Here is a 576,716-nt window from a genome sequence, read left to right as displayed (position 1 = left end):
TGCCCTCCTTACATTTAAAGGTCCTTAATGTCTTCTTTTCCACATATACCTGCATTGTACTGTCTGATGAAGCGTGTGGCTCTGTTTAGGATCATTTCCTACAAAGATCAAGATACTTCTACTTGCTCAAGCAGAAAAGGACTTTGACAGGTGTATTTGAGAATGAAAACCTTCTAGAGGATAGATGGCAGAGAACAGACAAGGTAGAAGTACTTTTTTCATGCTATATTCAATTCTCTTCCTCCAGCTCGGGTGGTACTTTGTCACAATCTCTTTCTCCGATACTATCGGAGCTCTACCTAGATAAGTGTAAACGGGAAGCAAGAGTTCAGACAATGTGATTTATACCCTACTAGGTTCACTTGCCTGAGATTGACTTGTCCTACATACAAAAGACAGGAAAGTGAAGATTAACACAGAATAATGAAGGCTAGTTTATAAGATGCCTTACCGTGCATGGTATATATACTTTTAGAGCGGCATATGCAGATTTCCTTGATTTATATTAAAGATGCTTTTCCTTGATTCCTTGTTAAAGATGCAAGAATGCATTTATGCAGTAAAGCCTGTACCAAATTTAGAAAGAACGAAAGAAGGAAAACATTCATCCTACAGGTAAAACCCCAAAAGTCTGGAATTTTTGGTAAGATGTTGGACTTTTCTCACTAGCACAAGTTCTTTATTGGAATAGGCATTTAAAAAAAAAAAAATTTCTGAATCCATGGGACAAGAGTTGAGTTTCTCCATTAAGTGACAGATATACACAATTAAGATGCGCTATTAAAAACTGCTTCAAAATATCTATATATAAGGAAAAAAATACTCAACTTTTATCTGTTCAGTTGATATTAAAACATTGTATAAAGTAACAACATTTTTTTGAAAGAACCTCAGACTCAAAATTGGATAAATTTTGCCCATGATGCTGCCTTCTTGAAGCAGTACCATGCCACTTGGCTCATCTCTGGCATTTCTGAATGCATATTTTGAAAGGCTATTCACACTTCTTCATTATTAAAAAGGGATGCAGAAACAACTATTTATGTTAGTAGAATGAACAGAACTTGGTTTTCTCTATGCTTGTGTCCCTACATTTTTCCAAGCATTTTCCTCTGAGCCAACTTCATTTCCTCATATACCTCTGAGCCAACTTCATTTCCTCATATACCAACTTCACAAGTTTTTCCTCATCTCTCATCTCCTCATCTCTTCCTTTAACAAACATGTTCATCTTGATAAGCAAGTGTGAAGTATATGCTTGGGCTAACTTAGAGTAGTGAATCAACTTCTGCGATGGCCAGCATGCATGTACTACTTTTTTGGCTATTCTCCCTTAAACTTGACTAGAGTTTGAAGTAAACTAGTTCCGAAGGAAAACTCATCATAGCTATCCTCCAAATAGCTATCAATTTCCCCAGACTTAAAAAAGTATAAATTTTTTACTCCTGTCTCTTGGACAGACTTGTTCAAAACTCACCAACAGATTCAATATTTTTTCTAGGTGACAGGGTGCTGTAGGGGGAGAAGAGAAAAATCATGCTATTTGTCTCTTTCACTCTGTCATAAAAACTCATTTCCTTAAAAAGCAAAAACAAACAAACAAACAAAATCAGATTAAAATGCACCCAAACTCATATTTTCTAAAGGAGGAAAAAAATAAATAAAAAATCAAACCTCCAGACTAAATCACCAAGTAAATCATGAATGCTGGTCTACATTATATATTTATTTATTTATTTATTTATTTTAATAGTGTGCTAAGGATGCCTACATGTTGTGCAGCAAAAGTTCATTAGAAATGCTATCATGTACACAGTTCATGGTATATGCCTCTTCTCTGAAAAACTCCTGAATACCATTTGGGGCTCAGAACAGTTTTTATAACAGACTGATTATGGCTTTAGCGGAATCAATATTTGAAAAGTATGTAAACGAGTTATTTAAGTGAGAAGCCTTTTACCTATGGAAAAGCAACATAACTATTAAATTGATACATTTGTTAGTAAACGGGTAAGCAAGTAACTCAAGTTTCACAATCTCCAGTTTAATGGAACTACTGAGTTTACAAAAGGCAATACTTCAATGCTTATAGAAACACATTCAGTAGTTGCAATCTTTCTCTTGAGGTATTATGATTAAGTAATCAGATATGCCATAATTTATGGCAGCAGCGGTTGAAAGCAGGCTACCCACCTGACCATAAAAGCCAAACTGCTTGTTTTTCCTGTCAGCCAGAGGGCTTTACTATTTTTCTTCTAATCTGTTTCAAATATATTTACCAGGTTATCAAAAGAGAGCATTGATTTTAAGTGTAACTAATGTAACTTGAGCTTCCTCCTACTGATAGCTAGAAGCAGCAGGCTTTGTTCAACAAATTGCCCTGCCTGGGAGCTGACCTAGAACACAGGAAAGCATCTCACATAGAGAGACAAAGCTTCAATGGGCCTGCATGTTGATCATCTCAAAAAGAAGACACATGGAGAGGAGAGATACTCTGTACAGACAAGCAGTTTTGGCTCTGTTCATCCCACTTGCCACCCTCTCATGCTACAGCATAGTGGCTGACCTGTCAGAATTAACTGTGTATCCATTCAGAAAGCCAAGATCCATAGGAATTTAATTTAGACACTGAGAGCACATGAATGATATATAAATCCCCATCTTCAAAGAGAGATTTTTCCTATTTTCTAATTGCAAAGATCCCTTTGCAGAACTACTAATAACATTACTTGTCTATCTACGTTTTTATTTTGCATCCTAATCACATGAGAGTATCATTCTTGAATTGTATCATATCCAAAAAATTTGAGTTATTGACATTCAGTAAAATCATATCACTAGATATGATTGTCACAGGAAGCTTCTGGACAGAAGGCATTCAGGATAGAAATAAAATTTTGTTTCCAGACACACTAAGTCCCAAAATGCCTCTAATCTTAAAAGAGAAAAAATAACTAACAATTTTACTGCTGAAAGTGTAATACAATGATAAAACCAAAAGTGGCAATTTGATGATTTCTTTCCTCTGCTCTGAATTAATATTCAGAAAAAAATCTCATTTTCATTTCTGTATTCATTCACCAAGACCTACCTAACATGATAGTTCTCCTGTTGTAGAGCAGAGCCTAAGACAAGGCCTAAAGAGTACGTGAATTCATTTGTATCATAATGAAACATGCTAGTTAGTTAGAAGGGCAGAACTTTGTCACTTATGATATAACATCTTTCCTTAAATATTAATGCATAGAGTTTTGTTAATATTAGTCCAGCTTTAGTAACAGAAGGAAAGAACTTAATGGTGTTACCATTATAGGCACAGACCCACAGTTTATTTCTTGCTGGGCCTTCAGAATCAATCACTGTGCATTAATCATGAGTCCATAAAAACGTGGCAGTCAGAGATCCAGAAAGCACTTAAATCAACTTCATCATGTTTTTTTGCATATAGTAACTGGTTTGCACAGGTGTTGTAAACCCAAGTAGCTAAAATGAGTGTGAGTGCCGTGAGTGCAATATTTCACTCACTAGAACACTTAGTAAGCACAGCAGTACATTCCAATGAAATACACACAACGTTCATTAAGGAATTTTATGAAGTTTTCTTTCTCTATTTAGAGCACTTGTATTTTTCACACATAGGAAAATGTCAAAACAAAATGGTTACATAAAATAATCAAATCCACCAAAGTTTGAACCAAACCAAAGTTTGAATCTCTGTATTAAATTGCTTAGAAACTGATCTCAAAATATATACTTCAAACACAAACAACAAAATCTTTATTAAAATTTAAGACTTTCTTGAATGTTAGGAAGAAAACAGGAATTTCCCAATCTCCTAATAGTTAATTCATTTCAGCAGTAACATTACTTGACTCCTATTTTTGGCAGAGCTACAGAGCTAATACCAAATTACCTTCATATCTTAATTTCAGGAGTTTTAGTTGAAATTTGGGCACTGTGCAAAGGAAATGTAGTTGTTCATGAATATGAGAGAGTACCAAAATTTTGAGTGGAAGTGGAACAGATTACTTTTCCTCTGCTCTTCATTTCCAGAAAGGTTACAGGACACTGAAAATAAATTGTTTTCTTTAAAAAATTTAGAAGTGATACAAAATCTGAGACAGGTATGAAAAACAGACAAAATGGGGTATTAGGAGGAGAAGTACTGAGAAAGTGATTATACAGAAAAAACGTATCAGTAACATTTTGTTTGTTTCCATCAACTCTGTACATTATAGAGAAGAATTATGTGATAAGCAGAATAATAATATGATATTGGATATTTTCAGCATATGTAGAAATTCAAATACAGTTTCTGATTTATAGGGTGAATATTTTAAAACTCTGCTAATGCCTTTTAGGGTAAAATAATCCTAATACTCTGAGGCACCTAATAGTCTTTGCAATACCCTGTAACTTATATCAGAAGCACAGAAGTATTAGCATAATTTGTAAGAAAGTGCAATATTTATTTTTAAAATCAAGGGAGATGCATTTTTGCAAGAAACATAGATTGAAATATTTATTTGGTTTATTTTATTTTGTATGAGATGCAAAACAGAAATGAGGAGAGGAAGAAAGAAGAAGGACAAGAAGGAGAAGGAGAAGAAGAAAGAAGAGGCACAAAAATTCAGTTAGCTCCTCAATCGGAAAGGCAAAAAAAAAAAAAAAAAAAAAAAGGCCACAATGGTCAACAGAAAGGATTGAAGCTTTGCAGATAATTTTCTACAATTTTGTCTGCCCTGCACAACATTGCCTGGTTGTTTGGCACAATCTTGCACTTGCCCTTCCTCAACTGTCACTCATCTTTTTCTTGCTTAAACTTCTCTCTGTTCTTCTTTCTTTTCCCACATTACCTAATATGTAATTTATTATATCCTAAATAAATATAAAGAAATAAATACACATCTCATGGCACCAATTTTCCACTGCCTCTCACACATTCCTCCATTAAGAAAATGATAAATGCCTAGTCCAGTGGAATCCTTTTTCAGAAGAAAAAAAAAAAAAGGCATGTATTAAAGAACCGTTTCTGATATCAGAGGTGTTTGCAAAGTCTAGAGTCTTTTCACCATTCTCCTTTTTCCTATAGTTAATAGTTATAGAAAACTGGCCAAATGCCCCTAAACAGGAGCTGAGCCACTGAAAACCTGAACTCATTTATTACTGCTGTACTCTTAAATTCCCTTCCTGACCTCATGAAACCCGTCATCATGTGAATATTATGCAGTTCATTTCATATAATTACCATATGTTAGGCTGCTTTTCCAAATGCCTGATGTGAAAGTTCTCTTGAATTTAGTTATGAAGCTTGTTTATCTTAAATATTAATATTCCTTTTGTATTTTGCTTCACATTTTCTAAATGCTGGGTATTTAAAATCAAATATGCAGAAAGCCCTTGAGGGTTATATGGGATGAGACACTTACACAAATAAGAGACTAAATCCAGGCTTTCAATCTGTTTAGCAGTACTGGCAGTTAATGAAACAGTGACTGTTGTTACCCAATTCAAAACTTATCTACAGTTCTCTCAAAGTGAGAAATAAATTTGTATCTGACATAAATGTCTTTGTAGAAGAAATTTACATTGACATCCATGAATATAGGTATTTAATATACACCTTTGTGTAATGTCTTGGATATCTAACATAACACAGTAGTTTAGTTAAACATCTACAAGGCAGATATTAGTCTAATTATTTTTGATATGAACTGTTGAATACTGATGCTTGCTCGTATTCACCTAAACTTTTAATGACAGCAGATTCCCCCACCCTCCCACCCCCCTGGATGTGTGCCATCAATGTATCAATACCTAAAACATTTCATTTTATATAAATGAACTGCTCTGGAATAGACAACAGATGAATTTCTGTATGTCTGATTTTTTTTATATTCTTAGATGCAAAATCTTTTAACTACAGACATCAACAAACACAGCGGAGATGTGCAAGTGTTACAATAAATCTATATCTTTCAGAAAACAGATGTAGCTATTTAAATTGGGCACATGTTCAGAATCTGTAGGCTAGAACCTACATAATTCAGTTCCACAGAGCTCAGCAACAAACTAAAGGTTATCTCCCATGACTGGAGCAAGCTGAGACATTATTTGTGAGATCAACTACTATAACAAAAAATCAAGCGTACCGCTGCTAATTAGGTAACACATTTTCCAGTGGGTTATCGTCTCCAAAGTAAGAAAGTGTCTTTAAAAATCTCTGTATATACAGACACATTATGGTATTTGAGGTAATTGTGAGCTACTTATAATTAACTATGACTGTCTCTTTCCATCCTACTCACAAAATTCTGAGGACAAAGAGGCAATAGAAATGAGATTGCTCACAGATTTATTTTCACCGATTGCTGTAATAACTAATTAATATCAAAGGTATTTACAGATGATTGACTCTCCTTCAGGAAAAATAATAAGAACAGACATATACATGCATGCTCATTGAAATACATACAGTTCTATTTGCAGAATTTTCCAACTGCCTATCTATTTATGCTTCTGGTAAGGATAGGTACATTTTTTATTTATTTATTTTTTTTTTTTTAGAGGACCCCAAAGAACAATGCAGTTTGACACACAAGCTAAATCAGAACAAATTTAAATAATGTTCACTTGCTAAGAGGATTCAGCTTACATTTAAAAATAATTAATGGTAATTTCTCATTTCTTTATTTTTCATATAGGAGAAACAGGAGCATATGGTGAAGAAGTTGCTTCTGAGACATTTCCAGAATGATATCACCATCCCAAGAGATGTGAAAGAATTGTTATTTAAAATGCACACTCAAGGACCATAGATATTGTGTATGCACTTCAAATCTCTTATTGCACATGGAAAGAAGATTCAATGTACAGGTCCCTTGCAGACGCACTGGATACTAGAGGGAAGTTAAAGGAAGAGAGGAGTTTAGCTAGGATTTCTAATATCTAACTACACTGAACTTGGAAAAGAAAGAGAGAGAGAAACAGAGAGAGAAACCAGAATATAGAGGCACAAGAAAAGTAGATTTGGATTGCCAAGTGAATAGAAATGATGAACACTCTTCAGTATCAAGGTGCTCATAGGGAGGCAATTGTAAAACATCTAACTCTTAATCATTTTATGAAATGCCATTTCTATAGAAGGCATTACAATTCTGGCATTCAAAAATGTAGGACTTCAAAGCAGCTAACTGATTTTTGAAAATATCAGCTTTGTTAGTGACTTGGGCATACTACTGGAGTCTTAAATATATAGAGGGCAGTATAATTAGTTTGTTAAACCTTAAGAATTCTCCATTTTCCCCACCCACTGAATAATGGCATGGACATCCCAAATAAATTTTAGTGGACTATATTGTAAAAAGTTTAACAAAAAATAAAGAATGTAACCCTCCAGGCTGCTAGAAGATAGCGATAACAAAGTACACTTATCCGGGTCCTAGATGCAATTGATTGAGATAAAATGGAGCCTGAATAGGTAATAAATTCAAAATGCAAGGTAGGAAGACATATTCCTACCTCAGGAAAAAAAATAGTAATAAAGGTTTTCTCTATCTTTGCCTGCAACTAGTGAGCACTTTGTATTTTTTCTATAAATTTGATGGCCCACCCAGCCACCCATGAACTGGAAGATTTTCTGATCCATTGAATCTAAGAGAAATATGATGGGTCATTTCTGTTATACTACATTGGCATTTGCACAGATTGCCATATTGTCTGAAAAGGTCATGAGCCTATTTAAACATAGAGATTTATTTCCCCTAAGTTCAATTAGATCTGGTGCAAGGCCTATACCAGCACAGTAAACGTAACTTCATTTAAAAAGAAAGCAGAAGAACATTGACTCCTAAACCACTTGCTGAATAAATATAAGTAAATAAAATTTAAATGCACTTCAGAAAAGACAGGGGAACTATATGACCAGTACTTACCATGAGTTTAATTTAAGTTACATTTTCAATTTTTAATTTTCTCTTTTAAAGAAAAAAGTATGATCATGAAATATAAGATCAATAGTTACTTTTTATTTATTTATTTTGCTTCTATTGTTTTGAATCATTCATGATATGCCATTTGACTTTGTATATTTGTCTTTTTGCACTTCTAATACTGATGTTCTACATTCCCATTCTATTCTTTCCTCTGCCTCCACCCCAATACTCTTCAGAATTAACATGGGTGAAACAATGGCGGAGGACAAGCCTCCTCCTTTTTGTTTATCATCAGTTTGAGTTTCTGGTTCTTACACAAAGCATGATTATTTTGCTTGGATTCACAGTACAACTGGGAAATGTTTTTTCTTCTACAGCATATAAATGCACAATTTAAATAAAACTTCCCTTTTTGAATAAACATGTAAGCAAAACCTTGAAAAGCTTCTTAACTCACATATTCTAAAGAACTTTTTATTTTAAGAAAATGGACAGTTTACCAAACTGTTTGAAGTTACTGCTTTAAGCTAGCCCAAAATGAGGGTAGTTGTACCCAGTATCTCCCCCCTCATCACACCACTAATTCATCAGCTACAGGAGGAATTAAAATTGCTTGAATTCTAGCAAAGACAGAGCCCTGGCTGGCAGCTCCTATGTAATGTGCTATTCAGATGGTATTTCAGCTGATGAGAGCACCTCTGATCCCAAGATCAGAAGATTCACAAGAAAACATGTACAAGAATGGTACTGATGGTTTATTTCTATTATCACTTCCCTCTGAGGCCAAAGAAATAGGTGTTAAAACAGGTCTAGAGTATAAATGGCAGATGTTGTTGCCCAAAACTGAAAACAAAAGCTTTTGGTGATTGTAATGAAATATAAACATCTGAGGGCATTGACCAAAAGAATACATAATAAAGTATCCTGTATCTTAGCAAACCTGATGCCTTTTTTTCATTCCTATGCAAAGCTATTTGATGTATCTATTACTCTCTCTGGTGTAAATAAACTTTACAGTCAGAATCTTCTCTAAAACAACAATTACTGTACACCAGCATGACATGGAAGTCTTTTGACAGTTCTGGTCTCATAACTGTGGGATACAAAGTTTTACTTCTGGTGGCACATACAGTAGGTTAAACCAAATTATCATATTCCTAGGCTGAAAAGAATATTTGGTTTGATTTGTTCAATATAAATAATCCCTGAAAAAAAAAAATACCACAAATTGTGGCTTTTAATAAGGAAACACCCCAAATGTAGTTTAATATTGATCTCTACATTTTAAAGTGACTTTTAAAGAAAAAGCCAATAGCATGAGGAGACTGCATATACAGCTCATACTGGCTGCTGCTATTATTTACTTAATAATATTACACTTGTTGTCAGGAAGAAAAGTATTCCCAGTATGCCCCATGCATCACTGACTTCAAATCAAGGTACTAACTTTCACCAATGACACATCGGTTGATAAAAGCCTGAACTCTCATGAGGGCAACACGGATGCAATTCTACAAGCTGGTTTCTCGGTGACAGTGCTTTCGTACGGACTTCCTTTTTCCCTGCCCCCAGCTTCTTATTTCTAGGCCTGTACTGACCTTAAAGATGAGCCAGCACAAGAGTTTGAATTTCCATGCCAGGGCATATCCATAATTATTTTACATCTGGTATTTCACTACTTTGTTCTACTAAGTACTATACTGTGTACTTGCATGCCCTATATAAATATATGGCATACAAGTTATGCTTGCATAAATAAAGTGGTTGTGCAGTAACAGCTACCAGCATCATTGCTAACTGAGAGAAAGGTACATAGAATGGCTTTGTGGACTGTTAAGAGTAGTTTAGATGTTGAACTCACCATTTAAGAAAGGCAATAAAATTACAGGGATGCTGAAGGTAGCTCTGCCTGTGGGAAAGGACTGAATTGGTGGTAACTGCTAGCCAACAGTAGTATCAGCTAGAACAGGTATAATAATAAATGAAGATAACCCAGGACCCAGGAATGCTCAGGTCATTCAAAAGAATCTTTCTAACAACCCAACATAAAATTTTTCACTGTCACTAAAGCCTACAAAATCAGGTTTGCTTTTTGATATACTTGACCCTATTAGAATTCTTACAAAATACTATAATTTCCTCAACAAACTATTATGTTTGAAAGCACTGCTGAGTAATATGAGAGATAAATTTATGCATTCCTCTTGCTCTTTCTATGGTGAATGTGGACAAGTCGAAAATGAATGGACTAGTGGTTAATATACTGGTGTAGAAGATGCAAGACAAGCTGTAGTGGTTTTACGCTGCTGGGAAGCCAAGCTCCACCACAGCCACCCTCTCACTCCCCCTCCTCAAAGGAAAAGGAGGAGAAAATACAATGAAAAAGGCTCAAGTATTGAGATAAGGACAGGGAGACCGTCCACATCATCATATGCAAAACAGACTCAGCGTAGGGAGATTAATATGATTTATTGCCTCTTACTAACAAACTTGAGCAGTGAGAAACTAAGAACAAACTAAAAACACCTTCCTCCCATCCACCCTATTCTACACCCTCCCCCCAAGTGCTGCAGGGGGACAGCATGCTCAACAGTGGACCTCTCCATGGGTCATAGAGGAACATCTGCTCTGGCACCTGGAGCACCTCTTGCCCTCCTATTTCCTATTCTAGTTTCAGTTAGGGCCTCCACTATCTATTTAGAAGTTTAATTAATCTGTATGCTAAGCAGTGCTTTCTAATAATGAAACATCAGAGGGCCATCTTCCTTTCCAGAGTCCTCTTTCTGTATGTCATTGTCAGGAATTTCCCCAGCACTCTATTTTCTATGCATGCACCAAGATTAATAAAGCTACTATTATTACTGTCCACTACATTATAAATTTCCCAACTATAAAAAATAAAATCAAAACACCCATTCTACCTATATCTTTGATTAGATATAAGATATTCTGATAACCTGCAGCCTCACTTTCTCAATTGTTTCAACCACATTCCTGACTGTCATATTAGAACCAGAAATCAATTTGTTCTGAAATTGAATTTAAACAGAAGGCTATTGTTTCGCACTGAGAACATAATAATGAAAGTATATTCTCCAACATGAACACACATAAATATTATAATGCTAACATGCATTTAATGTAATTTGAGGGCTCTTCATGTATCTCTCTGAATTCTTTATAATTATGGACAGATAAAAGAAAGGTACCTGAGAAAAATATTGCAGCAGAGCAAATGGGGTGATGAATGAAGACAAAATGTCTAAATTGTCTAAAGTAACAAGAAACCCAGCATGTGTTTAGGTACTACTGCCAAGGATTCTGTACATAGATGGCCCCAAAGCTAGACAAATTATTACCTTACTTTCTGTTGAAAAACGTCAAGAAATATTAAAAATAGAACAAAACAAAAACTTAGCTGAAACTTTCAAGGGATATTTTGGATTTTATTGAGCATATCAAATACTGAATTGTGGAAGATTTTCAAGAGCCCTGCACTAAAGAGTTCCTTTACTTAGTAAGTAAAGTCTGAAAATAATGCAAAGGATATTTAAGAATTGTTCTAGACATATACTGTGCTAGACATAACATTCACTTCCTGCTTGTACCACTGTAAACCACACAGAACTTGGTCAAAACAAACTCCTTCCTGGGATCTGCTTTTCTATTTCTTTACTTCAATGAACTGTCTAGAACTTCAAATCCTAAATTTTATTTTTCATTTCAGTGATAACAAAATAAATCATGTTACCAGACACACATACACACACTCAAAAAAGTTCAAATTCAAAATAGGACTGTCTAAGCATTTTTTAATCCTTGCCTTTTCTCAAGGAACTGATTCTTATTTTATATGCTAATACTGAATATGTCCATTTCATCTGACAGTAGAAATAATTAGCAGAGCAAAACTATCTATCCTAGAACATACAATATAGCATGTGGAATGTAATCAATTTATTTATTCTGCAAATAAAGCGCATTTAAATTAAAAGGGAATTAAAAGATCAACAAAATAAGAGATGGTTGAAGCAAATAAAAAAGATGGCATAGCAAGGTGCAAAGAGTTGCAATAACCAAACAAAAATAACAAATGAAAAAGAGAAAACAACTGAAGACTGAAGCATATATTCAGGAAAAAAATAATAATAATAACAAAAAAAAGACACAAATAAACATTGCCAAAAATTAATATCGATGGGCTGCTGAAATGAAACCTGATCAAGACTACAAAAGTAACCAAATATATTTCTATTTATAAATAATAATCATTATTCAAATTTTTTCTTGTCCATAAAATACTCAGAATTACTCCTGTAGGAAATCATTAACGTATAGACTCCTGTAAAGGACTGTGAAATCTAAGAGCAAATCTAATTTTCCCTTCACTCAAAACAACTGGAAATTAAATATTGCAACTATAAATATGAATTATTATAAGTATAGCTGCTGGAAATAAAACAAGAACCAATCCTAAACTGGTTTATGCACCACTGAGTTAAAGCTAACATAATAACTGAAAGCAATAATGCAGAATGTATTAGTCAATATCCAGGTAATTTCTAATGTTAAGTTTTATCAAACTCCACAACCTCTGTATTTAAGTGTACAAGATTGGAAAGTGGATTTGAGTTAGCACACATTTTTGCACTGTAGTTTAAAATGCCTTAAGCCAGTCATATGTGTAAGGGTTGTTTTGCAATCATCTGCATGGCAATATTGCCCAAGCTGCCTCCCTCTTTTAAGGAGCCCCTTGGTCCATACAGCAATGCAGCAATCATGCCTCCTGAATGAGGATTTATAGCTAAGATATAATTTCTCTATTCCTCCTCTATAGTTTACAAATGTAAGGATAGTAATTTTGAAGTAGCATGAAGATAATGGCAGTAGCTCACAAGTAATGAGAAGAATAAGCTTGCTTTTTTGTCACCTAACTGAATGTATGACTGATTTTTTTCTTCCCCTTCTAGATCCCAAGCATGCACAGCCTACTGCCATTAGAGTCTAATTAGCCTGACTTCCCTTTGACTGCAGCATTTTGCCGGTGTTTTGCTCCCAGATACAGAATCTGATCCTGGGTTTTCTATTGTTTACTTTTCTTTCTGCTATTCTTTTTATTTGTTCTCTCCCTTTTCTCAGTCATTCTTCCACTATCCTCTCTTGTAATTTAGTACCAAGATCATGTGCAAACAAACAAAAAAAATCAGAAAAAAATGCAAAATTGCCTACTTAGAAAGTATTATTTTTAATTGCGAGAGTTGCAGAGGAGCATGCATACTTGATTCTTTTGTCAGGAATTCTGTGCATAAAAAGAAATAGCAAATTTTTAGAAGACCCTTCTGTTTGGAACAAACAGTTGAGAAGAACTCTGTCTCTTCCAGGGACTGAATGTTCTATGGACATGTATTAAGAAAATCTAAGAAATATTGGATTACATATATGTGCATATGAAAGTTAATAAGCCATTCATATAGAAATGTCTTAGGTCTAGATAATGCTATTATGTAATTTGTACTACTCAATTTAAGTCTATAAAACATATATGTAACTAAATTTGATCCTAACTCTTTGCCAGATTATCAGCTTTGGAAATAATGAAAATACAGCTTCCTTGCCATAGTACCTTCTGACTTTCCACAGTAACATAAAATTTCCTTTCTTCTGAGTTCTGCAACAAGACTGAGGGGAGAGAAAAGTTAATGATGCCATAAAAAGAAGTGACTTGCTTCAACAAAAGGAATGAAAGCTCCTATAATACCAGCACATTTCCTGCCACAGAACTTCACTGAAGTATTATCAGAAATTATATGGAATGTTACATAGTCTAGGTCTGAACAGACTAAATTATAAACTTACACGGGGCTTACAATGCTTAAATTTCCCAAGCAACAACAAATAACTACTTAAATGATAGTTTATGGCAATCAGAAAACACAAGTGAGACCTTAGTTAACTCAGCATCTAATACAAATAGTAACGGCAAGAGGAAAAGGACAAAGTTCTCTTCAAACACATTTTTTTTCATTTCACAAAACACAGAAAAACAAAAGGGAAAATGAAGAGCATGAAGCAATGAAGCTTAAATCCTATCAGAAAGGAAAACTTGTGTCTTATTTGATACAGAGAACCTTTTCTTTTCCCTAACTAGAGAGGAATAGTTACAATGATCAAAGGAGACAATCTATACAAAATATTTACCCTTGGCTACATAAGCAGTCACAACAGCAATTTTGCTAGATTTATATATTTTATTCTAGAGACCCCAGTTTTTATATATATATATTTTTTGCCAGTTTTGTTCAAAGAATTATGGGCCACTGCCTACACAGGGAGAAGGGTAGATTGGGTTAAGTAATTAGTTGAGTGTCATGGCATCATCCTAAATTTAATTATCTGCTCTGCCTAAGACTTCCATTAGGATCTTGAGCAAGATTACACCCAACTAATGTCCAGGTTTTTGTTTACCTGTGTTACACAGTTAATCAGCTGAACTGGGAACAAAAGGCAGAAATATTTACTTTCAATCTCCTGTTCTCCCCAGACAAACTCCCACCTTAACAAAGAAGAAATGGTTTGAATCACAGGATGTATTTCAATGTTTCTCACATTTCCCATTTTTTTCCTTGCAAAGGAGACAAAATACTATAGGTAGCTGTTCTCCAGTAGAAAGATAATTTCACCAATCATGATATCTCCTGTGCTTATCTGTATTTTAGCCATCTAGTGTTTTTGTTGTTGTTGTTTATTTTTTATTCTGAAGCCTCATTTTTTTTTTCTAGATTCCCTACACAGGTTTTTTGTTTCTCAAAAATTTAATCTCCTCTCTGCTCCTCTCCTTTCCAAACACACCATTTTATACTTTCCTTGCTAAAACTAACCTAAAACTAATTAACAGGGTGTCTGGTAGCCTCAGGGAGTGGGCAAAGAATATCTAAGGCCTTTAGCATTTAATTATTTGAACTTTTGAATTGAAATTCTCTTCCAGGAGTTATCTTGGTTCAGATGTAACTTCCTCTTTTTATTGCTCTATCATTTCTTGCCACTCAGGTCTTAGTAGCTTCCATTTAATCCTATTCTGTCAGTTAAATATTATCTTCAGAATAATATTTGTGATTATATCACACTCTCATTTTTATATCGCGCGTGTGTGTGTGTGTGCCAGCAAAAGATTCTTTTCCTTCCTATGCCTATATTAGAAAAAATTTCATTTACCCCACTGACATCTTTCTTTTTAGTGCAACAATGCTTAGAAACTTCATTTGAAATTTGCAGCTAAGAATTTAAACAGGTGAGAGAGTTTAGTGAGAAAATAAAAAAATAGGCACTAATAAGTGAAGTGATATGCTCAAGCAGGTCAGTGAAAGAGGTTAGTTAATAGCAGGTACTCTAAGGTCAACATGCTGCCACCAACATATGACTAAAAGTAAATATCAGCCGTATAATCAGTTCTGTGCTCATTTCTCAAGACCTGTGTTGGATGCAATGCTACCCCATTTTTGTGCATAGGGAAACTTTTTTAAAAATGCTCTTTAAAGTAGTTTTAAATTAATACATAATTTGTGGTGAAATGCCAGCCTGCATGTGGGGATTGCCAACACTGTAACCAATTACTCTGTCCAGATAAATAATGTCAGTATACTACTGTCTTCAGTAGTGTTCAGGTGACTGAAACATGTTAGTACTCAATTTTCAAAGCTGGCAGTGCAGTGCCCATTTAAATCACAAATCTTGTACTGCAGGTATCCACAGCCTTTTATTTCGTGCCAATTACTGCATGAATAGTTAAAATGATCTAGTTTATTTTAGGGCTTAAAAACAGCTAAAATTCCTTTTTTACATTTTGCATGAATACACATGAACTTTATAAGGTCTAAAGGTGCAGTCACTGGATAAATGTTTAAAGCTCCTCTTATTGTTTTGCAGCTGGTGCCTTTTTCTGAAGGATATTTCCTGTGCTGCAGACTCTGAATAAAAGCATTTCGTTTTAAGAATGCAATTAGAAACACATCTGTTGTTCTAGGACCTTTATATTGAGCAAGTCCTCTATAAACCACGCAGGAAGATTTTTAAAAACCCATTTTCAGCATACATAATCTCTCTGCCTTCCACCACCTTATTATATTAGAAAACACAATTAAGCATCAAGCTTCCCGTTTTGATCCCACAACATATAAGACCTGGTAACTGACATCTCATTCACTTCACTAGGCTTTGGACACAAACAAAACAATTATTTTTCAGGTGACTTATTTCTCTGGACCTTCAAAAAAACACCACCATATAAGGAGCCTGGGGCTAGGTAGTGGGACTTAGAGTCCTATCCTTCTTCGTGGAGTTTCAAATGAATCATAGAATGACTTGCAGTTTCACTTTTAGCCCAGAGAGTCTCAAGCTCTGCCAGTCTTTTTAAAAGCAAATGCAAGCTTTTGCTGAGGGTGGAGCTGATTTCAAACTTGCTCTCTTCCTTTATTCCACTACTGGGCAGAGCATTCCCATATCAGTTAAACTCAGAAATTAGTAACTGAAAGATGAGTATGAAAAGCTTCCTAACCTCTTAACCCTTAAATGTTTCCCATTAAGACAGTATAACTGAGCATATAATTAATCGAGTGGACATACTCCTGATCCAGTTACACAACAAGCCGGGTTCAAAAGCTTAACTGTTTGAAAAAGAACGTACAGGACTGAAACTTGGGCACTGTTCTGTACATGAGGTGGACACTGCAAGCCAAATTACAAGGTAGGAAGAATATAAGTAATCTGAGTCTTCGTATTCTAGCATCTTCAGTTTAATACACTATTGAACATAATTGTGTGTCTTTGACTTCTCTTCATGCTGGTGCCAGTCAGAAATCACAACACTGAGAATAAAAATGAACAAACATACAGGTAGCTACAGAGTTATTTTCACTCCTAATCCAGAACCATTAACTACGTTCAGTCTAGTGACTCCTTAGGTACCCCTACAGATAAACAATGGATTCCCCAAACGTAAGAAACTAGCTTACTGATCAGCACACTGATGAGCTTAGCAGTTTCCTTGTTAAACAATGCACCCAGAAAAAAATAAAATAAAACAAAATATCACTAAGACTGTATTATTTATCCCTAATTCAGTCCTTAAAAATCTACCATTAGTGTAATTTCTCTGAGAAAGTAGGGTTCCTGGTACATTTGATTAGAGATTCTGATTTAGGAAGGGGTGCCCACGAAGCCAGAAATTTTAGCTTAGAAAATGAACATGCTATCTGGGCATGAGAAAACAAAAGAGCTCTAGGGATCTGGGCCAAATCTCTCCTTTTCACACTCATAAACGCTATTCAATTCACACCTAGCAAAACATTCTCTTGCACACCAAGGAAGGATTTCCTTCTGTTATTAGTTTGATGCTTTAGATATTAGTGGTTCACTCTCAGATTTTGTAAAAGACAGCTTCTTAAACTCTGAAGTATATGGTTTAGGAATGATAGTCACAGGGTTAATTATTCTTTGCAAGGTGCCATGCTTATGAGGGCCCTCTAATAGTGTCTCTTAATCAGCTTTGCATTGGCGCTTAACTAAAAATATCTAGAGGATAGAGTTAACGAGTACTAAACACCCCTCAAAGAACTTAAAGAAAAAATTTTTTACTTGTTATTAAAAAAAAAAAACAGTCTTAACATACTATCAAGTATTTTTAATCAATTTTTTTTTCTTCTAATTCAAATAACTGAAATAAACATGTATGCATAGAATTTTCTTTAGACTATTTGGAACGTAGAATATATTTTCTCCTATTGATATTCCTGCAAGTCAAGGTAGTGATTTTGTGGATTCACTGCTCCTTATATTTAGAAATAAAATAATTCTTTAATAATTTGGTAACTTTTTAAAGAAAATCCATAAAAGTCTGCATTACTGTAGTGATGGTGAATAGCCATGCAACAATGAATATCTTTATTAATTGCAATATTTTAAATATTTATGTTGCATGACAATGTGTAATAGGGTATTCATGATTTTTAATTGTAGGTTCTGACACTCATATGATGCAACAGATAATAAGGGTTTAAATTTTTTTCAGGTAAAGGAAAATTCCTTCTCAAAATACTTCTTGCAGTTAAATCCTCTTCCAGGTGAGAAGGTCTTGTGCTTACCCTGAGCCTGCAACAGTAATTTGTTCTAAGATTTTCTTGATTCAAACTTCTCTCACAATAATGTTCTTACAGTCTTACTTCTTACCATTTTACTACCTCATTGTTCTTTGGTTTATGTTATGCAGAACATTGTTATATATTACAACACTTCAAATACTGCTTATAGACACAATTACTACTTTCTTCCCTCATCAGTTCTTTCCTTTCTCATACTAGCCAGTGTTGTCATTGTTTAGTGTTTGAAATGTCTTTCTTAAAGTAGGCTCACTTTTTAAATGACTTCAAATACAGGACCATTGTCAAATTTGATTATTGGCCTATGGTCCTGAAAATAAAAGAAGGATCTTTTATACTGATCTGCTAATTGAATGGAACTTGTGTAAACATAAATGTTTCCCTTGTTAGCCTGTGTCTCCTGAAGTGCTTGAATGAGAGAATGGGAGCCACCAGAGTACCTTGGCTCATGACTATAAATTACAGCAGATCATATACTGTATTCAAAAGGTCTCCGGCTATCCAGCAAGTAGGGGTGCAAGAGAAACCCCTTTGCAGGGTAAACTCCTTAGCATTGCAAAAGTAGTTGTATGTGTAGTTAGTCCTATTCACTCTCCCAGACACCTTCCCAGGAGCAACATTACCTACATGCTTAAGTCTTCAGACCAAAAATGGTTTAGGTAAATAAGTATGCACTTTTTCTTTTAAAACAGACACACAGACTCTAAGATCTACAAAAAACATGTTTAATAATGTGCTGGAAAAAAAGTACTCTTACTTTTTGACCAATAAAAATTAACTACAAAATAAAAAATGAGTAGGAATTGTCACAAATTAAATAACTCTTTTAGTAAAGCAAGTAATTTTTTGCTATTTACTTAATATGAAAAAAGAGTTTATATAGAGTCAGTGAAAACAGATTTTTGTATTCCACCAAGTGTAAACTTTGCAAAGGTAGGTGTGTTAGATTTGGCATTAATCCACAATTTTATCCACACATCATCAACAGAGATCAGCTGAGGTTCTAAAAATCTATCCCTGGAGCTCTGGCACAAAGCATGGCTCATTGCCCCTTCACTTGACTTATCAGTTTACTGCTGGCACTATGTAATTTATCTGTGGTTAGTACTGTTGCATAGTAGTGAACTTGAGGATCCATCTCTGCTTTGGAGATCTCACTAAGTTAAAAGTAACACTTTTCTTTCCTATAGTCACTATACTATATGGTTAGAGGAAAAAAAAAAAAAAAAGCTTTGGTTTACTACATGAAAAACAGATTTGAGAATTCTGACTCTCCTGTTTCCAGGCATGTGTTTGGCAAATCATGTTATTCATCTGTGACAGGAAAAGGATAATCATGTTTTCTTTAAAGAGATGATTAAATTCTGTGAAGGTGTATTCACAGCACAGATTAGCAGCATCAGCCTCTATTCAGTTAATAGTCATCATTAACTGTTCTTTTCTTATCCTTTATTTCAAAGATGAAGCAAAAGTTGTTATTAGATATTTGTACTAACATGCAAGTACCTCAGAAAGATGTGGATTTTAATTATCACAACATATGATTGTTTTCAACTGCATCTATGGATTCATCATCTGAGTTAGCACACCACTACGATGTAGCTTGGAGAAGCAATCAAAACGCAAGCAACTGCCACCAGATCTGATGGCGGTAGGCAGCTTTGAGGTTACCACTCATCAAAACACTTATTTTCTTTTTTATCCTGTTCTATGTGGAAATGTTTACTTCTAAAGAACCTCTTAAAATAAATAATAATAATATTGCTTCTGATGCTCTTAGATCAATTAAAATTTCCATAGGAGTCTGAGAAGAATGGTTTTCAGAGCCTGCTGTCCCAGGATGTGTGATTCAATTTGTCTCAATTACCTGTAATTGAAGGAAAGTCTCAGAACTTCCTTTCTGGTCCAGTTGCCTAGTTAGTAAAGCCTATAAAGAAATTCAAACACTTCAAAAAAGTTTTAACTAGAAGTATAACCATTAGAAGGCCTCTAACTATTTCACATACTGGGTAGCATTTCCCCCTCACACATTTTTCTGAGATTAAGCTGCCAATCCTCTTCTTTGACTTGTTTTTCTATCCCTTAGATATAAATAGATCACTGTAGACTTCCACAGAGGCAGAAAACCATCCACCTGTACGTAATTGCACCACAGAAACCCTGAAACTCAACAGAACTTCAAGGCTTCATTGTTTTGTACCCTACTTCCATGTACAAAGTTAGCCTTTCTGAAGGCCTCTTTTCCTCATTTCACTAAAGGTACAGGTCTTTCTCCTTGTGACAAATGAGATTACTGTATTATCATTCTGATTCTAGTAGGTTTTCAGTCAGCTGCAGCCTTAACCAAATCACTAATCTATCCTCCACAAAATCTTCAAGCTTCCTTTCTTGCTTAGCAGTTCTTTACAGTGAGTAGGTGTAGTAAGCTGGCACACAGCTGGTAACATCTCCATTTAACCCATATAAGTGGATCCCATGTTTTTGTAAATGAGATCATTATTGCGATATAGTGGCTGGCTTCCAGGAGGTTAATCATAGTTCTTATTGAAGTAATAAAACTATGTACAGCTTGCTTGCTTTTTGCTGTTCATTCTGTCAGTCATCTATCTACCTATTTATCTTGAAAGCCTGGAGTCTTTATTTCCTTCTTCATCACACAGTTTTATCAATTTTCTTCCTGTTCTGCAAATTTCTATGCTTTACTTACCTAGAAAGATGAGGCTGCAGTTCTTTACTGTCTAGACTGTATTACTAACTAATATAGATATTTTACTTTTCATTTTTCATGACAGGCTTACATATGTGCACATAACTGCTAAATATGTCCTGTATCATAAGGCAAAGAACACCCTGACTTTGGAAAATGACCTCATACAGAGCAGAAAGTTACAGATTTCCATCACTGTGGGATTGCAGCTATTTCTTTTGTTCTTAGGCATAAGAAGCATGAAAATAGAATTTATTAGTGCTAGGAATGTATCCATCTTTCAAAAATACATTTCATTATAACTCTGGTAAGCAATTTTAACCCAAATTTACCATTGTTTTAAATATAAACCCATTTTGATAGTGTTCTTCAATGTTACATATTCCTAAGTTAAAAAAATCATAGAAATTATGATTATAGCAGAGGTTTATAACTTGCAAAAACATTGAATATATTATTTTTCTATATTATTCTATTCTTAGGTCACCGCTAATCAGTTTATTAATCATATTTCTTGGATTTCAAATTTTATTAATCCTAGAACTCTTAGCTCAATATGAGTAAAAAAAAATTTAAAATAATCCTCCATTTCTTGTGCATGCATCTTTTAAACACCTCCAGACATGTTATGGACATTTATTTTTCAATGTGAGCAATGGAAGGTAAGGCAAACAGTGAAGAGGAGAGACCTGGATAAGGTCCCATGTGCCTTGTCATATTTGCATTTCCTGATGAGAGACAACTGTACACACTTGGTGTTTAATACCCTGGTTTCCACGAGGGAACATGAATTCATTTGAGGTTCATGTTTTTTATCAACTGAAGAAAAAAAAATCAGTAAATATATATACACTTATATATATATGTATATCTTTGGTAATGATAGAAGTGTTCTTGATGACTGTGGCTGCAAAATAAAAATGTTATTTCTGCTTCCACATTGGGAGAATGTAAAGAAGAGTTCATAACTCATTTTTCACAAGAAAACATTTCTCTGGTTGGATATGTGGCTGTGAGGGACTTTGGGGTCTAAACAGCCACAAGAAATCACATTAAAAAAAAAAAAAAAAAAAGAAGGTATTTTAGGAATTCTGGTTCTTATAGGGAAATTCTTATTTCACTAAATTTAACGGCAAATTTCTCCCTGACCATAATTGAACAGGACTTCTCTGGGTGCCTTCACTATGTGGGGTCTCTGTTCTAATTGTTAAATCACAAGTCCTGCTTGATTAAATATATAGATTTACATATTTTATATAAATATAAGATATATTTATATATATATACTAAGCTGTGATTGTTTGGAAGGTGAAAATTCACATTGTCCCCACATTGTCCCTTCATCAGGCATTCGTTCCTTGCAGCATTTTATTTGCAAATTCCAATCAGAAACACATCTGTCATTTCCAGATACCTTTTCCTGTAAGCGATCATAAACTAAATCATTCCACAGTAATTTACCCACTCCTGTTTCCTCTGTCACCAACATTCAGTCTAAAGCAGAAAATGCCTTATTAATTCCATAGCAGTATCTTTTTTTTTTTTTTCTTCTCCCCTTTCTTTTAAAACTACGTCAATCACACTGAAATTGTGAATATAAAGTATCTGGAAAAAAAAAAAAAAGTCCTGCTGGATAAACGTATTTGTGAACAGAGAAGCATCAAATTCAGTGCTTCAGAAAATTCTATCAACACCTAAAATCATACAGAAGCCAAATCAAAGGTCACAGAAATCTCTGATTTTGGATAAAACAATGCCAGAAAGAATCACTACTTGCCACAAAAACCTCTAAATGAGTAAACAAGATAAACCGACAAAACATATATGTGCATCTTTTAAAATGGCATGGGGCATGACCAGCCCAGAAGTATTCCTGGAAGTGCAGAAAACACTCAAAGATCTAAAAATGTTGACAGAAGACTCAGGAACATTGTTTAGACATATGTGTTTCCATTCACAGTCCCATCTTTCTTTTTGGAGCTTGTTACCTGACCAGCCTGGTTTATGATCTGAATATTATTGCATTTTTATCTTAACTAGGATTACTACAGCACGTTCTTCTAATGAAATGAGACTTTGTGTATTTCAGATATGAAACAAAACTTTTTTTTTTTTTAATTAGGACATCTTAAAATTTAAAGATAGATATGTCTTACTATATAAAAATATATATATATATATATTCAGGAAGCACCTATTTTATAGGTATAATGTTACTATCATGAAAGAATGAAAGCAGCTGTAGAAACATCTCCTTTATAAAATTATAAAGGATAATTAATAATATATATATTATATATATAAATAAATTAATAATATATATATTATATATATAAATAATATATATAAAATTGATCTGCTACAACTGGCAGAACAAATTTATACTTGTCTTTAAAAAAAACAAAAGTAAAAACCTACATGAATCCCAGCTATGAAGAAATCACAGATCATAGTACTTTAATCATGAATACACATCTGACATACAGATTTCAGCAAAGTACAAACAGTAAAGTTATTACTGCCTTTCAAAGCATGTGTCAATGTCTATTTTGATTTCCTAACTTCTGTACATTATGAACAGAACAGAGATGGAGAACAGACACCTTGTTTCCCTTTTCATTTCATTTCAGGCATGTACTTTGTACATGGCCTCACCTGAAGTTATATCCATAGCTTCATCCAATAGTTATTATCAAATTAAACATTTCCACTGAATATTCAATTGCTCTAAGAATGAAGACTAAAAAGAGTGGAGGGAGAGAAAAGAAGCAAATTATTTGGAAGATGAAGTATAAACTGAAATATTTTTATTAAAGTTGAGTGGGTGCCATGAGATTTATTCCTGGGTCTGCTATTTGCACCTGTGCAAGAATTGTCACTGTTTTATTAATTTCTTGCTGCAAATTATTATAATAAAATTATTTGAGGTGTGCCTATGATGAGAAATAAAATGGTAACTTTCAACTAGTGTTGTTGACTTATTGCCTTTGAAGATTTTCTGCTGTCTGTTGAGCTTGTTTTCTGAATCATTTTTATTTTTCCTTTTATGAAGTGATTTGCTTTCCAAAATTATTCGGAATTTTAACAAATCTAAAATATGGTGGTTTTTTGTTTGGTTGGTTGGTTTTATGTGTGTTTCATTTCCGTCTTTGGCATGAAGGCTTTTGTGGATAATTTTCCTTTTAAAATATAATTTATATACAATATCTATTCCAAAAATTCAAGGTGCATTTTGTGGGTAGTATAAATGTCTGCATTTTACAATGGACAAACTGAAGCACAGGATTGCACATAGAAAAATCAAGAATCCTGATATATGTGTGTATCCTACCTACAAAACCAGGTAGTTTGTTAATTCAAACAAAATTTTAGTTAATGGGTAATGATTTCTTATTTCTTTGTTTAGTACTGTAAGACTGAGAAGTCATAAAGTGCAATTTTTTTATTTTTTTTTTTTTAGTTTGGTTGACTGGTTTGTATCAAGAGATTAACAAACACTTCACCAAGGAATAAGGATATTTTGTTAATAATTTGTTCAGAAATTTTAAAAAAAAAATGTATTTCATTAAAAAATCTTTCAAGCTGTTATTTATTATTTGGAAATAGTGATTAGTTAAGGATATTATGATCTCCACCTTTCATAATGGAAAGGAAAGAAACTCAGCTTCAATTGATATAAAAATACATGTTTTCTTTAATTTATTCGATATGAACCAACTCTTCACCTCATTGTCTCACACTGCTGCTGTATCTACTGAAGTTTTGCTAAAATTGTTCAGTTTTGTGATAAATCAATTAAAAATAGTTGTATACAAACTCCTTGAGTAATAACAATGGGATATTTATAATACCTAATTGCAAAACTATACTTCAGTTATTGTTTTAAATTGACTAAAAGAGAACTGGTTTTTGATTGAAATAGTCCCCTTTTCATCTAGCTTCTCCTGAAGGACAGTTTTAATTTACAGAATGCCAGAATATGTGACACCTGTTTAACTATGTTTATGAAATAGATTATAGATTATAGATTATAGATTATAGCCTTGTGAAGGACTGGACTTGGTGGAAACCAAGAAGAACAAACATTACTTTACATTAGGCTTCATTTAAATTATTAGGATAAGATTGAGATAATAATCTCAACTAATGTATCTTTACTTCTGTTAAGCTTCCAAAATTGTCATGTAACGTATAGCACTTGCAAGACACTGATATCATTTCCATTCCTTGCTAAGGAAAATAGTTTGGTAACACACTTATGAAGAAAAGCCAGAGAGAAAGTGGAAATGTGAAGGTCCTTTTCAAGACTTTATATACTTTCATAGCCATCATTTTTTTGATTCTATAAAATTGAAGTGTTTTGGGGGCTTTATAATGAGTATCACATTCACTTAATAGCTTTTTAATACTATTCGAGTTTTCATACTAAGCATTTAAGATGAGAAGGATTTTGTCTGTGAGCTAGAGAGGTATCTTCAGACACATGAGCCGGTGTTAAGTAGTATTGCCAGAAGCAGGATCAAAATTTGAAACATAACTCATCAGTCTTAACCTGGAAGCTTTGCTGCTTGCTATTTAGGAATTTCTGGTAAGATTGGGTTAGTGATCTAGGGTTTCACAGGTTAGAACAATATCTGAGTCAAAAGTCATTGAATTTTTCAAAAAAATGTTCTTTTCCTTTTTTGTTTGCAGGCACCCAGGCTCACACAGGTATGCATGCAGTATATATATAACTGTAGGTACACACATGCAGTTAAACTTCCATCTAGTCTGTACTCTCATAGCTTGAATCTAGAAGCTGTATCTGTGTGTTACATACTACCTGTATTTTACTATTTCTGTCCTTATTTTTTTTCTTATTTTTGTTTTCCCTCTTAATTAAGTACTGTATTTTACAGGTTTCTTGACAATGGTTCCTAGTACTGATTCTAAATAGAATTTTAATTTTCCCCCATCCTTAGTTTGTTCCGTGCTGCTGATAGTTATAGGACATTTCTCTCATCTCAGAGCCTATTTTCTTCATCTCCCAGAGGACTGGCCATACCTCTTGAGAGTCCTTCATGGATCTAGAGGTTTTAATAGTCTCTCTGCCTCTCTTTCTTTCCCCTACCAACTGTTGCTATCTCTGAAGTTTAGTGTTATTTGAAGTTTTTCCAAAACTAATACTTCGCACTGCGTCCAATGCATGTCTATAGGGGAGCACTGAAAGAACATATTATTTTTATTTTTGAAATACTCAGCATCTCAGATATAAAATCACTTTAACAAAAAAAAAAAAAAAAAAAAAAAAAAAAAAAAAAAAACACCTTATGTTTCTGTCCTTCAAATCTCAAGGGAGCAAAATATGACAAAATCACTCCCAATACTTAGGCTCAAGCAAAGATGAAATGAGTACACACATATACTCTCTCTCTTTTCTATTTAATGAACAGATATCTACAGAACCACTCACTGATTTCAACAGCAGGCTTTTTATTGTGGCAGAAGTGTATGGACCCTGGGGCATTCTGAAACTGTCAAAACTCCTAAGCACTTCAGTCTCCAAAGGCTGCTTTGAAAGCCCATCACTCTCTCTTGCATAGACAAAGACTTGGGGCCACTAATATAAATAATATATCAAAACTATGCAAGAGAAGAATATGCCGAGAGACAAGGCAAGCAGAAGTATCTTCGAGATGTTATTATATCATCACACAAAGACCTAAGGCTCTCTGAAGGACATTGTTTTGTTTTATTATGATACTTTGTCAAAAAAAAAAAAAAAAAAAAAGGTTGTTCAATTAGAGCTGATATTCATCCACATATATAAATGAGCATGGAGCACACTGTGTCAGTTCTATGAACAAAATTACAAGGAACCCAAGAACATTCCTATTTGGTTTTATTTTCCTCTAAGATGATGAAATTTTTCATCTTACCATATAAACCTTTATCAGGATCCTGATTTTGTATTATGAGTAATATGTTTCTGCTAGCTGATTAGATAAAACCCATACAACTTAGGAAACTTGAAAGGACTACAGATGATGTCCATCCTCCAGACCCCTTCATTATTTCCCCAGAACTTAATGCAATTCCAAGCCTTACAAAAACTACCCAGTTCTTCACGGTTTGGCACTTTTTGCAGTCTCAAATGAATGCTAGCAGCCAAAATATTTTCTACTGCTTGCATTTTAATGTTTGGCTTGAAAAGCAAACAAACAAAAACAAACAAACAAAAACCTTTTCCTTTCTATTTAAGCTTAAGAGATTTAAATATTCAGGCCACCATTTCTTTTCTCCAGACTCACTTCTTCATTCTCATCCAATATAATTAAAACAGTTCCTTTTTAATTCTCTTCCTTGGAAATCTATATGAGAAGATTTCTGATTCCGCAAAGATGGCAAAACTAGCCCATCCTCCCATGCAACATATGTCTCTGTAAGATCCTACAGTCAAAAAATCCTTTCCTTTCCTGCCAAGCCAGGCATCACCACCATGCCTAAGGGATGGAGTTCTCTTTCGTTTTCATTTCAGCTGAATTAGACATATCTAGTATTTTTTTTTCCAAGTTCTTCCAGAAGCTACAAGAAAGTTAAGTGGGTTAAAAAGATGCCTGAAGGGGTTTTGAAGATGAATTTATTATTATTATTATTGTTTTTTTTTTTGGACTGGTAGATATAAGACAAACACATAAGCTAGTAGAAATACTCAACTCCCTGTAATCAACATTCACTATGGTTTTACCCTCCTCATTATCTCAACTATTATTTGTTGCACTCCTTTGTATTTCTTATCTCTAAGCTTTATTCTTGACTTTACTTTCTTCTCAGCCTCTTCTTATGTTTGCTTACGCAAATTAAATTATACATTAAGATAGAAGGAGTGCTAAACAGGTTAAGGAGTCGGTGTTTCAATATTACAGAGTATTGTGCACAATTACATGTTGTTGTTGTCCTTGTAGACAGAAAAGTGTGCACCTGGAAAACAGCATCATGATAAAAAAAATGCCACAGAGAAAAAATAAAAAATTCTAAACAAAACTGTATGTGTTTATATGCGTTGCCTTCAGTGAAAATCGGGAGCAACCTCTGTGTCACATGTCTAACAAGTCTAAAACCATGTGAACAGTCCACTCTAAATATTTCTAATTTCACTGCATACATATTGATATAACAAAATATACAATTAATGATCACCAAAATCTTCTGTGACATTTGCCTACTGTGTACCACTCTTCCCATGTTTGTAACACGAGCACATAATTAATGTTTGCATACCATTTAAAACCTGTTTGAGTCACATTCTTGAAAATTTAAGTAAGGCTTTTACTATGTTTTAAGTATAGCTTAGTATGTGAACTAAAATATTTCTGATTGCAGAATAGGTGACGTATTTGTCTCAACAAAAACTGAATTGATAACTTCTACTAATTAGGAAAAGCAGGATTTTGTGTTTTAGAAAATATAACTTTCTCAAACAATTTGGCATAGAAAGTATCCAATATATACTATGTCATTCTCACTACAAGGGAGTTCTTAGACTCTCATCTCCTATCTCAAGTTGAACTAAACTCACTACTATCTCTGAAAATTATAACTGACTGAAGTAAGTGTCCACTAACCATGTTAGCTTTCACAGTTTCCTTCAAAATATCCCTGTAATTATGCCTTTATTGCATTTGTAGAGAAGTATACCAGCATTGGCTTACGTGACAGACTTCTTGATAACAGACTGAATTGTATCACCTTCCAAAATACCCTATGCATCCTAAAGATTTCCCAGCCCTACCTGGTTAAAATCCTTGAAGTAAGGTATGGAGGAATAATTGTGTAATCTCTTCTTACCAACCTCCAGTGAAAGATATTCTACTACTCGGTAGAATGTTTTAGCTTAACAACTCTTGCAGTTAGAAAGTTCTCCTTAATATCCAACTATAATCCTCTTAACTGCAAAGCAAGCTAATTAACCAGCTATTTAACCACTCTTCATCCAAAAACATTTAATAATTCATATTTTACAGCCTGAGATATGTATCAGGGAAAGAATACTAAACAGGGCAGTGGGATGTCTTATTGCTTATAGTAAAGACAAATGTTTCTTAAGTCAATTTCACTTGCATATTTTATCTCTTAAGATTTATATACTTCAGACTGACAACAATTCTGCTGTAAGCCATGCTGTGTGAGATGCAGTATTAATTTATGTAGAGAATGTGTATATGACTATAGCTATACATTGAATATACAGTTCTGACTATCCAATTAACTACAAGAAAGACTATGCAATACTTATTTATACAAAAATGAGTGATACTTGAGATTAGCTGAGTTCCCCTTCTTTTCAACAGGGAGAAATGGGGAGATGGGATTAACTTCCATTAAAGACTTTCATTAAAGACCTTACCAGGAGCATAATCTTCAATAAGCAAAAATAGATAAAGTCTTCTAAGACCAAAGTAAGCATAAGAAAAAAAGTACTCAGGAGGGTCAGGTGCTGAACAAGAAATAGATCCAGAAGAGGGTTTTGAGCTGTCAGTTCAATAGCCACAGAGAGTGCCAGAAAACAGATGCTGCTTTCATGGCCTGGTATCCTTAGCCCACATTACCCAAACTTGTGTCACTGACCTTGTGACTTTAAAAAGTGCCAGTAAATGCTCAAAAAACATTGCGTTCTCAAATGTAAAATAGTACATTTTCTTTCCTGGCATCTACAATCACACACAAATTATTTGTTAGCTGAGAGTGTTGTACACCATCATCATCCCATTAATTATAGTCGTAAGTGTGAATATCTGAAATAAAGTGAAAGCTAAAATTTTTAGTGTTGTGGGAAGGAGGAAAATATCATATTTATGATGTTTGCTTATGGCCAAAGGTAGTTCCACATCTGCACTAAATCTCAGGAGACATCCAGGAGGAAAGTAAATGTTCAAATTGAGCTTGGAACTTTGTTGTCATTTTGAATCTGCTTTGCTTAACCACTGATGTTGCTTCTTCTCACTGGCCCAGCCCTGCAAAGGTTTATGTACAAGTTCACCTTTACACATGTGAATAGCGCCATCAGATTAGCACCTTAAATGCTACACTTACCTGTGTTACACAGCTTAGCAGGACTGAGCCATAACAATGTGAATAATAAAAATAAATAAATAAATAAATAAATAATAAATTGTAATATTGTTATCTTTAGCATGGAATTAAACATTAATTTTGTCATGTACACCCAGACTACCTACGCCTCATTACTTTCTGGAAAAAAAAAAAAATTATTATCATAGCTTTATACAACTCTAGAAATAACTTAAATAGGCTATCATTTATTCAAATGATATAAATAAATAAAAATCTATAAACATAAAGAGTTTGAAGAAAATAAGTATTATTTATTTCATAGTGAAAAATGAGTACGTTCTAGGAAATGATCAGACAGCAGTTTCAAAGGCAGTACTTCAAAGAAAATACTTTTTCTTGCTTCACACTTAGTAGTTATTTGTAGAGCACTTCGTCACAAAAGTTCAATAATAGGTTCAAAGGTTATTTCTGGTTTTGACTATTAAACATAACAGTGTGGATGTAATTTCTATATCCTAAAATTTGTACACCATTAATTCCAGAAAACTGAGTTAGTATTCCAAGGGGAGAATCACTCACATATATATTTTACCTTTTCTTACTTTATTCTTTGCTCATCTGCTACTGAAAAATGTCACAGAGAGGATATCCAGACAGACTTTTAATCTGGTCTGTATGATTAATTCTCATATTCTAATATTTATATTTTCCACTCCTGCTTAACAAGTTAAGTGATCTAAGTCCATGAACAGGTCACAAACACTATTAATCTTAGTCACACGTCATACTGTTCTTTTGATGTTTCTTTTTTTAATTCATAAACTCTTACAAGGCCAAACTCTCAGACAACCAAGAGTGTACTGGCTATATTAATATTAAAAACAGCATCTAATAAAACACAGTACAGATACTATGTAGTATGAGATGTCAACTATTAGTGATGATACCCCAACCCTACTGATCTATTACTGATAACTATTTGAGTATAGAAATGATTGTTTAAAAGCAGCATTAAATACTCTAATTTGTAAATTCTAGTTGACATTAATCTCAGCTGTTGGTATACAGCATTTCAGAAATTGTGTTCCCCAAGAATTAAAAAATTACTTTTTTTTTTTTCTGTTCTCTTAAAAGTTTTATTTACATCCAATTTGTATGAGATGAATACCTTCAAGAATGTTCAATGACTTCTATGTAGTTTGCATGACTGTTTTATTACTACTACTTGCCTTCCACGGGCAATTCACCTTCTTTCCTAAAATGCAGATCAGGTTAGGATTAGTGCACTATTATGTGGTCAGTATGGTAATTCCTGTATGAGAAATGAAAATATTAGATAGAATAGAAGAAACATAATAATTCTGACTAGTTTATTACACTTAAAATATTACAAGCACCAAAAAGTATTTTGAGTAACACAGTTACTCAAAATATACAGACAAGCAGGAAGCATACAGCAATGCAGTCTATTTTAACTCAGGCTGGAAAATAAACTTTTTAAAATGCCTTTTTTTTTTTTTTTTCAGTCAGCTCCATCTAATCACGGTGGCTTTTAAACACTCAAAAATTTTAGTACAGAAAAATAATTAAGGTCATTACCCCAAACAGCACATACAATATCCTACATTCGATATTATATATGTATCTTGTGTATTGCATTATTTTTATCTAATATATATTATTTATCAAGTATACTATTTTCTAATATATGTTTTCTATATATAACTTTTTTACTTTAAAGCCCACCACATACTTGCACTTGTACAGAAGAATAAAATCTAATTAGAAACAGAGTTAGAGCAATGACACATTCAGTTCACTACTAGCAGTTATGGCATTAAATCAATCAGAAGATATACCTGAAATTGTTTTTAGACTTGGAAATAGCATGATCAATTCAAACAGTACTGATGTATAATATTAGTGTGTTGTTTTTTTTTGTTTGTTTTGTTTTTTAAGTACTCATTATACTTGCATATGCTGAAGCTTAAATGAATAACTATAGGATTTCAGGTGAACAAATTATCCTTGAGGAGAAGAAAAGATTTCTTTAAATCATCTTCCATTGCTTCTGATCTTGGATTGGATTAAAAGAAATACAGAAGCTATTTCTTCTATGTATGCATGCTTCTTTTTTGTATAAGAAAAAAAAAAACCACTCTTGTTCAATACTTTTCAGCATTTCATAGATCATCAGTGAAAATTAGTCTTACATGTCAGTCATGTGCACCTTAACTCCAACTTATATATAAGCAGTTGACTTCATTTGAGGCTTTCTCTCTGGTGTGAATTTAATTACTTGTGAAAAAAGGGTTTCCTTTCTTCTCAGTCCCTGGTCAGTAGGACAAACTACACTGCGTTTGCTTAATGTAAATAAGACAACACATCAAATATTTCTGTTTTATTATTACAGATGATCAACGAATTTGCATTTTCTTCTATGTGAAGGCATTCTGCAGAGTTTGTCACCGTTTAGGTCAGAGCAATGTTCATGGACGAATCAGATGGAAAAGAGACCTGAAACTCAAAAGGGTACCTAGTACCCTAGGGTACTTAACTGTGGCTCATATTTATCAGTTTGGAAATAATTTGAAATTTTATCACTGTTGTGAGTTCTGAAAACAAAGAAGCCACCATATGGCTACATGAAATTGTAAATGTTGATTTATGGCACTCACCCTAGGCAGTGGCATACTCAAAAAAAAAAAAAAAAGGAAAAAAAAAGGAAAAAAAAAAAAAGAAGAAAAAAAAACAAAACTGTCATCCTGTCATTCACTAATGGACATACCACAGCTTAATGGACATTGTTAAGAACTGTATGTCTTCCTCATTTGTGCTACCTTCCTGAAAAACACTCACTCTTCACTAAGGAAAGAATGTATGATCCTTTTTTTCGGAATAACTACCATGTTTGCAGTGCACAGTGTTCTTTCTTAAATGTTTACACCTTTCAATTCTATACTATTGAAATCTGACATGTTTTATTGGTCAGGATGTACTTGGTCATGTTCTTTAAAAGTTACTATTTATAAAATTCGAATACATTTGAGAAAATGTCTCCATATGACATTCAAAAAATATCATTTGTTCTGATAAACTCTCCAGTGTCCATTTCTTCCATAAGAATAATAGAGTAATAGAGTAAAATATTTTCGCACAAATATGTCATGGTCGTGTTTTATTTTTACAGACCTGTATCTGTGCAATATCAAAAGTAAACTTGTGCTTCCTTTGTAAATAAATGAGTTCATATGACTTTTATTTTTTTCCCTTGCCTTTTTAGTGTAACAGTGTCATCAGATGCTAGTAGTGACCGTAAGATGTCACTATCCTATACCCTGGGTATCAGCTCTGTGACGTTTCATTCAAATCATTATTTAATTAACACAATTTTTATCTGGGTAACAGTAAAGCTGTTGAATCTGTGCTTCACCAGCATGATTTCTCTCTCGATTTCAACATTCAACAATGCTTATGTTTTTGAACTTGTGTTTTTAATTCTGCTTGTCTCTATGTTCTCTCAAAAACTCTGGACAGCAATCACTTCCCATATGAAGGCTACATGATACACAGGTCATGCCTGGAGAGGTATACTTCAATAATTCTTCCCATGAAGCTTTGCATTTTCAGTTGAAGATCTAGGCAAATCAGCTACACATAACCTGAAGGGTTTCCACCCGCACAAACAACAAAAAAGCATATAAGGATAGAATAAGTAGAAATGGCAACTTGTTGTTTATATGTCATCAACATGACAGAGGAGAAAATATGGTTAGTTGCACAGATATCAACCAGTTGTGCATAGATAAAAATCATACTTAGAGTAAACCTTGTCAGTAATTTCTTATACTTTTATATATGACCAGGCTGTATATGAAAGAAATGCAGAATAACAACTTGCATACCTAGTTGTAGAACTGTACAACTTTTAAGAAGAGTTAGGAAACACAGATATTAAATAGTATTTGCTCTTCTCTTCCCTTCCTTTTCATTTCTTGAAGTGCATGGCTAATAGTCTTCTATTTAGCACTCAGGATAAAGGAAAAGATAAGAAATCTTGGCCAGGAATGGCACTGAAGAGTGCTGAGAAGATTTGTTGGTCACAAAGGTGATCTTCCTTTAAAGACATATTAAACTGTTCCAGATGTATTGGTGGATCACTTTTTAAAACAAAATCAAGTAATAAAGGAAGCAAGGAAGATTATTTGTTGGACTGTAACACCAGAGAGAGTGATGCAAATTAATATTAAGGAAAACCGAATTTTCCCAAAGGCTTCACTGAAAAGTTAGCATCCTTTGCTATTAGTTAAGTTCTGAGAATTTGGTGAGGAAATCTCATTAGAATCCATATAATGAACCTTATATGATTGCATTTTCATTTACTGTCACTCAAAAGATTACTGTCAAACTCACAGTATTTCCAGTATAATCAGAAATGGGAGAAGGCTGAAACAGAACCTTATTTTTGAGATTAGTCTAAATCTCTCAAACTCATTTATGTGCTCAAGAAGCTAAAGCTCATTCTCAGAAGGGAGACTGCATCTACCTGCTACATTTGTGAGCAGATGAAATTTCTTTCTAGACACTCTCTGAAAAAAATCAAAAGCAATAAGACTGTACAATGTCTGTCAGTGAAACTGTACTAATACAGCTGGTGACAGACAAATTATATTAGGTTACTCTGAACACTGTGCCGATGCTGCTGGCTTAGATCATTTTCTGGTAATTCAGAACGTGAGTTCAGCAAATATTTCTCTGCACAAAATACAGGAGTAAGAATAATTTACTTATTTCTTAAAGATGATGAAACATGTTATTGTATTTTTTCAAAATGATTCTTATGCTGTATTTAGATACTTCTGAAAAGTTTACACTTAATCATGACCGTCCTTTGCTGCAGTCTATATTTTCTTTGGTTAGCGCACATTTAAGATAGTAGACATGCAGTACCACCTGCCATCTCTATCACAGAATCATAGAATCATGATCCCTACAACACCAGTTTAGTGACAAGCTATTCTCTGAGTAAAGGAGTGTTCTTGATGAGTACCTTTAACTGGTCACCTTCCAGATATTAGCTATGCTGCTACTCTTTATAGCTTTATATACCTCTTGAGATCTAGACTGAATTTGTAAGAACGAGGACAAGAGTTTCACAATTAAAACACCTTTGAAATCTCTGAGATAGGCGTATATCAAGATGAGTGCATTGTGGCTAAGCATCTCACCCTGAATTTGTGAATAAATTTTAAGAGTTACAGATGTTTGAATAAGCCAAAACTCTGAATCTCTAACAATAGTATGATGAGTAAACAGCAATGCTTTGACTGAACATTTTGTTTCATAAAGTGGCCAGTTGGAAATGGAGAAAGAGACAACAAAATGAACTGATGACAAGTGAGAAAAAGGCTGATTTCAGTTATGACTGGTAAACATTCAGCTTCATTAACATGAGTTTGATGGCTGTGCCTTAATTTGCTCACATTTACCCTAATCTGTAGTGCTAGGTTTCCTCAGATGAAAAACAAAAACAAAAAAATTCAGAGGATATGTCATTGTTTTCCATATTTCACCACTTACTGACATTCTTGACACTGAACAGTTATGTTGCCAGATAGATGAATTTGTAAGGATTCAAAGAAATCTGCATTATCTAGAGGGAAAGCATTTAAAAGCTCTGTTTGCTGCTTCTCTGTACCTAATAACGGATATGGTCAAGTTTGACGAAAAGATTGTTTGAAGAAAACATGTCATGCAACAATACTGCCTGCTATCAACAGTATTCTATACTGTACATATCCTGCAGGAAAAAAAAAAATGCATTTTCTAAAGCAAATCAGACTAAATGTGATATAATTTTTCACATCAAGTTTATTTATCTAACCGCAAAGTTTACCAGTATCTTTGTAAATAACATGACCTAAACTAACATTCTTGTGATTTACACAAACTTAGATTACAGTCCTGCCAATTCCTATTTCTGTATGTATAATTTTTAATCTATTTGAGTCCTTGGATGACAAAGATCTTATGCCTGAGGGTACAATGATGGTGATTCTCACCTTCAATACTGAGCCAGGACCCAAGGCTATTAAACAAAACAGCATGACTGCAAGAGACTCACAAAACCTTTAAAAGACAGCCACTATTCCTGATGACTTCACAAGATTTAGATTTCAAACAGTCACATGGGACATATTTGAAGGAGGATATATTGCATTAGTGAATCACTCTGCTTTTTTGTGCTTTGTAACATTGGATTCCATATCTAAATTAAAGTTAATTAGCTGAATCCATGGACCTGGCACATATTTGAACTCAAGTCTTTATAAAGCAAAGTTGTTTGTTTGTTTGTTTGTTTTATATACAACAGATAATTATTTGTAGAACTCATAGCCCAGGAAGTTATATGAACTAAAATTGCAAGTTAGTCCAAAATGAGATTAGGAAAATTCATAGAAAAAAACATTCTCTGTGGTTCCCTATTGACTATTAAAGATATTAGTCCAGTTACAGCTCAAGATGAGGTCTCCAGCCAGGGATAGTACATCAGAGGAAATATCACATTAAATAAATCCTGTTCACAAGAACTTGTCCCCACTAGGGACCACAGTAAGAAACACATTATAAGACAATGTAGATCTTTGATCTAAATATAATTACACAATATTTTAAATTCCAAAATGAATGCTCTTTCTCTCTTTATGCAAACGTATGTCTAATCATACTGTTTTTCTTCAATATTAGGAAAGTGATTCAGTGATTATCAGATACTCAGAAATGAAGATTAACAGTTTTCATGCCATATTCTATCCACCTCAGTTCATAAGGCTTAAGAATCACTTAGCATTCAGAAAGTGGGGTTTCCTTGTTACAGAAAGTCAATGTCACTTGGTGGAATTCATCCTGAGAGAAATTCATCCAATCCATACAGCAAGCATACATTTAAGGCTTCAGGACTAAAACTTAATGACACTGAAATCTATGACAAAAGTCCCAATACCTTTTACAGTTTAAAGTTTACAGTATAGGAGAGCTTACTGTAAACTTTTAAAGTTTACAGAATAGGAGAGCACACTGTAAACTTTTAAAGTTTACAGTATAGGAGAGCACACTAGCACATACATGGGCCTGCCTCCGAATTCACAAGGGAGCAGGAGCACTAGGCTGCATCGCAAGGGAAGGCAAGCTGGGTGCCAAGGGTGTATAGGCTCAGCTATATTGTTACATAGAATAGATATCTACTTCTTAAGGTAAATATTAGAATATAGGCAATTCCAAAATAGACTTCCAAAAACAGTTTAAAAATTGTTCTTAAAGAAGAAACTGCTTCTAAGTGAAGAACCAAGTCAGGAAAGGCTTAAATTGCTTGTTAAAACCACATGCTGGTCAGAAACAGTCAGCAGATTCATGAAATTAATATATTCTAATTGTAGTTAAACACTGAATTGCTTCTTATTTCCAGAGATTCTCCTGGTTTTGGGGAATAAATCTTTTTTTTCCCTTTCTAACATTCATGTTGTTATGATAAATGATCCTGTTTTTAGGTACTTTCTTGCAGTTTTGTTCCTTTCTCTTAAACAAGACAAACTGAGGTTTATAAAGAAAATATCTGTGTATTCATTTTAGCACTGATGTTGTCTCAAAAATTTCTGGGAGAATGGTCCTTTCAGGAAAGCAATGAAAAGCACAACAGAATTTTAAATCAAAGGTTATGACCCCAACACTCAGATCATTAACTACCATTCAGCCTTGGGTAAGGAATTTCTTAGAAGCACTAAACATTAACACTTCACCATCCTCACCTTACTAAAGTTAAATAGCATTGCATACACACCAAATTAAAATCAGTATTTTTACATCAAAAACTATCAACATGATGCATCTCATGTGAAACTTTGCTCTAAGGGTACATTCTTCCAAGGAAATCATTTTTTGTAATACCTTTCTCATTCCCACAAATTTATCCCTCTCTGTAAATTAAAATGTAAGATGTTATGCTTCATTCAAGAGAAATCTAAATGAGTATAAATTGTGACTCTTCATTTGAAAAGGTTTGAAGTTTACTTTGACTTCTTAGGAAGAAATGGTAGTACAGCAGGGTTTGAATCCGAAGAGAAAATACTGACAAGAGGGACTGAAACGCTTGAGTGGGAAAACTAGAATATGAAGAGCCCAAAAATAAGGAAAGGAAAACGAAGCCTAGAAGTACAATAAATATATTGGAAGAGAAAATACAAAATCAAAGAAAAGTCTATTAAGAAGACAGAATGAGATTCAGTAAAGTGATTTTTTCCATTACCACACACACGATTAGCACATCACCAGTGCACCACTGAAGACTGTCCTTGCAACAGAACCCGTTTGCTGACGTAGCTTTCTGGAGAGGAATGCATTTCTTACAAAATACAGAGAATGGTTTAGAGGCATAAAAAATGGTATATACATTTTACTACTGCTTCAAAATTCTATAATGTTTCAACCCATTCAGCCCTATGTAAAAACATAAAAATAAAAAAAATACAGAGATTGGTGGATCTGCTAGAACTGGCTGTCAGAAAAAAAATCTGTGTTGGGATTATAAATAGGACGAGTGTAGTAAATTCAGGAAAAATTCAGGATGATGTAGTAAAAATTGAAACCTGAGTAGGAGTGACAGCTTGGCTTTGAAGCTTTAACATTTTAACAATGTACATTATAGCAATCTTCATTAGCCATTAATGTTGCTTGCTTGGAGTTAGAACAGGATCATAACTAGGACATGCCTGCACTGCACAAAGATCCCTCAGCAAGTGCTGACCCAGGCTGCTATGTCCACACACAGGGGTAGCTTTTGCACTGAGAACATGAGTTCAAGGCCGGCAAACCACTGTCTTTGCAATAAGCATAGACTTTGTCTCAGCAAGGCAACATAACCACAGAAGAGGAAGTACTGTGCCTGTGCAACAGTCCTTGATTTGGGAGTGACAGAATTCCTCAACAGCCATACACCAAGTCTGAGTAAGCTCCAGACAGGAATCTGGAAGTAGAAATACATGCAAAGGACACTCTGAAAGAACTAAGTCTGTTGTTTGTACGCAGTATTGCACTTTTCTTTCAGTACATTACCTGCCTGGATTTTTTTGCACAGAAAATTGGGCATTTTCCATTGTTTAAAGTAGTGTGAACAATGGTATGAGTGCATGTCTTCTGCTTTCACTTGCAGTGGACTACAACAGCTCTGAAAAGAAATGCTTGGAAGTTTTGTGGGAAGTATCAAATTATACTTGAAATTAAAGCTCTGGGAAGTCTTAAATGTGTAAGTATTTTTTTGGGTTTAGAGCTTTTCTCCTAGCTCTCTGAGAAAAAAGAAAAAAGTTCTGTCTCTTGTCAAAGAAGAGATGTACATGTAGAGCTTAAAAACATATTACACTAAGAATTTAAGAACTGTATGAGGATCTTTGCGACAAGCTGAAAAATCTCTGCTAAAGAGACTACCACAGGAATATGGATGTGTTTTGCAGAAATAGCTTTCTGCAAAACAACTACTTTGTTCAATGTACTTATTGGACAAAATATATTAGGCATTCCTGCAATCATGTGTTGGTGGCAAAACAACACACCACTGAGCACTTTAGTCCCAACTGTAAATCACTGCTGCATGAGTAACTAGTAAAAAACAGTATACAGAAGAGTTCATCTAGCTTTTCATGTAGCTTTTTTCTTCATGAGAATATTTTGTTAATAAAATATACATTCATGCAGTGTATGTACAAAATTGGCTACATAATGATTAGTAGCCTATAGATTCTATTCTTTACCAAATGAAAATCTTTGTTAAATACAAAATTGAATGAAAGAATTTGCACAACACATGAAAAATAATAATAATAAGAAAAAATAGCTAGTCTTTCAGGAAGCAGCAGATTTGACTTCTCTGCCAGGAACAAACTGTGGGACTTATCAAATTTATCTGTAAGTTACACTGGACTCTCTTTCTTTTATCATCTGCCAGTGCCAGAATATGTTATAAAACCTTCAGAATCTCTTGAATAAAGCAAGTATCATTTTCTACTTAATCAGCAGTTCCTATTCAAAAGATATAATAAAACATCAGGAAGCAAGAGGTCTGACAGCTAAAAATGTACCCACTGTTTTATGTTATGTCGGACACAGAATTTAGTGTATGCATAAATGCACAAACGAATGCCCAAAATACTGTACTACCTGTTTAGCCATCTGAAACTACAGTTATACACATGTATTAAAAAGGAAATAGCTCCTTGTGTGCTCAGTTGTCTGTTCTGAGATTTGTCACAGAAGAAAGCATCTTTCACTGAGTGCAAACTAGGAAATGGATTTGCAAGCAGAATTTTTTAAGTCCTTCATCAAATATATATTGATAATTTAAATGACACTCCACTTTGCCATATTTTTGTGATATCCAGATCCTTTTAGAGATCATGAAACTAAGTCCCTTCTTTTACCTTTACCTTATCAGAAGGGCAGAATAAATGTCAAACAGCACTTTCATCCCTCTGCATCTTTTGGTTAGTGTTTAGGTATGTTTACCGGTACATGTCAAGAAGTTCAAAGAATAATTAGCTATCATTGTAACTATTACTTAGATAATCTTTGCATTGCATTAGCACAACTCCCAGTTAGGTCTTAGGGATCTCTTTTAGAAACAGCAGAATTAGCGCATGCACCACTCCCTACTCCAATCCTTGTCTTAGGCTCCGTCAGCAGAACTTTCTTCAAGGTACTTTTTCCGTCTCTGCAGTCAGTATAGCATTAGCTTCTCCTCACACTGCATGTAGGGATGCCAGCTAGTACCAACTGGGATTATTTTCCTCTAGTACAAACTCAAATTGGAAGCTGACTGAGTTTGACAACTTGGCTCTCCATTGTGCAAAAATCCATGCTTGGCAACTTCAGGTTTTAAGTAAGTGGGCTACATTTGAAGCCTAGACAAAAAGGACCCAATTTCCTGTCAACTACTACCCATCCATGAATTCATCTGAAATCTGTCATTTTACAACCTCTTATTAACTGTCATTAATTAATGAGAGAAATTGGGATATGAGCCATATTAGAATAAAAATTTTCTCCTAATGTTAGCTCAATATTAAATCAATTTACAGTGTTTTGCTTTTCAAGCAATTTGGCTACAGTCAGTCGATATTTGACAAATGTCCAGTTCTCTGTAGCACCGCTTTTGGAATTTACCTGTTTTAAAGACAGAGACTCTTCCTTTATTCTCTACACTTCCCATTGCTTTCAGCTTTGTTAGGCAAGGAGGTATGTTAAATAACACACTTATGCTATGACCCTCAATACAACATAGGCTTCAATCTAATTAATGACAATAGGCAACTGCCAGGATCAGATAATTGAACCTAAATTTGGTAGAGTCCCCAGATAGTCTTTGCAGCCTGCCATTGTTTCTGTAATGGACTGAGGCAGCATTGGGTCTCCTCAGCTCAGAAGTGCAGAGATATTTTGAGTTCTGCGGCTTTTACTGTCAGAGATGGTTAGGTGCCAGTACAGCTAGAGAGGAGGAGAGGAGACAAACAGATTTTTTTTCCTGCAAATAAAAGTCAGAACCGATTGTGCAGCTGATATCTGCAACTGATTAAAAGAATAGGTGTAAGAATTTAATAGATTTTTATAATCTTCATAAAGAATAACTTTTTTTTTTTTTTTTAAATACTCATCTTATGCTTGGGTCTTCTAACCCTTGGTGGGGGGAGAAAAGAAGAATAGTAAAACTTTACAATCTCTAATCAGTTAATACTCCAGAGAAGTTTAGCCCTGTGTTTGGTCAGCCAGAATGGCTGAACAGGCAACAGCTGCTCATCTGTGTTGGGAGTCTCAGAACAGATTTAATTAACTTTTTTTTTTCTTCCTAATTGCTTCTAGACTACCTACTGTGTCATCTCAACAACGAAATTTTTCTCTTCAAGCAGCCCATAATGTAAAAAGTCTGTGAATAACAACTTCATATATATAATGAAATAATCATTTTTTATGAAATTAAGGAACATTTCTTTGTTTAATGAGGAATTCCTTTTCCCTGGATTTAATAGGTATGGGAAATGAGTAGAAAAGGATACAGGAAAAAATATGCTGTTAACTTTGTTGTGTGACTTTTTTAGAAGAATATCTATTAGCATACCATCTATTTGACCAGAGATATGACTGGTATTTAAAGATTACCTTTTCCTTTTATCCCTTTTAAATCTTTTTTCCCCTTTTTAATTTTTTTAAATCCTTTTTTCCTCCTTTTTTCCTTTTTTTCCCCCTTTTTCCTCTCTTCACCTTAGTGTTCTGTTCCATTTCTCTCCCCTCTTCTCTCCCGTTTCTTTCCCTCTCCTCCTCTTCCCCATCTCTTCTTTCAGCTTTTTGTTCCTCTCCTCTTTCTTCTCCCTCTGTGACTAGCCCATAAACATTGCAAATTTTCCTATGTATTCAGAATCTTTAAGATCTTTAAGAAACAAACAAGTTTTAATTTGTTTCAAGAAGTAAGCACCCACCTGAGATAAAATTACAAATAAATAACTTTAATTAAGACTTTCTTTTTAAAATAACAGAGCATTATGATATCTGCAGTAAGGGAACACATTCAAAACAAACTCTCACATATTTGTAAAGAATGGAAAGATTAAGCATCTGGTAGTAACTCACAGATAAGGTACGGAGGAAAAACAAATTGTGAATGTTATGTCAAAAAAATATTCTTTTGTTCTGAATGTAACAGAAATGGGTATGTTATTCACAAAGCCACTGGTGTGAATTATCTGCCACATATCTTAGGAAACATTTTTTCTATTTTTTTTTCCAGATACCGCCAATTTCATATATATGTGTATATATGTATATTCACTATATATATATAGTGTAAACAAATAGATAACCTCCAATTTGTTTGGCTTTTCCAGAACCAAATAACTAAAAGACACCAAGAATGCAGATGGCTGTTTCTAAGAATTCCTACTATTTTTCTGGATTATATCATTTATAGTTGATTTTAAATGTTATTTTAACTCACATTTTTGGAACAGAACTATTCAGTGTTATATACAAACAACATACAGGAATATTGAAAAGCAAATAGGCTGTTGTGTACTAACAGTTTTTGCTGAAAAGTATTTATGTCTCATATTTTGCAAATTTTGCAGTATCTATTGTGAATATATCACTGTCTAAACAAATCTAGTTCTTCAACTGAATAGTACCATTAAAGAGGAAGATATTACTGTTATTAACCTGGGCGTCTGTGTGATTGTGCTTGGGAATATTTGCTTATATTCAATGGTTTTGGGTGCTAACAAACAAAAATCTTGGAGTAACAATGACACTGAAATGAAAGGAAATAAAGGTGTGTGACAGCACTCTCCAAAGCTACTTGTGATCTCTGGCTATTTAAATACTGAAGTTATCAGAGACAAAATCAACATAATACGAATAATTTTATTTCCAGGATAAGGGATAATTTTGAATGGAAAAAGAGTGTTCTTACTAATGGAAATCCACTGTCCTACTCATCAAAAACCTGTCTTGGGGATTACCACACATAATGCACATGGAATATGAAAGAAGGATAGAAATCATAGGATACAGCTAAGCAGCTGTGAACCTGACATCATTTATTAGGTCATATATGATATGAGAAACCTCTTCTTTTCTCTTTTGTCAGGAAAGGGAAAGAATAGAAGAAAAAAGAAAGAGAATTAAAAAAAAATCTATTCAAAAGGAACCACCATTTTGATAATATTATTTTTATTTTATATAAAAAAAAAAAAAAATCAGAGCCCAGTAGATGGATGAAGAGAAAATTACTCCCACCCTTAGGGTATCTGGAGCTGAGTTAGCTGTGGTAGAAGACAGAGCAACTACATGAAATACTTTATTTTGCAGTTCATTTCTGAAGTGCAGCCATGCTATAATATCTTTCTATACCAACATGTTCCTGTCAACACTTTCTCACTCAGGTTGCCAGAGTGGGTGGGCGTATTGCCAATGCAGTCAGCTCTGAATCCCTTGAAAGCCTTTATGCCCTCTGGAGGGGGGGACAATCTGTACTTTGATAATGTGATATTAACATTGCTGCAGTTACAAAAAGAGCTGCAGAAAATACTTTAATCTCCACAATGCCATCCCACATTTTTCTTTGGGCAGTAGACACCATTTTATGCACGCCACTGTCATGGGTCTACAGCTCCTCTTTGTGGATGACAACAGTGGCTGCAGCAGAAATAGTGGTTTTCCAGCATTTTGCCTTGGCACCCATTCAGCTTGCCCCTCTGTTTAACACTGTAAGCAACCCAGAGTCTGTGTTCAGTGTTGAATTTCATCAGGGACATTGTTTTTACCTTCCATGCACTTATTACACTTCCAGAGGGCCCAAATACTTCAGCTTCTTCCAGAAACTGTGAGGTCCTTGTGAGTAGTTGGTAACAAAAATATTCCTTTGTGATCTGTTTGTTCCTTGTAATTCTGTCTTTAAAAAAATATCCAGAAGAGCAAGAATAAGCATATACTGCATATTCAAGTAAAAATAATAATAATAATAATAATAATAATAATAATAATAATAATAATAATAATAATAAAAGGCAGCAGAAAAAAGTTGCATTAAACAGTGTACTTAATATGTTTCATAGACCAACAGTTGCCATTTGGAGAATATTTATATGTCAAATGCACTTCCAATCCGGAATGGTATTTTATACATTCCTCACATAAAGAAAGGAACAAATTTCTCAGAAATTTTCACAGCACAACTTCCAGTCACGCTTACTCAGGGTTCTTTTGTTATTTTATCCAGACAGTACAACACAGTGCTTATTTCTGACTTTCTTTTTTGCATAGCACACTCTACACTCCATATGAATAGTATTTTGCATCTAGCTTTCATCTGGTACTAATCCAATATCGCTAATGTCATTAGTGTCTGTCACGTAATTTTTTAGTCTGTTAAGAAATAGAATTGGAAATGAATATATATGCAGAAACATTCAGAAGTGGAAGGTTTTGTCTCAGTGAAAAGGTCAAATACTCGTAAATCTTTGTCAGAACTGAAGCAGCACAAATGCACTGCAGTGCCAGTGGTCCAGAAATATAGTGCATTTAATGACTCAAGAAGGAGACCAAGGTTGTTCTTGAGCCTCAGCAGTGAAAAAAAGCTGTAGTAGCTTGTTAAAATTACAGAATAAAAAATTATCCATGATCAACAATGTAGCTAACATATGATTCATGTGTCCTGAGTAGGAAATAAGGGTAAAGCTTCTTACTGAGGAAAATACATTGAGACTTCAACATATGGACTGGTACAAGGTAAATTGGCAAAAAGGTGCGGGAAAAATTTTAACGGGGGAATTCTACTCTGAGTATGGGCAATAACTATTCCCATCATGCCTGCATTATTATCCATACTCCACACATGTAGTGATGGTGAATGTTTTTTTTTTTTTTTTTTTGAGGTATTTTGAGATTTTTATTAGAGATGTTTCAAATGGATGATAATCAACATTTAGGTCTTTAATCTCCAAATAATTTTAGCTTCTGCAAATAGTAAAGAATATAATTAAGTGATTTGTCCACGACAGAAATGGAAAGAAAGAATGTTATAACATGAACTCTTACTTATCTTTACCTATCTTTACCTATCTGTACTTAGGTCAATAGGTTATAATAAAGCATGTGAAAAAGGAATTTATGGAGTTAACATCATTGACATGGCATATCATCACGATCAGTAGTTTCACATTCCATTTTGTATTCCATATTAATAAATGAACTGATAGAAATCATTTAAAATGATACTTTTTAAATGGTAAAGCATAGCAGCAAATTTAAGTATCTTGTTTCATCTGGTTAGCAACTGACTGGAGGCTAATTATTCTTTATTGGTTTACATTTAAATTGTACAATTGTTAATCAAACTACTGAAAATCTTTGCTATGTTTTCTATACTATGATTTATACCTCTCTCTGAAATATCTGGCAAAAATCACCCAGACAAGACAACAGTTTACATTACTTATGAACAGCTAAGCATTTTTGCTGTTAAAATTTAAGATGTCAAAACTCCACAGAGACGGTATTTCTGAAACTGGCATCCCACCGTTCAGTGACTACATCTTGTGTAGCCACATTCCACAAGTTTAAATTTATCCACCTTTACAAATAGAGTGCAAAGGTTGCAAAAAGATTGTAAAGATCTTAGCCCATATCTTAAGAAACAATGACCCTCAGTAGAATTCTACCGATATCCTAAATATTTTTAATATAGTGAATTTGGGATAATTATACGGACAATGCAAAAGAGAATAACTACCAATATGAGAAAAGATAATAAGTAAACTGGATTTCATTGAAGGCAGTTACTGCATGGAGAAGTACTGAGAAAGGAAACATTCCCATTCTGCATTTGGAGACAATTTAAGTGTTGGAAGCATGACAACTATTACATCATTCTTCTTCTTCTTTTGTTTTTGTTTTTGTCATTTCTGTTTTTTGTTGTTGTTCTTCTTCTTCTTCTCAACAATCAGATACAAGTTCTTCACATCATTTTGTTCTAAGCTACTGCTACGCCAAGACTTGACAAGGTTTTATAGCTTAGGAACTGCCCACTCAGATGGTGACTGGTCCTGGAGACAGACTGAACCATATGCCCAAACTCCTCAAGCACTGCTCTGATTTGCTTTTATATTTGCTATGCTGCTGAACTTGGCAATTCCAGAACTTCAGAACTTCCAGCACTAGAACTGCTATAGTCTCAGCATTGACAGTCTCCCTTACACCAACGGCAGATAAGGTGTATCTGCCATTACACCTAGAAGTAAGTCTTTTGATCATCGATCAATCATCCTTTGGAATGAACACTGTTTTAAACTCAGTCAGAGAGGATCCCTAAAATATATTTTGAGACAATATAAAAGAATTTTTGTCACTGAGTATAACTAAGATGACTAAAAAAAAAAAAAAGTCTCGAAGGAGAGAGAAAAGATTCCTGTCAGTTACGTCTCACATCCAAGTTTTCATATTTTAATAGAATCCGGTTTAAAACAGAATGTTTGTGGTTTTGTTATATTGATGCTCAGGCCTCTTAGAAGGATAGTTATCCTCATATGGGACAATTCAGCTCTTAGAACATTCATCTAGGAATTAAACACATCAAGCCCCTCCATTATTGTGAATTGCAAACTGCACTCAGACTTGCTACGAACTCCAGGCTTTGTTAATTTTTTTTATTTTATTTTTATTTTCTTTTATTACACATTTAACATGTTAGATTAAATGCAATCCAGTAATCATGAGAGCAAATGATTTCTATAAATACTAAAATACTTTCTATAAATGATTTCTATAAATACTAAAATTTCTTCTGATTTTGCCTGTTGCATAATTAACCTCACAGTCTAGAAATCACTTGGCTGCTTTTCTTTAAATACAGTTTTAAGGCCCATGTACTCACGAACTTGTAGACGCCTACACCCCTGCCATTTCACTAAGTATTAGGTATTTAGCCCATTTGGCAGAGGTGCCACGTTTCTAGTGCACAAATTAAAAATATCAGCCTTTGCCTTTTCTTAGCATTATGCAATGCCCTTGACAACAGAAATATCACTTGTCTTATAACTTACACCTTCTTGAATAGTTTGCCTTCTATTTAATGCTTCTCTGACTGATAGAATATTAATAATGGTTAATGTTCAAATGATGTGATCCACCAGCTGCAAACAGGTAATTTGTTTAAATAATAAACTAATTGAAGTTAATTGAACTGTAGAAGCAATGGAATATGTGCAACAGTAGCTCCATTTATATTTTATTCCTATGGTAAACTCAATTAATCCATTTTCATTCCTTTGCTATCAAAATAACTGCCTTTGCCTCTAAAAATAAAAATAAATAAGTACATGGAAAATAATTGCCAGTAAAGACCTTTGCCGCTAATAAACCACATGAAGAAAGACCTTATATATAAACTCAAAACTATTAATTGATACTGGTGTTTATAGAGGCTGCAGATGAAAGAATTCTGCATCAGAAAAATTCATTTTCTAGATTGAAATGACTTTGCTTCCAACAGGACCACTGACTTAATCAGGGAGTGCCTGCATAAGTAGTTTCAGTGAAACTAAAAGATCAGATCCAAACCTTAAACGTACCTCCATTCAGATGCAAGTATGGAAATACAAGGGTGATAGCAACTATAAGAGCTTACTACAATTTAAATATTGCTGCTTTTGTAGTTATACATTTGCTCTAAAGCAGAAGTAAATTTAACTCATCCCACCATACTAGCATAGTCTTGTTAAGTTCAGGGCAACTGAACTCCATAGAGCAGAGTACAGCTGCCACATGCGTGGTGCTGGGCAGCACCACCTTGCTGTGGTGCACGCAGACAGGCTAAAGAGGCCAGCCCTTGTCTAGGAAGGCCTATGGCTATTCCAATGTATGCCTTTAGAACACGTGCATATGCTTTTCAGTATGATCACCTTCTGCAAACCATGAGGAAAGAATATTTATGACAGGTGTTGGAGGAGCACTAATCTGAACAGGATGTGGATTTGATTTACCTAACAGTCCCTACTAGCATAATTAATGTTATGCTTGAATATTCTTATCCTCACACTTAACAATCAGTTTCTAAACAACTAATTTTGAAAATTATTTTGCAGAGGAGAAAACTTATAACTGGTTGAGGAATTCAAGAAACCTGTGGAGTTGAGAGTATTCTACATTACCAAGAAATCTCATCCATATCAGAATAGACCCACAGTAGCCATATCCTGAATTTACAGAGTATACAGTACACCAGATTTTGAAGCTAGGAATGGCATTTAGGTAACTGTTTTATATACTTAGTCAGGTATATTTCCACCTGTAGCTTAACCAGAGTAAAAATTAAGTCTTGTACAGGATTACTCTGTAAAACAAAGTATTTCACTTTACATCTTTAATCAGAGCAGAATTTGTTTTCAAGTTTATTTTAACATATCAAAGCAGTCATTTCCAACATTGCCAATGCTATCACTGAATTCAGCACAATAGTGCTTGAAAATGTAGAAAATATACATGTGATTTCTGCTTTCACAAATATTTCTTAATTCCCGTACTCCAGACATAGATTACACCTACATCAAAAAATCTTAGCTATACAAAAAAGGGAAAGAGGCAAATGCCATATTAGTGAGTCATTAAGTGTAAATAATAAATACCATTTGCAGTGTATGACATTATTTTGATGGGTGTTTTGATACCGAAGTGCTGATGCCAAAGATGCTTTTAACTCAAAAGATGAAACAGGATAGCAGGATAATGTTCACAAGATACATTTGTAGAAAGTTGAATTGCACATTGACAATAAATAATAAATAAATAAATGCATTTTGAATGGACAGGAAAGGTCTCTTCTCATCATTGATATGTGTTCTCCAAGATCTCAGTTTTTGTTGAGAACTCATTGACAAAAAGAGTGCAATTTCTGTTTTGTTTAGCTCCTGCAGTAAGTAATTTTTCTCTACAATATAGGGATACAAAGTTCAGTTCTGACAAGTGTTAAGTAACACATATCAGAGGTAGAGATAGTCTAATACCCCATTTAACATACATTACAGACCTAAGTTAAAGGAATTAGATATAAAAAAACCCTGTTTTCCATTTTGATTAAGTTGGTATCTCTTCTATGAATGTAGCTGAACTAAGCTAAACAAACAGTGCACAAAAAAGGTAAAGACTAATGAAAAAAATACTATCACACTAGTGTGTAGTCCAGTATTGCAGTGTCAGCTAGCCTTTACACAGAGCTGGGTATCTCAAATCTCAAAAGGATATAACAAATTTAGGGTCATTAGAGATTTTTATTAAATTAAATTAAAATTAATTTAATTAAAAATTAAGATAATATGTTTTCTGTATAATGAACAAACTATAAGGAGAGTCTAAGAACACAGAATGGTTTACAGAAGTTATATAGCTTATATGTAATATAGTTATATACTGATTCTCTCTTCTTACTTTTGTCTTAGAACACAAGAATCATAGAATCATAGAATATCTGAGTTGGAAGGGACCCACAAGGTCAAGTCCAACTCCTGGATCCCCAAAGGACCACCCAAAAACTCAGACCAAAAAAAGCCAGTTTTATACGGCTAAATTGTTAAAGGCAGAAATAATATCTTTGGGTATATTTGCAGAATATCTAGAGAAATTAATGAAAATTTTATTATAGTATCATAGAATAAAATACAATAAATTAGTTTTCAATAATATTATTGAGAATGTATTTAGCATTCTTGGAAATAGATCTAAAATTATTTTGGTATGCAAGAAAAGTCATATGAAAGAAAAATAAAGTGAGAAAAAAAAAAGCTTTGAAAAATGAATCTGCTTTTCTCAATTTTTCATATTTCAAAGTTGCTTAGTTTACCTTCAATTAGAACATACATTGCATGCCTATGAGCAAACCTGCTCTCAACACAGAATTTATAATGAAGAATCCTTCACTGCAAGATATCCTGGAAATCTTAGACCATCTGATTTCACAATAAACTTGTAGCTGATTATCTGCTTAAGAATTAATTAGGAACACATGTTAACTGTTGTGATAGCAGAATTGTTGACATTTGTCTTATATGTCTTTTGAAAAGCAATCATTTTCCAAAATAGATTCCAAAATAGGATGAAGTAATGAAGTAAGAGGCTGTCTTCATTGGAATTAAGATGTATTCTCCTTGTCTGAGAATGATCCTTAAAAGCATACATTGTAGTTTTCAGTGAGTCAGGTATCAAAATATGGCATTCTTGAAGCTCTTTCCCTTATCAGTGGCATCTCTCCTCAACATGAGAAACATAATATACCTAACTGTAATTGACACCATAAATAAGAAAGAAAAACAAAGTAGCACGATGTAAACTAGAAAACTCAATGAGACTCAGCAGCTAAAGGATCACTGGAATATATTTTTATTTTCTTGGTGAAGTTAAATCTCTTTTCACTTTTTCACATAGAATAATTCTTGCAGTATTTATATAATTGCCCTTAGAAATACATCAGACATGGAATTTTCTAAAAATGACTTCTTCCATTAAAAATTGTTTTCTCCCACCATACTTTGACTCTTTAAATAAATGACTGAGTGGAGTTTGTATGAGTACAAATAATAAATTATTGTGACAAAGTAGATGATCAGACATCAGCTGGACTATTGTAACTGGCCACTTTCATATTCCTAGGCACTATGTAAAAGGGAAGTAAAATGCCTGAACTTAGACTATCATTAGATTGCTATTTTTTGTTAATCTTCATAAAAACGTATCTCAGTTGTACTGAATTATCTTTTGAAACTGGTAGGAAAAGAAAATGTTTAAACTCTCTACTCTCCAAAATTTCTTGTTAATCTTCAAATAGATTCAGCTATATGATAACATTTGTGCATTCTGGGGTGAGAAATGTTAATGTTACAACTCATGCCCAAAACTTTGGATACTTTTGATGTGCATTAGAAAGAAGAATGCTAGCATTTTATTGAAGCCTATATAGAGAATAACACAAAATACAGGACAATGGGAATCAAATTTTCTTTTGGTGAGCAGGGAAGGAAAAGGGAACAATTTTTCATCCTAAATTGTGGTTCCTTAAGCAGTATTTACAGCACCAATCAATAAACCTACTCTGCAAAGGAATTTTCTACCAGTATATTTTATAGTCAAGGACAGGAGAAAGCTCATAATAATATACATATATGTAAATGTACATACACAAATTTATATTTACTTAATTCATATTTATATGTATATAAATCCACATTCAATATGGATTTATACACTTAAATCAGCTATATTAGCTGATCAGCTATAGGATTTATATCAGCCTCAGCTAAATCAGCTATATGTTTTAAATATCCCTAATTTCTCTACTCAAAAAAGAATAATTGCACCATCATAAAACATTTTATCAATTCCTTCGTAATGCCTACTCTTTGTATAATAAGTTGTCACATTTTAGCTATGTTTTTATAGTTAAAGCTACAGTTTTACAGACCTCAGCTGTAATGTGTAGGATGCCTTAAACTGCCAAAATCTACATTAATTAAATTTATAAGATAAGGAATAAATTCTGATCTGGTAAAATATCATAAACGCTTACAAACAGGAAAATGACTAAACATGATGTAGACAGAGGTTTAGATATATATGCCAGGGAACACCTGCATTAATAGCCTTGCACATCAGGAAAAAAGAAAATCACTTAAGTAAGTCTGACATATTATAGGCTTACACAATAGTTGGTATAAAAGAGATTTGCCACTTTAATAGATCTATGAATGACCATTAGTACTAACTGTCTTTCTCCTGATATATCAAAGCAATTAGCTATGTTCTCTCTGGCAAGAAAAATAATACTGTCCATGTCAAGGACTCCATTTAGAAGAGTTCTTCTATCTGATTTGTCATAACACATCATTAGTGTTTTCCCTGGAAAAGCTAGAGAGAGAGCAAGGAAAAAAAAATAAAAAAATGCAGTGATCAAGTTATACTTAAATCCTCATAAGTGGAAGTCCATTATTGTAAAATTATATTTCCCTTTCACCATCTTCCATCAAGTTGAGGGTATTTTAATCTGCAGTGTATATGAAGGCACTTCTTTCCTTTTAACTGCTATTACCCACTTTATGATCATGATTATTGTTGAAGATGCTATAATTATAAAGATTAATTAGTAGTCAGAGCAAGAGAAGCACATATCTTACATAGCATGTGTCAGATTCTAAGACTGACTGAAGCTTTCAAATACAAAATGAGATTAGAAAATCAGAAGGCTTGATAGGTCAGGCAAGAATATGAAAATGTATTTTTTTTGTCATCGGGAATCTTTTGTGCTGCTATGTAAAAAGGGTATAAATCATTCCACTTCTTCAGAACATCTTTCTTAAGTTTGTAAAACTCTTTAAGTGCTAATTAGGTAAGAACCCATCAAAAATCAAATTAGGAACACATTAACACTCATTGCCATGGATAAGGAAAAATAAAAGAAGGAAACATACTTGGCAGCATAGAGACTTTTGTTAAGGTGTTTTACGTGAAGTTAGTACACATCAAGTACTTAATGCATAAGAACTCAAAAATCCCAAAGTATAGTTTTTCCCTTTGTATAAATTAATCCTTATTCAAGCAGAGACGAGAAGTTCTTATGAAGAATAGCTAAAGATATATTATGTTGTATGTCCATTATTATTAGAAACAACAATCTCCTGAGTAAACTCAAACTCTTGGCAGTGTTATACAACTATAATTTACTACATGGCCTTGTCACAATTCTCACATCAGTGATCCCTAATAAAATTTCTCTGTTTAGTTTTCTCTTCCAATTAACTTCCATTTCCTTTGCTACTTTGTGGGCTGATATTCTCTCTTAAATAAATTAAATAGCATTTCAAACAATTAGCTTTATTAAAAAGAAACTACAGATATTTAATTTGGAAAACCATATTGTTTTGGAAGCTGTTCTGTATCATCAAGAAATACATTACACTTTCTGTATGTTGTGCAGAACCATATATCATGTAAAGCACCCATTTAGCATATTATAGCTTTCATTTGCAGGCTCTTACCAGCCTGGAGTTCTCAGAATTCTTTCTTCAAGTTCCTAGTCTTCTAAATATAATCAAGTCATCCAAATTAATTAACATCTATAGGAATTTCATGTCCTCTACAATTTTTCTAAGAAACTATTGAAGTATTGAGAGTGTTTGAAGCCTCCCTTCAGTTAAGCAGTTGAACAGAAGTCCAAGGAACAGATGAAAGCTGTCTTCATTTTATAATCGTTTTACCAGGGGTTCAGGCATTCTCACTTCAAAGTCCCAGACTGGAAATCACTCATTCCCTGAACTATCTAACAAGCAGACCAAGGAATCACCTACATGACGAATAGGATACATATATTAGGTCAGTACATATATGAGAGTTGATCAAAATTTTACAATTTCTGTTTCCTGAGAAGTTCAACTATAAAGGTTTATTTCAATGTGAAATACAGGAATTTAAAGCTGCTCATCAAAACCAAACATAATTCTTCCACAGCCACACCATCATGAATTTCAGTGAAGCAGAGCCTGAAGCCAACTGTAGCTTCTCTCTATCTGTTTCTTCTATAAAGGCTAGGTTTGACAGTGACCGCTGACTGTCATTGCATCAGAATCCTCAGAGTCTGCAAATGAGATAATTTCCCTGATAAATACACCTGTGAAGACAACTGTAAATTTGTTAGTCTTCAAAGGGTGTTAGTCTTCAAAGGGTGAATCTGAGCAAGGGATGTAGCCTCACTCACTGTCCCGTCCCCAAATCTTTTTAACAATGAGAAAATAAGAAAGAATAATATTAGCTTTCTTCCTAAGAACAGTTACCTTCCTTCACTGTTAACTCGCAGGATTAGATAGATCAACTATTCAGGGAATATATTTTAGTTTATGATATTTTCTGTTATGAAGACAGAGAAATTTGCATGAGAAAAAGAGAAGGGTTGGATCAACAAGCTAGAGAAAGGTGCCACATCACATTATTTAGAACAGTTAATATATTCTTAAAAAATAATAATAATAATAATAAAATAGACTTTTAGTACTCTTTCTCTTTTCGTATTATGTTCAGTAGAATCCAAAGCATAGATTCTGAAGCTTAGGTTAAGAGTAGATCCAGTACTTTAGGTTATTGTAGTGTTGTAGCTTCAAGATAACACTTATTCCACTTATGCTAAGAGATTTTACTCAGTTTAAGAATACACTCCCAAATATGAGTTCTCGATTTCATGTAACAGCCTAAACATTGGAGGACTGAATTTCTGTAGACTATAAAAAAGACTGGTTGGTGTTTGAAAACAAACCCAAGCTACCATAGGAATTTCCTGCCCCAATTTTTCAATAATAATTGCTTGTCGCCAGGATGGGATTTCAATACAGCTGTACTATATATATATCCAGTTTTATCATTTCTCAGGGGGAATTAATTTCTGGGTTCATTTTGTGAGTTTATATGGAAGAAATATATTTGAATGGATACAGAATGTTGTCAATCATTCAAGTTCTGACAAAGCAAAAGCTTCAAATTACACTGTGTATTTGTGTGTATTAAATCATCAGTATTTTAGAGCTGGAAATAATTGTGTGTAGCTGTCAAGATCCATTCTTAAGTTTAAATGAGATAACTGAGAAGAACAACCCATCCGGTATCACTCAAGCTACTTCAGACTAAAATCACAGATTTACCAGCTTCACCGGGCAGCAATGTCCATTGGAACAGTAGATAACAGTATTTATTGCCAGATTGCACATACTACAGGTTGTTAACCTTGGGACTATGATGCTGCCTATAAACTTGTCTGGGAATAAATATTACAAAGAGGATGATACAGGAATATTTGTGTGTATGTGAAGATGGCAACTCTATGTCAGCAGCCTCAAAAATTTGTTTCATTGCTTCCCCCTTTTTTGATAAGTGAAACATCTGTAAATTAGCAGAACATGAATAAGATGAGCAGATTTTCAACTTTATGAAGAAGGTCATATCAGATTGTCTAAACACAAAGACCTGCAGCTGCTGAGACACTATGTTCCTTGTGGAATTACTTGGCAAATCATTTTTCTCCTACTCCTGCTATACCGTGCAGAAGATCACCACTACACGTCAAGCCAATGAACAAGACAAAGTCCAATGTTTTCACTTCTAAGATTTTTGTAAATAGAGGTGATTACCATCAAAACTGCAGAAAACAGTCATTTGTTGGACACATACTTGCTGAATACTTTCTAGCTTGAGAGAAAAAGCAAATGGACATGAAGAATTACTTGTATTTTAGTCCCCTTCAGGAAAGACATTTTAGTATAATTAATTTAATAAATACTATTCTCATATAGATCTAAATTGAGTGAAGTTTGTCAACTAAACAGGCAAACTGTACCCTGAAGAACTGTTGTGGTCTAACCTAGCAGGCAGCTCAGCACCACACAGCCTTTCACTCACTCCCCCTCCCAGTGGGATGGGGAGAGAATCAGGAGGAAAAAAAAATTAAAATCTCATGGGCTGAGATAAAGACAGCTTAATAGGACAGAAAAGGAAGATAAATTATAATAGTAATGATGATAATGATAATGATGATGGTAGAATCTACAAAGTAAGTGATGCACAATGCAATTGCTCACCACCCACTGACTGATGCCTATCCTATCCCCAAGCAACACCCCACATAGCCAGCCACCCCATCTTTATTGTTCAGCACAATGTCACATGGTGTGGGACATCCCTACTGCCAGTGTAGGCCAGCTGTCCTGGTCTGTCCCCTCGCAGAAAGTGTGCACCCCCAGCCTCCTTTCTTACAGGTCAGAGTGAGAAGCTGGAAAGGTCTTGGCCCTCTGTAAGCACTGCTCTGCAACAATTAAAACATCAGCATGTTATCAGCGCTCTTCTCATCCTAATCCAAAACATAGCACCCTACCAGTTACTAGGAGGAAAATTAACTCTATCCTAGCCAAAATCAAGACAAGAACCTAAACAAAGAGAAACTAAGTCAGATCCACCTGAAATGTTCTTATTAGACTTCCTAACTAGATGAATTGGATAGTTCATTTTATCTGCAGCCTTTATTAAGAATTAAGTATTATTACATTGTGGACTACCAATAAAGCTGTCTATGTTACTGATCTAATGAATTTATTATCTAATGAAGGCATAGACTTACAAGTACAGTGGGAGATCATACCATGCAATTTCCACTCTAACTACCTATTCTGGAACACTAATCTGTTTTACTTCTATATTGACCTATTCTAGTCACAGTTACCAAAAATACCCGTATGTGAGGTTATGACAAAATTTGGGAAGCTTTGAGAACTGCACAAGATGCTATGATTTCATATACCATAGTAGAATGATTGCCTGTTATAAACTGAAATCAAATTCAGATTTCTACTACAGAAGCCCAAGCACTAGTCTTGAGTTTCATAGGACAAATGGTACTGAGAGGTCAGCAGCAGACTGACATAACTATATTGCATATTATTACAAAATATTATAAAACAGCGTTTCTGAGCAGCCTGCTTCAAACAAAACTGTTCATGAATTTTGGTTTTCTTTTATAAACATGCCACATTTGAGAGTTCTGATGCATATTGTAGCAATGATCTAGACTGAATAAATGACTTTCCTTTCAAAAGAAATGGACTGGCTTACACTGTTAGAAAAAATTGTGGCCTCTTCAGCAAAGAACCAAAAATCCCTTGAGGTTCTGACATAGACTGTGCTTAGAAAAAAGTCAACATGCAGTGTAAAGCTCATACTTTCTCATATCAGACTCTCGACTCCTCAATATTTCTTTCCTTTTTTTTTTTTTTTTCCAACATGTCTAAATGTCTGCATTCCAAATGCAATCAATTTTTATACTATATCAGACACTGACTACACTCTGATCACTCAGGTTTTATCGGCTATTTGCAAAGGAGTTTGCAAGAGGAAAAGAGACTTCTGAGGAGATAGAGAGGATGTTAAGGTAACAGCCAGAATACATAATGTCCTGGGACTATAAATAAGTGTTACTTATCAATTAATGGAAGTGTTTTGGTTTTTGTTTTGTTTTTGTTTTGTGTGTGGTGTGTGCTTTGGTTTCATTTGTTTTGTTTGTTTGTTTGTTTCTGGGACCAGACAGAAACAGAGTCTGACTTCTGTAAATGACAGTTTTAAACAGGTTTGCAAATTCTAACCAAAACTTTCTACACTTGTGTAAACCTTGACATTCTCAATATCACCTTTGATCATTGACATTGAAGTAATCCTGAAATGAACACAACAATTAACATTGCTTTAATCACTATTATAAACCTCCTGAGAGCAGTCACTGCAATAAAATTGGCATATTAAAGATACAAAAAAATAATTGCAGGTGCAACTAAACATGATTAATGATCAGACAACAGCTTCCACATGAAAAGAATGTTAAATAGTGTTGTACTGTTGTCAGAGGCAAGATTATTAATGTGTTGGCTTGTTTGTTTGAATAAAGCACAGGGCAAGAGGACAGATAATATTCATAGACACCAAACAGTATTTGTGCACTGTTTTATAAAGTTAGTTTTCCACACATTTAAAATATGGGTATTTGTAAACCATGCTGGATATATGCAATGCATGACAGGGAGTATCTGAGATTCTGTGATGCAGTTTTCATATGAATTTTAATATACTATACAATTTCCTTTATAGAAATAAAGATCTAGCAGACTTTGGGTAGAAATTGCATACTAGCACATACTAGCTTCAGGACTGAATACAGTGTTGAATCCTTGTTATTTTGAGTTTGGGACTTAACTACCAGTCTGCTCATCTTGTAGCAAGTTTTTCTTCATAACATGATGTAAAACAAAGAAGAAAAAACAAACTTTTCTGGTGAACAGGAACAGACAGAAAGAAGAATAACAAGAATTTTTAAAGTGGTTTTATTTTCCCCTCTTTGGTTCTGTTTATAGAATAAAAGACAGAAATCATCATTTAAAGTATTTAAAATAAAATAAAACATCTATACAGAAGCTATTCCAGTCCTTCACTCATACTTTTTGTTGTTAATGAGGCATTATGCATTAGATATATTGTTTCACGCAATACAGAATGTGTCCAATGTGTTCAGTATGTGCCTAGTTCCAATATACCAGAAATACTGTGATATTACACTGTGCTTCTTTCAGATATGACACCAAAGCTCCTTAGGCAGATATTACTTTTAATTACCATTATCATATAGAAAACTTAGCATAGTACAAGATAAATGCTTTATATGTCTATCACTGATGCTATATAGGTCAGTTTTATAACTGAAAAATTATTGTATATACTTAGATTATTAAAGCTGAATACCAAAAAAAAAAAAAAAAAAAAAATCTTGTTAAGCTAAAGGGGAAATTTGTCAGCACTATTTCCAAGTTCTTTGTTTTAATCTCTCATTGAGGAGCAGTTTAGTTATTGAATCTTAACCCATTTCATTCCTGAACATAACACTACAGCTTATACTTTCCTTCCATCTTCTTTCATCCTTTCCTTTCCTGCTAGTTTTCCCAACCATTAACATTGTTACTTGATATTGGAACAAAAAGCAAGTCTGAATATTATGTTTAAAATTTCTGACTGAGCACATGGAATTTTAGCACTCTCTTTAGACTACCAACATGCAAAATGATAAAAATAGATTCATCACATTTTCATGCTGATGCTTTCTCAGATCCTACCTTCATTCTGGGTCATACAATACTGACATTGAAAAGTTGTGTTGGGGTCTTTTTTCCCTTTCAGTCTACCTCTCTCTTTTTTTTTTTTTTTTGGCCTGTACCTCTCCTGCAAGCACGAATCTCCTTAATGCAACTTAATATTCAAAAAAATATTGTCAAGATCAAGGGGAAAAGATAGGGGGGTTAAAGCAATATAGAGACAAGTGGAATTTACATTATCGCTTGATTGTCTTAAATTTTTACCTTGCACAGCTATAATCAAATATAATTTTCATTAATATTCTTCATTTATTTTATTGCATTCCTTTTGGCGCTGAATCTATATTAGTCTTAGTCACTTTATAGCCTACAATAGCAATATGAGGGCTTATAATACAAATATTATTTCACAGAGTAATGTTCACAAACGCTTCTACAACAGATATATTGATTGAATCCCATATAAATCACACATGCATACATGTGTTTTGAATATGTCAATCCTTGTGCCTTACAATTTGCAAAACTTTGGAGAAATATATGCAGCTTTTATCTTAGAAATAAACATGGCTAAAAACTTTGATGAATGAGAATAAAGTACTGAATTGGAACGACACGGAACATAATATGATACTGTGGAAAAAAAAAAAACACATTTTTTCAGATGTTAATCCTAATTAAAGATGTACTCTAAATATACTAAAGGATTTAGAATATTTGCTTTAATTGTATAAAGAATTATGAATATGTTTAAATGTGATACATTTGGATAAGAACGTAACCATCATTCAATGCAAAATTCAAAAATATTTCTGTGTAGTGGGTAGGACAATGTTGGCATATTTATTTAAAAAAAAAAATGCAGTTTCACAGAGTATTACACACCTACTGGCTTAATCTAGTTCCTAAATAACCCCTTCTACAAGATTTGAAAAGACCCTCACCTATACTGAGCATGCAGGTATAGCAATGAGAAGAGAACTTGTCATGAAGAGAAAACATTAGTCTACATATGTTAATGCATTTTAAACCAGATTTTCTTTATTATTATTTTGAGTTACATATGACATAACAACTGGAAACTGTACTGTGGTGATGGATTTTTCTACTTTTTCTCAGTAGCTACAACGAAATGAACGAATGTAGGCTGACTCAAATCATACTTCTAATTCAAGATGTATGCTGTGGAAGATTAAATAACTTAATGAGAAACAGGAAATTAAATTATTTCCAGAAAAACTCATGTATTTCCTCTTTGTCAACTATGACACTTGATACCATTTTATTTTATTTTATTTTATTTTATTTTATTTTATTTATTTTATTTGATTTTATTTTATTTTCAAAGAAAAATGGGGTTGATGAGTACTTTTTATGGAGTTACCCTCTCTTGCTAGTGAAAGCAGACTTAAATAGAGAAGGTAGAGCTAAAACACAGATTAATTTTTTAATTTAGCTTCAAATTTGCAATGTATATTACTAAATTAATTTTTAATTTACTTTAAAAAAAAATGTGACACAGGACTGACAACTCTATATACTCTATACTTTTTCCACAGATGCTAAAACAATCACTACATTCTGTGATCCACTGTCATTTCCTTTACACTGTCAGTCACATGCTTTGGGACATCACCCCCGTAACTGCAAAGCCGTGAACTTTGTTATAATCAGAATATTGCATTGAGAATCCTCTGTGTGTGAAGCGTGGTCTTTATTAAAGAACCACACACGTATATAGATGGAACACATATATAGATGATGTGTATAGATATACACACACAAATATAGATGGAGCTGCAAAAATGGAATGTTAAATACATATATATATTGGGCCTATCTCCCTTGTCTGCAGGACACGTTTCGAAACGTTCAGCATTTGGAACCTTAATTGACTAGTATGAAGCAGAGTATATGTATTTATTTATTTGTTGGTTGGTTGGTTGGTTGGTAGATTTTTGTTGTTCACAGTATTGTCGACTTCCTCTAAAAATGTGAACAATTGGGTCAGATGAAATGTAAGGGAAAGTGCTGCTTCTTTAGGGGATAGCTGAGAACCTTGACTAGGAAGAGTTTCAGAGACACAGGATTATCATACACAAAGAATGAAAAACTGACTCAAAGGAGGGTGCAAGGTTGTATTGGGTCGGGCTAGGATGTTAACTTCCCCTGCAGCAGCCATACAGTGCTGCGCTCTGCACTTGTAGCTAAAACAGCAATGGTATCACACCAGTGTTGTGTCTGCTGCTGAACAGTGCTGGCACAGCATCAGGACTCTCTCTAACCCCCCTAGGGGTGGGCGAAGATGTGAGAAAAGAAACATCACCAGGGCAGCTGACCTAAACCAACCAAAGGGATATTCCATACCATATGATGTCACACTCAGCAATAAAGGTGGAAAAAGGAGGAAGAGGGGAGGGTGGGCTCTTGTTGTGAAAACGTCTGTCCTCCTCCCGAACACCGGCTACGTGCGTTGTGGCCCTGCTTCAAGGATGTGGTCAAGCATCGCTCATTTGTGGGAAGTAGAGAGTAATTTCTTTCCTCTGCACTTCCACATAGCCTTTACTTGTTTTGTTTAGTTTTCTCTTTCCCCCTCCCTTTTCCCCTTTCCTTTTTTTCCCCTTTAGTTAAATTGTTAATTGTTTAGTTAAATTGTTTAGTTAAATTGTTTAATTAATAATAATCTTTCCTTAATAATTTTTTTTTTCTTCCCTTTAATTAAATCATCCTTATCTCAACCCGTGAGTTGTTCTTTCCTTTACTTCTTCCCCTCCTCATCTAAGGAGGGGGAGTGAGAGAGCGGTTGTGGTGTTCAGCTGCCTAGCACGGTAAAACCACCACAGCAGCTCATGAGTGAGACAAAGACTTTTGGAGAGAGACAACAGGCAGGTGATGAAAAGGTATTTCCTAATGTATTCTGCAGAAGTTGTGGCAACTCAGGAAGTCAGATTTGGCTGAAAAGAAGTTTCAAATCAAGGACCTGATCTGAAAGAGCGCATGATGTTTTATTCAAATGTTAATTATTAGCATTCGCTTTAGAATAAAAGTTCTTTTTGTCTTGTGGTCCCGTCAGAGCAAACCTATTTTCTTATATCGTTCTGTCTAGAATTACCCACATTACTATGAGTCCTGACAAACCTTCCGAGAGAACTATACAACTATAGTTGTAGAATTTTTCATCTTTTCTCATAGTTAAGTGTTTTGATCAATTTTGTTTCTTTTTTTTTTTTAATTATTTATTTATTTATTTTATTAGTTTTAATTATGTGGTCATCTACTTGACAAATTTTATCCATCACTTCATGAATGACCATCAAAATCATGTTGTATGGCTTCATAATAATTATGACTTGTCAACTAGTTGAATTTGAATTGGTGACTGTGTCAAAGAAATGTTTGGGTCTTTAATAACATCCCATCTATAATCCATCAATGATATTCCTAATAACATATGTACCCCTGTGTTAATAATATTATGAAACAGGAAAGGTAGGTCAGTTCTTACAGTGTTTTGAAACAGGAAAGACAATCCTGGTCTTATAAAATACATTAGTGGAAATAATTTCACTAAAGGAATGAAAAAGGCCAGGGATACATGCCTTGGGAACAAGCTTGGTTGCTTTTATGGAAGCAACCATAAAATGCCGAACAATATGTTGCTAATTTTGTTTCCAGTTTTAGAAGCCCCTTGCAATGGAATGAGTCTAAACCAGACATTTTCTTTTCCAACCAACAATTATTTTCAATTATCTTTGCTAAGTTTTAAAACTTCGTTCAAAGAAGCCAGATTGTTCTGGTCAAAAGTGTCATCCAATTATTAGTGTAATGGAAACAAGGTAAAGGATTATACATGTAATAGCCACCCAGAGAGAGGACGTACATTTACAACCCATAACATTTACGTAGATAGATTGTAGGCATAGTAAACAGCCACAGGAGGGAGGGAGAGAATAACAATTACTCTAATTGAGAGGGATAGATTGTAATTAACATTAAATACTACACAAAGTGAGATTTTTGTAGTAAGAATGACATACAAGAGAGCTATATGAGACACATTGGCCTTCTTGAGAGACAAGGTAGTGAGAAAAATAAATAGGATATTTTACATCAGCAGAAGTAGTTCCATAGATTAATGAAGTTGTAAGAATAAGCCTGCTTTCCACAAAAGCCAGAATGACTTATTTTTGGTGAGCCTTCCTTTTGTGTCATTTTCAGTTAGGAAATAAAAACTAGCTGATGTTGCAAACAATAGTTGGAAAAGGAGAGAAAGAGGAATGGGGAAGAATATCCAACACTAGAACCCTAAAATAGGAGATTTATTTATTTATTTATTTTGTTTACTTATTGATCACACTGAAAAGTGAAAGCCCATCTTCTTATCGTAAATATGTATGAGGTGATAGGCATATTCTTCCACAGAAAATTGGATTTCTGAAAACACAGAAAACAGGAAGAATTGAGCTTCAAGAAATTAAGGGTGAAAAAGATATGACTTCTCATCAACAGGATGATTTATCACTTTATCCATGAAGGCTGATAAGTTGAAAAGTACAGACTAGATCTCAGAAAATGACATTTACAATGAAAATTTTGTTGTATAATATTAAATTATACTTGTATAATATAATATATACTTTGTATATATTATATAATATATACATATTTTTGTATAATATAATATATACTTTGTTGTATAATATTAAATTATTAAAATAATATTAAAAATATGAATAATATAAATATTAACTATTATTAAAATATTATTCTCTGGCAGAGAAGGACATGGGAGTACTGGTTGATAGTTGGCTGAATATGAGCCAGCAGTGTGCTCAGGTGGCCAAGAAGGCCAACAGCATCCTGGCTTGTATAAGAAGCAGCGTGGCCAGCAGGTCTAGGGAAGTGATTGTCCCCCTGTACTCGGCTCTGGTGAGGCCGCACCTCGAGCACTGTGTTCAGTTTTGGGCCCCTTGCCACAAGAAGGACGTCGAGGTGCTCGAGAGAGTCCAGAGAAGGGCGACGAAGCTGGTGAGGGGTCTGGAGAACAAGTCTTATGAGGAGCAGCTGAGGGAGCTGGGATTGTTCAGCCTGGAGAAGAGGAGGCTCAGGGGCGACCTCATCGCTCTCTACAGGTACCTTAAAGGAGGCTGTAGAGAGGTGGGGGTTGGTCTATTCTCCCACGTGCCTGGTGACAGGACAAGGGGGAATGGGCTAAAGTTGTGCCAGGGGAGGTTTAGGTTGGATATTAGGAAGAACTTCTTTACTGAAAGGGTTGTTAGGTATTGGAATGGGCTGCCCAGGGAAGTGGTTGAGTCACCATCCCTGGAGGTCTTTAAGAGACGTTTAGATGTTGAGCTTAGTGATATGGTTTAGTGGAGGACTTGTCACTATTAGGTCAGAGGTTGGACTGGGTGATCTTGGAGGTCTCTTCCAACCTAGACGATTCTGTGATTCTGTGAAAGATAAACTCCTTCCATGCTTTACTAAATTAATAAATTGAATTAATTTTCTTCCAATAGACTTTTTTGTGAAGTGGTATATGGGAGAAATTAAATTTCATCACTGATCTGAGGCGGCCTTCTGCAATGAACTCTTGTTTAACAATACACTTTTCACTACCTGAATATCTGGCCACAATATTGTCTGGGATTGCAGTACCTGTTGCTTTGTTTACTACCATTTGATGTATAACACAGTTGATATCAGAATAAGTTAGGTAATTAGCATGCAAGCAGAAAGGAAAATCTGATCTATTTGCCAGTGCTTATAATTACAGGCTTTTCTCAACAAAATCTGGAACAGTAAGGTATAAAACAAATGCAAGATTAAAACAATGCACTTATTTAGACTGGAAATATATTTAGCAAGGATGTATATATCATAGTTCTCTTTTCTATTTTAATGCAATTATGCACAAGGCCAACAAATGCAGAAAATACTCCATAAGCGAAGACAAGGTCCTGCCTTCACTATATAGTAGGTTCACCCTGAGAAGTACATGGAGGTTTTTTAAAATGTACTTGAAGTACTCAAGGTAGAGCCATTTCTCATTAAAGCAAGTAAAAGCATCATAGGAATACAGTTCACTCAACCCCAAAAACACCCCAAAGGCAATCTCCTTTACATCTAAACTCTTATTAATTTGAATTAAATGTGAACTAGATCCAAAATCAAAGCTAACTTGAATTGTCTTTCATGAAACATAAGAGGAATTTTTTGAAACTGGATTTTCATTATTTCAATATCCTGAAATGGATATCCATAGCTAAGAGTAAAAACAAAAATATGGGAACATGTAACCTTATTGAGGTTAACAAATCATCATCATTTGATTAAATAATGTGTTATTGACAAATTCCCATTCATAAGAATCCACTTTCTATTGACTATTTAACTAAAATTAGGCAGTTATATTTCTGTGGCTACAGATGGAGATATAAATTCTTTTTTCATTAAAAAAAAAAAAAAACTTTGAAAACTGATAAACAACAATAAAAATAGTGAGGAAAGGGGCTTTAAAAGTGGAAGGAAATATAGATATTTTTGGTTGTATCCAAATTTTCACCTATAGGACTCAATATAGATGCATAAAGATGACTTCTTTGAATAACAGAGGTTAACAGAGAGAGAAAATTCTAAAGGGAAATCAGAAAAGAATGGCAATTCAGACTATATAAGAACCTTTCCTTCACCTCTGTGAGGACTTTAAAAATCCTAGACACAACACTTGGATGGTATCACTAATCTCCTCTAAAGCTGCAGTTTTAGACTTTTTTTTGCGGTTATTACATATAGATATAAAAAGAGCATATATAACGTCCTTTTTATTTTTTTTTCTTTTTGTAAGGTGTACAAAGACTGGTGTGAAAAAGCAGACGAAAAAGAAAGCAAAACGCTGTTTTTCCTACACCTTGCTCACTGTCATTGACTGTGTGTGTAACGGATCCACACCTTGCTCTAAATGTTGTGTCCTATATATGTTTGTGTTGAGCAAATCTGAAGATGCCAGTGTAGTACAATTTCTTTTTGTTGTTGTTGTTGTTGTTGTTTTTTTTAATCTTCTGGATTTGTAATACTACTGTTCATCTTCAAAATATTATTGCCAGATAGCCTAAGCTTCTGCATCCATTACACTTTAATTCAGTGATGAAAGCAGTCTGTTCTATCTCAAGCAAAGTGCACGTGTAAAGCTTTGCACATAATGCTACGAAAAGGTTAATGATATCTAATACTGACAACTCACAGACAATCACAAATACAATTTTTTTAAAATTCAACTGAAGAAATTCTATAACTAGCTTTTCATTATTTTCATCTTCAGGCATTTGCTTGCTAGTTGATTCTGGATTTCCTTCTTAAAAAAAAAAATGCTGTCAGTCTTTGGTAATTAAGAGCTGATTAATCACATTTGTTGCATCTGATTTTGCTGATTTTTGCTCTGTTGAAATGAATCTTGCATTTAACTAATGGATGATAGTGATGAAAACAGAGGACATTTTAATCACTAAGGACTGGTGATAGATCATTTGCTGATTTAATTGAATTGTTACTTGACTGTATATTATCTTAGAGGTTACTGTGATTTGAATTCAAAGGCGGAAAGCATATTGTAAGGTAATGTGAAAAATATGTTTATTTGTTGCCGCTAGGTCAGAAACTACTGACTTTATTTTCTAATTGCATTTGGAAAATTGAGCATTAGAAACTGGAAAATAGAGCATATTTCTGGAGATATTCTTCTCCCCTTGCTTCTCTGGAGGTTTATACATAAAAACATGGAGAAAAAAGAATATTTGTGTATTGACAGTGTTTGCTAATTGAAATACTTCTATTCCACAGCCACATAGTTGATTATGCAGGTTTATAAATTCCTTTGTGCAATGCTTTAAAAAATGTAAGCATTATGGAAGAATTATTGTCTTCTGGGTTCTTTATTAAGATTTCTATTACTTGTTGGTTGTGTTCATTAATAGGCTTTCACAGCACATCCAAATCTTAACTCTGAGTGATTACTATTTTTGCCTAATTTGAAGAAAGGGTCTACATAAGAAATTAGTAAATTTATTTAAGAGAAAATCAAAGGGGGACAGAAAATAAATCAATCCTTGCACCTGCAGAATAATTAAACATCTGTATTAAAGAATGTAGGAAATAAGGAGGAAATGCAACAGCTGTAAAGAAATTGAACTATGAAATAGATAATCTAATATTGTGAAAAATTACACTTTTTTTTTCCTCTAAGATTCCACAAGTCTGAATACCTGTAACTGATAAGCCAGATATTTTATGAGGGTAACTAATAGGATCTACACAAAGAAACAGTTAGGGTACCCATAAATGAACAATATACAAGTAAGATTTGTCATGATCTTAAAAGTTATGTCTCATAAATCTTCTGCAGATCCTTAAAAGAATCGGGAAAAAAATACAAAAAAAAAAAAAAAAAAAGTATGGACAAATGAAATCAGTTTAAAAAAAAAATAAGCTTTTTGTAATTTTAGTGAACTTTTTATATGGTCCTCATTACCAAAGAGGAAAACAACAATTACAGAATAAGACTAAATTATCTGTTCTCACAGTGAAGGTCACTAGTGACCTTCCATAGGATCTATATCATTCAGTGCACACATGCACATGTGAAAAAAGCTGTGAATAACAGTGACAGAATTTGCTGATAATCTTAAATTATTTGGTAGAGACAGAATCTGAATATGAAGAACTGCAGAATTTCCTTACAATACCCAGTGATTAAGTTATAAAATGTCAATGTGAAAATTGAATGTAGTTAAGTACAGAGTATCCCTCGCTCCACTCGATCAATTTTAAGTTTACACACATAGCAATGGGCTCACAGCATAACCGTTACCATTCAGGAATAAGACCTTTGAGTTATAATAAGTAGTTCTATGAAAATACCAGTTCAATAGCAGCCAGAAGAATAAACTGAATCCTAAAAATTATTGGGAAAGAAGTAGTGACTAAAATAAGATAATCATTGTGCTGCTGTAGAAATAGATGGACTCCATGGAATATCAGTAACTTTTCCTTTTCTCTCTCAAGAAAGAAACGGTAAAGATGGAAAGGATTTAGAGAAGGACACCAAGGATGAGAAAAGGTATAGAGCATGTTCTATATGGGAAATGATTGAATAAATTAGGATGAAAAATTCATGAAGGAAGAAGACCACAGAAAGCTATTTAATGATGACAGACCTGGAGAGCTGAACAGTTATAATGAACCATCACTCCCTTCACTACAAGAAGGGTCTTCTCACTTGCCTCTTCATTAAATATTTTTGTACTTTTTTAGCAATGTACACTTAAACATGTAAGCATAAACGTACTTTGTATATTCTACTATCTAAGCCTTCATACCACCAGGGTTTCTTTCAGCTTGTGTGATTTCCAGAGGTATATTAAAGAAGCCTATTGATGACAGACTATAGCTTCCTTTTTCTATCAGAAATCCCAGAACACTTATTCCCTTGACAACTGCTAATACTACTTTTAGGATTTTTTTATTTTTTTTTCCTGACTAGTGCATAAAAAGAAGGAAAAAGATTTATTTTGTCCTGTTTCTTGTTATATTATGACATCAAGGAATGGACTAGCCTTGAAGAGGGCAGAGGATGGGCAAAGGCCAATGGGATTCATCCCGTTCAACACGTCTAAGTGCCAGGTCCTGCACTTTGGCCACAACAATCCCATGCAGCACTACAGGTTTGGGGCAGAGTGGCTGGAAAGCTGTACAGAGGAAAAGGATCTGGAGGTTGATGCTCACCTGAACATGAGCCAGCAGTGTGTCCAGGTGACCAACAAGGCCAACGGCATCTTGGCTTGTATCAATATTAGTGTAGCCAGCAGGACCAGGGAGGTGGTCATCCCCCTGTACTCTGCTCTGGTGAGGCCTCACCTTAAGTACTGTGTTCAGTTTCGGGCCCCTCAGTACAAGAAGGACATCGAGACCCTGGAGCATGTCCAGAGAATGGCTACAAAGCTGGTGAAGGGTCTGGAACACAAGTCCTATGGGGAGTGGCTGAGGGAACTGGGGTTGTTTAGTCTGAAGAAGAGGAAGCTCAGGGAAGACCTTATTGCTCTCTACAACTACCTGAAAGCAAGTTGTGGGGAGCTGGGGGTTGGCCTCTTCTTGCAGACAGAACTAGAGGTTCTCAAGTTGTGCCAGGGGAGGTTCAGGTTGCAAATTAGGAGACGTTTCTTCTCAGAAAGAGTAGTTAGGCATTGGGGCGGGTTGTCCAGGGAGGTGGTGGAGTCACCATCCCCGGGGGTGTTTAAAGAAAGGTTGGACGTGATGCTTAGGGACATGGTTTAGTGGGTGATATTGGTGGTAGGAGAATGGTTGGACCGGATGATCTTGGAGGTCTTTTCTAATCTTTATGATTCTAAAGTGTTGCAGAAACAGCATAATTTTTCTGCAGAAGGCTAGGGAGGAATATAAGAACAAGCAAATAGGTATAAGAAAAAGGGTGTGTGAGAGAGGTAATAGCAGCAGTTCTAGAAAACTGTCCTAGAGGGAGGATTAATGTCTAGAAATAAAATTAAGGAACATTTGATTTTTTTTATTACTATTTTTATTTTTACTGGCTTTATGAAGCCTCCCAGAGGGTTTTTGTTTTCATTTTCCCAGATCTTCAAACAGTATTGTCTTCGTTATAATTACATTCCTTAGTCTGATGGGTAAGGAAAGTAGAGTTGAGGATCTAAGTTGCAAGTGACATAGAAAGACCTCTTCATACATGTGATGTAAGAGGAGAAGAAGCATGGCAACCTGTAACCCTAGCCTCTCAGTTATCTCTTTATATACGCATACAAGGTTGTGAATGTAAAGAATGCTTTCCTTGCTTCTCTTGCCACAACTGGAAAAATAAACAAACAAAACCTCAGTAAGACATTAACTATTTACTTGCACTTTTCTGACCGTGTTTTGGTTTTCATTATATTTCCTTGAAAAGGTATCTCAAGACTTGCAATTTTAGCTGTGACTGGAAATTTTTGTTCTGTTTCATTTTGGAGTAAGTGAAGGCAGATCCTATATCTAACAGGTAGCTCTAAACACAGATGATATTTAGAAGTGATCATGTATGATGTAGATGAAGAATGTGCAAACATTTTAATCTCTTCTGAAAAGTCCAGTCACTCCTTTCAACTCTGAGAAGGTATTCAGTCTCTTCAGAGTTCTGTTTTTATTCCTTTTTTTTTTCCCAGTTTCCTCCAATGCTAATTAGCTCTTAGAGGATCTTGATCCTGATTATTGTGTGATATACCTAAAAACGTTGTAAAAGGCATCCCACGCCCCACAAGGCAAACTACATTCATTTTTCTAAATTCTTGTCACAAAGAGGGGAATAGGCAGAGTAAAAATCTTTATTGGCATGTTGTCCTAAAATGTAGCTTTGCTGACTCACAAAAGATATTTTAGTACAGATATCTGTACTCTACAGAACTGTGATTTATAAGGCTCTTGGAATTGCTGAGAATATAAATGAATTTGAAGTACTGTGTAAGCAAACTTTAAGTCCAAGCAGTCTTCATGATCTAAACATTACAGTTGCATCATCATTCCCAGAGTGGTCACTTGCTGCTGTATTTTCAGCTTTGACTAAGTTCTAGGGTTTTCTACGCAAAGTAATGGTAGGTAACAGTAAGTAAAAGTACCTACATTTACAACACTGGGAATTAATTTCTTAACAGAGTTCATTCATCAGACTTATATTTATTATTTGTTGATATTATATTAAATTTATTAGAATTCATTTAAAAAACATTCAGTTTAAAATTTTGTGAGTATTCTTTCAAGCATATCAAAGACAGAACAAAGCAGATATCTTCTGATTTAGGGACTGGAGAGAATAGTGACATTATTGTTTTAAGGGACAGCAAGATACTACTCCTCTTTTCCCCATCTACTTTAACTGACAGTCCATTTCAGCAACCACTGATACCTGAGATCCAGTCTAATAAATAGCATGTCTGCACATACTGCTAGTTTTATCTGTCTATCAGGGGCTAAATCTACACTAATCCTGACTGTAGAACTGGAAATGGAATTTGGAAAGGGTCAGGAGAATTCAGTCTATTGAATTACAAGCTAGGGCTTACTGAAGTTGCTCTGCTACTAACTAGGACTGATTACTTTTCAAAAACACAAGGTAGGGCAGAAATTATCTTTGTTTTTCAGCTCAGAAGTCTGAGGTATTTGAGGATTTTCTTCTTTATATCTTTAAAAAAAAAAAAACTTTCTAAAAGCAGCTGCAATTGTAAGCAATGTAAAAGAAAGGGAATAAATAGATTCATTATTTGGTATAATGCCTTAGTGTAAATTATAAGCTGGGGACTTCTAAAATATGCGCTTCTTAAAGTCTTTTGCCAACCACTACAAATATTTAGCAAAGATTTGCTTGAATCAGAATCCTAGTTCCAAATACATCTAGGAAGCCAGAATTCAGATCTGAAATTCATACTAGTGTTCTCACAAGGATGAGAAAAGCAACTAGAAGGCAAAACCATTTGTTTTAAACATGTGATGTGTCAGGGTTTGAATGAATATACATCGTGTTGTGCTAATGCATTTTAATAAAATGCACATATGTATTTGCAGAGATGCTTTAGAAAAAGTGGTGGTATATTGGCATATGTATTACCTTAAGAGTCTTACATTAATGTAAAATCTTACAAAGACTTGACACTTTGATGCTGGGAGGGGGAAACCTTTAATAGTTAGCAAAAGAGAAATCCCAGTGGAATTTCCTGTTGTCATGGAAGAACAATCCCAGAATTAAAATGAATGTTTTACAAGAAGAGTTACTCCTCTCTAAATTAGTAATGTTTTTAATATGGAGGATAATCTTGGATACTGGGTCTATGTCTATATGGATTTTCCATTTTCAACACAAGAAAATATTTTCTTCTCATTAATTTAAGGAATACCCTGTTTGAAATTTTATATTGAGTTGTCTGTGTTTACAGAAGTAGAGGACATAGGAGGAGAAAGAAAGAGGTGAACCTTGTAAATAGGTTCAGTGTTTAAATTCAAACTGTTGCCATTTAAGATTTGTCCAAAACTGTAAATGGTTGCCTGGCTAGAGATGCATACCATCCTTCTTTAGTGAATTGTTTAGGAGTTTATAAAAGATCTAACATCATGGCACTGCAACTTCTAAGTGTTATTCTCCTGTTAATACAGATAAAATAATATGATAAAAGGTAGTCTAAGTGTTCTAGACACTAAATGTTAATTTGAAATAGAATATTACTTTTATTAGTATTCTGTATGGAGGAGAGGTTCATTGAATGGGATCATCCAGCAGATCCAAACACATAGTGGAGTCTTAAATATCCAAAATGGCACTAAGCCACCCATAACCTCCTTAGTTTCTGTGCTAATTTTGGGAAAGCAGTATAACTGAATTCTTGTCAGTTATATTACTGATTTAGCATATCAAAAAGCCAAATCAACTTCAATGCCTTTTGAGGCTGTTGTAGGCTAAAACATCTAAGAAATTCTGTTTGAGAATTTCAGAAAAACTTCCAAACTTTGACTGTACAAAAAAGACAAAGCTTTACAAGATCTACCTATTGCAAATGTGTAATACTTAGACCATTGCCTGGGGGAGGAAAGAAAGAATATTAAAGGTTTCTTTGTTAAAACCATTTTGAAAACTTTGTCATTTCATTCTTTTATTTTAAACTCATTCTTGGGAAGCTTATACAGATAAGGACATCTTGAAACCATATTAGGTATGAAGTGATTCCAATAACAGCTGACTGCGTTGAGGCCATTAAAAGCCAATCCTTGTAGATCTATGACAAGGGGTGTCCTGTTGGCCAGGAAATTAGTAAATTGATGTGAAATTAAAGGTAATTAGTCATCACACTTTCACAAATCCTGTGAAAATGTTTTAAAAGCATCTAACAGCTGTTGACTAATAAAGACAAATAGTGTAGTCGATGGAGAATATTTTAAGTGCTACTAACAAAAATGTTAGCATTCCATGAAAGGAATACATGACAGCAGCAAGATCAGAAAAGATGGTGCTGAGGAAAAGGAGTCATGGAAACATGGGTATCAGATGTGTGAATCTGAGCAAGTAACTGCCACAGACTGCAGCCTGAGTTTCTCCAGAGTAGTTGTATGTAGTGACCAGCTAAGCTCATGTGAGAACTTTTTCCCTCTTGTTAGTATCTTGCTAGGTGTACTAGACTATTTGACACACATGACTGTTCCCCATTCTCACCCCCCTTGGAAAAAAAGAAACTAATGTTGCTCTATTCTTGGGCATTGATTAAATTAGTCCATCAATTGAAATGCTGTCTAGGATAGCAGCATTCTGTATCTTGATAGAGACTGTTTATTACTGTCGTGTGTGAATTCCTAAGGATCGTTCTATGGACAATATTGCATGTTAGCTGAAAAGGGAATATAATGTTTATAATACAAGTGTTACCACTGCTGCTTTAATTTACAGTTTAGTTTTGTTTTGTTCATTCCTTGCATGTGCTACCGGCATGTTTGTATCAAGAATACGAGCTCCCAGGACAAACAGCTAATTACAGAAAACTTGACATCCCTATCCAAATCCAAAATTAAAACAATTCTTCTCACCATAGGCTTATGCTGCTTTGTCTGTAGTTAGATCTTTAACTTCATTGTTATTACATTTTCTTGGCAATTCTCATGATCCTAGGTTCAGATCCTCCTGAATTCTGCAGACTGATTCCTTGTTAGAACTCACTGTTATGTAGGAATCAAACACCAAATCCAAACATCTCTCCATATTGAAGAACATTGGATTTAAATATTTAGTTGGGCTTTGAGGCCTCTGATACCACGTATCACCGCAATTAGTTTTATAATTAGTGTTATAAGCCTTAGTTAAAATAATTTAACATTTCAGCTGACATAAATTGGAAAGCATTGTGTAAAAGTGTTGGGTTTTATTACAAAGGGAGATCTGAGAATGTACACACTCCAAAAACAGTTTTTGTGCTTATGAGATAAAAGTTCTGTGATTATACTTGGTCACTTTAATGGAATAAAAGTACATAGAATACGATTTCTGGCTTTCTACCAGTCCATGTGTGCCTGAGCAAAGATCCAGTGCAAACTGGTCTGATATTGGCAATGATGAAAGAATTCAGAATCTTGTTTGAAGGCAGGGTTCTTTTTGAAATTCTAAGAGACAAACATTCCCCAGGTGTCTTGTCCTACAGCTCCTTTTAATTCCCATACTTGGGGAAATTCCCTAATCACTTTATTAGTAACAACAGTCATACTGTATTCCAGCAAAATCCTGGTCAGAGTGTCAATCAAAATATGCTCATGTTGTGGCTGCTAGTACTTCTATTTATTATATGGGAAACTATGAAGAAATTTGCTCCTAAAAAATTGAAGGTTTTTTTTTGTTTGTTTTGTTTTGTCTTCAGCAGATGACAGTACTTCTCTGGAGAAAATGTTCTAATGTGTGTTCAGACTCAGTCTCTCATACAGAGAAAATTAAATATCTATCTGCTTTCTACAGTGACCTGTTATTTAAAAAAAATAAAATAAAAAATCGCTCCCCTGCAATAGCTCCTTCAGGGACTGGAAAGTTAGGTGTATTATGATACTGATATACTACCTTCCTATTTTCAGGTTTAGCAAAAGGGTTACATGCAGTCAGCAACTGGTAGTCAGAAAAGTCAAATCTCATTTTCTGAGATTTCTTGTAAAACTATTGTGAGCCTTTATGCACAGATTTATGAAACTGAATTAAGCAACCTGAGTGTTAGTTCAAGCAGGAAGCTTCTACTGAGGGAAGGAAGACTGGAGGGGAAAAAAAGACAGAGAAGATTGAAATTTTAATTTTAAAAAGTTTTAGCCATCTCCAGTATTCAAGAATTGTTCTGTCCTAAATCTGAGAGCAATGTTGCAGGAGGTAGATGTTACTCTTCCTTTCTCCAAGGTTTACTTTGCTCACTCTTCAGTGTCTGCATTGAAAAGTCCAGCTATGAGAAGGATAGTTGATAATTTGGCCACCAATAAAATAAAGAGTAATAATAGGAAGTGGGAAAGAAATGGGACCGTATAATAGATCCCATTCTGATATTCACTGTTCTTCACAAGACATTCAGGATATGGAAGCCATGACAGATCTGGTGTTCTCTAGCTGTGCCTGTGACTAACTCTTAAGTAAATCTTGTAGCATTGAAGGGTAGTATAGCCACATGACTTTATGCTTTATATCCAATGAATACACACCACACTGAGTAGTGTTTTTTTCTGAGTATAAGAGTTCCTTCTTTCTTTTCAGATAAATTGCCTAGAAAATGAGCTTCCTGTTCTGTAAAACTTAACTTACACTTAAAAAAAAGTTTGCATTTTTACTGAGGCAGAATAAACAACAAGATTATTCAGTAAATCTGTGAAGTATTTACAGTGAAATAGAAAATTATGAAATTTTATTGAATGTTTAAATTCTGATTCAAAGGAAGTACTACCCACTGTTACTATCTAAGCCATATCTTAGAAGTTTGAAGCTCTTCAGCATGAATCCCGGTCTTCTGCCTTAGGATAAAGGACTTTTTTTTTTTTTTTTTTTTTTTTTCTCTCTAACAGTAGTAACAAATAAATGTCTGTATGGAGTACCTACAATTTATATATATATAGCCACTCTGCTTGCTACCTATCCATACAATATGAAATTGAAATATTGTTAGTTAAAAGTTTACTGTTTGTTTTTGTTTTTTTTTCTTACAAATTGCTTCTATCAACTGTCTTTGATTGGAGAGAAAATATCATCCTTTTTATTGCTGAAAATCTTTGTGTGGAAATATAGTCTTGATTAGAAAATGGCACTTCCTGATTCAATGTGCACATACCTTTCATGAAAACAGTTATACTTGTTTATAAGTAGTAATGTGGAGCTTTAAATAGCAGTTTGTTTTCTGAATGCCTTCTCTTTTAGTTGGATACACGTGCTGTCTTTGACGTCTGTTTTTTTGTTTGTTTGTTTGTTTTTTCATCTACTATTAATGAATGAAAGGAAAAGGTCTGATCACAAGAGGGTTTATCTGAAGCAGTGATGAGCCACAGAAGAGAGAGGATTAGGGAGACCTTCCATTGCTATAATCTTTATTTTGTTTTGAAGTGTTGGGAAGAAGCTCAGCAGATCATATAGCCCTCAGTTCCCCAGACAAACATTTCTTTTAATGTTCAGGACAAAGGTTTGTCTCTTTTGCAGAGAAGTACTTGGGGGTTCTGGTGGACAAAAGGTTCAACATGAGCCAGCAGTGTGCACTGACGGCCCAGATGGCCAACTGCATACTGGGCTGCATCAAAAGAGGTGTGACCAGCAGGTTGAGGGAGGTGATTGTCACCCCTCTACTCTGCCCTTGTGAGGCCCCACCTAGAAAGCTGCATCCAGGTTTGGGGCCCCCAGCACAAGAAGGATGTGGACCTGTCAGAGAGAGTCCAGGGGAGGGCTACAAAGATGATCAGAGGGCTGGAGCACCTCTCCTATGAAGAAAAGCTGAGAGAGCTGGGCTTGTTCAGCCTGGAGAAGAGAAGGCTCTGGTGAGACCTCATTGCAATCTTTCAATACTTAATGGGGTCCTATAAAAAGGATGGGGGAGGACTCTTTAGGAGACAATTCTTCACTGTAAGTGTATGAGGCACTGCACCAGGTTGCCAAGAGAAGTTGTGGATGACCCATCCCTGGAGGTGTTCAAGGCCAAGCTGGATGGGGCCTTGGCCAACCTGATCTAGTGGGTGGCAACCCTGCCTACAGCACGGGGCTTGAAACTAGATGATCTTTAAGGTCCCTTCCAATCCATGTCATTCTATAATTAACATCTTTAAAATTTCCAGTGATGGAAACTTCCTAGGCCACATTATTGTTACTTGATAATGTAGAATTTATTATTGTAAAAAATAATTATTGTAAAAAGAATCTGCATTATCCCCTTCTCCCCTTCAATTCCCCTGCAGCCTGTCGTAGACAGTTTCCCTTTCCCAGCTCTCTACACGCAGAAAATAACTTTTTTTTTTTTTTTTCCAGGAGTTATTCAACTGAATTAATATAATTTTAGTTACCAGGTATCCTTCACCATTGTCTACTACCTGAGCAGTTAACACAACTACTACTAATAAAGTGTATTTAGTGGCAGTTCAGAGCAGTTTCTGATTTGCTATTAGCCCAATTTTGTGTAAAAAGCACTCTGTTCATATGTACAGTGTTTGAGACTATGATAGACCTCAGAAAGCATAGTTAGTAGTAGTTGCAAATGAATGATCAATGGTTGAGGGTGATCATTTCATCTATCCACTTGTGACACTACAGAACTAAACGCAGCATTTTAAGACCAGATTTTTAAATCATGTATCACTTGTTAATGAGAAATTCAGATTTTTTTAAATTTTCCAGTAACTGACCTCCACAGAAGTTTGTCTACCATACACTACTTTTGAGTATACATTTTTAGGTACAATGAAAACTGATATCCTGAAATTACAAGGAAGACAAAAAGCACTGAGAATAAATTCAATTTCTGGGCTGGCTTGTATGGTAGATATATTTCTCAGAACACTTTTAAAACCTTTATCAGAGATGATAACTTTCAAAGAAAATAATTAAAATGAAGTACAAAATGGCAATGGGATTTTCATGAAAGTTAATATTTTTTATCATATGGACCAAAAAACAAGACATTATTAAGACTTAGTGAATCATTCAATTGTTGGTATTTTGAAGATGTATATCCAACCTTCCAACCATATATGCATGACTATGCACTTTTATTTTTCTGTTTTTCAGAATCCATTACTTGTATATCTTTTGCTCTTAAGGCTCATCATTTTGTAGACCTAACTTTTGTCCACATCCTCAAAAAAGCTTGTCACTGACCTCAAGGCAAAGACGAGGTTAAGCAGTACAGTAGTGATTCTGCTAGCAATTAATGCCAGAACAAGTAGCTTTGAGTATTTCAAATGATACAAAGAGAGAGGAAAAAAAAAATCTGGTGAACAAATAGAATTAATATTATCTTTCCTCTTCAACTGCAATAACCAGGATAACATTGACCCTATACTGGCTTTCCAGTTAACCTTGACTCATAAGAGACAGCTCTCACTGGTTTTGGAAGAATTTAAGCAGGAATATCTCCTCATAGATAAGAGTTCTTAGCTTATTACTCTGGAATATTTTTATTGCTTTATAGACTTTCTGCAATGAGTTTGCTTCTATTTTAAGGGGAAGAGGTTATTAAGATTTGCAGAAGTGTTGGACTGTGGAACATTGCTCGTTGCGATGAGTTGATCAGGATCTTTGATTAAGCTCTTATGACTTAAGGTGGAGACTGTATGCTGAGCTCAGTGCACTACACACTTTGCACTACCACACTAGCATGCCCTTTAAACTGTCCATGCATCACTCAGTATCAAAACAGCTCCAGATGCATGAATAGGGGAAAAACCATTAACATCCAGATTAGAAAACAAAACCTAAGTCTTCTACTCAGTTTTCCTATTAGTTTTAATATCTTCTTGCAAGACTGACTTCTGGTGTTCATACTTGCAAGCGCATAGGTGAGCATAGTTTGCTTAAAGATAATGCAAAAATAATCCTCTTGATGTGAAGTCCTGTCCATTGGAAGCCCATTGGATCCTAACTTGCCTACTTATATGCCAGGCAACATTTATCCTGTGCCTGTGTGGTTGCACAAATGGCTAGGTGATTCAATTGGCTTAGTCTCTGAGTTGTGTCCATCTCCCCAGACATTTGCATCACCACTGAAAGTGTGAAGGCTATGAGGTAAGCACTCAAAATGCAGTCATCACTGGCCCATGAAATTTTCAGGTAAGTCTGATTTAGTGTTTCCTATCTTCCTCTGTCTTGGGACTTTCAGGACACGGTTATATCCCAAACTGAAGCTTTACACACACTTCAATTTCAAAAAGTGCTTTTGGAGATCTTACAGTTTGCATGTGAAATTGTATAGCTCACTCTAAAGTTGAGCCTTCTCCCATTGGGAATGCTGGATCAGTTTTCAAGATCTATCTCTAACTTTTAACATAAGATTTGAATTCTGTGTCTATTCAACAGCTATGCCTAAAGTGTTGCCGCAACAATAGACCTCCCTGAGATTCAGATGTAGGGTGATGAAGACTCTCTAAGGAGCATTACTGTTTCAGTTCTACTTCAGTTTTTCTGTCATCTGCAGAATCTTCTCAAGCACTTTGGATGTTTTCTCATGAATGTATTAACTGTGCAAGACCAAGCACGTCACTCCTTTTAAACCTGTTCTTCTGCCACAATATTGCAAGATGCATTTTATTCTAGTTTGCTATGTTTGACACATTCCATTTACATACTATTTTAACTTATGCTATAGGCTGAAGATCTCTTTTTTATCTTTTATTGCCTATGTGTTTTCTCAAAATCATGGTATCTACTATTGTGCACCTCTTTGCAGTTAAATGTAAAACATTTCTGGCTGACAGTTCTCATCTTCTGCTCATGACTCTCATGAAGAATTTCTCTGAGGTAACAGACCTATTGCATTCTGTTGGTGCTTGAAAAATTTGTTAGCAATCAGCAAGTTAGTATTGCATGATTTTCTCCTTTGCATAACACAACAAATGGTTTCAGCTTTCTGTGATTTTTTTCAATGTACAGCTCCCGAGGCTTTGCGAGGTGGCAGCAGCAGAAGAGGAGGAGGAATTTGAGGTAGCAGTGCCTTCTGCGGTGACAAAAAAGGAGGAAAATTCCTAGCTTTTTTTTTTTGTTTTGGTTTGGTTTTGTTAAGCATGTAAGTGGAGGATTGCGCTATCTTCCAAAAAAATTTTAACCAGTCTGAATTTTATCAGAGACTATCTAGTTTACTCATGAAATACAGCAAAAAGAAATGTAAAAGAAATGGACATAGCAATTTAAGAGGAGACATCTGTCTCCTCTTTATGTTGTTCATAAATTAGTTATTGCATAATCCGGAGGTGTTTGCATGCTGATTTTTGTTTAACCTTGCCTTTAGGTCTTCCTTGATACTCTTTTAAAGAGAATCCTTGTAGGAAGTACAGCAGTTCCACAGGTACTTCACTGTGAGTTAATAAGAAGCTTGCTTTATGTTTCATTTTGCTTCATTAGCAGAAACTTCAACATATAATGCAATTCAGCCTCATTTATTTAATAGCCTTGATGGAAAATAAGTAGCTCTTTGGACAAACTGTCAAGAGAAAGGGGTTGGCTGATTTTAAAGGATGCAAGCCAGTTAGTATTACCCTTCAGTGCCATCTGGTCTGGAAAACTAGCCAAAATACAGTCTGCCAAACTCCTGGAATTCAGATAGGAATCCCTGATCTGAGGAAACACAAGAGATTTCATTGTCCTCCACACTTTCAGAAACCTATTGCACAATGATGAAAGTTGTGCAACTTGCTTGTGTAACCCCTTCACTTCTGAAAGGGTTTCATTTTGTAAAGATATACTGTACCTGTGTAAACAGGGCACAGGTGGACTATATTGTTAGAATAGAAAAAGCCAGTACATTGCCTTTTAAGGAAAAATTATCTCATGCTCAGAGTACTGACATAAAGGAGAGTGACAGAGAGCACATCATCACCAGCTGTCCCAGATAAATATTTTACACCCATAATAGTACTACATTAATATTGATGATATATTGATATTTTCCACTTTTGCTATATAAATTAATGAACTACTGGAACAAACAGCCAGAAGGAGTGGGATGATTTGTTACTCTGTAGATTCCCCAATTTGCTGTCTTCCCAAGGCTATACGTTATCAAGAATAACAAATGGAATTCATATGGCTCCTTCATTAGCATGCATTAGCTGTATCACAGTATGCCTCATGGTTTATTAGGGTCAGTTCAGGAGAACCTCCATATCTTCAAACAATCTTTCTCTTCTGTAAAGAAAAGTAAAAAAAAGAATTAGGATATCTTTAAGGAAAAAGCTTTTCAGTCTGTTTTTGGTCTCTTGTTAAGTTGTAGAAGAATTGACAATAAAAGTATATAATTTGATTACATACATTTTATTATATAAAAAATATATACTTTTATTGCCAATCTTTATTAAATGGGTTCACCCTATTAAACTTGTATACAACTTGTATTTTCTAATTATGTTGTTTAGAAATGTACTAGATGATTATCTATCACTTCTTAGTCAAAAGACATTTCCTGATTTCTGGAGGTTGCACTCTGTTCTTTCTGTTTACAGTATCCATAGGGGTCATTGTTGTCGGTCTATTTATATATATAGTCTATAGAACACAGTCAAGTTTGCCATATCACGTTCTGCACAGAAACATCGCAAAATGGGCCCTAGCTCAGTTTATAATCTAACCTAGGCAAAAGGTGGAGAAAGACAATCCCTCATTTTGCCAAAGTTCTATACAGCTCAGTGTCACCTCGGGAAAGAAGACTGTTTCACTTGTAGCACTGTTAATCACTTAGGAGAAAAATAGTGAATGAAACAATAACACTTTTTACCCCTGAATGATCAAATGTGATCTTGAGTTTTCTTTTTTTTTTTTTTTTTCTGGTTTGTCTTTTTCTCCACTGACCAATCAAATTTCTAATATTTAGCTAGGAGGAAAACAAACAAACAAACAAAAAACCTTATATTTAGCCTCTCTCAGACAAAAGATTGAAGAACAAATGATGCTTTTACTGGCTTAATGGTTGAGCTACCTGTGAAGAAAGAACCACAAGTATGTAATCAAGCCAGGCAATCCAGCATAGTTTAGCTATTGGTTTGTTTTTACTGTTTTCACAGACAGCTAATGGCTGATGAAGATTTTTAATCATAAATGTTACCACATAATTTGATATCTGTGGACAGTGTATTTGATCTCTTTATATTCTAGAGACTTCTATTCTACTGAACATTTTTGGAGCTCATTAGCACATTGCTGTAGATATGATTACACTTTCAGTTGGCACAGCATTTTCCTGTTGATTGCAGGGTGGTAAATGGCTCCCTTCAGTGCCTTTCTCTCTCATCTGGAGCACAGAGCCTAACTGCTGTGACCACTTATGTGACAAATTTGGCAGATGCAAGATCCCAGATGGAAAGCTCTCAAATCTGTGTTTCCAGTGTAGCATCTGGGTATTTGATTGGCTTCCTGGCTGACTTCTTGTAAGATCTCATGGTTGTCTTCTACACATTTCAGTTATAATAGCTGCAGTGAGAGTTGTGGAGCTGGGTAATACCAGGCTATAGACTGGACTCCCAAATTTGCATAAGGCTGTAACTTAAATAAATAAATTACCTTACAATATGATATTAATCAATGAGCTAGTTAGATTTCTGCTTCATTGCTTGAAAGTGAATGTTTATTGAGGAGGTGGAGCATTTGCCTGTCAGTTAGGAGTCCGATTTGATTCTCTGTTCTGTGACAGTTCAGAGAATTAATAATTTTAAAATGCATTGACATGGAATGAAAGATACTAAGTAGGTGCAGGAAATTATATTATTACAAATATTCCTGAACTTGCCATAGACCTGTTCAATTGCAAATGTTTTATGTTAACTTTCTTACGAGCTAAAAGGTGCCATTTGTTTTTCACTGTCCATCAGCTGGCAAATAAGATACTAAATATACTAATATTGTAACTAAGCTAGGACAAAATGTTAGAATAAGCTAAGGAGTTTCAAGTGGATATTCAGTAATCTTTAAATCCTGTTATTTTGCTTGTGACAAACTAGTTTGTGTTCTTCTTTGAAAATACAGTATATGTCTAGAAAGCAGTTCCTTTCAAATCCTTCAAAAAATCTCTACACAGACCATGAATTTAAATTTGTGTTGGATATCATAATAATACCTAACAATAATAATCACAATAAGGTGTCATGATAATACTACACAGAATACCTCCTCAATGAAACACTCATTAAGTTCAAAAACCATGAATGGTACTTTTAATGTGCTATGGAAAACCTGTAGCTCATCCAAACCAGACAATGTTTTTATGCACTTCATGCAGTATCTTCTCTTGTTAAATATATAAAAAAACAAACAAAAAAAAAAAAAAAAACAAAAAAACCCACTAATATCAGTAACTGTGAAAGAGCATCTATTAAATATTATTCCTTTATTTCTGAATTTTGAAACTCCTTTTCTTTTGCTATTTAGAAGAATACAATTATTTTTAAGTATATTGTAATGGTATTCTGAGCATGATCGTTAATAAACATAACAAGTAACTTAAACAGCATCAAGCACAGTGGTGAAAGTCCTGATTCCTCATATGATACAATATAAGTAATTCAGTAAGGGGCAAATTTCAGGATGCATTCTGGATTCAGAACGAGTATAACCGCCTTCAACTACCTTCAGATATATATACAATTTGAAGATCCAGCAAGTGTTGATATTAAAATGCATAAACTTCCTCCTTAGGAACATGTCACAGCAGAACTGCGAAAGTTACAGAACTGTCACATTAGTTCAAGCAAGGCTTCAGGCTGAAGTTTTTGTGAAGTGTTCAATTGCATGTGTGCCTTCCAGGGAAATGAGACCTCTCACTCTTTCCGGTTGTTACATAGGGATCTCAGACTTCAACTACTGGGGTGCCAACCACTGAACTATGATGACTATTCCTAAATGACTTTGTCTCTTTCTAGCAGTTTGCTGTTTTGCCTTTACAGTAGTCAGAATGACAGGGATGCAAATAATAAAAAAAAATCCTTCCTCACTGTGAATTTCTACTGCTGTCCATAATGTGTATAGACTACTTTATCTTATAATATGATTAGGCCCTGCATAATTTATGGGGTTTATGTTTATTTCAGTAGCAGCAGTATTTTTCAAAGTACTTAAAATTTTACTTTTCTCTTCTGGATTTATAAGTAGTACCACAGGAAAAAAAAAAAAAAGTCATGAAACTACTTAGCAGGGAGTGCTGTAGCCAAGATTTCTTTTTTTACACAAAATGAGAAATATGGATAGAGATAAAATTTGCAAACTTGTGAAGATTTACCCATAATAGGCTTTCCACAAACTGTCGTGTAGAGATTAAATAAAAAAAAAAAAACACCAAGCAACGACACAACGCAACACAACCTCAAATGCTTAACTGGAGGAATAAAAAGGCCCACAAAAATTAACGTGCAGTAAGCAATGTAAGCATTATCTAGTCAGCTGAACAAATCTAGTTATCTGAACAAATCACTAATCAATTTCAAACCATTTGTTACCTCTATAAACTATCAAAATCAGTAACTGACTGATGCTGAGGATAATTTCAGATAGATTACTGCTGTTGAATTAATTTTCAAGGCTTGATTTATTCTCACCAAACATAATGTAGTTAAACTCTCATTTCTCTCAATCTTGCCCTCCTGGTGGTACTAAAGCTAAGAAAGCTCATGCAACAGTCACATGAGTTTAAAAAATATGCAATTTATTGGCATGATGCTTCCTTTATTTGAAATGTACTTGGGGGGATGACAACATTTTTGTTGGTTTGCAGTGTGATTTAGGTGGACAGTTTGTAAAATGTATGAACCAACCAGAGTCATGCTAGGGTGTAACATACGCTATGCTCTTAAGAAAATGGAAAACTGTGTAGGAATCAAAGTTTATTCATTATTTGATATTTCAACCAAATTAAGTATTATAGGCTCTGTGTCAGCATCTGGCACCTCATACGGTGATAGAAATCCACAACAATTTCACTGAAGCTAAACATTTTTTCAGAGTGATGTTGCTATCAGTTACCAGTGTTTTGTGCCTTCTCATGATCAAGCTGTTTTATTACCTTTTTAGATATTTAATACTATTCTTGTTATTCAGTGATTGACTATCTTGCATTAATTGTACCTTCTAAATATTGGCAGTTATCTATCTGTAGTATTGTATTAAAGGCTACTGTGCTGCTGAATGTTTGCAGGTGAGATGTAAAACCGAAGTCTTATCACTCTTGTCTGTAAAGATCTTATGAAGTTGTTTTGCAAGAATAATGTTACCATCAGTTTCTTGTATAAACTGCAGTTAGCTTAATTACATTCTGCCTTCCTAAATTCCTTCTGTTGTGTCACTTTGATAAGACATTTTTCACTTTCTCTCCTAAAACTGTTGTGTAATATTGCTTTATGCTGTTAAACATCTGCTGTATTCCACCCCAGTGGTGTCTGATTCACTGGTAGGTGAAGTGACTGCTGTGTGCCTGGTATATAAAACACTTTGTTATCCTTTGGGATAAATATAAACGGAGAGTGTTGTAACAAATCTGTAGTCACCAAGGACTTTGTGGTTGTCACTATGCTGCAAGTTATAGCAACTGGGAACATTGCAAGCAGCAGTGATGGAACAGTAGAATGTTTTTAAATTTGATGCATCTGACTCTAAACTAGAAGAATTTGTAGAAATAGGAATTATGACACACAGTGGAACAGCTGTTACCCATCTCTTAGCAGAAACTGCAAGATTTCCTGACAATGCTGATTCCTACTTTTCTCCTGTCACAAAATTACTCTAGAGGCATCCTGAGAGAAGGACGTGTCTTGGAGAACATGGGACAAAAAAAAAAAAAAAAAAGTCTAAATCCACCTTTAGTGCACTCAAAATTTCCATGAGCCAACTGGAGATGGGGGAAGTGGTATACCCCAGAGAGCTCCACTTAGAAGCATCACATTTTACATAATTGCCACAAGAAGGTGGCTCAGTGATGTTAGTTATCTTGGTAACAGAATGCAAATACATTACAAGATGGTTATTTGCCTTAGATTTTTGCACATACTTCTTTTGAGAATTTCTCCAGAACTCTCTGCTTTAATGTTCTTAGTATTGTCCCTCAGAAGACAGAAAAGAACCATGAAAACTCCACTCAGAGAACTTGGCACAAAAATTCCTCCAAGATTAGCCAATTGTTGTTCATTTGTTATTTACTTCCATCTGTCTGTTTGCATTTCTCTCTCAAGTGCCCATGAACAAAAGTGAAAATCAACCTTTTTGATTGGATTATAACTGTTTTTTCAGTGAAGTGTTTATCAAACAACACTATAAAATAACTTCAGTCTTCCTGATTAATCTGAAAAATTATTCTTGACTCAAAACACACTTGAAAGCACAAAGACATTTATCTTGTGTTTCAGTGAAAGATAAATCTATATAAAGTCTACTAATTATTAAGGAGTATAGTTCATAAAATTCTATTGCTGCCCATTGAAATTTGGAGCAGTCTTGCTGCTGATGTGTTTCAATTATAAATGAAAAGCTTAATTTCAGCTGCTTGAATAAAGATTCTATCTTTCTTAAACCAAATCATGAATTCATTTCACTGTAACTGCAGCCTTTTGTAGCCTACAGTTCAGTGCTGGTAAATTTACATATATACACAATATACTTGTGGCTGTATAAAATAATGCGTGAGAAGAGAACCAGAAGGGAAACAAAGAGAAAAAATGACTGCTTAAGCAAGTACTAGAATGCCAATGATATCAGGTCCCCTTATTAATATTAAGATGAGTAAATGGCTAGTAACATGTTGATTAAAGCAGCTCAGAAGATGCCCGATTGAACTCTTGGGATAAATGCCAGAAAAACTATCGGTAAATACAGGGAATTTGTGAGATAAAGGGAGGCAGAAGCAGTGACTTAATGTTATGCGTCACTTTGTTCCTGACTTTTAAGGCAAAGCAGAAGAACTAAATGCATCACATTTATTATAACAGCCATTTTTTTCTTTGTCTAGTACAATAAAATGGTGCATTTAAATATATACTATGATATAGTATGCTACAAATGTATAATACATGAAGGAGAATGTAGACACAGTACCCTGCTGAAAGCATAAGACTTTTGATTTAAGAATATGTTTGTTCTCCGTAGTGTTCTGAGAAAAAAATATATATATATAAAAAAAAACTTGCTAAGTACAGGAATTTTCTTTTATTTCACTTTTTTTCCTTTATGTTAAGCTCTCCTTTTTCATTCTCTTTAAGAGAACATCTGACAGACACCGTGCTAAATTGAGCCTTATGTTATTGTGCTTCAGTCAGCATAACAGGATGGTAATTTATTGATTAAATCTTCAAAAGGAGTTTGTTTGGAAGTTCTGATGATTTGGAAATGGGTTATTTGAACCATTTGGACCTTATAAGTCTCTCTAATTAAGGTAGAAACCTAGTGTGAACTTGTTATTCTCTAAGATATCCAGTCCTTTCCTACAGAAAATATGACAAACAGTTGCTCTCATTGTCTCCCTGATTTTTGGTGGTTCTTACTGAACCTGATTATGGCTACTGTTACAGCAATAGTATGATCAACATTGAGTAAATTCTGTAGCCTAGAGAATCATACAGGCAATAAAGCCTTTATATTTAGAAAATTTGAGTTTATACATAATATTAATACACCTTGGTATGTTTGTTATAATCAGTAATGAGCAACATATTTTACCATTTCTACTTTTGGCTTCTAGATTAACCTCCTTATTCCCCAGTTAAAATACTATTTTTCTCTCCCTTTGCAGGCCCTCTATCCTGCATTTTAAGTTTTTCTCTATATGTGTATATACATGCATATACTTTTGCCAGGTTTTGACTTTTACTGTGTTTTTTTCTTTAATGAAAGCAGCAGTTCTTATAAAATGTTCTTACCTATGCAATATACCCTATCTGCACTAACATACATATATTAAATAGCTAATTGTTCTAGCTTTGTTTCAGAATTGTTTTGTGAAAGACATTCCTTTAAAAAAATCCCAAACCCCATTTCCTTTTTTCTTCCTCATACCATGTTTGTTCTGAGGTTCCTAAGCATTCTATAAGTGTCCTCTTGCCATATTTATCTCTTTAATATTAAAACTAGTAGGGCTTATTAGGATGGCTGTGAAATTAAATCACAGTTGATAATAAAAATGGGTATAATTCATTAGTAAAGAAAACAAAAGATGTTCTTCCAAAGGTCAGCATTCATAATGTAAAATTATTGGTGTGTGAATTAATGGAAAATTGGCTAACATACTTTGTGATGCAAGGCTATGACTTCAGGCTACAATACTTAGTCAAAGGCAATTTTTCAAAGTCATGCTCTAGCTGGTACTTTGTTTTTAATAAACGTATCTAAGCAAGATAAGTAATTAATGTTCTTAGAATTCGTTGAGAGATGGGGTTACTGAGATTTTTACCTACAAATGCAGAACAATAAATTATTCAGAAGATAAATATATTTTTATAAATTCTTCTTCCAACTGATTTTTAAAGTTTTGAGCTCCTGAGGAAATAATTTAGCTCAGCGTCAGTGCAGTAAAAAATAAGTTGCCTAATAGTATTAAAAGGCTGGAAAATTTGATTCTGGTATATTCCAAAAACTCAAGCTAAAAGTCAAGAAATAATTCATATTTTCTTAAAATTGAGAACAATGAAATTCTCCTTATTTTGAGGAATTTGCCAAATTTATGATTCATACAAAAGCCTACATTATCCAGCTCCTATCTTACTTCCCCGTGAAACATCTCACATTTCTAAATTATTTCTCTTTGCATCTTTTGCATCTTCCTCCAAGAAAATCTCCCATTGATCTAGAATCACGCTAGTGCTCCTCCCATCACTTGATTACCTTCATATCTCAGATTTTGAATATGCACAACTTCTATCTGCAAGGGCTGAATACTGATGATTGTCTTTCTGGAGATGTATTTGTGAGAGACCCTCTGCCCTTCTGTAAATGCTGTTAAGAAACTCACTGTTCCTTTACCTGCAGTAAGCCTTCCTGAGTTTGCTGGTATTTTTGTTGTTGTTCCCCCCTCCACCAATCCCCTCTTACTCCCCCACACCCCTACGTATACTGGTGTTCCTCCCCCCTGACACATTTGAAAATGCACATAGATGCAAAGAAGCAACATCAACTCACTAGAGAAACAAACTATCGGGTAGATGGTCAGGTAGATGAAAGCAATCTCCTTTGAATGGTTCCCCAGCACACTTCCACCTTATGACTTAAAGTTTCATTGTAAGTGTGGAGTAACTGCCTAAGGTAACTAGGAAAATTAAACTAATATTCACATTTTAAACGAAAATGTACAGTATTGAAGAGGTTTCCAGGGTAGGGCGTAGCTGCATTACCTGAGCATTCCCCAGGTATCCAACCTTAGATGTTACTGTACTAGGGCAACCTGGTGTGCTGACTCTAAGGAACGGTATGGAGTGTATAGCAGAGTGGAGACACCGTGGCTAGGCTCTGTGACAAGAGGGGGACTCAATTGTTCTTGTGCACACCAAGACCAGTAAATGGCACATTTGCTACCCTGAGCCAATGACCTGTAATGTTTTCGACAAAATGCTGTACTCTAGTGAACTTTTGCTCATTATAATATCATTATAATACCAAAAGACACCTCCATCCCAAAAGCTACCCACCTCCAAGGTGTGACCACCCCTCAATGAGCACATGCTCTGAATTTCTCAGAGCCTATACCTTTAAACGAAGGTGAGAAAACTTTTCACATATCATAACTAAGATTTGCTTGACTAGAGTCACTCAAGTTCCACCTAAAAGATAGAAAATAATATCAATTGGCTTAAGATAGAGGGGATGTTAGGGAAGATACCATAGTCAGGGAAGATACCATCCTGACTTCTAGGATCAGTCAATGGGCTGAGCTTCTCTTCCAACCCACCACTGGGATGCTTTTGGGTGAGATTTGAACACTTGGTTATACTGTGTGTCTCCGCGGAAACTTAGAAATCTCTAGAGAGTCCTTGTGCCTTTTAACATGTTAATTTCCAGGCTGTGCACCTGTGTATTTCATGCATGCTAGCTTGCTTTTGCAGAGTAAATTATTGTCAGCAATCCAAAGAACCTATGTACCTGTTGCTGTAATAAATTGCACTTAACTGCATTGTTCCTAGCCCTGATAGTTCTCACTGAACACGACTAGAGTGAGGGCGTGTTACGTTGTTGGTGAATGCATAACCATGATAGTTCGGTACCCTGAATCCAACCAGACCCATATAGGTTAATCTGTTACTGGTGAATCTGTGACTGTGATAGTTCAGTAACCTGAATCTGACCGGACCCGTAACGGTTAGTCAGCTACACCCCTTAACACAACAGCAAGTAACTAGTAAAAAATAGTGGTGACTATAAAGAGATTCCTGAGGGCAAGCAAATAGGAAATACAGAAACCTTACAAATCCCTACAAAGACTGAACTGGAAATTTTTACATATTTTGACACTCAAAGCTTTATACATCAGCCAACTTTGTATCTGTAAGTAGGTAGGGAGTCATCATTCTCCAGTATTGGATTTGCAAGGAATTGGATGGTTACAAATAATGATGATCAACCAGAAGATAAACAATAACAAGCAGGCTTAATGAATCTCGCAATGTTGTCATCGGCACCAAGGCTTTGCCCACTGGCACAGAACCCTGGATCTGTTGTTTTTCTTGTGCCAAATTGGAATTCGCTCCTTAATTAGTTTTTTCCCCTCAGTCATCTTTATAATCCATTTTTCTATCCAAAAATTAAAATTTAGTTCGTCACCAAAACAGTCATTCAGTTTTAACTTACTTCAAAGATAGTCAGACACATTTTTTAAGAATTACATTTCTTCCCATTAAAAAAATCCATATTCATTGTGGTGCAATCGCCTAAAGTAACTAGGAAAATAAAACTAATATTCACATTTTAAAGAAAATGTACAGCATTGAAGAGGCTTTCAGGGTAGGGTGTAGCTCCATTACCTGAGTGTTCCCTAGGCTTCCAACCTTAGATGCTATCGCACTGGGGAAACCTGGTGTGCTGACTCTAAGGAACAATACGAAGCACAGAGTGGAGTGGAGACACCACGGCTAGGCTCTGTGACAAGAGGGGGACTTGATTGTTCTTGTGCACACCGAGACCGATAAGCCGCACTTTTTGCTACCCTGAGCTAACGACCTGTCATATTTTGACAAATGCTGTACTCTAGTGAACTTTTGCTCATTATAATATCATTATAATACCAAAACACACCTCCATCCCAAAAGCTACCTGCCTCCAAAGTGCGACCACCCCTCACTGAGCACGCGCTCTGAATTTCTCGGAGCCTATTCCTTTAAATGGAGACGGGAAAACTTTTCACCAATCATAACTACGATATGCTTGACTACAGTCACTCGAGCTCCACCTAAAAGATAAAAAATAATATAAATTGGCCTAAGAGAGAGGGGATGTCGGGGGAAGATACTATCATTAAGGAAGATACCATCCCGAGGGAATACACCATCCCGAGGACCTCCTGACTCCTGGGATCAGTCGACAGGCTGAGCCTCTCTTCCCCCACCCCCCCCCCCCCGCCCCCCTGTTGGGACGCTTTTGGGTGAGATTTGAACACTTGGTTATACTGTGTGTCTCCGCAGAAACTTAGAAATCTCTAGAGAGTCCTTGTGCCTTTTAACATGTTAATTTCCAGGCTGCGCACCTGTGTATTTCATGCATGCTAGCTTGCTTTTGCAGACAGTAACTATTGCCGGCAATCCAAAGAACCTATGTACCTGTTGCTGTAATAAATTGCACTTAACTGCATTGTTCCTAGCCCTGATAGTTCTCATTGAACACGACTAGAGTAAGGGCAGTTATACGTTATTGGTGAATCTGTGACCGTGGTAGTTCAGTGCTCTGAATCCGACCAGACCCATATCAGTTAATGTGTTATTGGTGAATCTGTGATTGTGATAGTTTAGTACCCTGAATCTGACCGGACCTGTAACGGTTAATTGGCTACACCCCTTAACGTGACATGCATATACAAACCACACAAAAAAGAATCAAGGTTGTATTACTAAGCACATTTGAGATTGAAAACTGTACTTTACAAATGCTTAAGACGTGGTGTCAGTCAGAGGCGAAAGTGATGCTATGTTCAGCTAAACGCAGTGGGCTAGCAGCATGCTCTGATGGGCTGAGATGCTTTGTTTGGAAGAAAGATCAAAAGACCCAAGAGTGAAGAGATGGAGATGGGTGAAAGAGCTAGGAAACAGTATCCATATGGGGATGTTGGGGATGTAGGGAGAACTGATTTGTTAGTGCTTTTGGACTCCTAATCTTCCTTCAGATGAGCTCACTGGCTTCATCAATTTAGTAAGCAAAAAATCACCAGCTACCAATGAGAGGATTAATAGAAAACAAAGAATGCTGAAAATTGCTGCCTATAAGCATGCACATCACTACTTTATGCTTTGCAATGTCTGTAGAACTAGAATTATTATAAAGCTATCTGCAAAAAATACATAAAAATATGTGAGGTGGAAAGAAATCAAAAATTCCTTTACAGCTTTGGAGACTGGGTAAGCATCCAGCAAATAGCTATTTAGCTAGATTTCGTGTTAAGGCCTGCATTAAATATTTTGCACCGAATCTCAAATCACTTGAAAGGAATTTTTGAGATCTCTCACTAAATTTATAGAATAATTCAGGCTAGAAGAGACCTTGTTAAGTCAGCTAGTTCAACCTCCAGTTCAAAGCGGGGTCAGCTATGACATAAGACCACATTTCTCGGGGTTTTATCCAGTCCAGCCTTGAAAGTCCACAAGGATGGAGGCTGCACAACCTCTCTGGACAACCTGTTCCAGCATTCTCACTGTCCACACAGTTAAAGTTTCTCCTTAAGTGTGAGGTTCAGACTGACTTTAAATTCCTGCAGGCTGTCTCTCATCCTTCCACCATGCACTTGTGTACAGCCTAGCTCCATCTCATTGACAACTTCAAACACCCTTTGAAAAAAATCTCATGCATACAACTTCGCATAAAACTTCCGTTTGTGACTTGTGTAAGGATGGGGAAAGATTCTTAAGACCTGTGATCCTGAGATACAGAAGAGCATTACACAAGAACAGAATGCTGAAAAATATTAGAATAATAAAAATGAAGTGACTAAATGCATCAGTTATAGGTTAACATATATATTTCTTCTTTAAGCTGAAGTTTCAAGTTGGAAAACAGAAATCTTCAAGAGCTAAAAAATGATAAAGAAAATGTAATAAGGCCCTTTGACTGTTCCTCTTTTTTTTTTTTTTTTAAGCATTTATTCAGCAATGCCATATTAATCTGAGGATCAAACATCTCCTTCCAAAGGAGGAGCATTTTTTTTTTGTTAATTCCACAATCTTTGTTCAAGATACAACTGAGCTCTAGAGTTCTAGTAATGAAACCTGTAGATGTTCAATTAATTCCTGGTAAGGGGAATTAACTGAGTAGTTAATAAGAATGGAATTATAAAACAAAAGGCAAGTAGATGCTACCTTTCACTAAGAACAGATCTGATTGCAAAGATTACTGAATTTTCTCAGATTATAGACTTCCATTTAGAGTACTTGGCACATTTGTTGCTTAAGCAGTAAAGTTTAGCAGTAAGGGAACTAATGCCAGAAAACCAACTGCTATAAAACATATTGGCTTTTACATAGTTAAAGAAAAACTTTCATGATTTACAAAAAATAGAAAATAATTATGATTTTGTCTCTTCAAAGAATGTGTTTTTCTACTTCTTCACTCCTCTGCAATATGATAAAAGACTCGATGACAGCACAGCAGCAACAAGAATTCCCTGAATAGGTGGGAACTTGCATTAAAATAACATCTCACTATGTTCTCAGTCCCAGAATCAATGCCTGTTGCTATTCCTCACACACACTGTACTTTTAAACAGGGTATGCGAATATTTGTGTAACCTTGCATTTACTTAATACTTGTTTGGATAAGGTAGATCATGCACTTTTCAAGCTAATGTTTTTTTCTTAGTGATATGCAGATACTTCTCAGTTATGTCAACTACTGGTCATGTGTTTATATATATTTTTTTATTTACTTATCTTTACATATGTTACCATGAAGATTTAACATTATCCTAAATGTATACATTTCAAACTGTAAAGAGGTGAAAAATCGTTTTTTTCATTTACAGATCAACTTTCTTCAAAAGAATTTAAAGCCATTTATAACTTATGCTAAATTAGCAAAAACTCATTGCTGTAATTTTCCTCACTCTACAGAAGATTAAATTTTGATATCCGTATGTTAAATAACACACAGAATAGGCCTAGATTATATTATTTTTGCATAACCTCTAAATAAATAGTTTCAACTAATAATAATAGTTTCAACAAATTTTATGTAGAGAGAGTTACTCATTGCAAAAGTAGCAAATGACACTGAATATACTACAATTCACAAATTATCTAAGTCTCTAATTTCCAGAATTTTCTTCTGACAGAAAGTATTCTAGAAAGCAATCGGTAAAAAGGACAATACTGATTACTGATTAAATTCATGAATAGCTGGAAATAAACAGAATTATAATCTTTCAGAAAGCCTAAATTAAGTACTGTCAAAACAAACCAGTTCTAGCTTGTTGCAACCAGCTTCGATAATATGCATCTTACTGAGACACTGCCTTTCTCCCCTCTTGTTACATACGTATATTCACTTGCTATACACACATCCATATTTTGTCACTGTAATATAGTAACAAGGAAGTAATCCTTGGATGCCTCAAAGTGTTCATCAAAACCAGCCACAGAACATTAATATTAAAGATAAATTAAAATAGTATTAAAAGAAATTAAAATGAATGTAGTTCATAATCTGTTAGTTAACAAAACTACTAAGTGAAATCTTTTTTTTTTTTTCTACTTCAGACAATGACTTTGCTGATCTATGCGCTGCTGAACTGTTAAACTGAAATGCTATGTCACTAAACCAGACATACGGCTATCAGGCAAAAAATGTTTCTCTCTCAAATCACAATGTAAAGCTACGATTTGTATGGGATCACATTCATGAGGATTAACAACTGTAGCTGCAAACAGGAAATGTTATTTTACTGACAGACACCACAGGTAATGGAAATGAACTCTTCGATGCATGAGTCTTTCTTTGAAATAGGAAGATCTCATTCCAGAAATGCATAGTTTGGCTGACAATTTTTTGACATTAACAACTTTGTTTCAGGTAAAAGAAGGGTAAATTGCCTGTCTTTGTATATACAAAATCATTGCAAAGAACTGAATTACAGGAACATTTTATGCAGGGAAGGAATGAAGTTCTATATTTTAGTAAGCTTGAATTCATCAGTGGGAACCATGAACTCCTGTGCTGTAATCTGTTTTATTGCTGTGATGTTGAGCAGATCAGTAAAACTATGCCTTTAAAAAAAAAAAAAAAAAAAAAAAAAGATTTCTAGTCCAAATTGCAAACCCTCCTCATTAAGAAATGAATTGGAATAGCATGTCTAGAACAGAGATTTCTGGTACAGGGCTTAATTAGAAAAAGAGTTATCTTGTAATAAATTAACCAAACTGGGTAAGATATATAACATTTATATAAAATAAAGTCACTGAAAGAGCAATGACTACAAAGAAAATGACTTAAAATGATTAAAGTCAGAAAATGACAAAATAAAGACAGCATCCTTAATTCTTTCATTTTCTTTATATACATTCATATATATCTCCAATAAGGACAGCCAGCTATTTTTACAATGAATCCTTCCTTTCACAAGTGTGTAAACTGGATAACACAGAACATTCATCATGTGTGGCTCCATGACTAAATTGTTGTTTGCCACCCAGACTTTGCAAAACAAGAATTTTAATCACTTTATCAATTATTTCTTTTTTTTTCCTATTGCTAAAAACAAAGCTAAAAAAAGATAACTGTATCTTTAAGTGCCCTGAGAGAGTTAAATTATATCAGTGTATGTTCATGTTAACTATTCCCACTTCCCTAGCTGAAATATAGGATTGTAGCTGTTTTTAATGTACTCCTAAATGTCATGCGCTTAAATGTTAAAGCAGCAATTCTCTTCCTCTGTAAAGAAGATGGGAAAATGCAGTTTTGTAAATCACTTGCAATTTAGTTAGATTAAACTTTCCTTTATTCGTGTAGTTAACCAACATTTCAAGTATTTATTCTGGGACAAATAGAGGCATACTGAGGAAAAAATAGGAGAGAGTATAGGAAAGAAAGGAGACAAGCAACTAGAAAAAAATCTATCTACTGGATTATGGTCTGTCACATTTTTCTCCCTGTTTCTCTTCTTACAGGCAGACAGCTCTTAAAGTTTTAGTTACATGGTGTACTATCTATTACATCTAAACAGTATAGATTACACTTAGCTTTATCTGTGTTAGCAAGATATATTTGGCCCTAGAGTAAGCACCATAAAGATGAACAAGTAATAGGGATACTTTACACCAAGCAAGCATAAGTCTTTCTACATTCAAAAATGAATGTTTGTTTTCAATTGACAGTTATTGTCAGTTCTTTCTAAACGTATATATGGGCTACAGAGTCCAATAGAAACAATTATTAGGCTTAGTACATGAATCATTCGGTGAAATTATCATGTATAAACACAAAGTCCAGAAGCAGTGTCAAATTTCACTGTTCTGTTTGTAGTTCTGTTGTTTCTGGACTTTTCAACATATTAATTCAAATAGTAATAATCTAGTTCAAATCAATTTTTGGTGTTGTTTCATTTAAACTATTTGAGAACGTAAATTTAAATTTGTCTTTTTACTACACAGCAGTCAGAAGCACGACTGTTTAAGGACTGTATTATACAGATGGGAATAATAAACACTGGAGCACTAGGTCTAGTGATGAAAAATAGAAGAATCATCATTTTAACTTCACCATAAGGTATAATTAGAAATAAAGTGTAAAATTAGAAATAAAGTGTAAATTTCTGTGTATATGCTTCAAAAATATTTTCTGACATATGAAATTTCCTTTATTTACAGATTTATTATTCTTATCACACTTACATATACAATACACTTTAGAAAACAAAGCTCTTTAAAACCAGCAATTTTACTTCTGAAATGTCTCAACTGTTCCAATGTGCCAAGTTTTCCAACATAATTATTCAATTAATTCATTAGTTATTCACTAATAAATGATTGATGGAAACTGAAAATAAAACTGTATTTCTGGTGAATTGTGTTAAAAGTAAATAAAATTTAAAAACTGGCTTACTTTATTATCGTCTTGCCAAGTGACTTCTAAATATCTGTACTTGTATTTAGTGCTCACTCAAAACAGGAATGTAGTTACTTGGTAATTTCGGTTACAGAAAATAAGTTTTTTTGTTGTTGTTGTTTTTTTTTAACGTGTGAGGTATATGAATTAATAACACCTAAAAAAGATCAAGCATATGAGGGATATGAGCATGGATCTTCAAAGAAGTAAGCACATATAGCACATTTTCTATATTGACTATTTTGGACTCCGGTTCATTCAAAAAGTCTACAGCAGACTTAAAATGATCTACTCAAACTAAAAGGATTCATGAGGTGTTTCATCTTAGGGAACTAAGCAGTGTCCAGTGAAAAAAGACATTTTGGGGGAAACTGCAGACATTCTCAGCTGTTCATCCACATATTATAATATTTTATTCATCAATATGAGTCTAATATCTTAACAAGAGTTTCCAAAAACTCATTTAAACTCATTTAAGTAAAGCTTTGAAACAGGCGGCTAGAAGATTGCTCTGCCATTTATTTTTAGGGTGGCAAGGCTGTTTTCCTTTTTTCTGGGAGGATTTCAGAAGACAAAGTGATACAGAAAAAAAGATATGGACAAGCATCTCCAGTCTTAATAAAATTAAGATTAGCATTACACAAACTGTTTACATGATTAGCAGTAGATTCTATTCATTTTCTGCTTTGTTGAACCAGTTGTCAAATAAGAATCTCTTCAACAGAAAATACTTCCTTCCTTAGAGTTTATTGAATCTGCAGCCAGTATGTTGCTCTTATTATAATACCTTTAAGTTAAAAAAATAAAAGCTGCTTTAAAGATGGTTTCTTCTAAAGTACTTCATAATTTATAATGCACTAATCTAGTGTGAAATACAACTGCTCTGATTTTTCCAGCATGTTATATACTCTTTTTCCTGTGTAAAGAAGGGAGAAAGATACAAGGACAAGCTGTGAGACACTTCAAGACTGCTTCAATTAATGCAAGCCCACAATTCTCTCCTCAGTCTCTATCATTCTACACCAATTCACTTCCTTCTTTTCCCCTTCAGAAAAGATGGAAAAGAAACCTTCTTTGCCTCCTTCCTTCACTTGGAAGCTCACAGCTTGATTGAGAAGTAGACATACGTTTGTTAAGGAAAGGACAGAAAAAAACAAGGGTAGAGAATGCAGTGCAGAATCATGGGATTTTAGGGGCTGGGCCTCTTGACTGCAATATAATTGTGACTTCACGCATTTCTCTCAGATCAGATATACAGACTATTTATATTAATTCAATCCAGTCCAAACTAGCACAGTACTTTCCTGACTGCTGCAGATACTGTAAGGAGGACCTTGATGCTCGATGCAAAATGTCATCATAAAGCAAATTTAACGTCTCATCAGCCACAACTGCTATTGGAGCGTTCAACTTTTCTTTACTTGTTGTTTGTGCTTCTATTTCCAGCCCCACAATTCATGAATAGAACAACACAAAGGATGTTTAGGCTTGTGTAACAATCCTTTTTAAGTTAGAAGTGATTTACATATGTTCAAGCCACCTGTTTTCCTGTTAGTATATCATGGTAACAACTGTACTGAAAAATGAATGTTGTGAAGAAGTTGTCAAGAAGACAACTGAAGGTAGCTACTTCTGTCTTCAAGAAAGGCAACAAGATACATATCTATATTCCTCTTAACTCAGCTTTTTGTTCTGTTTCAGCACCTTTTGATTTTATAGCCACCTGGTTATTACCATCACTTTTTAAATGTATTCTGAACTCATTTCTGTCATAGACATCTAAGTTTAACGACTGGAGCCCTCTGTAAACAAGGCCGTTACTTTTGGGTAGTGCTTAGTGCTGAAAAGCAGCTCAAAGAATGCTGCCTTTTTTTTTCTTTTCTTTTTTTCTTTTTTTTTTTTTTTTAATTCCTGCTTGAGCTGGCAGAGTTGATCTGTCTGTCACACACCAAACTGTAAGGAAAGGGAAACTGTATCAAGTTAAGAGCAAGCCATAGGCAGCTAATATAGAAAGCACTTTCTGCCTGCCTGACCAAGAAAAGAAACAAAGAAATCTATCATATAGCTTGTGAGGTTCCACAAATTATTTTAAATAGACATCTTACTCCATGGTGACTTAAAACACTGAAGAACTCTTCCCACTTACTATTTTCCATTTGCTTCAGACACAGAAACTTTGAACTACATGCCCAAAGCCAGTTTTGATAAGCAAGGCATCATCTTCTTTAAGGTAAGAGAAACTTTTTTTTTTCTTAAAGTGAGCTCCCTTGGCCCTTGATTTCAGACAGGGCTTCAAGCTAGCCTCTTAGGCTAACTTCTCAAAAAGAGAAAGTGCAAGGTGAAGCAGCAGTCTTTACAATTGCTCAGGAAAATAAGTGCAGTTAGAGTTTTAAGCAAACCAAAAGTCATTAATATACAGGGACTAATCCAGGTCTCCTCAAATGACAATTTTTCTTTGGCTTTACTGGGATACAGTGCAAACTCAGCTTTATGAAGAGTTTGGAGAAGGCCCAAACACTTTTTTTTTTTTTTTTTTTTGAACCGAAGGATTTCATAAACAGAACTTTTATCCTAGGCTGGCTATTTCAATAGAACTTATAATAAGACTTCCTGTGCTGAAGATAGACCCTAAATGTATAATCCCTGCTGAGCCAGCTGGTTAGGGGAAGCTGCCACCCTGTCTGTAGTTCTCAGCAGGCATACAATTTAAACACTGGGGAGTTTAGGTACTCTCTGTAACACTAAGCTTTCTGTTCCCAAAGAGCTTAGAAGTGCAAAGCCAGCGAATGTAACCTGTCTTCTGTTAATACCACACTTGGGTGTGCTTGAATTCCATAAACAGAATTTATATTTTACTTTTCCTCTCTTGTTTTCCCTTCAAAAATAGACAAGTAAATCCCTGTGAATATAAAAAAGCCTATTTTTTTATAGACAAAGAGACCCATGAATAAAATACAGTTTAAAGTAAATTTCAGAAAACATACACAGCCAGAAGTTGCCAGAATGCTTCAGAGTGAAGCCAAGCAATTCTTTACTTATTGTTCAGTCAGCTGCTTAAAAAAACACCTTCCCTTTTTCAAAAATTATGTCTCTGTAGAGCTATAGTAGGAAATTACAAAATTGTATTACTAAATTAGAAAGAAACTACCAAGAATTGCCATGGGGTATTTACCATATTATCACTGGATAACACAGTAGTGTCACCGTGACTAAATGTGTTACTCCTACAGTTTTCAATAAAATAAACACATAGTTAGTACTTAGGTATTGTTAAAACACGTTACTTCTTTGACCAGAGATCACTCCTTTAACAAGATTTTTGGTATTTGTTTCCTCTTTTATTAGTAGGGGAAGTATATATTGAAATGTGGGATTCTAAACTGAAAATATACTCTTTAATTTGTAATATAATTAAGAGCAACCCTTTTTAGCCACGGTCCTTTTCAATGGTAAAATATAGCTCTTCTCCCACTATAGTTTCCAAACTAGAATTTAATTATCAGAATAACTACCACATTGTTCTTTTACACTCTGTATCCACAGTGTCCGTTGATTTCAGACTGAATTGGGGTCCTGGACATTGAGAAGAATAAAATCTATGTCCTTAGTTAAGAGTAGCTTTAAGTTTTCTCAGGTTAGCTCAGTAGCAAAGGAATCAGTGAATGCTGCTTGAGGCAGGAGGTTGCAAGTGAGATCTGGCATTCTCTTACTGCTTATTAATAAAATATTTGTATATGCTGTATAGAACAAACTACATGGGCTAAATACAAGAATTCAAATTTTAGGTGTCAGGGTGCACAGACCTCTGTGATGGCCATAGAGGTTCCCTCCACTGCCAGTGAGTGCCTCCTGCCAAGGCATGGGCAGGTAGATTGGGCAAGGAGATGCAAGATACAGGTGCTGTTGACCTTGAGCTAACAAATGCCGTATGACAATTCCTTATCCCTCTTCAGGATTTTATCATATGAAAACAGGATTAACATCTGCTTAATTCCCCCAGGTAACCACCTTGGAGACAGATACTGATATCCTTTCCTTCAAAGAACTGAGCAAGCGTACCTGCTTCTTTCTACCCTCACTCCAACTGCAACCAGATTAGGAAGAGGAAAAGGATATTTTCAGAAAGTGGTATTTTCTTTTATGCATTAGATTAATAGACAGAATATAGGCTGAGGAAACAGAAGCCCAGGCTTCTGCTTGGAAAGGTCAAAACACAATATATCACCTTTGATGACACCACTGTAAGTATCAAAGACCTAGTAATTAGGCTGCACTGTTACGCATCAAGAAATTTATCAACACTCTTTTGGAAATCTGGTTTTCTTTGTTCATTACTGTAAAAAGAGACTATAAAAGCAGGCATAATTTTGCAACCTATCTGAAATAGAAGCAGGTTGTTTGGCTAACATCACAGTTCACAGCTGAGAAGCTTCAGAGTACCAGCCCTGATGCAGACAGTGGCTAAATGGATGGGCAATAACTTCAAGCCACATTACTTTGATTGATCTTGATCATCCTGCAACACGCTTAATATCAGAAAAATTAAGATTCATTAAGATTCAGATCTGCTTTAAAAACTTGAGTTTAAATTTGTGTTTACTTCTTCCAAACACTTCCAAATCTCAGTTTAGGATTTCAGCAGCCCATTATTTGCTATTCTGAGAGCGGTTCATCTTGTTATTTACATTGATAACATAGATTTACATCTATACTTTTCATTTTGGAAGCAGATATAGCTGTTCACCACTGTTCTAGATTTCTGAACAGACGCGTTCAAATAATGTGTTGATAGGCATGCAAGGGGCAAAATTTATTGTGCTGTAGAAAGGAGAAAAATGCTAACCTTCACTAAAGCAGAAGGAGGATTTGAATAAAGACTAGCATAAACTATATCATGTTTGTTCACAACTAAAGAACATTACCACTTCTTGTATATTGTAGATCCCAGTGTGACGAATATTAGCTGAAGACCTGCTTGATTTTAAAAAAAAAATAGAATACAAATAGTAATTTTGCCAAATATTACAAAATACCATATCACACTCGCACTTTTGGGTACTTTTAATTAAAATTGAATGGAATTACAATTTGATTTCAGAAGACAGTCAAGAAAACATGGATGGTCACCTAGTAGAAGTTTCAAACAGCAGCAACTGCAGAGAAAGTGGTATGACAACAATTTGTGGTTTACTGGAATCTTTGGATTATTTGTTGTAGATTTTGAAATCAAAGGGAATGTCAGTAATTTAGTTGAGCAAGAAGGTACTGAAGTTACTGCTGTATGTGTTAAATACAGGGAAATGCAATGGGATTACCTGGAAGTTGTTAGGGAGTAAACAAAATACGATGTGGTTATTCTTGCAGAATGCAAAAAACAAGATTTACATAAGGAGAAGGATGAGATCCTATCAAGAAGTACTAAGGGGCTGTTTCAGTGGAAATAAAGTTTGAAGCTTCAGTGCAGATAAAAGCTTTGACCCAAACAGACTCTTTACAGGATAGTTAAACACTTATATACCATGTTCCATATACCATGTTCCAAGTAATTTCAGAGGAAAAGAAGCCATTTCTTGTTGAGTTAAACCAAATGATGCAGTAGTAAGTATAAGTAAATCTACTACTTTTCGGCTTTGCTTTTTTCTCTTTCCTGTCTGTCCTCCTGCCACCCCACCATTCACTTAATTTCTATGACTATTTGTATACTGCACTAAATGACGTTGAATTTGGTTTGTTCACAATTTGAAATGCTTCCTAGCACTGCAAAATTATAAACTGTGGAATTTATATTCCCAATATTTATTTTAAAAATCCTTTAATAAGTGGGAAGTGGGAGCGATCAATACAAATACAATTGGAATGAAAAGAGAACCTTGATTAGATTGTAATAGGGTATTTTTATCCTTAAATTAGCAACTAAAGAAACATTACCACACATACAGCTAAGCCAATACACAGGGCTGAGCAGAAAAAATATATCATGCAGAATGGCAAGGATCAACTTTGCAAACCATTTTCAGTACTAACATCAGAAATTTGCCTATCAATAAACAGCAATCCAGGATTTAAGAGATGTTTACAAACAAACTGTCACCAAATGCACTACCAAATTCATTACCATGAATGCACTGTTTAGTTTGAGAAAATCCCTTCTTCCCTACTTTTCCTCACAATAATCTTCCTCCTCCCGAGTGCAGAAATCCTGTGCTGCATGCTTTGTAAGGGTCTTGGGAAGCTGACCAATTCTACAGACAGGCTTTGGAACCAAGGGGGACAGAAAAGGTCAAGTGACATCAGTGGGATCAGAGGAACCTAAGAGCATTACTGAAGAGGACACAGGTGCAAGAGAAAGCAGTCAGGGAAAGGGATTTTTCACAGTCGGGTTTTCATCATCCTACCACAGAGATATTGAGTTGGGTACAGAAGTGGGATGACAATACCATAATAGTCTTTACCAAATAAAGGAAAACACAGTTTGAGAAAGACATAATGAGAAAGGCATACTTACAGCACTGAGTCCTATGCAGCAGGTTACCAAACTCAGATATTATCTGCACTGGCAGAAATATGACGACCTAATAGCAGACATTAGAAGTAATAGGGCAAGTCTGATTTTTTCTTTCCCCTTAAAAAGCCTGAATAAAGAAGGTGAAATTAATGTCATTTATATACCAAAATCTGTCTTTGGCTTACTCTTCCTAAAAAGAGTTAAATTTAAAAAAAAAAAAAAAAAAAATCACAGAATCACTTGAACTTGGTCAAACCTAGATTTTTTTTCTGCATGTATAGAAAGGTATAAGAAATACATAGAAAATTCTGCAAAAAATGTTCTCTTTTGAGGCTCAGAAAAATATTACTGCATAAACATTACATTTTTCCATATTATACTGTGGTTTTCTGACATACAAGTAACAAAAAACCTACTGAAATCTCACAGTAGACACACAGTATGAGTAAATACTTAATCAAATCCAAACTGCTGAGTAATGGAGTCTACACACTTAAAAACCAATGAGAGAGCTCAGAACCTAAGAAAACAGCCCTTACAAGACAGACAGCTGTGCAGACAGCTATCCAAATTGTTTTAGAAGAGAAAGCCCAGAAAATAGGACAGGCGTACGAATAAAATATAGAAGAATTCCAGGATGGAATTTAAATTTAATCTAGTCTGTTCCACAAGGGATATTAAGCTATCCAGAAATACTCTTAGATAGGCATTTTGGGGGAAATAAATATCATTAATATGACCTGGTGTTAACCGATATTATATAGAATATGGAATAGAATTTTGCATTAAAGCAAAACTTAAGCAAATGTCACAAGAATACACATTTAGGTGAGCTGTGTGAGTCCTCTGTCAGATTTGCCTTTTGGAGCTGTCCTGGTATTTTTAAATAGCTACACTAATGAGGCCACGGGGACAGACGACGCATCATGTTACCTGTGTGGGACACATTACCATTTTCAGTTTACATTAGGGGTGTATTTTTTGAAGGCAATCCCTATCATTCCCATTTAGTACACTTTGGTTCATGTCACAGAGCAGCCCAGGAACACAAAAACAGGATTCTTGTTTTAAAGAACTGAAATAGGATTGTACCTAATCTACTGCACTGCACTTACTAATGGTCATTGAACTACTTTGAGTAGAACTACTTTGAGACCAAAAAAAATCATCCTCTCTCAATAAAAAACAGAAGAAAATGAGAATGCTGTAGTTAAGTTTCAAGCACAAATTTCTGCTGCCTACAGACTGACTCCTCATGAGCCACAGAGCTTGCTAATGAAGACAAAGCCTTTTTTTATTATTCAGGAGGCTTGAATTTCTTACTTAGCTAAGGAGGTAGACCATTTAATGGGTTGGTTCAGAACAATTCTGTAATATAAAGGCTTGAAAGAATAAAGTTAAGTAGTATGACTACACCTAAATTGCAAAATAGTCTTGTTGCAATATGAATGAAATATTTTGATGAAAAGTGACTGAAAGTTCTAGAGCCATAAGAGTAGCTTTCTCTAACAATATTAAAACTTAAAACAATTCAAGTATTAATACTTTTTTACTGTCCAAAAATATAAAATCAAATATTTTGTAATTTTACATCTTTGCAGCCATTAAGTGTACCATTAACTTCCATTTCGTATTTTGCTTTTTGTGCTTTTAACAGTCAGTAGTAACACAGATTTAATTTTGCAGTAATCACTGCAATCCTAGGCTTATGCTTCAAAATATATATTAGAGTGCAACAAAAACATCACTTTAAAGCACTCACATATTCTTTCCAATCTGAGTTTAAAGCAAGACTTTAGACAATGTACTTCTCATATAAATTATGGCAACTTTGACAACATATAAATACATGAACCAAGAAAATTTTTCAAAGTATTTAATCAAAAAATTTCTGTTTCTTCATATAAAATGAAAATCATCACAGTTTAGATATGTTGATGTCTAAAGCACCTAAGAAATAAAGCAGGTGCAAAAGGAACCTCACAAATGGATTGCATGAAGAATTATAGTGGAATTTCAAAAATTCTATTCTATTCTAAAAAACTATTTTTAGCTCTGCTATTAATTTGCTATGCAATCTTAGTAGGTGTTTTCATCTGCATCACCAAGATTCTGGTGAAAGCATTCGATGGACACAAAAATAGTTTAATTGCAAGACACTACTTTTCCTATGTTTTTAGGCCCACTTTTTAGGCCTGGTGCATGGACATAACATACTGCAACTCCTCAGTAGTGCTAATACTGTGATTACTACTAAAATTCCTCTTACTGGTTAGGCAACATGTTGTAAAGGTGAGAGAAGAGATTTGTAAAAGCAAGACAGAGAATGGTGCCTATTCGTAAACCTTCACCCTTCAGAGAAACCTCAAAGCCTGCTAGGGTATTTCCTGACCTTAGCTGAGGCTGACTGGCAAGATCTGCCTATAGCTCTTCACTATGGTCTGTCACACTGACTCTGCCTTAGGTGCTCTCATGTCTATTCTTCCTTGTTAGAGTATTTATGACATAGTCAAACCCAGTCCATTATAGGATTTTGCCACTTATCTAATGCCTGTTATAAAAGATGGATCCATCATGCCGGAACAGATCAGTACACTCACACCATGCATAAGTTAGGGAGTAGAGCAGTAGTTGGATTGACTGCAGAGGGGAGGGAAAGAAGAGCTGTTGCCATGGAATCACTACTTAGAGGGCCTAAAATTGTTTTACCTTGGGTACCTTAATCACCAATTTTAATCTTTGCAATGAAGCAGAAGTAGACCCTCTTGTTCCAAGTGAATAAATGCCAGACTTTCTCCACAACAATTAGTGGAGAAATGACTTTTTCCTTATTGCTGCAAATTTATATAGAGGTAGACGGTTGCTATGTAAAATACCCTGATTCCATGGCAACTTAGAAAGTTTTTATAGGTGAGGACCACCGGTTTATCCAATTTGAAACTCACAGCTTTATCCTTCTGCCCAGTGATACTCATCACAACTGCAAATTGTGAAACATTTTTTGTGCCTCACACTTTGCCAATTTACATTGCATTGTAAAACACAAGTTGCTAATGCAGAATCCCCTTTTATTTTCCTCAAAAAGCTCAAATTCAAAAAAAAAAAGTCAATATTTTTATACTTATAAAAGTATACTTTTATACTTTATCTCTCTCATTATTCTAAAATGGTGTTGCTCTAACCAGCTTTTAATGGATTAAGGATGCCCGGCCTCATCCTGCTTTACTATCTTTCATGTGGAGATCCTACCTGTGAAGGTCATGTGTTACAGTATTACTTCAGTATTTAAGTACAGATCCTGCATCTGAGTTTTATCCCTTAAATCAGAGACGTAATATCATTTACACACCTAATTTCCTGGTCACTTGCTATATTTTTCATGTATGGATCTCATTTTTCATTTGCAAGTGGGATTCTCAGACCTCTTCTGACTACTACATACATTGATCCATAATGAGAAGGGGCAGTCCTTCTCTGATGGGGGACTTCTTACCTGAATTGAGAAATTTCATCTCCTGATAGCAAGATGATAACACTCCTACATCTTCTGCACAGATGCCCATTGCAGTCAATAAGCAAGGATGGTAAGGAACAGCTTGAAGCTTCCAGATTCTGCTCTCACTGCCATGAATATGCCTTAAAGTCATGTGGTGGAAAGGCAATTTCAATGTAAGATGTTCACATAACGCCACTAACATATGCCATGCCAGCAGAGAATTGATTGTAGCATAGCCTCTGCCATTTTTCTTTTGTCCTGACGTTACAGCTGACAATTTTTGAATGTTGAACATTGGAGTAGTTCTAGATAAACCTCACATTCACAGAAAGTAACTGTGACAAACTCATTGTGATTGCAATAGTGAGTCATTATCCATGTACAGATTAATTGCAGCATTGCACTTATACATGCAATGTATCTGCATGTACACAGCAAAAGTTTTGCCGCAGGCCCAGCAGTCCTGGTTGGCAAGCATCTGGGAATGCAAACAGCTTCCACAGAAACACCTGAGAAACCATTCTGTGTAATACAGGATTTTGGCAACTCCCTTTGATAACAATTTGATTTGATAGCAATAAGCACTTATATGACTATCAGTTCTTCTTGAATGCAAGGGATTCTCCATGGGGTTTCTCCCAAGAGTTGTCTGAATTTGTCAGTACTAAAGGGCTAAATAATAGCATTATTCTTCAGTTTCCAAATTCATATCCACATGGAGTGACTATTAGGTTGATCTGACTGCACCTGAATGTTGTTTGCAAATCATCAATACTTTCTTGCAGAAATATGTGAGCCAAATCTTTATCCATTACAGCCGTACCGTGCAGAATACCCTGAAGAGACTGGAACATCTCTCTAGATCCCTGGACAACACCAGTGCTGCTACTCCGCCTCCCACTGACGCACTCCAGAGCTTACGCCCACAGCCCACAAGAGCGTTCTTATTTTCACTTCAGCCGCCTTATGCCGTGACACCCTGGCCTCCCTGCCCCGAAGGTCGCCGGAGCCCGCCCTGCGAGGCAGTGACCGGCCATCGCCTCACAACGGCTGGGCTCCTCTCAACGGCCGCCGAGCGACCGTTAGAGGGCGCGCGTACGGCCCGCCCTTCCAACCGCCCCTCGCGCGGCTGCCTCACCCCCTGCCGCGGCTGCAGCTTCACCACCAACACTGGCGCGATTTTTCTTGTAGTTGTGAAAGACATCCCTCCCTCTGCCCCCCCCGCTCCCCCCACCGCTATTTTCTTTTCATTTTACAGATGTGGTTGTCCAAACCACAGAAAATCTTGGCAGCTGTTGGTCTATGTCCCTAATTACTTGATTTCCTTCCTTCTATCTTACTCCAACTACAGCCTTTTGCCATTAAGTTTTGCAATTGTTCTCGTTCTTGTGGCCATAATAAATATTGGTCACGTAGCCAGAACAATTATAATTGACTATTTTCAAGTGACGCAGCTTCACCTATCTTACTGAAGTGTGGAACAAAAGACTTTCTTAGCTAATGCAACCTTCAGGCCAAAGGTTTTTTCTCGTGTATGCCAGTGAAATCTCATTAGGGAGTAAAACCAGGACTGCACTTCTTCCAACCGCCTCTCTCTCTCCACCAAGGGAGTTTCAGTGGTTTTTATTTTTCAAGCAAGCTTCCCACACAGCCTCTTGGAAGATAAGGAATGAATCAACATCCAAAAGTTCGCTCTGTTGTACCACATTAACGTTGTTGAAGGCTGATATATTGATCACAATGAAATCATTTCAAGAAGAGAAACGTTATGGGCTCTCTATAAGCAAACAAGCACTAACACTAAAAACCTCCTCAAAAAGGAAAACAAAATCCTCTTTCTCCAGCATTTTTTCTATCCCTGGTAAAAACCTAAAGCAAATAAAACTACATTAAAAACAGAAAGCAGCTCAAGAAGAGAATCTCAGTCATGATATTTTCAGTCAGAACTTGCAATTTTTGAGGATCAAAGAAAATTAAGGCCGCTTATGACATCACCAAGTTTCCTAGCTCTGGTTACTAAGAAGTGCTGATTCCTGTCTCTGTTCTGCACCTGACAGGTTGAACAAAGAAGTGGCCTACAGATAACCTGGTGTCAGAAGGTAACTCAGCCCCCACTGTGCTCCCCCTGCAGAGGATGCCTGTTGGAGAAGCACCAGGTAACACCGGGCACCACCATCTGGTGCAGTACCATCACAGAGAAACCTTCAAAACACAAAAAGCAATGCCATCACAGAGGAGCCTCCACTGGAAAATCTATTGGCATATTGCTCTGAAGGAAATGCTGTACAAAGAAACACTACAATGAAAAGTAGGTTTTCCTTTTTTTTTTTTTTAAATGTAAATTATTCAATGCTATTAAAATGCAAGCATTTAAAAAGTCAGATTTTAAACCAACCTTTCATTCAATGATTTGTATTAGAATGGCTTAATTATCTTTATAATTTACACCCTCTTAGCAGTTCCTTTCATTGTGATTTCATCAAAAAAGGGTAAATTCATGTAATAAATCTTCATATAATCACATTGAGCCTCATATCTTGAAAATGATCCACAATCACCAAAATCTGGAGAAGATCGATCTAGACGAGTTACTTTGTGAATGATATAGTCCTTAGTCATACTCCATAGATACATCTGGTCTCTACAACAGCCAGTCAACCCCTTTAACCTCAGAGAAATATTTGATGGAATGATATCTGGTAACCTTTCACAGCATTTGATTGCTTACATTAACAGAAAAGAGTCCAGAGACCCATTTCCTGTCTTCTTCCTTCTGCTATCCTTGCTTCACACCAACAACAAATTGACTTATTATTCGTGGCATAAGAGGCTGGTTTTAATGTGTAATACCATATTTTCATTAATAAAAATACATACTTTCAGACATCTCAATAGCCATAGATATAATTTTACTGGGATAAATTAAATACAGTAGTAAAAAAATCCTTCCAGTAAATTAATTTTCAGGTGTTTTGTTGTATGTTTTAATGGGACATTTTATTAATAAGGATATTACCATACTTAAAAGCAAGCACTAAATAAAAATGAGCTCACAGCTGTTTAAAAGACAGCTGCAATTATGGACACAGTGAAATAGCCACTCTTTCTTCATCATTTGTTTTTGTGGGCTGCTTTTAGGCTCTTTTCCTCTCCTCAGGTGTTATAGTTGATTACTATAAATATCTATAAAGTGAAAAGCACCTTTTGAATTCAGCTTTAGATCTCACAGTAAATATATAAATGCTTCTCTGAAACAGTCTGCCATGTGATCCCTCCAAAATTCTGAGCTGATTTATATTCTGACTTGATTCATTGTGTATATCTACACAAATCCTTTCATAGTGAGGAAAAGTATATTAGTTATGCTTACAGTAAATCAAGTAATATGAGAGGAATTCATGGAAATGGTTTATAAAAGGAAAAGACAAGTGTATCAGTGGAGTCTGGAGAATCTTTGCCCAGGACTATTTTGGAAGTCTGCTTCTAAGTTTGATCATCTCCCCCCACTTCTACTAGTGGGAATGTAAATCAGAAAATGCAACAAATATTCAGTTCTCGCTGCTAGGTTCTAGTTCAACCTCTTCTGATACCTTAACTGTACTTGCAATTTAGCATTCATTCCAAATTTTTAATTTTTAATATTTTTAACTCAATTTCTTGGATTTGTAGCTGTTAGCCTGGAGATAACTGAAATATCTTTATACGTGGTGGGTTACTGAGATTGTATGCTCCATTCCACCTTAACACATCGCTTTCACCTCATGCTTCCCTTGAAAGCCTACCTCAGAGTTTGAGCAAAATACACATTTCACTGGCAATGTGAATGCAGCTCACCTGTACTGCTCAGTTTCACTTCCAGGCACATTCTTAAAACAAAACAGAAATCTGTCACTGCATTTCATGGAGAGTCAGATTAGGCTGTGCATACGAGTTTGCTCAAAGACTGTCTCCAGATATCACAATTTTCCCTGTTCCTCATTAATTTAGGTGCACATGAGTTGCTGAGCTGGCCCTGCACGTGAAAACTGAGGTACAAAACTGAGGTAAATCTATGATTTCACAGACAACACCAACTAATCAACACTGTGTAAGATTAACGATCAAACTACAAATCCAGAGTTCTCCTTTCATTCACTCCTAGGGTATTTATCTTCTTAGATTTGAGACCTTAAAATCCCTTTTGATAGGGACATAAACACAAAGTCTTGAGGTAGATGCACTTACTCACTATTTGAGCACACTGGATAACTAGCACTCTCAAATTGCATCCCTATAAATTAAAATTCTCTCCAAGATCAGCTGATCTCATTAATTCAAGTAAAACTAACTCACATCCAGAAAATGTAACAGCAGCAACTGATCAGGGAATCAGACTATTTTTTTTTCAGTTTTCTTATTATAAGACTGCAGATAATAGTTCTGCTTTACCCCTCCTGTTCTGTAAAGCATTTCCGTAAAGCATTTTAACATTGCTCTTAAAGAAGTCTGAATTGATTAAAAGGTTGCAGTATGAGGTCATCAGGAGTGTTTGTGAGAAAATAACTGCTTGATAAGTCTTTATGATGATGAGTTACAGGGCAGAAGTGATCTTTGTCATCTTTTGCATAGCTTTGAGGACATTGCATTTATGCACAAAATAACATTACCACAGGCTTTGCTGGCAAATCTGGTGATACCATAATGGACAACACCACACAAACAGTAACAAGTGAGCCAGTAAAAAGCTGTGTGATACAGCCTCTATTAAAAAGATAAAAGGAAGGGGTGGAAAGGACCATGCATGAGAGGGATTGTCCTTAAAAAAAAAAAAAAAACACAAAGAATATTATTTTCTTTTGAAGCCATTCATGGGAAATAAAGCACCAAGTATACAAGAAAAGAAAATTGAATTTGGTGATGCACAGTTTATACACAAGTCCTGTGTCTGGATTCTTCCCAGACTTTGGGAAAACTAACACGTATATTTTATGAATATTAACTAATTAAGCAGTACCTTTCTTTTCTATAGATTTGGCTTTCCTGAATTTTGTTTAGAAGAGTATGCTGATACCCAGATAGGTTAGGCACTATCATACTACACTCGTTAGAATATACATGGTTGTTGGCACGCAGGGAAGCAAAGAAAGTGATACGTTGAGGACTTCAGCGGTGGTATCTCTGGAACAGTACAACGCTAAGTTGCAAGACAGCTGCATCAGTGCCAGTGCTTCAGTTTTCAGTTTACTCAGTATGCCTTTCCTCTGGAATATTAAATACATTAGGTATTTTGTCTGATGCAGTACTGGACTCCTCTTAGGCCAATAATAAGCTGGAAGCATTCTGAGAGTTAAATCAGGTCCCATCTCATCTATCTTCCCCATTGCATAAGCATTTTTTTCCTGTGTCCCCCACCTGAAGTTGATCAACCCTTGATGTTCCAGCACATTAGATAGAGGGCTCAAGTAATTTAATAGCATGACCTGAAAGTTAAAGCTTGAAGGCAAAGCATTTTTCATCCAGCCATTAGCTGAGGATGGAATTTATTCACCTCATCTCTCCTGCATATATTTAACTCCTTTGTTAGCATCACCATCTAGAACTGCTGCTATTGGAAGATACCATCAGCAGTCCCTAGACCACAGGGTCTTGAGTTATGTTTTAGAAAAACATCTGACAGCTCCAGCAACACCACTCAACTCTTGGCTGCCCACAAGTAGCGAGGACAGAGCTGGGGCACAGTGCAGGGCTGGGGGACCCCAGCACCACACAGCGCTACCAGTGCCCTGCCACTCACATTGTTTTGGTCTTCAACAGCCCCTGAAGTGTGCCTGATGCTACAGCCACATCATACGTGGGCTTTGGAGCTCTTACAACTGGCTTTTTTACAGCAGCATTCAGTATTTGTTTGTCTGCTGTGCAAGGCTAGTTCCCATACCATCTACTTGTTGTAGATAAGTTGCATATTAATGCTAAAAATAAGACTTTGTACGTGGTGTTGTATTTTCAGCTGTATTGACTCAAAGATAAGAACTTTCTGAATTAAATGTTAACTACTGTGAACAGCCTTATCTTTTAATATTTTTAATAAACATTTTTGTTCTGTTGAATTACATGCTAAGACGAGACTACATTTTCGTTGTGTTTTACCAAATTCTTAAATCAGTTCTCAGTTCTAGCCTTTTTGATATCTTTCACTATTTTATTTTAGAAAAATACCTTGTGTACCATTTCTGAAATTTCATGTCTCAGTGACAGGTAATTTACCTTCTGTTTTAAGCTCACGACTCTGGAAAGTACAAGCAGTTTTAGTCTTCTTGTCTGTTGCTTTCCTGTTCATTTATTTTCCAAAACTTCAAGGTTTTTTTTTGTTTGTTTGTTTGCTTGTTTTTGAAGTGGGTGGCACTAAACAGCTTTATCTCTGTTCCACGCTGCATTTTCTTGCTAATGGGATGACAGTGGTGAGCTACTGCATGGCTCTCTCCACTGAGAGTTCTCATTCTATAAGACACATAAATAGCATTCCTTGTCAGTAAACCAAAATAATCTCTCATTTATTGGGTTTTTCTTTCCATCTGCTGCCAGCTAAATGCATGGAGCTTAGTCATTTTTAATGCATTTGCCATATCCAAAGTGTTTGTCAGCTGACAATTGCCATCTAGGAACTGCCTGTGCAAATCAAACTTTCTAGCTGTCCTCTATAGACTTTCTATACAGTTGAGATCTGCTTTATTCCATTCATATGTCCTAGAAATTCAGAGGGTTTCTAATATCACAGCCTAACATGATACTATCCAAGGCTTTCTCTGATAAAGAAGCCTGAACCAGAATGTTTTTTCCACACAAAAAGACATCTTGAATACAGTTAATGGCAACTCTGAGCCATACACAGCTAAGTTTTCTATCTGCCTTGAAAAAAAAGTCCTGATTTCCTGAGTCTAATGAAGTTGATGGGAATTTTGCCACAACTTCAGTTGGGCCAGCATTTCATTTTTATTAAGAGATGTCTGTTTTAGCATTCAGTCTTCTCTATTCTACCTTCTATATTTAGTATATCACAAATTCAAAATGCTTCAAAGTCCCACAGAAGTCTTACCAAAAACAGACACCTTACGAAATCTCAGGTTACAAACAATGTCAATAACATATCTGCAAAACTCAGTTTCTGCACTGGTTCTGTGCTTGCTCAATGTTTAAACTCCTTCAAACTCAGCTCTGTTACATTAGCTCTTTTTATCAGAGCTGTTTTTCATTTTGCAATGTAAATACCAACCCTCAGTTCCCTCAACCACCCAACTCAGAGCCATCCAGAGAGAGCAAGAAAGGAAATGTAAAGCACAATAAAGACGCAAAGACAGGAATAGGAGAAAGAAAAAGGGTTTCGATTATGCAATACAATCAAGAGCACCTGTGCTGGAATTCATTAACTCCATTGAGCAGGCAGCTGCATATTTGCAACATCCTGATGAGGCAGGGGGAAAAAGAACAGATGACTGACTGTACAGATTGGAAAACATAACAAAACATTTAAAGTGCCTCTTTTTTTTTTTTTTTTACTCAGACATTTGATTATCCTGCTTCCCTTTTAGAATGGCTGATTTCCTTGTATTTCTGTGTATATAAGTTTGTATAGTTCATTTTATAGCTTTCTTCAGTATAAATACAAAAGAACAATGAAATAATATTCTCCGAAAAGTACAGTTCATACTAGTGTTTCTGTAAAGTTAAATACTTGAAGCAGTGCTGAACACCTGTTTTCTGAAGTTAATCATTTGAGAGACCATTCTGAGTAGCAATCATCCTAGCCATATTAGGCAACTGATAATTGTGGTTTAGTTTTCACCCTGATATAAGTTCTTACCTATAAGAATTTATATTCTTATTTTCCTTGCCCTAAGTTTGTGTTTTATGCTAGATGGGTAAGCCTATAATCCTTACAAATTTCCCTTGGACCCACAGGGTTTTGGCTGTGGAGGAAGTCCATCTTCCTGATTCATACACCTGTGGCAATTAAGGGACATTAGGTGGATCTTGACCTCCCTGGCTTCTTTTGGCCTCTGCTAACAGTGATCACATAGGTTATTTTCAAGTGCTTATTGGACTTTTCAAGGGGAAATTCTTAAAAAGCAGATCACAAATGTCTCCTATGTGCAACTGCTCTGATGCTGTGGGAGGACTGTAATGCTGCCTCAGATTATATTCAATTCTACTCATGTTGCCTAATGAATTAGGTGTGTGAGGAATCTGGAACATCACAAGATTCCCATGAACTAATTTCCTCAGGTTTGGCAAGGGAAGACAGATGCATGCTGTTAGTCAGTTATACTTCAGTGAGATCTTCCAGTAACATCTTTAAAAACGGAAGACTTTAGCAAGAATCCATTATGCACCAAGTTATTTTGATCTCTTACTAAGATATGAACAGGGAAAGCAGGAAGGACTGGCAGTATTTGGTCTGTGTGTCTGTCTGCCTGGCTGTAGTGTCACACTTTGCTTTATGATTTGTGATCTCCTTTATAATCTGGAGACTAATTCATCTATCTTGAGTATTCTTTCTGTTGCACTTGAAGTGCAATAGAAGTGACTACACATATCCAGAATTCCTGATATTGCATTCACATCTCATATCTGAGTGTCAAAAATCTCTATTGAGTTGAATCAATTGGTATTGAATTTGTATAACTGAGAAGAAAAGTAGGATTTGACCTCTTTTCCTTAGTTTTACTGGTAATATTATGCTTACTAATGTAACATACTGTACAAAAGAGTTCTAAAACAGAAGAACAAGATTAATAGAACAGCTGAAACTGAGTTTCAAGCATTGAAATACTACCAGACAATGTATTTCCTTAAAAGTTTGTCTAGACATAATTCCTTTTCTCAAAATTTCTTAACTTTATTCTCCTACTTTGTTCATTACTTGATTGAAATAACACTTGCCTGTCCTTTAAAAAAGGATTCATATTTCTTATGTATTTATTTTAAAGACAATCATATGATTAAGTTGGCTTTATTAGCACGTTTGAGGTCAAGGACCTCATTAGATAAGTAATTTCCAAAGAAAGAGCCTACTACAAGTTGTTCTACTAAGGCAAATACAGCATTGAACAGATGACAAAGAACAGTTACTGGCAAATTGGAAGGGAAATAAAAGATGAGCATAGCAGCATCCACCAACTATTTGTTACATGATGGCTATGACTAAACCAACATAACAAAGTTCCAGGTCTTGAACAACTTGTTTCATACAGATCATTATACATACATACCTCACCTGAAAACTATCTTAATGCACTGTGGGACGCCAAGGGAGTTTAGGGAATGTCAAGGGCATGTTAAGAAACTACTTGCTGGGATCCCTGAAAGGATGTGTCTGAGCTGGTACATTTGTCTGGATCCAAAAGCAACCAGCCTCTATTAGTGTGACACTGTACCTAAGGTGGCAGACCCAGTCTTTCTGTGAGGCTAATTAGCATGATCATGATTATACTGCTTCCAGTTTCAAAGCATGCTCAACCATCTCTTTGATATCTCATTGTACAGGCATAATATGTAGTTCAGTGTTAGTCACCTACTTTTGCTCAAATTGTCAGTTGTTAGCCCTCTTTTGGTGCTAAATATATAACCAAAGCCTGCCCTTCCCCAAGGAAACCAAGACATCCCTCCTTTATATCAGATTAGACAGAACACTTCGAAGGACCCTCAGCCCATCTGATTCAATCCTAGTTCTTCTCTATCTTAGAGGAATTTACTACTCCTACATAAAAACTCTAATTAATATGATATAGACTTGCCTATATACTGACTCTTCTTGCCTGCTTGAAGATCTTCATGTTTGAGGATGTATGGCCATCAGAAATAGAAGAAAATATTCTGGGTCACAATTTAGAAGTGATTTTTATCAAATTCTATCTTGTTTTCCTTATTTCCATGTAATGACTGTTCTAAAGAGAACTTTCTGCTGGAATGTCTGACAGATTGGTAGGGTCCAATCAGGGATCTAATTTTAACCTTGGTCATCTGACTGTCAAAGTCACCTTTCACCAGTAAAAAAGATTAATAGGTCACAGAAAACATTCTTATATCCAAGGTATCATGACTGTCTATTAGTAGAATAGTTCAGTTGAAAGGGACCTTTAAAGATTGTCTAGTCCAAACTGCCTAACTTCTTTGGTGCTAACCAAAAGGTAAAGAATGCTATGAGGGCATTGTCCAACTGCCTCTTGAACACCGACAGGCAGGGGACATCAACCACCTTGCCAGGAAGCCTGTTCCAGTGTCTGACCACCCTCAAGGTAAGTACATTTTTCCCAACATCTGGTCTGACCCTCCCCTTGTGCAGCTGTGTGCTGTTCCTCACATCCTGCCATTGGTTCTCAGGGAGCAGAGGCTGGCGCCTCCCTCTCAGGAGGCTGCAGAAAGCAGTGAGGTCACTCAGCCTCCTCTGCTTCAGGCTGGACAGCCTAAGTGTCCTCAACCTCTCCTCACAGCACATGCCTACAGCCCTTTTACCAGTTTTGTTGCCCTCCTCTGGACACCTTCAAGCACTTTAACATCCTTTTTATGTTGTGGAGCCCAGAACTGCGCACAATATCCAAGGTGAGTCTGCACCACCACTAAATACAGTGGGAGAATCACCTCTTTTGACCAGCTGGCGATGCTGTGTTACATGTCCTAAAACACCATTTGTCCTCCTGGCTGCCAGGGCATGCTGCTGGCTCATGCTGAGCCTGCTGCCAAGCAGCACCCCCAGGTCCCTTCCTGCTGAGCTGCTCACCAGCCACTCAGCTCCCAGTCTGTGCCTGTAATCGGCATTACTCCATCCCAGGGGCAGCACCTAGCATCTACCTTGGTTGAAATTAATGCTATTGCTGACTGCCCAATAAAATACTAGCCCCAGCATTTGCAATAGCTTGCCAAACAGTTGCTGGATGCCTTACATTTCTGATTTGTTGGTGACACCAGAAGCTTCAATGAGCAACTTTAGCCTTGTTAACAATCTGATTGAGTGAGCCTGTGTTCAACAACTTATTAAAATGTTTGCAAAGAAGTTGATAAAATACATTTGGTTTCCAAGGTATTAGCTTTGAAAATTTAAGGGTAAAAAGGCCATGCTATCATGGGGTAAAGAGGACTTTTTCTTCATTAATTGATAACTGATTAAAAGCTAACACAAAGGTAGAAAAATTGTGGCAAGTATTAAAATGCCCACAGAAATCTGCATTGGGATCTCTGCTTTTAAAGTTTAAGACAGTAAAAAAAACAGTGAACAACGAAGAATAGCAGAAAGATCTCAAAACACTAAATGACTTACTTGGTGATAAAATAGCAGATAAAGTCCAATGCAAAATGAGTGTGTATGAAGAAAGTACTGTTCTGGAGAAATAAATATATACAGTGATAGCTCTAAATCTATTGATACTCAGAAAAGTGATTAGGAAGTCATGGACAGTTCTTTGAAAATATCATTCAATATTCATTTGTAGTCAAAAGAAAATTGAATGTTGATACTTACTAGGAAAGAAATTGAGGGCAAAAAAGAAAATGACACTATATAAATCCCTTCAGTACTGCTTATTACAAGTCCTGTGCAAGTTTTCTCCCTCTTAAATGCAATTTTAAAAGAAACTAGAAAATATACAGGAAAAAAGCAGCAAGGATGGCCAAAGGAAGAGAATGACATTGACTTGAGGCAAACCAGGGATATTAGGATTCTTTACTTTGGAAGAGAGATGCAAAAAGATGTGTATGACATGGAGAAGTTGCACTGGGAATAATTATTCACTGTCCCTTAACACAAGAACTGGCAGGTACCTCATTAAGTTACCAGCATCTCATTTAAAACAGCCAAAGGATTTTTTTTTTCTCCATATCACACAAAACTACACAGTAGAACCGTGTGCTGTAATATGCTATAGTGTAAAATATACATGAGTTTAAAAAACAAAACTAGTCAAATTCATGAAGCATAGATCCATCAACAGCCCCTTTGTTGTTTTGCAGGTTACATTCATCCAGTCTCATCCTCAGAAGCATTCAACCTAGTTTTAGCCCAAAGGAGATTACAGTCTTCACTGAAATGTTCATTCTGTGTCACAGATCTGTCAAGGACTGTATTCAATGCTTTGTAAAATCAATTTCATGCATAAACTTTGAGAAGTTTCTCTTGCTAGAAACAAACGCGCAATAGCAGTCTCTTCAGGCTAACTTTGAATCTTATTCTCTAACAGGACCTAGAATGCTTAAGGAAAAACTCATCTGCTGTTCTTCTCTCCAAAGTGTCATGCATGTTAATTGCATGACATGTTAATCAGTAAATGTCAACCTGGGACCATTAAAGAGCCTTATATACAACTTTCGTTCATTTTATACCAAGCTACGCACACAAACACTTGCATTACATTAAAAAGATTAAGGCTACAATGTCAATGATTCAAAAGCTTCCAGAATAAGTGCTCCTTCTATAAACTTCACTGGTCCCTCTCTAAACATGCCTTATGGTAAAGTCTTGATTACATAGTTGTATATTATTTTTTCCACAGAACTCTCGCCCAGACTGTGATATGACATGAAGATCCTTAGGCTTGAAAAACAAAACAATTAAAACAATGTATTCAAAGGAACTCCTGCCACATGGTGTTTTCAGGATATCAGAATCATCTGTGATATCACCAGCATTGCAGTCTTTGGATTCCTGCTCTTCCTCAGCAAGCATCTGGGACATGAACAAGGAGCTGCACTGGTGTTCATTCTTATTGTCAGCATTGTCAGCACTCCTCGGGGAGATTTAGTATGGAATTGTAATTGCATGGCAACCATCTATGAAGAGATGGATATGCTTAATGAGAATGGAATTTGTTTATACCAGTTTCAGCTCCGAAACACTAAGATGCATCTATTGCATCTGACCACCTTTCAAAATAAACACATTTGAGCAAGCTGTCACAAAATAGCAAAAGACATCCATGACACAAAGGTGACTAAGCTAAATTTCATCTGCCTGCTGAAAAGCCAGTGTGGTCAGCTGTTTTAAAAAATTGATTGAAAAAAGATGTTTTCCTAGCAGATAGATCTTTTATAGAAGAATCTCAGCCTTAGCATATAAAGCTTGACAGTGCTTCATGCACACAAATTTTGGATGACAACACTAATTTTACAAAATAAATGTAAATGCATACAACCAGTAATGACTAAAAAGCAAGAAGGTAAACTATTTTATTGACTTAGGATTCCAACATATGGCAGTTTTACTACAACATGACACTTTGAAATAGTTAGTATTGTTTCTATGGAAGCTAGTAGGAAATCTATGTGACAAAAAGCAATGAGGACATTGATTTTATATAAAATGCATAGCATTGATTATAAGTTATTATAAATTAGTATTTTATTTCATGTGAAGACAAATATTCGTATGGTATTTGTTATTCTGATTATACTTCCTCCTCTGCTCAAACTGGTATATTTAAATACTTTAAGTATATACAGATGTTCAGGATATCTGCAAGTACAGATACTAATTCCAACTCTTTGGTGTCACTGATAGATAGCTGTTTCCTCTGGAACTTCCGTCCTTTAAAAACACTTACAAAGAGGAATACTGCCTAAGAGAATGCACACAATCACATATAATCACTTTGGCCAACGCTCTGCTGTTTGCAATGTGGGTTAGAACATGTTTTACCTAATCTTCTACCTGCCCTACCACATAAGTAACAGGATGAAGTGGTTCCTCATTTTCATTTCCTGGTTTTCATACCTGTATATATGAAATCCCAAGGAATTTTAATTTAAAACGTACACTGCATATAGTAAGAAATTCTTTAGGTTTTTGGAAAATTCCCTCAAGCTGAGAAATGACCCCTATATAAAGGGGAACAATCTTTTACGTGGCTCTTGTGACTTAATTTTATTATATACTCTAAATTATCCCTGCTGATACTGGTACTCATGTGATCTCTGAAAGTTGTTTACGGTACCATAACTAAAAATAAAACATCAAAGAATCAAATAGCCTATAACTGCCAATGGCTAGAAGATAAGTTAGAATAAGAATAGCCATGACTCACTATGCCTACCTGTAGGGTTCTCCAACTCAAATGCATTACGATTTTTTTTGTTTTGATTTTTGACAGTCTTTCATTTTTCTGACTTAAACATTAAACCCAAATCAAAAAACCTAAGTACTCACCACACTGAACCTTATCACACATTCACACTGGGCAACAATCAATGGAACTACAGGGAAGATAGAGAAATGGAGTAAATGGTGATAGAGAATGGGCAGGGAAGTAAAGGGTATGGGCTCACATGCTACTTCCTTCTTCTGGAGCACTTAACACACTGAATATGTGTTTATCAAGCAGTGAATAGAAGACTTTGACCATCCGACAGGCAACGTCCCCCACAAAACATCTGTTTTTCAACTGCAAGTTGAAATGTAGGCTGCATTCTGCAGTTCAATTTATATGAGAAAATTTAGTGGGTGTTAAAACAGTTAGCTGCACTCTTGGCTTACACTCTTATTAGAAAAACCATGAGTCTTCAAATATGTTTAGTGACAATGCAGTCACTTTTCTCATGCTTCAGGGTCAGAGGAGGAAAAAAGCCTTTCCCACACTTATCTGTCAGATATAATGCTTTTATAAATGTGTCCTCCATTCTTTACAGGGCCTGTAGGCTGCATGCAAAGCTTTCCCACCCCATGCATCTTTACTTGAAAAAGCTTTATTCAACAGGTTTATTACTTAAAGGACTGTAAACACAAATGCTAAGCTATGAACAAGTCCATATGAGGGTGGTGAGACAATAGTGAGCATTCATCAGTTAAGGAGTTTTAACAAGTTAAACATTGTGATGAAGAGAAAGTGCCATCTAGTGAAAGCAGTAACTTAAAAAAAAAAAAAAAGAGGTGAAATTCAGTGTATCAGTTTCTAGATGTGTGAAAATAGCTAGTGTTTCATTAATATCATGTCTCAACCACAGCAAAATAATTATTAAAGTTTTTCAAATCTGAGTACACTCCATGGTGGTTTGGTTTTTTTTCAGTTTTACAGAGATACACATTGTAAACCCATTTTATTCTTAAAGTAAAACATGAGTAAATTGTGCTGGAAATGCTGTGTTTTTTCTATAAGCTACTTTTCCTTCTGGGATACCCCAGTATGATACAGAGTACAACCTCTGAGCCACTATGCAGGACTGAACTGCTTGAAGTCAAACAGTCCACATAGTTTTCAGAAAAATGATGGAAATTACATTGAGGTCATATCTGTTTCTATTCTACCCTCTCTTCAGCTCATCTGGTCTGAATAAATTCTTGGAGACAAATTGCATAGGGTATTAATCTCTGAAATCATTAATGCTCGGAATCATTGCTTTTAGTCTATTGCCCACTGGTAAATAAAGATTCTCCAGTAAATCATTAGAAGGCAATCTGGAGTAATTAAACCTCAGATTAAAGGTAACCTGAGACACATTAAACCACTATGCAATCAAAGATTACCTTTTGATTTTCAAACACTAAGGAATGAAAAAAGTGCCTTAGATTCACGATAAAGAACAGTTTTTCAAAAGGACTTAACTGTAAATGTGCACTTTTATATAAATATTTTTTTTCAGATTGAAACTGAAGCACAACGCTCAAATCCAGAGTCCTTCAATCCTTCATCTTGGGCTTCTGACAATAGTTTCACAATACTTAACTCTAACAGTCTATCACCGTGCTTTCTAATGGTAATGCTTCTCTCTGCCCCTTCTGCTACAAAGAGGTGGGAAAACATTTCAGTGTCACAGTGAGTGTTGTGAATGTCACCTCATTGTGAAACATGAAACAGGCTGTGAAAATATGTTCATTATTTATTGAACTGCTAACAATGTGCTCAGCATTGAACAGGATACTAAGTCAAGCCTTCCCCAAACTGCTTGTAACTGAAATAGTCAATGTATGTTTATAAATCCCCACTCCTAATATGTATACAAACCTCCCAACAGCAGAGTTAATATAGCAAAAAATGCTTACAATCTCCTTTTCAAATCTTCCTACTAATCACCCTTCTGGAAATTTCAGAATTGAACTTGACCACCTGAGCTACTGCATTTCTCATCTCTGAAGATACACTTCATAACTTGATACTCGGAGTGACAAATTTCTCCCTGTGCGTGTGTGAAACATTGAGTGAAAAATCTGAGGAGTGCAAAATGTTGGCATCTTTTTCCTAACTTGCTCCGGCCTTTTATTATTTACTCTATATCAAACATTGCAGTATTTATACTACCAACTTTTTCATTAGAATAGCAGTTAAAATTACCCTGGGCTTTACTACTGTTATCTGCAAGTTCACATGATAAACATTACCTAGCTAGGAGTTGCATCACTACTGCTTTGGTCTGTTTTAACTTATTAGTTTCCTGCTCAAACAGCAAGGACTTAACTACTACATAAGTCTACAGCATAACAAAAAAAAACCACTGATACAGTTTATCAAGGACATATCCCTTTACTTGACAAAAAGAAGCTCCCTTTCTGTTAATTTATTTACTTGGGGTTTGGAAGAACTTGAACAGCAGAATAGGCACTGTAAGCAAATAAGTTATTGAAAGAATATTAGGAAAGATTTAGAATGGTTCCACAAACTGGAACCTGTAATGGGAAAGATTAATCAGAGGATGACCCCTACAAAGAACAGTGAAGAGCAAGGAAGAGTGAAACATCCTGGCATGTCTCCTGTTAGTACATCCCAGAGCACACACATCCCCTGGCACCTCAGAGCAATGCTACAGGACTGGTGCCAAGACTGCTCATTTATTAATTTATTCTACCTGCAAAGGGACAAAAAAGAATCTGACACTTTGGGGTTAGTGATTTATTTAAATTCTTCCTTACCTCTATCTTCATTTTATTTTGTTTCCTCTTAACATTACTTTTGAATGAGATCAAAATATGCTTAATCATTAAAAAGTACCTGACACTTTCTGTAAAATCAGTAATATTTGCTTTTGTTGTAGCTTCTGTTGTAGAAAGAGTAGAGTTAGAAGCAATAAATATTGAAGCTCAAGGAGAAAGGCTGGGGATTAATTTGAATGATTTCTACACACAATAGAGTTTCAGTACATAACACCCATCTCTCAATATGTTTAATACAATGCAGCTGGTATTAATTCTTACTTGCTGTAGCATATATTGCTAATTAAACAGTTCTGTCCTGCTCTAATTTCTGTTTAGTTGTTTGCATATATTTCCTTATTTTCTGCTGGCACATTGAATTGGTGATTTGTCCCCTTGATGTATGCAGAGGTGAAAGAGGCAATAGCTGAACACAAGCTGCATTGGGAAAGTGATGGGGAAAGGAGGGCCTACCATCAGCAGGAGCATCCAGGCATCTTGTCTGCCACATGGGGCATATGCTGCCTCAAACCCAGACCTGAACTATGCTACACCATATCATATCTTTACATTAGGTAAGCCACACTGTCTTGTTACTTGAGATGTCTTTATAAATATACTGTCTCTGCCTGCTGGGGTAAGGATCTACTAATTTATTGGGAGTTAGAATATGTCTTTCATACACATGTTTAAAATCTTAAGCTCTTTATCTGCTGCAACATCTAGGAGTTGGTGTGGTTATACACTTTGAGCAACTGTGGTCCTGTGGCTGTACTTCAGGATGTTAATAAATTTGGCTTGGTTTAAAGCCCTGTCAGATGTCAATGGAGGAATCCTCATCTTTGGTAGATAATTTCATTACAATATCACTAAAAAAATTGAATACGTAGTTTTAAAACAACACAGTAAAATGTTGTTCTATATGTTGTTACAGAAATATGTATAATCTACATTCCATAAGAGTAGTGTCCATGCTTTCTATATGCACTTTCTTGATAAGGAAAAGTCACTGAATTATCACTATTTATACAGTTTATTTGAAGAGTTGTCTTATTTTTGAAGGAGGAAGGTAGTGAAAATATTAGCTAATGAGTTGAAAAGATGAGTTCCTCTGTGTTGTTTTGGAAAGACAAGTCCCTGTGGGTTGGTTTCATAATGCTTTTACAAAATAACTGAAAAGAAAAATCAGTTATTAGAAAACAATTACTTTTTTAAAAAAAATATTTACCTTCTCTCATGAGAAATCACTTCAAAAATCACCTCAGATCACACCAGCAGCATCAGCCTGCCCATGTAACACAGCACAACTGATGCAGGCTTACAGGACACCACCCAGCCGTGTATTAATTGCATGGGGTGGAAGAACAAAATGCAGTTCTCAAAGACAATAAGGGAATGCACAGACAAAAATCACCACTTGCCACAGCCATGGTCTTCTGGTACTTCCAGCAGGGAGCTGCTAATTGCATGGCCTTTCATTTATGAATCTAGACCTTTCTTTACAGACTGGAGTCACAAGGGAGAAGCTGAAAAAAAAATCTCCCTGCTTCAAGTTTGATTCACTTCAGTGAGGCGGCCCCAGCCAAAGCTTACTGTGCATTTTGTGCTGCTTCAAAACCCATTCTGGAAATACTTCAGTGAGACTTGAGTGAGTGCGAAGGCCTTACAGAAGTTCTCTGCACAGAGGAAACTTGCATGCTGTACAAACATACTTGTGTTTTTCACTATAAGTTTAGAGTATTTGATTTAAAAGTTTCAACATCAGCACTCAGAAGCACAAAGTAATTCACATGAGTCACTTGAGTTCAAAGAAGAGCTCTCAACCTTCAAAGTCATGTCATCACAGCTTTTTGCAAATGGTTTCACATGATTGTTTACTGTCAGGTGAGTACAAGTAACTCAAACATAGGTTTGCATGTGAAGATGGAGACTACATGCAATGAGGAACTGTAATTTCATTTTTTGGCAAACGAGCATTAGGCCTATTTAGCTTAGTTTCAGTAATTCACGATATAGGCAAGGTGAGACAGCCACTGAGCAGTGTTGGTGTCAGGATGGCGATTCTCAAGTCAATCATTCTGACCACGAATAACTTGCTAAAAGTCAACAGGTTATTTAATATGCTGTCACAATGCACTGATGCTAGTCTGACACCAAGAAAACTACATCTGAGCATTTTATGTTAAAAATAAAAGGAATCTCCTCAAAGTTACATCTGCATATCAGTTTACCTCACCACTCAAAGCTTTTAATGAGTTTCCTTTTATTAAGTGCTCCTTTACTCAGGAGTACTGGGGTGCTTGACACAAGCTAAGCTCTTTAGCCTTTTGACTCCTGAGGCTGGCAGCCTTTGTGCTGTGTTGTCCACAGAGCTGTAGCATCTGAGTTTAATAACTACTGAACACATTGCATAACACTTACAGACTAGGAAAATAAATGAAAGAATACCAAGATTAAAGTGATCGGGGTCCAAAGCCCAGAAAGTTATGGCAGGGTTGGGACCTCAAGAACAGATCTACAAGCCAAAAAAACATTTATGAAATTCAGGCTGTCAGGGTAGGTGGAATTCCTCTTTAGCAGCAGACAGTAATAAAAATAAAGCTGGCACTCCTTGCATCTAATTGCCTGCTTTAACTTCTAAACACCATATCAAAAACTTTAATGCATTCATCCCATACAGCTACAAGGTGCAATACCTATTTAAATATTGTAAGGATAACTAAAAACACCAGGGTATCTGTAGCTTGAACTTCCCTTGGCACTTGTTGTAAAGAATTAGATTCTTAGCTGGCTTTGAAAACATTTGATAAGCTGATGGTTTGGTTTAAAGTTTACATTGGTGGTTGCTTCCTTTTCCTCCTTATTCATGGCTAATTAAATGCATGCTTAAAAATATTTTTCATAGTAGCTTGGAACTCAGAGCAGTAAAATTATTTCCAATAATTATACACAAGTAAAACAACTCTCAGCATTGGCCTTAGATATTCTGCATATTTGTAATAAAGACTGTAGCAACCAAAAACCAATAAACTCTTGCAGGATAATGCATGCTTGAAATCTGCCTAATAAGAGTCAGACACATAAGTAATGCACAAATGCAGTAATGCTGTTTTGATTTACATGTTGAGTTTGGAACAGATTTTCAGTTGTCTGCTTGCTGTTTTTCCCTAGTAGATACCTGTATGCATACCATAGGTGTGATATTTTAGTATGAATGTGAAATACTAATTTCAAGTCACTCTTCATGTACCATCCTGCTTCACTGCTTCCAGATGTCTTTTCAACAGTGGTTCTATCAGTGAAATTTGCTAGAATGTACTACCTACTCAAGTATTATGACAGACAGGGTAATACAAGTAAGATAAATATAAACAATATTAATAAAAATGAAAGACATGTTAACACAGTAAGAATAATTCACTTGCAAGTGTGGATGAACACATCAAAATCTTTGAAGCATTGCCAGTTTTTCCTAGAACAAGGGGAGGGTTTTATAGATAGAAAAGCCTTTCTCTAATTAGTTTCCCTTCCAATTGCTAAGATATATCTTATTTCTAATACTTTATGAAATCATGATTTACAGCAAGACAGTTTATCACATACCACCAAGAACATTTGCTTATATTTCTCATTACAAATTTTAGATTTTCAAATCATTTATCTGGACATAATTAAGCAGAGCAATATGCAAAAACATTCTCAAACCCCCAAATGCACCTGTCTTCCTTTCATTGCACATTTTGAGTGATTGAAACTGAATTTTATAAATGCCGCTTAAACTATACATGCCCGTGGTATGCAGTTATTGCTTTAACAGGAAAAATGTGCCCTTTCTACTAGGCAAAGGTTTCTATCTGGAGTAGCATTAGCAGGCATCATTAGGACACTGCTAGGTACAGCTGAGTAAGCTTTGCCTCTGTTATGTCATCCATCTCACAACCATTAAAAGTAACATTGTAAGCTGTTATGTAGTTGTCATATCAGGAGGAAGTCCTATTCCAATTTAATTAAATTTTTCTGGCAATGGATAAAGACATGAAATGGAAATAATAAGCCCATATAAGTTATTCTTTTCTGCTCTTAAATCATTATTCAAGAGGAAGACCTCCAAAGTTTTATCCTTCACTGTGCCTTTTTTCTGAGACTATTTTCTCAGGTTCCTGCCATTTATTAATGTGTTGATTCATTTTAGCAGAATTAATATCTCAGGGGGTTCATATTTCATTTGTTGAATTTCCAACATGCAGAAGCTGTTTCAAAGAATCCTTACCAAATAGTTACAGATGAACTATCTTCTGAAATCAGTGTGATGCATTTAAAATTGAAGGCAGCTGCAATGCACAGATTTAGGTTAAATGGCTTGGCAACTGCCCAGCCAGCCACTTGGAAGATTTTCACTCACAAGTGGTATGAATAAGCTGTCCAAGAGTACTCAAGGCCAGAGCCAGCAACTTAGAAACCCAGTACCCCCTTTTAAGGTAGATGAAGCAAAAATGGAGCCCAGAAGCCTCTGTTAAGCTCTATGCTCAGTTGAGACTCTCAGAAAGGCATCTGGAGCCATAAAAGGAGCAGTGAGATGGCTTAACTCAGTCACGAACCCATTAGCTTCCTATTGCCAGTTCATCAGGAAATTCCGAGAGCCAAAAAACCTGGCATTATTCAGATAGGGAAGAAACATGTGTCCCCTCTGCCTTCTCCTCCTCCTCCCCCCGCCCCCTTTAAATCCCCAAATGTTCTTGAAGGTAGTAGGTCAGACAGACCCTTTTTATTTAAATCTTTTTAAAACTTTTTTTTTTTTTAAACTACAATAATCAAGTGGGGAAGCAGCTTTTTCCTCTCCACATACTGGAATTCACAGTCAGCTTCCTCACTTCCATGCTTCATTATCTGAAAACAAGCCTACTCTATAGTTATGTATGAAATAAAGTTGCAACACCACAGCAAGCTTGTAGCAAAGCAAAACAAAGAGGGAAGGAGATTTAATTTTAGAACTAGACTGGTTTCGTTCACTTGCAAGAACTACAAGTGCCCTTCAGTTGATGCCTGGCATCCAGCTGGGGGCACACCTCCAGGCAGGTTGACCAGGATCTCATGCAGTGTCTTGGGTGACAGCAGGCCCCAGACATCTACTCCTGGTCACTGGGTTCTTCCAGCTACAATACGTGCTGGACTTGGGTGAGATTTTGGTACCACCCAGAAGCTTACATGGATTACTGGTCTGTCATCACATCCCACCTGGGCTGGACACTAGGACTTGCTCATTGTCCTATTTTCTGCACTAGGCATCCTGGGAAGGTGTGCAGCAACACATGCAGGTCCTACAGCCCTTTCTCTGCCATCCAACTCCCACAGCCAGTCAGTCCTTTCTGTTCCCATTCTCATCCATCTTAGTGTCCCAATTACTATTTCTTACAGATGCAGGGCTATATGGAAGGAAGACACCAGGAGATAAAGGCAAGAGACACTTTCCACCTGCCCTGAAGTTCTGGTTGTTTGGCAAAAAATAAAAAGCAGACTAAGTAATGAGTGACTGGTTTGACAGCCTAGCAGTTAGTGTGCCTTGCTATCCTGAGTCCAACTCTCAAACCCTTGCTTCAGTTTAAATTCAGGACAGAATAATATGCCAGTCACTTGCACCAACTTGACACAGTGTGCACAAAATGGATATGATTGATACTCATTTGCTGTTTTGGATTTAGTCTGAAATGAAAGTGAGCAATATCTGAATTGCAACTGCAAAACACCTGTTCTAGCACTGACTGAAATCGATTTAGCATTATATAAATTAGCAAGGCCTGTATTACCTTGTAGCCTGGCTACACAGCTTGCACATATTGAGATCTCCTTTCACCTTTGATTTCAGGGGACCTCTTCAAACATTACAGTAGAAGGGCCAGGAAAAGAACCAAGCTCCTGGGATGTGCCCCAGGGCATTGGAGAAGTGACATCAGTCCAGCATGTGCAGTTTCACTTGTCCCCTTCCTTGCATGCACAGATCCTAAACATATGTTTCTGCTACACATGAAATTGAGTGTATTTTCACATCAAAACCTCTCTGTGAAGCTGAAAAGGAGCTCATTTTCAGCTCATTCCTCTGCCAAGCAAGCTATTGTTCAGCTATGTGCCAAGAAAATACTTGATTACTTTAGAGACTACATTGTTCAGGGAATCTGATTAACAGAGGTGCATGGCCATAGTTGCAAGTAGATGGGGAGAATGCAGAGTTTCTCAATTCAAAGTTTTAATATAATACTTGACTACCCTAATTAAGAGTACATTAATTTAACAAGCACAGCCCATGAGACATTATAGCACTGAAGCTAAATGGTTTGAGCTTACAGTAACAGATGTTTTAGCTATGTACAGTTTTTCATCTCACATGGTATCAGAGTGCTATACAAACTAGTACATAGAAGAACTACACCGGCATTCTTAGCTAAGAGAATCAGGAGAGTGTAAGGGTAGGAAGCATAAGTTTGGGCCAAAGATACCTCTGCAAATACTGCTCTTGTGAAAAGTTCGGCTGAGTCCTTGAATAATGCAGCTACCTCAGAAGCAACAGCTGCTTTTTCTGTTTACAAATAATTCATTCAATAAACCTTTATTTTATGAATCTCTCCCCAAATATTTATAAAATACTTTGCATATTATCTGATGGAATATTTCATGCAAGCAGCACCACTACATTATCTTGCAAAAATTAATCTGTGTACTTGTGTAATTTAATTATTAATGTGCTGTTCCTGTTTTGAATAAGTGACTTAAACTTCTTAAATTGTAGACTCATGAGCAAGGAATAATACACTTCCTGGCAGCCTATTTTTTTCCTTCTCAAGTACACTTGTCCCAAAATTTTGAGTAAACATCTATTTGATTTCATTAAATAAGGGATTTTTTCCTTATTTTAACCCTACTTCAAACACATGCTACTTTATCTTTTTTTGGAAGCATGTTTAAAGGTATTAATGGCAGGAGATACACACCTCCAGCCACATTTTTCACCTACATCTCCCCCTAGAAATAAAACTTTTCTTTAGGAGATTATTGCCAGTGTAACATGGGTGTTAGAAACAAGCTAATCTTTCCAGTTAGAATGCTTATTTTTCACAGAGGGCATGTTAGGAAGAATGTTTAAAATAATGTTCTTTATTTATGCATCCCCCTGCTTCTCCAAGCCACTAAAAGCCTTTTGGAAGCCAGATTACAAATCCCCGCACATTTCCTCTTAAAATGAATATGCCTCCAGCCTATGTTCTTGTCAGTTTACTGTCTCACTTGAATCCAGAGTCAAAGCTTTACCCTCTGATCACCCTGGCTAGCAACCTGCATCAGGACTGCACACACATCTCCAGTTCTGGGTGCTTCCCCCTATTCCCCTTTGCCAGCCACAGGGCAAAGGGATAATCTCAGCTCATAAGAATGGCTGCATTGAGGTATATTCACCTCCAAAGCAATAAAACAAAAGTACCTCAGGCAGCATGTGCAGACTGCTAAAATCATTCATTAGAATTCTTCTCAGCTGTATTAGTCCAGAATTTCAGCTACTAATCCAGGTTAACAGCTCTCCAGCTTTTGAGAGAGGCAGTAAACAAGAAGATGGCATTCACCAGGCATTTGAGAGGAATCATTGGAAGAACGAAGGTATGAGGCAGAGCACAACTTAAGTTAACTTTTTGTCATATACAAACTTGCTTTAATAAACTTTCAACTTGTCAAGATCTCAGCTGAAACACTTCTAAGGTCCAACACCTCAGTGCAACTAATGTTCTTGACATTTCATACATTATATGAGGAGCTTCACCTGTAAAATGCATTGTAGACAAAAGACTTCCTTGTCTCTGAAAGAAACTCATAAAATGGTTGAATTGTCAGAAAAGTGACAGCCAGGAAGGGACAAGAATGTAAATAGATTTAGAGCTGTGAGAACTCCTGAAAGACACAGAGTTAAGTGGCAGCCTGGAAGAATCTGAATTTACATCCTCCTCTCCAGAATTTTCTCACCTGTAGTTATACCATACAAAGCCATCAGAAAGCAAAAGGCTTGAACTGAGTTAAAAACTAAGTCAAAGTAGGAAAAAGCAAATTATTGACATACAACACTTAATCCAGCTCAGAAATATTAAATTCAGGGTAAATTGATTGAAATGTATTTCTTTGTACCATCTTTGAATTTTTTGACATTCTTATCTACTGCAAGCCAAATTCAATTGGTATTTATGCGTGCATATTAAATAAAATCCAGTGATGTGCATGGTAGCCATAGATACTAGGAAATAGCATTCCCTCGTAAAGTAAAGCTAAATAGCCCCTATAATCTACTCCCAAATACGTGAATATATTTTTTTGCTTTTTCATAGCTGTTTTGCCTGCTTTGACACCTGGGCACCCAAAATGAGACAGAGCCACCTGGATTCCTCTGTGGTACAGCACATACATCCATTGACTTGGCCCTCTCTAGTCTTTAGTTGTCCCATACTATGTTCAGAATCTCCTTTTCAAGGCATGTAATACACTGTTGTATCTCTTTAATCCTTTCCACAGCACACACTTGGTTCTCTGCTGAACCATAAACACCCCACTTTTGTTAAGGACACCAAAATACTGCCCACACTTTAATTGGTAGCCACACAACCTTTCCTGGTGTTCCTTCAAGCTTCACCCTGTTCACAGTACTTCACAAAGAAGGATACATCAGTCCAAACTTTATCTCATTCAAATAAACACAATAGAAATGGGAAATAGTTTCTATTGACATATTACATTTCTAAACAGATCTTCAAACAGTTAGCTTAAATAGGGGCTACTGACTATGACACAGCTCCACAGGAGCACAGCCCTCCCCATCACATCAGCATTGGTTTTAAGTTGCAACAGCAGAGTGGTGTGACCAAAATCATCTGGAGAAGGAATATTTTTTGAAAATCATGCATGTACTTGTTACACCTCTCTGCAGGAGCCTGCTCATTTCCCCCTCAGAGGGAGCACAAGAAGACTAAGCTTCAAAATCAGAAGATTAAAGTCAAGCAGTGAAAAATACCCCTTCAAAATCAGCCACATAAGCTTGCCAGCAAATCCAGGTATGATTGAGCTTTACAAGTAGAAACTGCCACTGCATTTTCCTCTATTATTAAAAGTTGCAGAGCACCTCTCCCTTCCCTCATCAATTCCTTAAGCTTTAGTTAGATTAAACTTATCTAGATTTAGGGCTACCTTGGCAAAAAAAAAAAAAAAATTATCTCATCCACAAGCAGCAAGAGCAGTCACCAATGAAGGGAGGCCTGCAGTACCCAGTACAGCCTTACCCTCCCTGAAGGGCAGGGCCTTCTAGCAGCCCTCTAGCAGCCCCCATAGCCACAACCCATAGGTGCTCCCCCAGCGGGAGCTAAAAATAGAGGCCCAAGCCCGCGGGCAGGGAGGCAGGGAGCCAGGTGGGGCTGTTCAGTCCATTGAGGCAATGAGTGGTCACAGAACACCTCAGGTGTGTGCGGCAGGTGGGGAGTGTGGGGAGAGCTATAAAAGCTGGAGTAACTTCATAGGAAATCTTTGTTTTATTTCTTTGCAGGGAAAATTTAAAGGGTATTGTGGAGTTTTTTGTTGTTGAACTTTTTTGTGTTATTGTAAAGATCTAGAGAGTTCTTCCATTCATGTTTTTGGTTTAATACAACTTGTATGTTTTTGTGGGTGTCATTACCATGGGTTGAGGTATTCAAAGTTTGGCTTTTGAATTCTTAGTATTCTTTCTGAATTCTTAATATTTAAAGTCTTAGTATTTAAAGTGCTCAAAGCACTCTTATTTCCACTGTTCTGGCTTTATTTGATACTTTATGGGAAAGGAGTGTCTGCTTAGGACACCTCAAATTTTCAATATTTCAGTATGTATGTAACAGTAAACAAATGTCAGAAGGCAATATATGTTTTATAGTTCTGTCAATAGAGAGAAACATTTTAAGAGATAAACACAGACTTTACTAGAAGCAAGGACTGCTTCAAGCAGAGTGTTATTATGTCATCTCTATCACTTAAACTGCTTTTCTGTTCTGTGCTAAGCAGTTTACAAATCTGCAAAATTATTGATAGTGCAATTAATTCATATGCATGCATATATATGTACTGATGCATATGTATAACATGAAGTGTCATTTTATGAAGTTACTTTATTAAACAGGAGATAGTTAATTCAAAGGAATTGTGATACGTGCAAGGGTTAGGAGGGAAAAAAGCAACATATGCCTTCAGTCTTCAGTTCAGGTTTCTAAATCTACAATCAAGCATCAAAAGAAAAGCTACTTTTTTTCCCAGTTGGTGAAAAGCCATAAACATACAGAAAAATCAATGTAAGGAGCAGGTGTTCAGGTACTGCTCTTAAGCACTGCTAATACACTTTCAAGTACACTTCTTCCACTCATAAAATGGTGATCCTACTGTGCTAGCCATGTTAGCTGCACAGGCTAATTCTGCTGTTGTTAAGACAAGAAATGTAATTTAGCCAGGCATGATGAGCTTCTCTCAGCTTAAATAGAACTGCCTGTCTATTGTGTGTCCCTGCACTTCAGAGAGTAAAGAACTGCAAAAGTAAATTGTTGAACTGTTTGGATACTTGTTCAAGCCAGATGGAGTCCCACTTTGTATCCTTATGTAAGAAGCGCATAAATGATTATCTGGTGATCTTTTTTCTTTTTTGACTCTCCCTCATTTACTGAGATCAGGACAGGATATTGAACAAATACACTATATTTTTTTTTATGGTCAAAAATCTGCAGGTGCTTATCTACTTTACCACCTTTTTAATATTCCTGTGCAACAATGTTAGATTGAAAAAATACATTTCATAGTGCAAAATTGGGAAAATATTGATGTAGCCACCTCTTTCTGATGTTATCACTTAAATCATCTCTTCCTCTATTTGAAACTATCCTTACAATATTCATTTTCAATGGTTGTTTTTGTTTCCAGTAAATCTTGGCTATTACATCAAGATACGTGATAGGATCGATGTGAAAGCTTTGTTTTTGCAACTCAACATGCATTCTTCCACTTGCATTTGCTCTGTCAGTGCAGTATGGTATGCTTTTGTTAATAACCCCTGAGCAGATACTGGTAGCTCATTCTGCTTGACTCTAACAAAATTCCCTGCACAGGATGATATGATTTTTTTTTCCTGAAAAAAAAAAAAAATAAACAGGTTTCTGTGATTCTACTGGAGTTTTGCTTCCACACAGACTATTGCAGACGTTCTTTCTTTTCATCAGTGGCTTTTAGTACTGTACCCCATGACATTCAATAATGTTACCCAGTAAAAAGGTAATAAAACTGGTATTAACCTCAGAGACCACTGAAGAATAGAGTTAGCCAAGTAGGGGTCAATGACACTGATTATTTCTCAACAGTTTACCTCAGGATCAAAAGTAATAAAAGAAAACAGTGATTCGAGCAGGTTAGAAAGACCTGTGTAATATACTTCAATAGCAAAAGGTTTATGTCTTTTTTTTCTTTTTTTTTTTTTTTTAAGATAGCAGCTGTCACTTCCTCACTGAGCTACCCATTGCATCTAAAGTGTATGTACCTCTCCTCAGCACTATATTTAGGTATTATTTAATGTTTGATTACCAGTTCTCCAAAATTCAGTGATGAATTTGACAAAGGTTATTTAGATTATTTTTTAATCTTGCATGTTTACATATAAAATGGTTTTGTGCCAGCTAAATTGCTAATGAGTTTTACTGACATTGGAGGTAGTGTTTGTAAAAATTTCTTGATATGTTGTTGGTCTGACAATGTGTCTCATTCACTTTGTCTCTTTGTTGTTGCTTTATGGACTTCTTAGGAAACATCAGTGTTTACAACAGTTCTGACTATATGCGAGGTCTGATTTGATTAATATATGAAAACCTTCTCCAAAGTCTACAGGGATTATATTTTACATGTACGCAACCTTTCCAGTATACATACAAGTATTTCTGTGGGACCTCTGAATGCTTCAAATGCTAGTGAAGAAGAAACTGTATCTTAAAACAAATAGAAAAGACCTTGTTATGGAAAATTATGGAAAATTACGAGTCTGATTACTTTACACAGAATTGTAAAATCCTGCATTTATTTTTTTTAAACTTGAGGACTGTTTCTTGTAAAATAGAAAAATAAAACAGGAAAAACTTAGCATAAATGGTGCCAGCTTATGACTTGCTCCTTGCTGAGGACTCTGTTTTAGTTACCTCAGGAAACCTTTTAAGATACTTGAGCTAACATGAGGGCAGAGACAGACAGTATCTGACCCTGCACTATGCCAAACTGCTCTGAGTGCAGAGCATTAGGTGAATACATCACATACCTCCCAGAAGAGATGTGCAGTGACAAAAGTTGTGTCTTTTGTCTGTCTATGCCTTTTAACTTGGAGTCCTGCCAGCATGAAGAGGTCTTGGCAATACATGGAGTGTTCCCTTCTTAAAGTACACTTCCTGAGTGCTTTTATGTACTGTTCAAGAGCTTTCTGATATGCAGTAATACCTCCCCACATCTGTGCCAAAAGTACTTTCTAACTGAGAAAGTATTTTTCCAGACCTGTTGATTTTGCAGGTCCAGCAAATTATTTACAGCCATGATCCAGGCCATACCTCTACTCTCGGTGTAAAGCTGTGCTTCCTTCTCAAGCCCATAAGAAATTTTTATTGTTTTACATGAAGTCTCAGATATTGTGTTGTTGTTTGTTTTTGTTTTTAGAAAGTCTTCCTGTCTGATTCCAGTGCTTTCAGATCAGAAGATTGAAGTCTCTCCTCCAGACTAATTTAGCTTTGTGGTCCAGAATAAATCATTCTGTTTCATACAAGTGTGGCTGAAGGAATTTCTTTCTTTCCAAACACTCTGAGTAAAGGCCATTAATTTATCATCTATCTGCCTTTGGGTACTGATTCTTTTTAATGATCTAGATAGACCAGGGTCATTTTTATTATTTTTTTTTTGCCCTCAGCTAGATTGTTTTTTCTTGGTCCCAGAGTCCAACAGAACAACTGCCATCAGTTGTTCTCCCAAGTTTGAACAATTGGTATGCCCCGCTAAAATGTGTCTCTGCATCCTCCACTGTTTTACCTGCAGAAATCCATTTTACTGCAAAGGTCTGAATCATTTGCTTTGTAGAGCTTATACTCTACAGCTGAAAGTTGCAGGTTTCCAAGAAAACATCGGTCTTTCAGCTTTTTAGGATAGGTTTCTTTTATCTCTTGGATGGTTTCTACAGCTTTAGCTGTTGCTTTTGGCTTCCAGCTTCACCATAAACTCCTGCTTGATTTTTATTGCCCTTTAATGATGAATTCCTAGAACTGGCTTTTTTCTGGGGGTAATGTCGTGGCAGGAGGAGGGACATATTACACCCAGAAATATCAACGTATTAATCTTTCTGTTACATATGGCTACATGGTTAAAAAAGATGTTCTTACTGTGTGATGCACCAGAACTCACCTGAGCTCCAAGCTTGATCTAAACTATCTCAATGTCATTGACAGAGCCTTTAAAACTGGCTGTTTTGTCTGATGATTCCACCTGAGATAGTTTTACACTATATATTTATTCTGTTCTAACTCATATGACCATAAGCTTATAACTTGCCCCAGACAAGAGACAGGTCTATGTACTGTCTAAAACTGGCACTGCATGTGTTCCCAGCATATGGTGCAGCTAGAGTGACTGACACATGATGTGTGCTGAAAAAGCACACTGGATAGACACCTTCCTGTTTCCTGCTGTAATATAATACACAGAAGAAAATGGGAGGATATATAAGAATCCCGTACAATCTGTACAGTCTGTACAATCTGTACGTCAGCATGGATAATGTAGCTTGCTTAGACAGACAAGAAACCTTTGTAGTGCTTTATTCTTTTTTTGGCATGCAAGCCCAAACTACTCAAGTCATATCTGATATTTTAGTGTCACACACAGTGAAATAGCATTTGCTACTTTGAAATGATCTGCTTGGGTTTGGGGTTGCAGATTTCAAATCAGGATACTGTTAACAAGGAAGTCTGAAGAACAAAAGGCCTCCCTAGGAAGAGGCTTGTCACCCACTATTTTCTTGAACAGTGAAAAACAGCTTAACAGAAATCTGCTAACTACTTGAACATTCATTGAAAAAGAGGTTTTAGAGACAAATTCTTATTTTGTGTGGTCCAAATAAAAGTAATATAAGGAGGTAACAAGCTGTCATGCCCACTAATAAGTTTAAGAAAAGAAAAAAAAAAGAAAGAAAAGAAATAAATGTGCACTTTATAGCTTACCCCCTTTGTTTCACTTCTCTCCTCAAAATCATCAAAACAAGGAGATGGTTATGGAAGTAGGTGCTACGTGTGCTAGTCAGAGTGCTTCTGGGGGCAATTTATGTCATGCTCTGAGTAGTAATATATGCAGTAATCTAGAAGGTTTATAAAAAGCTTCTGCTCTACTTCTGGCTGGAAAACCAAAGAGGAGATTGAGTGCAAACTTTTGGTCTCTAATAATGTGAGTGTTGATGGACTGCATGGTGAGGAAACATTTTATATAATAAATCCAGATAATTTCTACCTGACATAATACCACTGAAGTGGCATTTGTGCAAGAAATCTACTTCTGCAATTCCCCAGAATTATTCTTCAGAGAACAAGATGTTTTTCAAACTGGTGAGAAAAAAGTCCCTTCAGTCTCTTTTTCTTAGGTTTTAAAACCATAGCATTATTTCTGAAGGCTTGTTTCAAGAGTAATATATTTTGATTTTGTAGCTTTACTGGTATCTATGTTAATTCACCAAGCAGAGAAAAAGTAGTTTGTTTTCTGGAGCAGAAAGAGAAGGCAAGAAATAGACTGCTTTCAACTCCGCTTGGAATAGTGGTGAGGAAAAGTGCTTAGGAAGATTACATACCAAAATGAGGTTAGAAGAACAGTAGCAATTTTATTTAAAATGTTTCAGGTTTACTGTGAGTTGCCTTACTTAACATAACGGTACTGAAAACGAGAAGTAAATCTGATGAATGGGGTGGTAAGTTACTCAGGTAATATGAGATGCCTAATAAACAACACAGTGTCATCACAGTAGAAAAGTAGCGAAACAACTATTTGATCACTAGATAAAAATCACGTTGGTCTGTCATTCACTCTGTTTTAGTGATGGGAAAACTAATCTTTATCCTATAGTCTTTACTCCTGAAAAATGACTTATTTCAAAGAGCACAAAAGTGACTTGAAACTGCAGTGAGGGTTAATTAAATACTCAGTTTTTCTTGTTGTCTAGATCTTTCAGCACTGCTTGAATGACCTGCTGACACTTGTTGTAAGCATTTAACGTAGCTCTTGCTTCTATTTGACTGCTGTGGTGCCATTATAACATCATACATATTTGGAACACATGAATTAATATTTAGATGTATGAGAGACTACATGCATAAGTCCTAGTTAAATTATTACAACCTATAATTGCCAAGAGTACCTCTGTTTTTTTTTCTTTCTTTTTCTTTTTTTTTTTTTTTTCCCCAGATATTTTATTAGCTTGTGTAGAATCATAGAATCATAGAATATCCCGAGCTGGAAAGGACCCATAAGGATCACCAAGTCCAACTCCTGGCACCGCACAGGTCCTCCCAAAAGTTTAGACCATGTGACTAAGTGCACAGTCCAATCTCTTCTTAAATTCAGACAGGCTTGGTGCAGCGACTACTTCACTGGAGAGCCTGTTACAGTGTGCAACCACCCTCTCAGTGAAGAACCTCTTCCTGATGTCTAGCCTAAACTTCCCCTGCCTCAGCTTAACACCGTTCCCGCGGGTCCTATCACTGGTGATAATGGAGAATAGGTCGCCTGCCTCTCCACTCCCCCTCGCGAGGAAGTTGTAGACTGCGATGAGGTCCCCCCTCAGCCTTCTCTTCTCCAGGCTGAACAGGCCAAGTGACCTCAGCCACTCTTCATATGTCTTCCCCTCTAGGCCCTTCACCATCTTCGTCACCCTCCTCTGGACACTCTCCAACATTTTAATGTCCTTTTTGTACTGTGGTGCCCAGAACTGCACACAGTACTCGAGCAAGCATACTGTCTGCATTGTAATGCAAGAATAGACAGACAAATTTCCCTTAGTCAACTAATTAACCATGAGTAAATTGTCTAACAAACGCATCAGTTTGCAACCAGAGAAGTACTGATTTTTTTTTTTTTACCAGTAAACTGTTTAATTATTACTTTAATCTATAAAAATAACTCTAAGAACAGTCATCCTGAAAAACAGTTTTGAAGAGTAGCTGAGGGTAAAAATTGCCCTTAATAGCAAATCAGCAATTAAAGGGAAAATTTAGTCTTCACACTATAGAAGTGTTAATTTCATTGTCATTCTGATGTGATTGGACACTAATGTCATGGAGAAGTGGCTATCCCATGACTTAACTGCAGAATTTCAATATTGTTGAATTACAGCTCTTCTGGATTAGATTAAAAATCCATCCATCATAAAAACATATCTTTCTCACTGACAGCAAATCAGAAAATAGTGTCAAAAAAGTTTGTAGCAATACTTTTCTACAATACACTTCCAGACTTAATAATTTGCATCGTGCATCAGTGTTTTTGCAAATATTAATCATGGAGACCATTTCAGGTATCAACCTTTAAATGTGTGGTTTACTTAAACATTTTCAGGACTCAGTAATATTTTCAAGGAAAGCAATAGGGATGTAAATACTCCAGCAATGATTAACAGGGCTTTCCCCTCATCATTTATAAGACTTCTTTCCATAACATGTCTTAACTTGGGAAATGATTAAGAATAGATATTTCAGAAATCTCTCTCTTCTACTGCATAAGCCTATTATAGCCCATCAGTGAGGATGGGAAGGTACATGGAAATGCATTTTAAAATCTTTAATGTATTCTGCTTGTATTAGTAGTGACACCATAGAGGACTTACAGTAATGATTTTCATCAGCTCTTCCAAATGTTTTTCAGTACAAGGCTGTATAGGCAACTCTTTATTTAAAGTAGACTACATAAAGATTCTGTTTCAGTGAAGTGGTTTTGTTGTTGTTTTTGTTGTGTTTTTCTTTTTTTTTTTCCAAAAATGCAGTTGTGTCAAAACTGATAATTTATAATTAAGTAATTTGAATCAAACTCTCACCAGAAGAGACAGTTTTGGACACCTGTCACATCACAGCCAGTACTGTGCAGTACTAGGTTAAAGGTTGGACTAGGTGACCTTAGAGGCCTTTTCCTACCTGAATGATTCCATGATTCTATTGCTCAAACTGAGCTCTGTCAAGATATGAATCCAAATGTGGCATATGCCAAGTATTGCCTGAATTCTTCTTAGGGAGTAAATATCTACATGGTTATAGTAGTGGCTATATAAGGGCACAGATAAAGCAGGATCTGCATGCAGAGGTAATACATTCTACTCAAATAGACAGTTTATTTGGAAAATTTAAATGAGTATTTTGGGTGTACATGGTATATGTGGGAGCAAGTCTGTCATGTCTTTTATATTACTGTCATGTGCAAACAGTTGTAATTTCTAAAGATCATTACGGGAAATAAGTTCTTTATCAACTTATTCAAACTATGTGTTTAAGTCTGCCAAAAGCAGAAACTCTATATGCTTATTTAATCACAATGAGATTTTTCTTATCAGCATAATCAACTGTAATCAAAATTAGAGCTATATATTTTTAAAGCATATTCAACCAAATAAGCAGTTTTACGTATGTAAAACTTATGAGCTTTACTTATGTTCATATGGATACATAGACGTTCAGATGATTTTGCTTCTATCTTAGCTCAGTTCTTGATGCTAAAACTCTGTAAAGCCATTTTCTTTTGAAGGCTTACATTTTAGCTCCCTTGCACATTTCAGATTAAGTTGTATATAGCTCATGGGGTGACTTCAATTCAAATTTCAACACTTGGTACCAAAAAATGCAGAAAAAGGTTTCTATAGGCTGGAGTAGTCAAACACTTCTCAAAGCCATTTCAAATATTTCCATGCTTCATTTCAGCAAGTAATTCAAACTACTCAATTTCTGTCTTTGCACAGTTGATATTTAGTGGCGGATATAATTGCCTCTGAAAACTACCTCCTTTGCCACATTCAGATGGCAATATAAAGGTTTGTAAAACACATCCTGAAATGGTGATGTCTCTTGGATGCTGCTTAAAATGCAATCATCATGAAATAGGTACTTAGTCAAACAGCATCTGGAATGTTCTTTTCCATTTTGAACACTTTGAGAGACATTAGCAGAGAAGAAATTCAGGAAAGAGCAGTTGCAGATGATTACATATCAGGAGGAATAAAATTATAACATACAAAAATGTTTTAAACTTGTCCAAATGAAGAAGCTCTGATGAATTTGATAACTGTAGTGGGGCTATTTGTCCCTTCTAAGCCTCCTTTCAATAGTGGGAGTTCAGGAAGGATTCTCAGAATCAGAATTTCTCGCCCTGACAAACCCTGGAAGGAAAGATTTTGCACAGCCTCTGAACTCTGGGACTGTACTAGAAAAGAAAATGAAGCTCTGGGAAAGACCTTGAAGAAAATGCCCTCCAGACAGATCAGGATGGCATGCAGGAAGAGATCTTAGGACAGTGAAAGGGCAAGTTTGCTTTGGAGTTCAGGAGCAAGCCATACCGTGGATTCCCAAGGCTGAAGAGCACTCCTGGCCAGGAGATGAGGGTGCCATGTTGAGGCATTATCCTTGACAACTACCAGCCCCTCTCTGTTCAAGGGAGGAAGGAAGAGATGTTAGTGACGTGGCAGAAAGCCAGAAGGATGACCTGTCCCACCCTCACTTCTGTTCAGATGGGAGTGGAGATCTCTAAAAATGTTCCTGGAGGGCCTGGAGTTCACCTGGGGTAAGGACATCTCTGAAGAAAAGGTAGACTCTTAGAGCAACAGACATTTAAGTTGATGCCTGCGGCAGAGAATTTCCTTGCTGTGTACTTGTTCTGCTATTTGGAAGAAGTGATATTTTTGTATCCAGATAGATTGTGAGTCACCTAAAATCAAACTGTCAAAGCAGCCAAGAGAAAAATCATGGATCATGAGAGGCCGAAGGAGGAACCCTTGATCTGCCAGGATGCAGAGTGCTTTTGAACAAGAATCTACAAATTTTTATTGTAGTGTTGTTGTGTATATACTACAATATAAAATATTGTAGTATTGTTGTGTATAATATTTATTTTATTTTTATTATATGTTAAAGTAAGGGTAATGGTATGGAAAAATTATAAGCAATGAAAGGAAAATAAGTCTTAATATTGAAAGCTAGGAAATGTAAGTATTACTAGAGTAATTGATGTGTATTGCATCAAATGATTCACTAAAATAACACTGGCCAAGGCATTGAAAATAGGCCTGCATTAATGGGAAGATGAAATAAATGATCCAACATCAACAGTTTCTCTACTAAGCTTCTCATGGCATAAACTATTGATATGTCTGTACACATCTTTGCAACTCATCCAGAGTATTCTTTGCCAAACTAAAATAAGGGGCTTAATGCATCTTCTGTAGTATTTTAAGTGGATTTAGTAGTACTTCTGGAAATATCTCCTGTTCTTTTGAAAAGCTTGCTGTGCCATGAGAAAAATAAAAATAAAAAGTGAGAATTTGCTACAAGTCTTCATTACTTGATTTAAGTTTCTGAGTGTGAGTTATGATGCTAAAGCAGATTATTTCACTCAGTAAATAATACGTGTTCCAAACTGTATTGTTACTGTGATATTTTAACCACTAGTACAAGCTCAGTGCTGATTATTATTATTATTATTATTATTACATTCTGAAAATTTTCCTCAGTATCCTGAAATTAGGCTCATATGAGAATAGGGCTTCTGTGGCTGCTCAGGTGAAGTGAGGGATGAATTGTTGTTAGAACTGTGAATGGCATTGCAGTGCCATCTGTGCTAGAGCCAAAGTTGACATCAGATGCTTACAAGAAAACATTTTTACTTAATTATTGAGCAGTGTCTGAATCCTACTTTAAGAAAGACTAAGTTTAAAAATATTTAAAACAATTCATTTTTAACATCTCAGTCAGTAAAATAATACAAAATAAAATCTAAAGGAAAAAAAGCTAGGTGTACTTCACTGCCACACACAAACAGAAGGAAAGAGGATAATCATGATGTGTAATTAGTAGCAAGAAGAGAAATATACTCATTACCTTCACAAAATGTAAAAGGAAGTCCTGATTAGGATTTATAATTAGTGATTTTCAAACAGAGATCTGTGAATCCTACTTAGTTTATGCTAAAATATTCTGCTTGGTCTTAACTCTTCAGTTTGTTCTTGATTTGCTTCCATCTTTCTGTCTGAAAAATAACTGATAGCTGAAGATGCATTACATATTTTTCAATTACTTCTCCATGTCAGTAGTCTCTAGATTTGCCACTGGAATGTTAGGAAATTGTGGAAAAAAAAGAATTCACAAGATAATCTTTGATGAAGTAGAGTTCAGCATATAAAACATTCCCTAAACTTTTTTAAATAACATTATATTTTGCTATGCTTTTTTTTTTCCCTTTAATTTCTTCAAAACTACAACTTTAGTTAACCTAATGCTAAATATAATGATATAGAGAGATTTGATTCTACTGGGGTTAACGCAGGGGAAAGCATTTTCAGCTTTGAAAGGAAATACAGAAACAAACTATACTCATTTGTCTATAATTTCATTTTTCTTTTGAACAGTGACTTGAAAACAAGTCAGAAGTTGGGTTTATTCCATTTACATAGGTTTATTCAGTTTGTATATCCTTCAGGCAGAATGGTGACTGCAAACTGCCATGGCAATGATGCAAAAGGAGCCATTAAGCCCTGTCTTACATGTGGGTGCACTTTTGGTCTCAGGTCAGTCCTATGACATGAATTCTGCTGTAGCATGGAGGTGGACAGACCCTTCTTCTCATGACTGCATTTGCTCTCCAGCTCTTCAACATAACAAGGAATTCAACCCACTTCTGGAAGAAATCAGTGGGCCTTCGTGGCAGATGTATGAAATTCCAAGGATGAAAAATGTAGCTAAGTATTTTATTATTGCTTAAAAAAATAATCATAAAATCTTTGGATAATCTGACCTTAAAATCCTTCGAAAACTAGATGATGCCAAGGGGTTCTCAATGCCATCACAGAATGATCCCTAGCTGCAGTCAAAATCTAAATGAAAAGTCCCTAGGCTTGGAGCCTAGCACACGTCAGACTTATGATCTGAGTAACTACTGTAATTCTTTTCCTGTTTTCATAAGTAAATATGCAAGCTAGCTTAATGGTAAGATATGTTCAGATGTGAGTTTAGTTTGATACTTTCTCCTTTCCCACCTAAACAATTGTAATAGGAAATAAGTCAACAGTTATTCCAAGCACATATCACATCTTTCCGGGTATAAATAAAAATCCCCTTTTGACTGATTTTGATGGCTTGAAGAAACATCACCAGCAGTAACATGAAAGCATATAAGCAGTGTAAGTTCATTTACACACAGAAGTCCAATTTCTTTCCAAGTAGCATTTTCCTGAGAAAATCTGCAAGATTATTACAAAATTGACAGTTCTTATGCTCCTTGCTCCTTTCTTCATTTCCACAAGTTCAGAGTGATTTTGTAGCTTTCAGTATTATACAGCTGGAGGTCTATTTTTTTATATATTTTTTTTATTTTTTCCCCCACCAGGCAGTTTTTTAGGTATTGTTTTTGCTCTTAGAGTTCTATTTTACTGCTAACTGTAATGGTTTAACATTCTGTGTAATTTAGTGGAAATAATTATTAAAGCACCTCAAGTTAACCATATGCACAAAAGCTGGCAGGATGAAGCTCAAATGATAATGCAAAAGAGTGACGATGAGGATCATCTACAGTTTGAAGGCACAATATCTTGCACTGCTTTCCACAAGGGGTATCTGTTCTGACTTTTTGCAAAGCTTAAGACGTGTCCAGTGTATGCATCATACCTCTCAACTGATTCCTAATGAAAATGTTACTGTTGGGTTTGTCGGAGCTGGTTGTTTAAGCAGAGTTTAATGGCTTTGGAATAATTTCTATTTGAACACCAAGCATCGTGCAAATAGGAGGAGAAAAAAGTACAAATACTGTATTTGGAATAGTGATGGATCAAAAAGGAACAATGTGTCTGAAATTTAAGATTTGAATCTGAAAGAGGATTAGTAATGTTTTGAAAGAATTGGTGTAAGGTTTGGGGGAGTTCAACCAAAAGAAAGAAGTTGCAAATGTTTGGACAGTTGATATTGGTGGTGCTAGTCTTCACATAAGTAAAGAAGAAAGGTTTCCTCCATGAGTTACAGTTCTTTGGTATCTCTTTCTGAGCCAGTAAATAAAGTGGAACAAACTGGCTTCTGGCACCCTAAAAGTCAGTCTTTCCATGCATTGAAGTCATTATGTAATTTTATCAGTTATGCATTTCCATTTGTATTATGACCATTAGTCTTTCCTTTCATACTTTCTTTTACCAAGTAAAATCATAATGTATGCACCAGAGTCATTGGTGCAGAATCCACTAAGCTCCTGAAGGCACATCCTCTCAGTCCATGCAAAATTGATTTATTATGCTGTATTTCACATGGAAAATTTACACTATAATTGACCTGTAATAGATTGCTTTTGATAAATGCTTCAACATACAGTGGAAATTGAATGTAAATTTGAGATTACCTTAGGGTTCTAACCGGAGTTTTCCCAAAAGGAAAGACTAAAAGAAAAATGTCACTTGCAAATTTGTTCTAAACCTGCAGTTTGTAAACCTATGTCTGAAATGGGGAACGTGGAACTAGAAAATGCAGCAATGCATCAGGATCAAACCATTCTTTTCCTCGAGACCTGTTGTCAGTCTAGTTTGCAGATCCAGCTGCAGGGAATTTTACAGTACTTTTTAAGAAATCATTCCATTCACCACTCAGCAACTTTTTTCCAGTATCAGTAAAAGCAGTTACCCCAATCACATTTCGTTTACTTAGCCAAAGACTGAGATTTCCTGATGATGGGTTGTTATGGTCACCATTTGACATTGCAGATGGCTAGGGCTAATGTTTAGAATATTAGTTGTATACTGATAAATACAGTCTTTGCTCTGAAAGTAACACTGGTATGCCTATTGTAAAGACAGGCAACTTTGTGCAGGAAATTATGCTTGTATTTCTCTTTCTTCCTTTTGGTCAAGAGGCAAGTAGGAATAAATGCAGCTAGTTACATGCAAAAGTAAATGAAGATCAGGTGTGATACATCTTTTTTATCCAGGATGAAGTTTTTCTTATTTTATTGTTGGTGTCATACCCATGACAATAAGCAGCTTTACAAATTGACAAATTTATCATCTTGACATGCAATTTTCTGTGCAATGTTGTTTTACAAAGTTGTGGTTAAGCTGTGAGGATATTTCTGTTTGGAAATATAAACTGATTATGAATTTGTGCAGATTTTTACACTACATTCACATTTTTCTCTCAAATTCTAACCTTGGTCTGTTGTACTGAGGTGTCTAGATTTCTGGTGCCTGATAATATTCAGTGGTTAAGAATTGGAGCAAAAGTCATGGTGCTGTGCCGACTGTGAAAGTACTGTGATTTAGTCCATCTTTGAACAAAAGTACGGAAGCTCTGATGCATTAAATGTTTTCTCCAAAATGAAGCTATAAATTTAAAACTTGTTAACATTTTCGCCATGGAACAGCAGCATTATAAAAGTAACGTCTATGTGGTGAGCAGGAGAAGAGGGGCGAAATGGGGGACTGTCTAACCAAACCCATGAAAACACAAGACAGATTTAAAAATCAGTGGTGAAATATGACATAAACAATTTTCCTTATAGATGCTTTAAATTGAGTAACCCTTTTAGAACAGTTTTACAGGGATCTAGATGTTCTACTTTTCAGAAAGACTGTCATTTCAGGAAAGCTTAAGCTATTTGTGTATAACTTAAGGTATTAGAGTCAACACAGACCGTTTGTGACCAAGCTTGTAACTCTCCTCAGGTCAGTTTGCTCTGAACAAAATTCACTGAAATAAGTGAGCATTGTGCTATAAAGAGGAAATTGGCTTTATGAAAATAGATATGAACCAGCAAAATAAGTTAACTAGCTATTATGGATATTAGCTGAAGCAGCTTCAGATTATGCTGACTACTTTCCAGTGGCATTTCAGTGAAATGGCTTTTTGTACTGTACCCTTTTTTCTTGGGAGGCTGGGGCTGAAGTGGTCCTGTGGGCTGAGCCAAGCTCCTGGTGAACTTGCAACAGGAAAACTGGGTTAAACAACTTCTCATAATGGCAAGAAGTCTAAGGGAAAAGCTGAAACAAGAGAAAAGGGTATAATAGATGCATGAACCCAGACAGTTGTGGGTGCAAACGTTCAAAGTGGTGCCATCCATTTTTGATCTCCATCCCTTTGTGGAAGATGAATGGTAAGGAAGGGGGATTCTGTTTAAAATGCAGTATAACTTCTAATGATTGAAAATGCTATTATGGGTGACTTCTTTGCAAGCCGTGCAAAACCAGTAGTGTTCTTACGCTAGGTAGTCCTAATGTTCATAAAAATAGTGGGCAAGTGTTAACACTGTTTTCAATCTCTAACTGAAGTTTAAAATAAATTGCTCTGTGGATGAACAGAGGACTCAATTCTCTTGGGCTGTCAACATAGCACCCTTCCAAAGTAATAAAATTCACTTACGCAGAAAGAAAACAAAGAAATTCAATAGCTGTAAGACCTGATAAAGTACTAGCTAAAATGGGAGACCCAGAGGAGTGCAAGTATGATTTAGTGTGAAAAATATCATTTTCACATAGTAGTGCATCATGTCAATGTTGTTATTGCCAAGGTAAAAAGAAGTAAACAGGTAAGAACATTTTAAAAAGAATAAAACAAATTACCCAATCCGAGAACCAATCTTCTCTTCGTTCTTTTTGGTACAGCAGCTTTGATATAAAATCAAGGTTCAGAATAGGCTGATGTAAGGTCAGAACTATTTACTAGCCTAGATGACTTCATGTATCTGCACCTGTGGGATGCAGATATGGTTGAAAAACAAGCTAGAGAAAATTCCACCTATCTACGATAATACCAGGTTGGCTTTATTCGTATTATCAGTGGTGGTATAGGAAGCATAAAATCCTTCCAAAAAAGGAATGCATAGCTCAAGTTAGAAAATATAGTGAACCGTGTTTTCCTTTGTGTTAAAGCAAATAACCTAGTTTACTGACATGAAGGTAGTTCCCTAGTACAATTGCACTTCAGTCCAGGCCAGAAAGGGAAGGACTACCGGACAGAGTCCTAGGGCATGGCAAGCTGTGGACCTTCACCGTCTGTTTCCTATTTCTGATGCATCTGAGGTCTGGTAAGGTTGTAGCTTACAATCATGAATACATCCACTGTCACTAATCTGTTAACCTTCAGAGCCAAAGCAGAAATTATCTAATTCTAAAATATCTGTGAAAGGGTATAAAGGAGCTTAAACTAAGAAACCAAGGTTAATATCCAACGAACTGATGAAATAAACTGAGTATCCTTGAAAAGTAATTCACTTAAATGGTTTTATGCCCTCAATCCTGTCAACATCTGCCTTATTCAAAATGGATAAAAATATTGGACATGTTCAGTTCATTTAGTGTAATAAATACTAGTCCTGCAGTGATTTATGGAGCAAATAATTTAAAAACTGACTTTTTGGTATTGCAGCATTGTAGTCAAAAGGAATTTACATTGATAGTGGATTCAGTCTTAAATGGTTTGAAAGCATTGCAAAGAGCAAAACGATGAAATGGCTTTCCTGAATGCCATTTAGATCTTTATCTTTCCACTTCCATCTTTCTCTATAACATGATGAAATTTACTTTAAGTTTGGGTAGCTATAGCAAATATTTCCTTGCCTGTTGTCACTTTTTGTCTTTAGTCAGCACCATTTATCCTTTCTGTTGGTCTGACCAGTTTCTTCAAGCCTGATAACAGAACAAAAAGTTCAGCTCTATAAATATAAAAATATGAATTTATGTTAATCTGTTTAGGAACCTATTTTAGGCAGCTAAGTTTAAAAGTTGATTTAATCTTTTTCCTTTAAGGCCTAATTCAGATATCAGTTGTTTGCTGGAATTGTACTGACCTCCTATCTCTCAAATTAGATCACAATCAAACTAGTCAGCCTCTGAAAAGTTTTATTTCCTTGTACATAGGGTTCTAATTGTCGCAGTACCATAAATGAAGAATAACTGAATTTAAAAAGGAGGACTGGAATGTTAAGTAATGCCAACACCAAAAATTTTCAGTCATGGGTAATATCTTCAGCAGCAGTTTGGCCTTGCATTAGCTAATGCCTGCATAGCTTTGTAATTTTGTTAACGTATGACTACACCAGCATTTAGAGGACTACAGCAGCCGTTTATCTAGTGAGAAAAAAATTTATAATGAGACAAAAGAACAGTAACTAGATACCCTACATATTTCTAGGATTATCTTCTATTGCTCCCCTTCTTGGACCTAAAGTGGGATAGGGCCTCATTCCTTAAAATTACCTGAGAGTCTCAGCTGAAGGGAAACAAGCTCTTGCAGTAAGTCCTGAAGAACAAAGCAATATGAAAGACCCTTAGAACTGCAGCCAGACATGTACAGTTTGATATTTCCTTTAAGTTTCTGTGATGAATAAAATACATTGCAAAAGAGATTTTGTTTTTTTTAATGACATTGAATTTGTATTCTCTGGGTTAGAGAATACCAGCCCCCAGCAGTTATAAGTTACAGGAGGCACCCCTTGTGTGTGTAAACTAACAAATGCTTTTACCATTTTACCCATTTTTACTAACAATCACTCTTTATGCCAGGCAGTGAGTGAGCCCTGAATAATTTTTAGTCTGATACTGATACAAAACGCCAGATTTTAATTGTACATTTTAGAGGAGATTTTCATACAAGTATGAGTAACTTAAAAGCTCTTTTGACTATCATTGAAACAAACTTCTATCTGCATTTATTAAAAATGTGATTTTGGTCTGTATATTAAACACTCGTGAACATTTCTTGACTAATTTATTTAAAAATAGAACTCTAGAAATGGAGAAGATGCTTGCTTACATATGGAGATGTATTTGTAAAAGGAGTGGTATCATGAATAAATCCAGTCTAATTCCTGGATATAGTAAATTTTCTGAATACTATGGTTGGATAAACATACTTTGTCTGTAAGACTCAATGTTAAATTGTCTCCTTACAGAGAATTCTTAGCCCAAATCCTGTTTGTATCTGAGCTGTACACCTGGGAACAACCCAAACTCACTCTCTGGTGGTAACTTAGTGGTTCTTCCACTGGCTATTCTTATTGTCCTGAGATGACTAACAAATGAAAAAATATAACAGTCTAGACAAAGACTGAACGACTTTGTACATGCTTGGTTGTTTGGATGTCTGACTCATGAAGATTTTTGGTTTCCATAACACTTAATGGAAATTTGTATGTGTATATGTATGTATATTTCCCCCAATATATAATCTTAATAACAGGTGTTCTCATCATTTATTTGTCAGAACTTATGTTTCAGTTCTAGGAAGTTATAGAGCTGCGTTCAGTTTAGGTGCACACCGCTGACATTGCGGGTAGGGCAGAATTATTGCAGATACGTTGGATTGTGCTGTCAAATTAAGGACTGGTCAAATGCTGCATGTAAAACTTTAAAGTTTAATCCTTCCTAAAGTCAGCTAGTCAGCTGTGTCCATAAAATTAATCCACTTTTATGAGTGTCCCTTCCATCTATTGACTCTCATTTTTTTTCACTATAATAACCAGAAGTTAATTCACTCAAGTGATCACTCAAGATCTTTGTGAGCTGAGTGTATCATATTATAGGAAGGGAGATTCCTGGAGACTATATGCTCATTTGCAAAGGAAACAAGCTTTACATATTAAAAAGTCCAATTTCCATATCCAGGAGACATAAGGGAGGGGACAAAACTAGCTAACTCATAGAAATGTCCTTACTATTTATGGATCATGTGTGTCTTTGTATATTTATGTGACTGTTATGTGACTTGCAGCCTTTAAATTGTAGATTGTACCCAGTACACACTAGCCTGAATTTCAAACATTTTCAGGGTTCACTGACCACTAAACAAACAAAATTCTGTAATTGAGGTTATAGTTCAGTGTTTGCTAGGATATTTGGTGGAATATTTTGGGAATACATGAGCTCCCTCTGAGCTCTGACCAACAAGGCTTCCAGAGAATTGATGCTTTAAGACTTGACCTAAAAAGTCCTATCTTTCTATAAGTTTTAGTGGTGTGCTATATTACACAAAAATACAATTTTCAATAATTACATCTGCTATTGTGTAGTTCGTAAGTAGATATAATAGCATTACTTTTAGTTCATCGATCCTTGCGTGCTTCACTGTGCATCAGCAAGCATGCAATGACACTTCTCTTTGTATAAAGTTATTTTCAGCCAGAGAGCAGAGGCCTTCTGAAAGGTATCACTTTAAGATGGAGAGGTCAGTCAGATCCTTGATAGAAGAAAGGAAAAAAAAGGATGAAGGGAAACTTCAGAATAGAATTTTTCCACTTAAAAGTGGACTAAGCCAAAGCTTCATAGTATCAGTAGTCACTATTCTTGAAAAGGTAAAGTTAAAATGGAACATGCACCTACGGCAATAATGTAGTTTCTAGAGGGTCAAGAATGTGTTCTGTGGGGAAAACTTTCCCTTAAGTTGTGAATACTTCTGTAATGGTATACATATTTTTGGTTTCAATGTGCACTGCTTTTTGTCAAAAGCAGTATTCAGCCAGCAGTCTTCTATGAAGTTCTCAAATGTTTACATGACTGAAATGCAGAGGTCTTCATCTTTCCTGAAGACAGGTTGGTTGAATTAGTGACAGATTTTGAGTCTCCTCTGTTCCATTGCAAGATTCAGTGAACCACAGTGACCTATGAAGATGATACAAAAGACCTAGTTACAATTTTCATTACTGAATGCTATTTTCTTTGGCTCATCTTCCATAGAACAGCAACATAGAGAAGCTGCTGTTGGACATATAAACCCAAGTTTCTAACAACAACAACAACAACAACAAAAATCAACAAAACAATACAATCTGTGTGGGGTAAAAACTTGCAGAGGTCATAGAATCATAGAATCATTAAGGCTGGAAAAGACCTCCAAGATCATCTGGTCCAACTGTCCTCCTACCACCACCATTACCCACTAAACTATGACCCTAAGTATCACATACAAGCTTTCCTTAAACATTCCCAGGGATGGTGACTCCACCACCTCCCTGGGCAACCCATTCCAATGTCTAACCACTCTTTCTGAGAAGAAACGTCTCCTAATTTCCAACCTGAACCTCCCCTGTTGCAACTTGAGGCCATTCCCTATTGTCCTATTGTTACTTATCTATTTGATAATCTATTTGATGATATTTATAATAATGTTTCCTAATAATGTGATAGTGGGGAAGGACAATTATTAAGTCTTAGTGAATATCCAGAAACAGCTGATAAGCAATGGATGAAGACTCCTAATTACTTTAAGGTGCCAGGTTGTACAGACTAAAATATTTATGAGATGATGTTTAGGGTGATTAAAGTCCACATACTACAAATATATCAAGATTTATTTGGCATTTAACCAGAAAGTTCTATTTTAAAAAGTTGTAAATATATCTCATGTAACTGTTAATATTCACTGACAATCAAGGCCCATTTTAAGAGTAAATGAAACTGGTATTGGCTAGTGTAGACACAAATGAGGTTCCAATCAGTTCTTCCACTCATGGGCATTATCTTATTCTGCAACTATATGGCATCCAGGTTTTGAGTTTCTTTCCTTTCCTTTCTATGTTCTGGGTGACCTTAGGGTTCAAGCAGTTGAAATTCAAGTGAGGTGGACTCTGTAGCAATTTTGGAAAGGTAAAAGCTATCCAGCATAACTTATTTTAACATATCTGCCTTTTCTTAATCTAATATCAATCAAGTTGTCCAGACTGAAAATGTGGTTAAAGTTTTTTGTTGTTGTTGTTGTTGTTTTTTAGTTTTGTTTTGAAGTTCACATTATCAATACTATCAATATTAGCTAATTGCCAAGAATGATAGTGATAAACACAGAACATATAAATTTTCCTTTATCTTTACAGGCTTTTGGAAGCTGTGAAAGTGTATCTGTTATGCAGCAAGGTGAGAAAATGATGATAAAGTTAATTCAGCTGGCATATTTTGGTAGAGAGAAGGGAGGGGATTCTGAAGCTATATGGGAAAACCCTTGTGTTTTATTACCCCCACCACTCCTCCCCCCCAAAAAAAAAATAAATAAAAAAGTAAAAAATACAAGAATGGAAATTGGTCTCAGATAAGGGTCAGAAAAATGCAACAGTGGCAAATAAATTCTGCAGGCTAATGCTAGCATTATATCACTCTTGCATTGGCCGTGTTTTGTGAATTAATACTGAAGTCACTAAGACTCCTCATAGATAAGGAGAGTTGCATGGGTTAGACTTGTTAGGTTAAAGTACTGGAAGAACGTGCTTTAAATCAAAAGGGCATAGATGATATAAGTTGTGCATCCCATCTAGTTTGTCCTTAAAAGGGGTGGGTAGCGGAACCACTACAAAGGAAATCAAACACTGAGAAATACAAGTTTAGTGATGTTAGCTGTTGCAGGAGCATATCCCCCAATATTTATGGTTCCACACAGCTGTTTCTCACTGTGGCACCACAGAGTTATCTCTCTGCAGCACTGCCTGACCCCACACGCTGACAAATTAGACTCTTCCGGAACACTTGCCTCTAAAAGACTGTGAGAAGCACATTCTCAAAGACTAGTGTTTTTTAAAAGCTGCAGTGTTGCTAAGGAAATTGGTCACTTTGAAATGTAGTATGAAAAATATGTCCCACATCTCAGTTAGAATGTCTTATTATTACACTGCTACGCTATAGTCAACTCACTTCTTTTTTCTTCAACTAATCTTGCAGCAATTAGCATGCCATACAAGTCAAAGTGATTTTGGGGTCCACAGAACACAGACATGTCAAATGCTCTTGTTCCATAAAGGACTACAAAGATGGAGATTGCAGTGCACTGTAGTAGGCCTGTAGTGAAAGCAGAAACTTATCCAAGACATTTTCTCATTTTGCAAGATTGACTTGATTGTTCTTTTCTTCAAAAAAGCTGTTCAGGGAATGACATTGCCTTTAAGATATCAGATATGCAACGTACTTAATGCATTTTTTGTTCCTTTATTTGTAATAGAAAAACACTCTTCCCTTCTTTTTTCAGAACCTTAGCCTTAATATATTCTACTGAGTTTTCCATTTGAAGACTTTATATAGTTTTCTTATCTCAGTACTCATTGGGCTTTATCTGTCTATAGTAATCTTTGTCAATTCTAACTTAAAATTCAAAAATGTTCACATAAAGTACTACACAATAGAGCATTATGACAAACTGCAGTTTCCTCAAAACTCATAATATACAACCGTAGTTCACTTCCAAAACTTACTTTAGAATAATTATCTTTTTATTAAGGAAGATGAGTTATATGCAAGCACCCAAGTTAATGTTCTTTTTTTTTTAAATGATATTTCTTGGAAGAAAAATATAAAAATAAAAATAAACAGAACTAATATTGCTTATACTTAAAGCCTAGCCATAGACTGAACACCATTGTGACAGGCAGAGCACTGGCATTGGGCTAAAAAGTACACATATCAAAGAAAAGAAGACTAAGATTTAAAAAGAAAAGAAAAGAAAAGAAAAGAAAAGAAAAGAAAAGAAAAGAAAAGAAAAGAAAAGAAAAGAAAAGAACAAGAAAAACAAGAAACTGCAAATGTTGTATCAACATGATCAAGGTATGATTTTCTTTGAATGCATAGTATGATGTCCCATGCATGGAATAACTAGCTATACTACATATGATATCATGTTTTTTCCAAGTGAGGTTCATTCTTTCTAACTTTGTATTTTTACTGTCTCCATCTGTACTTTCTGTTAGAGAAGAAAGGAATAGGCACATTCAGGGTGTGGTTCATCTCATTTGAAAGTAGACTTCTAAAATGTTATAGGAATTGCTCCCTAAATGTATTTTGATTCTGTTTCCTTAAAAATAAATAAATAAATAGATAGATAGATAGATAAGCCCCTTTACACTGACTCAAAATGGGGACATCTACAGTATAAATGTTTCACTGTTCATCTTTCTTTACCATCTCAAGTTAAATTCTAGAACTCACCTAATCTGTATATTGTGAAGAGTGCGCTACAACTAGAACATCCCAGGGAATGTATATTGTTTGGTCAATACCAGCACATGCGCCTCTACTGAAGGAGGCAGCACCTTCATTAAGGCTCAACAGAAGGGTTTTTGGGAGATTAAAAAGCCTGGCAGCTGTTTTTATGTGGAATTTGACTATGTAGCAATACCAAGAAGTGAGTAGGGTAGGAGGGAGGAGTTTTGCAACCAAACTCTTTTGTGGAGGCAATAAGAGTTCCAGGTTAAAAAAATAAATAAAAATAAAATAAAATCTTTTGTAATTATTGTTTTTGGAACAGGACAATACCTCCCACTCTTCTGCAACGTTATGACTTTTAACTCATCTTGTGTAGAGAACACCTGTCAGTCCTTTCTTGTTCTTCAGCACTTGAGCTAATGCAATAATTATGCTTAAACACAGAAATTATTGATGCTGAAAAAGACAGGTGTTCAAGTTAAAGACCAGAACTACCATATTTTAATTTGGCTACTCTGTAGGTGTGCATTATAATATAATCTCTGATCATATAATTATCATTCAGTTTTCTGAAGAAACCCATCACACTCATGGGAGACAGACACCATACTCATTAGATAAGCATCTATTTAATGTAGTCTTTTAATCTTGCTGTCTGAGTCCTTCACTCATTCTAATTCCCATTCCTAGTTACTATCTAATGGGACATTTTAATTACTGCTTATTCCAGTTCTAGAGACATATGCAAAAGAACAACTTTTGAACAACTTGAAAACTTTCCAGTCCCTGTCAATTGAATTTCTATTTATCTGTCTGTTCTTTCAATGTTCTTGTGAATACTATAGTAGAAATTCAAGTATGACCTGTCCTTTGAAAGATATAGGCAACAACAAAATCTGTAGGAAAAAGCTTGTGAAACACTTTCCAGACTTTTCCAAAATTTGACACCTAAAGTGGATGAAGCATGTGACTTGCAAATTTAGAACAGGAATCTTGTCATGCAGTAGCTGAATAGATGTTCTGCTGCTCATCTAACTATTTTTCTTTTGAAAGAACCACTAAAGTCTGTGAATAAGGCTTAGTTTAAACAGGCAGAAACTTTACCTGATGTTTAATGTCAATTTTGGTTTAGACAATAAATATCTGTATCGCCTTGCCTAGCTTTTATCAAATTTATTCCTTGAAATACATTGTTGATCTAATAAGCACTTTCATTCCCAGTTAATTGAAGTTACAACCTTTGTTACAGATAAGCATTCTCCTTTCAATGAAAATCATATGTAAGAGGGCTAAGCCTTCGACCTTGGCATACTTCAGTGCATCTGTATTCTTTATCCTCCCTTGACTGTTCTCCTGGGACTGTCAATTCCCTCAAAAGGAAAAATAGGTTCTCCCAGATTAAGTCTTCACCAAGCCTCCCTGTCAACCCACTGCCTGCTACCAAGCTTTGTACAGCCATGAAAAAAACTTGTAACTTCTGTAAGAGAAAAGGAGATACTGCGTAGAGCTCTACAGCTTCTTTTTTTCAATTCATTGTTTCTCTTCCTTGCCATAGACCCATGTGTTAGAAACTTATACAAATGAATATTAATCCATTTTTGGAGGTGATATTTAAATCTGCTCATAATTACCATCTTTTGTTAGTAAATTTTAAGTGGTTGGCTGTCTACATAAAAGGGGTACAAAAATTATTTTCAAGTTAATTCTTGTAAATAGATTTTTAAAACATTGTTTATCTACTTGCTTTTCTCCATCTTACTTGGATATACTTTGGCAAAAAAAAAAAAAAAAGGAAATATCGTGTGATTGAGAAAGACTAACTAAAAATACTATGCAATTATGAGGAAATTAGAAATCTAAAGGAGGGTAAAAATCTCATAAAAAGAAAACTAAAATGTTTGGTTTTATTTGGATTTATTTTGAAGGCTGTTTGCCATATGCATTAAAATTTTTCTACCACCCTTACTCCCCTCTCCCACTTACACAAAAATGGAGTTTCTGGAATAATCTATCATGAGTGACAACAAACTAGAGGTTTTTTAATTGTCAATCCTGGTTGAGTTCAGGCAAACTGCCTTATCTTTTTCAACTCCTCTGTTCTTCCTACATGCACAGAAGATGAAGAGTTTCCAGTAAAGCTAGCTGAGTTCTGTTTATGAATTTTGAAGTGTCCTTACCAAAAAAAAAAAACTAATTAGTAACAATTAAGTTTTTTTAGTTTTTGTTTGTTTGTTTTTTTATTTTTTTATTTTTTTTTATTTGAACTGTTTAAAAGCAGGAGGTTTTGTATGTTTTTTTACTTAATTGAAACCATTATCTTTTTCATTCTTTTCACATTTTTCCATGTGATAAACTAATTTTGAAAAGTTAAAGAATTAATGAAATTAGAATAGTATGGGTAGGAACTGAAAATAAAAAGCAGCAGAGAAGAAATTAAGTTTAGTCAAACTAAATCGATTAAATCAAAAAGGATTAGGGAAGGAAAGGAAAAACAAATGTGAAAACTTTGTGAAATAACAAACACTTTCTGTCTTGGAAGTGTTTAATATATAATTATGTATTTGACTTCTAAGCAGCTTTTCACAAAGGATTGGCCATTTTAAGAGGTAAAACATTTCTATTTGAAAATCTTTATCTGATCTTTACCTGCTCTAGAGTATCCATGATTTAATCTGTCTACCAGTTCTGTCACCACTTCAACAATGTTTTTGCATTGCTTATGGGAAATGAAGCGTTCATTCAGATTGCAAATTTGTGGAGGAAAAAAAAATCAAATCGAGTTACATCTTAAGATTTTTCTCATTGAAATTCTGCTTTCACATTTTTGACATGTATCATGTATCTTCTGTATTTTAGTTGAACTAAGAGCTATACATTCATAAATGAATAGATCAGCATCAGAAAGTAATATATATTAAGAGTTGCTTACCTGAAAACTGTTACATGACTGTGTTCCTGGGGTGACAACTCACCACACTGTTAAAGGACAAGCATAATGGCTCTGCTCAAACAGGATGTAACGAATGTTGCATGGAATTGGTGCCCACTCGTTGTTCAACCTAAAAGGAAGAATGTCAAATGAGGAAAAGGTGTAAGTCTGGTGGCAGCAATGAGGTGCCACGGGGTCAATCATATCCTTCAGAGTCAGAGGCACCTCTAGAAAGTTCTGCATCTAGAAAGCTCCTTCTGTTGCAATAGGTGGGAACAGAGTACATCTAATTAGCTACCCATTTGCTTATCAAAAGCTATGGTAACTGAAGCAGTTTATGATTATATGATAATGTATTTGCTTCTCTGAACTCCACCTGCTTAGAACAGGGATGGTTCAGGTAAGGATACTCATGAGCAATGAATAACTTAGGAGAGAGAAATATTGCTCACTGAACTACTATTTTTGATTTTATTCCTGTAACTAAGTTGCCCTTATTTCTCATGGCAAATACCAAACTCTTCTGGAAGTTCTGCATGCTAAAAGAAGTTACTAAAACTGGAAAACTCCCAATGTTATCTTGTGCCATCATGTTTTCTCTTGGTTTTAGGGTCCTCTGCAATAGAAACACAGAAAAGCAATAATTAGAATTCCTATTACTCCTTATATATAGATAAAAGGCTACTGTAACGTCTCCTAATGTGTCTAGTGTAGGTGAAGGTTCTTCAACTATTCCCATATAATTTCTCCAGAGAAAAATGCCTAGTTCTTTATCTTTTCCTGTTTGTGTTATATAACAAAAGAGACACAGGCAGTCCTTGACTCTGTACTTCAAATGAAGTTTAAATAAATAAATAATGATTTATGCATTTAGTTCAATTAAAGTCTTGTTATAATACCTCCAGATATTCCTGACCTTTACCTAAAACCTGGTTTGTGCTAGCTTGGCATGGCGTTTGGTATGGAGTAACATGACGTCTGGCTTGGCAGTACCAGAACAGCTGAGAGCTCAGGGCAGGACAGAGCCTGTAAGGTCTCTGATGTCTCAGTATGGTTCTGCTCCCCTTGCACTACTGAAATACCATGGTAGGGCTTTATAGCTCTTCTTTACATCAAAATATGTTTTTGTTCACAGCACTTAGAAATGAAGACTATGTCAAGTATTTTGCCTGTTTCATTTACTCCGTGTAATGCAGAGCATATTTTTACATTTTATGTCTGGTTTTGACAGAAGTTTTGGCTTAAATCTTGTTTGGTGTTCAATAAGTGTGCTTGAGATAGATGCAGTTTTACACTGTTTGACATAATGTACTGTGTAGGACAGAATATAGTTATATGTTTGCAAGTAGTGTTTGATACAGAATCAGGATGGTAGTTACTTATGCCCACTTTTTTTTTTTCTTCTTCCATACTAGTCAGTACAAAAATCAGCCCCTATACCTTCTACTAGAGTATACAAGGTTAATCACACTTAAAATACCTTTACAGGTCAGTGATCATTATATCTAATGTAAAATGATTAAATATTAACATATAGCCAGTAACACAGTTGGATTCCGTGGTTCCCACCCTGCTGTAAGCAAGAAAGGAAGGGGGAAGCAGCAAAAGAAGAAAATGATCAGGAGTGAATATAGAATATGGCAGAAGAATTACTTTTTTTTTTTTCCCATTAAAAGCTGAGCATACAGTTCATGTTGTGTATTAAATATTCAATAGAAAAGCTTATTTTCGGTTATTGGAAGTACAATTTCCCAAGTGACGGGAGAATGTCTGGATTGACCTCAATCTTTTGGGAATCACTGCATTTTCATGTAAGTAAAAATGCTTAGATGGTTCTTTTGAGTGGAAATTTTATAGGCAATGTTCCTTTTGCCTTATGTACTATATTAAAACAATGATGTGGTTAGACTGCGCAGATGAGAGGGCTGGTCCTCTGCACACTTTCCTGCTGACTTAGAGGAAATCATTTAATTTTCTTGATCTTCTGCGTAGAAATCAGTTGACTTTCTTGAGCCTCTGAGTCCATCTCTACAGGACTACAGATGTCCATAGTCCTTCAGAACTCTTGAAAAGCATATTTTTCTCATGGGGAACTGCTGGATCCAATTTGATTTTATTTTAAAGTGAGTCAATGACGGTAGATTAGAATTTTTTTATTTACTTTTCCCCAGTAAATCTCTGGTCTCTCTTATTTCCTTTCTCCTTAGTGATCTCATATATCCAATATACTTTTATGTTCAGAATTTCCTACAGAGGTAAGGCATGGGCATGCAAATATCCTGAGATGGATGAGGGAGAGGAACCGTGGTGTCTCTCACTCTGGATGATGAGATGATTCACTAGATGATTCATTCGTTCCTTCTTATCTTTTGTGAAACTATCCCTGATGGTTTTTTGTTTGTTTCTTTCTTTCTTTTCTTGCAAGCACTCAAGCCAAAACATGTAGTTGCCATGTAGATATGAGATGTCACCAGATTTGTTTTGACTTTTGTACTTTAGTTCAGTTGACATAACCAAACTCCTAAATAAATGACTTCTGGAACTAACCATGTTGCAGTTGTTTGCACGAGGCACTCTAATAATGCACCTCATTACAGGGCTTATAGTAAGGTAGCTGCTCTCAGATCCTTCTCAGTTGGAGGAATGCGATAAAATTCTGTGCCTTACTGGCTAAAGCTCCTTGCTACAGTCTGTGCCTTGCTGTGCTAAAACCCTGGCTTCAAGCCTGCCTTGTCCTAACCCAGGATTGCTGCTGCTCATTGTTTCTTTATTCTGTCTCCCTTTTCTCCTTGGACAGCAGGTTCCTCCTGCTGACAGCTGTAGTAGTCATGGTAAGACTGAGTTTCTACGTCTGTTGGTATTATCCATATTGATTAATTTTGGAAGAACGGTGGAGAAATACCTGGTTGACTATGGTCAGAGCTGACAAGTTTGATTGTATTTACTTAGGACTCCCACTGTGCCTCCCTTGCAGTGCACATCCACCTCTTTAAGTGAAGCCAGGGAATGGCAACAAATGGCTTTGAAAATATATTTGCACATGTATTGCCCAGCATTCTGTATTAATTTATGGTAGTATGCCGTATTGTGGAAGCCTAGGCCCTGTGCAGCCTCAACAATCAAACTGGTAATCCAAGTTGCGCAACAGAAACTTTGTAGTTGGCATTCTTCTGCATAGCACAATTTGTCTCAATGGATCTGTTCTGAGTAAAACCTTGTTGGCAGATACAGTTCTTATCATTGACTTTTATGCTGTAAATCAGACTAGCTGTCACTTTATGTAGTTTTGAGCTTTAGTTTGAGCACTAGTTAAGTGTTAGCTTATTTTATCTGTAAACATGGAATATTTATCGATACACCACTTCATGTATACAATTTGGTGTTTAAATGTTTAGCCAACATTAGCCATGTCTTTAAAATATATTTTTAACTCATAAATAAAGGTAAATATTGTAGAACTAATTCTGTGCCATCATGCATGTCTCTGATAATGGTGAAAGGGTAAGAGCAATTTTTGTCATCAGACGAACCACAAAATCATTAATGTTCTGTATCAATCCGGGTATGATTTATGAGGGGGAGAGAAGTGCACCAGGCAGATTTTTTCAATTTTTCTTGCTTTGTCTTACTGTATTGCAATGAGGCAATGTGTTTGTATTATCAAGAGTATGAGGATTTTTCACATACTGTGTTGTACATATGAGATCTCTCATTATTTAGGTGTGATTGTACCATTTGGATTCATACTGATATTATATTATTCTAACAGTGGTCCTATTAGAACAGAAGGGGAGAAGAGGGCAGAAATAAATCCTTAAAGTGTGCCTGAATTCTGAAGTTATGGCAGTAAATATGTGAAAATGAAAACAAAGATTGAGTTGTTCTTTTATGGAAACTGCTCCTGGGTTAACTTCACAGGTGCTCTCTCCTGCTAAAGCTTCATGGAGGATGAGGTTAATGCTCTGTACAGCTGTGAGCTTCCCTTAGAGGAATACAGAGATACAGAGCAGTCCCACATAGATCGGAACATTTCTTACCATCTTGCACAAGACTGAAATTACAGGCAAAAGTATCCACATTCCCACTGCTGTCTAGCCTCATGACCTCTTCTCATCTCCCTTTTTACTGCACCAAAATGGAATCTTTTGTGTTGCTGTGATCTTCCAGTAAATCCAAATCAGTTTCAAAAAAACTATCAAGAAAATGATGCATAGCGTGCACAACTCATAGTCAAGAAACAAAAGCATTCCTCCATGTTTTTAGTTCTCTAAAGAGTAATAAACGTCACTTGGAACACAGATAATATTTATAGTGCCATAAAACTAGACCAAAATGTCCTGAAAAGAAATTTCATTTTTAAATTGACACATATTGTATCCTTCTCAGGAAGCAAATATAAATCTTTGCTTTCATCTCCCTCCATTGTATTTCAGTGAGACAACCTTGCTGTGATTCAAGACACCACAACTCTTTGCAAGAGTCAAAAAATACTGCAACAGTCATCTGTTTAGGAATGGGAGGGGCCGAAAGGCACACTTAACGCTTACTTCCATTCAAACTTTTGTTTCTTCCTGGTACCTCATATCTAAAAATTGCACTGACTGCAATTCACAAATTAAATAAGTTCACAAGCTGTTTATAGACCAAATATAGAGCCCCACATTTGGATGATCCCTCTTTGCTCTTATAGACTTTGTGATCTTCGTTAGTGACCTGGAAACCTCAAAAAATAGGCCACTTGATCAACAGCAGCAGAAGCAGTCATAAAGGTGGAAATTTCCTATCAAAAGCTTTTCAAATGGCTTTTTATTAATCATCTCCTAGCCAACATTGGAAAAAGTAAGTTTACTTGCACAGAAATGGCAAATAAGTGGAAATGAGGAAGTTTGCACGAAGCTTGTGAAAGTTATCTAAGCTGTTGCTGAAAAGGCTTGAAGGGATGCCATTGCTCTATTCATTCTCAATGAGTTCGCAACCCCCTAGTGGCCATCTAATACAAATATGCAGGTCCACACTGAAAGCTGGAAAATCCCATTGTCATTTGGGTCAAATGTGGAAATTGTTACTGTTAGAGACTAAAATTTTTTAGATATTATATTTAGTTATTATTTAGTGATTCCATTGATTCATTGATTTTTTAGGGGTTTTAAGAATCTACTTATTTGAAGCTGTTAGGCTGAATCATTTCACATCAGCTCCTCAGATCTTTTTTTTTTTTTTTAAACAAATGTATTAGAACACTTAGATATTCTACCTTATACTAAATTGTATGTGTTGTAATTGTGATGATAACTGGCTGTATATGCCAACTTTACAGTAGGCATTGAACAGCAGATGGTGGCTTGATGTCTCATTTTTCAAAAATATTGTAGTTTACATTCACTAGTGTGCTATAGAGTATCATCATAAATAATTACCACTGAAGGAGCTGGCAAATTAAAAACATGTATTATGACATGCATTTCAATAGAAGTTGCAATGGTTCCTACCTATTCAGAGAAAACTTGTAAAGTGCTGTAGAGTACTTTGAAATAGATGTTACATATTAATAATTGTTTGTGTAATACTTTTGTCTGCCTGTTTCTAGACTATATTTTGCCTGTGACTTGCCTGTGTGATATACTGCATCTGCATACACATTACAGTGCATCTTTATTTCTGGGCTTTTAGTTGCAGGATTTAAATCATTCTTTAAGGTTTATTCATTTGGCTTTGTCTTTTAATTGTATGCTCTTATATTTAATTAGGCTTTTTGTGGCATCTGCTCCAGTAGTGCTATATAAATGTTATGATTCATACATTTATGAATCATAAATATTTTGTTCCAGCAAAAACCAACACACAGAGCTGCCAACACCTACACATAACTAGCAGAGTTATAAGATGCCTGAAGCTGAAAGTGTTGTGTTTTTTTTTTTCCAGATTTTGTGAAACAAAGTTGGAAAACAGTGCACCTATTACTAATTCTCATCATACCACTGAATTTGTTTTAACATTAATATATTAACTATTTGAAGATCTGGTATATTGTTTTCCTTTGGAACTTGTAGAACTATAATTTCCTCCTTCAAGTAGGTTAGGAATAAACTTTTTTTGTGGAAATGGTAGTGGCTGACTTCCAGATAACTAAGTACTGTTTATCTGCCTGACTGATACCATTCCTTTCTAGAACTTGAAAGCTCACTGGTAGCTTCTTGTTGTTATGTGGCAGCTTGTTGTGATACCTGACTTCTTTCCCTAATTTTGCTGGGAAGTGCCAGGCAGATATTGACAACAGTGAAGACACCCAATGATTATCACTCTATCATCCCATATAATCTCTAACATTTAAAAATTAACATTCATAGTATTTCTCATATATCCACATAAGCTGCTATACCCATACAGTAAGAAAATCAGATAATAGATGTGAGTACTAAAAAGACTGTTATTTGACATGGGCCTTCATCTGATTCTGACTATTCACCTGCTTTAAAAGACTCTCAATGTTATAAACACATGTAGTCTCTGCTAGAGGCTTCTCCTGATTGCTAGTGTACAGCTTGCAGACATACAGCTCAAGTTTTCATGTGTACCAATCACTTGCTACTATGACAGTTGTTTATGAACTGTTCTAAAGAGCCTCCAGTGTCATTGTTGACCAAAAATCAGACAGATGCAAGGATGGCCTAATTCTCCTGTACATATTTAAAATAAAATAAAATAAAATAAAATAAAATAAAATAAAATAAAATAAAATAAAAATTGTACTTCATTTTCCTGTTCTATGTAAGACTGACATATGTTTGGATGTTCTAATCATTGCTCAACTCATTGGCAGGCATAGTTTCATTTTCATGATTCCCTAGTTTTTAATTCATGCTATCACACTAAACACAATAAATGTTCTAATTTTTATGGTCAATGTTCAAAATTTATCTGCAAAAGCTTCTTATAGACTAGGAATTAGAATACAGCATAAAACACACTGCCACGGATCAAACAGAATTCAATCTCTGAAGCTCTCAAAGGCCTATGACAAATGTAAAGGCATGCCTATGGAAAATGCAAGAACTGGGCAAGCATAGTAGCTGGATGTGTAATGTGTGTATTCTGTAACCATCTTTATTTATTCCTTTACATTATCCAGTGTCTCCTTGAACCCATGTAAATATTTAGCAACCTCAGCACACTTTGGCATAGAGTACTAAAGTTCAACCTTCAAGTGTGTGACAAATCACCTCCTTTTTTGTGTTTTTGAATTTTCTCCTCATCTGACACCTTTTAATTCTTGCAATGTAAAAGGCTATTTTCGTTTCATTCTTATCTATTCTCTCCATGCCCTTTATACTTCATAGTATATCTCATCTTCAGTTTTCTGTCTTCTAAAATGCATATGCTTGGTAGTTCAGTCATTCAACCTGTGGATGTCATACCATATCTCTTTCTTATTTTTTTTAGTTCTTGAGATGGGATGCCAAAACTAAACAACAAATTTGCTATGTTAGACAGAAACACATAGAGGCATAACTGGAGGATCATTACTTCAAAAAATTAATAGTTGTTATTGACCAGAGAAAATAATCATTACAATGGAATTTATGAAAGGGTTTCAGCAGGGGAAAAATGTCATAGGGAAACTGAATTAAGCTATGCTGTCTTTCACCTAAAGAACATGTTAAGGTCTTCATACTGGCCTTTGGTAGAACTGTTTGTGTATTTTTTGGTCTGCTTAAGGATACTTGATACTCCTAATTCTGAAGATGGTGTCCTAACTGTTGGTCTCCATGGTTGGTGATGTTAATAGGGCTGAACTAAGCTATTAATTCTTTGAGAGGGTAACTACCTTTGGCTTGATGCTTGGCTATGCATTTGCTAGCATGCATGTCCATATTAACTTCCCAAATAATAGGTTTAACAATACTGAGGTGTAATATATGAACTGCTGTATACCCCAAATGAATCTCTAGCTGCCTTAACAGATTCCTGGAACTGATAATGCAAAGTCTTTTCTGGGAGTATAAGAGAGGAAGGGTGACCCTCAGAAAGCAAAACTAATTTACTCATGGATAAAGCTTCACGCTGTTATACACCTCTGCAAAATTTTGCTTCTAAATGTCCAAGGAAGGTTACAAGTAGAACCAGTACTGGAAGGGGTGGCTAAGATGACCAAGAAGGTAAAGCTTATTTCACAGAAGACATCTGACAGATTGGCTTGTCTAGTCTGGGAAAATGAAAGATGAGGAGGAACTGATTCTCTTTATCAACTCATCAAGAGAATAAACATAGAGAAGAAAAGAACTACTGAGTTTAAAGAACAATGTTGGTGTAAGAAAAAACTCTCTATGAATAAATCTAGGATGGAAATTAGAAGGTTTCTGATTGTCACAGGCATAGCATTCTTAAATAGATCTGATTTCAATTAGAAACAGTAAAGGCAAAGTCCAAGTCATTTTTAATAAGACTGTAATAGTTTATGAAAGACTTGCTTATGACCGCAGATGATCAGGTGAAAGATTTCCTGTTTGAAATTCTTAGTTCAGCTTCTGACCTTTTTCCAAGTCTCTTAAGACCTAATTCTCAGAAATGCTAAAAAAAAAAAAAAAAAAAAAAAAAAAAAACAGCATTAATCCTGTTTGGGTTAATCCTGTTCTGTGAGCGGTTCCTTCACCTGTATAATAGCTGTGCTACTTAAGTTGAACAAGCACGTGCAACCCTAAGGATAATTTAGGATAATTTTTTTTTTTTTTGACATAACAAAGGAATGTCAGGTTTCTAAGGTTAATTAACCTGTAATAGATATAGGCAGCTAAACTGATAAGGGTTTTTTTGAAAATCTTATAACGCAGAGGTAAGTCTAAACCATGGCATAACCTTCTTCTTGCTGGGGCTCTTCGGTTACTTTCTACTGCGCACAAGGAAATTCTGCTAGCATAGTGCACAGTTAAGGAGCACACAGAAATTTTTTATTAATGAATACTTATAGTGAGTAGTCATTAGTAGCATATCACCAGGTTAAACACTTGCATCCTCACGGGGCAGGCAGTTACCAGCCAGGAGGGAGAGGGTCTCCTCTGTTGCTCAAAGTGCTGCTGGATTTCTGCATCCAACTGAACATGCTTTTTCCTAGGCTTTTCTATCTTTTCATATCGATGCTCGTCTCTCAAGCCCTTGAGTCACTAACTATTGCCATCTGTGCTTCTGTTCTTTTCCATCTTGCATAGAGTTAGCTTTTGTTCCTTCTCACGGCTCAATGACCATTTTGTCAGTAAACCTAAGCCAAGGTCAGAAAGCTGTGTTTTAAAAAAGGCAGGCTTTGGATCACACACAGCTGAATCCTCAGGCTGAGTTATAGTAGTATCAGCTCTGAATGATCAAAATGTAGAGGTCCACAGATCCAGCACGAAGTGTAAGAAACTGCGCTCCTCCAGAACTTGTAGTACTACCCCATTCTGAAGATGCTCAGGGTAAAATCTAATTTTCTTTCCCCATCTCCTTCGCTGTAATTGTAATCTACAGACTAAAGAAATCAAAGCTTTTTAATTACTTCACTGCAGTTTTGCTGTATAAGTAGATTCCATTGTGTGTGCATGTTAGGAACAGAAACGTTTCTGATGGGAATTAATATTTTGCTTAATTGCAAATACACAAATATAACACATGTGACTGAATAATAAACTACCTGGGTAGGGAAGAAATTACATTTGCATCACTTTAAAAAAAAAAAAAAGAGGAGACAAATATAGTTTAGAGTTTACTGTAATCTTGGAAGAGCCATCCATCCAGAGATTTTTTTTTCTAAAATGGACAATTTCATTATTTAGGAGATGTTTTTCCATATGACAATAGCAATCAATGTTGTTTGAAGAACAGTGATGCCCATACACTTAGCTGCTTTTTTTTTTTGTGTGTGTGTGATGATTACCCCTTCAGATCTGGGGATATCAGGAAAGTAATTTAAGTGGTAGAAGGTTTGACAGCAGCATATTTGGCCTTGGCCTTATGTTTACTATAAACAGAGACAGCTTGGGCTTTAAGCGTAAGTTATATTTATTTTAGCTTTTGTACTGCTTTGATTTTGGTAAAGTTGCCATTTGAAGTAATAGCCCTCCTTTCTCTTTATAAATTATCCCTTTGAAAGAAGCATGAGGTTACTCCAAATGGGAGTTTAAAGGTTCTTAACTGAGGTTAGACTTTTAAACCTTGAATGTTCATCAGAAACAATGTACTCCATTTTGGATTGACAACATTATTTATTATGTATTAAAAATAGAATAATGGTTGGGCAAAAATTCTGTGCTTTTAAATATAAAACCCATTTTTTATTAGGAAAGCGTTGACTGATCTGCAGGCTCATATAATGAGCAGTGTGTGCCTATTCTAGCTTGCCAATATGGAGCGGTCAAATTAATTTACCTTTTACATGTGGCTTATAACTCCTGAAACAGACCACTGCATGTTAATTTGTGCAATTGCACACAATTGCACTTCTATTGCAAACTGTCGTAAGTAATGATTTCCCTCTGTGGTGTTCTTACTGGATAGCTGGTAGATACATACTGAACTCATTGCTACATTTGATGTTAGGATACTTAATGGATCAGAGAGTTTTGCAAGTTTTCTCTAGTCACGCCATGACATCAGCAGTCCCCTCCTTCATTTCAGATCATGGTAATTTCCATGTCTTCAAATTTGCTACAGCTTTTCATGAACAAGATCACTAGAACTATATGAATATTAACAATTTGACATGAACAAACTTATTTAAAGGGAAAACTCTGATCTCCATCAGTGCATCAGTATATTTTTGGATAAGATTCTCTCCCCCCCCCCTTTGGAAAAAACTTAATTTACTTATTTACTGACAGTGGTGGTGGTTTTTTGTTTGTTTGTTTGTTTTGTTTTGTTTTGTTTCTGAAACTTAGTGTACTGGCACTAAGTAGACTTACAGCCTTTGCTGTTCAAAACTGACATTCTCTTTTGTCCTCAGGACAAATGCCATTTTCTTAACAGGTGTCTTAATGCTTGGGGAATGTCAAAAGACATTTAATGAGAAATCGCATGTTTGAGAAGGGATGTCATATTTCCAGGCATGATTGAAAGCCCCCACACACACACACTTCTTTGTCCCTGATATCTTATTTTTCTGCCACTCTCACAGGTTCATGTTAGTCACACACTGCTAGACACAACCATATTCATCAAACAGACTATTTTAAGCTATTATCCAGCAGTTTATATTGTCCAAACTTGTCATAAACTTCATAGATATTTTTGCTGCTTCTCACTATAATAAACAAAATTTATTTTAATTTAAAACAAATTTAATTAAAAAAAAATTAAAACAAAGCTTACTGGAACTATAGCCATAGAAAGAAATCTTGCATACTCAATGAGAAAGCTTAGAGGATTACAGATAACAGTTGTAGCAGCAGAGCTTGAATATTTAAAGTTGCAGAGAGGTTGTACTCCCAGCTCTCTCCAACCATATCTTGCTGTACATTCCCACTGGTTATATTAGCATCTACATGCTTGGTATTTCCACAGTGCTAACTGGCAATTGCAGAAGGCATTTCATGGAAAAACTCCACCGTTTTAGATATAAAAGTTAGAGGAAATCTTGGACAGAGGCTACACCAGTTCATATATGCACACATAGGCATTTGGTGCATGCAGCAGTTATTACTGCCTACTTTAATTACAGATAGAATTTCTTAAAACAGGTAGATATCATTTAATGATACCAGTCCAAAATGGACCCACTGATTATCTATAAAATTCAATCATAACCAGTTTACTTTACAATTTATATGAAAAAAAAAAAAAAACAAGCAGACTTGTAGACTCATAGACTTGTACAGGATTGGTCAAATGACCATTGCATCTGAAGATTCTTCAGAAGAGCTTCTTGTTGATGTTACATGACTAGACTATAATAAAGCACCTCTGCTTATAGCCTTGTCTTTTAACATTTGATATAACTTGGCTAAAGTTATGAGTTACTTCCCACAGCATGCTTAATCTTGAAATGGGAAGCTTGTGACAATCCCATGACATCCCACTGATCTGATGTACTTTTACATTGAGGGACAGAGGACCTAATCTGCATTAAGGATGCCTGTGGAAGACTGATTATCAGCAACAGTGATCAGCAGGAAGAATGATTATGATTAATTTAAATGCCAGCTCATGATAAAGTGCTTGTAAGAAACAGAAAATACCCTTGTTCAGAAGACAGCACTAAAAGGTGTCTTCCCAGACACCTAGATTTGATTCTAATCAGATTCTAATGTGTTTGTCTTCATAATATACTATTTTTTTTAACCAAGTTGTTACTAGCTATTAAAATTTAGGCATTTTTCTTGCTTTTTGGGAGTCTGCAGTGAGCACACAGAAGATAGCAGCAACATTCAGAGCTTACTTCCATGTTATCCTCCCTGTTTGTTTTGATATTACTAGCACAGAATTCTTTTCTCTTAGGTGTAATGGTAGATACAAAAGTAGGTAAATTTACAGGGTCTGGTATAGATGTGAGTGACACCTCATTTTTTTCTGAAGAAATGTGTGAACTCCGTTGCCAATGTTTATCTTATTCTGTGCTACTGGTTCTTGTGTTTATTTTCCAGTTGCATGAGATGTTGAGATTGGTTGGGTCACCTAAGTTAATTCAGCAAATCTGTGACAGGTTGGAAAACAGCAGCCAATGGTACTCTTCTCTGGCTGCTAGGTAAAAAGAGTTGACTTGATGCAGTGTTTATGAGTGTCCTAAAGAATTTGAGTCTGGTCTTGCTGTTTGTTTTTTAAACACCTACTAATTTTCATAAAAGAAAAATGGGCATAAATAATGCAATTAAAAATAATGGTATGTTAATCTTCTATCCCTAAGCTTCCATTTAATTGCTTGAAGGGTGATGGGTTTGGATCTGATACTTACTTACTAGGGATAATTGCTTAGCCACTTACCATATTAATATTGACAGATGTCCCAGAGGGATAAGTGAAAGCATATCAGTAGTTTGCAGTCATTTAATGTTAGCATATAATGCTACTTAATACATGTTGACTTTTACATTTAGCTTCTCTGGTGAACAGAAGAACAGCATGAGAGACTTTTGCAGAGTTATTTTCATCAAATAAATGTAAAATGACATGGAAATAAACTTGCTTTTCAAAATGACAAATTTAACATTTTATTCCACTAATGTGAGGAAAAAATTGTAACATTAAGCTCTTTTACCAGTTGCATTTACACAATAGATGACTCAAGGTGTTTTTTGAAAAGCTTTTGAACAGTAGTTATGATAGGAATTGTGCTCTCAAAGGCTGTACAAAATTCAGAGAATTAGGGGGACACAAGGTTTTCCACAAAATTTCCCTCCTAAAATTTCATGGGGAAAGGAAAGAAACAAAGATTGATAAACTCATTCATTCTACCCCTAGAGGGTGTGTTGTATTGTTCCATGATACATTTCATAGCATTTCCTCATCTAGATTTGAAAATGTTGAGTGATTAATCTGTACAACTGCCCTCGAGTGATTCTCTCATTCTCAAATGTGTGAGAAATTTTCACTACTTAGTTCTGAATGTCAAGTAAATGAAAATATTGTTATTATTAATAGTTAAAAAAAAAAAAGAGCGGCTGTTTAATTATTTTTAATGATTGTGAAATGGTATGAAAACATATATTGTGCAGGTTCATGTTTCTACCACAGTTTTTTAATGCAGTTCACCTGACATGCAGGCAGTAGGAATTTAATTATCTGTCTTAACACTGTTAGCAACTCTTTCCATGTAGTAATGGCTAAATTAATATGAATTATTCTGAAAGGTATCTAGGAGCTTGATACTTATATGGCTTTTCTTTTATTCATATCAGATCTGCAAAACGTAGCTAACAATGTTTAGAGAAATCGGCTTGTTGCCAGACGAGTGTCGTCACCAATATACCCTTATTGCAGAGCTTTAAAAATACTCTTTATCCCATAGTAGTGATAGCAGTTGACATAATTATTCAGGATTAGGGAATGGATTTGCTTTTGCTTTTTTAAAACATATGCCTGTTCTGTTTCCTGTCATTCCCAGTTTGGCTGATGTTCATCCATTACCTTTGAGAAGGGCACAGACTGTTTCAGCAGGGGGAAGCTACGCTGGTTTACTGTATCTTCCTTGCAGATTAAAGAATCAGCACACCTGGATAGTAAATAATGGTCTGCTCTTATTCACTACAGTTCTTCATCTATTGCTACAGAATACAGCAGTGATTCTGGAGTAGCCATGAGTCATTTCCTGCCATTGCCTTGAGGAAATCTGTATCAAATGAAGTAGTACACTGAGCCATATATCCAACTGTGATTGAACAGAGCAGAGGAAGTGCACTGAAGTTGTCTGTAGACAAAACGGTAGGAGGGGTTGGGTTGGAACAGGTCAATGTGTGAACAAATTATTCAGCAAATGGAGCCTTTTGTTTTGTTTGCCTGTAGAGCACCACTGTGGATTGGAGCCCTAACACAGTGAGCACACACAGGAGTATGGACAGAGGTCAGTTATTACAGGGAGGAATAACTTGATTGTTTGTTATTGGAAAAGAGCAAACTCTGTAAAACAATTACAGATTTTATTCATTAATTCAAAATATAATTTGATATAAATCAATCCCAGAAGAAAAACTCTGTGGGCAGTGAGTGACTGCTTATTAAATCAGGATGAGTGGGAAATAGCTACATGCTTCAAGCTAAGCATTGTTGTGTCATATAAGCCCCTGATGTCTGTCAGAAGTTTTGAGGACCTTTTTTTATCAGGAACAGAATGAAATGACAGTTTTAGAGAGAATATACAAGCCTGTTGTCCTCAGTCTGAAGGAATAAATTCTGATTGGGAGGAAAAAAAAAAAAAAGGCACAAAGGGAACAACTCCTTTAGATGCACTTTTCCTGCTGAAAGAAGGTGGCTGATTTTCTCACGAAGCTGAAGAGGTCCCCAAGGGATTAGGATGTGTTCCACAGAGAGACTTAGGTCTGTTTTTATGAGGACTAATCACTAGGGATGCTCTTAGCTGGGTGATAGTCAGAAAATAAGAAGAATCATGATTTCTATGTAGAAACTCATATTTTTAACAAGGCGATCTTCAGTTTTATGCTGTGGTAAAGGAACATATTGGTGCAAACTGTTTACAGAGCTAAAAGGGACAAAAACACCACAGATGCTAAGATGTGCTAGTTAGAGTTCTCCAAATTTTCTGCAACTTGTTGTATATTCAAGAATAGGCCAACAGACTGTTAACACTTAGTGATTAGTTAAAAATTGAAGTCCGTTCATAATTAAGGGTATCAGCATGCACAATCAATTCTCTTTTCCATTTCTGCTGTCAAGCTGCTCAGTCTTGGGATTTTTTATTCATTACCATCCACGGATAATTGCATATTTTGGAAAATGTCCAAATTTTTTTTTTTCTCATGGTGTGATGGTTATGTCATTCAGTGATATGATTGGCATACAGCCCTGAAAGTCTTCGACCAATGAATGTTGCAGTCTCCTTAACAAACTGGCCAGGGAAGATTGAGTTCAACTCAATCAGTAACAATGAGATTTACTTGCTTTTTAAAGGATAGAAAGAAAAAAGATGGAAATGTGTGGTAAAGTTGGTTTTATACTTATTCTTGTCATTTTGTTCATTTGGCTAATTTAATACTTTGTGTGTGATGGCTTTCGTGCAACATGCAGAAACATAGGAAATGCTTGAAGCTGGTGTTCCTCCTGTAAGTAGCTAACAAACTTAATAGATGTGATTTTAAGTTTAGGAGCAATGAAGTAATAGGCCCTGGGAAGATGGCTACTGTTTTACAACAAAATTATTAAGCTGCCCATGTGTCAGTTGCTGATAGAGAAGGAAAACTGATCTTGGCCAGCAACAGTCAAATGCTGTTCTGGAAGAGAAGGCTTTAAATATATATTTTTTCAGGCAATGTATAGAAGTAATTGGACCTTGCAGGTGTATTGCATTAAATTAAATGAGTATTAATGCAAACAATTCTGTAAGATTGCTATTTAAAAAAAAGTTTCAGCTCCTTTTTCACTTTTCTTCCCCACTTTGAACATGAAACAGCAAGATTAAGACAGAAATATTTCAATTTCCTTAAGTAGAATATGTGACTGTGATAATCCTACTGAAGATTAACTTCGTTTTCAATGTTCCTCAGTGCCAATCACGAAGGAACACTCAATCAGAAGTGCTATAGCATTTTTTTAAAGAATTTGGAAGGTTCTGATTGTGTTAAATCGGGTCAGGCTGGCAATAACAGACTTGATGTGAAGATAGCTCCTCTGCTTAGTTGTGTTTTCTCAGAATTCAATACTGTCTTTTAAAAGATTTAGTTTCCACAGTTATTTCACTCTGTTGTACCCAAGCATACTTATTCATACAAGGGAAAAAAACATAGAATATCCCGAGTTGGAAGGCACCCACAAAGATGATCAAGTCCGACTCCTGGCTCCACGCAGGACCACCCAAAAATCAGACCACATGTCCAAACGCTTCGTGAACTCCAGCAGGCTTGGTGCTGTGACCCCTTCCCTGGGGAGCCAGTTCCAGTGCCCAGCCGCAAATGAGGAAAGGTAAGAAAAATAGTATATAGGTAACCAATACATCCCTTCATATTACTTACTTATATCTTACAAAGGACATTTTGATAGCTTCTGGATCTTTTACCCTTCATACTGATCCAACGTGCATCATTACCATCAGAAAGCCAGCAGGAGAAAGCAAGGTGAATGTAATTGTATAAAATTCTCTTAAGCACAAAAGGCAGGAACATATGATTTTTTAAAATTACATAATTTACAGACATTAATGGCTAAGATTAAAAAAAAAAAAAAAAAACTGAAGTGTTTAATCCTACATTAAAATCAGTTTAAAGCTCTGGCTGCAGTTCAGTAAAGCATCTGAATGCGTGCTTAACTTTATTTTCAATTTTATGTCCTGCCTTGGTTTAGGCATATTTAGTTTGAATTGTGAAATGTGTTGCTTGCTGGATGATTAAGACAAAAAGGAAGAACATATCTCCCAGGGACTTGGTTATCACTCTTGCCACTATTAATTTAAGTCCCAGATATATCAGAAAGGCTTCACACACACAAAAAAAATAAAAAGCATATGTTTGTGTCCCTGACAAAATATCTGGGGCTACACTACTGGAATAAATAGTTCTTATTAATAACATCTTTCCTCAAACAATAAAATTTTCCTTCAGTAAATCAAAGGCTAGCTGAGAAGGAGAATTTGGGGATTATCTGTCCTATTTCACAAGTGCAAAATTTTGTTTATTCAAGCTGAATCCTTAAGTTTGTTAATTTTTGTCTCTGATCACTGACGGTCTCCCTAGCATGAACATACTCTTGCATGAGCTCTCTTCAACTAGCTTTTCCTACATTTATGTTTCTGTTGTGTTCAGGTGCTACAGACAAGAAAAGGGTTGGAGATTAGTTGAATTTTGCTTTACCAATAATGTATGTGTATGTCTCTCCTTAAAATTTCTGGTGTGCTATGTCAGTCAATTTGATTAACCTTTGGGCTGGGAGTTAACTTCATAGCTGATGATTATTTTGATAGTTCTAATGCTGCCATTTGTTTTTATCTTATGTCACAGAAATAGAATAGAGAAAATGTGCCTTCAGTTTATTCATAATTAAACACCTAGCTGCCTGTCTGGTGTCTAGCTGTTAAGCTTCAAAATCTAGAGATGTAGTCAAGTTAATTACAATAACAATATATTTTTAATTAAAATCTTCTCTCTTTTTTTTTTTTTGTTTTTTTTTTTTTTTTTTTTTAGTGGACTCCTCATTAATTTGCCATCACTTGCTGAGTAAAATCTACCACAGGTTTTCCTTTGGCTTATGACTTATACTTTCCTGGAAACGCAGCTCTTTGGTAAATATGAAACTTTTTGAGGAATGCAACTCAGAAGCCAAACATGTCTCTCTATCCAAAACGTTACAATCTGTACCCAAAAACTTGGAATAGCATTCCTTCAGAGTGCTTCACTTCAGTTTAGGCTGACCTTGGTCCTCTCTATCAGCTGATTTCACTTACATGAGCACTTACCTGAGTCAGTAAGCCTCTGAGCCAGCATTTTGTGAATTACAAACAGTAACAACAAAAAATGGAAAAGATTTATTTTATCCATAGAACAGTCAATGATTGTAGACAATGTCCTCTGCCTTGTTTTTCTTTTTTTCTCCTATTATCCGGTACCATTTTGGACCATATCAACTTGGTCCTGCTATGCAACTCCAAAAGGGCTGAAATATATTCCTTTATAGCTGTTTCCTAGACAACATTTACAGATTTCTAGCACTGCCTCTGCCTCTCCTTACTTAAGTAACTTTGTTTTGAAGTGAGTAGTTTAACAAATGGTTTCAGGTGAATAAAACAATTTCAAGGTAAATGTGGTAAGTGGTACTAACTGAAGAGAAACAAACACAATTAAATTGACATATTTCTTTTAATACTGACAAACGATGTTCTGAGGAAAAAAGTTCCCAATGAAAACTTACTAACAAGTTTTGGCTTGTACAAAATATTTTGGGAAATATGAAATACATTATTTTGCTCAACCTGAGATGCCATTGTTCCAGTAAACTCAGCAGGTCCTTTTTTCCCCCACTGAAGCTAAATTCAGCTTTATTCCTGGATGCCCTTTTGCTCTTTCCCTTCTTCTACTTTCTCAATTGCTTTCCAAGTGTTTTTGTGTTTGTTTTTCTTTTATCTGGTAGAAAGTGATACTAAAGGTGATAACTACTAATAGCAACAATGGATTAGAAAGCAAATTGGCTATCAAAGGAAAGAAACAGTAACTGTCCATTGTACGGATATATTAAGTGCATGTAATTTCTTAATTAAAATGCTTAAATGTGCAGACCAAAGCTCATGTCAGTGAACTCTAAATTTCTACATATTTTCCTATTAAGATGCTTGAAAATTTATGAATATTTATTTTTTCCAAACAGAAGGAGTTAAACTGTGCCTAAGAAAGACTGAGAAAACAAGTAGAAACCCTTCTGGTGTAATGGATATATAAGTGTGGTGTGGTGACAAACTGAGCATATTAAATGAACAGAAATGACACTTCTATTGTAAAGATGTACTGTATTAGATACAGGCAATTTCATTCAAACAGCTTCATTCCATTGCTTATGTTTAAAACAGCAGATTAAATAGAAACATTCAAGGTTCTCAAGTCTCAGTTGTTTTACATGTAATGTTCTTGCGGAATACAAGTAATAGATGTAACTGGAGACACACCAGGAGAAATCAGAGTTTGTAAGCTGTAGCTTTCATGCTGCATGACTACATTTCTTTCTGAATTCTGTGTTGACTTTGGGCATAAGAGTTGCAGTCTCATTACTTTCAGACTTGTTTCACATTACATCATCACAGGAATTTGGACTTTTCACATGACTGATCAGGAAAGTTTAAAACCATTAAAAAAAAAAGAATATGACTTCACTGAAAAAACATCCAGAAATTCTTTTTCCAGTGAATGACTGTTCAATTTAAAAAAAAAAAAAAAAAAAAGGCAGCATAATGTTTTTGCATTGTCGTATTAAAGGAGCAGAAGCACAGACATTGTGTTATGGAGCATGAAGTGCCGAGAAAAATATTTAGATGATTTAAGAAAAAAAGGTGGGAATGGAATAGCCTCGTTGCTTTGTAATGCATTCATGGAACACTGCTCTTTGCCATGCTATTCACAGAGCTCCTGTTAGTGGTTTTATTCTCATGAAGCAAGAAACTAGACTGAGTATCTCTTGGATAATATGGAATACAGGATATGCCATGTATACTTCCAAGGAAGTTCTATCTTCTGGCATGAAAACTACTACTAAATGCAGTTGCGCTGCCAGTATGTTTGTGAGCTGACTATTAATTCTATGCGCTAGAAAATGGATTTAGGTAGGACATGATAGTAATTAGATCTCATTTTCATATTGCTTTTAACAAAAAATTGAGGTTTACAGTCTACGGTAATATCTTTTGATAGACAATAATTTCTCCACGTTTATTAACTGGAAACATTAATTTGAGGATTTAACCAGACTGAGAAAGCAAAACTATTTATGATGTAGGTACGTACATTTGTAAAATAATTTTTCAAAAAAATAAGATGAAAAAGGAATCAACATCCCCATTAAATTATATTAGACTTTTTTGTACAATTTCAAACACCTTGAAAATGATTCATAAAAGACAATTAAAAGGTAGCCTGTTGGCTCAGCAGGGATTCATATATCCCTTCAACACAATCCTCATTGAGGTATGATGAAATGGGGTGAAGGTAAAGAAATAGTGAGTTTCTAAACTTAAAAGTGACAAAGTATCTGGTTACTCCTTGCAGCAATTGAAGGGGAAAAATCAATTATAATGTCTCTGTATCTAAAAATACAGCTCATACCTCTGCATGGTGCATGATCATCAGAGCTGAGCAGATGAGAGCAAAGAGGGAACGGGAGACTGAGGAAGTGATCACCAGCAGATACATTAGAAATTTTGTGATCTGAAAGCAATTTCAGTTGGAAACGAAGAAAGAAAAATATTTTGATGTTAATCCATTCATGCTTCAGCAGTCAGGGCCACCTGCATTGTAGCTTATTTACTGAGAGCAAGTAAATTTTTTTATGCCTTATTCTTATCTCTCATCACGCTGAAGTAAATTGGAAATGAATCCAGTAAAATCAGTCCAGATGTATTTATATAAGATTAGTGTAAAAATCAGTCCCTTATATTCAGTGGTATTTGTGTGACACAAATCTGTAGGATTTATGACTTTCTTACAGATATCCTTCAATTCTTTGGACAGGATGCATACATGCCATTGAGAAATTCTGCAGTTCCTTAAGTACTTGCAAGTGGCTTTATTCCTGGCTACGTCCTCTTCTAAGAGGGGAGTCAGCACTTTGCCTTCCCTTCCTGAGGGGGATATATTCATCTTAGACAAACTCATGATTGTAAGAAGTGTTTGTTTTCAGTTCTGGATGAAAGGTCTTGGCTCCTACTGTTTCCCAACCAGGTCAGTCTGTCCAATTAGAGTAGAAAGCAAAAGGCCTGCCCCAATCATCATACCCTCTCTTTGCCTATGAACACTGCAAGCATTGACTGCAAAGGAATGACAGCACTTGTGCTCTCCCTGTACCATGGGCAATTATGCTTTGTTACAGCAGCATTTGGACATCTGATACTCTAACTCTCTCTGCAGAAAGCATGGGCACTTCATACAGAAAATTCAAGGGATGCCATTCTGTGATGGCCAGACAAGGCATAAGCAGTTATTTTAGAGATCGACACCTAACCAGTTTAAGAAATATTTCATTTCAAGCATGACACTAAATTAGTAGAAGATCCTGAAGTGCTGAATAGCATGCCTAGCCACTAGGTCTTGTTCATGTCATTTTGGCAATGTTTCTTTACGACTATCACCCTGCCTATGTTCCTCTGAAACATAGTTTGTCTCCCCTTTTCAGGCTTATTCACCTCTCACCTGCAAAACAAAAAGCTTCAGTTACCTTTAGAAATATAACTCAGAGAAATCCATTTTCTCTGTGAAGAAAGACAGCTAAGCCACAGCCATTAAAAGGTTGAATACAAGGCAGCAGAACTACAGCTCTGCAGAACCAGCAGCCTTCTTGAAATACTGTGCTTGGGGTAAAACTGCTGCAAATGGCTATTTTCCCGTTGACTTAATTGGTACTTCACCCAACCAGAGCAGGATCTTTTCTTTCATATTTTTCTGTTCAGTCACTAGGGAAAGACTCCACTAACTGCTATGATGTATACCAAACCATTAGTCAATGAACAGAATCTAGCAATTTGTTCAGTCCAACTAGTTGAGGCAAAATCAGACAAAACCTTTAGTCCCCTTTGGTGCTGTGACTGAGCTGCAGACAGAGCCATCAATAGAAGAGGACTCAAACAGTGCATTTGACTTAATATTTTGGACTCCATTGCTACAGCCGGAACTGAAAACACAAAACTCAAAAGGCAGATCACCTCCCCAGTATCTCTTGAGCTAAGATGTATCTTCCAATAACATGCTTAGAAGAATTTCAGTTTTACAACCTTTTGTTTTTCCACAAAATTTGTGATTTTTACGTTACAGAAAAAGGTTTTGGTTGGCATATGATTATATTGTATAACATTGTTCAGACAAAGCTTTCACCCATCTGTAGCAATGGTAAAACACCTTTTTAGAATGAAATGAGGATGAAAAAATACAATCTTAAAGCAAAAGTATAATACAAGACAGTCTTTGCTTGATGCTTTCACTGAAAAAAGTAGGGCTGAGTACTTCCACAAGAAACAGTAGTTTTAACAGAAAAAAAAACAGAAAATTGCCTGAAATCAATGTGAAAAAGCTGTATCTAAAGTATGTCCACCAGGATTCCTCCTGGCATTCCTTCACTCTAACTGATACAAAATAAAAAAAATTAAAAAGATAAAAAACCACACCTAAATTATAGAACAGAAAGTGCTAGAAATGATATGTGGATTTATCTTTCAGTGAGATTTCTGGTTTTAAAAGCTTCAGAGAAGCAAGGTCTTCATTCAAGATCAATTACCGTACTGTAGCTTGAAGCCATATTGTGCTACGCAGCTTGGCATTTAGTGTAAAGACTGGATAGAGATCCTCTAAAATAAGATGCTTACTTGATCATGGCTTCTGAATCATTTGAGTTTTTCCTGTAACAACTTCCTAGCTTATACTTGTCACAGGGGAAAAAATAACTTAAACTGTAAACACTAACAGCTGTGTGTGTGGGGTGAATGTCCAAAATTAAACTGTTGAACTCTCAAGCAGAGCCTGATGCTCGCTGGCTGCAACTGGTATGGGCTGCTTGTAAATTCTGAGAACACCAGATCTAAAGAAAAGTGGCATGTCCTGAATCCTCCAGTTAACAAAGACATGAGCCAGAGCTGTCAATTAGGAGGCTGCTCACATGTTGCGCTTTCTCATACAGATTAATCAGCTTGTGAAAATGGGGCTTGGCATTCTTTAAACAAGAGCAGGTGGTGGAAAATAAGAGTTCCATAAATTAAGTGGTTTCTGTAGAAGGTAACCTGCAAAGAAGGTAAAGATCCTGGCTGGAGGAACAATCCTGGAAGTCGGGGAAGATCCTGAAAATCAGAGACCTGCATGGAGACAAATACCAAGGGCCACGCAGGGATGATGGCTGGTGGTGCCCACGAGAGGTGGCTGTGAGCAGCGGTGCAGCAGGAGCTGACATGACTTTCTGCCTGACCATCCTGGGCCAGCAGTGATCTCCCTTCTGGGGAGCGGGGAAAGAGAGTGAGTGCATGAGATCAGCAAGCAGAAAAAATACTGTTGGTTCTTAAATACACCCCAGTATCCAGTTCTCCTATGGACGGTGTTTTACACTGTACCGTCCATGATGTAAGTGAGGTAAAAACTGGGATGCTGATGGTTCAGGTAACCTTGGTATCAGGGCACTGGGGGCCCTCTAGCTGAGCTGCGCGTGTGCATGAGCATTACAGCACTGATAGCTGTCCTTCTTGTGGGCGGCAGGTGCACAGCTTACCAGCTTGTTGGGGTCTATTCAGCTTGGTGGAGGATTAAGATGCTGGTAACCACGATGCTTCTGGAGCCACAAGTGCAGGTGCTGGGCATTTAAATCAGGTCATCTATTCTGCATAGAAAGTAATGACAAATGAACTCTGGTCTCTAAGATAATCAAAGAAAGCAAAGCAGGATGAAACCAGTGCATTGAAGTCATCCATATTAGTAAGCACATAAATATTTTAGTCTTCAATTTCATTGATGTTATTTGGATTTGTGTCCATTGTTGCTTTCTCAGGAGGTAAACTCATGTTTCCTCATGTGGCCAACATAATTCCTCAAAATATGACTGAAACTGAGAGGAAGTCATATTCTGAATTTATCCACAGGACTAGACTTTGCCGATTACACACACAAATTTAAGCATGGAAAGTAGAAACAGGGAAAATTTGGAGGGGAAGATGAAATTCCAGAATATCCACATCAGTAGACTGAGTAGAAATAACCTGAATAAATTCAAGTTTTAAATTTAAAAAAAAAAAAAAAAAGGGATGACAGAAAGGAAGGAAGGAGAGAAGAAGAAAAACAAGAAAGTAAGAATAGGTTACACAGAGGAACATGCTAGGAAGCTGGTACAAGGCAGGCATGCTGTCTTAAATTAGACAACAAATACAGGGGTTGTGTGAGCTTTAAGTCCTTTTAGGACTTAAAAACCAAAAAGTGCACTTATTCTCTGTGGCACAGTTTCACTGTATATGAAGAAACATAAGCTTTAATCATTTAATGCCCCTCAATGCTTTATCGACTTCTTGTTTTTTTTCCTAATATTTGGTTCTCTTTGTTGTACACCTAATTTCTACTGTAGGGTTGCTTAGAAGTGATGTTGATGTTGATTTGTAAGTACTTAGCTGTTAAAAAATACATCTGGCTGGCATTTTTGGAGGCTTACAGTTTTTGTTTTATAAGAAAAATACAGAATTGTCTGTTTTGAAAAAATGTGCTTGGAATTGCATTTGGTTTTGTAAAATTCAAAAGCAGAAGATCTGTTAAAATACAGGCTGGTCAAACATAACGGTTGCCATTTAGGTCTCTGCAGATGTATACCCATGCACATAGCTCTGTGCTGTGATCCCAAGATCGTTCTCCCGAACATCCCCAAGATTATTGCAGAGAAAGCAACCGTTAAACTATTTATGGTGGAAGCAAGGCAATTTAACAGTGAGTTCTCTAATGGTTCCTCTTAATATTTTTCTGCACCTCAGAGACTAGGGATTTGGGTGTATTGCCTTCAGGGAGGATTATTCAATTTTTGGAATGTTAACATGCATCACAACTTTTTTTTTTCTTCCATTGAGTTATAGGAAGGTCAGCGTCCCCATTCTTAGAAAGGAGGGCAATCTGTTTAAATAATAAGCAGTGGGAAATTAGTTTATAATTCAAAATCAAGTTTGGAATCAGTGCTAGTGAGCCAAAAGCTGATTACATATATCCTTAACAGGAAGTATTGCCATAGAAACTGAAGGAATCTTTCCTAGCTGTTAGAAGCACAGAGATAGGACTTATTTTAATTGTTTGTGCTTTTTTATTATTATAAAATCCTTGCAGTTTCAGCGGAAGCAATATTTATAATCCCCTGAGATTTATACCTTTATTTTAAACTTCATCCTTCATGATGTACTAACCTCTATAAACTTCCCTGGCCTGCAGAAGCATTCTAACTTCAATTCACTACTTCATCATAATAAAACTTATTTCAAGGTACATTAGGCGTCTCCAGCCAGAGCTCTAATATGATATGTTTGTTTCCAAAACAAAACAAAACAAAACTGACAGCAATGGGAGGGCCCTCTCTTTCTCTCTTTCATTCAGCAGTCAGTGAGCTGAGACTGTGATGTCTCAAAATCGCTAGTTCATTTCAAAGTTATTAACTGTGCTGTGCTTTGCCCTCTGCTTTAAGTGAATTGAAAGAGTAGGAACAAAGTGATTCATGTAGTTTTAGGGGCAAACCTGATATCAGAAAAATATCTCAAGAAAAAACAATTCAAACAATATGAAAAAGGTAGCAGGGCAATTCCAACTGGTACTTTCTAGCTACTGTCTTGGTAACTGCATACATGGCAGAGTTTTCAAAAGAGTTAAATATATATATGTGCATATATAACAAAGGAGTTGGTCACCTTCCTTCTGTTTTTCCCTATATATTATTTTGTCTAAAAGCTAATCTGTCTCTGTTCTTCAGCCAATTCCCTAAGTCTGTAAATGAATAGTATATTGTTAACTTGTGGACTTGGAGTACAGTCCTCAAAGACCAACTTTTTATTTTTCCTGAGAATCCCTTTTAAAATTTAAAAAAAAAAAAAAAAAAAAAAGATGGACCAGATTCTAATCATAATTTTATATAGTATTATAGTATAAAGAAGATATCTTCTAAGTGAGACTCTAGAATTTTGTTAAATTATATAGTAATTTAGAACGGATATTTATCCTGAAATAGTTGGAAACACATTCTGTTATTTGAGAAAACAGGAAAATTAGCTTTTCAAAAATGTTTATTTTTAAAGTTTTTACCTGAAAATGTGCGTTCGTATTAATTGTACATTTGCAAGTTATCTATGCTTGCACAAATTCAAATTTGCATGAAGAGGAATTGGAATATATAGTTTTTAATCCATTGTGTACCTGACCAAAATATATGTGCTGCAAATACTGAGATGTCTTAAAGTGTCTTGCTGTGTGCACATTAAATTAACAGATAGTCATGTAAGATCAACTACAAAATTTGCTTTCTAACATACACAAAAGATATACTTTGTGTTTCACCTATGCAACTGAAAAAGCAAGTTTTAACTGGCTCTAAAATAGCATTGAAAACTATGTTTTTTTTGTTCGACAATTAGTCTATCTTGCATGGCCGTTTTGAATGCTTGCGCTGTAAACTCTACACAATAGCCAAAACTCAAAGTAGATTTCTGAAGCAGGAGATTTACATTCAGAATTTGACCCTGGATGTACTGGTTTACACTGGCTTTGGCATACTTCGAGTACAGAAGTTAAGTCAGTCAATCGGGAAGAATTTCGAAGACATAGAAGACTACATCGGATACCATTCTGACACAATCACTTTTCTGATCCAAAATAACACGTTTAAGAGTGAGTGAGTACAAAATGAAATGAGGACGTTTGGTAGATGAATGTAAACAAGTAGAAGTAATTCTGTTCACTAAAATGCTACACTGCGTCATTTTCTGAACTGAACAATAAAATCATACATTAAAGGACCCTTTAGAGCATGAATGTTAAATAGCTTCTTTAGTTAGGAAAACTGTCTTATCTTTCAGTTCTATGAGATCTAAACTGAATGCTCCTACCTGCCTCGATAACCTGTCTGTAGTAATAGAAAGCTGTGGACTTTCTCAAGAACCATGAATAAACTTCATTGTCCATGACACTTGGGTGAAAGATAAGATGCCAAGAATATGGCTTAATTAGACAGCAAATTTATTAATGCAATTTATCATAAAACTTCCAGGCATTATTTTATACACTGCAAGTATGGTCCACCTTTCAGAAAGATAATGTCAGCCCATTTTTGGACCCTTCTTCCCTTCCATCACATGTAGATATAAGAGGCAGGGCAAGTGTTCTTCCTTGCTGTGTCAGAGATAAGTAATCTCAACTCATTTGTCAAATTTTTCCGCTTAGTTCATTTCCAATTTTAGTTCCAGGAGATAGTTCCTCATGAAATAAATACATACTTGCACAAGAAAGTTCCATCTATTAAATTACAGCAACTCAAACCTAACCCGTCGGTCAGCTGCCTTAGACCTGTGACTTGCTGAGAAAGAAAACCAAATAAGAAAAAAATAAAATGATGTCCCTACTATGTTGGCAGTAAGTAAATAATCCCTTTTCAATCTCTATGCTATTTCTCCTCTTTGTTCTTCACCGTTACAAGAGATAAGGGGCAGCATGCCTAAGAGCTAAGGCAGAGTTTCTTGTCAGTCCATTATTCTTAGTTCTTAATTTTAAGTGTTTGGCACAGCAGAAACCATTAAGAGAGGCACTTCTCTTTTCTGCATGCTTCCATGAGGGTTTCTGAAGAGTTACATTTTAAATGTCAATACAAAAAGGGAAAAGGAATTTTAAAATAAAAAGTTTGCTTTGCACAACTATGTGACTTCTCATGTGATGAAACACTGTTCTGGAAGAAAATTGTACACGTGTAACTCGTAAACTGCATCAGGGGAAATGCTAGTGAAAAATATTAGTTTGTTTCTCAGAACAAAAGCTGTCAGCTTATGGTGTTATTGATATCTCATAGTAATAGAGGAGAAGGAGGTAAAATAGTCACCTTCTTAAAGAGGTTGCCACCAAGCCACCCCTGTGAGTTATGTAGAAGACTGATCACTGTGTGCATCGCCTTCCTATTCCATGAAATACAATCTCCTCTGTGCTTCAAAAGGGAAACACAGAAGTACGCCTACCCAAAACCTATGGCCATTCACCTCCATTCATTCTAACTGAACACTTACGGGTGTTAGTCTCAGCTCTCTGCATCGATAGGAAAATTCCTTTCAGCTATAAACATGAATGGTGAACCTATGAGCAGTTTCTAAAGAGGCTGCATCTTCGCTGGGCTCCTTCTTCAAAACCCATCCCAGTTTAATTGTTTCCCTTTTCTTCTCCAGCCCTGTGCAGCATTCCAAAAATTTGTCTTTCAGCTTCCTAAAGAGGCAGAAGGAGGCTTCTCTATTTCTCTCTTTTCTTCCCTGTGGTGAGATAAACTTGAGCAGCAGCCAGTTGGGGGGATTAAAATGGGAAGGAAATAACTTCAGATCAAATATTTAGATGATATCTTTTCTCCTAGATTATCAGCAGGAGGTGTGAATAGGTGTTTCTGGGTAAGTCACTGTTCCGCAAACCCTTTGCTTTTGATTGCAAAGCGACTGTAAAATTTTTTATAGCGTGTCACTGCTAGCAACTACACTTCAAAACAGTCTGGGAATGACTGACTGCTAGAAACACAGATAAAGTACTCGCTGTTTTTACCTCTATGTTAAAAAAAAAAAAAAAAAAAAAAGATGATACACTTGCCTCTTTGCCACTTTGGCGGGATGATACAAGCCGCGCAGCGTACTGAGGCGCGCTGTTGGCCATGGGCAGCTCTCTTCGTGTCCCCAGCTACCGGGAAGCCCGGCGGGGCGACCTTCGGCGGCAGCCCGGGCTCCGCTCCTGTGAGCCCGGCCCGCGGCCCCCGCTCCCGGCCGTGCCCGTCTCTCACTGGTCACCTGAGGCGGGCGAGGCCGAGCCCCTGGCGCCCGAACCGGCGGCCAATCGGTGCGGCGCGCATCGCCTCGCCGCCGTCCTCAAAACATGGCGCTAACGGCCAGGCTGCGCCGCGCCGGGCTGGGGACCCGCGGCGGGGCAGCGACCGGTGGCGGAGGTACGGGGTCGGGGTGCCGGTGGCTCGTGTCATCCGCCCACTGGTGCCTGGAGGGAGGGGTGCAGCTGGCGGCTTAAGGCGGCCTTGTTCTGGGTAGCCTGGGGTGTGAACCTCTTGTAGACGCTGTGCTGTGGGTACGTGGAGCTGGGACCCGAACCTGCTGGTTTAGTCAGCAGGAGGCATCCCTGTGGAGGGTCAAAACGTGTGCCTTTTGTCAGCTAAATACCGACACAGCTGTGATGTCCCTGCAAACCAGGAACAACACCTTGGGCTCCATAATACAAGATTATTATGTTGTCAAACTCAATAATTGATGCTATTAAGACAAGAGGAGTGGAGATTGTAATGGAAGTTTCCGCTGTTGTAACCTTCTTGGTTGTGTAGGAGCAAGGGGTAAAACTTACAATGTTAACAGCCTGTTATACGAGTGTGTGTGGTGGAGTTTGTGAGAACTAAATATGATAGGATATAGAGTAAATGTGCTTATCAGGGCAAGGAGTGGAGTTTTGTATGCATGTGCACATGGTGCCAATGTCTATTCCTATTGTCTGGCAGGATGAGTTTATAAGGTATATGTGTTAAGGTTGCCATGGCGGTAAAAGTAGCAATTACAATGGATTTGGGTTCAAGCGATTCTAAAATAATTTGTTTCACAAAGGTGAAGGGTGGAATGTTTTGGGTATAAATAGCAGGCTTTCAGCAGTGGTGTCCCCAGACCCTGGAGGGGGAGTGGGGGCATTATAATTGGTGTGAACAGCCTCTGGTCAGTCACAGCTTGTTCCAGCCAAAGTTTCCCCAAATCAGAGGAGCACATGGAGCAGCTCAAATGTGTCTCAGAAAGGGCAATAGCTGCTGGGGTCAGGAGACAAAGGAACAGATCTGAGGATGTACAGAAGGAAAGATGTAAGGAGACCTGAAGAAGTTTTGGAAAAAATGGAGAAAGTAGAGGAGACAAGGAAGGGGACATTGTTGGGCATACAGCTAGAAAATACCCTTTTGAAAGAGGGTGCTCCATACCCGAGGCAGGTACCTCTGAGGGGACTGCAGATTAGAGGTGCCCCATACCAGGGCAGGGATATCCCTGCAAACAGGGAGCAGGGATGCTCCCAAAGGGAATGTGGCCTGCAGGTAAGCCGTACTGGAACAAGTACAGCACTGAAGGGACTGTAGCCCATGTGGGAGAAGAGAAGCAAGGGGCAGTGGAGGAAAAGGGTAAGAGACATGAAGGAATAAAAGAAGCCATTGTGCACTGAGCCCAATATGTTGTCTCATCAATGGAGCTGGGAGTGTCTGAGTTTTATATGCTCTTGAAACCAAGAGAGACTTCCCCTAGAAAGGGGAAGAAGAGTTTCCAAAGTGTTTTTTAACTTGTCATCTTTTTTCCCCCTTTTTGGTATCTAAATCAATCCTTAGATATTTCTGTTAATTAACAATAAATTAAGTGAAATTTCGTTAGTCATGACTGGCCGTGTGTAATTACAAGACAGAGTTCATCTGTGATTCTGTAGAGAAGCACTGGAGAATGCTGAAGTGGGAAACCTGGGCATGTATCCCAGATCACGGATCCAAGTTTCTTCAGTTACTGGGTTGAGTGGACAAGTTGTGGCGCAGTGCCTGTTGTGCTGTCTTGCAGTGAATGTGACCCCTGTGGGAAGCAGGGATGTAGAGAACAGCTGATGTACAAACTGGCCATCCTTTGGATGCCTACCTCAGGATTAATAACTTTCATTGAGGAATGGCCATTTCTCTCCACTGAGTCTGAACAGCTAATGCTGTTTTAAATATTTCCCCTTGAGCTGTATGAGGAGATCAGATGAATCTCACTCTAGGAGCAGTAACTGGCCTTTATGTGTCTGTTATCATACACACAGCTATCAGGGAGTAGAGCAAATTTCAGCTGTTTTCCTGCCATTGGTGAATAAAGGTTTTATACATAGCCTGAGAAACCTTTGACAGGTCAGAAACCCTATTCTGAGACCATCAATAAGAATTTCGCAAGTGACTTGAATCAAGTCCAAGTGAAAACAAAAGTTATGATACTTGCTTATGCTATGGAGTGTTATGAGGTTTAAGATACTCAGAGGAGGTTTGTTCGTATATGTAGTTCTTGTGTAGCAGGTAAAATTTTGACTGTGCTGTAATCAATGGGAGTTTTGCCGGTGTCTTAAATAGGGCCAGGAGTTCACCTTGAGGTCAATGGGATTACTTACAGGGTATAAAGTGAATTACATGAGTAAATATAGGGAGGACTAAAATCAAATTTATTAATGGTGCCTTAGAGTGCTTTATGAATTGATTTGGGGTTGCTAAACTCTAGTTACTACAGAGATTATTTTATTACATCAATTAGTAGGTTCACGGACTGGTGTAATACTGAGACTGAAGGTACAGTAGAAGATTTCTTTATTCTGTAGTTTTTTAAGTTGCCTATAAAGTTGAAGTTGGACAAAATGCTTTTTTCCACAGTTCATTTTAAAAAAAAAAAAAGGCAGGTGATTGAAACAGGTAAAACTGTGATTCCATGTTTCAAGTACGTGAGACTTAGCTTGCTTGTATTTAAATACACTATCTATAAATACTTCATATTTATAAATGTGGGTAAGTGCCCACACTCCATAACTGTCATTATGTTTCACAGGCAAAATTAATTTGCCAAATTTGTGTTCTTTTATAACTCATTTAGGAGGTGAAGTATAGTTTGTAGAATAAGTAGTAAAGGTTTCCCGGGGAGGTGGCATGACCCCACAAACATGAATCATGACTTCTGTTCATATGATGAAATATGGTGGAGTTAACCCTGCATGACTTCATTATGAGAGCTAAATGCGATATAGTGACTCTAAAATGGCTGCAGATCTAAAATAAGTTCAGGTTAATCATCTGTACATGAGAATAACTGCAGTCATACTGATTATGAACTGTATCAGATAATTCTCATTAAAAAGCATCTGATTGGTGATAAGTGAATGTTTTGTTTGGTTTCTGATTACCACCTGATCCAGGTGCACTAGCTAGGCCCAGTAAGTCTTTCCCTGTGTCGATACTAGAGCAGCAATGACCTCTGCTATTCTTCCCTGCCCTTTCATTCCCTTCCCTCCCCTTTTGTTCTACTCCAGCTGCCTGTGCCGTGGCTCCTTTCTTGCAGTCAACTTGATGTTTCATCCCTCAGCCTCGATTTTATGGAGAGGCTTTCAGCTAGCTACAGAAAGGGAAGGTACAAATGAGGAAAAAATGAAGCCCACAGATGGTGGCTTCCTGCAGCTGCCTTATTCATGTTATTAGTGTCTTCCATATTAACGAAAACTTGGTTGCCAGCAGTAGAGATGATTAACAGAGACCAAGTGAAGCATGTTTCAAGAGGAGATTTCAGACAAACTACAAGCTTGTGAGTCAATGTCAATTTACCTAATACAGTTTTAGGCCGCTCAGTGAAGTGGATTAAGGAACTCTGCCATCAACAAACACTCTGGCAACTTCACAATCCGTCAGCAATTTTTGTCTCAGCTGAGCTGAAAATAAAGGAATTGATGGTAAATCAATAGTGCTCAATTGTCATATGCAATAGTGTATAATGGCAACACTTAACAACCAATGTATTTATGATAGTACTCTGCTTGGAGAGAGGCACAGAATAGCTATTCCTTCGTAGAAATAGATTGTCCCTGGGTTTGGCAATTAAACTGTTCCTTTCCTGCTGATTTCCCAATACGTGTGGGAAAGGGATCTCCATCTAGTACTATATTGAAATCTCAAACATAGATGTAACCATCTGCGGGATCCCCAGTACATTTCTAGATACTATTACTAGTCCGTAAGAACATGTAAACAGATTTACAATTCATTCATCTTTGGAAACAGTTGCAGCAGGATGTACTCTTATCTGGCGCACTGATCCTTTCTGAGACTATATTTTGGTTTGATTTTTTTTTTCTTCCTTTTGATTTTTATCTTCCTGAATGGTGTAAACCATTTTCTTCATCAGTTCAGAAATGGCTTAAGATAACACCCTTCAGCCCAGAAAAGATGATAGTAATGTGTTATTTGCCTGACCATATGCCTGCAGTCTGATATGCCATTTGGAGAACAGAGCTGGAGTTTTACTTTGTGTTCCATCCTTAACTTTCAAATGTTAAATGTAGTAGCTTATGCTTCACAGTAAGCAAATTTAGGCTGAGAATCTAGAGAGAAATTTTCTTTTATACCATGAAACTGAAACACTTAACTCTTAACAAAAAATACCTTGGGCCTAAGGCTTTTTTTGCTTTTCTTTAGGTTACCAATGAGATTTCTTTATTCTTTCTTACTAGAATTTTGTTTACAGCAGCATCGACAGAGTAAACTTTTTGGTACTTCTTTATTTGTCATTTTGCCTTTCAATCCACTTGTGGCAATGGTCTTGCAGGTTTCCATGGGGGGGCACAATAATTGCACCTATAGTTCCAGTGACTTTATGGATGTAAGTCCATCTCTCACCCGACTGTTCAAGATAATTTAAATACTTTATCTCCTATTATCAGATAAAAGATGCATGCTTTCACGTACATGTGTGTATATATGCACAAGTATCCATAATGTTCTTATTTATCTTGTGTCTTTTTCAGGTCATCAAAATACTCAACACCTGCCTGGGATGACCAAGTTATTCCAGGCTCTTGGAGACGAAGCATCTCTTCCTAGCCTGTCAGTTATACTTTGGGAGAGTCCATACAGTGAATGTAGGCTGTGATCTTGCAAAAGCACTACACTAGGGGCATAGCTGACATTCACGATAGGAAGTGTGCCTACCTGATATGACTTTGGAGGAACATCAATTTTTATTTTTTTCTGAAAAATAACCAGTATGTTTCTATTGCTATTAAGTGTGCCACACTGACAGCTAAGGAACCTCATTGCATTAGGCAATTACACACAGAATGATCTTTGCAATTACATTTTTTTTTTTATTATTTTTCTGGAGTACTGTAGAGGTGACGAAGCTGTGCAAAAAAAAAAAAACTTTCTCCACCTTTTCTTCAGCTTCTACTTTAATCAAACTGCTGATTTCTTATAGCAACACATCTTATTTAACCTGGATTACTGTAATCATCTGTGTGAAGATATTCCATTCTACTTTTTGCTTTTTTTGAGTGGCAGAAAATACAGTGAAGACAAAGTGGCCTTCACTGGCACACTGAGCATATCATGAAAATGTGTCAAAGATGTTTCTGTATATCTTGACTGAAATTTATATGGATACCAAATTTTTTATTGCCCTAGTTCATTGTGTTACCTGAAGCAATTTATTGTGGATTCTCTGAGGTATAAATTTACTGAATTCACACTTGAGTACCAACACTTCCTATGCAAGCTTTTATATGTATACATAAAGATAAGAATGTACAGCCTCCAATTTCTCATCTCTTCCCTTACAACACTGCACACCATGATTTTTCTTCCTTTCCTCTCACTACTGTATACTTGATTTGTCTTTTTGCTTCCTATCTTGAAAGGGGATTTATATTGATGGACCACTAACCCAAATGGGCGTTTGCATAACATTCTATGATCAGTCTTTTTTTAAGTGGCAAATTGCATGCCTCCCTTTCAAAATACTTTTGCTAGATTTTTAATTGTATTTGCTCCTTTGTCCAGCTTATCCTCAGCTTCTCATAAGCACTGAAGGGGAAAACCTAATGAGTTTTCCTTTTTTGAATTGTCTGTGTGGTATACAGAGCACAGAAATAAGACGTAGTGTTACCATTACTATGTTTTTCTAGAATGTTAGCATCTCAATTTTCTCACCTGCTTTCAGAGAAGAAAACTGAATATGTTGGGCTCCGTTTCCCTTATTGTATTTTACTTGTAAAGCTCTAATGAACATGAGCAATTGCATACATCATGTGGTAAACGACATAGCACAATCATTGTAACACATTGTGCAAAATCTTTTTTTTTTTTGCTTGGAGTTGCTTTGTATCAATTCACTTGACAAACAGGATGTCTCTAAAATTTGCTTACTCTGATCCTTGATTTAATGCTGTCTCGAGCTGGTTATCCATGGTGCTGAGTCACACCACACAAGAGTCTCTGCTGATAGGATCCTGATTCATAAAATCATTGACCTTATGACTCACAAGTCTTTCTCTGCCTGAGAAACCGTCACGTGCCAATGTCTGAAAGTTAAATCATATCTTATTTTTAAACTTTTTCTCCCTTGATAAAATGCTTACCCTAACTTTTAGCTATTCATGTCTGCTGTTGAACTTAAATCGATGATAACTTAAAGTAAGTGAACCTTAAGTTCTGGAATTGCTTAATGATTTATTGTTAATACATTCAAAACTATTTTTAATGGTTTAGTCTTAAAATTTTTGGCTCTAGGGAAAAAGTCACTTTATATATGTACACATTATATAACCCTTTGTAGTAAAACTCAGCCATTTATCCCTTCTGATGAGTTTCCGTTTACTGGTGTTCAAATTAACATATGTGACTGTATTTCCTTAGTGACATCCTTGATTTAACTTTGAATTTCCTTTATAAATAGGAGAAATGCATATATTAAGATGCCAATACCTTATGTCCTTCACTATTAACAACTGTACCACATGAAGTGAAGGGAAGTCCAATGTGATGTCCCATTGCCATTGATGTGAACGCAGGGATTATTAACTGCGCTCTTGTTTAGCCCTCCATACATTTAAGTTGCAGGGGATTTTTCTGGAAGCCTGGGCAGAATTATCTGGTTTAAGAAAACAGGTATGACATCTTCTTAGGCAAGATGGAGATAGGGAGATAATTATGTATTTATTTATTAAATCCAAAACAAAACTGAAATGCCATATAGTATTCTCCCCTGAAGGAAAAACAGAATGACCTGTAGATGCTAGACATTGTTTAATGTACTATTCAAAGGTATTTAAATATTAGAACAAGGACAGTTAAGGAATCTGTGTAAAATAAAACAAAAAATATGCACATTTGAATAGTCTTATGTTCCTATTTTTTTAAATACCCAAATGAGCTAAAGCTACTATGTATGTATTCTATCTATTAAAATTTTATGTGTTATGTTTCTAAGTCCCTCCTGAATTCTTACTTTCATGCAAGCTTTCTTGTAGGAACTTGGTTGCCTATAAATATGCAAGTGTGTTTCTTTTAAAAAAAGAAAAATCTAGTTGAAATGGTGTACTTTGCTTCTGTACTACTAGCACCCAAAAGCAATTTCTCTCCCAAATAATACTGAGTAATCTTCATTTACAGTGTATATAAAAGTTAATTGTCACTGCTGAAGGCAGTGGTACCCCTTTCAATGTTCATAATTCTAAAAATGCTCTTTGAGCAGACTAACACTGCAGGTAAAGTTTAAGGGGCTTCTCAGTGTGATAAATCCAGGTGCAGATTATCTTGCTTACTGCAAAGAACATAACGGAAAGCGTGTGAAGCATGCTGTACAATAGCTACAGAAAGCAACATTAGGAATACTTTCGTTTGCCTGCTCCTCTAGGTGTTTGGGACTTCTTTTTATTTGAATATGTATTCCTATATTTATTCTCTTATATCCTTTTATAATAATCAGTAGTTCAGTCTTTCCTAACTGTGGCTGATTTGAGCACTGGCTTGAGCTTTATTTGCTAGTTATCTATCTATACTTTAGGGTGAGGATATTGTTGAGTCAGCATGGCAATAAATTGCAAAGAACTTCTCTGCAGATGTGTGGTTCTTGCATGTCTCACCAGCACTTACATGCTTGAGTGACTACAGCCAAATGCCCTTCCTTAGTCATTTTGAAATCCCCATCCCACCTCTTACATAATTCTAGTCCAAGCTACTTCTAATTCTTAAGGTTTTGAGTAATTTCTTTGAAGCAATGGCATAAGAATAACAATGATTCACTCTCTGATAAGCCCAAGCAACAGCAGAAGCTTGCCAAGTTAGAGAATTAAATGTTCAAGATCAGTGACAGTGCAATGCGGGGACTTTCTTTGTGAAAGAGAGAAACACGATTCAAAGAGCTCGTATTTCAGCAGTTGACTAAGCTGAAGATACTGACTTCTCACTGAATGTATATTTCCTTGTGGTCTCTAAGGGCTTTATTTTAGAAGCTCTGTAAAGGTGCATGGAATTTCCAGTCTTTCATTCAGCGACGCAGTTAAAAGTACCCAAGTCCCTAGACAATTGTTTTTTTTTCATGTTTGCCTTTATAGTCTGACCTTTGTAAAGCTGAATAAAATGCATAGGTAAACAGTGCAACATGGAAAATATTCCTTCCTAGCTCAATGCCTTAAAAATAGAACCATAACACATTTTGCCTGCTTTCTCTATTCCTGTGATTTGAGTTCTCTTTTACCATGTTCCAGCGTCGTTCCAACTTCAATGGAAGGGGTCTATGCTTCCATTATTTAAACTGTTCTGCAGCTTACAAACTTGGGGAAACAGTGTGGTCCTTTGAAGTACCCTGCTGAGGAAAATCAAGTTAAAATCTCCTGTTTGTCTTGTGAAGACTCAAAATATTATGATGCACCATGATTCATGTCTCTACTTTTTCTCTTTAAGAGAAAATAGCCTTTGAAGAAGTCCTTGCAATCTGAATTCTGAGTAAAGGAAAAAAATCCAAATGCCTAAACAGGAAGAGAAATTGAGACCTTTTTTGTCTACCATCTTCACATCTACACTTCCCTATTGTTTCTCATTGATCAGTTCCTCTCAAATGTTTTGAACTTTCTCAGCTGGTTTTAGATTAGCCACTTGCCATAGGCGGTATAAAGCATCCATATTTGTCAGTTCAGGGCACAAAATCACTGGTGGGGTCAGGTGCCAGTGTTTTGATAACATTTTTCATGTAACTATTGCATAATACCCAATTTGTGTTAAAATTACATATTACAAATAAATATTAATGGATTTATTTTTTTTCATGTAAGTAATAATGGCAACAGTAACTCTCCCAAAAAGTCTGAAATACTGTTAGAGATTGTATGAAACTGAAACAATTAAGAATATTCCTTAAGCTGTAAGAACTGTTGAGTTCTCATGTTAAGTAAATAAAATTTTAAAGTATAAACAATCCTGCAACATTCCATCCTGGAATCAGCTATGTCTCTGGAAATAAGCATGTCATTATAATACAGGATTTGTTGCCTTGTGTGATAGGTTTTCTTTGAAATTCCATGCAGTAGAAGAGTTATTAGCTATTTTTAGATTCTTTAAATGTAATCACAAATTATTATCCACATGTAATAATGGTGGGTGGGTGAAGTTTTATGAAAATTGCAGTATACAGAACTGCTATTCATTTGAATGCTATTGAAGTCTCTTGCTAATAACCATATAATTTCTTCCTAATCATACAAGAAAAAAAAATAGATGACCCTAAGTAAGTGACTGGTAAACCTGGAAATAACCTGGAAATAATACACAACACAGCTCCCCTGCTAAGTTCATTTTATTCTATTGATTGTGAAAGAATGAGTAAATAAGAAATAAATAAAACCCCAAAGGGTTAGAGATACCAGCACTTGAAGCAGAACTCTTTGAACTCTATTACAATTTCACAAAATGTGAAAAGTACTCAAGGGGTATAATTTACATATCAGTGACAACCAACACTGCTTTTATGTGGTACACCAAAGTAACATGAAACTTAGATGTGAAAACTTGCAAAAGCAAGAATAATATACCATGCAATGGTTTTAGAGAAATGCAGAAGATATCAGCATATTTCACCAGGTTGATATAATTATATAAATAAAGCCAAGTTTTTGATATCACTTATGAAAAGTTACAAGCTATTGTGCTAAGTGGACAGGATCTGTTGTTGTAACCCTTGAGTAACTAAATGTCACATTACCTGCACTTAGACTTGACCTTCTTACAAAATCAGTTCATGACTAATGTGCACACAGAGCAGTTCAGTAACATCAGTGGACTGAATTCTGTCCATAGGAAGCTGCTGGCATATAAAGTCCCTGCAGATCATTACCCAGAAGAACTTCAGCAAAGGAAGACTGAAGAAGATAAGAAAATGTGTCAAAGACCTAATATTGAACACAGCTTCAAATAAGACTACTTTCTGTAACCTTCAAACAGAATGAAATGAGTGATTTTTTTTGTTTGTTTTTTATGTTGATGCTCCTTTGATCAAGGTGCTACAATGATGCTGGTAAATCTTAAATCTGAGTGCGTAAGGTTGAAGGCTACAGCTCTGTGATAGCAATTAAGCAACAGTGTGTATTATCAATGTGATATAAAGAATTACATGTAGGCCACATTCATGAGTCTTATACCAAGTTAACTTAGTGTATATAAGGAATCTTTACCTATAAATAACTAATTTATACAATTTTAGGGTAGCTATATATTATCAGATCTCCCTCATATAGGAAAAGAGCATTAAAGCATACTCAAGCGCTATTTGAACTGAATTTGCTTACCTTGTTCAAGTAAGACCTCTGGTTCTGGACAGAGGTATTCCCTGACCAATAACTGTTTCTGTATCTGGTCTCCAGTGCACTTAATCGTCTTTACACTGTAGTTGTCAGCCCAGCAGGGTATCAGAAATTGTGGGGGCTGGTGGTGGTGAGAAGCAAAGTTCTCAGGATGCTCTAAAAGTTCCTAGCCGACTGTTGTCTGGTCAGAAAATCCAATGGCTTTCTAAAGTTTGTGTAAGTGTTCTTGGAAATTGACTGTCTTATCTATTTCTCTTGTACATTGTGAAACACTGAGTTATTTTAGCTATAAAAAAGATCAGATTTTTTTTATTTTATTTTTGTATGAATCAGACCTACTAAAATCTGTCAGTACAAACTGAGTAAAATCTTCCAGGTTATAAAGTGAGATATGCAAAATATAGGAAAGAATGATGTGAATTGTGGAAATATACGCACATTTTAACGTAAATATTAAATGTAGGACTAATGGATTGAAGCTGAAAGGGGGAAAAACCGGAGCACTACTTGCTTCTGCCCAACAGTGTTGAAGAGCATTCAGTGCATTCATCTCTGGTACCATAAGTAAAGCTTAAAAAAGGTCCTTATTCATAAGAAGGAGTAATTTTAATTCTGGAAGGACTAGATAATAGGGAAATGCTGAATACACACTGGCAATTAAGGATTATTTTTTTTTATTAAGGATTTTTGCCTTGGCTTGGAAAGATAAGAGCTCACTAAAAGGTAGGTTAGATAACTACTTCAAACCAGTATTTAATAGATAACTGGTATTCCTTTTTGCTTTAAGCATGTCCCTTCTAACAATGTGTACATCAGGGCATCCTTTCCCCAAGTAAAAGACTTTCTTTTTCAAATTAAGTTCCTATTTTAATTACTGCTTGAATAATACAATAATCAATCACGCAATACAGTTCATAGTTGACTTTAAAGAAATACGTAATTTGATCAATAAAGCCCTTGTGCTCACACATGGTGCTTTCAATTCTTCTATTTTATGCACTATTTTAGCATGCTCTCCTACTATTTTTGTTAAAGTAATTATTGTGGCCTTTTAAATATATTTTAATGATGTAGATCTTTGTGCAGGGCCTTTGTGTATATTTGGTGGGTGAGTGAAAGGTAGCTTAATGGATGATAAGCAAATAGAGAATGTCATGTTACACTTCATTAGCTGTCATATTATTTCCCAGTGGAAGGGGATTGTTTAAATGCTGATGTGAGAAATATGGGCTTCAAGAAGAGGAAGAGTTCTGGCATTGATTTCAGTGAGTAGGATAGGGTCTGAAGTTACTTGTTCAAATGTTCCATTATATTACTCATCAAGAAATAAGAGGTAAAAGAAAAATATATGAGTATTTAACGTGGTTATTTTAAAAAAGCAACAAAAAAAATCCCATTAGATCAACTTTTTTGATATGTTTCTATTACAAAATATTTTGAATGTGGAAGTAGAGAATGCATGTGGATAAAGCAGTCTTTAGGAACTTACCTGAGCACTGATGTGTGATCATACTCCAGCAGGTTGCTACAACCATTCTTGGTGTGGCTCCAGCATACTCTGCCGAGTGCTACAGAACCCTTTCCTGGCTAGGGAAAGGGGACTGTGGCAGTCAGCAGAGGGCACGTAGCCACCTAAACCTGGAGGCTGGGGTTGCTGGCAGAGGCACTGTCTGTTCTGTGACAGTTGATCTTGCAACAGTTCTGGATTTAATTAACTAATACAGATACAGCCTCCAAGAATCAGAGATCCAATATACAGGATTTTACATAGGGAATTTCCCTGATCCATAGATCATTTAGGGCTAATTGAAGGGTGTCAGTCTGGTTTTAAAGAGTGATGCTGCTGCTAATATTTCTCTGGTTTCTGTGGTGCTTTAATAGAACTGGAGAACTTTCCGTCAAGACAAAGTGCTGAGCTTGAGCCTACTAAGTTGTTACAATATTCCTTGCCTTCCACTCATACTTTAATAATAAAAAAAGTGACACTGCTGATGGTAAACCCTAAAAACCTTACTCAGCACACCTTTATATTACATACTTCCACTAAAGAGCAATGAGCACTAGTAATATGCAGTAAGTGCTGGCAAGGGTGCAGCAGGCTAAATGCCAGTTTATTTGACTAAGGAACTAAGCCTCAAATCAATTAAAACTCAATTGTGTATAGTGTTTGAGAGACAAATAGATGCCGTTCCCTGCTATCCTTCTGCATTTTTTACACTTTAAATTCTTTGCTGATTTCCAGTCAACTCTAAGTTTACTCTTTCCTGTTCATAAAAGATGGTGATTGAAATAGTCTTGTCTAAAAAGTAGAATAGAAAGGGAGAAATTGGGAAAGAGGCAGGTGCTCCTCATGGTTATTCTTTGTTTTGGAAAGAATGGTCATCTCACAGGCTTTTGTTGGAGTCCCTTTACTTTCTCTTCAGCAATATATATTCTTCTGTTATTCATACCTCTACCAGCTCTCACATCAAGCAACACCAAGGAAGCAAGGCTGTGTGTATTGTATGGTTTTTGTATATGTCAGTGTATTTGTGCACACACATTAGTTTTCTGAGACCACAGAGATAGATTAAATAAGCCCTACAAAGATGAGAGAATTCTGGGGAAAAAAAAAAAAAAAAAAAAAGTGGAAATAGCAAGTCTGGAATGTACTACAAACAGTAGTTAACCTTTTTAATAAAAAGAGAAAAAGCAATCTATTTTATCCACTTTAGGAAACAAAATCCTAGACTCTTGGTGATAGTCTCTGCAGCATTATTAATAGGCACTACAGAAAAGTGGGAAGCTGGGAGAAAAGGTTGAAAGTAGAAAAAAGTTAAAAGTCTGGCTTGTGATTTCTGGCCCTAGGTTTAAACATAATCCAGCAACACACATCCACCTCAGAACAAACCAGTTCACACTGGACACCAGACCACATCCAAGCCTTTTGGGATGGAAAAATGAAGTCATGTTAATGATTGCAATATAGAGTACTATACTAGTTAGCTCAGATACACCTGAAAGTTTGATTGTGATAACAAGGCATTCAGTGAGGGATAAAGGCCTTAGGAGTTATTCATCATCTTAGGCAAAGTTTACAGTTCGGACTGAATTAAATATACACAGCTGATGTATTCAAGCAGGGAAGTTAGTCCACTTAAGTCCACTTAGCTTAGCCCGTGGACTCTGAAGCCTACCGAGCCTTCTACAAACTACTTAGGCTTCCAGGCAGCCAAGAAACTACCCCTACAGTGTGTATTCCGTAGGCCAAGGGCACTCCTGACAAGCCTTTTTTTTTTTTTTCCATTTTTCTCTGTACAGTGATGTGCTTGAGTGCATTCTTGGATATTCCTACAATTGTTTGTCAGTGTCTATAATTTGGGGTCAGAAATCCTTTTACAAATATTTTATATTACTTCTTACACAGTCTAAACTTTGAGTAGAGGATGTAAATTTTTATATGAACTTATGTATGCTTTTGATTGTACAACAGGATATAAAGAATAGAAATAATTAAAAATATACACTTAACTATATGGAAATCTGCTAATAGTACTTGTCTGCCTATGGAGTTTTGTGGTCTACTTAGAAGTATGTACATAATTTATGCTCTGTCTTAATAGGAGCTGCTCTATTGTGCATAAATTAACTTCTTCTTAATCTGAATGTTATTTTGCAGTATTTCTGCTTAAAAGTGACAGCATTTTTCCTCCGTTCTTAGTTTAAAAAAAAAAAAAAAAAATTAGCCATGGAAGGATAGCTATAGGAGTCAAAAGAAAGCTGAAGTCTTTTTCATATTTCTTTTTTTTTTTTTTTAATTATTTTTTTATTTGCATGCCGGCAATGCTTTCGTATATGAAACCTTCTGATGAAGCCAATTGACCTTCAGTGTTGTTTTACCTAAATGGAAATTGCAAAATATTCATAATAGTTCCATAATTGTAAAATGTAGGATGTCTTATCTGACTTCAAGTTTTTTATTCCAAATGATTTGATAAGTCATCAAGAACTCTAAATAGATTCACCTAAATTTAGATGCATTGAGTAAAATTAAACAGTCAGAGCAAAAAGACATGCAACTTCAAAATACGTCATACCATACAAAGAAATATTTATTAAAAAACTGAACTTCCCTTCAGAAAGCAGATCTGAAGGAAGGAAGAAAAAGCTATTCACCCCTGGGAAGAAAAAAAGCCTGTAGAAATAGGTTGTGTGAATTGAACGCTTCAGTGGGGAAAAAGCCTTCAATTTAATTGTCTATAAAGTAGCCACTACAATTGTTCTCATTCTGAATTTCTAAGTACCATGAGTTCAGAGTTACAAGTTCAGAGCACCAAAGGCAGTGCCAGCGAAGCACTCAAATTTCAGTTACCTATTTTATAGCAAAAGATACCTCACCAGTGGGCATTTTCTTGTCCGAGTTCATCTCCTGAATGAGGTTTAAGGGAAAAAACAATGTTTGATCATATAAGGTTTAAACGTGTAAATAATTAAACTTATTTTTAACATAATCCTTTCTGAATTTGTTGATAATCTAAACAAGTTTGCCTTATTTATATCGTCCAACTTAAACTGCCAAGTACATCCAAATAAATTGTGTATCTGCATTCTTATTTTTATAGATAAATGTTGGTTAGCATACTGATTTTTTCTTATTTTGTTGCAAAGTACTATATGTGGGAAGAACTAGAAACTATATAATCCTATGCCGTGAAAACCAAACCATTAGATTGAATAGAATGAAAACAGAAATCTATCATTATGTAACACTCTTCAAATGTATGAGCTCTTAATCACTGGCATTATAAATATCATTAGGAATCATCAGAATTGACTAAGTTTCAAAGCTCTGAATAATCAAACACAAGGTAAAAATAAATGAGGAAGTCAGTGGTCCTAATCCATGCTATAACTCACTATTCCTAGTTGGCTGAGAATGCAGAATGGGTTACTTCCAGATTTTATTAGCTATTTTTGCTTGGAATTTTGTTTTTTGCACAAGTTATTTCCTGAAAAATCTCTGTATAATCCTATGTAATTAAAGGTTACAAGCTAGACGATATAGTGGTATGGGGTTAGAAGAGCGGTGTATGAGATGTGTTTTATTTGCTGCTGTGCCTTGAATCTTCAAGATTCCTTTTTATTTGAATAAGAATGGCTAATTTTTTAAATTATATTTTCGGAATACTTAGTATTTTCTGACCTTGAGCAGAGGGATCGTGGTCAGAAGCTGCTTAGATGTTTAGAAAAGGAATGACTTGAATATCCTTTGATTTGCTCTGCCCATGACCAGTAACACTTACTGAAGCAATCCAGACTGAGCAGAGAGGCAGGATGACCTAATAGATCTCTTCCATCTCTTACTCCTATGGTTCTGCTATTTCATAATAAAATACATTAAAAATAGATTTGCATAACAGACTGGAACAGCTCCAAGCCAGCCATTTCAATCTCTCAGGAACATAATAAATATGTAATTTAAATACTGCCTAAAAATATATTTACTGATCTGTCTGCATTTATTCTTCCATTGGAGATTACAAAATGCATATTTAACAAAGAACTCTCCCTAAATAATGTCAAAATCCGTCTTCATTGACTGACATCATAGGGCTCATAGGAAAGACTTAGGCTTTGTCCTTCGAGCAAATTGCTCTTGTGCTTTATTTTTAAGTCAGATCTTAAGAGCGACTTTTCAAAGTAGCACTAGCTTCAAGTTGCTGATGAATTTTAACAGGAATCTCTTTGACCATAGTACCCTGCTTTACTTTGAAAAATGCTTTAAGTATTAAAAATGTTTTAACTATTTTGCTAGCGTCAGACACAAGTAGTTTATTGAACAAAAATCAACCACAAAAAAACATGTACTACCTTTTGAAAAACAAACTGGTCAAATCTTCACCTAAATCCTGTCCTTGATGAATCAAAAGCCCAGCCATGTACCCTGGTTGCATCCCCTAGAGGAGAAACTAACCTGCCTCAAAGAAGCAGTGAAAGGAACAGATGCATTTCTACAAAGCCTGTGGAGGACAGGTCCTCCCCCTGGTGGGTGCCTGCCTGCATGCCTGGTATCTTTGTCTCAAGTCCTTTGGCTGATACATTGCTTCCATGGGAGATTCTGAAGAATGATGTTTGCACTCCCTTGTTTACTTGCGTTTATTTCAGAGTTGTTTAATTACCCTTTGTCCAATGCCAACTGTGCTGAGGCTTTATTTGATGAGAGTTGCAGCCAGTTCTTCAGCTCAGACTCATTGGAGTATGGAATACTTCAGAACCCAAATAATATACAGTAAGACATGTACGGGCTGGGGGGCTGTGTCTCTGTATGATACTTTATCATATGAAGATGGGTTGAATTAATAGTACTAAGTGATTCAGGCTCAGCATTTGTTGCCTCTCCTGACTTTGAATTGATTTTTGGAAGGTCTACCTGTACGTTCCTGTAGTGAGTTCTCCAACTGCAGTTACCAGATGACTCTTGGCTTAGGTTTGGCTTCATTGTCTCCTCATGCTTGTATGAGCTCCTTATTTTATTTGTTTTCTATCAATTTTGAGAGAAAAAGAAAACTCCTAATAACCAAGCTTAATTAGTTCAACCACTATTGGAAATACTAGGAGCAGAGGTAAAAAATGTAAGGTAAAAACTCTAAATGATGCATTTTCTGAGTCAATTAGAAAAAAAAATAATAATAAGAGAAAAGGAAAACTTAGTGAAGGAGACTTGGGGTTTGTATTAGAATGCATTCGGAATAACAAACAGGTCTGTCTGGTAAAGTTAAAGCAGGACATTGCCTAGCAGGGAACGAGGTCCACAGGCTGCTCTCTACTGATGAAGCAGTGTGAGTAATGTACATCAGTATTGCTTGGTTTAGTCCTTTCTGGACAGAAAGAGCAATGTATTTTGTAGATATTAGTTTCATGTTGCTTTTAAGCATCATGTTTTAAATGAATTAAGTTTTGGGGAGTAAAAATAGGGACTTCAAAATTCCTGTGAGGAAAGCTTATTCAGTTGAGGATTTTGCCTTGTCTTACCCTGTTGATTATTTCTGTTCACCTGGTTGTACACGAGCAAAACCATAATTGTGATGGCCAGGTAACACTTAGCAGAAATAAACTGAGGACATTGTACTTCCTGAATTGTCTAAATGCATGAAGTATTATACTTCCTACCACCACAGAACAGCTTGGACTGTCTTTTTTTCTTTTAAGTTTTCTCTTAAACTGCAAGGTCTAATACGTCACTGATCAGAAATCCTAGGGGAAGGTTCATTCTTGACCAATGTCAGATTTTAGAAATAATGTATGTTTTTTGGGGGCAAATATAAGAAGGGCTAATAGTTCTTCTACAGATAGGAGTAGTAGCCATAAAAATACGTAATAGTATCTAAATTATTTCTAACGGGCTGTAAAATCTATTGCACACAGTAATGTGATGTCATAAGTTCTGAATATCTTAAGCAATTAAGTACTCTTGAGTAGACCTGATTGAAAAACACAAGATTTTTTCACACTTCCAGTGGAAATGTGATCTTGTATTTCACATGAAATAAAAAATATGGGTGAAAATAAGAGGAATTTTAAAAAGAATTTAAAAAGTTACACTTCGACAAAACTGTCCCATTAAAAACATCTGCGTTGCGCACCTTTCTGTCATTCTGTCTGGCTTGTTCTCTTGTGATGGACAAATAGATACTGGCACTCACTCCTTACATAATGGTGGAGGAACTTAGTAAAGAGTTCTTTTTGTTGAAAAGACCAACTCTGTAACTTTGTCTTTATGTTCTTCCAAAAATACGATGGCAGCTAAAAGAAAAAGAATTGGAAATAGAAAAGGAATGAAGGCTAATCCTCAATTTAGCAGCATGAATTAAAAAGATCACTTTCAAGGCCTGTTACTTTCATTGCAAAGATCTGAATGGCAGTGTCTCTTCCCCAGTGTGACCCTTGTTATCGTTGAATAAAGGAGTGTGGTCTTTTTCTTTCTTTTTTTTTCTTAAAGAAAAAGAAACAGAAATGGGAGCTTCAGTAAAGTCATCAAAGAGCATGCTGTTCTCATACAAACCAGAAGAAAAAGATCTCTTCATACAAATCTCTCTGAAGAAGAAATTAGGATTTCAAAAGCGGCTATGGGCTACTGTTTCTATCAGGCCTAATCAACTTAGCGAAATGTTCTACTGAAGGATGTTTTTAAATGATGTATTTCTATATAAATACAAGGTTTTCTGTGTTCCTTTCTACTTTCTTCCTCGTATTTCATGAAATACTCTCAGGCAGCCTACGGATACGTTGGTTTTGTGTCCATGGCCAACTGCAGGTTTCAGAGTAGCAGCTGGCTGCCGCCAGGCTCTCCTTCCCTCCTCGGTGTCAGGGACCTCCTGCTCCCCGAGACCGGTGGCAGCAGCTACGCTCAGGATGCTTTCAGGATCGCTTTGATTGTTCAGATGCACTGTGGTGTTCCAAGTCCTATCAGCTGATCTTACATTTCCGTTCCATGTTACTTGAGGACACTGTCAATTTCCTCCTGTTCCCCAAGATTTAATTTCCATGTTACATTTTTGTCACCAAATAAATGCCATTGCAAAACACTTCTGTGGAAATCCTTAGTTTAGTGAAAAGTAGGAAAGAAGCACAGAAAGAGATTTCCCCAGATAGCTAAGGCAATAAAAATAGTATGTATCTCTTTAAAGAGTTTCATTCTGGATTCCAATAAAACTGACAAATTCATCTTCCTCCCCTCCTTTCTTTTTTTCCTTTTTTAAACTTTAATAAAGGGTTATGGCAGTGTGGTTTCAAATAATATCAGAGGATCTAATTATTTTTAAGAATCCTGAAATACTTCTAAGCTGTACTTTATTGCATTCAATTTCAAATAACATTTAATTATTATCCCCTAAATAAAAGGAAGGAATGAAAAATTATGAAGTCTGCATAGAGTGAGTGTATCTATTTGAATTTACTCCCTAAACCTCGAGCTGCTAATTTGATTATGAATTGAAACATTTGTAGGGACTACTAATTCCAGTGCAACCGTCATTTCAAATACCCTGACTGATGGCTCTACTTCTCTGATAACTTTTTGCACTCTATGAGATTCCCCTGTGATTTTTTTTTAACATTTTAACAAAGGGAGGAGTACTTTCTGACCTCATCAGATCTTGACTATTCTGTTAACAAGACAACAGATGAGAAAGCTGAAATCACAACTATGCCACCTCTGGCTGAATTTCTAGGAAACCTTAGTTTGGTGCAGGGCTGGGGAAGTACTATGTGGCAGAAAGGGAACTGTATTATTAGCTGGACCATTTGTATGTGCTTCTGAGTACCTGAAATTGAATTAGTTGTTCTGCTTCTCTGTAAATGCTTTGGGACTCTCCAGCTTGGTTTGGCTGAATTTGAAGGAGTGATTTTTCTTTTCTTCCTCTTGTAGATCAATATTCTCTTTTTCCACTGTATTTTTTTAACCTCTCCCTGTCTTCCTCCCATACCATGCTTTAAACTATCTGCCGAGTGGGTAAATGGATTGCTGGGATGGAAATGTTCAAGAGTTGCACACCAAGATGGAATATGCTTTTGTACTGGCTATTCAAAGCCAAGGAAATAACTGAAAAAAAAATAAATCAGAGATGAATGAGAAAACAAACAAACTGACAGGTGCATATAATTGAATTATATACTAGCTCAGTTCTCCAGTGCAGATTTGTTGGTGTCCTAAGAACATTATGTTACTAAGATCACCCAGAAAGTTAGGATACTTTGGGATCTGCTTAGAATACTATGAGATTTTCTTATTACACTTGCAGCCTGAGATGATGTTTTACAAAGGATGTTCAACATGGCAGGTAGACGCTTTTTTTCAGTGTAGCAGACACTGCCTACAGTAGAACGGGGTTACTTTTCATGTGTAATTAATTTGTTGTGCAGAGCATGGATTTTAGTTTGTGGATACATGGAAAAGGTTATTTTGGTTATTGAGACCTGTGTTCTTGATACTGCCTCAAAGGATTTAATTAAAAATTAATTTTAGTTACATTTTTCATAAGCAGACTTTCACAACTAAAGATATTAAAGATGGGTCTTGGTTCAATCTGTAAGGAATCCCAGAACTATCTTTAACTGCTGGTATTGGTACCACTCTGCTTTGAACAGAAAATAACATTGACTGATAGAGCAACAAATGTTGGCCTGAAATACTTGAGCCTGTATTGTCAATGTGAAGAGCCGTTACAACCACAAACTACGTTAGAGGAGGCAAGTTCTGGTGTATTCAGGAGCCTTGAATAACCAAGGTAAATAACCACACTCCAAAGTGAGGATAGGCCTCTACCATTCATGTGAAATATCCCTGCTGTTTCGGACTGCAGTTTCAGTGCTTGCTTCCAGCAGTATTATTTTGATTATGGCTTAATGGAAATGAAACTAATGAAACTGTTTTTAATGGGAAGGAAGGGGCTGCCTTGTATTCTTTTCAAAAAACCAAGTAGTCTCTTGCGGATGCTATCTTCATTACCTCCAACAGTTCAATTAATCTTAATTAGACTTGTGTATTAGATTTCTCTGTATGTTTATTTAGCTCTGAAGCTTTTAGGGTGCTTCTGTCCAAACAGACTGAAAAAGTGCAATCAAACGATGTAGGGAAGAGAAAAACAAAGACTGTTTCAGCAGGATGTAGGCAATATGTGATTCTAGAGATTCATTGTGCCTTTAAGTCTTCATTTCTTACAAACCAGACAAAATGCCTCCTTGAAGTCACTCTGTGATCAGAGGCAACGCAGAGAATATATTAGTCCCAGTATCTCCATGACAGCGCCTGTATTAAAAATGGATGGACAGCTTCCGAATAGCCATTGTTTGCCATCACCACAGATAGGATTCGGCTAATGAAACAGCTAATTAGATTTTTGTAATCCTGTCGTCATTGTTTGAGAGGTGACATTTCACTTGAATTTCTCATGTGGATCTCTTCAGCCTAGGAAGGAATACGCTCCTCTGGCCAATTTGGCTCCTGTCACTTTGCTGGAATGGCAGTTCCCTCTGTTGGTGTAATGAAATTACTCCCTTCCCAAACACAACTATGTCACTCGACATTTAAATAAAAAAAGAATAGGAAAATGACTATCCGATTAGTCAAACAGGCCTGTGTTCAAAATCCATTTCAGAAATCAAATAGTAGAATTGGATTGAGTTCATAATGGAAGAATACTTAGGTATTATTACAAACTGTATTACATATTCATCGACTTGCTGAATGTGCATGGATTTGCCAGGCGTTCCATGCTCCCCACTCCTCACTTATATCCGGTGCAGATGCAGTGAAGGGGATAACAACCAAGTTTAAAGCAGTCTAAATTAAGGAGTGATTAAGACAAGTTTGGGTGGATGGTGAATGTTAATCTTGCAGGCCACATTCTTCTGCAACATAAGAAGTGCAACTGTCACTGATAGCTCTTACTTCAGCAGTGCATTGTGATGAGACTAATTTATATGAGAACGTAGTCCATGAAGCTTAACTGAGTTGTGTGTGTGTGTTGTTTTTTTTTAAAGCCTCCTTGCTAATAGTATTTCTGCTGGTATTGATTTCTAATGGGATTTGGGAGCTTTATTCCCTTAGAGATTCTTATAAAATCCTTGCAATTAGAGAAACAAAATTACACTGACCAGGGAAGCTGTATTAATTGTTAATTCAGTATAGTTTGACCCAGATCATCTGTGTTTCTGCCTTGGTGGTCCCCTGCCATCTCTGGGGCTTTGAGATCCATCCACAAGAAGCCCAAAATTTTATTCAGAAAAGTCTTAACCTTAAAAGAATCCTTGTTTGCTACATAAAATAAATAAATAGATAAATAAATAACAAGGATAACACGTTACTAACCTTCAGGGAAGTTATAGGTTGTTGAACAGCTTTGTGATGTTAAACACATTCTCCAAATTTATACAATACAGTAAATAGACTAACTCAAAAAGTGTTTATATGAATCTATATGGCAATTGACCTGTATTACTGACCAAGTTATTTTGGATTACTTGATAAAATACCTTCTCTGCTGCTGTTCTATTAAGATTAACACTATTTAATGTTAGTCCTATTCAGTTTAGTTACATAAGTGGTATATTCCAATGCCCTTCTTTTCTCTAACACTTCTAAATGCCGAATCCTAGTGAATTAATGAACGCATTATAACATATATATTAATGCTTAATGAATGCACAGATTGTATCATAACATCTCCACTGCAGGACATGCCATCTCCGTGATGTTCTTAGGCAAACTTCAATAAACAAAGTTACATCTTGAGTCAAGTCAAAGGCCAGGCAGGATCAGAAACTGGATCTCCTTGGTGAGCACTAGCTGTTAGTGAGTCTTCCTTATCTGTTACTCTTCATGGTATGCATCAGACAATTTTGACTCTCCATTTTTTCCTTTAATCACAAGATATGTGATTTGCAGGAACTTGAATCTAATCTTGAAGAAGAGGTACTACTGCCTTCCAATGCCTTCCATTCTCATTTTAAGTGAGAAGACAGGTATTCTGTGATCATATATGAACCATACAATTAGTCCACTTTATTCAAGGAAAAAAAAAAAAAGGCTAATTGCAAAGGGCATTCAGAAGGTGTTTTTCAACCAGCTCACAGTGGATTTTATTTCTGTAAAATTTAATCAAATTTGAGTTCTATTTTTCATGATTTTTTTTCTATTGTCATTCCTTATGTGTATTTAAAACTCGTGGATAAGTGTTTTGGTTTCTTCAGATGTTTTCAGAATACATCTGAAATGGACTAAATTACATGGGTTGTTACCACTTTCACAGAATTGTTGGAAACCTGCTGCTCTTTTGCATAGATCTTTAAATGTTTGAACATTGTACTTGGAATGCATATGTCTATGAGGGATCATTTCACGCCTTTGAATTTTTTTTGTAAATTGCCCAGAGGACTTTTGGGGCGAAAACAAACAAATGAAAAACTTCCGTAAATAAAACAACATTTACATGGGAATCTGGCAACTTCTAATCATAAACATCTAGTGGTTATTTCAAAGAACTGTTCTTCTTTAGGCACTGACATTTGGTTTTTATTTTGGTTTTTACTTTCTTCCCTAAAAATAAGAATGGCTCAAGTACAGCAAGATGAATTTGGACCTGTTCTTACCTAAAGGACCTATACTTAGCATGTGTGGGTCATGTCAAGGTTTCAAGGATGCTGAAAAGGGCCAAGTCTCCATATTTGGTGCATATGGAGATGTTGGTTGATTCCTTAATATTTCTTAATTATGGACATTTGTCTACTAGGAAATAGAAGAAAAAATAATTTCACATTCTTCTCGAGTTTTCAGGTATTAATGACTTTGGTCACTACAGTCCTTAGTAACATAATTGTAACTTAAAACTCTGAGTCATCTAGTCCTTCTGCCTAGCTATTCATTATTAGTGATAATTGCATGGAAAGGAAGTTGTTCATCTTCTCCTGCTGCTTATTCTCCACTGGAAAGTATAATCCTATGTTTGTGGACAGCACAATTAGCTGCTTTGGAGATCATAATTATTTCATACCCGGGGCTTATAAGAAACAGGGGGAAAGGATGCTCTTAAGCCTTGTGTGAAAATACTGAATTTGTTTATAGTTACTCTTAAGTTTCTGAAGTGTTGGTTGTCCATGAGACACGGGAATGTCTGTAAAAGATGTTCATCTGTACACTTCACAATGTGTGGGTGAACGGGTTACTGGAATACATGTATGGAGGAGTGCTGGTCTAGTTATAGTATATAAGGGAAAACAGCAATAATGAAAAAAAAATGGTAGAATGGTAACACAAGGTGTGGCACAAAAGTATATAACCAAACAGCTTATTATCTGTTAATGGAAGTACATCTGACTGACAGAGAACAGATTAAATCTTACAAAATACCTCATGAAACTGATAAAAGCTAGCCTGACAGAATTTTGGGAAAAGAGAACCAAATCCCTGACCAGGTGGTGGTCAGTTTTTGTTGCTTTGTTTTTCTTCCCCTCTCCTAACAATTGTCTTTATTTCAATAGGTGTTGACAGTGTTCTTGGCCATTTTTGCAGTGTGTGATTGTGTGCAGATACATTTTTTCTCCAATTTATTACCTGATACAAATTAAAATAAATACAAATTCAAACAAATTTACACGATTCAAAAGGCAGGGATTTGTATTTTAAAACTTCTAATTTACCTAATGTATCTAAACTGAGAGGGATATTAAGCGACATAAGTAACACTTTCAGTTCAATTAGGGCATATTTTGGTATCCCAATTCATATTGACTTTGTGCGTTCTGGCAGACAGCAGCTAATGCTCATTCTAGTTGTGAAAGAAATAGACAAGTGTGTTCAGAGACTGGAAGCTGCCAAGGTTAAAAGGCAAATCGTTTAAAAACTTTTTGGTTTAGTTTCAACTTTAGTGCTTTTGAAAACTCTTTGGTGACTTTGGTGCCAGGAATGAAATTTTATTTCTGTAGGCCCAACACATTGTGAAAGGGCAATCTTGATTCTACTATGATTCCTTCATTATCAGAAAAATAACCTGCTAAATTGCAGCTTTTCCATCAGGGATAGTAATTTGTGAAGAATACAGCTCAGTTTTAAGCCTTGAGCTGAGCTGGTGACTAGACAGCAAATAAAAAAAAAAAAAAAAAAAAAAAGTACTCCACTGAAGTTATGCATAAGTGATATGCGGTTGCTGGAATGATTAATGTTAAACCTCATAATACCTTTTCTTAAGAGGCACTTTAAAGTAGATAAACATTCAAACAATAGTTAAATATATCAATTAAACCATATATCTAAATAGATTTAATGGATACTGACATGTCTTTCAGAAACCAAAGTCTGTGTGTTACACATAGCAGCTTGGTCTAAGAAAACTTAGTCCAAAAGTTAGTAGTACTTCAGAGAAGAAGCCTGTCTAAAAGCTGGTTGTGAAATTAACTTGTATCATCACTTCCACTGAGGCGCTTATGGGAGCATTTCAGCCCTTAATTTAAAACAAGTAGCTTAGGAATCCAGATCGTTCAATATTGTGAATTCTCACTGAAATGGCATAACAGAGGCAAAAGTGGCCTTGAAAGTTTTGGGTTTAATGATATGGAGTCTGTAGCTGGGACACCTAGGATTAAAGAAATCATCCTCATCACCAACTTCAGAAACTCAGCAAATTCTGAGTGATTGCTGAAGTGATTAATATTAATTTCCAACAATAATGTGTGCTCACATAAACGAATGTCCCCAGCTTCAATCACAAATGATAGTTGTCATAAAATGACATTCTTGTGAAACCTGCTAGAGGCCCATTCACCCAGACTGTACCATCTGATATTCTGTGTGCTCCAGCTATTTGCTTCAGTTGCCTGTTCCCCCGCCAGAATGCCTTTCAAAGGAAAGGACTTTCTGTTCTTATTATATATTCCACAAAAAATACCACAGGGATATTTTCCAAAACTTAATTTGTTAGTAGTAAATTATTTAAAGGTGCCTTGAAGGTATAATTTAGGGTGAGTTAAAAAAATAAATAAATAAATCTCATATCTCGTAGAATATTGTAGCATTCTGCTGGTTGTTTTTCACCTAAATCTATGTATTTTTGCTCAGAGCCCTCAGTTACCTGTTAAAGTACTTCCTGAAAACATTGCCTTCCATTACATTGACGTACTTATTGGTCAGAGTATCTCTGAGGGACAACTAGCTGTTTACTAAGCACCTTTTAAAGACAGACAGATGGCTGAATAACTGGCTTTCTGGAAATGGACTTTATCTAGTTCTGGTAGGGAAAGTTTTTTGTTTTTTTTTTTTTAAGTCTGTTTTGCTTTGCATCTCAGCAGAGGAAGCTGCAGTTAGATGTAATTTCTAACAGGTTAGGCCCTCAGTATTGGGCTGCATTTCACAAAATGTAAAACTTCAGCTGAACAATATAGTCTGTTTGAAAGTGATCATTCAGTGAAGCTGCGTAGCTGGGTACAGCACATAAGTGTGAATTAGGCTTGGGGCTTCTGGAGAAAAGCAGATGATGGTGCTTTTAGAATAACTAAGGGCACCTAATACAGTGCAAACATTTGGCAAAGGCAGAAAGAGCCCTGTGGGACAGTCCACGAGAACAGCTGTGTTTTACCATGGTAAAAACAGGCAGCTCATTTTGTTGCTAATATACATTGAAAATAAATATTGTGAGGGACTGAAAATGGTTTACCGAGCAAACAGACTGTGGAAGAAAGCTGCTTTCTTTTCTTGCTTACAATGTGAATTTTATTTTATTTTTTTTCGCTGTTTATGCTTATGTGATCCATTTTGTATAGCAGTGTGTTGGGCATCTCTTAAAATCCTATCAGGAAATAAGTCTTTTTTTTTTTCTTTTTTTTTTTCTTTTTTTTTTTTTAATAAAGGAACTGTCAAGTCCTTATATTGTGTAATTTTGCTCAACAGTGACTGTGATTTCGGACACTTTGTCTTATAGGAATGTGTCTTGTCTGTAAAATGGGTATGATAGAAGTGATACAGAGGTATATAGTACTAAAAAAAATACTATCCAGAACTTTTTGTAAAAACCTACTGTATAGTTGTTTAGTGTTAAATGTAATTATGATAACATAATGAAAATCAGTGCCTAACAGGGGAGAGAGAAAACTTAGGCACAGCCTCATTCACAAGTATGAACTCTCTTGCTTGCACACTGAGTGAACATTGCCCTCTGCTGATTGTGAGGAGAAAAAATTGCTGAAAATCTGGAAAAATACAGCTGAGACAAAACTTTCAGATAAGGTAAACTGGAATAATTCTGTTGCTGCTTATTGACATATCTGAGGGTCTGACTGTGACTTTGTTTGCTTGCTCCAGATTGTTAAAAGTATGTGATTAAATGTTTGAAGAGATGTTTGTGAAGTCTTTGTATATACTTGTATTTGTATAAATAAACCTTTTGAATAATCTAAAAGATGCCAATATCAATGCATTTTTCAGACTAGGATGACAGTAGGTCTTGTACTCCCCTCCATCAATTTGATTCTAAAAATGAATGGCTTTTGATGAGACTGTAAACCTGGAGAGAAAACAAAGACAACAAGAATTGTCAGTACCTTGCAAAGTATTTGCTTGCCTGCCTGCAGTGACTGCATAAAGACAGGGAAAAGATTTGACAAGAGCAGCATCAGCGAGGGGTGTCTGTTGGAGCACCTCTGGGGGCAGTCCCAATAACAGCCGATTATCCGAGACCTCCTGGCGCTGCTGCCCTCACTGGGTTCAGGCCACTCAAAAAGGGGGGGCTTTTGCTCTGAGGCAGAAGTTGAGTGGGAAGGAGGCAAGAAACAGAAGAGACTATAGGGGGAATTCTCTAAAGAAGGAGAGGAGCAAAATGTCTTGCAAAAATATTTTGTTGTGATTATTTTTAGGTGTCTGACATAATATTGGAGAAAGCAACAAAAGGCTCAGAGCATTTTGTACAGTCATGCTTCCTGAAACTAGGCCTTTGGTGCCTGGAAGACCATGAGAAACATGTCTGGCTAAAGGACCGAGCTCTCCTGGTTAATTTTCTTGATGAATGAAGGGACCTGTTCTAACACCGCCAAGCAAATAGCTATCAGGTGTTTTTGAGAGACACTTATTTTTCATAAAGATTAAAAAGAAGACTTGGCAATGCAAGGAATGCATGTGGTCTTTTTCCTCTGTTCTCAAACATCGCCACAATATTTTGAAATACATAACGGAAGATGAAAGATAGAAGTGTGAGGTTTTGGGCCTTCCTGAACAGCTTTTTTTTTTTTTTTTTTTTTTTTTAATCCACTTTTTAAAAATGTTTTGAGACAGGTTTAAATTTAAATAAGTTGTATTTATTGTTGGTGGGCTCTTTCACTTCAATATGTCGTTTGTAAGTTTTTCTTATTACTAGTTTTTAAAAGATTATCAAGGATATGGTCGTTCTGTCCAAAATCCAAATGGATATATATATTGGTCATTTTAAAAATACAATCCACACATAAGAGTTATGTACATTTAAAAATGAAGAAACTTCTCACCATGAACCTCTGTATTGATTGTGTACTAATTAGTATTAAAAGAAAAAAAAAAAAGCAAAATAAAACACAAACAAACAAACAACAACAAAACACACACACACACAAAATCAGGCTGATATAAGGATTGCCAAATCTCAGCTTGAAAGTGATTTCTGAATACCCCGTGTGAAACAGGGTATTTAAGTTAGAAATATTTAATATAGCATATTTAGTATTCCTAGTGTGTGTTTGTATATATATATTGGAATACATTACTATTTCTAAAACTCAGAGACTTTTCTCTAACCTTTTCAGGCAGTGTTTTGGTCCATCACTGTATATAGCACTGCAGTAATTTGTTCTGATGATTAATGTGTGTGTCCTTGATTCCGGAGGGACAACTTGCTGCATAACTCTCCAGCTGATCTTCACTGCTCTCTTCCCAGTTCTTTTTCTTTGCCAGAGGTGGGAATTGGAAGTAACACTCAAGAAATAGTAACTGCACTCCTGCAGGCTGGAATTCATTGGTGGTAGCGTTGGTCTATTCATCTCCTTTTCTAAATTGTGGAGGACAAAAATTAGTGTGTCATATCTGTGATCTGATGACAGGAAGCTCTTCTGAGCAGGGGAATTTCTAAACATCTCAAAAATAAAGTCAATGGCTGTTTGACAGCAATCTTTTTTTTTTTTCTTTCTTTCTTTTTAACAACATCCCATGTTACCAAATGCTTATTATAGATATTTTATTTTTTTGAGTTGGGACATTCTGCGATGCTTTGGTGAGCATTTTATTTAGTTCTTGCCTGATGCTGACCTGTCAAATAGGTGTTTGACTTGCTCCATACACTTCCTGAGACCTTTGTGTCATTAGGTTTATTCTTTCCAGTTTTCTCAAGCGCTGAAGAATTCAAATAAGGACAATGTGCAAAAGCTTTTGGTGAGATTATATGTAAAATCAATATTAAGTCAGTCATCTTTGTCTTATAGTTGTAGATAATGCCTAAACAACATTTCACAATGACAAAGGGAGCAGGGAACTATTACTTAGTCCTTTCCTTTACTGATTCAGGCAAACAAGTGTTCTGTTCAGGACAGAAGAATGCTCTGGGATGGATCTGAGAGTGCTTAGCAAATTTCACTGCAATTCTGAAGATGCTTTTGCCACCTGCTTTATGTTAGCTTCTGCCAAGAATACCAACAGAGTGGGCTTAACACGAGGTACAATCTTAAAGCTCAGTACAATGAGAAAAAACACCAACACGTAACAGCAAATGAAGCAATATTGGATCCTTTCTAGGCTATTACGATGCACTCTTCTATCTGATACATTTCTGGGTTTGCTTGCTTTCTCAGGACTTTTAAAAAATGCTTTTGGATCTGTTCAGTAGCTGTTCTGTTCTTTCTGTTGTTTTTATTTATTTATTTTTTTTATTTTTTTCTCCAGGTATTACTTAGCTTCCTTTTTTCAACAAGATATAAATTTCCAGCACGTCAACTAAATATATGAGGAGGAAAAAAGCAGTTAATGCATTTTAGGCTTATGTCTCAGAGGAAAACATTCTAGTAAATCTCCTATTGAATCTAAAATTTTTCAGCTTTCTGTGTTTCTGTTTTAATATGAAGACATAAAAATAAATGTCTGGTTTATGGAAATTTGCATTAAGCAATTGTTGTGCTTAGGTTAAATATGGTTTATAAGTGTTTATAATATAGAAATGTTAATGACTGGACTACAGCTTGATCCCTGTTTCTTTCCAGACTGTAGTATTCTACCAGCACCAGGGATGGTACTGTGAATGGAAGAGATCTGGGGGAATGCCTTTGTGTCGGACTGGCATTGCTGGTTCTTCAGTGCTTGTTTCTGCTACTCCTTGTTGCAGCAGGTGCAGGAGGATGTGTAAGATGTATTTTTGAGCACTTGTAGAAAGGACTGTATTTGCTACTTCTAGCTGTTGTCAAAATCTGTGTATATCCCAAATAGTCTGATGAATTTGTTAAATGATAAATGTATTTTCATGGTTCAGTAGGGGCTTAAACTTTGAATTCAACCCTTAATGATTCACTTTATTCAACCTTATTATAATCCTACTGGTTTATATATAGGTTAATATGTAAACATTGGTGCCTAGATTGGTCACAGAGATAAACAACTGTGTGCTGTTACGTGCAGTATATCACATTGAGGAAAGAGTATTAATGCATTGAACTGCAGGGGAATTTTGTTAGAGGCCAAATATGTTAATTTAAAAATTGGGAAGTATGCTAGGAAGAAATTACAGGGTTTTCTTGGAACTAATAGCTTTAGCGGTATATTGTGTCTACATTGTGTCTACAGAACAAAATATCTGCAAATGTAATTGCTGTTGCCTAGACATGATTTTTCTATTCATTCTTCTTTGGACTTTAACTGTTGTAAGTTTCAGTCTGTGTTTGAGAGAATTAGTCAATATTGGAGCTCTGTTCAGGCTGCTTGTTAATACTTACTGCGTTTTCAAATTTTTGAGACACACAGAGGGAGGGTCATTTTATAGCTTGCCTGGGGAATCAAAGGCTAGTGCCTTATTCAGGGATTTTTGTTCTTTTAGAAGGAAGCAAATACTGTGGTGCTGATGGAATAGCATAGTTTGCTAATCAATGTGCTTGTGAATATTCTATTCTAGGAGAATTAAATCAAACTGTATTTTATAAAAAAATGAAACTAGGCACTGCCACTTAAAACCTAGCTCACCTTACCGATTTGTGAAAAGGATATAAAAGTAAGTCATGGGCAAAGGAATTGTTATTTTCATTGCACTTCTTGACTGTTCCTGCCACTACTGTGTGATTACCAGACATATCAAAAAGACTTAGTGTCCTTTGTAATGATACAAAGAGCTGGAAAGAGTTTGGATTTGGAGAGGAGGGATATGCTGAATATGTAGTAGCAATGTTTTTTGCTAGTTTTTATGAGAAGGAACATATCCTACATGAGTTTATAGTCTGAAACTAAACATTATACAAGGGGAAAAAAGATATTTATAAACTTATGAACAGAGCGAGACTGTTTAAAAATGAGTCTATGCTGCAACATGTACCAAGAGTATTGTTAATGAACAGCACATAATGTAGTAAACCAACACAGTTTGTACTCTAATATTATGATAGTGAAAATGCTGTAAGTATCAAAACAAATTTAACATAAAGCTCAATTTATTGCCCAAGAGTAAATCTTATTTCAAAGGAGCTATGCTCAGATCTCCATAAGTGCAAAATAATAAAAAATTTTCTCAGATTTCAGACCTGTCCATTTGTACTTTCATATATTCCCTTTGAGAGATCATTTGTTTTGCTGCTGCTCACACTTCTGTGTGCTCTCTTTTCCTGCTACAACATGAAACTGTGGTTGTACTGGAGGCATAGGAAGACACAAAAGGTTACTTAGTCTACAGGACTATTAAAGACCTTCCAATATGAAGTTCTATTTTAATACCATGAACAAAAACAGTCACCCTAACTAGACTATCCTTTTCACTAACTGGGAGGAGGAGAGGGGTTACTGTTAAATCAGTGATGAAATTTTACTACTTTTCAATCCCTTTATAGGTTGCTACAGAGCAGATTGACTTTTATCTGTGTTTTGAAAAAATAGTATTACAAATGTGTCACACAACTGATCTTGTGTGGTGGAGATGCTGTTAGATCCCTTCCAGAAGCTGGCCAATTATATCAGGAACTTTCGCTACCATATAGATCATTAGAACACTAGAAGAAGGAAGGAAAGGGAGGGAGGGAGAGGGGGTATCACTGATTGCCACCAAAAAACCCTACCTGTTGCTAATACTGCTAACTCATTTGGTAATTGTAATTTCTTGTGTTCCTTTTCAGGCTCAGGCTGAATAATTGTATCTTGTAATTGTATTAAAACAGCTTTAAAAATTGTCACTTGAATGACCATGCTCAGACAAATGTGTACAGCTGAGAAAATCTTTAATATCCTGGCACAACCATGTGGTTATCTGGATAGAAATATGTAGCACATAAACAACAACCTGAAATCTTTTAAGACCATGTGTGAGAGCCATTTCAACCTCCCTCTTTTATGTTGCAACCACTTGCATTCATGCCCGCCCTCTAACAGTTCAACTTTTTCAGAACACATCACTCTTAAGTTTGTTCAGAACTTTTACTTTCTTTTCGTTAAGAGAAATCTGGAACATGCTCCCAAACTTGTGACTCTGGCTTTTGCCATTATTTTGATCACTTCACAGTTTACCCACCACAACTTTATCAGATGTTCTTGCAATGTTGTCAAAAGCTGTGGAGAGAGTTGCCACCTATGATGCAGCCTTTTATATGTATTTTTAGACCTCATTTGGTTCTCACTGGCACTGGAGTAAACCAGCAAAATGGAATATTAAACCACTTCATCACAATCAGATTTCAATTTGTTCATGTAATATATATATATATATTGTTGTATGCTTGTATCTTCATGCTTTTGTTCCACAGTATCAATGGAAGTTTTCCAGGATCAGCAGTTCCAGGGAGAGTTATAATAAGCAAGCCTAGAAAGAACAAATTTGTGCACTGCTGTAGGTAAGTCATATGCACTGAGAAGACCTACTGTGAAAAAAGGAAAGAACATTTCCTAAACTAAAATATTAGTAAATCTAATTTATTAGAGTCATGGAGAGAGGAACAATTCATCTTATGCAGAAACAATGAGCATTTCTAAATTAATACATTTATCATTTGGTGCATTTTTTGGTATTTGTATTCAAATGATTGCTTACATTAATAATGCTTTACAGAGGTTTGGTCCAAATTTCTGGGCATACTGATTTCTTATGCAGCTGCGCACATAGAGATCTCAACAGAAGTTTAGCTGTGCTGAGGACTAAGTTCTTAAAAAGACCTTTCTGAGTATCAATACAGAACAGATATGCTTAAAATGATTCACAACAATAGATTCAAAGCGCCTAATAAAAGCATAAGGCAGTCCGAAAATACAAAAGACATCTGTTGTCCAGGAAATATTTTATCAAACGTGTCTAAAATGCAGAGCATGCAGTGTTGTAGGGTAGGAGAACAGAGCAGATATGCCTTCGTTTCCAAGGAACATCACAAAAGATCTGTTGATTTAGATAAGCTTTGCAGAGATTGCATCAACTCCTAAGGGCATATGAACTGCTGATGGCCATCATTTGCTCTTGTAAGCTTATTTCCTACATTTTCCAAAGTTCTGTATACATGAAATTCTATTTTTTCCATCCTTGTCCTTACAGAAGTAATAATGTCAACATTATTGTGTTTGTAAAAATGTGCAAGTGTGAACTCATGATTCTGAGATTTCTGTGAATAACTTTCAGCTCTTTGGCAATTCTGCAAAATAAAAGTTTATTTGTTGAGATCTGTTTGAGCTCTCTGAAATATACAGCAAACTAGAAAGTAATAAAGAAAAAGATCAGATTGGATGCTCTATTTTCATAGAATCATAGATCATAGATTCACAGAATGGCTTGGGTTGGAAGGGACCATCTAACTCCAAACCCCTGCCATAAGCAGGATGCCACCCACTAGACCAAGTTGGCTAAGGACCCATCCAGCCTGGCCTCCAGAGATGGGGCATCCACAGCTTCTCTTGGCAACCTGTTCCAGTGCCTCACTACCCTTGCAGTGAAGAATTTCCTCTTAACATCTAATCTAAATCTCTCCTCTTTTAGTTTAAGACCATTTCCCCTCATCCTATCATTATCTACCCAAGTAAAGAGTCCCTCTCCGTTCTTTTTATATTTGAAAGGCAGTGAGGTCTCCATGGAGCCTTCTCCTCTCCAGGCTGAACATCCCCAGCTTTCTCAGCCTTTCTTCATAGGAGAGGTGCTCCAGCCCTCTGATCATCTTGTAGCCCTCCTCTGGACTCACTTTAACGGGTCCACCCACATCTTTCTTGTGCTGGGGCCCCAAAATCGTTTGAACTTTTCTAAAATAACTTCTAATTTTACTATAAAAAATTCTAAATAAAAATGTTTTGAGGAAAAACAAAATACTTACTGAACCCTTAAGTGATGTTGTAAGAATGAATAAAATGTTCTTTCAAACAGCAAGTGTGTTGGACGTTAAGTGCTAGGCTCAATGTCTTTGGATAATAGTTGGATGCTTTCTTGATCTTACATGACTACTGTCTAAACTGGATCATGAAAATTAGTTCTTCACTATTGTTTCCATTGAAACAGTAATTTAGAACAGCTGACCTTAGGTAGTATTTACATGCTAGTGGAAACATGAATAGAGCAAATGTTTAATGTCTGCTCTGATTAAGTAGGCGTTCTTTAGTGTAGAAAAGCTTTGTACTTGTGTGAAACATAAATAAATAAATAAATAAAAAGGTAGTAGCTGTATCACTGAGATAAATGATAGACTTGAGAAAACATATTCAATGTAGTTATTGGTTTACTACATAACTAAGGAACAACACTGAGGTTTTATCTCGGTTAATCATTCAGCTCACAGCAGAAAGATTCATATGCACTACAAAGTATTTTTACTTGTCAACCACTCTTTCTCTCATTATTGTTCATTGATCAAATGATTGATATGTGGTATGATCAAATAGAGCACACTGTTTAGAACAACCCCTGAATATTTGCAGATTTAGGAGGCCACACGCAGTCCATTTGTTTCTTGTAGTGTCACTTCTCATCTGCAAAGCCATTCAAATTAGAAGTACAGTTAAAAGCCATTCAAATTAGATGGCAGTTTCTTTGTATTTGTTGATTCCAACTCTCCCTTGGTAAAAATATTCCTATTAATAAATTTCTGGACACTCAAAAACTGCCCACGTAGACTCAGGTGATTTCTTCCAAAGTTTGCTTTTGTTTATTGCTGCATGGCTCAGTGGTTTTACTGATGTGTTCAAAGAGACTTCAAAGATGGATGCATTCTCATCTCTTAAGTCTAGGACAGATATTATTCTCAGTTAAGAAAACATTATTTTTGATCAAAACCCAAATAAAATAAAAAGCAGGTTACATGCCTTGGTATGTATGATTTTAGAATACTCCAATGCTTTAACATTATTACAGTTTTCAACACTTATCTTTGTCTTCTTTTTGCTATAGAAAAGATGGCAATTGGTGATAATGACACAGTATCGTGAATTATACTTTCTGTGGTTTTGCTATAGGTTGGATCAGGAATGCACTTTTGACTACAGTCCCTACTTGTGCTTTGGTTCTCAGCACAGAGCTTTCCTGGAGTATTCAGGTGGAACTTAGTTAAAAAATGCAGTACATAATAATGAGAATTCAGGAAAAACACTGCAAATGCTCAGAATGTAGATGCTGAATCTTTAGCATAAACTGTTTCGTTCTACAGATCAGCTTCTTCTATGTAACACTAATTACAAATGTAGACACTGTATTACTTGAACAGTAATTTGGAAACCTGTCATTTCTAGAGACTTATCTTTCTTTAAAAAGAAAATATACACAATCTTCTTATATGTTTTTGATTTATGAGGAGTCTGCTTGAGTGATGATCTTTTGACACATCATTCAAATTTTTGTTATTTTTCTTTGTAAAAATTCTCAATCACTTCCAGTCATATTGAATCACTGATATTTCTTTTTTTTTTTTTTTTTTGGTGATTTGGAGAACAAGAATGTGACTTGTGATCTAAGTAACTTTCAGAAAAGTCTGGAAGTGACACTGGATCAGTTAGATCTTCTGAGTGATTCATCTACTGTTTTTGTTTGTAGATTGTCACCTGCCTTTTGAGTTGCTTTTTAGCTCTGTAAATTTGACGTGCTTTCACTCTGCCACAAAACAATTACATTTACTCTAAATAAATAAATAATAAATAATAATAATAAACCTTTTATAATGCTATAAACAGATCAGTAGTGGTAGTTAAACAAAGCAAATGGGTGCTGTAGCATTCAGTTATGATTTCATTGACCATCATAGAAAAGCCATTTCTGTAGAAGAGTTAGCATGCTTTAAAAGACTTTACTAAACTTAATGAATAAACATGTTTCACTCAAACTTGCCTTACATGGCACCGATTATAGAACTGATTTGTAGATTTAATCTGGAAAAAATATTAAAATTTATTTCTCTTTTTTTTTTTCCACATTCCTTGTATACTTTTTCCAGCTTTCTGAAACTATTTAGAACAGCTAAAGATAAAATTAAAAAGCTTCTGTTTAAAAAAATCAAAACTTAAACTGGATGACATGTGCAATTATGTTGCATGAAAAACATATCACAAAGCAACCACTGGAGAATCTATAACATATGCAAATCTTTCAGCTTGTTCTCAAAATTCTTATAATTATACTTGTGTTAGATGAGTGTATATTCTAAGAGCAGTCTAAGTATGTACAAATCACTGTCCTGGTTTGCTCTGTAAGTAGGAAGTCCAGTATAAAAAAAAAAAAAAAAAAAAAAACAACAATATATTGTTGAGAGGGACTGCTTTTTCCTTTTTTTTTTTTTCCTTGTTTTAATCTGCTTATAAAACCATTTGATCACTGACTTGTTACAACAACCTGAAGGCACATTGCTGTCACTGTTCAATATAGGCTAACAAATAGAAGCCTTTTTGTAATTGTTAAATATGAACTGAAGAGTATTTAAAATGTTTACTATATTACTGCATGTAGATATCAAGTGTAACACTGCTTTTCAGTGGGTTGGGCAATTGCTTTAATCTACCTCACAATTTCAGAACCTGCAAATATATGTATCTACTAGGGGAAATTTATCATATCTTCCCTTTTTTGCTTAATCCACAAGGCTGAGAATTTATTACTTTTATCTGAAGATCCAGGTTTCTAGCTTTAACTTTGGAGGTTTCATATTCAAAGATAGGCTGGGACAGCAGCTGTTACACTAAGAAAAGAGTTAATCCAGTGTACTAGCCGTGGTGGGCTTTTTATCCTCAGGATGATCTTCCTTTGAGTGGACACAAAAGGCTCACATTTCCCCGAGGAAGCAGAGTTGACCGGAACAAATCTGCAATTCTAACCTACCATTTTCATTTTCTGAAACAGTCTTACCAAAACACAATAATGATTTTTTGCTACACTTATGAGAAAACTTCCTTGCTTCCCTACCCTAATGAGGTGACCTTTGTATTGATGCATCTGTTTCTTTGCTTGGTAATATATACCTGAACTTCTGAGAATTACCACCAAGGATGTGGCTGTTATGAAGGGACATAAGTTAGATGTACAAGAACTAGCTCTTATTAGCTCCAGTCCAACAGGCTGAAATAGGATACACCAGCATCTGAGAAAGTTTGTAGCAGTAGATGTCAGTTCACAACTAAAATGATTTAATTATTGCATTTCACTAATGAAACATTTGTATTCCACAGAAGTGGGAATATTATTATGTATATATATTTAGTGGGAAACAGAAATGGGATATCTGCTGTGACAGAACCTGATGTGTGGGTAATGAGTTGTCTGCAAAAGTGTTGAGTCATAAATCTAAAAAAAACAGAAAAGGAAAACAATGTGAGGATCCACAACTGTTTTATAATCATCAGGTTGGATCAGGTACTCCTGATACTCACTGATACTCCTGATACTCACTGCCAACAGCAGTGTTGTCACCTGCTAATATCTCACCCTCTCATATGGGTCTTAATTTCAAGAGCACAGTGTCAAAAACAGCAGTCTTACACCTCTCCACTACTAAGAACTAACTTTAATGTTTGTTTGTTAGCAGTGGAGAATTTACAATTTAAAGCTGTATTGATTTTTTTTTTTTTTAAGAGAACTCTATCTTTGAGATGGTTTGAAGAGGTCCCTCTAAAAATTCTACTTTGGCAGACGTGGCTAGAACAAGTTACTGAATACCAAGTAATTCTTTTAAGCACTTTGGGCAAAGAGGAAATCAAGGTTAAACTAAAATTATGTTCAAGAAGTCTCAGCTGTTTCACACAGTAGCCACAGTAAGAAATGATTACAGTTCCAATGATGTTTCCCTATCTAGAATGATATTCCATTTAGGGAATTTGTTACCGCCAGTTCTGATTTAAACAGTGTTGAGTAGAAGCTGGGAAATAACAACAAGAAGGTTACTATATTTGAATTCTACCTCTGTTTCAAGAACTTGACCTACAATATTGAAGTGTTTGGACTGAAATAGTTGCAAAATACCTCTGAAAATCTTGTCCTCTAGACTACTTTTATACTCTCACAGATGAATAACCTCATGTAGGAAGTTTCAAGAAAACTTTGTAATATGTGTGCTGGCTTGACAGTATGTTGCAAAATTACTAGTGATGGTACAAAATCCTCAGTAATTCTAACAGATTTAGCTCAGTTTTCTTTACTATTGTATTTTTAACTTGGGGTCATTTTTTGACCCTAAATATATGCACTTTAAAACGCTTTGGTGACGCGTGATACAATTGTGCCATTAACCTCAAATGGACTTAGGAGTACAACTGTAAAAAGGCAAGGCATTGTACATGTTGGAAACAATTTCAGGAAAGCTGAAGACAACCAAAGTGCACATAAGCTCTTACTGTATTGTTGCTGTGTCATTCAAGGGAAAGCATGTTTTCTATATTTGAAATCAAACTGGCTTGAAATTTTCTGTCAAAACAAAGTTTCACAAAGTAGTGCCTTTGTTAAATGTGAAATACTTTCCCTACCACCAGTTTGAACTTTCACAAAACAGAAAGAAAGGTTCTAAGGAAAACTCTTCTGTATTCCTAGTAAAGGTGCATAATGGAGATTGTAACAGGAATTTCATCTTCAGGATCCGAATGATGTGTTCCTGGTAAACTTTAAGAAATATGGTGGTCAGATTTAACAATCTCCAAAGGTTGAGTATATACTGTGGGAATGACTTAACTTTGATGTCAGTCACACTGAAAAAGAAATCTGTATTATCTGAATGACATATTGTGTTTTTCTATAAACAACATCTTGACGCCATCCCTGGAGGTCTTTAAAAGACGTTTAGATGTAGCCCTTAGTGATATGGTTTAGTGGAGGTCTTGTTAGTGTTAGGACAGAGGTTGGACTAGATGATCTTGGAGGTCTCTTCCAACCTAGACGATTCTGTGATTCTGTGATTTGTTATTTAAATTCAGCTTTGAGTTAAACATGAAAAAAAGAAAAAAAAAAAAAAAAAAGAAAATGTAATGGTCATTCTTTTTACTGATTCTTTAAGGGTAAGGCATTTGCACAACAGTTTATTTTTTTAATGAGTACTCTAAACCAACCTAAAAATATAAATTTCTTGAAGTATTTTGTTTAGCTACTTAAGTTGGAGGCACTCATTTTGAGATAGCACAGGTGTTATATAACTAATGGTGTGCATTGTGTAGTCAAAAGCTGGACAGCATATCTGTGTTACCAAAAAGTCACTGATAACTTTTTAAAATCTAAGCATGAGCTCATGGTGTCTTGCATTAGGAAATTAAATAATCCAGCACACTTAATGCTATTTTCAGAAAAATCTGATTTTGATTAATTTCAGTTTTAATATTTATATGCAATATAGTATTCTTGAAGTAATGTTGGTAGGGGAACTGTCTTTCAAAAAGGACAAAATCATGGAAGGTTTAATAAATAGGATTACAGCTTTTTGGAAATCAGACTGCCATCATGCACTGCACTGAGATACATGAGTGAAAGAAAAACGCAAAATATATTTTGATATGACCGACACAAATAGAGTGAGGTAAACAGTTACAATTGTGATAGTTGCTATGGCAGCAAGTTCAAAAATTTCGTTATGTGGTGTCATTAATATGAAAAATAGATTTGTCTCAAAGCTGGCTGGGGCAGACAGTCATTTCCTTGCAATAGAACTGTATTTGTATAAAATATCTATTTAGCTAAATATAATCATGGTAGAATGAATAGGAAATACGTAAGCCAAATGTAACTCATACAAACCTCACAGGGGTGTTCATATCATGACATCCTTATTTTGTTGAACATCTCTTCCTTAGTCCATATCAAATATATGATTTTATTGAGCAGAGAAAAATTGGGTGATACATCGTTAATATTTTGAAGGTGCTCTGAAGTGTAGAAGCAGTTCAGTGGATGAGTGAAATGAGTCTGAGGAGAGAAGAGAAGTCTGAGTCTTGACTGTGGCTTTTGTGCAAATACCAAATATACAATATATATAAATCCTTGCTGAGTTTTATATAATTTCTATTTGTACAACTTTCTTATCACACAGCCATACCCTGGTTGCAGTTTGACAAAGATTGCCCTCTATGGTCATTCTCCTATTTTGTCACATTAGAGATAAACTTCAAGACTCTCAGCTGTTTGTTATCCATCAGTCACTACTATAATATCAATTGTTTCCTCTAGTCATCCAAGGATTTAAAACTGCTTCCCATGTCAATCACATTTAGCAGTTTCTAACAGATAATGAAAGTTATCCAACTTTAAACCTTTCTTGGCCAACATGTCTACAAAATCTAAAAGAGTAAGGCCATTGCACTGAGATTCATTTCTTCTGTTGAACAGTCTTGTCTTGACATCTCTTATTGTTTCTTCTCTTGTACTGAAATTGCAAAGATTTTGTGGATGGAATGCTACTTTTTATCTTGTAGTTGCATAATGTTGTTATATAGGAAGTGTAATGAGGGTTGCACATGCAAAATAAAACAAATTGCATATGACTTAAAAATGTTATATGTATAATAATTATTGATATTGAATGAAGCTATTATAAGCCTCTGATGCCAAATTATCAGAAGATTAAGAAAATCTTAAATAAGAGGGCATAGTTTTCCAGGGTTGCTTCACCAGTGAAACCTAGAATTACTTGCCAAAGCAGTTTGCAAATTACCATAATAGACCATATAGACTGTTTAGGATATAGCAAAGCAAGAAAAAAACAGAATGCTTACTAGAGGAGAAAGCTTGCTTGCTTCTTTAATTGGAAGTATGGATTTCTTCTGATAAAGAAGCCAAACATTAACTTGATGCTAATAGCATGAATTTTATTAATTCTTAATACATATATAAATACTTGAAATGTTAGAAACCTGAATATTGCAATAAGATTTATTAGTACAACACAATTCTTTAACATAAAGATATTATGTATGCAATTACTGTTGTACTGATCATACTTATTCTAGTTTGTTAATGAGCCAGTAAAATCAAGTTTAAATATCTTTCTATATACAAATTATACAAATATACAAAGTTTCATGTTTTCAGTAACAGAAACTTAGTGTTCTTAAGAACGTGAAATTGATAAAAGCAATAAAATATGATGATTATAGAAGCGCAGTGAAATTCTCCTTCCCTAGTTTTCATTTTATAAATTAAACATAAAAAACATGAACATATAAAAACCTTGCACTGCAACTGCACATGATGTTCATCTTCATCCTCATCTGATGATACAAATAGTGCTAAAATGTTGAGTATTATAGTTTCCAGGCCCACAGGTTTTAATATGTAAAGTCTCACAAATCCCTGGTGAGGAAAGGAGGTACTATAGTAAGAGTACCTACTTTTATAGGTAGGCAATTTTACAGTTAGGCATAGAGAGAGGTGTGCTTGTCTATGCCTTTGAAGGGAAAAGTAGCTGAGGTCAATCATCTGGAACTTCAGTAGCTAATTATTAGTCCATCTTCTGTGTAACTCCTGGAAAAATGATGGCCAGCCTATTTTACATAGGTTACTTAATTCCTTATAAATGATCTTAATGTCTTTGCTTTTCTTCCAATAGTTGCAGAGAATTAAAATTGAAGGACTAAGTGTATTTTGAAGGACCCACTGACCTGTGGGAGACTTGATTAAATATTTAAAATAAAAGATCTTTAATTTTGTGATTGAGTTAGAGGTGCTTTCATTAGGGAAGAATAAGTGGAAAGATGGATCCCACTTCGTCTCCCAGTTCAATTTTACAGTTAGAAAGTTACAATTATAATACCCTTCTTTTTGATTTCTGGGCAAATACAAAGCCTTTAGAACAAGAAGAGATCATTCGTATTTTTTGTAGCTGAACAGCCATTGATACCTTCAGTGTATGTGAGAGGAATTGACTTCTGTGATCTAGACCTATGCTTATTTAAAAAATTAAAAAAAAAAAAATAAAATAAAAGAATTTAATTAAAACTTAAATTATAATGAAGAGCTTGGTATTAATTAAAACAAGCTACCTCATCTTTCCAGAAATGTCATCCACAAAAATGTCTCTCAGTGAATTCAAATGAGGAAAAGTATCTGAGAAAACTCTGGGGGTAGCTAAGTCACAAGAATTGTAAATCATACCTATTGCTGTCCCATTTCAAAGTCTATAAACACTTCATCTGCAGATCTGGCAGCCCTTATGCAAGTAGCTCTTGGGACCCATAAAGAAATGCCTTTTAGAAGAATGGTTAAATTGATTGTTAAATGTTAAATGTCTACCTGTAGGATGGACTCCTAAGTGCCACAGGGCTTTAAGAGATTTAATGTTGGCTCTTTCTGAATGCTTGTGTTTCTTTCCTACTCGAATCATAGGCAGCCCTTCATCTACTCTGCTGTTTCCTCGATGGATGGCCAAAGGGTATGGCAAAGTCAGTTAGCAGACAGATGCACTGAAATTCCACCAATTATTAGTGAAAATCACTCGATAAGTTCTCCTTGCAGTGGCTGGCATATTGTTTTCCATTTTGAGACTGTTAAGTAAACTACAACAGAGTTAATCACAAGTACATAATATCTCTTTTTTTCATTATGAAAGCACATTTAATCTCACTTTCTATCGTGCGTATTTAGGAATTCTTTGGACTACCTAGAGTGGATAATACTAAAATAATTAACAGTATAGAGAATGGTTCCTGCTGAGTGAAATCACATTTTGTACTTCAGAAATAAAGCATTAAGACAAGCAAATGCAAACTGCCTGTCACAACACAAGATAATGATATGTAGTCGCTTTGTGGAGAATCTGTAGCTCTTCCATAGGATTCTGTCACGGAGAGCAGTCATCCTCGCTCCTGGGTGACTTCTGCCCAGATTTACCCCAGCAAAGTAGAAGGTGTGGTCTCTGCAGTGAGTCTTCATCCTTTCACTGAAAGTGAGAGAATGCTTCTTTGCCCTTTTACCTCCCTCTTCTCTCTTCCCTAGGAAAGATAAAAGAAAAACCTTGGGGATCGTAAACAGCAATAATCACCCACAGAGAGATTCTCTGAGGAAGAGAAATGTGAGAAGCAGTAATGGTAGTAAAAAGGCAGACAAAAGGATCAGTGTAAACTAGCTTTAAACTTGCAGGTGACTTACGAAAGGAAGATAATGGTTCTCTTGTATACTTCTGTGAAAAAAAAAAAAAACATACATAGAGTTGTACATTTCTCTCTGATGTGGCCTTAAGGCCATTCATTCATATTCAGAATTACTATGGCAAAGTTAAGCTATTTCATAAGCAAACTATAAAAGTTGACAGAAGTATGAAGAAATATAATTAAAGGTGAAATTGTAGCCAGGCTGGCAGTGAAGGCTGATGAGGTGATAACTGTATACACGTGTCAGGGTACAGACTTGAATAAGGGTATTTTTATTGTAACAAATCAGGAAATAGGTAGGAAAAGCAGATTTAAATTAGAAAGGAAAATTCTGGTAAATGAAACATATAAAATGTTTTGGCAAATGGTGAATTTGGCATTCGGTATGTTTTAGCTAGATTCGTAAATAAAATGTAGAGCAGCAGGAAGTCTGGCACTGAAAAGGAAGTGGTTTGCATAAGCTAGATTGCCTTTTTCATCTTTTGAGTATTTAGTTCTATTTTTTGCTTGAACTGGCTAGTTGGGACAGGCTCTGATTATTTCTATTTTTGCTCATGTGATTTTAACTTTGACCATCTCTAAGCTGTGTCAGCGGAAGCAACACCGACAAAGAAATTCTGTCTTTTGAGCTGTATTTTTAGATCCTGAATGATCAAATGAGAACTGAGCTTTTCCACAGCTTTTCAATATAGCAGCTGGGCCTGTTTCAATGTTGCCTTTTAAACTGCTCACTGCAGATAGAAGAGTGCAAGGCCTGAGCATGGGGATTTGCCATGCAAGCCCCCATCTGATGGCTGGGGCATTCATCCATCGCTAGCTGGATGCACAGCGCTCCTGTGGTGTCCTCAGTAGGCAGCCTCCTACTTACAGTCAGGAGGCATGACAGGTGTAAAGTGTATTTCCCAGCAAATATATGATAGATCGGAAGACTGTTATACTTTGAGTACTGCCTAGAGACATGTATTTTACTAGAAAGAAATATCTATGTAGCAATTATCTGCTGTCACTATTTGCTCCAGTCTTGTCAGCTCTCACACATTAAGCAGAGTTGAAATAAATAATTAAAATGATAATATGAAGGCTTTTTACTTATAATTTCCTATGACAAATAGTACCATTTCAGAAAAATAAAATAAAAACAACAACAAAAACCACTATGTTTTTTACTTTATTACAATTTTGTTTTGACTTATACTGTACAGAGCAGATGTTCCTTGGTTGAAACATTCAGGTCCTGACCACCTGTATACAGATAACTTTGTGTGCCTAGAAACCTGCAGGAATACTTGGACAAATGCCATTGGTGAGAGGAGGTGGAATATTTTATGTGTGAAAGATTCTGAAATGTGTACTTGATACTGTCTGGTCACATAAAAGGAAACTCAATTTTGTTATCATTTATAAAGGTCTCAGAGGACTTTCCACAACGTACAAAGATGCTCCTTCTAGCATATCACCTAACAGCTCTAAATTCAGAGGAATATTATTTTTATACTCTTCTCTTTGTAGTTCTGGTTGCATAGAGCACTGTAGTAATCATGTGTGATATAGCTGGTTCTTGCTCATTTATTACGTTCCACTTCGGTAGCATAGTGTTATATTCAGGAGGAATTTTTTTTTTTTAATCCATGTCTTGACACATAGCAAACATTTGAGTGTCTCCAAAGATAAGTGCCTGAAGGGTTGTTTTGTTTGTTTGTTTGCTTGCTTTTTGCTTTTGTTTTTTGCTTTTCTAGAATATCCTTAGACTCAGGCAACCCCACAGGTGAGCAGGCAGAAAAACAGGCAGGATGCTATTTGCAGCCTTTCTGCATTTCATCAGAATTCATCAAAAACAATCTCTTTCTGCAGAATGCTTCAGTTTGGCAGATGAGTGTTTTATGACAAAAGCACAGTTTTGTCAGAAAAATCCTGTTTAGCTCTATTCATTATATGATGTGATAGAGATGAACCAGATGCATTTCAGGCTACTAATCACTGAGCATGACTGATTGACTTTCCATTTCCTCTCTATTGTCTTTCTCTTAATTGCTATTGTACGATACCAAGATGGGAGCTACAAAGTCTGCAGACTACGTTGCAACTTTTTATAATGGTTTTATATTGGTTATATTTATATTTTCAAAATTAACATCTATGTACCTAACGCTCATGTGGAACACCATTTTCTGAGCTAATGTTGCTGGTGTGTGTTTTGCAGACAGCATTTGCACATCACTTAATACTTCAGATGAATCCCTATGCTTGTTGATAGCATCCAAAGTACATGTGAAAAAATATGTATTTTTGAAGGGAATTAATGTTCTGGTCAGGGCAGTATTTAAATATGGTGTTAACTTAGAAATCAAAATGAAATTAGGTTTGTGACTACAGATGGATGAATGTACAGAAATCTCTTCTTGAATTAATGACTGAACACTGAATAACTAAAGAAAAGTACACTCTGCCAAGAATAGATCTTAAATTGTGTACTGAACCTGATAAATAAGACAGTTCTGACCAGATATGTAGGTGGCCAGTCAGAATAACTGAATGAAATAAACGTAATTGCTTTAATATTGAATATTAATTATTGGGAACACATCATTTAATAAAATTGTTCCAACATGAAATGTAACAATGAAAAAGCCTCATATTGAAGTACTCTGACTTTTTTTTTCTAGTCTTTTAGCTTTCTGTGTTGATGCTGTTGTTTTCTTCTTTTTGGATGAGTATTTGTTAAAAAAAAAAAAAAAAAAGGAAAAAAAAATCATGAAAACCAAAACTTTTCAAGAAAACAGATCAGAAACTTTCTAAGGCTGAGGGAAAAAAAATCACCTTTTTGTCTTATTCTGGAGGTGTATTCCTCCTTAACAAGTAATTGTGTGGTTAGAACAATCGTGAGGAATACTGAAGAAACTGCAGTTCAATTTATTGCTTTGCCTGAAATCATTATCACTTTCTGCAAATGATTTAGTCACCTTGAAGCACAGCAGTATTATGCTGTCTCTCAAGTATACAGTAAAATGTATGAAAAGAGCTTTTTTTTTTTTTTTTTTAGATGGAAAGTTGTCCAGCTGGTGCAAAGGAAACACTTAAACCCTGAGGGCAGCTTTGCACAATCACTGCTCTGAATAACTTTCAGCCAGTACCACACAAGAAACAATAAATGAAGTTTCCCTAGTGTTATTATATCTAAAGAAACTGAGAAAAGTAGTATACAGAGGAATTGCACTGCGAAATTTGATAAATTGCTGGAAGTCAAGAGGTCTGACTAACATATATTCCTTCAATCTAAAGCCTAGTTTTTGTTTTATGTACCAAGAAACAATAAAAAGTGCTTCTCCTCCTGGTCTCTTGCTGATTTGTTAGTGGTTCTAAGAAAGAGCTGAATTTGTGAGGTAATTTTTTTTTCCTTAGCCCTGAATTACCAGTGGGTAAAACATAAAGAAGGGGGGATAAATAGACACATATGACTTCATTAAGGCTTGTTTCCTTTCTTTGTTCAGGTTGGAACCTAAGTTTACCTCTAGCTCTTGTCTGAGCCATGAAGAATGGAGAAAAAGAAGAGGTTTTATAAGCAGACGGTTCCTACCCTTACAACTGGACTTTATGGTATGACTTCCATCTTTATATTTTATGGTAAAAGTGAACAAAGGTTGTGGTGGTAATAAATCAAAGGTATTTCCATTTCCCACTTTTTTTTTTTTTTTTGTATTTCTTGTATTTCTTTCCCACTTCTAATTTTGTGATTGGAAAACTCAAAAAGTAAGTTAGAACTTGGTTATACTAACGAAATATATGATGCAAAGTGGTAGGTTAGTTACCTAATGTATGCCTATAGAAAATACATTAGATGATAGACAAGAGTTGAATATATAAACACAGTACTTAACCATTAAGATAATGGAGTATTTCCTATTATTTTTCATAGTGTTCTGCCTTTGAAACTTGTATATGTATTAATGTGCATATATTGCTCAGTAACAGGAACTTAAGTGTTTAAAATATCTAGAAAGAAATGAGATAATGTGGTGAATTACAGACTTCTTAAATTCATGCTACATCTCTGGTTCTCTGCCTCATCTGGAAACCCAAAAGGAAAAAAATAAATTATTTTATATCCATGAGTGGAAAAGTTCATTAAACTTCAGGCTTCCTGGGAAACAGTTTAGTATTGATTGTGGTTAAGACTGGAGGGCTAAGAACTGGAAGGCCTGGCTTCTGTATTAAATTCTCACACAAATTTGCTCTGTGACCCTGGGCAAGTGAATTACCTTAATACATTGAACAGCTCAAATCTAGTCACTTTTTTTTCAGTCAGTCACTTAAACTGAAATGAAGAGAATTTAATTTCTTGATCTCTTGAGTATATGTACATCTGTCTAATGTAGATGAGAATCGACAGCGCTGGCTTGTCTCTTTGAAAGTTGATTTTACTTGCTAAGAGCCTAAATATGGCTACAGATATCAGTGTAAGGCCTAAGGCACAAGGGTGCCATCACTAGGTACTTGAGACTGAACACTCTGCATTCTTTAAAGTCTAGACTGTAATCAGTTTTCTAAGTTAGGATGTTGATAAAGAGTTTGTGCCCTTTTCAGAAGTGACTGTAGTTGGCTTAACAAAATTCTCGTGAAGCCAGCTACAATCTCTCTAAAGTGTTGCAAACATTTTAGCTGTGGCAAAAGTTTTCTCTTGATCTGGTTTTGGATTGTGGGTTTGTTGTTGTTGTTTTTTGTTTGGTTGGTTGGTTTGGTTTGTTTTTTGGTTGGTTGGTTTTCTTGACTCCTGAGCACTGTAAATACTGTCCCATTTGCCTACTGAAATAACTGTGTTGCTGGGGGATTCCTTTACATCAGAGATGACATATTCATGCATATTATCAATATAGCTAGTGATAGTTCGAGCCCTGGTTTATAGCATAAGATTCTGCAGTATATAAATAATAGCTTTTGAGAAAGCTTGTTTTTGCTCTCCTTTGTAAACTCTTTTCATGATTTCATCCAATTTCTTGGTAGATGTTGTGTGCACATATTTGAAATCTCTACAAATCAAACAGGGCTTTCACTGCGTTTCTTCTTAAAATCCCCGAACAATAAGCATGTAAAAGCTACTGGTACTGCAACAGAGAAAATGTGTTATATGGAAGCACTTTCCTTTATTTTCTGATATCAGAAAAATGAATGAGTATTGTATCTTACACTGTGATGGAAAGTCGAGTATTTATCTCATGATGACAGCCAGCATCTTCGCTATTTATTATGCAGGAAATATAAGCAACATCATTTACATGAAAAGTTTTGTACTATATTATTCCATTTCATAATAAATGTATCAGCCATACTATTCCAGAAAAAAAAATGAAATAGATAATCCATTAAACACACATTTAGGCATGCAGTTGTGATTACTGTATAGGGTTTGCTTATTAACTCACAGTGACCAAAAAAGCTATTCATATGTAAGTATATCTAGAGAGATTTTGAAATGTATAGCAAGAAAATATCTTCTGTTGTTAAACAGCTAATAAATGAATCATAAAAACATCCATATAAAATTTCTTTCATTCTTAGTTACAGTCCTCTGGAAATCAAGCAGATATTTATAAGACAAGGATTTTAGGACCTGGAGAGTGTTGCAAAGACAAAGTTATATACCTCTTTTTTGATATGAAGTACAGAACCCTGAAAACAAGTACCTTTGCTATTTGCTGGTCAATACCACAAAATTAAGAAGCATTTAAAACATTAAATATCCAGTGCTACTGAAGCTACGGCAAACTCTACCAATGGTTGTAATGGAGCTGAAATTTCATCTCAAATGCCCAGCTTTCAAGTCTTTATATAGTCTCATGTTAGCTCAGTTTTCAAAGGAAGACTTTGATGGTGGTTCTTTCCTTACACATGTCAGTCCACAAGATGAATGCAAGCAAAGATTTTCTATCCTCCCTACACTTGTAGCAAGCACTATTAAGCTATTAATAGAAAAGCTTCCCAGCATTCGTAATTCATGTAGCTTTGTGCGTTGTTTTTGGAGATATCTTGATAACTTGCAGATTATATACATAAGCACTATTTGACACTCAAGTCAGCTCCCAAGACGTAAGGTATCTGTAAACTTTGAAGAAATTCCAATGTTTATCCAAATTCTACTGCTGAGGAGTTTCTCATGTAAATTTGCAGTAACGCAACTGAGATCCAGCGTATCTGGAGATGGGTGGTGTTAAACTCAGCTTCTTGTGTTCAGTCTTCAGTAAAGCCCAGTTTGGCTTTAAAGAGTTACACGGGATTGGAATTTTGGTTAGTTTTTATCTATTGCTACAGCTTCGATTAACCACTATTTTTAATGAGGAAGAATGCTGTCTGAATGCTACTTCAGATTGTATTTGATTCATTTGTTTTTTCTTTACATTTAAAGGAACATTTCATTTGTTTTAGAGATCTTATTGGTTCTCTTTATTTGATTCTCCAGGCTATACATTCAGTGCAAAATTGTATGTAATGTTCAGTAACATTCGTGAGGTGGCTGTTAAACTGCCTTAAGTGTACCCTTCTGTAAAGATCCTCATCATTTCACTGCATCTTTTTCTTTAAGAGTTCATTGCATAGCTGCTTTCACACTGAGGCATTGTGCTTGACTACAGCTCAATCTTTCAGTTAATTTCCTATCATCTTTAGTTGAACTAGTACAATTCAGCTGTGTATCCGTCATTACATATTCAACTATCCCGTTTTAGTTCATTTCTTTTTATCTTGGATTCACAAGTCTTATTCTCTGCAGTCTATATCCATCTGCCCTGGGTCCAAATCAATTTCAATAGCTCTGAATGGAAACGATGGCCTGAGGTTACAGGTTGCTTTCTTTCAACACTCCCTTTCTACATTTGTCTGTTGATTTCACATTAAACAACAGCCACAATATATAGTCTTAATGTAAGTCCCTATCACTTTGTGTTATTTTGTTGAAAATTTTAAACTAACCATTGTTTATGTTACCCATATCACTAAGATTCTCTCTTCATTTCACAGAATTGTTTTGCATTAGTTCCAGTGCAATTCCCCTCTTGTAGGCTCATGTCCCATCACTTTAGGTTTAATTAAATTTATGATTGAAGCAGGTATAATTTATTTAGCTATATCTTTAAGGTTAATTGTTCCATACTCATTATCTATACTAGTACATTTTCTCAAGTTTCAAGCCAATTAATCTTTGATTATAATTTTTCTAGTTTAAGTCTTAGTGTCCAGTAGTATCATTTCATATGTTTTCAGAGGTGATTAACTGTTACTGTAGATTCAATTTCTATCTTTCACTGAAAAGACTTAAGATCAGTAACTATCTTTTCAGTTTATTTTTCATAGCTGTAGTTAGTTCTACAATTACTTCTAAGTTCTTTTGTCCTAGGCAGCTTTATAGGAAACATGATGAGCTTTATTCTTCAAAATGTTCATTGCAACATTGGAATTCATTTGCAGCTTAGGTTTGTTCTCTGCTTGTTCTGTGGACCAGATCCACTCTTAGGTATGGGAATGTAATTCCATAGATTTATACCCTAAAGAACAAAGTGTACATACAATCCACAGTACACTATAACCAGATATTTTTAAGATTCCTTTATTTTATTTTATGAAAAAACTCATTCAGGTTATTCTATCTAAATTCATGTCTTACAACATAAATGCCTATGGGGAGAGATTAATTCTTGCTTGAAGGGCAAGTACTTGAATATTAATTTTATGACTGTAAGGGGATTTTTGGGGTTCTGCTGAAATGAAGCTTTCAGTAATAATATTTTGTGAGATTTTATAATTTTTACAATTTTAAACTACATCATTTTAATTTAATGGTTTTGTACTACTGAGTTCAACAGCATAGCATCATTAGTTCAAATTAAGATAGTTCTCACTAATGAAGCATGAAATATCCGCCAGCCAGATTGCAGTTATTAACAGCTTAGCTTTCTATACTTTTTTTCCAAATATGTCAGCTTGCTATGTTTTACTCTTTTTGCATTAATTGTATTTATCAAAACACAGATAGGTCTGTAGATAAGACAAACTCATTCTGTATTGAAAGTAGAATCCAAAGGCAAAATTATGTATTCTTTTGCATTACTCACATTTGTGAAAAGTCATGTTAAACACTGTAGAAAAATTTTGAACTTATGTGAATTGATTTTCCTATTATATTTCAGATTAATCAACTATAGTATAGCAATTCTGCTTAAGGCATGAAATTATACAGTTGTAGGTAAGAAAGAATGTGACTGAGTCAAAGGATTGTACAATGAAGCGAATATGCCAGTTTTAACTTACAAAGAGATTACCTTGTGCAAAATTTCACGTGCTGTAAGATGAATGCATGTGTCAGTATTTTAAGGAAAGGGTGTGTGTGCGAACTTTATTTAAAAATAGTGAACATGACATAAAGAACTTCTCTCAGCCATATTGACTGAAGAATGGAGCTAATGAGTGTATGTGCTGAAACAAACTCATGGCCCATGCCCAAATGCAGCTCAGGTGCTCATTAACATGAGAGAAAGCAGGACAAAACCCAGAAAATTCTTTCAATGCATACAGTCTTACACAACGTAATTGCTTTTCTTGTACATAAAGTTTAGTCGTTAGATTATTTTTTTTTTAATAAAAATTGCTGCAAAAAGTCAAAATAAACAGCACCAGGTATTAAAATAAGTATGCAAAAGTATGGCTGAGTAAAGTATTTATGTGCCTAGAGTGGGTAAAATTCTTGTGTTGCTGCTTCATTCTTTGGGTTGTATTTGTGCCACATTTCTTAGACAGCTGTGTAAGCAACAACTTAGTAGGAAATAATTTTGTTACCAAAGACACTGAGTTAGTAAAGAAGGAATGTGTCTTAGCAGAAAAGTTATTCATGCCCTTCAAGGGCAACAATTTCTCATTAGCCTGATCTGTAATTTGATGAAAATTTGAACATATTGAAATAGTCATGTTTTTTCTAGCATTTTGGATTTTCTGCTTCTCATAAATTTTACACTGGGCCTGACCAAATTCCCACAAGGAGAGTAGCAGTCAATAATGGTACTCATTGCCTCAGTGGTACCCAAAAATCATAGACATGAGTCTGCATTTCTTCTTCTGTTCTTTGCTGTAAAGAAAAGGCTGTCCCTGCTCAAACTGTATCTAGCTGAAACTAATGAATATAGGCTTGTATGGGCTTCTTCTCCAGACCCCCAAATAAAACTGGAATTAGTAAAATATCTGCAGAATTTGGAATTTCATACCTAATCGTATACATTAAGAAAACTCTCACAGAAGTGTTGTTTTAAGTATTTTCTCAAATGATGGCTCTATCCTTATCCTGTTTTTGCTATTACAAAACTTTCATGTGAAGTCTCACTTTCCTATCATTTATTTTTGATTATAATTTGATGAGGAAAATGTCAACAAAATTAAGTCAAATCAAGGTACTTTTCGCAGGAGGAGCAGATATATATCAAACACCTGTTATTTTTATTACTGTTTCCTATAGCAAGAAGGTGAATTTCTCTTCTAGAAAGTCTCACACACCATGTTTTCTTGACCAAACAACAACTCTGTGGTACATAGTAGCAATGATAATTAGGAGTGTGCAGAATTTGTTCAAAGATGGACTATAGGTAGCAGCACCCTGATAGCTGTTATGCTGATTAGGAGTAGGAGCAGAAATTTAGTAGGAGAATGCATTAATTCCCACCCATTCTGCTGATCAGCCTGCCATCTTTTTATTCCCATAGGTGATATTTATAAAAGAAAATGTAGCAGTGTTAATGTTTCTAAAAGTACTTTAACTGTCAGCATATTTGAAGGCAGTTACTCCATCTGTTCCCATTAATTCAATTTGTTTTTAACTTCATATTGCTGCAATACTTCTGTATGTGTACTTTTTATGATTATAATACTATACAGGAACATGGTTTAGAGAATAGATGTTACATTTTATGTTATTAAGTGGCAAACGTGAAATTCTAGCAGTTTTGCAAGAGTACTGCTGTCATCTTTAACAATGCTTTAGACTAAAGCCACATAAAATATCCTCACTGAATGTCAAATGCTATATAAACAGTGTGAGTTTTGTTGATACAGTTAAAAAACAAGTTATATATTCACCACTGGGAGAGGTTGTACAGCTGCCAAATATTGCTCATCATATTTAACTCACAGACCTGACTTTCAGAAACAGTGAAATGTCACTATTTTGTTATCTGATACCAGGAAATAGAGATGGCAAAGCATTTGTCCGCTATTCTTTCTTCATAAGTACTGACAAGCAGCTTTTTACTCTTAAGTTCTGCATATTCTTCCTACAGCTCCCCAACAGTGTTCTATTATTTAGTTCATTTTCCTAAACATCTGTATAGGAAAAGCATTGCCTTTCTTTACATAATTACCTGTGATGGTGGAAAAAGTCTTTTTCATCATTTTAAGAATGCTTTGTTGACCTGCACCCATAATCCTGGCTGGAGTTAAGGAGAAGTGGAACTTTGTTACCTACGCAACTCAACTGAATGTTCACGTTGTGCTGTTGCCCAAAGATATCTACCACAATCGAGACGCAGTCATGCCAAATGCTCTACAAGTCTTATAGTAGTTACAATACTTTTCATAAGAACTTGGCAAAAAATCTTACAGTACTGAGGACATTACAGGCAATACTACTTTAGCTATAGGAGAGGGAGATACACTTTTCCCTAAAGAAACTATTTGTTTAATATCATAAAACATCTGCCCAAGGTCTTAATATTGAGAGAACTTGAGTGAAAATATGATGCAATAAAAGTGGAAAGTCAGTTGTAGGAAATAAAGGAACAGGCTTCTAGTCTCCAGCAGAAAACACTGAGATGTGAAATTAGTTTGCATTTTTTGGTTCACTTTTGTAAATGAAATGCAGGATTCATTTAACAAGCTCTTTCTGAAACTTGAAGGTTTAGCAAAGAGTAACACTAATAAAAGGAAAAAAAAAAAAGCCTCTCTCCTACCACCATGGTGTCCTATTATTAACCTTCTTTCCTCAGCTGTCACTTTACTGGATGAAAGTACATACAAAAGAAATGAAACCTACAGATGTATTGTGCACACAGTGATACTGTTGGATTATTTATAGAACTGATGATTCAATTAGGAGGACATTTTTCTTTCTCAGGTGTGAAATTCCATGCAAGTTGAAAGGGAGCCTTAAAAATAGTAATGGGTGTAATTAAATTTGGAATATGTCAGATAATCATGCCATTTTTCAGTAATGAATTAATTAGTATACTAATACTTTTCATACGCACTAACTGCTTTTCTCTGAGGATCTCAGAATGATACAAACAGTACTTAATTAGGCCTCTAAACACCTATTTCACGTAATCATTTTCTTTCTCTACTCATAGGAAAGTGAGGTACCAGGAGGTAAAGTGATATTCCTGCTAACACACAGAGTTAGAAGAAAACCAAAGCATGGATTTGTTTTCTTGTTAGAACAGAATATATTTTCATTAGTAAAGTTTAGTTAAAGATAGGAAAACATAAGTATTAAGAATTCCGTCTCCATCGTAGAATAGACTATGCATCTTCAGGAAAAAAAAAAAAAAAAAAGTCTTTCAGGCTTCAGGCAGGCGTTTTAAGCTGAACAGCCCTAAAACTAATAACCACAAAACACAGCTTTGTTCTCAGTGGAAGCCACTAAGCACTTTGCCTCATCTGTAAAACTTATTCATCTAATAATTTCTGAAAACCATTTTATTCTCTGCACATGAAAAGATCATACCTTTTCCTTAATAAGAGGAAGAGGCCATTATTTATGTGATCTGTTTATTTATGTGGTCTGTTTCTTTCTCCTGTTTGTGGTGGTTTTACCCAGCTGGGCAGCTGAACTCCAGCACAACTGCTCTCACTCCCCCTCCTCAAAGGAAAAGGGGGAGAAATACAATGGAAAGGGCTCAAGGTTTGAGATAAGGATCGGGAAATCACTTGCCAGTTATTGTCCCGGGCAAAACAGACACAACAATAGGAGATTTATTGCCTATCACTAGCAGACTAGAACTAAAAGCAAAATAAAACCACCTTCTGCCCCCAGCTACCCTCTTCTACCTCCTCCCCCTGAGAGGCACAGGGGGAATGGGGTCTTCGGTCAGTCCCTAATGCTTCATCTCCGCTGCTCCTTCACAGTCACTCTCTGTCCCTGCTCCACGTGGGGTCCCTCCTGCCGTCCTTCCCGAACTGAGCCTGCGGGGGCTGCCCACAGGCAGCAGCTCTTCAAGAACTGCTCCCACATGGCTCCATACCATGTGGTCCATCCGTCAGGAGCAAACTGCTCCAGCACGGGTCCTCCATGGGTGGCAGCTCCCCCCAGACCCACCGCTCCTGCATGGCCTCCTCTCCACGGGCTGCAGCTCCGGCCCGGGGCCTGCTCCTGCGGGTGCTCTCCATGGGCCGCAGCCTCCTTCAGGCCACACCCACCTGCTGCACTGGGGGCTCCTCCACGGGCTGCAGCGTGGAGATCTGCTCCATGTGGGACCCATGGGCTGCAGGGGGACAGCCTGCTCCACCAGGGGCCTCTCCACAGGCTGTAGGGGAGCTTCTGCTCTGTGCCTGGAGCACCTCCTGCCCTCCTGCTGCACTGACCTTGCTGTCTGCTGGGCTGCTTCTTTTTACATTTTCTCACTCCTCTCTCCCAGCTGCTGTCCCACATCAGTTCCCCCCACACCCCTTTTCTCCAATGTGCTCTCCCAGAGGCCCACCCAGCGTCTCTCCCTGGCTTGGCTCTGGCCAGCAGTAGGTCCCTTTTGGAGCTGGCTGGAGCTGGCTCTGGCCTGATATGGGTCAGCTGCTGGGCTCTGCATAGAGGCCATCCTTGCAGCCTCCCTGCTACCAAACCCTTACCACGTAAAACAATGTTGGCTTGGCGTGTATCTGAATACTGATGGCTTTGGCTTTGAAAATATAGCTAGCTAATTTGAATATGATGAAAAAAGAATCCAAAATTCAACTGATGATCAAGTATTTGAGGGGCAAATATCCTTAAGTCATAAACCAGGTATTTGTATATCAATTGTAGGAAGCATATTGTATTTGCTTAGTATTGATAACAACATACAATCAGTCAAGTTTCCATTACAGTTTCTCACAAGCCAAGTAAATTTTGCCACTCATGCATTAATAAGGTAATCATCCGGTGGAAGAATAAAGCCTTAAATCTGGGTCCACGTATCACTGTTTTGCAGGATGACTAATTAAGACACCTTATTTCCTAATTAGCAAGGAGATTCTGCTTGGCTAGTGTCCTTGTCTAACACATTATTACAACTTGATTTTTGCTAGTTCTTCACCAAGATCAGCAGTCCTCAAAGGAATTTCATTCTTACGCTTCAGAATTCGATTCTATTATTCTTTTTATTTCACTTGTTTGTGACCTCTGGGACTGCTATGGTAAATATAACATAAGCATAATTGTAAAATGAAATAATCCTCATCTGTACAGAAGAATTTCTATTTTTTTCATATTTTTATATATTTAATATATTTTAATATTTATTAATATTTATTAATGTATTTTTAAGGAAAGCTCGATGCCTCACAGTATTTTCAACATCTCCAACATTTAAGTACTGTGGTATCTCAAAAAAAAATAAAGGTTATCTTCTTTTGCTTCTGTCATTTCTCTTGCCATTTAAAAATGGCATTGAAAATGGCAATTAAAACCACAAATAGGACATAAATAGAAGAAATTCAAATACTACAGTCTAGACAGTCTTACTATTTTTCTAGCTAATGCCAATTTAGTGTTACATAAATCCAAATGACAAGGAATGACATTTTAAGGGCATGTTTTATGCAGTCGGCAATTTTACTCATCATAGTTTAGCTACTTATTTTTTCCACCTAAAATAAATCCAAACATGGCTTCAGTTATTTTAAGATTTTTAGTTTAATGAATAATTTTCAGTTTAAATTGCCTGGATAATTGAAATAGTCCATAATATTATTAACCCATTGAACCTTTTCAACAGCTTATTTATACAAATTTAACTGTAGGAGGTAATAATGTTGATAAAAATGGAAGGTGAATTTATCCTGAATTTCTTAAAATCATTTGTTAATGTTTCAGTCCAGTAAATAGATACTGAGTCTAATATTTTTACAGTGGCTATTAATTTTGAAAAAAAAAAAAAAAAAGGAGGAGAAGGAAAAGAAATGTATTGATGGGACAGAAGGTTAATTTATAAAAATTGCAAACTGAAATAAAGGTAGGAAATAACTGTAACAATGATCAGGGGAATTGAAAGCCTGACTTACAAAAGTAGCATAAAGGAGTATGATTTAAAGAATGATACATCCGATTGCTCTGTTTAAATATGTGAGTAAACTGTGAGGCACACAAAAAAATTGGTGCTTTAAACAGATGGACAATGTTGAAGGAAGGGCACATGGATAAATTTGACCATAAGGAAATGTAGGCTGAAAATTAGGTGATTAATGATCAGAGGAACAAATTTCTTGGAAAAGTCTTTGATTCAGATTGCCAAGATCAAAACCACAAAAAGTTGTAGTCTACAAAACTCTGAAAACAATGACAAGACATCGTTGTCCATGATCACAGTACACCATGTCTGTTAAATCTTTTGACATATCCAGATCTCATTTTCTTAGTGATTAATGTGAAATGCTATGTTTGCATTTCATTAGATAATGCTTAGGGAACGGGAATATTTACAATTCTTATTTTACCTATAAAACAACTACAATGAAAGTGAAAGCATTGAAATATCCTTAGAAAACAGCCAAGGAATTGGACTTCCAGACTGAAGTAATTATATATTTTGGTTAACATAAGATTAAAGAAAAAAAAATCTCAGAGGTGTATGTGTATGGAAGTGAAACTCCTTAGTTTTCTTAATAAGGAAGTGTTCATAGGAAATTCAAATACTGAACAGCATCAGCAAACCCTCTGTGAGTAGGGGATATAAAATGCAATACATTTTAATTATAGCGTCTAGTAATTTACAGCAGTGAAAGTTAAAGCCAAATGGATGAGGTTCTCATGTCTTTTTGTTTGTTTTGTTTTGTTTGTTTTTTAGAAAGAAAAAAAAAAGAAAAAAGAAGAAAAAAAGAAAAAAATCAGAGTAAACATAAGCAATAGAATTATGCCTTTAAAGGTTCAGAAGCATTTGATGGCCCTGTAAATGCAGTAGATTTAGATGTGGATTTAGAAGCAACTTCACCTACCACTCTTCCTTATGGAATTGCAAAGCACCACACTGCCTGTTTGCTTTAAATTCAGACACAGGATACGAGCTGGATAGATTCAGATGAACCACCTGCTGGGTCATCAGAGAATTTAACACAGAAAAGGGTTTGACAACTACTTGTTCCAGAGACAGCGAATTAAAAGGTGAGATAATAGAAAAGGGAAAACTTAGGCAACAGCTCATGCTCCATATACTGTATCTCTTTCAAACAAGATGTGATACACAGAAATATAAGTTCTGAAGGAGGTATTTTTAAGTAGGAAGAGTGACAAACAGAAAGCCTTGGTAATGAATCTCCTACTAAATGTCATTAAAATCAAACTAAGACCCTGCTAAAGGACACCAAGAATAACAAAAAAGCAAATAAATTAAGCTTTGTTCTCATTAAGGTCCCATAATTACACTTTCAAGATGAAATGTATTTATGTGTGAGGGTCAAGCCATTTTATTTGAAACATTTTGTTATCCAGATTTCTGTCACTGAAACTATTTTAAGGAAAGTCAGACTGGTTGTCTTAAATGCTAACAAAAGACAAGCACAAATCCACCTGGAAGTGAACAAAAAAGGCCAAAATTCTTAGCACAGCTCCTTTCAAAAGGCTTGCTGCCAAAGTTATTTTTTTTACCCTACAGTGGTGAATTTCATTTGCGTCCATTAAATTTGCAACAAAGAAGACTGGAAGGAAAAATACAGGAAAGAGGAAAAAGAGGTTCAGAATTTACCTTGATGCTAATTTCAATGATCATGAAAGTAATACTCCCACTATCATACTGCATTTGAAATCATGAAAAAGAAAGCCATTGAACCTCTTGAATAGATTTTCCTGAATGGAAAATTACTTTGTTCAAGGAGGTTTGGTGAAAATGGTTAGAAATTACTGAAGGTACGTTTCAAACTTTGTTTGAAGCTCGGGAATGAATCATCTTCAGAAAAGTCACTTATCTTTTATTTTGTCTTATGATTTTTTATCATTGTTTGTTTGAAATGAGGACACAGAGAACAGATACTCTAGTAGTATAAAGGTGTGCTCCTGAACTTTTTGTTTAATGGTTCAGTTCTAAATAAATAAGACACTAAAATATGCAGCTTGTATTTTATTTATCACATTACAGAAGATCTGTGTTTACCTCCACAATCTTACTGTCCTATCAGTACAACAATGAGATGGCAGAAGAAGGAATTTTAAAATAGCAATTTCTGTTATCAAAGTATTTCCAGTAGAATATTACTGGTTTCATGAGCTTGATTCCTTTTCAGTGACACGAGTGAAATTAACTCCTAGCACTAGAGTACACCATACAGACAATTAATAAAGGACAGGAATGTCTAATCACCACAGGAGTGGCATTTTTCACAGAACAACTCTTCCATCTCTGACCTCTCCAGTCCTGATTTTAAGAGGAACCTTTGCAAAATACTCCCAGAAGATGAACCTGGGAAATAAAGCTTATAATTCTGGATACTAAAAATTTTGATTTCAATAGAATTACATCAGTTTTTATATTCCATTGCAATTCTTTTTCTGATCCATCTCTGTTACGTGAACTCTGAAAGCTATTTTCTCTCTGTTCCAGATGAGTTAATGATGTATCACATATCTCCCTTTTAACATGGTCCTCTTTTCCAGTGTTGCTATCCACTCCTTACTTTCATTATAAAATGTAACCAAAGTAGTAAAGAACAATAGCGGCCTATTCTCTATGAAGTCTGTATTTTTCTCATTCTTGGCAGACCTGAGGTAAAGACTGTGACCGTGGAAGCTTTTTTGACCCAATTGTATGGATGAGTCTAATAAGAAATAAAATTTCTCCTTGAAGATCTCACCTCTTATATCCTTACACCACTGTGGTTGCAAGAGTATGACTGTAACAGTTCAAAACTAACATAACTCAAAAAAACTTAGATTTGTTTTATGCCTTATTACTATTGTAAGTAATATGTGGATTATAGCAATGCAAAGAGAATATTGAAATCAACTGTTAATGTAAGATTTTCAGTTTTTATTTTTATTCATTACATGTGCTCATACCTTGTGCCATTATGCAATATTGAGTCTTTGGATTAATATTCCTCTCATTGATGCCACTGAGTCATTCATTTTACTTCCAAAGTGTTCTTTCTGATTCATAGAAGAGTATGAACAGAAAAAATGCCAATGCAAAATATTATTTAATATCAGAATCATTTTGATAATTTAATAGAATTATAGGTCCTGATGCCATCTCAAATTTTATCTAGTCCATATCTACTTGCTCTGCCCCATGGCAGCCTGAGCTCTATCCATGTCACCCTGACAGAGGTTTATCTAACCTGTTCTTAAAATCCTTCATGTTGGAGATTGCAGTCCTTTTGTATATCTAACATTTTGCTTTGCTCATTTTGCACCTAGAAAAAAAATAATGTCTATCTAGACGTTTCTTTCTAGTTGTATTTTTAAAATAAATATTTTATTTGTATTTTTCTAAAATAAAATACAATCTCTTTCTAAAAGATATCCTCAGGTTTACCAAGAAGTCCATAAAAAGTTTGGTGTGACTATGTCAATACAATGTTATGTAAAAACAAGTCACCAATGGATATATTTTCAGCTGTTGCAAACCATTTCAGATTTATTTTTGAATACTTATTTTTAGCCCAAATCACTTTTTATGGTTTTACTTAAACATAGTCCCACCAAACGTCATACAGCCCAACTGGAAGGAAAGTGAATTGCAATTGAAAAATGGGGAGTAAGTAAATGGGGATCAAATTTCCTGGTTTCAAAGGCAATACCAATATTTCATATAACTACATGAACCTGAGATCTTTTTATTTTTATTATTATTATTATTATTATTTGACCTATTAATGAAGTGCATTAGGATTTATCTAGATACGTATATTCCTGAGAAAGACTTAGTACTATTCAGTCACATTTTTACTGTGCATCCATCTTCTTATATACAGCATCAATCTGGAATTCTGCCTCTTTTATGATTAGATACCTGCATAACTTTTGTTACAGAGCACTCTAAGTAACCGGGCTACACAATTTTCTCCAGCAGAGTCTGATAATACTTGTTTATTTTGTTAGCTGCCCATTCCTATATTAGATTTTTTTTACTATTATTTATTTTTATTTTTATTTTATTCTTAAGACAACTTGATTATTTCTTAATATAGTATAAATAGAATTCTCCTATGTCAGGCTATGCAGAAAGAGAGGCAGAAAGAGACGGTATGACTGAAAAATAGGAAGTAATAAAATAATGAAAATGAGAATAAAAGTATAAATAAGGATAATAAAAAGAGGATTAGTCTCTTCTATCATTGTGGCACCACTGATATTTGCATGAAGCCATCTACAGTTTCCACACAAATCATTCCATCTTTCACAGATTAAAATAATATTTTAGATTAAATGGCTTTGGCTTATTACAATATCACACAATGTGGAAATACTTAGACTAGAAAAAAAACAGACAGATGGCTCAGTAAATTAATCTATAAGCAGCAACAGAGCATAAGGTTAGTTGCTGACATTGACTGAATGTTGTGGAAGAGGGTAGCGATATGACAGTATTAATTAGTAGCAAACATATGAAGGTGAAAAAGGATAGTGTAAAAGAGGATGAGATGGGTGAGGAACCCATCATCTAAAGCGAGGCTGGAATTTCACATTTGAGATTTATAATTGTACTTAAACTTCCACATAGTTTTGTAACGTTTTGATTGAAAGCTCTGGTTAGACACATAATGAAAATAGGAACACATCTCCAGTATTAGTGACTCCAATTCTTGACTCCAATTTCAAATTCAGATTAATTTTGAGACTGCTCTTTTTTTTTTTTTTTTTTTTTTGCCAGCTGTAAACATAATGCATTAAAATACGTATTATTTAAAAAATAGAAATTTAGAAATCATATGATGTTACAAGGAACTTTATTGTTCTGAAAAAGGTATTCCCACATTCTTCCACATTTCTGGGCAAATTCTTCTCTCTCAGTGTTTACAATTGAAGTAGACTTCTGGGAAATATACTAGTATGAACATGGAATTGGGGGTGATCCAAAAACTACACCTTTCCATTTGTGGTAACTGTAGCTCATGTTCCAAGCTATATAGTGATGCATCTTTGCTTTCTGGCACCTGAAGTCAAAATCATCCTTGCTATTTAAGCTCTGTGATTACTACAGCTGTAAAAACGATGGTAGATATTTTTTGTGTATTTTAAATAAGCTAAACCAAATGGACTGACTTTTCTGGACCTGTATAAAATCATGCTAGCTGAAGACCAGGCTAAGAATATTTTTAATTTATTTCAGTCTTGTGTATGTGAGCTTGCTGAACATGATTTTGAAAAATACTGAGCACGTCTGTGGTACTAAGTATCACTTTCAATTGAAATTCTGTATTTTAAGCTCTTCTGATGGAGGAACAAGTGTCAAAAAAACCCTACAATAACAGAATATGAGGCAGTATTTCTCTATATGATTTTAAAAAATTTTTTAAAATTCTGCCAGCCTTTTATTCCATGTTAATACATTTATAGATATCAGAAATACATGTTACAACAGTATGCAAATATCACGTTTCTGTGAGGGAATGGAACTAATGTACATGTGGATGTGTCATCTATTTATTTTCTTATTCCTAAACAATGTATTTTTTCCAAATGTATTTTGATAATGCTGATATGTAAACCTCCATCTTTTCCTGTTAGGAATTTATTAACTGTGAAAGAAGTAAACAGGCTTGATACAGCTACACTGATGACAAATACTTAAACCGTTAACTTGCTGCTAAATTGGAAGTCTCTGCTATTTTTAAGGAATCCTATATGTTATTTTCTTACTGAGATTTGTATCTCAGATTTAGAGTTTCCTGTTATGTTAATGAGATACCTAAGAAGAGTTGCACAGAGAAAGTGATCCTTGATAAAAAATGTTCTTTCATATAAACAATGGTCTTTTTTCATTTGTTTGTTTGTTTGTTTTGTTTTTGTTTTTGTTTTAAAATTTGAGTATTACCCTGACAACTTTAGGTTCACTTTTACTGGGTATGATAGTCATTGCAGTCATTCCATTAATGATTTCAGCTTGCTTTTCCTAGTTTTGCCCTTAGTTTAAAAATATCCACACAACCCCAACAGCAGAGATGGCACGGATGTGGAGGTAGCCTCGTGTAACATCCTTGTGCACTGAATTGAAATATTTGCAATAATATTGGTCTCTGTGAACTTTAAAATGAAGAGCACTTTATTGCAGCTCCTTTAAATAGTCCGCCTGGCAGACTGGAATGATTTTTAAATTAATGTTCATATTCTGAATGTGATTGTGTAAAAAACAGAGGGTGCTTAGAAGAACAGTAGGAATGATTATTTTATGACTCTTCGTAATGGATTCTTCATTGAATTAAGTAAGTTAAACTTTGGAGAAATATTTTTTCAGCAGTTACTCTGAGTGCATGATGCAGGCTACTAAAACTTTGCTCGCTTATAATAAAGCATTTCAAAAGATCTAGTGCTTAAGTCACCATTTAAATGCTGCCTTGAGTCTATCTCAGTAGAGAGCAACTTTGTCTGTGACTTGAGTCCACAGCTCATGAATAAAGCATACCATGTATGTGAAGGTTTGTAGGGCTGCAAGTCAACTGGGAAACTCAATCTTTCTTTGATAAAAACATTTTGCTTTTGCAAAAGTGCTGGAACAAGAGCCCTGCAGTTGGAGCCTTCATTTTATTCTTTTCATTTTATTCAAAAGGCAGCGTGAGTTTTCCTCATATTGTGCTGCCTCTCTGCCCCTGTCCTAACCTCAACAAAATGAACTCCTGGGAGATGGGGTTAGAAGGACAGAAGTACAAATTTTATTCTACAGAGATATTCTGTTGCCTTCACCAAATGAGTTATCTCTTAGTGTTGTTTGGGAAAGACAGACTTTCTGATTGGGAAATTGTTGGGACTGGAGTGAAGGTAAGAAAAATCCTTAATTTTATGTATGTTCATACTCTCATTAAGGTGTAAAACACGCAAACAACCCCAACACTTTATACTCCCTAACAGCTTCTCTAATTCTCCAGTATAGTGATGTTTCAGGAATAGTATTATTAAAGAATAATTCCAGAACAGCAAGTCACAAAGAAGACATGACGGTGTTGCACAAGGAGGTCTTGTCCATAGGGCAGATAGGGCAGCCTATATAGAACTCTGAGATATATGAAGCACAGATAAAATTAGAAAGTTTCATGACTGCAAAATAATATGGGAGTAACTTGGATTGGACCTGTAATCAGTAAACATTTTTCTAAGTTATTTTGCTAGAGTTTGTGGTATATGGACTTGTATGACAGCTTTGGGCATCTCTCTGTTAAAGTTTTGAACTCTTGACCATTTGCATATTATCAGTCAAAATTTTTCCTCATACTTTCAAGGTTGCATTTCTCACATTACATACATGTTAGTTTTCTGACAAATTAATACCAGGCAAGTTTACTAGCTAAAACTGAGACTGGAGCAGTAAATCAGAATGTAATATCAAAGTATAGCCATGGTAGTTCATAGTAGAGTCTGATTCTGCAGTAACAGTAGTTCAAGTAATGAACAGTCACATGTATGGATACATTATAATAAAGTGATGATAAAACTCTTATATAAATCAATATGCCCTAGTCAGTTTCAGACCTTTTGAACTGAAAATAACTTTTTTGTCATTCAGTTATTTTTTTGAACTCATATATTTTTCAAGCAGGGAAATCTTCCTGGCTCAATGTAATAAAAGATCTCAAATTTTTATCCAAATAACCAATTATCTTGCTTTATATCTGTTTTAAAAGGTAAACATTCCCTCATCTGTTTTCTAATGATATTTGACACCACTTTTCTTCATTAATAGCCTAGTTATTATTTCCAATGAGTAGACTAAAAAAAAAAAAAAAAGTCAAATACCTTGCCGAATAACAACATCTTTGACATCAGATGAAGAATTCTGCCAGCAAGTTTGGTTTGCTGAATGGGAGAAATTATCCCTTGAGTTATCTTGATAGACAGCTATCTTAAGTGCTCCTCTCTGAAGGTTTCAATCTTTTCAGAGATATCTATCTAAATTAAATGAAACTGTAAATAATGTTTTCTTACTTATACTTACCAAGTCAACAAGAGTGAAATTTGTCAGAAAGCTTAAGAACGCAGTTGTCTTCTGCTTTAATCATACTGCACCTCACTGTCTTTTATTCCAGGTGGCTTATGTGTTGAGTGTATATACTCACACATTTTTGATTAACCCATTTCTACTTCCATACATTCAATTTCTTTCAAGTTAAAAAGATTTTTCTCTTCAAAAAATAAAAGGAAGAAAGTAATTTCTCAGCCTCATCTGAGATTTACAGAGACCAAGACTGGCCATAGGAAAGCAAATGCTTGGATCTTTTTCTGTTTGTCAGCTCTTTTATTTATAAATGATAGTGTCACAAAAAAAAAAAAAAAAAAAAAAAAAAAAGGAAAGAAAAAGTATGTTTAATTCTGTTTATACGATAGAGATTTTAATGCAAATATAATGCTTGGAAAGACTAAAGCATTTGACACTATCTCATCAGTGATTTGAAATTTTCAATTTGCTTATTCATTTTTTCTCAGCTGGCACTTCAGTTTAATTCTGTGCCCTTAAATCCAACTTTAAAGCCTCAGAAGAATTTGGCATGGTCCATGGATCAGACAGACATGAGAGGAATCAATTTGCAGCAGAAGCTAAGGATCGAGTATTTAGGAGATGAGAAGGGAAGGAGATGATGGACTGTGGGACGTGTTCCACCAAAAAATGTTTGATGCTGAAACTCAGGTCCTAGAATGGAGTGTTTGTAAAAGGAAAGTCATTTATAAAAGAAGGGATTGAAGGCATAGCAGTGGTTGGATGCTGATATTAAGCATACAGAATGAATGATACACCATGGTTCTGAAAAAATAATATATGCCTCCATGTGCTGGGATACTTTTCATTAACTAATGATTGTTAAATCTTTTAAAAGAGAGCCTGGTTTCAGTAATTACATATGTGAAAGCTTATGCATATCTTTACACATTTACAGTTTTATTGTTTAGAAAAAATACCGAATTTAATATTTTGCAGTACACATTTAACCTAAAAGGGTATTAGATAAAAACATCACCATGAGAGAGTAAGTATCCCCTGGGATGGTTTACACACTAGCGAATGTACAATGCATTGCTTGCTTCTATCCACAGAAGTATATTTAGAAAACAAAGAGTTATTATGTTGAAACAAAATCAGGCCATTATGTTTTGTGGTTGGTTTTTTTTTTCATAGCTGTTAAATTTCAGGTAGCATAAAGGAGATAAAAATAAACAAACATCCCGGTGTTTCAAAAAGACGTCAGGAAAAAATTGTGGCACTTTCTAGCCTGAGTCATGGCTGAATCTGCAGCTCTAGGAGAGGGTATGGAAAGCTATGTCTGGGTATGTGAATGCCAAAAGCAATAGCTGCTTGTATATTCCTGAAGAAGAGCTGTGCTGTCTTTCAGTTGAAAGTGTTTGTAGACATTTCACAGCTGTCAGTCCTATTCAAGTATTGCTGCCAGACCATGAGAAAGAGTAAGGAACTACTTATGGCTAAACCACACAGACCCTATTTTTTGTGTGCTTACGTAGCTGGTCATCTACCTGACATACTGAATTATCTGACAGGGGTTAGTATTGTACATAACACGTGGCAACCTGCATATGAGAATGAGTGTAATAGTCTTTTAACATTAATAATAGCCCATATTTGGAACCCTGTGTCAAGTTGTATCCTATTATTTCATTAATGTTTTCCAAATGCATTTTTAAAGCTTTTCTACATAAATCTTATTGAGAACTAACACTTTTTTTTGTTTGTTTGTTTCCCTGCCCCCTAAATCACACCCTTGGGCTGGAAAGAATTAGGCATTGTTTACATTATTGCTGAAAATCTTTTATAAATTCATTCCTTTAAATGGTTGTAGTTAGCAATGTTTACCTCATAAAACAAATGCTTTGTATCCTCTGAAGACTAATTTACCCATAAATACACACATTCCCCAAGCCTAATGTGCATAGTTCTCTGTGCACTAAGACAGCATGCAGTATAAATAAGCATGTCTCAGTAAAACTGCATTTTCTAGTTCTAAAAATTGTTTATAACTTTGACTTTCAAAACTCTATAAGACTTTACAGAGATAATCCCTACAGATAAAAACTATTACCTTTGCTTTTTTTTTCCTTTTATCTTGCTTCAAAATAAGTTTTAAAAAAGGCCTTCAGGTTTTTGTATAAATGGAAGAAGACACAGACGCTCACACGCGCATACATGCACATACGCACTTTGATTTTTCGTGGACTCTCCTCAAGAATCTGATTTGCTAAAGCCCTTAAGGTTTATCTCAAAAGTGCACTGAACACATTCCAAGGATCAAAAGACCTGGGTTCTGAATGTTGTTTTTTTCCATTTCCACTATTTCAAACGAGCAAGTATTCTTCTGTAATAGACCCAGCGCCAGTCCTGGTTCTTACCACCTATTTCAAGGGCAGCTGGTCATCTGTAGGCTAACTGTTCTTTATCAGTGATTTGTGCTAAGCTGAGCAATTAAACATCCTCTTCCTTTTTTCTAGAAAATATATGAACACAATATATTTCTTTTTCTTGAATCTGCTTGGCATTATCATCTTCATCAGATTTATATTATTAAATTAGAAAAACATATAAAAGAATGGGAGTAATCTAGTTCATTATTGATGAGCCTAACAGAATCTGTGATCTTTGAATACGATCTTGTTTTAGAAAAATATCTAATCTATTTCAGACTAGGCCTGTTATTTTATTACTTGTCAAAGTGTTGGTAAATTCTGTTATTTGTAAATAATTGTTTGGTATACTTGATCCAATTTACTAAATTATTATTCAAATTCCTCAGTAAGTTTTCCTTTTCCTATTCTTTGATATGAGGAGACACACGATAATGAGATATATGAAGGATTTACTGCCAATTGTTCATTATGACTTCTGATGGGGGCCTGTACTAGTCAAGTTTTTCTCTCTTTTCTTATGATACCATCAAAAGCTCTTGACTGATTTAGGACCTGGTAAAACATTCATTCCCAATTACATTCCGTTATCCAAAACACATTGATAGTAAAAAGGCCTTCTCCAAAATTACCAGCATCACCTTGATTTCTGCAGATGTTATTTAACAGTGATTGTACTTTTCCAGTTTTGTTGTAGAACAAATTGCTTGTGATCTTTGATGGCATGCAGAAGGTAATGCAGGTGCATTTATAACACAGCCTAAGGAAACAGATTGAATACTTGAAGCAATAAATCTCATTTTGATCTCTGTAAGAAAGATGTCAACTCTTTTTCTCTAACTCTTTTCTTCATCTATCAATGAGAATTTATAAATGCAATGATTTGAAAGGCAGTTTAAATTAGGAAAGGAAATAGAGAAAAAGGCAGGTGGCAGGCAACAATGGCATCAGAATTGGCAAATACAGTAAATAGACTATTACTGTAATAAACATTGTGAAAGCTCCAATGTAATGAATATTTTGGACCACACTAGCTTTGCTTTTACTTTTGAGATTATCCCAGGTGAGTCTATTACATGATTTTGCAGTAGCATTTGGGAAATAACCAACCATTTATCTTAGCAAGTAGTGACTGGTTTCTAATGTTTGTACAACTGATTTTCCTCTGCACATTTTATCTAACTGTTGCAGGGGATACTGAATAAAAAGCCAATAGCAGAAATGAGGGATATGTAGTTAGCAAACCAGTGGCATTGACAAGCAGCTGCAATGTAGCTCAGCTTCAGTATTTGGGAGAGCTGCATGGTCAGTAGACCAGTCCACAGGCATTGGCTGTTAGCAGCAGAGACAGAATCACAGTAAACATGTTCTTGGAGTGAAAATGCTAATTGAAATAGAGGCTTGAATTACACTCTCGGTTTCCTAGTATAAACCTCCTGCAGAGCTTTGAAAGTGCGCTTCACTGAGGACAGTATGCTGTGCAAAGGGTAATCGGCAGATAATGCAACCAAGGCTGCAAATGGATTGCCAATCCATTATAAATGTCTCATTGATCATTCTTGATCACTCTAAGTAAATCAACAAAATTAAATGTTTCTCCATCATTTTGTTAGCATATTTAAGATAATATTTTGTTGATGTTCACTTTTCCATTCAATTTCACACTTGTTCAAATTAAGCCCTGGCAATTAAGAATGGTTAGGTGACAGTGCAGTGCAGTCTCTCCTGTCCTTGTCTCTAAGCATTGTGGGAACCACCCAGCACTCAGGGACTGACGTCGGAATAACACCTTCCTCTCAAGAGGCAGTTGTTTTGCTGATTTTTAACTGTTATCATACATAGATTCATAGAATCATCAAGATTGGAAAAGACCTCCGTGATCATCTGGTCCAACCATCATCCTGCTACCAATGTCACCCACTAAACCATGTCCCTAAGCACCAGGTCCAACCTTTCCTTAAACACCCCCAGGGACGGTGACTCCACCACTTCCGTGGGCAACCTGTTCCAATGCCTAACCACTCTTTCTGAGAAGAAATGTATCCTAATTTCCAACCCGAATGTCCCCTGGCGCAACTTGAGGCCATTGCCTCTAGTACCGTCAATGATTATCTGTGAGAAGAGGCTGACCCCCAGCTTCCCGCAACTTCCTTTCAGGTAGTTGTAGAGAGCAATAAGGTCTCATTGCTGGTTATTTTTTTTTTCACCTACAGATTAGACAAAAAATGAATGGATTTTCAAACAAAATACAGAGTGATCAGAACTTGGAAATCAGTAAGCATCAGGAGCATCTTTCAATAATTCCTTTGTTAAAATGTTTAATAGAAATGATGAAAAGAAATGATAGAATCTCACAGTACATCTGAAATGCATTATCTGGTTATAGGAACTCAGGTAGTTCAAGAAGAATCTAATGTCATCTACCTCATTGCATTTTATATTCAGTAAAGACTGAATATATCAATGATACTTTGAACTGTTATACTGTTATACCCTTTTTGTAGATTTTTTTTTTTTCATTGTAAAGGGGCTATATGAAGATAAAAATCAGCAAACTCATTATGATATTCAGATATTCTTTTTCCAAGGACCATCCTTAATTTGATTTAGCAGTGTGATTTAAGCCACCAAGTAACTTAAAGATGTGTTATTTAAATATGCAGGACAAGTGAAACAACTTGTGTTACTTTTCTAAGACATGAGCTTTTACAGATACTTGAGATGACAATTTTTACTGCAGTCTTTATAATTTAATTAAAGAATAAAGCAAAGGAATTAATTCCTAGAGTGGGTTTGATCTCGCTTAACATTAACTTTCTTTGGTTAAGGTTCCTCATTCTCAGTTAATCATCTAAGTTCCTAATACATTCAACAGAAATATGGTCAACATAATTTATGGAACTTAGGGAATGACTCTTCTGAACAAATGTATGCATCTAGTTTAGTATTAGATGAACTGCTATCACAAAGTTAACTTCCGTAATGACAAGATTTTGTCCATAAGACCCTTGAAGTACCAAGTATCTCCAAAGGAGAAAAAAATAGATAAGACCATGTTCTAATAACAAGGGTCCTGTGCTCCAGGTGTTACTTTTGTATGTTGTTTTCCCGAGATTTGGCTCTTTTGAAAAGAAGCCAAATGATAGGGTTCAGTCATGGCCTTGTATCAAGATGGTCTCATTATGTTGCTGTACATGTTGACTAGGTTAACGGCCTTGTTAGTGTCTTGAGATAGAGAGAAAGATTTGTCTTAGTATGCAGAAACCCACAGAAAAAAACAGCAGCATTTGGCAGCTCAAACATAAGACACTGAATGTATTGGCTGGTTAATTTTACAGTTCAAAACTCATGTTAAATATACAAAAGGTCATAGGTGGCCTAGCTACAGCGCATCATAATTCAGGGAGTTAATTATGGAGAGCCCCTATCTATATATATATAAAATATATAGCCCACTATATATATATATTGTGTGTGTATTTACTGTCTTTACTGTCTTTAGGGTAAACAAGGGAGGTTCATCAATCTCGTATCTAATATTTATGTGGTATCTGTTATCTTAATGTGATTTACAAACATTTCATTCACTCTATGTATTTTACTGTTAGGTAACTGACACACAGAGAAGATAAACTGACTTTCCTAAAGATTTAAGAATTATTCAGAGGTAGATCTCAATGACAGTTACCTATCTGAATGTCTTTGAGGATCTGGGCCTCACCATTTCATGGCTTCTAATTCTCTGCTCTAGCATTACTATAATGTTATGTGATTGCTGCCACATGGCTGCCACTCTTGACTGTTACTCCCTTAATAGCAACAGAGATGTGCTTCATCTTCACAGTTTGTTATTAGATGTACACTAGGGCTACTTTGCCACTTGAGCAATTGCTGTTCAATTCTGAAGTGTTTCTTTTTGGGTGAGGTACAGATAATTATCTGCTAAATAGGAACCTCTAAAGAGAGATAACCAACCTCTCCAAGTTTCCAAGAGTGCTGTGAAGCTGTAAATGGAACCACTGCTTCTGTCAGTTATGATATTGGACTTAAACTTAGAGTGAAGAATATGTTGCCATCTTAATGTAGTGCCATACATTTCATATAAGGCACAGCTTGATACAAAATGAGGAGAGGAGCAGTGTGAGACTTGCTGAACAAGCTGCTAAGAGAGAAGTGTGCAATGTCAGGTGGGAAAAGCACTATCAAGCCAAGTAAGAAAAGCACTGTAATGTATCATGTTACAAAGTGGCTGCTTCTTCACACATACAGCTATGTTGTTACACCATTACAATCAGTAGAGAAGAAGGAAAAGAATATTCGTGGTCTAGTTTTTCATGTTTTTGTGCAACTAGTGTGGAAAGCATAGTGTGTACCAGATAAATAATTCAAAGCAAAGCAGAATTTAAGAAGAGTTTCAAACTGGAATGATTACAGCTGAAGTGGATGATAGAGTGTGAAATCATAATCATTACTATATTTTCTGTTATTTCAATATTATTATTTATGGGACTTTCTTTCTCATTGCAGTCATCTAAAACCTAAGGTATGTTTGTAGCTGATAGAATATTATGCTCAGAAGACACTCAGAAAATCTTGATTCACCAGAAGTTTCAATTTATAAACTGTCAGACTGCAGATATTTAAAAATTATCTATTGAATCTTTTTCCTTTCTCTTCAACATTTCCAAGAATTGTGTTACTAGTATCCAATCACCTTGTGGATTTTAATGTTTTCTAGGTTTGATTATCTCACCAAAGTAAACTCAAGAAAATAAACATTAGAAACATTTTGAAGCAATTTTCCTAGAAATATTTTCAGTCGTGAAAAATGAAGAAAGGAAAAATGAAGAGAAAAAAAAAAAGTCTATCAAGATTTTCATTTTCTTCTTTAAAACTGTTCAGCATCTTGAGACTGAAGTAGGAAAGATGGATTCATATGGCCAACTATAGCTTTTTGAGGAGACTCAGTAATAGCATATGTATATTCATAAGGAAAAACATTCATTTAGTTCATCAGGAGGAGGGTAATCACCTTAGTATGCAGATTTTTGCAAAATCTTGTTCAGTCACAAATTAACATCATCTATATATAGCTCAGATGTGATAAATCCACTGAGCTTACACATATCCACTTGTGTAACATTTGGAAAAAAAAAAAAAAAAAAAAAAGAGCCTGCAACAGGCAGTTAAACAAAAGGAGTATATCCACATATATTTGACTAATACAGATGCCAAATCACTAACAGTATTTTTGGTGAAATATATTTTAGTATTACTTCTCATTGCTGTAGAAATTAATTTAGCAAATCTGTATACTTTCAGTGTAGTTTTCAATTAAAATCTCTAAAACCAACTTTCAAATGTATTTTTAATCTCACTATACTTCAGATTTGAGAGATTGTACTTCTGAGAATAGTTAGGAAATGTAAAATCTAAATTCAGTTTTGAAAATGGACTTCTATTTGTATAAGGAGGCATTTTCTTATGGTTCAGTACAGTCTCGCTTTATGACCTCACAAGTGACCTGCTCAAGCATTTTCTTACTTTCTTGGGTGGATATTATTGTAGTGATAATTGTGAATGCACACATTAGAAGCACTTTTTAAAAACTGCTTAGATTCTCGAAGCACCTTTGAAAAATCAGTGTATACAATTTATGTTAACATCATTTGTTCAGAATTTCAGGTCCAAAGAGCAATGCATAGTTGTACATTGCATATTTTATGTTTTAATAGATTTTCATTATGAAGATGTAGGCTTTTTACTATAGTAAGTGCCTGAAAAAGAGTAATGATAGCTAAGAAAAATGGTAGCCTTGAGTAACATGGTCATTCCAGTGCCATTCATTTCACTAGTGGGTGATTTTAAATAAAAAATTCTGGACCAGACCATCACCTGATAAAATTAGCTCCACCAATTGATGCTTTGAGCCAGGATGTGTTAGAGATTGCTCAGAATGACAACAGGCATGAGGTTCACTAACGTGCAAAGGCATTGAGGCATTCTGCCTTCCCCTTCCACATATGAACCTTTCATAAGAATATGAGAATGGTGATAATATTATGAAAAATCTTTTTTTATTGCCAGTGTTTGCAATCAAAGTCATGTCTTACTATCCCTTTATTGGCTACTGCACAAAAATGTAATAAAGGAAATAGATCTTAGAGAGCAAACTGATCACATATGTGTCTAACTTTAGCCGTGTGAGCAGGAGCGTCAGCTTTAAAGAAAATTACTTTTATGTTTAAAATCAAGATCTCCTTCTATGCCTGTACTTGTGGCCCACAATGATGATAATTTAGTAACTCTGAAGGTACTGAATCCTGTAAAATATTGCAATTTGCAGTCAGTAAATTGTGTTTATTATTTACTCACATAACTGTTTTAGTGTTTCATAACACTAAAGAACAAGGCACAAAAGCCCTTAGAACTATTTAATTATCTTAGTACATGAATTCTAAAAAGGTCTACAGATTTTTCATGATGACAGGTATTTTTTGAGAAGCAACTAGATAGGAATGTGTAATTCAATAAAAAAGCTGTGGATGGTGAAAAAGGAAGGCAAATGAAGAAAGAAAAAATATATTTAAATTGCTCATAGGACTTTTTATGCCATCTGTCAAATACGACTGGTGTCATTTGACTGATACAAATTGCTGTTGATTTCCAGGATCTGATAGATCTCTTAGGCCCTGAACAATCAAAGCTTTCTATATTTATTTATTTTTTTTTACTCAGACTTTTTCTTTTCAATTGTCCTTTAAGGAAGGTTTATGAAGTCATACTTTTGATTATCTCACAATAATGGCTGCAGTTAAAGAGTACATTCACAGAAGATGAGAAGGAACTGTCTTGACAGAAAGAATTTTACTTCTGGAGGTAAGGCCCAAATCCATACAATCTGTACAATACATATTGATGTCAGTAAAAAATTCAATTTCTCATCAGACTAAATGAAAGCATTTGACAGAATTTGTGTCAATATAATAAACAGGAACTCCTTGGAGGAAAGAAAATCTAAATAAGTTAACAGAATTCATGGACCTAATATAGCCTTTTAAGAATGTGTGATGAAAGGATCTTGAAAGCCTTCTCCAGAAGCAAACCCCAATATTCAGGACTCTAAAAATGCCCTGAAGGGGTGTTCACAACCTGATGTTACACTGTCTAGATTTAATCCATAATGGACCACGTCATATCCAGCTCTAGTAGTTAATATTCAATAGACTAGCAAATATACAGGCACTAGACTCTGGATTGCTAACATCTGTGGGCTGTTTGTGTCAGAAGGCTGGATATTGGTCATTCCTATTTGAAGCTATGTGGAAGGAGAAGCAAGTTGAAGCATTGGTGAAAGCGTTCCTTCTGGAGGAAAGTCATGAACAAGTCTGGTCTGTTAACCTGCAGAACTTGGGAGTTAAATGAACAAGTATACACAAAAATGTAGGATGTTTGAGGACATAAGAGCTTTAATCTATAAAGCTGGCTAAGCTTTATTTTATTCTTGCTACAAAAGAAGAGTAACTTGGAGGTCACATGGTAACAGTCACTCTCATGATCTATTAAAAATCAATAGGAGTCTGTCAACTGACTTCATTGTATTTTGGATAGGGTCCCAGTTCAACAATAGCCTCTTATCTGCTGAAGTACACAAGCTTGCAAATGTTGCTGTGAAGCATCACCTTCTGTGCATAGCTTCTGTAAAATTATAGTAGCCGTATTTCAGCCATTTATAGTAGATCTTAAAGGTAATGGCTGAAAATTTTTCCAGCATACCTAAGTCAAAAAGCCCTGCAGATCAAAATAAGAATTTCAGTAGAAAATCAGTGCTCCAGAAGGAAAGTTGGCCATTTCAATAGGAATCAGCAGAGACAGAGTTAAGTACAGTTGATGTTGCTATGTGTAAGATCAATGCATGACATTTCACAGCAGTTAGCACGCCCAGATGCCCCCAGAGCCCAGCTCGTTCCTCCTCCATTCTCCACTGCACTTTGAACAGTAAGACACCGCTAACAGGCAGCTAGCCCATGTGCTTTTGAGCCACTTTGCAGTAAAAGAGAGCAACACATGAACTGGACTTTTGTCAAATCCTTTCTGGAAATCTGAACATGACATGTCCATTGAATCCTATTTTTTGTCTCCTACGGTAGTCTTGTGTTCAAAGAAACCCAACCACATGGTGAAGCCTGCCTTTCCTTTCTTAGAGGCCATCAGTCTTTCCTCACGCTGTGTATTTCTAAGTGTTTTTCCTGTTTTGATCTCTGAGAAAGACTTTGTAAGACACTTCCTGCCAGTGAAGTTTAACGAGATTCTCAGGTATGTTCCAACTCTTTTGTTAATCCATGGTTTCATGATAACTACCTGAACCTACTGAACTTCAACTAAGACATCTTGCAAAAGTAATACGTGCAGAAGCTTCCCTGTGACTCTCGTCATATACCTCAGCTCACCATGAGTAAATAATAATGACTTCCACTTACAAGAGCACCTTTTAACCCCTACAATCCCAAAGGTTTTAAACTGTTGTCCTGATTCTGCAGTCATTTAAGTCTCAATAGAGAGAGGACAGTCTCAATAGAGAGAGAACAAAGTTCTACTCCCACAGACAGGTAACTTCAAACATCTCAAAATCGCAGACAGGGTAAATTTTTTTTGTGGTACAAAGTAGAATAAAATAACTAGTTAGGAATAAATTTATATTGCCCTCATTTTAGAAATTTCAAATGCAATTTGTTCAGCAAGTTGAAAGTTATCACTCGAGTTAGAGTTTGGCTGAAAAGTAGAAGATTCCAACATTTACACTGAAACCCAGTAGTTCTTGAATGACAATGCATTTTAAATGTAGTCTTTGAACTTATTTTTCTGTATTCCTATATTTCATAAATATATGATCAATGCATACTCAAAGACTGTCCTCTACTACTGAATTATGTTACTATGTCAGAGGAGTTACATGTTCTTGGGGAAACTCCTATTCAGATGCCATCAGGCCAATCCCTTGTTAGCCTTTAAGACTGTCAACGATGTTGAATGTTATGCTTGATCATGTTATTCTTTCATGACAGCATAAGAACAATAATAGTGGTGAAATTTTCTCCTTATTGCTTTTTGAAGGAATAGTCTTTCAGAGCCTCATTTTTTTATTAGTCTTTGCTTCTCTTCAGTCAGAAAACAAATATTCTCCATGTGGAATTAAGGCAAAATCAGAATTTTAACTGGGAGATTGTTGAGCAATATGAGTCCATTTCCTTCAAATAATATAAACAAGTGCATATTCTATGCCAATATTTTATAGTATGTAACAGCAATATAATCTCTTAGAGATATTTCATAGAAAACTAAGTAAAGCTATGTTGTTTGCTGCTGACACTAACATTGCAACTGAAACAACATTCTGCTGTGAGATAGGAAACACCCAACAGACATCATTACTGGTAGAGCTAGATGAACTATTTGTAATAAATAGTTTGACAGTTATAGCTCCCTACTGTCTTTGGAATTTATCAATAATAGAACACAGTATCATTATCTTTATTCACTGTAATTAATATAATTATCAAAGAAATATTGATTTGAATTTCTGTTATTGATTAAGTCACTTAGGGTACATGGTATTGCTTCTATTCTATGAATGAGCAAGTGGGATTCTTTGGTGAAGGTGTAACTAATGGCAATACAGAATATAAGCTGTTTATTCATGTGCAAATGTGTTTGTAGGCAAATACAGCCACTTTGAATAATAATACTGAGAAAAATTTGCACTTTCCCTAAATGACTGTTTGCACAACTGTAACATATGGGTAATAGCTACTCAGGTGACTGAGGAGAAAGTTGTAAAAAGACTAACTGAATGACAAGTCAAATTTCAGCTATTACAGCATGGGGTGGAGAACCCTCAGTTCGGTCCTGTTTAGTGTCCTCTGTGTCCGTGTAAACTTTCAGCATCTACAGCATCTTTTACTCAGAATGAAACAATACAAGTAAGCCAATCCAAACGACTCATATCCAAGTGTTCAATTAACAAATACAACAAAACAAGTTTTCCTTGACAAAAATATGACTAGTCAAAAATGCAGTTCCTGTAATTATAATCCAAGGCATAGGAAAAGACCTAGTAGTATTTATTTCTCAATCCATCAGTGTTGCCAAGATTTACAGCAGGATGGCTGTGTGGAAAACCGTATACAGGCAAAAGGAAATATTAGCCTGTGTAGAAGTGTAGAAACACTTTTTCACTTTTTTTTTTTTCTTTGACGGAAATGACAGGGCTTTGCCATAGAAAACTGGTATTGGCGAGGTATGTCCATGTGGAGAACTGCATTGTCTGCTTGTTTTCTCTTTGCCTCTATACCAATATAATTTTATTATCATGGTGCTTAAACTGTTTTCAGTTTCATTCAAAGTCTTCCCTATAAGCTGAGTTTTTCATGTAACAAAGCTTCTACATTAAGATCTCTCTTGATGTTGGTATGGAATTCAAAAAGACACAGTGGAAGGAAGCGTCCTGCCCTCTTTCTACATATTCCTTCTGACTAGTACCTAAATGGGGATACTATCTGATAACTGTCATCACAGAATAATAGTCATTTGCTGTTGAAACTTGTCATTTAGGCTATACAGATCTGCATTTTGAAACCTTACAAGTACACCATTTGAATTCACACATTTGTGAATATTAGAAATGCTGTAACACATCTGGAACGTGACTATCACTTACTTTATTATGTCACCTTAGCATATGCATATTTCACATTTACATTAGCACATTACTTCATGTTTTGCCCTGGCTTGATTGACATTCAACATACTAAATTACCTCAGTTCTTGAATATCTTTAACTGATTATAGCCTTGAGACACCCTCTGATAAATGGCTGTGTTCTAATTTTCAGAAGCAAACACTCTGATAATCAAAGGAACCTTCTGTTTATGCATTTCTCATCTGGCAGTATCACTGAACTGCTTTTAAATTAGTCTGGGAGCTTTAAAATTTATAGGCTTATAAATACTATTATCTAGTTTCATGTTTGAAGTTATAAATCCTTTTTATTCCATGTCACTTATTTTGTTTTAAGTTTATTCAGATTTCCATATCATGTGATTGGCTTCTATTCCAAGACAATTCATGGCCTGGAGAAAACCCTTTTAATACAATTTTGAGAAAGATCTAATTATGACAGTAAGATCCAGCTAGTAACCAGTTATAAGATTCATAAATCATCTTTCTCAGGATGATGAGCTGATGTAGAGACTATAAAGCGTTATAGAGTATTGCGTTCTCTGAAAGCCTCTCTATATATCAGCCATCTAGTTCTGAGATGCCGCATAGATTTTAGGGCAGACCAAAACAAGATTTTTACAGTCAGTTTTCAGAGAAGTTTTAAGAAGCAACCGCCAGAAGCAACTAGTGATAAGAAATGTTACATTTTTTATCACTTAGGGCATGAAACTTGACCATGAATTCCGATCACTGTTTGGAAGATCCTTGAATGTAATTGATTAGTCTGCTAATTCTATTTTTAGTTCCTATTACAAATAAACAGTACTTTACATTCACTGTGTTCTTCCATTTCTACAGACGCCATGTTGTGTGTCTGGAAAAAGCACAAACTAAAGAGTAATGTGGAATCTGAAAATACATTTCCAAAGAAATTACAGGGAGATAGAAGTTTTAAAATGTAAAGAAAGCATAATCTTGAATCTTCTGCATGGTAAGTGTTGTAAAAATTCATTAACGGAAATCATTCTGGGATATCTCTTCAAGTCACCGGCTTCTGGAACTGGGTTTTCTGAAGTTCTTGAACTGCTTAGCCAAGGCTTCTTGTGAGCTGCTTCTGGGACAATCTATTTCAAAAACTTTGTTGAAGAACCCTTGGAAATTTTAGGTAAATAATCTACAGAGGACACAGGGCTGCTGGGAAAAAATAAAAATAAAATGAAGTCAAGAATTTTTAGTTTGAAATTTATGTTTGCTCTTCATCATGACAGAGTCAAATCATTCCGCAGTGTGAAAGTAAATCCTTTTGTTATTACTTGTTATTCAACTTCATAGTTAATGACACTTATCCAGCAGGTGCAGCTTACCTGGTCAGCAAATCTGAAGGGTTTTCTCTGTTCTTGGAATGGCTTCTTTCTGTCTCAGAAATTCCATCTTGATTAAAATTAATCATAGCTAAAACATATATCTTCATGATAAATTCTAGCTGTGATGAATTCCCAGTTTCCCACAGACAAATATTATTTTGGAAGAAATTCCTATTGGAACCCAAACCCAGCATCAATATGAGGCCAGATGGATAGAGGATTTATTATTTTTTGAATCGGTTTAGGAAATAAAAAAATTGATAAGACTATAAGGGAATAAAAATCATTGATAAAAGCTAGTAAGAGTTTAACATCTACAGCCTCACAAATAAAAATAGTGCAGCAAAATCTGATTTTCCATGTTTTTTTCTTTTAAGCATCAATAATGATATGTTAAAAATCAGGCAGTATGGTGTCATGATCTAAATGGTTACCAGGCCTGTGCACGTGTAGAGATGGCAACAGTGGATTTGTACAATTCTGTGCCACAGAAGGACACAGAGGCTTTATTTTAAAAAATTTCTATTTACTACAGATTACCAAAAATCACCAGTAACATGTATATAGACAACAAGCTATTATACATATTACCAGGAAGCAAATATATATATGTAGTAGATACTGAATGAATACCACCAACTAATAGCAGCAATTAGAGGTAGTAGGGAGGCAATTAGATGTCGTAAAAGTCAGTAATATAGCAGCAAATATAGATTAGTATTATAGGTTCAACAAACTTATCGATACTCTGTCAGTGAATGTACTTATTATGGTTAAACAAACTTATTGATACTGTAACAATGAATATACTTATGATTATACTTATGAGTTTATACTTATCAAGATTATGCTTATGACAGATTATGTATATATGTATATATTTCATTAAATTACCAGTACCAAGTGCATCACACTGATCCCAGAAGTGGAGGTCAAACCAACCACAGAAAGGCCTAATTAGGAAAACTGGTCTCAGAAGAGACAGCTCTCCAGAAGCGGGCCCAGCAGTGGAACCAAATAAATAACAAGCAAGGTCTCATTTCAAAGATGATGTGTGTCAAGTTTGGAGTCAGCCAGGCAGCACTAGTGAGGTTTCAATTTGTTTAGGAAATGTGGTAAGAAAAAAAAAAAAATCTTGCAGCACTGGAAGTTCTCAGAGAGAGGAGTGCCATTATGAATGGTAAATGAGTCATTTTTATATCACAGAGACATAAAAAGATGTAGGACACCACCTTTAAAGTAGCCAATAGATGCTGTTAATTTCTGTTTCAGTCGAAACAATCAATAGACGATGATGTTTCCTATTCTCTCAGGAAAAAAAAAAAAAAAAACACCTTCCCAGGCTGTTTTCTCCTTCTCAGATGATAAGTTGCTGTTACATTTCCTTGGTTTTGCCCTTACTGATGGTACGCACTTCAGAGAGGCCAGCTGTGCATTTCAAGGAACTCCTGGTCTAGTTCTCAAACTGGCAGGTATTTTCTTCTGGCAGTGTTTTAGCAGGCATTTTCTGTCAATATTTTCCCTGTTATAACCAGATCATCTTTATGGCTGCTTCCATTACATGGAGAAACAGAATAACATTTTTGAATCTAGTAACGATTAAATTTGACTTGTTTGGTTTGTTTGTTTGTTTGTTTGTTTTATGAAGAAATCATGCAAATATGATTTCCAAATAGGAATGAACGAAAAGAGCAAATTAGGCTGTAACTTTGTTACTTTCCAAACATGTGTGGTCTGGTCACATTAACCTTTACCTCTGCCATATAAACTAAAAGTTTGATTTTCAGCTAATGTAATCTTATACACTTGTTGTAGCATAGCAACTTTCATCTATGGATTAGGGAGTGATTTACGTATGTTAGAAAGCCAAATTTCACTATGCCTCATGAAGCTCAGTATCAGAAGTTCATTACTGGAGCTATACAAATAATGATGCTTTCATCAAGCAGTATTTCTGGAAGATCCTTGTTTAATTTAAGCTAGCAATTACAACTTTCTTTACAAACAACAAACAAGGCCTTGTTCTTGTGAAATAAATCTCAACTTCATGATCCTTATTGACTTGTATACAATTCTAGATTAGATTTTCAGTGTTAGAAAAATTATGTAGTTTGTTGGTTTATTCTGAGTATTTTGCAAAGCACTTATAGAACCTTTGTAAATGGAGCTCGAAGGGTGCTGTGCCAGTTGCTCTAACTTTTATGAGCTTACAGTTAAAATGAAACATGAAATATTTCAACATACCACAGTACAGTGCCATTCGGGGATAACTAAATAAATTTTAAAGAAAGACTGGAAGGTATTGTCTAAAAAGCAGTGTAAAAATATTACTGTCAGCGTATGTAACCTGTTGCTGTATTAAGACAGATTAAATGCTTTCCTTGAGGTCATCTACTCCCTGCCCAAAGCAAAGCAGAACTAATTCTTGTGTTTTGATATGAATAGTCTGTCCTTAAGAACACTATGCATATTTTTAAAATCTCAGAAATATTACAGGATAAAACAAAAGTATTTAATCTATTTTGCTCACCTACACCCTCAAAAGCAGCTCATATGGCACCTTATGCTTGTAAATGCAACACAGCTGGGCTAGGGCTGGACATTTAAAATGTGTTTCCTTCTTTCTCTGCTCAAACTCAAATAGATCGCAAAGTGATTTACAAAGCTGAATATTCTTTTTTTTTTCTTTTTTTTCTTTTTTTTTTTTTTTTTTTTTTTTTTTTTTTTTTTTTTTTTTTTTTTTTTTTTTTTTTTTTTTTTTTTTTTTTTTTTTTTTTTTTTTTTTTTGTTTTTTTTTTTTTTTTTTTTTTTTTTTTTTTTTTTTTTTTTTTTTTTTTTTTTTTGTTTTTTTTTCTTTTTTTTTTTTTTTTTTTTTTTTTTTTTTTCTTTTTGCTGAAAGTGATAAAATACCTGAGGCTTAGATACCTTGGAGCGACTTGCAAAATTTCAAGAGCTTATGACCTTGCCATCAGTCATGGAATAGCAATAGAAGCCAAGATCACTGGCACCCAGAAATTGCCACTAGGCTATGCCTTGCAGCAAGGCTTGTGGTAGAATAAAACATTATGGAATCACTGAACAGAATTATCAGTTTCAGAGAAAAAGCAAAAATATTAGGTCACCTAGTCCATCCTCCACTAGCATGGGATTTTAAATTTTTCAGCATTTTGTATGACATCAACTGTTGATCTTCTCAAATGGCAAACATATGAAATAAACGAAGAGTGTTTTGTGTTGTAAATGCATCACACAAATACTCTTTTGACACTAAAATTCAGAAGGAAGTCACATTAATTTAGTGACCTCCTTTTTTCAATCACAAACTACTATACCTCAGATTATAGTTTTTATAGTTTGTAGATGAACTGAAATCCTAGATACTTCACACTAGGTATTGGAATTGCTATTGGCTTTGCTGAATTCTCTCTTATTTCGGTTTGTTACTTTTCACAGATGACACTTTCTATTACGTCCCCAGCCTGGCTTTTATCCTTTTGTGTTGAAACAGCAACTAACTAACTAAATAAATAATCACCAATCTTAGTTTCAGAGACAATGTCTTCCTCCTTCTGAACACTTTTGAATGATTTGCATTTTCAATGATATCCAATGTCAGATGACTCCCTTGACAGTTTTTTTGACTTCTTACCCCCAGTATTCTGACAGCCTAGGAGGAAGGGAAGCTCATTTCAGCACTGTATTTGAAGTGTTAATTAGGGAATAGTGCTGTGCCCTTGAAATCCCTATTCTCCCATATTTTCTGTTAGGATGTCTAGGAGAGTAGAATCTAACTTTTTTTTTTTTTTTTTCTATTACTCTGTTAGTTATTGTTATTAAAGATCACAGAATCACAGCGTGGTTGAGGTTGGAAGGACCTCTGAGATCATCTAGTCCAACCTCCTGCCAAGCAGGATCACCTAGAGCACATTGCGCAGGACGGCATCCAGGCAGTTTTCAATATCTCCAGAGAGGTAGACTCCACAACCTCTCTGGCAACCTGTTCCAGTGCACTGTCACCGTCACAGTAAAGAATGTTTTCTCATACTCACATGGAACTTCCCGTGTTCAGTCTGTGTCTTGTCCTGCTGCAGGGCACCATTGAAAAAAGGTAGCCCCATCCTCTTGACACCCTCTCTTCAGATGTTTATTATACACATTGATAAGATCCCTTCTTGGTCTTCTCCATGCTAAACAGGCCCACTCTCTCAGCCTCTCATATGACAGATACTCCAGTCCCCTATAGCCCTCCTATGGACTTGCACAGGTAGCTCCATGTCCCTCTTGTACTGGGGAGCCCAGGACTGGACACAATATTCCAGGTGTGGCCTCCCCAGGGCTGAGTAGAGGGGGGATCACCTCCCTAAGCCTGAAGGCAACACTCTTCCAAATGCACCCCAGGATACCATTGGCCTTCTTGGCCACAAGGGCACATGAAAATGTTGTTGCACATGTACAAAACTGAATATTGTCCTACTGTAAACAATAATTTCTGGTTGATTGATAAGATAGCAGAACCTCTGAATTGTTTTCTTTCCATATGTATGTTGATTAACAAGATTTTAGCCACAATTCTTGATTTATTATTATGCAACTCAGGCAACTTTTAATATCTGAATCTTCTGGAACACAAGTAAATAGGCAGCCCTAGTATTATACCTTAGTTTATCTTATTTTAGTCTATTTCAGGAAGTCCATTATCCTGAAATTCCTGTGGCAAGCATTGGTATACAGCACAGCTGGTACCTCTCACATTGAATACTATGGCTTAGGTTAAACTTTATTTTCTTTTTCTTTTTTTTATTCCTGTGCTAAGTAGGTCAAAACAGGAGTTTGTAGAACAAATTAATCAATTTCACACTTAGAAGAGTTTCCAACCATAACCATTTATTCTGACATTCCATTTAGCAGAAATGAAATTGTGTACCCTGCTTTCTATCATATTTTTAAGCATTCTGGGAAGCCCAGATCTGGCAGCCTCTGTGAAGATTCCATCTGCTTTGATGTTTTGTTTTGTTTTGTTTTGTTTTGTTTGTTTGTTTGTTTTGTTTTTTCCCTAGCAGAGACTTTCTTAATCCAACTGCATTTTATATTGGGAAATTATTTTAGATTCTACCTTCAGTGAATGCATTGGCTTAGTCTCCTGTTTCTTCAGCACAGAATTGTTATTCTTTACATCTCTAGCATACAGTATATTTACCATTTTCTTTTTTTTTTTTTTTTTTTTTTTTTTTTTTTTCTTTTTTCTTTGTTTTCTGGTTGATATATTCCGTTCCATTAGGGATAAATATGCATTAGCTGTTATGAACTCTCATGTGCTTTTCTTAATATATAAAAAATAAATCTAAACTACATTAAAATTTCCACTAAAAACCCCCATTTGCATCAGTATACATGACTTGGATTACCTAAGGCAGCAGTAGGGCTACAACATGTAAACCTTCAAGGTTGCCTTAGAAAAATAAATGGTAGAAGAGAGTAAGCTACCATATGTGCAAAGTTTCTTTCCTTCTCTGAGAATGGTCAAAAAGATTGAAAAAAAAAGATAAAAAAAAATTCCAGACCACCAGTATATTGAAATACTCCCTAAATTCTACTTCAAGGTAAAGTAAGACTTATTTTTTGAGAAACAAAGATTTTTCAACTTTACTCAAGTTGTAAGGTGACTTTTGCTAGCCTAAACAGCTCCTAAGCAAAACTGTAGTTCAAGGTACATAGATAAAGCTGAAAATTTTCCTTTCCAAAATATCGGCTGGGTGTGAAAAATGAAAGAGTAACCTTAACAGCTGTCTATGCAGGATCCAATACGCTTACCAAAGGGTGTCCTTAAAATTCTCAAGTTTTCTGCTGTGAGCATAATTCGTCACTGGTGGCATTTAAAGCCAGCCTCACCTACAGTGAATTTTCTAGGCAGCCTAAGGATCTGAATTCAGAAATAGCAGCTTGAGTTGTGATTTCCTCTCTTGAATGTGTTTTGTTTTTCTATTGGAAAAGAAAGGAGTAAAACTACCAGAAAAGACAATACTAGAGAAAAAAAAAAAAAAAAGTAATTGTCATAATCATATTCATACCATACAGTGTCCCCCACATACTAATTTTTCAGTCTAATCTTAAGTCACCAAAGCAACTATGATCTATCCTCAGATGATTTTCCCTACTATGCCACAATTAGGAAAAGAAACTGCATGGAACCATTTTCTCCTGGCCCTCTGGATGAAATCACAAAGATCAATGACTTACCGCATAACAGCCTGTACGTGTTTGACTAGTATCTGTATTCCTCTCCCTCTCAATGAACAAATGACCCTCCCAATTATTTTCTTAGCTTCTGACTTGAACCCCCAACACTCAGTAACCAAGAGCCAAAAATACTCTGACTGTGAGTGAATATTGTCAAAGCGTCAGTCAATGACAAAAGGCACCATAGAAAAGTCTCAGGTACGTAGTGCAATATAACCAGACAGAGTAGTGGAGAGTATAGTCATTCAAGAAGTCTTTTTGACACAATGACCCATAGTTTCCATTTTCTAATGTAGTTTTAAAATTTTTTTAAGTGTGTAGAGCTTATATCTCTTCTTTAGGGAGCACAAGTCATTTCCAAAGTGTCTGTAGCACATGTAGCTTTCAGAGGCAAAAATGCTGTGTTTGTCTTCTGCAATTCACACTGCAAACAGAAAAAAAATCTGAAATCTCTGTAGGATAAAAATGGTTTCTTGTTTTCCCTTCCCCCACAGCATTTTTTCCCAGTAGGACATATATTGCTGTGCTTCACTGCTCACTGACACTTCCAAGGAAACTATGAATTCTAAGCGCAGAAAAGCGAATGTTCAGGAAACTCTGGATAGCATATTCATACCATACTGTTTTCCTAGTAGTTCGGAGACTGCAAATCACTACTCAGAAAATAGCTGTCTCCTTTTAATGTTAGTTATGAGATGAGGATTTGGCTGGGATTTAGCTGGGCAGTGAAGAGCCTGATCTGCAAATATACAGATTTTTAATTTGTGGCAGGACTGTGCTTCTACATGTGCTTTGATGCTCCTTGCTCCTTTTTTTTTTTTTTTTCTTTCATTCTGTCACATTCTTTAACTAAAGAAAATGTATCAAGAAAGCGTATATATCATCTTCATTATTTTCATACCGTTATTTTTGTGTTGAACACAAAATTCACTTTACCTTTTCCTAAGTCCCATTATCAATTACTACTGTTCACATTGTATATGAAAGTGAACGTCTGGAGTAATAACACTTGGATTGGTGCCACAATTTTCTGTCTGTTGGTAAAAAGTAGAGGTTGAAGTCAGGGAGAAAAGCCCTCCAAGACCACTGCAATTATGCCTCTTTCACACTTTCTACAATCTTATGACCCATTTACCAAGAATGGATCACTAGAAGTGAAGTAGCCTCTTTAAAAGATAAGTGAAAAGAAGCTTGAGTGATGGCAAACAGTTTAATATTTACCAACTCTAAGGACACACCTTTAGAAGAAAATGTGGTAAATACCCTTGAGCACTTAAGTGGATAACTACCATGGAATTCTTCAGTGTAATATTTTAGGGAATGAGAATCACAGTTAAAGGAGGGAAAGATGTAAGAAGAAATGTACTCTGAATTGTACAAGAGTAGTCTCTTATTGGAAAAAGATCTCTTTGCTGAAAACTGCTAAAGAATGAAGCAGTGTCTATGAAGAAGTAGTGAAAAGTTCATTGAGTTTTATATTAAAGAAAGAAAACCTTTAATAAAGTGCTCTGATGAATACAGTGAAAGAAATATGGATTTCATATAATCTAATATATTTCTAAGCTTCAAACTTCTTAGAGGGTATATATTAATTACAGAGATTCTACCTCAATTGTGCAAAATATTTTGTTTTGTTTTGTTTTGTTCTCTTCTGCAGGTTGTCAGTCAAAATATAGGGAATATTCTGAATTTAAAATAAGGATAAAATAAATACCCTTTCTTTTCTACATGATAGGTCTTCACTCTCTCTTAATATCATTAGCCTGGAAGACAACAGGAAGATAAAAAGAAAAATAGCTCAACGATCAGGTGGTCCTAAGTAGTATAATGTTCTAATTTTTGAGAGAGTCAACTGACCATGAAAAGACGAATTGCATTCAGCTACTTCTACTACTTTCTGATGACAGTTATGTAAAAGTCACTAGGGCTCTTCTGAAAAATTGGGAAGCAGATCTTGAAATGTCAGCAGCTGCAATTTTACATACACTTGATGATCTTGAGCCTGCACTGGGGTAACACAGGGAAGCGTTGAAGAGTTTAGTTCAGAATTCTGCATACAGCTCCAGGAACATGTCCTGAAGGAGACTTTTGGATTAGTGAAGTCGTGTCTTTTCATAGCCTATGTTTGTTTACCCATGCTTAATCCATTTTTGGAGCACTAATTCATTTGAAATTGCAAGAAATTTAACCTTAAGAAGCAGAAATCTCCTGGCCCTCCTAATTCTCCTTCTTTCCATTATACTCTTTGCAAGTCGCTGATGGTATTTCTGCCTTCCAACTACACAACAAATCTAACCTAATCAGAAAACAACAATCTACCTTTCCTGTAGTGTCCATCTCCTGGAGAGTGGCTGTTTCCTACAGTCTGTCACTACTCCAATGTATTACATCCAGTTTCCAACAATTAGCACACTCCAGAGTCAAAAAAGACCAATATTATCTCAATTCTTTTTCTTCTTTTCACCAGTGCTAGCTGTAATGTCCTCCTTCTCATCTTTCTGGTTTTCTTATGCCTTGTCTTACTTCACCAAGTTATCAAACTGGAATATAAGATCACATGGGGAAAAGTAAGTTTTGTTAGAGATCAGTGAAGTTGCAAGGTGGAATTTGGACTAATTTTTTCAAATATTGTAAATTTCCAGTTTACCTTATTCTGACTTACTAACTTAGCTTATTTTTTGCCTTCCAAGGTTAGGATACATTCTTACATTATGTGTAGAAAGCAAGATGCTGCACTAAATACAGTGGACATGAAGGCATCTCATCTTTGGTAGCACATTCAAAGCCATCATATAAAGAAAAGCAGCTAAGCACTCAGATTGCCAACAGCTTTGCCTGCTCTGCAGGCAATAAGATTTTGTGACAGGTGCTATCTTTAGGATACTTTGTCCTGGAAGCTCAAATAGCTCTCTGATTTCTTTGTAGGCAGCAATACTACTGTACATGACTTTAGTGAACTTATCTCTCTTGAGAAATATTATTGGAAATGAGAACAATTCTTGCTGTGATTGGAGAAGTTTGCAGAATACATGCAGTAGTCTGACTTCTGTGGTTGCACTTTGGCCCTAATTTGTATTTAACACCTTTGAGCTTATTTTTAAATGGTTCTTTTAAAAGGTTTGGCAAAAATGGTTTGTATCAAATGGCTGTAACAGAAATATTCTCTTTAAAATCTATTTTCTTTTTAAAACTTACATGTTTGAAACTTGCATTTGGGTCACTTTTGTGTGTGTGTGTGCATATCCGTGTTTCTGTGTATGAAGCACAAGCATGCATGGACATCCTAACAAGCACATATCTTTATATAAGCATTGTGTTAGAATCAGCCTTTAATTTCATACCGTAGAAGCAATGAAATAGCTCATTCCATTTGAAAGGCTTTCCAGATCTTTAGAGATAAGGAAGTAAAATATTTAATAGAATTACACAGATCCATGGCCTCAGTAATTGGCTTTTATTGCCATAAAATGATCCTTTTTCAAAACAGAGAAAGAGAGAGGGTAAAAGGCAAATGTATTAATGTCAGCCTCAGAAAAGCCATTTTAGTTCAGCATAGGGCAATGATTATATATGAATAAACATGATGGGATTTTTTTAATATGTGAAAATGTGATATAGAACAAGGGAACCTTGGACGATGTAAGGTGGGGATGTCATAGTTTACCTCTAGTAACCACATAGCCTCACATTAAATTACATAACCTTTTCCTGATTGAGTAAATAGTGTTCAAAGGCGTTATTAACACAATAACAAAACATAATTAATTTGTTAGTATTATAGAAAAGTTGTCATTTAAGAATATTCTTAAGAATATTGATAGTAAATCTCCAATATGATACAAAGGAAAGTGCATATCATAGTTGTCATTTTAGTGGATTGAGGGGGGCAAATTAGAAAAAAATGTGGTGTCTGATTGATTCTACTTTCACAGTTCTCTCCTTTCTGTGTAAACTGTTCTTTAAAGCAACATACTCCTTTGCTTTTCTAGTGCAGACAGCAAAGACAGCAAATTTACAAGTATACTGGCAAAAAGACAGAAAAATCAGACTTCGTACATTCAGATAATGTCTTTTCAGAGGATCAAAAAAATTATCATTGAAAGGGAGCACTCTTAATAATACATTGTCAGGTCCAATTACAGCTGCTACTATTTCAGAGTGTGATTTATAGCCTTGATAAGCACTTAAATTGCTTGATAAAAGCTGACATCAACATAGCTGCAACGGCAATGTTTTCTTTTTGATTGTCCCCCATCCTTATGTTGCTACAAAATATATTTAATTTTGCTTTTTTCTTTTTCATATGATTGTAAACACCTCCTCTTTTTTTTTCCTTCCTTTTTTTCATTTTCATTCTTTCACTTTTCTATATACATGGCAAATATCTCTATTTCTATTGGCTTAAGTATTCCATAAATATTAACATTGCCAGAGAATGGTATTTTTCAGCAATGTACATGAATAGAACTCCTTAACAAAACAAACCAGTAAGTCTGCTGCTTCTCTCTCTGCTACCAATGCTAATATTTAGGGAGCTAGAAATAGGGCGCTACAATTTTGGCCCCTTCAGTTTTGTCAGATTATGTAATAAGGAAATTATAAGTGTTACCATACATGATGAGGAACCAAGACAGAAGTATGTAACAGGAAACACAGCTATTGTAATTCCTTAAAAAAGATACTGGCAAATAGAAGGTACATCCTACTTCACATTGCCATTGCTTTCTGTGGTTGAGAAGTAATACTAAGAGTTGCATGCTGATATGATTGTGTAGCTCTGAGTTAAAGGCCAGGAGCATTAAAGTAGTATGAGTGAAGAACGGTTAATAGCAGAAGTACGTGTATCCGCAGTATGCATGAAGAGAATGGACATGTCAACATTTGAGCTGGCAAGCTGCATCACATGGAAGTTATAAAAAATCAGGGAAATCAACCAGAAATCAATATTTCTAACTAGAAGTGATATCCATGCTATGAAGCTGATGAATCCAGGATCAATAATCAGTGTTTCTGCCCATGATCTGAAGAGTTGCTCTGAGCAAGAAAGTTGACCATTCACCTGGTATTTCTTGTCCTTGGAGGTTTTACATTTACTTTTCCTTCCTCTGTCTTCTGTGTTTTTATTTACTACTTTCATAAGCAGGGAAAACTTTGAAGGCTTGAGTCAGCAGCAACACATAATCACTGGTTTTTGAGAAAATGCATAAACGCATAAGTATTTATTGAATAAAGATATGAGTAAAATTATGATCTTTCCTGACCTGTTACATGCAGTCCTGTAGATATTTTTCTTAATCTCTTGGAATATTGTAATTGTATTATAGATTAGACTAAAGTATCATCACTGCATATACTATTTTAAAAAGTTCTTACATATTGCTAAAATACTTTTTATTCTTAAGCCAAAATAATTGCCTGCTCCTATGGTTTGGTAATTTCTAAATGTGTTCACTTTAGAAGATGAAATTATACTAAACTGTTTCAGGTATGTCTCATGCATGTGGGTACAATTCTGGATTTGGCTTTTGAACATATCTTTTCATGTCTTTTCAATTCCTAACGACTATTTACCTGGGTAGGTATCTCCCTAAATGAGTAGACAGCATGGACTTAACTGAGGTCAGCCTGGATTCCATTTATTATAATTTAAATTAATATCCTATCAAGATTTTAATTTCATCAGCATTGCTTTAACCTATATTTTAGGGTAAATGTCCTGGCCAACTAAGACCTGTCTTTTAAAATAAAATGTGTTTTACAGTTCTTTATTCTGTTGAACTTAATGCTAAGAAAACAAATTAAAAAAAAAAAAAAAAATAGAAATATATCTAATCCTCAGAGATACATTTCAGCCATGAAGATTAGACTAGGTTTTTATAACCTGCTAGAGTTTATCCTTTTTTTCTGCCATTAGTAGTGCTGGTAAAAGGCTATTTTTCACCTTGTGACCTTTTAATCATAGAATCATAGAATCATTCAGGTTGGAAAAGACCTCTAAGATCATCTAGTCCAACCTTTAACCTCGTACTGACAAGTCCATCACTAAACCATGCTACTAAGTTCCAAATCTACACATTTCTTGAAGATCTCCTGGAATGGTGACTTGTCACTTCCCTGAGCAGCTTATTCCAATGCCACACAACCCTTTCAGTAAATAATTTTCTCCTAATATCCAACCTAAACCTCCTCTGGCACAACATGAGGCCAGTTCCCCTTGTCTTATCACTTGGAATGTCATACAGTCACAAATTAAAGGTCACAAACAATTCTGACGTTGTAGACCTTCCCAAAACACCCAACATGTGGTAACGTTCAAGCATTTAGAAAGTGTTTGGGGCTCCAACATGGGTTACCTGCTGATGTCACAACAGAAAGCAGTTGATTATGTCATAGAACCCCACTCCCACCCATGATATAATTGCACTGTGAGTGTGGCCTTGCTGAATTCCAGTACAATGAGACGCAATGACGAAATACAGTCCCTTGCAGGGCTTGTATAACATAAATTTTTAGTGCTGTTGCATAAATTTCCATTTTCATGGCTCAGGAATTCTCATGGCTCACTGAGTTCTCTGTTTCTTATTCTGTCATGTTTCAGTCATGATATTATTTATCTTCCTCATAACGCAATTTATGTTTTGTTAATGGTTCTGGACATTAATTTCCTGTCAGCTCATCCTTCCTTTTTCTTGATCGTATTACTCTTGTTTCTACCTACTCTTTCTTCACGGATTACATTTTTCAAATCTTAATCCTGTTTATCTCCTCCAAACAATTACTCCATTTTATTGATAAAGATTTTGAAACGTAAAGCCCAAAGCTCGCTATAATACTTCACATGAAACCTACTTGCATGGAAAAGCGTAATTACCTGGTTTATTTTGTGAGTGATGTTACTGTTACCATATCCCATTACAGTATTTTGCTTTTTTTTTTTTCCATCTACAATCACATTTTAGACTTAAGAAATTTATCATGTGCTATGATCTTCAGTTTTTCATAAGACTACACGTTAGTAAATTTGGTTTTCTTTCTTCTCTCTCTCTCTCTCTCTCTCTCTGTTTCAAATTCTTACTTATTTAAACTATTTCAGTCAAAGATAAAATAAGAAATACCTGGTTAAGAATTCTAGATTTAGAATACTTCCTGAGGATCACAGCACAAAGATGAGTCCAAGGTAAGGCTTGGAGTTGAATTCAGTAGTATTAAAATCCTAACAATGATTTTGTTTCTCATTTGTTCTGTCATTTGGTTACTTGTCTGATTCCAAACTCTCCCCAAAGTCTTTCTTTTAATCTTATTTGTAATACAAATACCAGAGATGGCTGAAACTCCAAGAATTGAAATCTAACTTATCTGCTGTCAATTATATGGAAGAAAATTGAATTCCTTTATTCCTCCCTGGTCTTCATTTCCTACTGCCTACTATTGGCAACTTTCTTGCTAGGATTTGTCTGGGTTTTGAACTAGACATATGCACAGAGTATGTGTGTAGTTTAAAATTAGTAGTATGTATTGATACAAACATACTTGTTTCACAAAGTTGCAGTCATTCTCTTATTAATAATAAGCTCCATTGCATACAGTAACCAGAACTGAAATGTGGCAGATTTATTGAAATACATATCTCCTGGTAGACTTTCCAAGAATTTGCTGAGTTATGTCATTTTTCTCCCCTAAGTTAATCTTCTTTTTCAGTTAGTCATCACTGCTGTACTGAAACAAAAGAGGGACAAATATGCCTCTGGCCATCTTACCTCTTTATGTCAAAACTGTAAATCTTGCCTGCTAATGGTGTTGAGCTACTTATCTAATTCATATGCAAAGACTGTATGAAAAATACAGCAGTGTAAGATGCACTCCCTTGATGCTTGCTGTGTGTACAACCATGTTATCCAGCCACACAAAAGAAACATTTCTTTTTATGAGATTTCAATAACAGATATTTTGGGCCAGAGTTGTTTGGATCTAAGCTCAGAAGTTTAGAAGGCAATTTATGGTAGGGAAACTGTCTCAGTTTCAGAAATTTCAGATTTGCAACCTGGAGGTACATTAAATTCAAAGCAATGTGCATATAAAAAGCACTGGCAAATCTCCTTCTCTGTGGAAGGCTGGCTGTGAGTGAAAGAAAAAGCTGTTCAATCAGAAATGGAATCTCATAGCTATAAAATCATAGAATCATAAAATCATTTAGGTTGGAAAAGACCTTCAAGATCATTGAGTCAAACCATCAACCTGACCTACCCAAGTCCCATCACTAAATCATGGCCCTAAGTGCCACATCCATGTCTCCTAAATACCTCCAGGGATTGGGACTCCATCACTTTCCTGGACAGCCTGTTCCAATGTTTGACCACCCTCTCTGTGGAGAAAGAACTTGATGGGCCCAAAAGCTCCGTTGTATCCCTGTCCCATTATAGGAATGCATCTGGGTATAGGATCTTCGGAGCACTGCACACTGATAGGTCTCAGAGACCAACCAGAGGGTTGGTTAGACCAGCAGGTTGTGGGGTGACACAGGAGTGTGTACAGCCGAAGTTAAACACAAGCATCTGTTAGGGTTGATAATAAAAAGAGAGAGGAAGTCATGGTCTCTTTGTATCTAATAGCTTTTTTTCATTGACTTCATGAAGTCACACTTCGATTTCTTTAATATGGACTTTTCTTTCAGGAATGAAATATATTCCCAAAATCTATTTTCATAGTTTATTCTCACCCATAGTTTTATTATAATTTAAAGAAAAAAATATTAGGTACTTTTGTTCTTCTTCAGGAATCCATATTTTTCTTTGTTAGCAGGGCTCCATCAATTGTACAGTTGCTTTCAATATAGGGTAATGCTGATCTCTACAAAAAGCTGTAGCAAACTGCTCCTCCCCTTCCCCAGCACCTCAATTTAACCGTAGGATTAAGATGAGTAAGAGTTAAGCCGTGGTGGTTCTGAGGGTTAAATTTAGATAGTTTGGGTTTCTGCCCATCACCTGGAGGTCAGAGCTGCGTTAAAAACAACTACTGACATCCAGAGGTGGCATCAACATTGCTGGGGGGCAATCAGCACTGTATACATAATGGCCCAATTTGCTCTCTGCTACACTTCTCACATATTCTTTTTAAACCTTTCTTTCACAGATCACAGAATCAGACTTTTCTCCAGGCTGAACAGACCCAGGTCTCTCAGCCTTTCTTGATAGGGAAGGTGCTCCAGGCCCCGTATCACCTTTGTGGCCCTCAGCTGGACTCTTTCCAGGAGATCCCTGTCTTTTTTGTACCGGGGAGCTAAGAACTGGACACAGTACTCCAGGTGAGGCCTGACCAGGGCAGAGTAGAGGGAGGATCACCTCCCTTGACCTGCTGGCCACGCTCCTTTTAATGCACGCCAGGATCCCATTCGCCCTCTTGGCCACGAGGGCACACTGCTGGCTCATGGTCAACCTGTCGTCCACCAGGACCCCCAGGTCCTTCTCCTCGTCGTCCACCAGGACCCCCAGGTCCTTCTCCTCAGAGCTCCTCTCCAGCAGGTCGTCCCCAGCCTGTACTGATATGTCTGGTTGTTCCTTCCCAGGTGCAGGACTCTACACTTGCTCTTATTAAACCTCATTTGGTTTCTTCCTGCCCATCTCTCCAGCCTGTCCAGGTCTCGCTGAATGGCAGCAAAGCCTTCTGGTGTGTCAGCCACTCCTCCCAGCTTTGTGTCATCAGAGTACTTGCTGAGGGCAGACACTATTCCATCATCAAGGTCGTCGATGAAGATGTTGAACAAGACCGGAACCAGCACCGACCCCTGGGGAACGCCGCTAGTCACAGGTCTCCAGCCGGACTCTGCACCGCCAATCACCACCCTCTGAGCTCGGCCAGTCAGCCAGTTCTCAACTCACCTTACTCCACTCCACTCCTCTATCCCACACTTTCTCAGCTTTGCTAGCAGGATGTCATGGGAGACAGTATCGAAAGCCTTGCTAAAGTCAAGGTAGATGACATCCACTGCTCTCCCCCCATCTACCCAGCTGATGATGCCATCATAGAAGGCAATAAGGTTGGCTGAGCACGACTTCCCCTTGGTGAATCCATGCTGACTACTCCTCATAACATTCTTCTCTTTCAATTGCTTGGGGATGGCATCCAAAACAAGCTGTTCCAACACCTTTCCAGGGACAGAGGTGAGATTGACTGGCCTGTAGTTTCCCGGATCCTCCTTCTTGCCCTTCTTGAAGACCGGAGTGACATTGACTATCCTCCAGTCTTCAGGCACCTCTCCTGTTCTCCAGGACCTTTCAAAGATGATAGAGAGTGGTTCGGCTATCACCTCTGCCAACTCCCTTAGCACACATGGATGCATCCCATCGGAACCCATGGATTTGTGTGCGTTGAGCCCACTCAGACACTCCCGAACCACTCTCTCGTCAACCAGGGGGGAGCCCTCCATTTCCCAGACCCTTTCTCCTCCTGCCAGGGTCGAGGAGTCCCAGGGGGGAGTCCTTGAAGCAAAGACTGAAGCAAAGAAAGCATTCAGTATCTCCACCTTCTCGGTGTCTCCTGTTACCCGGACACCCATCTCGTTCAGCAAGGGACCCACATTATCCCTAGTCTTCCTTTTACTGTTTACATACTTAAAAAAAACCTTTTTTATCCTTTATCTCTTTTGCAAGCCTCATTTCTAGGTGGGCATTAGCCTTCCTCGTCGTGTCCCTGCAGGCCCTGACAACACTTCTATACTCCTTCCAAGAGGACAGGCCCTTTTTCCACATTTCATCTTCCTTTTGATCTTATCGATGAGCTCCTTGCTCATCCACGCAGGTTTCCTGCCCTCCTTCCCCAATTTCCTACTCTTAGGGATGCAACCAATCCTGAGCTTGGAAGAAGTGCTGTTTAAATGTTGCCCAGCTTTCACAAGCACCCTTGCCTTCTAGCAACCTAGCCCATCAGATACCCCCAAGCAGGTCCCGGAAGAGGTCGAAGTTGGCTCTCCGAAAGTCCAGGGCAGCAATCCTGCTTTTTGCCTTATTTCTTCCACCAAGATCTTAGTTTTGCAAATATTTCTGTATGCACCAAGCGTTGTTCTTGTGAGTAATGGGAGGCACAGTGTTATCTTGTTCACAGGATTGGGTCATATCCATTAGCACAGGACAAAAATGACTGAATGTCAGGGAGGCAGGCTATGGAGTGGCCTTTCAATTATTATACGTGTGTTCATAATGCAATCTATCTAAAAGACAGCTATAGTGTTTACTGAGCAGATAATAATGGCAAAAATCTTTATTTTTTACATCTGAAAAGATTATGAAGGACAGGAAAGTTTAAGATATCATTTTATTATTTACAAATAGTTTCTTTTTTGACAAAAATAAAAAATAAAAAAATAAAGGCATTTCAGCAGTGTGAAAGGCTTCAACATTCCATACTGAAAAGCTTGAGAGGAAAAAGATAAAAAGAAAATCAAATAAAGAAATGGTGTTCAGTTAGAAATAACACAGTTAAAACACAAGATATTTTGGAAAGATAAAGTAGCTTTCCAGTGTTTGATAGCATTATTTTTATATTTCTTCTAGTCACAATTGGAAAAAAAAAAAAAAATCTTTTCCTAGATATGTGGATCTCTTGAATATATATTACACAGGAGGACAAAATCAAAGTCACTGTGGTACAAAACACTGGAAGCAAGTAAAGCCTTTTATCAAAGTTAACCTAAGACTCATTTTTAAAATAATGCAATTGCTAACCTCACCGTCAAGATTTTTCCTACAAAAAATATCCACCTGATAAGAGATGGATAGCAGCTTAATATTACTTCTCCAGATCTGCTCAGAACTCAAAACTGATTCAAACTGCATGTACAGTTATTCAATGCAAAATCATTCTTTTTTCTTCGTCCTCTTTTCTCATGCCTTATTGATACTTGATTGTTTACACATCATGTCTTCTCTACAAGCCTATAAAACCCCATAGCCAAGAGTTAATATTTGCTTTGTGTCTAGTGAAATCTTCCTGATCTAGCTAATGCTTATGGTCACTGCAGAAAAATAAATGGTAAATAATAAGTAATAATTGTTTTATTCATATGGATAATTGCAGGACAGCAAAGGGAAAGTATTAACAGAGACTGCAATACCTCCGCATCTATAAGATGAATGCTTTAAATCTCTGTATTCTAATTCTTCTTCAAATGACAGAAAAATGTCAAGACAGGAAATAGACAAATGAGTAGTAAATCAGGAGGAGGGCTAAGAGGGAAGATGCAACCTCAAATTAACCATTTTAAATTCTACTTATTTTTGATTTAGCATGACCTTTAAATCTGTTAATAAAATGACAGTATCTCTGAGAGTGTTGATGTTAGTTTAATATCCCTTATGACAGTAAAAAATGGACTGAGGCTATGGGCTATGTCATTTGCTGGTGAATTAGATAAATCGTAAAGTTTATTTTCTGACTGTATAGTTAGCTTTTGCAGCTACCCCTAAGACATTAACCTATCGAAAAGGAGAAGATATCATCTTTCAGGAGAAACGTCATAAATATTTTGATAAAGTATTTATATCCTCAAAAACAGATGGCTGTTCCATAAAGATTGCCAGCTGAGAAGGTTTGCTGACAGAAACATGTTAAACAACTGGTTTTTTGTTTTGTTTTGTTTTGTTTTGAGGAAAGGCTTGCACCACAAAATCAGATGCATTCTTCTATTAATCAATCACAGCTGGGTGATTTTTGACAGCTGGAGCATGCTAGACCTAATTTGATTGTCTTGCACTTTTCTGATTAATAAATTCTGCATAAGGGGAAACTTGATGGAGACAGTATAAAAGCAGATCACTTGCACAAAGTATAGGTGGGATGAAGGGGAAGAAAATAATTTGACGTACAGATAAAGGAAAATCCATGGGACTGTGTTCATACATACAAAATTAGTTCTGTTTTGTCTGAGATACTAATAAGACAGCATTTAAACTCTCAGGTATAAATTCCCCCAAAGAATACATGTTAAATAAGCAGGGTATTTCATATGAGATTTCACATAGGCTTTGAATCTTTTCTGTATATATTAAGAACCTTTTTGATGGAAAGTAAGAGAAACATATGGCAAGGCAGGGCTCAGTATAAAATGTCATATCACTGCATTCATTCCCATGATCAACAAGATCACGTAGTCTAGAGCACAGAAAGATACTGAGAGTGTGAGAAACATAAATCAGAAGAACAGTAACTGACAGATATTCTCTTCCTTGTGTGATACTCGATAGTGAAAGTCTTGTCATTTGAGAATATTGGTGTTTCCACAGCTAAACAGTCTCAGATGTCACCTTGGAAGATCCCCACATTTGTCTTTGCCACTCATCTCCCTAAGGTGTTTTTGTCGCTTCTGGGTGGATTGGAGGCCATTCTAGCACTGAATATTGATGAATTGTATGAAAAAAACTAACCAGAAGTACTTTGTCCACATTGGTAACTTCCATGATACATTGTATTGTTGCTGTTAATTTTGGTCAAGCAATGTTATAATTGGAAAACTTTTAATTATTGCATCACTGAAGATGAACAGGACTATAGTGCTAACATTCAAACAGCAAAGACATTCAGAACTGTAGTAAGACGTGTTGGTACCTAAGTCTCGTCTCCCTCCCCCTTAAGAGTCTGAGCACTTTCATTCTTTCACTATGAGAGAGAGGAAATGTAAATGTGGTAAACCAACTTCTCTTGATCTCATCTTGATATAGTTGTGGTCATGCCTGAGACTGTTGCTTTGAAGAAGATTGGTAATATAAATTCCACTTCGTTCCAACAACAAATTTTCTCTAGGCCTTGATGGGACTGCCTTGTATATGACTGAAGAGCTCTGTGCTTATAGGAAAAAAAAAATTACCAAGTATTGCATAACTATAGAACATTTTTGCTTTTTAGATCAGAAATGAGTGCAACTAACTAAGAATAGCCAAATACTTCAGGGAGACTTCTTTGCCAAGCAATCTCTGAATGCAGTAAAGACAATACTGTTTTTTGTTTTGGAAAAGAAAAAAGTGGTCCTACAAAATTGCTTGTGGTTGATATGTCCTGAAAATATTTTAATTTTTGGTAATTTTTGACTAATCAAAATATGACTAAGGTTTGAGACCTTTCAAATGACTTTGTTGTTGTGGAAAGAAAAACATGTTTTAGAAAACATTGGTGAAACCATTAAGATTACTTATCTTTCTTGCTTCCTGTAGGGTATCTTTTAGCTGCAGCATGATAAATATTTGAAGTTCCTAATTATAAAACAATGGAATTATTTTAATTAATATTATCTCATGAAAAATGAACTTTAAAAGGTATTCATGACCCCTCAGTAATGTTAAAGAAGCAGACATTCTGCAGTTCCCATTCTTAATTTCTACTTCTCTCAGTATGCAAAAATGATTTTTTTTCCCGTTATGTGTGGGGGATTCTTCCTGCTTTTTACAACTCACAAAATTCAAAGATTACTAGGTCAGATTTAAAGTATTTTGCCTCCTGGCACTTCTACATTTAGAAACAAACCTGGAAAGCATTGGATATTGTTACATGTAAAAATGAAGCTCCTGAAGCATTTGAAGTCAAAGCTCAGTTTGATCCATTACTGTACTAGGCCAAAGTGCAAATATTCAGGGAAAAAAGTATTAGCTATATATATTCATAATTCTTTACTTTGTCTCCATCATTTAAGATAAACCCTCAGGGGAGTCAGTTATTTGAACACATTAGCAAGCTAATGCCATAGGCAAGAGTTACAGTATTACCCAATGGAGCTCATCCTGCTCCCAGGGAAGTTAAAAGGTATTTTGACATGAGCTCCCATAGAAAGAGTATCCAGTACAATATTTGTGATTCCTGCAATAAACCGAGGAAAAATGCAAAACCTGTTGCTGCATGCTTGCTAAGTCTTTTACAAATATAGCGGATAAATCTTAAGAGCTGCTTTATATACTCAAATATTTACATAAAGTTAGTCTATTGTTTCTATAGATGTTGATGTAAGCATACTGAAAATAAATTATTTGAGGCACATAAAAGAACTCCAGTCCCCGACAGAGAAAGAAAACCATGATTTTTCTGTATTAGAAATGCATGGAACTGATATGAATGGACTTAGGTTAGCATAAGAAGACTGTATTCTGTTGTCAAGCATGTCAAGACCTTGACTGATTCATCGTCAAGAAGCAGCTTTGTGTTTTTTGACATTTATGCTATCGATATATGGAACTCTGTGTCCTATTAACTCCATGTTTGCTTTATACTGAAGCTCTTTTAAAGCCTGTGCAAAGTCTTTGAAGCATTGGAAGGATGCTCTAAGTAAAGAAGAAAGGGAAATAATGTCTGTGATGTGAGAGTTTTGCCTTCATTCACCTGTGTTTTTTCTTGTTGTAAACATCCTTCCCATTATCACAATAAACATTTTACCTTGCCTTCAGTTTTCACAACTTCAGTCCATCACTAGTATCGTCCCTGAGTTTGAGTGATGGATGGCCTGTACATGGTGCTTATTGAGTGCTGTGCATTTTACACCGGTCATGTCAATTAAGACCATGATGATTATAATATTTGACACTTACAATGAACTTAGTGTATAGGAAACATGAAATCAAGATAGCGAAATACCTACCTGCACATCAGTATTCAACAAAGGATACAGGAAGTCATGTTATTCTCATAGGTTTTAGTTTCTTCTATCTTCTTAAAGCAAGGATATTTAGTACAATTTATTGGAAGTCACTGCTTTAAAATTATTGTTTGCTCTTAATTATGTTTTTATTCTCTGCCTTATCTAGCAATCTCCAGAATATACGGGATTTTTCTTTTCTTTTTGGTCTCTGTAATATGTGATGACTCAATGTATGAGTACTCTCTTGCTATGATTTTGGCATGATAATGTCTAATTTCTGAATCACTTGTTTAATGTAAGATAGGCCCTAGGATAAATTAATTATATGAACACATTAGTATCTAGCTGCCTTAGGTAAGGATTACAGACACAAATTTGATCCTATTGTAGTCAGAGAGAGTCTGGGCCTGAATTCAGAGTTACATGGTGTTATAAGAGAAACACAAATATACATTAGTAATCTCTGTGTTTTGCTAGTGTATTCCAAAGAGAAGTGAGACTAATACTTGATTGTCTTCACACCTTAATATTCTATTTTACAAGTGTAAGTGGGAAATGATCAAGGATAATAATAATAATAAAAAATCTACATCAGATATATGATGTAGGAATCGTTGAGAGATTAAATAGCAGTAAATCTGTGAGTTGAGTACTCTTACGTTCATTTTAATAGGCATGTGAAAATAAAATGTGGTGGGTAAGTTTATCCCAAATGTGCACTATGAGGCGGAGATTTTTCAATCAGACTTTGGGAATCATAAATGCAGCCTGTTTGCCTTTTGTTTGTTGTTTAGCTTATAGCATAAATGGATTGACCCTTTGTCTTGTCTCAATGCAATTCAATTTTACTTTCCCTGATGCCCAAACAGTCGGTCATGACCAATAAGCAACATCATATTGTTATGTTTCCCAAACAACACCACATGAATTAAGATATTACTTCTAAGATTTTTTGTACTTTGTAGTCCTAAATTGTAGTAATAGAGATGGCCTCAAGAAAATTCAGAACTTACTAAAGTGATTCAAAGTTCATTTGAACCACCTATTGAGATAATGTTCAATGTTGCAACATGGCTATTAATAAAATTATATAAATTGCTGTGTCTGATGTTTGGTCAATCCTTACAAAACTTAAAATGCATCTACATTGAATTTGTGATTATTTGATTTTTAATGTAATAATGAAACTACTGTTACTATTGTTATTATAGCCTTGAAGACAGTCTCAGCTATCTTTTGGTTGTCTTTTCACAGTTTTACTCTAATTTTGGTCTAGTATTTTGTTCTTAATTACTTGGAAAAGAGAACACCTCCATGGCTGAACTCATTCTCAAAGGTGAGTTCAACTTCCTGAATGAGTGATAGAGAAAATATTAAAAGTTCAGCAATTATTGTTTATGACTTAACGTTCTAACACAAATTTTTAATCTTTATTTCTTGAATAACAGACTTATTTTATCTTTACTCATCGAAACTATAATGGCAATTGAACTCTTGAAGATTAAGCAAGAGATTTCTTAATCTCTGAATTAATCCCATTATTTCTACAAATACCCTACCTAATTTTAAATTATTCATACTTTCTCTTTTTATTATTATTCTTCAGATCTCATAAACTGTTACTGTCCATCTTATAGTTTTAACCATGCTACTTCTATACTTAGTTATCACTTTTCCTTCCCCAGGTTTTGAGATTTATTTTGCAGAATTTAAAAAAATAAAATAAAAAGTGCAATATGTAGAGCACAGTCATTGATTGCCTTCCAAGTAAATATGTATTATCACTAGCATGGCTTATGAAAAACAAATAGGTGTATATGGAGGGAGGTGATTTATATTAATAGATTAATGCACAGAGCTGTAAAAAGCAGTAACAAGTTGAAATTATGAACAAGAAATTATAGGATGAATGTCAAGAAAATATATGGTCATGGCAAGGTATATGTTCGTATGCAGACAGAATTGCTGTACACTATCATTTGAATCAACTGACAGTGTAGTAGAATAGTATAAATAATATGTTGTACAGAGTAGCTTCATTGACAGAGGAAGATGACACAAGGGATAGGCCATTCAGGTCTCTTATCTATGCAGTTCACTGCCTGAAAATGAGTAATTGTCTCACAGCAAAAGACTTCTAATCCACATACCAGGTTCAAACCATCTCTGGTTTAAGCAACAATAATTTAGCAGAATGTTTCTTAAGCAAAAATTTATCTCTTCATCTTAAATGATTAAAAAATAATCAAATTATAGTTCAAGCATAATTCAGCTGTAATAATAATGCCAGCAAAGACATCTTGAATTGTAAGCAAATCCTATTAAACAAGGATGTATTTACCTTGGATTAAAATGGGATATAATATGTAAGAATAACTCTAGGAGATGATGCACTGTTTCAGACAAATGCCAGCAAACAAATATATGATCTTATTGCTGCATGTAATGTATATCAGATGAGGTAGTGAATATCACACCTTTCCACCATGTGCAATTCTTTAAATATTCTTACTTTTTTATTCCTGCATTGGAGGTGGACAAATTACAACATTACTCTTTAGAAAAGCCTGCTACTACTGACAGGGAAAAATATTTCCTGTAGCCAGCTGGCGTCTAGTACAAAGCTGTATGAGTGCATACTCTTTCTTCCTTTGGAGTATGAGAGAGTATAATAGTGTTCAGGCACTAAATAACTCATTTAAACCTTGCCTTTTTTTTTTTTTTTTTTCTTTATGACCCAGGTGCCCTCTTCTAGTTAAAAATAATCACAGAGAAGTAACAATTTCAAAGATTTAGAAAAAACGATCTCGTATTCAGACAATCTCTGGTAACAACTCTTTGCACAACCATGTGCCTGTGTGAGTGAGGATTACAATGGAAAAACTCTCTGTTATGACAGTTCTACATTGGCAGGAAAGTATGTGGTATTAACAACAAAGGTGTTTTGTTTTTTTTTTCTTCTCTTCTGCAGTTATAGAGAGAATTATGCATGTTTTTTTCTTTGGTAAGAAGAGAGTTTTCTTAAATGTGTTTCCTCTGTAGAACAACTCAGCAATCCGTGTATAAGTAACCAGACAATGCAAGAGAGAGGGTTAATTTTTTTAATTTTTTTTTTTTTTTTGACAAAAGGAAGTTTATAAGTAGGTTTAAGGAAATGCACTCCATTTGGGAATAATAATAATAATAATAATTAATAATAATAATAATAATAATAATAAAGACCCAAGCCAGAAACCTAAAGATTGGGCAAAAAATTGACTTGCACATGTGAAATATTACCATGATATTACTACTAGCCACACAGATGAAAAAAGTGCCTCATGCTGGTTGGTAAAGCGAGTGTACCTATAACTCACAGGAGGACTGATTGCGGATGCTTGGCTTTTACCATTCAGCATATAAGTAGCATGGAAATTTTACCTTTTTAAGATAAACTGATCTGAAAAGCTGTTATTGATCATCATTGTCTTTTATTTGTAGGAACCAAAATTTCCCAAAGTCTGGTTAGCAGATAGAGCGGTTTTCAGTGCTCTCATTTGCTCATGTGGTTTTCAGCCCTGGCAGTAAAATCAGTGGCTTCACAGAAGCCCCAGTATTCACCCTCAGCAACTGTCCCCTTAAAGAGGGTGGTAGTTTATCCAAGGTACTAAAAAGTTCTGTTCTGTGCTGCTCCCCAGTGAATATGTTCCTTCACAAATGCGGGTATTATTTAAACCACACATTGCTTTTAACAAGGCAATGTTCTTAGGGAGAAGCAAATATTTCACTGCATTTCCTGAGATATTTAAAAGAAAAAAAAAAAAAAAAAAAAAAGATCAGGTTTTCAGGCACACATGACCTTCTTCAGATTTATAGCAATTACATTTGTGATAGCCACCCTCAAGAAGGAGCAGATAAGCACTTGGAACAATAGAAAAAATATGGTAAATACTGCACTCTGCAAACTTTCCCAAACTGCAAAAAGCCAAGCAGCCTCTACCCCTGACACATGCTCTCAGGTCTCAGGGTGAGTTAGAAGACCTTTCCTGCCAACAGCTGGGACAATGCAAAGCACTGACCATGAGTTTGCCAATACACTCACATTTCAACTAGTCAAGGGGTGAGCCTGTTATTTTTAAAACTCTTGCAGTGACAGTATCAGTCGGTGCTTCTTCCGTTGTGAGCTGAGCCAGGTATGGTGGTAAAACAATGCCAGAGCCTGATTTCTTAGCTTTTTGTATTAGTGTGTTAAATCCAGAAAAAGCAGAAAATGATGGGGTTTGTGCAGACAACCATCGGGAACTTTGTGAGCCTTTTTATGCATTACCGACTTTCCCAGAAATGTCTTCTTTTAATCTAGTTGGTTTGATCAAAATTAGATAAGCCCATCTTACTGAGACTTTATGTGTGAATGTTGGTTTCATGTAAATTATCTATCTGTATAAACCCTAATACTTCTCTATGCATTGCTATCTTTCTAGATCTTTGCATAGTAATTTTTTCTTTCATACTAATAGTATCTACAATCAAACAACTATAACTGAAGTTATATTAAATACTTCTAACCTATTTACTTGGTAACTTAACCTATTAACTTGGTAATCTTAACACCAACCTGGGGGTACTCACTATTTGTCTTGAATAAGCTCTGTAAATTCCTTACATGCATTACCCAGGAAAATGGTTTTGTTATTCAGTATTTTCTGTCTTTCAATCCAGAAATGGTTCTCCCCTTCCTTTTCTTGGAAATCTACCCAGTCTATTTGCAATACTTTTCTACTTTAATTTTAAGCTGGAATGGAATATGGCTTGCATCTGTAGCAGAAGCCAAAACTGCAACAACTAAGACTACTGTGTCTTATTAAAACAGATTAATTTTAGATGAGTTTCTAGGGAATGCAAACCCACCCAGAATAAAAGGAAAGGATTGTATAATCAACAGTGGAAATGTTGATGAAGTGCTAACCGAAACGTGATATCTTCAACCCTCAAGCATTCAGGTTACTGTCATTGGCATTAACAGGATTTTTGTTCACACATTAAGGAAAAACAAGTCTATAGAGCGTTAGCAGCCATTACTACATATTAGTCCAAATGAATAGTAACAGAAACTAAAGCTACCTTATGCTTTTCTTTCCCACAAGTGGTGTACAATCATTGGTAGTAAACACAGAATAATACAGGAATGACCATTCACAACCTTATTCAAAATGTTAGTTTGTATGTAAGCGTGCTTGTTTCTCTGGTGAGATAAGTTTAATCTGTTCTGATGATCCTGTTCTGTAGCCCTACGCTTGTCAAGATTTCTGTAAATGTTCCATCATGTCAATATGCATTTTTTAATTTTGAAAAAGTTGCTTTTGTTGTAGCCAGGGCTGTAAACCCAACATTTATAAGTCACCTCCTATCTTTCTAAGAAGCAGTTTCTGCCTTTGTTAATGCACAAGGAATTTATATCAACAGAACAAAATCACGGGACTTGTATGTTCCTAGAGGATGAGGGCTAGAATTGGTTTTATTATCTACAGGTCAGGTTCAGAGATCATCTGAAACATCCATGTGCATAGTTTACCTTAATGCTAGAGATGATTAATAAGAGTATGAAGAAAAAAAAAAATCTTGCATAAGAAAAAAATCTACAGCTGTTTTAAAATCTCCATGGAAACAGAAATTATGATCATTCAGACCTTTAGAAATGATGAACATTTCAGTGTTTCAAGCTTTGGCCTTAATTCCAACTGAATCCTTAAGCTGTCCTAATTTTGAGATCCAGGTTGTTCACAAGCAAGTAAAATCCATCACCATGAAATCTGACTTAGAAGGCCCTTTTTTTTGGCTTCTTTTATAACATACTGTGGCAGGCAGGTGATGGAAGTGCAAAATGGAGAGTGGTCTCATACAGACCTCTCAATGTTCTGACATTATCTTGTCCCCAGACAAAATCTGCATCCTAGAATGAAGGATTGAATAGATACATTTTGCAGTTGCTTATTGGTGAGCCGTCACTCAGTGATGTGGTAATGCTAAAGAAAACATTCAGTTCCTCCTAATGATCATTTTCTCCTGGCAGGATATCTACTCGTACAGGAATATTTCCAGCCTTACCCTGCAATTCTGGGTAAATGAAATATTGTCACGCACACAGAGCTGAATCTCAGGTCAGGTGTGGTTCAAGTAACTAAATTTAACGCTGTTATTGTTGTATAGTTCTTATGTGCCTTTAAAGATAGAAGCTAGGTCTCAGGGCTCGTGGTGAAGGGCAGTAGCAACAGAGTGAACATCAGGCAGCCTGTGACAGGATTGCTGTGATGAGCCACCTCTGTTGGCAGGCTCAGCGTGGGAGCCCCAAAGCGAACAGACACAGGTAGGGAACAGCTTAATTCCTTTTCAATGACTGGTATGAATACTCACTAGAAAGTGATTTTTTTTTTTAGGTAAACATGTGTGTCTACAGAAACTGAAACAAACTTTGCAGGATTTAACAAACAGCTAAGAAATATTTATCTTACTTGAGGAAACGATACATTAATGTTTAAGTGGCTTTGTTTCGTTAAGTGACTTGGTGACGTAAGTGGCCAGACATAGCTATCTTAAACAATCAGAATTTGACAGTTTACAGATTTTCCCCCAATTAATCAAGTAGATTGTTGTTCACAAAAAATATATCTTAATCTGCTTTCAGTATTAAAAACCTTCTAAGAATTTTTCCTGTGAAAAAAAGGTCCAGTTTCTCTAATATCATTCTTTAGCACAATCTAATACTAGAATTATTTTATTAATATTATTATTATTATTATTATTTACTCATCTAAAAGTAGGATTTTGGTCTCAGTTGATCACATACCCTCCAGTTACAATCTGTAGGATAGATGGATGTTTTTACATGATGACTTGTCACACCCTACAAAAAAATGCAATACACACTCTCTGGTGTGCTTGTTCCCTCCTTTGACTGGATGGGATCCAGATGATCAGTCACATGTTTTTCTGCCTTTGACTTCCTTACTTTAAAGGTAATCAATGCCATCTAAAGTGCTCAGTTTTGTATACAGTTAAGCATGTATCTCCCCAGTTCCAACTTTCTTTATTAAAGATGTTGTACAGTGCTGCTTGATGCTGTGCATTTACCTGAAAAGGTTCAGGCAAAAGAAGACCATAATTTAACTAAAAAACAAGATATCGCTTTTTGGAACAACAAGGTTATTCTCATAGATAATGAGTGAATATCTGTATTGCATTTATATCATTGATTCAAGTTGCATAGTCTTCTAAAAATTTTAAAGCTTTCCCTCAACCAGATGAAGAGTCTTCTCTGTCTGTCTCTTTGATATGAATAGTTACAACAAATTGTCTTTCACAACGGGTACACATTCAAGCACTGCAGGAACGGGAAGGAAAGCTTGCAGAACCCTGTGGGCATCACACAAGATTTTAGTAAAATATTATAAATCATACAGTCACAAGAACTGTGTGAAATAGTCTGAATCTCTAGCAAAATCAAAGTGAACATCGGGTATCAGAATTAATGATTTTTGTGAGCGTCCTGGGCTCATTAACACAAAATCAGATCATTAGCAGGAATTTCTGACTCCTTGCCTATCCTCCTTATCTTCTGTGAGAGGCACTCGTCTTCTCTTCCCAGCAATCCAAGTGACACTTACAGGCTTTTGTGGTGTTCTTTTTGTTGTTGTTTTAATGGGGGAATTACTGGAGCTAATTTAGGAGGTTGTTGGCCCTAGGAATACTCTGTGGAATATTGCACTCTCAATCCTTTCCAGTCAAAGTGATAGTATTGTAATTTAGGATGGCAAACAAAGTGTGAGCCACAAGTAGTCTGGAAAAGTATTCAACTGAACTGTTTAGCCTAGCAGAGAAAGGTGACAAATGCATGCTCGTTATGTGTGTCACCCTGTTAAAAACTACTTTTGTGCTTTATAGTATGATATCAGGTACAGTGAAGCCTAAACGAAATGTTTTCTGTAAGTAAACAGAGAGAAAAAGAAAAAAAAAATCCTTTGCTAAGTCCAAAGTTCAAAATATACTGATTTTGATTTTTGAAAGATATAACTATCATAGAAAATAAATGTGAAAATTAATAGTGAAAATTAATTTCTCATTTCACTTCCAATATGTAAAAAAAAATAATGAAATACTAATACCGATGCAGAAAATAAATGGAGGATTTTAGATAATTCCAAGAGATTAGGGTTTCATCTTTTTTTTTATTACCATTAAATACTAAACAGCCTCTTAAAATGAAAAAAAAAAAAAAAAAAGAACTTTTGCTTGTTTTTCCTCTGTATTCTCTGTTTCAGCTCCTCTTGCAATCAAGTTTAGGAGATTTGTTACTAGCAGGTTCATGAGAACTTTTGTCTCCTTAAAAAAAAAAAAAAAAGAGAGAGAGAGAAATGTGAACACAAAGCATTTTCAGTGTCTGCTTTTCACAGCTGATGTCCTTTAATTCCATAACTTTATTTGCCTGAAAGTCCCTGTTGACCAGGTTTCACGCTGTGGTTTGCTTGAAAATTATGGAATATTCACACTCTGAATGTGACTCTAGAGACTTGTATTTTTGTGCATGCACTCACATCCACAGCAAAGAAAAACCTCCACTGACTCTAGTAATAAATCACCATATTACAACCATCAGGGCATTTAATTTACAACTCAAATCAATTGGGACTTGCTGATGCTAGACAGTAATATACTGTCAGTTTAAAAACCTGGATATTGCAGCTCAATGCGGATGGGCTGCCAGTCAGTAGAGTGACAAAGCGACAATTTATGGTTTGTAAAAATACGGCAGATAAATTGCAAGAAAATGCACTGACTTCAGCAGCATAGTGTGTGCAATATGTTTGTGCTGAAAGGACTGGGAAAGGTGGGAAAAAAATACCTCTAAGAAACTGAAATATTTTATTCACTTTAATATATGCTGGTTTTAAAGGATCTGTTTAATGACTGAGACATTTAAAGAAAAGTAGTAAAACAAAATGTATATACTGGATATTGTCCTGGAGAGTCATCTGATGTAAATGGATGTAACTTCCCTAGAGCTCACCTGAGCTGTATGGAAGGGTGCTAAGCGCAATGCAGAGGGTGCAGATGGATACAGTTCATGCTGCATGCTGCTGCTATTGCAAGAAAATAGCTAGGGGTTTATAAGAAGTAGGATAATTCTTCTTAGTGGTAAAGAAACATGAAGAAAACAAGAGAAACAGATTTGTACCTAGACAAAGGCTTAATATCTCAAATGTCATGGTCAAAAAGAGGAACAATCCTTTTGCACTCTTGCAAATGTTTTTCTTCTTGAATTGAAAGAAAAAATGTACATACGGCTGCTACTTCCATTGTACCTCAGTTTTGGACAGCAACCCCATATAACTTTTGGTTTTCTGACCTTGGTGTTTTGTTGTTGGCATTATTGGTGGGGTTTTTATTTATTTATTTATTTTATTTTTAAGTCTGTCTGGAAATGTAAAAATAGTTTTAAAAAAGCTGCAAGTTTTCTCCATACCAGCACTGGCCAGGCCTGGACAAATGGCTTCAGCCATAAGATGGCTGAATCACATCACTGCATGTGATTTATTTTCATGAGATTTGCTGCTTTTTCCCTCCTTACAAACAATTTTGAAAGAAAAGAATTGATTTGCTTGTGCATTTATGACAAGGTGAAATGTTGAAAATATTAATGCATATGGCATGCAAATTATGAAATATCATGTATAGTGAGTATGTATAAAGCATTCTTTAACCTAATTTGTAGGAAACTGATTTTTTTAAAGTAACCTATAAATAGGAAAAGGAGGCAAATTTGTCAAATAACACTTAATTGGTGTATTTTTAAACAATGAACAATCTAGTTAGCTTAGAAAAATCAGCAACCAGAGTTTATATAGAGTCATTTTTACATTACCTCTTGGAGTATACATAATTCACATCCTAAACACATATTCAGCTGCGTTGTACATTTTTAGTGCTGTTCTGGTCTATTGCATACTGTAATTAATGTGCATTTTCTTTTTTTGATTGAATTCGACTGCCTTCAAAAGCTATTAGAATATGAAGTCCCCTACTACACTCTCCAAACAAAAGAATATTAAAAAGCACATTAAATGATTCTTGCTGTACACCACCCCACTGTAACTCGATCTTGACCCTCAGTGTTATTTAGTTTCTAAATTAGAATAGGAGGGTTGTTATTTTGTACTCATATCTTTTCAAGAGTTAGCCATTATCCTGAAATTCTCAAGTCTGATGACAAGAAACATGATTTTTTTCACATGAATTATTTCTGATAAGACCAGTGGTCATAGAAAAGTCACCATATAGCTGTTAGAAGTGGCACAGGGAATTATTTAAGTGGCATAGAAGTGGAATTATATGAACTCCTTTAATCCAGGAGTATTGTCATCATTTACACATTAGGACACGGTAAACTATTTAGCTGTTATTTATTCAAAATATTTATACTTTTTTTTTTTTTTTTTTTTTTCCAGAGAGGTCATAAATCTTCAAGATATTTGAATCATTACCCTAACTGCATAGGTAAGTAACATGGGGCTCATGAGATTTAAGTAAATGCTTAATGGTCTCACAGTGACTCCAAGCAAAATGGAAAAATACTATGTCATCTGACTACTTCTAAGTGCAGTAGACATTTTTCCATCATGAAATGGATTGTAATTGACAGCATTTTTCAATAACAGATAAAAGGACCTTCATTCTTCAAAGACTTATCTAGGTAGAAGTCATGATAAATATGTAATTCAGAAGCTCTTGAGGTCCAATAATTCTATTTTAAATCTTATAGCTCTTTTTAAAACATTCAGTATTCCCCAAATTCCAAATTAAATTCTAATATGTGTTCTGCCTAGACACAGTCTTGCATTTCTACTGAAGCCAATTCTTGCTGGGAAAAAAAAAAAAAAAAAAACATGCTGATTTGTATTTTTGAATGCTTGTATATTTATTTTTTTAATATATATTTTTTATTTCAGAGGGAAAAAACACATTCAATAAATTCACATGAATCAGGGATATCTGAAATACAGATTGAAGTTTTTTTTTTCTCTCTCTGTTTTTCCTTATTCAGCTAAGTAAAGATTTCTACTAGATGTTGCTGAACATAGTCATTAAGAGTTAGGGTTTTAAAAAAATCCAGTTTCACATCAATACTGGTCCTTTCTATTGTGAAATTACTTTTTCTACCTCATTTAATGTTAGAAACTTGGCAATCATTAAGCACTTTTATTTTTAACTTCATTTTTGATAGATGCATGTGTGAAAAACTTGAAAATTACAGAGATGGTTTTGCTGCTTACTCCGTAGTAAGCTGCTGCTTTTTAGTTTGCAGGAAGATGCTGAAATAATACAACAAACTACAAAACTTTCAGTAACTTATAAATGAATTCTCAAGAGCAGCTGACAGGTGTGTCTATGACGGTGATGTAATGCATTTGTGCCAGCAGCCTGGCAGTGAGAGACTTTGAGGAACCAGGATTCCAGCTCAGAAAGCCACAGCCTTGCTAGGGTTTGTAAGCATTTGTCCCAACCTGTGCAAGACATTATGTGCACAGCTGAGACCTTCTAGGGATCAGCCAACCAGGGTAAGTAGCCCACCTAGTAGTAATGAGCTCATTAAGGGACATTATAAACGGAGCTTGAGGAAAAGGGAGGTTTTCCTTCTTCCCTCCCTCCCTGTTTGGTAGCTGCTTTTTGTAAGAGTGTATCTAGGAATTACTACAGAAGCTGCACTGCATGAAAGGATGTAAATTTTTTGCTTATAAAGCCTTGGTGAAATGCATCGGTCTGTGCTATCAGAAGTGTGTTTTATCTGTTCTGAACTTCTATTGTGAACTAGTAGATGAGGACTTTTGCTTATTTTCCTCATGAAATTAGTAAGGCAGAAAAGAAACATAATTAGTGGATCAACTCCTCCTAAATGTTGTTTAGGGTGAGATTTAGGACTATAGAGTCAGAAAACAAAAGCCTGAAGCTACAGAATAGAGGCTGGCTGTCATAGGAATGGCTTGGGTGCTGCTGTTTGGTTACTGCAGGCCTCCATTTACACCTGGGAGGGCAAAGCACCCTGTGCTGGGCTGGTGGAGCTGCTCAAGTATTGTAGGCCAAGGTATTGATGTAAGTTCTTAAAAATGATAAAGGAAAAATGTTTGGCATAATATAACAGAAGGTGAAAGGGTCAGTCCTTTGTTTGATAAAGTAAGGATATGTCTCCTGTCAGTCAGTTGGCTATTCTTCTCTTGATTTTTTTTTCTGCAGCAGGTAACTATAACTTCCTCATGGTTGCATAGCAACTGAACCATGACCACATTAGTGTTTAGCGGTAATTACAGCTTTACTGAAATTGTTTCAACAGAAATAAGTCTTCTCTGCCCATCTTTCCTCCCTTCCCTGGATGTAGGTTATTTACCAAGATTTTGGCTTCCTCTTTGAGATGAATGGCTATCAGGCTGAATAAAAATTAGCAGCTGTGCAACACCTCATTAATAAAGCAGGTCTGTTGTGCTCTATAAGTGATAAATGTGTAAAGCTTCCCAAATGATGAGGGTACAGACAGTCCTTTGCTCATCTCTATATACACATATTAATGGTACAGCCCAATTAAAATTTACATGGGTATCTCTGAAGGCTGCCATTCCAAGTATCAAGAGGTATTTATGCTCTAACTTGCAAAGTGGAGACCGTTAGTAACGGATATTGTTGAATTATCAGTTGTCCCTGGAAACAAAAGGCTTTCCAGGCTCTGTGCATAATGATGAATTTTAAAACAAAGTGCACTGCTAATATGTATTACTTTATCCTCCAGTTAGATTTTGTAACTTTAAAATTTGCATTCTGGAGGCATAGTCTTTCTCCTAAGTGGATACAACTTTCACTGCATTTTGAATTGTAAGCAACCAGACTTTTAATAAAGTTGTCCTGATATGGATGAGACAATCTCTGCCGTGAACTTTCATTTCTGCAGCCTCTCTCTACTCAAAAACAATACTTTGCAAGACTTATTTAAACTTTTTAACCTGAAGACTTAATTGGCCTGCATTTTTCTCTACATTCCATGCATTATCTTATGTAAGGTGAAAAATACCAACAGTATCTTTACAGTTTCTATCTACATCCACCTGTAAGTTTCTTAACTTATGGAAAAACAGTACTACAACTTGTTAGGATCATTTCACAGAAAGAACAAAATGATTTTACAATAGCAGCTGATGTATAACACAAGAAAAATAAGAATAAAATATTTTAGTATCCCTTATCTACCTGTTCATCAATAACTTTTGCTGAATCAGTCACTAAATACACAACAAATTCATACTCAGGGCATTTCACCAACCTCTTCTTGAAGATATAGCAGTACTTTGAGGTTGTATCCTACATTCTCCTGCATTCAAAATGAGATAACAGTAGGAGGGCTTTTGTCTGATTCTAGCTAGCAAACTGTGCTAAATATCTTCCTTGACTGAACATGGCTTTTCAGTCAGATTTGCAATATAATTTGAACTAAAAGAGAATACTGGTGTAACATACTATTTACTGGACTGTTTTACTATACCACCTCTAATGTGACTGGTATCAGGAAAACAGACTTTTCTTCCCTTGCCCTTCTTTAATTAGTGATGAGCTTGATTAGGACTTAGAAACACAACAAGTAATATTAAAGTCAGTATGTTCCTCTCTTTTTTTCATTATCAGACTTTGAGTAGAAAAAGGGAATAAAATGATTGGTAATGCACCTGGAACCCTTCTTATTTTCAAGTTGATTGATACTGCTACTACTTATGGTAGGGTTGGAAGGACAGAGACGAATGCTGCAATCCACTCAATAAAATTATGCAACTAATGCATAAGTAACAAATTGGCTGCAAATGTGCTTAAGTAAAAGCAGACCTTTTCTTTTTATTCATTGGTGTACATAAATTTGGAGGAAAATTCAAATCTCTGGCAGCAGTAATACATCATTTTTATCTTTGTTTCCAATGTCCTACAACTGTACAGAAAGGAGCTCTGCCTGAGGTGATATAGAGCAATACAAAGAATGTGCTATAATCATAAAGTGGAAATAAAATTGCTCTCTAATCAAAAAGACATTTTTGATGTCTTTCTCTATAATTATATTACTCCTGCAAAAAAAAAAAAAATGTGTAAACATCAAATCCAGGATTGAGCATGGTTAAAAACCCCCACAGGAAATACTTTTCATGAGACTCTCACTCCATTTAAATAAAAGGTAGTATATATCTCAGTGAGGAGCAGAGCTCGAGATAGACTCATGAGGGACACTACTGACTAAGTAGATTTTGTGGGCTCAGAACAGCAATCTTATCTGTATAAATGGGTCTTTTGATTTAAGATTGATGCATAATGGAAAACCACTGTGCTGGGTGCCTCTATAAAACCTAATTTTCGTTAAGGATTCTGGCTCACTCTTTGGTGTTTTGTACTGATTTACTTATTTTGTTTAAAATGTACTCCTCAGTAAGCAATTCCATTCTGTCTGACAAGTGCTGCAAAATCAGAGCACAGGGACACCTTTTCTTCTGATCAGTTTCTTACTAGACAGTATGTGTTATCTGACAAATAACTGCATAACCATGGTTTAATCTCTTCTTTGTCAGTGTGTTTTATTTTTTCCATAATGCTTTGAGACTCAATTGCTCTCTCCTCTATGTCCATTATTTTAATCTACTACTGCTGTAACTATGCTTTGCTTTTGTTTTCCAGGATCAGTGTAGATCAAAGTTTAGTTTTCCTAAACAAGGAAATACTGAAGTGTTCTTAAAAATAGAAAAATCAAGGTAGAGCTCTAGTACATCAAGTTCATACTTCTATCACAGACATCACTAGCAAATTCCTAGAGATTTAAAAAGTAAAGCAAAAACACTTTTCTCAAACAGTTGTGTTCTGAGAAGGAATAAGTTTTCTTGAAACTTGGAGCAGTCACTTTTTATTCTGAAGCACAAATATGAACCTTAGCAATCATGCTTGAAAGTCAAAGATATACAGAATAATAAATGCACAATTCAGTTGTGGTACCTCGCTTTTATCCTTTACTTGTATGTCAGTTGGAGCCTAGTTTTCAGTCCAAAGTGCCAAGTTCTTTTTTATGTACACTGTTTGATTTTTTTTTCCTTCGGTGTTTTTCTGCTCAGTCTCGCAATGCTGATTTGCTGAGGTCTTGAACTCCTGCTGTTTTCTGTAGTTGACAAGGCTAATCCATACAATTCTTCTATACATACTAGTGTTAAAGGAACAATCACTTTCCTCTTATCTTTACTACCATGTAAACTCATCAAGGAGACTGAGTCAATACGGAAGTGTTGATTCTTCCTTTACTTTGGATATCAAGGCAGAGACCCTTAAGTGATGCACAGTAGGTTTATCTTAGAAATACAATGAAGCTTGCTTGGGTTTTACTAGAGAGGGATGTAACCCATATCCCAATTAACTGTTTATTAAATGAGGTGCTTGATGGGAGCTCGCTGCTGTGCTAGGATAGGGACATTGGTTTTGACAGCAGTAAGAAAACCTTTTCAAATAAGCTATGGTTAAAGAACATTGCCTCTGATTGACTAAACTTTGAAGAAGAAAAGCAGTGTTTTACTGTGGTAGAAACTGTTAAACATGGTGATAAATACTCTGCATAGATTAATAAAAGATTATCTTGAGAAATTTTAATATTATTTCAATGTGAAAATTAATTATAAAACTAAAGTCCTATTCAATAGAAAAAATGGAAGGATACCTTACACATGAGCTAATGTTTTTCTACTGTCTTCCTGTAAATGTCCAGAAATACAATGGATTTTGCTTACTTCATATGAAATCTAGAGGAAATCTAGGAAATAACATACATGAGAGAGGTACTAAAGTGGAAATCAGAAAAAGAAACTGTTTTGTCTACTGCGTTCTCTCTTGATTCTTCATGCAATAATGAACCCCTTTTCAGTGAAAATAGGCATTATACAATAATACAAACTGACAAGAGAGCTGTAATAATTATGCAGGATTTGAAAGGCCTCGCATACTCAGATGACAGGGATATAAAGGAAATGCTATTTAATGCTATATATCATGATTTTATATTCAGGATAAATGAATAATTAACGATGATGGAACAGCTAATGAATAACATCTTTGACCACAACAGAAAGAAAATTCCTAATGCAGATCTCAGAACCAAATTAGACTGAAGAATGCACAATGCACTACTGACTTGCACATCAAAATGTTCAACATGTTAGATTTTAATAGGAGTTGTCCAAGTTAGTGACTATGAAAGTTCTAGCTTCTCCTGGTGAATGAACATCTGTTGAAGTCTGATGCACCATAGTTACAGAAAATGTTACCTACAATTTTTAATATTTGCAGTGTTTTTCTCTTTGTAAAGTCACACAAATGCCTAGAGAGAAGGGAACAGGAAGATCTAGCTAGATCTCCATGCCACTGATGCTGTTATGCTTTGGTTATTTTTTTTCCTGGAATTGTTCTTATATTCTAATAATATACATTGTTCAAATATCCCAAATTCACCCAACCATGATTAACGACTTTTCAGTTAAAATGCTTTTTCCTAATGTGTGAACTTTATGTTCTTCAAGATTACTATTACAAAACTGTGGTAAAACAAAAATCAAATTAGAGTAATACAGATGATTACTGCTATAACCACCTTTCTATGTATGGGGAAAACATCCTGTGTGGTTTTTGTTGCTTTTCCACTTCTGCATATTTATACCTTAGTATGGCAGGAAAACTTGAGAGTAGTATACCCATTGAGGCTGTAATAATGCTGAGTGGGCGAAATAAGTCCCTCGAGTATCTTGAGCTTAATACATTCATGAACTAAGTTTACCTCTTTTTTCCCTCTGAGGCAAACCACTCATGACTTGAATTGGCTGAAATCCACTGAAATCTGTAAGCCTTTTCTTCAACACCACCTATAATCAGATAACTATTCCATATTTCTGCTTTGGAGTTGTCTTTTAATGGACACAGAATTCTACATTTACCTTATTATATTTCCTTTATAGATTATTTTTTCAAGTCCATTTTGAATTCTTATCACTTTTCTTGGAAGTGCTGAAGATGTTTCTCAGGTGGATGACATTCACAACTTTCTGTTCTGTTGTGCAAAACCTTTATTCAGAATATAAAAGAATTCAACTAGAAACAAAACTGTAAAAACAGTTGAAAAGTCTTCCTAGCTTCTCTAACAGTAACTAGCTACAGTTTGAATTTAGATTTCCAGCCAGCTGTGCCTCCCTTATTTCACCCAGTTATATTTCTTCCCTTCACTTAGAAAAATGTCATATGAGACAATGTCAAATATCAGATTGATTTGACTGGATTTGTCCTTGAGAAATCTTTTTCAGTTACTTCTTAGCTTAATTTCAAAGGAAATTAGGCTTCTGCAATCACACTGTGTCTGTTCTTCCTGATTAATAACCTCTTTTCAACCAAGTTTGACATTGACCAGAGGGATAGAAATCTCAAATATAATTAAATCTCTGTGCACTGCAGGGAAGTAGGCAGCTAGGTAAATGAAAAGTGCCTTTTATAAGATAAAGACTGAAGATTCAACTCATCCAGAGACTAGAGAATCCATATAGGGAAGATGTTACTAATTGCCTGACCTTGGAGAAGTTTCACTGGGTGCTCAACATCTTATGGACACCAGAGCCATAATAGCAGAGTGCTATTCTATATAAGAGAAAAAACGTACTTCTGATCTTATCCATGTTTGAGTGAAATACCTCATGTTTTGGTACTTTCTTCAGGCATCAAGGTTAGTGATAGGTTTATAACTTTTCTGAAGTTTAGATGACTGTTTACTCTTTATTTCTCTTGAAAGTTACCTTGCATGATTTTTTGCAAAGAGTTAGTAATGGTTCAGAGACCACTTCTGAAAGTTTGTTAATGATTCTAAACAGGAATTTTAGCAAGCTGTACCGATATAAATACAATCCATATTCATATGTCTGAAATGTTACCTTATTAGCTTGTCTTTTCCTGATAATTAATTTTGCTATCTGATTACTTTATTTCTATGAAAGCTAAACTAAGGAAGTTGTCTCTCTTCATATATTGTCTATTATGTACATAACCAAACATGGACATAAAAAATACTCTTCTGCTTTCCTTCATTTTCAGGAATTGTATTTTGTTGCTTTTTATGTCTCTAATGTTCTTTACCTACATTGCAGCCATTACTCTTTTTACTTTTCCTTTGGTAGACAACTATTTCCATTTACTACTGAATCAAAGAAGAAATAAAGAATTCTTGACTTTCAGACTAATAGTGAGGCTTTGATGCAGACATACCTCTGAATTGTGGTTCTACCATGTGTTAGTGTAAGTTCTCCATTATTCCTTTTACAGTTCATACTATATTGATTGGCTAACGCAGAGCTTGAGATAGAAGATTAAGAGGCAAGTCTTGATGCTGTACAGATTACAGTTTACTTAGATATTCAAATATTTTCCAGATGTCTTTTGTTTCTCTAAATGTTAGTTTCTGTGGGTAGAGTAGAATTCAGTTTTAAGTTTATCAGGGCTTATAACAGCTATGTTAGGGATCAGTACAGACTTAAATAATAGTTACCTTATATCTATCTTCAGAATATGCACATATAACAATGAAAAAATAACCTTTCTGCTTACACAAATGATGTTTTGTGCAACTATTCCTTTAACACTTGCTTTGCTATTACTTGTAATCTACAATAGAAAACAAAATGTACATAAGTAAAAGGTATATTAATTTGTTTTATTTCTAATATCTTACCAAGACCAAAAAATACAGAATGAAAAAATTACTTATTTTTGTGTATTTCTGTTCAATTTTCTGATGGCTGAAGAAAGTTGTCTGCATAGCAAAAGGGCAGATGGAGCTGGAAAATTAGTCTGCAGAGCATGGCTAGTAGTGCAAGCTGCAGATCAGAATCACATGCTGTTAAACTGTCCCCAAGTCCCTTTCTTGCTTTATTTTACAGTCTGCTGAAAGATGCACAATTCAGGAAGGAGTTCTGGCAGTTTAAATTAACACAAGCAGAAAGAAATCCTTTAATTTTGCCTAGTTAAGTTAGCTGCTTGTGGTAAATATTTTTCTTTCATCCCACCAAAATGCCTTTGGTTTTGCTCATGGAAAGTCTTTACTATATTGCCCTAATTAATAAATAAAGCTTAAGATAATGAATGAGGGAAAGAAAAAGCAGCTTAACTTTTCCATAAAAGTTGACAACATTGACTATACATACAAAAGTGTTCTAATAAACTGGCTTCAAGAGGCAATCAAACGTTATTCCTGAACTCCTAAAACTATACCAAGTCTCTGTCTCTGGTAGACAAAAGCAGGGATCCAAGACTTGAATGTATTCCTGAGATTGAATAGCCTGCTTTTATTTTCAGTTTTGGGTTGCATTTCCTTGTGTACATACAAATTCATTAGGTTATTACTGAGGTTCCCAATTTATATTGTTGCTTAGTGAACGGATGGTCTTGCTACTTCAGGGACTTGGGCAAGGTAATTCTGTACTTAGGTATTATTCATGATTCATGATGACATAGATAGCATGGCCAAAGTATGTCAGAAATGGTAGGGACAGTTTAATTTGTCAACTCCAGTTCCTGTTTACTACAGGTAACCACATCATGCAATCCATTTCAGAACTGATAGAGTTTTTCCTTAGATGTAGTTCAACTAAGGGGGAATTTCTGACAGAAAATTGCCCAATGCCTGCAAAATCAGCAGTTTTCTACTTTTTCTTTCCCTTTTAAAAGACTAATATTCTCACATATACTGTTGAAAGCAAATTCCCAACCAACCCTTCTGCTGATTTTTTTATTGTCCTTATTTAATAGCTAGCTAGATAAGTGAGCATAGCAAAGGCAGAACTATTAATTTAGAGTACATAACGGCATCTCCATTTCTGATTGTAGGCTGAGGAACCACACTATGCATTTGAATGTACAAATCATTTTAGGAAATCCTTAATTATCCAGAAATTCTTTAACTGTAGTTATTTGAGGTTAAAATCAGAAGTGCACGCATCAGTAAGATGAATCCAAGAACAAGATTGTTAAAGTTCTGAACTTGATGGCCTTTCTACAACCTTAGTTAATTCTAACTTTTGGAAACTGCAGTCTATCTGGTATGTTCATACTATCCTGTAATACTTGCAAGTGTAGAATAATATTTATATAACATTCTGAGAAACTACTGATGGAAGAATACTTCTAGTTATCAGGCTTTTCAAAAGGCAAGGAGTAATCTTGGTACCTTCTTGTGTTTTTTTCCAGTTGTAGATAGCATATTGACATCAGTTACTTTCAGCTGGAACTGTTGCTGCTATGGAAGAGTTTCTTATTAAGTGCTTGAGAAGAAACCTTGAAAAGAAGTCAGAATTAAAAAAAAAAACGTTTCTGTTTGGTTCCACTTGCTTTCTGAATGCAGAATTTCTATTACTGAATTGCACACACACACACACAAAAAAAAAAAAAGGAAAAAGATGTTAAGACTCCAGCAGATATGATTCAGTTTTATCCCTGATAAATAGAGCTGTGTTAAAAATACATAAGGAAGTGAATGAACTCTTTCCTTTTATGATTAGAGATGTGACTTATCTTATTCATCACAAATTAGTATTAAATTTGTTTTTAGCACAGCTTTATAAAATGATCCTCTTTGTTTACTTACCAGTAGTAATCTAGGCCAAACTTCAGTGATAATGAGAACTCCAACTAGATGACCATGCTTCTGGCAGAATATCATGCATTTATTTGTACAAATAACCACCTACAGCAGAACCTTTTAGATATTCATCAGTAAAACAATTGTTTCCATATATACAGAAAAAAGGCAGCAAAACCAATGAAATGCAGTTTTATTATACTTAAACCAGTTCTCCAAAGAATATTAACTTTTTTTCCACTATTTGATCAGTTAAAACTACAGTAGCTAAAGTGTAATACACATTACTAAATATTAGAAGGAATTAGATTGGGAAGGCTTTTTCAACATGAATTTGCCATACTTGCATTCAGCTGACATTGTTAATCTCTTTATTTACTTCACTATGCATGTACATATATTTGTATACATACATATTTATCTGCTTGTGTAAATATATTAGTTGTATTTATAGAAGCCATATTAAGGGTAAGCCATATGATCAGGCTGATATGAATGTGGCTTGGCAGGATGCTGGTAGCATCCACTCCTTTCACAGTGGAATTGCTGCTCAGCCTCTGCCAAGTTTCAAGGTGTGATTGAATGGATGGAACATGCTGTGGCTCAGCAGATATAATGTGCTGTTATTTGGAGAGTTCACTGTTGAATTTGTTTTTTAAAATCAGCAGCTATTCATGCATGGATTCAGTTGCAGCATCCCATGTCTTAAATTTTTACCTGGTAGGGAGGATTCAGGACCTAATTTATGGAACTAAAAGGAAGAGAAGAATCGGTCCTTGCCCTCGAATGAAAACCTACCCACAGAGTATCTCTGCAGCTGCACTTGCTAGAGGCAACAAAGTCCAACTATACAGGACATCATATACCTTTAGAAAGATGAATAAAGGTAAAAAGCTACTTTATGGCCCAGTGGATTGTTTTTCTCTTGGACAAAGTGCTCTCACTTGTAGGGCTCTGAATACGTTCCCTTTGTACTTAATGAATAATAAGAGTACAAAACAAATGCAGGCTTTGAATACACGAGAAACCTTTTCTGTGAAGAAAGTGTTTCCTTCTAGATGATCAGTTGCACTATTCTAGGTGATTATGCAAACTCCTAATTCATTAAACAAGATCTTCCATGCTCTTTATCTGGGAAAGGGAATTACAGTGAAAAATGCTGGGAGTTATAAAACTAGAATGAATAGTAGGTATAGATATCTGTACCAGAGTTTATTTGTATCTTTGTGTAGGTGGATTTGTTTTGCTTTTATAGAGCCATTTGCAGGATATTCTTCAGTGTATTTTGTCTCTATTTTATGATTCTCTACTGAAACTCCAGAAGAAAATGCTAAAAACTACTGCATACATCCTCTAAAACCTTCTATAAGGATATATATTTGTATGGCATTACAATCTCAGGGAACTATTCTTTTGATGTCTAGAGATTTCAAAAGCTGTACCTGTTTAGCCCTATAGTAAGAGTTCATTCAGCTACAATGAGATGTAAAAGCAGTGCTGTCAGAGGAGGAGGGCATAGTTTTCACTCAGATCCTATGGAGATGCACACCAGTGTTTGGTTAGTGAAGCTACAATGAAATGGTAAAACTGATGCCTTTCTCAGGCTTCTCCTCGATTAACTGGTCTGAGATCTTCCTTAAGATAAAAGTATATGGGGAACTATTGTTTTGGTGTACCTGTGAACTTGGACATGACTAAATTGGCAATATTTGTATAATATTCAGAAACTTCTAAATGTTGACACAACTATTACTGGAATGGGATTCTAAACATCTTTGACTCCCTTGAGAAAGAGAGCAGCCCCCTGTAGATATGATAATCATGCAAAGAGCTTAATCTTTTACTATTAGTGTGTGCAGATCAGACTAGAGTTTAATTTTATAGAAAGCAAAGATATTTTGACAGTAATTTTTTCAGTTGATTTTTTTCAGTAGTAGTATTGTGATTATGGAAGAGTTCTGTATAGCTTTAATGGCCATAAAGTGGGTGGGGTGGGTGGGGAACATTCACAGTTCTTTAATACATTTACTAGCTCTTCAGGTGAGATCTATCCGAACATTCATAATTGGCTGACTTTGCATTTATAGATCCCTAACTTAAAGGGACAATTTAAAGGGACATTGTTAATATAAAAGACTTGCATATCTATCTTGGCCCCTTAACGCAGAAATTAATCCACTTTGAAATTATTAAAAAAAAAAAAAATCCATGCAATAATCACCAAATACAAATCCTCCTTTCCCACTTCCTATGTAGAAACCTGAGTAGATTAGTAAAGCAATGTGAACAAAAGAGAATATGCTCTGGAACAAGAGGGGTGAAATCTCCTACATATGTGAAATGCAAGATTCTTAATCTTTCCTCACTTTCATGTCACAAATCATTTAAATACTAAATGGAGAATTATACCTTGTTTTAATTTTCAGTACATATTCAAAATTCGTGAGTTTTGATTAGAGGTAGATATCTGATTTGTACAACACGAGAATTGCGTAGTTCTTATAAAGGAATGATAGAAGATAGAGCTGTAAGGAGCTGTTATAAATAATTCATAATTGCTGTGCCTATGTTAAGTATGTCAAATCAGCTAATATTGCAGCTCTTTAACAACAATAATCATAATTTAATATCTTTTTTTTATAAGGGCAGTGGATGTCTAGCAGATAGCTTGCAAGTAGAAAACATTCCGGTACCATTAGGTGAGAAAATCACATTGGTTAATATTTTACAGGCCGTGTAATATAAGCCTAGTTAATTAGAATGTTTCAATGTTTAAATTACAAAATCAAAGATAGATGCCCCCCAAAAAGTAAGCAAAGTAAATATAAAATAAACCAACAGTAGCCAACTCCAAGCAGTTGCACATTTGTCTGCTTCAAAGAGGCTTTCAGTTACAGTTGTAATTTCTGTTGGGGTAGAATCTTTCATTTCAAAGCTCTTTTCAAGGAAATATTTTTTGAGCAACTCTTCTCTGTGTGTTGTGATATAGGAGGGAGCCACCTCTACAAAAGCTCTGCTCTGAGCTTAGTGTTGGACTGTACGCTCTCCAAACATTGCTCCCAATCTGAATTATTTCATGAGTCCCTGAAGTGTCACGGCTTTTTGCAACAAGAAGCACTGTTTCATTAGTGGCAACTTCAAGGTAACAAAAGCTTAACCCCATTTGTACTTAGTTGCTTATCAGAAGCAAGATTTTTTTCTATATTTCATCAGTAATATTTTCAGTTAGTTTAAATGCAAATAACAGGTATATGATGTAGAGAAATATAATTTTGTCAATATGCTGCTGGGATGAAATTGTGTTCTTAAACACTAAAAATAGTGCTGATAAACATGCTAGCCATGATGATTACCAAAAAAATTGTGAAGAGCAAGGAAGTTTGGACAAGTATTAATCTAAACAAATGCTCTAAAACAAATAACCAGTAAGAGAAGGTGAAGTAATCAGTACAACAGATGTCTATAGTGAAGATGTTCCTTTTGATGTGTCCATACACCTAGAGTTCTGAAGAGTTGGCTTCAGGGCTTCAGTCAGCCCCAGGATAATCCAGAAAGACAGCGGTGTTGGTGAGGTAGACCTGGCCAGATATATTCGGGGATGTTTTTTTTCCCCAGGACACTGGTGACTGTCAATGACTTGTTAGATGCAATAAGTCAAGTTTACAGGAAGACACAGTAATCTGTTCCTTGTTTATCTAATGGTACATCTTTCTGCCTTTATCAGTTAAACTGATCTTCAGATTTGAGATAAGGACCATATTTGCTATTAAAAAAAATAAAAATGACATTTACCCTGTATGTTTCAGTGTACGTGTTTCACCACCTAGCTGCTTCTGTGTGCATTTCATTTAATCCCCTCAGGCTTTTCATTGTTAGGCATTTTAGTGTCATAATCTGCCTGCCTGAAGCTGTATTTATTTGAGGGACTGATGTTCTTAGTTAAATTTTAAGTTGAAACGGGTGAACAGATGAGATCTTATCCTCTGCATATCATAGTTAATTGAGTCAGTTTATTTTTGTCTTAAACTCTGAAATGGATAGTTTCAACAAACATTTTATCATTTACAGCAGCCTTTTATTTGTCCTTGTATTAACAAAGGTAATCACCGATATGTCACTACACATGAATCCTTGTTTCAGCTCAATATTAAACCGTAGTCATTAGTATCTTCAAACCAAACTTCTCTGTGCATCAGTTCTTTAAGAAACACAATTCTTTTGTTGGAGAGAACCTTTAAAATAGTAAGTTTTGTGTGCTGTATGTTTCCCAAACATCCACAGTAGAGACTATCTAATTTGTTACACATCTTATTTGTAGAGGTTGACCTACAATAACAGTTCTTATATTTCCTTATTACAAACTACAGGATTTGCAATACAGCAATCATGTTGCAAAGCCTGAGAATCTAAACGGATTTTGAAGGAGGGAGGGGGAAGAGGTTGGGGGGGAATTATGTGCCCACTGCCTCTGCTCTTCCTTCCTTTTGAAATTCCCTCACTGGCAGTTAAGAACATCAGATGTTCTGAAATATCCTGGTTGGTGCCAGCTGACTGTTCTGCCCTGCAACCTGGGTGATGTGCTGGTCAGCCTCTTTACTGCACCTGATTGCTCAGCTAGAAAAACGGAATAGTACCTAAGATGTCCAGGAAATCTAAGACTGAGCCCCAGGTGGCATTTGTAATTTAGAAAAAAAAAAAAAAAGTGCTTTTATTTTGGTAGTTTAGGGGGCATTGTTTGAAATGCAGCTACTTCAGTGAGTAAACAATACAGTCCAGAAAGTTTTTCAGTTAAATGTCAATCAGACTTTTCATTTAAGCCAATAAGCAATTTAATTCAATTCTGTAATTTCATTTCTATAAATATTACAAAATTTTGCTCTACATTTACTATATAAAATAAAACCTCATACCATCTAGCCCCTCTTGCAGCATTTCTAGAAATACTTGAGCCAGATATGTATGATGAAATCTAAAACCTCTCAAGTCTATCCAATTTACCTTTAATTGTTGTTTACATGTGTACTGCATAAGCACACCTATCAAAGGGAAATGTAACTCTGCCCTACAGTCAAGTAATGAAGACAAACCACAAGTAAAGATACAGTAAGAAACAACTCCTTTAACTTTTCAATTTCTGAAGATCCTGCTTGAGAAGATCCCCTTCTCAGGGGACCCACTGCATATCTCCAGGTTGCCTCTAGGGCAGAAGCCTGAGTTTCTTATCAACAAACAAGCAAAGAGCTGGTGTAAATATTAGATGCAGCATGTGCCCTAAGCATGAAAAAAATAGGATGCTGTAGCTGTGTTTCTCAGATTCTGTCACAGTTCTTCTGTCTGGGCATTGTGTGGTCTCAAGATGAGCAGCTGCCTTTTCAGCAAACTTATTGCTTTTTCACCTAAGCACCTAGAAAATTTTCTTCAGCGTTGTCCAGGAAAATCACTTGTTTCTGGTGTTGGTCACTGCAGTGAAGAATATTTGAGTGAAACATGGTAGGGAGGCAGCAACTCCTTACTCACCATGGGTAGAGGGCAAATACAGACTATGTAGTTATGTGTATGTACTCATATATGTAGGTATATTTGTATTACATGTGTAAGTAATTGATTTAAACCGTAAATTCCAAGGCAACCTTGTATGTAGCCTTATTTGTCACATGAGTAAATTAGAGCTCTGGGAATTGTTACGGTGTAGAAAAAATCTGGCACAAAATGGACCTGTACCAGTGCTAATAAACTTACTGGCCTCTAAAACAAGGCAAACGTGCCCCAAGTGTAAAGTGGTTGGAGTGTTATCTGGCAAGGAACACTATCCCATAGGCCTTTTTGTGCTCCAACACCTTGCCAGCAGCACATGCTTTCTTTTTTGTCCCAACGAATGTGTAGACACTTCTGTAGTCACTTCAAGTGACACCAGTATGTGCTTCCTCCTCAGATTGGCAATCTGAGTGCTCAGTGCTGATAGCTACTATTTAACATCAAGATCTTGAATACAAGAATGCCCTTTGTTCATATCTGTGCTAGGTTTCATAGGGAGGAAAAAACACCTTCCTTGCCTTTGTCAGCTAGCGTAAGCTTCTTTCATAGAATCACTTGGATTGGAAGAGACTCTAAAGATCATCTAGTTCGAACCACCTGCCTTGGGCAGGGACACCTTCCACAGTGTTTTTGAGCAGGTCGCTCAAAGCCCCATCCATCCTGGCCTTGTTTCTTCAGAAAGAGTGAGCTGTTCCTTCATAGAGCCTGCACAGCATGCTTGCCTTTACCCGTCTTCTGTGCAGGCACCTGCATCCCAAACTGCTGTCTGCAACAATAGTAGTGGGGAATGCTTTATTTCTCTGCAGAGTACTTCTTGGGAGAAATAGGGTCATAATGGGTTTCCAGAGCTTGTTATGTGTGGATGGCAGCACTTTTGGTGTTGTGCCTAGTCACAAAGGCTTCCCTACAGCGTGAAGGGAAGCAGGATTGGATTAGGAAGGTGGAGAAGATGGAGCCCATCCTTGTGGTTTAATGTTTCCCCAATGAGCCTTCTGGACTGCTCTGGAGAGCCACTGAGCCTCTGGTGCCTTTGCAGGCTCCCCTTGGGAGCATGTTACTTCTCAGCACTACCACATGCGCTGACACAGTGTGTTCCAAATACACAGTTTCTACAGGCTACCCTGTTTTCATTGCTTTTCCCTCTACTATTACCTTTCCTCATAGAACTGCAAATATGCATCAGAAATATGCAAAAGATTGAAGATGAGGTGGTTCTTCTAAAACAGTAAAGTTGGAGCGAAGATACTAGAAAACCCTTTGAACTACATTATTAATCTTTGTTATGCAGCTGACTCTTTCTTCCTTTACATAGCTTGAAGGAATTGTCCTTTCCTTTTCTGTCGGGAGGTCTTTGCTTTATAATTTTCTCTTCAATCTCCTCTGCCACTGTAAAAAGACTGTTTCATAATACCCTTGAAGTCATTCTGTCCCCAGCGGGTGCTTGACTTGAGTTTAAATTCACCCCCAAGTAGATATGTTATTTTATGTACTTCTGACTCTTTGGAGAGCTGCCTTTGTAGAAGTCTCTGAGCCTAGGGGAGAAAGGCCGTTGTCTTGTAATGGGCTCTTTGATTTCATCAGAATGGTTGTGTATACATTTCTGGGAAGTTGGTGAAACTGGATTTTAATACATGTCTTGGGACAAGGAAGTAGAGTATGTCCACTACAGCAACTTAATATCATGTGAGTTTCAGGGTAACAGTCTTTTCTCTGATGCAGCAATGCACTATTTACTGCACAGAGTGAATTTCTGAGAGATACCTTAGAGTGGCAAAGAAAAACGTAAACATGAGGGTACGGATCAGGAAGGCAGTACATGCCATCCTTCAACAAAATTGTCTCAGCTCTATCTTACAACTTAAAAACCTTGGTTTGAAGCATATTACCTTATTTTATTAACTCACTAGGAAATGGCTAAATGTTTCACTGGTTTCCTAAGCTAGAAGATTGCCTTTCCTAGATTGTAGGACAGCACTTACAGTGGCTTCTGAAATATATGTGTATGTGTAACAAGAAACCAAAAGCTTGTGTGGAAAAATTCAGAGGAAACGTGCATGAATAAAGTTTATAGCCTAAGGAACAGAGTCTGTGCTTGCATTTTGGAAACATTATTTGACACTTTTCGTTTTCAATATGCTGTTGAAAATATTAACAAGATAAGATTTTCCCAACCTGCAGCTTCTGACTTTTGAACAACATCTTGTTATTATGCAAAATGGTCTACTATTTTTAGCAGTCTAACTGCAAATGACCTAAAGGTTTAGCATAAGTCTTATGTATTTTAAATAAGGTACCATAGACTTCCACTGTGCAAATGAAACAAAAGTCTGTGCAGATTACTCTCAGAAACTGGCCACAGTGCTATTCTACATAGGGATATACTAATTCAATGTTGATTACAAAAATAAATAAAAAAATCACTTCATCTATGTAGCATGTTTCATAATGAATTAATGTGAAGATAGCACTTCCAGCAAGCTTACTCTTTTCCAAGTCATTACCATAGAAATAAAAGCATCCTTGGAAATCAAAGTATGGATGCAATTTGAGAAGAGGGAAGCAGAGGAGGCATAGACTACACGGTTAAATTTCATGTTTATTTAATTAAAAAAAAAAAAGATGAACGATGCCCCCATGTTGGATTTGGATGCCCATGAGGTGATTTACTATAGTGCACTAGTCTCTTCTCTGTGACTGTAGGCTATAGCCCTGACTCAAAATGAGTTAATCAGTTTTTTTTCTCAGCATTTCTCTACTCACTTTTCCATAAAACCTTGAAATAAGAGGAAGAAGGTGAAACTGTTTGGAAAGGTAGCAGGCATGAAAGTCAAGATGTGGGATCTATTACTCTTAAGGTCTCTTTCCCATATTCTACTCAGATAAAACAAAAATACTGTTCAAAATTTTTGGCTGGGGAGGGCAGCATATCTTGCCAGCTTAATTTACGAAAACATAGGAGTTTATGTGCATAGATTTTGCATTAAGATTCTGATGTAGTACTGGAGAATAATGTAAGGGAACACAGGTTAAAAACTCAGCCCAAAGATGCAGTAACGTTTTTGTTGCTTCAGCAGCAAATTTGCATAATGTGCAATCCTGTCAGACACATTCCCAGGACAGGGAATCCAAAAGACTAATTTATAAAAGCTGGCTACAAAGAAGGCAAGAGTCTATTTGTGTGAAACAGATTGAATCTGACCCTCAAAATCCAGAGGACTGTTTTGATGTTGCTGACATCCACAAGCTATGTATTTGCAGCTAGTGAATATTTGAGAAGTGGATAGGATTAAGTGTAATACACGAGCCTCAGAAGATGCAGAGCTTAGTTTAAAGCTTCAGGAAGGGGCCTTAAAAGTATAATTGGTGGAACATAGTTTGTAACATATGAGGCAACCTTCCTTATGCTGGCCATTCACTAACATTGAGAAGAAGTAAAACAGAACAAAATCCTTGTTTCAAGAATAAAACAATTTAGTTCAGGCAAGGAATGATGTCAGGGTGTCCATTCTCCATGTGATATATGGAGTAATAATTCGTGTCAAGAAGATGGTTGATGTTAATAAAGAAGGGGGAGATGTGGGAGTGTGGCCATGGGGGTCGACAAGCCCCACGGTTGGTGATAACATCGGACTCTTAACGATGAGGCCATCAGGAATGTAAAGAGTTTAGAGGGAACAAAGAAGGGTGATTCAGGAGACGCCATGCCGTCTCGGGTTGCTTGTTCTCCCGCCGTTAAGGCATGGAAGTTGCTAGGGGTTTGCTGGTTGCCGGGCAAAGTTGTTTGACCAATGTAGAGTTAGTGGAAAAGGACTGCTGTGGGGCGAATAGTATAAGAAGGGAGCCTGTCCTCAGTATGGGACGCAACACGATATGATGAGGTTCTGTCATCAATAAAGTAGTAGCAGTTACTGATCCTAAAAGAACCCTGGTGTCCGTGTGGTCGTTACGCCACAAATGGCACCCGAACAGGGACCTGAAGAAAACAAATAGGGACATGAAGAAAAACAGGGACATGAACAACAGGAACAGGGACAGGCTAACAGAACAGGGACCAAGACAGGAACAGGGACATTGATCGCCTAATGAAGATAGGTTCGGCCAAACTCAGCAAACCGCTCTGAGAAGCTCGTATAGAAAGTCGCTGGAAATAGGCGCGCCGGAGCTGGAAGGAAGCTCAAGCTGAGAGAAGAGGACCCGCGCACACAACTGCCCCTCGCTGGCCGAAGGTAAGCAGTTGCGTGCTACGGGGAATCATACGTCCTTAGAAACGAAGACTGTCCTGGTAACCTTACAGCTTTTTCCCTTTATTAACAATCAGACAGTTTATGATCCTGAAACATGGGACCAAATTGAGGTCAAGGTGTGGGACTCTGCTACTAAAAACGACAAGGTTGCGGTGGGATTGCTCGGCACCTGGTGAGCTATCTCTGAGGCCTTAAAGAGCCATGTGCGACCACAATCAGAAACGTGTGGTTTGCCAGATAGTGAGGGAGCTGCGGGCTCGTCCACCGATCCTTCTGCTACACCATCGGCCCTCCCCGCCCCGCGCCGCTACTGCCATCGCAGGCCTTTGCTGTTACGCCCCCTGGTGACCTGAACGTTCCTTTTCATCCACGCCCTATAGGCCCTGAAAAGGAGCCGGATCTGTTTCCCTTCGATCCGGGAGGAATAGGATACATAAGGCCCGAAGGCCGAGTTGCTTAACAACTTAAAGCGAGACATATTGTTCCCACGACTAGCCCTGGAACTCTCCGGTGTTTGTAATCAAGAAAAGGAATGGAAAATGGAGACAGTTATATGATCTGAGAAAAATTAATGAAGTCATGGAAGATATGGGAGCACTTCAACCAGGATTACCAACTCCAACTATGTTCCCCCAGTCATGGACATTAATAGTAATAGACTTAAAGGATTGTTTGTTAAACACTTGCCAGAATTCGGAAAACTTTGCCATGTTTATGTTTCAATTGATACCTTTTTTGATTGTACATATGTATAGGCGTACTCGGGTTTCTTATGAATATGTAAAAGCAACGTTCTATATATTTAGAAAGTTCAGCGGTTGTGTGTGTGTGTTGGTAGAGCGTAGACTCCCTGCACACCCAGCGCTGTTTACTTGCCTTTTATAAATATTACTAAATTCAGATTGAGTTGTATCTTCATTTATAACATCCAGAAATAATCTCTCTCCAAATGATAGAATCTAAGGAAGTGATTCTTCCTTGGAATCTAAGAGGTGCTTGCCATGTGTTTCTTCTGTGGGGTGAAAACCAGCTATCTGCAGAGAATCGTTGATCCTCAATGTCATCTCTAATACTTTGGATTTACTGAGGCTTTGAAACAGTTTCAGAGAGCCGCATCAAAAGTAAACCAGAGAGGGAAACATTTTTCGTGAAATTAACATTAGATACCAACTTGAATATAAATGTTGTTTTAAAGCTATGGAGGACCGGCAGATGAGATTTGAAAGTAGTGTAAGTATCTCTTTAGAACAGTTGATAGAATAGTTAAACAGCCTTTGGGGCAAACATACCTACTTTTTAGGTCTGAAACAGAAGGAATGATTTCAAAACTCAACAGAAATTGAGGAAAAACTGCATACTTCCTCAGATTTCAGGGTTTCTGAAATAAAGGTGGCTGGTGCATATGGAGCAGAACGAGTGAGGAGAGGTTGGAAGTTATAAATAATTTAAGCAAGTAGACAACAGGAAGTTTATGACATGCAAAATGGAGAAGGTACGAGAAGAGGAAGATTATAATTTATCAAACACGCAAATCATTAGTTTTCTAGATGTGAAAATAACACAAATGAATTTTAAGTTGCAGGCTTTTTTTCAAAAGCTTTGCAGTATCCCCTTAGGGCTCAAGACTAAAGACATTATGGAGTGTGAATTTCACAGTAAATATTTCTCTGGAAGTATGTGGTCCTATGCAGATTTTGTACGAGCTATTATTCTTGTATTGGGGAAGTTGTTTAACTTCACCTCCACAATTTTGTGAATGTGGTGTATGAAGAACGGAATTATGAAGAATGTGGATGGAGCATCCAGGAAGGCCAGGTGTAATATTCACTGAGTACTACTTGTTCTGCTGTTGAGAACATTTATTGTGGTATGGCAGGGATATGTTGGTAGATATTCTGTTCTTTACTCAAGCAAAATCTATATTCATTTAGTGTTCTTGAGAGCACCAGGAATTCCTTTTCAAAACAAATTTAGTGAGGCTGTACGGCTGTTTGAAGAGCAAGACGTTTCTTGTATTACAAGCTGTAATTATTTAATGATATTCTGCATGATATTCTGGGGTAGGATGGGAAGTGACAATAGAAGGTGCATGTTCAGTGATGAGGGGAAGTGTCATCTTGCTAAAGTAAACACCATGAGTATGCTCTTAGTGGGTGTGAAGCACAGGCTTCAACTGCATATAAAGGCTTCTGGAGGGCTACTTTTGATGTCTGCAGGTGTGGTGGCCTTCAGTTTTCTATTTATCACACTTGCAAGCTACCACTGCTGATGTTGCTGTGGGAAGGTGGTGCTAGTGTATGAGTGTTGCAGTCACAGTGACAGTTTGATGGAGAGTGGTGATTATTGAATTTGTGGTAAAAATCAATAAGGGAGTCCAAATTTCCAATCCAGATAATAAAGATGTCATCTATAAATCTTAGGTAGAATGTCGTCTCAGTGATACAATTATTTAAGAACTGTTCTTCACTGTAGTTCTTGAAAAGATTGTCATAATGCAGGGCTGTAGAGAGGCTATCAAAAGAGAAGGATGTTTTCATTAAATTTTGCAGATGGCTGTGGATTGAGTGCTATTCAGTAATTTCATTGATAGTCTAGATGATGGAATAGAGAGGACGGATGTCCTCTATTTGGTGCAGATGTGAATGATATTAAACTATTGAGATCTATAAGACCTGTACAGGGTTGGAATAAAAAAATACTCTAATAAAATTAGAATAAGGGCTTTATGAATCAGAATGTAACTTTTTTAAAAAAATGCAGGGTTTTATGCTTAGGAATAGGAAGAAACAATGGTTAGCACAAATACAAGGAAAAACACAGCTAGGGAACGGAAGATGACAGAAACATACCAGCTCCCAGTATTGGGATGTTGCAAAAAGGGGAAATATCATTCAAGATAAGACTGAATTCTACTTAACATCAGAATCAGGAAAAGAGGGATTACAGACCAATACATACATCTTAGAATAAATAAATAAATAAATAATAAAATCTAGAATTGCACAATTTCAGCAGACAGCAAAATACTATTCAGCTAGTTTTTTCACTTTTTGTCCATCCTACTTGTAGATTTGGTATTGAACTGTAATTTACACAGAGGCAACATACATTCAGTTGTCTATCGACAACAGTTTATTGCTGGTAGTCCTTAACATAACACAGATCATTTAAAGATCTGTACTTTTAGACTTAATGAATTATTTGATTTACATTGACCTATCCTTGTAGAGTAAAATCAAGTGCAATCAATCTACAATACTTGTGTAATGAAAAGCTCTGTCCTTAATATTACAACCCCCCTTATTTTTCATGGCAGCACTCAGATTGCTCCAACTGTTCATTTAGATTACTGATTCATCTTTAAATCTCATTCATATGATGAATAATTGTGATAAATAAGTGGATGTATGAGCAATTTACAACAGTAAATAAAGATTCTTGAAGTGAATTATTCAATTTTGGCATATATAATGACTAAAAATATTCATAAATATGAAGAAATTGTTTCTTTTATTTACATGTGTATACACTTTGTAGCTTATTACATCATAATTACTCCATAATTGCTCAGTGACTGTAATATTTATATTTTCTTCTGTTAGATCTATTCATGCTGATAAACAGTTCTTGCATCATCTGTGTCCTAACTCAGTGCAGAGTACTCTGCATAGTATTCACAAAACAGCTAATTTTAAAGGAATTTTGGATGCCACATTCAAAACAGGAGGGACGAAAAAGATGATAATGGGTCTCTATCTTTGTCTTTACATTTGTTTGTTCAGGGTGCTTAACGCTACATTATAAACTCTTATTACCTCAGTGTCCATAAGCTCTGTTGATCAGCAATGACCTGTGGCTGTTTGAAGTCCACTGCCTTAAATAGTTTCCCACTAGTTGAACAGCTAAAGTTAGAGAAAGGGATTGATTGCTGATAGGCAGAAAGGGGATAGAAAGAATATTTGGGGCTAAAGGAAGAATTTTTAAAAGTTTTTTATGTTACCCAGTTAGTCTACCTTCAAAATACTTGATCTTTCTGTAATTTTTAATTTTTATGCTACTATATATATATTTCCAATATGTGTTCCAATGTACAGTGGAAAATAGGAGTCCTAGAGAATTGAGTCTGACACGATTGCTGCCTAAGATATCACCAAATGAGAGTTTCATACATCGTTTCAAAGATATTGAGATAATTTTCTATGTTCTTTGTGTCTAAGTTTATCACGGATCTTTGCCCTGTCTCCCAGCATGAAGAACATCATTGTGTAGAGATGACTCCACTTGGAAGGGGAGGGGTGGTCGGCAGCTGGGCAGAAGGGGACTTCCCTGTATCCCTTATCCCAGAAGATGGCATAGGAGCAGGTAGGGCAGACAAGGTTGCATTGGTAAATTCTTCCTAGAAAACAGATGCCTGGATGCAAGGAGTTGGGAGCTGTGAACACTTAGGGTTCTCACAAGTGCCCCCAAGGTGAAGTTGTAGTGGGTCTGGCTGGGATGTTAACTTCCCTGCAGTGTAGCTTGACATGCCGAAGCCAATTTGAACTGTACCAGGATGTCTGTAGGCATGGAAGACACGATGACTTTTTTTAGCTAATGTTGTTACTACTTTTCCACTTGTGTATGCAGTCAGCCTGACCAAGGTATAGGTGAAGCTTCCTCATTCCCAAGCCATTTTGTGCTTATGTTCCTGATCTCTTTGGCCCGTACACTGGCCTACTCTGTGGCTGGAACATGATGCATGAAAAAAATTGAAACTGCTGACAACTATACATTTGAAGCACAACACTGGAGCTGTATTTGGCATGCCCAGGGGCATAGTGTGAGGACACACAAGGGAGTATAATGATATAAAACATGTTGATATAGTTTGAGGACTATGCCTGGCAGAACAAGGGGAACCCGATTGCTGCTTGGCCATACTGGCTATAGGACATAGAATCCTAAGTGATCTGCCCCTAAAGCTGCATAGGGTTTTGGACTGATTCTACCAACAACCTTTATAACAAAGTAAGGCTCAGGATGGTCAGGGGACCTACACCTGTGTTTTCTTATGAGTGTTGTTATAAATGAAGATACAACTCAATCTGAATTTAGTAATATTTATAAAAGGCAAGTAAACAGCGCTGGGTGTGCAGGGAGTCTACGCTCTACCAACACACACACACAACCGCTGAACTTTCTAAATATATAGAACGTTGCTTTTACATATTCATAAGAAACCCGAGTACGCCTATACATATGTACAATCAAAAAAGGTATCAATTGAAACATAAACATGGCAAAGTTTTCCGAATTCTGGCAAGTGTTTAACAAACAATCCTTTAAGTCTATTACTATTAATGTCCATGACTGGGGGGACATAGTTGGAGTTGGTAATCCTGGTTGAAGTGCTCCCATATCTTCCATGACTTCATTAATTTTTCTCAGATCATATAACTGTCTCCATTTTCCATTCCTTTTCTTGATTACAAACACCGGAGAGTTCCAGGGCTAGTCGTGGGAACAATATGTCTCGCTTTAAGTTGTTAAGCAACTCGGCCTTCGGGCCTTATGTATCCTATTCCTCCCGGATCGAAGGGAAACAGATCCGGCTCCTTTTCAGGGCCTATAGGGCGTGGATGAAAAGGAACGTTCAGGTCACCAGGGGGCGTAACAGCAAAGGCCTGCGATGGCAGTAGCGGCGCGGGGCGGGGAGGGCCGATGGTGTAGCAGAAGGATCGGTGGACGAGCCCGCAGCTCCCTCACTATCTGGCAAACCACACGTTTCTGATTGTGGTCGCACATGGCTCTTTAAGGCCTCAGAGATAGCTCACCAGGTGCCGAGCAATCCCACCGCAACCTTGTCGTTTTTAGTAGCAGAGTCCCACACCTTGACCTCAATTTGGTCCCATGTTTCAGGATCATAAACTGTCTGATTGTTAATAAAGGGAAAAAGCTGTAAGGTTACCAGGACAGTCTTCGTTTCTAAGGACGTATGATTCCCCGTAGCACGCAACTGCTTACCTTCGGCCAGCGAGGGGCAGTTGTGTGCGCGGGTCCTCTTCTCTCAGCTTGAGCTTCCTTCCAGCTCCGGCGCGCCTATTTCCAGCGACTTTCTATACGAGCTTCTCAGAGCGGTTTGCTGAGTTTGGCCGAACCTATCTTCATTAGGCGATCAATGTCCCTGTTCCTGTCTTGGTCCCTGTTCTGTTAGCCTGTCCCTGTTCCTGTTGTTCATGTCCCTGTTTTTCTTCATGTCCCTATTTGTTTTCTTCAGGTCCCTGTTCGGGTGCCATTTGTGGCGTAACGACCACACGGACACCAGGGTTCTTTTAGGATCAGTAACTGCTACTACTTTATTGATGACAGAACCTCATCATATCGTGTTGCGTCCCATACTGAGGACAGGCTCCCTTCTTATACTATTCGCCCCACAGCAGTCCTTTTCCACTAACTCTACATTGGTCAAACAACTTTGCCCGGCAACCAGCAAACCCCTAGCAACTTCCATGCCTTAACGGCGGGAGAACAAGCAACCCGAGACGGCATGGCGTCTCCTGAATCACCCTTCTTTGTTCCCTCTAAACTCTTTACATTCCTGATGGCCTCATCGTTAAGAGTCCGATGTTATCACCAACCGTGGGGCTTGTCGACCCCCATGGCCACACTCCCACATCTCCCCCTTCTTTATTAACATCAACCATCTTCTTGACACGAATTATTACTCCATATATCACAGTGTTATTTAATTTAGCAAGTTAGTTGTACCCATACGCCATTTCAAACCTGGTACTTGTGTACACCATGCAGGAGTAGGATGAAAATGGGATCCCATCACAAAATATAACATTATCAGTGGAAGAACAAACAGTTTTAAAGTGTTCAAGAATTATCAAAAGCTTGAAAGTAAAAGAAAAATTCCAGTCTTTAGTAATAAGGCAATGAAACAATTTTCCAAGGGGTTAAAAAAAATATCACCCTCACATTAAGGTAGAGCTTTCTCAGTTTCTGGAAGGTGTTATCTCTAATGCAGTTGCTTCTAGTGGTAAGAGCTGACTCAAGAGCTTTTTCTCCTTTTTTTTTTTTTTTTTCTTCCGAAGGCTTATGTGTCGAATTGCATTTGGTTCTCCCATTTTCAGAGAAAACAATATAGATTTTCTCTTCCATTTTTCTGCTTCTTAATTTAGAATCTTCTATAAAAGCACTTAAAAAAAAACTACGTTCCCGTGACTTCTAATTAAGAAGTCCTTGAGTTAACAGTGATAGTATCATTTTAGTCTGCCAAGTAAGCAGTGTTTGTGTTAATCTTTACAATGCAAAATGCAAAACTAATGCATTATTCCTTCACTGTATTGTCACAACTCAGTGGTGAGGATTTGTTGTTGTTGTTTATGGTCTGTATAGGGCCATATTAACCTTTAAACTAAACATACCAGTTGATGAACTGACCAGGTGAGGATCATCTGCCTTTTGAAATCAAAAGAAATCTTGCATGTGATTTTAGCATAGCAGGACCCAGCAGATGAAAATGCATGCTTTTTTTTTAACTTCAAGATTCTTACGTTTATCATCAATCTTGATAGTACAGAGTTGCATATAATGCTTTTGGTGTTCTTATTATGGCAAGAAGATAATTTTGGCAGTATTATAGGTACTGCTGAAACTTTATACAATATTATTGGCTACTTAAGCTATAGGATAGCTGTATTAAACTCCAAATCTGAGTAATTCAGTGACTTACATTTTCATTTATTTAGACCTTACTACTACTTTTGAACGTCACCTGCTCTAATTTGGATGCAAAAAAAATATGTCTAACTCATTCTAAACTGAAAAACGTGACTTTCTTCCATTATCCAAGTAATACGTTTTTTAAAATGTCACAGAAGATAGAAAAGATTTTCTCCTCTTGCTCTCATTCTCCGTTCTGTTTAGTTTTCGCTCAGATTTGTCTCTTACCGTACCAATCTGCCATCCACGATTATATGGATTTTCACTGGCCTGAGGTACAGGTGACATTTGGTCTCTTAAGGGATAGTAGTTGATTCCATTCTGGTGTGGTATATTTTACCCAGAAATATTTTATTCACCTTGAAATTCTTGTTACAGATCTGAATACTCATCTCTTGTATCAAGTTACTGATACAAAGACTGTGGCTTGGCACACTTCTCGAAAGTGCAGTGTATATTGTTATATTGAGGGTAAAAAAGATCAACTAAAAGTCCAGTTTGTTCTTATTTGAATAAAAATGTATTCTTAGGAAGTTGGTAATGGTATAAATCTGTCTCAGAAATGAGATCAGCTTTCAAGCTGCGTATTAAAATGCTATCAATTTTGGATCTTCCTTTCATACTGGTAATACATACAGTGTCCTCTTCTCACCAAGGACATGCAACAATCTAAATGCAAAAAGGGAAAACATCTGCTTATTTAGTTTAAACAAAGAACACATATACTTCAACTTAATTTTAAATTTAACTGGAAATCTACATGGCATTCAGAAGCTCCTACTCTTGGAAACAGGAGTAATTGACTGGTTAAGTCATACTATGTATAACTAAACCATAAAATTATTGAGCATGTGTGTTCCTCATTATCTTAGAATACCTATAAAAAATCAAATGGTGCATATGTCCGAAAGCTCTGTATATGTTATTTCCAATCTGATTGCACATCTTTCATGTGAACTACTTTGATAGACAAGATCTTTCATCAAACAGTAAAAGCTTGCTCCGTGGCAAGAGTATTGAACTCTTCCTTATTGCATGTGCAATTACATAATTCTCTAATGAATCGTTTCCAAACTTCACACACAACACGAGCACTGTGAGTTTGCAAAAAAAAAGGAATTTTTAAAAACACCAATCAAGAAAACTGGTTGGTTTTTGTTCTCCAAGTGTCCACATGCCTATGAACGACAATTAAGATGGTAGCATAGTGGTATGAAAACTAGCTATGCAAATATGGAAACCACATTTTTTCTTTATTGTTCATATTACTGATTAGCAATTTTTTTTTTCAGAGCCTCCTTACCCATCAGTTGTAGTGTTCCTCCTGTTATGTTTGTGACTGAAGTATAGCATATTACCAATATTATAAAGGTTTGAACTGAACTGTCAGATGGGAAAATTAGTTAATTTCTAGGTAATGTTAAATTCCATTTCAGATTCCCTATCTCTTAGTATCCTTGTCTGTGCATGTATGTGTTTTGCTACCATTTTCAAGCATATTATCCTATGCTGTTGTGTGAAACACCTATACAAGCAGCAGGAATAATGGAAAAATTAAAGCAGGCAAAATACCTTTTGCTCTAATCTTTTGGCTATTATCATGCCAGTAACATTTGACTATTGCAAGTAGTAGATGGAAAACAAAAACAAGCTTCAGTAATTTTCATGTATAAATTGACAGCATGCCTTTAAATTAGAACTCATATTAATTAGTTTCTGCTGTCATATAGCCAAAGAATGTTATTTTTCATTCCCTTGGCACATGAAGGTTTAATGAGAGATTGTCTGCTTGAATAAGCATTGCCAAAAGTCATTAAATGCTTCCTAAGTGTCTTTTTTTTTTCCTGAATAAACTACACAAGACACATTCAACAATCTATATAATATCTTGGTCATGGATCATCCCATATAATTACAGAACACTGGGCTGTCTTAGGTATGCTTTCATTCCTTCCATGTGAGTAGATGCAAGGAAGTCATTTTTAGGCAGTTAACTCTGCTGGAACACTGTGAGCTTGTCTCAGTCTTTTCCTTCTGTTTTCTAGCTACCCTCTCCCTTGTTTTCTGGGGAAATTGATTCATTTATCAGCACAAGGCCAAGCTCATTTTAAGTTATCTTCTAAGTTTGGAAGCAGCAGATATTTGTCCAGTATTTTTTCACATTTTATCACTACTTCTGTGATAATGTCAGTAATTCTGAGAATGTTTTGCAGACTCTTCATTAGGCTGCTTGTTATCACTGACTTTCAGTTGTAAAGTTTTGCTGCAGTACAATAATGCTGAAATTATAATTGCATCAGATAGTTTTATCTCATATTGAAGGATTTGTGCTTCATTCTCCCAATGTCCAAAGCAAGTAGGCACTTTTCATATTCATGTGTTTTGTTCCTCAGCTATGTCCCTCTCAGCTTATAGCAGCATTCAAGTACGTAAGAGGGCAGTAATTTTGCTGCAGCTCACTGAATAGTTATTTTGACCTCTTCTTCAGGTTGGAAGTAACTTCTTACAAAACTACATGTTTACTGCTTTGTCCTGGGCTGTCAGCAGCAAAGGTCCACCTCCCAAACTCCATGTGCATCTCCAGGATAAAAGAACTATATGTCTCTGTATGAGGACAGCAAAGCTGAAAGTAGGTTTTTGTGTTGGTTTGAGAGGATGCTCACTGTACTTTTGCTAACCTGAAACCCTATTAAGTCTGGCAGTGATTGTTAAACTGTTCAAGGTTTCACTGTGCATGGGGCCAGAAGTAATCATGTCAACATCCAGCCTCACCCTTGCATACTATAGGCCATTGCAGTTCATTCAGTTACCCTTGTGTTTCAAAAAATATTATGCACTCATAAGTGCTTAAACTCTTAACTCAATATATCAAAATATGAATAATATGCATTTGCAGTTAGCTAGATCCATTTTCTCCTTTTCTAGTATCATTTAATATTTGAAGCCTAATTTTAAATACAGTGGATGCAAGCAAGAATTTTTCTTCAAATTATCTATTCTAAAATTGCCAGGAATATCTAATAGAAGGGATAGAGGACTCCTATGTCCTGTATTGAGGAAGCAAGACTCTTTAAGTATCCACCTAAGACATTGATTTTAGCTGAATACCTTGTGGGTTTTCTGTTGTCTCTTCTAATTCATCTGCGATAAATGAAGAAATAGGAAAAGATAATTTAATATAAAAATAAAGGGCTAACAGAACATTGTCTCAGACAGGTCTCTTCAGAAGGAGCAGCTTAGAAGCTGCTAATACCTCCTGAGATCTTCATAAGTATAATTCCATTGAGCTAGAATATTTCAGACTTTTTCATACTGTAGGAAACCTGGTCTGCTCATGCAAACTTTCTTATTTGTGTGATATAATAGTAGGGAGCTCTATCACTCAAAAAGAAAAAGATCTCCAAGTTCAACAAATGCATTAGCATTTGAGAACTTCTAAGCAAATTTTGCATTTACAAAGAAGGGCGAGAATACTTAAGAAACACGAGTAAAAACAAAATACATCTGTTGTGTTTTCTATTGCCATTGACTTCTATTTGTCATTAGGATACACAATCATGATGATATTTGGGAATTGCACTAGCATGGTGCTTTTTAAGGCTACAATTACCTAGTTTGAGAGCAGTGTTGGTTTAACTTCTAGCCTGATTATCAACTCAATTCACTTTCGTCTTTTAGCCAACACAGTAGTAATAATTTACTTCACAATAATATATTGTTATTGTATATTGTTCACAACAACAATAAATGTGAACAGATCTTTTTTTCTCTAGTGCAGATTCATGATTCTCAGTTACTTCTGGAAAATGATGCTATACATGTACTTTAGAGGACATTGCACAAATATGAGGAAGCAATTACTATTACAAAATACAGAAAAAATGGCTAGCATAAACAGCAAGATTGCTGTCCTGACAGTTACTCATCTCATGCTCCCTTGGCATTTATATTTGAGAAGTGCATTGCTGCTCAGTGTACTGTTCAAATTTCAGTTGGGAAATTTTCCTTACTAGTAGCAATTTGAAATTCTTTGGTATATAGTGTGCTATTCCTCAGCTGGCTGTGTTTTAGTGAAGATGAGGAGATTCCCTGAAGGACATACTTTTTTTTCAATAAAATTATCTGGATACTTGTCCTCCACTTCCCCCACTACTCCCTCCCCCCCCCAAAAAAAAAAAAAAATCTATGGCAGAATAAAACTAATCTTTTAAGATTTCCCTCTTCATCTTTTCCCAACTTCTGAAAAGCCTTCAGCTACAATAGGTCTTCTCTCATTTAGTCAAAGCATTTTTTTGTCTCTGGTGCACATTCCAGCTTTACATGGATTGCTTATATTGTATTTTCATTTCAGGACCACACAGCTTTGCTTGTAGGAGAGTGTCTGTGATGATTATGTAATAGGTAGGATCAACTATTGAGAAAAGCTGGTGGTAGGGACAGAAGCTGCTGCTTTTAAAGCTTCCATCTGTGCTGTAAGGAGCTACCAGTAGAAGCTATAGCCAAAGCATAAGGTCCCCAGAACTTTATTTGACTGAAAGAAAATGAGTAGCATAATGCTTACCTGGATTTCAAAAATTTCTTTTACAATGCTTCTCACTGAAATCTCATTAAAACACAAAACAAAACAATTATGGTGTAAGAAGGAAGGTTCTATCTTGTTTGAAATATTGGTTGAATTTAAGAAGTAGCAGAAGTAAACAGTATAGGGTAGTCATCAGTAGAAATTCCTGAGGGATCTGTGCATATCGAGATACTGATAAACAGTCTGGAAAAGGAGTGGCAAGGGAAATATCAGAAAGAAATATTACTAAGATATTCAAAATAGTGAAGACAAAATCTAGGCATAAAGAATTTTGGAGGCTTTAAAGACTGTGTGGCTGAGCTCGAAAATGGTAGATGTAATTCAACAGGTTAACACTAAGTGATTAATGCAGAAAAAAAAAGAAAAAGAAAAAAATATATCTTTTTCAATGCAGAATGAAATCTAGGGGCTATAAAACACAATGCTAGGAAAATGTTAGTTTGGTGTCCAGTAGTGGCCAGTAACCAATCACGTAAGGAGAATAGCAGGAAAGATAACATACAGACACTCATTAGGATGCTATAAATACTACTTAGTTAGTCCACTCTTCTGATACAATGTGCAGTATCTGTTACCACATCTCAAAAAGGATAAATAAGCAGAAAAGTTTCAGAAAAGGGCAATAAATATGGTCAAAGATACAGAATAAATTATATACAAGGAACAATTGCATAAAGTAAGGCTTTTCAGGCTGGGAAAGACAGTTAAAGGGAGATATGTTGCTGGAAGTCTATAACATCCTGAACAAAAATGAAAGATTAAGAACAGAGCTTTTATTAACTGTATCTTCTAATACAAAAACTAGGCTGTATTAAAACATAAGTTTCAGTATAAACGCAAGATAAAATAGGTAATGTTTTAGCATGCTCTCCAATTTTTTATATTTATCAAACAATATAATCATTCAAATTTCCCTCTTTTTATTTACTCAAACACCATCTTTTATTTCTAAAACTTTGATATTTTTCTTTTAAAACTCACTTCTCATCATGTTCATCCTTTCAAATTCTTCCAATTCTTTTTTCTAAATTCTTTTTTTTTCTTTTAAAGAGTATTTATTCTTTTCTGAAGAACAGACTTATTATTTTAGTGACTTTTATAATTCAGAGCAAGAAAAAATGGGAGATTTCAAGCAGCCATTTCTGCATCACAGAAGGTCAGCTGCCTTATCTGCAGACAAACCTGTCGATATTTCACAGGTTCAGTATACAGAAAACAAGATCACAAGTTACAAGTATCATCTATTGCAAATATATATATTTATTTGAAGGGAGCAGACTACCAAAAGGCTTAGTTTCTTTTTTTCCCTAAGCAAACTGACTATATTGTCTTAACCTTTTAGTGCTGTCTGACATATATTTACTGTTGGGGGGGGGGGGGGAATAAAAAAATGTTAATCTGTAGTGATGTGTCATGTTCACCTGTGCCTAATGCTGTTCTTTAAACCTATTCTTAGAATTCTAGCTCAGAAACCTTGAATACCTTTGTATTAGTAAGGTCAGACACTTGCAAATATTCTCAATAAAAAGGTGAAAGTTCTTGACTATATAAAGTTTGTATATTCTGTAGGTTTTAAAACTGACAGAAAACTGGCAACTTCCACTAACAAATACCAATCTGTAGCTGCATCTTGAGATATATTTTTGGCTAACATTTGACAGAAGCTACTTTTCAGATGTCTTTTTCAATTCTATTTTTCCTGGCTTTCTGTGTGTAACTTCTGTTTGAAGACGAGTTGCCTGGGTGTCTCAGGGATCAGGATAAATCATCTGAAAATATACCTTTTTTTTTTTTTTTTTTTGGTAAAGGTTACTTAGGTTATTATACGAATAGCCCTAACATAAAACCTGACCTATACCTGCATAGTCTTAAATCTATCTTTACGAAGGCAACCAGTGAGACAGGGAGTCCATCCACTTATGAGACTCCACCAGCAGTGTACCCATTGCAGTTCTTTGAAATATGTAGGAGCACAACAGGAGTAGTCAAAAGGAAATGTGCATCTGCTGTCAGGCATTTGATCCTGTTTCTTCTTCTACGGAGGTCACACTGGTGCAATGACTGAGGTGGAATCCTTATCTTTAAGTCAACAGCTGAATTCAGAGACAGAGTCAGGGTCCTTGAATCTGTAACTGTGAAAACTACCTCAGTCCCTAAGAGAGATGGGGCCTGGAGTTGTAAATGTGAATACAGATACAGGTAAAGTTTGCTGTATCAACCCTGCAATAGCATCTGCCATGCAGTATGGAAAATCTTTTTCCCTTGCAGGCCATGAGTGAAATCCAGTTAATCTATAATGGCTGTAACTATGCCATAGTACTGCATACGTGCACATCCAAGCAACTGAAAATTAAGTACTTAATCTTTGTCCAGAAAGTCATGGTACAGGCTGTCATTTGTTTTCTTGCAAGCTATTAGAGACTTGCTCATTGATTTTGTTATGGCATTTATCATTAGCAAGTCTTAATCCATCTAGATGTAAAATACTCTAGATAAAGTATTTCAAAATGTTTTTTTTTTTTTCAAGACAGAAAAACTAGAAAAGTTGATACAAGCAGAGAATGGGTTTTCCTATTTGTTTTGAAAGACTATTGGATCCCATATTAGATAGTGAGGAGCAACAATGACTCTTGAAGGCTAAAGATTACCATGCATTTCGGCACAGAATAACTTTGTAAGCAAATTCTCCAGGCAGTTTAAAAAGTACATTAACAATCTGGCTTAATTCAATGATTTTCAAGATTTCCTGCTTTGTCAACACAAATGCAAATTTAGTTTAGAGAGTCATCATTTACTGTAGTGATTAACTTTTAAAAATGCATAGCAGCTTTCTTAGCTTCATAAAACTTTGTTGTGATGAGTTGCAAGTCTTTTTTTCTGTTTTAAAATTATTAGCAATTACTAGCAACTATATATATATATATATATATAAAATATATTCTCCAGACATATATCTGGAGAAATGTCTGGAAGCACAGATACTTAAGTAGCAACCAAATTGTTATCCAGTAGTCCTACACAAGTTTGAGTCTTTTCATTCTGATGCTTCAAATACCAACTAAAAAGTCCAAGTAGCTGTTTGCTACGGTGAAGGTTTTGATGCTGACCAGAACTGAATGGAGAATAGACAGGATATTTCTCTAAGACATATGAACCCTTACAGATTAACACAAAACCTTCCACTCTTCCTTGGAGTGAACTGATTCATTGCCAAATGAGAAGATCTTAACATATCCTTTATCACAGAATTTTCCTTAAGAAAGGGGCCTATTTCATTTTATGTATTAGGAGGAACTACAGACTCATGCTTCTGTCCTCTAGCCTAACTGGAACTGGTTTTAAAAAAAAAAAAAATAATCTTTGTGCTTCTTGTGGTATAGAATAAAAGGCAACCATTGTTTTTAGAATAAGGATCTTGTTGTCTGTTGTTTTATAGTATAACAGCAGTATAGGTATCTCTACAGAAAGAATCTAGAAAAAAGGATATATTAAAAGTAGGGATATATAGTTGAAAGAAGATGGTTTAGTTCATAATGAAATAGTATGAAGAACCTTCAAACATGAAGAGAAAGTGTGCAAATAGGAGGTAGGAATGATTATGAAGAGTAGGGTGACTGAACTGATGAGGGGAAAAAACAACAAGAATTTCTTTAAATGTTTTGAATTGTCTGTTGTGTTGTCTCCTACTGAGTCTTTATGACACTGTGTAGTAGAAAATAATATACATGCAATTCATGGAAAATGTAAACAGTAGGAATACACAACAATGCAAGCTTTGCTTTTTCTGTGACAAGGTAAGGATTTGGTTACAATTCATAATCCTTGACAGTTCTATTATTCGTTGATAGCATAATAGCTATTACAGATAGCAAAGTTGTCTGGCAAAAGTCAATGGGTTACTGTAGTACATCGCTATCAACTCTACAGGAAGGACATTTAGGTCATGGAGATGGGGAGTTTTAATTCAGACCAAAGATTCGGAATTTGAGATCAACTTAGTAAGAGACTGTAGTGGAACACCCTTGGTGCAAAAATACCAAAGCACAAACCTATTATCCAGTTTCTGAGGAGAAACAGGATATCGAGTGCATAATAGGAATGAAAATAATACAGATTTCCACATCTGGCAATACATTAATAACAATCTGTGAGTACTTGAGTTGTTCAGTTGGCCACAGGTTCATGGAGAAGTTGCTTATAAGATTGTCTCGTCCCACTTTTCCCTTACAGTGAGATTATCACACAAAATAGATCAGGTCAGCCTGAGTCCTGAAAGTCTGCAACTTCCTGGTATTTATCAGTAGTGCTTTGCCTTTTAGACATTGTATTACAGAAGGTGTTAACTGCCTCCCATCTGTACATGATGAAATAAATTTCGGATTGAATATTTCCTTATAAGCCTGTGATACATTCTGTTTAACTTCAAACTGAGGAATTATTCTTGACCTTGGCTGAGATTGGTATTTTAATATTACAAACAAGTTAGTCAAACACAATCATTGCTTTAGTTGTCTGGTATTCATAAGGAAGATTTATATTTGTGTTACTGAGTATGAGTAATTATAGCATGGTGAAAATACTTTGCGGCAGTGGACTGATCTGGTGAGGTTCAAGTACTAACTTTCCAAATCAGAAAACTTGGCAGGTTTGGTACCAAAGAACAAGTATGAAGTCAGTGAAACATGATGAAAGTGAACATCTGTAAGACGGGTTTCTTTTGGCCTAGAGGATTTTTGGTACCCAACTCAAGGACTTCAAAATAAACTTATTACGTAGAACAACTATTCTACCTACTTCAGTAGAAGGTTAATAATAAAATTGCATAAAATGCTTTCGACAAACAGTAAACATATTTAAGAATTTATGGGAAGAGCTGGTGAAATGGGCAACATTATTCTCATTTAATTGAATCTGCTGAAATAATTCAGACAAACATTGCATGCTTTTTTAAAATAAAAATATTTATTAAACTACATTAATTAAAAGTTTTACCTTAAGCTAATTAAAATTAATGTAAAATAACGGTTAAAATTAAATGCTTCATCTCATACCCAGACTTTCATTTCAAGTCTTATAAAACTGAAATATTTTATACAAAGTTGTCACTAAACATCATTTCTGGTAGATGCAAAACTGCCTGTCAACTACTTGTCATGAGATTTTTGCCTTGTAACATATTTCTGTGGCAGAAAATATAATGAGATTACTGGATGTGATTCAGAAATTTTTTCCTCAGCACAAACTGTTGGCTTCTTAACTTTGCTGTCTATTATAAGGAGTAGAAAACATCACCAAAGCAGCGTAAGCTAGCCATGCCACAAAAGATGATGTTTACAGTCATTTCAGTGACTCCTGTTCCATGCTTGTCCAGCTTGAATTGGCAGTAGCCTGTCTCTGTGCCAAGGCAATGTTAGAACACAGTATTATGCAAAAATCTCATTGATCTCTACAGAATATTGCTGTTACCTTATTTATTACTTCCAAGAATTATGTGAAATTATGTAGTGTATTCTCACAGCACTGCCATCTTGTCCAAAACCATTACAATTTTGAGCCCTCAGGAAGTTAGGTTTTAAATACGGTTATGAATGAAACAGAAGAGCTAAAGCAATGTCATAATGAAGCAATGCTTAATGCTGACGGAGTAGATAACCTTTTGCATATATTACTTTGGTCCTTATTTCTGATGGTAGTGTTATCCCAGTTTCATCCAGGGAAGTTCCATCTACTGGAATGATCTTAAGACAAGAAGGGTCTCTTACTTCAGGCCTGTGCAGGAGAACTGAAGATTCCTGTGGCTTAAGTCCTTTATCCATCTTTTTTTATTATTATTATGCCTCCGGGATGCAGCTCAGGACCTGGACTTTGGTGTTTGTAGAACAGCTTTTTGTGTTAGCCTCTCCTGTTGCCATGGAAATCTCATACATTTTTGGCAGTTTTCATCTGTTGTTTAGCATTCCAATCTGCTTTCATGCCATAAGCACAATACTCTTCTCTTACAAAATACAGATTTTCAATATCAAAGCCCTTGTTTCTTTGCTGTCTATACATTGTCAGCCAATGTTCTCTGTACTTTCTTTCCCTTTATCAGTTGAAATTATCTCTTCCAAAATTTATCTTGTTCATTGAGTCCTAAGCTGAAGTGGCATTTGTTTTTACATATGAACCAAGGTTTCTTAGGCTTAAAATGAAAAAGGAAAGAAATACCAAAGATACTACTGTAACTTTGGTCAAATTTTTTATGCTACTTGCCGTACTTGAAGTATGATATATGAGCATATAAAATATGCAGTCACTATATGGGAAATAGCATGTAAGGAAATAAACAGCAGATTACTGCAAGTAATATAGATGTGCTTATGCACCCATGAAATAAGATTTCTTGATATGCTTAGGTACAGGTATCATCTGGAAGAAGAGTACTGTGCATTCATAAATGAAGTGATAAAAGACCTTTTGCTCCTAAGGTAAGCCTTCAGGAATGGACAAGCAGGGAAGTATGATTGTCAGGATTTAAAATGAAGAACTGTTGTGTCAAATAGAGTACAAAATATTTAGCCATATTCCTCAAATGAAGCAAAAGCAAAGTAAAGTGTTCTTTTTGCTCTAGCGAAACAAACAAACAAAAAAAAATCCACCAGAGCTGCTTCTACTTATTCTCATACTACTTGATCCAGATAAACATACTATTTTGTTTTCACCTCGTTCACCTTGTTTATGAGCTTTAAAATTTCAGGAAATGAGTGAAGTAACAAGCAGGAAAATCATCACATAGGCAAGGTATCTTTTCTACTATGCATACTAGTATGTCCCTGAATTGAAGTACCGTGTATAGATTCTGCTAGCATTTGAGAAGGTTGTGGACTGATAGGAAAGATTCCAGAGATTTTGTTAGAAAGTTGGAACAATTATAGAACCAGAAAATATGACCTACAAGGGAAGATTGAAAGAGGAAATATTTTTCAGATATCATGGGAGACTTTTAAGAAAAGTTCAGACTATTAAGCAGAAATGACACAGGCATAATTAATCTTGCCTACAGGCAGGAGAATGGATCCTTTCCAGTTTGTCCTTTAAGGATATTTGTCATAGATGTCTACAAAGCTACTCATTTCTCTTTCAGACTTTTGTTCTGCAGGATATCTATTTTCAGCAGAACACACTCTTGAATCCCATATTGCTTGCCTTTGATTCTAACACTGCTCCTTGGCAAGTAAAGAATTAGTCTTTAATTACAGGTACTACATCTTACAAAACACTTTGCTTCTGACTATATGTGACCATTAGGAGTTTCATATATATACCTGTCTGTAAAAATGCCCAATTCAGTGTTTCAGTGCCCAAATGTACAGCTCAGACAACGATGCAGTGATCAACAAGCAGGAGAGGACCTATTTCCAAAATGCATCCAAAGCCAAAGTATACTTCAATCTCTCTACACCTTCCTGAGGAGGGGAAGTGCAGAAGGTGCTTTTTTTTTCTCTCGTTACTGATGACAGGAGACTTGGGAATAACATAAAGCTGAACGAGGGGAGGTTCAGACTAGATCCAAAGAAAACTGTCTTTACCGTGAGGGTGATCAGTCACTGGAACCGGCTTCCTAGTGAGGTGGTTGGTGTCCATGCCTGTTCAAGAGGCAGTTGGACAATGCCCTCAATAGCATGCTTTACCTTTTGGTTAGTCCTGAAGTGGTCAGGCAGTTGGACTTAATCTTTGAAGGTCCCTTTCAGCTGAACTGTTCTATTCAGTGAATGTAGGAACATTACCAGATATTCATAATGCTCCAAACCACAACCAGGAAGGTCGTATTGCTTTGGGGCACTTTAATCCCATAAATAGTAAGAACATTTGGAAGATCACTCTTAAGTAGAAACGATCTATTGGTATGAGAGAGCTGTGAAGGTTTGTAATAGGAGGAAAATCCTTGCAGTAGTATCTGGAGTCCTCTTGCAGCCAATACAATCCAATATATCAGTATCACTGGTATCATTAAATTATATAAATATGGCATCCTGTACATTCTTCAAATATTACAAAACATGGTATCCCTTTTGCTGTGAAAAGACCACAGACAGTTTGTCTACTGAATGCTTGTTAGTGGCTGGAACACAATCTGTGATGTGGGACTGCATTTTTCAGTTTACTTTTTCCTGAAAGAAATTCAGTTCATGCACTCTAAGACTTCTCCACAATGTGAACTGAAGCATAGTAAATGGAGATGATTGGAACATTCACTTCAAAAGCATATTCCTTCTCCAAACTAAAATGCTAATGTGCATTCACATTTCAGATTTTTTCTTCCTGTTTAGAATTGTAATTAAGCCTACAGGTCTAATACTTAACTTTGAAATACATTTTCCACGACAAAAAGGGTTTAAACATTTGTTTAATTTTAGTGCATGTATTTTCTTTGCTGTAAAGTCAGGATCTCTGGAGTATGAACAACTTAAAAAGAAAATTTTCCATAAAAAGGAATCTCTTGATTGCTGAATAAATCACTTAACCTATTTTCTTAATGAATTGATCAATTCTTATCTCTGTGTGTGTACTCACACCATTATAATGACCTGCCCATACCATTGCACTGAGTGAAGAAAAAGGATTTTAAAAAACATCATTTTTGACCTTTGCTACTGGGTGATCTACAGACTTGAAGTAATAAAAATATACATTTTGTTTAAAGTTGTTTATTTGCCAATTGACCTTTGAATGGTATAAATACATGATCTTCAAATTTCACATCAAACAGTACTACCTGAAGGAAAATTATAATTTCTTCCATTACTGAAATGCAGTTCCAACTTTGCCATGTAAAGTGACAGTCTTTAAGCAGTATTAGTTTAGGGAATAACAACTGGAGAGGTTAAGTGTCTAATTGAAACTTTCAAAGACATATAGGTCGATGCTTAGCCAGGGCAGATGGACCTTCCAAGAGGTGTAAAGTGCATTGTTGATGTTTATTTTGTATCTCAACCAAAAGAAAATACATGTGGTCACAGGCTAGACCCAAATTAAATTAATGAAGAAGTAAGATTACACAATCAGAATTAAACTTTTTGTGTAAAGTTAGGGGTATAAACTCTAGAGAAAGGAAAACACAACCACTGTGGAATGTGGAAGGACACACAAACAGGAGGCTACAGACAAGTCAGCAGGCAGGCTTGATCTGAGATGTGTTTTCTGCTTTCTGCTGGACTGACAGAGGTTTACTCGGTTGTTTTTTGCATGTTGAGCATATACAGATAAGAGAATCCCTTTAACTTTCATCACTAGAAGCCTGTGTGTTTGTCAAAGACAGGTCAGAACTCAACTCTTACTCTTGTTGTGGTGATCCAAATAGTGATGCTCTGTAACATAAAATTGCAGAATATTTGCTAAGAATCTTCAACCTGTTAAAAATTAGGAAGAAAGAAAAAGGTTCACTTTTTTCTATTGAGTGCATTAACGCTGTACAAAATCCATTATTTCAATACTTGTCCCACTTGGACATTTAACCTGGCCACTTCAGTAGAACACCATTTGACTTGCTATTAACTGCTTAGTGTCTGCTGAGAGTGGAGAAATCATGAATGTGTGAAAACTGATAAGAAAAAGATTATGTTGGATTTCTTAAGTTTGCTGATTTTTCTGTTTGTGTGTGTTTACTAGTGGCTTCTTTCATATCACCATTTTTTTAGGACTTAAAAACTAAAACATAATGTAACCAACACAGATGTCATCTTAAGTGTTGACCATCACAGAATCAAAGCAGAGAACAGGGTTTACATACAAGATGGTTATTGGCCAGCTGAAGCTCTGTTTTGACTTGTTTTGTCACAGAGATATCCAGATTATGATTTAGGATTGTTATGAATGTTAATATTAGTTGTCCAAAAATTAGTCACGTAGTTTCATCAATGTAGACAAAAATAACTCTTAAGTGGGTATACAACTCTAACTCCTCTTAGTTTACGTCTGAAAATGTATAGTTTGAAAAGTTAGAAAATATTAACCCCATTCTGTGTGCTATGCCACCTCAAATTGTTTATACTATTTTATAATAATGTTTTTCACATAAATGAGACAGGTCCTAATCTTTTTTTAGGCATTTGAGACTGGAAATAAAAGGAAATTCTATGATGATTTCATATATTTATCTGGATTATAATGAAATGCATGCAGCAATGCTTCCATTATGACAGGTTCAGGGAAATATGTTCCTGAAGATGGAATCAACAAAATCAGAAATCACTTCTATATAATTCTGATCTAAAATGGTAATGTTTCGTTTTTTCAAAGGGTGATCTACTGATAGAGCATCTCAATCTAAGTTTAATGTTTTAAGAACACAAGATAGACCTATTATCTTTTATATGCAGCTTTTTGAAATGTATCCTAATTGAGAACTCTGGATGGTTCACTGCATCTTTAACAAGCTCAAAAAGCTTTAAAGTATTGAGCGGGAACAAGGGTAAACTTGTTGAGATGGAAATCAGGTCATCTTATTTCCCTAAGAACATTTTCCTTGAAACAGACATCTCTGCATGTCATTTTTTCAAATATTTTTGAGACAACTTAATGATCTCAGTGTATTCAACGCAAAGGCTCTTTCAAGATCAGGATAACTCCCATTTTTGATATTTGTTTCCTCTAGGCTTTTGTTTTCTTATAGTGCTGGTAACCTTTTCTCTCTAGGTGAATAAGTTCTTCCCTCAGCTTTCTATCATTCACACTAGGAGCACTTAGATCTCATTTAAACTTTTTTTTGTTAAGGTTTTTCAGTGAGTTAAAAAGAATTAATGGAAACTTACAGATGTTTGGGGGGAGACTGTCTATAATTTTAATTGCATCAAGTGTTCCCTTCCTTACTAGCTTTAGCCAACTCGGAGAATTTTTAGAATCTTTTTTTTTTTTTTTTCTAACTTGTGTTTTTTGTCTTCAGAATTGCTACAGAACATTCTTGTAGCCATAGATAGGACAATTTCAATAATAATTAGAATTATGTTTCTAGGACAGTTTAAAATCCCCAGTCAAATTCATGGTCCTGTTGCATCTCTTGCATATATATATATTTAAAATTGTACTTTGTGAATTGAATTCCTAAAAAGCAAGTTCTTTCAGCAAACCTAGACAGATGAGTAAGTAAATGTGAAAAGCATAAAAAGATTTCACTGCTTCATTTTCTTTACTCTGTAACTTGCAAGATGGAACATTATGCTATATAGATGTGAAAAGTAATGTGTGGTACCAACAGACTGGGTTTTGTGCACAGTGCTCTGTCGATTTGTTTTGAGCAAGGTGTGCAGCATACATCATGTGACCAGCAACATAAGTCTCTCACACGTGAACTGGCTTGGGGTGACGAGAATATGTAATTTGGCTAAGGCAGGGATATGTTGCTTGTCTAAGCTTCTTCTAGATTTGTGCTTACCGCATTGTTGTTCATATAAAACTAAGTCCTTTTTATATACAAATATCAGAATAGTTTGTATTCTGAGATTTTACTAAATAGCTAGGGAGGAATTACTCCCCTCTTACTCTCTTCTCTTTATTTTTCCATTTGCAGATTGTCTAGGCTGATTTTTCAAGGTTTAACCATTTATTAGGTAAGACTAAAATTGCTTAGAATGTAACAGACTTCTTTAGAGAAGCGTTTTAAAATAATCATAAAATTACACTATGATCCTCCAAAGGAATTTAGAACTTGAGAAAACTTAGGAAAGTGACTTGAAGTTAAAAAGGAGAAATGAGGAAAGATACTCAGTTACTATCAGTTTCTTAAGGCATTGGTAATGCTTTAACTATTCATTTATGTAAACTTACACAGCAGGGACAGATGTTTCTAAAATATGCTCTGTGTCCTTTTCTCTGTTCACCAGAAAGTTGTTCAAAGCAAATTCTCCTACATAATACGGGGTCTGTTGACAGCTAGGTTTATCTCTTCTGTTCATATCATGATATCTTAAACAATATTCTGACAGCAGTTCTAGACTGAAGTGGGGATTGATCTTTTTAGGTCTGTTGCAGTTGTTCCTATTTTATAAATTATCAATATGTTAACACTCAGACATCCAAAGACCATCATTCAGAAGAACCATGGACTGTAATTTATTTTGATGCACATAACTTTAATTCACAACATCTGGTAGTAGAATATGGCTCAAGATAGCTAAGGCATTTATTACTGGAAGATATCTGAGCAAATAATGTTTCCTTTCCCCACTCTAATCTGTGTCTTTAAGCCTGAGGTGAAAAACTGAGAGTTTACTGGGAAAGAATTACTTTTTTATTAACCTTTATTTTATTCTCAGTTATTTATGTAGTAACCTTTCATCTGAAATATTTTCGTCCATATTCAGTGATGTTTTTAGAAGTCTTTCCCTCTCATCCTAGCTAAAAGGACTGTTGTGGTTTAACCCGGCCAGCAGCTAAACACCACACAGCCGTTTGCTCACCCTCCCCTCTCCCTCTCTGGGATGGGGGAGAGAAACGGGAAAGTGAAGCCTGTGAGTTGAGATAAAGACAGTTTATTAAGACAGGAAAATAATAATAATAATAATAATAATAATATTACTAATAATAATGTGTATGAAACAAGTGATGCACAATGCAATTGCTCACCACCCGTTGACCGATGCCCAGCCTATCCCCAAGCAGCCGGCCCCCCACCCCGGCTAGCTACCCCTATATATTGTTTAGCATGACGTCAGATGGTATGGAATACCGCTTTGGCCAGTTTGGGTCAGCTGTCCTGGGTCTGTCCCCTCCCAGCTCCTGCTGCACCCCTAGCCTGCTCGCTGGCAGGACAGAGCAAGAAGCTGAAAAGTCCTTGGCTTGGTGTAAGCACTGCTCTGCAACAATTAAAACATCAGCATGTTTCAGCGCTCTTCTCATCCTAATCCAAAACATAGCACCCTATCAGCTACTAGGAGGAAAATTAACTCTGTCCTAACTAAAACCAGGACATATATCCACCCCTTACTCCATACCATTTATGTCATTTTTTTCCCTACAGTTGTTCTAATGAAGGTTACAAAATTATCTTTGCACTTCTTGGGTAAGAGTATCAGATACTCTCTCTAGTTAGTACACCTAGAGCAGTGTTTCTCAAACTGTGGTCCATGAGACTTGACAGAGGATCTGCAAAAGGGTTTCAGTAATATTTTTTGCATATACAAGCAAGAAAAAATGCAAAAAAAAAAAAAAAAGAAAAAAAAAGAAAAAAAAAAAAAGAAAAAAAGGGGGGGGAGCAAAAAAGTAGAAAGCAGTGGTAAAAGACAAAGTTTAGCTAAGTTGCCACATCAGTCTGTTGTGAACGAAAGCCAATGTATGGAGCAGTACGTAGCACAAGGATTTTTTCAAAAGGTTAAGTAAACCCTTAGTTTTAATAGTTGAGAATCTTTGGAGTAAAGCATTCATCATAGTCTCCTAATTTTGATTACTTTGCTAATCAGATTGCATCTTACAATTAGACTTAGTATTGATCAGGTGAGATGGGTGATACAAAATGTAGAGGAAAAAAAAAATAGCTTAGGCAGCTTCTGCATTTACCCTTGGATAAGTTTCCCAGTAGCTGTACTGAAAAATCCAGCCAGAAGTTATTTAAATTAGTATTTTATACCTCACTTGTTCCATATATATTTTTCTACTTTGAGCATTCCTACCTTGTACTTCACATTTAAATATTGGCCTGGGGTACATCACCAAGACTGCCCTTCCTTCATTCCGTTCAAAGTGGGAAAAGCAGTTCAGTATTTTTGACTTACAGACTGGGGAAGTATATGGATCTGACATTTCCCTTCATACAAGAAAGTTTACAGATGAATGGTCTTACACGTAGTAAATAGCTTTTTGTAGCAACTGCGTCAAATCAAAAATGTGTGAAAGATCTTTTCCTTGCTAAAACATTTTCAAAGTTATCAGACTACTATGAATATATCTTTTCATTCTTTCTCTCGTACCTCCCACTGTTAAATGTATTCCTTTGACTACGCACTGAACAGGGACTTAAAAGTGTCTAGAAAGAGTACCTTGGCAAAGAAAAGTTGGAATAAAAATGGAAATTAACACAAAAGCATCTTTTGGCAAGTAAACTTCTGGATACCCTTTTACTTCTACCACCATGCTCTTGGGGTTTACAATACAATTACATTTTTAAAAAGCAGAATAAAAGTATATCTAAAGATCAGATTCCCACCTGAACATTATGGAATTCCAATTTCCTTCAGTACTTCCATATCCAAATTTAAAGTATGCTTTGGAGATAATTCACTTTCAGGAAAGTGTCACAGGCTGCTCTTCAGATAACATTACAATTTTTATCTTAAGACCAAGAGAAAAATATTCCAGGTTTTCTTCTGTGCCAGTCTTTGAATCTTTTTTTAACAATACCTGCTTGCTGTAGATCAAATGACAACAGATCATTCTGAGGATGATTAATATGCCTGAAAATCTGTTTCCTACTTGATAATTCTTACTTTTGTTTCTCCTAAGTATATATCTAACCAATTAAAACCATCATAGAGATTTAACTAAAACAAAAATGCATCAAGCTTTGCATATAGTTTATTAACTGTTGTCAGTGCCTTCCAAGAGTGTTCAGTATGTTTTAGGTGCTTTAGATGAGATTCAGATGTAATGTATATATGAAACCTTTTTTGTCCTTGACATGCGATGTACAGGAACTGTTGAAACAGAAAAGTTACAAGTCACTGATGAACGTTTTACATTTCTTGACTAGCATACAAACTGTTAGAAATAAGAAATCTCTCCTTGGAAAAGTGAGAGGGAAATAAAAATCTTAAAATCAGAACTTTACTTCTAATGTAGACTAAGAAGGGTGAGTAATATCTCTGTAGATGAGAGTCCTTGCTTCATAGCATATAAATCTCAGTAGGAATACTAGGAAAGAGTTCAAGGTAGAGACGTTTTTTTCCTCCAAATATCCTTCTGAAATCATTTTACTGCACCAAGTAAAACCACGTAAGGATGTTTTTAGAGCCTACAGTTTCTGCAACTGCTCTGATAGCAAGTAAGAAAAACAAAGGTCACATTTAACCAGCAGCATTGCAGCTTGTAGAGTTTCAGCTTTTTTTTTTTTTTAAAAAAAAAAAAAGTAGTCTACTACATAGAAGCTGGTGTACTTAATTTTAATGAGTGGATCAAACTGGATTTTTTTTTTTTTTTTGAGGTTTTGTAGAAAATGGTATTTACTGCATCAGAAATAGTTTGTAGGGATATATCAGTTTTGATGTGATGTAGAGGATGTTCTGTGTTCAGTGGAACAAGGAGACTTTATTAACACCATAATGTAACAGAACTTATTTTAAAAGTTCTTTGTTTGGTATTGCAAATGAACAAAGATGAATCCATCCTGAGTGAACACTAGGCCAGAGTTGCTCAGATAACGTCTCACCAACTTCACATACAGTGTTCCTAATGGAGCAGATCAAGAGAAGGGTACCCCAGTGAAGAGTATGATCAGTGTGAAGCCACTCCAATATGCAGAACAGCTCAGTGTGTCTGTCTCCATTAACCCTCCCTGTGACCTATATATAAAGTATTGAACCCTATTAGTCCTAGTGTTTTCCCAACCACTTTGTTGTGATAATTAATGTGGAAAAATATTACATATTGTTGTGAAAAAAAATTAAGTAACGAGGTTGTGCTTCTGCAAAACTCATTCTTCTAAGTTAGGAAATCCAAAAGAATATGAATTCCCGGTACAGACCCAATTCTTGGCATCTATGAGAGAAGACTTTTATTTTTTTTCTTTTTTTAAACCATTTTGATTTAGTCAGGCAACTTATAGTAACAGGATGGGAAAATAAAACTTGTTAACATTATTTACTTCCCTGCCTAAAGTGTTCAATCCATCTTTCTCCTTGTTGGGTTACCAAGTTTCATCACGGTATCCTGACATGTCTTCTCCGTTTTCCAAGGTCAGTCTCATGATCTGCTTCCTTTGGTTTGTATTCCCTAAAAAGTAGTATTCAAGCATCATTCCCTGCATTAATTTCAATATGTGAATGAAACTACCTTGGAAAAGTTCTTGATAATCCATTTGCACAAATCTGTTCAGTATATCTTCTGATAAATCCCCTATTTCAAAATATGTATGAACCCTTTCCATTGCAAAAGGCACCATTATAGAATTGAAGGGAGAATAACATTTCATATCCACAAATGATGCTCTTCTCTACTTTGTGAAGACAAGACATAAAATCTAACATTAAGAACAGAAATCTTTACAACAATACATAGATTACAACAGATTATAATAGTATCAAGTGCAATAATTTTGAAATAAACTTCAGATTTTCAATGTCAAGTCACATTTAAAATTTGCTATTTTTCTCAGTATAGAATTTAATACTACTGCATATAGAGTATTAGTATGTAAACTAATTTAGCAGGTAGTTTAAAATGACAATTTGATACTGGGAAGAAAGGAAAAACTGATTTTCATCACTGAAAGTGAGAGTAAATATTTTTGTCTTTGGATATATATTTTCCCTATGTGCTATCTTCCAATAACACACCTGCAATGTGGTGTATGAATATCAGTGTGCATAAAAAGGCTTGTCATAGTTTAAAAGCAGAGACTAAATTAAATCCCCTCTAAACATCTGTATTTATAAATATAGATAACTTCTTGTAGTCTACTGGAAAGTTGCTAAACTAGAAAGAGGAGATCTGCACAAGACCAACAGAAGTCTTTGCTTAATTAATGGGTGCACATGAAAATCAGCTTGGCTTTAAAGCCTGAACAGTGGAAAGGGAGTACAGATAAAATGCCAGTGTGATTTGTTTTCAGTCAAACTGCAGGTACCATGCTTGGCTGTCAATATTTGCCTGCAGGTAATGGGTTGGAAAAGAAGTGTCTGTGAAACAATGTCTGGCAGAAAATATTGCTGGAGATTAAGAGCTTTCTGTACACTGTGTGTCTTACTTATCAGGCAGTAAGAGCAGTCCCAGTACTTTTGTTAAATAGGTTTGTGAGGTATATCCCAACAGTGCCTATACAGACCTTTGGAGTGAAGCTCCTGATCACGGGAGATTGCTGTCCATCCTGTAGCATACTAGCTACTAGGGAAGCTTCTCCAATGTAAAATTTCATTATGAAATCTGAGCTGTTTCTTCATACATCTCCCACTAAGGCAAATGTTTGCAAGTAATCAGAAAAAATGAACTCTTCTGTTGTACAGCCTGCAACAAATTTTGTCTTATAGAAGAGGAAATAGAAGTACCAACGCAACTTCCTAGACTGGTTGCTTCCTCTCATTAGCTTAAACTTTGGGCATGATTTTTTTTTAAATCTTTGAAGTCCAGATAATAATATTTAGTGCTGCTACCATCCCATTATACTATGAACTGGAAGAAACATCTTTGAGACTGAGGGACCTTCTGGAGTTGTGCATTCTCTTTTTGTTTGTTTTAACAACTGGGCATAAGGCAAGTAAAAACTTTTACTTTCACCAGGATCACTTTATATCCAAATATTTTCTGAAAAGCAAAAGTGATTTAACCTGTGCATGGTTTGTAGGTTATCAGAATAGTTTGGTGTAGATATGATCCTGAAGGTCCTCCTATCTGAGTTAATATAAGAATGCTCGGGAAGCAGGTTTCAGGGTAGGTAGTTTATTATAATAATGGGATCAGCTTTTTTCAGGAGTTCCTTAACGTATTTCCCCGTCGCGTTGTGTCATACCCTGTCAGCACACTGCATCTGGCTACATGCAATGAATTCATTTCTTGCAGCTTGTGATAGGCATGGCTGGGTTATGCATCCTCTTTCATAGTGAAAAGACACAAATGTCTGTTGCTACTTCTTGAAAGGTAATGTGGCTCCTCATACTACCCAGGGTGTCCTATGTAAAATGTTAAATGTTTCTAAAGAGAGATGCAAGGGGAATAAATTTTAATTCTATTGAGATCTATTTGTAGGCTTCGATCCATCCGTGCCATGTTAGGAAAGTGTATTAGTACCATGAAAATCTATGCACTCAATATTAAAGCAAAATATCAATGAAATGTCAGCTTTTGTCTTGAAAAAATTCCTGCTACAAATAGTAACATTAGAGTGGATTTTAATTTTGAACTGAAGAATTGTTTAAAAAACATTTATTTTAAACGTACTGTTCTCACATTAGTGCAGCTGCCATTTTAGTTCATCTGGAAAATATATTAGAACTTGAAGGAAAAGCAAAATCCAAAGAAATGAGAAAAGCTTTCTTACAGATATGAAATTGTCAGGAAACACCAACAAGGATAAAGAGCAAACACAGAGTGATGAACCTAACTGTTGTCTTTTGTGTTGCATTCTTTTAGGGTCTTTATCACATGAATTTTAATTCATAAAAGTGGTGCAGACAATAAGTAATCTGTGGTTTAAAGGAACACATTCGTCAGTGCAAAGTCCTATCATTTTTCTCTGACATGGTAGCCAAATATATATATCCTCTTGAGTGTGATGCTGTGACAATCTGCTACTACACACTTATTTTCTTCCCATTCTGACCTTGACATTGCCTTTCCCCCAGTGGTAGCAGGTTTGATGAAGTTTATTTGTAATTCCAAGAATTTCCTTGCAGCCATCCAGCCTAGTCATTTTTTTATTGATTTGCGTAAAGAAAACGAGAGCAAAAATTCTGAATTCTTGTCTCATAATGGGATTTTAATGCCTAAATCTCTGGTTGTCCCTGGTCAGAGCACACAAAGGAGCACATGAAGAACATTTTAATGTTTGTATTATGCTATCTCATTTTTATGCATTATATGATACAGGACCCAGCATGCACCCTATCTGCCTTATTTTATCATATGTAAATGGGACCAATCTCTTTTTACTATGACTTTGAAAATACTTTTCTAAAAAGAAGCAAGCACATTAAGAGTCATTTTGTAATCAATTTTTTAGATTATGTGGTGTGGTGTACCTATTAAAAGAGAGAAACAAGCAAGTTATGATATAAATAGGCTGGTACGTTTTTGACATTACATTTTTGTGCAGCACAGCTGGATTTTTTTTGTTTTCCTGAAAAATGTTTAAAAGCTAGACTGAAAAGTAGACTAATAATATTCATTGTGAGTCTTTTAAATAGCTATCATAGATTCAAGCAAAGACAAAGCCATTGCTCAAACACTGGATTTGGTGTGATTGAAAGGAACGTTTAATGTTTGATTGAAGTTCTGTTCCATTAGTTTAAAATCTCCAATGCAGTTTTCATGGTATACAAGTATGTTATATTTTTTGCTTATCCTACTGAGTAGCTTTATTGTAGATCAAGGTGTCTCCTCCCTATACAGTAATATCAGCTTTCACGCTCTTGTGACCTTTAATATGGTACACTAATTTCCTTCGTAATTGCAGTATTTCTTTCATCATAGTCCAAATCCAATGGGGAACAGCAAATACTTTAAACTTATATTTCTTCTGATACAGTAAAACAATATAGTATGGATAGTATCTTGATTCTGAAGAGGAAGTCTCAAGGAACTCGGTGTTAAGAAGCAGTGGGTATAATTCCTTACATTTTTTGAAATGCATATTTTTGACAATTCCCTTGAAATAATTATTTTCTTCTTTATTTATATGCATTTTAACCATTGCCCTCAATCTCATTTTGTGGTAAATTTCTACAGACCAGATATGCAGAATGTGTTTTTCTCTTCGATTTTAATAGCCTCTATTATTAAAGAAGTATTATTGACAAGTGCCATTTTCTTATTTTATTGGAATCAAGCTAAATGTCTTTCACTAAATGTAAATATTGCTAAGTTAACCTTCATTTTTCAAGGTATCCTAAGACACAATGAAGCATGTATTTTCATAGGTAGGACGACTGTGGCTGAGCATGATAATTGTGTTAGTTTTGATTGTTTCCAAAGCATACACACTTGGCTCATAACCTTTCCGTTTTCACAGTCCTTTTCACTTTCATTTGAAATTTCAGTTTCTTTCTGTCAACTTTCTGTTTAAAAGTAACATCTCTCTCTTGTTTAAGTAGTCCCTCTGCTGAGAATAAGGATTTTAATATCAACACTTGACTCAAAGGTCTGCAGCTAGCTTCGTCTTTTAATTTCTAAAACCTACTTCCCAAGTTTTTTTCTACAATATTGGGTACGGACTGATGAGCAAACAGGCCTTTTTAGGCCTATTTTTAGTTTCAGTAATGGTCTGATCATTATTCATATTATGTTTACACAGAATTCAGAGTTTGTTTTTACAGCTAGTGTAAAGCTGAAGCACTTGATCAAAGTGCTAAAACTAAAAGTCGATATCATGTAATTTCCAGACTCATAGTTTTGTGGTCTCTTGTCTGAGGATCCTACCACCCTGCTATCTTACCTCTGCATCTGGAAGGGCAAGTAAATGGCCTTTCACTTCCCATCAGACTCCCAGGTGTCCTAAAGGAAAACATTCACCTCTGTAATCATTTTGTACACTGTGCTAACAATAAAAGTTTTACAAGGATTTCTTTGTTTCTGAAGGGCATTCCTAAAGGCCTATAACCTCCATTTTTAACTGTCCCAGAACAACTTCACATAGAATATATTGGTTTTGTCTCAATTAAGGATTATCAGGAATGTTTCTTCAGCAGATTTTGAGATTCACTTGCTGTGATTTCCCAGTTTTGTCATTTGGAAATTGAAAGCAATGACAAAGAAAATCTCTTTAAACATAAAATGAAATGCTGTTAACTTCATGTGAACTGATGTCATTTGTTTCTCATAATAAGATGCTGTTCAACCTGGTATAAAGTAACAGTACGTCGTGTAACTTTCATTAAAGCAAGTCTTGGTGCTTGGAAGCTTTATTTTTCTATCATGTAGATATACTCGTGCCACATGGTCATGAAGCTATGTTTAAAACCAGCTGACTGTATATTAAAATTCAGGTTCATTCTGGCCTTGTGGGAATCAGACTATTACAACTGTTCAAGGACATGCTTGAAGCAGAAGGGTAGAGAGTGCTCCAGGACATCTCCAGGGTGATTGTTAGGACACTGTTTTGAAGTTGTCAAGATATGGTGTGCACAAATGTATCCCATCTTCTGAGCTTGTGTTCTAGTTGGTTAAGGAGAAAATGCTATGACCTCGATGTAAAGCTATGTTTTTGTCTGATTAGTGCTGACAGCATATATTCATTGTGCTCAAACCATACATCTTTCATATAGGAACTTCAGGCTTGGTACAGGGCAGGACCTGTCTTGTTAGTCTGAATTGGATTTAAGCATGAGTTAGGTGCTAAGATATCCAGCTTTGTTAAAGTAGAAGTGCTTCTGGACATGCAAAGGAGTAGAAGTCTATGTCCTTCCAGATTGTTACTGCAAAAAATTGAAAATGACCATAATCTCTCAGATACTAAAAAAGACAGGAATTTCACTTATTAACTCTGAGAGTCAATGTTAGAGCACTTCCTGGTTGACAGATATCTGCGTCAAATATAGTCAAGATTTTGCTAAGTCTCAGTAGAAAACCTAAGAAGTGCTCAGCAGAAAACAACCTTACCTACCTACTCTTACAGTTGCAAATTGACGCACACAAAGAAATCTCACTTCATACCTTTGATAGAAGGCATAAGAAAAATGTTTACTTTGTATTTGTTTTGTAAAAGTCTTCAGTCCAAATGATGTTGCTTTCTTCATTTCATCATCCTTCCTATATATTACAAAAGAAATTCTCCAAAAGAGAATAATAGCTATATGCTGAAAAGTTTTGCCAGGAAGAAATTCCGCCAAGAGTTGTCTCACTCTACACAAATAGCTGTTCATGCATATGAGAAATTTGAGTCTGCAAGCACCTTGAAAAGCAGTAGAATTAACCATAGTTTAAATGAAAATAAAATTTTGAGAATTCTCAATGCCTACTGAGGAATATAAAATCCGTGCTGTGAAGGTTTGATATCTCACAGGCAGGGAAGATCATGATTAAAATATTTCCATGAGAAAGCTTAAGGGTTGGTCTAAAAATGAGCATAGATAAGACCAAAGTCATAACAGAGCAGCAGTTGGAATCAAAGGGATTTGTCACTGAAGGACAGAATTAATAGGCTTTGTATGTTGTAGAAGAGAAGGTATGCATGGGCCTAATGTTTAAAAGAGGTTAAAAAGAATAATAGTTTAAAAAATCAGCAGCACATTTGAATAACTTTATTACACTAAGATATAAATATATGATCTCCATGAACAGCTGGTACTTATTCTTCTGTCCTATAAGCATCTGTCCTATATGACAAGGTCAAAATACTAGCATGCATTTATGTTGACAAAAAAGACTTTTATATTTGAATTTTGCATGTGTATATATAGGCAATTCATATGTACAAATTGGAATGTATGTATATACTTACACATACCTATTTCAAGTGCAAAGCCTGAAAAAAATCAACCAATGAGGTATCTAGTAAAACTTGCTTGTTTAAAATCATTCATTTTTCCTCTCCAGCCTTTCAGTAGCTGCATTCCTGCCTCTTCTTTGCCAACACAAAAGAGAGAAAGAACTAATATGCATTTAAATGGTTACTAGGGGAATAATATTGCCTCTGTATGTAATCTTCAATGGTCACGGCAATGAGATATTGATGGAATTCATAGTGCACCAAAGCATTTATTCAGATGTGTTGTATGTTTGTAAATTAAATTCACCTACAAGAGTCAATAATGTATGTATGATTCTTTGTTTTGTGTTAATTTAACTTACTTTTAATCTACCCTGGAAAGCCTAGTACCCATTAATAGCTCCCTTTTTAAAGTTTATAGATGATTCCCAAATGTCATGTCTTTTCGCTACAAAACAATAGCTTGGACAGGCATAAACAGTAATGCAGACTCACCTGACGCTTGTTTACAATTAACAGTAGAATGTCTGAGAGCTTTTTTTTGAGCATTTTGAGTCAAAGTCTGGAGCCAATAGCAGTAGAACTTCAAACATTGTACCACTTCTCCCTAACTTACTAGAATATTTTGCAAAGTCAGTTTAATGTCTTCAAAATTATCCAAAAGAATTGGAGACAGTTTTACAGAGACATTTACATTGTGTGTATCTGCTAGTGAGGGACTTTCTAGAAATGAAATAATGAAACAAGTCACTGAAGGAGTCTACAGGTCTAGGCAGTGGTCCACTTCTACAAAGCTTCTTGGGCTATTAGCAGATACAGCTCTTGCCATGTTCTCACCACCACTGGTTTTACCTGGGGGAGTAAACAGATGCAAGTAATATTCGTTTGAAGACAATTTCCCTGCACCAGGTAAAATGGTTTTCATTTTGTTTCCTGACTTTCATTTCAGGCTCTTTATGCTGCAAGGCTGCTTTCTATTTAAACCTTTCTAGGTTCTTTTTTGCTGCTGAATTGCCCCATCTGGTTCCTGTGGGAGATCATATCTTTGAAATTTTCTCAGATGGGTGACCAAGTTATAGCTAAATGAAATGGACTGGGACTGGGCATAGGAGTCACAGTTTTACGGCACCACTTTTATTTTGCAGCAGGGGAGGAGCATACAAGCTTCACAGCTACAAGATGCTGATGTGATTAGCAGCGTGAAATTAGTGTAGGAAGTGGAGAAGAACAATAGTTTCCATGCCTCATGTTTAAAAGAACTTGTTAAAATTTCTGATGCAAGTCATCTGGTTTTGATCTGCTGAACGTACATAAAATGTGTCCTATCTTAGAGAGACTAGGTAAATGACTAAACTGAAATACCTTCCCTTGGACAATTAGAATATACACGGCAGGATAAAATAGAGAGACCAGCTCAGGAAGAAGTACTAGAAATAAATAAATAGAAGTTAATGCCAAAAAATATACTGGCTTTGAGTCATTCTTAACCTTTGCAAGCATTTTTGTCATAATTTCCACCATCTAATAGATTTTTAAAGATTTTCATTAAAATCTCACTTTCTGGCCAAAAATATTACTTAGTTATGACTAGCTCTACTATTTCATCTTTAAGAATCCTTCTATCGAAGACAGCCTGTCTGCATGAGAAATAGGAAGGATCCATCTTCTGTAAAGCTCTGGCTATTGTAAGAGCACCTTCAATTTGTATGAAAACTCAAGCAAAATGAAGTAATGGTCTTCAGACAGAATTCAAATAATAATGATTCAGTGTTGCCAAGAATTTAACCAGTGTTTCTACAGTGCTTGTATCTATGAACATAATTAAAAAAAAAAAAAAAAAAAAAGGCAGTAATATCCTGGTATGATAAAAACAGAGTGGTTTGTTTTGCTGTATTTACTCTTCTCTACAGCTACTTTCCTAGCATAACACATTCTGCACCTGTTTCACATGCACCAAAAGGAACTTCCTTCCTTCTAGATGGCATATCATGAAAACTAAGTGTTAACAACAAAAAAGAGTTATAACTTAAAACTGTGATTTATTTATAATCTTCTCATCCAAAAGTACTGTTTGTGGGCCATCAAGATTATGCCAGGCACAAATATATCATATGCCATTGTGTCAACACTACAGTAAGTTAGCTATGCAGCCAGGTGCCAGCACAATTATGCAAATAGCGGTACTATTGGCTTATCAGTCAAAAACACTGCCAGAATGCCTGGGAGACAGATTTCAATAAAGGAGATACACTCTATCTCAGTGTGGCTGACATTAATAATTTATGATTAATCAGTTTATGGAAACATGTTAACAGCAGAAAGCTGTGGAAAGCAAGATGGATCTCTTGCCTCTGCTTTTCCCATTTCTTTTCCTCTTAGCTGACTCCAATCTTGTTATTACTAAAAGCCATACAGAGTTCTTCACAAAAGAATGGATTAGCTTGTAAAAGAACCAAATTTAAGTGCGGGGCTGGGGAAGAAGTGATGAGAGGACATCTGCCTTCTTACAAGTAGGATTGAAGTGGAGCTGGGGCTTAATTTGTCCCACAGCCAGGCCTATTCCAAGCTGTGTTACTAAGAGCTGATTTAGTATCTCTAGGCCTTAACTACAAAATTTAAAACACCGGAAATCTTAGTGTTTGCATATTTCAACGTAATCTTCATCCACTCAAATAAAAGGAAATCCATGCAATGTTCGCTCAACAATGAACCATTGCCAAGAACATTTCTTATTCTTGGAGCCCATACAGAAAACAATTAATAAAATGTGAACTTGGAAGCTGTGGATAAGATCTGTAATTCAGAAATAGGAAAATAACCCTTGAGAATGCTTCAAACACTCCATTATTGAGATGAGCCTCTGAATTGCTTCTGCAAGTTCTTTAGTTGAGATCTAAGTGTAAAACCACTAGACCCAACTGGAGCTGGATAGTAGGAATCTCTAAGTAACATGCATGGACATTCACTTGAATAGGTTGGTTTTCCACTCGAGCTTGCTTTGAGAAACCTACCGAAATGATCTGTGCAGATGAAACTCATAGAACAATACCAGGTTTTTAGCACCTACTAGATTCTTCTGAAATTAGCCATGAGATTTTGTATGTTGGTGAACTCATGTTTTGGGAGAGGGAAGCAAAAATAATGTTGTGTAAATAATCAGGCTGTCTGAAATTTATTTAAGCATGATTTTTCTTAAAGGAATGTATGATGTTAATAAATGTATCCCATATAATTATTTTTTCCCTAGTATTTTTATGAGTCTGCAAACTTTTTTGAAAACTCAGTCTTATTATGTAGTTTCATCTTGTTTGATGCTCAACAATATACAACATTGCAGAGTATTAAAAGAGTGAAAAGCATATCAAAATGCAATAAGTAAGAACTGAAACATAAGTATATCAACATCAGAATATATATTTCACTATACTCTTGTGCTTTGTAGTATTGACATTTGAAATTCCTAATTTATATTTTCAAATTTTGACCTGAATATAGTTTATTATTATTAACCACCAGAGATTTCTCTGAGTGCCTTAAAGCCTGTACTAATAGACTCTGATGTGATTAAATTGAACCACATTGCAATGCAGAATGCTTCTGGAACCATCAGTGACAAAAGTAATTGATAAATCAACCAGTAATTGACTTGAGATAATGAAGGTACTTTTAAGATGGATTAAGATTGTCACCTAATTAGCTTTTTAGAAAAAGAAGTAAGGTTATGTTTACTACAAGAGCTGTGGTAAGTCATTGATTTAAACAAAATTGGATAAATATGCCATGTGGTAAAATGGTATATCATACAGGTCAGGATTGTCTTTATGTACAAACAAGCTTAGTAGCCGTCAAGGTCTATAAATTTTATTTTCTGATTCAGATATGTATATCAAGAGGTGAAGTCTTATATTATGCTGTGCTTTTTAACTGTTTAGAGGAAACCTGGAAAATGTTTTTGTTTCAGGATTTCCTAAGGAGCTATTTATTTTTTTCAATATCATCTTTTCCTGGAACTCCTGTAGATAAAATGTTCCATGCATTTTAAGATGATTTAACTTCTAAGTGAATGCTTGATCCTTGTGGACTGACCTTGCTTATTGCTAATTTTAAGAATGCTAAAACTAATTTCAATACAACTTTAAATACAGTTCAGAAGATTAAGGCTTCAACAGATCCTTTAGAAACCACTTGGACCTGAAGGGATATAGGCAGATCTGTATTACCACTTTTATGAGTGAAAGAGTCAAACATGCTATTGCTTGTTACCATTTTTCAAAACTGATTTTCCCATTTCTTAAAGGATCAACTGAAAATATCTCAATTACAAATTAAAACAGACTGCTTCTAATAGTAAATGAAGATATTTATTCTTGGTCAGTCCACAAAATGGATTTATTTTAGAGCAAGGTTGAGTTTCAGTGAGCAGCTGCCTCCAGCCCATGGGAGAGACTGTGCTGCAATATCAAAGAGAAGAGGAAGAGAGCAGGTCTTCCTCCGACCTCCAAAAAGAGCATTCCTAAGTGTCAGGGCATCTTCCCCAAATCGTTTGTCACTCTTAAGTAACTTGCTTTCTCCTTCAATGGGAACTGTTCCATGCTTTGAATCCTACTGTTGTTTTTCTGTTTCTTGAACGTAATGTTAAAAGCTTTTTTACAAAGAGAACGCCAATCACCTGTTTTCAAACTAGAGTATAACAAATGGAAGTTGACTTCATTTATAAAAAGTGGAATTTAGATTAGATTTGAGGAAAGCATTTCTGCTTCTCAAAACAGTTTCAAAACACTGTAACCCACACCTCACAGAGATTTTAAAAAGACAAATTTGGCAAACATCCTTTTAGTCATGGTTTAGTTATATTAAGCCTGTCTCAAAGCCCGTAGAAGTAAAAGGATGACCTAGAAATTTATCTGGGAGCTCCTTTCAGCCCCATAGCAAGGAATACATAGGTTATAATGTATCATGTCCTGGCAGAAATTACTTTCTCACCAATTTAAATGTCTGTAAAGTCCATAAAGTAAGTCCACAGGAGTGAAAGTGAACATTTCTTTTCTGTTAGTGCCAAAATCTTTAGATCAAATATTGAAGCTACTCTATAAGCTCAGCTAAGGATTACATTTATAGCACAGAAATAAAATAAAATTTAAATGCAAAAAGCCATTACTCTTTCAACAGCTATGTGACCCAATGCCTCAGACAAGTTCATTACCTTCTATTCATTTCACTATCAAGCTACAGATTACCCTTCCTTTTTTTTTTTCTCCTCTAATACTTTGTGCACTCATCATAAACTAACCAGTGGCACTTGGATCCTATTAACGCACTGATTTATTCCATACACATTGTCTTTCTCTGGATCTCATGATCGTAAAATCATAGAATATGATTCCAAATATCCTTCCTGAGTTGGAATGGACCCACAAGCATCATCAAGTCAAACTCCTGGGTCCACACAGGACCACAAAAAAAAAAAAAAAAAAAAACCCACAAACAAACAAACAAACAAAAAAAAAAAACACTGTCCTGAAATTCTGAAATCCACATTTTGCTCTGGATATCTTTACCGTACTTAAAGATTTCATTGTTTGTGGTTCATCTGTCCCTTTCATCTCTACCACCTCTCACTACTTCCTGTCTCAGTTTCCTGTCTCAGCTCCTTCTTGTCTTTACATTGAAAAAGATAAGAGCATTAACTGCACAAAAATCAGTTTGATTGGATAGTAAGTGGAAGGTCCACATGTCAGTGGACCTTTTCTACTCTTTGTTCAAAAGTGACATGGTCTCTGAATGCTTTTCTTGTTCTGTACATTTCCTAGCATATGTGAAGGTAAAATCATCTTGATACCTTTTGAGAAACTCGTTTTCTATGTTCCAAGAATGATATGTTGTGGCAGCATGAGTTGTACACCATTTTATTTCTCCCTAGAAGGAAGTGTTGTAAATCATTCATCATAAATCTGCACTTTGCTGGTGATTTAAGCAGAGCTTGAGTCGAAGAATTTTCACCGATACAGTACCTCTTTCTTGCAAAAAAGAGCAAATATTTGGAGCAATATTGGTGCTGCACTCTATCTTCACAAAAAACTCAGTTGCAGAAACAAAATCAGAGAAGTTGTTTCCTGCATGTCAGATGAAAATTAATGACAAAATAGTCGGACAGTTGGATATAGATTTTTTGACCTTGTCTTTTTCACTTTTTCTAACTTTTGCTCAGTAAAAACAAAATTACAAAGAGTAATTTTGCATTTCTCTATGCATAATCATTGTATTTGATATTTATGTATTATAGAGATGTTTAGTTTGAACTAAGAGCTGCATTTGGATTATCACTTCTCAAAAACTTTTAATAGGCACTGAAATCAATGGAAGAATTTGGACTGATTTCAGAAAGTTGAGAGTCAGGCCTTAACTAATGAAATAATTTTATTTTATGGGGGGTTATGTGACCAGTTTTCTGAGACTGCTCCTTAGTGTCGCTAACTTAATAAGGCTACCATGTCACAGCTGAGAGAAGAAGTGAAAGGCAGCTGTCCTAGATCAGCCAGCAATATTCTCGGCTGATCCGAGAAATGATATAATTATATTAATTTCACAGAGGAGTATCAATTTTCACTTGAAAGGGTATAAAATCCTACTTACAGGACAGCATTTAAATCAACTGATCAATTCTACATTTTAATTACTTAATATTTTCATCTTTGGTTTCTTTCACAATTTGCCTCATCAGAATTATCTGATGTTTGATTTCCTGAACCAGTGATTGAATTACTAGCAACGTCCGGAACTTAAGAAAAGAAAGATAGAAAAAAATAGCTTGTCAGTAGGCTAGGAGCAGTACTTCAAGGGACCACAGTCTTGGTGCTGTTTCCTGTTGCCAAAAAAACATGCTCACCACAGGTCATGTCAAATTCAAGTTTAGGAACATTACTGGCTTCCACAGTGGTGTGAAGGCTCTGGCATATAATGTCAGCCACGAGCAATAGTGTATCATTGGCTGTACATGCTTTTGTCACTGTGGTGGTTTTACTCGGGTGGGCAGCCGAGCTCCACCACAACCACTCTCTCACTCCCCCTCCTCAAAGAGGAACGGGGAGAAAATACGATGCAAAGGGCTCAAGGGTTGAGATAAGGATGGGGAGATCACTCAACAATTATCGTGACGGGCAAAACAGACTCAGCATAGGGAGATAGTAAGATTTATTGCCTGTTACTACCAAGCTAGAGAAGTGAGAAACAAAGGAAAGAAACCAAAAAAACCTTCCCCCCATCCACCCTCTTCCACTTTCTTCCCCCGAGCGGCACAGGGGAATGGGGGTTATGGTCAGTCTATAGCGCTTCTTCGCCGCCACTCCTCAATCACTCTCATCCCCTGTGCTGTAGGGTCCCTCCCACAGGATACAGTCCTTGCTGAACTGATCCGGCATGGGCTGCCCACAGGCAGCAGCTCTTCAAGAACTGCTCCAGATATGGGTCCGTACCATGGGGTCCATCCCTCAGGAGCAAACTGGTCCAACCTGGGTCCCCCATGGGCAGCAGCTCCTGCCAGGTCACCTGCTCCTGTGTGGGCTCCTCTCCACAGGCTGCAGCTCTGGCCCAGAATCTGCTCTGGCCGGGGGTCCTCCACAGGCCACAGCCTCCGTTGGTGCAGGTCCACCTGCTCCACCGTGGTCTCCTCCACGGGCTGCAGCGTGGAACCCTGCTCCACCGTGGTACTCCATGGACCGCAGGGGGACAGCCTGCTTCACCATGGTCCTCACCACAGGCCGCAGGGACTTCTGCTCCGGTGCCTGGAGCACCTCTCCCCCTCCTTCTTCACTGACCTTGGCACCTGCAAGGCTGTTTCTCACTCCTCTCACTCTCTCAGCTGCTGTATGGCACAGCGTGGTTTTTTTCCGTCTTAAATATGCCCTCACAGAGGTGCAAACATCGCTTATTGGCTCGGCTCTGGTCAGCAACGGGGCCCTTACCAAACATGGGGCAGCTTCTAGATTCTTCTCACAGAAGCCACCCCTATGGCCCCCTGCTACCAAAACCTTGCCATGTAAACCCACTACAGTCATGTCTTTACACTAAAGAAAAAGAACCACAGGAGGCTCAAACTTGAGCAAGGACTCCAGTTAGTACAGAACATTATGGCACACTTCCTCACAAGAAAAGGAAGGCTGTGAGCAGACACAGCTGTTGTTCTCATTTGTGCCTACAGCCTGACTTCAGTCTCGCTAAGTCATCTGCTTGTTTGAGTCTTCCTCTAGATAACAGCATCTCTTCATCATATATGCAATGACACAGAAATACGGATGCTTTCTATCCCTGAAAAATTTCGCCACAGGTACAAATACCAAAGCTATTGAATACATGATATTAAGCCTTAAAACCTTTAGCTTAAGTTATTGCAGACAAGCTTGATGTTTTTTTATGGCTTCTTCCTTGACTTAAATAATCAGTCATTGGTTCAGAGTAATGCTTGCCTCAGGTGGTGGTCATTTTTCTTTTAATCTATTCAACAATAAGCTTAATCTTAGGGACAATTAATATGCCTTGTTAGTAGTCTCTTGTCACATTACTTCTACTAATATAATTTTAAGCGGCCAATTGAGCCATTCATCTCAAATGGCTAAAGACGTGGTGAAAATATAGATTACCAATGCCAATTAAGTATTTTTTTGTCTCACTGATCTGGGATATATTCCACAGATGGATGACGAATTAATTTTAAAATCTTGGAGGTTATCTATTCTATGTGCCTTATAAAACTCTTCTCTCCAGTATGTGAGCACATGTATTGTACAAGTGACTTTTAAAGAAGGCATAATTCAATTTCCTATTTTGGGTCTATAAAGACTACCAAAAAACACATGCAGACAGTTATCTCTTAAGCACAGATATGAACAAGTACTAAAAAACACTTCTCTGATGTTTACAAAAATCACGTGGCTTCAAATCTGTATACAGTGTCCCACACACATAGGAAAAAACAAAAACACCTGCAGTTGCAATTAGGGAAGTCTCTTTAGCTTTCTTTCTTTTTGGTTTTACTTGGAGAGGGAGGCGGGAGGGGAGCAGGGCAGGTTGTTTTTTCTTTTTCTTTTTGTTTTTTTTTTGTCTTCTTTTTCTTTAATTATGTCTTACATAAACTTTGTTTAGATATATTTCATATCAGTGTTTTAAAGTATTTTATGATTATGGACCAGTTGTCTAAAAAATGCATAAATTTATTTGATATAGTTAATAAACTTGAGAAATACAAATATGTTGACGGCATAAAGATTAACACAGTCGGTCAAACATAGCCTGAGTGACATGAAATAACTGAGCCTAACTAAGGGCTTTTAGCACTTTTCGTATTTCACCACTATAACACTTAAGATCACGTTATCTTCTTTTTTACTATCTTATAAATAGCTGTCATGTCATATAACACATGGCACCTTTTTAGAGTTAAGCATTAACTTAAATGCTTTGACAAATCAGAATCTTAGTCTGTGCATGGAGTACGCACGTGGAAAATCTTAGTTCTGTCCATACAAACAAGTTCAGTTCAGAGAGGAACTCTACATTCTACACAGCATTCCAGAGTGGAGATAGTTGAACATATCTGATTCTTCTCACTTGTACATTTTCTCCACTATAATTTATGCATATCTCTTAAGTGAAATGAAGAGAATATTAGCAGGAGATGTCTGTTACATACAGTAAATGCTAATAATTTCCTGTTTTCTACATTTGCATCTAAAGTGTTCGGTAACAGTAATGCAATGTTCGTCATTATTTTCCATATAATACTCAATTCATTCCTTGTTCTTGTCACAATTACCAGTTGGCTGATTCATTTAGTGAGTGTAAGGGATGATTGTGGGATTGAAGCACCTTTTATTTCCTCATGGAGGATGTGATGAACTGTATACAACAAATCTTTTGCTTGATCAATCTTGACTTCAAGAGATTTGTACAGTCAACTGTTCTATTGGTACTCTAAATTGTTCTTTTATCGTCATTGTTTCTTCTCTGGAATCCTAATGACCAAAGACCTCTGTCCGTAAAAGGTTATCTTTAAACACATATTCAAGTCACTGTTTGGAACCCTAACTCATCTTCTGTTCAAATTGGAAAAGTTCTGCAAAATACACAGACTATTCACAGAATCTTGAAATTGTGAAGAAGTCTCAAAGTTAACATTTTGGGGCAGGCTGGTTTTTTTTTTTTTCATTTTTCAGTTTGAAAGGGGATTCTCTGACCTATTTAAATTGCCAGCTGACACTAGTCCAAAACCAGAGGAGAATAATCTCAGTTGTAATTCATGATGCTTGTAAAACTAATTATAGGTAAGATTTAATTCAAGCTGATATAATGGAAGCATTCTTTATGATGCATTGGTCTTATGTGTATTTGTTTATCATCATTCGGGACAGTAAAGATTAAATACAAATGAAAACCTTAAGTTTGCATCATCCTCTCAAAAGACCTATGATACCTTCTCAGTTCTGCGTGTTGAAATTTCCCTCTTCCTTTACTTCTATAACTGTAAATTACTGTTTAGAGATAAGCCCAGAGCTATAAACGATGCAGTAAAAGTTTGTATTTATGACATTTTCAAGTTTATTTTGCAAAAGCTACTGAGGTAGAAAAATTAACTGGAGGCAAATTCTGAATCCTGGACTCTGAACTTTCTGATTCTTCTGTTCTATAGATTTAGATGTCTCTGAAAGAATCAGGCCAAAAAGAAGATAAAATCACACACAAAGTTATAATTTCTTGTTTACTGTAAGATAATGACACAGTGTTGACTGAGCTGTTTTCTTAACTACTAAAAAAATGATCAATGTAAGCCATAGAATGTTTTTTCTGTGCATGTTTATTCAATTCAGACTTCAAAACAGTTGCTAGAAATTAATCACAGAAACAGAACACAGATATGAAAGAGTTCCAGAATGCTTTCTACCCAGGATCATTATTCCTATGTCTATAAAGTCAATTACTTATTGTAGACTCTTGTCAGATGACATCTTCCCACATTTATTCATTATTCTTTATCTCCTAATTACCTGAACGGCAGCAAAATTAATTTGCATGAGTGAATCCTACCATGCTCTAAATCAACTAGAACAGTAGCTCTGTTATAGGATGCTTCTGAAATAATTATTGCAATTAGCTTCCTAAAAATTTGTCCTTTATGAAAGTAGTTACAGAATTTTTTAGCATCAGAAAAAAGAAATTAAAGATCGGAGCCTCAGAGTCATTTAAGTTGCACAGAGGGCAAATGAAAGGAAGCAGAAATGTCTGAAGTGTTCAGCCTCCTACACCGCTTAGCCTTTTAGGATGAAAACCTTTAATTTGAAGGTACCACAGTACTTAGGAAATACTCTTCAGTATTTCCATTCAGTACTCTGAAGTAAGATCACCAAATATCCCTGAAGTGGTATAGCACAGGACTTTTCTTAAGTGTGAGCAAGTCTACCAGAAGGATCTTAATTTATCAACAGGAGATCTTCATGTAGAAAAGGGAGCTTATGATCTGTTTTGGGGAAAATCTTAACATAAATCAGAAGAAGAAATCAACATCCTGAATCCATGCACCTTCTTTGCATGCTGCTGTGCAGTGTACTCAGATGTGGAAAGTCAAAAAATAGATTTCAGCTGGAAAAACTAAAAAAGAGAAATTAAACAGTTAGGAAAGTATGTAACAGTTTTCTATGCTTCCACTTCATGTAGAGAATTCCTCTGTGATGCTATTAGATTCTTCACTATGGCTATTACTTTTGACATTTCACATTTTGCAGTATTATTATATAGCGCTGAAGAACCTGTAGGTCATTTTTATGCCAAATACATCTCTACAGATTCTTCATGGAGTTTAGGGGAATTTGATTATTACATTTGAATCATATCAGAGAGGAAATAAGATAGAAGTCTAACTAGAAAGTGCTACTCTGGGGCAATGGCTCAAGGTGTAATCATTTTTTGATACTTATAAATTAGAATTATTAGATTTCTCATCTTTACATCTCTTCTTGATTAAGTCCATGAATCTGTATGGCTATCTCTACAGTACTTTACAGTACTGTCTGTGATGAAAATGTTTTAAGAAAAAGATAGTTTGAATACTTATGGCTTATTACAGTGTATTTTAAATTCTGCAGCACACAATTTCAGAAGATCTTTTAAAAATGCTAGTATTCCTGCAACAAGTCTCTAGCAAATATTTTTGCACTTTTGTGTAGAACTTGTTATCTCAGAAATTCACAGCACATTAATTAAGCTTAACAACATTCCACTGAGTCAAATAAATATTTTCACATGCAGTAAAATATTTTTACATGAGGCTGATATGATCAGATTCCTCCAGCGGGTCAATAATGAGGCTGAATATAAGCACGGTGAAGTTCACATTCTCAGTGTCTTTGCATAATTCTCTCTCATTTTAATACTGTGGAAGCATTTTTACATCGTAGGAAAACAAATGAGACTTTATTCCATCCTAGAAATGCAAAAAAGTCACAGTGAATTTGTACTGGGCTGCAGCTGCAGAGGCTCCTGCCAGGAGTGCTTGGTAATACATAAATTGTCTCCAGCCTGAGAGATTTAAAGAGACATTAATAGTCCAGTCACTATGTAGAATTTTAGATTAGCACGAAGGATGCAAAAGAAAATTTGAAATTCCAAACAAAGAGGAGTCATTTGGGTAAAAAAACATTCTGTATTGAACCGAGAAGGGCCATGTAGATGTCATAGATGAAAAAGGAACAGCAAAAGTTTAATGTATGAGAATATGTGAGGAAGTACATTGAGAAATAAATTTCAGAAATGTAAATTGGAAACAAAGTCATTTAGTCGATATTTTAATAGTTAATATTTGAACCAGATACAATGAAAACTCTACACCTGTGCTAAGTGTGTACAAATGTCTACATATTTCTTAGGCAAAATCCTAAACTATTCAGGTATGTGCAAATGAACCAGGGAATAAAAGAGTATTTCTGAACTCTTCCTGCAATCGAATAGGCTGCATGAAACCTGTGATTTTAAGCAAGGTGTTCAGCATATGAAAAGTATTCTCTGGAATTAACAATTGTTAGATTAAATTTAGATATATTATGTGCAGTGATCACCTGAAATTTTAATCTTTTATACTGTAAGTGGCATTTACTGACTTCATTCAAGGAGTGATGAATCTGGCTTGAAATTAATGATCAGATATTTTTTGCTGGTCTTACAGGGTCTCACAGTATATAGTGCCTAACAGAACATCCCTACTGTGTAATAAAAAAAATCTGCATAAATTGATCTAATTCTTTTTGAAATTTATAAAATGAATGACTGCTGCAGGTACAGCAGTTTTGGTGTTTCCTGATGATTTTCTTAAATTATTGTGGGTTTGAAAACCACTGCTGAAAGATGGTTGGTAGTTTTTGTTTGTTTCTACTGACCTTTATGATTAATTACTAAATAAACTCAACATAATTAGCTTCTTTAGCAAGTGAACAAGCTTTTTGTTCTTATTGTTGCCATCTAAATAGTCCTTTTTAATCATGGTTTTTGAGTACCTCCAACAGAAATAAATCCTGGCTTCTCAGACTCCAGTGGTGTTGCAATCCATTTCATTGGACTTGGGGAGAGGTTACTCAAACAGCAAGAAGTAGTAACAATCCTTTTCTTTGTTTTTTTACTAACTGATAGAAACTAGTTGGAAGTTGTCTACATACTACAAAACACACTGCACTGGGGGCTTACTTTTAGCTAAATGTTTGTAACCTATGCAAGTAGAGAGCAAGGTCTCTAAATGCTTTGCTTGTGGCACTATAAAATACTTTACTGTAAAGATGCTGGGTTGGTTGACCTCCCCTGCTTCAGAAAAGAGAAAACGTCATTATTCGCTGATTCTGAACATATACTGCAAAAATTGCAGCAGTTCAGAAACTGCTGAGAATGTCTCACTGCTTTGCCTGCCCTAATTGGAGTAGCCACTTTTCAGAAAATTCAACCGCTCTTCCTGTCTCTCACTATCACAGGAGCTTTATTTTGAAACATATTCTCTACTGAGACAGGCACTTGCTGTTCCTACTGTCAGTTCTCATGTTAAACATTTGAGGGAATAAGGTGTGGGGGAAAACTCATTGGGAATTCATTCCCTAATTCCAATAATTATGTCCCTTCTGGGCTATTTATCTATGTATATCTTCACCTTACTGCCATTTATTATTGCTGGAATGAGCCTAAGATGGATACAGAGGAGTGTAAGAAGGCAAAAGCATTCAAAAAAAAAAAAAAAGGCAGACTAATGAGGAGAAAGAAATTGAGACTGCGCAATAGAGACAAAACCAATAAATATTGAGCCTAAAAACATGGTTTTCACAGTCTAACCATATAAGCAACACAGTATGTGGATGCCAAAATTGATCTATAACTTAAGTCTAACTTTGTTAGTAAATGGAAACAGAAATTTGAATCCTTAATTTCATTTCTGAACTTTGTCTTTCTTTCAAATACTTCATTTACTTCAGTTTCCCAGTTCTTTCTAACTAAAAAGTGGTTCCTCACTCCAAGCTTGTCTGAAATTAGCTGGTAGGTAAGCATTTAGTAGATAATACATAATGTGGTTCAACAGGCACCATGACAAAAGCTCTTTTGGCCAGGGGAATATTAAGATGGAGGATTTCTCTGTGGTCCCCAGGCAGCAGGAGTTTCAGTGACAAGCCCAGTTCTAGAGGGAATGCATCTTACCTTGTTAGAGGGAGAGGTCGCACTGAAGTGGGAAACATCTATAGTCAGATTTGACAGCAGTTGTTTTTTTTTTCAGAATTAACTAGTTTCTCATGGGCCTCAGCCAAAAGCTCTTTTGTCCTGTAACAAGCAGAGACGTGAATTCTGTCTTACTCTGTTTTTGTCTAGAGAAAGAAGATTATGCTTTCAGCATCACCACAAGGACCAGATGAAGTGCCATGTCCCAAGGAGGAGTGAGCAGTGCAAGCTATACCTTGAACGGCCTGACGCTGTTATTGTTGCTGCTGTTGTCAGACTACCAAGATTCTTGGTAAGTAGAAAGGCCTTCATGGCAAAATACAACTGGTATTCATTAAGCAGTCATGATCATGAACCTGTACTGTTGCTGAGATTCTAAGTGACATTGAGAAAACACAAAACATTACTGAAGAACATCTTAGTATGACTGAGTATCATGCTGTTATTGCATTAGAGGATTCATGCTTCAAACTTGTCCAAAAGCCTGCACAGAGAGGCTGAATTCATAAATCTGTTGCTCTCATTTATTCTAGTGTTTTTGTCCATACATCATATATCACTCCAAGTTTACATCCTTTTCTGCTTCAGTCTCTCCATGTTTCTATGCCTTGCACATTTTGCAAGTTACCATTACATGATTTCCTTGTCATGAATATAAATGTCTTCACCTAAACATAGAAAGATTGAAAAAAATTCTTCATTTTAGGCAAAGCAAAGAGTGTTAGTATTCAATAATTAATAAGCTGCAGATTATTAAAATATAGCTCTATGGATCTCTAATATGTTCTTACTGGAATCTGGAAATTTAGTGGTGAGCTCTGACAATTTTACTGCATATACACACATGTACCCTAAAAATGAAGTTAGGGTTAACTAACTTCTTTCTAACAGTTAGAAAAAATTCAGACACACAAGCAACAAAAATGAGTAAAATATTTGTTTTAAAGTGGAAATTTTGAAAGATATACAAAACAATGGTATGAAATGGGACATCCAGAATACTGTTGTCATTATACATCCCACATGTACAAGCAAATGTAATAGATAGCACATACTATGTTTGTATCATATTGTCACTCACAGAACTGTATTTGTATGCACAGATGCTAAAATTCCCTGAAAGTGAATCAGCAACAAACCCAGTAAACAGTTTTCTCGTCATTCAGTCCCTTACACTGTCCACTGGACCATGCTGACTTCTTGATGTTTATTCAAGTAGCTAAGGACCTTTCTAAGATGATGAGAATGCTGTTTGCCTTAAGCCCATTCCAGTAAATATGTAAGGTCTCTTCTAGCTGCAGACAAGCCTACAAAATAATTTTATATGACTAATAGCACTAGTAGAAGTGACTTCACTTTGCCAAAGGGATGATAATTCTTCTGGGTCGTCTGAAAAAAAAATAAAAAAATATTTCTCTTTTTAACAGTATCATAAGTGCTAATTGTTTTCCTGCCATCACACATGCACAAAAACACATTTCTGCAGAGTTTATGGGCTCAAATGGGTAGCAGAAAACATTCCTATCAGACAATGGCATTTTGAAGATGGGATAGCCTACTTAATTCTTCACATGCAGCAGAGTTTGACACCACCTTTGGAAGCACTGTAAGACAATTTAAAATGAAGGTAATCTTTCAACAGCTTGAAAGGTTTCTTTTTCCCTTGAAACAGACTATGTGCAAAGAGGTAATGACAAAAAGAATTAATTTGAAATCCTTCTAAAATATCATCAGTTTAGCTATCCAAAATATGCAACTTCAGAAAATGTGAAAGGTAGTTATCTTGCTGCAAAAGCAATTTAAATAGCTTACTAGAAGCCATTCAAGTGCATATATTTCTCTCATTTGTCAGTGCATTATATACATACACGTTTGTTTGTTGTTTTTTTTTTTCTTCCTGAGGAAAACTATGTTGTTTAGGTTGCTAGCAAAAAAATGTCTATTAAGTATTTCATATCTTTGAGAACTTGGTTTTGGTTTTAGATGTTTTTAACGTTTTAATGAGAAGTAGTGTGTTTTTTTTTGTTTTGTTTAAGAGATATAAGAAATCTCTTAGAGTTTTCAAATGGTACTCTCTTCCCTTCCCTCATACCCTTGTTCTCTATTTATTCAAAAATGCAGATGGAATCAGCTGTTTAGCTGTTATGGTCAAGATCTTTAAAGAAGATTAGACTTCTTCTTTCTCATTAGTTAGAAATCATTATTTATTAATGCAGTCTTAAGCAATCTCAGATGGCAGTAAGGATAGACTCTCAACTAAATATTTATCTTAGATCTAATGAAAACAGCAAAGTGCAAAAATAATTTCTGTAAGTGTATTGTCCTTCTTGAATCAAATACAGGGGTGGCTACCCAGGGGACTAAATAATATGTCAAAGGCTGGGGTCTCTCCCTAATTTTTATTTCATGGAAAGTTAAAAAATAAAAATAAATAAAATCTGTAAGAAGGCCTTGAAAAGAGGGCTAAAAATACTGATGCAGGCAAAAGTAATGATCTGTATTATGTTTTAGTGGGATTAGGGTATTGAAATATTATCTGGAAATGTTTCATTGTAAACATCACAGAAAAGAACTGCAGGTTTTATGTATTTTTTTTAAATGGAGAAGACTGTTCTGAATAGTGGAGTTAATAAGCAGGTACAGACAAAGAGCTGGGTTTGCTAGTGCAGCGTTATATGGACAGACTAACAAGGGAAGTTCAAAACAAGAACAAATACATACATTTTTTGCAGATGGGGGGGGGGGCGGGGGGTCTGTAGCAGAGAAAAGAGTAAACTTCCTCTGTATACGCTTTTGCTAAGCTGTCTTCAAATACAGTATGCAAGCTGCTGCTTTGAGTTTACATGGGAAGTGTGTGCCAACTGACCTCAAAGATCTGAAACTCTCTCAGCTGCTAAGGAAGCTCTGAGGGTTGTTCTCCAGGTATCAATCAGTAGTGGTAACAGCAACATGATCTGGGCTAAGTGAAAAGCATTGCTGTATGGAAGAATCCAAAATTAATTCAGACATCATCCCCCAAATCCCAGTCTGGTGCAGGTCCAAAACCCTGATTCTGGAGGAATTCCACTCAACAAAATCCCTGTCCCGAACAGAGCCATCATCATACAACTGTTCTTCACTGGTGCCATCAATAGCAATTTCTATCTGACTTAACCATTTTCCTCCCCACTTTGGTTCCACCACTGATGGTTCCTCGACCAGTCTAACTGGTATCTCCATGGAGACCATCAGTCTGAAAAGACCTCTTTGTAGGCCCTTTCACAAAACTAGAGTCAACACATCCAGACCAAGAATCACAAAGCCACTGGTCAGATTTTGTCTTTATTAGCATCAGCTTTGACCATTTTTGGCACAAGTTCTCTCTTTACAAAACCAAGCTCCATCAAAAGCAAAGTCCATTTCTGTATTCTCAGGGTGACCTATCATTTCTATGTTCATAAGACATTTTAAGAGCTTAAGGTTTTAAAGGGGCTTTGGTACTTAAACACCTTTTAATCTGTAAAGCAATTTATGCACAAACATCTTTAAGGAGATAAAAATGGCTTTTTTTCTTAAATGCCACATGTTTAAGCTTTCTCAACCTTAAATCTTCTAAAGTGGTTTATGTATTAAAACCACTAACACCAGTATTGCTGCCGAATCAGTCTGTGGCCTTGGACATACCCCTTGCACTTCGTATCTGTTTCTCTACCTGTGAAATGGGAGTAAGAACATTGCAAGTATTGTATTGTGTAAGCGGTTACTGCCAGAGCAGGAATTTAAATATGGAAAAAAAAAAAAAAAAGCATAAAAACATAAAAATACCTAGCAGCTTTATTAAACACCAGAATATTAATGGTCAACTGATCGGTGCTAAACCAGTGCATGCAAACAACATTAGAAACCATTTTCCAGCAACAGAGAAATGAATTCAGTAATGTAAAATAAAATAGTCTCTTGCCTGGTACAAAGAAATGCTAATCATTGTCAATACTGTTAAACAAAGTTTCCAGGATTATGCATATACCTACATTTTGAAAGACAGGATCACATTTACATGTACTCTCTTGAAAGATCTCTTGCAGCTCTAGCCCTGCCTTTCATTTGCTCTTTTCCTGCACGAAACCATGTAGCTGTTTTGGACAGTTGTCTGTCCTTCCTGTGAGAAATGATCATGACATAAAAATGTTGTCCTTAACACAGGAACTTATCACTGGTATATGCAAAGGTCAGTATCATTATTTTGGAAACAGATTAACATACGTGTCTGAATGTTTGGTGTTTTTTTTTTTTTCCCTAGAAAAGTTTACTAGAACTTGGGTTGTAAAGTAAAGGGACAAAGAGGTGATTTTTTTAAGGTTATGCATAGAGTAAGAGATGACAATTCATGGAGAAAGATTGACACTTTATTCAATAACCTTTAGAGAAAGAGGGAGAGGCTACAGGCGATGTAATGCTGAGAGACAGATGAAGTGACTTTAGGTAATCAAAGTAAAAATTGCTGCCTGACAGAATCCCAGCAGCAAGGCCCTTGTTTTCTGAGATACCTGATGAGTTTTTACAGGGCTATAGTGTTTGAGTTTTATGTTGTATGATATTCACCAAGTGACAGGGTGACCCTCTTCTCCCCCAGTATGTTAGCACTTCTCTGTGGCAAAGTAATTCTGTTGCTGTCTTACCAGAGATGAACTCATGAATCAGTGATGTGGGCAGGGGTGGCAGTCCGGATAGCACTCTGTCAAATCTATAACTCCTTTAAAAAAGACTGTTTTTCTGCTTCCAGCAGTTATTACTGTGTCGCTATCAGGCAATTTCATTCTGTAATATTGGGTGGCCTGGATTTGAGTATTAAAAGCATAAGAGCTACCAGAATCAGCACATCAGATGATCCAAAATTTGGCAGTGAGTCCCCCCCTTTTTTCGTCTGCTCTTTCTAGTTAGTAGTGATCACTACTCCAGTGAACACTGTGTTTTCTTTAAGTCATAACCTTTAATCCTATCTAGTAGAAGTTGTCAAAAAGTTTTAAGAGAGAACAAAATAACTTTTTTTTTTTTTTTTGCCATGTCTTGTCTTAACCATGGATTCACCTGCAATTTGTAAATTTTCAATAATTAAGCCACGCCATGTCCATGAAAGGTCATTCCAAACATACAGCTTGCAACCCTTTGCATGCTTAAAACTCAGATAGGTCAATAAATCCTCATGGACTCACTTGTGCAAGAGTAATCACACAGCATAAATAGGTAAAGATTATTATGTTTGAGGACAGATACATTCTAGTATTTGATACACCTGCTCATGACAGAAAATTGCTGATTTTAAATAAATTACATACTTTGTCTTACACCTAAGAGCAAGCAAATTGTATCTCTGAATGCACAGAAGGGTGTACTGAATCCTGAGCCATTGTCAGGCCCAGTAGACCGAAGTCAATTTGACTGCTGTTCTTCTGGGTTCCTCCAGTAACTCTGTCAAGCTGAGTTTCTTCTTGAGCTCAAGCTGTCCTTAGCTTTAAAGAACATCTCACAGCAAGCTTAATTCAACCTTGGTCTACTTTTAACTGTTCTTTTAGTAAGATTGAGCACATCAGAAAGAGGTGCAAAGTAAACTCTCAGTATGTTTTCAGGAAAAAATCAAGCACATCTGAAGAACACCTTGAGAATCATAGTACAGTCTGACATTGTCCTTTGCACTTTAATTAAAATTGTTAACTAGAAACAATAAAATAAGAATACTAAAAAAAAAAAATTGCTGCACCCTGTTGATGCGCTAGATCAGAGAGAACAGCCCTACCTCCTTACTCTTTTAGTGGTATGTCCTAGGATAAAACCTTTTGTTTGTTTGCTTGTTTTGTTTGCAACCTTTGGAAATTTTCATTTTTAAATATCCCTCAGAGTGAGCCAATGAAACTTGGTAGGATCATGGAGTTGTTAGCTTGTTTTAATCATGGTTAACCATTTCTAGCCTATGTTAACCAATTTCATTTTGCCTATAACATTTCTTAAAATACCTAATAATAGAGAATCTAGTGTATAGTGTCTTTATTGAATTTAGTCTGAAGAAAGAGAGTGAGAGAGGAGATTTTTCCTGCTAGAAGAGCTTTGCTTGACAAGATAAATTTATGAATAAAATAGTGCATAACAGGAGCTCCCTTTTGGTTATATATATTTTTTGAATAATTAATAAAGCTATAGGGTGTAATTTCTAGCATTTGATGTAATGTTTACCTATAAATTATTATAATATGTGGTGACATAGTGCAACTTGCTATGGAAGTATGAAGGATGCAGTGCATCAGTTTTGGTTGATATATTATTTGGTGCTAGCTCTTGTTCAAAATCTAAACATTGCAGAATAAGGGAGAAAAGAAATGTACTGGTCTGTAAATACAGTTGAAGGTTCTGCTTGTCTTCAGTGGAAGCCACCAGTAGCTGTAATATAGCATCTGATACTACATGAAGTAAAGCTGAGCAGACTCTGAAACTGTCGGACTTTACCCAGTCCTTCTGAAATGCTAGTTATGCAAGAGTATTATTTCCTAGCATTGTTCAAAAAACAGTAATCGGCAAGACTTAGCTTAGCTTCTGGTGTTAAGAGTGACCATGGGCGGGAAGATTATGCAATCATTTACAGATCCATTAAAATCATTTGTAAAATAAATTTCCTAGCCATTAAATATAGGTAAATTTGCCAGTATACCATGGATGACTAATGTTTATGAAAATCTAGATTTCTAGCAGCCTAGAATAAAGTGGGTTCCTCTGGAAGCCATACCAGTGAGACACTGAGCTTTGCAGATGTTAGAAAAGGGCACTGCAGAGACATGTGATCAGATAAGGATCTCCTTCAGTGGGTTTGTGTTCAGAGAAAAGACTGCTGAACACTGCAAGTGTTACTCCTTGAGAACTAAGATAATCAGCCAAAGGATTACATTTCGATTTTAGTAAATTTAAGCAAAATTCTTTGGTTATGGGATTGGACTAGACCTATTGGAAAATGAAATTTTGAGCAACAAAAATTATCAGAAAAATCAGATAAGGCCTTGTCTTTATGGATAGATTGTAACACTAACTAAATATTATTATTACCTTTTTGTGTAAAAATAAAGGTGTTTGTATGCACACACAAACACATGCACATACACACCGCACACACATATTGGTATAAAGCAGCTTTGTACCTTTATAACTGATTCTACTTCTGTGGTGATAACAATTTAAATATTTTGAAAGAAAAAGTATAACCTGTAATAATCATCTGTTGATAGATTAAATAAATCTCCCTGATACCAGTATTAAATAAACTGAGCTTTTTTTTTTTTTTTTAGATTAAATGTGAGGGTAATGCATATTGTGGTGACATTAAACAAATTCCCAACATTAGCTGGATAACTCATAAAATGTTCTGTACCACAGGAAATCGCTTACGGCCACTTCTCTCTTTCTTTCTCACACTTTGATTGTCTTATGGAGTGATATCTTGGACCTTTGGATCTAATTAAGGGTGATATGGTTGACAACTAATAAAGTAGTGCTTTAGTAATTCCATGTCTGAGTTAGGTGAAAGATTGCATTTCTCCCCCCCCCCCCCCCCCCCCCCCCGATCTTGCCAGGTTGAGAATTATTCATTGCTGATATAAAATAATAGGAATTAGAAAGCCTGAAAGGATCTCTGCAATAGGTTACTCATTTCTCCTCAGTGATTACAAACTAGGCTTTTTCCTTGCTGTAGGAAATGAAAAGAGAATAAGGGTTCACCACTTTCCTTAAAGGTTGAGGAAGAAAAAGAAAAAAGAAAGCCCACATCTTTTACTGTGTAAGTTTAAAATATGTTATGAGCTATCTAGAAAAAAATGGGGAAATGAACTTCTCTAACATAGGGGATTTAAGGAGCACAACAGCATCCATCTTAAATGAGTAATTTGTGGGAAAGTCTATTAGAAAGTGGAGCACTGAATACCTGTTGCTGTTCTTTCAGTTCAAAACATTTGTTCAGAAGGATTCACCCCTAAGGGACTTCTTGCTAAAAGTTAGCCCTTGAGTTTAATACAGGCTATATTCTTTCAAGGGGCAGTGTGGCCAGTATTTAGCAAATACTGTATTTTATGGGTCTTTGGCTTTTAAAGGTTATGGCAGGTGTGACAGTGAGGATACAAACTGCCTATACACTGCTGTCTGTCAAGAGAAAGGATGGACTTTGTCCCAAAAGGTGAGTGACATGAGCTGAGGCGGGTTAGCAAGCAGTTTGGAACTGCAATTGGAAGCAATCAGAAGATTGAAATGCAGCTATCACCTCTGTCAGCAGTACCCTTCAGAAAGCCAAGCTTATAGCAGCTTTCTCAGTCTGGGTTTCTGAAAGGAGTATCTCCCTGGGGTGAATAGCCTTTGCTAATGCAAAGAGATGCCTGTGGGGTTGCCTGTGACCCTAAGGCTTTATTCTGTTTTCATTCTAGCACACCATCAAACCCCATGAAATATTTATAAATGCAGAAACTTCCAAATGATGTTCTATTTATAACAGTAATAAAATGACATCTCTCTAAGTACATTTCCTCTAAATTTTTAAGTCGTGTCATACACCCAGGCTAAGATGATAAATTAAAGAGTACTCCACAACTCATGGGAAACAATGAATAATGTTCAGCTGAATAACAGTTCTGATTCCTTATCACTTCTTAAAACATTTCCTTCCCCCTTCAATTATTTTAGGACACTTCCCTGCAAGTGGAATCGTGTTTGGCTCATATTTAGATTTTTTACTCTTTCTCTGTGGTAGTTCAAACCTTTTACCATGCAGCTTAGTGTTTTGTGTTTTTGTTCTACATACATATAATGACTCTATAAACATGATTCAATTATTTTCTGTAAAAACGCAAAGAATAATGCATGTTTTTTTGAGTTTTGGAAAGCTTCATAACTTCTGAAAAACAGGTTAGTGAAACCATTGGAAGGGGTCCGGTTTCAGTAGAAGCTATGTACCATTGGAGACTAAACTAAACCTCTAGATCAAGTCATCAGCATTTAAAACATGCTGGAAGGAAGAAGTGAAGGCGGCACCTTTTATTTGTTGCCTGATTTACACTAGATGTCAAAGTATATATAATAGTGTTCCAAGTCAACCCAAAGCAGGAAAGAATCTTGATAAAGGGTATGCTACTACAATTCATCCACGTTGAACAGCTTCTGCAGGGCCTGCTGCTTGTGACTTCAGCTTTTGAGATGAACTTCCCTCTCACAGACCTGTAGGAGCTTGTGGCTCTGGTGCTTATTGGCCTTTGCTGCGGTCTCTTGGAGGCCAGGTGACACTGCTGAAGCAGAGATTACTATCTGTTAATAGTAAATGTCTTTCTTTTTGGATTGCCAAGACACATGCCGATTTATGAATCTGAAGTAGTTGTTTGAACTACTGAACTGGAAAACCAAAATTGTTTCCAGTTACAAATCCCAACGTTGTCTCAGGTGGGAGCGGTCACAATTTACCAACAAAGATACCAGAGGGAAGAGTGAGAGAATACGCACTGTTAAATACAACATGTATTTTATTGTACATGAGATGCAATCATAAATCTATTAGCTCTAATCTACTTTTATTATCTGAGAGAAGCAGCACAGTGACAAGCTCTCAACAGAGCCTGGATCATTAAACTTTACAATATATTTACAAATACCACTAAAGAGGTGATTCTCAAGAACATCATAACCGAGAGAGAAAAGACTCTTTGATGTGCCTGTTATGATTAACACTCTGCATGATGATGCAGATAACTCCAGTTAGGTTTCTTGTCATCGTCCAAGTCAAGGAAACCCCACTATTGTAGGAGTAACATTTACATTTGACTAAGGATTGTAACTCTACAGGGAATCTTGTTTAAAAGTGTTGATGTTCAAGCATCCATACTGTTAAATGAGGAAAATGGGAAGTGACTGTTCTCCATGAAATCATGTCGTTTAAGAGAAAGCCTCAAGATTTTGCCCATCACTGTTCATCCCTTGCTTGCAGTGCTCACAGAAGTGTATCAGTAACTAACAAAAAGCTTCAGCAATGAAAGAGAGATGTGAATTAAGCACAGGGTTACTTGTCATTTTTTGTCGGTACACGAGACATGCTGACAGAAGTAATTCTCCAGGGTCATCAAGCCCCACTGAAAAGCTGGGGAAGCTTTTAGCCTCATTTTTTAGAGGTCAGTAATAGGTTTTGTTTGAGAACATTTATAACAAGGCCAGTATTGTGAAAAGAAAAAGTCTGACATGACATACACCTTTATAAACATAATTGAATTATGTCTGATTGTCTCAATTTCATCTCACAGGGATATTATAGACTGTATAGTCACTAACACACGTCTCTTACAGTAATTTTATTCACAGGCAGAAGCAAGCAGTAGTCAAAGTGCCAAACAGTGCTTTTACTTTGCTTTTCCTCTGCCAGCTTTCCATGCCAGGACAAACCCTTTTGAACTCAGTGACAGCAAAGTAAATAAATGGAAATTGGTCCCTAACAAAGCCACTGTCATCCCTCCTAACAAACCACAGACCTCTGTCCAAACTTGCAGAAACAAGAGTTTTCCCCTGGCTGTTCAACAGCTGACTTTACACAGGGTTAAACACAAAATGCTGTGAATGTTCATCAGTTTCATGCCAGCCTTCATTCTAGTTTTTGTTTATATGGCTTAGTAACTAGTGGACCTCTCTTTGGTTTTAGCTCAGAGTCTGACATGAGCCCAAACTAAATAGCTCTACTTTGTCAGATATGCAAAATGCAAAGGTGGTATTTGCTGAGATCACTAAATGTCTCAAAATCAGCTGGCCATGCCCTTTGTGGCCTAGAAGTTCGGTAATGAGACTACCAAAATTATCACTCACATTTGGCTGTTCTTTCCACTGTATAAGGGTATTTGAACATGCATACTACCTCTGAAGCATATTATGGAGCCAGGTCTTTGAGGATGGTTTTGGAGAAAGTGCACTATTTTGTACTTGTTACTCAAAAAAGGTCATTGAGATTGTCTTTCTTACCTGATAGAACATATTGACCTAGGGATGCTGTGTGTTTCTAGCATCAGCGAAGATTTTATTCGTATGTGACTTTGTGAGAGTAAGAGACGCTGAAAACCTTTTGTAGTCTTGTGGTTCTCTTTCAAAATATTGTTCAAATTTGAAGTAGATGAAGGAATTCTTTAAAAATAATCTCCAAGTGCTCTAAGTACCTTCTCAATGATTAGAGCCTTCTTATTTTGAGAGGTTTCTTTCAGCCAGAACTAAATTCAGGTCAACTCTGTGAATAATTTCAGAACTACAATAATACTTCCAGGGAATTTACTATCCACTGGTATTTGTCCAGTGCTACTTGCAAAGACCTATTCCCAGTTCGTGCTTATTACTAAGAGCCTACCAAATCTGGTGTAATGTTTTCACTGCTGGTACTGACAGCTCCTGCTGAAATCCAACAGGAATCACTCAGTTGTTCACGTTCAGCATTTCTGAAATCAGAGCTTTACTCTGGAAAAGCAAAGTACTACACCTACACACTTCCTTTACCTAGTGATTGTTGCCTATGCAACATACACAGAATAGGCTTTCAGCAGCAGTGAATACTTTTTCCAGTGAATTATCACATTCATTTTATTAATGGAAAATTCTGCTAAAGAAACTTGTCCTTTCTGACCTCCTACAGAGTGTAATGTGCTAGTCCTACTTAGGTTAACGGAAATTCTTAAGCTTTGTCCTGTATTTATTAATGCTAATGAAATTCAACAAATGGCTGTTTTCAGGGAAAGCAGTGAAAGCAGAGGAGAGGGTAATGGCAATAATGAATCTGTAATTATTTGTAGAAATAAAAGAGAGAGTTCTTACACAAGAAAGAATTCGTATGTAAAGACAATATTAACAGACATTGCAAGACTACATGCAAAGTTTTTTTCAAAATTGTGTAAGGAAGAAAGAGGATTAAAAGAGGAATTAGCAAGAGCTGAAACATCTGCTATTCATGAGTTAAGAGCATTAGGAGAGTCAGTACGTTATCTGTGCTACCACCAATCTTTAATGTAATGAATAGAAACTTTATCTCATTAAATATCAAGGAAGAGGCTCTCTATCTCTAGTTTAATCTGTATACTATAATAATGCAGCTATTTTAACAAGATACATTAAAGAAGGAATTCAGTAAAAATTAAATTTTTAAATGTGAAATTAAATACTGGCTGTGCTGAAATAGTAAGTAAAATAGGAAGATAAAAAGTATAAACTAGCTAAAATAGAGATGTAAGCCTGTGTTATTCTTTACTAAAAATACAAAAGCCTGTATTATTCTTTACTAGAAATACAAAGGTGTGTGTAGTAAGTTGCAAAACCTGGGTAGTGAATAAAACCTCGTAGAATAAGATATCCAGTGAAGGCTTGAATCATTTCTGGTCACCTCACTATGCAACTGACCTACTTTCTTCTCTGAAAGCTTCTCACCACCTCTCTTGTTCTGTTGATTCTATGAACCTTGATACCTATGTAGTTTGACTGAACAATATAAGTAGGTATCATAGTGCTATGCCTCCACCTAATGCCTGCTATACCAATATAATACATATAAAGATGCTAACAAATGGGTCATTATGCATACCACATAGATATTTACAGTGATATTGCATGTCTATGCACAGTTATTTTGCCACTAACGTTCATATAAGATAGATCTGTCTGTACACTCCTTTGTGTTGTCTGCAGTGACATTGCCTATTGCATCTCTGTTCTTCAAGGGAATCTGCTGAGAAATACCAACATTTATTTTGCTCCGATTCAGAATGATGAGTGATGGTTGTGTATCTTTTTAACCTGAGACATAAAATTTTTGGGGAAAAAAAGTGATTTCATCATGGTGTAGTACTCCAATATTTCATTTAGAATTTCACATTCAAATATATTTTTGAATATAAAATAAGTATATACTTCAAATTACAGTATTTTAAATTGTCTCAAATACTTTTTGGAACATTAGTTACAAATTAGGAACTATATAGATGTTGACGTATTTGTTCAGGTTATTTAAATATACATGCAACTATTGAACTCAAATGATCAGACAATGTAAAATTCAATGTGCTTGAAAAAATGTAGAATGAAACTGTTTTTCAACAATGCAACATTCATGAAGAAAAAATATTCTTCAAATTTTACAAATCTACTGCCACACCAAAGTGCTTCCTTTTTCTTTGGCCTAGACAGAAAATCCTGAAATGTTCTGTTAAAACAATTCCTAGCCAATGTATAATGTTGCTTATTATTGTATTGAAGAAAGCTATGATTGTTAATCACATATGTGTCCATGATGGTATCTCTGTATTACATTGTTAGGGTCTAAAGCTGCATCACTTTCAACAAGATCTGGAGTTGGCACAAAATTTGCAGTGCTGCGTTAATATTCCATCTATATATATTCTGACCCGAACCTTCATAAACGTCAAGCTTTTTTTTTTTTCTTTTTTTTTTTTTCTTTAATGTAATCTCTCCATTGTTGTACCATTCATATGTGTCATGTCACTTTGACTCTCTTCTGGCTGAGAGAGCTAAAATGAGCTTCTGCTAAAGTTAGGTTAATGCCACTCCTGATCAGCCAGTGCTGTGAAATGATGCAAAACTAACACCTCTTCTTGGAAGCTGAGGTCACTGCCAAGAGCAATGAGATTTTTTTGTACCAAAAGCGAAACTGACACTTTTTTCCCACTTTTCAGTGTTTCCAGCTGGGAGTGAAAAGGGGTTTTCACAAATGAAATAAACCACCTGCTTTCTCCAGTCATACACAAATAGCCCTTTCACTCAACCGGGATGCCAAATATATTTTGCGTGCTTTTAAGTAATCTGTACAATAGAGAAAATTAGAAAAGAAGGTGAGTGGGACTGGTAACCATCTCTCTTATCTTTTTTTTTCCCCCATTGGATCCTGACTGTCTTTAGAAGTAATGGGTATTTTTGGTTTTATTCTACTTATCTCTGTGAGAATGTGAACAAGAAATCATAATTTAAAGTGGGCAATGAATTTTCTAATTTTAAGTATTTTCTTATGTAGTAATACCTTCCGTATCACCCTGTACCCAATAATCTCAGAACAAACTTTAAAACTAGGCTGGGATTCCCACCTAGCAGATGGCTGAATATGCCAGCTTTGCATATAATGCAACAGAAGCAGAAAAAAAGGTTATGGACCTACTGCAAAGGTATCTGTGACAGACAACAAATTTTCCTGCTGACAATCATGCATTTTCTTTGATGTATCTTGGACAGATCATTTCCACCATGATTACTGCAGTATCACTCAGTATCTTTCCAAACTTTTGTTTGGAGTTTGGAAACAGCCAGAGAAGAGTTTGTCCAAAGGATCTCTGGCAGGACTTATACTGCCTTATGTATGATGTGACTTTGTAAGTTTAATCAGTTCTGAAATAATACATCTCTTCCTCACTACCAGAAAATCAGTCATTTGATTTTGACTCTTTTAATCTCCCGGATAAAAACATTCTGCCTGTTGCAGAAGGCAATTTGATATCCAAATAACTTTCAGGTCAGTGTTTGATGTAACACTAAAGGAAGCCATCAGCCAATATTTCCTCAGGAGGAAGACCGAAGTAACAAATATATTCCTCAAGCTAACTTCTCTGTAATAGTGTCTTTGAACCTGTAGTCTTAAACCATGGTGTTCACTAGGGATAACTAAGGCAATGTCTGCATCAACAAGTAGTCTTGTACAACAGGAAGGATCTGCAGAGAATTGGAGCTGAGGACCTGACATGCACACTCAAGCAGAGGACAGGATGCTGGGAATTTATTTTGACCATCATTGCACTTGGCTCTCAGACTGAAAACCCACTAGCAGCTGGTGCATATCTGTTTGTTTTCATCAAAAATAACCCAGCTCAGACTGCTATGCGATGCAAATCATAGCATGCAATGTGACGACAGCACTGAGATTGCCTTAAAAACCACATTTTTCACCCTAAAGCTGAACCACATTTTTTTAAAAACCACATTTTTCACCCTAAAGATACAACATAGGCGAAAAAAGCAGGCTGTTAGAATTCCCTGCATAGGGCCAAAGCACAAGGTTGCAAGCAAAGTTTAAAACTACTGCAGTAACAATATTATACTTTTTTTCTGAAATGGTTACCATGGAAATACAACAGATGCAATATTTATGAAAAGAGTGTATTTATGCAAATCTTATGAAGTAATATCATACTTCCACCAAGGTTTCTCTTTGTGAGTCTATTTCCAGTGTCTTCCAAGACTCATTAAGGCCACAGGCACTTCACCTTGTTCTGGAAGTGTAAAGGCAATGTGGGTTTCATCTACCTCCTCTTTCACATCTTTCTATTCTGCCAGAGTAATGTGAAATTGTTTTAAATTCACAAAGACCTGGCCTGGACTTTATTTTTAAAAGATATGTAAAGATTAAAGGAGGGTAACATTTTATGAAGTGTTTAGAATTAAAAAAAAAAAAAAAAAAAAAAAAAGAGAGAGAGAGAGAGAAACTATCCTTGTATTAGGCTGAAAAGTGATGCATATAGATCTATCAGTGGGGATAACTCCAAAGACTTACACTTCAACAGCTGATATGCATCATCTAAGCCTGACTGTGATGGGTACTCCACGCAGCAGTATCCCCTTAAATCAGTGCCCCAGTGGGCAGGTGCAAGAGTTACAAACATACCTTGTATATGTAAATATTCATACTTATATATATACACACACACATATATATACTTATATATGCTTGTGCATGTGTGTGCCTAAATATACATATATAAAATATACCCTATTCTTGCATCAGACATAATGACAGTTCTCCTGACAATATGTTCAAAGCCTAATGAAACACGTCAGCTCCTTATCTGCATATGTTTATCACAGCTGATCAATCAAGAAATAGAGACATGGATTGCTCTAAATGGGGCAAGAAGTACTGCAGCCCTCTGAACAACAATCCCAAGAAACCATTATTGTACCTCAGTGTTGGCCTATATATATACTAATCCTTTCACAACAGATTGTCAGATTTTGTACGCAGTGAAGAAGTGTGGATTACCTCAGTTAAAGAAAATCCTTTTTTTTTTTTTTTTTTAATTTTTCATTTACTGAGGTCTCTAAAGCTCCTCTTAAGTGCTGTTCATTATCTTGGTTTCCTAGTAGAATTAACATATATAGGTGTATAAGAAATGTAATTTGGATGATGGTAAAAAGGATTAGAGAATTACCTATCACAATGGAAAAGACTAAAATGTAAAATCCCTTGAAGCAAAAGAGCTCATGCTTCCTTCCTTTTTATATCTTTTTCTTTTTTCTTTTTTCCATTTAATTCATTTATTGAAGTGTTGAATTCCTATTAGTCTTTTAAATATTTTGCAGCCAGCTGTAGGAAAACATCTGAAGTAAGCTAACATGGATGAGACCAGCTTTTTCTGCTCCATAATTATCCACTGACCTGATTTCTAAAAATAATACCACTTCACCTTAGAACATTTGTCAAACAAATTGGTTTGTGCTGGTGCTAGCAACTGCAGTTCTAGCCTATGCAAGCTGGAAGATACATGTTAGCATTTAAATCTTATAACAATGGTCTAGAGTTATCCAGGCTCATAAAAAAGTCAGCATTTTGATGATTATATGAAAAAGTAGAAAGGCAATCTGATTGCAGTGGGTTCTGCTTCCTTGAGAGGGAACATTTTGATGTTCTTGTGGCTGCACATACTGCAACAGGAGCAGGTAGCACTGTGAAATCAGTCTAAAGATAGCCGCCAGGCTGAGCCTGTGCTGTCCTAGTATTCATGCTGAAGACTGTTTGAACAGACTTCAGAGGCAACCAAATGTGCCTATGTACATGCTTCATTTATATAATTGTGAGTGATTCCAGTGTATTATTTGGGTGTTACATTGGCACTGTAACAGACTATCTGTAAATTGTATACAAGAAATTCAATGCATGGGGAAGTCAAAAGCAACTATGCATTAGATCTTCTGGGACAAGAGAGGGTGTCCTTGAAGGATTTACCTCAAATATCATTTCCTCGACTATCATTGGCAAGTCCTCAGAAGTGGTTAGGTGTCATTTATGGAGTGATGAGAAAATAACAAGGATAAATCAAAAAAAGAAGCTCTAATGAATATGTGATCCTCAGCTGCATCAGTTCATGGCAGTTTTCATGTAAGTGACAGAGCCTGCTAAAACAAATCAGAGTAATTACAGCACCATAAAATTTTGGTGCACTCTGTGTGTTCTTCACAGGGGGTGACTGAGAAGAAGTTTTCATTCATTCATTTTTGTTTGATTTAAGTAGCTACTTGATGGCACAAGGGTGTCTCGATGCAGCAGTTTTCATTTCATTTTTGAAATAGAAGTACGTCAATTTTTCTGTTGACCTTTTTGTAGTTTTTCAGTAACGTACCTTCTGAGTAATTCATCAATTTTCTTTGAAAGGATCCCAACTTAAGATCGTTATTATTGAAATCTCATACTACTAAAATACACTGGGTAGAAGTTTCTGTTGATGGCACTGAATGAGTTATCAAAGTGGTAATGTCATTTCTGTACTTCCAGAACAGGAACTCTTTTTGTGTGGTAGCCAGAGACTGCTGACAGTGCCCAGAAACAGCTATCATCTGGTGCTTGTGCCCATTAATAACTGACAGAAGAGTCTTTTAGAATTCAGATAAAGTCAAATACTAGCCCTGAAATCAACATTATCCTGACAGTTTTATGTGCAATCCAGAGCTGGAATAACCCTATGAACAAGTTTAATTCAAGACTAGCACTTTTATATATAGCTTCTCAGCAGAAAGGGGTCTACACAACTGTCCTCTCTTAGTGCTACTTCTACTGGAGGCTTCCCATTAGGAAGGTGTGACAATGTACAGAGGCAGAATTAGGCTCTTCTCCTGAAGGATTCTGCCACAGCACTGTGAACAACTTCCATAGTGAGTATAGAAAGACCTCCAAATCACCATTAACTGTGTTGTACCCATACCTGCACATATGAAATGGCCTCTCTTCTGCCAGATCACTTTATTTTCAACTACTTTTTACCACCACAAAATGTCTTCTTAGCTTAAAAAAAGGAATACATACATCAAGTGAAAGATGTATCATTACAATGACAAAAATATATAAAAAGCCCTTGATATGTGATGTACACAGTGCAAATTATAATGTTTCATCTGTTAAAAAAACAAACAAAAAAAACCCTATCTTTTCATTGTTTTGAAGTCAAAAGCAACTGAAAGTTGATTAGCTGAAAAAAAAAAAAGTAAAAACACCTCCTGCCTCTCTGCAAATCTATTCTGTAATGTCGTTGGCAGCTGCCAATTTAAAGGAACAAGCGTGTTGAAAGAAAATATGATATCCATGTAGCAAGGTTGGGTGTTAAACAGACTTATTTTATGTTAGGTTGGTTCATTTTGAGAGGCTGCTGAGACTGATTGTCAGAAGGAGGCAAGTTTTCTAAATAAGTTCAAATGGTACCTAATTGAATAGAGCTATGGAAAAAGTCCAGAGTGCTCCTTCCAACTCTAATCTCTATAATTTCAGTAGTGAATGTTTACATAGCATTTTGAACATAAAAAGTGCTTTTCATGAAGAATTGTTGTTTACTTAGCATATATAGTATAATAGTGAAGTATTCAAAGCAGATACAGTTAAAAAAGTTAAAATGTTTTAAAAACAAAACAAAAAAAAAAAGAGAAGACAGTAAGTTTCTCTCTCAAAAGAAAAAATGACAATTATAATTGTTATAAGAAAAAAAAAACAGTGAGCTATTAGGTCTATAGTGACTCTAACTGAAGATTTTTTATTTTTTTTATTTTTGAAATGAGCAATACGGTTTTGAAAAAAGTAGCATATGGGTCCTTCTTCTATATATATCTTTCTTCTGCATGAAAATGTTGCAAATAGAATATCTACTTTCCTTCTTTTTATCCATCTTTCTGTTATTATTTGTTATGCTGCTGAAATAAACTCCATTAACTTATGTATGTCATCTTCTTCTGTCTGTCAGGTAGACCTTAGATATTCTGTGGCCTATAAGAAACAATACTAGCCACCTGCTGCAGTGGAATTTCAATAGGTGCAATGTTAGGATGTGAGTGACAGTACTGGTAAATATTTACATTTCAGTAAACACCATGGAATTTAATCATAAGCTGGAATGCATTTCTAATAGCTAGCCTAGCCAAACATTTAAACTACTTTTCTTTTGAGCAGTTGGAAATAACATAGTTGGAAATATGAATTTGTGTATTGTTTAAAATGTTTTTCTCCAACAACAACAAAAAACAAACAAAAAAGAAAGTGGGGGGAGAGGCATTGCTAAAATTTCAAAGCCTTTTTGCCTGCTTTTTGATTTTTTTAATTTTTTTTTTCCTTTGTGGCACTAGGAAAATGAGGTGATAGTAATGGGTAAAGGGCTTTGTTTGCTGAACCAATAATGTGATGGCATTCTTGTTTGTCTCTGTACTTCTGAGCATCTTATAATCAATTTTCAATCTCAAAAGAGAAATTCTCTTATGTAAAGTAGTGAAAATAAATGGAGAAAAAATTGGTGCTCTTCAAAAGAATAAAAGTGTTATTAACTACTGTGTCCTCTTGAACAAATTCTGATGAGGATACTTACTTATGCTTTATACTAAATTCTCCTTGAAACTCCAACTGGGTGTAATAATCTTCACTTCCTCTCCAAATGTGCTCGCTGATGCAAGTCATAGAAGGTATTAAACATCTGCCATCTTCCACCCAGTTCCAAATACTCTTTAGTGTTTCAGGAATACAGATACAGCTGAGTTATGGCTGTTAGATTTTTGTTTTTCTTTTTTCACAAATGTAACAGAGGTGACAGGTCTCAAGGAAGCTTTCCAGTGGATCAGTTTGTTTGGTCTTCTTTAGCTGGGTGCAGGGAGACTCTGCAAGCAGAATATACCAAAGTTAAAGATACCAAGCAATTATTTATTGCTCACGTCCTCTGCTACAATACCTGAAAAGTCTTTGCTGGTCAGGCAGCCCCAGTCAAGTGAGGAAAGACTGGCCCCTGAAGCTCTTGTGATTTTGCTCCTCTGTGTTGTTGAGATATAATTTTCCACCACCTTGTCAACATAGGTGATGTTGATAACTTGATGTGATGACCCAATAACACAGCCCCAGTCAGGCTCCCATTTTTTTCTCCAATAGATATTTATCCCTTCCCATGATGGAGTTTTCCCTTTAACTGCTTGATCCAATGATTTTATCCTAACAGCTCTGTCTCTGTCTAATTTCTTATCCATCTATGAACTTCCTCACAGCTCTTCCTCAGCAGTCTGAGTGAAGGCTATGCATCTGTGCAGCATCAGAGCTGGGCCTTTGGTCCTTGGTGCACAGGAAGCTGGAAGCAGGCAGTGGGAAGTGTATCTATGGATTACAGAGAGAGGTTTACACCAGAAATAATGGGCTGGTTTAATTTCCCTGTACAAGAAAGCTAAGTGAAGATCTTAGGCTCCTGGTGGTCATTTAATGAATAGGGGGAAAAATGTATTATTGCTGATCTAGGGAGTATATATGTACAATTTTTGCATTATTAAATGCCTTTCCCGCTTAAATTAAAAGATACTTTCAGAGTGGTCCCAATTTAGTTATTACAGAGTTATTCGTTTGGAAGATATAAATGGATTATTCTAGATAGAATCAGGTGATCCTTGCCAAGCTCTGCGCTTGGTTTCTCACTGATGTCATTATATGACACCGGTATTGCTATGCGCTAGCAACAGCTTCACTTGCAGCCTACCTCCAGGCACAGAACATTAAGCTTCAAATCACACTTAAAAGTGAGACAAACTCAGAAGCAGGGCTCATCTGAAAGCAAAGGGCTCTGTTCCCTGGTGAACCGAAAACAAAGTTCAGTGTTTTATACTCTTAAAACAGAAGTCGTTACTGAGAAGCAACAGAAAGGCGCGCGTGCAGCAAGGCTCAGGCTGCACACTGCTTCTGTGCATAGAGATCTCCACTGGAGAGCAAGTCCTGCATGTGCTACATGGAGGTTTAGCTTCGTCTATGTCATGTTGCACTGCGTTTTGGCACTGCATATACTTAATTTTCCTCGAGTCTCTGAACATAATTGAATTGCTCTTGCTGTGCTCTGTTGAAGAGGGTAACACAAAGAGATGAGAAGCCTGGAGGGAATATCTATTTCAAATGACCCAGAGTGCATAACTGACACTGGGCACAATCAGTTATTCTGTCAAGAGTTACATGGGTAGTCACAGCTCTTAATCTACCAGCTTTGTTCTAACATGAACTTGTATTGGGATACTGGCAAAGAAGAAACCTGTATGCAGGATGCCAGAATTTGTATTTTCAGTGCTCTTGACACAGGAAAGTAAGTGGTTGTCCCCAGAGTCAGTTGAAGAACTTTTACTTAAAGAAGAAGAAATAAGAACAGATTTCTAAAGCTTCATATTTAAAAAATGCATTGTAGCAAAGAATTTAATATCTCTTTATTCATATGTTCCTTAATTCTTTTTTTTTTTTTTTTTTTTCCTACTAAGTTAATTATGCTATTTGCTTGGTTTGTAGTCTTGAAAATTTCTTTTCTGGCTCTGCAGAAATAATTTGTCTTACCATTTCCTACATTCAGCAGTACCTCCTTTCTTCAGTGTTCCGTTCTTAGGCAGAGGGGAAAGTGTTAGGATTCAAAGGCCCTTGGCTTAGTCTGGGTTCAGTCTGTGCAGTTTTCTCCCCAAACCTGAATTCACACATTGTTTAGTTCTGTCTCTGCAACACAGTGTGCCTCTGGAGTTTCCCTATGAGAAGGATGTTAACTGTAATTTCCAGTTCTTTGCTGAGCTGGAAGCTTTTAGGTGAGTGACTGTTTTGTCCTATAACTTTCTTTATGAGAAAAAAGGACATGGTACAGACAACCTCAGGGTTCTGATGGTGAAGTTAGCAGTAGTCTATAGGCTAAACTGTATGTCATACCCAATTTTTTAAGGTAATTTCCCTTTGTAAGATGAAAAGTGCAAACTTTAAAAGTGCTTGTTGAGAATATACTAGTTTATCAGCTATAGAATTGATAGATAAGATATAGGCATGTTACTGTAAACGTGTAGCTATTCATATACAAAGACTAAGAAGCAAAGACTCCTACAGCTACATAAAAATGCATGATATTCTCAGGTTTCTCTGCACCTACATATCTTTCTTAATGGTTTAAGCAAAGGTCTGAGACCTGCATGTGAGTAGGGCTAGCAGTGCATATGAACTGCACATTTTCTGTATTACACAGAGAAGATTGGGGCATGGAGCTAGACAAGAATTTTGATTCATCATTACAGTCCTTGGAAACTGCAGGCAACAGTGGAACTGCTGATTGCAAACAGAAGTAGCTCCTTCGTAAAACTAATTACATTTTTTTCCTCATTTTCTCTTGTTCAAGGGCTTTTTTTTTTTTCCAGAATATCGTTCCCTTAATGGTTAGAAACTTTCTTCCAATATCTACCTTATTTATTCATAGTCTATTTATACTCATTTATTCTTTTGCCAAATTTGTCCTTAACTTTAATAGCTTTTCCCTTTCCCTGGTGTTTATTCCCTTGATGAACTGATAGAGAACAATAAACACCACTCTCCTCTTTCCAGACTACACAGGCCAAACATTTTTAGTATCCTAAGTTAGACTCTCCAATTACCTGTTTATCTTTGTAGTGTTCTTTTCAGGGTGTCCTTTTCCAAACTAATCTTTCTTGAATGACATATCAGCTTGAATATCAGAAAATAGGAGTTCCAAAAGCTCTCACTTGCAGCACACATTGGTATTTGTTTAAATTAAAGGATGAAAGTTGCCATCTTCAGTGGCAATGTTGCAGGTTTCAAATAAACCAATCCTCAAATGTTTTGAGATGTGGGAATCGGTCTTAAAAATAAGGCAGGAGTTAGAAGACTCTTTCTGCTCACTCATTTAAATCTCAATCATATCTATTAGCTTATTTTTAATAATAGATATTTGTTAAGATATTTGAGACAATTGAATCTCTTGGTTAAGTGGTTTGACAGTTGAAGCATGCAGTTTTTACCACATTTAACTTTCTAATTCAATAAAAGATGACACCTTGTTTGTTAAACAAGCAGACTCCTAAAAGACATCTACTACTTTGCAGCTGAAATGTGGTTTTAAAGCAACCAACACATCTTTTATAGCTAAATAATAAAGACTTCAAATGTTGTTATACAGACAGAAAATAAAGACTTTAACAATTGTTTAACAGGCCTTTCTGGGTCTCCACTGATTACTGATGCCAAATTCACTTAAGTCTTCAAAAAACCCTGATTACAGCATTCATCTATTAATTTCTTAGTTCAGGTTTTATATAAATGTCAGCACCTCCTTTCATGACAATGCAGTAGAGGGGATCAATGTATAGAGATCTGAGTGCAAACAATATACCCTGTATCAGTGTGAAATCAGATGCGTAATTATCATATTCTGGAATAAGACAGATAATTCAAAGAACAAGCAGCTTTGTTTTTGACAAGTCTGCAGAGTTATCGTTAGTGTCAGAGTTTTGACATTCTGCACAGTTATATATAACACAGTGGAGAATCTACCTTGCAAAGCCAAAACATTGTTTCAGTACAGCAGCAGCACAGACAATTTGATAATTTTAGCCACATACTGAAAAATTTAAAGCTCTCTAGTCAGTTTTCACAAATACATTGTCTTACAGTGATCCTTATTTGAGCAAAAACATTATGCTATGAACTTCTGTTTTTTTCTGCTTATTCAGTTTGTAAATATAAAAACCTACCAAAAAAGAGTTCTAAGCACAAGACATGCCAACACCTTTCATTTCCACAGCTTGAGAACTGACACACAGCTATTCAAGACTGACAAATATGGAGAGAATATAAATGGAAAAAAAAAGGCTTTTTAATCATTTTTTCATTTTATTTTCATATTTTCTATTATTCTTTTATCAAGAAATAATGTGCATCACACAAATGGAATCTGTTTTTCAGCAATATATTTATATAGTTTAATCATTGACACCTCCTATTCAGCTTTGAAAGTGGAGGTTACCTGAAGACATTTCTCCTGAATAGAGACTCCTCTGGTTTGGAGGGGTGGGAAATCCAGTTGTTTCGTCCTTTTCACATTATATATATATATCAATCCATGCAGTTTTTTAAATCAGAACCAGACAACTTTCACAATATATTCTACCCTTCTCAGCATCATCCTCACTAATTTTTACTTAGTTGTCTTAAAAAAAAAAAAAAAGGATAAACACCATTAAAATCTTAAAACTCATGTTACAAATTTTATTCCTAACCCTGTTTGGCTTTTACCAAAAACAGCACATGGGCTGTCATATCAATTGACTCCGTCCTCCATAAATACATATGTACAGATGTATACTTACTAACTTTTCCTTTTTCTTTTTAAGAAGCAGAAACCAGATGAGTTGTGAAGACTCTAGGGAACTTCTCATAGAGCTAAAGACAGAATATGCCCTTAAAGCACTTCGAAGAAGTGTTAATTACTTTATGGCTTTTTAGAAGCTGTGTCAAATACACCCACTAGCAATCTCACAGTGACGAAATCGATACAGTTCATGAAAAGTCTCCCTTTATTTTCATTTTACATGTTAAATGAATAAGACCCTCAGGCAGATAAATACTGAAACAGTGCAGTTCATTTGCCATAGCTGAAACTGTTGACCCTTGAAAGATGAAAGAAAAGCAGGGGATTTTCAAGGTCTTGCTGTAAGTTTCCAATGCAGGGCAAAGCACGTCTGACGAACTGTGTCTTCAATACAGACATTCTTGTACTGTAGATACTGCACAGCTCTGTGAACATGTGTGTAATTAGCATTTGCAGTAAGTCAGAGCAAGATGAAAAATTAGTAACAACAATTCAAGTAATTTTTAAATAATGACATATCAATCTAGGAAAAAAAAAAAAAAGATAATGACTATGTGGCAGATCCCTATTAGTAATACCATCAGGAATTGATACACCGTAATAGCATCAGCAACAGAAATAAATACTACTAAAACAATTTAAAAAATAAATTCAACATGTTGAAACAGCAGAAGCTTAAACAATGTGGAAGAAAAACTTTCTGAAACAATATATTTAAAAATCTGGGCTAACTGAGCTATTCCATATTCGGTGGCCCCAATCCCAGAACTGGCCCAAGTCCAACTTCTCTTTCCAGCCTTCCAGGAGAGGCAAGCTAACAGGGTGGTATAAGCCAGAGGAGATATTTTAAGCCTTCCCTTGATCCTGCTGCCTCCTTTTCTGCTTCTGGGAGGCAGTAACAGCAGCCATGATAGTTGCCTGGGCACCACTCACTGTGCTCACATCAATTCCCCATCTCTTCCCAAGAAAAGACAGTGAGTTACATGGAGTGGTACACAGGCTTGAACCTCATTTACGTGTTGCCAGTAGACTTTGGATGCAGAAACTAAATACAAGAAAGTCTACAAGACATGTCTTGCTATTGCAGACAGTACAAAAAGACCCATGCAAGAAAAATGAAAACTTGCAGATTTAGAAATAGGAAAAACACATTCATCTAGAAAGCGTGAGGACCAACTTGTTACAGGAACATTTTCTGATATCAGTGAACATAATTTCTTTTTTGAATTCAGGTCTAATTGTGTATCTCTTTTTTTCAACTTCATATACAACCAGGTATATTCTTAAGGTAGTAGCTAGGGAAATTTGGTGAAATTCCGCGTAAACTTTTTGAGCTATATGTGACATCCTAAAAGAAAATGTTTGTAATTCATTTCCAGTGGGTGTAATACCCTCTCATAATAGTATATGGAGAAAACATCTATATCTACAAGTTAAAACTAAAAGCCATACAAATGATATTTTGTTCAAATCATTGTAAAGTAAAGATTACTATGTTCATACACACTCTCTCCCTAGAGTTCAACAGGAGAGGCCAGGCTAAATGCAAACCTTTGTTTACCTGGCAATAAGGAATGAACGTTACTAATGTTTGTTTCTGTGACTATTCATAGACTTTATTTTTACTTTTACTGTCTTCAGCATATGCAGGATAGGTTTTTATGTCCTATCTCTGCATCATATAGAGGCAATGGTAGAGGAAAAGCATGTTTAAAGGGAAATTTTGTCTGGAATTTTAAGAGAGGTTTTATGAGCAGTCCTGTAACCAAATGCATTTTTGCTATTGGTGATACCTAAGATTATTACATTAATTGCGTCCTAAGGCAAGTAATCCAGAGAAAAATAGAAATGGATTTGACAGTGAATAACAAAAGCTTGCACATGAAACTGAGAAACTGAAATTGTTTAATAGATCATAGAATTTCCTGCCCAACAAGCTCATGCATTTTCATAATTTGGGAGTTTTAACCCACAGATTCACCTCCATTTCACCCAGGAGAATTTACTGTGTTTTCATTAAGGCTTAGAATCAGGATTTATTAAAGAAATTACAATGTGGAGAAGAAGAGATGCCAATCTGTGAACTGGCAGAAAGCTAGCTGTCAGAAACCTACCCCACAAAGAGACTTGGCGAGTTTCTGTCACCATTATTCAGAGAAAGGCCTACCTAAAGCTCAGAAATGAAATCATCATTGTGACCCAGGCTGGAATTGGTAGCCTGGATCTCTGAGGAGGCAATAACAGGCTGCTCAGCTGTGTTTCAATGCCTACCTTGACATACAAGCCCATGTACCAGCTCACATTTTTGGAATCTAAACAGCACACCATTCTGGCCCCTTGACAATAATGAGTGAAAAGAAAGAAAATCCACACCAGCTGTCCAGTTGCTACCATACAGTGCTCACAGAGACAATCTGCAAATCTAACATGGCTTGTGGGATTGAAAAATGCCACTAGGTTGTTACATTTGGATGGTTATGCTCCCTTCAACCAGATCATAGAATCATAGAATATCTGAGTTGGAAGGGACCCACAAGGATCATCCTGTCCAACGCCTGCAGATACCATTAGATTTGAGTTCAGTGGGTGTTTTTTCCATCTTTGCCCAATCTGTTACTGGAAAGAAACTCCAGTTCTGCGACAAAGTGACATATGGCCTCCTGCATGATCAGGAAGATGGAATATTTTTTTTCAGACAGAAAAAAAATAAGAAGGCAGAACAGGGAGCTTTGCAGGGACTTAACAGGGAAAAAAGAGAAATTGCATATTATTGAAGCTAACGATCTCTTATGGCCTTTGGTATGGTGAGATGGCCTTTGGGGAGCAAAGGATGAATGTTTGAATTACAACCCAAAACTAAGAAAAAAAAATCATTAGTAAAAATATACTAGTCCATGTTCTTTCATCACTAGATATGTCTTATTGAATATCCTGACATTATTTATGAAACTACTGAGGATCTTAGTAATCTGAGTTGGTTATGGCTAAGTGTAACTATTCCTTAAAGTCTGCCTCCTCATCATCCTACTAACTCTTTATTTTTCATCTGACATTTATGGAAATTAAACTTACAAGAACTTGTGCATCCAAAAGCAAATAAAAAATGTGAAATGTTATACAGCGTATAAAATGCAAAGTCAGATAGACTTTCTAGGAGTTTGAAATATTAGTCAAATATACATATAATGGTTTCAAAGTATATGCATTTACAAAACAAAAAGCTTCTGGGTATGCCAACTTCTGTAAGAAGAAATAAAACAAAATATACATCAGTTTAGTGTTAGAAATGCTGCACATGATAGTATCAAACATCCATGGACGGTGTTAAGATATGTTCTTCATATCTATGCTTAAAATTTCTTATATTTAGATAGTAGATAAGCCAGTTTGATAGAGATCTCAATATATGTTTTCTTTTATTTCCCACTTATGATTAAAGGATCTTCATATTTTTTGAAAATTAAATGGTTCTGCTGTATTGTACACATGCACAAGCCTTCAACCTATTATCCTCATATCTAGTTTACCATAGTATAAATTCATGGCTGAATATAATTTGACATAATTTGACATAATTTATAATTTTCTTACAAGACACATATCTATATCAGAGTACAAATGCTGTATTTTTGGGAAGCAAAAGGGGAATTTGTTCTTGTCTCCTGGTGGCTGTATCATGTGGTGGATGTGAAGATTATTCTTGGATCCACTGAGAGGACCAAAAACTTATTTGTAGAAACACCAAGGGAGTAACTAGAAATATGAAATAGGGTTTGATTAACGTTAACCAACAGCCAAGAATAAACTTACAGATTTTTAAATCCCAGAAGAAAGTTCATCTTGATCCAACAGCCAACCATTATGACAAGTGTTCAGTAGAAATCAACATACTGAAAAATCCCTGAAGGTCATCTACAACAACCTTTATCCATTTTGGGAGGTGTTAAATGTTCCTTCAGGTTTTAACTGCACTGATGCCTTATATGTGGACATACTTTCCTACATCATCAATCACATAGATTCCAGTGACGAAAGTCATTTCAGAAAAAACATATCCAGAGAATGGAGAGCATATTATCATATGTGCCTGAATAGAGAAATGGTGACATGGGTTTTGGTGACGTTTTTACAAATATTATAAAAGTCTCTGAAACTTGTCAGGATGATGCTTACAATTTTCAACAAATGTCTTAGTCTGCTTAATGGAGCAGACTTTTACTGGTGAATTGTTGACCTCCATTTATCAAAAAGATAAGATCAGGAAATCTTTGGTACAAATACTCTTACAAAACTTAATTATGTTCCCAAGCTTAATTGTATGAATTGTTCAAAATGTAGATTTTTTTTGGAGTGAAAACAATTGTACTGTATTACAGAGTTAGATCTATGATATTTTGTAATGGTCTGATATCAACTGCATTCAAGCCCTCTGACAAAACATGCTGTGATACAACTACAGAGCATTCCTTCTTGCATCTTCTCAGCTTGCTCCTTCACTGGCTAACTGACCCTGGTTCCAAAACCATTGTGCGTGACCTCATTTTTGCAGTGGTAATGAGTCAGGTATTAACTTGGATTTCTAGTTTAATCAGCAAATCTCTTGATAAAATAGGCAGTTGAAACAAGCAGCACATTTCTAATGATACATAAATCACACATAGCAGCAGCTGCCTGCCCTTGCTTGGGCTGAACACCAAGGCAAGTGTGTTTCCAGCAGTGGTTCTCCTTTAACTCCTTATAGGACCGTATAATGGATATAGTTAACACTGAGGGCTTCTGTTGATCTATGGAAAAAAAAAAAAGTGCAATATTGTTAAAAATCCAAGTTTAATCACCCATATGGGATGTCAGGAAAGGATTGTCCTTGCCAATCTCTCAGTTTGGTAGGTTACATGGCACTAGCCACCACAGGGCCTTGTCTTGGACACTATAACTTTATTGTCTCTATTAAGCCTTCACTTTGATTGTAGCTGATGTCATCTTCCACATCCAATAAAAAAAAAAAAAAAAAAAGTGGCTATAATGAATATTAACATCACACCAATGTTTTTTTTTCTCCCCATTATTTCTCAGAAAAATATGCCACTGTCAAAAAGGATCAAATAAATCCAAATATTTGCTCCCAGACATTAAGACATCCAATAAATTACGAAAGCTAGTATCTTTTTTTCTCTTCAGAATATCTCCCAGGACTATCATTAAGGAGCAAACTATAAATTGTGCAGCAAAAGTAGTGATGTCATTTCTAGTGAAATGAGACATGCATAGTCGTAATTGTCACACCTATCAACCATTTTGATATGTGCCACTGTGTCTAAAGAAATGGACCTTGTTTAGACTTTGAAAGGATTGGTGATTTGTTTCCTAACATTTTAAATTCTCATCTACCTATAGACCTTGATTCTGCGTGTAATATTTGGTCTTATTCGGGACAGCACTTTGTTAAGGATTTCCTGAATTGGAGCTTTGAATAGTTTCACTGACTTAGGAGAACTTTTCAGTGTACTGAGTTCAAAACAAAATGTTTTTTTTTCAATTTCACGTTTCTAAGTATTTTCTTCATTTACCATTTGCTGCAATGAAAATCAAGGATTGTTCCATAAAATTACAGAAAGTAAACTTAATAAGAATAAATGCAACATACAGCTCTTCTCATAAGAGATTTGATAGAGTTTGTAATTTAGATTCTTCAAGACAGTCACTATAAACCAGAAATATGTATTACTGTATCCAAAATATCCCATGTATTACTACATTCATAGAATCGTAGCATGTCTCGGATTGGAAGGGACCTTACAGATCATCTATTTCCAACCTCCTTTCCATGGGCAGGGATGCCACCCACTAGATCAGGTTGCCCAGGGTCTCATCAAACCTGTTCTTGAATATCTCCAGGGATGGGGCATCCACTTCTCTAGGCAACCTGTTCCAGTGTCTCACCACCCTCTGAGTGAAGAAGTTTCTCCTAACCTCTAATCTAAATCTCCCCTCTTTTAATTTAAAACCATTCCCTCTTTTCCTATAGTTACCTGCCTGAGCAAAAAGTCACTCTCAACCTTTTTTATAAGCCCCCTTTAAGTACTGAAAAGCTTCAGTGAGGTCACCCTGGAGCTTTCTCTTCTTCAGGCTAAACAGCCCCAGCTCTCTCAGCCTTTCTTCACAGTAGAGGTGCTCCAGACCCTTGATCATCTTCATAGTTTCCTCTGGACCCACTCTAAAAGGTCCTCATCCTTCTTGTGCTGGGGGGCCCCAGGTCTGGATGCAGCACTCCAGGTGGGGCTTCAAAAGGGCAGAGCAGAGGGACACAGTCACCTTCCCTGACCTGCTGGTCACAACTCTTGATACAGCCCAGGATGCAGTTGGCCTTCTGAGCTGCAAGCAACCAGTGCTGGCTCATGTTGAGCTTTTCATCCACCAGAACCCCCAGGTCCTTCTCTGCAGGGGTGCTCTCAAAGAGCCTGTGCTCATGTCTGGGATTGCCCCAAGCCAGGTGCAGCACCTTGCACTTAGACTTGTTGAAAAAAAGAGCATAAAGTTTTTAAAAACTCATTCTGAATCAAAAGAAATTTTGTACAGTTTAAAATATAATTTAAGGAATATAGCAATTTATGGTAACATGAAATTTATTTTTTATGTTAACATTTTTTAAAGTTGCTCAAATTTATTCTGTATTCTATGCTATAATTAAAAACCTTAAGGACCCATTTTTCAGTGGGAACAAGATGAGCTTTTAATAGTTGTTCTAAGTAAAATGTTTTTCAAAGTAAGGTATTTCAGTACTGTCAAACTTATTTCTTGTTTCTTCTTCAGAAAACAAAGATGTAGTAGGAGCTTTACTATATGCAAAGACAGATTTCCATCTTTCTGTTTTACTTTTTTATCAATAGTACCATCCTCAATTTCCTTACAACATGATGAGAATGTGAGAAGCTATATTAGTTTTGAAATTTTCAATGATAAAAGCTTATCTGTAAAACACCTGTTCTTTGATTTGTGCACAGAGTATATGGCTTTTTACCCCATATTTTGATATATTTTTTTTTCTCACGTGTGTGTATTTCACAGTGCAGTATCTTACATTATTCTCTATCATTCTGAAATATCGTATGTTCATAACAGAAAAGGAATCATTCATATTAATGTACTAGTATAACTTGAACATCTTGCACATCTTTGGATTTAAGCAGGTCTACTTCTCTCATGCTGTTTAGCTGCTGATGTAGCACATTTTCATATGACAGCAATGACACCAAAGACCCCAGACAAGATGGTGTGTGGGCACTGTCATGGCTAGAGGTTCTGTGGTTGTGCCCTGATTTTAAGTAAACTGGAATTTCTAAATTCCAGTAAGATGTAGACAATTAACAAAAAGTTGCAGTACAAATCTAAACTCTTAACCTTGCTTCCTATCTATCAAAAATAACATTTATCTGTTCCAAATGCAAATAAATTTTCTCACCTTGTTAATTATTTTTTCACAATTAAGAAAGATATATGGACATCTGATTTGCCTGTTATTCTAAATTTGTCATTTTCAATATCTTCCTACCCACCTCTTATTAGGTCTTCTTTTAATTATTACTTTAATTATAACCCTATTACTAGGGTTTTGTTTGTTTGTTTGTTTGTTTATCTGTTTGTTTGTTTGTTTCTGAATTCCTGTGATAAATACTGTAGAGGTTCCACATGAAAAGCAGTATGAATTTTCTAGGCAGGAAACAGTCAGCGTTATAAGTGATGCATACGCATTACAGATAATTTCATACAAGTCAGCATTCTTCTTATCCAGAACTTTGAACTAACCTAAACATTCTAAACAAAGTATGCATAACGTCTATAAAAATGCACAGTACACACGCTCCCCGCTTGGAAAACTTGGTACATTCACATAGGCGCTGTGCAAAGATGCCCAAACTGCAGCAAGCAAATTTCACGTCCATTTATTATCACAGGCTGTTTGCAGATAGTAACCGTGTTCATTGTACAAATTGCAGCCAAATTTCTCCGCAGCTCATTTAATTACGAGGAAGGCAGAGGTGGACCAGGATCCGTGTGGAACAGTGCCCTCTCCTGTTCTGCCAGGCTGTGGTTCATCCTGAAAGATGCATTGCTTCCTTTGCAAATGAACAAGTACTTCACGTGAGCACTCAGATACGTAAAGCTCAGTCACTCAGGCCTTCAGCAGAAGAATACATAAAAATACTTAAAACTAGATTTTTCACCAAGTAGAGATCATTTGTAGGTTTCTTATAGTTGCATTCATTACGGATACCATAAAGTGTAGACACGGTTATTTATCCATTGTCTACCACGGGGACTTTGGGTCATGATTTTTAGCATGTGAAGATCATCTGTCTTTAAATAAAAAACAGTATAAATCTACAGATTGGAATTGTCTTTGGTAATGCTTTTGTTCTGTTTTTATGCTTTGATGACAGTTTTAAAAGCCTTGGCTGCTGTGCTTTTTCCACAAAAAAATTGTCACACTTCTTGAATTCTTGAGCACTCACAGGACCAGCCATCGATAGACTCTCTTTTATCTTTCCTTTGAGGCTCTGACATTACTTGTTGGTATTATTCCTCCAAAATTCTTTTGATGTTAGCCTCAACAAACAGCAACCAAAAGCTATAGTAAAAATGGCTGGGGAAGAGGTTGGTAAGGGTAAGAGAGAAAGAGAGATTGCAGTCTACTCAGTGTAACAATTTTCTGACTCCATTTCTGAAAACAAATGAATCCATTTATCAAAAGGCCAGAATGTCACCTTAGTGAAAATTTTCCCTAAAGAATTTGCATTTCTTTTTGTAGTTTTTAATTTTTCACTTTTGCAGATTCATATACCAATGAGACTGTTGTGTGATGGGTGCAGGGGAGAAAATGTACGGACAGAATAGCTAGAAAATAATAATAATAATATATATGTTAAACAAACAAACAAACAAACAAAAACACTACATATTCAGAGCACATGCACACAATGCAAAAGAAATCTGACGCTAGGAAATCCTAGTTTTTCTAATCTCTAGCTGAAGTCATTCTTTGACTGTTAACTGGAAAATAAGCTGCACCTCCCAAAAGCATCTTTAATATCATGCAATGAGGACTTTGTTCTGGACAATAGTTACAGGATGACAGGATTCAGCCTTCAAGGCAGCCTGTCAATCTATTGCAAGTTCTGTGTTGATTTCAAAGGAGAGAATATTTTGAATGAATCTTGGGACAGCTCTCCTTGTTTCTTGATATTTCATCCTTTGCTTTGTTAGCTGAAATCTGCCTTCTTAGTCTTGTTGACGTTAGTTGACTCTGCTGTAATCTACTTGTCTCAGAGCAGGTCTCACAATCTTTTGCTATAGATAAGCAATAAACACAGTAAAAGTGGGCTGATGCTGTTCTTGAACAGAAACAAAAAATGTGCTGATAGTGCATTTTTCTTTAAAAAATCTAACAGTATTTTAGCACTTGTAATGCTGTGTATATGCAGTGAAAATTATTCTTTAGGTATTAGACATAATCAGAACAGCTTAGCTGTATCGTAGGTCCAGCATTGGCAATAATTCATTGCAAATTAGCTTATTTTGTTGTGGGGTTGTTTTTCTTGGTGAATTTTTTGTTTGTTCTTTCTTTCTTTGTCTAAAGTCTAACTACCTGGGCAAGGTGGTTAAAGACCAAGTAACTGATTTTTACTGCTAGTTGTGTGGCAGTGAAATCTGAGCCCTTCTGACTGGATTATGCTACAATTCTGTAAAATTCTCAGTGGACTCATGGATAGGATTTTTTGGTAATTTCTAAGCAGCTGGTTTGTGAAAATTGACAGCTGACCTTGAAGACATTTATGTAGCTTCTTTTTTCATTTATGTTGATAAATATGTATTTAGGCTTTCATTCTTTTTTCTCCAGAAATTTTCTATTGCTTTTTGCTTCTGATTTTTTTGTCTCTTTTTTCTATCCCTTTTTTATGTTTAAGGTTTTTCATGCTTGGTGTTCAACATTAGGTTTCATTATTATTTAATATCACTTCATTCTAAGCGAATAAAAAAAACATGGAGCTGTTCAGGCTACGAATATTTGAACAGTGAATGTATGATATGAAAGTAAGTCATCACAGGTGCCTAAGTTTATACTAAAATATTCATATATCTGCATTTATACCCATTTGTGAACACAAAAGCTTGTTTTTCACAATTTATAACTGACGTGAATCAGCTCATTCAAGTACTATAAATCACATTCGATTAACTCGGTCCCCTATAGACAAAATGAAGTTGGTTTTTTTTTTTCTGTTAGAGTTTGAATTATTCAAATCCTCATACTTTATTTTTATTTTTATTTTTATTTTTATTTTTATTTTTATTTTTAGTCAGTAAGCAGTGGAATTGGATTCATTTACACCAAAGCCAACCTGTTGAGTGAAATAGGGTTACTTCTAATGCTTTTTTTTCTCTGACTGCCTGCAGACAAGAAATATTGAAAAGCTTATGTTGCAGTACAGGCTGTAATGAAGTCTGAGTCTGAAATTCTTCTGTATCTAAGAGGTAGCAGGTTTATTTTGAAGACATTGGACACTTGGTAGAACTGTCCATAAATGTAACTCTCCAAAGACCCATCTTTAAATCAGTGTAATTTCCACTCAAGCTCAGTCTGAAGCTCAATCTTTAAAGCAAAAATGTCTTACAATGCCTTGAAAAGGCAGAACAATAATAAACAGACTGCAATTCCATACTCTATTATACCTCTCTGTTTTCTTGATTGTGCTTTCAAGTATCTATCCAATTATTGAAAAGAAAGGAAAAAAAATCCCATGTGGTGTGGAAAACACTGGTAAATTAAGATGTGATATTGAGATAGATTTGAAGAGCCCTTCACTTAAATCAGATTTATTGCTTCCACCTTGTTAACCTTTGTCCTCAGTCACTGACCATTTTGTTACTCACAGGGCCATAGGCTTCACATTTATGGCTTTTTTAAAGTGCACTTGTCAGCTTCCACTATAAATCCTGACATTTGTATCATCTCAGAAGCTTAATATAAAATGCCGTGAGTACCCAGAATGGTGTCACAAGTATAAAAAAGCATTTCACAACACTAAGGAGCCACCACAAGTGTCCTTTGCTAATTATCAATAGAACAAATTGAATTAGATTAATGTGGCACAAGGCAAACATTGCAGCCTTTCCAGACTGGAAAAATAGGTAGTGCTTTAAAATGCCCATTATCTAGAGATAACCCTTGGAGTACCTCTGGCAGCATCATTTTTAAGCAAAACCAAAGAGTGAAAATAAAAGACTGGTCCTGTCATTGTCCATCGAGAACCATGAGAAGAAAGTGGGTTTTTCCTGGAGCTATTTATCATAGCATAAGGACTGTGTTCCTCAGTGCAAATGGTCAGCCCAGAACCCATCATTTTATATGTGAAACTAGAATGCCTTTTTCCCACGTGCATCACTTTACAATTCCTTACACTAAATGTGCTCCACCAGCAGAGGAGCTGGCCAAGCCGCTTTCCATCATTTATCAGCAGTCCTGGCTATCAGGGGAGGTCCCAGTCGACTGGCAGCTAGCAAACGTGATGCCCATCTACAAGAAGGGCCGGAGGGTAGACCTGGGGAACTATAGGCCTGTTAGTTTGACCTCAGTGCCAGGGAAGCTCTTGGAGCAGATTATCTTGAGTGTCATCACGCGGCACTTACAGGGCAACCAGGCAATCAGGCCCAGTCAGCATGGGTTTATGAAAGGCAGGTCCTGCTTGACGAACCTGATCTCCTTCTATGACCAAGTGACACGCTTAGTGGATGAGGGAAAGGCTGTGGATGTGGTCTACCTTGATTTCAGTAAGGCTTTTGACACTGTTTCCCACAACATTCTCCTCAAAAAAATGGCTGCTTGTGGCTTGGACTGGTGTATGCTTCGTTGGGTTAAAAACTGTCTGGATAGCCGGGCCCAAAGAGTTGTGGTGAATGGAGTCAAATCCAGTTGGAGGCCGGTCACTAGTGGAGTCCCCCAGGGCTCAGTACTGGGGCCAGTCCTCTTCAATATCTTTATCGATGATCTGGATGAAGGGATCGAGTACACGCTCAGTAAGTTTGCAGACGACACCAGGTTAGGTGCGTGTGTCGATCTGCTCGAGGGTAGGAAGGCTCTGCAGGAGGATCTGGATAGGCTGGACCGATGGGCAGAGGTCAACTGTATGAAGTTCAACAAGGCCAAGTGCCGGGTCCTGCACCCGGGGCGCAACAACCCCAAGCAGCGCTACAGGCTGGGAGATGAGCGATTGGAAAGCTGCCTGACAGAGAAGGACCTGGGAGTACTGGTTGATAGGCAGCTGAATATGAGCCAGCAGTGTGCTCAGGTGGCCAAGAAGGCCAACAGCATCCTGGCTTGTATAAGAAGCAGTGTGGCCAGCAGGTCTAGGGAAGTGACTGTCCCCCTGTACTCGGCTCTGGTGAGGCCGCACCTCGAGTACTGTGTTCAGTTTTGGGCCCCTCGCTACAAGAAGGACATGGAGGTGCTCGAGAGAGTCCAGAGAAGGACGACGAAGCTGGTGAGGGGTCTGGAGAACAAATCTTACGAGGAGTGGCTGAGGGAGCTGGGATTGTTCAGCCTGGAGAAGAGGAGGCTCAGGGATGACCTCATCGCTCTCTACAGGTACCTTAAAGGAGGCTGTAGCGAGTTAGGGGTTGGTCTATTCTCCCAAGTGCCTGGTGACAGGACGAGGGGGAATGGACTAAAGTTGTGCCAGGGGAAGTTTAGGTTGGATATTAGGAGGAACTTCTTTACTGAAAGGGTTGTTAGGCATTGGAATGGGCTGTCCAGGGAAGTGGTTGAGTCACCATCCCTGGAGGTCTTTAAGAGACGTTTAGATGCTGAACTTAGTGATATGGTTTAGTGGAGGACTTGTTAGTGTTAGGTCAGAGGTTGGACTGCGTGATCTCGGAGGTCTCTTCCAACCTAGACAATTCTGTGATTCTGTGATTCTGTAAATTTCATGTGCTATTTTCATTACTCAGCCAGTCTTCTATAGTCCTTTAGCAGTGCTTCACTGTCTGCCCTTATTCTTTCTATCTTGAGTAAATTCATATCAGAAGCAACCTCTGTCACCTTCCTGCTCACCTCCCATTCCACACCATTTATAAATGTGTTAAGCAGCACAGACAGTGAGACAGCACCCTGCAGAACTGCACCAGGGACCTCCTTCCAACCCAACAGGTGACTAACTGTTCTTGTTTCCTGTATCTTCTGTGTTTGAAGCAGTTATTTGCCCATGACAGGTCTTTCTCTCTTACCCCATCATTTCATGGTTTCTTTAAAGACCCTGAAGTGTTGCTGTGTGAAAAGTCATTCAAAACAGAGGCGTCAAGGTATGAAAGAACTAAGGGTGAAAGTAGGAGGTCACTGCCTGTTTCAGGTTTCATGAAGTGAATCCCCTCCCCTGAGAGTACTGGCCTTTGAAGTTGATTATTTGTTTTTTCCATAAACTTTGCCATAGAAGAGAATATTTAATCCGAATGTGCTCAGATAGAGGGGAAGAGATAGGAGAAGCGAAAAAATACATACATTGGAAAATAAGCATAACAAATAGTATTTGCTTTCTATTATTACTGCTTTGGCAGTGGTCAAAGTCGTTTGAGAATTCTGCACTCTTGGCTGTCTTTGAACAGTTCTCTATTAGCTGGGGAAGTAATTGACTTCATAGTGTCAGGGGTTTTTAAGTCCTTTCATAGTGTTCTCTCTGCAAAAGCTTCTGCCCTAATTTTTTCTTACATAACCTCAGCCCGTCATGCTCTCATTTCCATCCACTCCACTCATATGGCACTTCACCATGCTGCTTCCTGCATTTATATTTTCTCCTGCATACCAAGAGTTTTCCATTTTCTTCTTTATCCTCTTTCTTGTAGCTTCCTGGTTTTGTGTTTCTGATTTCTCTACAAGCTATAACCATTCAATTTAGTCTCCTCCATGCAATGTAGTAAGCAATTCAGTATTCCATATAACATGCACAGAAATCAAGTGTATACTTGTTAAGAGTGTAGCCACAGGACTCTTCTGAGTGCATTTCAGGATGTTCCTCTCTCTGTTCCTCAGAAGGCTGTGCTTGCAGCTACTTAGGAAGATTTCACTGAATACTGAGCACTGCATTCAGTGTTATCTGAGTAAGATGCTGCATTCTAGGAAAAGCCTAGGGAGTTCAAAGCTAAGTTCACCTTCATTTACTTGAGAATCAAAACCAGTCTTTGTTCTCAAGAAGCTTCCTGCTTGAAAGGAAATAAAATGTGTAGGCTTATGAGAAAATTCATATATATATTGCTTGTTCTTAAGATGTGGAGGAGTTTCTAAACAGCTTTGACCTTATATTAACCACTTAATTGGACAAAAGAAATGCAATGACAGTATAAATCACAACTACTCCAGAACAGAACATTCTGCAGGTGTCAGATACAATGGCACCAGTCAATGCCATAAGACAGGAGATAATCTAGTTTGTTTTGTTTTGTTCTCTGAAAGGTACACAATATACTATTTCTCTGTTTCATCAGACAACACAATAGTGACTGCTTTTGTTGTGTTGAAAGTGTTTATTTTCAGTTTTCAAGAAAAGGTTTTTATTTCCCAATGCAACCTCACGTTCTTATAAAGCAGTGCAATTACAACACATAGTATGAGGATCAGGGGTTCAATAATCAAAGATTTAAATATCACGGTAGTAAGAGCTGTACTCATAGCTCAGATGAATGAATTCAGTGAAAATGAAGTTCTCCCTCCAAATTCTCATATCTGCGTGCTGTATAATTCTTTGTGGTAACAAGTTTACAGCCAGGGTCACTGCAGTGAGAATCAACTGCTGCTCACCCATGTGAAAAAAGAGGTTGCTGAAGCCCCATTAAATACAGACGCCTAACAGAACTGCAGAGGTCTTTGGCATAAAGGGAGCTTAGCCTGTTTAAGGTTTTATAGCTAAGGACTATGATCTTCAAATGGATATGGATCTGAAGTGAATCTTAATTTAATGATGAAGTAATTAATTCACATGGTAGAGAGTGGTTTGTTGTTTTTTTTTATTTTATTTTTTTTCCTTTCCTTCCTTCTCAAAGCAGCCTGAATTTTATGTTATCTTTACTTTCTAGAGAGTATTATAAAAATTCAGGGATGGGCTTACCTGGGTGTTATTAAATATGCTGCCCTCCTATTTCAATCTTCAAGTTGTTTTTGTTTTGTTTTTATTTTCACAGATTTTCTGATGAAAAATCTATAATATTAATATCAGATTTCAAGCCTTTTAAACAATAGTGGAAATTCTTGAGAAAATCATTAGTTTTTTGCAATTTCTATTGTAATAGGAATGCTTGGATAATAACTGTTCTGGGGAAAAAAAAGAAAAAAAAAGAAAAAAAGAAAAAAAAGAAAAAAAGAAAGAAAAAAAAAGAAAAAAAAAAGAAAAAGGACCAGGTGTATATTTATTTTGCAACTTTACATCATGCTTGACACTAATAAATATTAACATGGAGCCTTCTATTACTTGTCTGTCAACCCTAGTGCCCATAACTCTTTTCCAATGTTTAGCACTGAAATTAAAATCGTAATTTCAGTCCTAACCAGGCTAGCTCTTAGTGAGTCTATCATGCTGCAAGTCCAAAGAAGGGATGGCAAAAAGCTGTTTTCACCAGTCTTCTTTCATAAGTACAGAAGTGTGGGAATCTAGGGCTAGTTTCCAGACCTACTGTTCCATTCAGGTCTAACATAAATATTTTTAGCAGATTTCTTCTCTGATTTCCTGTCCATCAGGAATATATTTGCAGGTTAATGAAAAGTTTATGCTTAGCTGAGATTTATAAAGTCTAAAATCAAAAGCTAAGGAATTCAAAGAGAATGTGAAAACTGAGTGAAGGAACTTTAGTTGTTCACAACTTATTTGGCACATGATGCTCTTCAGAATGAGAACTATTTCTGTGTGAAGAGCTTTCCCTCCCAAAGACCTGCTCTCCTACAACAAAAGCATTAGGCTTGCTTTGACATTAAGCAATGTTTACAGGGTATATTTCCTTCCAGAGGCTTTTATATATAAATAAATATATATATATATATATATATATACTGTCTTGTTTATTTTCCTTATCCCCTGTATCTCTGTATGGCATTACACATTGTCTTTAAAATTGGCTTGTAATTGATTTTTATATAGCCACCGGTGTCAACGGAAAAGACTGAGACAATAAAAGCTTTTATTTTGTATACGTAAGAATACAAATACAAGAAACACTGAAGAACACACAATTTTGTGCCAATAAATAAATAAATAAATAAATAAAAATAGAAAGACAATAATTAAAATTCAGAACTAAGCTAATTGATAGTCAGAATCCATTCTTCATTTTGGATCACATTATATACACGGTTTCTAATAGCTTCTTGATTATTAGTGATGCTTCTTTAAAATCTTATCAAGGAAGAAAAAACACCAACTTTCTTTTGTCTGCTTCTTAACTACTGCTTTTAAACCAAAGCAAAGTCTCACCTCTGTCCCTGGAAAGGTGTTGGAACAGCTTGTTCTGGACTCCATCTCCAAGCAATTGGAAAAGAAGGTTATGAGGAGTAGTCAGCATGGATTCACCAAGGGGAAGTCGTGCTCAGCCAACCTCGTTGCCTTCTATGATGGCATCATCAGCTGGGTAGATTGGGGGAGAGCAGTGGATGTCACCTACCTTGACTTTAGCAAGGCTTTCGATATTGTCTCCCACGACATCCTGCTAGCAAAGCTGAGAAAGTGTGGGATAGAGGAGTGGACAGTAAGGTGAGTTGAGAACTGGCTGACTGGCCGAGCTCAGAGGGTGGTGATCGGTGGCGCAGAGTCTGGCTGGAGACCTGTGACTAGCGGTGTTCCCCAGGGGTCGGTGCTGGGTCCAGTCTTGTTCAGCATCTTCATCGACGACCTTGATGAGGGAATAGTGTCTGCCCTCAGCAAGTACACCGATGACACAAAGCTGGGAGGAGTGACCAACATGCCAGAAGGCTGCTCTGCCATTCAGCAAGACCTGGACCAGCTGGAGAGATGGGCAGGAAGAAACCAAATGAGGTTTAATAAGAGCAAGTGTAGAGTCCTGCACCTGGGAAGGAACAACCAGACATATCAGCACAGGCTGGGGGACGACCTGCTGGAGAGGAGCTCTGAGGAGAAGGACCTGGGGGTCCTGGTGGACAACAGGTTGACCATGAGCCAGCAGTGTGCCCTCGTGGCCAAGAAGGCCAAGGGATCCTGGTGTGCATTAAAAGGAGTGTGGCCAGCAGGTCAAGGGAGGTGATCCTCCCCCTCTACTCTGCCCTGGTCAGGCCTCACCTGGAGTACTGTGTCCAGTTCTGTGCTCCCCGGTACAAAAAAGACAGGGATCTCCTGGAAAGAGTCCAGCGGAGAGCCACAAAGATGATACGGGACCTGGAGCATCTTCCCTATGAAGAAAGGCTGAGAGACCTGTTCAGCCTGGAGAAAAGAAGACTGAGAGGGGATCTCATCAGTGTGTATAAATACCTGAGGTGTGGGAGACAGAGGGATTTGGCCAACCTCTTCTCAGTGGTTTGTGGGGACAGGACAAGGGGTAATGGCCACAAGATGCAACACAGGAAGTTCCGCACCAACATGAGAAAGAACTTCTTCACGGTGAGGGTGACGGACCACTGGAACAGGCTGCCCAGGGAGGTTGTGGATTCCCCTTCTCTGGAGATATTCAAGGCCCGTATGGACGCCTACCTGGGCAGCCTGCTCTAAGGAACCTGCTTTGGCAGGGGGTTTGGACCCGATGATCTTTCAAGGTCCCTTCCAACCCCTACAATTCTGTGATTCTGTGATTCTGTGAAAAACAGACCAAGAACAGCTTCAAATCCATCACTGCAAAAATTTGAAGTTTTCAGCCGCAGGTGTTTAAGGACGTGAAGCCTGTTGTAGGATGTTACTGACTCAGAGAGAAGGAGAAAAACTTGGGGCTGGGTCTTGTGGGATCTTGTGTGACAGCCAAGGACTAAGGTCTCTGCTTTCTCCTCTGTCCCTGCAAGTCAACAAAATTGCATTTTCAGTCCTCTTTAATCTCAGCACTATACATACATCTGTGGAAAACAACTTGGAAGAAGGAAGAAAGCAGTGTACTCACATCTGATCAAGGCATGAGGGCGAACCTCCCAACAGGGACTGACCAGAATTTACAGCCCTGTGCACAGATAGATAGCCAGGAGTTCCGACTGATGGCGTGAAAATGTTGACTTTACAAGTTCAGCACATAAATTAAGTAAGGTGTTTCTTTCAACAGCATCCCACTTTTCTTTTGAAAGTGTAACTGATGTACTGGCAATCATCACCGATTCTATGTGAAGAGCATGCCGTTACTCCCAATGACTTTCTGAAATGAATATGCAGTTAACCAGTGGTGTAAAATGAGCAATACTCATGCGGCCAATATTCATTTTAAGGCATCTGATTAAATTTCCCTGGATCATAAAGCAAAGGATAAAAGTAATCTTAAATGGTTATCACAGTTATAAACATTTTGCATTAATTTCTAGTCTCTTGTATGTATGAAAACCAGATTTTTAATAAAAAATCAAGTGTGAGAAAATTGATGTTTTATACTAAAATATCTAAGATCTTAAAAATATTTTTCCAAATCTAACGACTAGTTATGCTAAAACTTTTATCTTTTAAAGTATTCATGTTTTAGAAAATAAGATTTAGAATAATTATTTCAGCTGGAACAAATCATAATTTTAATTTTCATTTAAAATGCTTGAAATGGGCAGAGAAGTTAAAACTGTTAAAGAATATTCCATTGTTTCAGATAAATTTGGAGAAATTCCTTTTATTCTTACAAAAAGAAAAGAAAAAAAAAACACACATTTCCAGCACTTAACAATTATGGACTGCTTACCTTCAATTCATATCTTAGGTTTTACTCACTGTTGTGGTTTAGCCCGGCTGGCAGCTAAACACCACACAGCCGTTCGCTCACCCTCCCCCCTCCCTCTCCGGGATGGGGGAGAGAAACGGGAAAGTGAAGCCTGTGAGTTGAGATAAAGACAGTTTATTAAGAAAGGAAAAATAATAATAATAATAATAATAATAATAATAGTATTAATAATAATAATGTGTACGAAATAAGTGATGCACAATGCAATTGCTCACCACCCGTTGACCGATGCCCAGCCTATCCCCAAGCAGCCGGCCCCCCACCCCGGCTAGCTACCCCTATATATTGTTTAGCATGACGTCAGATGGTATGGAATACCGCTTTGGCCAGTTTGGGTCAGCTGTCCTGGGTCTGTCCCCTCCCAGCTCCTGCTGCACCCCTAGCCTGCTCGCTGGCAGGACAGAGCAAGAAGCTGAAAAGTCCTTGGCTTGGTGTAAGCACTGCTCTGCAACAATTAAAACATCAGCATGTTATCAGCGCTCTTCTCATCCTAATCCAAAACATAGCACCCTATCAGCTACTAGGAGGAAAATTAACTCTGTCCTAACTGAAACCAGGACACTCACTCATATAAATTGTTTTTATTATCGGAAGCTTCCAATTAGGCACATGTTTGAGTGCAGTGTAAGATATTATTACAGTACAAAATTAACTCCCCCCCCCCCCAAAAAAAAAAAGAATCATAATCATCAACTTAACACTCTAGGTTTCTAGTAAATATTCAGGATATGTTAAAGTTAGGATGTTTTTAAAAACTGGTGGCTACTTAACATTACCTTTGAAATGACTGCTGTGTGGTTGGGTTGGCTTCTCATTAGCCAGAATAACCATCCATGATTCCTAACCAGCTTGTAGAAGAAGTTAATATGAACCACTGTGACAGCACATCTGAAGTAAATGCATTTGTGTGATACAAAAGATCTCTGATATGATCTGCATTTTCTTATGAAATGGAACTTTGCTGCAAGCCTTTTAAAATAAAACCATGTGAAGCATTTTAAAATAACTAAAAAACCATAAATATCAAAATTCGTTGTATAGAAATGCAAGCAAAGAAATTGTGCATGTATACTATTCTTACTTCATCCGAAGGATTTGCCATAACTCAAGAGATATGCAGAAATGTTTCAAATTCTGCTAACCAGATATTGTTTTCATTTAAAGGAACTGTCAGGAAAATATACTGATAACTACTTTCATTGCATTTTTTGCTGTTTAATTCATTGCAAACCATTTGCATAGTACTACAAATTTAAAGGTAACTTCAGAAACACACTGATAAAACATGTTTCCCTCCCAGTCCTAATTATACTATATGATTTGTGACCAAATATATTATTGTTTGCAGAGGACTCACTTTTATGTAATTCTAGGCAGCCTCCAAGTTGGTGTGCTGATTTTCTGGACTCCTGGAGACCAGGCAAGGAGCTGCCTACATGAAAAGAAAAGGTGACTCCCAGGAAAATGTCCCCCTAAAATGCTGTCCATCCACTCTTTAATACTGTAATTGGTGCTGGAAAGAAGGTAGAGTGATCCATTCAAAATACGGGGTACAGAACTTTCTCTTTTTTGAGGATACTTGCCAAGAATTATTTTTTTTCTGACAATGGGATCTGACATATATTGAAGCTCGTGTTCAAAGTTACAAACTGCAATTGAAGTCAAGAATTTTAGAAGAAATTGATTTTAAGGAAAGATAGAAGAATTAAATTGATATGAAGACAATTAAAAAATGCTGTGAAGATACCCTTCTGTGAAAGCACACAATTCTGATTTTCAGCATCTTTTGTTCAACAAAACAACCTTGAAAGTTTAGCAGGGTTCAAACAAAAACAAAATCTCAGCTAACCTGGAGTGAGCTTTTTAAATGTCAGCCTGTCCTCTATTTAGCATTGAATGTTTTCATATTCATTTTTAATATTTGTAAATATCTACATTCGGCTTGCTACCCAGAACTTCTGAAAATTCTACAGATAACCAGGGAAATGATTGTAGTGCAGCTATTGGAAAAGTAAACAGTGCAATTTGATTACCTATTCAACAAAGATATACTGATAGAAGAATACAAACAAGGCAAAAAAAAGCACTGCAAAGCTATTTTTCATTTAATAGGTAACAATTATTAAGGGCTAAATTCCTGTTCAAATCACAAGTTTAAAATAAAATTCAATTATTTTTAATGGTGCAAATAATTAACCACACAGTGGAAAGAAAACATTGATTCTTTAACTCGATGGCTGCATATGAAAGCGGATCCCTTTCTGACAGATAATCTTCAGCCATGCAAGAGTGAAACCAATTTGTTGAGCTGAGTAGAGGAGTAAGTGTGTCAAATTTAAGGATTCCTCAAACAGAAAGGCTCTGATGAGATGACAGGTGTTTCCACATACAAGCTTCTTGAACCACAGAAATGAATATATTTTTAATTTTTTCTTAATTTGTCTTCAAGTTTTAGGTTTTTCCTATTACAGCCATATAACTAGCCTTTTACAATAAACCAGTTACCACTAGAAGATACATATTTTGTTCACATCTTTGAAGATAAAGCTGTTCACTTCAGCAGTCTTTTAGGCTTTGTGCCCCATTATGTATCTGTAACTTGAAAGCATAAGTGATCCTGTTGCATTACTTGGTACAGCTATTTAAATGATTTATACTCATGTGTATTGATACAATCTCATTTTAGATTTCCTCACAGCATTTGTCAGATTTGTCTATCAGACCTGCTATCAAGGTTCCATTTATCTGTACAGCATATTCACAGTTCTTAGTAAAATTGCCTAATTCTTCAATGCCATTTTATTACTGCTATAATTTTACTAGGTCAAAATTCATCCTATTTCAAGACTTTTTTTCAAGCCTTGTGTACCACTGAAGCTTTCAAAACAAGGGTTTGGGCCCATGGATGAAGTAGGATCCCAGCCTCTGAGGCTATTTGTCAGTTGTCCTGATGCCTTACAGGAAATTGGGGCTTAACTGCCTTCTCAGTGGTGCAGTAAAAAAACCCTGGCTTTGGAAAGTCAAAACAAGCTCTCAGAAGAGTATAGAAAACTCATTAACAATAATAATGATGGAAAACATTAAAATATTTTTATAAGATGCAATGGTAGAGAAGATGATTGTGAAAATACTTCTGTAGGATAGAACTATTTAATTACAGTGACAAATCTGTCAAGAAAGATATGGGTTTTCTTTTTGTAACAGCAAAATAGCACAAATTTTCTGAATTACTGTTGAACCAGTTGATCTACTACAGTTCTTTTCCGTTATGTGCTAGAATCATCTCTTTCAGTCAGCAAAATACTACCTGATTTGAAACTAGTTCTGCTGAACACGAGTCACTTTTTCACACACTGTTCATTTCACCTAAATCCATTATTTTCATCTTTGAGTGGAAAAAAATGTGTGTATAAAATAGAGCAGCAGATTACTTTTCTTTGCATGGCAGACACATTATATATTTTGCATACTGACATTTGCAAGCCAATGTGCTTTGCAAAATAATGTAAATTGTTGCTTTTAAGGGGGAAGTTTGTGTAAACTTATGTACATGTCAGATTAATATAGCGATTGTATTAACAAGGACAGAATTGCTTAAACACTAAAGAAAAGAATGTAAATTTATCTAGGTGATACATATTTATAAGGCACATACCGACGCGTATCGTGAGATATATATATTTAATTTAATAACAAATAAGCAGTTTGCTTCAACACGAACACATTTCTCAGACTTTCTTTATTAAAGGACATTCACCTGAAGCCTCTTTTGGCTGCTGGATAAAATATTTGCAGCATGTTTTTATCATTAATTCTTTTAGAATACTTGAAAACCTTTTTTCTGACTAGGATATAGAATCAAAAATATAAATCTAGCCAAAATAAAAACTGTTGCTGAAAATGCCATGCTACAGATGGTAAATTGTATCCAGTTTTCCTGTGTCACTCCTTACATCAACACTTCTTATCTTCAACACATCTTACTTTCATACTTTTCTTTGCAGTCCCTAGTCATGGTAGGGCATTATCAAGTAAAGAGAGCATATTAAATCACTGACTGTACCCTTATTCTGGGTCTAAGAGTTAGCCATAATCTCAAGATTTTCTTTATTCTGTCTCTGTCCCATTGCAAAGGCAAGTTAGTGGTATGCACATACACACTTGATTTTGCCCAAAAGCTGCAGTTAAGTTCCCAAACTTTCAAATTCTCTGTGAACCAAGTCCAAACTCAGAATCTTTCAGTATTGGTTCCAACTCTTCTATAAATAATTGCTTTACTTGCACAATATGTACTTGACATTTCCTGCAGTGCCAATGTTTGATACCCAAAAAGATTTCAGGGAAAATAATGAAGGAACTCTATCTCATTTAAGTTTGTGTAATTTTGCTCTCTTCTTTCCAAAGGTCTCAAGGGCTATTTCACATATCCCTGAGGGGGCTAAGCCTTGAGGAAAAACGACCCCTTTGTTGTATCTGTTTTTTTTCCTAGCTGTGTTTTACATCTTGTTGTGTCATTAACCACTATATCAAGAGCATTACTGCACTTGACTTTCCTTATTTTCTCCTGACAATATCCTCAGGGTTGATAAATGGTCCTGCTTTCATGTAGAAGGGAATGTATTTATTTGGATCCTATATAAGTTTATGAAATCATGACATTCTGAAACAGCAACTGGAACAACAAGCAAAGGCTATTATATCAGTTAAAGCTTAGGGGACAATTGATGGTATCTGATCTTTTGTCATTAACTCCTTTAGATCTAAAATTGTGTATTCCTAATAATGACAAGATGCAGTTCAAAAATTTCCAGAGAAGGATCAAGATTACTGCCATGCAAGCTATATATATATATGTGTGTGTATAATATATATATACACAAATGTACATATGCATATATACATTTGCCCTGTATTTTTAATTAGTGTAAAATGACATATTTGTTTCTGGAAGCAAATATGGAAGGGAAATGTTGCTTATAGTATCAGGAGAGAGCACTGAAAACACAGAAAGCAAATATAAGCTTTCTGTCTTGCTTACTTTTATGTTGTACATTTCTGTTTAAGCTTGATTCAGCTGGGACAAGTATCTTGGTGGTTATGTAAGGGATCACAAGGTGAGCTTCAGGGAGTGTAAAGACTGGACTGCTTGCAGTAGCCTTTGAAACAATTTTCATTTAACTGCATTTCTCAGTTCTGTCTCACACACCAAAACAGCTAAATTGATAATGCATGTCAGGTGAAGCTGAAGTAAATGGCAAAGAGAGGAGCATTATTTCAAAGTCATAAGAAAATGGATTCCAACCATGCTGACTCCCTGTGAGGCCTTGTGCCAGGGCTGCTGAATACCCACCAGCCAGGCTTTCTGACCATCTCTGCTACTTGAGATGTAACAGTCACTCTAGGGCACATCTCCATACAAAGTTCAGTTCTTCCATAGTTCAAATGTCCATTTTATACCAATGTTGATCCTTTAAAGGGGCTCTAAAAAGCAGCTGCAAAATACATGTATTGGAACAGGGAGTAGCTCTTCCTAAATCAGTTCCTAGTCTGTAGACGAGAAGTCACTAACCTATCCTGCTTTACAATAGAAATGACAAGTGCTACTAATAAATGGAGGCACATTTATTTTACAGATGCCAAACCTGCATCTGCATGTCGCAAACAGATGGGTTCACAAATCAGTTGGCTGCAGTTTTGGAGGAGCGCTGGAAATTTATCCTATGGAGAGCTGGTGTAGAGCCCAGACCTGTCACAGGAGTGCCCCGAGGAGCTGCTCCACAGCAGCCCTTACTTTACCCACTGCAACCAGTGGGCCAGAAGCAAGGAGCAAATGGGCCAAGAAACCAGCATGGGCTCCTCACCCTCTTCTGCTGCTACCAGGGATCATATGCTTTAGATTATTCCCTAACCAAAGAAGTTGTGCTGATTATTGATGCCGTGCCAAAAGCATGTTTACTAACTGTTCCTCTCTGAGTATAACCAAATTAGGAAATACATTTTTATTTGTGGTGTCATTTTATTATGTGTGGTAATTGGGTTTCATGTGATATGTCACCCAGGGGGTTATTTGTACATAAAAGGAGAGATGTTGAGCTCAATCTCTCTTATCGTGTGTGTTAATGAAATTAAACCACGGTAAATAAATTGATGTAATTTACCAGCACACATAAATTTCCATATCTGGATTGCTGAAGAGTAGATTGCGCTAACATGTACCATTAAAAAATGATCAAATATTACATTTTTGGATGGCCTAGAAGGAAGTGCAAGTAATTAAGCAGAGCTCTGAATCACTTTTGAAATATTTTGGGAAAGCTGATACATTATGCATAATGGAGCAGCACAATCCTTACAAAATTCAATTCAATTATCACTTCCAGAGTTGTTGTCACTTCAGAGCCTATGCCAGTAGTTCAGGTAATTCATATCAAAGCTATTATGGCGTATTCCTTCAGCAGCCATCTTTATCATGTGGTAAGTTGATCCTCAGTTTTACTCCTGTAACACAGGTGGCAGCCTTGGTAAATTTGCTGGGAAAAATTCCTTGTGGTCATAGATTTCTTCAACCAAACAAATGGCCCTTCTTGAGGCAGGTGGCAGATGCTCTCATCTGTATAATATAATGATCTTTTTACTGTAGCCCCCACTGATTGTGACTCCGAACATTTTAAATATATATAGAATAGATATAATGTAGCTATGTAATCCATCCACTTAAGCTCCAGCTGCATGTAACTATTAGTCCTTCTCTTCTGCTCTTCCCTTTTACTCCTCCTGGTCTACATTTTTCCTTCACTGTACTCGTAATAGTGCTATGCTACATGCTGGTGCATGGATAGTTATTTATTTATTTTGCTAGTGATTTGCTGCCCTTGAATAATTTACACAGCGCACTGCTGTAGTTTTGCAAAGGTCTTGTTTGGCCAGAGGTCTACTTTGGTGCCTGTGGCTTCCCTTTGCAACTCTACAGGTTCTTTCTGTCCTGACCCAATGGCTGAGAAATTTAAATATTAAATGAATAGCATGCCAGATCTTAAATGCCTGTGATTTTAGAATAATGGCTGTCACAGTTAGCAGTAAATAGTGGGGTCTGTTTGCGCCTGCAGGTTTCTTTCCATTTTTTATAACCTTCTCTACCTGCACTGAATGCACCCAGCTGGCTGATTTTCCAAATATTAATAAAACTTTGCAGAGAAAAGAGACTTAATTTTGTTAGGTTACTATATTTTTTTATCAACCCATTTGGCAGTTGTTTCATAACAGAAATGAAACTGTAATTCACCTCTTGGTGACATAAATCTCCTGGCATTACAACACAAATTCCCCTTTCCCTGTCCACAAAGGAAATGTGCTGCCCACACCCGATGTGTCAGCACCCTTGATTCATTGCATGTCGTGGCACGGCCATCGCCTGGATGGCCCAGCTGCTTACTCATCCCTCTGTGGCAAACATAAGCCTCTGGGAAACTGCCTTAGCTGTTCCAGACTGGAAACCTATTTGTCAGCCAGCACTAGTGTACAGCCTGTTCCCTATATATATATGTCATTTACTGGAGTCAAGCACTGCGAGGAATGCATTTTAGTACACACAAAAGTGTTGGTAGCTGTTAGTGGTAACATGAAGTGGAATTTATACTTCGGTTTTACGTTGTAAAACACAAGCGGTCTAATTCAGATATAAAATAAAGTATGAGCTGGAAGTCAATGAATCTAAGGGCAATGAAGTTATCATAATAAATATTGATAAAAAGCTGGAAAAAATCATAGACTACACTAGTTAAGCACATGATCCAAGAAACAGAGAGTGGATGAAAGGTTTTGTTGAATTAAGTTGGCTTTGGATCAGTCTCTAAGAATATCTTGGATCAGAGGGAAAATTTTGGATCAGAGGGAAGGATCTGTGTATGTAGCTCTGTTTTCATAGAGAAATCAAAGGAAATACCACAAGGTATTTGACTTCTTCAGCAATAGGACAGTGTCAGAAATGATGCAAACCCTTATGCTGCCAAGACTGCAGACAAACATGTTTTACCTGAGAAGTTGTAGTATGAAAATGCCAGCTACTTGTTTACTTGCTAGCAATGTTTGCCAAATTCCCTTCCAAATCCCCAGAATTCACAAAATGGATAGCAGAGATTAAGTATTCATCTTAAGTGCTAATATCAAATGCCAGACTTGTGCTGAAAACTGTAGTATGCTTAATGGCTTGAATGTGACTTCCTGAGGCATTGCTTGGGATTTCTACAGGTGCTAAACAAACCTGCCATTTCTTACTAATGTGGATTGTATTGTTGTACTGGAAGATTATATTTATTTTCAAGTCCACCAAGCAACTAAAAAAACGGTCATTAATGCTTCCAGCTACAGACATATTACAATTATCTGACATCTAGTGCTGACAGTCTTTGTCTTCTCGTAAGTGGTGCTATATTATATACACATAAAAATGTCATCAGTTTATAATCTTTTACAGTTAAAAAAAAAAAAAAAAAACAGGAAGGAATATTTTGTACTGCTTCTTCGATCTTGGATTCTGCAGTTCAAATCCCTGTCACATTAGCATGTATGTTTCAACAGGCATTTTATTTCCTTGCTTGTGAGCTACAGATAGGATATCCAACTCCAAATACAGAAAATAAACTGTTAACAATACACTGTTTAATTTGTCCAACTGGGAAATTGGGACAAACACCCATACTTTGGAAAACCCACAATAAAATTTATTTTTTCTTATGGCCTTCTGATTGTTGCAGTAACAGCAGACCAAGTGAGAGAACCAAGATATGTAGGCTGTAAATTAAACGGATATACAGCTACAAAATCATACAGCTGCATCACTACATGTCAAAAACTGTGTTCATATTGCTTGTATATATACGATAATAGCATTAACATTCAATTGATTCTTAAAGCATGGCATCGTCATTAGGGGAAATTACTGAAAATGCTTTTTAAGAGTCAAAGAAAGAAAAATAATTCTCAAGAGATGTAATTACTAATATTACAATTGCTGAATTACAAATATACTGTATTTTCTCCTTCTCTAGAACCGTTCTTCATTTCTAGGATGTACCCTTTTAAAATGTAGAGCAGACATCATGATGACAATGTGTTTGTCTGATTGACACACTGTGTTTATTTTTCAGATCAATTTAGGACCTTGCATGGTTTTGGCTATTTATCTAGTAACTTCCAAAAGCGTCAAATACTTTAATGTGCTTTAAGACTTCTTACCCCTTAACAGAACACTCACTGGTTTTCATCAGGTTAGTATCCCAGTACCTCACAATAATTTGTGTTTGCAGCAGTTTACAACTGCTCTCCTAGGTAATAAAATAATACCTTCACTTTAAAGAAGCAGGAGATAGTCTATGCACCTTGCAAACACTCATGGGAGAAGTCTGTGGCAGACCTACATGTTGCACTTAGGCATCTTCCAAAGCATGCTAAACAGAAAAGATGTAACTTGTGTCAGTGAAGTATTGACTCATACTCTTACTCACTAGTCAGTCTAAATAAAATGTAGAGATGCTTTAAGCTTTCTAGTTCTATACCAGGCATATGCTATAACAGGCATCTATGGGGACCAAATAGCAAGCAGTATGCTGCAATACAAATATCAGAAATTCCTAAAGCTTATGGTCAGACATCACCACATCTCTCTTCTTATCTGATCACAGAATCACAGAATCACAGATATTATCTGATATTCAGCTAAAAATACTTTTTCATTAATGACAGGCAATTTTTCTCTCAGTCAATTTTGTGTCTGATTTGGGCAGAAGAGGGGCCGATGTTAGCTCATTCTCACATGCATAGAGGTAAGAGGCTGAAACACCAGAACATGTGCATCTCCTACAGCCAAACTGCTGCTTGCACCAGGCTCCATATATCAGGAATTTACCACCAGCTACAAATATGTTTTACCCCCTGCACTACACACACTGTAAGACTGAAATAAATTTATATCAAGCCTATTTTTTCTTTGCTCCCTGTCTAGCAAAATGTTCCATAATTTATTCCAGAGATATGAAAGTATTGAAAAAATTTTGGCACAAATATGCTATCATTATTTACAAACAGAGCTCTTGAAGAAAAAGTTTAAATGAAGTAAAAGACAAAATGGAGGCACTGATTTATTACAAAGCTGTTTCACACATTAAACTTATAAAGCATTAGCACTGATGTGTAACTAAAAGCAAGTAAGCTTTTAAAAGTGATGTGGCTGAGTGTTAGAGTAAGATTTTTTCTTCTGCCTGTTTTGTATGGGAAGAATAAAAAAAATCAGCAGAGGACATTTTTCTGTATCATTTTTAATGGCCTAGTTCCTTAATGAGAAGATATAAAGAAAGGTTGTTCAGTGCAAAAAATATGATTTTGCCATCTACTTCATATCAGTTTATGACACCCATATTACAAATACTTAGCAACAAATAATAAGCAGTGGATTTATCCTGAGTCATCCATCAAACAGAAGGGGGAAGAATCATTTTTCAGACAGCCCATCGGTGGCTGCTGCTTGCACAGACCTATCCTTTCCCACCTAGTGCAGATATTTTAAGCATCAGCTGGAAAAACTTTCCCTCTAAACTGCCTCAAGCTGCAGTCTTTCCTTTGAGGCTGTCTTGCTCCTAGATCTCAGTCCTGGCTCTTGATCCTGCCTTGCTGATTACAGATAGCTCACCCAGCCTTGATCCACCATTCATGACTTCTGTCTGACCCTGATCATGCTCTCGTCTATGTCTTTAGGCTTGGCAAACACAGATGGATTTTCAACCCTCGATCCAAACTCCAGTGAAATTCTTGCTCTCTTCCTTAAAGAAAATGTCTGCTAGTTTTTCTGGCACCTAACCCAGCTGATCGTAGCACCTGGGTTTGGTCTACACAGTAGCAGGTGGCAGGTGATTTCTATCTCCTTAAAGACTTCATTTTGTGCATTTATAAAATTCATGTTTGTATGATTATTCAATTGTGTTAATATAAAAAGGAATTAAAATGACATTACAGATGCTACTTGCATTGTCCCCAAGTGATTTATCTCATGTATTTGTTTTGCACTTAAAACATTGGACTATTTTCTTCCACAAAAGTCAGGCTTGCAGGTACAACACAGGCTCCATCACTTAAACTTGAAGGTCCATTTTTGTGTGTCAACACTAGTAGTACGGTGGCCAAATTTAACTATAATCAATATTTAGTAGTTTTTAGTCAGTTTTTTTGAACGTTGATGACTGGACAATCTTGAGCTTAATTGAAAAGTCTGTTTCCAGAAATGCCAGAATGAGTGGTGTAAAAATAAGGTGGTCCAGACTGCTTCCCCTCTGCAAAGAAGGAGGCAGGACACTGTGTGATAGACTATAGCAAAATCAGAACTGAAAGTAAGGAAAACAAATTTTACATTATATATACTCTAGGGAAGACAACATTTTAACAAATAATTTTCTTGTGAAGTTTTCTTCAGTATACCTGTGTTTAGAAATCCTGTGAGCCACTGCAACCAGGGGATCAAGAAATAACAGGCAAAAATTTCAGAAGAGACAGAATAATTTGGAAGGATTTGCCCATTTGTATAACAGTTTGTCAATTTATTTGATGTCTAGTCAGTGGGTGAGTAATAAAGGATGAAGATCAGAAATTTCAGAGCTCATTTTCCACTAAGTTGGAGATTGCACTCCACTGGAAATGTCCTTGAAGGTACAGTAAACAAGCAAACAGAAATGTAAATGCAAATAATTTATTATTTATTATATACAAACAAATACGGACATTTATGTATTTAGAATCTGTTTTGGTTCAATTGAGCAAGTCATATAACACATTCTTTCTTACCTCTTTGATAGCAATACAGAGATGTAAATTCAGTCAAACCTTTGAGTATTGCCAAAAGCATGCAAAAAATACAAAGGTGTGACACAATGTAAAATAAAGGTACAAGTTATATTATGGCAAACAGAAGAGAGAGTATCTGTGACTAAACTAGTTATATAAATATAAATATAAATATAAATATATAAATATAGTTAATTGAATGTTAATAATATTTTAGTTTGGAAGCAAAATCCCAATGAAAAGAGAATCTGAGCACAATGGAGGTAACACCTGCAGACTGAAAAACCTCTCTAGGAATTATTCTTGGCTTGTAACCCAGACTCTAGCCAGAAAAACCAATAACAAGAGGTTTCTCATCTGATATGTAACATGTATTGCTTTATTACCTTATTTTATTTAATCTGTCAGTAATTGAATACCTCTGTAACACCACTAATGCTACAGTGATCAGGGATCTTAACTACTATTAATGCTTGTCCACCTGTAACCATTGTGTAGCACACCTATGGCAGGAAAAAATAAATAAATAAAAAGAAACAACTCTTATAACTGAAGAAATCTTTTATTCTATTTTGAAAACTACATACATATTAGTTAATCTTAGGCTGAGGGAGGCCAACCTCTTTCGCAAGAGGAAGATTGCGATTTTAAACCAATGAATGAATATGTCAGCTGAAATGTACTGAATACTTCTACTTACATAAAATCTGTATAAGAATTACTATGGTCTTTAACTCCTTTTTCACTGTCTTATGAAATTGCAAGAGTATAGGAGCACACAGTTCCATTTCCAGGAATTTGGTTTTCACCGAGTGATAGGATAAGAACATTTTCAGTGCTCTGTAATGTGGCACTGCTTACATGGTACATCACAATGTCTGTGCCCTGACCTAGATATAGGCATCCTCCATAATATTAGCAGATATGCACCCATCTGAAAACAGGAAACACCTGGATTTTTGTCATGTGGCAGATGGATTTCTGATTCATGGATAAGGGAAGGTGTCAGATTAGACGGAGGTCCTTCTTTGGTGACTTTTGCTACCCTTTCCACCAGACCTGGTGGATACTGCAGTGGAGAAATCGGACTTGCATGACCTCAGGGTGTGATGCGCTTTCCCCCATGTCTGAGTTGCACATGGCATTCATGTCTTGAAACTCATGTGTTGAGACAAATAGAAGACAGTGAGAATATCGAAGAGGATGAAATCAAGAGGCTGTTAGGTACAATATACAGTAACAAAGATTTCAGATACTGGACCAAGCTGCACATTACAGCTGTTGTCACAGTTCTCGAATGACCTGTTCCTTACAACCCTCCTTACATAACCCTCTGGACTTGACTGGGAGCTGTTTCCCTCAGAGGCATGTTTTTCACCTAAGGCCCTTGCTATTTCCAAATTGTACTAAGGAGACAGGCCCCGCACTACTGGGTTCTATCAAGCCTTCCTTTGCTGAGACCTGTGTTGATTAAAGTGACTCAAGAACAGAATCTTCAAAACAGAGAAGTTTTATTTCTTTTCTCTGAGTTGTGAAGCATGGATAGCAAAAATTAAAAGCAACTAAAATCTATGTGCTTGTTCTTAGATTTTAATTTTCTTTACTAGCTTTCTCAATCCATCTAACTTCCCTCTCTGGCCAAAAATGCAGTTGCCCTGTTCACATCATAGCCACGGGATTCGTTGCTAACCCTATCTACCAGTGCTGATTCCTCGGTTTTCTTGCTTTAAATATATCCAGAACATTTACAAATTTTCTGCTTTGTCATTTCATCTAACGCTTTCAGTTTAACACTATAGCCAGTCCTCTGTCATCAACCTTTCTGATGCAGTGCATACATGTAGTCAACATATCCTCATCCTAGTATTTCCCACTTCATCACATGAGTCTGTTCCCATGAACTCTTCCTTAATACCTTTAAACAAGTGTGAATAAGAATCCTCTTGAGGTTTATGTGGAGATTTAAGGTGGCTGGTATTCAATATAAAATGTTTTCTCCTTTTTTAATTGAAAAGCCAGTTCTGAGAAGTGTGATTGTTGCACTCTAGGAAATGTTTGTATTCCCACAGACTTTGAATACTTGTTTTATTAAATACATCCCTAATATACACATGCTGCTAGTACTTTTAATTTTCAAAATTCACACGACTCATCTCAAGACTAATATCACCTCTCATCTGAAAATTGTTTATCACTAAGTAAACATCATATTTTTTCATCTGGAAGGCAGTTTTACTGAGGGTGAAGATACACTCCTTGTAAATGACAGCAATAAACTGTTCATACAAAAACAGAAGCAGCATGTCTTAGAATTTCATTTTAGGTAAATAGAACCTATATCCCCTAAGTGAGATGAATAAGCTTTTTGCTTTATTGCCTTTTGACAAAGCTGTAGATACAAACAGACATTTGCTGAGGCAGCAAAAAAAAATATTACAATTTAGTTCCAATGTGAATTATATTGCATTTGGTGTAACACACACAAGATGCAATATAGCTTTCTCATATTAAATATGTGCTGTAATTTTAACTAAAATGTTCAAATGAGTCCTGTCATGCCTGAGCAAACTTTAGAAATCGCAGTGACTTGCTAAATTCATGTTATATTGTCACCTACTTGCACTATGTGTCTTTCACATCAATGCTTATTATCATGCCTTGAATTCTAAACACACTCTTATCACTTAATAAGCTCTTCTTCTCTTGCCAAACCTAATGGTAACATCAATGTCCATGGCTAAACACCTCACACTTCATCATAACTAAATGAGAAATTCTCATCTCATGAGCTCCAAATATAAATCCAAAGATGACAATAAGAAACAATTTTAATACAAGTAATTTGGCAGACTGGCTAAAAGGAAAAATAGGAAATCTGTAGGCTCTTACACGAGTTTTGATCATGAAATTTGAATCAAAGCGTTCCTGGGGTTCAAAACCAGAGACACAAATAATTTGACCCCAACAAATAAAAGATGAAAATTTGCCCATCTTGAATTTGTTTAAGTATTTTCCATTTATTATTCTGTTAACCTGACTTCATATCCAGTGCTGGCATACTCGTAGAGGAAGATATGAATGTTGTAGCCAGTCAGTGGATGGCCAGCCATTTATCTTCCCCTGGGCTCCTTGGGCCTTCTACCATGAGAGTGACACAATCAAGCATAAGGTAAAAATGGAGACAGGCAGAGAAGCTTTAGCTACTGGGCCCCTACTCCCTGCAATCTTCAAGGAGTTTCTACATCCTGGAGCAAAGGCAGAGATCTCAATCCCTTTTTATTTATTTTCAAGTTTTTTCAAGGTTTATACATCATTATAAAGTTATTGTTATAAAGGTTTGTGAGTAACTGGACTTCCTCTGACATTGGCCAGTATATTTTGTTCTGGGTATTTTTAATAAACTTTTACTAGTCATACCTATTACTGATTAACATGGAATGCTATTTCTGTTTTTTATCTGGTAACAACTTTCTGTATGCCTAGATTTGTTGTTTTCCTCAAAGCCATTGCTCCTAGTAGCAAGTGATTGTTCAAAAGACTTTTTTTACATTTTCTGCAAATTTCTAACCTTCATAATTATGGACAGAAGTTTAAGGCATTTCAAAAGTTATACCCAAATCTTCAGAAGCTCAAAGGAAACTGAAATAACTCAGCAATTAACTATAAATTTAGTAAAAAAAAATATAAATTTAGAGTGGATCTTTGAGTAACTTGGAGTACAACAGAAAGTTGTACTCAAACAACTGGAGTAGTTTTCTGTAAATCTTCACATAAAGACATGTTGCATCTAATGAAAGATCAGGCCAGTAAAAATGGCATAGTCCTGTCTTGAAGTGAAAAGACTTGCTAAAGGGAGATAAATATATCTCCTCTTGTATGCCTTCACCATTGCTACCAAAGGCAGTTTTCTTATTGCACGCAAGGGCCTTTGTCACGAAGGAGAAATGTGCATATGATACCCCTTGTGTACATCTCTCAGAAAGGAAGGACACTGAGGAGAAGGAGTATCTGAGGGCCTTGCTCACTCATTTGTGTTGCAGGAAGATTTCTATGAATAAATTATTATATTGCTAATGGATATAATGCCTGTAAATCTTATCTTTTCCACCCCCATTTTTTCTTCATGTATGATCCTCACTCTCATCAATGTGAAACTTTGCCTGTTTGTAATTGAAGCGTTAAGAATTGTTACATTAATTACATTGACAATGACACTGAAATTCTCATGTCTCTTCAGGACTAATGATTGTCATTAGGAGCAAATATTACAGTCATTCTCATCTTTTACAGGTTGCATTGGGCAGCCCCCCTAGCATATCTGTTAGTGCACTTACACATGCAGAAAAAAACATGCATCAAGGCTCTTAGTCAGGTATCAATATAAAACTTTTTTTTTCCTGCCAGATCAGCTGATTATCAAACGCTGTTAATTGTTCTGCTGATAAGTGCTGTAAATGGTGATTGTCACATCTGGTTAAGAATGGTAATGAAGTTCTTCTGGGAACCCTAACATTTACTTCTAATGACAATGTACGTGTCTTCTCCCTCACATAGTAGCAAAGCTCTATTGTGAGAAACCTACTGCAGTAATGTAATGATGTGCATACATTATTTAGGAAGCATGATTAGATTCCGCATTCTGACTTCTATTGTCCAACCCATGTAGTTATTCCAGTCAGCCTTTTGGGGATGAATGAGACAAAGATAATTGGAGAAGGGCTATCCCTGATGATCGAGAGTTAAAAGAAAAACAACAACAACAACAACAACAACAACAACAAAAACATAGACCACAATATTAATATACTATAATGAATATTATGCAACGTTTTGAAAAATTGTCTTAGAAGGTTAGGGTCTTTTTTTTTTCTTCATTAACTATCAGCAAACTATTCATATTTTATGAAACCCAGAGCCAGCAGGACTATATTTTTAAGGATTTAAATGCTACATTGCCTTCCTCCTGTCCTATTGCATAGAATGATTGAAACTAATATATTCCTATTTGGAAAATAATGCTTAATATTATCTATACTGTTTGAATATTGCACTTATCACTTGTGCTTTGATCTTGCGATTAGAACAGTTTCAGTGCGGAATCCAGTGCTTATAAAATTAATGAGATAGCTAGTGTATCTTTCATTCCATTTAATCCAGACACATTTACCTGTGTTCAGGATTCAGGACAGGTGGATTTAAACCCTGTCTCTGACACAATGTTTTATTGTAAGACCATTAATTTTTATCCTGAATCTTTTCTATTCTTACCCTGCCAAAAATTGTGTTAAGTGATATTCATTTTCTTGAGATCTACAAACACATGCATAAGTAGGAATTCCAAGCCATACATCTTCTTTAGCAAGATAAGCAATCAACACTTTTTCATCTAAAGCATTTCTACTCTACTGTTGGAGAGCTTCACTCAAGATGTGCTGAATAACTTCAGAAAGCTGGTTTTATGATTGACTTTGGAATAAAATTCTATAATCCTCAGAATCATTTTCTGGAGGAAGTGTAATCCTAAATTTGCCTGGAAGAGTTTAATCTCTCTTAATTTGGGGGTTCTGTAACACTTGTGCTAAAGGACACATTTCAATATGGTATTCTGTGATCAGAAAGCCAAAACAAGCGGGAAAACAAACCTGTCTGATGACTTATCAGATTCCAAATAATGGGAAATCAAAGCAGCCAGCAGAGTCATAACAGATGTCCTACTTTCCTGTGAGAAATGCAGAGTGGGATTAATGGCAAAATTGGTGGCTAAATGAATAAGATAATATTTGTGTTGCATTAATAGCATAAAATATTCCCATAATTTTTCTTCATGTGTAATTCATCTCAAGTCTGGGTTCTGTTTTGTTTCTTCCTTCTTCAGAACAATAATAATAATAATAATAATAATAATAATAATAATAATAATAATAATAATAATAATAATCTGATTCTAAAGACCTAGAAAATGATTAGCGTCAGTTCAGGGATACAGGATTTAATGCCTGTTCATAGTGACAGAGCTAATCTGCTTCCCCAAGTGAAAAATGAAGACTTTTGGGGTACTGACAGAAAAAGCTTGCTACTTCATTCTGCCTATAATTGTTTTTTTCAGAGGTGCTTGCGTGAAATTAAATTTTGTAATATTAATTTTAGAAAAGACAATAAATATGTTTATTCAATGGCAAAAAGAACCCTTAATCCTTCAATACAACCTTTGATCCAAGAAGAAACTTTCAAACCTCAAACCCTCATTTTTGGAAATCTTTTACCAAGACTAACCAATTACATTTTGCTTGTATTTTTCTACCATAAGACTGATGAAATGAATGATAACTGAGGCTCATTATTCAGAACTTCTTTATTTTCTTCTTATTACTTCCTTATTTCCTCTTTGATTCCCTTCTCTCTTTCTGCTTCCTCCTATACCCACAATTTAGTTAGAGGAGAGCTACTACACTAATGTTTACTTTGGACACAGTACTCAGTGCACTCACTTGGAGATTTGCCTGGGTGTGTTATCCCCATACCAAGCTATCCACTGACCAGAAAAAGGCAATCAAAATTAATGTGTTTTTGTTGTTCAAAGTGTTGAAAATATTGCTACATCATCATATTGTCTATGAAACTGACCAAGCCAACAAGCTATTGCACAGGATGCTTTATATTCAGTTCAGCGTCTTCTTTACAGACTTCCTAATTTGTTTAAAGAATTGCTGATCAACAAAGTGTCTTGAAACCCTGATACCTGATTAATGATCTTGTTATTAAAACTAATCTAAATGCATGCTTCAGGGTACCTTTAAAGGAAAAGAAGATTTTAGGTTAGGAAGGCAAGGAGAAATTGAAAACACTGTTTATGTGTAATAGATACATTCGTTGACTTATAGCTTAAATATTTTGCTTGTAATAATGCGTTTTAATCATGGTAAATAGAAAGAATTTTCTGAGGCAAGATGTTCCCCACCTAAAATATTTCAGTGTTCATTGACCTCACTTACACTATCAGGATCAATAAACCCTCTCTGACCTGACAGTTGGAGTAGGAATAGCAGCCTGATGTCTTTTCTAGAGATGATAAACATTTTGCAAACAGGTGGTCTGATTGTTCTTTTGGCGCATAAGAGTTCTACAAGGAAAGTTATACTTACAAAGATGAAAAAAGGTCAGATTTTCTAGAGTTCTTCTTGAATAGCCAAATATGCACTGAGGAAGCCAATATATTTTTTTTTCTACCTTGCGAAAGAAGCTATCTTGCAAGTTTATTAACTACATGAAATATATATAGCTGGTAGAAATTTTCTTCAAATCGAACTGAGATAAGTTTCCAACTGTAACACAAGACTATTTAGTAAATTGACTCTTTATTGCTCTCTCATCTTTCATAAGCTGCCCTATTAGTTTGCCTAAAACCCTCGTCACTATATTAAAATTTCATTAGCTAGAAAAAAAAAAAAAAAAGAAAAAAAAAGGATGAAGCTTCCTTTTAAGCTTTAACTTTAAGCTTCTCTATTCTTATTCAGCATATATCATTTTTGCTAGACATACAGAAGTGTTTGTTTAACTTCATAGAATAGCTACAGGTGTTATTTTCCATCTTTGTATGAATTATTTTTTCCTATGATTTATTTTCTCCTTATATAGAATATTTTTCATTTGAAACATATTATCTAATGTTAAGTAGAGAAACAAGCCTGAATTCAAAGTATTTCAGAGGTTAGAAGAGCTGATCTGAGCATCTAACCAGGAGCATGGTTCCAGCAACAGGAATTAAAAATAAAATCCACGTGGACAGATTTGTAGGTTGTGGAAAATTTTCTGACTAATCAGTGTTAGCTAGAACTTTTAGTATGTTACAGAAATTCAAGTAAGTGCCCGTTTAAGATTAAACACACTTTTGACTGCTAGTAATATCTATACTCTTTCTTTGCATAGGACACAGCTGCAGTTATAAAACCATTTCTATCAGCACACTGACTTCCAGACCCCATAGTGAGTTTGTGGATACCACAACTAGAAAAATCATTTGACTTGTAAATAGAGCACCTGTTGATCAAATAATTGTTGAAATTAATAAATAGATAATTCCAAAATTTCAGATTGGAAAATACACACCTAAAGTTTCTGTTCTGAAGATCTGTTTCTTTCAATTCTGGTGATATATCTACCACTTAATTCTTAGTGTTTTTTTTTTTTTTTTTTTGTGAAGGTTTGAATGTATGTGGTTCCTAGAGAATATTTTTGCAAAATAAATGCTTCCCTGGCTATCATCATAATTTCCTAACCTCTTAAATTTCTTTGGTACTGCCAGATATCAAGAGTTAAAAAATATCTAGGCACAGTAACTCGGCAGACAACTTGTATGTGAGCTCTGCTTAAATTCAGCATTTAATGGAATAAATGGAAATGTTTCCAGTGATTCTGGATGGCCCCATAAAGACATATGTCACAGTGGTTCCTCTTAGCTTTGCAGTACTCTGTTTCATATTGTGTATGCATACCTATTCTAGGAATTGTCCTCCATTTGTGGCACTTTAAAGATTCAGTAAGTTGTATTACTTAGCTGCACAGCAATTAAACTATATGAGCTCTACAGTTAAATGATGTGGTCTCCAGAAGAGCAGACATTTCTGCTCTTGCTTTGCATGTAGTTTCAGACTCCGTGTTTCAAAACTGCCATTCTCTTGGCTTCATTAAGCAATGTCTTGGCCAGTGTAATTCAGTGCATTGCATTACACACAGCATCTCTAGTGAAAGGGTACAACAAAACTGAACACTTTGCCATTGCTGTTCACATGAAAATGTGTTTGTCAACTTATCACAGCCAAAGACCCATTTTGTCTTCTCCCCTGCAGCCAACCCCTTTTCAGCAGTGTCATCAGCACACGTCCCTACCCCAGCATATAATTACTATCAGAACAGACTGGAAGGGTCCAGCTGTGAAAGGTGTTCTCCTACAGGAAACATGGCTCTGCAGAGGGTCCCACCTGTGGTGGCTTCAGCAACTGCAGACTGCCACATGAAAGACTTCCAAGCAGCTCAGCATCCTGCTTTCTTGTGCCTCCTCATCCTGTGTTCTGGTTACATGCAGCTTTGATTCAAAGCAATCTGTACTCTATCTCACGAGCCATTCAACAACAGTAAAGCAGGCACTTAGAAAACGGCACCTGTGTTTATTCTGGAAGTAGATAAAAATGCTCAATACTCTACCTTAACACCTACTTAAACTTTCTCCTTCACTATTACAGTAATATTGCAGTAATATTACAGTAATATTACAGTATTACAGTAATATTACTATTATACCTTGTTTTTTTTTTTTTTTTTTTTTTTTGAAAAAAAAATATTTCAGGTGTCTCTTCACAAGGAAATGCAGTGACCTCTTCACCTGTGGGATAATAGGGCAAACAGTCTTGTGAATTGAAGATAGTTCACAACTTTTCATGTAGATTACTACATGGGGACAAAGACTAGAAGAGGTGCCCATGTTTACTTAGAGCTCCCAGCTACTGTGAAAATTAGAAGTTTCCAGCAGGATACATGCACTCTTCGGTGTACAGCCCCTGACACTGGCACATCAGGAGCACTAGTAAGGGACAGCTTGTTCTTTTTTCCCTTCCAAAACAGTATTCACATCTTCTTTCAAGGCTCTTTATGAGGTATTTATTGTATTTTCTTTTCAGTAGTGTCGCGTTAAGGGGTGTAGCCGATTAACCATTACGATTAACTGTAACTGAAAGCCTCTTCAATGCTGTACATTTTCTTTAGCAAAAGTGAATGTTAGTTTTTTTTCCTAGTTACTTTAGGCAATTGCACCACAAGTAGCCAGTCACATAAATGACATTATGAATAATTATGAATGACAACCTCCATCCCTCTGTCCTTTTTCAGTATTGTAGCAGCTTGTTGTAGCTTCACAGAAGCTAAGCTGCACAGTTTCTTATCCCCAGTTTCCATTACTGAAGAAGCTAAACTGGACTACATAGACTGAAACACAAACTGGCTAGCATTCAAAGCCATCATTCATTCCTTGTCAGACCCAGAGATCTGCACAGCAATGGCGAGGTACTCAGACAGCATTTCTGGCTCTAAGGACTGCAAAGAATCCTTGGAGCTCACGTTGCCTCTTTCTCTCTTTTTCTCTTCTTTTTGTTGATTTTTTTTTGTTATTGTTGTTCATTTGTTTGTGTTTAGCACTTTCAGGAAAGGATGTCTTCTTTTTTTCCGCCATGATAACTGAGATATGATGTTTTCCTGTGGAAATATTCTTTTAGGAGACAGAACAATTCTACCAATGTGAAATACTTTTGCCCCTTTTTATCAGCAGTGTTTACTATTTGGAGTTGAACTGACTTATGCTGAGACAAAAATTGGCCTAGCACCTTTCAAGGTACCTAACTAGGTTTAGTATCTTCTAAAATTTCCCATACAATTTTGAGATATCAGATTGTAATGTGCTATTGAAACAGAATAAACTGTGTTAATGCAGCTCTATTTTGAAAACAGAACATTTTTTAAAGTTTTTATTGAAGGAACAATGGCAGGACATTAAAATTACAGGGCATCAATATTATGTAGTTTCTGCATGTAGTTACTTGATCATTTAATATCTTATTTATAACCAGTAGAGGTCGAATTGTAAGCATCATCAAATTACAGGTTTAATAAAACAACAATTTTCATCTCCACTGGACAGATATATTTTTTCAAAGTTAAATCAGACACCATGACTAGGATGAAAGCTGTCAAGCGCTTTAATGTTTGCCATTGTCTCTGGCAATAAAATATGATGCTGCACAATTTTGTAGCTCAAAGCAGGATGTACAAACTTGTGTCTGTAAGTGCGAGCTAGTGCCCTGAATATTTGCAATCTAATAAAGCCAAGCATGTCTCTACTCCAAGTGCTTTTCTCCTTGTTTCTCCAAACAGAAATATACGGCTTTATTAAGTGTATAAATTGTGCTGTGGTAAACACACTAGACTCCATTTCCTTCTGATGATGTGTACATATCCTGCTTTTTTTCACATTTTGTTAGGATTGACTAATCCTCTTGGAAAGCTTAGCACACCTACTTAAAAAGAAAGAGGTAAAAAAACTTCTGAAACAGCCACCTTTTCTTCCCTCTTTAGATGGTGACCCAGGTCAACACAGTGCCTCTCCAAACCATTGCAGCAAGCACCTCCTCATTTATAAAAATGAAAACACATCCAGTTACATACTGCTTCCCCGTGCAAATCTCAGAGTAATAGGGCTTAGCTGAGATCTCTGCAGGAGATTAAGTCTCTCCCTGAGGTGGGAACACATCCACAGCTTTATTTACTGCCATACAGGAAAAGGAAGGGGAAGGGGAAGAGAAAGAGAAGGTGCAAGGCAGGGCAGAGGCCCCTCACCAGCTCTCCTGTGTGCAAAGCAGTGGTGGAGTCAGGCAAGTTCAAAGGTGAGCTCTGTGAGTCTGGGGCTCTGCAGATCCAATGGCTTGAGAACATTCTTGTGATTCCTCACCTGGAGTAAAGAAGTCAGAAAAATGAAGCAGAAACTCCCTGGAAATGCAGTTCCCCTGTCATATTTGATGATGTGCATGCCAGGGATGAATCTGATTTTTTTTAGAGAAGTGTGTTTATTCAGATGGCAGAGATATGGTCAGTAAATCTCTTTGTCCTACACATCTCTATAAGGATCCTGATTTCTGCAGCCCCAGGGTACATGGATATATATGCAAGCTAAGCCATCAATATGCAGGCAGTGCAGCTCTACTCCATAAGCTTTACTGTAGCCCTTGGCTACACCACCAGCTGCTACCACAGTAATCCTTCCTATACAGCTACTTTTTCCCATGGCTCTGGATGTTATTGGACCATTGTTCATATCGGTATCTACTCCAGGCAGTTTCTCAGCTCACACACTGCCACTGAGAGAAGTGCCCTGCAAATCATAACACACAGCACACTCAGAGAGATTTCACACATCCTTTTTATGCTCATCTATGTGGTATCTCAATTAAGGTTCAAGAATTTAAAAGGCTCACCTATGTGTATAATTGAAACAGCCGTGGACTCCAAGTGCCTACCATGCCGCAACAAATTGATATGCAGGAAGGCTTCCCCAGAGCTGAATCTCTCGCTCCTTCCCCTGCTTAGCTCCTCAGGGCTCTCTCACTCTTGCAGATGCAGGAGTACAATAGCATTAAGTCTTATTCGTGGTTGGCCGGTCACTTGCAGTAATGACTCCCCTACCTGTCTCCTTACTATCACCTCCCAGCTGGACTGCTCTTTCCCATTTGCCTTTCACCCCCACTGCCTTTAGCTTTTTCAGCATTCGCCTGTATAGCAATGTTTCCTCGATTTAAAAGGACTGAGTAGCAAGTAGAAGATCCCAATGTGATTCACAATGCTGCGTATGACATGGAACACAAATAAAATCATACAAACCATCAAAATAATGCTTTGTGTGAGATTCATCAGGCTTATCAGAGAGAAAGCCAAGAGATGAAAGAAGAGGTGAAGAGATACAGCCAACTAATTAAGCAAGTTGTTTTCTGGAACGATTGTAGAACAGACTGCCTTCAGGCACTGCAAGATGAAAATAATATATAAAAAGGCCTGAAACAAAGCAGTCTGCAAATGAAGCAAAGCATAATAGAACATGGCAAGTTAGTAATACAAATGAAATATTAAAACTGACAAAAATATTAAAAGATTTTAATGAGTATTATAGAATAACCTGAAACAAATCCCGTTTGTTTTTAAATGAAAAATATTTGGTCACGATGCAGGTTTCTATCGTGTTGCATACCAATTTTCTTCTCCGTCCTTCTCCTCCCATTCCAATAACTTCACACACATTAACAAATGTTGAGCAAATCTGGTATAGCTATAAGGTTCTCCAAAGATAAGTCGAGTCGTTTGTGTTCCTGAAGTAGATCTATGGATATAAATTGAATACTTTGATTTCCTAATGTAATGCCTGAAATACAAAAAAAAAAATAAAATAAAAAAATAAAAAAAATTGCCCTGCAAATTCATAAGGTATTAAGCACTGGAGAGACATGGTGGAGAGAGGGAGAGAATTTGTAAATACTCTAATTATGGAAAAAGCTTTGGAGGGACCTACCGAGAAACCACAAGGCACACGTGGATGAAATCAGAGTAGTTAAGCAAATTCCACATTCAGACAAGGTTGTCAGAAAGGATGAAGGAAGCCATTGGGGTTGCATCAATGGAAATAAGGAAATCAAGAGTCTTAATTACCAACTGTGCAAAACAAAAATTAAGAATGGAAGATATACAAACTGAGCAAGTAGAAGAAACATTCTGGGATTGTTATAGTGACTTGTTCTAGTGATTGTTATAGTAGTAGAAAGTATCTGTGGCGATTAATAATGGAGCTGCAGGCAGCACAAAAAATAAGGAAAGGTCTAAGGATCAGAGTTATGAACTTCAGTTTTAAGATGTCATACAAAGACAGAAATGTAAGGGAACTAGAAAAATGCCAAAGGGGAGAGGCATCTGCAAGGGGCACGGGGAGAAAGATTAGGACAGCAGCACCACATGCCATGGTACTCAGTTATAGGCAGGGCTGTAACCCAACTAAGCATGTCCTGCATTTTGTGATCTAACTGGTGACTTTCACAATATCTTTATAGAGCCTGGAGATTAAATTTTAAATTACATCAAACCCCAGAAAAAATAGTTTTAAGGATCTTATGAACAGTTTTGCCTACTATTAAAAAAGGAAAAAAAGTTTGTAAGTGTGACACCATTCCCTTACTAATTGGCAGGCTATGGAAACAGAGACCCACTAGTTAATGAACAAAATGACATCCTCTTGAATTGGTATGGCTGAAGAGAAACAAATTCATGTGAACAGTGCGTAGTCCATCTAGAATGACACACGGCAAGAAAAAGACAGCAAGGAAGCAAGACTGCTCTTTGATTTACAAATACTTCTCAGCAATGAATTCATTTCAGGAACAGAAGGCAATCTCTTCTGGAGAAACAAATAAGCAAAAAGCAAAACAGAATAAAGAGCCAGAATGTAAACTAAATACTTGGCTGGCTCAGAGCCTCCAATCTGACGTCTCAGGTTATAAATAATCGAGGGCACTTGTATTATCCATGTTGTAGAGCACTGGTATTCATGAATACTTAAAAATCCTCTGACAACTGGTAATGTTTCATCAACCAGAAAGTACAAAAGGCAAATTAGTGTTGTTTTTTCATCACCCTTTGTGGGCAAAAAGATCAAAGAAGAGATTTTCATACTGGCATAGACCTTGTCAGTCTTTTTCCCTGCTTATACATAAAGATGTGTTTCTGCAATATGACAATGAAGGCTGGCAGATGTTAAAAGGAAAGTCACCCCCTACAGAAACTGAGCAACTTCAGGATATGAAGATTCTTGTGAGTATTTTTTAAAAGGATTTGGTCTTATTTCATGTTTATTTTATTATTTTATAACAAGAACTGGACAAGTGTTTTTTTTTTTTTTTTTTTTTTTTTTTTTTTTTTGTGTCTTGCTTTTGGCATCTTTGAATATTTTTTTTAACATAAGAACAGTAAATTAATAGCTCTGGCACAGAAAAAAAAATAAATCCCAAAATGTAGCACTATAGATGCAATGTTCAATAGAATTACAATACTAATAGAATTACAATATCAAGTTTAGCAAAATCGAAGTAGAATTGAAATAGTATATTATATTGTATAGTCAATTACTATAGTACTATATTACATATACAATTTAAAATATACATTTTTGAACAGTATAGATTCCCTTGGTGGCACAAAGATCTCTACGAAGTATTTCAGAGTATTTCTTTGTATTTCAATATTTCTTTGTCTCTGAAACTGTAGACTAATGTTAGCAGAATCTGAGAATTTTTCTTCTTCCATTAAATGTCCATCTCTGGAAAAAGTCATATCTTAAAACTGAAACTCTGCATATGGCCATGTTTCTACGCAAAGTACTTCACAATACAATTTCTATCCTAAATATGTATATATATATGTGCATGATTTTCTTTAATTCAGATTTCCAGAATTATGTTTGAGTGATCATTCTCTGGATAAGGAGGAAATTTAAAGCCATATCAGCTGCTCATTATCCATTGTACTACAATTGCTTTCTCTTCTACCAGTCTATCCTCTTTCCTCAGCTGCTGTCTCAAAATATGCACATGCCAGTTCATCCATACCTTTAAAGACTCAAATGGAAGGAGTGACCTTCACTTTCCTCTTGTAACAACCCAGAGGTGCAAGTAGCCCAGAAGCCATGCCTGTCCCCATCCCTGGTTTGGGGCTGCAGCCCTGGGTAACAGCAGCTTTTCTTACAGCCATTTCTATGGGATACTGTGGGCTGGACATGGGTAGCCTGGGGTGCCATGAGTGTGCTCCCAGGGTGCTCCCAGGTCTGCGTCTGGCCTAGGCCTGCTGCATCAGGACCTGGGTAGACCATACAGTCATGGTAGGGACAGCTGGTGGCTTTGGGCCTCATGTCACCCAGAAACCAAAGCTGCACCCAGTCTGAAACAGTGGTGTGGCAGGATCAATGAGCAGTACTTTGAACAGTTGCTTACTAAAATGGGATGCGGACCATACTATAAAACAGGATTAGATGCTGCATTAAGGTTTTTGTGGAAGCCTTCAGACAAGTATCCACTCCACCTTGTATTTAACATTCATCTGATGAGTTTAATCAAGACTATAGGCTCTCTTTGTGGGACAAATTGGCTCTTGCTAGCATTTCCTTTCATCTCTCTTAAGAAGAAAGGACATTAAAATGAAAATTCAGTTTTATAAGAATGTAATTGTAAAAGACTGCAATGTACTCAAAACGCAGCGAAAGGTGCAGAGCTAAAAATAAAAATCGCTACAGATAGAAATTGCTTTTCAGATTTCAGCCATATAAAGATTATTCACTGCCAGTGATATGCGGCCACTTCTGAGTAATTCACAAAATATTCTTTGCCATATAATGTATGCAGAAATGTTTTTTCTTTGGTGCTGGAAAGGGCAAGTGAAAAGCAGCCACTGTCTTCCTCCCGGCTGAAACTACAGGTAGAATTTTAGGTAGATGGAAAGCTGGGGACAAGTTAGCAAAATAACACCCATATTCTTCTGAAATGAAATGCTTGGAAGATATTTAATGTAAAAAAAAAAAAAAAAAAAAAAAAAAAAAAAAAAAAGCAGGCAGAGACTACCTTTCTCTCTCATTAAAGACTGTTTTGACAAATTAGTGTCCTTATTCTTAACAGTAAAAGTTAATATACCAAAGTTTATTACTTTCAGTGTTTGACATTTTAGTGACCCATGTAAATATATACTAGGATGTACACTTAAAATGCTAATTTTATAGAATAGGAGCTTCCATTATTAAAAAAAAAAAAAAAAATCTTCTCTCCAGGTGATGAGGAAACATTTATTTATTTTATCTGGGTCATAACTGTCATCGTAGCTAAAGAATATCCATTTAGGTGCAAGGAAAAAAAAAATCTTGGATAAGTATTTACAGTAAGAACAAATAAATAAACAACTGGTGCTTGGCTTTTTAGTTTGCTTTGATTTCAGTAGCAGAAAAGACTTCTTGGTTTCCCAGCTGTAAGTTGCATGCGGTTGACAAGTGATGAACTGCCCCTTAAGGGTTGGGACACATTTCAGAACAGTTATTTGGTGTTTTCAGCTGCTTTAATTTCTGTGTACAAAAATGGAGGCTCTTGAAAGGAATTTATTTTCAAAATATGTTTACTCTGTAATTTTATTAAAACAGTCCAATGGATGCATCTAAAGTTGGACATCCAGAAATGAGACACCCAGCACTTACGATGAGTTTGGAAGCTCTTGGCCAGGAATCTAATATCTGGCTGTGATCCGAAAAATAACAGACTTCCCACTTTAATAAAACACCCTAACATTTTACCAGGATGAAGAATAGATCAGTTGCAAATAATACTGTTGTTTCATCCTCAGTATTGCACAGTATCTCTGCTATTCATTACTGAGACTGTGCTTTTACAGTTTTTATTTGATTTAGTTACATTTATTATTTCAGTATTGACTGAGGTTTTCCTCTTCACACTTTCTCTCTTGTTCTCTATTGTGTAGAATTTCTTCTTGGGTGTTTTTTCATCTATTATTATTATGCTTTTCAGACTTTCTTCTCATAACATTAAAACACCAACTCTACAAATACTATTTTAATTTATCTGCCCAGCTAAAAAGTAGAAATGTGTTTTCTCCCTGAGAACTAGTAAACTAACTGGAAATGAAGTGGTTACTGTCATCTGCAGCTAACAGCCTCGGGGAGAGAGGCACTTTTCAGGCTGTTTATTTGCAGCTAGGACCAAGAGGTGTCTTGATGACACCAACTCCAGTGTCTTGAGGACACCAACTCCAGTATCTTGACCAACTCCAGTGTCTTGATGAAGACTCCGTCTGCAAGGTGTTGGGCTGCTCCCCCTGCAGAGCTGATGGAGGATGTTTACAGCTTGATCTGGAGTCGCCCATCTCACGGTGCCAAGATCTTGACCTTTCAGGCAAGATCCCAAGCTTCAGTGCAATCTTACTTGTTTGAGCAGAGTGCATTGACACAAAAGACATGTCCGCAAAGTGCTGGAGGAAATAATGGGATACAGCCGGTGTGCTGGAAACCTGATTTCAGATATTCTCTCAAGCAGGTAATTACTCCTTGTACTAGTCTTACACAGAAAGCCTTATCCAAGATGTACTAGCAGTAGGATAAAGCTTTCTTTATCCATACACAAATGTATCAGAATTGTTTCTTCATTACCTAATCTTTTAATAGTTATTAGCAGAAGACATACATACACATCGTAGGAAAAATTGCACAAAAAAAAAAAAAAAGACAAACATCATAAGACCCTTGACCAGAACTTGAGCTTTATTGCTTGAATAATGTGTTAGTTATTTGTTAATTTAAGGCTCCCCGATATGAAAAGGTGAGCTTGGTTTATTTGGAGGAATTTTTTTAGAAATTTACATTTTTCAAAATTGACATTGTCAACAGCTTATTTTTAGGGTTGCAGTTTTAGAACTGTTGGCCTTAACCCATGGCTGCTAAAAATGAGTATGCATAAAAGAACCATTTGAGTTTTCAAAATAAATAATCAGTATACTTTACAAAGAATTTATACATCTGATTTCATTTTTACATTTCCCCTTCTTATTAAGGATTAATAAGAAATATCTCACTGTCTGAAATGTCCTTTTTATCTATGACTAGACATTTTAAAATCATAATTTTGCTGGTCATTTTTACCATCTAGTTCTAGTATTGTAATGAAAATCATAGACAAGCTACATACTGAATTACATCAGTATAAATCTCATTTTCATTTGTGAGAACTGACACAATGTAACAGGAGGCAAATGGTGCAATAACATCACCATTTCTGCAGCAATTAGGACTTTAAAATCTGTGGCAGGATTTTGAAATCCTGCATGGCCACAGAGGAGTTAAATTCAAGGGCATTCACAAAACACCTGAAATCAGATCAGGTACAGGGAACAAAAATGGTTACTTTTCATAAACTCACTACATCCATACTATGCTTACTCCTATGCTAAACTTGAGTGAGATCCAAAATGTTACTGGGGGGGGTGGGGAGAAGATTTCACTTGGATTGAATTACTTGGGTAAGATGCATTACTTAGGAAAGAACTTTGCACTGACTTCAATGCTTTCTGTAAGATGCCTAAGCATCATTTAAAAAAATTAAACCCAAAAACTTTTAGTGATAATCTGCATATATTAACCCCATGTTTTGTTTTGTTTTGTTTTCTTTTATGAGTTATCAGTAAACTGTCTTTAACATGTCCATAGCTGATTGACTTAAGTGAATAAATTTGAACTATGTAAGAGATTTTTGATGTTAATGCCATGTGAGAGCTGTTTTCTCTCTGTAGGGCTTTATCGTTCCCTGCAAGCCATCAGATTTTTCAAGCTGTGTCAATGCCAATAAGAGTCAAAGAATAGATTTCTACAGCATGTGAGACAGATTCTGGCCAGATGTAGATATAAGGACTGCATATCTTTATCACTGGAAATGTTATCATGCTTATTCTCAAGTATGTGTGTGCATCTACTGCCCTGAAATAGTAAGATCTTGAATTATATTCCTATATTCCCATGAGAAAACATGGGAGGGAGTAAGATGAATAAATCAGAGGAAAGAAAACGAATCAAAACCTGAAAGAGATAGGGGCATCTTTTTTTCCCGTACAGCACAGGAAGAACAAAGTGTTACCAAAAAAAAAAAAAAAGTTTGGCCCATTTCTGCTTCATCAGTAATTTTTTCAACAGTAATTTTTTCTGTCTTTTCTTTAACCAACCAGTTTGGTACATGAAGCTATAGAACTGAGAGAGGTACTGTCATTCTGTTTTGTGAGTAGCATTTTTAAACCATACAGGACTCTACCTATTCACCTGAATGAATCACTGGGAGACAGATGTTTGGCTTTTTTTGTTTTCTGCTCCAGTACAGAATGCTATTAAGCATGTTATTATGCTCCCTTTTATGAAAATAAGTTGTTTCCCTAAGCTTAAAATAAGACTTACTTGCTTGAAGCTACACACTTACTCTTAGATATGAGCTATTACAGCTACCAAAACATTTTTTTTCTTCTCTTGAATATAACTTCTTTATCTCTATTGAATTCAACATGGAGATTTCCATTGATTCTCCTCCTGTCACTACCAACACTCCTCCCTGTTTCCAGTCTCCAAGAAAACTCAGACCTTGCTGAACGGGAGACAAGGATGGCATAAACCAACTTTCTACAACTATGGGTATAGTTAAGAAACAGAAGTACATTTTACATATGGAATAGAAATCAAACTGGCTTTGAAATGTGTTTTAACAGCCCTAGAAGAACGATTGCATTCTGCCAGCATATTATACTGCCTGGAGGATATCTGTCATATCTAATTATAGATTTTGCAATTATGATATTGCATAGTTTGGATTTTTTTCATTCCTGTGCTTCATTCATAGTCACTGTTGAGCTGGGCTCCAAGTGTAGTCATTTTTTAACACTTATTGCCCATATTTCATATAGGTTTAAGACATGAGCAGTAAAATTTTGCTGCCAACATTAAAGAGAATTGTGATCACAAGACAGAGCTGCTTTGAACCAAAATTCTTCTCGTCAACCTTTCAGTGCAAAAGTTGCTTGAATAAAATATCTCTAGAAATGTGGTGTGAAAGATATACTTCTGAAGCATAAAAACATTAGAAAAGAGTTTATTAAACCTCATGCTTCTTGAGAGAGAGAACTGAAATGAGATTCATCTTTTTTAGATGAATAATCAGGGAAGGAGGGTTTATAAAGAGAAAACATGCAGCATATCTCCCTGTTTAAATGTGTATGAACAAGATCCATCCCTATAGCGAGACAATGAAATGCAGATGCAATCTGAAAAGACTTCTTTACATGAAGTATAAGAAGACTTGATTCTTGACTCAGAACTGTTAATGTCATTGAAGTCATGGAAAATGAAATGTGGCAGGGGGGAGGAGGAAAGACAATCCTCTATTTCCAATAATGGTCTAGAATTAGAACTATAAATGGATATAAACCTGCAATTTGGAAAGGAAGCAACATGAGTTTCCATGTTGCATTGCTCATTCAGCAAGAAAAGCATCCACTTAGCAGCAGCACTACAGCTCTAAGCATGGCAATAAACCTTTTAAAGTGTCACTTTTTTCAACATTAATCTAATGATAAGAGAGGGAATTGCAAAAGTCATTCTTTATTGCACCACTTAGCTCCCAGAAACTTCATCAAAATCAGGAGGGACCCCTTTTTGCTCTGATTGCCTGACCCAGAATCTTTAATCCCCTTTCATTAAAACCATGCCGCTTTGTTTCCTCATGAATTGCCTTCTGAGCTTTTGGAAATCACCAGGCACAGACACAGCACAGATCAGAAGGCTAGGCCAGAGCGCAGCCCTGGCATATGAGTAGCAGCGCTCTGCACTGAGCCGGCTGTCGTTCAGATGTGAGACATAAAACTGACACCCTATTAATGAATGATAGCATTAAAAATTCCACCATACTTGATTAAAACATCTGCTTAGACTTCAAATGAGGTATGCAGTTTTCTTCAGTATTTCAACAGTGCTTAATAGCACGGCACTGTAATTCAAAACTGATGAGAGAGGAACCTGCATCAATGTATTTGTTTTTACATTCTCTTTCCCTTTGAAGAGTTTCCATCTGGGCTTTTTTTAAAAAAAAAAAACAAAAACAAAAAACATTGAATGTTAACGTTGAGAAATAATGGGGTTAGTGAACGATTTTTAACATTTTAAACGTCTTAATGCCAAGAAAAAAAAAAAGGGAAAAAAAAAAAAAAAAAAAGCTTTCTTTCCCTATTTCCTTTTTTTCCTTCTTCTCCCCACCCACAAATAAAAAGGGTGACTGGTATTTTAGTGACCAACTGTGATGAAAAGAGGGTCTGTGCAGTGTCTTGTCTGTTCTCTAATAGTTTTCTTCTATTCTCTAATAATTCTCATCAATTTTTCTAGATAAGTGTTTAAAACATATATATAGCTCTAGCTGGTAGAAGAAAAGACCAAGTTAAAACTGGGTATAAAGATTAACAGTGATGATACAATCAAGGAGAAATGAGTGTTTCCCTGTTTGACAAGCTGATAAACTCCCATTGGCATGACCCTCTTGAGGACATGCTAGAGGAGGTGTCTGCATTTGGCTGTAGAACTGTCCCACCAGCAGTGGAGGTGACAGCAAGCAGAGACCCTTCACCCAGGCTGCCAAGGACACCAATTACATCTTTATGGAGAGGTCAGCTACTCGTCACTGTCCTCCCTTTGTCCGGACTGAAAATCAAATGCATTGCCCGTATTCCCCTTCTCTATATGCTTCTGTTCTACCTATTTTCATCAGTTTCTGTTGCTGTCTGTCAGGATCCATACAATCCCTCACTAGCAGAGTGAGGCAGTGATCAAGGCAAAGGGCACAGTCACAGCAGAAGCAGAGCAGACTTGAAGGACCTCACCTTCCTTCAGTAATACCAAGCAGGTCAGCTCAGACTTGCTGGCCAGAAGCCAGCTGAAGATGTGCATTTCACAAGTGCTGCTGGTCTTTCTGCTGGTGAACTGGTGGGCTAAAACACATCTGTGTTACAGATTGACCGCTGGATGATAAGCTAGATGCACTCTCCAGTTTCACAGTCATGCAAGCCACAATTGTCATAGCAGCACACTGATCCAGTTTATCTTAGAAATCAGGAGCATCTGAAGATTTGCCATCTGGAAGTGTCTACAGCTCAAACTGTCTGAAGATCTCACTGCCCACACGGGAAAGGGCATGTTATGTCCATTGCCAGAAGGTTATCAAAATTTGCATTCCACTTCAGAGCCAGAAGTGCTCAAGGCCATAATATTACTCTCTCTCAAAAGACTGTTGGAAGCTGAGTAACACTGCCGGACTCAGTGGTGAAATGACGGAAAACAGTGATGGTGCCAATCTGCACTGTGTAGAAGATCCAGGGATTTTATGATTTTCTCCTAAGCTAAACCTTTTATGGTAGGTTTTCTCTGTGATTGTGGTCCATGGGTTTTCAGCATGCCTTATGTTTCTTCTCACTCCAGTTGCGGCTCAAGATAATTTCAAATCTCTAGAACTGGCAAAGGGCAATGCTGCTGCCCCAGCACCCAGTTGAGCTGGGTGCTGAACTCAGAAGCCTGTTTACCTTGGCAGGGAAAAGCAAGAGTTGCAGTTAGTTCTGATTACACTCTGGTTAAAGATGGTATGAAAGAAAATTTCTGAATTTGCCACTAAAATCATATTCAGCAGAGTGAGTGATCTTATTTTCACCACTCTGTCCCTTGTGAACACAGTATGTAAAACCCAGCAGTGAAAATGTGAGACAAAGTTTTAGAGCAAGTTGTTGGAGGGTGCAATCCTGTTGGAAGTGAATGGTCCACTCAGGGCAGTGTCTTGTTCATAACAAGGGACAGTACTCCCACTTCAGAACTAGCTTAAGTTTGTCAGGATACAAACAATTCACAGTTTTCTTACCCTGTGAAATTCAGGGTATGTTTTGCCACAGGTTTCAAGTGCCTAGATTTACTACACAGTTACATCTGTGCAGAAACATACATAAAACCAGGCTGAACAATATGGACTTTAGCATATCCACTTCCTTGCTTGTTGGTTTTTATTTTTCCCTTTCCTATCCCCTTGGCACAGATGGAGCAATGGATGCTTCAGCAGTCTAAGCATACCCTAAGCAAAAGCTGAAAGGAAGACTGCCTCACATCTCCTACCTACCTTGCAAAATTCAGACTAAGGGAATTAGTGCAAGTGTGCAGCTAAACCAGGATGTTTAACTCCAAAGAGACTAGCCTAGACTCCACAGGATGTGTTATACATGAAGAATTGGAAATGATCTTGCATGCTATTTGGCCATTTCTAAGAATTTCTTGGTCTGCCAGTCATAATGCTTTGAACTCTTTGAACATTGTGAAAACATGTTCCTAGTTGTTCTTTGAGTAGAAGCAGGTATAAGATTCCTGATAAATATATGTGAATACATGATTGTTTACAGGAGACAGAGGTTGTTAAAACCAAATTACAAAGAAGGTTGACTCACAGAAGTGCAATGTCTTTGCATGATTCAATATAGTATGCAAAAAGTTATCCAGTGAAATGCTACTCCAGTAGAAACATTTTTGTATTATCATTCTGATATATTGTGATGTTAGAGAATGTAATGGTGCTATATATGGCATTCTTGGCATTTAACGGGTTACTATTGCAAATCTCTGTCTTGACTTCCCAGGACCCATTACCTGTATGGAATGATCATACTGGGATGAAAAATCATATTTTAATTAAATTTACCAAGTAGCATCCACAGAGATGCATGTGTCTTGGTGTGACCTTGCTGCTTTCAGTGTTACAGCTTTCAGTGGGAGATTCTTTAAATTGATCACAGAGATCACTTAGGAAAAGACTTTGTCACACATAAAGATTTTAACCAACACTACAAAATGATCTCAGTTTCTAGACCTGTAAGCAGATATTGGTCTGACTGAATATGATGCACAGGTATGTGTTTGATCTAACGTTCAAATCAGAAACACTTGGGAATGGAATTTTGATTCAACTTACTCTGCTTCTAAAACTTTGAAGCCTGTTTTTCCTGTCATACTTAAGACAAATGAAAATTAGCTTCAGACAATTCAATAGCAATTCAAGTGTGCAGCTGGGTTCCTATATTACAGAACTGAGTTATGAATGCCGTATTAGAAATTTACGCATATTATGTGAAGTCCAAAAGAAGTTGTCCAAGAAATACATTTTTTCCCGTATTGTTATAATGATCCTTTCCAGATGAACTAAGAGATTAAAAGCTCACATGGGTTTTGGTTTATGCACTGAGAGTCAGTAGATCTGAGCATTGCTACTCTACCCATAAAAAATATGGCAACAGTCTGCTCAACATAGCATTTAACATATTTTCTATTATTTCTGTTTTAAGTGCAACAAACAATTTGTTGTAATACAGGACTTAAAGAAAATACTGTCTCTTTTGATTAAGATGAGAGAAATGAAAACCTTTCCTGAAGTGAAGCTATTAGAGATGGCAAAATATGAACTATAATAAGGAAATAAATGGCATACAAAGAATTTATGAAAGAAAAAGTATTCATCTGTCACATAAATTAAACGTTTTCTTCCATGTATGAACACCTTCTTATGTGATTTAAAAGCACACTGACAGACCATCTCCTGCTGCACCTTTGATAAGAAAAACAAATCTTCATATACAATCTAACTGAAAAATGAAAGACAACTTTTAATATTATCTCCATTCATCTTTGACATTTTCTCACTTCCATATTGCCATTAACAAAATTTGGTCTCTGAGAAGTTCTCTACCTGTTACATTTCAGGGACCTATGAAAGGGAAATTACTTGCTACAGTCTTCAGGAAAGCACAAACAAAACCAGGCCTCAGAGTCTTGGTTTTGTCAGCCGTGTTAGTTCCTTCTATCGTCCTTTCCAGTATAAAGTTAAAGCAGTAAACCGATGGACTTCTAAAAGTTAAAAATACTGTGTATGATGTATAAAAGTTATGAATTAATAATTTTTAATTTATCCTCAGGTGAGTGTCATGTGAAATCATCATGCAGTGGAGCTTTACCACAGTTGCTTTTGGAATGATTTGGGATGCTTGTCAATAGTATGAATAGTGTATGATGTTTTCACAGATATCAGCTATGATTCATTATTTGTGCTTACCTTTATTTTTACTGCTGTTTTCCCTTGGTTTCATTAATATAAGGTAGTTTTTCTCTCTCTCTTTTTTTTTTTTTTTTCTCTGCACCAGTAGTCCACTATTACATTTTCTGTTCAGTTTTGACAATGTTTGTTTGATTAGCAGAATTTTAAGGTCCTATGATTTCCTTCTCTGTCAGAAGACACACTTAGTTAGTTAGTGCTATATTGGCACCACTTAATTTTTATTGTCTGCACCATACTTTCTAGAAAGTCATCCCGGCCTGATTTTCAAATTTAATGCAAGGTTCATAAAAACTTTATTTGTTCTTGCTGTCACTGGTGTATACTAGTAAGTAACACAGAAGCTAATTATCATGAAACTGAGAAAGTAGGACAGTTCTCAGAAGATTAACTACAATCAATTAACAGGGGGAATGAAGTCACCAGTGGCTTTTGACACTCGTCTCCATCAGTACAGCCATTCTCCTTCCAGGACATGGAGGGATTATTTTCATGGAAAAGAATAGCTGGCTTGTGGGCTTTGACTGCCAACAGGAGAGTCAGTTAATTTTGAAAGCCACGAAGGATTTTGTCATTTAAACATTTCTCTCCAAGGGAGTACAATGAAATAACTGAGGTACTTCATATTTTAAAATGAAAGTGTTCTAATATTGATAGGGTTTTTGCTTTTGTTATTGTTTTCACTATAGAACTTGTTTATTCATCATTTTGATTTATAACGATGAGCATTTTGACCCAAATATGTTGCTTTCAATGTAGTCAGAGTGCAAAGTGGTGGTAAAGTCAGTATTATGTGTGTTTTGCTGAGCTGGTAGCAATGAAAACCCTATTGTACTTAGTTAATGCTCTGCAGTCAAATAAATGACTACTTAAGAGCTTATGGGAAATAGGTAAACAAATCCATTCATTTTCATAGGACTTTTGCTTGAGAAGGGCCCTTGGCTACGGGTGTTTTTTGCTTCCTCTAATCATGCTTTCATTTTCTTTTCCTCTTTTACATACCCTTTATCTTGGGTGCTTTTTTTTTCTTTCTCTTCCAAATAATAAGCAAATAAAAACCTAGCAGAATATCAGTTTGCTTCATATCATAATGTTCATGTTTTAGTTACTTCATATGTTTTAATCAGATTTCATTCTGTTGTTTTCACTTTGGATTTAAGGTCACATAATATTTTGCAGAGCAGAGGGAGGGCCTAGACATGAGAAAGCCATTTGTGTTATTTTCAATGCACTAACAGCCCACTTAGCGTATGTATACAGTATGTCCATTTGGTAGTATAAATATAATCATTGGACAGATACCATATATGCTATGAAACTGAGGAAATTAATCTGATTTCCACATTTAGCACTTCCCCATAAATTTCTATGCACTCCTGAGAGAAGAGATTCACCTCAGCACCTGCTGGTTCACATAAGTTGTGACTGATACATACCATAAGACTTAATCAAAAACTAATTTTAAGATTTAAAAAAAAAATGTTTTTTTTTTTTTTTTCACTGTCACATGTATGTTACTTCAAAATATAATTTCTGTATTACACTAATTCAGGTACAATAGTGACATTAAATATTTAAAGGTAAATTCTCATACAACTTCTTTTTACTAAGACTGGAAACTGGAGAAATGCATGCAAGAAATATTTCTCTGGGGTTTGAATGTCCCTATCACAGCAATAATGAGGCTGCCTGGCAGTCTTTCCCACATCTTTCATATATTTTTTGTGCAGATCAATTTGGTCACCATGTTGACTTCATTGATATTTGAATGCAAGAGACTGAATTGCTTCCTAAATTATTTCCAAGGAGAAAAACGACAGCTGAACAGAAAGCAGCCATGTTACTAAGGCTTTGAATTCATACACCGAATTGTCTAGATACATTTCTCCAAATTTCCCTCAAAATTCCTTTCAGTGACTCACACTTAAAAAGCTCATATGAAGCTGGAAACCTTGGTCCAGCTGTCTGGTTACTTATGGTGGTTTTACCCTGATGAGCAGCTAACTCCACCACAACTGCTCCCTCTACCCCTTCTCAGAAGAAGGGGGGAAGAAAGACGATGGAAAAGGGCTCAAGGGTTGAGATATGGACAGGGAGATTTACGGAGATTTTACGGGGGCCAATTACATGGGCCCCGCAGACTCAGCATAGGGAGATTAATATAATTCATTGCCTCTTACTAACAGACTCCAGCAGTAAGAAACAAAAAGCAAACTCAAAATGCCTCCGACCCAGACACCCTCTTCTCCATTCTCCCCCTGAGCAGTGCAGGGGAATGGGTAATGGGGGCTGTGCTCAGTCCCTAACACTTCATCTCCACTGCTCCTTCAGGGTCACTCTCTGTCCCTGCTCCGCGTGGGGTCCCTCCCACGGGATGCCGTCCTTCCCGAACTGATCCTGCGGGGGCTGCCCACAGGCAGCAGCTCTTCAAGAACTGCTCCCACATGGCTCCGTACCTCAGGGTTCATCCCCCAGGAGCAAACTGCTCCAGCATGGGTCCCCCACAGGTGCCAGCTCCCCCCAGACGCCCTGCTCCTACGAGGGCTCCTCTCCACGGGCTGCAGCTCCGGCCTGGGGCTTGCTCCTGCGTGGGCTCTCCATGGGCCACAGCCTCCTCCAGGCCACATCCACCTGCTGCACTGGGGGCTCCTCCACGGGCTGCAGCATGGAGATCTGCTCCATGTGGGACCCATGGCTGCAGGGGGACAGCCTGCTCCACCAGGGGCCTCTCCACAGGCCGCAGGGGATCTTCATTCAGCCCTCCTTCTGCGCTGGCCTTGGGGGCTGCAGGGCTGCTTCTCACTCCCCTCTCCTATCTGCAGTTGTGCAGCTATTTTTTTTTCCCTTTCTCCAGTGTGCTCTCACAGATGCCGAACCAGCATCACTCATTGGCTTGGCTCGGGCCAGCAGCGGGTCCCTTTTGGAGCTGGCTGTAGCTGGCTCTGGCCTGACATGGGGCAGCTGCTGGGCTCTGCTCACGGAGGCCATCCCTGCAGCGCCCCAGCTACCAAACACTTGCCACGTAAAACCATCACTATATTTGTCTACATTTGTCTGGCAGTCCATGAACAAATGTAAGTTTCTAATGCCTAGCTAAAGACATGGGAAAACAGCTTTGGGAGTCTATTTGCAATGCTCACAATGACTTTAATAAAACCTCAAAAACTTTCTGACTCACCTTCCCATGTATAGAATCGATGCACAACAATTGTGGTGTCTTAATAATAGTAACACTGTCTATGCTGTTGTTGTTATTAAATCTGTGGGATCAATCTGGAACAGTGGCAGTGTTTACAGTTTAAAGGAAACTCCTATCGCTCAGTGATATCATAAATCCTAAGGCTTTGCTGACAACTGGAAGGGTATATCTTAAGCTCTTGTGAAATCAAGTTACAGTTGGTAAACTCAAGAATGTGTGGCATAGGGACGTAATATCAAATACAATATTACATTCACATATTCTATCTTGTATCATCACATCAGTGTGACATTATTTAAGAAGGAGGTCTCTTTTAATTTGTGCACATACTTTCCTACCCCTAAGCCTTGTTTATGTTTCTTCTTGGTATTATTGTATTCAGGTTAAAAAACAACACCAAATTATGATCACAGCTACTAATCCAACATACGGAGCATGAATATTCAGAGTTAACAAATTTTAAAAGAGTTAAAATTCACAGTGAGGAGGAACTTATGAATGTATTTGTGAATACAGTCTTATTTAAACCCTGAGGAGACATTTAGCTCAGAGATTGCTACTTGTAAATTTTTTACATGGCTTTAATTCTTATTACTTTCATCTAATCTTCCAGACTGTAAGAGAAAAATAATACCACTACTCTGTACAACAAGGGAGTGGGAATTTTAGCTAAACTCAATAATTAATATCTTGTTAAAGAAAATTAAGGAAAAAAAAAAAAAAAGAAATCTCCTTAAGATCCCAGTTTATTTTTGCTTTTTCTCTGCTGCTTCTCCTACCTGATTTTATCCTATCAGGGCAAAGCATTTATCTCTTTCTCACTCCCTCATACTTACACTAACACTTTTCTAATTTCAACTGTTACTGCAAGATGGAAATCAAAGCTGCTTTGCAATGTTTCAAATGCATAATTAATGCTTGTAGGTGGAATTAAAAAGTCCAGAGGATGTCATCATTTTGATGTCTAATTTGCTGTCCTCTGCCAGGAAGTGTGTCAAAAACAACCATCTTGGGAAAGTTATTACATCACAACAGGATTCTGTTATTTTTTTGAAACTCTGTATATGATGTCACTAGGTAACACAAGAAATCTATTTAAATCAAAGAACTCAGAGATGTACACCATAATCCTACACATCCTGGAATTGTGTTGTCAAACCAAAAATATTAAGGATGCCAGTGTACATACATCAAGGTCAAAGATACAGGGAAGGACACACGGTTAATGTAACATGATAGAATGAAAATTATCAGGCACTTCAGTGGCTCTATAGAAAGTAGTACATCCTGGATTCAGTGATGGAACAGGAGCAAAACTGGTATATATTGGAGCAATCTGGCCTTTGTGTCTGGTTTTCAAAAATAAATGCTGCATTTATCCTTACTCACAAAATGTGATATTGAATTACTGACATAAATGACTCCCCTTCTTTTAGACTCTTCACAAGCATTCAAGCCTTTCTGGCTTAAACAATAAAAGACAACAAATGATTGATCTTTATTATATGATTCAGCCCTATAATAAAATATATCTGTCACTAATATATCCAGGCAGATTTCACAATTTTTACTTAGCCAAAGGCATTATTAGAAGAATATTTAGCTGTTGCAGTTTAGCCTAGGTGCCTTTACACTTCCTCCAGAGTTATGATTTGACTATTTAAATCAATTAATATTTTTATGCTTAGTTCAATAATGAGCATTTTTCCATAACAAAAAAAAAAAAAAAGTTATATTCATTCCCCTTGCTGTTCATCTACTTCATCTTAATATAAAAGGAAGGTGAAGATAAGCAGCAATTATACAGTGACTAAACACTGAAACAAGAGAAGGAAATATGAACTTTTGCCCTTGCTTGGAATGTTGTTCAGCAACTAGAACAGGGCAAAACAGTTTTTTCTATTCTGATATACAGGCATGCACCCATTTACTCTCAATTATCTTCAGAAGGACTTTGGAAGTAGTCATTTTAGTGAATCCTTTTGTAGGACAGAACATAACCTCCTCGTGTCTTTCCATGCAGTTTCTTTGTCTGAAAGCCATTACCTCCATCATTCATGCTAGACCTCCCATGTCTCTCTGTGGGAGCTCTGCCTGTAGTCTAAGCACGCTTCCAGCTTCAGTGCTGGGACTCAGCATCTCCGTAGTCCACAGCATATAAAATTGAAAAGTGACCTTATAAAGCCATATATAATCTATTATAAGAGTAAAGTCATATTTAGAACCCACTCTACATGCTGTTGAAGGCACCTGTTTCTTTTGATTCCATTCTTTTTACATTTTTTATTTGTATTCAAGATACATAATCACATAGTCAAAAAAAAATTCAGCCAGATGTTTACAGCAGATTGTAACTGCAGAATTAATCAGATAAGATGAGAACAGCTTATAAGGAGGGTAGGATAAAGTGCAGTAGCAATTTAACTCTGGGCTGTATAAGAATGTGGTTAAGGATTTTTCCTGACTTTGAAAAGAAAAGATAACAATGATCCATTTTTGAACATCACATCAACCATTCACATTTTGTAATGAAATAATAGGTAGTGTAGGGGTTACATATCAAAGAACATCATTTTCAGGTAGAAGTTGTAGAAGTCAGGAAAGACCTTTTGTTTTGAAAGGTTCATTAGCAGTTAAGTTTAGCCTTATGATTTATTTTATATTTTGTAGATATTTTTCAAGGCAGAATAAATTTCATGAGAAAATTGCTTCTGAATTTCACTTTCCTCTGACTTCCAAAAGCAACGATGTGGTCAAAGGTTTTAGGACAATTAATAACGTGAAAGATTAGTTGAGCAAATTGGTTTCTTTCTGACAATGAGAATCAAGTCTACAAAGTTAACTTTTTTCATGAAACCGCCTCAAAGCTGATTATATTCACACTTTGGTTCTGAATTCTGCTTATCTCCACTGACTGTTCCTCAGAAGTCCACAATTCAATTTATGACACTCAGAATTAAAGTAATCAATTGTTCTTCTCAAGCAAATAAAAGAAAGGACAAACCTATGAACACCTCAGAAAATGCCTGCAATTTTAAATGACGCAATCACTTTGAGTTTTTTAGATTATGTACTGTCCAAAAATATTTTCCTGAGAAAACAAAATTTACCTCTTGTGGTGCAAGTCCATCTTCAGATTTGCAATGATGGTCAATTCATGTTTGACTTCTGAGGTTCTAGGGGAATAAATTTAAGATGATTTAACTCCATTTTTAATAAAGTCTTCCTGTACACATATAATTTTAGACAGCTGTCTGATGTGAAATGGCACATTTCTATCATCTTCACCAATTCTGTATCAATTTACTAATGCTGAAGATTGGTCATCTGCACACATGCTCATAAACAGATTTGCAGGTTTTTTTTGCATGTCCTTTTTGACATTCAGACCAATGAGTATTACTACAGGATAGTAACTCCATGATCACCCATGTGCAGGGCCAAAATGAAAAGACTCTCATAGCATATTTTTGTGGTCTGCCTCATTTTGATTTTATTGATCTGTGAAGTAGTTAAGCAAAATAAATTAAAATAGAGAGCATTAGCTTTCTGAAGGGAGAAGGAAAACTGTTCATACTTATGGCTACTGTTCAAAGCTCAGAACAGTCTGATTAAACATTTTCAGTTAATACTGTTTGTTTGTTTTTTTGTGTTGTTGTTGTTGCTGTTTTTCCCCACTCGATTTCAGCATGAAAGCTTCTGTTTCTTTGAGTCCTAGACTGGTGCACAAGTTTTAGCATTCAGGTTTGACTGTTCTAAAGTAATTAAATGAATACAAGGAGGATAAATCCAGCTGTGTGTGTTAAACACAATTACCCATGAGTACTATTAGGCTCAGCGAGCCTAACTAGAAACTGATATAATAATTACTAGCTGGAAACTGAGTAAGTATACAAATTTCTCTGTATATTTCCTGTTCTTTTTGCCACACTTCTAAGTTCCATTGCCAGATACAGAATATTTGGCTAAATTAATTTTTGGCCTAAGCCAAGCACCCTGTGCTTCAAATCAGAGAAAAGAATATTGTAGTCTCCTCTTTTTTCAGACTTGAAATTGACCCCATGCACTTTTCAGAGGTCTCAGAATCTCAGAATCCTAAGGGGGGGGGGGGGGGGGGGGGGGGGGGGGGGGGGGGGGGGGGGGGGGGGGGGGGGGGGGTGGTGGAAACAAAAAAACAGGGGAGAAGCAATACTAAGTTGGTCCTTGCCTTCAAAACAACTTCACACACATTTGTGTCACTCCTGAAAAATATTTCTAATCTGCTCCCTGCAAATTGTCACTGGTTAAAGCTTCTTAGCCATTGCAAACTTTAATATGGTACTTCTGTGTGCTTAAGATTCGTTCCTCCCCTCACTCCCCCACCAGCATCTAATCTGTCTCTTCCTTTCTGCAATTGAGGCCACTATTTCCTGCTCTGTTCACCAGGGACAGTAAAGTAGATTATTCATCTTTGGCAGAAAGCAGAACATATTGAAGACGGTTACAGTGTCTCCCCTAAATTTTCTTTTTTGTAAGCTTAATAACTCTAGTGTGTTCTCTCCTTCTCCAAAAGTCATAACTTTTAGAGGGTTGATCAATCTTTTTGCTGTCCAAATGGTCCAGTTCATTTTGAATTGTGGTGCCCAAAATGAACACAGTACATCACCTAAGGCATCACCCACACTGAAAGCCATAATTACTGTATGTGTCTTGCAGTCTGTATGCCTGTTTATACTTCCCAGTATGATGCTTTTTCACAACAGCATGACATTGTTGACTGTAATGTGTTTGTTCTCTGCAGAGATTTATTATTTGATAAATGACATGGTACCATTTGTAGTCAAATACACACTTGTATTTGGGACAGGAGTTTCTACAGGGTCTTTTAATTTTTCAATAGAAAGCATACAGTACTTTTATTGAGTTATCAGCAGAAAATTAAAGTTTTTTGACTCCTGCATAGGAACTTTACTATTCTAAGTGGGGGGAGATTTGGTCTTTGAGTATTATGTTTTCCTCTAATTAATTATGCACATTTTACTTTTTAAATATGTTTTGAATCTTCATGTAAGAATAAAACTATGCAGCTTGAACATGGTACGTATATATAGTGTGTATACATATATATATACACCACCATGGAAAATGAAATCAGGAACTCATCTGAATTCAAGTCATTTGCTTTTCAGAAAAGTATGAGTCTGAAGGAAAGTATGACTTCTGTGATAGCCTTTCCTGTTGTCCAGGATGGACATGGGGCTGTAAGGTTTTGTTTAAATGGAACACAAGTAAAAACGATACCCAAGACCAAACCATGGAGAAAACACACCATTTCTAGTATATCTTGCCTCTCCTCCCCTTTTCACATTGAGTTTGGTCTCCCTACCTTGAAGCAGAGAACAGATTGGTTCTTCATTTAAATCACTCCTATTAATCTACACGTTTCCTTAGATCCTACATGTATTAATCCATCTTAGTATTAGGTCCAACACCCTCTCAGCTGCTAAAGGTAGCCCTGTATCAGATCACACAAAGCAAGGAAAAGGTGGTGGCTTCTGCCTGCCAAAGCTTTTCCTCCTTGTGGAAAGAAAAGCTCTGGTCTTCAGAGATCATTAAAGCAACATGGTACCTCTGCCCTGACTGCTAATGATTGAAGGATGTGGTTTAATTTCTTGGTTATTTTATTCTGCCCACACTGTATGCTTTGCCAAAAATACGCATGTGTAGGTGTGGGTAATTACGTGGTGTTTCACTGCTTTTCAGGGTAAAATAACAGTCATGTGTAAAAATATTTCAGAAGAATGTAATTATTAAACAAAAACTTGTGTTTTCTAGTTCCGATAACCATGAGATGGTCACCCACGGATATGCACATAATGATGTTCACACTTTACCAGTTACTGCTACTTGGCTGGGTCTGCTCCCCATCTTCCATCCAGCCATTTGTATACCTCTGAGTAAAGATATGACTAAATAAAGAAGGCTAGCATAATATTTAAAAACTTTCTTTAAAAAAAATATTCAGTGGTAAATTGCTGCAGGTTTGCCAGGGCTCACACCTGAGATTTTGGGTGAAGACAAGTTCCCAGCTCTTTTTGAAACAGGCTGGGCAGTCTCACTTGAAAGGGGGTTAGAGGACTGCAGTGCTAGAAGAGAAGCAGTTTCCATCTCAGAGGACAGCACAAAGCATTTTTTCAAAGGCTGCCTGGGAGGGGTGACTCAGTGATGCCAGTCCATACATCAGTCTTACCTCTCATTTATTTTTATCGATACTGATGTGGTACTTAGCAGATGTATCAAGAGCTCTAATCTATATTCAGTGCTGCAGAATTGCTAGCCCCAAGATGTGATCTACTTCTCATTTTTTGTTTTCCTCTGTTTCATTGCAACAATCAAGGTTTAGAATAACAGAAGAGGTTAAGCAGATGTTCAAATAAGACTGAAACATTTGTTTGCTGACTATTACACGCTGATGGTGCAGTATAAATAACAAATAATGCAGCCACAAATCACAACAGCATATCCCCAGGGAACAAATAATGATATCTAAGCCCTATATCAGCAAAATACTTGAACACACATGTACTTTCTAGAATCCGTGTCTAATCTATTAAATCAAGATAGTCTTCAGTGTGGCAAGAACACCAGAAGCAAAGACTTGCCATGTGCAGAGCTCAGGAGAGGGGAAGGTGGAAACAGTCCGTGAAGCCATGGATAATCTGTGAGATTTGTAGAGGCTCCACAGAAGGGTGCTCCTGTCTCTGAGGGCAGCCTGCTGCACAGGCTGGAAGGAAGCTGAGGATGCAGATTGTTATTCCTGGGGCATGCAAACAAGCATGCTCCTCCAGGCTCCCTGGGCTCCTGTTGCACCCAGCCCCACTGGGACAATGAGAGGAGAAGGGATACCCCCTTTGCTCTCCTGCTAGAGCACAGTATGAGTTCCAGTTACAATGTCAGCTTTAGGATCAGTGCATTTTTCTTTTGGCAAAACATGTCTCTAGATTCCATCTTACCGAAATCATTAAGTTAGTTAATTTTCAGTGAGTCACTGGACACTGAGCTTACCCCTGTTAGCATAAATAAAAATTAATCAGCCAAGAAACATACTTTCAAACCACATGGCTTGTAAATGCAATGAATTTTTAATGTGAAGATGAAAGAACAGTACATAATGCTGACAATTCACTATCTGGACCTTCTTTATTCCCTGCTTAAGTAACGATCTAAATGTTACTGTAAATCTATGCCTGGAAGTACAGACAGCTGAAGTTTTTGAAGGCTTTTATTACTATCCTTCTGTTAGGAGGGCAGTCTTATCCTTCTGAAGTCTGACTGAAAGTTATTAATTTAGGTATTCCTCAAAACTTACAACTAGAGTAGTTCTCTGCTTATTTTTCCTTGAAAACCAATTTACCTCTGCTCTACTGAGGTCTGACATTTTTTTCTATTGATTGGTAATTAAATGAAAAATATTTCATTCCATAACACAGTATGGAAAATACTATTGAGGAGATATACAGCATTTTATTACTCATTTTTATTTACTTTATTGTCTTCTTTTATTTCATGTTTGCTTAGAGCTTTGTCATCTTATTCTAGCCTTCTTGCAAGATTTTAGAGAGTGATCTGTAAATCAGGATAATAACCAGACCTCAGTGAGATGATATTCTGTTCAATGGTAACCAACTCTGGACACCCTTTAAAATCTAATTGGAAAAGAGTAGGTGCAGTCTTTTGGTCTGAATAGTATCCTTACATCACCAGATCGGTGACATGTAGGTGATCAGTGCAATGTCAATAATGACAGAAGAAAATACATCTTCTGTATCTACAATACTCAGCTCACTCATGTGAAATCTCTTTTCAAGGCTCAGAAAGCTTCAATTCAGTATTTTGAATCACTCATCTATACCTTTTTTTTTTCCAAGTGGAGGTACATTCTAAGTTATTCTCAAGTTCTTTTTTTTTTTTTTTTTTTTTCAATGCAGGCACATTTTAATCATTTAAATCAGCATGGGTGCTTGAATGTTTAATTTAACAATTAGTATGGCTTACTTTTTTTAACAAGAAGAAAAAAGAAATGAGTTGCTCAGAATTGCATGGGGCAATCATTGGCCACAATGGCAAGAGAAAATCCTTGCAACAGAATCAGTGCTAGACTTACATTCCAGGTTTTTATTTAGTTGGTGGATAGTTCCTCACTCTAAGATTTATCATTTTTAGCATTTGTTCAGAAACTGCAGGTATCGTTCATCTCTTCCAATTCTAGCTGTGTAAAAGCCAGTATACAGTTTATGTGTCTCCTAAGTTTTCTTTTTAGTCAATGGACAAAGACAGGTATGTCGAGATAGGTATTTCCATTTTAAAGATTTGTCTAAAGTGAGTAGGATAAGGCCTGTGGAAGCACCTCTTTCCATTTATTAGGCATAGCTGAAATTAGGTGACATGCATCCTACTTTGTGTGTCTTTGTCATCCCATAAGAAGATCCATTGTACCAAATCTGTCATTAAACAATTTTCAGTCATTCCCTTCAACACTAGTAGTGATATGGCAATTGGCAAAAGATTTTACTAATACAACAATTCTGCTTATAATGAGCAGAATGAGCTGATCTAGACCACAGAAGCAAAGCACCCTTCCACTTAAGGCAACACTGAATTCAAAGAGGCGATGTCTGAGATATTATTAATAAAAATACTTTATATAAGACGTGGGATAAGATAGAAAGGGTCAGCTGTAATGGAATTTATCTTGCAATATATGGATTAATTAAAAGTGATTTGAGATTATGGAAGATAGATGGGTTTTGCTAATAATAGCAGTGGTGGTAACTCTGGACCTGACTTTTTGCAGCATAAGAATTAATTTTTTTTAATATTTAATTCTATTCTTGAAAATTGGGTTGGAAATGATTTATATTACAATGTTGGACTCAGAGTTAATGAACCTGAAGAAGTATAACCTGGTTTTCAGAATTTCTTCCCCCAGACATGGATAATTTGTCTTATGAAATGTTCAAGCATTTAAATGCCAAGCATTTGAAGGTAATTGTTAAATTGTTTAATTTCATTTTGGAATAAATGTTGGATCCCAGCCTTTGAAGGAAATGCAAAAGAGAATATGGATTTACTACTAGTCCTTTGGTTCTTCCCACACTTTTTATCCACCAAGCTAACTACTCAGGTTGAAGAAAGTTATCTTAGAAATTCATTGAATGCTTGCTTCTGATTATGAATTATCTGCAATGACTTTGAATTCCATAAATGAGCACCTCAAACAGAATGAAAATTTTATGCAAATGCGAAACAGGAGACAGCTCGAGCTTATGGGGTCTTACGTGGCTTGTAGACAATTTAGTGCTTCTGTTACTTCCTTCATTCTGTATGTTTTTTATTTTATTTTTTATAATTTATTCTTCTCTTTACTGGATCCATATAATTTCATACTATTTTTGTGTCTTATCTGGAGGATTAAGAGTTTATAAACAGGTGAAAGATAGTCAAGAAGAATTCATATGACAATATAAAAATTCTGGCAAAATGTTTCCTAAGTGAGTGTTCATAGGAGACTTGTTTTGTGTTAGAAAAACACCATTTCAGGACAATAAGAGTATTTTTGTTTGATGGCTGTTCTGTTCCCAGTGTGATGTGAATGGATTGTATCAGCTTATTTTCCAGGAGAAAGTTACGTTTTATCATAAAATGCACCAGCAACACAGTCCCTTTGATGTCTCTGTGGTCTGTCTCCTGAATATACTGGTGTGGGCAGCATATAATACCATCAAAACTGAACTCGACTTTGATCATAAATCAGTCTCTCCAAAAGAAATCAGGAGTCTGGGATAGACAGAATGAACTTATAATACAACCATCTATATTGTATTGAGATTAAGGAAAAAAAGAGAAAGCTTACTTTTTCCTTTCTACTAACTTGATATTTTTCAAAATTAACATTCTCTTGCAGAAACCTAATTTCTCTAATAATTTTTAGAAGCTAACCAAACTAAATGCAAACTCATGCTGTAGGCTTCTTAGCCCTTCAGTTTGAAAACAGACTGAAAAATAAGTCTGACCCCTCTTGATTTGACATGAACTAGCTAATCTGTTGGTAGAAATGAATATGAAGAAAAAGTGTTCACAGCTGAGTATGATATTAATCAAAGAGAAGGATTGTTCTTACATTGAAAGCTATGAAGAGTAAGTTGAAATAAAGAAAATGAGTTTGTTATAGTCCAACACTGGCACTTCCCTTTATCAGTGGGCACTGTGGGTGAAGAACCACCTATACCAGATGAATGCACAATGTAAGGGGCATGGCATGCCAAACATCCTCTGCAATGTAAAAAGAAAGAAGCAGAGCACTGGGTTTTGCCCAAAGATTGTGAAATACATTACCCAAATATTGTCTATCATCTACAGTCCTAAACCAGTCTGAAAATTGATCCCAGGTTGTGATTTAGTGTGTGGCCCTCCATGAAGCTCACGGAGTCACCATCGAGAGCCACAAGAATATTAGCTGTTTCTCATTCTGCCAAGGTTCCTCCAGAATTAGCTACTTTGCATGCTGTTCTCTGTGTCACTGAGGTTGGATTTCCTACTTCCTACTGCAGTGCTGTTTGTGCATCACTCTGATTTTCTCAATCACATGCTAAATGTTTTAACAGCATGGTGATACATACTTGGCATGGAGACGGGGTGGGGGTGGGGGGAGTAGCATAGCATCCTTTTTCACATTTATTGTTGGTGCTTCAACCAGAACATATTTAATGAGGCTTCAGATGAAATATGTGAGTCTCATCCCTTCATGCAGTATTTGCAAGCAGAGAAATATAAAGAAAGAGATTACACAGTCCTGGTTGTTAAAGCAAGTATAATTGCTTGTGTTTTTTAAAAACAAATAGAAGTGAGAATAAATTATGTTTCTTAAAGTATGATATTCTGATCATTCAAGTGCAGCAAGAGAAACTACTCATGCACACATTATTACCATGCAGGAAACAATTTGTATGCATCTACTGTACTTACTGTACTATCTTTTCCTTTTGTTACCACAAAAATAAATAGCATGTATTACTACTAATAGAAGAAGTATGTACTGTAATATATTTTTCAATGTTATATTGTAAGGAAAAACAGGTCAGAATGCAAATTGGTGATTTTACAGCACCTTTAAATAAGAATTGTTGAAGCATGGCTAGATTTAAGGCTTGAGTGGGGTACTGCCACAAGTCATTTTTTATAGCTGCCCACTGCTTCCAGGGTTTGTAAAATCATCATCTATGCGCAAGGTTACTGTCTGCGTTTGCAAATATTTAACTGTGTTTTAATGAAACATCCCAAACATGAGTACAATTTGTAACATATTTCCTGCCCACACTGGGACACCCTAGGAAGATGTCTGGAAGCAGGGATGTGATCCTAAGAGGTTTAGAGCATCTTTAACTCATGTTGCAACTTGTCCTTAGATTCAAGTGAGTTTCTAATCCTATTGCTCATCATTACTGAACTCCCTGGTTAATGTGCATTCAGAAGCGGAGGTGCTGAGTGAGGGAGCAGGCTCTGACAGTACAGTCATGCCAAGAATTTGTCGCTGCAGGATTCCCACAGGGAGGCCCGGTTTCACTTTGCCCCCTACCAAGAGGTCTGTCAGCCTGTGGGATAATTTCCCCCCTGGGGATGGTTTGAGTTCTGTCTCTGGAGGCTTCTAAAACTCATCTGCACTAAAACATGAGAAAATGTCTTGTGGAAACTATGCTAGAAAGATAGAAATGATAGAAATGATGAGCTAAGCAGGCTATTCTCTGTCCAAAGATGCTTGCAGATTCAGATAGTTTGAATTCAGGTTTCAAGTTTCAGAAAGGAAACAGATTCTTAAACCTTCAGAGCCCTGAAAGTCTAAATCATTGTGAATGCATTTCTTAGAAACTCACATGTCCACGACAGCCTTCCCACTTGAGATCTGGTTTTGTTACAGTCAGGGAAAACAAACAAACAAAAAAGCACAAGAGGACAAATTAAAAGGTTATAAAAATAATTTTAAGTCATTTTAAGACAGCTTTAAATTATAAAATGTAAAAGGTCTGAATGAAGATAGATCTATGAATGAACAACATTCTGGAAAAAACAGAACTGAAATACATTCCAATGATATAAAGCCAGACCTTTTTAATACTAAAAAACAATCCAAACATGTCAAAAGCAAAGCTTTGCTTCCTCCCTTCCCCAATGGACAATATTTTTTCTTGAACTTTCTAATTACTACTTAAACTTCAAGGTACGCTTTCCTGGACAATGTGTTCATTAAGTTATGACAAGTATCTATCCCAAAAACCAGAGCATTAAAGAAAGTATCAGCTCAGGATATCATACCTATATAAAACAAGTTTTGTTTGCATTGTTACTTTCTCATGTGTATATTTAAAAGCTGCTTTTCTTTTTCACTGGTTTTCTGTATTAGGATTTACAAGTGTAAATCATCCTATTTATTCTGAAAGTTTTCTCTAGTAGGCTTTGGCCAGTAAGTACTTTCTTAGGAGCTTAGCTGATTTTCAAATGACTGCAGTTTAGCTTTACCATGGCTAGAGAGTCTATAGAGAATAATAATGTGCTCTTTTATGCATTAAGCAAAAGACCGCAACATATTGATGACATAAATTACAAGTATTCAACATTTATAATGAAAGAGTTCAGGATGAATGATACATGCAGTGAAGCAACAACACTAATTCCGTTCTTGATTTTCTGAAAGACTGATCTGAATACATGAGGCAACAGCTGCCTGGTCAAATACCTTCAAAAAATCAGCCTAGTACTATTAATCAGAGCTCTCAGTGAAGTGCATCGTATTATAACAACATGAAGCTGTCACCATACCCCAACGAGTAACACTAAGCACTGTTCAGACATGACTTGCTCCAGTGGAATTCTTCAGTTTCCTGCAGTAAAGAAAATGAAACCCATGTGTGTAGTGTGAACCAGCTGGCAGCTCTTTAAATTAGATAGGCATGAGCTACTTATAAGATTGGACACTCCTCCAGATGCTGCCACAATTAAAAACAAAATAGTTTTCCTTATATTGAAACACCCACATAATTTCTAGCTGTCAAGAGGTTGGCATATTTTGACAATTTAATTTAATAGATGCTTTCAGGGAAAAATATAAAAGCTGCAATTTTTCTTTTCAAGGAACTTTGTTTTTCCCCTAAAAATGTGTTGCACCAAAAAAAAAAAAAAAAAAAAAAGGAAAAAAAATCAATTTGCTGTGAGAACTTTAATAGAAATTATTAAACTTGCTCAGAATGTAAGAGAATAAGCTGCTCTCTTCCCTAGATACGCAGACATGTGAAGGCATTAAAATACCCACCATATGCTTTTACTTGTGCTTTGTTTAGTATGCAGAGTTGTGACAAGGAAATCTCAGAAGGCTCCCAGATTTTATTTCCTTTTTCACTATGGCTACAATTTTTCTGACTGAAAGCAGTAATCTGAAATTGGGTGAGACACCTTGTCCAGACTAGATGCCTGGTTTTAGTCGTCATTCAGCTGCTCAAAGGACAAGTGTCCTTCTCCCCTGCTTACAGAGAAGGAAGAACCCTAAGTATCTGGGATGTCAGATGGAGAAATCACCTTCCTGCAGACCTTTTTATGTCACTGTACCAGTGTGAAAGAGGTGTTTCCAGAGCAGACATGCAACACCACCTCTTAATCTCCCTCTTCTGTGGCTCTACAAACATAGGCTCGCTCCTACATTACAACTCTCACTACATACTACTTTAGAAAGAGCTTGGAGACTCATACGTGTCTGTGTCTCAACAAGACCTTTGCAAAACGTTAGACTCAGAAATCAGCAGGAGTAACCTGCACAGATAGCAGGGGCATAGCTGCACCCTCAATCATGAGGAGGGCAAACAAGACTGTTCCCAGATCACCATCTCTCTCGGGAACTAGATTTGTGCCTCGATTCAGTCCAGTAGACACATTTCTTAGAAAATCACAGGCAATCTGCCACCAACAAGACTGAATATTGTTTGCACCCTGTGTTGTTAGCTACGCGCTCTCAGGACCTCTCCAGAATGGAGATGCAATGTACTGTAATGCATGGCCAAGGGGAGGCCTCCTTCTGGTACTGGATGGGAGTCATAGGGATAAAGTGAGACAAAGAAGGGATAGGCAAGGGTTATGGGCTATCTTACTGGCTGTCAGACAGGGCATCAGTTCCCTTCTCCTGCATAGCCAAAGCATGGATTCATCACTGTACTAATTATGATTTTGTGGAAAGCCCTGTTATACTTTGGTAATCATCGTCATAACAAATGCATGGAACCAAATTCAAATTCACCATTCAGCTTTTCTTGTTCTTTTATGGAAGAAGCAGATGTTCCTTGCTGCTCAATGATAGGGCATTCTTAGCTAAAAGATTGCAAATATCCTCATTAATATAGTGCATTAGGAGGTGTCTCACTTGCGCTAAGATGGCCTCCACCAGCACTGATAGAACTGTAAGCCAAAGGATGATGCCAGGATTCAAAACAAACAAACAAACAAAAATAAAAATAAAAAATAAATAAAATAAATAAAATAAATTAAAATAAATAAATAAATAAATAAATAAAATAATATAAAATAAAATAGTAGATTACTTCACATTGTTATAAATAGGCATGAATTACTACATTATGGTCAGTCAGTAGCAATGATGAATTGATACCCCTGCACTCTACCAAGTCAGTGGGTCAGCTCTGGCATGAGAGAGTAACATCAACCCATAACTGACCAGCTTGACACAAATGCTGTGCCTTTAGCACAGCGCAGTGACACATCTCCAAATGCTTCCCTGGCACCACAAAAGAGCAGGTGTTCCCATTCTTTGGCAAAAAAACATGTCCCATGAAAACTCCTGTCTGGTGTCATCTGTCTTGCAACTTTACCAATACCAGAACCTGAATGAAAAATATATTTGTTTTTAAAAACAAAGGTTAACATAACAGCTTGAATTTCATGCAGATATGGTAACATGGTATGATAGCAAAGACAACGTTAAATATTCATCAGACAGCTGAAGTCACTAGTGTAGATCATCAGTTGGAGACAGATTACAAGATATGTTATTATCTTCTGTAAATAAACAGGATTAATGCTGAAACACTGACATCTGTAAACATGAAGTAATTCTGTCCTTGTGGTTCACATTTATGTGAACATTACATAAACGGTCTTAAAAACAACAAAACAAGTCTTGGCAAAGCTATGCTAAGAAATTCCCATAGGTGAAACAGACCACCAGGATCTATCTCCATTATTGTCTTTTAGTTTATGTTTGATTTCAGATAAAATAGCATTTTATCAAAACAAACAAGCAAACAAATCACACGAATGCTGATTTGAATTTTATAGCCTATCTAATCAGCATTCTAAGCTTTTTAAGAGACTAAAAAAAAAAAAGAATCTCTCCTTCTTAAAGTGTTGTTTTTAATTGTTGAATAATTTAGCTCCTAGATAAAACTATTAATCAAACTCTGAGTCAGCATTTCCATTTTATGAACTCCACAAAGATAACTCTGTGATAGCCTGAAAGTCAGTAAACTTCATCATCTCTTCATCAGTGAATTCTCTGCAATTCCGAAGTGCCAGTCATCCCAGAGACTCATTTAATACATCTCTTCACACATTCACTGTCTGCTTCTAATGTTCCTAACATCTGCTGTCAACAAAGAAAAATAAAGGGAAATGGGTTTTGATTTGCATCCTTTTATGATAAGGTATTCCAGGCGCATATTGTCACTAGTCCTGTTACTGATGGCATTTGGAAGTATGCCTTTATCAATCATTCTTTTTGTTCAATTTATTTGGATATTTTCTCCTTTTTTTTTTTTTTTTTTTTTTTTAATGGTAAAGTTCTCTGTGTTTCTTGAAGGCAGTAACTAAGACAATTTAGGTGAAGATAAAAACCAGAGTGTTGCTTCTTGGAAAGTGATTGTAAAAAGGGATGCTTCGGGTCAGGGAAAAGAAGGAACTACAGGGGGAGGCATTTATTATCTAAGCCAAGGAATCAGATGATTTTCAGTTTAGATAGTGACTGGTTGAAAAATCAAAGCAACAGTACTAATCCTGCACTTTTGTTGCAGGCCCTTCCATCTGAGCACACAGAGGGAAAGCAAGCCCTATATAAGGGAGCAGCACAGTCAGGCTGCTTGGCCGGGGCAGGCGAGCTGGAGACTAGGTCCCCCAGGAGGAGCTGGGAGGCTGTACCAGCAGGTCAGGGTCAGGACCCTGACTGGGGCAGTGCTCAGGATCAGCCTCAGCCCAGCATTCAAGACAGCTGCAGTGAGGCAGGTCGCTGGTCCAGCCAAGAAGTCAAGTCAGCAGGTTGGGAGTGGGGTCAGCGCAGCTGGGGTGTGGTGGAGGTGGGCAGCATGGGGAGGAGGCAAGCTCTTGGTCCCACCTTCTTCATGGCAATCAGCAAAATAAAAAAAAGTGAATACAAAAAATAAACGTAGAAAAAAGAGTAAGATAACAAAGGTACAATACTAGCTTGCACGATAAGCATCGCTCACAGCTCTCACTTTTTTTTTTTTTTCTGAGCACCAAAATAAAACCACAGTGCAATATGGTTGGTTTTTTTTTTTGGTCATTGTTTTTAAAGGAGCTTCTCCCAAGCAGTGAAGTGTCAGAAGAAGTAAGAAAGTACTCATCTGAAGCTTTAGTGGAGTTATATGATTATACATAGTATATTTTGACTTCTCAGTGAGTTTGCATGGAAGCTCAGTGAAAGTAGTGGTCCTATTGAAATTCTTCCCATGAAGCTGACTGCCTGTCCCCAGAATCTGAAAGGTGGTTTTCCTGTCCCATAACATACGTCCCATTAAATATCTTACCCTACTCTGAGTCCAAGGGCTAACAAAATCCTCATGCTTCTTCAGTAAGGGGAAAAAAAAATAATATGTATTTAGATTACTGAAATAGGTAGAGCAGTACAGACATATAAACCCACATGAGTCTATCATTTGAAAAAGGAGTTAGAATAACTGGTTTCCAAGATTTTTGGAAGCTTTAGAATTGATTTTATATGACATTTGTCACGTAGTTTTGATTTCTTATAATGGACGCAAGTTTTTTTCTATTGTCACTTGGTTATCATGATTTGTCCATTCAGTTATGAAGTATTCGGTGTCATTTATGTCTTTTCAAGTTCATTCTCCATGTCTGTAAATTATAATCCTTTATTAGGGTTGGCAATGAGCTGGAATTTCACTAATGACTTCAAAAATGATCTGTCTATACTTCCAACCTCTTCACATCAGTGCCAAATTTGGAAAATTAATTCTTCTTTACACCAGCTGTCTGTGCCAGAAGACAGTTGAATAAACGATAGTGCAGGGAGAAGAGAGCAGAGAACAGAAAAGTGGAGAATTGGGATTGAAATTAATTTGATTGTCAGTCTGAGAAAGGAGTACTTTTATGATTCTTGCCTACTCCATGCCAAGAATTATTAAATAAAGATAATTCCAATGAAAGGTCTTAAACCCAGACAAAAACCAGAAGTACCCAACACTGATTATTGCCTAAGACTAACTCCAACAGGAAATGGAGATTTAAGACCACATTTTCTCAAAGCATATTTTCTGCTAGATTGAGCTGAAAGTGCAGGACATCAGCTGGAGCCCATGAAAAATTACACCTCTAATAAAAAGATGATAGGACGATACTTCCCAGGAGTGGGAAAGATGAGTTTAAACACTTAGTCCTAGCTCTACACTGACATGTTTTGTAACAGCAGGTCAGACAGCACTCTTTACAGTGCAACTCTCAAACAGAAGTCAAGGCTCCTTCCTCCTGACTGACAATAAAATATGCCCTGACATATTTAGATTTACATTTTTTCTTTTCCATTTCATTCTGTACTTCTCTATGCAGTCAACCAAATTCATGTAGCCTTTCCTCTCAAGAATAATTTTTCAGTTTTCAACTTTAGTGATGAAAACCACAAACACAGATGATGACATGATGAGTGTCATTGTAAGGAGAGTAGACTTTGCATGCAAGCTTACTGTTGGTGCTCAAGCAATGCACAAAAACAGCTAGATAGAATAATTACTCATTTCATATCAGGCTTGATATTAAATACTTCCTGATTTGAAGTTATGGATTCTCGTCTCTAAAACAATACAAAATCTTAGCTATATCTCATAGTTATTACACTGTTTGTCTTTCACTGGCAAAGTTCTTAGTTGTTATTCTAAGAACTTTGGATACAGTGCTGCACATTTAGTTGATTAGAAATTCTGATTTACAGGCAGAACAAAAACAACAACAATAAAATAAAGGAAGATATGCCGAAGTCTAGCTTTTCAGCCTCATTTTTTTAATTTATTTTTATTTTCCTTCTCCATCCCTCCCTCCCATATCAGATATGCTTGATGAGCAAGCTTTCGGGGGCCAGGAAAAATTTTCTTTATGAACTGTACATGGATTTCACACCTTCTATTCTTGTGTATTTTGTTTTGTTTTGTTTGTTTGTTTTTCCTAACTGGTCACTATGGAAAGCTTCCAAACATGCTATAGTAATTCATGATGGCATATTGTATAGTCCCATTCTTTATTATCCTAAACATATGGCCAGTAAAGAATTAATCAGTCTAATAGAAATATTTACTGTTATTCCAGGTTACAGTAATCAGACAGTCCAGTCCTCATCACTTTAGAATTTCCTGGTCCTTTCAGTGTGAAGTCTGAACTTTTCAGTTAATTTTACCCCAAGGAAGGTTTTGGGAATAAGTATAAAAGCATCACAGACTAATCCCTGCAGATTATCAATCTTTAGTCTTTTGCATAAGAGCATCACAGACAAATCCCTGCAGATTGTCAATCTTTAGTCTTTTCTGAATTAAGTTTATTTTTAAAAATATCTGAAATATTTTAATGTTGGTTTGGTAGACATACTTTTTCAGTATCTGTTTCTATCAATTTAATGAGAGGATTACAATTTTCAGGCTTGAATATTCAAAGCTAGCCTCATAAATGGATCTAAGAAGTTCAGATTCAGATTCAAAGCAAAATGAAACAATTTGGAGGAAAATTTTAGCCAAGCATCTCTTGTTGACTACACATTTGGTGACTTGATGTTTTTTTGTTTGTTTGTTTGTTTTTAAGTCCTATTGTTTTATGAACTTAATTTCTGAGATTTTTAAATAGACCTATGGATGTGCATTGCACACTTACAAGTACATGTTACTGCCTCTAGTTTATAACTAGCTGACAGAATTGTAACAAAATTTGGGACAGAAATAAGAGACAAACCCCATGACACAAAGGACAGAAACACAGAGGGAAAAAAAAAAAAAAAAGTAATTGAAAAACAACAACAAAAAAAAGAATTTAATACTTCATTATTTTATGAATGACAATCCTGAAGATAGTCCACTGCAAAAACTTACAGGAGGTCTTTGGGCTGTTTTTAAGATTTAGAATAAATTTTGTTTAGTAGTTATTTTACCGCACTTTAGAGGTGAAGTCCTGTAAGTGTGGATAAATGGCTATATTTATGCAAATATAGTTAGATTCAAATTTCAGAAAAACAATGGAACTAATTTTTAGTATTAATGCATTTTGTATGCATAACAGACCTTTATAGACTGTAAAAGTCATCAGCCATTTAGACACGGATTTTGCTCAATGAAGTTGAAGAAATGGGTTAACGTGCAACATGACAGGATCAGTTTCGGAACATTAGTTTATAATCCACATAGCAATTAATTAAGTATTTAGGTGGATTTAATAAGTCAAATAGCCCTGAAAATCTTCACAGAATGTGGTCCATGTTCAAACCGAGTTGAAGCCTTACGACTGCCATCATGGAGCGCTCCCTTCCCCTTTTCCTCAAATCCTAATAGAATTTGACCAGAGCAGGTTTTAGAAGAACCATACAGACAGGTTTCCTTGTGGGCTAGCAAACTACTTTGAAGCTGTTTCAACAGAAGACCATATGACAATTTAAGCTCCCTTATAAACTAGAAAATATGTATTAACCACTTTGTCTTGTAATTACTCTAGTCATATTGCACTACATCTTCCTCTTGCAAGCATCTGCATCATAAACCACCCTAAAGAAACCAAGTAGAACATGATATATTATTCAAACAGTTAAAAGGAGCCTCTAGCCCAGAGACACTTCTCTTTGGTCTTTGCAATCCTCTGCACAACAAAATTGGATGCAGCAGATGAGCTAATGAGATGGAAGTAACACTGTTAATGACCACAGATGAATGAAATGAGACTCTGATTGTGATTACATGTTCCTGCAGCTGCTTTATAAGTTAGGTTGTGCTCCACTTTCTTTTTAGTGGGAGGAAAAACTGTGTATTATCTACAGCTGCTATTTCACCGGGTATGGTTGTATTGGGTTTATGTGGTAAGGGTTTGGTAGTGGGGGGGCTGCAGGGGTGGCTTCTGTGAGCAGAGCCCAGCAGTTGCCCTGTGTTAGAACAGAGCCAGCTCCAAAAGGGACCTGCTGCTGGCCAGAGCTGAGTGCGTGACACGTGGTGTGCTTCTGAGAGAGCATATTGGAGAAAGGGGGTGTGGGGGAACAGCTGTGGAACAGCAGCTTAGAGGGAGGGGTGAGAAATTGTAAAGAGAGAACTAGCCTTGCAGAAACCAAGGTCAGTGGAGAAGGATGTGCTGTCGGTGCCCGAGCAGAAGTTCTGCTGTGGCCTGTGGAGAGGCACCTGGTGGAGCAGGCTGTTCCCCTGCAGCCCATGGGTCCCACATGGAGCAGATCTCCACGCTGCAGCCCGTGGAGGAGCCCCTGTTGGAGCAGATGGATGTGGCCTGGAGGAGGCTGCGGCCCATGGAGAGCCCCTGAAGGAGCAGGCCCCAGGCTGGAGCTGCAGCGTGTGGAGGAGCCCATGTGGAGTGGGGGCAGAGAGTGACCATGAAGGAACGGCAGAGACAGTGTTAGGGTCCGGCCACAGCCCCAGCTCCCCTGCTCTGCTCAGGGGGAGGATGTAGAAGATGGTGTCTGGGTCAGAGATATTTTGAGTTTGCTTTTTGTTTCTTACTGCTTGAATCTGTTAGGCAGTAAATTATATTAATCTCCCTATGCTGAGTCTGCAGGGCCCGTGTATGTAATTGGTGAGCACTCTTCCTTTCCATATCTTAACCCTTGAGCCCTTTTCTATCATCTTTTCTTCCCCTCTCCCTTTAAGAAGGGATAGAGAGAGCAGTTGTGGTGGCGTTCAGCTGCTCATTGGGGTGAAGTCACCAGAATGCTAGAAATTTGGTATGTAACACTTCCCTAAATGAATTGAATTCTTCACTGATGTTTCTGCCACCATTCCAGAATTTACTCTGTTTCTACTGATGCCTTGTCTGTCTGTCTCCTGTTGTTGATTTTTTTTTTTTTTCTTGTAACTGAAGTACTTCTCTTTCTATTGCTATACTGTTTGCTCTTTCTGCATAACTTGCCTTGGTAATTGTAATAGCTCTCCATTCCTGTAGTGTTTCCTTCAAGTCATGCTTTCAGTAGGCTTTGCTTCTGCTCTCTCTCTCAAACAAAGAGAAAAAAACAACTCTTGGGATGTGTTTCTTCTTCTTTTGCGTGTCTTAAAGGAAGGAATATAGGCTTTCCAATGGCTTTTGTTTTCCCAAGTTGTTTATAAAAACTTTTGCTAAAGGCAGATAAACTTGTAAATTTGACATTTCTAACTTTACCTCTCTCTTTTACATCTATTTCTTTTAGATACTTGTCATAACTTCAGTGCTAGTGGTTACTGGTTGAAACAAAGGTCTTGTTCACCTTGTATTTACTAAATTTGTCCTTACTCCAAATAGGTTTTATTGTAGCACTGTGGCATGAAAGTACTTTCACCATATACTCTAGCTCTTGAAATGTCCCTTATGTTCAAACTTCTTAAAAACTTCCTCTTGACAGAAATCACTTTGGAACGCAGGAAATCTATGTAAAAAGTCTCAGAAAGGAACAGGAACACATCCTTTATGATGGTAGTCTTCTATATGTACCAAGTAAACTGGGTTACATCTTGGAAGTAAACCTTTTTCTGTAATCTTGGTTTGTAGGCTCTGTAAGACGTGAGGTTCCTCTGTCCTATGCTAGTCAGTTAACTATTGTTTCCAGTCTAGGTCTTCTCTTCTGCTGTCATATTCAGTGAACTCAATGTCGGAATGTTTATCATAATCTCTTTGGGGTTGAAGAGTCATATAATCTCTGGGGGGAGGGTGCAACAAGCAAAAAATAAAACTGGTTGATGGCACTTGGAAGTCTATAGAAGGAAAAAGATGACTTTCAACATGTTCTGAATTTGTAAATTCTTTCCTCCATTTACCTTAATAATTCTGTTTGCCCTTACTGGAACCTAACTGTCTCTGTGGACTGTAGGGGCTTTGGTCTGATCCCATTTGCTAGGTTTCCTGTCCTTAAAACTGCTGAAGATCAGTCTAGCAGGGTCTGATGTACATATCCAAATGTGTTTGGGATAAAACTGTTTTCAAGCACTGAGTAAATATATCCATACAATAAGTGATGAGTGCTTTATGACTGGTGTTAAATTTGCCCCAAACTAACACTAGTCACTGTTACATACTTGTTTGGTGTTTTGAAGTAACCAGTGTGCACTTGCAAAATTACTCTTACCTTCAAAAGAATTAATCTTCAATTATGAAGTTTTTCATGTTAGCAATGGGCAAACTGAGATACTGTTTATCACTAGTCATTTAAAAAAAAAAAAGTGTAGCCACTTTCAGTTATTGTTTGCTATTTGATAAAGTAGCTACTCAGCAGCTGAGGTTCTTAAAGTTTAATTACCTCCATGAAGCTTTGTTATCAATTCTATGGCTTTTATGCAAGACTGTAAATGTTAATTTCTTCTACCACAGGCAAGTAATTACTGTGCTACTGAGTTCAATCTTTTCTCTACCAAAGATTTAAACCATCCTGGAAGTTTACGTGTGACTGCTTGGAAGCCAGAAGTATATATGAGGAAAAAAGGAGCAGTGTATAATGTTTTATACTCCACCTACTAGTTCCTTTAAGTCATCTTCTTACAGTTTTTTCCTTCCATTGTGTTTTGAGGATAGTGAAAAAGAAAGTAATATCCTGAAATTTATGTTTATTTCTTCTTTCTATCACTTCTAGCTAACACAGTTAACAACTGCATGAAACTTTACTCTGCTCAATAGTAATGAGCTACATTTTTGTGTTCACCAACAAGAGTTAATGAAACTAGTTAATTCATTTTTGACTTAGTGTTGATTGTGAATGTCAATTAGCTTCCTCATCTGCAACAACTTTACACTATTATGGATGTTTAAAATTAATTAATCTTAAAGACAAAAGTAAAAATAATTTCCAAAATATTGTAGAAGGCATTGACCTTTCAATTTCCCTTTTCATAAAACTAACATATAGAAGGATTTCCTAGCTGGCCAACACAATGCTTCATGAAATGTATTAGAAGTCTTGTGTCCAGCCCAACATGAACATCATAAAAGGTATGTGGCAGGGGAGCAAGGAAGCTGTTCCTGAAAGAGTGAAATCTACCTTTCTCTGGAGAAGTATACAGTTTTATGACTAGCAATGTCCAAATGGCCCATTTACGTAGATTGCTTTGTGTCTTTATGGAATAGCTAATACCTTGTTGGTGAGTAGGGCTGCTACATGCTCCCCAGCACAATTAGTATCTATATACTGTTGTATTTTTTTAACTTGCTAATAGATATGCCTCTGTGAATTGAGAAGGAAGAATGCATTTTGACTCTTTCCTCAGCATAATTTTCTATTCCTTTCTTGAATACCTTGCTTTCTCAAACAGAATTGCGTATTCTTTGAATCTATCAGTAAATCACTTCACAGAAGTTCTCTAACTATCTCTTTACCCTCTTTATGACTATCCTTTCAATTTAAAGTTCTTAGAGAAAAAAGTCTGAAGTTTTTATGTATCCCATGACAATGCAAACACGTCTAAATGAATTTAAATTCTTTTGCTTCTAGGAACTAAGAAGTCTACACAGCACTGAAGAACTTTTCTTAAAGAAAGATTGAAGAGCTCCAAGGTAAAATGCAACATGGCTTTCAATAGAAATATATATAAAAAACACTCTAAAGCATTTTCTCTTTTATTGTCATATTAAGATTCAAAGAAAATATTTTTTAAAGGCAATGGAGAGCACCATGAGCATGTCATGGTCTTAGTATGATCCAAGAGCTTACTTGCTCTCATTCTTCGCTTCTGTACAGTACGTAGTTATCTGTTGGTCCTTTCCCTAATTTGTTAAACCCTCTATGCTTTTACGAAAAGCTGTTTCTGACAAACAAAATCAAAGCTTGGCATTCACTAATTTCTTTTTCTTTTGAAAGATAAAAACCCGCGACTGATTGTTGGATCGATGCTTCTTTGAAACCTGAAGGATGGCAGAGGTTCTAAAAAATTCTAAATCTTAATATGTTTTTATCAGTATCCTCGATCAGTGATATTTTTTTCTTCAGGTTCATTTCATGTTCTATCATCAGCAATAACACAGGAATTTAATATATATTTCTGAACCGGACATCACCTCTTACTTTCAGAAACTAGAAAAAAAAACTAATGTCACTAGCAGTTGCCATCCTCACAGTGGCAAACACAGAGGGGCAGGGCCGATCTTCTTTGTTTCCTAGCTGTTTGCAATATAATACATTTATCTTTTTGTCTAATACTGGAGAGAGAGAAAAAAAAAAAGCCATGAAGGGGTGCCATATATTTCTTCTTAGATGATGTGTGAATTTGGGACCTGAGAATGTCATTGCTCATTAGGTAATTAAGATGTGGAACATATCACTGAGAATATTTATGTTGGTAACTGCTTACTAAACAAATGTGTAACTTCATCTTGTCTTATTTGCATGTCCAAGTGGAAAAATAAGGGAATCTGCATCTTGTTTTGTCGTTTCAAATTGTTAATAAATAGTACTCGTTAGTTAGGATAATGCAGCTAGAAACAACAGTAGCATTTGGTTCTTATCAAAGTTATTTTATCTGTTAATAAACATCCTTACAGAAGCAATTACTCACTTCCTTAGGGGAGAATGCTGTTACGAAGATAAATTCCATTTTAAAATGTTTGCTTATGCATTTTTGTAAGACGCTTTGTGTTAATTCACTTTGGTGCTAAGATTACATAGTGTTAACTTGCAGAATGTAAAATAAACTATTCAAAAGTTCAAATAGTGTAAAAACAAAACCCATATCATGCGTACGATAGATTAAGTTTGTTGGTATTAATATAATCACTTTTTTACTCTAAGCTATACAGTCATTCATCTCCTGTACAACATCTTGATAGAAGTTCAAGAACAGTATGGGATTTTTTGCAGACAGAGGAAAACATTTGTGTTGTTGTTAGTGGACATCTTTAAGGTGGTTGGTACTATTAAAGTCCAAATTGCTACTGTGGAGGAGCAGTCACTGAAGAGAAAATTTTAAGGTTTTAATTTATCACCCTTAATCATCTTTCTGACTAAAGGTAATCAGATTGCTGCAAGCAGTCTTGTCCTAAATCTTAATTCATATTAAATGGTCTGTCATGCATGCCCAGTGTCCTCTGCACAGACTTTCAACTTCTGCTACCTTGACATTAAGAAAAGTCACTAATACAAATAACACGGCTATGGAGAAATTAATAGAAAGTCTGAAAAGGATATATTTCTCCAAAATTAAATACACAAACTCTAGATTTCACTGTTACAGTATAATGTATTGAGGGGGGACAAAGCGGGTGAAAAATGTCCTTTGCTCTTACTATTTTGTATACAGTTTTGGTGTTTCTGATTTGCTTTTATAATTAGAGTGGCACTATATTGGTGGAAATTAGATGCAGTTGAGCCTAATTAGATTAACAGGTTTAAATAGGCTGATTTAGAAAAAAGACTTTTCATTGTTTATAGTCAAAGCAATGTTACGGGTAGGGTTTGCTGGTCTTCATTAGTTTGTGTTTAGAATTCAGGGATAGTTTTTTCATTGTCTAAGAAAGGAAATAGACTGGCAGTATTCAGATGTGCTAAATTATATTAGAGGTAGACTAGTTTATTACTAAAGTGTTTTTGAAGCATATTGTCCTAGCTTGATCAAAGTAGTAAGCAAGCTTTAGCCTGATTAACCTATAATAGTAATATTCTTTTCTTCAGAAATATTTTTCTTCTAACAGTATGATCTTGACTTCTCATTTTCCTCTTATGACAATATTTCACCAACCTTAAAACTAATTTAGGAGGAAATAAGCTAATGGTTTTTAAGAAGTCAAGTAGGAAGTTTATCTTTTCTTACATGTGTCATGAATAGCCAGTTAGACAATATTAAGTCAGATGCTCTCAAATCACCTAATGAAATTTAACCTTTAGCATTCCTTTTTACTCTGACCTCTACTCCTAGTATTTTTAGCAGTTTTATTTCTGAAATAAAAAGTACTATGTGAAAACCATTTCAAAAAACTGGGATGAAAAGAAATATACCTGTCTTACAAAAGATCTGAGGAATTACAGGTTAATTCACTTAGCTTCATTTTTCAGAATGAAACAGAACTAATCCATTTTTAAATGCACTCAGGAAAACAAAGAAATAATTATACTCAGATGTTTGACTGAAATATACTGCATCAAAATCAGCTTTTTCCTGACAAGCTTGCAATTCCTATAGGTAAATAGGAATAAGCAATAATATATATTATATATAACATGGGTAAATAGGAATAAGCAATAAAGTAGCAATAAACTTGACTTCAGCAGGACTTTAGTATGGCCTCATATAATGATCTTAGGTGAGCAACCTAAGCAGTTATGACCTAAGTAATGCTGGTATGAGAGAGTTTTCCTGACAGTTACATTATCCTCAACTATCAACTCAACTATGGATCACTGTCAGACCAGGAAGATGTGCATGGTGGTTTTCTACAAGGCTGCTCCTGTGTTTGAGAGTGACTTTTTCTTGCCTCTTCTGTATGAAGAGCATTGTATCTCTTATAAGATAATAGGGAAAAGAGAAGGAAACGGAGTTTGTGGCTTGGGATCTGTGAGTTTTGCACGTGCAGTAGCTAAACTCAGAGCAGAGGAGACTAATATAAAACTCCAAGAACTTCTAGAATGAAGAATAGGAGTATTAAAATAGCAAATGATGCTAAACTATCAAAATTGGAAAAACCCAGCAGGACAGGATTAGGATAAAAAATAGTCTTGATAAACTGGAGACATGGTTGAAAAAATAAATATTAATCAATATGGAAAAGCACTATGCTTGAAGAGGATCAATGAATGGCAATCATAGTACACAGTTGCATGTAGCAGTTCTGCACTTATAAAATAGTTACAAGTCATGTGAAATAAATATCTTGCTTCATCAGAAGTACTATGTCCCTTTTGAGCACAAAATATAAGTTCATTTTCAGGCCACCTTCTGTTTTTGACCTAATAAAAAATAGATTTCTTGAGTGTAGAGAAAGAGAAGACTCACTGAGATTAGGATGAGAAGGGATATCTTTAAACTGCAGCAGTGTTGTGTTAAGCAAGATCTTTTTAATTATAATAGCAGAGGAGCACCAGAGTTTACTGCCTATAAAAGGGTTAGGGGTATCTCCTATTTGGAGACTTTAGCTATAGATTAGACTGGTATCTTCCAGAAATGCGTTTGTTATCTCTTTTAGTTTTTTTTGCCTTGGACCATGAAGGTGACTAATGACCTCTGAACACTCTTTTCAACCCTCCAGCCTCCAATTTCCTAGTGATAAATCTGAAAGAATCTCACAGAGGGAACTCTGAAGAATTACTCGCATAAAAAACTTTCTATTTTTTAATCAAATGACTGGCTTAAACTGAGAAACATATATATATACACACACACTTCTTTTATGTATATTCTGCCAGTATTAGTTTTATTTTGAGAGTATTATATGACACTAACAAGTTTTCCTTCATAAACATTTTCTGTTGTTTCTATGGGATCTATGATGTTATTTAGACCAAAACTATAGTTAAAGCTAGTTTTGACCACAATAAAATTCCCTCAAGAAACCAAAATTGAACAAACTACATCCAAAAGTGCTTCTACAGTCAAAACTGATTGATAACAGAAGACAATCCTGAAATTATTAGTTACAGATTTTCATTATATCGATGCTTAATTTGTACTTTAGTCAGTACTTGGAATAGACTTTCTTTTTGCCAGTGTTCTTAATCTTTAGATGATGGCAACATGAACAAAGAGCAACTGAGACCAAAAAGACAATGTACAATCTCTTTCAATTTGAATACCTTCAAAATTTGTTCTTCTCAGTCATAAAATGTAGAACTTAAAGAACTTAAACATGCCTGCAGGAGGAATTGCTGTGATTTATTAGGCAGTCTAAAGTGTCTGATTCTATATGCTGTTATTTGGTACCCAACAGTTTTTGATAATTCTATTTTCATTTCCAGTTCATCTACGCAGATTCATGTAACTGCACAAAAGCAACTGTTTAGTCTTTGCTTTCATGCTGATATACTGAGTGCTTCAGCTGGCATCTGCTGTGTTGTGCTGTCAGTCAGATGTTCAGTGGTAGGATACCTCCTACTCTGGTCACTTCTTTTACATGCACAGAGATAAATGTTCTGTGTACCAATTGATTTAAATACTGCCTGTTTCATTTGTATAGGTTTTTCTTGTCAGAAAATAGTTAACTATTCAATCTCTTTACATGCTAATTTCTTTTGAGTTCTTCTGCTGTACCTGAAGTACAGCCAAGCCTCATGGGCAGGAGCTGTCAGATGTGAAGAAGCAATAGGCTGCCTTCCCAAACACAAGCAACAGAACACAAGACAAAATGCAAATACTAGAAACATATTTTACTTTAATAATAGTAAAATAATGTTTCACAGATACAATATGGACATACAGAGACTGGATGCTAAAGTAATCAGTTTTTCACACATGAATTTTTATGTGGCACAAGCACAGCTGATATGTTTTTGTTCTTGTTGCTGCTGATGACTATGACAACTGTCCACCCTATTAACTGTAAGCAACTTTAAGCTCTTGCACAATTCTATACATAGTTGGGTTACGTCATCCCGAATAAAAGGTTCCCATGTTTCCTCTCCATCCTGTGATATATGGTGTCCTGCAAATGTGAGATTCTTGTTTTCTCTCAACACTCTTCAGTATATACTGTTCTGATAGTATAATTAAAGATTTCATTAGCATAACTAAGTCACATTTGTTACTCTGTATTTTAAGACAGGTCCAACTCCAACTTGAATTGAAGCTTAATCCTAAATTGCCATCTATGTATGTACATATAGGTTCTCTGAGTTCAAGCTGTTCCTTTGATGTATACATAGGATTAAAAACATATGGAACATTCTGAGAGCAATTATGTTGTGGATTCAAAACTGCAAGCATCTAATACGATGGATATGGAATCTTTTCCAGAGCAGTTATTTTCAGAAGTGCATGAAAAAAAGATGTAGTTTTAAATGTCACTACAGAAGTGCAGTCATTAGGCATATCTTTGGTAACTCTGCAAAAATGTTATTTGGTGGTGGTGTTCAAATGAAAAAATAATTATTTGAATACACAGTTGAAATTCAGGAATTTCGGATAGAGAGACGATTCTGAAATCAACAGCTCACAAGAGTTTTAAAGTCAAACTCATTTGACAGGTATCAGTTTTAACAAAATAGCCCTCATTTGTATCTGTCCAGGACATGTAATTTAGAAGGAAGTCCCCAGTTCATGAATCATTAGTTACACTACAACTGAGTTTGCCTACAGCAATATTTCAGTCAAAAACCTAGTGCAGCTTTCATTGTTTTGCTTTACGGAGGGAATCTCAGTATTGTTTCCTAATCCTGACATTTTTATTAATTAACAATATTGAAAGTCTACACAAAAAAAAGCTTCCATCAGAACTTTATTGTAGGCCCAGATCAATTGTAAAAGACAAACATTATCCCAGCATTACAAGCTTTAAAAAAAAAAAAAAAAAAGGGAAAAAATCATGTCTAGATATACTTAGAGACTGTATTAAAGAGAAAAAATAAAAGGTCTTCAGTTACGTGGCAAAATTTGAGATCCCAGCTGCATCATTCAAGCTTGGCAGTGAGAATATATAACTTTTAGAAAATAAATTCGGTTTTGTAGCTAATCGTCTGAGCATCATGTATAAGATCTGATTGCAAGGATCTAAGATATAATTTAGATTAAACAAAGTATTTCCATTTGCTAAAATAATCCATTTCTTCTAAATAGAGAGCAGAAACAACTGCTGTTACTGTGTATCATTAGCAGCAATTCTAGAAACGAAATCATAAACCACTTTTTTTTTAAAGAAAACTGTTCATATGTGGCAGTTACATTAAAAAATAAACAGCAACAAAAACAAATGGAATCAGTAGATGCTGTACAGAATGTGATATTGAGTATTAATTGTCAAGATATTAACATTGAAACAAGAATTGGATATGACTGTGGGGGTAACTGAGGTTTATATTTCCCAAGGAGTGGTCTGGGCTGGCCTGTACCAGTAATAGCTCTACCCGAAACTCTTGTACTCCAGGTGAGCCTCACCATATGTCTGCTACTGAGAGTGTGTTTACAGCAATACTTAAGAGAAATGTACATGCTGCTGTTGGATAATAGTGATTTTAGATTTAGAAAAAAAAATGCTATCCCTGCTATTGCAAAGGTAGAGAATTTACAGTCTGTGAAAACTACATACTCTTAACTTCTGCTAATTATTTTCATGTTTTGCAAGAAAATAATTCCTCTGCCTCTCCCTCATTTAAGAAGTACCAAAGAAATAATACTCTGGTACCTTTGTTGGACTCCTCCATTTCAACAGGTGAAATTACATTGAACAAAAATACAGATGCCAAAAGTGAATAAATGTGTCTATATGTAAATAAAAGTATACATATCAGTAATGGAGTTAGACATTGCTGTAATGGGAAAATTTAGAAGACTGCTAGATTAAGCCAATTTTAAACTTTAAAACAGAACTGAGCTAGGCGGGCATTCATTAACAACTCACTTTGTGCTAATGGTTAGTTCCTATACAGTCAAATTTTAACATTTGAATCTTAAATTAGCTGTAACTACATCCTACCACAGAGATGATGCTAGGTAGTAAGGACTGATAGCTGAAGTCCTTCATGCCCCTCAGTCTCTGAGGTCAAGATGAGCAAGCTACAGAGCTCTTCCATGAGGACAGCCAAAACTGAAGAGTGACTTTTTTTCCCCACCTCTTTTTGCTTGAGTGTGGTGTTATATTGCTTGCCCAACCAGAAGGAGGTCATCTGTTCCCAGTGGATCGTATCTTGTTTATGGTTTTGCCAGTTGTCCTTCTCGCATGTTCAGCAAGATGCTGATCTGCTCATTTGCCGTCCCATGTGTTCAGTTTGTTCTTTATTCTTGATCTTGCAAATTGTTATTTGTGTTGCTGTTTACATGTTTTCTTATGCTATCTGAGTGCAGCTGTACAAGTTTTTACCTTTGGAGGTCACACTGCTCACATGTTTATGCAAAACACTTATACAGTGGGCCTGCACTAACAAAATACATCTGGTTACAGTATTTTAGTATGCTTGGGTTCAAGGCAAGCTAATATTGTTTCTACTCTGATGAATGCAATTCTCGGGTATAGACATTATGGGCCTCTGTTGAATGTACAGCTGTAAAAGTAGGCTGCTACTGGACAGAGACATATTTGCTGCTTCTAAGAAAAAGTTGTTCTGTGTGGGGGTCTGCATCAATATTATCTGTGAACAGCTGCAGAGCTCCTCTACCAGTTCAGTAGCCACATGTTTTACCCTTAATAAATGAACTGAATAATAGCACAACACAGAAATCAATACTGGAATACCGATTCCTAGTCCTTAATGCCACTGAGTTCATAGAATAGCAGCTCATGGTGGCTGATGATCCTGAGTAAAATAATGATGATACACATGCAACTGGTGAACAAAATACTTTGTCTTCACAAGTAGTGGTAATACTATAGGTAGCACAAGGTTCACCATCCCACGTGCAGAAATTTCATCAGGAATAGGAAGTCTGTCCTACTAAATGCATGTCATTCTTCATATTTAGAGGTTATATCTACCCAAAACATCTCTGTACCCAACAGATCTAACTAACTCTCTGTTGCTTTTGGTCATATACTTGGAGAGGTCTGTTTAATAAATAGTCTTTTTAATATTACTATATTGGGTTGATCTCAAATCTACTGGAAATATTAGGATAGTATTTTTGTCAAGGATAATTTCCTTGAATAGTGTCATATACAGCCCGTTAACTTTTCTGAAGTACTCTCCTGATGATGTGGGTGTAGGACACACTTATAGATCGATTTTCATAGTTGTCTCTGAAACACTTCTCCTAGCTCTTCTGGGAGTGTTTTCTTTGGCTCATTTGGCTGCATTTGTTCAAGGGAACTTCTCCCTAGCTTTACAAATGCCGTTTACCCTGCAGTTAGTGGAATTCATCTGGGTAGGAAAAGAGATACACGTTTGCCATCACTAAAAGGACACTTTTTTTTTTCCTTGAAAAATTATGTTGCAAGTTTCAAATACAGAAATGGCTTTATTGGTTCATTATGAAACCTAACATGCTCAAGAAAACAGTAACAGTGGTTTCTAAGTAGGCAATGGCCTACAATGCCAATAGCATTGCTGCTACAAGCAATATCTGAAGTAAAGTAGATGTTATGTTCCCACAGTAACATTGCAGATCTCACAGAAGTACTTTAGACCTGCTAGCTCATTTCAGTTTCATTCAGAATACATAACATGAATGCCTATGAAACTCTGTGCAGGAGTGCCAACTAATGTCAAAAACTGCCTAAGCTGGCATGACTTGTTTCTCAAACCCCACTTCTAAAGTCAGTGTAGTCCTGACTCCAGAGCTAGTTTTGAAAATACCCTTAGAGCTAGTCTCAGCAACCAGAGTTGCATTATGAAAAATGGTTTATTAATGGCCCAGGGAAAAACAAAAATGTTTATTCGCTAGGATGTTTTTCATCCCTTGTTTCTGCCACAGGGTCTTAGCACTCACAGGTGCACATTTCCAGGGAACAGAAAAAAAGATGGAGAGTTAGTGCAGCAATCATAGGTTTATTAGCCATTTCTGATATTACACATCACTTTAGGTACTCAGAAAAATGATCATTTAGGAAACATGGTGATTAACAGCTGAGGAGTCAGGCTGCTGCTTAATATTCATCTGTATTAAATCAATTCCACTGTACTGCAGTCTGGATCATTAAAATAAAACCCTTTCATCAAAATAGATTTCTGGTGTGTTCAGTAAACCTGGTGCCGAGGGAAGAAGAGATTACCATGCTTCGTTTTGCATCTTCTGAATCTAGCACCAGTCACTAACTGCTTCAGCTCTTACCGGGAATTGGAATAGGCTTAGCCTCTTGGTCAGGACAGTTCTTAATTTGAAGAGTTCAATTGAGGTTACATAAAACGTGAGGACTGAGGAGCTTTTTGCTGTGTGCTGTTATGCTGTTTTATACTTGTAAAGCTGTGTTTTTACTAACAAGCACTTAAAAAGGGGTAAATATATACAAATACAAGTCTCTTGCCTAAGAATTTGAGAAGACTATTGCCTGGTTGAGATTTGAATTTTGTTTTTAAATGCTTTGATCCAGCTGGTAAACAAGTCTTTTCTTTAAGCAAGCTGTTTGTTTGATCCAATGATCTCAAGCTTGAAAAGAAAGCTAGATGTCAAAAGCAAGTGGGATCTAGAGGAATGGCCTGTGAGAAACAAGACCTCAAGGCCTCTGGCCGGGTGCACTCTCCTGGTCAGGATGGGACTTCCACCTACTGACTGTGACGGCAAGTTCAACAACAATATGCCATGAGCCTTTTCCTATACATGACATCTGCAATTATAAAAGTCTCTAGACAAATAATTTTCCTCATGCATTAAAATTATCTGACTGTGCATTGATTATCAAAGGCAAATTTAGAGGACATCTATATTTAATATACTACCAGCACTTTGATTTCTGCCGTTCTGTTTTGTGTTGATTAGACTGCTAAAGCAGGCTGCAGCTTTTTATTAAATTTAGAGAATGTCAGTCAAACAAAAGGTGTTTTATCAGTTTCCTGTGTGAAAGGAACATAAATGGGAACACTGGATTTAAAAGAAAAAAGATGACAAAAAACTGCTCATCTCTAACCATTTGATATCATCTGCAGTTTAGAACTGGAAAATATATATATATATATCAGAAAAAATGAGCACCTTTTACTGCTTTTACCCTAAGCCATAAAATTTTACATACAAATATATAGCAAATTTTGAGTCCTCAGTGAAAATGTTTTAATGCATCTCCACAAGGGTTTAGGTATACTCTATGTTTTGATATGTAAGGTGATATGAATATATCTAACCTTGAATGTGAGCTGCACAGTAAAATATTTCTGATAGCACTGTTGGCTAAAAGGCTTATAATGCTGAGTTATCTTATCATCCCTTATATTCTAATTAAGGTCATTTTCTGATAACAGATTTCATGCCAATAGTGATATTCCAAATGTTCCTAGAGTGAATTCAGAGGAATAAAATTTGCAATGAGCAGGAGGACATTTATGTCACCATTGTCTATGGCTATATTAGCAAGTACTATGGCATAAAAGGAGAAAATCTGTAGAGTGTTATTAAGGAGGATTGGATATCTGTAATATGCTTTATGGGCGAGGAGGTGAGCTGCTTTGGACTAGTTTTACTCGGGTCCCAGAGACTGAGCATGGATTAATTACTGGAGGGCATCAAGTGAGTACTGTATGCACATCTTTCAATGTTGTTTCACCCAAAAGAAATACAGTTCATATGCTCTGAGACTGTTCTGTGAGGCAAGCCAAGGCTCTGTGACCAGGCACAAACAGGTTTGTTTCAAACTGCACCCCGATCCTCACTAAAACGCTAATGTATACATTGCACTATTTTAGTTTATCAAAGAAGACTCAGCTTCAGTTGTTGCTAAGTACAGCATCCAGACTATTTACCCAAACAAAGACTCCATTTGCTTATTTTACTAATTGCCACAAGGTGAATCAGAGAAATCAGCTTTGTAACAAGTATAATCTGGGGGCCGTATTCATAATTATGATGAGAGGCTAGGAAGTTCTTCAATTTTTATTTGCTGGTGCAGCTTCAACTTAGACTGGAAGAAACATCCTATAGTGGCACCTAATCTCTTTGACTCAATGGTTAGAAATGAAATAGGGTAAGCAAAGCAAACCTTCTCTCACCTATCAACCCTCCTTATCGTTCACCAGATCAGGACTGCTGCTTTCATACCTTAGCAATTAAACGGAAAGGGTGAAATTAAAAAGCTAAATAATATTAAATATGAACCTTCTGTACCATTACCTCCTTATCAGACTTGTGAAAATTATAGGTGGAGCCTATAAAATAAATTTGTTATTTTCTAAGAGTTTGTTTTTCAATGTGTGCCACTACTAACAAAATACTTTTGTTTTCAAGGATCATTACTCATCAATATATTTTTTTCCAGATAATTTGCAGGAAAATAGAGCCATTCAGCCCTTATGGGACAAAGTTAAGACTTTAACTCTTGATTCTTCATCCTTCAGGCTACCTTCTTCCATGAACATATGATACAGAAATAAAAACAGATGCTTTCCCTGTAAGGCCCAAGTAGACATTTCTGGGTGATAAGAGCCACTGAGAAATGAGGGGAATAGTGCTTTCCACTGACAAGAAGCAAGAACATAGAGCAGTAGAAAAGGCAGGAATGCATTCAGGCAAACCAGTCATTTTGCCTAGCTTTGTTGTTGATAGGAAATACAGTACCAGGTGTTGATGATTTACTAATCATGTTTCAGTTGTGAAAAATTATATACAATTATCAGGGAAGTGTTCACTATAATTGCAGTGTTAGCTTCATAGTCTTGATGTCTGCCTCAGATATGCTAGATGTAGAGATGAATTTTCACGTCTTTCTACGTTTCGTCAACAGCTCATATAATATGCTTACAGGTATAATGAGCAACCAAGCAACTGGAATAGTTTGAAGATTGCTAATCCAGCATTTCTGGAGATCATACCAGGCTTCAAACTGCAATTAGCAAGCCCTGGATTGGCTTAATTGATTACCATTTCCAGCAGGTTACTTGTACAGTTGCTTTGTTGATATTTTTCTCAATTTCTTTGTTTTCTTTTGGTTGCTTTTTGAATTTCATCCTGGGAAAAAGTGACTTGCAACCATTCATTCACTTGGAATGCCTACTTTAAAGGTGGACAGTTACTGTAGGACTTTGAATTTGTTTTCAGAATTTATTTTTGTAGTATGGTTAGTCATGGTTCATTACTTGCAGCATCTTTATTTTTCTCAGTTTATCCCAGTTTTAAAAGGATTAGTGTTTCTGTGCCACACTGAGACCCTTAGAAAGACCCTGTTAATATGGGTTGACCTTTTAGGGTACTGTTTTGATTGTTGTGACAAACAGGTATCTTTTCTCAAGTATTCATATTATATCTTCCACTGAAAATTAAGAACATAATTCAGTGTTCTTTCTGATACCCTATGGATGGTTGGAGGGCTTGACAATTATTCCCACATTGTATGTAAATATCAGCTTGAGATAGTGGACCAAAGGGTATTTGGAGTGTAGCAGTCATTTAGAGATTCAAGTATGACTTTAAAATAATTTTGAAATGCAATTTCTCATTATGAATAGAAAACCAACTTCCACCTGTAAACACAAGTAATTCTGCTGTTTGGGTGTCTGTTTTACTCTAAAACTTTTAAATAGATATCTAATTGAAGTTACGCGTCTAAGTTGCAGAGAATACTAAACCTCACTAGCTTATCTCTGGTGTTGTGAAGGAATAAAATGGGTGATTAGATGAAGCTCATTCCTAATGCCGATTAAATGAAGGATTACTGATCTCCCTCTCTATTTCTTTATTGTTAATGTCCATTTCTGGGTATATTGGAATTAAGCTCTCCCACTAAGCTCATTAGTAAAGCATGAGAATTTTTGTTTAATATACCAATATGTACAAAGCTGGTTTATTTGTTTAAAGAAATAAGCTGTTTTTGAAAAGTGCAAAATTTATTTTTATTCTGTTAATGACAGATCAGCAGCATTTTGCTGATCTAGAGTTCAGTGTAACTGTGAAATTATTCAGAGAAATGATACATTTTTAATCAGCTACCCAGTCTGCACCATATGAAGTACTGATTTAGCTCCTGCAGTTCCCAATCATTTGAGTAACAGTAAGAGTAACGTCACTGTAAAACGTTTCCAAGGGGAATCCACTTGGATTTTAGCTCTTGGATTTTAGAAATTTTCAGAGTAAAATGCTAGTAGTCATTAAAAACAGAATTTCATTGTAGATTAGGGTGAGATTAGCTGTAGATTAGTTCTCTTCAGAAGGTTTATCTGAGCTATTTTTCTTTATAGTTTGAAAGCAACCACGGTAATTATATTAAATAGTACTAATTTTATGTTTACAAGTTTTCTAAAGAAAGAAATAGAGGGCAAATTTTCCTGTAAACTCCAGATCAGTCTCTATCTAATATGGAAGAGTCTACAATGTCTGCAATGTTAATTGAACAGTATCACCAGAGTGAATGCGGATCACATCGGAGATGGTAGGAAATTTAGCTGAAGTTCTTGATTTATCACTGTACTTTAACTTGCAATAGCTCATTGAAAAAAGAGAAAAGGCTAACATGGATTAATTCTGCACTTGATTACAAGTATAGCTATCGTTAAATACTCTCTATCATGTGTAGGAGAAATTACCATTAAGCCTTGTAATGACTTACCTGGTTGTGTGGAACAGAAACAGTCTAATGATCTGCTGCTATACACTTAACACTTGTATATTACATGGAGGTTTCATCTTTTCAGTTACAAGCTTAGGAGCAGGATACATAAAGTCTAGTGGAAGGAAAGGAGATGGGTAAAGGAGTGGTAGATCCTCTTCCATGTGTATTGTGTGCCCTGCAGCTCACTGCACCAAACAGTTCAGTTCCTCTTCTGTTCTCCTTCACCTTGACACAGAGGTGGAGGGATAGCACCAGAATCACAATTTGCAATTTTTAAGCTGAGAAATTGTCAGCTTCTTCAGCACAGGAACAGGAATTCAAATAAGAAGCCAGCATTTACAGAAAATCTTGAAGACTGTTTTCATGAACAAGAATAGTACTTTAGAAGGACCAGAATGTTAACTTGTTCTTTACTTGTTCCAAACTCTTGGTCTGCTATGACAAATATTTTTACAACTAATAGGAAAATATTTTTTCTACTCGTCAGGTTTTGCCCAGAATCTTTAGCATCATTAGAATTTATAATTTTGTCTGAAATACGCTTAACACTGCATGATTTTTTTTCAGCTTCACATCAGTTTGGTTGTTGAAGTGTGTTTCCTAACAGAAATCATCAAAACTGCAGATGGGTTAGGTCTGCCATTACTCAGGACTTAGGTCCATCTCACTGATCCAGCTGGCAAAAATTCTACCTTGGCACTAATATTTATCACTAAATATCACTGAAGTAGAGAATAATTGTGTGGTTTGGCTGGAGAATTTCTTCTGCTCTCACAGATCTGCTCTGGTAATAAACATCAGGGTATTTCTTGACACGTGAGGTTGTGCCTGATTGGTTCTCTTTGTAGCAATGACACTTGAAGTTCATTGTGACTTGTCAGAAGTTATAGAACTTTATGAAAACTTGAAAAATATTCTATCTGTTCTTTTTCAAAATATGTAAAGAAAGTGACTAACGTTTGATTGGGACCTGGCCCCCTCTCTTCACTTGGTGTCCTAGAGAATAAAGAAAATGTATTTTACTTCTTTTGTATATGTTTGAAACTTTGCTTTTGTTGCTAAATATATTTTCATGAAGACAGGATTTATGTCACATACTTCATTCACTCTTGCTGCCTGTTAGTCTCTGAAAGTCATAATCCTGTGTATCTGAATCCCACACTTCTCCACTGCTAATTGTGATGTGGCAGGCAGAGGATTATGACTTTAAGGGAAGAAGAAGCAGCTGGAAAAGATGACCACTTACAAAACAAAAGTTGTCTTTGCATGAAAACATTTTTTATTTTCCTTTCTATTTGCTTTTTTAAAGATCTCTCAGAGAGAGGACATGATTATAATCTGACGGTTCTTAATACAAAATACTGGCTTTAATACAAAAGAAATTAAACTATTGATTTCCACAGCAAAGCACTAACAAGGGAAAGGGCATGTCCAGCACTTGAATGATATCTTTGCTTGGTTCAGGAGACAGGCTTCTATAACCATCTAAAGCTTCAGACATGGCATGTTAGCCAGAATTTAATGAAATGTATTTCTTATGTCATGTTCCAAATTCATTCAATAATTTCACCCATTTCATCATTCAGCTTTTGTATACATAGAACATAACCATAGGTCAAAGGGACATGAAGAGAAATTCAAGTTTTTAAAACATCCACCTTCATATCTGCCAATCCATTATACTTCCATGAGGAAGTGTTTGGTGCTGTAATATGCCCGGGTTTTATTTTAGTTAGTGAAACCAGGAAAATTCTTTTTCATGTATTTTCTTATCACGTGTATTTATCTAACTGGTGTTGTATAGAGGAAATAAAGGAAGCTGAATTTGGGGCCAACCTTTTCAGGAACATTTGAGTAGAGAGTTTATGTGTAAATTACTCAGGTCAAAGTTGAGTGTAAGAAAACCACAAATGCCTCTTTCTGTCCAAATATAGCCACTATATACTTGTCCAAGCACTTGCTTTACCCTGATATTAAATCAGCGTATATATTAGTTAAAAAAATAGAGACAACGCATGAATTTCAACTAACACTACCTCCTCCAGGGACCTATAGCTGGTGTCCCTAGAAATATCTTCTTTATTCCGCATTTCAATGAAGTTTAGGATGATTTTTGCTGTCCACTTCCCAGTGCTGCTCAAATAATGAGCTTAGACACCTAGATATAGTCTACTTTATCCAAAAAGGAGGGGATTTTCAAGTTGGCAGGCAAGTATTAGTAAGTATTGATAACAGGAGGTAAAAGGAAAGAGTAAATGTTTGCTGTGTGCAATAGCTGTTAGTAACTTAGACCTCCCCTTCTTTTCTTCCTTCCTTTCCTATAAAAGAAATGCAAAATATTGTCTTCCTCTTCAAATCCAAGAAGTTGGAGGTCTCCTTCTCTCTTTTGAGGAGAGGGACAGAAAGAAGAATGGTAAAAAAGCTTGTCTGGAAAGTCTTTTTATTAGTGACAATTAACTGCCTTCCATTCCACATGCAGAGAATTACAATACAAAAAAAGAGGAGGCAGAATGGGATGAACTATAAAATGTACAATGCAGAATTTGGAGAGGTCTGACAGTAATGTCAGCAAATTGGTGTAAGTTATAGTGTTTTGCTTTAGTTTATAGGCTCAGAGCTGAATTCACATCTTGCCAGTGATGAATCTGGCAAAAGGACTAAGGAATTAGGCACAGTGGCTGCTTCTGGCTGTCAACAGCCTATTTCAGCAGTAAGAAATACATGGAGCATGAAAAATGACCCAACAGGACAGGAACCAGGAATCTGCCTGGCATGGTCCCTATGCAGAAACCTTACGGGATGGCAGTGAGCCAGCTGTGCTGGCCATTCTAAGACGCTAAAGATTTTGTGAGATTTTTAGGAGATTCAATTTGGATCAAGCCCAGAGGACCCAGTTCTCTTTCACACTCACTTTGGGTTATAATTTTTGTTATTTCTATTGTAATTTTTAAGTAGAAAAATTAATTAATGGAGACTGGTTAAATAAGTGATTATAGCATATGATATAGCTTTATAGTACGAAAGATTTATATTTTTTTTCTTTATTCTAGACCTCATCACAAACTCAATTCAGTCCTCATCACAAACTCTAACATTTTGTTCCTGAGCACTTAGGTTGCATTCTGGACTCTTAATTTTGGCAGTTGGGAAGGCCAGCAATTCCTGGTACACCACACCCAGCAGTGACATACCTCACCTGTGAACTCAGCCTGTACGCTGAAAGTTGTCAGCTTTTAAATATCATTAGCAAGAGCTTGACATCATTTGTGAATGTTTACAAACCACTGTATATTATCTCCTTGCAAAAAGACCCAGAATTCTGTTTGCATTGTTAAAATGCCTAAAGAATGGGGCTCTTGTCCAACAATATGGTTCTCAAGACTGTTGGAAAAAAAAAAGAAAAAAAAAAGGAAAGAAAAACATGAGAAATGCAGATAAGGTTCCCACAAATATTCATTTTCCTCTGTTTTGCTGGTGGGAAAGTGCTAGGCCCTCCAGTGCTTCCCTTAGCCTTTCCTAAACCCAGGCAAGATTCTCTTTCAGTTTAAATTCCAGCATGTCTTGTTCCTTGTTTATTTTTCCCCATCATTTCACAACAATGCTTTTGTCAGATGGAAATGACTCCAACAAAAAGCCAGGTGCATGCACTGGCAGCTTCCCTGCTAAAAGGGATTTCGTCAGATGTTCCTTCCACCTGTGAACTGGCTGCCTGTTTTCAGCCAGCTCCTGTGAATGCAATTATTATGCTCTATTTCAAAAAGCTGAAACAAGTACAAGTTGGTTCTGTCAACAACAACAAAAAAAAGGCTACAATTACAATTTCTCTCCATTTCTTGGGCCTCATTATCAATGAAATAATTTCTCTGACTAGTAGTTTCGTTATGAGTTTGAGCACATATCCTGATCTGAATTTCCATAATGTTACTTCAGATTTACACCACAGTAATTGCAATCTGTCTCTCTTCTGCACGCTTTAAATGATAAACAGATATTTATATTCACATCTTTAATTCTGTTCCCAAACAGTAAAATCCTGTCTTTCTCTGTGAAGGGATGAGTCAGGCAGTAATGAGAGACTGCGTTGTATGCATGGCTTCATGTAGAGCTCTGCTACCTGGAGGGAAGGCTGCTGATATCAAGCAACGGTGGCCTCCCTGGGTCTGTAAGATTCTTGGGCTTTGAGACACCCCCTTCCTCTATGAGGAGCAAACCCATTTTCTCAAAAGGACAAATCAAAGCAAGATTTATTCTTTTCTGTGAGTTTTCTAGACTGACATGAAGAGGCCCATTAAGCAGCATGAAAATTTCAAAATGAAATAAATTGCTATCCTAAAATAAAATAAAAAAAAAAGAGAGAAATGTGAGACAGATTCCCCATTAATGGACTGAAGCACAAAACTTCACATATAGTAACAATGCAAACAGCATAGCGCTCTTTGTTGCTGATCAAAAGCACTTGGGTAGAAGCAGCAGTCTTCACACAAGTGTACTCCAAGACAGATTTGTGGGAGATACAAACTGAGAGCAGAAAAAAAGCAGCAGCCCAGCATGAGCAAGGCAAACTTGCAGCTGAAGCGCTAGGCACACTGCCTAGGGCTAGGCTTTTCTGATGGCTGGTTGCCCAGCCCTGCACACAGAAAGATGGAGTCCTGATGTTACACGGATTCCCAAGATGAAAAGCCAAGGGGGACCAGAGCGTTCACCAAGTAGCCTGGTATGGACTGTATGTCCTTGATTTAAATCCTGTTCAAGTTAGAGCATAACAGAAACAAATGGCCGGTCTTGCTTATAGGCCTTCCAGTCGTAATATAATGACCACCACAATGTTTCATGTGTTCTGTGAGCCTGTTTTCCACAATCTAGGTAATATGCAACTTGCCTAGTTATTGTAGTCTCAGCTTCACATTTCAGCTATAAATATATTCTGGTTAATAAACAGTTGATCAGCTTCTATATTTTCCCAAATATTACCCATGTTAGTATTTGTAAACTGACCACACCTGTTTTTTCTGGGGAGGAATAAGTTAAATGTATTCAGGTCTCTGTCTTTCATTGAAAGTCATGGTTTCCAGTTCTCTGATTGTTCCCATGATGGTACCTTGAAGCCTTTCTCTACAGAAATATCTATGCCTGTTCTGTGAACTATTTCTGTATTCGACCAACAATATGGTTCAGACTTGCTGAAGAGTCATTGGTAAATATTTTCAAAGGTGTAAGGCCATGACCACAATATGGTCATGAATGGTCTTTTTTTTATCATAGCATTTTCATGCTATTAATCAATTTGTCATAAAGACTGTGCTGTTCTAATTTGTAATCAAACTATGGCCTGAAATGGACTCAACCTTTTAAAGATCTTGATGTCTTCTATACATAAAGAGTTTGGAAAGTATTTTTTTTTATTACTCTATATTTGTAGCATTGTCATATTATTCAAATACTTTTGAAAATTGAGAGCATGCTGTTCACAAGTACATTTCGATCTTATAGTTTGATTGCAGAAAAATAACAGAAGTGTTTTACATAGAGAAAAGCAATATTTTTTTTCCTCTCCTTTCAGTTTCTTATGTCTTTGATTGTTAATGGTGTAGAGGGCTGTCCTGAGGTAATTGTACAATAGCAATACATGTGGGTAAGCCAGGATGAAAAAATGGAGTAATTCCAGATATAATAGCTATAGTCAGTAGAACAGGAAAACATGAAAACAAACACACTTCCAAAATGCCTGAGTCTGTTTTGCATGATGTACCTCATGACAGTGGATATGCTATTTGGTCATGAGTCAGTGCAAATGCTATGATTAGAATTTTAGGCTTATCGGTAACTAAAAGTGTATTATTTATTTATTTTTAATGTAGGATGTCCTATCTGATACCTCTTGTCTAGTGCATAAGAACATGTGAACAGCACTAATAGGAAACAGCTTACTGACCTAGAAGTAACATGGATTGCTTATAATTGTGCCATTTGGTTAACAGTTAGAGCATTCTTCCCTGTTCTGACATAAGAAAAAATTGCTTAACCCTATGTTCATCGCTTTCATCATATTTTTTTAAAGACAGGACAGACTCATTTAATTTTATCTCAGAAATAATATGATGCAACATTCAGAATTTGTTTTAAAGCTCACTGCAGTCCTTTTTAAAGGTAACTTTCACATATTTGTGGAGGTATTATGTCCATCTGGTTGGCTGAGCATGTTCACAGATTAAAAAGGTTTTCTTTCCAGCTAGAAAAATTAAACATTAAAACCATTGCTGTCAGCAGCTCAGTCAAAAGTGACTCATCCTTACAGTAGAAAGGAGAAGCAATATCAGAACTAACAAACCAGGGACTGAGCTTTTGGGATATTTAATGGTCAAGGCATATCTATAATCTGACTCAGATTTCTGACAATATGTTTGTTGTTCATAAGTATTTGTCCAGTAATTTACATGAAAAAATGTCAGACTGTGGGGCATTTGTGAACTGTTCACGTTGTTTGCTATGCAATTGGTTATTTTGTCCATCTGGCTGAATGACTGAAACATTTCAAACAGTAAAGAAGAAGCAGCAAATGGCACACATCCCAATCTGAATATGCAGATGAAACAATGTCTAAATGCACTAAACTTTTGGAAAATTCTGACATTTCTGTAAGTGCTTGGTAACCCATCTTCATCCTTTCATATATTGAGAAATATGACAGTAAGATAGTGCCCAATTTGTTTATTTTACTTGGTAGAAGTAAGAATTGCATGGATTCCTATCAAATTGCCAATTAACGATAACTTGAAATTCTGTGTGAAAAGTGATGGGAAACCTTCCACTCACTGCAAGGGAAGTAGGGTTTATTTTCTGAAGTACTCAGCCACAATAGGCAGAATGTGGAAAAACACGCTGAACTGCATTGTGCTTCTATTCAGTGCTACTTCTTGAGCGTATGAAGCAGAAAAAGAGTATCACTTTTGTTTTTTTAATACATTATGTCAAGACTGGTGATGTTTACGCTGAAGGTATTTTTCTCATAGGAGGATTTTATAAGAAGAAAAAATGATAGTACTTGGAAAATAAAAATAACATCAGCTTTTTTGTGAAAATATAATTTGTGCTGCACAGCATCTTGCATGCACCTACTTCTTAAAGGTAAAAAAGTAATCCAAGCTTAAAATCATTATAATTTATGATAAGTTTTTCCTTTTGTTGGTTTCTGTTTGTAGTGAAACTAGCTTACATATTTTTGTTATGTATTCTAATTGGGTTAGCTGATACAGATTGATCTTTTTGTCGCTTCTTTTCTTAAACAATAAATAAATAATTAAATGCACAAATAAATAAAAGAAACAAGGAGAGAAAGCAAGTTTGGCAACATTTTACAGTTCTTATTAGTTATTAAGGCAGATCCTGGACTTCGGCTGAGTTACAGTCAGGTCACCACTCTGTAGTTGCACAGATTTAGTCCAACTGAGCATCTGCTGTGTACTGGCAAAAAACACAATCAAAAACAGGTTTTTACCTCCTGAAGCATGTTTTGAAGATGTCTACAATCTGTTAGGAATCCTCTGTACAATATAAATCCTTATGCATTGTACCAACAGTAATTTGATATTAATCCACTAATAATTTTCTGAGTGTCAAAAATGTACACACTGACCAATTTATAGACTGCTACTTTTTTTCAATTTGAATAGGTTGAATTATCATCAGTATCTTTTTTTGTGAAGATATTTGAAATATATCTTCAGATTTGTTTTAGATGTGAAGATATTTGAAATATATCTTCAGATTTGTTTTAGAAGATAGTTAAATTGCGTAAGCTGCATGACATTTTTAGGAAGATGTGTTATTTTTTCTTAGACCAGCTTAGACCAGACACTGTGCCTGTTTACAGACCTCACATCTTCATGGTTACAGCATCACCGCTGCTAAAAGGAGAGACTCAGTGAAACAGTAGACAACTGTAGGGCACCCACATCTCATCTCAAGTTTCTGGCCTTTGTTAAAGGGGTGGAAGTATTGACAGTGATACTTTGCATCTCTCCATGTGTAGCTGCACGTAAAATGCTTGATATCTTTCAACAGTTAATTCTGTTTAAAAAAAGCCTCTCAAAGAGTGGATAGGTTCCATTAACTGAATGCTATAAATGGGAAATTCAAAGAAAAGTGATTAAAGTCAATAGCATGCAATAGCACAGATTCTCTAATGTTGTCTGGATTCGAAGTGCTGGTAAAGGTGCTTTGAAGCTGATTGTTGAAATAAATACATAGGGTCATGACCTTGCCCCTTCTAAGTACCTTATCACCAGCCCTCTAGAACAGTTAGCCGAGGGGCAACTTTCCCAAGCAAGGAGAAAAGCACAATGGAGCCATTTCAAATGCGACCTCACATGAGAAAATCCACACTCAATCTATATTTAATACTTTGAATTACTCAGCTACAACAACCAAAGGATATCACCATAAGTTTATCTGTATGAACAAAAATCTGATTTTTGAGTCCTGTCATCTCTAGATAGCTAGGACTCTCAAACCACCACCACCATCCTCCACCCCATCACTCTCCTCCTAAACACCACCCACCCCCCCAAAAAAAAAAAAAAAAAAAAAGAACAAAGAAGAGATCTGTCAGTAGTCAGTAGAAGATGTTTATCTCAGGAATTAATCATTAGCAAATATGTTTATTTTTGTCTTTCAGTTCATAGAATCATAGAATATCCCGAGTTGGAAGGGACCCATAAGGATCACCAAGTCCAACTCCTGGCACCGCACAGGTCTACCCAAAAGTTTAGACCGTGTGACTAAGTGCACAGTCCAATCTCTTCTTAAATTCAGACAGGCTTGGTGCAGTGACTACTTCATTGGGGAGCCTGTTCCAGTGTGCAACCACCCTCTCGGTGAAGAACCTCTTCCTGATGTCCAGCCTAAACTTCCCCTGCCTCAGCTTAACACCATTCCCGCGAGTCCTATCAGTGGTGATAACGGAGAGTAGGTCGCCTGCCTCTCCACTCCCCCTCGCGAGGAAGTTGTAGACTGCAATGAGATCCCCCCTCAGCCTCCTCTTCTCTAGGCTGAACAGGCCAAGTGACCTCAGCTGCTCCTCGTATGTCTTCCCCTCTAGGCCCTTCACCATCTTCGTCGCCCTCCTCTGGACACTCTCCAACAGTTTAATGTCCTTTTTGTACTGTGGTGCCAAGCACTGCACACATTACTCGTGGTGAGGCCGCACCAGCGCAGAGTAGGGTGGGACAATCACTTCCCTCGACTGACTAGCAATGCCATGCTTGATGCATCCCAGGATACGGTTGGCCCTCCTGGCTGCCAGGGCACACTGCTGGCTCATATTCAACTTGCTGTCAACCACAACCCCCAGATCCCTCTCTGCGGGGCTGCTCTCCAGCGTCTCATCACCCAGTCTGTACGTATAGCCAGGGTTGCCCCGTCGCAGGTGCAGGACCCGGCGCTTGCTTTTGTTAAACTTTATGTGGTTGGTGATCGCCCAGCTCTCCAGTTCTTTTTATGTACCTGGCATTTCTCAACAAAGAGAGCATGACTTCTTCTATTTATAATTTCTTGGGAAAAAAATAAAAATACAGAGATAATCCTTGTCCTGCAGTTTGTTTGTACAGAGATCAGTCAAACATTTGAAATTTAAGCAGTGTTCACTGGACCTGTATCAGAAGGTCACAGCATGTGTTTCTGTTTGCAGTTTGGATGTATATAATTACTGGAACTAGGTTTCTGGAACAAATGCTTGTAACTGTATATTAAATTTCCCTTAAATTTTCTAAATATTTTACAGCATTTGCATAATTTTTTTTCAGTTTCCATAGCAAACAAGGTAAATATTAATGTATTCATAGGTAAACTATATAAAGTTTGGAGATACTGGTTAGTCATTAATTTTTATAAATACATGTAACACCTGTGTTACTCATGATATTCAGTCAGTTCTGGTAAGGGAGAATATGCATTTCATTTATATACTAGCTGTGTATTAGCTGAATTATTTGGACACAAATCAATCACAGCAATGCTGGTTGCACAAACCACAGATGGTCAGTTATTTCTACTTTGACCAAAAATCACCCTGATTTCCTTCTTATTTGTTAAAAGGCCAGCCAAGCATCATCAGTCCTGTCTTGTAGGTGATTCTTTATGTTTTCTGCGAGGTTGGGAGCACCAAGTGACTACTTTGACCTTTCCCCTGTTATGATTACTGCACATTTTCTGTCAATAGATGATACCTGTCAGTTTCCAGAGTGAATAGTGCTTTACAAATGAAAGGAGTGAGAGGTATTGATATTTGTGCATGGACCATTTGATGGTGTATGAGGATGAGCCATACTTTCCAGGAAAAGCAAAATTGAATCCTGTCTCTGATGGTATTTATTTGACATGTGGCATGAAAGAGTGTCCTGGAAGAATAAAGGGTAACCAAATGAAATGACTATACTTCATTTGATGATCACCACAATAATAATTTCAGCTGCCTCAGACCATAATGTAAATGTTTTGGACTTTTTTTTTTTTCCCTTAAATTGTCCATGCAGGTATGTCCAAAATAAAGGAAAAATGAGCAGTATTTTGGCAGCTGGTGCTTTGGGTGTTAGCTTTTGAAAAAATATGCACCAACTGGAGTCTGCTATTTAATTGGCAAGAGACTGAGAAGGAGGGAATTTGGATCAGTTCTGTCCAAATCTCATTCTGGTAACAAGCCATCCTCAGAAACAGTGTTACATGAAATGTAATAAATGTTGGTGAGGTACCATTACTGCTGTTCTTCATGCTTGCTATGTCAATTACAAGAACAATATATTTGCAAATAAGTATTTTATTCTTGCTTCTTACCATTAAACAATAAATCCAATGATGATAATTTATCTATCATAAACCACATCTCAGCAGTATAGTATTCACAGCCCTCAAGAATATATTTCACTAAAACCCAAATCTTCGAATTTCATTGTACTGATGATTTCAAGACAGGTCTAAACTTTACACAGAAACAGTGTTCTGTGCCATAACTCATACTGTGTGACTCAAAGTCCAAATTTTTCTTGCTTCAGACTTGGCCTGGAGATTGTGATCTGTTAATTTTGTTACTTTAGTTTGTGGATAAGACTAAGGTAATAGCCTATTGATTGTATTACATGCGCAGCATATGGAATGGCTTATTACATGGAATTTGGCCTCCTATATGCTACCGCATCTCTGGGATCTACTTATGATCAATGGTGTCCATGAAGATAGTATTCATCCTAAATCTTTGTAGGCTTATTTTTCCCTACTGAAAGATGTAAGAATGAAATAAAGCAGGGAAATGAAACATTTTTATCTGTGTACCGTTTTTTTCCTAGTCATTTAACTTTCCAGATTTTAATTTGTCTACCGAGGCTGTAGCCATTGGTAGTGACATACTCACTGCTCTCATGCTTAAAGTTAGTGCTGTCCAGAGAGGCTGAGCCAAATACTGCTTCCAGTAATAGCAATATAAATCAACCTACTTTGTCTGGGCCCATTCTATCCAAAATATGACACAAATTTCTGTGGACTTATTCTAGATATACTCCAATAAAGCCTTGAAGAGAATTTGTCTTTTATAGCTTAAATACTGCAATGGTACAAACAGTAACATAGCTTATATATTAGGTGTGATTAAGTCATAAAACAGAATTATAAAACATTTGCCCAGTTAAAAAGCACCCGGTAGTATACTTAAATGCTCAAATGGTTGTGGGGGAGCATAAATGGATATGGGAGGTTATTCAGTCAAAAGGAGGTTGGATCAGTGGTTCATCAGTGGAATCCTGCTGTGATAAAACTCTGATAAATAGTACCAGCAAAAACTGCCTTCCCTTCCATAAGTATAATTCATGCTCGTTCTATTTAACTGTGTTTCCTGTGGCTGATACTCCACACCTTTTCTGGAAAAAAATAATAATAAAAAAATAAATAAATAAAGATCTACCAGTACAGCAGCAATTTCGGTCACATGGAAGAGGAAACTGGATCCCTGTAGTTTAATTTGAATCACTGCAGCATGCCAGCACTTCAGCAATGTACCTGGAGTATCACAAAGGACCCTGATGATCCAAAGTGACCACCTTTGTTTTCCATGCAAATGAAAAGCTCGAGCAGATTTTGGCATGCTGTTTTTACACATTGGTTTCTCCTTTTCTCTTTGTTTTTTAGAGTTCAACTCTTCTGTCACAAACACTGTATTCTGTGTGTCATTTTCTCCCCAGTTAGATCATACTTTATATTTGCTACAAGTTCAACATTTCTATCTTTTCTAATTTTTCATGGATTTCTGCTAGTTAAACCTGAACATCAGTAACAGTTGTCCGGAGGGAGTACACCTTTCTTTCAGAATGTATAGTTTCTTGGAAAATAGTTGATTATCTTGACTTTTCACCTTTAATTTTACTTCCATTCCAGAACTACGCCATGCTTCTGGTTTTAATTGTCTTTTTAAAAAATGGGGGAATTGGGAACACTGTGCACAAACTATTAGTGGACATGTGAAAGACCTAAACCGGGGAAGGAGAACCTGTTTGTATTTGTGTGATTCATTGCAATAGAAAAGAAGCTGACTATTCTGAAATGACAAATATTAAGCTGATTGTGCTTTGGGGCCTGTTTGCAGTAATGTTTATGATGATCATGACTGCGAATGAAAATAAAAGGTCAGTCTGCACTCTGTTTTTAACCTCTGTCATATCATGTATCTCTGGATTGCAATTTGAATTCACAATCTAGGAAACAAATGTGTAGTTTCTAGGTGTTATCCAAGTGAAATAAATCATTCTTGTCTCTCCTCATGCGACAAATCCCTCACCAAATACCTCTGTGCTTAGAGTATGTCAGGTAGCCACTGTGACTGCTCTCTCTTTTTCTTTCTTTCTTCCCTGTGTGTGCTAACCTTAGCCCATAAAAGTTTGCATAACTACTCTTCTGTTATCCATCCTTTTCCTAAATGTGGCTGGAGTTCTCTGGAAACAGAGAAATGCACCTTAAATAATTGGTTTAAAGAATGTACTACCTGTTTGAGAAAGTCAATGGGAACATGCAATTGCTTTTCTCCTACCCTTTAAATCTGGCTGGTAATTTGCAGTAGTCAGTTACAGCAAATGATACTCTTTTAACCTTGTGCTAGACTAGCTGTTCTGCACAGTAGATTTGATGAATGATCTAAAAAAAAAAAAAAAGTGGTAGATATTGGGTGCTTTTCAATCTTATGTTTGGATGGAGATATGGGTAAACATGTAAAATGTGTTTGCCCCTTGAAAATGATAATCTTTGCATGGCACATAATGCTTTACAAGCTATAAAGCCAAGAAAAATGCGTAAGACATTTCTCAACATTATCCTGAGACACCAATGATAACATTAATTTACTGAGTATTCCATTTCACTAAGTATAATATGAGAAATCATGTTTTTGTGAGATTGTTTTAAATTGCTTTCGAAATAATAACCAGGAGGAGGTGGGTGTAAAACTTTTTCTTGCAGTGTTGGAAGCATGAACACAACTTTGTGCTTGACAAGAGAATTGGAAATTTAAATGTGAAAATTACAGTGATAAAGCAAGTGAAATACTTAATGTTTAAGTTAAACAACTGAAGCTAACTATTGCTTTGCAATTTTTTTTTTCACCTGCTGGAAGTTACTTATTAGTACATCAGCTTATGGAAGAAAAAGCACCATTTGACCAAGCAAAGCATATCTGTGCTTCTCTTGGACATACACACTCCAGGGTAATCAAATAGCTGCTCTTGAAATTCGTATTATAGCCTGTGCAAATGTTGCTCTACCAGTTAGCTCTGATTATAAGAAATATATGGTCTAAATAGCTTAATTCTTCAGTATACAGGAAATTCAAGATCTAGATACAGAGTTGATTTTTACTAATTTCAGTTGTCAGGTATTAATATAAAATCATAAAATTTGAAGTCAAGTATTACTATAAGAGATTACCTCCGATGGGAATAAAGCTATTTTTTGAAGGGAGTGATTAATAGATATTTTGCAGTATTTTTCAGATTAAGTCTTCTATTTAAACTACTTATGAGATCTTGTTTAAGTAAAAAGTATACTAATAAAATTGCTGTAGTTTAATAATGTCCCCCAATGGAATGAAAGTCTAAAGACTTTTGCATTAATTTTCTTTACATGAATATACTCTCAATGAATCTTTCTATTATACTATTATATTTAGTACCTGTTCCCTTCCCTTTATAAGGATAAAAACTGTAATATTAAATAGAAAGAAGGTATCTTTAACATCAGTGATCAACACTTTCAAAAGTGGCTATTTTTTATGAGATCTCTCAGAGACCTGATTTTCAGACAGTGTTTAGGAACAGTATTCTGAGAAAAGCTTTAGAGTGTAACACAAAATATGGGGCAGGCTTACAACCTTACTTATCTTTTTTGAAAGTGTCAGTCATGATTTATGTATCTCCAGGAAAACAGCTGAAAGTGTGCTGTTCTAAGGGTAATATACAGGAAAATATTGTGCAAGTACATGAGTGAATGCAGTTGATATGGATTGGTTCTCCACATCTAACAGCCGTCACTTGAAACTTTTAAAGTAGACAGAACATTGCACTAGAAAGTTAATCCAAGCAGTAGGCCTTTTACTGGGAGCAGAAGTAAGTCATTAATATGTTTTCCTTTTCTCTGACTTTCATAACTGATACCACTACTAGAGAAATGAGCTGGGTTTTGCCATCCAGGATCATCTCTCTGCATCATGGTCATACCAGTTGTTATGCTTGTGGATATTCCTACTAGAGTCCCAGCTCCTAGAGCTGTTGCCCGCCTCTGTCTTTTTCATTATTTTATTTTTCCAGAGCTTCTAGCTGCAGAGAAAAGCTTCGAAACACAAGGTAAATGGAACTGAAGTCTCAAAAGGCCAATAAATTGGTATTATAATAAAGCAAGCCATAGCCTGAAATCCGCCTAATTTTTGTGGGCTTGTCTTTTGGTCTTTGAATGATGCAATTCAGCTAGACTGAAGTGGCCCTTTCCTTCCTGATAGTAACTTTAAGATACAATTTTTCAATGGGTATTTCTTACCAGAAGTGCTTTGCTAGTTCTTAGTATAAGTCTGTGCTTAAATCCTGCTCTGTTTGTCTTCTGTTCTTCCTCTTTCTCTAATGAAATCTGTGAATTTTAGCAGTCTACGTGAATGACAGCTCCAAAAAAAAAGTCTAAACCTGCTTTTTTATGCCTTATCAGGAAAAGGTTAGCATAAAGGTTACCATAATACAGAAGTACTGAACTTCCAGAATTATTCCTTCCATAAAAATAAATACATTTCGGGCAGGCAGCAGAAAGTAATTATATTAGAATTTTGAATGGAAGTTACCTTCTAATCGTGTAATCATCAGTCACATAAGGGAATGGAAGGACACTGTAGACCTCTGTTAAAGGTGGCCTTACATGAGAATGTCTTTTCCATTAGGCAGTGTTTTCCTGTCCCAGAGAAGAAAGTGAAAGGTGCCAATCACATAGAAGTAAAGGACATTTATGATGTGTAAATATTAATCTTCAGTAGTGATGAAAAGACAGCTCCTAAGATTTATAATCAGGACTATGATGGAAAAACAGGGTGTGGGAAAACTAACTGCTATATCCATCTCAATTTGTGGAGTTTTAGTGTACTTATTTATGGACTAAATGTGCAGCATTTGGTTAATAGTGAAGTGCTATTACAGACTGCATCAGATTCATATGGGTGTTGTCTGCCTGCTACCCATTCTTAGCAATTCAATATTAGCAAGTGTCTTTAAAACCATTGTAAACATGCCCAGAGGCTTAGACAATAGGCGCAAGTTTTGTAAATGCAGATAAAATAAGGAATTATAATAATCATTCATAATAATACATTTCAGAGAGGATATAAACAAAATACAGCTTTAGCCACAGTTGCTGCACTAAGTCAAACATCAGAGAAACCCGTAAGGATCAATTAAAACATTTTTCATTAGCACCTACTTATTTTAGGCCATCCCAATTCAGAACTCACCAGTGTTCCTGCTGCTTAGGTAAGTGACAGACCCATTAAGCAAATTTTATTATTTAATAGTAGAGAACTTCCTAAAATCATGTCTCATGCTATCATGAACAATGAATACACTAATATGAGTATTTCTTCAGTAAAAGTAGAGAAATATCTGTGAGGAGAACAATATTTGATTTTGTAGTTCTGTTGCTAGAAGCATTTCATCCTGTACCAGGACTATGCAGGGAGGAGCAGTTCTACCATGACCAGCAATCTAGCACAAAGCGGCATCAGTTCTTGACAGGGTTTCGGGGCACAACAGATATGCAAGCTGTAAATATCAATAATGAGTGATACACTTGATGAATTTACATTTTAAATACAAGATCGTTTGTTTTCAGTGATGTGTATGCGTGAACTTCTTCACATTTAGAGAGTGATTTGAAATACTGCAATAGATAATGGAGGCAGGGTCTGCCAGCAGGAGTTAGGCCTTACGGGGTCTGGATACTGCCTTTTTTTACACTAGGCTGTAGTATTACACCATATGCCAGTTCTATTTATTTGCTTACCCATATGGAAATTTCTTTTTCTCCATCCTTGTTAGCTTGTCATGACACTGTTTATGATAAACACGCCTGCATGCTTGCTTCCTACCTTCTGTAGCAAGAAATAACTCTTCTAGATCAATTCCCACGCAGCTAAACTTCCAGGGTTTCCAGGCAGTTTTCTGTAGCTTTATATGTGCAGTGGTGCCCTGTGCAAGGTCTTGTGGGAGAAACCTGTTTCTTCAGAGATGTCACACTTGATTCTTCTTTCACTTGCATTCAGAAGGATAACAGTGAGGCCAAGAGAGTCCTGTCAGCAAAGAGCCAGTGTCCAGGCAGATGGCAGATTCGGGCAGTCTGGGCTGTAAGATTTGTCCCCAAGCTGGTGCTGGACCTAGAGAAAGTTCCAAGAGCAGAGAAAAAACTTCCTCTTTTCCTATCAAATCCGTACAAAGACCTTTGCTGATTTCCCATCTGCAGAATCTTTTAAAAGCAGTTTTTCTATTTCTGTAAAAGACCTCTCCCATGGCTGCTGCCCAGCTGCACACCGCCCTTGTATGGGGCAGCAGGGGTGATCTGAGCTTCCACAGCACCAGTAGAGTGTCTCGCCTTCTCACCACCACCTTGTGACTTGAGAAAAATGACAGAAACTTGATCAGTGTGGGGCTGTGTGTTCTGTTCAGCTCTCCTGTCTTTGCTCCTGCCTCGGAAATGCAAGATTAAATCTATTTCAGAGATCTAACTGTGAATTTCCAGCTACTGCCCTGGTGAGAGCTTGGCTTTGCAGAGAAAGACCCCCTTTGCACTGTTGTTCTACTTTATGTTGTACTGGGCCACTATTAAATTTTAACAGCAACTGGTAAATACGTCCTAGCCTTACAAGGAATTTAATTTCATTCAGTACAAGGAAATGTAGAGGCTAGATTTCTGTATTTTCAGGCAGGATTTCCACAGAATATCCTTGAGCTAGACAGATGCTGTGTATCTATCCTAAATCAAACTCATCACCCTTATTATCTTTCTTCATGCACAGGAATTCATCCGTCTGGTGACAGCAGCAATTTCACAGATAAACAGGTCATCTGGGCCTTTATTAAGGTCTGCAAAATGTAATGGGAATCTTCACATTGATTTCAAAGATCAGCTTCGTTATCACTGACTGGCTGTTTCTGATGCTGGAAATAACGTAGGAGGGGGAGTATTTAAATCATCTGAGGCCGTATCTATACTGCTGAGGGAAAGGTGACCATGGGGCAACCCTGATGCTGCAGCCAAATGGCCCAAACTGTTTCACAGCCATAGTGCATAGAGATAGTTCTCTACAGGAGACTGCCATATACATATATATATATAGTACTTATTCTATAGAAGTGGTGTATATACACCACATAGATGGTATGCACTTATACCTGTAAGGTGCCCTGATAATCTTAAGATAACATTTTTTACACTTAAATATCTGAAATATTGGAGCGGAGCTTTTGTTGAAAATATGGAGCGGAGGTTTTGTTGCACATCATCAGAGTGGTATTTTTATAGCACAAAAACTGAGGGTGGATATGAGTCCAGATGAACATTGTATGAACAGGCCATACAGATTCATCTGGGTTGGCATGAGAATCCTAACATTCCTGTGGCTGTCTCCAAGTATCTAAATGACTTGGAAAGAGAACGATGAATCATATATCATTGGGAATAGACCTTACACAGCATTTTCCTCTTCCAAGAATGGCATAGCTAAGGAATGCAAAGGAAGAGTGAAATATTACTTTTATGCCTTAGGCAAAAAATGACCTTTGCAGTCTACATTTTGAACTGGAGAGCTTGCCCATACCTTAAGCAAAGTTGGATCCCATCCTATACCTTTGAGTTAGGTCAGAAGTGCAGAGATACAGGGTCAAGCAGGTAGACTACACCTTAGCAAATGGAAAAACATCCAAGGAAGATCTGTAAAACAAGTTGGCTACCAAGAAACTGTTTTCCATCGTGGTTATCTTTGTCCCTAAAAAATAAATTCATAAATAGCTGGCAATGGATTAACCCCAAATATACATACAGAAGACTGAAATCTGCTTATATTGGCATGGACAGACTGTAAACATAGAAGAAAAGCAGCAGCTGAAGGAGCATTAGGGGAATTATTCCTCAGAGTCTTTTGCCCCATTTTTAAGCTAACACATTTCTTTCAGTGATGCTGGTGTGAAATTGGCCAAAGAAACAGATATATATTTTTTTTTTCCAATCTTTGTACTGGATTTTTTTGGCTGACCTTTACCTTGTGTGGTAAAACAGTCATAAAATATTACCACACGCAAAGTTTTTGTTCTAATAATATAACACTTTTTTTTCTCTCTCTCTGAGTAGTAGGAAGCAGTTATCCAAAGAGAATGCATTTTATACTTGTGAATTACAGCTGCATTGCTGCTGTGAAACGGAGCAACATTAATCCATTCCTTGGCAACTATCACAGCAAGAATGAGAAATGATGCAGTAAACATATGTAACGTATTCCTCTTTACAAGCTAAAGAATGTCTCCTCAGAGTCCTTCTTGGATGCTGCAGTACAGAGATGTTTCAGCAGTCCTGTCCTGAATGAAATATTGCTGGAGAAAGAAACAAAATCAAAGGACTTCCATATTTAACTTTCAAATATACTGGTTATTCTATCACTGTTCTCATTCCAAATGATTTCAGTAGTTTGAGGACAACAAAGCATTGTTTGGCTATGCAGCTTTGAAAAATCTCTAATTACACACTGTGCAGCCTATCAAAATACTGTTTTTTTCCTCAAAATGACAAACATGGTTGTTGCCAGACCTAGCCTTGATTGTTTTTCCTTTCACTCTGGCCATAAAATGCTATGGCAGAGAAATAGGAGAGGGTGAAATACTGATTCTGTTATCTTTAAAATAAAATGGATATAAATCTATACATTTAAACAGAACTACAACTATTTAGCTGTTTCAACGTTGTAGGTAGTTGAACTAATGTGCAAACAACATATGATGTGAATCATTGAACATAAAAAACAAATCCAGGCAGTTTAAATGAATCAGATTGGAAACATTTATGTTTAGCAAAAATCTTCCCTGAAATTAAAAACTGATTCTAGAATGTTTTACTAGCCCAAGTAACAATATGACAGCATGTGTGAACAACATTCCAGTGGTTTCAGTGCATTGCTCTGGTACTTATAGCTAAACATATATTTAAGCTGGATAAGGACCAAAATGCTCCTTGGCCTTTAATACACTTTATGCTTAGAAACAAAATTTTGAAATTATTTATTCTTCTTAAATTAAGAACATACTGAACAATGTTCCTTACCATAAAAACTTTTAAACATTCAAATAATCAGATTATATACCCCTATTACAATGACTTCATTTTTCAAACTAATGCAAGTAAATGCTTTAGAAAAATTATAATGACAATTCATTTTCAGACTGGCATTGTGAATATCAAGTTCTGTCCCAAATTAAATGATTAAAAAAAAAAAAAGTTAACTAGGCTGGCTTTAATTATACACATTTTACATTTCTCTTAATTTAAACCAAATGGAATTAGACTACTAAGGATAGTGAAACAAGGGTCACGTTTTGGGTGTTGTATTTGAAGTTCAGTATACTATTTGAACAGTATCTTTGTTCTTTGCACGAACAAGAACTTTTAAATTGCTAACTCCATGGCAGCATTCTTATTTGCTGGAATCCAGAATTAAACCTGGGTGAACATGAAGAACTCTACCTTCATTAACAGCTATCCAATTAAACTGTTCAGTTTCTCAGGATGCTGACTGATGACGGGACATTAAGGCAGAAACTATTCACTGCAAGCGATTCCGACTAATGCCATCCTTAGACATGTACCTCTCTGCCATTGGTGCGTGTGCGTACCATCCCCTGGTGCTCGGGGGGTTTGTCGCCCTTCCAAGCCCCCAGCTTGTCACAAAAAGCACATTGTGTCAGCTGCCCATGCTCGGCTTCTTGGATGTGTCTGTACCTTTCCCTGGTGCAGGATGTCGATTCTCCTTAATGAAGGGAATTAAAGGTAGATTTCCAGTCTCACTTGAATGGGAGCATGAGGCAAACATACAGCACCGACTCCAAATGTTGATGTAGACTCTGGGTTATGGAAATGCTTGCAGTCATTTTCTGAGGTTTGAAGGAAACAGCTTTTTGTGCAAGTAACTGCAAAAATAAATATAAGACCCAAACCTCATGAGACTGCAAACCCACAAGAACCTAAGGGAAATGGGGAGAGGGCAACAGATTGTTGTACTCAGCTGATAAGTCAGAATACCATTCAGAAGGGAGTAGGGATTGGCAGCAAGAGAAATGGGGCATCTTGCCTAATATTTAAGCCACGTTGGAGCAAAACTAAAGCTTACTTGCAATAAGCAGATAATAAATTCCTTGAATTCCAGTTTAAGTGTATTGCTGGTGTGATCCTTCCAAAACAAGTTGAGCAGTTTAGGTGCACAAGCTACTTTGCAGTGCAGACATGAGCCTTTTCCTGCTCATATAAATCAGAAGTACTTTTATTCTAAGCAAAATGAAGTTACGGTACTTGAAAAATTGTAGAAGAGAAGAATCAGTTTCTGACATTTTGATGTGAACTCAGGCAAGATTCCTTGCATATGTACTACCTGTTAATTACCTTAATTGTCTTTTCATTAGGTACATCCATCCACATGTCAATCACATTCTTTTCAGTATTCACCTCATATTTAGCTTCAGAAGCATTAACAGGGGAACAAAATTATCAAGTTTAAAACAAGGTTTTGTATTCATACAAAAGGAATCGCAGGAAATGTTATGGCTGTCACTGAGTAAGAGATCAAACAGAAGGGTTGTAATGGTCACCTCTGGCCCCAGGCACCCAGCTGCACTCCAGTGCAGGTCTGGTGTTAACTCCAATGCTGTGTGTGATGGTACATGTTTGTGAGATGAGAGCAAAGCTCTAGTGCTTGCTGGGCATCAGGAGCCCTTAGCCTTTTGGCTATTATTTATGTTTTTTGAAAGCAGAACCTCTATAAACTGTTGTATAAAGAGCTATGCCTGATATGGGAGACACTTTTAAAGTTGTTTCAGGATGAGACACTGACACCAGAAGAGCCACCTTCTGTTTGATGAGGCCGTTTCAGAGTCTGCCTATAAGGTTGTTTCCTGAGGCAAGAGGAAGCAGCTGGCAGGAGCTGGTGTACAGCATCTTTTTATTTTTTGTGAGGCTGTTGGGAAAACATAAGGGAGTTCTTAGGCTATGGAAAGTGTTCCCAGAGCAGTGTCATGGGATATCATCAGCACATCCCAGCACACACAAAGGAAGATGGCTTAGCATCTGTTCTGGAGATCCAGAGAGTGCAAGCCAGCAGCCCTGGATACTGGCAATCAGGCATGGGGATGGATAGCAATATGCAAGCCAAGACTCCTCGGATACTGGTAATCAAGCATGGAGAGGGTTATTTTGATTGGAGGGCACAAATGAATAGCAGTAAAATTGTGTTTCCTCCCAGTGTTTTGAATGTGAACAAACTAAAGAATATGCTTGTCTTATGGTTAGCTCGAATATTTCACATAGAAGGAAAGAGGCAGAAACAGAGCAGCATTTTAAATAAGGGGAATTCATTTTTTGAGATATCTGTTCTTCTCAACTCGTTTAACCTTTCTATGCCTCCAGTACTGTTTTAAAAACACAAATCAATGGTAGTGATTAGCACTTTATGTATGCAGATAGAAATATATGCTCACATAAGCAACCTCAGTGAAGCCAACAGAACTTAAAATGGTGTAAAATAAGAAATGAATCACTTTCCACTCATTGTAACCATATTTCAGACTGCATAGAAGTCTGAAGACTTGCTTTACTGCAAGATATAAATTGTTACTGTAATTGTAAAAGTAAATAAATAAATACAAATTCTAAAGGAGAAGCAGGTATGAGTTTTAGGGTATCACCTCTACCATTGCTGTACTACCTCTCCTTTTGAATGCCACCGATGTGTTTGCGTTGATATCCACGGGGAGGCACCAGTGGGAGCTGAATTAGCTCCAAGGAATATTTGACCTGCGGCAAGCCCATAGCAGGCTCCTGGAGAGGAAGTGGATGCTACCACTTCCAGGTGCAGGATTTGGGCCATCAAGTGTCCTAACTTGCTTGAGGTACACAGCGCTGTTCAAGTACATGGCAGTGTTTTGGGAATGTGTGTTATAAGGGCAGATTGCGTGGATTTTGAACACTGAACAAGGAAGGGTCCATTTTCCTGGCCAGGTTGATTAATAAGCATTGAAGGGTAATTGCACTCAAGTAATGTGTTTTCAGTGAACCAGAGACTGGAATAAAAGGGATATGGTAGCCAGTGAAGATGTCTTCTATTATCCATTGAGCTATGAACATTTCTAACGGCATGTATATATGTTCAAACACTTATTTTAATGGGGATAATCTATCCTAATGCTGGAATGATAAAGACATGTTGAGCTGATCAGTGCACACAAGGACCTGAGCCTTGGCAGGGAGGGGTTGCTGAGACGTGTGTATTTCAAATGGCAGAGCTTCACAGCACACAATTTTACTTATTATGTGGCTGATTAATTGTTTCTGTTATTATGTTATCACCTGAAAATCCTGCTGCTATATAAAGTGCCAGCCTTGTGCAGCTGAACTGTATTGGTAGCAGCTAATGGATGTCTGGGGTAAAGCTGTCATTTTACAGCAGATGTCATTTACTTGCACGTGGTTATCCCCTGCTGCCCTTGCTCAGCAGAAGCGGGACGGCAGCCCTGCCTACATCACTTGCAGGTCTGCAGGTGCTCGGCAGAATCCACCGGCTGCTGTCAGGATCTTGGAGGAGTAGGAGAGGCACTGACACTCCTGCATTGACTTTCGGATAACAGACATTGAGAAATTGGATGGCAGTCTGAGCAAATAAAGCAAATGGAAGAAACAAAGAGATTAGCACAGTAGCTAGAGATCAAGGAACTTCAAAATGAGATTAGATGTGTTATCTGATTTACATTTTGTGAGAAAATCATCAGAGATCAGACAAGTCAGCAAATTATCAAAGTAATCCTGTTTCTTCATTACATCAGATATGAAATTCCAAACAAAACAAAACACGCCCTTCCAAAAAGCCCCAAACAAATAAGATTTTGGTATTTAGTGGCATTGATCAGATATTTTTGATATCATTCAGAATGGATTTGTTGCATTCAAAGCAATAGATTTCAGGAGATACCTGTGGGTCTTGTTGTGCAATTTACCACTGTCTACCATATCCATTTTGTTCTGAGCTTCCCCAAAGTCTCTGCATACCCTTGTGCTTTACTTTTTAAATACAGTAGGAGCAGGATTCTTGAATTGTCTCTTTAACTCTGCTATTGAATTGCTTGGAGGCCTGGAGCCAATCTTCCATTCCCTCTCTCCTTCAGTTTTCTTACCTGCGAAATGTACGTAATTTTATTTTCTAAAGTGCTTTGAGGTCCTTACATGAAAAGCAACAAAGTAAGTGTAAAATACTACTGGCAGAATGGCAGGAATGCCAGCTGGGAGTTATCAGTAAGCACTAAATAGATGAAGAGCCACTAATAATCATTCCAGAGTTAAAAAGTTACCTCAAGTATCAGGAAAAATTCTGAAATTGTTAATATATTTAAATCAGGACTTGACTTATTTCTGTCTCCCACAGTATCAGCCACAAGCAACCCTTATTTTCATGCTTAAATTGGTATTTTAAAAGGTCAGGCCATACAAACAAAAAGTCAAGCCAAGATCTTGCAGAGAAAGGAAAAAGATAGAAGAGATTTGTGCCACATTTTCTACATGTAGAGGAAGTCCTGAATAGTTCAGTGACAGGGACAGAACAGAAAAGAAAAGAAAGCCCATTTTCAAGAGAGTGAAATTTATCACCCTCCTGAAAGAATGTTGAAGATCGGGTAATATAGCTACAATTTTCCAGCCACAAAGGCACAGTAGCTGTCGCGTTAGATAAAGACTACCATGATTCAAAATCATTTGGTCACATCAACAATGGAGCATAGAAATACTCAGAGAAAACACAGCTATCCTAAACTCCTTACAAGCCACAGACAATAACAACTGCTATAAATGAATAAGGCAGGATAATCAGTCAGAGAGAAATCTCCTCTGCCTTGATGTTCTTCTGAAACAACATCTTTTCACCTGTGGACAGAAACTCCAGTCATACATCTTTGTGGGCTTCAGACCTGTTGTGAGCCCTGCCATCAGAACAGTGAGAAGTTTCTTTCATAATTTACCACACAGAAACTATTTAATTTAAACTTTTCAATAGGACATTATAATTAATTTCCATGCATGAAGCCATATTTCACATTATTCAATGACTTTTGCTGATCTTGTAATGTGTAAAATAATAAATGTCAATAAAATATGGGGCAAACATCATGAAAATGGTAATGGAATCATCATAATCTCCAAGCTAAAAGTTTGGACATAAATGTCAAAAGAACACCTTATGAGGTTTTAAGCATGTGAACTTCATGCTGTGATTGCATGAATCCAGGGTAGCCAGTCCTGCTATATTTTGGACCATCTCAGCTATTTCTATTTTGATGTGTGTCTCTCAGAATCACAGTAGAGGGGAATTTCAAAACTGAAAAAAGATGGTTTTGTTTCTGTATTTGAAATAAATAAATTAAAAAATAAAATGTCAGTTTGACCTTAAAGGTATGCATTTAAGTTGGAATGCATCAGCTAAGAGTAACCATGTAAAATTAAGCACATATTCCTCTTCTTTTCTTGGACAGCCAATGGAGGAACATCCAGTAAAACTATTTGAATATACTCAATGTTTATTTAAAATCATTAAACTAGTATTATCAGTAGCCTACTTTAATTTTCCAACACTTCCCTATGTTAGAAACATGCACTTAATATGAAGACCTTTCTGCTAAGTAATACTATAGCGCTTACATTTTCCCTATTCCAAACAAATTTTTCCATCTAATTTGGTCTGTTACTGGTTACATTCATACACAAAAGGAAAGGACCTCTATTAAATTTAATTAGAGATATTTATTTGATTTCAATCCAATCAAGATACTGGGCACAACATTCAGATGGCAGATGTTACTGTAGCTACAGCTGCCTGATGGTCTGGCCCAATTTGTATCTTGACTACATTTTTGTTCAATCAACCACCATACTGTTGGCCAATGTCATCCATGGCCAAACAGACATTTTTAATGCCATCCATCAGTTAATATTACGATAGACAAGTAAATAGCAGGAATTGTAGCGTTCATCTTTCTTTTCTTTGTTTCTTAATTGTAGAAAATCACTGTTCTCAAATGTGTTGTTTGTTGTTTTTGTTGTTGTTGTTGCTGCTGTTTGTTTTTGTTTTGTTTTGTTTGTTCCTGAAAATTCTACTGCAAAAGCAGGTGGGTGCTTTTCTGATACCATAGCAAGTTTCTGGGTTTTGTTCTTCTTGATACTAATATCGCTACTGTTTTCCTCCTTAGGAGGAATTAGATTTAAATATTAAAATTAGAATGTGTAGAAATATATAATTCATATGTGTAACAGGAAACAACATGTAAACAGTGGGTTTTAGGAAAAAAAAAAAAAAACATTTCTGATGGACCAGTGGTTTGATAACTCTTTACTCTAAAATCCCTTTTTGGATACAGGCTATTAAAATAAAATAGTTAATGATGTATTTCTTAACTCCTTAAAAACTCTTTCTCAACTCTTTCTTAAAACTACAGAATTCAATGTCAAATCTCACACTTTACAGATTATATGTCACCATTCCCTCTGTTTCAGCATGATATTTTTTGTATTGATTAATAGACTATGACCATCCTAAATATTTGGTTCTATGAAGACCATGGTCTGCAATAATGGAATGACAGTTAAAAAGTCATGCAGCCTTGCCTGAGTAGTGAATGGTTAAATCTAGTTTTAACACTTTAAGCAATAACATGTCAGGTGAAATGTTAGCTGTGTTTTTTTAGTTTCTCCTGTGCTTTGTAATCTATATAAATCTACCAAGTCTCTACCAGCATACAAAAACAGATAGGTACTGGCAGAACGAGGGAGGTTTTTCAGCCAGACTAAAATGGTGAAAGGCCTCTCCCAGGGCAAGAGAATGAATTTATTTATTTATTTATTTATTTACTGAAGTGATGTTTGTACTATATGCTTCAGTTAATTACAAATTATCCAAAAGAGTAAAAATATTGTAGTTAGGAAACTCTTCTTAATCCCTTGGAACTGCGCTGAACAGCACTAACTCCCTTGCTAGATTACTGGAAGGCAAATATTAAATTCGAGCAAAGAAGCAATTACTAAATCCATGTTTGTAGTTCATTCACTACTGATTAGTTCTGACATGCGAGTGGTCTCATTAGGTCTAAAAAGACAGCCAAAATAAAGTAGAGGAAAAATGCCTGTGACTAGTGCAAAAATGCATTTGTTTCTTCTATGAGCAGAAACAACACTACAAAATGAATGCTGATTATTTTTTGAGATGACAAGATCTGGAACTTTGTCCTTCTCCCATACAGAACATTTCAGAGAGAAATCTTGCATTGCGTTCCGTTCTTTCATTAGAGACACCATATTGTATATCAGATGCCAGCCTGGTGAAAATCATAACAGATATATTGAAGATGATCATTTCCCTCATATTACTTCAGCTAGAAATGTGCTTTTTGTTTATTGACAGATTTATTATGATTAAGCATTTAAAAATACGTTCTGTTGTTCACAGTTGTTTCTTGGCAACAGTACTAATTAAAAAGTTTAAGTAATCCAGTTGTACAGCTTGTGTTTTTAAGTGCTTGACAAAATGCCTGTAAGTGCTAGTACTGGAAGTGACCAGTTGGGAATGCTGTCTGTATTAGCATAAATTACCTGGTAAATATCAACAAATGCATCTGCAGAAGAAGATTGATGTAGAGATATTTTAGTAGCTCACATTAATCAAAAAATAAATCAAAAAAACACCTCCAAGATTCTATTCTGTAAATCACAGCACCTCAGTGAAAAATAAATAATCGTTTTTTAATTCAGAGGGACTGAAAAAATGCAGTTTTAATTTCCCTTAACATTGCCACTCTTCTTGCTTCCTTTTCTGAAAGCTTCCTACTCATTAAAACAATGTTGTGATCTTTACATAAGAATAAACTGTTCCTGTGGCAAGGCAAGGAGTCAGTACAGGTATGTGGATTTACATGTGCTGTTTGCTTTCATCTGGCAGTTTCAAAGACATCCAACAGCCAGGCATGTATTCTTTCTTTTCTTACACCCCCCACATCTCAGCCTGACGCCAGTCTGACTCTGGAACTGCAGTATTCAAAAGTAGAGAAACAGAGCAGCAGCACAGAGAGAACTAGAAACAAAATAGCTGATTAAACTATTGATCAGCCACTCTGTTAAAACAGGTACTCCTCTGTTTGGAATTAAACTGCCAGATGAGCACTGCAGTGAGGTGAAAGGTCCAGCCCAGACACAGGACAGGCACAGGTATTTGGGGTTTGAGATGCACACGAGAGGAGAGGTCAGAAAAAGCTGGGATTGTGAAAGGGAGAGATAGCACACACTTTCGGCAGACCTGTTTCTGGTAATTCCTCTCTGTATGATCAATGTTCCCTGCAGTCCTAACCTTGAGCAGGACTCAAGAGGAGCCCTTCTTTAGAAACCTAACTGATGCTAGCAAGAGGTAACATTGTCCTGGTGCTGAATGGGGAAGATATTGACAAGTAGCCATGTTGAAGGCAATGGAGACAGGAAAACTAGAAGGAAAAATACAAAAAGAGGCAAGGCATTGTCAAAGGGATTGAACAGGAGAATAATACTTACAGCATCAGCACTATGAATGAAGACGTGTAGGGTATGGCTGCATTTGTCAGCCAAAATGCAAAGATGTAATCAGAAGGTGAAGTACGGATAAAGGCTGGATCTTCCAGCAGTTTTGAACAACGAGTATCTAAGTATTAGACAAAGTTTCATGGTGACAACTTAGAGTGAGGATGGGCCCAAAGAAGAGGCCAAATTATGAGATACAGGCACCACAGCAGAGGCCTAGCTATTTGCCAACTGCAAATGAAGAGGAATGAAGACATGACTGAGAGCTTCGTTACAACCTCCAGCTATGCAGTAGATGCCATGCACAGACCAAGTGCAGTCTTAAGAGCTGAGTTTCCAGGGGAAACACCGCTTTTCCATGTGCCTTGCTGCACCAAATGCCCGTTTGTCAATGAATCTGTGATTCTGCGCAGTGCAATATTCATGCCAGCTCTAAAAGTAGTCTTTCCTATCCAGGATGCTTGCTAAATACATCTCTCATGAAACCATCATGAAGTGAGTTAATTTAAAACAATATGCTAGTGACTGCAATTCACAGGATCCCTATTGTGTCCTTTCTTCTCAGTATCTACCTTTTAGCTTGTAAACTTTTAAGGTTAATATTTCCCTTAGTTTGAACAGTGTTAAGGACAAATATCGTCATCTATGTTGTCTCTTAAATAATAAGATTTAATAATTTTTTCCTTCTTCTGGGAAACCAAAAACATTTTGGCAGCAAACATCTCACCTGCAGTTATTTTTCTTGTACATACCACTTCTACATAGCCAGCTCTAAAAAACACCCTTTCTTCTATCAGTGGTCAAATAAAATTATATAAAAAGGTAGAATTAGGAATGCATAGCATATAATTTAGCTATCTGTAGAAAGCAAGAAGAGAAACAACACTTTACTGTTCATTTCATTGCAACTTGCCTATGCATGGTCCATGTGCTGCACATAAAAATACTGTATTACATTGTATGATTTACAGTTGATCTGAGACAGTTGTGAAATATCTTCAGTATATCTTTTATTCCTACTGTTTATTTATATAAACAGAAAAATTAGGTACGGTAAATAGTGCTGTTCAACGTATTCATGTATGAATCTTCACTTTTTAGATGATGCTAAGCACTTGAATATTCAAATTGGAAGCCATTAGAATTAAAAAGCCAGGAAGCAATACTTTCTGTGCATATGAACCTAACCTCATTGAAAGCATTTCTTGATTAATATTCCATCAGCTGGTTGGCGGTAACTTGTAAGCTAAATTAGCTGATCTGGCTGTAATTAAACCCTCGTAAATGGAATGTGCCTGTACACTGTCATAACTGTCTCCTACAAGCAGTGACTACGACAATACACAAGAAATCATGTTTTATTCTCACTCCTATGTTCTCTCAGTTGGTTACTCCTTCTGAATAGTTAAAATAAAATAATTTTATTATACTTTTCTGTGGACTGGGCCCACTCTTTAGGGTTGCATTTAAGTGGTTTGACTCAGCGCAGAAAAATGCCTGAAGTGACAAAAAATGTGCAAAAACTTAGACCCGGAAGGACAATTTATTTTTTTTTCTTTAAAGGAACACAGAATCATTGGGAACACAGCATTGTTATCTATTTAAAATTACAGTTGCTTTGTTTCCTGTCAGCTTTGTGAATCAGAGGGCTGTGATGAGAAAAAATGGCTTCTTGGTTGTAGGTCCAACCATCAACTATTCGTGCCCACTCTACTGGATAGGTGGCTCAACTGCCAGGCTACTATACTAAACTGCTGCAAATCACAGCAATTAAGCTGCTGCAAATTGCATGTTGAGGAAAAGAGAGGTAGATGCTGCCTTATTAGAATCGGTTGGTAGGGAGCATGTAAAGGGTCTGCTGGACTCCATAAACAGCGAAGTTATCCCTGCAGTGGCCATGGTAACCTCTGAGATGGATTTCTTGACAACTATGTTGCTAACCACCATGGTCAAGCTGAGATCCCCATGTGTCAATCACAGCTTTTCTTCCTTTACTGCTTAATGTCAGCTGTGGGTCTGAAGGAAAAAAAGAGCCTTGGGTTTAGCCCTGAATTCTCCATACTCACCAGAAATTAAACATTTTGTTAGTGAAACAAAGGGAAGCAGCAAAAGTTGAATAACTTCATGAGAAATTCAGGTTGACCTTGGTAAGCTTCAATTCTTTGCTGAAAACCAATGCTAGATAAAGTTGCAAATACTTTTCTGTGAAGACTTGTCATAATTTTTGCTCTTTTTTTCCCTAGTAGTTTCCCTTTACTGTTGTTTTTCATAAATCGAACAGTCTCTGAGATTACTAGATTGAGTGCAACCAGCATTAGGAAAGAAGATATTGAAGGATTTTCAGAAGCTTCGTTTTGAAATCAGTATTAATATGACCATTTGCATATGGAACTGACTCAGAAAGATTGCACCAATGTGTTATGTGAATCATGAGCCAAGTGCCACTGCTCACATTTTGTATATCAAACATTCACACTCAAGTTGATTGGAAATGATTTGTAAATGGACATGCCTTTGCAGAATGCATTTAAAAATAATAAATCTCTTCATATATTTTGCAAAAAAAAAGAAAAAAAAGGGTATTTTTGAGCAAACTTGTTTTATTTACAAATGATCTGTTCCTATGAAGTGCTGTGAGGAGATGGCTGAGTGCCCTCCAGTTGTGACAATTCAGGGCTTGTAGGTATCCGTCTGTCAAAGATGCTTAAATAGCATAATTTCCCTGGCAATCCAGCAATCATTTCACAGGTATGGTCCCTGCTTTACGGCTTATTGCATGTGCCACTTACAGAGTTACAGGGAAGATTATTTTCTGTCTTTCTGTTGGTTGGTAAGAAACAGAAATGGGAAAATCAACCCTGACCTCAGCAAGAGATAAATACAGCCCCTTTCAGTGGTCAGGACTGTACTTCATGGGGTGCTAATCTCAAAGAAAGGACAAAAATAAGGCTTGAAAGCAAAACCTGTCCTTGTTACCATAAACAGTGCCCAAAATGGCAAACTGAAAAAAAGGAAATGTGGAAAAGAAATAACAAAGTATTTGCGTGGTCCCATGTCTGCTCCCATGGAGTGTGAGGTCAATGGACAGCTATCACTGACCTCACTAGCTTTGAATCAAACCTGTAACTGAGAGCTGTGCTGAAAGGCAGTATATAGAATTGTATTTCTTCTTTAACTGAATTTCTCTTTTTTTATACTTTCAACAATATTGAATTATTCTCAGCATAGAAGATAGAAATCTATATCAGCTCCTAGAAGAAATAACCTCTGGTCTTCTGGATACTTAGCAGATAAGTCATTAAGTGCCTGCAGAAGTGGCATTGTTGTCAGTTGTGGGTTTGGCATTTTTTTTTTTTTCCAGATGTCATTGTAGGGATCACTTACGTAATGTAACTGTAGTTTTATTCCAGAGTGTTTATAAATGTTTTGCTTATGAGCAAGTTTTATAAATGTGTTGCTCATGAGCATGTTACTAGAGAACTGTTTGAGAACATTCTGATATAACCAAACTTCATAGAAAGTACGTATTTGCCCTCTTAAAGAATACCTGTTAGAGGCACTTTGGTGTTCGTCCGACTGAACAAGAGAGATTTGAAGTAAATTACTTTATTCAAGAACAGTTGGTAGAAAAAATGTTTATTATGTTTCTTATAAGAACAATCACAGTTATTAGTAAATATAACATCCTTATTACTCTGTTTCTTCCAACTTCTTCAGTTTATTCTTGAATTCATTTAATTCTGGTTGGGCTGTTGGTCTTCTAAGTGTATTGGTATTTCTGCTCTTATTTAGCATCCCTCCTGCCTCTCCATTTCTCTGTATCAGTTTAGTTGTTTTGCATGTTGAAAGCTACCAAATTACCCATTTCTGTGCTGCAGGGAAGAATGGCTTCAGTTGCTGCAGTTCTTTCTTAAAGGACCAGGAGGATTTTAAAAGCAGTAAAAGTCACTGGATAAATAATTTTCAGTTTGCCAGGCTCTTGCAGTTCATCTTTTGCAGTTTGAATTAGGAGACTGTCCATCAACTCATGAGATACCACTTCCAATCTGTGCTCAGATAAATAGGGCTTCTGAAAGGACAGGATAATGAACAAAGAATGCGAAATACAAACAATTAATAATAAACCACAGATATTCTCTTCATGTATGAAGAGTCTTCTGAAAATGTATTTAAAATACTTTTGTCTCAGGTGACTGTCAGAAGATGCACAGCTTCTCTAGGAAGTTCTTGCTGACAGATAAAAGTAACATCTGGCTACTCTGCTATAATTCATTCTTCTGAAATACTGTCAAGAAACAGACAAATTATTGAACTATTAATTGTTTCATAAAGCAAGAAAAGACTGGCTCACTGATTCTGTTCAAGATGCAGCCTTCTAGTTCTTTAGGGCTTTCCACCTCAAATTCATCCTTTATAGTTAGTGTAGTTCTTTAACATAAGAAATAATTGCTAGTTTGTGTAAATGCTTCTCTTCTATGTACAAAAAGGAAGCTTAAATACTGTCATTATTAGCTGATGAGTAATATCATTATGTTCTCGTGGAAGAATTGAGAACAGCTTTGTATTTCATTGCCTCTGTGTTGTTAAAAACTGATATGCACCTTAATCCACAGTAACAGAGGCCAGCTCTTCCCTTGCAGGAAGATCTAAGCCCCATCCACACAATCTGATTTTTAATGCTCACATAGCAACAAGCAATTATCCTGCGACAGGGGTCACAGCGTGAGATAAGAGTTCACGCAGCAGAACACACCCGCATCTTTTTAAAAATGAGATAAGGAATAGCTACAGTGAGCGGATTATGAAGCCAGTCTGTTAGGTTTCATGACTTTTAACAAGGGAAAAAAGAGAACAGTGCCTTCTCATCTGTCTGTCTTTTGTACCTGAAAATGTGCAGTGTACTGGCATGACGGCCAGTACTTAGCAACTGCTCTACAAGTGGTGGTGTCTGGGGACGGGAAAGGTGCTTCAAAGGAGTCGGGATTTAAGGTTTCATATGAGAGACCCACTGACTGGAAAATTAGAAATGCCCACATGTGTTTTCATTTTCTCTTTTCTTTTTCTGTTTGAGCAAGTTGTCTTCCCAACTGTGATTGATGGGCTGCGTGGCTGACATCTGCTCAGGAAATCAGCAGAGACTTGCTACCTATAAATGACTGTATCAAGAGCACTGCTTAGACCAAGCTGAGCTGTCAAAGGCAAAGTTCTCTTGGTGAACTGTAAAACTAAATCTGATGCACTTCCTAGGGATCTATCAAAAAAAAATAATAATAATAATAATTCAGATTGCTACTATTTTCTCCTGTTGAACAGATTCAGTTTTCACATTGGAAACCACAACAAATAGATTTCACTTGCATTTTCATGCTCTATAGGATTCATTGCTCAGTTTCTAGGGTGTGTATGACACAAGCAGAACTGGACTTTGTCTGTAGAAATGGACATAAAATTCATCTTTGCACTCTGTTTTTCCAAAAGCTGATCCACTGCCCTCTCACCTTGCTCTGAGTTTTAGCTGATGAATTCTGATAACTACAAAGCGTCACAAGAAATCAAAGTACACTGGAAGATCAGAATAGTGCAAATGCATTTTGGCCATGGAGCCTTTTAAAAAACTTTGCCCTAGAAACTCTGAGAGCAGCATAAAAGCCCCATCATTATGTAGTGCTGAAGGAATACCCTTTAATCTGGGTTGAAAAGAAGCGTCAAAAACAAGAATTCGAATGTCACAGGTTAAGCCTTCTTAATCATTTATTTATTTATTTATTTATTTATTATTGAATACATGGAATAGAGGTTAGGTTTTAAAAAGGAATTTTAAATGATAATGTCTTTATGATTCTCTTTAGATTATGTTTTTTGAGACTTCAAGTTCATTTGGATTATGTTTTTTTCTGGATTTCTGTCTGCAAAGACAAGGAAACAAAAATCAAAAGACAAAGAAAAAAGATGTGATGGTCTCAAGTAATTGTTGGATTTAGATCTTTCGGTGAAACTAACATGTATGTGTCTCATAAAATAACAAAATCTGGTAATGCTTTTCTTCCTGCTCCACCTAAACTACTGTTCAGGCACATTCAGCCATTGAAAAAAAAAAACAAACAAAAACAAACAAACAAACAAAAAAAACCCACCCTGCTCTGCTTGGGGTCACTCAGCCATCCTGCTGACATCTTTTACATTCAGTCTCAAAGACCTGCAGAATCCTTAATGAAGACTTTCCTTGACACAATAGTAACATGACAGTCTTGGAGAGACGTGGACTACACAGCCATTCACTGAAAGCTGCTTTATTTTTCAGCTAGTAGGTGGAGATCCAAACCTTTGGGAGCAACTCTACTGGGCCCATCATTTCTAAGAGTAAATAGCTTATTTTTCCTCCCTTCAATTTCGGATGTACAAAGGCTTTTGGGTGTGGAGTTCTCTGAGGAAGCTGGCCTAGGAAGTGTGGAGTTTATTATGTTAGAAAGCAAGCAAGCTGTGACCATCTGACAAATGAAAATTCTCCCGTGCTCACTGTGCTCACATGTCCAACCAGTTTCACGCACTGTTTAACAAAGCATCAGCCAAGCCCAGCAAGACAGGAGATACCTGAGAAACACTCTCAGAGTCTCTGGCACCAGAATTCAGATTTCCTGCTAGACATGACATCTTTATTTGGGAAGTAAAGTCTGAAAATAAAGAGGCATTTTTTAGTACAAAGAACTGGGTTCAGGAAACTGTGACAGACATTCAGATACTCAGCTCATATAACTCGGTTTGGCTCCATTAGTTTCAATGACATAACGTCAGTTTATACCACCTAAGTATTTTACCCAGAAGGCTAAAATCATGAATAGTCACTCCAGAGACAATACTGGGCACTTCTGAGAATAAAATTGCTTAGTCATTCATACCTGAATTTAGATGTCCCATCTGACAAGGGTGTGTTTTGTGATCAAACTGTGGCTGCTAATAGAGCGAGAATAGTGAGATCCCTTCTTCTCTACTTTTCCATATGAAAAAAACCTCGGGGACTCAAGTGTCTTTCTTACGCCTCTTTTCCCGAGATGCAAAATAGCGTAGAAAAATAGATTTGAGTTTGAAAATCTTTCATAGGTTTTTGAAAATCAATCCAGCCTTCATGTGTAAGTGCAGTTTTAGAGAAAACATTCATGGGTGCTTTATGCCTCCCCAGATCTAGGAAAACCCAATTTTAAACTTCTTTAGCAATGGAGAAATTATTAATGTTTGTGATAAAGTAGTATAGATTGTTGCTCAAGACATGCTGACATATCTTCCATCATCAGGAAGAAATTGAAAGGGATTATTTAAAGGAAAAGAAGACAAAGAATGAAATCAACATAGAGATCTAATTACCAATTGCTGCTTTAAATGATTGGCTGAAGCGGGGCAAAAATCAAATTAACTTTAATATGATAACCATCTGTAATTGAACAGTATTCATGCATTTTCCATGGGACAGTGTGGAATTCAAATGGCCAAAGCCACAGTAGCTGGAGTTCAGTTGCATGGAGAACAGGGATAAACAGCTTTAAGGGATTCTTGGTTGAGTTGCCTATTAATTGAATAACAGAATCTGGCTTTATTATAGTAAATAACATATTCATTAACATGTTTGAACTCTCAAGAAGGGATGAAGAAGACGTTAACAAGCACTTTACCAGCACAATTGGCAAAGCATTTAAAAATTTTCAGTAAGTTAGGAGTGTATGCTGAACTGTTAACTTTGGTGCATTTTTGCACCATATACAAAGTACGCAGCTGCCTACTCAAAGCAACCATTAAAGGAGTACTGAGTCCAGTATGGGCATGACTGAAGTCCATTTAGAAAGCCAGGCAGAAACTGATTCTGGTATCACTAGGCAAGAAGTACAAATATATACCTATGGCATAGGATGGGACTACAGTTCAGATGTTGTTCGTTGATGTTACTATAGGAAATTAAATTCCATTGCTGTATTTTCCTTTATGATTTTTTTTTCATTAAATGTGTGCAAGTCATTACTGATTCATTGACCTACATTTTTAGAACTGTATCTCAAATACACTGAAAAACAAAGGCTAGAGGCTTCTGTCTGTCAGGATACCATGGAGCCACCTGAATTCCTGAGAGAACAAATCCTCAGGTAACTGAAAGTCTCTAAAGCTGCTTATATGTTAACAATACATACGTGTCACATATTTATATGTAACATACATATATTGCAACCCCCAAAGAACAGAACAGGTCTAGAGAGTTGTAGCATATTTTCCTGTGCTCCACAAATTCAAGACTCAGAATAACTGCTGGGTGCTGTGATAGAGTATGTGGTATAGATTAGACTCAGGGCTACTGTGATGTCTGTAAATACAGATTCTGTAAGATTCTGGTCTTGAATCAGTCAAAGTGCACCCACCATGAACTTCTGGATATGATGGCTATAGTGAATGTCTTTTCTAGTCAGGTTGGGTAATAGCAAAAAGCATCTTTTCCCCAAACGGGCAAATAGGAGAACAGAAAAAGTAGAATTTAATCTTCTCTGCTATGATCAAGGTTGCAAACATGCATTAGACTATCTCGCCTGTGCAGAACGCAGAGTATATGGGACGCTTCACAGTAAGGAAGAAGAAGAATACAGCACATATGGGTATAATCTGTGCTGTGCCTGCAGTACCTAGACAGCTTTCAGCAGGAGGCGTTCTTGTCTACCAGATATATCCTGTTGAAAATCACTGGCTATATCCCCATTTTGCTAGTACCATTCTAGTGCTGAACATGCAACACAGGTATCTCATCAGAGGATGTCCCATGTCCAGAGGATTTCCTGCACAGAAGAAGCCTCCAGTTCAGCTGCATCCTGGCCCTTCAAAATACACTTTTTTTCCCACCATTTTTTTTTCTAAACTAGATTAAATGTTATTTCTATTGCCAATAGTTGCCTCTGAGAAGAACATGGGAGCTAAGGAAAGGTTCATTTAGGGAATTCATGGCCAGAGATGTGCATCTACAATTACTTGTGAGGTAAAAAGATCATTCTTTTGTTTTCTAGCTTCAGCTGCCATCACCTTCTGACCACTGCCAGTGTGAAGCATATACTAGTGACAAGGACAGCATAACAGGTGTCTGAAATCATTGTGTCATGTTCAGAATGATAATTTTATTTTTTTAATTTTCTTCATAAAGCTTTGTCAATTTTGAGCATGAAAAAATTCTGGTTCATCACTTATTTCGCTCTGTAGCTAAAATCGAACAGCAAAGGAAATGATACATTTGAAAAAGTCCTTGTGCAGGTACTGTTTATTTGCTTTAGGAGAACTGTAATAAATTATACCAACTACATAATTATATGGCTGCTCTCTCTAATAACAGCTTTGCTGGCAAAGTCCTCAAAACAACAAACCTTTCCTCAATATTTTCTTCATTGCTTCTTGTACTCCTCACCTGCACCTACACACTTTCAGATCATAAATTCAGTGAGATGGCAGCAATCATTTTCTTGGGTATTTGTACAATACAAGAGTCTTTCTTGGTTATTCTGTGCTTTTTCACCAAATATCGTGGTAACATGATGTCCCTTGCCTTGATGTTAATTCTCTAGTTTCTGTGATTTTGATTTTCTTTTCTGTGACAGAAATCACATGAAAGACTGCTTTACATCCTATTAATCACTCATACATACATGCAACCCTTATGTATGTGCCAGTGCACATTTGAAACAGGGTCCCCTTTAAGTAATTTACAGGTGTTAATTATCTCTGTGTCCATATACATAAATTTTATTATCACTTCCATGAATATGTTATCCAGCCTAGTTTTAAATCATTTCTACTTTTATTCTTTATAAATTTATTGCTCCTCACACACTGCAGTGAAGTTTAATTAAGCAAGGGTCTGCATCTTGATTACCCTAATTACTATGCATTATGATAGCAGCTCATTCACAGTAGTGGTGTTAAGTGGGTGGTAGGGTTTTTCTTCTCAGTTACTCTACTTTAGGGGCTCGCAGACATTACGCGGTCAGAATCTGTTCCTAGCAGATATTTAATAACCAAAGACTCAATCCTGTTTCCGTAGCTCATTCTCTTCCTTCCAAATGAATATCGATTTCAAGAAATGTAGGATGAAAGCTATATACATCAACATGAAACTGATTTTTTTTTCTCTTGTATTTGAAGGAGCTTTTTATTTTGCCTTTTTTTATTATATTTTATGAGGGGAAGTGTTCTTTTTTTTTTTCTTCTTTTTTTTTTTTTTCCAGCCTTCAAGTAAAATAGATGTTAAGATGTTTTTGTGCATCGCTCTGGAGGGGAAAGAAAGTGATTAATTCAAAGCATAATAGCAATAGCTTACATTTCTGCACTACCTTTCATCTTGAAGGATACCTATCCCAAAGCACTTTACAACCTAAATAAAGCTGGAATCATTAAAATTCAACATTTGCTATTCCGCAGGGATTGTACTGTACCCTCAGTGTTATGTATACAACAGTACCATGGTTACTGCAGCTACCTAGAGCAGAGAATAGTGAGCTTTTAATGATATTTTTTTCTTTTTTTTCTTTTTTTCTTTTTTTTCTGTGGGTGTTTAACAGGTCAATTTTCTATAACCGAAATGTAGCCCAGTTTGAGGTAGAACATATTACTTATTCCATAGCATTCCACTAGTCAACAGCTAAGCAGAGATTTGAAAAAACACAACTGTTGGAAACCATATACGAAATGGAAACAAATGGAAAATGATTTCTTGTGTTGGAACAAGACACTACATGTAGAGTTACCTATGTCTTGTATGTGAAAAGTGATAATTCATCATCAAATGTCAACTACAACAGCACAAATGCTAAAACTTTGATTTTAATCTGAATCACATTAATTAGTAATTCACCTTGATGAGTTACTACTAGAGCACCTAATTTACACACACATGCACACACACACACACATAAAGCACCCCAAAATTTTGCTTCCAAACACAACAGGCCACAGACCATGAGATCTGGTGAGGTCATTGTCTTTTACAACCTGGCTGCCAAACTGACTGGAACCATTTCCCAGCGAAAGAAATTAGTTTGTTAAGAAAAAAGAAGTTTCTTAACAATTAGCTTAAGCTTTTGTCAGGGAAGTATTGGATATTGTAGTAATGTTAAATGAGTATTTAGACAATGAACTGTATACAGTACTTGCAGGAAGAAAATTGTCTCGAAAAGAGCCTTTAAATTGTCAAAAAATACATAATTCTATTTTAAGAGATTGAGGAACATTTTAGAAATCTACTGGAGCAAAAGAACTATTGGCCCATCCAGAGATCACCTTTCATCTGTACATATTATTTTAAAGAACATGAATAGCATAATACATCATAGCATGGGAGGATCCATAATGTCAGCTGATTTCAGATATTTTCATAAATCAGTAATTCAGACAACACAGCGGTCTGAAACAGGTCAAAAGAAATAGTTTTACCTCTAACCAAAAATGCTCACCTTGTTTTATTTGGATGTTTTAAAAGTTCCGTTAGTTCTTAATGGAATAAGAAACAAAGCTTCTTACCAGTATTCAATATCTACATGAAGATGTACTGAAGGATAAACATTCAGAGTGCTCCAATGAGCTTTACTAAACCAATATCATTTCTAAGGGACAGAAATACACACACCAGCTCCATGAGAGAGTATAAGGCTGATGACTGGAGCTCCTTTCAGGTGATTCTAAGCCTCTAAAGCTTCTGTTGATTTACTGGAAGAATTAACACGAGATATGTAGGATCTGTCTTTCTGGTTAATTTACTGTTTTAATAAATTTGTGATGCTCAGACTTGTTGACTTAAGACAACAAAAATTAATTCCAGACCTAGAATTAAGTAACTGAGTCTTAGCTGTGTAGGTTACTACCCATGGTCTGGTTTAGGACCCTTTTACTGTATTTATCACTTTCATTAATTTTGTCCCTTGTATTGACATTAATTTTGACTCTTCTTGATATTTCCCACTGGGCACAAACTAAGTTGACAAGTGCAATAACAGATTTAAATAATACTTTGTAACTTGTGACATGCTTTGCCCAGATCTGACAGTAATTACCACTTTGTCATACACTTCTAATAAGATACTTGGGGGGAAGAATAAATCAGTGCTTCAGAAACATGCAATACAAGTTACACAAAATACTGTCTTTAAATAATAATAATAATAATAATAATAATAATAAAAAAGAACAGGCATTTACAGAGAAGTGAGGAAAAATAGCAATTAGCCATCCTGTTATTAATCATAACTACATTAATTATCATCCCAACTAGAGCAAGCAAGAAATTAATAAGATTAATTAAGGTTTGTAACGTATCAACTGTGTCACTAATATCTGGTTTGGTTCAGTTTGAAGCTTAAGCCCTAATTCCACCAGCATTGCCAAATTCTGACATTCATCAGCATGATGAATGACTGCTGATTGGCTCTTTTAATCCTTGCTTGGTGTTTAGTATTCTGGGAGGAGGCATTTTAATAAAGGATGGCAACTTGCCAACAAATTTTGTGGAGATGGATTTAAAACAGAATCTGAATCAATAAAGACTTACTTCAAAAATATACTTGAACTTAAATACTGCAGCTTGCTGGGAGAAAAATGCTTTTGCTCACACCTCAGCTCAGTGACAACAGCCCCAGAATCTGGAAAAAAATGTGTTTATTTGACTTTTTGAAAGCACTTGCAAACCTTCTTGCTCCTTTGCTTTGCCTCCAGTTTTCAGAAATTAGGTTGCAGTGAACAAAGATTAATGTTCTTGGATGATCTTTGGTAGCTCTGGTTTTAGACAGTTCAAAATGAATAAATCTTCATTATTAATAAAGAAAACAAAAGAAACAAAAGATTAAAGGTAAGCTGATTACGATGGCTGCAAATGAGATATACTTTCATTTTCGCCAAGTCCTTAAAGAAGCACGGATAAACCTCTGCATCTGCTGGAAAGTGAATGTAACTAGCTACCTTGTTTACCTTATAGATTGGTTGAGGCTAGTGCTTGTCTATCATCATTTGTCTTGAGAAAGATTGTATGTGCTAAGATTCCAAATATAACTCCAAATTTTAATAATGCAGAAAACATTGGCTCCTTTCTCCTTTATAAACAACTAAGTTGTAGCTGAAATTTATAAGAAAAGGAAAACATGCTACCTTCTAAAGATACCCCTGCTTGTCTAATTACTCCTTGGTCCCCCAAGTCTGTAAAATTAGCACTGATATGGGTCATGCCTCCAGGCAAACACTCCATCAACTATTCCTCACAAGAGTGTAGATCTGTGAGTGGATGCATCATGCTGGGCACCCCTCTGAGTCCTGTGAAATTGTACAGAAGTTTCTAATTTGGCTTCTCTGGATTTCATTAGGAAACAGCCCTTCTCAGTTTCATTTTGTGTTGTGAAGTGCTTCACTAGGTTGTTTCCTTCTGTATGAAGTGAAAAGTAGGCTTATTTTCTAAGAATGTTAACTCAGGAGGTGTCCTACATTTTATTTAGCATTTCATTTAGTTTTGAGACCATTTATCACATCTGTCAAAAATCATCCTGGAAAGCTGTTCTGCTGCATCATCTGGGCTAAATCCTGTCCTGTTCAACACTTCAAAATTGTGTGGTATAAAATTAAGAGTAAAACCATGCTACAAGTGGTTAACATGATTTCTCATGTGTCACATTTTAAAGACCACTTTCACAGTTGTTTTAAATTTAGTGGTGGCTGGTGGCTGTGTGACTTTTCAGTTCTGAAAACTGGCCATCCAGGACAGGAGCTGGAAGATTTGCAGGTCCTGGGTAAATGCTGTCTCATTTCTACCAACAGCAGGGGCGCCTGCTTCTTAGAATGCTCTACAGGGGAGGAATATACAGTCATAGCTACATGAACTATATTACACACATAGAGCATAATTGCATATCAACATACACATGAAACCTTTTTGCAGGTTACATTCACAGATGTTACATTTCCAAATTCAGCTAAGTTTAGAGTACTATATTCAGATTAAAAAAAAATCACTTCTGTTATATTCTCACTTCAACAATTTCTGTCAGGTTTTTCTATTGCTTACTGGCATTCAGGAATGATTACAGTATGGACTAGGAAGAAAACATCTGCCTGTCTGATTCTGTCATTTTATGTTTCTCTCTTTAATGTTTATGCCACATTCATCACCATTATAGTACGCTTACATTTTCATCACCTAAGAACCGTGAGATAGTATGTCAGCTTTGACAATCAAACGAAGGAGTGTCATATGTTACCCTGATGTAAACCTCATGAAATACATTAACACCAGAACATATGAGATCTACTTGAACTTATTAAAAGGCATGCAAAATGCTAGCAAATAACTGCTGCAACAGATGACTGATAACTGGTCTTGGAAACTCTGAATCCTCAGGACCAGATGGTTAGTCCCTTTTTGACCTGACAGCAGACTTAGCTTCCTCGTGGGCAGGAATTCATACTGCCCCTGAGCTGTCCTCTACAATTAAGGATTAAGACAAGCGGGAAGGGAGCTCACTCCAAGCAGGGCAATTTGCAGCTGGGTTGTGCTCTTTCACAGGTGATGTTCATATTGGGTGTAACACAGTCTGGAGTTGTAGGTGCAGATGTTAAGAATAGTGCTTGTGGGAGTGAATGTTACTCATATTTAAATGCAGACAGAGAGCTCAGATCTGGATAAATACCACTATGGTAGATCAGATAAATTCATAGCATTCATAAGCCATTCACAAAGATCCTTGATTCACATAGGTTTCTTCCATATTTCTACAGATGATTTTCCTCTTTTTCAGGACTTGTACAGAAAATTTCTGTCCACAGATCTTAGAGAAATTTTACAGATTATTATCTACCTTCTGTAAGATTTCTATACTAATTGTGGGGAACTTTCAAATTTCAGAAAATAACCAGATCAAGTTTGTGGAGGAATCAGGTATAATCACCCATTATTTCTGGTTGCTAGGCTGGTGTTCTGACCAGTGGAAATGGTTTCTAATATTTAGATCAGCATTTGTAAAAATTATTTGTTTACCTCGGAGGTTACTACAGTCATGGTAAGTTAATGTTACTCAATTTTGCTCTTAATGTACCTAAAGGGAATGGACGTTCTGCTAACTAATTGGTATTTACTGGAGATAAACAAGACAATTAACTATCACAAGAGATTTTGTTCCCAGTTGACGTCATGTAACTTCTTTTTCTTGAAGTGAGGTTAAGCATCTTTCATGGATTATCAAGTAAATATATATTTTTGTCCTCTTTAATATAACAACAAAATAGAATTCAGGTTTTTGAAACAGCTGCCTACTTTGACTTCCCAGTGGTTTTGAGGTGAATACATTAAAAATGCAACTTATTAGAACACACGTATATTAATGGAGACTGCTGTGTAAACTCCAAAGTAGCTATTATCACATAGTACAATTAAGTTCCTATTTAATTCATTTAGATCTTCCTCATTTTGCACACCAAGCATTTCTGGAAGCTAATTGGCATGAAAGGCAGGGTAAACTAAGCACAACAAATTGAGTGTGAAACAATGTTAATTTAGATAAAATCCATTGTACAAAATTGCTGGTTCAGCAATATTTGCAAAGTGCAAAGGAGAAGAGTGGCTGGCTCTTTAATGTCATTGACTCTTTCCACTGTGTCATAGTTGAGATTTCACACAGGAATGCACTTGAAATCTAGATTTATTTAAGCCCTAGTTTGAATGCAAAACTCTTTTTTATGCTCATAATATAAGAAGATACAGAAGCTACTTCAAAGAAGTACTACTGACATTAATAAAAATAATAATGAAAATTAGCTATAGAAATGGTTTTAGTTTCATAGACAGTTTGTAGGTGTGATCTAGCCTTGTCAAATCCTGACAGTCTCCTGAGGTCAATGTTAAGTATGTCATTTTCAGCCTACATATTTTCAAAATAATCATCACAAACATAATTCATTAATGCATTTTGATACATCTAAGTAGTCATAACTCCTCTAGAAAAGACTTTCCAGAGAACTGAGGAGGCGGGGCAGGTGTGAAAGGAAAAATTCTGACTTGAACACAAATGGAAGACAGGGCTGTTGTACTCGAAGATCCATGTGGGTCCCTTCCACCTCAGGTTATTCTATGCTATTTTGTGCTAAGAATTAGAGCTGAGAGTATGAGTCAGTGATTACTACAAGAAACTTTGCAAGTGGAAGTACAGCCATCTATATTCTAGTACAGTGTATGGGAACTCACTCCATAACAACTAATGTATTTGAGCAAATTTTCTAACGTAAATATTAAAAGTTACAATATATATTGGACAGGGAATAAGAGAAAGCAATGAAGAATTACATGCAACTGGATACTCAGATGAGTCCCATAGCCACTTTTTTTTGTGTGTGTGTGTGTGTGCGTGCATGTGTTGTAGAAGCACAATGCTGTGGTTTGAGTCCTTAGCTGAAACCTGTGTACACTCTTGTGCTCTTTAACTTGTGACTTTCTGTTTGCTCAGATAATAGTCTCCTCATATCTTTTGTCTACATTTCTCATTTACTACGCTGTTCTTGGTAGCACAATGCAAAACAGTTTTTATTCCTGAGAAGAGAAACATCTCCAAACTACTTGATTTCAAATAAAATGGATAGCATAATAGACAAATGTTTGATATTGTCCTTCCAAAGGATTCGAAGATATGCCTGTTAGGAATAACAATGCTTAAGAAGATTAGTGAGGTTAGGCTGAAATGCCTTGTGTATGTATTAGTCATGGAGAAAAACATATTTTAAACTACTGCACTGCAGAAGCTAAATGTGCATATATTGTGTAGCCCACCATTATGAAATATTTCCTACAGATGGACAAATTACTATATATGTAGTGGACTCCATACGGCACAGAAATACTTGAAGATAAATCAGTGGAGGTAATAAGACTGTATGTGTTACAGAGAAATGAAACACATATTATATTCTACTTTATAGTCATTATTATACTGAAATTTATGGGGCAGATTAGCTAGTATGTTTTTGGCCATCCTTTTTCCAGCTGCATAATTGATCATAACTAGAGTGTAATATTTTTATAAAATCAAGTTAAAGTGTTTTATGCTGCATGAGATGGCCTCACTCAGGTTTGTCTATCTGTTGGGAAAAATCATACTTCCTTCTGTATGAAACTTGTTCTGTGCCATTTTTCCCAGTTAGCTAGTGTTCAGCACGAATCATGGTGTAATAAAGATGCAAAATATGCGAGATATCGAGCACTTTTGAGAACAGGATTGGAGGCCACATTCATGAAAAAGGAGTATCAAGAATCTTCAAAACTGTCCCAACAAATCTACTATTTTGTGAATGTAATACCATCAATGAACAAATTGCTGCTCACAAATTTGGAGCTGGAAGTCAGGCAGAAGTTATTTTGATTGCTTCAGTCACCGGAGTCAGTTTGCATGTCTGTACTGAAGACCTTTTTCAGCAGTTAATAAAAGTCTGAAAGAATTCAGACCAGCATTGGTAGAAATTAAATTCTTCTCATCCGTCACTGAAAAATTGTTTATCAAGATGTTGCAGATGAATTAGTGTAATCCTTATCATTTAATGTAGTCTGGCTTGATACCTTTACTGGAATTACTTCTCAGAATTAATCAGCGTAATAAATTTAAGGGAAGAGAAATGTCAGCTATTAATTTGCAATTTCAAGAAAAAAAAAATGCCCATCTAATAAAAAAAAAAGGAAGGAAAAGAGCTGCTCTCTACAAGTACAATCATGTGATTTCTATCTGTACGGCATAAGTCAAACATCACCAATTTGAATACCATGCAAACATGCACTCTGGTTATTTGTTAGGTTGCTTTTGTTTTGGTGTAGCATGCTGCATGAGCGTCCTTCTTAAATGGGTGTGTTGGACTACACCAGGTACCATCTTCTTTTGAAACACTGATATTCTTTTTGTAGAAAGCCAATCTATCCAGAAAGGTATTAACTTCAAATGTTAGGCATTCATTGAACTTTAAGACAAACTACAAAGCAGTAGACTCTGGTTTCCAGTCAGGTTTTAAACTATGCCCTATATCACCTGCAGGGATACAGGTTTGTGTGTCAAACTGCTTACGTACCTTCAAAAGATTTTGCTAATGTGCTTGGCAGAAGATTACTTCCACGTTCAGCAGTGTGCTAGGACTTAGAGAATAGCTTCATCAGACTCATTGGGTAAGGAAAGATTCAGAAAATGGATGTTTATAAAACTTCCCTTTTTTTTTTTTTTTTTTTTTTTTAGCTCACAGCTAGAGCTGGGCAAAGAGTTTGCATCATAGCTGGAAAGAAATAATGGGAAATATACTAGCATTATTTTACATCAGAATGCCACAGAAGACTTCAGAAGATTTCATATCTGTAATTTCACTGGAATTTAGGACTGAAGCTGTGGCAGAGTTGGGTCAGGCTGAGTGTTAGGAAAAGGTTCTTCGCTGAGAGGATGGTTGGGCACTGGAACAGGCTCCTCAGGGGAGTGGTTATGCCACTGACCCTGCCAGAGATGGAGAAGCATTTGGACAGTGCTCTCAGACATATGGTCTGATTCTTTGGATGGTTCTGTGTGGAGCCAGGAGTTGGACTCAATGGTCCTTGTGGGTCCCTTCCAACTCGGAATACTCTATGATTCTGTGATTGGTACCCCTGTTGTGTGCTGGGTGAATGAAAGCCCCTCTGTGCAAATACCTCTCAAACAGGGCAGACCTGGAGTGAGATTTAAACTATGGTTTAAGACAACCACCAGACAAAGACTGTTAAAAAATAAATAAAAATTGAGCATGGCCTAATTGGGTATGAGGACTAGGATTTCATTGAAAACTCCTCTTAGGGATGATTACTAGCTCCTGATTAGATATATACTGAAGGAAAAGAGTTGGGAAGTGATGGACACTTCAGACAATGATGGAAAGAAACAAGTTAAGTTGCCCCATTTTCTCCTGGCCACAGCCAGGATGGCAACAGGGGCTCTGCTAACTGTGGCATGTGTCATTCATACAGTGGGAGCAGAAGATGAGAGTGAAAAATTAATCTGAGCAGAGATGTAAAAAAGGATTTGGGAAGATACACTTTCTGGCTGGTTTGCTGGGAAAATTTATCTATTAGGACATTTCTTAATTATATTTGATTTGATTGAACACTTTGAATTTCAGCTTGGATTCTTGGAGGAGATAAAAACAGATCTTTTCCTGATTTGTATGAAGCTCCCAAGCACAAGACCTTTCTTCATTCTTATCTTCCTGATAGGAGAAAGAGCCTCAAACTTTTCATTTGCTACCTGTTCACATAACAGAAGAATGATGCCTATTAGACATGTCAAATTGTTTTCCAAACGGAGTGAAGTTTAGTAATGTATGTTGTCCCAAATAATATCAAAGTTATTTCCTGAGTTAATGTAATTATGCTATCTGGGGACCAAACATATCCTGACATTTTTTGGAATTAAGGTGGAGAATTCTGATCCTAGTTTGCAGTTATTCTTTTGATGGTAGTATTTAAAGTGCTTGTGAGCTTTGGGTTTCCCTGGTGCTCCTATCCTTGCTGTAGGCTAAAAAAGGTCTATGGCAAGAGATTTTGTCATTCTCCTGAAGGAATGAGCATAATAAGATTACTAACGCTACCCTCTTTAAGTTTTTCTGGGCATTTTGCACTTTTCATTCCCTTTGACCAGACATTGTAGTAGTGTTGCTGACCCTGTCAAGAGGGGCCATATGAAATTGCAGTGTTCATATCACACAGAGAATTAGATTGGCAATCTAACAAACTATCTATAAACTCAAGAGTCTGCAATAGAAATAGAGATGAGGGAAGCAATACTTGAGCAAAACATAGCAGAAAGGAGGGATTAATTCAGGATATTGCAAAATAAATAAATAAATAAACAGTGATGTATAAAGACATGAGGAGTTAAAAGGAGTTAAACTGACTATGAATAAAACCTTTGGGAAAAGCTTTCCAAACTATTTCTTCCTCTTGGGATCTTCAGGTACATGCTTATCCAACTGTCTGGAATTGCTCAGCCCACTCTTGTTAAAACAATTTGATGGTGACATCAGAGAAGACTGCTGTTAGAACAATTTCATGGGGACATCAAAGAAGTTATGAAGCACAGAGGATGTTACAATAATTAGAGGAAATTTAAGGCAATGAAGTCCAGGAAATTATACAAAATTTTCTATTTGTAGTTAATTATGTGAATGCAGGCTCCACAGCTGCCTTGCAGGAAATGAGTGCTTGCTTGAAGAGCTTTACCCGGTTCTGTCATTTTGAAGGAAAATGACCAAGAGCAGCAGAGAGTTTGGAGCAACACCCATGGCATAAGCCTTTGTCTCCTGTTGCCAAGACTTTTGCAGTATCTGAGACTGAACGGGTTAAAAGCAAAGATGCTTTTTTTTTTTTTTTTGAAATAACAAGAACTTTCATGAATTCGGTATAGCCTACGTATTCACAGTCCATGAGATGGCTATGAATGTTCACAGACCCTATGCTATAAAGTAATAATATCCTTTACTGTTTATAGTTATAGCTCTCAGGAGTGGGCAGTAAATGTGTGAACTCATATTTTGAAGGCACATTGACCCATGTTTAGCAATAACTTCCACAATTGGCCACAAAAGTGTAGAAGAAACATCTGTTGAGATTCCACAACTTTATTATGATAACCTTAATGGTGAATTTTGCCACCTCAGTATGATTTTCCACTTTATAAATAACACAATCCAGAAGGTAATGAATTCTCTGGGCATTGGATAAGGGTCCTCCAGGTTGCATGGGGTCTTGTGGAGCAGACTTCAAGATGGAGTACTGAAAGGGAGTTATTTTCATACAAATGTTTTGTGCCCTTTGACATTAACATGAAAGACCAATTCCAGGCAAAACAGACTGACAAGCTACTACTGCCTGCTCAGACATTAGCAATAATACAGGAGCTTTCATCTAGTGCTACACCCAGCATTTCCCAAAAATCTATGCCTGAAACAAATCTATTGGCCCTCAGGGATCTCCCTAGCAGGGGAAGCACCACATGTGCAGCAGTATAGGCTGTACCAGCAGACCCTGGGCTGTGCACAACACAGACAGCAGGCAGAGGAGAAGGTTTCAGAGGGGATCCCTTGGTCACCAAGAAGACCCCTGTGAGGTAGGCAGGGGTCCTGAATTTGGTTCTAGTGAATTGAAGTGCAAGAGCCATGAGCAAATTAGGGTCAGTAAAGTAAATGCATGTCAGCCCATTGCAGCACATCTACCAAAGACAGTACAGCTGGCTACAGCTCCAAAGACAAGCCTGCCTGAAGGACTTGTCAAGATCAGCTCTTCACAACTCCTACTGCTGTATTAGTCTAATATAACCTCAAGTCAGACCTATTCAGTCTGATTGTATTAGTAGTCACTGTGCTTTCAGTGAAGTGATTTTTAATTATCCTGCACTATGTTTACTCAAAGACACAAACAGAAGAGCAGGAAAAAAAAATCAAATATTTGAGCTCAACTACTTTCCATTTCCTCCTGTGTTTTTAGGGATACATCTGTGGGGGCTCCAGCTCATGGAAATTGGAAGGGGAAATAGCTGACAGTAGGTCATCTAATCTGTCACTCTTCCAGTACAGCCCTTTCTTGTCATATGCTTCCTATTGTTTTGGTCCACATCAGATACGGGTTTTCCAGTATTTTTTAAGGGACACTTCTACAGGTTCATATAATTGCTGTCAGAAGTTTTTTAGCAAAAACTACGTTTTTATTTTCTTAATTTCAATCTGTTATCTCTATTCACTTATTTTTCACTTTGCTAATTGTTTCCACATAAATGTTAACAGTTTGGCTTTTAACAATGCCCAGTGTTTTCTTTGTGTATGGCTACAGACCATTGACTTCTGCACCATGTTGGCTTTCATAACTCTCCCTTAACTCCTTCAGTTTGCCTACCTCTGTAGAATAAAAAGTACAGAAACTGAATACAGTATCAGAGCTGCAGTAACCAGGTTTTACTGCAGATGCAGAACAGCTTTTAACACTGAGCTGTGGCATGGTTCACTACATAGTCAATTTATTTCTCTCTCTTCCTCTAATTATGCATGTCATGTTTACAGTCCATAGTGAGATACAAGTATACTATAAACACTAGACCATTCTAAAATAATTTCCCCATGTAATCACAGGTTTGAGATCAGAAAGGCTTTAATACAGTAATATTTTTTTGATTTTGTGCTGTTCTCCAAAAATGCTTTGCAATAATCATTTTCCATTCCAAATTGTCGTACTATGCACACACGTTAATTGACTGGTTCAATTTTTCTTTCATGAGAGAGATTTTATTTTGGCTTAGGGGACTAATTGCTCTGTTTGCTGTAAAACACTTGCGGAAATTTTGTAAATTTTATATTTAAGATGCAGGATTCAGGTGAGTGATATGAGTTGGTTATTATGATCAAATGAAATGAAAATGGAAATCACAGAGAGGAGGATATATTTGGTTTATGACGCATCTCTGTTTTAAATACTGTTCCCAATAATGTAGAGCTAGGATTGTTAGTTAATGACTACTGAAATACCTTTAGCATCTCTGCTATCTGCCTGTGGTTGTGAGTGGGAAATTCATACAGCAGAGCAGTGCAGAAGCTTTTCTAATTCTGAATTATTGGCATCAGAGCAAACAGAATCTCTGAGAGAAAGGAGGAGAAATAAACTAGGCTTCAAAGTTAGGCTGCTCGGTTGCTGAGATCATTCTAGGTTACATTAAATATATTTAATATAAACATTTATAATGTTAATATATTCCATAACATGGTAAGTGGCATCAAATTAATGAATGAAAAGAAAATTCAAATTTAATGAATCAAAATTACTGAATTAGAGTGGTATGTTTTGATACCATGACATTAATGAGGGTGATTCAAAGTTTGTTCTGAGTTTGATATCCACTTAAATCCATTGACTTAAGTGCATTAGAGCTATGTGAGCCAAATTTAGGGGAAGTAGCTTCTTGCTGATAGTGAAATAACAATGAAAACTAAAAAAAAAAAAAAAAAAGAAAAAAGAAAAAGAAAAAAATCCTATCTCTTTAAGGTCCCTTGCAAAATGACAGCACACAGCAGAATGATATCAACAAATACTTTAATTACTAAATAGGCAGAATTTAGGGGCAAATCTAATAAATCTAATGAGAAAAAAAAGATTTAGTTAATATGCTCAGAGTAACACTTTCATTCTTCATTAAAGCAATTTTGTATCTTTTGGATGCTGGCTTCAATGTCTCAGCTGAAAACAGCTTCAGTGCCTGTTGCAGGCTACGATTTTGATTCGGTGCTCATTCTGAAGGAAGAATGACCCTCACAGTGCTTAATTGACCACAGCATTTCTCGAGAATGACCTGGGGTAGTCTCAGAGGTCTCCCATGCAAGCAGGAGCAATAATCATTGCTCACAGATGAAATTGAGTGTATCATTACAGAGTGCAGTGATCCTACTCCTAATGGGCTAAGTGAAAAACGAAGGAGGATTTTTAATTTGAAGTTTCACTGTATTTGTCAAGAACAAAACAAAACAAAAATTTAACCTCTTCTGATGTTATTTTCAAGAAGGATTTTTATTCTGGAACTCTTTTTGGCTCTTACTACCTGTCTGGGTTCACAGCCATGATCTTGCTGACACCGAAAACACCAAGGTCACATGAAACTACCCTGTGTAAATCCTAAACTCAACCTCTGTTTGATTCTATGCCCTGCAAAGACCTTTCTGGCAGCATACACTCTCCTAAGCCTGCAATTACTGTGCTGTCCACATCTATTTATTGTATTCACCCCAGTGTGTATGTTAGCTGGTAGGTCTGAAATATGCACAGTGACCTCCACAGACAAGTCATACCCCTGATTAATACAAAATTCTATCAATTTTCTGTTCAGTTTCTCATCTCTAGCTCCCTCACTGGAACACATTTGCTTTAATTCAATGGGATGCTTGATCTCTCTGCAGCAGGCCACCACCAGACAACCAAGGACCCCACTGCAATTACAAGAAATCCTACCAAGAAATGAATAAAGACTCAATTATGGGGCATTTTACATGCAGACTGCACCATGGCTCTGTTTATTTGTCACCCTCTACAAGCACTGTGCAATGAGATTGGAGATTGGCTCTCTAATATGAATTGGATTTCTGTGAGATCACTTGCAGGTCCATTTTTACCCTTCAAACCAGCCTCTGTGTTGATTATCTGCTCCTCTCACCCTCCACTCCCATTCAATTTGATTCCTTTTAAATTCCTAGCTGTCTCAGATGTTTTCTGCGGATTATTCTTTAGCAAACTGAAGAGATAAATTTGGCTTTTTGGCAAACATATTAGTAACATATCAGCTTTTTGGCAAAGATATTAGTAACATATCATTTTTGATGAAAATAGAACCTTACCCGTTTTCCTGAACTTTATTCTCCAGTACTAGCACTAAACGTATCAGCCAAATATAGTTTGATTTGCACCATCTTATAATTATCTTCATGAAATAAACAGAAGAAGGGGTTTAAATGGCATTTTTCTTCCATTTCCTTTCCCTTCCCTGAGCAGGAAGGACATGTACTTCCCACCTAAAATCTGGAATTAGGACTCAAGAGAGAGGGTCAGGCATGAATATTCTTGCATAATTCTGTTAAATTATTTTCTTGTTTTGGATATGTAAGTTCATAAAATGAGGATGATTATCTGTTTTTCTTCCTTGCTTTGTCTTTTTTTTTTTTCTGTAGAAGCTACTGAAATACCCCTCCCAACAGAGAAGTTTTGTCCATGCAAAGTCTTGAAGTAGACTAGTGCTTCTAACAGTATCAAAATACATAGAATTCAGGATTCAGGAGGAGACCTAAATACTTCTATACTTTGCTATTTTTTAGATGAAAACATTCATGTAAATTTCTTACTATGACAGTTATCATTTTATTCACTCAACAGATAGCACTTCTTTCTTCTGTTCACAAATTGCTCCCCTCCTCCTTTACACATATAACTTCCCCCCCCCGGTAATTTCATTGAGCAGCAGTTTGATATTTTATTTACAAAATTTTGTACTCTTTCCAATGGGCATAGCAGTCATCATATTCTTTTGCTTTCATCAGTCATGTTTACTTTCTCATCTTACCTATTTAAGCCTAATTTTTAGAGCAAATACTAACAATTCCAGCTGCAAATCATATTATGACAAGTTTTCTGATGTATTCATTTTTAGCTGTCTGTTCCAGAATGCACTGCTGCCCAGAAATTTGCATATTAAATATTTTATATTGATTTTAAAAAAGATTGACTTATTTAAAATTTGAAAAAAATATTTTGTATTTTGGTGAATGTTTGAGTATTTAACTTATTCATACGTATTTTATTTTACTGGATTTACAATTTAATGTATTCATATTTGCCTAGGATGCTCTCTAACTCAGCTGTGCAAATACTTAAAATTTCATTGAAGTCACGATATTAGTCCCACAGTATCTTTTCACCTCTTAGTTTGCAACCATCTTACATTCACTGAAATTTGAGTTCAAGCTTTACTTCAATTTTTGCTATTTTCTGTGTGAAATGGAATTACAGCCGACTTGTGGGTAATATTCTTGATTCAAAACCTTTTTATCTCTCTTTTTTTTTAATTTCAAACACAGTTGTTTCATGTACAAGAGGATAATTAATACTGTGACAGCAATTTCTATTAGAAAAGGGAAAAAATCATGGTTATTGTATCTTATCTTATTATCATGTTAAAACTTGGGACAGCAACTCCCTGACAAGAAGAATTTCGGTATTTTGTTTCAAGTGCGCCCAAGTCTGCTCTTGCTACTGCATTGAAGAACTACTCTGACACTCAGAAAAGAAACAAATGCAATGAGTCCTTTAAAGAAGTAGGTCAGCTGTTCATAAAAGACACCATTAGTTTACCAGGATCCAAAAAGACACAAAATCCCTATATGACTTCTCAGGCTTACTGTCCAGGTCTATTGAATCGTCCATGCCACACTTCAACTATTCTCTCTTGTGACGAACCAACCAAGGATTTTTTTTCTGCTGCAATTTTAAAAACATAATGCTCTGGTGTAATTATCCGCATTCTTATTTCCTTTTTCCTTTGAACTTTTTATCTCTTCACTCCTTGCACACTTCCATCACCCATACCTCCATTTTCTTGTTGTTTTATAGAGATAAGGTAGAAATAAACACTGAAGTTGGTCTGATGTTGTTACCCTGATAATCAGTGCATCTTAGACTATGTTCAGACTATGTTCAGACCTCATTCCAAAGAGACATAGCTGCACTCAGAAGATCTGGTCAGAGTTTATAGAGACTGGGACCAACATATGGACAAGGTGAATGTAAACAAGTACATTCTGTTTAGTTTTGTGAGAAAAACAAGTAAGGTTTTTGGACGCTTGTGGTACCCAAAAGGACATAAAAGGAGGACATATAAGAAGGACATAAAACTAGTGGAGTGTGTCCAAAGGAGGGCAACAAAGGTGGTGAAGGGTCCAGAGGACAAGGCATATGAGAAACAGCTGAGGTCCCTTCGTTTGTTCAGCCCGGAGCAGAGCAGGCTGAGGGGAGGCCTCATGGCGGCCTGCAGCTCCCTCACGAGGGGAGTGGAAGAGCAGGCCCTGAGCTCTGCTCTCTGGGGACAGCGACAGGACCTGAGGGAATGGCATGGAGCTGGGACAGGGGAGGGTCAGGCTGGGGGTGAGGGCAAGGTTCTTCACCGAGATGGTGGTTGGGCACTGGGACAGGCTCCCCAGGGAAGTGGTCACAGTAGTGAGCCTGCTGCAGTTCAAGAAACATTTGGACAGTGTTCTCAGACAAATGGTTTGATTTTTGGCTGGTCCTGTGTGGAGCCAGGAGTTGGACTCAGTGATCCTTGTAGGTCCATTCCAACAGGATATTCTATTATCATGTGGTAGAGACATGACAAATAGAAAGTTATTAAAGTGGAGGAAGTTTTTGTTTGCTCTATGTAGAGTAGAGCACTTGTTAAAAAGAGAAGTTGATCTATGATGAACTGATTGAAAATACATTTATAAACAATGTAAAAATATTGACTCTAGCTCGCAGCCATAGAACAACTTCGGATTTAAGACTGTAGTAAAAACTTGTACTTACATTGCATAGGAAGGCTATGTAATCAGAAAAAATATATAAACTCCTATGACTTATGCCATGAACTAATCTCTACCTAAAAGCAGCTAGAAATGTTAGAAATGTCCTCTAAGAACAGATTATTCCATAATTGTTTAAAACTAGTGTATTATCATCTTTCTCTTGAAGCATCTGGTACTAGTCACTGTCAGAAAAGGGATATTGGACATGGCAGCCTGTTAGTCTGATTGAGTACGGTAATTGTTATGATACTGATGCTTTGTTCAAACAGCTAGATACTATGTTTCTTAACCATAATGTGCCTTTCTGTAAAAATGGTTATTGTCATGGCAACAGGAGTAGGAAGACCATTTTTCCTTTCTGAGGGTTTTAGCAGAGCAGCCATGTGACACACTACCCTTTGCTTCCTTTGCTTTTTTTTTTTTGTTTTTTTCAGCGTAGGCACTATGCGCCTTAAAAAAGAGAGTTCAGGATCATATGTGACCCTCTGGAGGATGAGGGAAAATGTTCTTTGGGAGGAATTGCACAGACACAAAGAATTGCATAGCTTCAGAGAAAGTTAGTGGTATGAGGGAGAAGTGCTTCAAGAAGGACATCCAGGATCCTGCAGCTCCAAGAGCAGCCAGGGTATTGGTCAGGAGAACAGGACCTGGCAATGCTGATGGGCCTGAGACACTGCAAGGTGTCCAGAGGGATGGTGCAAAGTTTGCCACACTTCAGATAATCATGGAGCTGGCTGAGACAATGGTCTGCCTGCAGGACACAGTGGACATGGATAAATTGGTTTACTATCCCTTTCTATTGCTACTCTGTCTTTGTTTTTCTGTATTTAAAACATTATTTAAGCTACTGTATAGTCTACTAAAACAGTTTGTTTGTCTGTTTGTTTAAAAGCTTTTGGATCTTTAGGGAACCCTCTGTGAGACTCTGGATTCCCTGCACAGCTGTGGCTGACCTAAGGTCACATCCACTTCTTTCTCTATTCCCCTCTCAGTCATCAGATCTCAAGGCTGTAACTCTCCCCAGACTGAAATCTGTCATTAATCTTCTCTCAAACCACAGCTGATACTTCAGCTGCATTGGTCCCAGCTATTGTTATTTCAGCAGGTCCAGATAGGTTGAATCCTGCAAATATTTCCAAACAGGAACACATGGCAGAAGTGGATTAACATGATGCCTAAGTAGTTTCTTCAAAATTCAGTGTGGTTTATTCATTCCTCAAAGGCACAACACATTCAGACTAATGCGTAAACACAGTAAATGGCCTGTGTTGAGGGTATTCCCCCCAGCCCCGGTATCTTCTGCATTGACATAATGAAGCAACTTGATTTCTTCAAAGCTTTTATGTCTGTGACTTCCCTGTCAGATCCTCTCCAGTGTCTCCTCTTTGTTTAGGCTCTGGGAGCCCAAAGCCCTCCTTTGGCACAAACCTAATGCTTTGATAACAGAAAGCCACCAAGCCCAGATGAAAGCAGATAGGTACCTTCTCCTTTCAATTAATAACCCAACTACCACTGTCATAACTCCTTTGATGGCTGGTGCAGGAGGTTTTATTTAAATCCTTGATGCTGTCTGCTAATACTCAACCCAGAAAGAAAACTAAAGTGCCAGTTTCCTTTAAGAATGCTGTGTATTCAAAGGGTTGCACTTAAAACTATAAAGGTTAGACAGTTTGTCACAAATATGAATACTTTCCTCATGCATTCAGTTTTGAAGCTTGTTATTTTCTACACTAGAATGAAATCTTTATCCTACTAAAATAAATCAGACCTTTGCTGTTACCTTGCACAGAGCTGGGATTTCAGGTTGGAGAATTCAAATTACGTGAGAATGCTTTAAGACATTAATGTTTCATTTAAAACAAAACAAAACAACAAAAAAAAACTAATAAGGCAATGAAAGGAATTACCAGATTACTATCAGCAAATTCAAAACTGGAGAACTGTAATTTAATAAATAAAGAATATATTTTTTTAAAGAGATAAAAATCAGGGATTATAGCAACTAGCTACTTCTCAGCAGCTTAATTAAACTAAAATGAAGATAGGCTTTTTTTCAGCACTATTACTTGTGCTGTGTATATTTTAAATACCAAAAATAACTATTGACTTCCAACTAGATTAAATTTTGTCATTATTTTTAACAAAGTAATTAACCTAAAACAGCCTCTAAAATCAACTTACTAATTATTAATCAGTAATATAATTGTTTAGTGAAACATACTTACCAAAACAGAAACTAGGATTAGATGCAATGTTTTGGCTGTGGGGCTTTCTGTGGGCTGAGGAAGAAAGCAAAAGTCTATGTATTTTATTTTCTTCTACTGCCAGAAGGCCGGGCAGACAAACATCATCTTTAATCTTTTATTTCCTGTGTTAATTTTAGTTACTTTGCTTTTAACTTTCATTCTGTACATTCAAGGGTATCCCTGTTATTCCACACTAAGATTCAATCAGAAAATTCCTGTGGATCTGGCAACTTCAGATTGCTTCACTGATGTACAGCCTTCATGGAGATCTGGTTACAGAGTGGATCCACCTCTCCAAGGCAGTACCACCCTGTACATCTTAGTTTGGGATTGCTGGAATAGTATCCCTCATGCAGAATGGCAGTTCTTTTAAATTTATTTCTTTAAAAATTCCTCCTTCTTCTTCTTTTTGGTCTATTTTCAAGGCTTTATGCATTATCCCAGTTCTTAACAGACACAGATCTGTCTGTAAGATATAACTAGGAAGACTTACTTGAAAATAATTTTGTGTCGTTTCTTTGTCTGTCTGAAAGTGAGCGAGAAAAAAGGAAAAGGGATATTTAATCTCCTGGGCTCTGCGAATATCTTGCTTCCAAATAGCGTAAATAAAACATCCTTTTCCTTGCCAAATCAGGAGAGTGCGCAATTCACTGTTCATTTCCCTGCTGTCTATGACATGCAAGAACTATTGAAGCTCTTCCATAGAGGGGAAGAACTTGGTCCAAAAAGAAACCACAGCATGAAATACCATATTCTTGCACGAGAGCATGGCTTTCTTGCAGAACCTCTCCATAAATAGACTTGAATAAAAAGGCAAATCTGGAACAAAGGCAAAGAAAAAATCACAGTGTGGCTACCAGGGTCACTGACTTCTTTCTATTCAGTGTCCCAAAATACAAGACATATAATGTCCTGCTGCCACTATTCAGCACAAACGATGCTACTGCTCTTGGGTGTTTCAATGCCTGAGTTCTCCTCTATTTGCACTACTCAGACTCTGGAGAACATTCTTCATACAGTCTTCCATACTCTTTTTTTTTTTTTTAGCATATTTGAACCTAATTTAACCATGAAGCAATGAACACCATGAAGCCATGAACACCATGAAAACACTAAACAAAAAAATTAGAGATATATAAAATTTAAAAAATTATGGACTTCCATCCTTTTCTAGGACTTTGCTAGTATTTCCTCTGAGCTCAATAACTTCATTCAATTACACGTGTTCAAGACTTGCTTCTTTCCTTGTTTTTGTTGTCTCCAGCTAGAAAAATAAGATCAAATTTGAGAAGAGGGTAAATTATGAGCTTAAAATACAAATATAAGCAAGAGGTAAAGTTCATGAAGTCAACACATTTAGACTTTCATAAAATGGTGTGAGTTAAAAATAGGTCTTTACCTGGAAGTGTTTTCAGTGCACTGAAAATGTATGAATAATTTCTAATAATATGAATTGACAGCAAATGAACAAACTAGCTGTTTTTTACAGGATATTTTGTTCCTGAATTTGACATGGTGTTATTTCATAAGGCCAAATGCCCTTGAAATGGATGAGGCAATGACCAGGTTCAGAGACCATTCAGACCAATTACAAGTACACAGGTGCTAGTGGAAATAGTAATTATTTAGATGGATTTACATAATTTATATAATTTTTATATAATTTAAGTAGGGTATGTTATACAGTTTTCAGAGAAGCATCAGTTATAGGAGGACAATGACTGTATTGCACATGAATTGTGTCTGTCACAGAGATGTCCTTCAGGGCTCTTGTGGCAACCCTGAGTATTGTGGTTATCCCAAAGGGATCTTCTCTGTGGTAGGGCATTCTGATTCAGTCACAATGATTTCTCTGTGACATTTCTCTTTGCCAGAGTACTTAAAAACTACAGCTCTCATTCAGCAAGCAATTTATAGGAAAGGAATCTGTAGCATTTGGGAAATTATACAACCCTTTCACACTACCAAAGCAGGTGGGTAAATACTACTCCAGTTCCTTACTATGCATTATGGATTTTTTTTTTTCTGTAAAGTCTACAATGCCGTTGTATTTCTTATTAAGACCTTTTGCGAGTCTGTGGCTTTATTTTTCCTGTTTAATGCCTAAGGATGTGAAAGATTTCACATTTCAGGTTACCTTGGTCTTTTAGGCAAGGTTATTTTAATGTGTGATGACAAAACTGAGATAATAACCTAAATAATGATCACTAAATGATCATTTAGGTTAGGAAGGAATTTATAAAGGAAATAAACCCAAGTCTGCCAAGCTAAGTCTTCACCATTGAAAAATTTTTTAGAGAATTTGTTTTGGATTCAAAGTACCATTTACTTGCAGACTGTCTTCTCCTAAAACAAACAAGGAAATACTTCTCCTGCCTTTAGGCAAGAAGTATAGCTACTAAAACAGGTAGCAAGAAGATGAAGGAGGCTGCAGTCATCAGAACTAAGATATTTCACAGACTTTTACCAGTAGTGTTTTGTCCCATTGGATGGTGCAGCTGGCATCTCATGCTAGTATGTTAAGGACCCTCTCTCCTATGGATGTAGTGTCACCCAGTTGCATTCTTGCTGAAGTCAGCCAGTTTCAGTGGGAGCAGAAGTGGGTCCTTCTCCAGTGGGACATGCTCCATGGTCTCATCTAAACCAAACATTGACTTATGGACTGCAAATATAATGACCAAGAAAGCTATTCACATCAGTAAGGGCGCAGAACACAAGAACAAAGTGAGAAGAGCGAACAAAAAACTGTATTAAAGGGTATATGTAACAGATATTTAGGATTCTTATTTGCTTAACATTATCACTTCCTTATTTACACATGTGATACCTGTCATTTTTGTATCTTTACAGTAACTCTATAGATGTATTCATGGAGTTACTTGTGGGTATCACAGGCTAGGTAGAGCGACCTTGTTTAATGGCATCAAGTTTTATGCAATAATGGTAAACTTGCATTAAATTGTTGTAGGGTGCCTTGTGATACGCCTGATTTAGCACCATGTCACACAATTTCATTTGTTTAAACCTCATTTCTGATCAATATTATAATTTTCTTGTTACTACAGTCCTGTTTCTTTATAGACCTCTAAGAATCCTTAATAATTTCAAAGATTAAAAAAGCTAGTTATTCAAAATAGAGACCATGTGGTTGCCCTTGTTGCATATCCATCACAGTGAATTCAATCAGCTGCATTTTCCAGAACTGGGGTAGTAATATCATAGAAGATACATAATAGAGTTTTATCTTTCCTAAGGAGATTTACAATGCCAAAATGGCTTAATGAAAACATCACCTTTTATGTCTATCATGAATTGCATGAAAAAAGTGTAAAAGGAACTAATTTAGATTCTTAAAGTGAAGCCAATATAAGCTTGGCATGGCTGAGAAAAGGAGGAAAAACCAAGGTGGCTATAAATCTCTTTTGTTGTTCTTCAGTCTCCAGTGTAATTTAGAAAAGCCTTGGGGCTCCTTAAATTATGCTCCGCTGTCTATAGCCTTAAGGGTTATGTCCTGCTTCTGGAAAGTAGCTCCTCTTTCTCGTGGAGCATACCAGGAGCATACCAGGAGACTCGTAGCCCATAATGACTTGGGAAAAAGAAGAAAACACTACATTAGATTCGTGTGTGTGTGTGCGCGCACGTGTGCGCACGCGCTTTAGAGCATGCTGTAGCATGTTCATTAAGTAGCTACTTACATCTAACCCAGCTTCTTTCTACTGGGGTTATTTATGGTACTGCTGCCTTTATTTTCCAATTACACATTTGTCATCCCATCCAGAGGAGGTGGGATCAGCACATAATAATGGTCAGGTAGGGATGCAATTTGTAGTCATAGGAGAACCGAAATCCGTATGTATGGAGATATAATTAGAGGAATCACTGTTTAGATATGACCAACATTCCAGGTCAGGGTCAACAGTGCTTCTGACAATTGTAGCTAATTATTTCTGTGCACAGTGGGTCCAAAGTTACTGTTATGATTTGCACATATAGTTAAAGTTTATATTTTTACAAAGTTTCACATGATTATTTTTTTTTAATAGTGGAAAAACTTTCGTCCATTTTTTTGGGGGGGGGATGAAGAGTATTATACAACAAATCAGAACAAACCATTTCATATAGCGTCACAAGGGACTAACTCTGTTTCATTTCATTTCATTTCATTTCATTTCATTTCATTTCATTTCATTTCATTTCATTTTTCTAAGCTTAAAATGCCACCCTGCAGTATCCATATGGAGAAAGCAAAATAATTGTGTTGTAATCTTCAGGTAGAAACTTCCAGGGAACCTCCTGGAAAATGTGCATCTAACCCAAGAGCTAAGGATCTCTGGGCCACCATACTAATCTGTGCACCATGCTTACCGGCAGCTTGGAAATCAAATAGAAATGGCATCAGCATAACTGCCTAGAAAACAGTAGGGAGCAGCTGCTGCTATAAACTTCAGGCACTTCCTTAGACAAGGTTGGGCAGAACAATTTTTGCTTTCAAAGCTTGGTAACTATTCCTTTTTAGGCAGTCTCATTGTTCAAAGATTTAAAGGTGACCTAGATGTTCAGCTGTGCTCTGGGTATTTATGCAGGCGGATAGTTCAGAGGAAAAAGAGACAAGGGAAAGACCGCTGTCAGTGCACGAGGTGTACCACCCTGCACCCACGCTCATTTATTATAGTCAAAGGTCACTAATTTCTCTGAGGAGCTTTGGTAATAGTAACTTCTTAAATGAACTAAAAAAAACTGCATCTTTGTCTATATATACCTAGGTATATAGATTAGCTACACATGCTACCTAAAGTCTTACTCATTGCTTCATTGTTCCCCATACATTTGTTTTGATTTGTTTGTTTGTTTGTTTGTTTCTGTACAGAATATGCCGTACATCATGTATTATAGATGCTGTCACAACACCTAGGTAAAGATCACACAACCTGTGAATTTCAAAATCTGTAGATATTTCCTGTTGTGAACACACCTTTTTTCCCACTGAAAGACTCATTAATGAAGAAGTCAATAAAGGTATAATAAATATTTAATATATCATGCGTACACATCTTTTGTTTTTCACTATTTTGTTTTGTTTTGTTTTTTTACTGTTCTATAAGTCTGGCCCTACCTTTAGGACAGGGCTTACTTCATTCTTGGAGTCAGGAGTAACACTTCTGTCCTGGGACTTTTACAGTAGATTCACCAAGACACAAAGGGTGGCATTTTCAAGTGTATGCTACTGATTAACATATCATGTAGTTTGTCTTGATCAAAAATTCCATCATTTCATGTCTGTAGCCTATTGTATGAAGGCATGTAATGAGCTAAATCCTGCCTGCAATGAATATGTATTCACCTAATGAAAAGAAAACACTCATCTGGCTCACAACAGCATGCCTGTTAATCTCCCAGCAAAGTCATGAAAGAAGGTAAAGGCTGCAATAATTTCTTTAGGAAAGAGTTGCACACGAGGCATATTAGTGTTAAGAAAGCAGGCACTGCCACTTCTTATTTTGTGAATAAAGGATTTCCATCTCTGTGGCCATCAGCATGAAACCTTTTAAAAGTCATAAATCTGCTAAAAATAAAAAAATAAGACTGAAAATCTCTGAAATAGATCTGTATAGTCAAAGTGTTGAATTGTGCAGTCCCAAAGCATGAGTCTGCAGTCCTTCCTAAACTGATTCTTCTGATCCCTGCCAGGGTTTGATGTACTTTGTTTTCAATTACCCTGTGGTGACTGCCACCACTTGCATTTTTCAAACAGCAAGAACTGTATTACTACCATTGATATTAGGCTCCATAGGGCAGTTACAGAAGCAGCCATGCTACAAGATTGTCAAATAAAGCCTTGCAGGTGTAACAAAATGATAGTCATAGACTAAGCTTTTGGATCTAGTGTACAACCAAGTCTTTAAAGAGCAGATGTTGTTAGAGTGAAGGTGGCACGGTACAGCAGTAGGACAGCAAATGTACACACAATCACACAGATGTATTCCAGCCCCCTACAGTGAGCTGAGAGTCACTCCTCAACAACAAACTACAACAGTGCCCTTATGCACAGGCTGGGCTGTGACAGCAAAGACACAGGGGACTCTGCAGCTGCTGTGCAGGAGGAAAAGATGGGTGCTGGACTTGAAGAAGTGCATTATAAAGGCCCAAGGAAGCAGAGGCATATGGGCAAGGGTATCTATATATGCTCATACATGCTATGGAGAAGACCTCCCTTTAGTATATGAAAAAAGCAACAGTGCTTCCATGGCTTGCTAGAGAATGAGTTTCCTCTAACAGACAATCGGCTCGCAATGCCAGTGGACCCTTCTACTCATGGAGAGGTTGTCCCATACAGTACTAACATGTTCAAAAATAAAAAATAATAAAATAAAAAATATAAAAAATAACACTATGTTATAAAAAATAACACTAGTTCAGTACTGTGAAAGATAAGAACTAGAAAAAGTACAACTGGAGGCTCTGCACGCACTTAGACTCTGGCTTACTTCTGCCATCCTGTGTGTTGGTGTTTGGTCTCTTCAAGTGGAAAAAAATGTAAAACCCTATTCATGTTTTGCTGTAGGAACAGAAAAAATATAGCAAAGTCTGAATTCAAGACAAAGGCCAAGATCCAAGAGCTTGGATCCAGAAGATGCAAGTACCACTACCACACGCAAAAACAAGTTGCTTAATTTGAAACTATTGAGCCAAAGAGAAATGGCTCCTGAGACCTCTTCACATGATACAGAGTTTCTTAGAGGTTCTTGTGGAATGTGTCACACCATCAGTGGCTGATTATTTTTTTGATGACTGTGAGACTCAGTCCATAGCAGTTTAGGTCTGGCCTTTGAACAACTGTGAATGCTAGGTAAGAAGCTGTTTTCCTCAAAACTGTAAGAATTTAAAATGGTTCAGGAAGGAAATCCCCGTTCCGTCCCATATACTCCCTCCAGGCAGAACAGTTTGTGACTCTTGCTGGTATCTGGCTTGGGCTCCAAAGCTCAAGAGCTCTTGTGAACTGAGTTCTACCTTGTATAATTGCAACAGCTGATTTTATTTGATATAGTACCTTCTCTTTACATTCAAAAGGTTTTGCTGTTATTTCCAGACAGCCTTATAATATGTATTCATACACTAATAATGAATATCACTCTTACTATTCTTATATAGCTAAATTTATAGACTGAGAGCTACACAAAGTAATTTGTTAAGCCAACAGCAAAGCTTCAGTGGGAAGAGACAGCACTGCAAACAGGAAGGCCTTGAAGTGTGCAAGTAATGATGAGGCTTTCAGGCTCAGTTGCCCTTGAGAGGACATTCTGTAGGTTAGAAATCAAAGCAGAGGAAACCACTTTTATATTTACTAAATGCAGAAGCCTATTTTGATTAAATAAACTGAAAGGAAGGTGTGACTAACTCAGGCACTTAAATGATCAGTCAAGGTGTAAGAGAGAATAGAGTCTGAAAATAACCAAATAAGAATAATAAAAATCAATATAATACTGCACAAGGATTCAGTGTAATAAGTACAAAAGCAGAAAAATTACAATGCTTACATCTGAAAACCTCAGCTTAGCAGTGACCTTTGGAATATATAGCACAGGTTTGAAGAAGACATATTTCGGATGCTAGTTAAATCTGGAAAGGCACTGGAAGGTCACCGTACATATGCACACATTGGGAAAAACAGATTATTGTTTTAAAAAAACCTCCATAGACTAATGTTATTAGTTACATAAGTGAAGATCAGATGCCATTGCAACCTGACTGGTGTAAATGGCAAGAGGTAAATATGAATATAATCATAATGCCTAAGTAACATATTATTGACTTGAAGACAGAAGAAGTATCTGCAAAGGCTAGAGCAGCTTATATAGTTTATGTCTGTACCTCAGGTATTCACCTCCTGGACTTCAGCTGGTGTAAATCAGCATGAACTAATTGGATTGAGATTAGCCACACTGATTTTAACATCTGCTGAGGATTTTGCCCTCTGCTTTGCTCTGACAGTCTGTAAGACTGACTAAGGGTTTTTTATTACCTTTTGTATCCATATTGCCTCTGTTTTGTTTCTCTAGGGATGACATTAAACTTGTTTTACCACCTAGTTGTACTTATGAATTAGTATGCCCAAGATCAAAGCTGAAGCATGCAGCTGACTTAAAAAGAAAATCAGTGGAACCTTAGTCTTCAGGAACACAGTTTGTTGAGCCTAGGAATATTGTGTACTAATATGATGACTTAAATGAAATTTAAAATTTTGGAAATAAGATTTTATGCAAAAGGTTTGTTTCAATGACAGTCTTTCTGAAATAGGCCTGTGTTGTTTGCTTTGTTTTGCATAAATGAGTTTTAACTCAGTTCTCTTGAATTGAATTAGAATTGCTCTGCTTGATCAAAAATATTTTTTTAAATACTTTAACACTGAAAATTCTAAGCTTATGGTGTTGTTCATGTTCAGATTATTAAAAAGTAAAAAAAATAAAAATAAAAAAAAAAATACCAAATCTAGTACTTCTGGTCCCTGTACAATTTTAAGTGACAGCTTTTTGAAATGAAGCATCCTCACCAAACATGGTAAGTACTTATTAGAGTTATTTGTTAAAATATTTGTCAAAATAGCTATGGGTAAAAAAATCTATCTAGCTCCACCAAACAAGATTTTCATGTAAATTTTGATTATCCATGTTCTTTGGACAATAAGTTAATTCAGTAATGAATTCAGGTAACAGTGAATTCAGTAGATGACCTTAAATAGAAATATTTCACAACTAATAAGCTAACCTATGGTCTTGTTTGTTAACAATGACCATCCATGAGCTTTTGTTTTCTTTTTCCATGGATACACTTATTATCCAGTCAACTGTTTCCTAGAAAATGAGCATCTAACTTCAGAATAAGCAGTTTGTCATTTTAGGATTATTTCTGTAGAACTTTTTCTGCCGTCTTGAAGTTTGTCTTTGGGTTTGTGGCTTGTGTGGTAAAACATCTCAACTTGAAAGGCATTCAGAGTTTTGCAAGACTTGGAATGAATCAAATTGCTTATTGTATCATACTGATAGATGGGTTTCCCTGTCCTAAAAGAAAACATAGTCTGCCACCTTTATTCATGCTGAATAATGTTTTACTTCTCAAGCAACTTCCTATTCCTGTTGAAACAAGTGGAACTATCAGAGGAGTAAGATCTCTTCGCTTAAAAAATGGCAAAAACTCTTGCAGCACATTTTACCAACACCACTACATTTTGATGAGAAGACCAATAAAAACATAACCCCATCAATACTGTATTTCTACTTCTGAATGTATTTCTACTTCAGTCAAAAGTAGTCTGTCAAAAGTGTGTGTGACTAATGAAAATGTTTTAGATTATTCCTTTCTACATTTTCATTCACAAGCCCTCTCTGAAGTTTGGGCAAGAGCTGAGCTAGTACCAAAACCATTTTTCTATGGATATTTGTTTCAGCAGTTACATGAATTCATGAAATACTGTTTTGGGTTCTTTGCATCATTACTTTAGGCAAGCATTCATATACCTGAGTTTTATTAACACCTGCTCACAAAAGTTATTTTTAAACAGACATCAGTAAATATGCATTGAAGATGATTTTTTTACAATACAGTTTTAATAAGATATGGCTACATCACTTAGCCCTTCAGCTAAGCAGGGCTTCAGAGACAGAGTAAACATTTAAAGGTTCTTGTCACTACTGAAACAAAGGTTCGGTGGATTCATTACCTGGAACTACCTTGACACTTCTTGAGTAAGTGAGAATACTGACTCTGCATGGGAGAGGAAGAGGGCTGAAGACAGGCAAATCCAGAAAGGCACGTCCAGAAAGAAGGAAATTTACAAGTGAATGAAAGACAGCTTCTCTTTAAACAAAATCTACTCTGCCTATGAATTTCACCAGATTTAACAACTCTTAGATTGATGATTCTGGCCATCTTCTTGATTTTCGTGAAAATGTGACTATGAAAATTCAAGTGAGAACAGAAACATCCAATTTTTTTCATTTATTTTTTATTTTTTTATTTTTTTTTACTTTGCCAGGGGTTACATATAGGAGAACTTGTAAGAGTCAGGAAGGAAACAGGCTCATTGCCAGGAACAGGTTATTAGAATAGAAGGATAGGTATTTTCATCTATTCAGATACCTGTTGTTTCCTTAAGAATTTAAGAATTACTGAGGCAATATGACTGCCAACCTAATTGTTAAATTTATTGTCTTTCTATCAATCATACTGGGTTTAATCCAGCTCTGTATGAAGTCTCTGAAAAATTATCTTTGACTTCAGGGGAGTGTGGATCAGGAAGTAATAGAGATGCCAGTTGATGAAATATGTGTAGAAAATGCAATCATCTCCTAAAAACAAATGACATCCCATCTCAAAAGTGATAAAATGTCATTTAATTTCTGTTGGCATTCCTACTCACTTCTGCACCTGCAGAGACAATATTCTCAGAGTTGAACGATATTTAGAATGAAGACAAAAGCAGAATGTCGGCAGGTAAAGTAATTTGGCTCTCATATTGACTAGAGCAATTTGGGTGGCCACTGCTGTGAATTAGATGAATGACAGCTGGAAAAAAAAAAAAAAAAAAAAAAAGCACCAGCAATAAAAAATACTATTGATAAGAGAAATATATCTAAAAAGTATAAAATATTAAAATGTGTGGTTACCTTTCTACAGATACCTGGCAAGCTCTCTTTTTTAAGTGTTGTCCTTAAAAAGAACCATAAAACAGTTCCCAGGGAACACATGATTACTCTTTCTCTTTTCCCATACTGTATATTTAAATATCTACATTTGACAGATTGACAAAACTGGAGCTCCAATCACAAGGCACTGGCTGGCTATTAATCAAATCATGGTGAAAGACTGGGATATAAAAAAAAGAAACACGCAAGACAGTTAAGCTAAATGAAATCAAAAGACAAAGGAAATATCCTTCTAAAGAAACATTTGCCTTGAAGGACATCTGACAAATATGAACAACTTTCTGTAGCCTTCAGGTTTTAACCTATGGTATAAACCACAGAGCAAGGTACTCAATTGCTCAGTTGCCTATATGTTTTGACCTTAACCCCTACTTTTCTGGGTGCACAGTAAAGCCTAGAAGATGGGTTGGAGAGGAGTGAAAAGAAGGTATGGCAAATGTGCTTGGTAAGGTTTCATATGTTAGCCTATTTTCATGAAAAGTCATAGCCTAAATGCAACAAAGTCAGACTTGCCACTGGGTTCCATGGTAGTGACATTGCACTGCTGGGATGAGAGGGTTGTTCATAACACCAGGATTATCCTCTTGAAAAATGCATGCCAAATACATGTATTGACATAGGGATATAGACGATACAGGTATAGATGCAAATGATAGAGATGATTAGATATAGATGATGTAGATATATGTGAACATAAACACATATGGCAATTTGGAATCAGATTGTTTTGTCAGAACTTATATATGTAGATTTAGGGGGGAGGGAATAAATTTAACTAGATAATGGCAATATATTTTGTTTCAAACTTGTAAGAACACTGCCTTAAAAAAAAAAAAAAAAGTATTTTATTTCAATTCACTTGCTTTGGTTGTTCATATTTTATTTATTTGTATTGTGTGAAAAAAGACAGAAATAAAAGCAGCCATTTAAACGTGTCAGTAGGGTCTTCCGGAAATTTCTAGAATAGCTTTTTATCGTAATATTTATTGCAGACAGTTTTAAGATATTGAATTCTGTTATCAATGTGGGATGAAGAGAAAATCACAAATGATAGAAATTTGTGGTATAACAAAAGGGTATAACAAAAGCACGGACTTCCAATTAATACTAAATATGCATTTAATGTTGCTGCATACTTACCTCACAAGGATGGTGGGAGATTTTGCTAGGTTTCTCAAGCTCTGAAGACTGCCTAATGAAAGGTGCTCTTTTGTGTTATTACTGCATTGGCTTCTAAAGCCAACACAGAGGCAACTCCCATTCCAACAGAGGCAATTTGAGATCCTCATCTAAGTAACCAACTTGCATACACAGTTCTCCCCTTTGGGGAGTATTTTCTGTAAGTATTTTACAGTCTGCAGCTTTATTTATTTATTTTGCTAGTAAAAGGTAACCTGCATCTGTGCAATAAGCACTAAGAATGATGCTTGGAAAAAGTCTGGGTTGTTCAGGATTTTCTCAGTTCCTTCAGAGTGAAATACGTGTAATAGTATGTAATGACTTTTCATCTCGGGGTGGTGGGGTGTCAAATAGTACTGTGTTATTTACTTCAGCATGTGAAGAGTAGAGTGTTTTATTAGGAATATATGGAGCGAATCAATAACCCAACCTCACCTAGCAGCAAATGACAAGATCCCCCTCTTGTGATTCTCCCAGTGTGGCTGCCTGATCTAACCCATTCCATAAAGTTGTAATATCATGTAAGCCATTCTCTCTCTCTCTCTCTCTTTTTTCTTTTTTCTTTTTCTTTTTTCATACCAAATGTTTAGTTTGTGTCTCATACAGGCAAGATTTGTTTGATCGATTTCAGTTCTTGAATGAGAAGAAAAGAGAAAATGTATGGATTTTTAATACATGTATACATTCGATATAGGTTAGCAAATGTACTGCTAATGAAAGCACAGTACTTAAAAGCACAAAGGCAAATAAGCTTTGTTCTTGCATTTGATCTTCAGGTCTCCCAAGCAGGGTTCTGCTAGTATGCCTCAGTCTGGTCTCATGGTGATTTTTTTCAATTCCAAACCCAAGTTTGGGACAGCTCCTTCTCTCAATTTCAAAATTCTCATAAGGATTACCACAAGGCAGATTTAAAAAAAAAAATAAACATATCTCTTTCAATTTAATGAAGAAGGTGGGATCATGATTTTCTAAGTGCCAAATTGTGCTTGGACAGGGTACATCAGCATCCTCAGGCACTCAGTGCTAAGCTTCTGGTAACAGTGACCACTCACAATATCCCAAAATATGAGTCTGTGCAGGTGTATAGTAATTTTAGGTCCACATATTTCAGTTCCACGCACTTTTATAGTATGTCTGATCTGAAATGAGAAAAGGCCAGCAAGAACCCACACAGCAAATATTATTGACTTCATTGCTATTATTAATTCTTTTGGCCTGTTTTTCAGGAATTTTTGCTCATTTGTTTGTTTTTGTTGTTTCCATTATCTGGAGAACACTAAGTTATTTCATATCAGGGGGATTTTTAGTGTAGTTCCCGCTCTGCTTTATTTTCTATGCTAATGTTGAAGTTATTTTTCTCTAGGACTCTGTAAGCATACTGACATCCTGTATATTCCCAAGAATAGGCAGAGAACATTACTTCCTGGAAAGCCATATATCCTATATAATCTGAGGGACCTTTAACAAGCTAAGAAAGATTAAATCTAAAGTCTATTTTGCCACCCCACTTTCCAGAATGCATTGGAGAACCTGATATCTACTAACATTAATCCACAGAAATAAAAACTAGTTTATACCAAGCTCAGGTTCTTCCATACTGTTTTTCAAAATGTATTTTAGAAGAAATGGAGCAAGTGGATGAAGAAAGACACCAATGACATATTCTTTTTTATGAGAAGCTCCTATCTGGTCTGACATTTAAAGTCAAATTTAAAAGGTGACCACAAACCTCTCGGTATTAGATCATCATTCCTTGAAAAACATACTACAGGAGCCAATTCTTTGTTACAACGATACAATTGAGAAAGCATAGAGAAAATGGTGAGGATTTGTTGATTTCAGATGATAAAAAGGTTATTCTTTCTCACTATATTGTCAAAAAATGATATAAAGGCCTGTTTCAAAATCCAATAACTCTTCAAATGCCCAAGGGATAAGGGATGGGCTAGAGGAAATAAATATCTATTTGATTTCTTTTTATCTCTTTTTGAAATAATAGGACATTATACCTATATCAGGGTGAAAACTAAATATATACAACTACTTGAGCACTCAGTGGGTTTAATATTTAGAAGATGGCCTTTCAAATGATACAGCTAAGGCAACAACAATATTGACAACAGGGGACTCAGGCAGGCAGGTAATTATTTCCATATACATGATTAGGAGTGAGGGAAGTAGTGAGGGAGTACTACGTAAGGGAAGAGTCTCATGAATGATCTTGCTTAAACTCCGTTTCAAATACCAATGTTTTGGGAAAAATCAAAGGCACCCAGCTGATGTGTTACACATTTCCCAGGGAAGTTCTGAGGATTTTCCACTTGAAGTGGTTAGTTCGGGACCTGAGTACAGCTAAACACCTGACAGGACGGTCAAACTGGAGCCTTTCTGTAACTTACTATATCAAAGCTGTGGGCTGCATATTTCAAAACAGCACTTCCCAAGCAGAGGCTTACTGAAAGGACAGAGGTGATGTGCCCCAAAAAGTTTGAAGAGAATAGGAATAAAAAGAAAAGAAACGAAGTTTTCATTTGACTGGTTATATTGCTAAATACAGAAAAGCTTTGTTCAAGCTAATGTTCTTGGAGTAGTTTTAAGAGTCTCCCTTAGAGCAAAGTCACAAAAGTTGATAAAAAATTTTTGCAGGTAAACTGATAATCTCTTCATAGCACATCTTATTCACAAATGTTGTACCCTGGGATGAGTTTCATTTGGCTTTTTAAGAGGATGCCTTGCAAATCAGGTCTTTTGAAGGCAAATTGTAAGTCATAATTAGCTCCTTTGTTTTTTGTACTAGTTTCTTAGTCCAGCATTGTTCATCTGAGGTTTTTGAAATTGTATATATTAATTCATCTTTTCAATTGTATCCCTCTGATAGAGGTGAGAGTTGCCCTGACTCTGAAGTCAGAAAATGAAAAATTGAAGTATTTTTCGCTAAATTGTAGAAAGTAAAATGTGGTCTGGAACTGATACAAAAAGTCCCAACTTTTAACTACAGGGCAAGTCTTCAAGAACAATCTGAAACAATAGGATTTTTTTTTCCCCTTTTATGGATTGCAGTTCACAAAACACACGCACACACAAAAGAAAAAAAAAAAAAAAAAAGAATCCCAGTATTTATAGGCCCCTGAGTACTGTGCAGACTTTGCTGCATTTGGAGGGTACCCTGAAGGTTACCAGTGTGTCCAGGTCAGTGAGACCACCACGTCCTCTTCTCCTGCACCATCCTCAGGGGCAAGAAGTATCAGGGGAGAGAGGGCCTTTTCATGCCCACTTTTCTGTGCCTGGCATCAAGTGACCTCTAGCAGAAGCTCCAGTGATACATATTGAACTTTTCCTGCTGGCACAAAGCTTTAGAATTCCACAGTTTTAAAAAAAATTCTTGGCTCTTTATTATGTCCACAAAGAAAGGGAACAATTTTGCTGCTGAAAGGGAACAGCTTTGTCTCCACATGTGTATGTGTGTGTACGCAGTGGATGGTTAAAACTGTTCATTTATTTCATCAGTTTGACTGGTATCAGTTTGACTGATAGCCAGTTTGTGGACTGGAGAAAAAGTGGTCTGGTTTTCAGTGTCTCTTCCACGTGGCTATATTAGCCTGACCTGTCATTTTTTTTATTCCTCCTTCTTAATGTTGTACTTTGTACCTGGTGCTTATATGCAAATATTACTTTGTATTTAAATACAGTGTAATGTAAAATGTCTAGTATTTACCATAGCTATGTCTAGCATTTACCACAGGCCACCTTCCTAAAATTTTAGATTAGAATAATTTTTTTTTCCCCAATTCAAATGAAATGATGAAAAGAAGCAGTAATCTCATTTCATGTCAAATGATGGGGCCAGATGCTGCTTTCAAGTTTGCAAGGAGGGAATTTGCCCAAATTCCAACCAGAAAGACCAATATGTGTAACATTGCCATGTTTTAAAACCTTGCAACATGATTTCAGTGAGACCTTAAGAAAAAATAATGCATTCTAATGTGATTTAAATTAACTGGACACATGTTTGCACTGGCAATTATGTTAATATGTTAAAGACCCCTTAGGGCCGAGAGAATAACTCTTACAATCCCTTGAAAAAAAACTGTGTGTGTTGCAAACAAATAGTTTATTGCTAAATCTGTTTGAGCAGTAAAATTAACAGAAAGATTTTTCCAAGCACTGAGGTCAAATTCATGCTATACAATTTCAGAGTATCACTTCTGATATACTGACTTCACTGACTTCAATACTTATCCTGATGATGGTTTTAGATCAATATTTATAAGATATTTTCTTGTAAAATGTCTTTTTAAATAGACAGAAAACTTTCATTCTAATTCAGAGTATTATCGCTATTACTGAAATCCATTAACAGATTTGGTATAAGGAATTACCTCCCTTTCCACATTGTTTTGGGGTAGGATGGTCACCAGAGATTATGCTGATGAATATAAGGGAGCTAGGTGCTGTTAAGATCAAGGTAATCCTGTAAAAATACAAATGCAAACAGAGTCCCTAGGAAATTGTGGGGTTTGAATTTCTTGGAGTTTGATTATACAGTCCTTGACATCAGTAGTAAAAGTCTCATTTATTTGGGACCTTACAGACCATTGGAAGATGAAAGTTTCTGCAGTAACCTTTCCTGTACACAAGCAGCAATATATTAGCGAAGTCTTTCAGCAGATACTCTCTTTGAAGAACAGTGTAAAAGGAAATGAATGCTCTTTCTAGGAATATACAGAAGACTTTAATTTCTGAATTTGATGTTTAGTTGTTCTAGAGCCAAGGCCGATGAAATCACATACATATCCCATACCCAGGGGCAGGAGAAAGGGTTTATTCTCCAGCAATCTGGTCCATATTACCCCATTTTCTATCCAAGGTTTGGAATTTACACAGAACTACAATGATTCATCAAGTACTGTCTTTTCTCCTTGAAAATGACACTATGTTTGCATACATATAGCCCTTTTAACAGGCGAAATCACCATGAAGGTTGGCAGCATTGAATTTTTATGTTAGTACCCTTATCAAGCTCCTTTGTCAGTCAAAGAGAATATAAATAAATCTAATCTTTATAACAACAGTAAAGTATATCTCAACCAGAACTAAACAAAGGGTAACAATATTAGCAATACTAATAAAGTTCTGTGTACTCAGCTACTCTACAGAGTATTCAGTAGAGCTACTCTCTACTGAATACTCTGTATTCAGCTACTCTATCTGTGCTAGTCAAGAATTATACCTCTGGCACAACCACACACATTGTACGCAAACTCACAAAAAGCACATGAAAAATGAGGAATCTGGAAAGAGATACTGAAAAAGAGAAACAGATTGTTTTGAGTTTACAAATTTACTTCTGCTTCTATAAGTAACATAATTTATGGAAATTGATGGGAGTTCTGCCTTTTTTAAGAACAAGAATTCATCAGCATACAAGAATTCATCCATACAAATGTGCTTCAGGGGTCGTTGATAATATTACACAGAACTGAAAATGGAATTGCTGTCCACTGTGATGAGATAGATACAGCTAATGAAAGAGTAATAAAAAAATGGTTCTCTTCATTCTCTCAGTGAAGAATTACTCTAAAATTTAAGATGAACGTTACAGATCCCTCTAGACCTCTCTTTTGGATCAAATACTTTGTCAGGTTAATTTCTTTCAATAATAGAATACTTTTTATTCCTCTAGCCAGAATTCTCTGTTAATAAAAAACACTTGGACATTGTACCGTCCTACGTTAGTCAATTATTATTAATGTAGACATGTTATACATACATTATCACCAGAAAATGCTTAGGTGATTCATTCTAATTGTCCACTTCTGTCTATCCATCTGTCTGTCCATCCATCCGTCTGTCTGTCCTTGTCCTTACACGAAGCAAGAAGGCACATCCCAGGAACCAGTAGATGTCAGCCTCTGTATTTTACGTGGAAGACATGCATTGGCACAGAGAATCCCTCAGCCCTGTTGTCATCTCTCACAAATTGCCCAGACTTGACTTGTCCATGAACAGTTCATTGCTTCTTTCTTAATTTACAGTTTGGTGTGAGGATCTGTAATTCTTGTTTTTATTCTCATTTTGATGGCATCCATCCAATCTGCCACAGGCACTGGGAACAAGATTCTCCACCATCCATATGGATGGGATCAGAGATCACAACATTGCTGACAGAGGAGCAGAAAAGGCAAAACATGGCAACCTGTGAAAACATCTGTCTCACCAGTTTGGGAGAGATGTGTCTTTCATAGCCAGCCAAACATTTCACATTTTGGACTTCTGAAAAGCAAAATAATTCAGATTCAGATTGTTACATTAAAAAGTCAACTGGCAAGCAAGCAACGCAGAGTTTCATGCCAGGAGACAATGTGCAACACTATTTCTGAGACAACCACAGCGTCAAACATGTTCTTCAAGACACAGTGACAGAAATCTCTACACAGAGAAAGACAACAAAGAAATAATTTGTCACAGTTGTTATTTTCATTTAAACATCTGGGTGTGCATTAAAACCTCCAAAAAAAGTAGAGAGAAATCTTTCTGACTTGAGTGGGATTTTAAAGAGACAACTACGGGTGTTGACAGATACTAAACTGAATTACAGGCAAAGAGGATGAATGCATCTGGTAAGTTTCTTTTCACTTGATCCAACGTTTCTAGTCTTTTATACATTATTAAACTTTTTTTCAGAGACTATCTTACCACAATAGCAACTGATTTCCTGACATGGCCTGAATTTAGTATCTCCCAACATTTTCCTAAAAGTCACAGGAGAACACCGTGAATTTTGTCATAAGAAATGAAACTGGAGTGAGTTTATAGTCAATCCCATGGCACTTTTCATAGCAGTTAGGACATATTAGAGCTACGTCATTGGCTAAATTCCAAGTTGGCTAATTATATTCTTTCTCCCTAATGTTTCCTGCAGTTTCAATTAAATAAGTTATTAATTACTTCCCCTCTTAAAAGCTGTTAGCAGTACTCCTGGCCCAGAATAACTTCTGCATTTTGTCAGTAGTATGTTTATGCACCAAAGTACTTTGGGATCCTTTGAAGAAAGTCACTATAGAAATGTGTATGTTTCTGGATTTATCAATCACAGTGTTAATCACAGTCAATCATGATGTCAATCACAGCACTCCTGCATTATTTATACTGTTACTAATGAACATATTTTATTTTTATAATGCCCAAGGAACATTATAATGAAAAGATGCAGCCAAAATTCCAATAGAAAACCCTTTTCTTTAAAGTAGCATATATCTAATGATTTTAGGATGTACTTTGGATGTAGTATGAGTATACAGATTGTTTGTGATGACTTTCAGCTTACTGTGCATGAAGAGACTCTTCAGACTATACAGTCTAGCTCCAAAAACTCCAAATCATTGTGTTCCTGTCATAGTCCAAATCTTGACACATTTCACCCACTTTAATTCTGCAATAAGTTCTGGGTAGGCACAACATCAAGTGATCATTTCAAAATCAGGAGCATTTTAAATTTTCCGTGGTTGTTTTGACCAGCTTGCTTTTATTCTCTTCCATATGCCTTTATATCACACTTGTTAATTCCTGATACTCCTGGATGTTTCTTCTTTAAAATATTACAATGTTATCTGTCTTCACTCACGCATGCGTTAGCCTAAGTGTAATCTTTCCTCATAAAGTAGTTCTTGAAGGCCTCTAACCATCATAATGGCTAGCAAATGTGACGCCCATCTACAAGAAGGGCCGGAGGGTAGACCGGGGAACTATAGGCCTGTTAGTTTGACGTCAGTGCCAGGGAAGCTCATGGAGCAGATTCTCTTGAGTGTCATCACGCGGCACTTACAGGGCAACCAGGCAATCAGGCCCAGTCAGCATGGGTTTATGAAGGGCAGGTCCTGCTTGACGAACCTGATCTCCTTCTATGACAAAGTGACACGCTTAGTGGATGAGGGAAAGGCTGTGGATGTGGTCTACCTTGATTTCAGTAAGGCTTTTGACACCGTTTCCCACAACATTCTCCTCAAAAAACTGGCTGCTCGTGGCTTGGACTGGTGTACGCTTCGTTGGGTTAAAAACTGTCTGGATAGCTGGGCCCAAAGAGTTGTGGTGAATGGAGTCAAATCCAGTTGGAGGCCGGTCACTAGTGGAGTCCCCCAGGGCTCAGTACTGGGGCCAGTCCTCTTCAATATCTTTATCGATGATCTGGATGAGGGGATTGAGTACACCCTCAGTAAGTTTGCAGACGACACCAAGTTAGGTGCGTGTGTCGATCTGCTCGAGGGTAGGAAGGCTCTGCAGGAGGATCTGGATAGGCTGGACCAGTGGGCTGAGGTCAACTGTATGAAGTTCAACAAGGCCAAGTGCCGGGTCCTGCACCTGGGGCGCAACAACCCCAAGCAGCGCTACAGGCTGGGAGATGAGTGGTTGCAAAGCTGCCTGACAGAGAAGGACCTGGGAGTACTGGTTGATAGTCGGCTGAATATGAGCCAGCAGTGTGCTCAGGTGGCCAAGAAGGCCAACAGCATCCTGGCTTGCATAAGAAGCAGCGTGGCCAGCAGGTCTAGGGAAGTGATTGTCCCCATGTACTCGGCTCTGGTGAGGCCGCACCTCGAGTACTGTGTTCAGTTTTGGGCCCCTCGCTACAAGAAGGACATGGAGGTGCTCGAGAGAGTCCAGAGAAGGGCGACGAAGCTGGTGAGGGGTCTGGAGAACAAGTCTTACGAGGAGCAGCTGAGGGAGCTGGGATTGTTCAGCCTGGAGAAGAGGAGGCTCAGGGGTGACCTTATCGCTCTCTATAGGTACCTTAAGGGAGGCTGTAGCGAGTTAGGGGTTGGTCTATTCTCCCAAGTGCCTGGTGACAGGACAAGGGGGAATGGGCTAAAGTTATGCCAGGGGAGGTTTAGGTTGGATATTAGGAAGAACTTCTTTACTGAAAGGGTTGTTAGGCATTGGAGTAGGCTGCCCAGGGAAGTGGTTGAATCACCATCCCTGGAGGTCTTTAAGAGACGTTTAGATGTTGAGCTTAGTGATATGGTTTAGTGGAGGACTTGTTAGTGTTAGGTCAGAGGTTGGACTGGGTGGTCTTGGAGGTCTCTTCCAACCTAGACAATTCTGTGATTCTGTGATCCCTGATATTGTTCTCTCTGGCTCCATTCAGACATTACCGCTCCCTCTGACCTCTGAGATCTCAGTGGCAGAGATACTAGGAAATGGGTGGGACACACAGTCTTTATTGATTTATGAAAACAGCCTGAATAATTCAGGAAACACATTACAAGGTGTAGGTCTGCATCTCAGGAGCTGACACAGAAAGCAGTCACCCGAAACTGAACTGAGGCAGCAGGACTTGGAAGGGCTCACCCCAGATGCGAACAAGCAAATTGATTCTGCACAATTTTCTGTTCCCTGTGGCAATGCCATTCTTTAATGCCTTGACCTCTTTGCTTCTGTCAAGTTTAATGAGTAATCTGCTCAGATCACTAAAGTCTGATGTTCTTTCTTCCCTTCTTTCAAAGGACACAGTAACTATAATACTTTAGACACATTTTTCTGGCTTGCCACCTCTTGCTTCCCTTTAAAATACAGATAGGGAAAAATCAAAAAGCCCTGAAGAACTTTTAAATATGTAACTCTAACTAAGCATTTAAAAGTTGTTAACCAATATTAAAGCTAAGAAAAGTTTGAGCACTTAATAAACTAAATCCAATTGATGTACAATTCCTCCTTCTCTGAAAATGTAAGAATTATTTTTTTCCCTGTATCTGCTGTCCCCAGTGCAGCTTCAAAATATTTACATCGGGCATTCTAAATTGGTACACAATTGTTTTGTGTGAAAGCACTCATGAACTTTTTTGTTTGTTTTTAGTTTTGAAATAGAAGTAAGTAAAAGCAGGTGACAGTACCAAGTTCCAAATACAGATGAAACAAATATTTATTGTATTATTTGACAATAGAAGGCAAGAGATCCCAATTTAAGGACCTAATATTTGGACTCAGAACTTCTCATGGGGCAGTACAGACATTTAGGCACTTTTGTATGTGGGCAGTGCTCTTAGGAACCAAGTACAATCTCAAACATGTTGACATATTTTCAGTGAAAGGCTTTCTTCAGCCACATTCATATCAAGCAGTAATTATTCAGTTGAAATCCTGTTAGTATGTACATTAGACTGTTATGCTAGGTAGCTGAGTATAAAATCAGATGCATGTTTAGATGTAAGGACGCATCTTCCAGCTCCACTGACCACATGGTGGGAAGAGTGTAGAAATGCAAAACGTGAGGAGGTGATATGGAGGGCAAGTAGCTTGTATGACTTCACCTCCTTGAACTTCTTGAGCAACAGTCAGCCATGCCATGATGCATTAATGGTTAGAAAAGAAAAATAAAATACTGTTTGCAAATGTTTTTTCTCACTACAAAGACAATCCTATTTTTAGTTCACAATAATAAATCTTGTAAAGTTTAATGGGGAGTTAGGGATACAGCATGAAGACAGACATCCACACATAAACACCCCCAACAAGTATCCTTTAACCTCTGTGCTGCATCCAGGTCTAAGACAAGGCTTTAAATTTGAGTTATGAGAAAAAATCAAAAGGAAGACATATCACCGTAAATATTTTACAAAGTTCTGGTACCATTTTGGGGACAGCCTGCTATGCAATATATTTCCTTCAGGATATTTCTTCTATGAGCTGTAGGTATAATGCATCTTAATTCAAATCTTCTAAATGGAACATATAAAATCATTTTCTATAGAAAGAACAAAATACAGTGAAATTTTGAAGGAAGTATAGCACAAAAAATATTCAATATAGATTTGCAGGCTTTATTTATAGGCTTTGCATTGTGTGAAACATAATCGAGTGTTTTCTGAATTATAGTTGTGTAAAAATATCTATTAATTATGTGTCCAATAAATGACAACATATTTGTTTTAGAAAATCAATTCTTATTTAACTTAGATGCAATAACTGGTGAAATATATTTATTTATTTATTTAATTACAGGAAAGCATGCTAAAATAATTGTTATAGATTAAAGCATATGATATGTATACGTATCACATATATATGTATGTCTTATGTATACATGTCATAACTACGTGAATATGGTCTTTTCCCAAATGCTCCTTGTGTATAGCAAAACTGTATAAAACCATATGTGGTTTTTATGGTAAACTGAATCAATGCTTCTAAGTTGCTGCCTTGATAAACAATCCCATGTAAGTCATCTTGTGATTTTCAGATACATACATATGCAGTCAGAAAAGAAAGCGAACTGCAAATTTCTCCTTCAAGGTTAGCAATGCCTTCAGAACGAAACAGATAAACATCTCTAGTGTAGTAAACATAACTAATGTAGGCAGCTGCTTTGATACGTGCCAGAGTAATGCTGTCTGTGCCTGCTGAAGGGAAGTCTGCAGAGCAACATTCGCAACAGTCCCCTTATTTTTTTTCAGTGTCAAGAAGAATCTGTAGAGTGGAAAAAAAAAAAAAAAAAAAGCCAAAAAAAGAGTAACAGCTTCTGAGGACATTAGGTTCAGTTTAAGTGGGCTTCTCAGATGTTCTTAAATGTTACATATGCCTTTATGGCAAGTACATAATGCCATTAAAAAAAAAAAATATATCTGTGATAAACAACTGTTCAGGTGTTCAGGTACTACCCTCTGACATGGTAAAATATTTACTACATGTCTGTAAGTGACTTTCATACTTTCACACCTCACAGTCCATCGTTGTCCAGGGAAACTGATGACATCTTTGTGTCAACTAAATGCTTTTAATTCATCGAGCACATTTTTTGTATCTTTTATGCCATCCACTGAGGAAGGATGCATTTCCCTGTGGACATGTAGGAAAAGAATTGGACCTAGGTTCTCTTTTCAAGAAGAAAGGAAAAGATAATATTCCATTTAGGAAGTAAAATGCTCAAACATTAGGGTATTTGAAGCATTTGAGTTAACAATCTCGATATAACTTTAATGTTGTTATCATTTTTGCTATTATTATCTGTGAAAACTGGAAATATTTACAGGTGGATGGATTGAGCTTTGGTCAATGACTCACTGTCAAGTGAGAGATATATTTGCTTTGTGAATTATCCCAGTTTGGTTGGCACAGAGAAGCACTAAGTGTGGTCTTGAGACAGGCAAGAAAGCACGGAGAAATAAGCTGCAAAATCCTTCACTGTTCTCCACAGTGAAAAAAATGCAACTTTACAAAGGACAAGCCTAACTGTATTTTTCATGCAGAAGTCAACAGGCATCCTCATGAAAACATTTTTGTTACATGTTAGCTAAAATTTAAATATTGGTTTCAAGTTTGGGGAAACAATTTGGTTTCTTAAAAAAACAGTTTTAAGTATTTTCCCTAAACTGTTTGAAAATAGCAGATCCATTAGTGCTGAAACATTACCAGCTAAACTACCCGGCATGGAACTTTTCAGCCCAGGTCCTTTTTAAGCTTGGTCAAGTTATTAAGTTATCAAGTTGTCAAGTTATTGTAACTCAGAAGATAATGTTTTATAGTGTACAGCATCAGCCTAAACCACAGGCCTTGCCACATACCATACGCCAGTATTTGCAGAGTAGAGAAATGGTCTCTTTACAGTCCAGAAGAATGAACTTACTTTATGTGCTATATATAAATAATTTCTTTCATCTCTGGCATATGAAAGAGAAGGGTTACTTAATAAGCACTTACCTCAATTTAAAACACTTTAGGACATTAATTAACAGACGGGAAAGCCAATTCTGTTGAGACAATCTGAATATATCTGAAGAAAATTTTGTACGTCACGGGGTGGGTAGGGTGGTCAGCACAATTCTGTGTGGTTTCCTGTGAGTCATGCCATCTCCAGTATGGGTACTTAAGGTCATAAAAAAAAAAAAAAAGACAAAGAGCTTACATTCCCTACTTTATGCCCTGGAGCACAGGATAGGAACTATCATAATTACTGCTCTCTGCTAACAGAAATGATACATGCAATTTGAGGATGAGGCTTCTGCAGCCGATGAGACTCCCATGACTCCCTACTCCTCCCTTCAGCACTCAAGATTAGGGGTGAAAATGACATTTATGCTCTGTGGCAACTTCACCCTGAGCATAACACCTCTGGTCTTCTTCCATTTGTTTTTCCTTTTGTCTGTGGTTCATAAGTGTGAAGCTTTAAAGGGTCTACAGAACTATCAGCAGGATAGTTTTAGTGTGTTCCAAATTGCTAAATAAATTGGGACTATTGCCAAAGTAATAACCCAAATAACAATGCTGGACCATACTTTACCCGTTTCAGTCTTTCCACAAAGCTTGATTAAAGTAGACAGGGCAGAGGCCCATGAGTGTGCTATTTCAAGTAGTTTTTAACATGATTTGTTGAAATTATGCTGGCCCTGAAAAGAAAATTCTCATCAGAATCAAAACAAGCCTCATTAACTGTGAGGTTATAATGTCTTGGGCAGATTAGCTTTTGGGTGATTTTAAATAGTGCTGATCAAGTTTAACCAGGAGCCTACAATTTAAATCACTCAGTTCAACCTCTGGAAAATCTTTTTCAATGTACACACTACTCTTTATTTGAAAAGAAAGATTTGCAGTGAGGAGATGCCTTTGAAAGGCAACAAAGACCTCAGAAAAAAACTGTGAACCAAGCTAGTCCATTTTGCCCCCATCATCTACCTCACAGAACACTACGACAACAACATAAATACCTTTTTTCTTAATGAAGTATGAGTTATATATTTTCCTTGTATACATCATTAAACTCTTTATACCATATCTGTGAGTAAGCCAGGTTACGTACGTTTGAAAATTCACAATATATTTTACCAATAGTTTGTATGACTACAGGAATTAGTGTTGATATTACAATTAAGTCTAGAAGTGTCTGTGTAATTGAGGTACCTGTCCTTTAGGAGCTATACATAGTAAGCCTTTCTTTTAGTAATACCTTTCCTTTAGGAGCTAACACATAGTAAGAGACAAGCAAGTTTTATGAGCTAATTGAGAATTAGAAGAGAAAACCGCATAACAAACAAACAAATGAGCAATAGGAGAAAAATGCTTGTAAGAGCTTAAGAAATATGCTACTGGGACAGCTCAGTCTGGCCAGTGATTCCAACCTGACTGTAGCCACTGGAGCTTCTACTGAGGCAGGACACATAAGCCTGTCCCTAGAGGGTATATCCTGCCTATCCATTTTATTCACCTATTGCATAAATCTGTCTGATCCATTTTTGAACCTGCTGATACTATCTGCCACCACAAGATTCTGTGCCAGCAAATTCCCTCAGTTCATTAGCCACTGTGAAAAAAGCAGGTATTTAGAAATGGATGGATAGAAACGGAAAGATCAGAAGATACTTTTCACCTGTTACTCTATTTTATCTGTTCTAAATAAACCTAGTCTGGACAAGCAAACCCTAGTTGTATAACAGTGGCACTTGGTGGCTAGCTGATTCATTCCCTTGATTATTTTCTTTTACCTTCTCTGTAGTCTTTGATTCCACTAGATACTTCTTGAAATGTGGGAGGTAGAACTGCAGACAGTATTTAAAGTGTGAGCACATGGTCTTACATGCAGAAAAAAGGCATCTTCTGACTTTGTTCTCAGTATTTGGATGATGTCCACTATTTTTGGACATTTGCTGCTGCTGAGCCATTAGTTTTAATGAACTGTTGGTGATGATGATTACTAAATCTTCCAATTTGTAATTCTCTGACTAGCATTATGAAGTTGAACTTATCAGTGTTATATATGTTTTTGAGATACTGTATCTATGTTTTTTTCTCACAAGATACAGTAAAACAACTGATCTTAATGATACAATTTTAATGATGAACAGGATAATCTAGGTATTCTCTCAGAAGTAACTGTCTGTACAAACTTTTCCTTCAGAGGACTGTATATTTCCATTTAATTCTTACAAAGTGTTGCTATTTTTGTCCATTTGTGGACAAATGCTATTTGTCCATTTATGGACTTGGTATTATGTCAAAGTTCAAAAAAAGGTAAGACAGCATTTGTTTGACCACCCAGGAAAACACTCAACTATAGAAAATGCTTAAGCACAGGAAAGCCCACAGGAGAGCAAAACCACTGAGGATTTAACTACAATATAAAAGAAAGAAAGAATTACAAATTTGTGCACCAACTGCAAAAGCATTGGGAACAAGAAGGTGAAATAAAAGACATATGGAAGTGCTTGGGACTGGAAAATGAAAAGACTGGGTCTGCCACTGAGTTTTGCTCCACCAAAGATAGACTTGGTTAACTTTTACTTCTGTAAAAGGGTGAATGTTCAAATCATTTCTCACATCTCAATATCCATCTTTTTGCTTACAATGTGAGGGACTTTACCAATAATAATAGCTTAGATTGCTATCCAAGAAGCACGCCTAATCAGTTTAATGAACTTCTGCCAGATCTGAGAAAATACCC

General features: G+C 36.2%; 4 long non-coding RNA genes across 5 annotated transcripts; 2 read left to right on the top strand and 2 right to left on the bottom strand.

Annotated features, from left to right (window-relative positions):
• Nucleotides 1-109,020: 109,020 nt before the first annotated feature.
• On the top strand, nucleotides 109,021-129,446 carry LOC121071206. 2 transcript variants are annotated; one of them, XR_005820438.1, is made up of 5 exons: nucleotides 109,021-109,170; nucleotides 111,059-111,114; nucleotides 122,669-122,782; nucleotides 124,342-124,507; nucleotides 129,348-129,446. It is a non-coding gene; the product is annotated as an uncharacterized LOC121071206 (long non-coding RNA). The 2 variants fall into 2 exon arrangements; XR_005820439.1 differs by lacking the exon at nucleotides 122,669-122,782.
• Nucleotides 129,447-194,221: 64,775 nt separating this feature from the next.
• On the top strand, nucleotides 194,222-478,874 carry LOC121071347. Its single transcript, XR_005820541.1, has 7 exons — nucleotides 194,222-194,314; nucleotides 235,198-235,303; nucleotides 300,881-300,929; nucleotides 370,367-370,508; nucleotides 477,845-477,906; nucleotides 478,010-478,089; nucleotides 478,211-478,874. It is a non-coding gene; the product is annotated as an uncharacterized LOC121071347 (long non-coding RNA).
• Nucleotides 412,345-413,626, bottom strand: LOC121071346. The gene is made up of 3 exons (XR_005820540.1): nucleotides 413,518-413,626; nucleotides 412,747-412,992; nucleotides 412,345-412,644 (listed from the first exon to the last, which is right to left on the bottom strand). It is a non-coding gene; the product is annotated as an uncharacterized LOC121071346 (long non-coding RNA).
• An 87,130-nt stretch (nucleotides 478,875-566,004) lies between the features above and the next one.
• Nucleotides 566,005-574,150, bottom strand: LOC121071345. The gene is made up of 2 exons (XR_005820539.1): nucleotides 573,983-574,150; nucleotides 566,005-567,568 (listed from the first exon to the last, which is right to left on the bottom strand). It is a non-coding gene; the product is annotated as an uncharacterized LOC121071345 (long non-coding RNA).
• Nucleotides 574,151-576,716: the final 2,566 nt, after the last annotated feature.

Source organism: Cygnus olor, chromosome 5, assembly GCF_009769625.2.
Source record: "Cygnus olor isolate bCygOlo1 chromosome 5, bCygOlo1.pri.v2, whole genome shotgun sequence".
Classification (NCBI taxonomy): Eukaryota; Metazoa; Chordata; class Aves; order Anseriformes; family Anatidae; genus Cygnus; species Cygnus olor.
Note: the sequence above shows the minus strand (reverse complement) of the source record. Positions and strands in the feature narration are given on the sequence as shown.